General features: G+C 36.4%; 5 protein-coding genes, 2 long non-coding RNA genes, 2 other non-coding genes and 1 pseudogene across 41 annotated transcripts; 4 read left to right on the top strand and 6 right to left on the bottom strand.

The window, feature by feature from the left end:
* Positions 1–44,144: 44,144 nt before the first annotated feature.
* On the bottom strand, positions 44,145–44,849 carry LOC101092877 (annotated as a pseudogene).
* A 3,869-nt stretch (positions 44,850–48,718) lies between these two features.
* LIPI (lipase I) lies at positions 48,719–130,166 on the bottom strand. Of its 18 annotated transcripts, XR_006584928.1 has the most exons (12): positions 129,945–130,058; positions 126,936–127,069; positions 105,313–105,698; positions 102,750–102,858; positions 100,382–100,483; positions 95,381–95,485; positions 94,237–94,404; positions 92,371–92,475; positions 77,952–78,063; positions 71,552–71,728; positions 64,158–64,267; positions 57,333–57,900 (listed from the first exon to the last, which is right to left on the bottom strand). XR_006584928.1 is itself a non-coding variant. In XM_045036736.1 (11 exons), the coding sequence occupies exons 3-11, from the start codon at positions 105,622–105,624 to the stop codon at positions 48,867–48,869; spliced, it is 1,179 nt and encodes a 392-aa protein (XP_044892671.1). In that variant the 5' UTR covers positions 105,625–105,698; positions 126,936–127,069; positions 129,945–130,058; the 3' UTR covers positions 48,725–48,866. The 18 variants fall into 18 exon arrangements, 17 of the variants coding, with proteins under 17 accessions (XP_044892672.1, XP_044892671.1, XP_044892664.1 ...); XM_045036736.1 differs by lacking the exons at positions 57,333–57,900; positions 64,158–64,267 and adding an exon at positions 48,725–48,975 and having other exon boundaries at positions 94,237–94,299; positions 95,381–95,470; XM_045036729.1 differs by lacking the exons at positions 57,333–57,900; positions 64,158–64,267 and adding an exon at positions 48,726–48,975 and having other exon boundaries at positions 130,028–130,166.
* Positions 130,118–167,595, top strand: RBM11 (RNA binding motif protein 11). 4 transcript variants are annotated; one of them, XM_045036744.1, is made up of 6 exons: positions 130,118–130,250; positions 133,820–133,982; positions 135,331–135,403; positions 146,379–146,475; positions 166,668–166,781; positions 167,220–167,595. In XM_045036744.1, the coding sequence occupies exons 1-6, from the start codon at positions 130,155–130,157 to the stop codon at positions 167,253–167,255; spliced, it is 579 nt and encodes a 192-aa protein (XP_044892679.1). In that variant the 5' UTR covers positions 130,118–130,154; the 3' UTR covers positions 167,256–167,595. The 4 variants fall into 4 exon arrangements, with proteins under 4 accessions (XP_044892679.1, XP_044892678.1, XP_044892680.1 ...); XM_045036743.1 differs by lacking the exon at positions 167,220–167,595 and having other exon boundaries at positions 166,668–167,112; XM_045036745.1 differs by lacking the exons at positions 166,668–166,781; positions 167,220–167,595 and adding an exon at positions 155,138–157,057.
* A 23,407-nt stretch (positions 167,596–191,002) lies between these two features.
* On the top strand, positions 191,003–280,267 carry LOC101095601 (multidrug resistance-associated protein 1-like). Of its 6 annotated transcripts, none has more exons than XM_011285865.4 (28): positions 191,004–191,276; positions 196,474–196,535; positions 203,375–203,522; positions 204,716–204,858; positions 211,289–211,466; positions 220,658–220,912; positions 223,388–223,453; positions 226,387–226,524; positions 228,056–228,202; positions 230,444–230,528; positions 230,622–230,688; positions 231,293–231,419; positions 235,195–235,371; positions 238,488–238,655; positions 240,866–241,028; positions 245,618–245,693; positions 253,907–253,967; positions 254,424–254,643; positions 261,712–261,866; positions 264,086–264,241; positions 267,249–267,448; positions 268,193–268,319; positions 269,637–269,738; positions 273,450–273,593; positions 276,075–276,233; positions 277,498–277,664; positions 278,623–278,817; positions 279,163–280,267. In XM_011285865.4, exons 1-28 carry the CDS (start codon positions 191,205–191,207, stop codon positions 279,287–279,289), a joined length of 3,885 nt encoding a protein of 1,294 aa, XP_011284167.2. In that variant the 5' UTR covers positions 191,004–191,204; the 3' UTR covers positions 279,290–280,267. The 6 variants fall into 6 exon arrangements, with proteins under 6 accessions (XP_019695069.2, XP_044892661.1, XP_011284167.2 ...); XM_019839509.3 differs by lacking the exon at positions 191,004–191,276 and adding an exon at positions 202,247–202,388; XM_019839510.3 differs by lacking the exon at positions 228,056–228,202 and having other exon boundaries at positions 191,003–191,276.
* Positions 280,268–285,768: 5,501 nt separating this feature from the next.
* Positions 285,769–298,662, bottom strand: HSPA13 (heat shock protein family A (Hsp70) member 13). Its single transcript, XM_003991529.6, has 5 exons — positions 298,516–298,662; positions 296,569–296,909; positions 292,670–292,883; positions 290,390–290,557; positions 285,769–288,847 (listed from the first exon to the last, which is right to left on the bottom strand). The coding sequence occupies exons 1-5, from the start codon at positions 298,652–298,654 to the stop codon at positions 288,180–288,182; spliced, it is 1,530 nt and encodes a 509-aa protein (XP_003991578.4). The 5' UTR covers positions 298,655–298,662; the 3' UTR covers positions 285,769–288,179.
* On the top strand, positions 298,659–406,465 carry LOC109503376. 5 transcript variants are annotated; one of them, XR_006584925.1, is made up of 9 exons: positions 344,604–345,649; positions 350,637–350,853; positions 353,460–353,531; positions 354,886–354,982; positions 358,134–358,197; positions 364,395–364,551; positions 367,343–367,425; positions 400,594–400,722; positions 406,287–406,465. It is a non-coding gene; the product is annotated as an uncharacterized LOC109503376 (long non-coding RNA). The 5 variants fall into 5 exon arrangements; XR_006584927.1 differs by lacking the exons at positions 344,604–345,649; positions 350,637–350,853 and adding an exon at positions 298,659–298,860; XR_006584926.1 differs by lacking the exon at positions 354,886–354,982 and having other exon boundaries at positions 344,606–345,649.
* On the bottom strand, positions 392,280–532,420 carry SAMSN1 (SAM domain, SH3 domain and nuclear localization signals 1). 4 transcript variants are annotated; one of them, XM_019839502.3, is made up of 15 exons: positions 532,315–532,420; positions 526,195–526,326; positions 507,965–508,002; positions 505,258–505,295; positions 503,442–503,528; positions 495,665–495,744; positions 477,531–477,657; positions 475,750–476,102; positions 420,316–420,387; positions 416,727–416,876; positions 412,372–412,501; positions 409,649–409,800; positions 406,324–406,530; positions 404,253–404,403; positions 392,280–393,180 (listed from the first exon to the last, which is right to left on the bottom strand). In XM_019839502.3, exons 1-15 carry the CDS (start codon positions 532,336–532,338, stop codon positions 392,978–392,980), a joined length of 1,944 nt encoding a protein of 647 aa, XP_019695061.3. In that variant the 5' UTR covers positions 532,339–532,420; the 3' UTR covers positions 392,280–392,977. The 4 variants fall into 4 exon arrangements, with proteins under 4 accessions (XP_019695061.3, XP_019695062.3, XP_019695063.3 ...); XM_019839503.3 differs by lacking the exon at positions 507,965–508,002 and having other exon boundaries at positions 532,315–532,416; XM_019839504.3 differs by lacking the exons at positions 507,965–508,002; positions 526,195–526,326; positions 532,315–532,420 and adding an exon at positions 507,537–507,580.
* LOC111556382 lies at positions 449,397–449,499 on the top strand. Its single transcript, XR_002735867.1, has one exon. It is a non-coding gene; the product is annotated as a U6 spliceosomal RNA (small nuclear RNA).
* On the bottom strand, positions 511,250–511,353 carry LOC111556378. The gene has a single exon (XR_002735863.2). It is a non-coding gene; the product is annotated as a U6 spliceosomal RNA (small nuclear RNA).
* A 20,839-nt stretch (positions 532,421–553,259) lies between the features above and the next one.
* On the bottom strand, positions 553,260–561,336 carry LOC109503377. The gene is made up of 2 exons (XR_002735833.2): positions 557,467–561,336; positions 553,260–554,364 (listed from the first exon to the last, which is right to left on the bottom strand). It is a non-coding gene; the product is annotated as an uncharacterized LOC109503377 (long non-coding RNA).
* Between the last annotated feature and the right edge of the window lie 15,380 nt (positions 561,337–576,716).

The following is a 576,716-nucleotide window of genomic DNA, read 5'->3' as shown; positions in this document are numbered from 1 at the left end:
ATGAGGAGACTTTGATACACTGCAGATTTAGAACGGACTTGGAAAACAAAGCCCCAAGATACTGTCTTGTCAGCACAAAGTAAATAAATTCATCACAGTTGAGGTTTAAATTCACAAACTTGTCAGCAATGAAATTAAAGTGATTTTTTTACAAGTTTCTTGACTTTGTATTATATGGGTTAGAGAATTTGCTTTCCAACCAGGCAATTGATGCATATAAAACTTGAAATTGAGAGTTCTGCCTTTTAATTAGATAAACTATAAAAAAAACCCAAGAATAATTGAAACAGCAACTGAAAATCAAAGAACAAGTTATTTTATTTTTTTAAAACACATCTAGATTTTTATAGCAATGGGGTAGAAATTCAGCTATTCACTAAATTTAACTTCTGATTTTATATTTTGACAAAATCATCAAAATATGAAAATAAAATTTACCATTCTGATATGCCAGCAAGTAAGAGTTGTTCTTTATTCACATTTTCTGATGGAAATATAGAAACAAAGAATCCTAAAGTAGATAACTAGTAATTGGAAATACAGAAATCATATATAATCCCTGAAACAAAATTAGCTTTTTACATGGTATGCTTCAGGAAGGAAAGCATGCTATCTGGAGACCAAGTCACCTTTTCCCAACAGTTCTTAAATTTCTCTGAGGAATTGCATTTTTTAATTCTGCAGTTATATACCTGCCTCCCAAATTATGAAAAACAAAGTGTTAAGGTTGAAAGATAAATTATCACCCAAAGGATACAAAAATACTAATTCAAAGGGACACATGCACCCCAATGTGTATAGCAGCATTATCAACAAGAGCCAAGTTATGGAAACAGCCCAAGTATGCATCAACTGGTGAATGGAAAAAGGAGAGGTGGTACACACACACACACACACACACACACACACACACACACACTGGAATATTACTCAACAATAAAAAAGGATGGAATCTTGCCATTTGCAACAACCTGCATGGGGATAGAGAGTTTTATGCTAAGGGAAATAAATCAGTCAGAGAAAGACACATACATGTTATTTCACTCATATGTGGAGTTCAAGAAACAAAACAAATGAGTATGGGGAAAAAATAGAGAGGCACAGTGAGAGAAAAAGACTCTTAACCATAGGGAACAACTGATTGTTACCAGAAGGGATATGGTTGGGGGGATGGGTTAAATGGGTGATGGGGATTAAGGAGGGGACTTGCTGTGATGAGCACTGGGTGTTGTATGAAAGCAGTGAATCACCATGTTGTACACCTGAAACTAATATTACACTGTATGTTTACCAACTGGAATTTAAATAAAAACTTTTTTAAAAACTTTAAAAAACAAGCAAAAAAAATACCTAAACAATAAAAGCTAAATATTTACCTGTGAATCATAAATTCTGAACCTTTTAAATTACAAGTATATAAAAGAGATTCTTCTACAGGGATCCAAGGTGAGAACTGCAAAGTTTTGTCAAAATCTGTATGTAAGCTTTTTGTTTGTTTAAGGGTTATTGAGATTAACATGTGTTCAAAGATATCTGTGACCTAGTGAAAATCAAAAAACATTTTCAACTTTGTGCTGGAGCTGGCTTGCACTATACCAGCTTGTGGGAGCCGATTATTACATTTTCAGGAATTTTGTGAGCTGATTGTGAAACTGCTGGTAGCTTGAAATTGGTCATGGCGATTGTATTCACACCATAGAAATGGAAAAATGCTACAAATCAGGCTTTTCTCCCTTCCTCACTCTCCTCTCCTAGTCAGTATGCCAGGATAATTACTCTTTGTTTTCACAAGAGAAAAAAGGCCTATTATGAATAAGGGTAAATTATTTACTTTTTTTGTTTTTACACTTTTCCGTGTCCACTGCTTAATAGTGTTTTAATAATATATAATTGAATTTAACATTAACATTTAAATGTCATTAATAGCAAATCTTTGTTGGGTAGCAAATTCCTCGGTGGAGGAATACAAACATTGCACCAGATATAGAATGATAACACAGAATGATTTTATTAAACAATAAATCTTGAAAATTTAAGATTTTTTCCTAGGAATTTATACATAACTTATAAGCAAATATCTCAAATAAAGTAAAAATTTTTTGAATTATAAATTTTCCACTCACCAAGCTGCTGAGACATTTTACTTTCTGGTATTTTAAAATGAAAACAAAACATAAGACTGTGTCGATGAAGCAAGTGAAAATCAAAAGGGTACAGACTTTTGCAAGTAACATGTGCTAAAAATAAAATGAAAAAGTTTGAAGTCTTAAAAACAAATCTGTAAGAGAACTAAATGCCTAGGAAGATATAACCCCAGTAAATTATGAAAAGCTATGGAAAAAAGGAAGTAACAAACAAAGTAAAAATCCCTGATAAAGCCAAAAAAAATTGGATGGCAGTCAAAAAAAAACTGGAAGGAAAAAAATAAACCTTATAACAAGGCAGAACTTTGGAAATGCATCCCCTGGAGACATATAATAGAGCTGTGAATTTAGTGGAGGTGGTGGATAGGCAATGCTGGGCTGGGTGACTAAGGACTGTTAACATAATTAAAAGGATGGGGGATTTCTGTAGCTGAAGATAAAAACCCTGAAATATATTATGATGTAGTCAAATGAATGTCTTTTATGCACCTATTTCTCAAGAGCTGATAATACAGAAGAAAAATTTAGTGCATAAAGTTCAAAGTTTCCATTTATATACTAATCTATCAAATATTTTACAGCAATTAGACTAGAGAGCCACCAAAACAGAACAGATCTGCAGAGCTCCCACTTTGCAATAGCTGCGCGGAAATCTTGATACTTTCCCAGGGTGTAACCAAAGTCAGAGTCTATGTGATACCGTATGAAACAACCAGGGAAGATTTTCTTTTTTAAAATTTGAACTATAGATAGATACATAGATACATAGATACATAGATAGATCTTTTTGAGTTTTTTTTCTAAAATTCCATTCAGAATATGAGTTTTAACTAGATTTGTCGTTATAAAATGAAATGAAACCGAAATCACCAGCCAACATCAATAGTAGCATTGTTTTCACAGAGCATGTACATTTGTGTAAAGTTACTTTATGTGGAGTCATTTTGATATTTAAATTGAAACTTTTAGTATTTTCAGAATTTTTTAGAGATTTTGATGAATAAATTCCTCAGAAACAAAGGTTTTTATTAACAAACTACTGTTAAAGAATTTATACATTATAAAATATTGCTCAACATACTGACAGATTTGAGTTTTTCTTTAACAGAATTGACATTTTATCAAAATAATAAAATTTTTGAAGTTTATTTTCTATGCCCTCAACCTTCTCTTTCTGAACTCTTTTCTCCTCTGAGATATAAAAATTTTCCTAATTTCAGACATCTGGGAAAGCTATCAGTTCTCTTGTCCCTTCCCGCTCATATAGATTTATAATTGCTATATGATTATTTCCAAAGTTGCATTTGACCAATGACATATGTTATAAATTAAATGCTCTTAAGATAATGTGCCAGTTAAACTTTTCATATATAATTACTGAGTGAGGATATTTGTTCATTGACCCTTAAAGTCTCAAACACTAGTAAGCTCTCTGGATTGACTGATTTGGGTCCAGATGAAAATGCTGAAGTTCTATATTTCAAGGGGCTCATAGTACTAAAAGTGTCTGTTTCCTCAGTCAGCAGTTTCATCCAGGATCTGGTTCCCTACTGGGCTCCCCCATTCCAAATGCACAGATTTTGAGCCCCAGCGCTGGAAACTGACTCCATGGGTTTGGATCTAAGCTATATTATAGTGAGAAATTAGCTTTACGTCCATTCTCTTTTTCTTCATTTGTGAAGTATCACCAGAGATGTATATAGATAGGGGCCAGGTAGTTAATGTGTAATAATAGAGAAAAGGCAGACTAGGTGAGTGCAGACATAGTAAAGTGGGTATAAATAGTTTTAGGAGTTATGAAAGTTCTCTTGTGGTTGATTCCATTGTTCTCAGAGAAGTAGCAACCAAAAAGAGACTGATTTCTGGGGAAGTGTTGGAGGTCTATAAAATGGGAGAAGATGCAAAACTGCTATCTAGACAAATTAGCTGGTGAATGGACTGGGACATATGCAGTACTGATTGATTAATAGGCAGTGTTAAGATTTGCAGTACAAATTTGCAGTGGGAGAAGACTGTATGTTTTGTGATTTCTTTCATATATCCAGTTGCTCAGGAATAAATGATGATTAAATGGAAATTTGGACCTAGCCAGGATTATTTTCTAAGCTGATTCAACAAAGTGAAAAGGAAATGAGGACGTTGAAGCTACATGCAAGGGAATGATTGACCATGGAATTTAGGCAGGAAACAGGCTAAGAGAGGACCTCGAAAGAATATGGTTCAATGTTAACATGATAAGAAAATAATAGAGGCCCCAGACTGACTAAAAGGTTTTAAAGTCAGAGTATGGGAGGAAATGATGAAAGATCAGAGAATGGGGTACATGAAATTATGGGCCCAGAGGAGTTGCTGTTCTAAATAATGACAAGATCTTGGCCATTCAGGAAGTGTGGTCTGTAGACCAGCAGCATCAGCACTACCTAGAAAATTGCTAGAATTGCATAGTCTCAGGCTCTACCCCAGATTTACTGATTCAGAAACTCCAAGGACACATCCCAGTAATCTTTATTTTTACACAACTTGAGACAATTATGATGTACACAGTAATTAGGTCTAGGATGTATCCCGTAGAGAAGAGTGAACAGGTAGGGTAGTGTGATAATGTGATAGAAGAAATATATATCTGGTCTTTGCCCCAGACCTTGGCACAGAGCTCCTAAAACCACTTAATTGCAAACACGATAAGCGTCTTTTGTTATTCATAATAGCTCCCTTTTAACTGAATCTGAGTTTATGCTCATGAGATGACTAGGGTGGCTGGGGGCCCCTAGATAGTCTCAGGGTGGTTGCCGTTCACCAGAAAGACCTAGACAGGATTAAAGGTTGGAATTTTCATTCCCGCTTTCTGGGGATGGCAGAGGGCTGCAGATGAAATCATTAGCCATTGGCAATTAACCCAATCAATTACACCTACGTAGTAAAAATGATAAAACCTCTGGGAAAAAGAAAAATGAGAATTTGGGGAGCTTCTGGGTTGGTGAACACAACCAGGCGCTGGTGGGGTGACACAACCAGCCTGGGTGCTGGGTATTATCAAACCTACACCAGAAGCTGTAGGAACTCTGATTTATAATTGGTGGGTGGTGGGTCACAAGTACTGGAGGCCCAAACTTGCGACTGGTATCTGGTGAGATTGTCCTTAACTTGTGGAATAGGACACTGAGGGAAACAGTTTCAAAACTGAATTGAATTGTAAGACACCCAGTTGATACATAGAGAGTGGAGATCTGGTTAGTGTTGTAGGGCCCAGGGCAGACTGCCCCCAAATGTACCACAATGGCATATAGATTATTTTGAATTGAAGCTACTTGGGAAGGAATCCAGACAAGGACACTCAGACCCTCACCGTCTCCTAGAAAGTGGGACACAAATCTCCCATATGAAAATACCACCTTACATGTACTAAGTGAAAAGACACCTTTAGCACCAAAGTGACATTAAAGTTAATTAGGCTATAGAAATGAACCTTGTGACTTTTTTTCTAATCTACTACCTCAGCCCAAATTCCACTTAGAACTCCTTACTAATTGAAGTTCCCAAATATCTGTTTTCCTTATCCTGTAAATTCCTCACAAACTTATTATTCCTGTCTAAAATGTATGAAAACGGACCCTTTTGACAGTTTTTGCTGCATCCCAAAGGTTTTGGACCATTGTGCTTTGATTTTCATTTGTTTCCATGTATTGTTTTATTTCTTCTTTGATTTCCTGGTAAACCCATTCATTGTTTAGTAGCATGTTGCTTAACCTCCATATATTTGTGGTCTTTCCAGATTTTTTCTTGTGGTTGATTTCTAGTTTCATAGCATTGTGGTCAGAAAAGATTCATGATATGACTTTAATTTTTTGTATTTGTTGGGGCCAGTTTTGTGACCTAATATGTGATCTATTCTGGAGAATATTCTATGTGCACTTGGAAAAAAAATGTGTATTCTACTGTTTTAGGATGGAATGTTCTGAATATAAATGTCCATCTGGTCCAATGTGTCATTCAAAGCCATTGTTTCTTTGTTTATCTTGTGTTTAGATGATCTGTCCATTGATGTCAATTAATCTTCAACAATGCAAGGAAGAATGTCCAATAGAAAAAACACAGTCTCTAAAACAAATGACGTTGGAAAAACTGGACAGCAACATACATAAGGATAAAACTGCACCACTTTCTTACATCATACACAAAAACAAATTCAAAATAAATTAAAGACCTAAATGTGAGACCTAAACCTATAAAAATCCTAGACGAGAACACAGGCAGTACCTTCTTTGAAATCAGCCATATCTGTGGCGCCTGGGGGACTCAGTCGGTTAAGCAGCCGACTTCGGCTCGGGTCATGATCTCACGGTCAGTGAGTTCGAGCCCCGCGTCGGGCTCTGTGCTGACAGCTCAGAGCCTGGAGCCTGTTTCAGATTCTGTGTCTCCCTCTCTCTGACCCTCTCCTGTTCATGCTCTGTCTCCCTCTGTCTCAAAAATAAATAAACGTTAAAAAAAATTTAAAAAAAAATGAAATCAGCCATATCAACTTCCTTCTAGATATGTCTCCAGAAACAAGGGAATCAAAAGTAAAAATAAACTATTGAGACTACATCAAAATAAAAAGCTTCTGCACAGTGAAGGAAACAACCAACAAAACTAAAAGGCGACCTATGAAATGGGAGAAGATATTTGCAAATGGCATATCTGATAAAGGGTTTGTAAGCAAAATCTATAAAGAATTTATAAAACTCAAAACTCAAAAAAAATCTGTTTAAAAAATAAGCAGAAGACGTGAATAGACATTTTTCCAAAGATGAGGGACAGATGGCCAGAACAGACACATGAAAAGATGTTCAATACCACTGATCATCAGGGAAATGCAAATCAAAACTACAATGAGATATCACTTCACATCTGTCAGAATGGCTAAAACCAACAGCCCAAGAAACAACAGGTGTTGGTGAGGATGTGGAGAAATGGGAACCCTCCTGACTGTTGGTGGGAATGCAAACTGCTGCAGCCACTCTGGAAAACAGTATGGCATTTCCTCAAAAGGTTAAAAACAGAACTACCCTACGATCCAGCAATTGCAGTACTAGGTATTTACCCAAATAATGCAAAACTACTAATTCAAAGGGATACATCGTCCATCCCAATATTTATGGCAGCCTCATCTATAATAGCCAAATTTTGGAAACAGCACAAATGTCCATCAACTGATGAATTGATAAAGAAGAGGTATATATATAGTATACTATGTATAGTATAGTATAGTATAGTATAGTATAGTATAGTATAGTATAGGTATAGTATAGGTATATATATAGTATACTACATATAGTATATATATATATATATATATATATATATATATATACACTATATATATACAATATGTATATAAAAGAATATTACTCAGCCATAAAAAAGAATGAAATCTTTCCATTTGCAATGACATAGATGGAGCTAGAGTGTATTATCCTAAGCAAAGTAAGTCAGTCAAAGAAAGACAAATACCATATGATTTCATTCATATGTGGAGTTTAAGTAACAAAAGAAACAAGTATAGTGAGGAAAGAAAGAGGAAAACCAAGAAAGAGACTCTAAACTATAGAGAATAAACTGATGGTTACCAGAAGGGAATGGGTGGGGGCATGGATTAAACAGGTGATGGGGATTAAGGAGGCATTTGCGATGAGCATCAGGTGTTGTATGGAAGTGTAGAATCCCTATATTGTACACCTAAAACTAGTATTACAATATATGTTAACTAACTTGGGAATTTAAATAAAAACCTAAAAACAAACAAACAAACAAACAAACTGAAAAGTTACTACTTTAAGTCATGCCCATTTCGGATCTCTCCAGAAATGGAAATTGGAAAACAGTAGGAAGAAGCTTTGACAGAAAATCTGTCTTTATTCTCAGGAGGAAGTACAGGCAACTATACTACACAAAAGTTTAGAAGAACTTTTATAATTATTTGCTGTCATATTTTATAAACAGAACTGCCTGGAATTCTCTGTTAAACTAGAATCTTCTGTTAAACATCATTTTCATACTATTTAGACAAGATCTTTGTTGTTGAAAATCTTAGTCTTCCTTTGATAATTCAGTTTTCAGAGGCTGAAATTGATTCATGTAACTCTTATTAAATGTAACTGTGCATATGATTTGGGAATCATGAGGGAGATTTTTGGTCAGGTATTCCTAGCAGCTTTGTATTACATCACATATATTCTAGCTACTCGTGTCATTACTTTCAAATCTAGTATTGAGTTGAGGTTTTGCTACCTATTTTAACTGCAAAGGATAAAGGTAATTCATTTCTCCGATTGAAAAATTTGGTTCCTTGGGAGCAGAAGCATCTAGTTTCTCTCTTCTCTGTTCAGTATGAAAATACAAAAGCATGTGAACTTTGGATTATGACAGCCCTGAGTTCTGCTGTGGTTTCTTCCTCTCATAAGCTACGAAATCTACAGCAAGTTATGAACTCTTTCAGAGCATGAAAGCAATTACATTAGTTGGAAAAATGAGTGTGATAAATAGAAGAAAAGGTACCAGTACAATTTCTGGAACATAGTCAAATTGTATAAATGTTAGCTTTCTTCCTTTACGATTCAACATCTAATGATTCTGCGCCCAGTCCTGATATGTGAGGCTTTTCCCCCAACACCAAGCAATTCTCTGATACCAGCTGAATGTCCTACAATTTCACTCAATTCTGACACTATCTACCTGGATATTTACCTATCAGTCCCACAAGGCTGCCCCCCCCCCCCACCTTCAGATGCCGATCTCAAGCCACCTATGCTTCTACCTAGGCTATTAATCGAAGGTTCCCACGACCCCCTACTCAGGATCACTTAATTTGCTAGAGCAGCTCACAGACCTCAGGAAACCAATTTATCGCCTTAACTACAGGTTTATTACAAAGGATTAAAGGATACAAATCAACAGCCAGAAAAAAAAAAAAAGCAAAGGATGCAGAGGGTAAGGTATGGGAAAACATGTGGAGCTTCTATGCCCTGAGTGCACTATTCTCCCCAAATCACAACTGGTTAAGCAGCCCAGAAGTTCTATGAATCCCATCCATTGGAGTTAGTGGAGGCTTCATTATGTAGGCATGATTGATTAAATCACTGACCGTTGGTGACTGATTCTACCTCACTAAAAATGAAGGAAAGGGACTATTCATGGTGGTTTCCCCTGCCTGCCAGCAACCCCAACCCCACATCTTTTGGGGATTCCTAAAAGTCACCTCATTAGCAAACTCAGGTATAGTTGAAAGGTACTTACTATGAATAAGACAGCATTCATCTCACCTTTATAGCTCTGAAGCAATTTCAGGGACAGAGGACAAGAGACTATGACAAAAAAAAATGTTCTCATGGCTCATACTGCTCAGGAAATTCCAAGGGTTTGGGGAGCTATAGGCCAGGAACCATGAACAAAGACCCTAAGTCACAATGTCACTACCATCTAAATAGAAGCCAGCTGGCAATTGCAAGACACTAGTATGAAAATAAAAGTTTGCTGATGAATCTTCAATTATTGAGACCATACTTTATAGGAAGCAAAATTAGCAAACATTTTCTCCCCACACTCACACAAAGTAGGAGACAGACAGTGTTCCCGCCCAGATAGAGATAGTATTCTGTGTACACTTAAGAAGAATGTGAGACAATGGGTTTTTTTTTTAATTTTTTTTTCAACGTTCATTTATTTTTGGGACAGAGAGAGACAGAGCATGAACGGGGGAGGGGCAGAGAGAGAGGGAGACATAGAATCGGAAACAGGCTCCAGGCTCTGAGCCATCAGCCCAGAGCCTGACGCGGGGCTCGAACTCCCGGACAGCGAGATCGTGACCTGGCTGAAGTCGGACGCCTAACCGACTGCGCCACCCAGGCGCCCAGAGACAATGGTTTTATTATCAGGTGCTGTCCTTTTATTGGCAATAACATCTGAAGAACTCAAGGGCATATGCAATAGACCTTAAATGGACTTAAGGACTGGGAAATTTTCATAAGTGTGTTTTATGTCTTCTCTGGAAATCTGGGAACCAATAAAATCACTTTGATAATTCATTATGTTCTTTCCAACTGAAACTATTTATGTTTTAAAATTTATAGGTATGCATTATAATTATTAATGCAAAAGCATAGCATATTTCTTGTGAATCCATGAAAACTAGCTATATAACAAGGGAAATGGAATTTTGAGCTATCTTAAAGGAAGGTTACATAATTTGACAAAAGTTTATGAATTCCTTTCCCTACTATAAAAGTATATATACCCCAAATAAATGACTGAAAGTAAGTGATCTCCTTAAAGAACTTGACTGTGAAATAGGTTTTTATTTCCATACAAACTGTAATACTGTTGTTCTGTAATTAAAAAGAAAGCACTTAAAAGTGAGAATAAAGATGTAGCTTATTAGCACCTTAATTTGTGGATCAGACCTGCAAAATTAAATCTTTCTTAGGGACAGATTGAAGTTAGTTGTGTATATGGAGCGTAAATTGATAGTGTACATATTTTCCTCTACTTAAATAGAAATGTGTAATTTGCACTTCAAAACCCTATTATAAATTAGTTGTGTACTAAGCAGTTATTCGTAAGTGTTAAATTTATTCTCATTAATTATCAGATAGGCCCTTGGCTTATTATAATGAGATGTTCCTATGATCCAAAGTTGAACAATATAGACAGATTTAAGAATCTTCAATTCTTTGGAAAATCAGGGATAATAAGGGCAATATTTACAGAATACTATTTCTACTCAAACATATTTTGACTTACAACAAGCTTTATCAATGTTAACTACACAAGTGTTTCTGACTAGCAGCAAGAGCCATTATAGTTATGTACAATTATCCAGAGGTGAATTAAACATCTAGATGGAAAGAATTAAAGGGTTATAAGAATAAATATTATATCAGGCATTTAAAAAAATTTAACATTTATTTATTTTTGAAACACAGAGCATGAGCAGGGGAGGGGCAGAGAGAGAGAGAGAGAGAGAGAGAGAGAGAGAGAGAGAGGGAGACACAGAATTCAAAGCAGGCTCTAGGCGCTGAGTTGTTAGCACAGAGCCCGATGTGGGGCTGGAACCCACCAACTGTGAGATCATGACCTGAGCTGAAGTCGAACACTTAAATGACTGAGCCACCCAGGTGCCCCTCTATCAGGCATTTTTTAGGCATCTTTTGATACATTGCTATACTTGAGTATTTTTGTGACAAAAAAACATAACCTGAGTAGCTTGAATATCTATGTTATCAAAGGAAAAAATATTCAAAGCATGATTTTATAAATAGAGCATATGTGTAAATCAAAAGCATAAAACCTCTACATTTAAAATTGTCTTTAATAAAAAAAATGAAAGTAAGCAATTGGACAGCCAGTTATGGGCATTATCATAAGACTACCCTGGTAACCAAGTACCAAGAGGACCTTTGGCAGTAAAAAGCCTAGTGAACCATTTGCCCCCACGAGACCATCATTGCTGCCACCAATTATTACTCAAAAAGGCAATGGTAGAGATAAAAGACTGATGCTGAATCCTATGTGTATTTAAACCAGACATTTACCTATTATTACTTAAAGTGACTTGAAAAACAATATCTAGAGGTTCAAGGGTTCGGCCTTCTAAAGAAGATTCCAACTGAGATAGGCAGGTCTGCTGGGAGATTGTTATTGTTTGTGTTTAAGGCAGTTGACTCTTTAAGTATCTTGAAAGTGATACACATTATTGAGGGACAGAAATTGTCCAATTTCTGGACTATTTTGGATTTTATATTTTACGGTTGAAATACCAAAATTGGCTTATCATTATGGGTGAAAACATACCAAATTAGCTTTTGCTCCAATCTCAAAACTCCCAGCTGCTGGAGAAATGTTCTACAATTAGGAATATACATCCAAGGTTGTTGATGGTACCTTCTGATAAACTATACATGATGGCATATACTCATTTGCTGCCTAAACTCACTTTATGAGACACTTTTAATGAAAATCAGGGTTGAGAAACTATTTTTTAATGACAAGCTACAACACAGAAAAAGAAATGCATCTATTCTGGACACCTGCAAGGAATATACAGCCTCTCTTACTATATGATTCTGTTTTTAGACACAATTCTTAAATTGTTACTTCTCTTTTATTTTCAAAAATGTGTAGGAGGACTTTGAGAAAACATCTAGATGATTCGATAAATAGGAAATAAATGTTGGCATGACGAATTAAGTTAGTGATCCAACTAGTAAGTGGTAACTTACAAGTTAAAGTCGTATAAACGGAAACAAAAGGAACACTTGCCTAAAAATTTTTAAATGCTTGAAAATTATCCTGACTATCCTGAAACCCACACAATTTGATATATTCTACAGCCATAATTCAAAAAGATAGCTTTATATACCATATGGAATTTATATTTATACTGAGTTTAAGTAAGGAATATATTACTTGTTATCGGAGAAGGATAATAAACTCACACCAGAATTGATGTGCATGAATCACGTTAGAATATCACTGATGTAGAAATTAAACAATATGTTCAGTCCCAGAGGTGTGAAGAACATAGAAAAATTTTCAATTTGGCTATTAAATTCGTTCCCCAAAAGGTCTTTGAGTCAAGACACTTGTGTCCATTACATATCCTCAGAGTCTCAGGTGTCAAATTACATTCTGTTGCAGCTATAAATTAACCAGACATTAAAAAAGAAACAGTCAAAGATCTATATAGGTAGTATGGGTGAGGGAAGTTCACCTGCAGGTGGGTTGGTCCTGACAGGGGTAGGTAGTATGCCAAATGATAGACAGGTCACCAGAACAAGAACAAAGCAACAAATTAGCAGAGTCCCAGTTATAACTGGAACCAGGTATAGGACTTGGAATCTATCCCTACTTTTCTCACTTAGCAGCTAGGGTTTTAATGTCCTAATAAGGTCAGAGAACGCCCTTGATTTGTTTGTTTGATTTAATTCTTGCATAGTTTAGGACTATGCCTTCAACTTAGCTATTTGTTGAATAATTGATGATGACTAAAATCTGTCCACAGGTCAGTGTAGTACTAAGGAGGGACTTCAGCTATTAAGGTACTTATTAGAAGTCTTACTTTTTAAAAAGCCTCTAATTAATTATTGATAAGTATTGCTGACAATTTCACTCTCACAAGGTAGAGAAAGCAGAAAGGTTATTTGGCCTCTTGGCTCCTCTTCCTTTGCCTTCCACAGCCCTCTCCCATGGTCCACACACAGGCAATTTTGTGGCTCTCGATTTATTTTGCACTTCTGATAGAACCTCTATCAGTGTATCCTCAGTGTAACCAACTTGTCCTCATGGACAATGTCCTCCAACATTTACTCACACAGAGACAAACAGCAAGAAGTCATGTTGTAGACGATAAGGAGAAAGGAACATCACTTGGACTAGAACGACTATCTCCTATGCTCAAATGGATATTTCCGCTGGATCTCAGCACCATTTTCCATTGATTCCATGTCCCAAATTGGCCCTGAGTTAGGTAGAGGAATAAAGAATAGGAAACTGTTTATCTCCAAATTCCCTAATCTAAGTACCAAGCCAAGAAAGTTAAACGCTCAACTCATCATCCTTTGTTTCTTCATCTTAAGGTACTTGATGGTGTTGGAAGCTCGACTCAAAACAACCCACAGTGCAAAATTGTTAGCAACCAACCCTCTCTCTCCTTGTTGAGTTACATCTCAAGGCAACCTCCTAGCAGGTCAGCTTTCAGCCCACCTGCCCAATCATGCATCTCAGTAGAGTCCTCATCAGAGTCAACTTCAGTTATAACCAACAAGACCATACGAGAGACTGGAGTTTCTGACTACCTGACTTGCTGCCATCATCTGCCTGAAAAAAGGAATCTGGCCTATAAAAAAGCTGATATGTAGGCAAATCTTTTTTTTTTTTCAAGCTTCAAATTTATATCATCAGGGCCAGAAACCTGTGATAGAGCTAGGCTTACTTTTAAAGAAGCTAAAAATACTTGAAGACAACAGTGGTAATTAATTTTACACAGGAATTTTTAATACATAGCTTCTTAATATATCTCTTTTAAATTTAGTATTTGTTTAAATATTATTTATTTTATTTATTATTTGTTATAATACTCTTTTTAATGAAGTATGCTTTTTTAATAAAAAGAGAGTGGAAAATATAATACTGACATCATCAAAGCTGTAGAAAAACCATCTGTATGTCCCACAAGCCTCCATCATCCATCTGGCAGCCATTTACCCAAACTGAAAATCCAAATACCAAAAAAAGTAAATAATATTTGTGTTGTACTGGACTTGCAAGCTTTCAAGCTCAAATCTATAAAATAAAGAGAAACCTCCTAATTATTCTTAATTTGCTCTGTGGAGTTGAAACAGATGGATTATAAAGATGATTCCATGATAAACAACTAAATGTGGTTACTACCTTCTGTGCTTTCTTGGTTCATATTTTTATTGTTTTTTTTTATAAGCAGATAATACTTTCTTTTCTGTAGCAATACAAAATTTGTAGATGCATTGGAAATGTCATAGTTATTTCTTTCCTTACTGTAGGTGTCTATTTTAAAAAGGTAGAGAAAACAAACAGGAAAATCTGGTGTTGGAAAGGATAAAGAAAAATAAAGCTTGAAAATGAAGGAAAGTGAGAGTTATTTGAAAACAAAAATTCTTAAGAGATTGGGGAGCTAGTTACTTAATTAGATGAAGGTTCTTTTCTAATTTTTCCTGCTTGTTCGTCTCTTGGATGACACTTATTGATAGCAGAAAATATATAAGGAATTAGAAAGAAAATACACAGGTGTAACGAGACTGACCATTTCATGAAGATGTTACTAAAGATGCACCTTTTCCAAGAATAGTCAACCTGGCATAATGTCTGTGTGCAGTGTGAAGAAAAGTTAACACACATTGTTGGATGGGTGATCAAATCGTGATTCCCAGAATAGAATCAGACACTGATTCATTTTCCTCTTGAGATTCCATAATCTTAGCATCTAAAATTGAAAATTCAGAGGAAGTTTAAGACCCATAACTTTTCCCAAAATTAAAAATCATCAGGAGTCTATTATTGCAGGTAAATATGTTTTGTTTCACTGTTAGTACTAAGGAATATCATAGATTTAAACAGTGCTTATATAGTTAATATAATCTAATATGGCATGTATTATGTGATGTTGTACAAAATGCTTTTCTAACATTAAAATTGATCTTTAAAGTAATTATCATGAGATAATTTTGCAGGTAAAAGGAAAGAAATGATATTGTGGGGTAAGGCAAAATGTTTCTGTTCAACTTACATGATCCTGAATGAAATCATTATCTCAAAGAGATAGGTGTACTCCCATAAGTACAAGAAAAAAGAAAAAAAGAAAGGATGAAAAGAAACCATTCTCAAAATAATTTGACAAAGGTTTATTTATAAAAGACTACTTACAAAGGTATTGGGGATAGGACTGTATAAACCACAGTGAGTAGCCCTGCAACTCTGGGTTAGTAGCAGCAGAGAAAATCATGGAGGAGAAACATCTTAACAGGAGAAGGGTCTCCCATGCTTTGGCTCTCTCCCACTCTAACCTCTTTTTTTTTTCCCCTTCCCCTCCCCCACGGGTTTCTGTTAAGATTCTCAGGATCCACGTAAGAGTGAAAACATATGGTATCTGTCCCTCTCTGTATGGCTTATTTCACTTAGCATAACACTCTCCAGTTCCATCCACTAATATGACAATAAATTTCATATATTGAAAAAATAAATAAAATAAAAAATAAACATGAAAAAAAATTTAAAAAAAACAAAGAGGAGAAGGGAACACTGAACTTCTTATGAGAGACACAGATTGGCCAGGAAGACCTACTAGGGAGGGATCTTGGGGAATAATCCCTGACCCTTCTCTCTTCCTTCCCTCTAAACTCTTCTTTTTATATTTTTTTAATGTTTATTTATTTTTGAAAGAGACAGAGCCAGAGTATGAGTGGGGCAGAGAGAAAGGGAGACAGAATCCAGAGCAGGCTCCCGGATCTGAGCAAGCTGTCAGCACAGAGCCCGACACGGATCTTGAACCCACAAACCGCGAGATTATGACCCTAGCCAAAGTCAGACACTCAACCAACTGAGCCACCCCTCCTCTAAACTCTTAAACATAAACAAAAGCCAAAGGGCAAAGTAGCCTACTGATACATTCAATTTAGGTCATTCTACTTGGACAGAAACAGGGTAAAACTGTGCAGAACTGGGGATGGAGGCAAATAGAAGATACCAATGGTATCCGCCAGTCCAGATCAATGATGTCAACAATGGGAGGGGCAGTTCCAGTATTTGACTTGTCCAATAAAACTCACACACATTACCATATTGTCGCTTTACATTTACAATGATTCAAGATACAAGCACACACATACAAATTGTATTACCTTCCATAGTATTTACATATGTAAAAACTTTGATATAACTACATTCATTCTTTATTATACATTTATTTCAAATCATTTCTCCTTTATATTACTTTAGGCATTATATTCATTTCTTAAGGACTCAAATATGCACATTATATTTTTCACTAACATTTTAGTGTAGTGAAGGGACCATTCAAGAATGTGTTATGATTTAGAGGCATTGGATCAGAGAGAACTGAAAACCATTGGCTTAGATTTATCCTTATTCATTCTAGGACTGAGGAGGGCCTACTAAAGAACACAGTGTCCAATTCCTGTATGAAATGGGAATTCTATTAACCAGAGAAATTGAGAATGTCTCTTATGTAAGTAACAAGTGTGTCTTCTATGGTTTATAACATTATGCACTGTCTTATTAATTAGCAATTATATAATTAAAAAGCTAGCCCCCATAATATGAAAAACACTTGATAAGTCTTTGAAACAAAAAATGTATATAGTTCCTATTTTCAAGTAATTGGCAGGCTAATAGCTGACGTTAGATAACAGGTCTTTTGAAGGACATTAAACAGAAGAGAATGAAAGAAGTTCATCTCTTTAATAGTGTCTGCAGTATGGGCTTTCTTTGCTTCCTGTTAAAGGCACATTCATATGATCTAATAATTGAGCATAAAGCAGCCTAAAGGATAGTTTATTTATTTATCTATTTATTTATTTATTTATTTATTTATTTATTTATTTATTTGCCAACCAACATAAATTTCTAGATCACAGAACAACCAGCCTTTTTTCAGAAATCCTTGCTGGGAGAAGCTGTGGGCAGAGGCTAAGGGCAGTGGTAGCCCAACAGTAACTCTACCATGGAAATATCCAAATTGTCTATGTCTAAAGCCTACATTTTTTTCCATCAGTCAGGTCTTACTGAATCACTTAGTGACTCATTCTTAGTGAAAGTCTACTGCCAGCCTTTTATCCTAAGTGTTCTCAAAACACTCATTTAATGGACCTTCCTGAAATTGTGCTCAGGATCAATAAGAAGCTCATTGACATTTGGAATTCACCATTTGTTTCTTTTTCAAACATGGGATACTTATCTATCTTCTGTGTTCTGACATCTCAACCCCTCTCCATGGCTCTCTCTCAAAATCACCAACATTGCTTCCAATATCATTCCTAGAAGACTTTTTGACCAAATGTATTTATCTGACACTTGAACTTTTATAGCAATGGAAGTCTAGCTATCTCTCCCCAACTTAAATTCACAATTACACATTTTATATAATTTTTGAGGTCCTTATCATTAATACCAGAAATCTTTTATAAATCTTAGTCTTAAAAATAATTTCTACTTGCTTCTCTGTGAGTTTACCTGCAATCTTTTACTTGTATTCTGCTATTACTAGAATTACATAATATATTGAAGGATGAATCTGTCCAATTTTCTGATTAGATTAAGTTGGAAATGGGACTATGTTTTCTTCTTTTCCTAACTAGGCAAAGATCCTGATTTTTGCATTCATACTAGAGGCAGACTAAAGCACTCAGGTTGTGAGATTGTGAGAGACTTTACACAACAAGTGGACTTTATCTGAGTAGTCCCTTTCTAAATCATGATAAAGACATGAACATCATGGAGGAAACAAACTGATTACCTGGTAAACACTGCCTTCGTGATATCCAAAAGAAACCATGTGTTTTTGTGCTTGGGCTCACAGAGCAAGAACATGTAGCTTGCTTGGTTATCACTAGAGAAGAGTTTTGTAATTATTTATAGAATTCTAATGCATTTAAGCCATCTTGAAAGTAGCCCCCATGAGGAAAAGAACATATGGAAAGCTTATTGTTTTTAGGTTTGGCATTCCTTCGGATTAAATTTAGTACTTTTTTTTTAAAAAAAAAAACTATCTCCCTTTGCAGGTCGTGTGTGATCTATATCCACTTAACTTTCTAGCTGTACATCCAGAGCTACTTTCACAGGAAGAAGTGGGAAAGAATACCAAACGGGGATTCTTTGCTTGATACTGCTCAATGAGAGCACTTTCTAAAGGAGTGTCTAACCAGTGTTCTTCTGGATTCACATTATTCACCTAGGTATGTTCTGAAAATCCTATCAGTTTATGCCACTTGTAAAGCCAAATGAAGAGGTCACATATCTAACATTCACAGACTTTAGATTCTGAAAAAAAATAATAAAAATAATTCTATGTTAAAGGTTAAAGGAGTTTTTTGTTTGTTTTTACTTATTATTCTTATCTTTGTACACAATCATATTGCTGCATTGTTGACTGCCCACTGGGAGCAAAGTCATACCAATCACCAATACATACCCTAAAGAGATATGTTTATTACTCTTCCATGAATTCTATCTCCTATTATGCTTTAAAGATGCTACAAACTTGAGCCATTAATATGTAAATGACATTTCCAGCAAGCCCTCAAATAACATCTTATGAGATTTCAAATGTCATGATTATGAAACAGTAAAAGAATTAAGGAAATAAAGAAAAGCACAATATGTATAGAAAGTATTAAAACATAAAATTTTCAATTATTAAAACAAATAATAAGAAGTGAGCTTTATTCAAAACACCAATTAAATCAGAACCACCACACAGGGAGTACAGGTGCATATTAAACCATTATACCAACAAGAACAGAAATCTCTTTCTCCTGCATGATTAAATTTAGCATTTACTGAGGAAAGCATAACACAAAATGCCTTTATAAATCCTTCCATCAACTTAAGAAATGTATACGCTATTGATAAGATTTTAAGAAGTCTCTGGACAAAAAAAAAGAAAAGAAAAGAAAAGAAAAACACAAAAAATAAAATGAATATCAGTGAATAGTGAAATAAATGCATTTATTAATATTATATTAATAATACATTGAATTCTAAACATTACATTTATTTGCTGAGCCAAAACTCACTTAACATCACCATATACAACATTGATATACTATTGACAAAAGAGCTTACCATCTTCCAATTCCTTCTAAAGCCTTTACATGTGTTATTTCATGCAATCCTCACAATAAATTTATGAGGTATATGCTGATTTTATAATTTTACAGAGAAGAAAATTGAGTCATATAGAGAGTAAGTTGTAATAACACTCAGGTGATCAGTGACATAGTTGATATTTGAAGTAACAGGATAGTAGAGTATGATTTAGAGAACACTGAAATGATAGTTGAAAGCATAGGCTCTGGATTGAAATTTTTAGCTCGTCTTTTTAGTAGCTGTCCCTTAGTTTTACATACACATCAGTTTGTGCCTCTCTTATGAGCTGGTATTATACTGGTTTATGCTTGCAGGACATGTAGAACACTACCTGGAATTTGAAAGATATTAGCCGTCTTGTACCATTTCCTTTACCTTGAGTAATTCATGGATCTGATAGAAATCAATGTGAACATGAATAAATGGTTTTAAAGGCACCAGGAAGAAATGCAAAACCATACAAACAAGTCTACTTGGCTGGAAAACATATTTGAAAGTTCTGTTAAATTGAGACAGGGAAGGGTGAGATCACAAGGGTGAATCAGTGACTGGAAACTGATGAGGCTTGTCAGGAATATTCTGTTGGACATCCCAAGACTTAAAAAAGTTTTGACAAAGGGAAGGAGATGATTGAATAGTGTTAGGAAAAGACATTTTCTGAAGTCAGCAGGTATGATAGTTCAATAACAAGAAAAGACAAATACAGTAAAGGAAAACAATAAAAGTAATAATGTATTTGAAGTTATTTCTATAGGGTAATGCATGTAAAATCTGTTATATGTAAATTATTATTATTATTATTATTATTATAATATCATTATCACCTGGCTAATGCATGCCAGCCACATCACTTGGCCATGTGAGGCCAATTTCCCATGCCTCAGAGAATACCAATAGCATCTGATCAGAGGTATCAGCAACCTCTGTCCACAGCTGAGTAGACCCTCACAGCTACTGGGTGAAATTGATTATGTCTTCAAATGCAGTTTTCAAGACATGAAAAATGTATTGTCAGTGAGCAAAGTGTAGGTTGCTATCAACACCTCTGTTTAATGAGCCTCAGATCACATTACAATACGACTATCAATTTATCTTGTATCACATTCCAAACTTACTCCTTATTCCTGGTGCAAAAATATCTTCGTTAAAGATTGTGGCATCTAGCTGTATCTCTGCATCTTTTAAGTCTGTCATCCACAGACTATCAGCCTCTTACTCAGTCTTCCATTTAATCCCAAATTCTGTCCCAATGCAGTTCCCAGAGTTTATTGCTAGCACTGAATCTGGTTACTGGGCTCTGTTACCCATTCCATTCCCTGAGATACAGCTTCAAGTATTTCTCCCTAAATTTCTTCACCTCTAAGCACCTAGGATCAATTTCTTATGTTCTGACTATACTTCTCCAGTGTTTCAGACATCCCCTACCACCTCTTCTACTCTTGCTTTTCATCTGCACAGAGATGTCAACTTCACTGACTCTTCCAATTGCTCTCATTTTCACTTATTCCAGGCCTTTATGGGTCCCTAAAATGTGTATGTTCTCAGGAATTATGGTCCTATAATCTGTGTATGACCACAGGTCCTATGTTAGGTATTATGGAAATAAGGATAAATACATCTCAACCCCTGCCTACAAGGAGCTAGTTTCCAGCCTAATGCACTGACAAGTAAAATGCATAACAGTAAATCTCTAGAAGTTCATGTGCATGTGCCTAATTCAGACTGGGAATATCAGGGGAAACTTTTTAAAAGTGGTAATACCGCACTGTGCCCCCAATATGAAAAATAGTAGAAATAAATAAAAGTAAACTAGAGGATTATATGGGTATGCTGGGTATCTCTTCAGGTCAAGGGAGCTTAGAGATGAAAGAAGGCATTAGGGCATATAGGGAAGTTCATTAGCTCATTAAGGTTGGAGAAAACAGTATGAGAGGAAAAGCAGGAAAGAAGGCTACAGAGGAAATTAAATTGTATCACAATAGGATCTATATAATGTGCTAAGCTTTTTGGACTTCTTCCTTATGGCTGACAGGAAGACATAGACTTGGTGTATAAGTGTGACATGCTTAGTCATGTGTCTTAGAGCACTCTTACAGCAGTGTGGAAGATGTTTAGAAAAAAAGGCAAAACTTCCAATAACATGAGATTCTAAATCAAGAATCATTAGTGGAGATGGAAAAAAGGGGTAGGCTAAGGAGTTGGAAGAGATCGGTTATGTAGAATAAGCGTGCACTAGGGTAGAGGGAATAATAAATTGAGTATGGCCTATAGTCCTTGAATAACCCAGTGACTGCTGATAGCTTTCACAAAATATTAACAATAGCCAGAGAGATAAAGAGAAAATTATTATAGTGTTATATTTCCTTCTCAGTGGAAACCTAAGCAAAATTTATAATCAAATACTTGATATTTTAACTGACCAATACTCATTTTACTTCCTGGATTAACATATTTTACTTCCTGGATTAACATATTTTTCTGCCTAAAAAACTGCTCAACGCTTCTGGCTGGCATGTTTCTTGCTATCATACCCAGGTATTTCTGCTAATTCCACTGAGTTACAGGTTTACTAAGGGTGCCTCAGTTGTCCCTCATTGTATATACAGTATTTTCTGTTATCATTGTCAACACAAAATTTAATTAAATATTATTAACACCAATAGTATGAGTGAAAATGTAGTTTTAAATGCTATAAAGATTAAACTGATGCCTTTTCAAAGGTTCTCACATCTTAGATGCTGAGTTTGGAGTGTGCATTTCTAATAAATGGATAGTTGGTTTTAATCATTCTGTTTCATGACTAAATAATATGGAAGTGGCTTTAATCTTATCCTAAAACTTAGAAAACAGAAGACCATAAGAAGAATGGATGGGGATTCAGAGTCTGTACAACTTTAGCATAAAACACAGCTCACCTGAGTCAAACTTTGTTATTTTATGGGGGTATACTTATCAGTCATTACTAAAAATTTAGAATTTCAAAAGCAGAACATTGCTCTGGGAAAGTTACCATTGCATATATAGAGGAATCCTCCTGAGAATAACAATTCTAATGATCTCCTTCACAGTGGTTCCCAAATGAAAACCCATGGAGAGTCTACATAAGGATAATTTGGAAGGACATGCAAAAGAAATACATATTCCCAGCTCTCCAACCCAGAGATCTAAGAGAAAGGTCAAAATCCTTCCCAATCTATCTATATCTACATACTGTTGTCAGTGAAGGCCTTAAACTATGTGTCTTGACCACATGTAATTTGACAATTAAAATGGCTAGAAGGTAGACTCATAAATGGCACTTACATTTCACATCACATATTAAAAAGAACAAATACCATACGATTTCATTCATAAGTGGAATTAAAAAAAAAAAAGAACAAAAAGCAGAATCAGACCTATAAATACAGAGAACTAATTGATGGTTTCCGGAAGGGAAAGGGAATGTGGGATTGGGCAAAACAGGTGGAGGGGAGAGGGAGATACAGCCATCCAGTAATGGAATGGATAAGTCGTGGGAATAAAAGTCAGTATAAAGATAGTCAGTGATACTGTAATAGTGATGGAACAGGACAGATGGTAATTACACTAGTAGTGAACACAGCATAGTGTATAAACTTGTCAAATTACTAAATTGTACACCCGCAACTAATATAGGATGGTGTGTCAACTACACTTGAATAAAACAAGTCTCATGTCTTCTATGACAAATAGGCAGAAAATCATGACCCATGTTTTTGGCCATAATAACTACAGAAACATTCAAGGCAGACCAATGCCTGCTCTGTTTGGAGATTAACAAGAAAATACATGCATTTTTTTCTCTTTTTTTTTTCTTTTTGTTTTGCAATTAGGCTATACACTCAACGTGCATCTTGAACTCACAACCCTGAGATCAAGAGTCACATGCTCTACCAACTGATCCAGCCAGGCACCCTGAAAATACATGTCTTTATAATGTAAACATTTGCCACATTTGATACCATGTGATCTTCATTATGCAGCAATAGAGAATTCCAGGATTTATCGGATACACATTCTCTGGCAGCTGCAGCACTTCAGGAGAACAGCCATGTGAGCAGGAAGGAAGTCACTTCCCATTTCAGATGATCAGAATTTAGCAAACACAGTTTTCATTTATTGAAATCATGGTGGGCACTTCAATACTGTCATTTATTAATTCTTTCATTATGAGATATTACTATAGGGACTTCGTGGGAAATGGACACTATAGCTCCAACACAAACAGAAACAAGGTCTTATTTACAGCAAGAACCACTTAAAGGAAAGTTGCACGGTTACAACTTCCAGATATTTCACTTAGTATCTCCCCAGGTTACGAATGACCTGAACAGATTTATTGAGTCTCTGCTTGTTCACATATGATTTCATCAATCAGTTGTTCCAGAAGCATCTTACATTAATTTTCCAACTACTGCTTTATATTATGTTACCATTGCCAACAATAAAAAATAGACCTCACTCAGTGAGGTGATATAAATGCTGGGCAGTTAAGTCTTGCTGATGTATGACACCATTTTCCACCAACATCAAGAGCATCCATACCTACAGCCATCTAGACAACATCAAAAAGAGAGAATCTATAGATAAAAAGGCACTGATGAAATGTTGGTGCAGGATAAATGGGTTACCCAGAATCCTGCCTGATCTGAGTCTGAATACATTCAAAGTGCTGGTGCTATTTATGTCTCTTCAATAATTCCAAATCTATTGATTTTCTGGGCTGTACCTTCCACTGATAAGACTGCTAAATGTATAGGAAATACCAATAAGTACAGCTGAATTTTTTTTTTTTTTGATAGAGAGAGAGAGTGCGCACATGAGTTGGGGAGAAGGGCAGAGGGAGAGAGAGCAAGAATCCCAAGCAGGCATGGAGCCCAATACAGGGCTCTATCCCAAAACCCTAGGCTCATGACCTGAGCTAAAATCAGGATTCCAACGCTCAACCAACTAGGCCACCCAGGCACCCTGAATACAGTTGACCCTTAAACAATGCAGGGGTTAGAGGCATTGACCCTGGACCCACACAACTGAAAAATCACTTCTTAACTTTTGACTCCCCAAGAACTTAACTACTAATAGCCTACTGCTGACTGGAAGCTTTGCCAGTGACATAAAGAGTCAATAAACACATATTTTGTAAGTTGTATATATTACACACTGCATTCTTATAGTAAAGTACACTAAAGAAAATATTATTAAGCAAATCATAAGAGAAAAGACATTTACAGTCTATACTGTAAAAATGTGCATATAAATAGATCTGTGCAGTTCAAACCCATGCTATTCAAGAGTCAACTGTATTTAAAAAATGGTCTTGTGACTTTAAGTGCCCTTAACCATAATTATATGTTCCAGCGATCTAACTTGGGGTTTATCCTAACGTTTACTTCCCTTGATAAAGTAGAGTTGTTAAGACTGCTTATTTCTTGGTTATTGCTACATCAATAATTGATTTACTGAATTCTACAGTGAGAACAATTAACTTCCTGGTAACAAATAAACATATCTTGTAACCTAGACACATCTAAGCCAAGTATGTTCCTTGGGCTTGCTAAGTGCAAGAGTGGTTGGAGACAGAATGGCCAGCAGTGTTATAATTGTTGCCTGAGATGCTCATGGGAGAGGCAGGCTACTGAGCTTTGCTTATGTGTGGCACACTTCCCACCAGCAATTTTGGGAAGCTCTGCCCAGGCTCCATGTATCTTTTGATATGTGGGTTATGTCAGGAAGAGAGAAAGAAATACTGAACACAGGCATTCAATACTTTACAGCGTTACCTAGAGCTGGACCTGTCCCAAAGCTTTTGCATACACTTGCTTGATAAGCAAATGTTCTCTGTTGGCATGTTCATTGTACAACACACACTATCAAACTTCAAAGCAGAAGATCAAAATTTATATTTTATATTTTGTAAAATTTAATGAAAACTATTTTAAGCTTATACTCTTTTACAAATGCTATTAGATTTTTTTTTTTTTTTGAGAGAGAGAGAGAGAGAGAGAGAGGGTACAAGTGAGCATGGGGCAGAGAGAGAGAAAATCCCCTGAGTGGCAGAGAGAGAGAGACAGAGAGAAGCAGGGTTCACCCTAAGTAGGGCTCGTGTTAGCCTGAAGCAGAGCTTGTGCTCACCCACAGGTCTTGAGCAGGTCTTGAGCTCACCCAAAGTGGGGCACCAGTTCACCAGCTCACCTACCCTTAGCAGGACTTGAACTCACAACCGTCAGATCATGACCTGATCCGAAGTCAGATGTTTAACCAACAGAGCCACCCAGTCGCCCCTGGTAGATATATATTTTTTTTTATTCAAGGCTATGCAAGTTAGGAAATTACTTCTGGCTAAATTTAACCAGCCCCCTGCAGGTGGGCTAATTCGTTATAAACTGCAGTTATATTGGTGGCTATAGGTCTTACAAGAAGATCTTGAGAGTGTTATTCCACTTACAAGGACGTAAATAAAATGATCTATAAAAATCAATTATTAAGAAAGAAAAATATAGTGACCTAGCTTTTTACTTGTAGGATTCAATTAATTGTACCATTTAATATTTTATTCTGATAGGCATCATCTTATAAACTTTCAAGCAGAACTTGAAACTTGCTGAAAATTAAACAGTAAATATTCCATACACTTTGATAGAGATTAGCTCTTTGGCTGAGCTTTTGCCAGGGAGACACCTCTAGAAAATCTACCGGGGGATAGTTTCAGGAGGTCATTACACCCCTTAAAAATCAAGATTATTGATTTTAACATGAGTATAAATAATTCATCCACTATCAACCACTTTCAAGATCATAATATATAGCCTTTATTGTTTGTTTCATGACATAATTTACATAAACAGGTGATCAATCATCTCATGTGGTACACTTAGAAATGCTACCTGGTAAAGTCACGTTTTGAAATTACCTCCCGTCTGATAATTTTCTTATACGAACAATTCCACTTAAAGGCCTGTTTCTAATTTGTTCCTCATTTTCACCTCCAATCCATCCTTTGTGTCTTGCCTGTTACTCATGATCAGTGACTTGTAGCATTACATATTTTTGGAAACCCTTCAACATAAAGATGTTATATATAGAAAAAAAGCATCTATATCAAACATTGTTTTATTCACAGGTGTCTTTGCCTATTCGCCTATGGACAACTTTTTATAATTTCATATGCTCTTAACTTATGTGCACTTTTAGAAGAATTTTCTTCAAAAAATTTTTGCATAATTTAAATTATATGCTGCTGTTACTATATAGTGTTCATTTGTATTCCACAACTCATAAACTGAAGCAATTAAGATTCAGTTGTGCAGGATTTATAACATAAACCCAAAGGTTGTTATAGAATGGCATCAGCTTTACTTTGTCTAATTACTCTTTATATTATTTCATATATACCAGTAAAGCTGGAGGCCTGGACTGGTCAGCAACTATATTAAACAGAAGAAAGAAAGGTCGCTTGGGGTTCAGTTGGTTAGGCATCTGACTCTCCTTGTTGGCTCAGGTCAGAATCTCATTGTTCCTGAGTTCAAGCCCCACCCTTAAGATTCTCTCTCTCTCTCTCTCTGCCCCTCCCCCACTTGTGTTCTTTTCTCTCAAAATAAATAAATAAATATACTTTTAAAAAAAGTTTAAAAAAAGGTTGTCAAATTTCAAAACCCAGCTAAGTGAAGGAGCTGACCATTTTGAATAAAACAGACACAAGACAGCCTTTAAAAATTAAACAATTTCATTGTTTTGGAAAAAGTTGATATAGTTCATTTTAACTTTTTCAATTTTATTAACCAGAGAGTACTCATACTCTAACCTCATTAGTATCCTTTGAGGTGAAAAAGAAAATTTAAAAAATTTCAGATAAATAAATTAATGTTAGCATTTATTTGAGGTACTCTTTAACCTCTCAGATAACATTCTGAGAACTCATTAGCCACATATCACCATAATGCAGGCTAGTAATAAATGGAAATAATGATTTCATTGTAAAGTTTAAGCCAATAGTAGCATGATCAGGAATTTTTGTTAACCTAGAATGCATAATTAGCTCTAGAGGGGAAATGAAAGGCAAAATCACTTTACATATTAGTGTAAAAACTGGTGTACAAAATTAGAACATAACTTTTTAAACCACTACTGTTCTATTGCCATTAAGAATCAATGGAATCTGTAATTAGGAAACATTATGGAAAGGTTAAAGATGAGAATACATGTGGTCTATCTACAGGAAACCTAAACTGTTTAGGTTAATGAAATGTCTATGAAAGTCATATTAATTAGCAAGTTCACAGGAACCTAACTTTTATTTTATAAATGCCATGATAAAAAGTACTAAGGCTCCATGCACACACTGTGTTCCATCTAGATTACTGCACAGTGCTCACCTCTTTCAATCTTCTATCCATTTCCCCCCTAATGATCTGGATGCTATTAAGTATTGCATATTTCTGGAAATCCTTCATGAGGCAGAAATCACATTTAATTATATTGTATTGAAGATAATGAGAAGCAGTAGAAACTTTCTATTTTTTAAAAAAGAGATTGTTGACTTTTCAATGTTTCATTAATATAACGTTAAGATGATGTATTTCCTTATTTTCCTCCTTTTGTTATTTCTGTCTAATGCTAACCAAAACTCTTTCTTTTATTCAAAAGTGAGGCTGTTGTCCACCAAAATCCAGTTTATGCTGGGAAACAAAAAGCTAGAATCAAATTGTATAGGAGTGATTATGTACTGTACAGATAGCAGGACCAGAAACATAGGTGATTTAACATTAAAAAAAAAAGACAAAACCAGAATATTATCAGAATCAAGCAATAACACCACGCCAATTCTAATTCTGTACCCAGAAGAACAGGAAAACAATCGCTGAGGATAGAATTCTCTGGCAAAAGTTGGTTCTTGTTGCTCTTCCCTGTGTCAATTAAAACGATATCAACAAACAGGGCCTTTTACCACTTTTCTCACTTTCAAATGTACGAGTGTGTATGATTAGCTGAGCTTAAGTTTCATGTGAACATCTGCCTACAAAGGAAGTAAAGAATTTAAGCCTTGATTCAGTTTACAGGGGAATTCACCACTTGGAAAGTTCCGTAAATATAGAGAGGTTTTTCAAAAGATGATGGACTAAAATTTTACATTACAATGATGTGGTAGTAGCTCATATCTGACTAACCCAAATGCAGAGGAAAAATTATCAACTCTAATCAACTCTAATCAAAACATTTTAAAAAGCAACAAAAACAGAATCCTGATGTTTTGAGGGAAAAAAAATAGAAAATAGGCAGAAATATCAGAGTATTCAACCAATGATCAAGTGTTTGACCAAGGAAGGAAGATAACTGCAGTAGTTAAGTTTGCATTAATACAGATTCACACCTGATTACACCACAGTCTTGAAGAACTGGATGACTAAAATGAAGCAGCAATTCTGTTCTAGTGTGAGGAGTAACAGTAAGGAGTTCCATGCTGAAAAACGCCAAGAGCTGGGGGATTGAGTGGAGTTGGAGAGACTCCCTTATAAGTGAAAGTCACAGAAAAGAATGTCACAGGTAGTGAAGATCTGAAATATTAATATAAACTCTATTCAGACTATCAGTGACCCCTAAATTGCACATGCATAGAGGGGACTCCATAGATTCCAGCAGAAAGCAATGGCTGAAGGACGAGAACAGAGCAGAGATTTCAACCACTATACACTACAGAGGTTTGAAGGTTTGGTGTTGGAGAATAGATAGATGAGTAATACTAGAAAAGAGTCTCTCTTCAAAGAAAAATAACAGAACCCAGAGTCTCTACAATGTATCAACCCCATATCTAGTATATGATTAAAAATACCTAGACATAAAAAGTCACAGGAAAATATAACACACAGGAAAAAAGTAGACAATGGAGAGACACACTGAGATGGCCTATATTTTGGGATTAGAAGGCAAGGAGTTTAAATTAGCTGGTATAAGTATTCAAGAATTAGAGAAATAGATGGCCATGCATTTGAATATATAGGGAATTTCAAGGAAGAAATAAAAGCTATAGAAATAAGGAAATATAAATTCTAGAACAGATGAATACAATATCCAATATGGAAACTTTACTAGATAGGCTTACCAGACACGGTAGAAGAAAATATCAATAAACTTGAATAGATCAAGAGAAATGTTTCCAAAATGAAGAATATAGAGGAAAAAAATACTGTTTAAATTATATACTTTCTAAACACAGAATTTAATTAAATTCTCTAAATTATCTGGAATGTTTATTGTCATACTATTTGCTTTTTTTCATCACTCAAAACCACAGTAGATTTTCTTGAAAAATTTAAAATATCCATAAGAACTGAATCAGCATCTTAATGGGTAATATTCAGGCTTCTAATTTTTGTGTTTTAAAGTCCTCAGTGATTCCGCCATGCAGTCAGACTTACAAACCTCTGCCTTGTTCAACCACATCCACCTCATTCAATTTCTCTAACCATGTTTTTCTATACAAAATCAGCCAGTTTTGACTACAAACTTGACCACTTAGTTACTTAGAAAGTATAATATATCTATTTATTCAACCAATACTTACTGATAAATGATTCTATTTTTAGTTATATGCTAGATCCAGGAATATAGCTGAAATTACTCAAATAATTTTGTTGTTTGTTTAAAGACAGAAAGAGAAGTATACTCAGTCTAGCATCAAAAAGAAATTTCAAGTCTCCACAGTGAAACTACATCATTCCATGGAATTCCTGGCTGCTTTTATCATTTAGGCCCAAACCTGCTAATATACAGGAAATGAATATACCACATCACATAGAAATGGTTTAATTTTTAGGTTAATAATCTTCTGGTGTTAAAAACTTAGTATCAGGGTGCCTGGGTGGCTCAGGTCATAATCTCATAATCACAGGAAAAACCCTATGTCAGGCTCTGTGCTGGGCTTGAGGCCTGTTTGAAATTTTCCTTTTCCCTCTGCACCTCGCCCACTGAGCTCTCAGGTACACGTGAAAACACTCTTTCTCTCTCAAAAAAACAAGCAAACAAAAACTTACTATCTATACGTTTCAAAAATATTGAATTTACAGGTATTTCTTTGGAGTTTACTCATCTAAAATCCTTAAGCCACACACTTATAAATTTATTGAATTACATTCAATGCATAAAATGCTGATTAATGATGCATAAGGCTTTGAATTATAGGGATAATGTGAAAAGCTAGCCAAATTCATATCACACATATATATATATATATATATATATATATATATATATATATTCAATATTATATTATTAGATATATATTTAAATATTGTCATTAGTATTTATCTTCAGATTGAATCATATGTTTTCTAGCTTGAGACCAAAATGGCCTATAGTGATTAGATTTAGTGCCTCATTATATAGAGATAAAATGTTTTCAGTGCCATTTTACATATTTTGCTGATATACTATCTAATTTTCCTAGTAACTTATATTTTAAACTTTTATTTTAGATTGAAAATTGATGAGTTACTATGATTTTTATTATCAGAATGTAAAATAAAGATTTTTTTAAATCTCACTAATTTAAATAAATCCCACTCCATCTCACATGACGATTAGCTGTGTACATGTTATTAATCTTCAGAGGGAAAGATCATAGTGTGCTCCATGTTTACATCTGGCCTGATAGGTGTGTGTGATGTTCCCATCATTTTATAAATTTATAAAAGAAAGGATTACTTCTTACTAAGAAAGTTATTCGCAGGGTGCCTGGGTGACTCAGTCGGTTGAGCCTCCGACTTCAGCTCAGGTCATGATCTCACAGCTCGTGAGTTCGAGCCCCGCATTGGGCTCTATGCTGACAGCTCAGAGCCTGGAGCAAGCTTCTGATTCTGTGTCTCCCTCTTTCTCTGCCCCAACCCACTCGCATTCTGTCTCTTTCTCTCTCAAAAATAAATAAACACTTAAAAAAAATTTTTTTAAATAAGAAAGTTACTCCCTCCTAGTTACAAGGCTGAAAATTGCTGTAAGTTGCCATCAAATGGATGTCAAGTACAAAGCCACTAGGTGGCAAAATTTAATTATCTGTTCAGATCCTCCTCCATCCTCTTCCCAGAATTGCATCTAGATTCCAGGGACCAGGCAGGGGTTTTCGATATTGTTGAGATCTTACATTGGGTTGGAAGTAGCACCAAATGTTAACCACAGAGGTAGACTTACTCATTAGTCTGGAGATCACTGCTGTGTCCACTTTGTCCCAGGCACAAGTACAAGCCTTCTCCAGATCTGCCAGGTCTGTAGAACAAACATTTCTTAGCTCCAGTCCACAGAATAATTATGAAGCTCCCCTGTCACTCCACCCACTGCGTGAAATCCATTAATTTGACTAAGCACCTTGCTCTTTTTTGAAAGCAGTGTCCAGGATAGGGTCACAGAGAGGTTCCTCTGTCTCATAGTTATAACTGGAATACTCTACAACTGTCAGAGGTGATGCATAAATACAACTTCAAAACATGAGGGCTTTTAACCCCTCTGTCATAGATCGGGATTGGTCCTGGAGAGAGAGAGTCAAGTATAGTATACAGATATTGGTGTGTTGGGGTAGTAAAGGGGAAGGGGAGGGCAACTAAACACCCAGGCTATGGATAGGAGAGAGGTATTAAGGTTGAAAAATTAGATGCAGTCTTTCAACCATACAGGGAAGTTCGGTTCTTTGCTGCTCTCTGCCAGTAGCTGCGAATACTCCTCAATCAGAATCACCTGGAGGGCTTGTGAAGCCACAATTGGCTGGGACAGTTTCTGATTCAATAAGAAGAGAAACCTAAATTGGAGAAAGGTGGGGCAAGTTGGGGTCAGGTGGTTATAACACCTGGTGCTACTCCTGGAAAGGACTCATGGCGTTGGGGGAGGTAACCATTCACCCGTGTTATAGACCCAAACCATGCATACACCAAGACGCCTTGCAATTTACTCTTTATCAATATATCCAATGGCATTGTGTCTTTAGACACTTAAAAGTTTCAAAACTAGAAACAAGCAATCCAGTGATATTAATTTGCCCTTGGCTAATGTATTAGTCTTGATACTTCCAGTTTGCCTTTGCTTGGTTAGACACCTTTGGTTTTATAAAACTTTGGTTCACTCAACCCAGCCATTGATCTACTGACTTAATGTTTAAAAAGTACAATTTATATAAACCCATTTTGTTACATGAGACAATTTCAGCCTTTGTTTTCTTTATAGATTAAAAAATATTTTTTGTTAGCAGTAATGAAGAAAAAAATCAACATGCATAAAGCAAAGTATCTGCATGAATGTTTTGTATTGTTTTATTATTTAGTTGTATGGATCTCAGTAACTTAAAATTTCAAGGACTGTCTGCAAATTGGGGAACAATTCATGTTAAAAGACTGCCCTCTTGTGACAACGTCTTGTATGTTTTACTGGTAAAATGACCTTATACCCTCTAAAATACAATTCATAATAGCATTAAACAGATATAAAACCTCGATGTGGTTTTTTTTTCGTTAAAAATTTTATTTTTTTAAAAAATATCTTGCTTTTATGGCAATTTTAGGTAATGAATTGTTCTGATTAGGTAGATGTTCCTGGGAACTGAAATTTAAACCCATCTCATTATTTAACTAATTTATTAATACATATATTTCCAATATATATGGCCCACTTTCCTGCTTTTAAAAAATGTTAATTTTGCTACACACTGAGGTGTCAGTGGCGTACATCATTGAACTTAGAAACTCATCTATGTTACTGTAACTATGAATGTCACCCCCAGATTGAAGAGTCAGTTAATCAGTAAGTATCACTAGTTGAAAGATAAATAGTTCATATCTTCTGGCTTTGAAGAGCTCTTGGTCTAATGCAGGAGATAGGTCATGTAAGCAATTACAAAGAAAAATCATAAATGCTACAGTACAGGTGTAAATACTACACCTGGAAATATAGAAGAGAAAGTACTTAGCTTTTCTGTAGAGAACTAGGGAAACAGACTAGAAACAGCTAACATTGGAGACACCTGACATTTGAGTAAGACACACAGGATTTTATTATATGCTAAGTACTCCCTAGATGCTGGAAATGTATTAATGAAAATATTTAATCCCTACTCTTAAGGAACTGAGTTGTAATGGAAAAACAACACTGTAGACAATTTGAATACAACATGATAAGTGTTTATAACGTTCTGTGGATGTTCAGTGTATTTTCTCTCCATATCTCTTGAAACTGTTCCCTTCTTTTCATTTTATCACACCCTATAGTTACAAATATAGTGACTGTGGTGTTTTGTGATGTTAATTTTGTTTTCTTCCAGTATTTTTTCTAGGTCTTCTTCCCAGTTCTAGGAGCAAAGTTATTCTGGGCTCACTGACTTAGAGGAATGTAAAGAAAGCATTTTATGGAAAGTAATAGTAAGTGACCTACAATTCTCTCTGACTCATAACTTCTAAAAACTTAAGCCTTACAGCAAATTTAGAAGAATCGTGGAACTGGTGGAGAAAAATATTTTTATGATTGAGAAACACAGTATAAATATGAAAGGAGACAGATTTTCCCCAGATTAGGAAGAAATCCACTCTCTGCACCTCTACATTCTGTCCTCATGGTTGAGAGGAGGGGAAAAGAGAAGTGTCCCTTGATCGGCAGTGGAGACCTAGAAGCTATTTCCTAGAAATATCCCATGAGATGTAAAGATCCCAGAAAAAGTTTTTTAAAAAGTTACAATGATGTTTAGGCAGAAGGGGCCATGGGCAGACTCATGAGAGGATGTTTGCACTCCAGACATGAGCAAGAAGCAACATTGGACTTGTGGGCCTCAATGAGTCCTGCAGAAATAGCAAAGGAGAGGCAGACAGTCAACTGAACACCTGACTACCATCCGTCCCCATGCTCTGACTCTGCTTACCAAAGCTGTGCTCTGACACCCAGATGCCTTCTTCAGCACTAAAGCACCACTCTCCCAGCTCCTACGGGTGCTGACAGCTGACTCCTTGCAGAAATGTCACAGGTGAATAAAAACATCTTAAACAAGTTCACAGACCCTTCTCAGAGACAGCCGGTATCCAAAGACTGGCAAATGTGGGTGTATAAAGTCCTGGCTACTTTACTCCAAATTAGGATAATTTGAGACCCATCAGAGTCAAGCTACCAAAAAAAAGGGGGTGAGAGGAGGGAGGAAAATTAATTTATCAAAGACAATAATTATTCCTAATAGAGTGACATCAAAATTGCAATTAAACACAACTTTAATGATTAGTTAAATAAAAAGTTTAACTCCAGTGGGATATAGAAGAGATTGGTAATGGCTTTGACTCCAGGGCAATGAACTCTGGATAGATGTATTTTTAGTAAATTTTGATTCACTGTCATGTCGAGAGATTAAACCCTTAAATAAGGAATAGGAAATTCTTTGTGACAACATTACATATATATTTCAAAAGTTCTGTAATTCATACAATGTATACAGACATGAAACATATGGCCTAGAAACCCTGTTATATATGCTAAAGGGGTCTTAACTGATAAAAAGACATTGATATAAAAAAATGCATGTGATGCATTTGATTAAATTATTTCATGAAATGTGAGATTTCTAAAAATGTCAAAGAAATCTAAATGTCTTACATAATATGTATGATTAATAAATATTATAAGTAGATAATTTATTTTTATTCACAGCATAACTTACATGTTCAATTTTTATATTCAATTATGCTCACTTGAAAATTGAGGAGATTTCTGACTTTAAGGGGAAGAAGCGACAAGATGGCGGCTTAGGAGGACGCTGGGCTCATCGCGCGTCCTGCTGATCACTTAGATTCCACCTACACCTGCCTAAATAACCCAGAAAACCGCCAGAGGATTAGCAGAACGGAGTCGCCGGAACCAAACGCAGACGAGAGGCCCACGGAAGAGGGTAGGAAGGGCTGCGAGGCGGTGCGCGCTCCACGGACTGGCGGGAGGGAGCCGGGGCGGAGGGGCGGCTCGCCGGCCAAGCAGAGCCCCCGAGTCTGGCTGGCAAAAGCGGAGGGGCCTGACGGACTGTGTTCCCACAACAAGCGCGACTTAGCGTCTGGGAGGTCATAAGTTAACAGCTCTGCTCGGAAAGCGGGAAGGCTGGAGGACAAAGGGAGGGAGAGCTGCTGAGCCCCCTGACGACAGAGCTCAGCTTGGTGGGGAACAAAGGCGCTCGCCAGCGCCATCTCCCCCGCCCATCCCCCAGCCAAAATCCCAAAGGGAACCAGTTCCTGCCAGGGAACTTGCTCGCTCCGCGCAAACACCCAACTCTGTGCTTCTGCGGAGCCAAACCTCCGGCAGGGGATCTGACTCCCTCCCGCTGCCACAGGGCCCCTCCTGAAGAGGATCACCTAAGGAGAAGCGATCTAAGCCTGCCCCTCCTGCCCCCGTGCACCTTGCCTACCCACCCCAGCTAATACGCCAGATCCCCAGCATCACAAGCCTGGCAGTGTGCAAGTAGCCCAGACGGGCCACACCAACCCACAGTGAACCCCGCCCCTAGGAGAGGGGAAGAGAAGGCACACACCAGTCTGACTGTGGCCCCAGCGGTGGGCTGGGGGCAGACATCAGGTCTGACTGCGGCCCCGCCCACCAACTCCAGTTATACACCACAACACAGGGGAAGGGCCCTGCAGGTCCTCACCACGCCAGGGACTATCCAAAATGACCAAGCGGAAGAATTCCCCTCAGAAGAATCTCCAGGAAATAACAACAGCTAATGAGCTGATCAAAAAGGATTTAAATAATATAACAGAAAGTGAATTTAGAATAATAGTCATAAAATTAATCGCTGGGCTTGAAAACAGTATACAGGACAGCAGAGAATCTCTTGCTACAGAGATCAAGGGACTAAGGAACAGTCACGAGGAGCTGAAAAACGCTTTAAACGAAATGCATAACAAAATGGAAACCACCACAGCTCGGCTTGAAGAGGCAGAGGAGAGAATAAGTGAACCAGAGGATAAAGTTATGGAAAAAGAGGAAGCTGAGAAAAAGAGAGATAAAAAAATCCAGGAGTATGAGGGGAAAATTAGAGAACTAAGTGATACACTAAAAAGAAATAATATACGCATAATTGGTATCCCAGAGGAGGAAGAGAGAGGGAAAGGTGCTGAAGGGGTACTTGAAGAAATAATAGCTGAGAACTTCCCTGAACTGGGGAAGGAAAAAGGCATTGAAATCCAAGAGGCACAGAGAACTCCCTTCAGACGTAACTTGAATCGATCTTCTGCACGACATATCATAGTGAAACTGGCAAAATACAAGGATAAAGAGAAAATTCTGAAAGCAGCAAGGGGTAAACGTGCCCTCACATATAAAGGGAGACCTATAAGACTCGTGACTGATCTCTCTTTTGAAACTTGGCAGGCCAGAAAGAATTGGCACGAGATTTTCAGGGTGCTAGACAGAAAAAATATGCAGCCGAGAATCCTTTACCCAGCAAGTCTGTCATTTAGAATAGAAGGAGAGATAAAGGTTTTCCCAAACAAACAAAAACTGAAGGAATTTGTCACCACTAAACCAGCCCTACAAGAGATCCTAAGGGGGACCCTGTGAGACAAAGTCCCAGAGACATCACTACAAGCATAAAACATACAGACATCACAATGACTCTAAACCCGTATCTTTCTATAATAACACTGAATGTAAATGGATTAAATGCACCAACCAAAAGACATAGGGTATCAGAATGGATAAAAAAACAAGACCCATCTATTTGCTGTCTACAAGAGACTCATTTTAGACCTGAGGACACCTTTAGATTGAGAGTGAGGGGATGGAGAACTATTTATCATGCGACTGGAAGCCAAAAGAAAGCTGGAGTAGCCATACTTATATCAGACAAACTAGACTTTAAATTAAAGGCTGTAACAAGAGATGAAGAAGGACATTATATAATAGTTACAGGGTCTATCCATCAGGAAGAGCTAACAATTATAAATGTCTATGCGCCGAATACCGGAGCCCCCAAATATATAAAACAATTACTCATAAACATAAGCAACCTTATTGATAAGAATGTGGTAATTGCAGGGGACTTTAACACCCCACTTACAGAAATGGACAGATCATCTAGACACACGGTCAATAAAGAAACAAGGGCCCTGAATGAGACATTGGATCAGATGGACTTGACAGATATATTTAGAACGCTGCATCCCAAAGCAACAGAATATACTTTCTTCTCGAGTGCACATGGAACATTCTCCAAGATAGATCATATACTGGGTCACAAAACAGCCCTTCATAAGTTTACAAGAATTGAAATTATACCATGCATACTTTCAGACCACAATGCTATGAAGCTTGAAATCAACCACAGGAAAAAGTCTGGAAAACCTCCAAAGGCATGGAGGTTAAAGAACACCCTACTAACGAATGAGTGGGTCAACCAGGCAATTAGAGAAGAAATTAAAAGATATATGGAAACAAACGAAAATGAAAATACAACAATCCAAACGCTTTGGGACGCAGCGAAGGCAGTCCTGAGAGGAAAATACATTGCAATCCAGGCCTATCTCAAGAAACAAGAAAAATCCCAAATACAAAATCTAACAGCACACCTAAAGGAACTAGAAGCAGAACAGCAAAGGCAGCCTAAACCCAGCAGAAGAAGAGAAATAATAAAGATCAGAGCAGAAATAAACAATATAGAATCTAAAAAAACTGTAGAGCAGATCAACGAAACCAAGAGTTGGTTTTTTGAAAAAATAAACAAAATTGACAAGCCTCTAGCCAGGCTTCTCAAAAAGAAAAGGGAAATGACCCAAATAGATAAAATCATGAATGAAAATGGAATTATTACAACCAATCCCTCAGACATACAAACAATTATCAGGGAATACTATGAAAAATTATATGCCAACAAATTGGACAACCTGGAAGAAATGGACCATTTCCTGAACACCCACACTCTTCCAAAACTCAATCAGGAGGAAATAGAAAGCCTGAACAGACCCATAACCAGCGAAGAAATTGAATCAGTTATCAAAAATCTCCCAACAAATAAGAGTCCAGGACCAGATGGCTTCCCAGGGGAGTTCTACCAGACGTTTAAAGCAGAGATAATACCTATCCTTCTCAAGCTATTCCAAGAAATAGAAAGGGAAGGGAAACTTCCAGACTCATTCTATGAAGCCAGTATTACTTTGATTCCTAAACCAGACAGAGACCCAGTAAAAAAAGAGAACTACAGGCCAATATCCCTGATGAATATGGATGCAAAAATTCTCAATAAGATACTAGCAAATCGAATTCAACGGCATATAAAAAGAATTATTCACTATGATCAAGTGGGATTCATTCCTGGGATGCAGGGCTGGTTCAACATTCGCAAATCAATCAATGTGATACATCACATTAACAAAAAAAAAGAGAAGAACCATATGATCCTGTCAATCGATGCAGAAAAGGCCTTTGACAAAATCCAGCACCCTTTCTTAATAAAAACCCTTGAGAAAGTCGGGATAGAAGGAACATACTTAAAGATCATAAAAGCCATTTATGAAAAGCCCACAGCTAACATCATCCTCAACGGGGAAAAACTGAGAGCTTTTTCCCTGAGATCAGGAACACGACAAGGATGCCCACTCTCACCGCTGCTGTTTAACATAGTGCTGGAAGTTCTAGCATCAGCAATCAGACAACAAAAGGAAATCAAAGGCATCAAAATTGGCAAAGACGAAGTCAAGCTTTCGTTTTTTGCAGATGACATGATATTATACATGGAAAATCCGATAGACTCCGCCAAAAGTCTACTAGAACTGATATATGAATTCAGCAAAGTTGCAGGATACAAAATCAATGTACAGAAATCAGTTGCATTCTTATACACTAACAATGAAGCAACAGAAAGACAAATAAAGAAACTGATCCCATTCACAATTGCACCAAGAAGCATAAAATACCTAGGAATAAATCTAACCAAAGATGTAAAGGATCTGTATGCTGAAAACTATAGAAAGCTTATGAAGGAAATTGAAGAAGATTTAAAGAAATGGAAAGACATTCCCTGCTCATGGATTGGAAAAATAAATATTGTCAAAATGTCAATACTACCCAAAGCTATCTACACATTCAATGCAATCCCAATCAAAATTGCACCAGCATTCTTCTCGAAACTAGAACAAGCAATCCTAAAATTCATATGGAACCACAAAAGGCCCCGAATAGCCAAAGGAATTTTGAAGAAGAAGACCAAAGCAGGAGGCATCACAATCCCAGACTTTAGCCTCTACTACAAAGCTGTCATCATCAAGACAGCATGGTATTGGCACAGAAACAGACACACAGACCAATGGAATAGAATAGAAACCCCAGAACTAGACCCACAAACGTATGGCCAACTCATCTTTGAGAAAGCAGGGAAGAACATCCAATGGAAAAAAGACAGCCTCTTTAACAAATGGTGCTGGGAGAACTGGACAGCAACATGCAGAAGGTTGAAACTAGACCACTTTCTCACACCATTCACAAAAATAAACTCCAAATGGATAAAGGACCTAAATGTGAGACAGGAAACCATCAAAACCTTAGAGGAGAAAGCAGGAAAAGACCTCTCTGACCTCAGCCGTAGCAATCTCTTACTCGACACATCCCCAAAGGCAAGGGAATTAAAAGCAAAAGTGAATTACTGGGACCTTATGAAGATAAAAAGCTTCTGCACAGCAAAGGAAACAACCAACAAAACTAAAAGGCAACCAACGGAATGGGAAAAGATATTCGCAAATGACATATCGGACAAAGGGCTAGTATCCAAAATCTATAAAGAGCTCACCAAACTCCACACCCGAAAAACAAATAACCCAGTGAAGAAATGGGCAGAAAACATGAATAGACACTTCTCTAAAGAAGACATCCGGATGGCCAACAGGCACATGAAAAGATGTTCAGCGTCGCTCCTTATCAGGGAAATACAAATCAAAACCACACTCAGGTATCACCTCACGCCAGTCAGAGTGGCCAAAATGAACAAATCAGGAGACTCTAGATGCTGGAGAGGATGTGGAGAAACGGGAACCCTCTTGCACTGTTGGTGGGAATGCAAATTGGTGCAGCCGCTCTGGAAAGCAGTGTGGAGGTTCCTCAGAAAATTAAAAATAGACCTACCCTATGACCCAGCAATAGCACTGCTAGGAATTTATCCAAGGGATACAGGAGTACTGATGCATAGGGCCACTTGTACCCCAATGTTCATAGCAGCACTCTCAACAATAGCCAAATTATGGAAAGAGCCTAAATGTCCATCAACTGATGAATGGATAAAGAAATTGTGGTTTATATACACAATGGAATATTACGTGGCAATGAGAAAAAATGAAATATGGCCTTTTGTAGCAAGGTGGATGGAACTGGAGAGTGTGATGCTAAGTGAAATAAGCCATACAGAGAAAGACAGATACCATATGGTTTCACTCTTATGTAGACCCTGAGAAATTAACAGGAACCCATGGGGGAGGGGAAGGAAAAAAAAAAAAACAGGTTAGAGTGGGAGAGAGCCAAAGCATAAGAGACTCTTAAAAACTGAGAACAAACTGAGGGTTGATGGGGGGTGGGAGGGAGGAGAGGGTGGGTGATGGGTATTGAGGAGGGCACCTTTTGGGATGAGCACTGGGTGTTGTATGGAAACTAATTTGTCAATAAATTTCATATAAAAAAAAAAGAAAATTGAGGAGATTTCTAACCCTTTTTCCCCTCGCCCACAGGGGGATGTAAGCAGATATATATATAGTTGTAAGTCAGCGAGTTTTCCTAGGAAAAAGGAGAAAATAAAAATAACATTGAAGATCCTTTATCGTGATGTCTATTTAAAAAGAAAAAAAAAGGAACAAACAAAAAAATCCTTATTCTGGAGAACAAATGACAGAGATAGGATGCAATTCAGAGCTACCGAGGACGGACCTAACTCACTTGGAATATATATGATTGGCAGGCATGGATTTGCAAAGCACTTCTACTAGCTGCCCCTCAAATAGCAGGTACCAGCCAGATTGACCTCTACTATGTACATCAACTCATCCTACTGTTTTCCTCAGATCTCTGCTATTGCCGGAAGAGAAAGTCTATTAAGCTTTTTAAACTAAAGCCCACGCAATTGTTAAGTGGATGATCTACAGTAATCCTCAATTGTTTCTCTTATTTTGCCCCTCACTCCATTTGAGCCCGCTTATGGAACTTCCGCTAGATTTTCACTTTGATGGGGCTGCAAAGGGGGTCTCAACATATTTAGAAAAAGGATGAAAAAATTATGTCATATTAGAAGGCTACATCTATACAACACATAAACTTTTCTTTCTCTCCTGCCAGAAAGTTGTGACAAAATGCAAAGCATTGCTATGCTGAATTTCTCCATCTTCTTGGAGATGCTTGCCGTCCTCACCTAACATCTTTTATTATCCTACTCCGTGTGCCCAGGGCCCCAGCACCAAGGTAGGAAACAACTCTTTCAGTAAAGGATATGAAAGATACATCCTTTTGAAAATATAAGTATGTTTATGCCCTGTTCTTACCTGAGAATCTTAAGTAGATCTATTTATAGTAAATCCTTTTCTGTGATACACAAAACTTCATATAATCTCACCTGCCTGTATCACCTCTGTTCTTCCTTCCTGCCTCTCATTCTACAACTGTACCATACTCTTCTATATTTCTCTCTTTGCATGTACGAATCCCTAACCATCCATCAAGAACCAATTTTATTTGTTTGTTTTTAAAAAGAATTGATTATTTGTTGAACTGGGGCAGATTAGATAACAACGAATTTTAAGTTTACATCTTTTTTTAATATTTGAGAGAGAGAGAGAGAGAGAGAGAGAGAGAGAGAGAGAGAGAGAATGAGAACAAGCAGGGGAGAGGCAGAGACAGAGGGAGATACAGAATCTGAAGCAGGCTCCAGGCTCTGAGCTGTCAGTACAGAGCCCAATGCGGGGCTCACACTCCTGAACCAAGAGATCATGACCTGAGCTGAAGTCAGATGTTTAACCAACTGAGCCCCTCAGACACCCCCAAGCTTACATCTTGTAATTCAATTTTGAAGTGCTTTCACAAACACACACACACACACACACACACACACACACACACACACACACTGGCATTGCAATAGTTGTCTTAAGGTAAAATAGTCACCTTAAACTGTTGTAAGTAATTTTACCCAAGACTGAAAAGCTGTTTGTCCTGAACAAGAAAACCTGTAACATATTCAAATTAATTATATAAAACTCATTAGTTTTCTCTTTATAAAGAACCCCCCCCAAAAAAAATTACAAGTAACTAATATACCTCAGTCACAATATAATTCTGGATCATCCCCTCACCACTACCAAATGTTACTTTTATTTTAAACCTGTCATCAGAGACCAAAAGAATTTTTTTTTCATTTTATACAAGACAGAGCCCACATGTGCCAAAAAAGAAAGGCCCAAGAGAAACAAAAACAAAATCCTAGTACTGACAATGATATTCAGTACCCTAATTAAACAAAGGCCAAACGGCCACTGATAAAACAGTGGCTGTCTATCATGGCAATTACATTCAAGGGACTTTAACCCTTTGGCATCAGAAATCTAGATTTTCCCAATTTCATGAATGCGTGTTTCCTACATGCTGAGAGTAGAGAATGTGGATGTGCCCGCATAGCAAGGAAAGAGGTACTGTTTGTTGCAATATAGAGAGAACTAGCTTTAGGAGAGACTTCTTACAAGGCTAGGCAGAAACCGAAAAATGGTTATTAGCTGGTTACGTCATCAATTTAATTGGAAGTGATTGAGTCCTAAGGTTCAAAATACCAATTTGGTGTGTGTGGGAGGTGTAGTTGGGTTAAGACTTATCTTTAAAGAAAAAGCAAGAGAGACAAGCATAAAAGTACCAACCTGATAACATACTCCTGTCAGAGCTCTGCCAACAGGATGGGTACAAAATGTCAAGATTCAGACTGTTGCTTCTCATAAGGACTGAACAGAATGAATCTTTAATACTTGAACTGCAGGGTAAGGGATCCAAAGAATGCAGTCCTTTTAGTTAAAGTACTGTCAGTAACGTACTATTCCAAACAAACCCCATTTTATCGTGAACACAAAAGGAAGATATAATCGGGACTATATGCGTATCTTTCACTTACAGGTTTTGAGCTCTGACAGACCTGTATAATGCAGGCAGAATTCAAATAAGAAATTATGCCAATCGATTGTCAGATCTTCACTATAACTTTCCTAAAAAGGCGTTTTCACTCGATACCTTTTTTTTTTTTTTTTAGCTTATTTATTTTGAGAGAGCAGGGGAGAGCCAGAGAAAAGAAGAGAAAGAATCCCAAGCAGGCTCCACACTGTCAGCACAGAGCCCCATATGGGGCTCAAGTCTCACAAGATGTGAGATCATGACCTGAGCCAAAATCAAGAGTTAGACGCTTAACCAACTGAGCCACACAGGCGCTCCGCCCCCAATATCTATTAATCACAAAGAAACATAAGCTGTGAATATACAGTTCCAAAAGTAAAATTATAGAAACTAATGACATTATTATGACCTAGATATTTGGTAAACAGTGAATTATGATTTTGAGATCATCAAAAAAAGGCTTTCTGAACAATCTTCCACACTTCACAAAACTCTCTTCATGTAGTAGATCTGTCCCAGTGTCGTGGCAACTAGAACAAGAGCTTCAAAGAAGGACCAAAGGGCCACTCTGCTGTTTGTGTTGCCACTAATCACTCTGTGTATTCTCTCCGAACTTGTATGCATTCCTGCTTGTGCTTTACACTTGTCATTGCCACTGCCAACTCATCAATCATTTCTTCTAGCTTGTTCTCATGAGCTTCTCTTTCCATGCCTTGTCCTTTGGGGACTTCCCCAATATCAGTGGTGAACATCATTCTTTGGAGTCATGGTAGACATGGTAGACTTAATATGTTCCATCCATATGAGCAGCCAATATGTATTTCCCACTGATCAATCTGTCTCCTTTATAAACTCTTTTATTGTCAGGCCCTGTAATTTCCACATCTATGTCCAGAAAGCCACCCTTGGCCACCTGGAAGATGAGGCCCATGTTGATGCCTGAGGCGACCCGCAGTCCTCTGCATGCACATCAATGCCGATGAAGTAGCCCAAGGCTGTGGCCTGAAGGGTGGCCAGGAGCACCAGCCACTCAGGGATCATCACCATGGTGAGACTGGGACTGAAGCCAGGACCCAGAGCAGGGCTTCCAGAGCCACCACCACCACCACTGCCACCACTGCCTCCTCAACCACCATCACCTCAGCTCCTTCATCAAGAACCAATTTAATCATCTCTGTTATCCACCAAGCCTTCCCTAACCTCCTCTGCTGAGACTGACACTCAGCCTTTCTCTACGCCGCCTCTTGGAGTAATCATTATTTCTGCAGCTACTGATGGGGTTTTGGAGTGACGGGGGATTGGAGGTGACAGCAAAGAAAGAATTCTTGAAGACGTCTGTGGTGCAAAAAGGTAATTTTATTACAGCACTGGGAGAGGACGAGTGGGCAGAAAGAGCTGCACTGGGGTTGTGAAGAATGACTGGTTATATGCTATGGAGTTGGGGAGACAAAATCAAGAGGAAGGTTCTTAATGGGATCTATGTATATGCTAAAGAAGACTCAAAGATGACTGGATGCCTAGCTAGTGTCAAACTAAGGTTGTTTCCCTGTAGAAAAGCATTATCATGAAAACAGTAAGGAGTTCCTGGAGATTAGGCTATTGATAAGATTGCCTCTTTCTTGATAAGATTGCCTCTTTCTTGTAATGCACTAAGATGTCTGTAAACTGATGGAGACTCTATCAGTTTAATCCTTTGTTTTCTGTCCTTTCCTTTGTTCATCCAGGAGTGCCTGAAGAATATCAGCCATCTCCCACTTGGGGGAGCGGGATATTTTCAGCTTGTGTTTGGCCCTCAGCTTGCCTTATGCTCCCTCCATCAGTTATCACGTGGTATATCACAGCATATGTTTATACAAACAAGTAGCTTTCTCATTACAATATAAATTCTTTGAGTCTAAGAATTCAAGCTTTTCATTTTTGTACTCCAAATACCTGTCATAGTTGAGGAAGGCTTATTGAAGAGATTGATTGAGATGTTTAAGTACACAGTAACCACACTCTTTTCAAGGAGATGCATGAAAAACTTAAGTGTTTTCAAAATATTTTAAAGCTTCAAAGGCAAGACTTCAGGGATACACCCTCTAAAAAGTATTTCAAGAAATAGCCATGACAATATTGTAGGAGATTAAAAAAGCTGGAGGAGCAAAGCTGCCTGACTTTGAGACTTACTATAAAGCAACAGTAATCAAGACAGGGTGGTATTGGCAGAAGAATTGACAAATAGATCACTGAACAGAATAGAGAATGCAGAAATAGACTCACATAAATACAGCCAGCTGATTTTGGATAAAGTAACAAAGGTAATACAGTGAAGCAAAGATTGTCTTTTCAACAATGGTTGAATAACGGAACAATTGAACATCCACAGGCAAAAAAAAAAAAAAAAAATGTATCTAGACAATGATCTTACCCTTCAGAAAAATCAACTCAAAATGGATCATATATTTAAATGTAAAATGAAAAGCTATTAGACTCCTAGAAAATAACATAGGTAAAAAACTTAGACAAGTTTTGGCATGACCATGACTTTTTAGATACAACATTAAAGGCAGGATCCATGAATATAATAATTGATAAGCTAGACTTCATTATAATTAAAAACTTCTGCCCTCTGAAAGACAATGCCAAGAGAGTGAGAAGACCAAGCTACAGACTGGGGGAAAATATTTATAAAAGACACATCTGATAAAGGACTTATCCAAAATATACAAAAAAGTCTTAAAACCCAACAATAAGAAAATGAACAACCCAACTGAAAAATGTAAAAAAGACCTTAATACACACCTCACAAAGAAGATATATGGATAGCAAATAAGCATGTGAAAATATGCTCAACATCAAGTGGCATCAGGGAAGTAAAAATTAAAACAACAGTGAGATTCCACTACATATCTATTAAAATGGCCAAAATCCACAACACCGACAACACCAAATGCTGGTGAGAATATGTAACAACAGAACTCTCATTCATTGCTAGTGGCAGTACAAAATGGTATAGCCATTTTGGAAGACAGTTTAGCAATTTCTTATAAAACCAAACATACTCTTATCATACAGTCTAGCAATTGTAGTACTTAGCATTTACCCAAAGGAATGGAAAACTTATGTCTACACAAAAACCTACACATTAGTGTTTATAACATCTTGATGCATAATTGATAAAACTTTAAGGAAGATGTCCTTCAGTCAGTGAATGGAAAAATAAACTGTAATATATCTAGACAAATGGGATATTATTCAGTGCTAAAAAGAAATGAGTTACCAAGCCATGAAAAGACATGGAGGAATCTCAAATGAATATTTTTAACTGAAAGAATCCAATCTGAAAAGGCTATATACTGTATGATTCCCTTCAAAAAAACAAACAAACAAAAAACTATGGAAACAGTAATAACCAAAACTATAGAAACAATAAAAAGACAAGTGGTTGCCATGGATTGGGGAAAAACAAAGGATAAATAAATAGAGCACAGAGAATTTTTAAGGTCATGAAAATACCTTGACTGATATCATGGTGATCGATATATGTCAGGATACATTTGTCCAAGCCCATAGAATGTACAGCACCAATAATGTAAACTATGTAAACCATAATGTCAACAGTGGACTTTGTGTGATTATGAGGGATCAATGTAGATTCATCAACTGTAACAAATGTATCACTTTGGTGGGAGATGTTGATAAGGAGGGAAGCTCTGCAAGTGTGTGAGCAGAGGTGTTAGAAGGTGAAGGAGGGGAAGTATGCTCCACATTAGGAAGGCACTTCGAGACCAAAAAACAAAGCAAGTCCCTCCTGCAGTTTACACAATTTTATTCAAGGTAACTTACTGACTGGCGATAAGGCAGGCAGATGATCTAGATGCTATGCAGCTATTCTCCCCCAAATCTGGATCTTAATCTGATTGTATAGAAGGAGAGGATACTAGTTATCTAAAGGGATGCCATCTGTGTGCTAGAGGAGAGGGAGGGGAAAGAACTATGTTATCTCTACTAGTTATCTGACCAACTTTAGGGAAGATCAGAACAAGCCTTCCTGCACTGAGGTCAGGATATACAATAACCTTCAAGGGGCCTGGAACATGTAGCCCCAAGGAAGGTCATTGCAAGTATGTAAAAAAGACAGAAAGAAGGCCAAATACGGTCAGTATTGTCAGCATCCCTACAAGAGGTATACAAAAAAATCTTTGTACCTTCTCCTCACTCTTGCTTTGAAGCTTAAACTGCTCTAAAAAAAAAAAATAATAATAAAGTTTTAATAAAAGAAAATGTTTCAGGCAGTGTCTGAATTGAGACCATGTGGATTACAATCAAGCCAGATGACCAGCTTCTAATGACCTCATAGCACAACCTTGCCCTGACATATATTGTCCACACAGCATGGCTGCTCCGTAACTGCTAAAGTAGCTGACACCAATGACCAATGAACAATACCTTGCTTCTTGCCTCTACTACATGTAAAGGGAGTGGTTACCCCACATCCAGGTAATAGTGTATTATTCTGTTATGTGCTAGGCATTATAATTTCTTCATCCTCACACCACCCCTGTGAAGAAAGCATGATTATTATCACCGTTTCTCAGCTGAGGAAACTGAGGCAGAGAGCTTAAGTAGTCAGATGAAGACCACACAGATGGTGTGTGGCAGATTCAAGATTTGAACTCGGGAAGCCTAGCTTCTGGGCTTGGACCTGAAACCACTCTCAGTCACCACAGACCCGTTGTAGGAGTCCTCTCCCACAGAGTCAGAATCCTAGGCATTCCAGGTCTGTGCAAATGCACTCAGAAGGGTTTAAGACATGAAGTCCTGAAGGACGACCACTAACCTTCTGTAGCTTATTTTGTAAAATGGGATTTCAGGGAGGAACTAGTGACAGTAAGAGAGGCACAGCATTTTTTATCTTATAAATTTATTCATCACAACGTTTTATGCCTGAACACATAGTTTGTATGCTCATTGCACAGTTATAAATAGATACACTCAATCTGGTAAAATGTACAGAAAGTGGGCAGAGTATTTATAATCTTGAGAAAATGCTTCAAAAAGAATCCCATTCTCAGGCTCTTTTGGCTCAGATATAGGGACATTCATGGACCAGATTCCTTACCTCTTGCTTGGCATCCTTGAATGTAGGTATTCCAGGTTGAGTCTGCTTTTGTTCCTAATACCGTAGCAGTTGATACATCCTGGAGTTCTACAGAGTTCTGTCTAATTTAGATATTCTGATATCCAGGCAGTTCTTACCATTAAGGGATGATACTTCACGGGCATTTCTGTTGAGATATTTCTTCTCAAAAGCCAATTCCATTTTACCCACCTACATTTGAAAATGAACCATTTAATTCATTTATTCTAATCTTTTTCTTTGCAGTCTAACAATTTTATAACATAAACTCTACACTCATTATGACAACTAGGAATAATGACTGGCATTATTTTTGCATGCCACTTTACAATATTACTATCATTTTTTCTTTATAATATAAAGTTAATACCTCTTAGTTATTTCAATCATTCCTATTTAAACTAGTACTAAATAAAATTAAATTCATAGTATCCTTCTAGACTCAGAAATTGGAGTATTTCTTAATACCATTTTAGAATATGAAATTCTAAATTTCATACTGGTGGTGCATTATTATGTAGAAAAATAACTGGTTAAGAAAAACTGGATTAAAAAAAAAACTGGATTTGGGAGGTGTTCGTGGGTATCTCATTTCTGCTCAATTTATAAGCACTGGCTGCCTTTTTTGAATATCTATTCAAGAACACCTGTATAGGAAACAGGATTATAGATTAGTGTCTCCTTTTGGAGCAAAGGAAAGGCTTGCTTACTGTCCAGTGTAATATAGAAAATGTCTCTCTCTTTGGGGAAAAGTTCTGGCACATGAGATGCCATAATAGAAGATGTAGGTTCCCTAAGCTTGTGGCCGTCCTCCTGCGGTACAACGTACAGGCATTACTTGGCCCCTTTGTGTTGTCCTGTGAGAGCTGTGTACTCCCGCTATGCTGTTGCTATGAGCAATAGTTTGTTGTTGTCCCCCCCCCCCACCCTCCCACCTCTGAGCCAGAAGTCCTATGTCTTTAGTGAGCATCCATAAAACTGTGGCAAGAAAACTTGTTAGCTTGCAAGTAGGGTAACGTCTCAGACCCTTCTAAGTTATTGACAAATATGATCTGAAAAATTTAACGTGTATTTTTATACATATATACATGTGTGATGTGGGGAGAGAAAAAGAGAAACTAAGAGGAAATGCTAAGAGGGATAGGATTTTATGATTTTTGAGTTCCACTTCTTTTTGTTTGTCCATTTTTCTGCCACTGATATAAACATAAAAAAATCAATGTTTCATACAAATAACATAGGTATACTCTATTGTCAATGTGAATTATATCTCTTTTACAGTTGTAGTTTCAGTGCTTTCAAACTTAGTAATATAAAGAAGTTGTTAATTTCTCTATATTCTTTTACATCCTACCACTCTCCAGCATTTTATTTGTTATAAGAATAGCTGATTGTATTGTGTTTTGTTGTGAGGCAGTATTACCATCAACAAATAACTTTAGAAATGAGTACTCAGAGTTAGTGGTGCTTGTAGTTGGTAGTAATACATAATACAATATGTAACTAGAGTGTATTACATAAAATACCTATATAAGCTACACATCATATATCTTCTTTGTTGTCTATCAATTTTATACGTGTTTTATATATGCATATGCTTCCAGTTCACATTTTAATTGGGCAAAACTTACAGATAAAAATACTACTAATAGTGATAACAGGTTACCTTACCTTGACTATGATTTCAACAAGAGTAGCTTGACTGTTGTATTATTAATTAAAATGAAAGCTTTCCTTTTATTTGTAGTTTAATAAAGTTTTATTTTGTCCTCCCATTTTTTGAGATGAGTTTTAGGTTTTGTACTGGGTTGAAGAGTATCTCCCCAAGTCCACATCCATTCAAACCCTAAGAATGTGACATTATTTGAAAATTGGGTTTTTGCAGATGTAATTAGTTAAGATGAGGTCATGCTGGAGCTTTCCTTCCCTCAACTTCCATATCTAATAAGTGACATGACCTAGTTCTACCTTCAGAATACTTGAGCTAACCACTACGTCCAACAAAACAAACACACAACAGCAACAAAAACATCATAGACCAAGCCACCATGATCACACAGCCTTCTTAGTGGTTTCTCTGCTTCCAAACTTACCTGCCTACCTAAGGTGCCCTTCCAGTAATGAAACACAGCCATTGTTATTCTCATGTGTGAATGATATTATTAATGATTTCATATTATATTTAGAATATAATGCAAACTATTACCATGACCAAGAAGATGTTTAAAATCTGGCATCTGCCAATGAATGTCATCATCCTCAACTCCTGCAATCATGCCTCTGGATTTCTAGACTCCCAGCTCCACTGGCCTTCTTCCTATTTCTCCAACACACTTTCCTTCCTTGGGTCATTATACTTGCTATACCTTTGCTGCAAATGCTGTTCCCTAGATCCTTACAGGGGTGGTTCTCCCTTACCCCCCAGGTCTCTTCCAGGGAGGCTTGCCCTGACCATTTCAACTAACTCAGTCCCTCTAGTATCACTATCTCTTTTCACTGTTATTTTTTCCTACTGCCTTATCACTCTCTGAAATTATATTTTTGTTAATTTATTTAGTCTTTGTCTTACCCACTAAAAACTAAGCTTTCTAAGTTCAAGAACCTGCTCACTTTGCTCATAGCTGTGTTTCCAATAAAATGTCAGGCACATAATAAACATTCGGTGTATGTTTGGATGAATGAATAAATGAATGAATGTTTATGTAAACGTATCTAATTTGCACATTCTGTAACACATCCTTCTAGAAGCACCACATAGTTTTTCTTGCTACCATCCATGGTATACCTACTCCATGTTTCAGAAAGTATATTGCTTAACTTTTGCTACATAACAAACCATCCCAACACAGTGCCTTGGTCTATTGCATTTCTTCAAGTCTGGGCCAATTCTACCAATCTTTCTGCTTGTGGTCAATCTGTTGAGTGGCAGTTGTTGGCTGAGGTGTATCATTTCTCTTCCATTCAGTGTCTCATCCTTCCAGCAGCTTAGCTTGAGCATTTTAACATGATGTCCCTGGGATCCAAGGGCAGGAATTATTTGTCAGGTCTCAGGTTGGGTTACATTTGCTATTGTCCCAGTGGCCAAAGTAAGACACATGTTCAAGCCCAGATTCAGGGTTTGAGGGTATTACATATGGGAATGACTACTAGGAGATTTGAACAAACTAGGCAATATTACAGAAACAATCTACCACAGGTGGAAAGCCACATAGCCTGTCTATATTAATTTCCAATCATATAATTTTCCTGGTTTTGTGGGATACTGGTGACTAAAAAGTCAAATAATGGAAGAGAATGTGAAGAGTGGAAATTTTCTTGCTCTCAGAAAGTTACGGATTTCCAGTAGGTAAATGTCTATACACCTCTAGTTGGAAAGTGAAATGGAATCACAGTGCAATGGGTCACCTCTCTACCTGCCCAATGGAAGCATAATGGGGATCAGCTCAATTACCTGCCTGGATGTCCCATTTGTGTGTATTATAACTTCCTGCTGAAATTTGGAAGATTATATTTAATTTCCCTATGCTGCAGATATTTTCAATCCTAGATTCTGTGTATTTCCTTGACTTGTTCAAATGAAAAGGAGTTAAGGGTGAATCTGGCACTACTGCTTGCCATCATCATAACCCTGAGGTGCTTTCCACATTTTTCTTTATATTAAAACTGTGCCTATATTCAAATCTATAAGTATTGGTCAAGTGTTACTTTTTTTGTACAGATTTTAGGAGAATATGATTGAAATAAGATAGTCTGTATGATCAGTAATTCATTATTTCATAGAAACTATATCTTGTGTTTCACAATGAAAGTTTTTCAGGGGGTGTCCTAGGCCATGTGGTTCTGAGAATACATTCCATTTAATCATTAAAATAAGATGTAATTCTGATAAATTCTAATTCTCCTTCTCTCTCTCTCTCATCCCATACCCCCCTAACTTAAAAAAAGTGCTCTGCTAACAGTAAGCCCATTTTCCATGTTATTCATTCTTCATTTACTTTGACAACCCTTATCTTGGAAACGTTCTCCATAGACATTTTCCCAATTAAACATGTCTCCTATAAATTGTTAAAGAGTAACACAAAATTAACAAGTATTGGAAAATAAAAAAGCTCTTTGATAACTTATGACAAGTACAACTGAAAAAGGTCCAGTGGTTTCAGAATCTATACCTTTCGCACACTTGTTGTTTTTTTTTCCTTTTCCCAGGTAGTTATTTTTAATAGGCCTGAATTTTTATCATTCTTCTATGTGTTTAGAGTGTTAATGTTTTAATATTTAAGTGATATGTGTGAAAGAATTTTTAAAATTCAGCTCTAAACGCAAAAATTATTCTTAAATACTCTGTTTTGACTAACATCATCTAAAGTTAAAATCTGGTTTTACTACATTTGCTACATTAGAAAAGAGCGTAAGGCATAGATAATCTCAAATTTGCTGTACAGGAGAGCTCTGTGATCTCTAGCCAGAACCACTTGTAACATTTTGTTCTTCTAAATAGCTTGCAGTCAATGGTCACTGCCCACTCTTCCCAACTAAGCTAAAAAATATTTACTGCTTCATTTAATTTTGCATTTATCATTCAACAAATATTCACGGAACCCTTGAAACAGGCGAGGCAGTCATCTAAACCCTGAAAATACAAAGATGTATAATACAAAAATTTCCTACTCAGGAAAATCACATCTTTGTGACGGATATAGACAAGTAAGCAAAGAGTTAACATCCCAGGCTGTAACAGAGACATGAAATAGCATCTCTGGGAAACACAGGAGGAGGCAAAAGCAAAGGAAGGAGTCATTTGGGGAGATATGCAACAAGCTGACCATGGAAAAGGCCAATAAAAGGCCCAAGTGAGAAGGAAGCTATGAAGACAAATCTGAGTTAGGAACTGGAAGGTGCTGATGGGGATCAAACAAGAAAGCTGGAAGACTATTCAACTGAGTCCTAGGGAATCTGGGTGAATGATAAGTTGCTTTGAATCTTCATACGCTTTTACAATATTATGTTCCATTTAAAACACTTTAATCATGACTGCTAGCCTACATGCAAACACATTCTTCCATGTCCCTGTGAGAAATAATTCTACCCTTAGCCAAGAGCCTAGCATTCCAGAAACTTAAGTCGTGATACAGAAATCCAAATTCAATTCAACACCATCTGCATAACCAGCTGTTCACCTCCCATATTTCCTTTTTTTCATGTACCACATGTTCACGGGAAAAAAGAAATTATGAATGAAAATGTTTTCTGTGCTTTGAAGTCCTACATTTCATTATTCCAAAGTCATCCACTGATATTCTCTGAAAGTGTTGTTTATGCCACCCAGAGAAGCAGATTGTATTGTCTTGGGGCAGGAGTCAGGTATTTGGTAACTTTTAACAATGTCTTCATACTAAGATCCTAAAAGCACATGCCAGAAAACCAGTACATGTGCCTGGTGATTTGTTGGAATGGTTACAACCAGCAAGCCCCTTGGCAGTTGGCAGGCACTCACCAGCCCCATCACAATTTCTGAGTCAGGCTCATCTTTTTGTCCTATGCTTCTTTTCCAGAGGATTTGAGCTCCTGTTCACACATCTATCCATTTATTCATCCACATTCACATAATGCTTATTACATACTCGGTAGACAACAAAATACAACAAACATATCTTTCAAGTATTGCCAATTGTTCAAAGGGTTTTTTTTTACTCTTTTATTCCCCTTAGTCACTGAAGGTAATAAAACTACCTAATGTATATGGTAGTTTTCAATACTAAATGAAACAGTGCAAGTCAAGGACTTCCTAAAATCACAGACTGGTGGGGCACCTAGGTGGCTCATTTGGTAGAGCAGGAGACTCTTTTATTTTAAGTTTATTTATTTATTTTGATAGGGAGAAAGAGAATTCCAAGCAGGCTCTGCACCATCAGCACAGAGCCCGACACAGGGCTTAAACTCACAAACTATGAGATCATGACCTGAGCCAAAATCAAGATTTGGACACTTAACCAACTGAGCCACCCAGGTGCCCTGAGCATGAGACTCTTGATATCAAGGGCATAGTTCAAGCCCCATGTTGGGTGTAGAGATTACTAAAAATCAATCAATCGATCAATCAATCACAGACTGTCCCATAGTAAGTATTCATTATGTATTTGTTACTATTATTATAATAATGCAAAAAACAGGACTAATACATAGGCCATAAATTTTATGACTCACAACAAACCTTTATGAATAAAACTATTTCTAAGTATTCTTACATAATTTTGCCTTGTCTATATTGGCTACACACACACACACACGCACACACACACACACACACACACACACACACACACACAATTATCCAATACATTAGAATGGTATTACAGCCAATGCAAATGATGCAATTTGGTTTTTTTAATGTGTAGTTTATTAAAACAAAATACAGTTTGCCGAGGATTATATTTACTCCTCATTTCAGTCAGCCATTATTGGAATAAAGGTATGATTTGTTGCTTTGTTGGTGATTTTTTTAAATATAAAATTTATTATTCCATGGAAACACAAGAAGACACATCAATAAGATTGTAATATATTATTTAATTAGATAAATCCTAAAACTAACCTAAAAATAACCAAACTGCATTGTTGAAAGGACTTTGAAAGACAGGGTTGAGTCTGATTCTGTGATTCATGCCAAGTAAGCATCATGAAAGATAGAAATTAAACATCTCATGTCTGTTTCCTTTTCTATCTGTTCCAGAACAGCATGCCTTCAAAGCATCGTGGTGTAACATATTTTGTGCATAATTCTTATTTGTTCCTTTTGTTGTCCCTGATTATTGCTATAGAATACCTGTGCTTCACCATAATCCTACAAAAAGCACATTTTCCCCTTTTATTTTTGATCTATGATTTCCACAAATTTAAAAAAAAATTATGATAAAAAATGTTGCTTAAGGACTATGAACTTGAGGTCAGAGGAGTCACAGCCTTCTTCCCTTCCCTGTTTTTATCTTTAAAAAAATGGGAATAATTAGAATCCTGGAAGATATTATAATATGGAAACCTATAAACATTTTATAAGCTTGTGTCTTCAAGTTATCCTTGGGAGAGTCTATCACCTGTGGCAAGAAGTTTTATTATAAAGGTTACAGGAGCCATGAAAATGCTATAAGTTTCTCTATTATCCAGAAACCCTAAGCAACTGGAATACTGGAACAGAATTTCTGGTCCTCATAATTTATCTGTAGTGCATTTATTGACATTTAATTTTAAATGTCATTCCCATCACAAACAGATCCAAAAGTTGCTGGGAATATCTGGCAAGTTAATTAGAGAGGATTAGCAATTACATGAGGGTTTGTAGTTTTGTTTAAGACTGTGAGCAGATACCTCAGAGACAGAGAGGAGCAAACAGGTGTCTCTGCAGACTTGAGTCAGAGGCCTGTGTGGTGAAGGCTGAGGCAAAACCCGAAGGCGCTGTTTTCAAAAAGGACTATCAGTTGAGGTACAGGCTGCACTGATTAAATCCCTGGACAAAAAGTGAGGAGACTTCTACTTGTTTCTGCCTGGAACACTCATCTAGTACATCAAGAGCCTTCACACATCAGTGTTTTCCAGATGGGCAACAAAAATGACCCCAATTAATCTTCAAATGGCTTATCAGGCAAAGGTCATCATTGTGGAGCTAATGAGTCATGGCAGGTATTATGGACTGAACTGTGCCTCCTGACCCCACTCCCTTCCACCACCACCCCCACCACCGCCAAATTCATATGCTGAAAGCCTAACCCTCAGCACCTCAGACTGTGACTATATTTGGAGTTGGGGGTCTGCAAAGAAGTGATTAAATTTAAATAAGTCCTTTAGGGTAGACCCTCATCCAACTGGACTGGTGTCTTCATAAGAGGAAATTCAGACACATGGAAGAGACATCATGCACAGAACAAAGACCATGTGGGGAAACAGCAAGAAGTCAGCCATCTGCATGTCAAGGAGAGAGGCCTCAGAATAAATGAAGCCTACTGACACCTGGATCTTAGACTTCCAGCCTCCATGCCTGTGAGAAAATAAATTTATGTTGTTTAAGCCACCCATTCTGTGGTATTTTGCTGTGGAAGCTGTAGCAAACTAATATAGCAGGAAGTCAAAACACACGGACTGTGGCTGTAGTTGACATATTGGTTTATAAACACACATGAAACAAAACTTGGGAGTATTCAGACATAAGTGAGAGAGTGGAGGCCCAGGAATCCCTCAATGTCTTTATCAGCAGAAATAACGAGGTCAATCTCATAGGGTTTTTGTAAGGATTAAATGAATTGATATATGTGTTATTAAACTGTGTAGCAATACAGGGATGTATGTAAGTGTTAACTATCAGTATTTTTATTATTATTTTCATTATGTATTTCTTATTATTATTATACTAATTTGAAAAGACACCAGTCAAAATATTGACTCAATCTTCACAAAAATTCTTAGGTGACTGAAACATGATGAAGTTTAGCTACTCAAGTTCACACCATCAGTAGGTGGACCCAAAGTCTGACCTTAAACATTACAGACCCATATATTACTGTGCTCCATAGAAATAAATTTATTTACAGTGCCAAATAAATCAAATATATCTCTAAATGCCAAATAGATCACTAAACACAAGGTGTATTTATGTTTACCAAATTTACATTAATCCAAGTGACTTCTCCAAGTGACAAATTTACAATTAAAAATACTTCTTTTATGACTGCAGTTTGACAAGTAGAAAATGATAGTTTAGACAGTGTATTGAAACAATAGGCTTCTCTTTTTTCTAAAGACATATTATCTATTAAGTAATTAAGGGAAACATTTAATGATGAACATTTGATTGAGGTAAACAGAGATAAACAGCTTTTAGAATATATTCAGAATGCTCTACTATATGCATTTTAACATTTTTCTATATTTTTTATTTTTAAAATTTATTCAGGAAGTAGAAATATGTGAATCCCAGATTGAACAATGCCTTCATAAAGAAATGCTGGTTACATTGTCCCCATTTACAAGTTCTTTAATCACAAACCAAATCCTGATGTGCATGTGCTTGGATTGAGAAATAATTCCTCATTTCCTTTAAGAACAAAATTATATATGCAAAGTGGTGGTCTGTGAAAAAGCAAGGGAGAGAGAGAATTAATTATTAATAAAAAGCAGCAAAGTTTATTTTTTTCCTCATAAACATTAGAATATTCAATGCCTGTAATTAATTAGTTTTCCAAATGCAGGGACAAACCTATAGCATCCTTTCCATTCCATCTCACTTGGCTACACAGGGATGAAGTAGACACAATATTTATGAGAAAGAAAAAAACTGTGTTTCAAATTCTTCTCTCCTTGATGCCTCTTTGGGATACTAACTTTATATGGGAAATATTTTTGGATACTGAAATAGCTAAAGCCTGAACTCAACTCTTAGTGGCTGGGCCACTTTTTCTACTGGGAGAGCCACCATGAAAGAATGGAGCTTAACTGCATAGACAAATTCTGTCAAAATAATGTAATCATTCCTTTTTTCCACCTGCTAAAATGGAAGTGATAATGAGTAAAGAATTCTGTGTCTTGGAGAGATTGTGTATTTAGCATTTGAATATTTCTGAAAAGTCAAATCACTGTGGTGAATCGAGCATCTTGTCTAGTTTTTATCTCCCATTAATGTCTTAAAAACTTTCAAAACAGGTAATCAAGGAGGATAAGAAAAGATAGGTTAAAGTTTAGGAAAGGAGCTAAAGAAAAGATGCATTGCTCTAATTCAAGATATACATTGCTCCCAATCTCCTTCTAGCTTGCTTGAGACACCACTGAACAAGTTTTTAAAATATTCAACAGCATTTTTAGTCAAGTTATTCATTTTTAGATAAATCAATTTTCTATGCCTGCAAATTTGATTAAAATAATAAAATATAGACATATTCATTTTTAATTATAAAAACTGAAACAGAATACTAGAGTATCTTCTATTTGAAATAATAAAGGCACCTTGGAATTTTAATTTTAATGCTATAACAGTGAATATAAAATGATAATACTTCAATCATAAGAATTTTAGGTGTTAGCAAAAGTAGTTTTTTGTCACATTATCAGAGATCATCAACCTTCCTTCATTATTAAGAAATAGGTGTAGGAATGACTTTACCACTTCTCCAAACAAATGTATATATACTTGTGTCAATTCTTTACCTATGCCGCTATACCGCTTATCCATTGAATGTGCCTTCACTGTTCTGGACCTCCCTGATCTACCTCATTTTTAAGTTGTCATAGTAGAACAAGTGTGTCATTAGACTTATTAATAGGCAAATTACCTCAACCATTAAGTAATTATTCTATTCACATAATTATAATATAAAGACAAGTGTGGTTTTACTTGTTTTCTACAAAAAAATATCACAGTATGTTCAATCAGTAATATAATAAATGCATATTTTTGAATTAAATATTCTACATTTTACAAATCTTTGCAAGCATTACAAGTCAGCTGGGGCAGGTTTATAATACCTACCAAAAGTTAATTTTCATCAAAATGCATGAGAAAAATTAATTTTCTTTGTTTTTACATTGTGAAAAGCCTGTGTACTTCCTCTGCCAGGACTCTAATTTTGACATTATTTATTCCATGTTATTAGTTCCTACTCCCCAACCTATAAAATTTTTTAAAAACTATAATTTAGAAGAAAACTTGTGTTATATATTGAACTACCATGGGGAGATTATTATATGTTTACTTGTTTAGTCTTAAAAAGAACACAAAATATTGCATTTCAAATGCTTTACTTACCACAAATTAGTGAAATAAATACATTACTTTGATTATATAAAATAACAGAAGAAATCTAGTAATAGAAAACTCAAATTCAAACATAGTTCATTTTTTAAAAACTTAAATCCATGTATTATTCCAAATTACAAAAAATAAAAAGCTCCTTATTTTAAAAAGCTCCCTAGGGCCTTTGTACAATAAATCACCACATCCAAGCCTATCATACTGTTTTCAAAAGTTACTTAAGGTTCTCAGCGTTAATTCAGGTGCCTGTTCCCAGTGACCTGCCAGTATTTCACAGGTCACTGGGGAAGGCATATGGAGGTTCTTGCCTCAGTAGTGGGAGTAATTAACCCTAAACTACTCCAGGACTGCCTAATAAATCTTGAAAACAGGACCCGAAAAAAATCAACCTGTTTATAAGAGCTTAAGTGCATCTTCAGAATAAACCTGAAGAATATTTATAGAAATATAAAAATATAGAGCACCCAACATAATAAAATACACAAACATCTATCATCTAATCAAGAATTACCAAACATGCAACGAAGCAGGAAAATGAACCCATATGAGGGTCACCAATTGGAACCAACCCAGAACAAAGCACAGTTGTGAGAATCAGCAGGGGACATTAAAGGAGTTATTATAACTTTATTTCATATGTTCAAATAGTAAATAGAGGCATGAGAGATACAAAAAGATGCTAGTCAAACTTGCAGAGGTGAAAACTACAATATCTGGGATCAAAAATACCCTGGATGGGATTAATATCAGATTAAACATTGCTTAATAAAAGAATAGGAACTCAAAGACATAACAACAAAAGTATTCAAAATAAAATACATAGAGAAAATTAAACATAAAAATTAACAGAGCATCAGTGAGCTGTGGGATAACTTCAAGCAGCCTAATGAACTTGAAATTAGTGTCCCCAAAGGCACAGGAGAGAGGGGGGACATGGAAAAAATGTATTTTAAAAACTAATTACGATTTTAGATGAAATTTGATGAAATCTATAAAACTATGGGTCCAAAAAAGGTTAACAAATACCAAACACAAGAGGTATGAAGAAAATTACAAGTAAGTCACATCATAATCAAACTGCTTAAAATCAATGGTAAGGCGATAATAAAACCAGCCAGTCGGGGGGGGGGGGTGGGGAAGACATATTATATTTACAAGAACAAAGGAAGTATAGCAATAGATTTATCATTAGGATCAACGCATAGTAGAACACAGTCCAGCAACATCTTTAACTAACTGAAAAAAAAAAAAAAAAAAAAAAAAACCTGTCAAACTAGAAGTCTATACCCAGAGAAACTATTTTTCAAAATCAAGGCATCACAAAGAATTTTTCAGACACATAAAATTTGAAAGAATTCACACCAGCAAACCCAGACTACCAAACCAAACCAAACCAACAATAAACCTTAAAGGAACTCTTTTAGTCCAAAGGTAAATTACACCAGATAAAAATATGCATCTGCATAACAGAAGCATATCAGAAATGGTAACTATGTGAATATATAAATACATAAGACTTTTCCTAATTATTTATATCTCCTTAATAGATTGACCTTTTAAACAAAAATGATATACTGTATTATGGAATTTTTAGCATATATCCAAGCAATATGTCTGCCAACAACAGCACAAAAGCCAGGATGGGAGAAATGGAATTATCCTACTCTCAGGTTCTCATGTTAAATGTGAAGTGATAAAATTCACTTGGAGGTAGACTCTGATAAATTAAGGATTATAATATGAACCCCAAAGAAACCACCAAAATAATCAAAGAGTTAATAACAATAATAATAAACCCAGAAAGGAAATAAAACATAATCCTAAAACTACTCAATTCATCCAAGAGAAGGCAGACAACGACAAAACTGGGAACAAAGAACAGATGGGACAAATAGAAAAGAAAATAACAAGATGATAATAATAAGATTTTAACTCAACCATATTAATAATCACATTAAACTAATCTTTATACCCTCAATTAAATGGCAGAGGCCATCAACATCATGTGTCATTTGAGAAATCCAAATTAAAAACACAAGTTAGGAATGAGAAAATAAAAACCAAACAACAAAAAAACTTGATGATGATGCAGGAGAGCAAAGGAACTCTGCTAAGTGTTGACAGGATTGCAAAATGTACAGTCACTTTGGAAACCAGTCTGGCAGTTTCATATAAAGTTAAACACACACTTACAGTATGACCCAGCGATTTCACTGCTAGATATTTATCCAAGAGAAATGAAAACTTATGTTCACATAAAAACCTACATGCAAATATTTATGTTGGCTTTATTCATAGATAGATATCAAAAACTGTGAACAGACCATATGTCCTCAAACTGGTGAGTGGTTAAACGAACTGCGGTAGTCATCAATAACATTCCATTGATATAAGCAACAAAATGCATGAATTTGGAATGTTTGAAGCTGAATGAAAAAAGCCATATTTAAAAGGCTGTACATACTGTATGATTCCATTTATATAATGATCTGGAAAAGAAAAAAATAGAGACAGTGGTTGCCAGAGAGTGGGAGTGGGTAGTGGGGTTGAAAATAAGGGGGCAGCACAAGGCAGTCTTTGTCATTGATGGAAACGTCCTGTACCTTGAATGTGATGGTGGTGTATGACTTTATGAATTTATCAAAACTCATAGCACTATACACCAAAGAGTACATTTTACTGTTAGGTAAAATTTTTAAAAGTAGATTTAGTCCCACTTTTCGCAGGAAGTCATCCCAGGTCACTTCCACTAGAAATATTCCTCTCAATCCCTAAGTTCAAAGGCCCTACTCTCCTGGAAATGCCCTGAAGGAACGATGCTGTAGTCTCTATCAGAGTTTGTTACAGAGAGATAATTACTGGTTGAATGCATACACAGTATATCTGGGCCATACGGCGTCCCACTTTTATAACTCACGTTCCCAATAATTTGGCAGTGCTAATTCTCATTAATTGCACATTATCTGTAGGGACAGATCTAAATAGGAAAAGCAACTAAACAGTTATGGCAATTATCTAGGTAATTAAACTTAAAGTATACATTTCATCCAAGCATCTGTTAGCACCCTCAACCAGCAGGGAATGCTGTGTTTTGCTAACCACCCACAAGTTTTTTTGTTTGTTTGTTTTTTGTTTTTTTTTTCCCTCATGAGTAAAAACAACTGTATCTAAATTGTATAAATTTGGTAAATTTTCAGTCTATTCACTGTTTATATTTTACATAAAAGTTAAAATTACATGCATGCTTATTTTTTCTCTATAGCATATTCGATTACATTCCCCTATTTTTACTGATTAACCAATGAATGAATTGTGTACAATATTTGTCCGTATAAAAATGATTAAGAAAATAGGGATTGACATATAATGGTGGACACATCTGTCTGCTTTTACCATTTCTTTTTCCCTTATGAGTGACTTAGAAAAGAGAAATGCATGGAAAAAGTCACAACTCTCTACGGCTCGCCAACAATCTGTATGAAGGTGTGAACATCATGTGCTAAGGTGCAAGATTTGAAACTGTTCCTCATCCTTGATGTTCCTTCTATGAATGTAAAACAAGGAAAATTGTTTACCGTGCAGATAGTTGTCTCTGCACAGAAAATGAGTATCTATGATAAGCAAGCACTGGGGGGAAAAAAAAACAAAATACTCAACAAAACAGGAAAGACCAATTTGAATGTTCCACAAAAGACAGAATATAATGGCAGCCATTAACTTACATTTTGGAAGAAAAAATTGCTTCTAATCAGGCCCAAGGGACTGCACAACCCCAAGTACATTATGTTCACATTGTTATCTATGTAAACAGTGATTCTCCCAAAGCTACTGCAGTGAATAAGCTGCATGATTCTACACAGAAAGCCTGCTTATAATTTAACGTAAATAATCAGAGTCAGGGGCATTTGCATGGCTCATTTGGTTAGGCATCTGACTGTTGGTTACCACTGAGGCCACGATCTCACAGTGTGTGGATTCAAGCCCTGCTGTCAGCACAGAGACAGCTTGGGATTCTCTCTCTCTCCCCACCCCTCTCTCTTGGCCCCTCCCCTGCTCATTCTCTCTCTCTTTCTCTCTCTCTCTCTCTCTCTCAAAATAAATAAATTTAAAAAAAAATTAGATTCATGATTCAGTTATAACATGTGTGATTATTAGTAAGCATGGCAAAATATTAACAGTGATATCTCTTAGTTGTAACATTATATTTGAATTGTCTGAATACTCCATAATGGAAATAATTCACTACATTAATTAATGAAAAAAATGTTTATTCCTATAAAAATAACAGCAACTAAAACAAAAGAAAACAAGAACATTAAAAACCCAAGAAAAGCCAGGCTTCAAATCATTGCAAAGTCACTTCTAGGTTTAAAAACCTTAGATGTGTTATACAAAACCCCTCAGTTTCTGTTCCTTTACTAATAAAACAAAGAAAATACCTACCTCAGAAAGGTGTTGCAAAGATCACAAAAATAGTGTCTGGGATGTAGTAGATCTAAACAAATTTAGCCACTATTATTCATCTTGAAAGCAGCTTACTAACAGAAAAAAGAAAACTTTGGGATATCTCTTTCATGCCTACCTCTTCAAAGAAGTCATCTTTCCTTGCTTGGTACATAAGAATTTTCCTTTAAATGGTATACATCATACAAAACATGCACCTAAAAAATCCCTTCCATGTGTGCTAGTTCCCTAAAAAAGAAGGTTAAATTACATGTAGGGCAAATAATTTGGACAATAAGTTCTACTTTATGAGATGAAATTGGAATCAATGCGAGTTTTCTTCTCTGAAGTTCTTAATCAATAGTCTCAGAGTCTTCCTATGTCCCCAACAAAGCCACTGGGTGAAGATTCTGATCACAGCATTATCAGAGAGGATAGTGTGGGAAAGCGAATACAGAGTTTGTGTAGGAAGTTTCAAAGGGACTACAAAAGGAAAGTTTTACAAGAAGGTAGAAGGATGTATATATGGAGAATGAGACAGTTTCATAAAAATATTGGGAATGAGGCATTTTAAGGATGAATTGCTGTAGCAAGACAAACACATCTCTTTCATGTAATTATTGGCTTGGTCAATCTTTTGCTTTAGCTGTGTATTTACAGGTTAAATGAGGTCTAAGAAAAGTTAAATTAGGGACCAACAAGAGAAGAGAAGAAAAATGAGAAAAAAGGGATTGCTTTAATTGACCATCTATTATCATCCAAATATAAACTTTATGTATATTCTGCCACTGAAAATATTTAGAGCAAATTAAATCACAAGACAAATATACAAAAAAACAACTGTTTTATGAACAGTAAGGATTGACTGAAAATATATTTGTTTGTTATATATTTATGTAAGGTACTTTTAATTGAATGTTGTTAAGATTTGTATTGCTTATTGGATATTTGTGTAATAACTATAACTGCACCTAACAGCATAGTGAAAATATATGTGTTGTACCTTTTATGATTACTACTTGAAAACCCTGATTATGTTGTCCAGTTTTACAACTGCAAATTGGAATTATGTCATCATAACTTTTAAGCAAATTAAAGAGGACCACTTATTTCAATTATCAAATATTTTAAAAATCCTTATATAACTGCAAGAGAATTTTAATCTAAAACAATGTTAGGAGAATATGAATAAAACTATCTTGTCTCTTTAATAATTAAAAAAATGAATTTCTAAAAATATTTAGGTATAACATTTTTGTTCAATAATGACTCTAATAGTATATAATATGAGAGTTTGGGTGCCTGGGTGGCTCAGTCAGTTGAGCATCCAACTCTTGATTCCAACGCAGCTCATGATCCCAGGGTTGTGGGATCGAGCCCCACATAGGGCTCTAAACTGAGCATGGAGCCTGTTTAAGATTCTCTCTCTCTTGCTCGCTCGCTCTCTCTCTCTTCCCCTGCCGCCTCCCCTGCTGTCTTGTTCTCTCTCAAAGAAAATAATAGAAAAGAAAGAAAAGAAAGAAAATAAAAGCTCATTTCCAGTCGTCCTAAAACTACTTAATTCTCTCTTCCTCTGCCCCTCTCCCCCACTCTCTTGCTCTCTCAAAGAAAGGAAAGGAAAGGAAAGGAAAGGAAAGGAAAGGAAAGGAAAGGAAAGGAAAGGAAAGGAAAGGAAAGGAAAGGAAAGGAAAGGAAAGGAAGGGAAAGGAAGGGAAAAGAAGGGAAAAGAAAGGAAAAGAAGGGAAAAGAAGGAAAAGGAAAAGAAAAAGCTCATTTCCAGTCATACTAAAACTACTTAATTCTCTCTTCCTCTGCCCCTTTTCCCTGTTCTCTTGCTCTCTCAAAGAAAAGAACAGAAAAGAACAGAAAGGAAAAAGCTCATTTCCAGTCATCCTAAAACTACTTAATTCTTATATGAGGTGTAGCTTACATTACATATAGAAACACTATATGCATGCACTACTCACATAGTTGACATTGTTTTGGAGTTCCTGACCCATATCACCTCTCAAAATCACAGTGACCTAGAGAACATCATTTGGGGACATAGGAAAAAGTGGGGTGTGGATATTGAAGATGGAAGACAAGTTTCAAGAAGGATGAACAAATTTCGGGAAAATGTAAAATGAGTTATGTCAAAATTGCTACCTGTAAACACCCTTCAGAGTCCTAGAGTTCCAATCCTCATATTCCCCCAAAGTACTGCATGGGTCGGCCTTCAGCCAGGCAATTTCAAAGACACAAATGCAAGGTTGAAGACTTTAGCACAAATAATGTAACTGTAAATGGGTTTTCTAAGAGTACTCTTTAAGTTGAAGACAGTACTGTTGCCTTTTCCTAACTAAATACTCTCATTAAATTTAAGTTCCATGTGTAGTATTTTCAAAAGAATCTTGAAACCATTCAGCTAAATGCAATACTAAATAACTAGAGAAGTATCAGGAAGTAAGTAAAGCATTCAGGCAAAAGCTACAAAAGTATTGATCAAAATATTTAATTAATTTGAAAAAGGACAAAATGTCTAAATGTATTTATAAGCCCTCCAAGATATATTGGACGAAATTATTTGAGGAGTTACTACAATGTTCAATCTCAAGTTGTTTTACAGGCAAAATATTACATTGTAGCCATTCAGAACAATAAATATAACCACTTAAAAAACCTAATTTACCCCCAAATTGTTTAAAGTATCTTGAAAAATCTGAATTTGAGTACTCCCACTTAAATATTCATTTTTTGTCTTCATTCACAGGTTAATTGCATCTGGCAAACAAATTTTGATTTTTTTTTTTGTTAAACCAATATTTAACTTTAGTAGGATACATTACAAGCCAATGTACTTTCAATTAATGTTTTGCTCGATTTATCAAAATATTTTCAGTTTTTCTGTAGTGTCCTGTTATTTTTGCCACCAAGCATCTATCCCCTTTCAGGTAATATAATCTTCTTTGATAATATTACCTTTATCGTTCTTTATCCCACTCTCAATATATAAACTTTGATTGAATTTGATTCCATCTTGTTTCAGAGTAAGCATAAACCAAAGGACTTATTTCCTTGGCCAATCAGAAGAATCTATTTCCTTGACCACAGTGTAAGGTTCAAAGGTATGTACTTGCCCAAAGTCACCGAGATGCAGGGAGACCTTAAAACCTTTTCTCCACCCATCCTCATGGGATTAGAACTTGGAATCAAGTAGCAGCCAAATTGGTATTATATAGACAGAGTATGAAGCAATGTGAATGGTAAAGTCAAGAGCTAGCACAGAACTGTTCTTTGAATGCAGCCAAACCAGGAGCCATATCTTCCATGGGATTTTCAGATATGTCTGGCTACATGACCCTTTTATCTTTAGGGACTTGCAGTTGGATTTTCTGTCTTTTGTAGTAGGGAATTCGCTTGTTTGTATTATCTGCTATACAACATTGTGCCTATAGTAAACAGTATTGTATTGTGCACTTAAAATTTGTTGAATGTAAATCTCATGTTAAGAGCTCTTACCACCGCAACAATAATTAAAAAAAAAACAATAGACAACTGAGGGGGTGGTGACAGAGTTTGCCTTTTGCTTCATGTGAACTCTGAGCAGCAGGGATAAGGTCTTTAATGAATAAGCCATTTGGTGAAACAGGTAAGGTGAAAGCACTAGGCAGAATGTCCACAGCTATTAGAAAGTATATTTGTTTACATCTTCATTACACATTGTTTATACAACAAAAGAAAAATAAAACATAAAATAAAAAGCTCAGATCATTTTTGTAGTTTGTACATTTTCTCTTTTGTGTCCTTGTCCGTTTATCCTCATAATATATTCATCCTTTTATTATTGATTTGTAAGGTATCTTGTTAAATTAATTATTTTTTCACCTTTATTGAGATATAACTGACATATAACACTGCGTAAGTTTGAGGTATACAACATGTTGATTAGATATACTTATATATTACAAAACAATTACCACCATTACCATTTTTTTTGTGGACAACATTTAAGATTTACTTGTAGCAACTCTCAAGCATATGATACAGTACTGTTAACTATAATCACTACATTATACATTATAACCCCAGAACTTATTCATCTTATAACTGGAAATTTGTATTTTTTACCAATATCTTACCTTTTTATCTGCCCCTTAGGCCCAGGTAACCACCATTCAAGTGTCTATTTCTATGAGTTGGGCTTTTTTAGATTCTACACACAAGTGATATAGTATTTATGCTTCCCTGATTTATATCACTTAATATAATGTCCTCAAGGTCCGTGCATATTGTCACAAACTGCAGCATGTCCTTCTTTCTTCTTTCCTCTATGATGAATAACATTCATACGCATATGCACACATACATATAGTGATCCATTCATCCATTTGATGGACACGTCAGTTGCTACATTTAATCTTCCACTCTATGAAGATTACTTTGAATACTTGCAGAATTCTATCTTTTTTAAAAAAGTTTATTTATGTATTTATTTTGAGAGAGAGAGAGAGAGAGAGAGAGAGAGAGAGAGAATCCTAAGCAGGCTCCATGCTGTCAGTGCAGAGCCCGATGAGGGGCTCAATCTCACAAACCATGAGATTAAGACCTGAGCCGAAATCAGGAGGCATACACTTAACAGACTGAGCCACCCAGATGCCCCACAGAATTCTATCTTTTAAAATTTTTTTATGTTTATTTTTGAGACAGAGACAGAGCATAACTGGGGGAGGGGCAGAGAGAGAGGGAGACACAGAATCTGAAGCAGGCTCCAGGCTCTGAGCTGTCAGCACAGAGCCTGATGTGGGGCTTGGTCTCATGGGCTGTGAGATCATGACCTGAGTCAAAGTTGGACACTTAACCGACTAAGCCACCCAGGCACCCCCAGAATTCTCTCTTTATCACCAAATTTTAAAAAATAAAATATATAAGAGTGAGTCTAAAGATTGGTCTCTTTTAGTTTCTGGTTCTTAGTTTACTCTATCAATTTGCGATCTGTATCTTCTTCTGAAGACAGTTTTCTTGTATTACATCTGCACTTAGTTCTTCTGTTGTGTCTCCTCTTCAACAACACCAGATAGCTATATTTTGCATTTCAATTATTTTTTCCCAACAATTGTTCCTCAATCTTTTATATTATGTATATCACCTTATTCTGTAAATTATTATGAAATGAGTTTTTTACATTAGTGATCAATTCTATTTTTTATTTTTAATGTTGATACTAAACTTGATACTGTCTTTAGTTTAACGGTGAGCTCACTCTGCATCATAGTCAGCTGTTTCATAATCACAAACAAGTGCTCTTCTCTTGTTCTTTAATGAATTACTGTTTTCTTAAATATTATTAAGAACACCAAGCAATGATTTGTACAATTTCCATCTATTTCCTATAATAAATCTTTTAAAGGGTCAACCTTATTTCTAAATCTTGATTGTTAGATCTTTTTTTTTCTATGTTGCTTATGCTGAAATAGGCAGCATTTTGTTGTTGTCATTGTCACTGTTGTTGTTATCGTTTTTTGTGTTTTTCCTGTTCACTTTTGCTTAAATGATAAAAGCAGTATCCAGTCCTATCATTTGCCCATATAAACAAAGGGTGGATTATTCTTAGTTCCTGTTATTGTCCTTGTGTATGTAATTAAACTTCTCTTTCTCATCTTGAGCTTCTGTGCTATTTTATGTATAAAGGTTCTAGCTAATACCTGGTGTCTGGCCAAAGCTTACATTATATGCTTCTAGACTGAAGAGAAAATTCTTTTTCTTTTTCCAGTTGTGATATATAGGGAAAAGACTTCATTCAGGGACAATATGAATTCTTTACACTTAAGTACCAGACAGAAGGTATAAAACTACAACCTCTAAACTTCTCTGTTCATACCTTCCTTAAGCTCAGAGGAGTATTAATGGGGGAAATTAGGAGGCTATGATGGTGTAACAAGTTTGGTCCCTTTAAAACCTAGCTTTTGGAAACACAAGTATAGTCTGCATTCTTATGTTTACCAGAATATTTGCATGTTTAAGATAATAAATACAGAGATCAGTTGAAGATTACAAATCTTGAGACTAGTCCTTTAAACATTACCTACCCCCTAATGTGCGTGTGTGTGTGTGTGTGTGTGTGTGTGTGTGTGTCTGTCTGTCTCTCTCTCTCTCTCTCTCTCTCTCTCTCTGTCTTTGGTATACTCTGGCAGGGAATAATATTGCTAATATTTCTAGCTGAAAATTTCAAATATTTTGGCATTTTTGGTAGGTATTTCAATCAAAGGCAAAGAAAAGTAGAATAACCCTGAGATTTTTTCTACTATAATGACATCTTAATTATTGACTTTTGAGTGACTAAATATTCTCATACCAAAGGTTACAAAATAATTTACACTTCAAACAATCCAGTTTTCCTCTGTTAATATAGACCTCATCTAAATGCATGTTCTTGTCATTTATTATTTTTATTCTCCAAAACTTCTTATTTACTCTGTTCAACATTCATATAAAGGTAACTAGAGAATCAAATATACAAATACAGAAAAATAAAGAGAAATAAAAAGAAAGATCTACAGTCAACTAAAGAAGAGTGATTTCTAGCAATTCACAAACCCATTGCTATTGACTCTCAGTTGGCACTCACAGTTGGAACAACTCACATCTCACATATCCAAATTGACAGATGGTCAACTCATTAAAGGGGTCTTAGTGGTTCTTAATGTTTTCACAGAGGTATTTCTGTGGGAATATGAATTCTGTCATGGTGAACATGTACATCAATATCATGGGCACAAGGATAGTAGGAAAATCTCTTCAGTTGTGAGAACATGGAACTAAGAAAAGCATATTAAATGGACAAAGAAAAATACTGATACAGTCTATCGTCTTCAAATATCCCCATCAAGTCAGGATAGTATCACATTTTTGTGTAATGGAGATATTTGTGATGTAACAGAGAAACCAAGGCATAGGAGTCAGACTTTCCTCCTGCTGTTATTGTATATATGCTAGAGCTTCACTTATGTCAATATATGCCTAGGGTTGAATCTCCATGATGTCTAGACTCTGATATATAATAGATACAAATGGATTTTTTTTCTCTTCCCAAATAAAAATAAAGAGAAAAATCATTGAAAGTCCTGATGACTTCTATCTTCTATGATGATATGCTTCGTGATAGAGTTTTCAGCCATTGAACCCCATCTAAAGAATTGTACAAAAGGAATCTCAACGAATCTATAAATATATATGTATATGTAAGAAATTATTGATCAACTTCTAAGGCAGATATTTGTCTCACATTTTTCGTTTTTATCGTGTCTAATGAAATGATTGTGTTTTTTTTCTTTGCCTAGGTAATGTGACTCCAAACTAAACTTCATTCAAACTAATTTTCATTTAAAAAGTGCATTTTGCACCTTTTAGATATTCTAATATTTGTGTAAAATATAATCTGAAATACACAATAAACATATATCTGAACATATGAATTCTTAAGCCATTTCTTAGCATACTGATATTTTCAAGTTTAAAAGATAATATACTGAAATCAAAATTTAGTTTTCTTACCTTTCTGGATAGGTAAGTGATTGTACCATGACACGGTGGATGTTGTAATTACATTGGAAACATTGCCAATTTGAGCTCTGAAAATATCCCAAACCAATGCCTGAAATATTTACAACATCATTTGAAAACTGAGCAAGAATCTTGACTTCTTGAAGTTGATAAAATGATCTGTTCTTCCTAAACAGAAAATTTAATATGCTCACCATATTAGTAATTTAAAATTTAACTCTAAAGTCAATATAATCTTAATGTAGTATAGAAACAACAATCTTAAAGGAAAAAAAGCCAAAACATATTTGTGAAGTATTTATTAAAATAAATTAAAACAAAATAAAATAATAATATAGGTATCCTCATACAAAATTATTTGGGGACACTTTTTGAGAAAAAAGTGGGGCATCTTGTCTTTCTGACTTGGTGTCTAGATTGTACATTTGTCTAAGATTACCGGAGTCATTTTATGCTTCCTGTTTTAGACACCGTAACAACTATTACAGTTCTCTGAATGGACAGGATACTCAAATAATAATTCTTAATTGATCTGTGCCATTTTGTCAAATATTTGTGAATTATTACAAAAGCTTCAAACTCAAAAGGAAAAAAATAAATGTAGAATTTAATAAGTACAATTTCCTGAGCATTTACAGTGTACCCAGAACTATAATGAAGCTTGACATGCTTGACCTTATCTAACTATCTTGACAACTCCATTGACTAGGTACTATTAGTATTGCCATTTACAGATGAGAAAACTGAATATCAGAGCATACAAATGACTTTCCAAAGCTAGTGAATGCAAAACAAACACAGCCATGTCAATGATCTTCTTCATCACTCTACTCAAATTCCTCACCCCTATGTGCCAGAAACATAGGGGGGGGCTGGAGTCAGATCAATAAGGATCTGCTTGACTACAAAGGAAACTCCAAAGAAGGTGAAGAAGGAGGAGGAGGAGTAGGATAAGTAAGAGAAGGAGGAAAGAAAGGGAGGGAGAGCAGGAGGAAGGTGGAGGAGGGGGAAGAGGAAAGGAGGAAGGAAGGAAAGAGAAAAGAGGAGAGAGCAAAAAAAAATTAAAAAATCTGTCGTGGTAATTTCCTCCTTCAAGGTGACAATGATTTGCTTGAGCAAAGGCAACAATCATACGTAAAACAGCTGAGGAGCAACCAGTGGTGTCTCCAGCTCTTGTGCCATCTTATATTTATCCCTGCTCTTTCCTGCTTTTGATTCTTCGAAACAGCTGGGCTCCAAAAAGGTTGTCATTACTCTCCTCAAAGCCCATATCTATTAACCCCAGGAACTGATATTACCTCCTCTTTCATGGAATATAATGTCATTGTTCATATCTCTAATTTCTAAGACGTTATCTAGATTTCTCAGAGATACTTCAGAATCAGTATGTCCAGATGGGAACAATTTCACATCCACTTCAATGATTTCAAATACCAACTATTTGCTCGTGACCACCAAACCTCTGCCTCTATCTGAGCTCTGTTTGCTGAGATCTATTGCTTTTCACCATGTGTACCTGCATACCTTAAGGATGTCTAAAACTCAGTAGGGTTCAAATCTAAATGACATCTTTCCCAACACCCATCTCTCACAAAAAAATAAATAAAATAAATAAAAATAAAACCTACAACTAACAAATTTTCTTATTATTTTAAATGGCATCACTACCTATTATCCAAGCTAGACAACTAGGATTCACTCTTGATATCACCCCCTCTTTCAATCCCTACATCCAATCTATCATAAATTCCTACTGATTATTCCTACTAAATATCCTGAATCTGCTTTGAATTCATACATTTCCACAGCAAGCACTCAGACACCACTGTTCCTTTCCTATATTCTTGCAACAGCATCCTGTCTTTTTCCTTGTCAACACATTGTGGTCAAATTGCTTTTCCAAAATGAAAATCCAACCCGGCTCCAACCAAACTGCTCCAACTAAAACCCTTCAGTGATTTTCATTTGATCAGTGAGTGAAATATAAATCCCAAAATATGCCCTACAAGTTCTAGTTCTTACAAAATCCAGGGGCTCTCTACTTCTCTCATATCTCTCTTGCTGATCCTGCCTCCATTCTAAGACATCAGAAAATTCCTTCAGATCCTGAAATGGGCTATGTTCCCTCCTGCTTCAGGATCTGTGCATTTGTTGATACTTTGTCCTGTAATATAGCAAAGAAAATCAATCTTGTCCCTCGTTTAGGTCTCAACTAAAATGTCCTCAGAGAAACTTTTAGTGACCTCACTAATTCATATCCCTTATTTCATGTTTCCATGCACACTATAATTTGCCTCAAGACATTTTTCAGATTTTATTTATGTAGTTTTATTTAATTTTTATAACTGTTATATATTTCATTAGGGCTTCAAGCTTAAAGAGGGTAGGACCATGTCTATCTTTCTCATCACAGTATCTTCAGCACTTAGCACAATTACTAGCTCAGTGTAGATTCCTCTGTTTGAATAGAGGAATGATGAACATCATCATTTTATTTGTATTATGTATGTGTAAAGTCTATCTGCTGCACTAGACAGAAGTTATGTAAAGACAGCAATCTAATTTTTCCAGAATTATATCCCTAATTTCTAGTACAGTCATTGGCCTATAGAAGCTTTCAAGAAATTATATTGAATGATTAAACTGGCTCCTCTCCATGACTTCCCAGCTCAATAAATGGCATCATAATTTAACTAGTTACCTTGAAACTGGTTTCTTTACTTAACTTTCACATATTTAATTAATCATAAAAAATATCTATCCTAAATCCTAAAAAAAAAAAAAGGAAGAAACACCTCCACGTATTGAGTCTAGACCTCTATCATGTCTCACATAAATTATTATAATAGGCACCTCCACCTCTTTGGACACGTGCCACTCTAATCTCTCCATTACTCATCCTCTGGGGGAATCCTTCCAACCAGAATGTCCAAAATTGATACCTCTTGTTTAAAATCCTATATTTATATATTATTATATTTAGCATATTATAACATGTGAGTAATATTTAGCGACATCAAAAAATGATTGCACTGTAGCATTCAGTATAAAAATCAGGATACAGAACACATTTGTGGTAAGATCCTAATTTTGCTAAATGAAGAAAATAATGTGTGTGCACAAGGGTATATACCAGAATGAAGAGAGGAAAAAGAGGAGGTAAAGGAAGAGGAGACATAGTTGTAGACCACATAGTAAATGTGAACATCCCTGGATGATATAATTATATATGATTCTTTTTTTTTTTAATTTTTTTTTCAACGTTTATTTATTTTTGGGACAGAGAGAGACAGAGCATGAACGGGGGAGGGGCAGAGAGAAAGGGAGACACAGAATCGGAAACAGGCTCCAGCCTCTGAGCCATCAGCCCAGAGCCTGACGCGGGGCTCGAACTCCCGGACCGCGAGATCGTGACCTGGCTGAAGTCGGACGCTTAACCGACTGCGCCACCCAGGCGCCCCTGATTCTCATTTTCTACTGTATAATATGACACATTTTCTACAGTAAGCAAATCTTCCTATTTTAATTTTGAAGAGGGAAACGAAAGGTCATTTAAAAATCTCTGACTTCCCTGGTTTCTGAAACAGTTTAAATCTCAAAGCATGACTAAAGTTATTAGCAAAGAATTATTAATAGAAAAACAATAAAGCCCTTGGCCAGTAATAGATGGACAGATTTGTCATGAATATATCATCCTTCATGAAAAATGCACTAATTCAAGGACATGAATAAAATATATCAATATTTCAGGGTGTTCTGCATACACAATGATGTTTATAAGGGAAATGAAGAATCACAATTTCTTTGCCTTTTGAACAAGTTGGAAACAACTTCTCTAGGACTGTAGTCTGTGAGCTGTTACTGAACTCAGATACTCTCCTATCTCCATGCCTTTGAAAACACTGTCTCCATTCCTTGATTGCAATATCTCTCCTTTAAATGTTTCCTTGCATCCTCTTCATACACCCACAGCACATAAGTATTCTGCTACTATAGATCTTATTACTTAAAGCTGTAATTACTCATCAGTCTCCTTCAGTGTTCTGTGACTTCCTTAAGAACCGTAACAGTGCTATTTTAGTTTGAGTATCCATTATTTAGCGAAACGCCTGAATAAATTTTAGTGTTGCTGAATAACACTGTTGAATAAGTGGATTCAAAAGCTAAGAAAGCATATATTTCATAAAAATAAATAAAGGATCATATGCATATGTGTGTGCACAGATAGGCACATACATACACTATTTTAAGCAACATAAAGCAATAAACTATTACAAAATAACTATTATAACCCAGTCAATCGTGCTGAGAATTAGGTGGAAAGAATTTGAAGTTTCTCTTATTAAAATATGGGCCTTGATGTAAATGAAGAATTTAGATTGAAATCCCGGTTTGATTTATTTAATAGTCTTTGGGTGACTGAAAAGAAGTTGAGAAAAGGGAAAAAACAAAAATAATTGATGCTCACTCAGGACAAGTTTTATCCGACTACTAAATTATCTGCAAAGCCTTTTAAAATTTTATGAAAACTAATTTGGTAAGGCTCTAATATTAAAAATACATTTATCTCAAAGTTAAAAAAATTTTCTCTGACTTATGACTCAGAATGTTATTTCCAAGAGTGGCCTTAGTATCCCATGATACTATAAATAGTTTCTATGTTATGTCAGTACACAGGTTCTCAATATTTGATCATAATATACTTCTTTTACTATTATTTTCTTTGTGGATTTTAAGGTGTTAAAGATTTATCTACAAAACAAACTTCGTTTATTATGAGCTATGGCTACTTTGTATATTTTCGTTATTTTAGATTTTAAACAAAGGTTCATAATAATACTGTAAAATTACATACATCACTGCCGTTATTTGTGACACTAATGTGCAAATATATAAGCATGCAGAGACTTTTTCCTGGTTCACTTTAATGGTTGCATAAATTTGGATGTCATGATGTACTCAAGTCTGAATCCCATCACACACTAGATTTAGTCAATTCAGGTATTGTAACTACCTAGACTGTGACAACAGTAAACGTTGGATATACCAACTATGCTTCCTGAAATTCGAATGATGTCATCAGTAATCAATCTAAACTTAAACCAAACTGTTGTAAGTCCAGGTGTAATAAAATAAAGTGTTTCTTTTATCTCATCACTAGATATGTTACCTGTGAGCCTTTCGAAAAGTTACATTATTTAATAGATTTCTAGAAGTCTAGCACAGCAGGTTGGAAACTACTATTTAAAAATGTTTTTAATGTTTATTAATTTTCAATAGAGAGAGATGGGGGCCCGGGGGTGGGGCAGAGAGAGAGGGAGACAGAATCTGAAGCAGGCTCCAGGCTCTGAACTGTCAGCATAGAGCCTGACGCAGAGCTCGAACTCAAAAACCGAGAGATCATGACCTGAATTGAAGTCGGACGCTTATCCAACTGAGCCACCCAGGCACCCTGAGGAAACCACAATTTTAATAGTAGCATGCATCTTCATACCATTCTTTTATTTAACAGAAAATGAATTTCCTTGTTTGAGAACTTATGAAATAGACAGGTATACCTTCAACATATTCAAGCTGAGAATATTCTTTGAGATGATTAGATAACTTTTAAAATATGTATATATAACATACATATATACACAAAAAGCTAAATAGAAGATTAAGCAAAAAAAACCCTCTTCTATTTTGTAGGATTTGTAGCTGCAAGTGTTTCTCTGAAATACTGAAATTGGGTCGCTCTACTGACGGAAGTTACTTGACATTTGGTCATATCACTGTGAATACAATGTTGCCTGAAAACTAGAGAGAAATAGAAGGCAAGGTAGTTTGAGAAGAAGAACACGGGAATGACAATCAAAAGAGAAAAAAAAAAAAGTTTTCCTAATGTTTGTAGTCCCTAGGTGTGTATGACATAAAGAAGTTTGGGGGCGCCTGGGTGGCGCAGTCGGTTGAGCGTCCGACTTCAGCCAGGTCAGGATCTCGCGGTCCGTGAGTTCGAGCCCCGCGTCAGGCGCGGTCCGTGAGTTCGAGCCCCGCGTCAGGCTCTGGGCTGATGGCTCAGAGCCTGGAGCCAGTTTCCGATTCTGTGTCTCCCTCTCTCTCTGCCCCTCCCCCGTTCATGCTCTGTCTCTCTCTGTCCCAAAAAATAAATAAACGTTGAAAAAAAAAAATTAAAAAAAAAAAAAGAAGTTAAGTAGTAGACTTCATATTCCACATCTTTCTGCAGACAATGAATGAATTAGAATATAACACCTGAGATATTTTAATATTTAATATTTTAAGACTCTCTGGAGAAAAAAATTTACACTATTTGTATTATATTCGAAAGTGGATGCTCAAGAAAACAAACATTTAATTTATGAAAGAAAAAAAATTACTAAATTATACTTACTCATAGACCCTTGACTCTTCAACCATTCCAAGCTGGTTTAATAACTTAAATGTAATACAGCCATTTTTCATATTGTTATCCAGAACAGTTATACTGAGAACAAAATAATAGCCTACAAAAAATATAGAATGCAATTGACATTATTATTATTTTCTACTTATTTTTGGTACCTATACAGATATAGATGTGTGTTTGTAAATATGTGTGTATAATATATGTATTATATGTAATATACGTATAATATATGTATTATATATAATATACATGTAATACATGTAATTACATACATGTAATCTAGACACATATTATATATGCACATAATATCAAGAGGCATTTTGTACATGGGTAATATATTTTCATTTTGTCAATTTTTAACTAGACTTGAAAATGAGAAATGGAGGGGCGCCTGGGTGGCACAGTCGGTTAAGCGTCCAACTTCAGCCAGGTCACGATCTCGCGGTCCGTGAGTTCGAGCCCCACGTTGGGCTCTGGGCTGATGGCTCAGAGCCTGGAGCCTGTTTCCGATTCTGTGTCTCCCTCTCTCTCTGCCCCTCCCCCGTTCATGCTCTGTCTCTCTCTGTCCCAAAAATAAATAAACGTTGAAAAAAAAAATTTTTTTAATAAAAAAAAAGAAAATGAGAAATGGAAGAACCTGCCAGAAAGTCATTGGTATGGTAAAGAGCTGGCCAAATAGAGAATACTAACTGGTGTGCAAACCATAAAAAATCATAGTTTAGGTCAATGAAACAATTTTTATTTTTCAGTAGCACACCTAAAATAAATATGATAAGTTTCCATATTTATCTGAGGAATTGTCTTGGCTAAAATTGCTTGACAAATATAATTCCCAGTTTCATTGTTTTTTAGGAATGACTGTAAAATTAAGTATTTTTATATATACCCAGCTCGTAGTAGCTCTTATTCAAAATAACCAGTCAAAATATCTGTACACTGAAAACTACATAACACTTACGGGAAAAAAAACTGAAGAAGACACAAAGAAATGGAAAAATATTCCATGCTTTTGATTTGGAAAAACAAATGTTGTTAAAATGTCAGTACTACCCAATGCAGTCTACATATTCACTGCAACCCCTTTTCAAAGGAACATGAGCATTCTTCACAGAGCTAGAACAAACAATTCTAAAATTTGTATGGAACCAGAAAATACTTCAAATAGCCAATGTAATGTTGAAAAAGAAAATCAAAGCTGAAGGCATCACAATTCCATACTTCAAGCTGTATTACAAAGTTGTAATCATCAAGACAATATGGTACTGACACAAAAATAGATATAGATCAACGGAACAGAATAAATAATACAGAAATGGACCCAAAAATGTATGACCAACTAATCTTTGACAAAGCAGGAAAGAATATCCAATGGAAAAAAGACAGTCTCTTAAGCAAATGGTGTTGAGAAAACTGGACAGCGACATGCAAAAGAATGAACCTGGACCATTTTCTTACACCATACACGAAAATAAACTCAAAATGGAAGAAAGACCTAATTGTAAGACAGGAAACCATCAAAATCCTAGAGACGAAAACAGTCAACAACCTCTTTGACATTGGCCACAGTAACTTCTTACTAAACATATCCCTGGAGGTAAGGGACACAAAAGCAAAAATGAATTATTGGGACTTTATTGAGATGAAAAGGTTCTGCATAGTGAAGGAAACAATAAGCAAAACTAAAAGGCAACCGATAGAATGAGATATTTGCAAATGGTATATCGGATAAAATGTTAGTATCCAAAATCTATAAAGAACATGTCAAACTCAACACCCAAAAAAACAAATAATCCTGTGAAGAAATGGGAAAAAGACATCAACAGACACTTTTTTTTTTCAACGTTTATTTATTTTTGGGACAGAGAGAGACAGAGCATGAATGGGGGAGGGGCAGAGAGAGAGGGAGACACAGAATCGGAAACAGGCTCCAGGCTCTGAGCCATCAGCCCAGAGCCTGACGCGGGGCTCGAACTCACGGACCGCGAGATCGTGACCTGGCTGAAGTCAGACGCTTAACCGACTGCGCCACCCAGGCGCCCCAACAGACACTTTTCCAAAGAAGATATCCAGATGGCTAACAGAGACCTAAAAAGATGCTTAACATCACTCATCACCAGGGAACTACAAATCAAAACCACAATGAGATACCACCTCACACTTGTCAAAATGGCTAAAATGAATAACTCAGGAAACAACAGATGTTGGCAAGGATGCAGAGAAAGGAGAACCCTTTTGCACTGTTGGTGGGAATGCAAACTGGTGGAGCCACTCTGGAAAACAGTATGGAGGTTCCTCCAAAATTTGAAAATAGAACTACCTTATGGCCCAGCAATTGCAATATTAAGTATTTATCCAAAGGACACAAAATGCTGATTCAAAGAGGCACATGCACCCCAATGTTTAAAGCAGCACTATTGCCAATAGCCAAATTGTGAAAAGAGCCCAAATGTCCACTGACACACACACACACACACACACACACACACACACACACACACACACACACAGGAATATTACTCGGTGATCAAAAAGAATAAAATCTTGCCATTTGCAACAATGTCAATGGAACTAGAGTGTATTATGTATGCTTAAGTGAAATAAGTCAGTCAGAGAAAGTATCATATGTATCATATGATTTCACTCATGTGTGAAATTTATGAAACAAAACAGATGAACATAGGGAAAGGGAAGGAAAAATAAGATAAAAATAGAAAGGGGGGGTCAAACATAACAGACTCTAAAATACAGATAACTGAGGGTTGCTGAAGGGGTATGGGGTGAGAGGATGAGCTAACTGGGTGATAGGCATTAAGGAGGGCAGTTATCAGGATGAGCACTGGGGGGTTAAATGTAAATGATGAATCACTAAATTCTACTTCTGAAGCCATTACTACATAAAATGTTAAATAACTTGGATTTAAATTTAAAAAAATAAAAGGGGAAGAAAAAATTCCCAGCTAAAAATTGATACATATTTCAGAGGCAAGGATACTGAACTCACCCCCATACTCAGTGTTGTCTGAACTATAGAGAAAGTTCTGACTCCCTGTGAGATTTTTTTTTAGCACAGAAGAATTTATTAAGGAATATGTAGCTCAAACAAGCATTCAGGGCCAGAGAACAAGGCTCAGCCAGAAACACTGCCCCCAAATCACAGGACAGACTGCTTCAAGATCCCATTGCTACCACTTCCAAAAATGAGCTAGAAGATTAGCTAAGAAAGCAAGTTTAAGACACTTTCATTTCTATGATGAGAAAATATTAACACATCTGGACAGGAAATACCCAGAGGGAGGATTTAAATTCACATCAAAGAGATATTTTTAAGTATGCACTACATCTACCCCTTTTACCAACTAACATCAATATCCACTCTTCCTCCTATATTTCAAGCATGATGCTATTATTGCTTAGATGCCCATTCCATAGTACCAATAACAGCCAAGTGGGCTACATTTGGCTGCAATCCAGTGTAAGGCAATACCCATTCTTTTAGTTCTATCCCAATCCTGTTGTGATATTGTAACTTATGGACTAGAATGTACAGTCCATCTCCATCATACTTTATATAAGGGAGGTAGACACTAGTCCCTGTACTGTGAACTATTTCTTAGAAGAAAACATATAAAAACAGAACATGGAATGTATGAAATTATCTTGTGAGAAATACATGTAGTAAAACCATGCAGGCTAGGTGTTAAATGTTGCTACCAAATAGACAAGAGTAACTTCTTGTTTTATGCCTGATGCTTACTTAGTACCACCTTAAATGAGATAATTTATTTACCACTGGACCTCAAGAAATTCTAACACAAGAGACTGAAGAACCACTTCTTACTCTGAAGTGACTCCCCAGCTTTAGACAAAAGACTGTTTCACCTCACCCGGAAAAGTAGGTGTTCAGACTCTCTCAGATGATTTCTGGTAGTGTGACATATTAAGATGTCACAGAAAAAGCCCATCTCATGTTACAAGTACATGGAAATGATGACTGTACAATCCATAAATTAAATACAAAACCAAGCTCAGATGAAGGCAGGGAAAATATCACAAGGCAGAAAGGAAGAGAAAATAAAGGCAAAACATAAGGAGGACTGAAGCCCTGGATCCCTACACGACCTGGGAACTAGATTTAGCATGGAGACAGAGGATGCATGTCAGCTTCCATGCACAGGAGGCATGATGCTAAGTAAAGGAGCTCAGTAAGATAGAAGTTAAACCCAAAAGGAAGAAGTAGGGGAGGGAGAAGAAAGCCAGATAAAATGTAGAAAAACAACTGGTAAATAGAGTATTTGATGTAATAGCATCCGTAATAAATACTAATTGTTAAACAACAAGTGAAATAAAATACTATAGAACATAATATTCAAGATGGAAAAAAAGACACAGATTCAAGGGGTCTATGAGACAAATTGTTGTGATAGAATCAGATAAAATCAGGAGGCAATTTTATGTACAAAGAAAAAAAGAAGGAAGTCACCAGGCAACTATAAAAATCCTGAACTTTTATACATCTAAGAAGCCATAGTCTCAGAATAAAGCTAAAATCTAAACAATAGCTGCCTGCTCAAAATAAAAGATTTAAATAGGACTCAAATTCCAACATAATAGACAAAATGCTCAAAACATTATTGAAAATTGCCCATTATACCAAGAACAAAGACAATCACAACTTTGGTGAGAAAGGAAATCAATTGATGCCAACACTGAGATGAATCAGATGCTAGGATTATCTGACAAGGATTTCAAAGAAGCCATTATAAAAATGCTTCAAAGTCATTTCTTGAAAAAAAAATGAATAGAAAAATCTGAGCAAAAAAATAGAAACTGGAAAAGAAAGTAGAAATTACATAAGTAAAAACTACAGTAATGTATATATAACTCATTGCATGTGCCTGACGGTAGAGTGGATGATAAAGGATAGAAATCAGTGAATCTGAAGACAGATCAATTTGGCACTCAATCTCAGCAATGTAGAGAAAAGAGATTGAGGGGGAAAAAATTAACAGGGCCTCAGACACTTGTGGGACTAAACAAAAGATGTAATTTCTGTGTTATCATCATATCAAAAAGAGAGAAAGGAGAGTGAGGCTGAAAGAGTATTCAAAGAAATGATGGCTGATGGCTGAGGACTTTCTAAATTTGGTGAAGGAAACTAACATGAAGATTCAAGAAGCTGAGTGAATGTAAACAGGATACTAAACAAATCCTCACCATGTCATCTCAAAACTAAACTTCAGAAAACTGGGAGGAGGAGCCAAGATGGCGAAACAGCATGGAAGGTTTTTGTGTGTCTCACATCCATGAAATACAGCCAGACCAACACTAAACCATCCTGCACACCTAGAAACCTAATCTGAGGATTAACACAACAATCTACACAACCTGAACCACAGAATTCAGCAGGTACGTGGCATGGAGAGGTGAACTTGGGGAGAGAGAAAACATGGAGGGCAGGGAACTGCTTTTGCATGCAGAGAGAGGATGGACATGGTGGGGGAGAATAAGGGGAAAGCACCCCTCCCTAAAAGCAGCTGGAGAGAAAGTGGAAAATTGGAAACAGCTGCAGGGACTGAACTAAAAAGGGAGAAAGGAGAAAGGAGAGGGTTTAAATTCCATTAAGACTGTAAACAAGGGGATCACAGTCTGCAACTCTGCAGCTCAATACCTGATGGTGGTCTGGTGTAAAGGGTGAATCCCCAGGAGCAGAGTGGGGTCTGACAGGTTCTCGGGCTACAAGGGGAGAAGCGGTGGTTCCACTGCTGGAGAGAAGCAGTTCCACTGCTGGAAGGACGTTTGGTAGAGGCTGTGAGGCCACCTGTGCCCAGCAGACCCCAGAGAAGGGCCACATTCACTGGTGCTGGAACAAGGTCATTGGGGGTGAAGCCTGGTGCCAGATGTGTGTTATTATTTTCCATACCCCTGAGGTGCTGCTGCTACACTGTCTCACGAACTTTTTCTGGGGCGGGCTAGCACCCAGCCGCAGTTAGTGGGCATCGGCAGCAGCATGATCCCGCAAGCATTCCTGGGTGTGGCTGGCACCTGACTATTGCTCTGTGAGACCCTCCGCAGAGGGGCAGAGCAGGTCAAAGCCACAGTACCTCAGAAGTGGGGGGATGGGGAAGGCAGTGGCATCTGAGACAAAACTCTGGAGGGAGGTGCTGCCTGGGGTCTGGTCACTAATGGTGTGGAAGTGGCGAGTGGACAGAAGCTGAAGATGAAGGATGGATGCACGATTGCTGATCAGGGAGAAAAGAGTTCCAATACTAGAGACTGAGTAGTTGGGTGACACCATTTTTACTGCTCCCACACATGTGCATATGCACCTACAAGTGCCACAACAATCCACCCCAGTAGGCTAGCAGCACCATCTAGTGGATAAGGGAGCCGTTACACTAAGCCCCGACCAACTGGGCTGACCAAGCTCTTCAAGAACACAAGTCTCACCGCTTGCTCAGTTTATGTACTATAAAGTGCTTCATAGTCTGACTTCCAGGGGAAAATGAAGTAATTTAAGTACTATTTCAATCTGTTAGCAGGTCCAATTATTCAATTTTTTTTCTTTTTTCTTTTTTTCACCTCTTTTTCTTGAATACAGAAAGAGAAAAAAGTTATTTTTATTTTTAATTTCTATTAAAAATATATTTCTTTAATTTTTTCTACTATATTCTTTACTTTTGTGTAATTTTTTTCAAATTCTATTTTACTTCCATCATTTCATTTTAGTCTATTTTAGTATTTTCATTTTTTTCAAATTCTCAAACAATTTCCTTTGTTTCCCCCTTTTTTCTCTAATCTATCAAACCACTTTCAACACCCAAACCAAAACACACCCAGGATCTAGCATCATTTATTCGATTTTTTGTATGAGTGTGTTTTTAATTTTTTAATTTTAATATTTTTAATTTTAATTTTTCTACCTCATTAATTCCTTTTCTCCCTTCAAAATGACAAAACGAAGGAATTCACCCCAAAAGAAAAGAGCACGAAGAAACGACAGCAAGGGATTTAACCAACACAGATACAAGCAAGATATCTGAACCAGAATTCAGAATCATGATAATAAGAATACTAGCTGGAGTTCAAAATAGATTAGAATCCCTTTCTGCAGAGATAAAAGAAGTAAAAACTAGTCAGGATGAAATAAAAAATGCTACACCTGAGCCGCAATCATGGGTGGATGCCTCAGGGGCAAGGATGGATGAGGCAGAACAGAGAATCAGCGATATAGAGGACAAAATTATGGAGAATTATGAAGCAGAAGAAAGAGCTACATTAAGGCAAAAGAGCATGATTTAAGAATTAGAGAAATCAGTTACTCATTAAAAAGGAACAACATCAGAATCATAGGGGTCCAGAAGAGAAAGAGAGAGAAATAGGGGTAGAAGGGTTATGTGAGCAAAACATAGCAGAAAACTTTCCTAACCTGGGGAAAGATACAGACATCACAATCCAGTAAGCACAGAGGACCCCCATTAGAGTCAACAAAAACCGACCATCAGCAAAGCACATCATAGTCAAATTAACAAAATACTCAGGAAAGAAGAGAATCATGAAAGCAACAAGGGGAAAAAACTCCCTAACCTACAAGGGAAGACCAATCAGGTGTGCAGCAGACCTATCCAGAGAAACTTAGCAGGCCAGGAAGGAGTGGTAGGATATATTTAATGTGTTGAATCAGAAACATATGGAGCCAAGAATTCTTTATCCAGCAAGGCTGTCATTCAAAATAGAAGGAGAGATAAAAAGTTTCTCAGACAAACAAAAATTAAAGGAGTTTGTGACCACTAAACCAGCCCTGCAAGAAATTTTAAGGGGAACTCTCTGAGAGGAGAAAAGATGAAATTATAAATAAATAAACAAATAAATAAATAAATACCAAAAGCAACAAAGATTAGAAAGGACCAGAGAACACCACCAGAAACTCTAAGCATCAAAATGGAAATAAATTCATATATTTCAGTACTCACCCATTAAATGTCAATGGACTCAATGCTCCAATTAAAAGACATAGGGTAACAGAATAGATAAGAAAACAAGATCCATTTGTTTACAAGAGACCCACTTTAGACCTAAAGACACCTTTCGATTGAAAATAAGGGGATGGAGAACCATCTATCATGCTTATAGTCAACAAAAGAAAGCCGGAGTAGCCATACTTGTATCAGACAATCTAGACTTTAAAATAAAGACTGTATCAAGAAATGCAGAAGGGCACTGTATCATAATCAAGGGATGTATTCACCAAGAGGACCTAACAATCATAAACATTTATGTGCCAAATGTGAAAGCACCCAAATATATAAATCAATTAATCACAAACATAAAGAAACTCATCAATAGTAATACCATAATAGTAGGAGACTTCAACACCCCACTCACAGCAATGGACAGATCATCTAATCATAAAATCAACAAGGAAACAATGGCTTTGAATGGCACACTGGACCAGATTGACTTAACAGATATATTCAGAGCATTTCATCCTAAAGCAGCAGAATACACATTCTTTTCCAGTGCACATGGAACGTTCTCCAGAATAGACCACATGCTAGGACATAACAGCCCTCAGCAAGTATAAAAAGATCGAGATCATACCATGCATATTTTCAGACCACAACGCTATGAAACTCGAAATCAACCACAAGAAAAAATGTGGAAAGGTAACAAATACTCGAAGACTGAACAACATCCTACTAAAGAATGAATGGGCTAACCAAGCAGTTAAAGAGGAAATTATAAAGTATATGGAAGCCAATGAAAATGATAACACCACAATCAAAATCTCTGGGACACAGCAAAGGCAGCCATAAGAGGAAAGTATATAGCAATCCAGGCCTTTCTAAAGAAGGAAGATCTCAGATACACAACCTAACCTTACGCCTTAAAGAACTGGAAAAAGAACAGCAAATAAAACCCAAAACCAGCAGAAGACAGGAAATAATAAAGATTAGAGCAGAAACTAATGCTAACAAAACCAAAAAAACAGTAGAACAGGTCAATGTTAATTCTTTAAAAGAATTAACAAAATTGATAAGCCACTAGCCAGTCTGATCAAAAAGAAAAAGGAAATCACCCAAATAAATGAAATCAAGAATGAAAGAGGAGAGATCACAACCAACACTGCAGAAATAAAAACAATAACAAGAGAATATTATGAGAAATTATATGTCAATAAAATGGGCAATCTGGAAGAAATGGACAAATTCCTAGAAACATATACACTACCAAAACTGAAACAGGAAGAAATAGAAAATTTGAACAGACCATAACCAGTAAGGAAATCGAATTAGTAATAAAAAATCTGCCAAAAAACAAGAGTCCAGGGCTGGATGGCTTTACAGCATAATTCTACCAAACATTTAAGGAAGAGTTAACACCTATTCTCTTGAAGCTGTTCCAAAAAATAGAAATGGAAGGAAAACTTCCAAACTCTTTCTACGAAGCCAGCGTTACCTTGATTCCAAAACCATACAGAGACCCCACTAAAAAGGAGAACTATAGACCAATTTCCCTGATGAACATGGATGCAAAAATCCTCAACAAGGTATTAGCCAACCGACTCCAACAATACATTAAAAACATTATTCACCACAACCAAGTGGGATTTATACCTGGGATGCAGGGGTGGTTCAATATCCACAAAACAATTAACGTGATTGATCACATCAATAAAAGAAAGGATAAGAACCATATGATCCTCTCAACAGATGCAGAGAAAGCATTTGACAAAATACAGCATCGTTTCTTGATGAAAACCCTCAAGAAAGTAGGGATAGAAGGAGCATACTTAGAGATCATAAAAGCCATATATGAATGACCCAATGCTATTATCATCCTCAATGGGGAAAAACTGAGAGCTGTCCCCCTAAGGTCACGAACAAGATGGGGATGTCCACTCTCGCCACTGTTATTCGACATAGTATTGGAAGCCTCTGCAATCAGACAACACAAAGAAATAAAAGGCATCCAAATCGGCCAGAAGGAGGTCAAACTTTCCCTCTTCACAGATGACATGATACTCTATATGGAAAACCCTAAAGATTCCACCAAAAACTCATAGAACTGATTCATGAATTCAGCAACACTGCAGCATATAAAATCAATGCACAGAAATCGTATGCATTCCTATACACCAACAATGAAGCAACACAAAGAGAAATCAAAGAATAGATCCCATTTACAATTGTAAATTTACCATAAAATACCTAGGAATAAATCTAACCAAAGAGATGAAAAATCTATACACTGAAAGCTATAGAAAGCTTATGAAAGAAATTGAAGAAGACACAAAAAAAATGGAAAAAGATTCCATGCTCCTGGATAGGAAGAACAAATATTGTTAAAATGTCGATACTACCCAAAGCAATCTACATATTCAATGCAATCCCTATCTAAATAATACCAGAAGTCTTTACAGAGCTAGAACAAATAATCCTAAAATTTGTATGGAACCAGAAAAGACCCCAAATAGCCAAAGCAATCTTGAAAAAGGAAACCAAAGCAGAAGGCCTCACAATCCCAGACTTCAAGCTGTACTACAAGACTGTAATCATGAAGACAGTATGGTACTGGCACAAAAACAGATACTCAGATCAATGGATCAGAATACAGAACCAAGAAATGGACCCACAAACGTATGGACAACTAATCTTTGACAAAGCAGAAAAGAATATCCAATAGAATAAAGACGGTCTCTTCAAGGGGTGCTGGGAAAACTGGACAGCGACATGCAGAAAAATGAAACTGTACAACTTTTTTACACCATACACAAAAATAAACTCAAAATGGATGAAAGACCTAAATGTAAGACAGGAAGCCATCAAAATCCTCAGGGAGAAAGCAGAAAAAAACCTTCTGACCTTTGCCGCAGCAACTTCTTACTCAACATGTCTCCAGAGGCAAGGGAAACAAAGGCAAAAATGAACTATTGGGACCTCATCAAAATAAAAACCTTCTGCACAGCAAAGGAAACAATCAGCAAAACTAAAAGGCAACCAACATGATGGGAGATGATATTTGCAAACGACATATCAGATAAAGGGTTAGTATCCAAAATCTATAAAGAACTTATCCAACTCAACACCCAAAAAACAAATAATCCAGTGAGGAAATGGGCAAAAGACATGAATAGACACCTCTCCAAAGCAGACATCCAGATGGCCAACTGACACATGAAAAAATGCCCAACATCACTCATCATCAAGGAAATACAAATCAAAACTACAATAAGATACCACCTTACACCTGTCAGAATGGCTAGCATTAACAGCTCAGGCAACAACAGATGTTGGCAAGGATGCAGAGGAAGAGGATCTCTTTTGCATTGTTGGTGGGAATGCAAGCTCACACAGCCACTCTGGGAAACAGTATGGAGGTTCCTCAAAAAACTAAAAATAGACCTACCCTACAACCCAGCAATTGCACTACTAGGCATTTACCCACGGGATACAGGTGTGCTGTTTCGGAGGGACACATGCACCCCATGTTTATAGCAGCACTATCAACAATAGCCAAAGTATGGAAAGAGCCCAAATGTCCATCGATGGGTGGATGAATGGATAAAGAAGAAGTGGTATACATATATACAATGGAGTATTACTCGGCCATTAAAAAGAATGAAATCTTGCCATTTGCAACTACGTGGATGGAATGGAGGGTATTATGCTAAGTGAAATTAGTCAGAAAAAGACAAATATCATATGACTTCACTCATATGAGGACTTTAAGAGACGAAACAGATGAACATAAGGGACGGGAAACAAAAATAATATAAAAACAGGGAGGGGGACAAAACAGAAGTGACTCATAAATATGGAGAACAAACTGAGGGTTACTGGAGGGGTTGTGGGAGGGGGGATGGTTTAAATGGGTAAGGGGCACTAAGGAATCTATTCCTGAAATCATTGTTGCACTATATGCTAACTAATTTGGATGTAAAATATAAAAAAAAATAATGTAAAATAAAATAAATAATGTAAAATAAAATAAAATAAAATAAAATATCCAGTTAAGAAATAGGCAAAGGATATGAACACACATTTCACCAAAGAGGATATACAGAAAAGATATTCATTATTATAAACCATCAGGGTAACAAAAATTAAAACCACAATATGGCATCACTATCCACCTATTAGAATGAATAATTTTTTTAAATAATGACAACACCAATTATTAGTAAGAAATCAGAGAAATTGGATCACTCATACTTTGCTGAGGGGATTGCAAAATGATACAGCACTCTGAAAAACACTTGGTCAATTTCTTATAAAGTTAATTATCTTCTGACCTAGCAAGTGCATTCTTAGGCCTTTGGAGAAATAAAAACTTAAATTCATACAAAAACTTGTATATAAATGTTCATAGCTTTATTCATAAAGCCACAATTAAAAATATCCCTCGTGTCCTTCAAGAGATGAACAATTAAACCAGCTGTGATACATATATACCATGGAATACTACTCAGCAATAAAAAGGAATGATGGATAAACCTCCAGAGAAGCTGAGTGAAAAAAAAAAAAGAGGCAATTAAAAGGTCACATACAGAATGAGTCCCTTTATATAACATTTTCAAAATGACAAAATTTTATTTATTTTTTATTGTATCTTCTTTTTTTTCTTTTTTTTAAATTTAAACTTTAGTTAGTTAACATACAGGGCAATATTGGTTTCAGGAGAATTCAGTGATTCACCACTTATATACAACACCCAGTGCTCATCACAAGTGTCCTCCTTAATACCCATCACTCACCTAGCCCATCCCACACGCACCTCCCTCCATCAACCCTCAGTTTGTTCTCTATCATTAAGAGCAAAATGACAAAATTTTAGAAAAGCAGGACAGGATGGTATATGTGGTTATAAAAGTATCACCCAAAGGATCCTTGTGGTGATGGAACTGTTCACGATCTTCACTGTAGTGACAGATACTAGCCTTAAACGTATGATTAAATTGTACAGAACTACACACACACACAGACACAGAGGAGTGCCTGGGGAAATATGAATATCCTGGTGGTGATATTATATTATAATTATACTATGTTGCAAAATATTAACATTGAGGAAAACTGGATAAAGTGTACACAGGAGCTCTCTGTATTTCTTTTTTTTTTTTTTTTTTTAATTTTTTTTTTCAACGTTTATTTTTGGGACAGAGAGAGACAGAGCATGAACGGGGGAGGGGCAGAGAGAGAGGGAGACACAGAATCGGAAACAGGCTCCAGGCTCTGAGCCATCAGCCCAGAGCCCCACGCGGGGCTCAAACTCACAGACCGCGAGATCGTGACCTGGCTGAAGTCGGACGCTTAACCGACTGCGCCACCCAGGCGCCCCTCTCTGTATTTCTTATATCTGCATTTGAATCTAAATTTAATTTAGTAAAAATTTTAATTAAATAATAGGCCTAATTCCAAATGGTACAATATAACACTAATATTTTAAAAATTATTTTAAAATATTTTAAAAATTACAATATCTTAAAATTGATAGCAACTGTGTCTGCAAAATATTAACACTAACAGCCCTAAAAATACTTTCATTTTTTTATTTATTTTTTAAATGTTTATTTATTTTTTAGAGAGAGAGAGAAAAAGAGTGCGAGCAGGGGAGGGGCAGAGAGAGAAAGAGAGGGAGACACAGAATCTGAAGCAGGCTCCAGGCTCTGAGATGTCAGCACAGAGCTCAAGGCAGGGCTCAAACTCACAAACTGCGAGATCATGACCTGAGCCAAAGTTGGATGCTTAACTGACAGCCACTCAGGAGCCCCCAAAATACTTTTAAATACGAGAATCGATTTTAAGTACTTATCCATCAGTAACTAAAGTCAATGGCAGTGACTTGAAACTTCTCGTAAGATTCTTCTTATAATAGGATTTACCTTTATTTATAAACAACTACCAGCTTTTCATCTTTAAACAGAATAAAATTTAAAATAGCTCCTCATAAGTCTAATTATTTAATATATTTCTAAGAGATTCTCTCTTGTTCATTGAATTTTCTCTTGTCTCTAAATATATAGGGGAGGTTATTATTTACTTATACATTTTGTATTTATATAGTTTAGGTTCAGTTCCCAAAGGATATTAATAGTGTAGACAGATGTCTTGAACTCTATAATCAGGTATATGTTGATATAACTCTAAAGGTGGGAAGGGTAATCAGGCAAATTTGGAGGAAAAGAACAAACAGACTTTATTGTTTCTTTGGGAAAATATTGTCCAAAGCGTATGTTCATTCAATCTAAAATATCAAGTCCTTATTTGAATTTGGCTCTAACAAATTTTAGAATTCCTTGAAATTACATGATGAAATTGGAGTGGGTAGAAAGAACATTTTGGAGAATATATAAATTAGTATATAAAACTAATTATTTGTTCATTTGTTGAAAATGTTAACTTACTGCAGAATGGTTTTGTGCCAGTAGTATCCAAAAACACAGTGGTCCTGAGAAATCTTTTTTCTTTTCTTTCTTTTAAAACATCTTTCCATAGCTCAGCTTGATAACCTGAGATTTGAGAAAGAAAACATTAGAAACTAGACTTCAAGCAAATAGCACACAAAGCTTTCAAATCACTAAAGGAACTAAAGGATCAATGTATTATAATAATTATTATAATTATAGTTCAGGATCTTTATCACTTAAAAATGACTTTTCAAATAATTTTACATTATATTTATTTTAATTACATGATAATTCAAATTAAAGATTCACAAGCAAATCTACTCCCTGGAAATCTTATCAGAGGTTAGAATACTCTATATGTCTACAATCCATTTGTAGCAGTCTTTACTAATATATCATAAATTAAGAATTTTATTTGTGTCTTTTTAGTAAATATAGCAGAATAAAATTATTAGATAAAATAAACACAGAATTTAGTTCCATGAGTACACCCCCCAATTCTCCTACAAATACACATTCAAAGAGATACAGTATATATGTCTGTACATTATATATAATACATGAAGTGTAGATAGCATCTATATACACTATATATTATGTATATAATATGTATATTTCCAATATATACATTATTACTATATTTGAAATATTATCACACACATATATATATTGAAAATGCTTCCCACTTTATGTATTTGTCTCTTTCCACTTTCTACCTCTGAATTTGAAATGTGAACAAGGTAGAAAGAACACTGAATTGAGAATTAAGGATTTTAACTCTAGCTCTCACTTGTGTCCTTACACAATACTTATGCTCACACTGGGTCACAATTTTCTCATTTAGATGGAAGAGCAATGAAACCAGAAAAGCAATCCCTAACATGAGGTCTGAAGAAAAGGAATCCCACAGGATGTTTTCTGGACAGAAGAGGTCTATAAGAAAATAAGTCTGACAAAGCCTGCATATTGCCTGTCTCTCCTAGCAATTCTCTATGCATGTTAGTATAAACCTCCTGCTGAAGAAAACTGCAGGAAGCTTTTTAATTCAGCCTTTGTAATTGCTTCCCATTTAATAGAGCCCCTTTGGCTCTGGAAACATTTCTGGCAGATCCTGATCATGACACTGATCAGATGTTTACATGCTCATAACATGCCTGGGGGTTGGTAATGTCTTTGGAAAATCCTGAACAAACAACCTCTGAGATTCTTTCCAGCTCTTACATTCTATTTTTATGTGGATTCATTTTTCTCTATAATTTCCCACCAGCAGGCTGTAGTTATCGAAAGTTGGAATACTTAACCGCTCTTGCCAAGTTTTATCAATTTGGAAGGTGTGAACCATGTATGATTCATGTCTACTTGCTAATAGCAAATGAAAAGCTAACAATGGTTTATACCTCTCCACTTGCTCCTAAAGCTTTCCATAAAAGTAAAAACCCTCAATGCCACTAAGAATGCACAACTCTCAAAAGAAAAGAAAGAAAGAAAGAAAGAAAGAAAGAAAGAAAGAAAGAAAGAAAGAAAGAAAGAAAGAAAGAATGCAGTCTCTTTCTTTAATGGAAATATGCATGGATGATAAATAGTGAGAGTCCTCTGCAAAGCAAGAACAAAGATCCTCATGAGACCACCAGATCTGTATACTACACTGAGCATAGAAAGGCAGTTGATTAAACTTCTCTCACTAAATACCTTATAAAATACTTAGTAGAAAATAAACTCTTGTGTCTGGTTGTTCCACAGGCAATTTTTCCATAAAATGCTAACATGTTCATAAGTAAATAAAAAGCTTCCAGCAAAAAATACTGACAACTATGTTATTCATTTTCCACAAAATCTTATAGTCATCATACCAATCTCACTTACCTAGCCTAGGACATGATTTTTCCTTGAAGTCATCACAGTCCACACATGAACCAGCATGGAAATCTTTGTATGAAGGACAAGGAAATGAAATAAAATTGCAGGTTGTTTCCAAAGATGCTATGAACAAGTAAACGGCTCTCTGGTGACTGCATTTAATAAATGCAACGCCTTAAGTGTTAAAAAACAAAAAACAAAAAACAAGCAAAAGAACTGCAGATGTATTAAACCAAGTTCAAGCAAATTAGAGAAAAAATTAAAGGTTAAGTTCTACTCAATACCATGCACTTGTGAATATTGAAATGTTGCCTGACCACAATGTGCCGTTTTATCTCAAGCAGCTAGAGGTAGTACCATTGAAAATGTAAATTCAGTATGCTTTTACAGGAGATTTAAAAGACATTTTTCTAAAGTAATAATTACCACAGGGGAAAAATGTGTTTAATTTCAATAATCTGACACACTACAAACACAGTGCCACAACACTTAATGGCTATGTACACATGGTTCTCTTCTAACCCCTCACCCCTAATATTTCTATTTAATGTCAGAGAGGATTATGAAACCAGGTAAAATTAGAACTTCATTATGTCCCTTTCTTTCCTCAACTTCTCACATCCTTATAACCTTTGGTCAAACTTCTCTAGCTACAGTGGGCTTTGGCCATGTGTTACTTGACAGGTGTCACTGTAGATGCTTCCTATGGCTCTGAACTGAGCCAAACTCCACACCTGGAGCAGCTGTTTGGCTATTTATGTAACAACCAAGTGCAAGAGATTATGAATCTGTGTTTGTACAATACTATAGTGATGGTAAAGATTAAGTCCTGGAACCAAACTCATGTTATGTGATACTTTGACCAGATTGCTTCTTCAATAACTCAGAATTTCTCCTAATGTTTAAAATAATGAAATACAACTGTTGAAACTAATGTAATAGGTTTCATCATGACCAAATGGTATATCTACTGGTCAACTTTATGAACCAATAAAAATCCAATTAAACCATTTTTCACCAATGACTCTCATTAATCATGAGCAACAGTGATCAAAATCTTGCCCATAGATTAAGAGGGAAAAAAAGTAAACTGATTTTCTTTCATCATTCTGAATCATCTGTAATTCATTCAAAAATATTATTGGTATACCTGAAAAAATGGATTTGGGACAGCCAGGTTGCTTTTTTCCTCCATTTGCATAAAAATCTATATGTCCCAAAGGTTCATTAATGCCTAAACCTGAGAAGAAAAGCACTGGAGAATCACAAAGTGAACATAATCAGGTCAGCAACACTTGTACAAATAGCATCTCCTATAAATTCCATTGAAAGTGACTCCTACAGTTTGAATTGAAAATAAAATACATGCTATTTTTGAAAAGACGCGTTTTAATGCCTCAAATTAACTCCTCATGAAAATTATGTCATTAATTTAACATATTTATCAGTCACCGATTTACTATGCCCATCACAGTTCTTTGTGCTATGAATATGCAAGTAAAAAAGAAAAAGAGAGAAAAAATCCTTTTTTTTTTGGTGAAAATTAAATTTTAGTGAGAGAAAGACCTAATAAACAAGTAAGAATATAGTATGCCAGATAATAATAAGGGCTGTAGAGAAAACACAAGTAGAACAAGAGTACAGTTAGTGCCTAGTGAGGGTGGCAGGTTGCTCTTTCAAACAGTTTGGTTAGGGAAATTCCCATTGAGGAAGTAGAGTCACACAAAATGTGAAAGATGTAAGACAGTGAGCCAAGCAGAAAACTATGTGAGCGTACCTAAAGTATTTAAAGAAGCCAGGCTAGCTGGAGTACAACGTGGATGAGGGAGCACTGGAAAGAATGAAGCCAAGTCATACAGGACCTTTTAAGCCAGTGTGATGATTTGCTTGTACCCTGGATAATAAGGCCTAAGACTTGGTACTAGATTCACTAACTGGAAAAATCTAAATATGCTGCTTCAGCTGGAACAAACTGGGCCAGAGTGACATAAACCTGTAGCTATGATTTAAGGGCTTTTGTACATCTGTAGATCCTCAAGGCACTGGAGAATTACAAATTCTGAGTCCATGATTACCAATATGGGATCTATAACTTGGGGAAGTCATAGGAATGAAAGAGGGTAACAAGTTCAGAATACTCAGGACTATGATTAGAAATGAAAATCTTGCTGCCAAGTAAGCCTGCTGGGCTTTGGCTTAGGGACTACAAATTTCCTACAACATAATAAACTCTTAAAAGTGACCGGCAATAGATTTATATAACAAAGTAAATACTTGCGGCTGACAGTCAGGATTAAGATGCAGCAACATGATTTAGTTCTAGTATGTAACAGAACAAGATAACCATTAGTGAGGTATTTATTACCAGAGCATAAGAACACTGGGCATGTGCAATATCGGGGAGCGGATTCAATGTGTAAGGAAAGGCAAAGAACAATTTTTTTCTTTTTTTTTTCCTTCTTTTAATGTTTATTTATTTCTGAGAGAGACAGAGACAGACAGACGATGTGAGTGGGGGAGGGACAGAGAGAGACAGGGAGACACCAAATCTGAAGCAGTCTCCCTAAACAGGCTCCAGGGTTTTAGCTGTCCACACAGAGCTCATGAACCACAAGATCATGCCCTGAGCCGAAGTCGGATGCTTAGCCAACAGAGCCACCTAGGCACCCCAGCAAAGAACAATTTGGGTGAATTCATTGGAACTCCTTAGAATTGGGAAGCATAAGTGTGATTTGACTGTAACAGTGGTGAGGGTTTGATAGCCTCTTTATATTCCATCAACTGCCTGCAATTTCCTAAATATGGCCCCAAAAAACAAAAAGGCCAATGATTTTGGAGACCTTTAATTTCCTTATGTCTGAACTCAACATGGAGTTCCAAAAATAGGGGTTCCATGTTGGAGCCATCATTTTCTCCAATCTTCTACTAAAGTAGAATCAAGCCAAGAAGACTCCTCAGGGATCAAAGAGAAGCAAAAGACATTTATATTAACTTAACAAACAGCCCTTGATGTCATTTTCCCTTTATCAGATGGAGGAAGATGAGCAGTTTGGTCATTTAGGTCATTCATTTCCTTCATTTGAGGAAGTATAGGAAAAGCATATATCGCTTTTTAAATTTTCTTTTTATTATAGTTTATAATACATATATGAAGAAAACATAAAGCTATGGATTAATTACTATCAGGGAAATAGCCAATTAGCTACCACACCAATGTCAACATATAGCACCTGGAAACCCCTACAGTGTTCTTATCTAATCACCAGCTTCTCCTTTTCCTACAATAATAACTACCTTTAAATAAAATAATTTTTTTGCTAATCTTTAGCTTCTAAGGATGCCTCCCAAAACATTACAATTTATATTTTCCCATATAAAAATTGACTCATATTCATGTATCCTTTTGTGTATGCTTTTATTATAAACTTGCTTTTTTATAATAATCCAAATTGGGTATGATTCATTATCCATTTTTATATGTTGCTGAATTGGTTTACTAGTGTGATGTTTTACGTAGAATTTTTGTATCCATGGTTATAATAGAAAATGTCCACAAATTTTCTTTTCTGTAATGTCTGTCTCAAGTTTTGACATTAAATTTATGAAGGCTTTTTAAAAAGGTTGTAAACAGTTTCCTACATTTTTTTTTTACTTTTTAATTTTTTTAAACATTTATTTTTTGTGAGACAGAGAGAGAGAGAGAGAGAGAGAGAGAGAGAGAGAGAGAGAATGGGGGAGGGGCAGAGAGAGAGGGAGACACAGAATCTGAAGCTGTCAGCACAGAACCTGATGTGGGGATCTAACTCATGAACTACGAGATCGTGACCTGATCCGAAGTCAGATGCTTAACTGACTGAGCCACCCAGGCACCCTGGTAATTTTTAAATTACAGTTTCTATTTCATTAATACTTATAGAACCAAATTTTCTCTCTTAATTTGTTAGTTGGTAAATGCTTTTTCTTCTTCATAAAATTTTTCTATTTTATATATCATGGCATATAATCATATATTTTCATTTCTGCATAATATTGTTCATTATATCATAATACAGTCATTTTAATACCTGTAGCATCTGTAACACTATCTCCTGTTTATTATTGATATTGTGTCTTCTCTCTTTGTTCTATTTTTTCTCTCAAAGAATATATTAACATGGAGAGTGATATATAAAATTTAAGCATTCTATATTTCCTTCATTTCATGGAAAGAAGATAAAAATGAGATGTTTTACAAGCTTCATGTATGGGTTTCAAAAATATTTCTGATACCTCTGCATCAGAGAACCTACTATGAGAAAAGTGACTCCAAATCACCAGTTCACTTCTAGAATTTTTCTAGATGTTGGACTGGTAAGTTTTCCCTGATATCCCAGCAGGAGTATTAGCCCAAATTACCTAATTTACAATTTTGGAAGGCGACATAGATTTTTTAACACATACAACTGAATAAGGACAAAACCTATTGGTAAGTAAAAGATGCACTCTGAATAGTATTCAAGGAAGAATTAATCTGTCAGATATGTACTGACCCCAAATATCTCATTCAGAAATTCCTTGAGACAGGTGGATATGCAGCATCAAAATTCTGTGTCCCTCATTTGTGATGGTCATGAAAAGATCAACCAAAGGTGCCAAAACAATGTAGCATTTAGTGGTAAGTTAGATCTGATAGGTTGGGTCATCAAAAGATGTTGAGAATGAAAGACAATATAAAACAGTTTATTAGGAAAATCCAAAAAAATAAATAAATAAAATAAAATAAAATAAAAATTAGGAAGAGCTAATTCCAAGGCCATAGGCAGAGCTGAAGTTGGGATTTCAGAAAGAAGAGCTCAAAGAACTGCAGAGCAATTGGGCAGTAGGTGTACTATGTGTGGGAATGCTAAGCTGATATAAGAGCTAGAGATAAGGAAGACTTGAGAGGTTGAGGTATCACACTAGAACTGTGAACCTTAGGCACTGACTCCCTGTGAGATATAGGTGAACTCAGATTCCACTTTAGAAGCAAAACTGTACCCATATAGGGTTAGCCCAGGCATTGATATTGAGAAATTGTCATCTATGGCATGTATAGCATTTGTATCTCTTGCAAAGGCACTGGTATGGATCACCATGAAGTCAATTCAGAGGACTATGGGAGCAAATAAATTACCTGGACCAAAGAGAAAAGTAACCTGAGGAAATAGGAGAATCAGAATAGTCTTTGCATCACTTCCTCCTTTCTCCATGGTAGCACCATAACCTCCCCATGCCCACAGTGACAACACATGTAAATTATCAGCTAATCAGAGCAAGAAACTGGTGAAGGCAGGCTCTGGAATCAAAAGATTTCAAATTTTTTGAAATTTTGAAATTTGAAATTTCAAAAAATTGAAATTTTGAAATTTGAAAGCGGCTCTGCCGCTTACTGGCCTTGTGACTTTGACTCTAGCTTCCCCATAAGTAAAAAAGAGATGACATTTACTTATCTCATGGGAACTTAGGAGAATGCCATAATTAATTCACATAAAACATTTAAAACACTGCCTGAAGTATATAGGAAGTGCTCAATAAATATTAGTATCATCAATTCCAAATCAGAAAAGGGCTTAGGGCCATCTAACTTATTCCTTGAAAGTGCCTGTCCAAAGCATTCTGGACCAAACTATCAATAGCATATTTGACATTTTCAGGAAGATAATTAAAAACAATAGAGAAATTATTTCTCTACCTTTAGGGGAAGGTATTCTTTATCTGTGCCTGAAATGCTGTTTTCATTTCTAGTTGATAGATATCACAGCAAGAAAATGAGTGGAGAATGGTAACCTAAATACATAAGGAACATTAAGCATGGGAGAATTTGTGATCAAATCAAAATTGTCAATAGCATGAACGAGATGAAGTATTTTTTAATCAAATTTCCGCTTTTTAGGATGATAGGACAGGTCTTGAAACCTGAAGGAGGTAAATTGAAGGCAAAAAGTGCCATGTTAACACCATAGGGTATCACTAACTCAAAGAAATACCACTTGTGGGAAACATAATCATTTTATAATTACAGACTCATCATCACTTTATCCACTAATCTTCCTCCTTTTATGTTCTTTGCATCCCAATGTCTACATCTCCTTTTCATTTTCAAGTAATTAAGCAATAAATCCTACATTGTTACCATTGATATCAGAATGGATGACATCCACAAACTTTGCATCAGTGTAATCTAATCTGAAATCACATGGCTGTCCAGAGAACTTTGGCCCAGCTGGGTCAAGACCTGAAATTCAAGAAAGAAACTATCAATCAATTAATCAACTTCTACTCTAGTGTTTATTAGATCATATGTTTGCATTATTATATTATAAACATAAGTCTATACAGCTTTAAACTTGTCTAAAAACTAATCTAAATATAAATGAAATTGGATGAATAGCAAATATCTTCATTATCTGAATAATTTATACCAATCTTCCGAGTTTACCAACAATCTAGTGTTAAGCCACACTAGAAATGCCTCAACAAATTATTGTAGGTTTTTTTTAGCATTTTTATTTAAGAAGTACTTAGAGATAAACTGGTAGTATTTTTATAGTTAATAAGTAACTACTACTTTTCCTGGAGGGGAAGGGGAATGAGTAATAGCCTGGTCCTATCTTGAACTTCATGCCTTACTAGTTCATCCCAGATCTATCTGCAGTTCTAAAATGAATTTTAAGTGCCAAATACAATTTGTGGTGGGGTATAAAACATAATTATTATTATGTTATCATTTATTTTCCACCAAAAGCTTCCCATATACACAGAAGAAAAGAAAAATGTATTAAAATTTCCATGGAATATAGATATTATTTCTGGTGCATGTGAAATTCTACATAGAAATTCTAGGCTCATGACCTACTGGCAACTGTCAAAAAGGGGCAAAGAGGTAAAATTCAACACCTTGAGAACATCTGTGCAATGGGAGATACACTCATCTCAAAAAAGATATTTTTTAAACTAAAATATAATGTTGCTCATCCCAAGCCCTTCTATTTCCCCTAGTGTATTTAGCCCACTTGACTGAATGAGGCAGAAACTTCTCTTTTCATAAATAATTCTGATGTAGAACTACTACACTTGCTGGAATTTTAAACCCTGATGATTGCTTGACATGTGGAGCCATTCAAACTGGACTAATGTGTGAATAAACACACTTTAACATAAAGTAGGATTACTGTGATGGTTGAAAGAGAAATAGGCTTTGGTTGCTAGAAAGCTTTGCATAAATCCTGGCTTAGCTGTTAAGAACTTTTGACCTTCCTACATTCATTCGGTTAACCTGTTTTCATATCTGTATAACAGGGATATTACTAAAACTGATCAAAGTAAGAAAGGTATACTTAAAGTTTGTAAAGCTCTTACTTATGCAATTTATTCACCTCTCCCCTCCCCCTTTGCTTCAACTTAATACTCTACTACTTTTATTAACACTCAAAATCATTATAAATCTTCCACAGACACATATCTCAATAATTGTTTTAAAAAAACAACTATAGGGCACTTGAGTAACCTGACTATAGGGCACCTAGGTGTCTGACTCTTGATTTCAGCTCAGGTCATGGTTTGGGTTCCACACTGACAGTGTGGAACCTGCTTGGGATTCTCAGTCTCCCTTTCTCTCTGCCCTTCTTCTCGTGCTTTCTCTCTCTCTCTCTCTCTCTCTCTCTCTCTCTCTCTCTCAAATAATAAACCTTTTTTTTTTAAGCTAAATTGGTTGGGGAAGGATACTAACTTTCTGGTTCTAAAATCACCACCATTCCCAAAAGGAAGCATGAAAATCCACATCAGCATTATTTGGCTACTAAACTTTCTGCATGCAGGAACTCTGTGAAGGAAAATATGAGAGGAATCAGGATCTAGACTCCCTCAAGCCTGGTTGTCAACTCCTGATTCTCTCTTCTGGTGTTCAAGTAAAATTTTTAAAAGAACTGAAATATGTTAAAGTTTATGAAAATTAAATACATGGGTATATATTTAGTTAATACATGAAAATTTTTTATAAAAAAAAAGTTACAGAGGGAAGGAGGCAAACCATAAGAGACTCTTAAGTACTAAGAACAAACAGGGTTGATGGGGGGTGGAAGAGAGGGGAAAGTGGGTGGTGGGCATTGAGGAGGGCACCTGTTGGGATGAGCACTGGGTGTTGTATGGAAACCCATTTGACAATAAATTATATTTAATATAAAAAAAGAAAAAAGTTTTATATTTAATGAGTCAAGCTTTTCTCTGGATTATTACAATAATAGGTTCTTAAAATTCACATGGAGCTGCAGAAATTGATCTACCTCCCAGTTCTATATGAGCACTTCAACACTGCTTAGAACTAAACAAGAAAGAAGACTTTAGAATCTAACTAAAACAAAGGCGAGCATTGAATATAATACAGAAAAAAATAATGTGCATCATTTTTACTGTTTAACTATTGTGCCTGTTAACTTGTAAATAAAGTAATTCCTCATGGTTAAAATTATGCTAAAACACTAATTTTATCAAAAATATTTTACCTGTTATTCTTCCAAGTTGACCTTGAAATATCTTTCCAACAAATCCACTAACATGAGCCCCTAAGCTCATACCTATGAAATGAAAATTATCAAGAGTCGCTCCATGGTTCTGCAATTGAAAATGAAGTGTTATGATTTTCATTTCAGAAATCACAAATTATGCCTTGTGCATCAATATTATAGTATTCACTATTTTTTTTCTGGTTTAATACATTTCTGGGAGATAGAGAATGGGATTTTATAATTTCAAAACAACATATTGTTGTTCAACTTTTTCCATAAGATATCTGACTTTTCTCAATATATTTTTAGTAATAACATTAAGCTTTTAAAAACCTTTGTTATCTATTATCTAAAATAGTATATGCAAAATAATATATTAATTAATAAATAATTTTGTAATAATAGTAATAGACATTAACAGAGTACATTAAGTACATTAACAGGTACTTAACTTGAATAAGTGTTTTATAACTATCATATTCACATTAACTTGAATAAGTGTTTTGTAAATCTCATATTCACATTAGTCCTACGAGTTATTTATTTTTATCCTATTGCCCAAAGTTATTAAGAGCACCTATTAAGTGTTGAATGAATAGTTTGATAATGAGTTGCCCAAAGCCAAATATACTTATTACTGTAAGGGAAAAAGATGGACTTCCAAGTCCAGGCCTATTTAACTCCAAAATATATACTAATCTGCCTCCTTGTTTTATCTGATCAGATTGTGTCAAAATCCCTAGGAAGACTGGAACAGTGTGAATTATAATTCTCATTTCAGAGATGATAAAATGAGACTCATGGATTTTAAGTGATTTCCCAAATCCACAAGCTGGAGAGTGATGGAATCTGATCTTCCAAGCCCAAGTTTTGAGCACTTAGAGTCTTAGCCCTGGAGGGCCACTAGGGAGCTAACAAGGAGGGAAAGTTTCTCCCACCACACTCTCAGAAAGCAGGTTGTGGTCCATTCAGCAGAGTGACACATTTGATGGCTTGGAGAAAGATGTGGAACATTTACTGCCAATGAGAAACTAGACCCAGGCTTTCCAGCCACAGGTTAATTTTCTTCAAATTTCTCAGAGCAATGCCCAGAAACCTGAAGGGGTATTGCTGTCAACTTTAGTGTTATTAATCTTTTCATTTTTTTTCCTTAATATAAAGCCTCTTTCTAAATTTCTATATTTAATAATCATATTTCCAACACTTTGAAGTACATGTTTATTAGAGAAAAGACCACTTCTATAAGCAAAAATCAGTTATGTAGTTTACAGGTGATAAGAACAGGTGAATCAATCACCTCCTCTGTCTCTCTATAGAGAGATGGTTTGGTTTTGTCCAAACTTGGGGATGTATAAATTATACTGATCCTGATTTTTACTCAGATTATTTTATGCCAGGTCCTGATTAAGAATTGATGTCATTTTATACTTATATAAAATATTGTCATAAAGTTTGGTTATCTCAAATATATAGATAAATAAATGAGGCAGAGAGATTAAACAATTGGTCAGAGTCACACAGAGGATAACAGACTGATTTGATCTTTGAACTCCTCCAGTCTGACTCCTAACCATTATATGTAACTGCTTCTTGGATCAGTTATGCCTGCTTAGTTTTAAGAGAGTCTCCCAAGCACAACTGAGCAAGCTGAGTTGAGCACAACTCAAAACAGATTTCAAGCCCATGAATGCCCCAGAAATTACCTTTCTTTCTCTCAAGCGCTCATCACCACCACATCTCACTCTAGAATAGACACTGATCGCCATATGGGTTGACATAGTAAATGTAGATGTAAATTCCTGATAAGCCCAAATTAGCCTCAATTTGTTAGACTCATCCCAACCCTGGACCTAAATGCTGGACAAATCTAAATGGTATTAAGACTGGTCTCGAAGATTGGCAGAAGTATGCAACTTTTTAAGATGTTTTTCCCTCACTTTTACCAATTCACACTCAATTAACTATAAACATATTAGCCATACCTTAGAAAAGAACTTAATGATTATATAGTTTATCTCCTTGGTGCACAGAGAATCACTACCTTAACCTCAAGTCAGTATAGGTAAAGTTACAAAAGGATAAAAATCTTAAAAGATTGTCTTGAGTTTATTTATTTGAGAGAGAGAGCACGTGCAGGTATGCACACATGTGAGCAGGGGACGGGCAGAGAGGGAAAGACAGAATCTTAAGCAGGCTCTGCACTGCCAGCACAGAGCCCAATGTGGGGCTCGAAGCCACAAACAGTGAAATAATGACCTGAGCTGAAACTAAGAGTCACTTAACTGACTGAGCCACCAGGTGCCCCCAAAAATCTTAAAAGATTTTTAAGACAAAATATATTAACTAAGTCTTTAAGACATTTCTTCTAAAAATAAGACAGTACACATCTACGTATGGCATTTATCCATTTCCACAAAGAAAAGATGGCTGTAAATGGTAGCATATAAAAGCAGCAATTCTTAATGCTTATAGAAAAAAAAGTATTTATCTTACTACCACTCTGTGGTATCGCATAAAACACTGTATATTGTATAACATACATAATATATAAAATTCTTACCAAAAGAATCTGAATGTATATACCCAAAGTAGCAGCAACTTTTCTGATGTTTTTAACTGCTCTGTTGTAAATAAAAGTTGTAGCACCCCGGTTCCAGTCTACTACAATTACATTCAGATCCTCGTGATTCAACAAAACCTTTAGAAAGTTCTGAAGCCATTTAGGAGTGGAGCCCATTGGTCTGTATCCATGAATAATCCAGACTGTTTTCTTGCTTGTATTGAAATTAACATTAAGTGAGTTATTCTGCTCAAACAGTGGCTCAGCACAGGAAGGGTTGTTTCTTGTATACATCATCAAAACAATGTCCATTTGGGGAGAAAATAAATCTTTGATGGAATGCAATATGTTTAGCTGAGAGAATTCAAGGCATGGTCTTTTATTCTCTGAAATTGAAAAAAAATTCAGTTAAGCTGAGTACTGGGATAGTGTTTGATACAATTCTTATTACTGTTAAAAAGAACAGATTTGAACTTGAAGGGTGGGAAGGATTTTATTTCACTAGTATTTCAACATAATATCCTGAGCAACTACAATGATTAATTTGTTGATTATATAAAGACTTTTTGAACAAGAAGCATTCAAAATTTTAAAATAAAATATAGAAAGAAATATGGTTGGTTAAAAAAATTGTTTTTTTATCTGTACAAAACAGCAATGGTGTGACTAAAATCACTAATATTGTTAGTAACGAAAGTATTATTCACACCAGTAAAAGTACATAAATTGATTGTGAGCTTTAAAAGAAATTCTGCAGAAGAATACTTACATGTGAATAATAATCATTCAAAAATATATTTTATCTAATTAGCGATCAAATAAAAAATCAAAACAATATGGTATAAGTTTCTTCCTATCAAATTAAAGAAAATGAAGAAAATCATATTAATACTTAATACTTGTGAAGGTAAATTTGACACATAATTATATAAATGAATGCTAAGAGTATAAATTGGTATAACATCCTTTCCTTTTGAAATTGAAATTATGTGGTACACATTCATAATCTTAAAAATATGTATTCTTCCTCACTTTCCTTCTAGGATTTATGTTAATGAAATAAACAATTTGTATTAAATATAAGACATTAATAACAGGTTTATGCATAATTGTACAAAAATTTAAAACAACTTAAATATCATCATTTAGTATTTTCTACTTTTTTTAAGTTTATTTATTCATGTTGAGGGGACAAGAGGACAAGTGGAACAGAGACATAGAGAGAAAAAGAAACCGAGAGAATCTTAAGCAGGGCCCATACTGTCAGCACAGAGCCTGATGTTGGGCTTGAACACACAAACCATGAGATCATGATCTGAGTTAAAATCAAGAGTCAGACACTTAACCAACTTAGCCACCCAGGCACCCTGTCATCTTATAGTATTTTTATCAATACATGTCTGTCTATCTATCTACCTTATGTACCTGCCTACCTATCTATCCATCCATCTATCCTACAAGGAAGTAGGGAAGAAAATAAAATATCTAAGCCAAATCAATAGCAAGAATCATAGCTAGGCAGTGAAACAATGGCTGCTTTTTTAATTTTCTTTTCCATAGGTTCTCAGAATTGTAATTTCTTTCAAAGTAAGCATGTAATCCCATTTTTTTTTATTTCTAAAAAGAGAGCATGTGAGTGGGAGAAAGGGGCAGAGGGAGAGAGAGAGAGACTCTTAAGCTGGCTTCACACTCAGCGTGGAGCCCAACAGGGAGCTGCTATCAGGACCCTGGGATCTATGACCTGAGCCGAAATCAAGAGTCTGATCAACTGACTGAGCCACCCAGGCACCCCTCAATTTTTTTTTATGAGAGCATATTATTGTACTGTTTCTGGAAGTTTTACTTGTTAAAAGATTTGGGAAACAATTTGCCAGCATATATCAAAAATTCACAAAATCATTAATATACTTCATGTCAATAATTCTACTTCTAAAAATGCATCCCAAGAAAATAGTCATTTAAACATATAAAAATCAACTAATGTATATTATTTTAGCACTGGAGAAATAGAAGCGATTTAAGTGTCCAGAAATAATGATGTGATTAAGTAAGCTACATACATATAATATATATAAACTATAAATGTATAATAAATAATAAATATTATAATAAATAATAATAATAAATATTTATTTATATAATAAACAAATATAAATGTATAATAAATAAATAATATTTATAAACTATAAATGTATAATAGATGTTTGATAAATCCATAATAATATGCACTAATTACAATCTACCTTCTAGTTCAGAAAGTATATATGTGATACTGTCACAATTATTCAGACGATGAAGGAGAAAGGGAGTGAAGGAAAAGCAAGAACCACAATTAATTCCCAGGTTAACAGCTAAGAGATACTCAGACAAGTGAAAAAGTTTGAAACAAACTTCATTTGTTCTAAGTCCTAGAAAATGAGGAAGTGGAAAGGAGAAATAAATCAAATCACAGTGCAATATCACTGCTTGCTACACTATACAAATTGCATAGGGAGTTGTGTACATCCATTTTTCCACCATCTGAAATGTTTCCATCAGCTGAAACTCCGAGAGGGCCATATGCAATCAATATATCCACACTGCTGGTCCACTCCAAATCAGTGTAGATTTTACCTGGCCCTGGAATGAGTAATGAGGAATAAACAGAAGGACCCCTGTGATAAAGCAAGGGACAGAAAAACCTGAAACAATCTACAGAGAAATCTATTATCTATTGCCAAATGTTGAAGTAACTGCAGAAAATTCTATAGCACTCTCATTACAGTACAAGAAAAATCATGTCTCAAAAAACAGGACGCCATTAAGAGAAAATTTATTGAGGTAAAAAAAAATAATAGGACAAAATTAAAAGTGAAATAATGAGATACTGCAATTCAAGGAAAGAAAAAAATGCAATTGCAGGATAAAAATTCACGTTACAGGGGCGCCTGGGTGGCACAGTCGGTTAAGCGTCCGACTTCAGCCAGGTCACGATCTCGCGGTCCATGAGTTTGAGCCCCGCGTCAGGCTCTGGGCTGATGGCTCAGAGCCTGGAGCCTGTTTCCGATTCTGTGTCTCCCTCTCTCTCTGCCCCTCCCCCATTCATGCTCTGTCTCTCTCTGTCCCAAAAATAAATAAACGTTGAAAAAAAAAATTAAAAAAAAAAAATTCACATTACACATGAGAAAACATGGAACACTCACCTGACAGTAAGAAATGAAGGAAGAAAGATTTCAATTGGGAGGAGAAACAAAAATAGGGGACAGGAAATGATGATTCAAGTTAAAAATCATCGTTTTACTGGAATGGGAAATAACTGGAGAGGGAGAGGGTAGCAGTTACAATAACTAAGGAAATAATTGCACACCAGGGTGTGTAAACTGAAAGACTCAACACAATCTAGAGAAAATCAGTTAATTAGACTCATCAAGAGACTTCCTAGAAACTGGTTTGGGTTTTGATGAAAGAGAAAAATATCCTAAAAACATCAAGGCAGAAAATCCATGTTAAAAATAGAGGAACGAAGTCTTGATGACTTCAGATTTGCCTTCCGAAGCAATACATTAGACAGATAAAAGTGTAATGAATGAAGGTTATAAGTGGAAAAGTTTGTGGCCTAAGAATTTTATATCCTCCCTTAAGTGCACCACTTACAAATGACACAGTACAGTTCCCGACATCATCATTGTTAAATAAGTGCTATATTTAATGAAGACAAGATCCACAGAAACTCACAGTATAAAAAGATTGAAAGTGAGCATAGAAATAGGTTAGACACCAATATAAGTGTAAATATTAAAAACTGGGTAAAACAAATGCAATATCAAAAGGCATTCTTATTTGAATGTTTGATAAGAATATTTAAATATTAAGACAAGTCAATATACTAATAAGATGGGAATTTCAGTTAAAAGTAGTATCAACAAAGCAGGTGTGGATAAAATTCTTTAACTGGGGGATTCAAAAGATGTCAGTTATTTTTAATTTTAATATATATTTAAATGTGGCTTTAAAAAGATATTGAAACTTGAAATGTTAAACCCTGTACTATGTAAAACAGTACATGTAACTTTGTACACACTAAAAACATAGAAGTACAGCAATGTATATATATATATAAGAAAAAATGAAAAAGAGAAATATAGAAAGTTAAATCCATGAAACAAAATAACACAATTATACTAGAGAAAAAAATATATGATATATACAAACTTATGTAACTATATAAAGATTGCCTATTCAAGGGGCGCCTGGGTGGCGCAGTCGGTTAAGCGTCCGACTTCAGCCAGGTCACGATCTCGCGGTCCGTGAGTTCAAGCCCCGCGTCAGGCTCTGGGCTGATGGCTCGGAGCCTGGAGCCTGCTTCCGATTCTGTGTCTCCTTCTCTCTCTGCCCCTCCCCCATTCATGCTCTGTCTCTCTCTGTCCCAAAAATAAAATAAAAAACGTTGAAAAAAAAAATTAAAAAAAAAATAAATAAATAAATAAAAAAAAAAAGATTGCCTATTCAAAAACAAAGAATCTTCAGTTTTCATTTAAAAATGACACTTAGCTATAAGTTATTTAAAAGAAGTACACAGAAATTTTAAATAAATGGGAAGGTATATTCTACACAAAATAAAAGGAAAGCTGTTTGGTATACTAGATTATAAGGGTGGCTCCAATTCATCCCCCTTTCCTTGCCATGGAAAATAGGATCTTGGTATATATAACACAAGCAGAAACTTAAAATGGGCTTATACATTGTGGGGTTGGCCTCTCCTACTTTGGCCATCACCATGAGAATATCCCTGGTCTGGCCTGTTAGAAGAAGAGAAAGAGGTGTAGAAGAGCCCAGCTCATCAAGTTCCCAGCTGGTCACCCCAGGTGATTGACAGCCAGTCAAAAGCAAAACATGCAAGTGAACCCAACAGAAGAGCAGTGCTACCTAACCACAAAATCCCCACCTGACTCCACAAGTATGACTAATGCTGCTTTAAGCCAAATGCTACTGAAGGCCTGGGGTTTTGTTTTGTTCCATGGTGTTTGGCTTTACTGTCACATATATAATTTATTTCATTGGTAATATTAATATCAGGTACAGAAAATAAAAACAAACGTCTTTAAAAGATAATAAAATGTTACACTAGTATACAGTAAAACTCCTAAAAAAAACATTGAACTGAATTATGGTAGATGTTAGGAATAGAAAAATAAAGTTCTATATATCAAAAACTTATCAGAATTCCCAATAATACTGTCATATTTCTCAGCAGAAACTTTGTAGTCCAGAAGGCAGTGAGATGATATATATTTAAAGTGATGAAAGAGAAAAACTTTCAACCTAGAATTCTATATCCAGCAAAACAGCCCTTAAAAAAATGAGAGCTAAGTTAAGACACCCCTAGACAAACAAAAGCTGAGGGAATTCACTGTCATAGACTTGGCTCTACATGAAATAACAATGGGAGCCTTCAAGTTGAAATGAAAGGGCATTAGACAATAACTTAGTCATATGAAAACATAAAGAGCTCTGGAAAGGGCAAATGTATAAACAAATACAAAAAATAGTATTTTTAAATTTTGATTTATAACTCTTTTTATTTTCTACAGAATATAAAAGGCAAATGCATAAATACAATTATAAATCTATGTTAATGGTATGCAATATAAATACAAAATTTGTGCCATCAATAACTGAAATGAGGAAAGCAGAGCTATAAAGGAGTAGTTGTTTATGTAAAAGTTAAGTTTTTTTATTGAGGTCTTTATTTTTTTGAAGTTAACTTAGTATCAATTTAAAATAGATTGTCACAACTTTAGGATGTTACAAGTAATCCCTATGATAACCAAAAATAAAATAATCTATAGAACATATACAAAAGAAAATGAGAAGGGAATCATAATGTGTCACTAAAAAAAAAAAATTAAATACAAGACAGTAATGGAGGAAATGAAAGACAAAAATGAGCTCTAAGACATATAAAAAACAAATAAGAAAATGGAAAAAAATAAGTGCTTCCTATCAGTAATAACTTTAAATGTAAACTGGGGTGCCTGGGTGGCTCAGTCGGTTAAGCGTCCGACTTCAGCCAGGTCACGATCTCGCGGTCTGTGAGTTCGAGCCCCGCATCGGGCTCTGGGCTGATGGCTCAGAGCCTGGAGCCTGTTTCCGATTCTGTGTCTCCCTCTCTCTCTGCCCCTCCCCCGTTCATGCTCTGTCTCTCTCTGTCCCAAAAATAAAATAAAAAACGTTGAAGAAAAAAAAAATTTAAATGTAAATGGATTAAACCGCTTAATAAAAAGAAATAGATTGAAAGAGTGGATAAAAAACAACAACATCCAAGTGTATGCTGTCTACAAGAGACTCACTTTAAAGACATTCATAGGTTGAAAGTGTTAGGATGCAAACAAGATACTCAATGCAAAAAGTAACTGAAAGAGAGCAGGGATATGAAGAGATATCTCCACATTCATGTTCACTGCAGCATTATTCACAATAATCAAGACATGGAAACAACCTAAATTTCCTTAAGCGAATGAATGGATTTTAAAAATGTAGTATATATACATAATAGAATTTATTCAACCATAAAAAAGTAAATCCTGTCATTTGGAACAGTAGATAAAACTAGAGGGCATTATACTAAGTGAAATAAGCCAGACAGAGAAAAACAAATGCTATATAATATCAACTATAAATGGAATCTAAAAACAAAAACAAAAAACAAAAAACAATTTCATATTAACAGATAATAAAATGGTGGTTACCAGAGGCTTGGGACTGGTAAATGGGGAGGTACAGTAACTTCCAGTAACAAGATAAATAAGTTCTTAGGATCTAGTGTGCATCAGGTGACTATAGTTAATAATACGATACTGTATATTTGATTATGTAATAATATAATATTGCATACTTGAAAGTTGCTGAGAGTGAATCTTAAGCATTCTCATCATGCACAGAAAAAGTGTTAATTTTGAGAGGTGATGGATGTATTAATTATCTTGATCTTGGTAATCATTCCACAATGTATATGTGTATCAAATAATCACATTGTAAAATTGAAATATACACAGTTATATTTGTCAATTATTCCTCAATAAAGTTTGGAATAAGAAAAGAACAGAGATTGGGACATCTATACTTCTACCAGAGAAAATAGACTCTAAGTTAAAAATTCTTACAAGAGATAAAGAAGGATATAATAGAAGTAAAACCATAAAACTCTTAGAAGAAAATACAAGAGAAAACCTCATTGCTGCCCATTGCTGATGGGAATGGAAAATGGTATGGTGGTTCCTTAAAAAATTGAAAGTAAAATAACAATATAATCTAGAAACTCCAATTCTGGGTATACACCTAAAAGAAGTGAAAGCAGAGACTCAAAGAGATATTTATACCACCATGTTCATAGAAACATTATTTATAATAACCAAAAGGTGGAAGCAACCCAAACATCCATCAATAGATCAATGTAAAAACAAAATCTGGTATACACATACAATAAAATATTATTCAGCCTTAAAATGAAAGTAAATTCTGACATGTGCTATAACACGGAAGAACTCTGAAGACATTATACTAAATGAAATAAGCCAGTCACAAAAATACAAATACTGCATGATTACACTTACATGAGTACCTAAAGTAGTCAATATAGAGAGACACAAAATAGAATAGTGGTTGCCAGGGGCTGGGAAGGAGAGGAAAATGGGGAACTATGTTTTTTATAGGTATAGAGTTTCAGTTTGGAAAGATGAAAACGTCCCGGCGATGGATAGTGGCAATGGTTGTACAAAATGTGAGTGTACTTAATGCCACTCAACTGTAAAAATTATTAAAATGGCGATTTTTATATGTGTTTTGCCACAATTAAAACAAAACCTTCTAGAATCCAACTCCTGTCATGAAATATATCAGATTCCATACTTCTCTTACTTCTGTAAACAACTCGAATAGTGGATAAAATGTGTATATGAAACTTTAGACACTGGACAACAAAAAGCACAGAACTGTGATCTCTAAAAGAAAGGAAACAAATTATGTGAACACTATAATCTAGTAGCTTCCTGCCTAGAGATAGTCTCCCTTAGTGCAGGAAGTTTGGACCCAAGGAGAGCATGATGATGTTACCAAGTTGGGGAGAAAGATCAAAGTTTGGGGAAAGTAAAACAACTAGAATTTCTAGATTATATGCTGCAGAAGAAGTGGCTCTACAGAGGCAGAGGCTTGAAATCTGCAGAGGGGTCCCCAACAACCAGTTGCTGTATACAGACCTATGCATGCATAGTGTGAAACTCCGAAAAGAGCTGTAAACTGAACAGTTCCAGAGGTCACAATGCTCTGGGAGACAACGAAGCCCTGGCTAGCCAGAATAGAAAGACCTTAAGGAACATCATGGACATTCAACAGAGACCCTAGAAAGGTCACATTTGGTTTTAAGAGAGCTAAACTAGCTCTAGAGTGAAAGAGACTCATCTTTTCCTCTTTTCATTCTCTCAACTCTACTTGCTTTGATTCAGCTTCATTCTCTGGCAGGCAGCAGGCTATATGTCTGTAATACTGAGAGAAAATACTAATGATCTTGAAGTAAGCAAATATTTCTCAGACAAGATTACAGTGAGTGTGAAACATAAAAGAAAAAGGTGATAAATTGGACAGTCATAATGAAACATGTCTGTTCCTGAAAAGACACTCATTGTTAAGAATGTGAATATGTAGGCTTGTAATATGTATACCTGAAAATCACCTGTATCCAGAATATGGTGGGGTGGAGGGAATCTGAGTGTTTATATACACATATATGTTAAACACACGAACTCAATTTTTCAGAATTGTTAAAATAATTGAAGACACTTAACAAAAGATGATATAATGGCCTAATATCCATGCTCAACATCACTAGTCACCAGTAAAATGTAAGTTAAATTAAAATAATAATATCACTACACACCCACTAGAAAGGCTAAAATTAAAAAGACGGAGGGGCACCCGGCTGGTTCATCCAACTCTTGATGTCGGCTCAGGTCATGATCTCTCACTTGGAGAGATCAAGCCCCGCATCAGGATTTTCTCTCTCTCCCTCTCTGTCCCTCTCCCACTGGTGCGTAGTTTTTCTCTCTATCAAAAATAAACTTAAAAAAAAATATGGACAGAACCAAGTATAGGTGAGGATGTAGGGCAACTTGAAGCATCCTTCATTGCTAAGGGAAGTAACAAAATGATATATTTTGGAAAACCATTTAGCAATTTCTCAAAATATTAAGTATATACTTTTATGACCCTAAAAAATCAGTTTCAATTGTTTACCTCTGAGAAATAAAAGCATTTGTCCACAACATATACAAGCTCATAGACGTTTTTTCATAAGGACCCCAAACTGGAAAAAACCTGCATGTCAATAAAAGGAGTATAGATATACAAATTGTGGCATAATTATACCATGTAATACTACCCAGCAATAAAAAGGAATAAGCTGTCCATACATGCAACAACTTTGATAAGACTCAAAAACATGATATTGAACAAAATGTTCCACAAAGAAAAGTACATGTTGTTTAATCCCATTTTTATGAAATTCTTGAAAAGGGATATTTAATCTAGAGTATCAGAAAGCAGGTCAGATTTGTTTAAAACCAGACAAGGAGAGGGGGTTACTTGCAAAGAGCTAACTTTTGGTAATTCAATAAATATTTTATTTTTTGATAAGACTGTTACATGCCATGTAAAATGTGGTGCACATATTTTTAAAAACTCATCAAAGTATACTCTTAAATGAGTACATTTTAGCATATATAAGTTATACCTCAATAAAGTTAAAAAAAACTTTAGTAAAGTTCTAATTTTTTTACAAAACAGAGAAAAACATAAAGCTTAATAATTTTTAGAAGCTAGAATATCTCTAATATCAAGCATAACAAAAATAGGGCAAATATCCACATAGATAGATACAGGAGCTATAAATTACTACAACTCATGTAACAATTAAAGGCAAAATTCCCAAATAACACACTCACAAGCATATACAGTCCATAGCACGGTCCACAGCATAAAACTAGAACAAGAGTTAATACTATATTATATAAATTAAAAATAGAAGTATATTTTATTAAAATGACAAAATATTACCTATTACATGCCAATAACGATTGTCATATTAGTGATGAAAAATTAGTGACATTATTTCCATTAAAATTAAAAAAATATAAAACATCTGCTGTCATACATTCTTCTAACTCAGCAACAATATAAGAAAAAGAACCAAACTCAACACCTGAAAGACAAATAATCCAGTGAAGAAATGGGCAGAAAACATGAATAGACACTTTTCCAAAGAAGACATCCAGATGGCCAACAGACACATGAAAAGATGCTCAACGTCACTCATCAGGGAAATACAAATCAAAGCCACACTGAGATACCACCTCACACAATTCAGTGGCTAAAATGAACAAATCAGGAAACTACAGATGCTGGTGAGAAGGTGGGTAAAAGGAAACCCTCTTGCACTGTTGGTGGGAATGCAAACTGGTGCAGCTGCTCTGGAAAACAGTGTAGAGGTTCCTCAAAAAATTAAAAATAGAACTACCCTATGATAGCTAGTAGCTAGAGTCAAACCACATGAGACCCTTAAATACAGAGAACAAACTGATGGTTGACGGGGAGGGGCAGAGAGGGTACATGGGTGATGGGCACTGAGGAGGGTGCTTGTTGGAATGAGCACTGGGTGTTGTATATAAGCCAATTTTACAATGAACTATTTTTAAAAAATTCAAAAAATAAAAAAATTCAAGGCCCCCCCAGCAAAAAATATATGTAAGAAAAGAAATATAATCATTGGGTACAGACATAACTTGCTTAATGTGATATATTCTATTAAAAATATGAAAACAGGAACTCAAAAAATTAATCCAAGGGGAAGTTTTAATATACACATATAAAAGAGGTACCTGGGTGGCTCAGTTGGTTAAGCCTCCAACATTGGCTCAGGTCATGATATCACAGTTCATGGGTTCAAGCCCTGTTTCAGGCTCTGTGCTGACAGATCAGAGCCTGGAGCCTGCTTCACATTCTGTGTCTCCTCTCTCTCTGCCCCTCTCCTGCTCACTCTGTGCGTGTCTTTCTCTCTCAAAAAATAAATAAAACTAAATGGGCACCTGGGTGGCTCAGTTGCTTAAGCCTCTGACTCTTGGTTTCAGCTCAGGTCATAATTTTGTGGTTTGCAAAATCAAGCCCCACACTGGGCTCTGTGCTGACAGTTCAGAGCCTGCGTGGGATTCTCTCTCTCCCTCTGTCTCTGCCCCTCCCCCCGCTTACTCTCTGTCTCTCTCTCAAAAATAAATAACCTTGAAAAATTTTTAAATAATAAATATTTAAAAATAGACATATAAATATATAAAAATCATTAGCTTTGGCTCATATTAGCAATAGTCAATATAAAATATAATAAAATTATTAAAACCCACAAAAATATAAATATTAATAATTTATGCAAATATATTTTATATTTACAGTTCTCCAGCTTTTCTTTTTCAAAACTTCCCCCACAGTAAGTGAATTTTTGGAGCTAACCATAAAGATATGCTCTCCCTTCATCCTAGACCAATTTGAATACCCAATCAACCTAGACCCAAGATTAGACCACAGGGAAATGTAAAATCCAAACAGGTCCATTCAGGACCCTTTGGGGTAGGTTGATATAGACCATGGGAGAGAAAGTGCCTTTCTTTCCAGATTTCAAGCTATAAGGAAATAAATCCTGAAGCTACAGATGGCAATCTTTTTTTTTTTTTTTCAGTACTTGGATCCAGTGGTATTTAATGCAAAACTTTTCAGTTATATGACATAATAAGTTCCATATATATATATATATATATATATATATATATATATTCCATCCATATGTATATATATATATGGTTAAGTAATATATATATATATATATACATACATATATATATATATATATATATATATATACACACCATCAAAAAGAATGAAATCTTGCCATTTGCAACAACGTGGATAGAGCCAGAATGTATTATGCTAAGTGAAATAAGTCAATCAGAGAAAGACAAATCCATATGATTTCACTAACATGTGGAATTTAAGACACAAAACATATGAACATATGGGAAGTTGTGGGGGTGGAGAGAGAGGGAAACATACCGCAAGAGACTCTTAACAATAGAGAAAAAAACTGAGGGCTGACAGAGGGAGGTGTGTGGGAGATGCGCCAGATGGGTAATGGGTACTAAGGAGGGCACTTGTTGGGATGGGCACTGGGCGTTGTATGTAAGTGCCGAATCACTGAACTCTACAACTGAACCCAATATTGCATTACATGTTAACTAAACAAAATTTAAATATAAATAAATAAATAAATAAATAAATAAATAAATAAATAAATAAATAAAGTAAGTTCCTTCTTTCCTTAGCTAGTTTGAACCAGGTTCCTATGATTTGCAAGTTAACTAGCCCTTTGAAAAGAGGAGAAGAAAGAAGAGAGAAAGGATGAAGAAAAGAAGGAGGAAAAAGAGAAAAGGAAAGAAGACCAGAAGGGAAAGAGAAATATACAGTGCCCCTAAAAGAAAAACAAAGCTTAAAAATATTACAAAGGAACATAAAAGATTTGAATAAACACTGAGATATACCATGATCCAGAATGGAAGATCTATTATCACAAAATCAATTCTACTCATATTAAATTTATATGTGTAACATGATTCTAAATTAAGGTCTCAATGAGATGTTTCCAGGGAGGGGATAAATGCTCAAGGAAAATGAATGATATTTTAAAGATAATAAATGGGCATGATTAAAATTATGTTTATATTATAAACTAATTAAAAAGAGGCCCTGAAACTGCATCAAGAATTGATATACAGATTAATGAAACTGAATGGGAACACCAGAAATAAACTATATTACCCATAATAATTATGGCAATTCATGGTCAAATATAATGGATTTTTAAATAAACAATGACAAGGATAATTGATGTTAGTCCTATTTAAAAATGCCATGTAAAAATTAAATTATATGACCTAGAAAAATATAGTTAATATGTACATGACCTCAGTTTGAGGAATGAATTTTTAGCATAAAAAAAAATAAACTATAAAGTAGGAGACTAATAGATTTCACAGCACATAAATTTAAAACTTCTGTACATAAAAACTATATACCAGCCAAAAGACAAAATATATAAGCTAGGGAAATATTTTCTTTTTTTTTTTTTAATTTTTTTTTCAACGTTTATTTATTTTTTGGACAGAGAGAGACAGAGCATGAACGGGGGAGGGGGCAGAGAGAGAGGGAGACACAGAATCGGAAACGGGCTCCAGGCTCTGAGCCATCAGCCCAGAGCCTGACGCAGGGCTCGAACTCACGGACCGCGAGATCGTGACCTGGCTGAAGTCGGACGCTTAACCGACTGTGCCACCCAGGTGCCCCTAGGGAAATATTTTCAATGTAAGGTAGGAAAGGAATTGATATGCTTACAAGTAAGTATGAATGAAGAAAAAGAATACCCACCTGAATACCAAGTGAAAGATATAAACAAATATTTTATAAAATAAAATATGAAAATGTCTCATAAAGTTATCAAAATGTACTTACTCTTCTTAAAAATCAAATAAAAATTACAGTATTTTCTTATCACATTTTTATTATACCCATTAATAACATCAATTTATATCACAGGATTTTTAACAGTGAATATTTGAGAATCAACTAAATGCACAGAAATGAGAGACTAGAAAAATAAATTAATGGTGTATTCATATGATGGGGGCTGTATGCAGCAATCAAAAAATTTATATAATCCATATATATGTGTGTGTTAATACACAGTTGTAAGTTTTATCTGTTATATATATGTATATATATATATATTATACTAAAAACATACACATTTGTGCACACATACATATTTATTATAATAGAACTGATAGGAAATAAAACAACTTAGTTGTTGGCAATATTGGAGTCGTTTTTTCTGTATTTTTATGTGTGTTTTCTATTTTTTGTACTTCACCATTTTCTAAATGTTCTAGATCTAAAATATGCATTAATTTTACACTAATGAAAAATGATTTAAATAGGCTTCAATTAATTGATAATGACAATAGCAAAAATAAGTTAACAGCAAAAGGATGAATATATCGAGAACAGAAAGGCAAGCATCATTTTTTTAAATCCTGTTTGAAAAATAACAAATTGAGGGTCTAGAGAATACAGTAAGTAATTCTATTGTGGTAAGAAATTCAGTAGCAGGGGCACAGTATCAGATTCCATTGCCAAATATGTAGGGAGATGATGACTCTAGTAATCTCAACAGAGGTACACTGAGAAAGAATTCTGAAAATCTTCTGAGACTTCAATTCTAGAAGCAGTAAAACTGTTAAAAAATATCAAAGACATATGGTGGAATTAGGATAATCATTCTAAGTTGTTCAGTTGTATCTCTGAAATATATTTCCGTTACAGTGACAATGGCTGTGGTGAAGACAAGGGGATCAAAATGGACAGAGTCCAGAAACATGGACAGTGCCCTGGACATGGGCAGTTGAGACTCAAGTGCCTCTAGCCTCCTCAAATATCTCTTGTGACTCTGAGTAAATCTTCTCATCTCTGAGTCTTGGTTTCTTTAAATGCAAGGAGTTGAAGCAAATGCTCCCTATGACTTGTATTATTCTAACATTCTTTGATTCCAAACCTATTTTCATACTCAGTAAGCTGCTAAGACCAGTTAGTCTGCCTTGCAACTTTCAGTGTTGACCAAGCCAATAACAGAGGAGCCTCAAAACCCAGCCAAAGAAAGCCAACAATCCCAACACATTCTGGAAAGGTCTACTGCTACTTCCTTTGATAATCCTCTGAAATCCCACACTCACCCTAAAAAGACTCCATGAAAACCTCTTTTCTCTTTTCCCCATTTCTGAAAACAAAACATATTTGTTAACACCTATAAACAAAACCATCAATGATAGTAATAATGGCTAATGGTTATTTAGCACTCACTCTGTGTTGGGCACTGCGGTGCTTTTGTATTTGCTATCCTTTCCCTCATTTTATATATGAAGAAAGGTCACACAATTAGAAGCAACAGAACATTTATGAGTGATATCTGAAAAGCATAACCATATTCACAGCACAAGTTACTATGTAAACAGTTGAGCAACATAAGTTCACTAGCTTAATTATACTCATGTGTAATAAAAAGAATGAAGACCATTGCGGGCTAGCAAAATATCAGGTACCAAACAGTAGACTGACTTTATAGCTACAAAATCAGAGATTTTTATGGTCATAGAGCCAGTTAAGACACAAAACTGTAGGTAGAACTGTAATATCTCGGAAGGTTAAAGGCCGAAAGCAAAATTAAAGGTAAAAGTATCCTTAATTTTCTGATTCTGAAGCAATCAAAGCACATTTAGAAAATGTACACTTATTTAACAAGTCATAAGTAGTCCAGATATTCAATCCACAACTCTTCCAACTGTGCAAATGTTTGGAAAGTTGTTAAAAATGAAGCTGACTACACACACACAAAATAAACTTGATGTCTGATAGGTCTTGAGGCCAAGAATTCTCAAGCATGGTTTTAAAAATGGGTGTAAAAAATGACTGGGAACGTTTGTTCAAAGTGTAGTTTCCTGGTCCCATCCCCAGAGATTCTGGTTTGGTAGGTAAATCTGCATTTTAAAATGCATAACCCAGGGGATTCCGATATAGGTAGTCCATACAAGTCTACCACAACTGTGTACAGGTAGATATAACATGAAGACTTATACCTGGAAGTTAATCTGAGACAATTACAGAGAAAAGGTACATGGGAAGAAAACAGCGGATTATTCTAACCTAATTTATAACTGACCAAATCGAACTTTATCTCCTTTGAGGTTTTCAATGAAGTGAGACAGTATTATAACTTTTACTTCCATTTAAAAATGAGGAAACTGAGGTTCACAGAAGCTAAGTGATTTGTCTGGGATTATAAGCTGCCAGGACTTGACTCTGGGTCTTTCAATTGCAAATTCCATGTTCTTGCATGTTCCCCTTATTTTAAAGACACTTTGGTACAATAAATTGTACCAATAAATTTGGTACAATAAGTTGCTTGTAGTCATCTGATTTTAGCAGATCAGTGGAAATGAATTACTAGTCATATCAGATTTTTAAATACAAATTATACAAATTTACATAAATTGTACAAAATTTTTATACAAATATATAAATTTTTATACGATTACATAATGATGAATTTATTGAGTCCATGAGCTTAGAATGCCATGAGTTTCAGAGAGACCACTGCCCTACAAACAGCCCACTAGATAAAATTCTACAAATGTCTATACTCTCACTACTCAAAGTGCAGTCCCATATACCCACAGGCATCATCTGGGAGTTTATGAGAACTGCAGAATCTTGGACTTCACTTCCTGCCTATGGGATAAGAATTTGTATTTTAAACAAGACTCCCAGGTGTTTTGTATTACATATAAGTGCTATCTATCATCTTAGAAAAGTGACTCCATTTTTCTGAATTTCACTTTCCTCAACTGTAAAATGAGAAAGAAGAATTATTTTTTTTAAGTTTCTTTCTTATTTATCTTGAGAAAGAGTGAGAATGAGCAGGAAAGAAGCAGAGAGAGAGACAGAGAGAGAGAGACAGAGAGAGAACATCAAGCAGGCTCCATGCTAACAGCATGGAACCTGATGCAGGGCTAGAACCTACGAACCGTGAGATCATGACCTGAGCCGAAATCAAGAGTCAGGTGCTTACCTGACTTAGCCCGTATGAACCCCTAATTTATCTTTAATATCTCTTCCAGATTACCGGAACAAGAGAATTGGCAAACTATGGCCAGAAGGCCAAATCCGGCTGGCAAGATAAGGCAGGTTTTTACATTTTTAAATGGTTGAAAAAAATTAAAATAATATTTTGTGACACGTGAAAATTACAATAAATTCAAATGTTAGTGTCTATAATAAATTTTATTAGAACACAACCATACTCATTAATTTACAAATTATCTATGGCAGTTTTCACATTATGATGACAGAGCTGAATAGATGCAGCAGAAATCATATGGCCCTCAAAGCCTTTAATATTGATCAACCAGCCCTTTACAGAAACATTTGCTGCCCCTTGCTATGATAATAGCAGCAACTACATCTACCGTTTAAGCACTTATATGAGCAAAAACTGTAACAAGAATATATATTCATATAATTTGAATATATATGCATACAGCTACATATCTGTACAGTTTGTTCAGCTATCTCTTCATTCCCATTTTTTCCATTAAAAATTTTTTTAAAACATTTGACTAATCTCAGTTTTTCAGAATGTTTTTCCTTTGTTGAAGGCAGATATAACCATATAATGATTTTCATGTTGAGGAGTGTGAGGATTGAGGAGATGCTAAGAGACATCTATAAGAATCTCTAGCAGAGAAGGGAGGAGAATGTATCGTTTAAATAAAACATACTTACATGAAAGTAATTACTGAAAATTCAACAAAATTCCCTAGGCATGTGGGATTTTGAGGAAAATGACAGAGAGCACAAGAGTTTGCATGGGCTACAAATGATTTTGAGAATAGATGAATTCTTTACCTTATTTTCTATTTACTGTTATTAATATCTAAAAGGCCTTCTGTTCTATTTCAGTCAACAGAGACAGAAACATACTTAGTAATTATATCTGAGGGTTCCCAATTGAAAAATTAGGTAATTCCTAACTACTAATCAAAACAATAATCTTAGAAAGTCTGCCACATGAGATTGGAGTAGAAACTATGATACTAAGATAATGCCAACTCTAAATGACATAAAAGGGGCTTAGACTTCAAATTTCTCTGACTTCCAATTTAAGGGGGCACTATCATGCATTACACAAATATAAAATGCCTACCAAGAAAAATCTAAATGAGAAAAAATATAATAAACTGTATATTAACACCATTTAGATTCTGCATTTGAATATAAAACTCAAACATTTCTAGAATTTATGATAAACTCAAATATCTAATTGAAAAGAAACAAGAAATAGTTTGAATTTCTAGGTGATATTTTAAGGTTATTCAAGTATGCATTCGATAATTTTTTAAAAGAAAATTTAAAACAAAATCATCTGCCTTTGCAAGGGACAAAAATCTATATGCATCATGAATTTTAAATTTATAACATTATCATAAAGTAGAACAAGTACTTCTACTTTATTACCAGAAAGAAATAAATGATATTACTAACATTAGTAAACTTTATTACCATAAATCTGTAAAACAGGAGAATAAAGTTCTACTTTATTACTATAAACTAATTTTGGTTTTAGTCACACTTGAGCATAATAGGACAAAAAAAAAGTTGCAGTATACGTTTACTTGTTAGTTTTGCAATTGACAATTTACCTATGTAAACATTTTCCTCAAAAGTAAGATTATTTGAGCATTCAAATTGAAATAAGATGTTTATCAAGTCATGATTTTCAAATAGATTTAATTTCTCTATTACTGAATTATTCTGTCTCTTGAATATTTGTTCTCTATTTACTTAGTTATTAACTGGAAATTAAGTAAAATACAGAATATAAAATTTACCAAACACACACACACACACACACACACACACGCAAACTTTATTCATAATTAACCATTTGATATAGTTAGTATTCACAGTCATACTATTTCCTTTCATACCATGATGTCACAGAATTTTTTATCCCAGAATCAAAATACTACACTCATTATTTGACACACAATTTGGTAAGATAAATCAAATTATTAAGTTCTTACCAGATCTTGCCCAGCACATCAAACAAAGAAAAATGTATACTCTCATTTGGAATCCAGTAAAAGTAAAGGCAGCTCTGAGATTCAACACAAAAGAAATTCTGAAATTCATTAAGGTTTCTCCTTTGTAAGATTGTCAGAGTCTGGTAGGTTTTATCATAAAAGATCCCTGATCTTTTGCTCCTCCCTGTTTGTTGAAAAGGTAAGGTAGGTTGGTTTTTTTTTTTTTTTCCCCTCTCATCTGGCTTGTGGTTGTAAGAGGATTTTTAAGTCAAAACTCTGTAATAAGTCACAAACAGCTGCCCAAGTTGAATTGAAGGGAAAGAAAAAGCTAATTATATCTTTCCTTATTCCTCTTAACCTCAGAATTTCAGAAGCGGTCAGGAAGAATATGTTTATTGAAAGCCTAGAGCAAATGTGATGTTAGAAAATGCTAGAAATGGAAAAAGTCAGAAAACGTTGTGGTTTATGTTCATTTTGATTACAAACCAAGCTGTCTTCATATACCATAAAATCAATAATAAAATCCATATCCATCAAGCTGTCAGATATAAAATATGACCTTTTCATGTTTATATCATTTTGCAACCCAAATTCAGTGGCTATTTTAAAATTCAAAATACTAGCTTGTCTCTTGAGTTCTACAATTGGAAAATCAAAAAAACATATTTTTGTTTTTAATATAACAAACATTTTTTTTAAATTATTATAGGTTTCTTTTCGCATGTTTATTTTTCCCCTTATTTTCCTTCCAGTAATAGACTTTAGTAGGTCAGGAAAATAGAGAACCATTTTCAGTACATGCATTATCAGTTCAAAAATTAAATTTGTTTTTTGTAAATTCAAGTTTCTGTAAATTTGCAAAGATACTTTAAGAACAGTATCAGCAGAAACTAATCTGAAGTCTAGGGAAATATTTCAAAGAATCCACAAACAAAATGAGATATTCATTTAAAAACTGTGAAAAATGTAAAAATCATCATTTTCAATTGTTTGATCTCTAGGGGGTTTATGTGAAACTTCATTTTTAGAAGGGGGCCATTACTATAATTTGACTGGAGACCACCAAATAACCTATGTCCTTTAATATCACTTAGCTGTAACAACTGTACTTCTCTAACAAAAATATAAATAAACCACATCTCTCCAAAATGTGGGAAAAAATGTAATGCAATTGTTGTACATGTTAAAAGAGATTATTAACAAGTTTATACTTAAATTAAAAGATAAACCTTTCCTATTTAACATATACTTCTTTTATTTTGTGCTTTTGATGTGACACTGTAATATGAATCTTATACATTATTTTCATCGTTGTCATTCTAAAGAGCTTATATTGAAAATCTCAACTTGGGGGCGCCTGGGTGGCTTGGTCGGTTAAGCGTCCGACTTTGGCTCAGGTCATGATCTCACGGTCCATGAGTTCGAGCCCCATGTCGGATCTGTGCTGACAGCTCAGAGCCTGGAGCCTGTTTCAGATTCTGTGTCTCCCTCTCTCTCTGTCCCTCTCCCTCCCCTGTTCATGCTCTGTCTCTCTCTGTCTCAAAAATAAATAAAAACATTAAAAAAAAAAGAAAAAAAAAAGAAAATCTCAACTTGGCATTTAAGACAGTACAATACATAGCAGTAACAAAATATAAAAATTATACTGTTTTCATATTTTTTACTTACTGTCAATAGCGATAAAACAGATGAATGTCCATTGCATTAAATAGCATAATACTGAGGAGTAACAAAATATTATATAAAATATCTATAATTTAGTAAGACAATATTTCTGTGTTTTTAGTCCTCCTGAGAAATAAAAAATGATTTTAAGCTTACAGACATGGATACATTATTAATAATACTATAAAGGTGATAATGAGGATGATGAGGATGAAGATATAAAATTGATTGAGCTCTGTGTACCAGGCAGGCTTCCAGGCAGTTTATAGGTAATTATAATAGGTAGCTGAGTAGTGTATATTGAGATGGGGTAGTCATTGTTTATCAGAATATATTTTGGCACAATCTTTTGTATAATTTAGCAATATGTGTCAAAATGCTTAATGGTTATTACCCTTTGAGTCAGCAATTAAACATCCAAGATATTTTCCTACATAAATTTTTTACTAACGTATGTGCACAAAGGCATATGAGCAAGGATGCTAATATCAGTATTTTTTTAATGGCAAAAAAAATGGAAACAATGTAAATGTCTAATAGTGGGCGATTAGTCTATGGATACATACAGTGGATTAAAACTAATGATGTGTATAAATCACTATTTATTGGTAAAGAAAGTCTCCATTACATAGCACAAGGGGAGAAAAGGTAAGCTACAAAACAGTATGTATAGTAAGATTTATTTTCCTAAAATGTTTTATGTATATATGTATATGTATATGCACATGTATATTTCAAACTAAGGAAGGTTTTCCTCCAAAATGTTTATGTCTGCATGGTAGACTTATTGATGATTTTTACTTTCTTATTTATTTCTTTAAACATTAAAAATATTTCTTTACAATAAGTATCTAATACAAGTAAAACAAACAAAAAAGCTTGGGACAGATACAGTTAAGAAAATCAGAATAAATAAAAAATGAAGGTAGGAAATAAGTGAAGTCAAAAGTGAGGTCAATGTTAGAAAAAGCATCCACTAACTAGAGTCCCTTAATACTAATTTATCAAGTTTCTCCTTTCATTCATTCATTTATCCAACTTTTACTAAGCATCTACTAATTTCCAGGTATAATGTAGTTGTCGAACATACAAAGTAGAGACATTTATTTATTCAAACTGTACTATATCAACAATTATTTATAATATATCCACAGATATGTCAGGGATTGTCCTAAGTACTGAAATATATTTATTTACCTTATAGCAATTCACAGTGAGGAGGGCTTGAAAAAGTCGTATCTATGAAACTATGGCACCACACAGCAGGACCGCCAGCTAATCTAGAGTGCAGACTTCAGAGAAGACCTTCAGGACATGCTGCCTGGGCTGAACTGCCAAAGAGAGTAAGAGTCAGTTGGGCAAAGAAGGGAAGAAAGAAGCTCTAGTTTTAGATAGATAGGTAAATAGATACACTTATTTATTTATATACATAGCTTATAGTTTTACATATATTATTATATATAAACGTTTTCATTTTTGAATACATAAAGTTAGGGGTATAAAACATCCTGATAGGAGTTAAGAAAGGCCAATTCCTTATAGTGTACCATGCACTTAACACATTGAAACTTGTATTTGGCTAATGGTCCAGGAAATGCTGAGAATAAAGTGAATTATATTTGGGGGCACCAGTTGAGTGTCCCACTTTGGCTTAGGTCATGAACTCACTTTCTCTCCCTCTCCCACTACCCTCTTCCACTTGTATTCGCACGCTCTCTCTCTCTCTCTCCCTCCCTCAAAAAAAAAAAAAAATTAGGGGTGCCTGGGTGGCGCAGTTGGTTAAGCGTCCGACTTCAGCCAGGTCATGATCTCGCGGTCCGTGAGTTTGAGCCCCGCGTCAGGCTCTGGGCTGATGGCTCAGAGCCTGGAGCCTGTTTCCGATTCTGTGTCTCCCTCTCTCTCTGCCCCTCCCCCGTTCATGCTCTGTCTCTCTCTGTCCCAAAAATAAATAAACGTTGGAAAAAAAAAATTAAAAAAAAAAAATTAAACCAAGCAAAAGCAAAAAGTGAAGTTTTTAAAATCCATTAAGAAGGTGGCTTTTTGAGGCAACTGGGTGGATCAGTTGGTTAAGCAGCTGACTCTTGGTTTTGGCTCAGGTCATGATCTCATGGTTCATGGGTTTGGGCTCTGAGTCAGGCCAGCTGCTGTCAGCAGAGCCCACTTCAGATCCTGGGTCCCCCTTGCTCTCTGCTCCTCCCCCGCACTCACTCTCTTTCTCTCTCTCAAAAATAAGTAAACATTAAAAATAAGTGAATTATTTTTTAGCTACTGCTAGGTTTATTACTACGTGTTCATTCAACAGAAGCTAGGAAATAGAGTAAGCTTACATTAGAAAAATGATATATATTAAGGTCAAATTCTGAACAGATTACTGCACGAGCTTTCAAAGCTCATAACATTAATTTTTTTAATGCTTATATATTTTGACAAAGAGAGAGCACACCCATACAAGCAAGCGGGGTAGGGGCAGAGGGAAAGGGAGGGGGAGAGAGAGAGAGAGAGAGAGAGAGAGAGAGAGAGAGAGAAGCCTGAGCCTATGATATGGGGCTCAATCATGACCTGAGCAGAAATCAGGAGTCAGACACTTAACCAACTGAGCCACCCAGGCACCCCAGAGCTTATAACAGTAAAAAAAGTACCATAGAAATACAAGCACCATAAACTTAGTCCTGCCAAAAGTAAAGAGGATTGATAAGAACATGAAAATCGTACACATTTCTAAAAAAAGAAAAAAAAACTATGATGCAAACCTCAAAACTATGATGCAAACCTCAATATAGCAAGACAACATGATCATTAACTATTTGTAAATACAGCTAAAGTTTTGTATCATTCACAATCATATACATGGGCACTGCAAATTTTACAATGAAACCTGAAGATAACAGCTCCCAGATCAGTGTGACTGAGGGGAAAAGAAAAATATGTTCATTTGGATAAGATTTATGAGATAAATGAATTTTAAAAATCAATAGAATTATACATAATAGAAATCTTCGGGTATCCATTCATTTGATCAACACATATTTGTTATATAACTACAATGTGCTAGTTTCTTTAACCCCTTCCTACCCTACCACAATAATGTTGATGGCAGAGGAAAGGAAAAATGGAGACAAGACCTGTATACTTATGATATATCAACAGAAGGTGACTGCTGAAGTTACTGACACATTATGTTGTATTTATTTGTATAGGAAAATATTAAATGAAGTACTGTAATTACATTAGCTCAATACATTCCTTAAGAAATAGAATTTGAATTCCTAAAAGTGAAATTACTTATATAAAATCATAAAATTAAATAATGTCACAGTTCAATTAGAAATCAGGTTTCCAAAGATGTGTTCCTTTTCATTAGAAAAGAAGGGCATTTTTGTCCACCAACTAAGTAAATGCGTGCAATGCAAAATGAATTATCACCACTCCTAACTAAAGGCCAAATAATGTCCTGATTACTTGTTTATTTACAGGATAATTTCAGGGTCTTTTGGAGACATGGATTCTTCAGAAAGGAAACCAAGTTAATAGTTGTCAGTTGATTTATTAATCTATTGACATTCTGAGTAGGTTTTCTTCCCCCTTTAATTACCTTTCTTCTTCTTCTTTTTTTTTTTTTTTTCCTAACCCTCCTCAAAAAAGAATGAATTCTTCACCCTGTTCACTGTATACAAACATTGGATCCCGCTACAAGCGCCCTGCAGCCATCCTCAAGAATTCTGGCTTCAGTCACAAAACCTGCTATACTCTTTCTAGTGTTCCTAGGTATAGGATGTTTTCTCAGGCCTTCCGGCCTGAGAAATGCCTTCTGGAGTCCACCTAAAACGTCTATGCCCATTTTCAAAGACTTCTCTAGGGCGCGCTTCCTAGGTAAATAAACTTTAATTCTAGCACTCCATTGTATTCCACACCCATAGCCATGCATGCATGGATTTATTCTTTCAAAAAGCATTTTGTACAGAATATACATTCAAAATCCTAGTGATTTATACATTTACTCTTTGGAAACAAATCTTCCCCCATTAGCCTAGGAGCGACTGTACAGCAGCTAGTACGTCTTAAAGCCTCTCTACACACATTTTATTGAAAATTTTGATTGAATAAATCCGAAGTCAATTAATAACGGTGTGTCCGAGAAAATGGAGGGCACTCCACAAGCAAGAGGGGCAAGCCCCGAGCACAGTAATCTTTTTTATTCTCACTCACACCCCCTCGGTCCCGGCCGGATCCAGGGCGTTGGGGCGGCATGGTGGGCGGCCCCGCGGGGCGCCGCGAGGCGTAGCCCCTACCTCGCTCCGCCCCTGGCGCGCGCGCTCCCGTCGTCCGCGCGACTCCCCTAGTCCGAGAGGCGCAGTAACACGGCGAGAGGGGGCGGGGTCTGGGTGCCTCCTCTATCCTCGGCCGGAGACCGGAGGGATGTTCCCTGCTCAGGAGGAGGCCGACAGGACGGTGTTTGTGGGGAATTTAGAGGCCCGAGTACGGGAAGAGATTCTTTACGAGCTGTTCCTTCAGGTACCGTCTGCGGGGGGCGGCGGAGGGGCGGGGAGCGTCAAGCCGGAAGCGCAGCCCGAGGGGCGGGGCACACCTGGACCACCCGGTGCCCGGCCCCCTTCCCGCCCCATCCTGAGCCTAGGTTTATAGTTTAGTTCCGTTTGGGCGCACCTGTCCCCACGTGAGCAGCTGGCATTGAAGTTATGTAATGTGCGTCCTATCGCCGTCCCCACTGTACAGTTCTGCGGGTAGGGGGTGACTTGGCTCCCCCCAGCGCCCAGCCCTGAGTGAGGGCTTCCCAGAAACTGTCTGGGCCTTGAGTATCTTGGGCAAAACAGAAAACAGCCCTGTCACTGCCTTCCTTCAGGCAATAAGCACCCTCACGCCTTACATCCAGCGAAATGAGAGGTATAGATTTTAAAATGTTGCCCTATACATTACTTATGCCCCCAAGCCCTTTTATATGGAGGGTATTTTTACTCCAGTATGGTAAATGAAATTTAGTGATTTGGACAGCCGCATCATAGCTGACCAATTGATTCCTTGGGAAGCTCCCTGTATTTCATACCAAGAGGACCTTCTGGAAACTTTTTGAGACCTAGGACTTCCATGAGTAAGCCTCCTCTGTCTCCTCTAAACACTCACCTATTATATACATGTAGGTGTCACTTGCTAAAGAGATATCTTCATCCAGCCATTTATCTAACTCTTTAACATTTATTTATTTTTGAGACAGAGAGAGACAGAGCATGAATGGGGGAGGGTCAGAGAGAGAGGGAGACACAGAATCCGAAACAGACCCCAGGCTCTGAGCTGTCAGCACAGAGCCCGATGCGGGGCTCGAACTCACGGACCGTGAGATCATGACCTGAGCCGAAGTCGGACGCTTAACCGACCAAGCCACCCAGGCGCCCCTATCTAACTGTTTAATGGTACAAAAATTACATGGCAAACACAAAGTAAGATGCTGAGCATACAAATTTAAGAGATAGGCCTTGGTTTTTCTAAAAGGGAAAATTTTAAATTTTTGATTTAAGATAATCTACAAAAGAGGGGGATATGTAATATAGCGTAGCTGTTTGGCTCTGATGTCAGCAAAGTGACACTGGGCAAGTAAATGAATATCTCAGTACTTCAGTTTCCTTAAATGTCAAATGGTAGTAATAGCATCTACAGTATGATGTGGTGTGAAGGTTAAATAAATTAATCCAGGTAAAACAGTTAGAATTGAGCCTGGCACTTTTAAGCGTTTGCTGCTGCAAACTACTGCTACTACTGATAGTATTACTATTACTACTAACATCAAGAGAAATCAAGAAAGAATGACTTCTCTCTATCCTAATAAGGGCAAGTTCCAAGGGAGACAATAACAAAACTAAATTTCTAGGACTAAGTATGAGTACCGGTGGTGAAAAGGGTTCTCGATATAGTTTCTGAAAAGCCCTAACTTTGTGTCTGTCTACTGCTAATTATAGATATACACAATTTGGTAGAGAGAATTCCCTCCCCACCCCAGGAACATAAAACTTGTTATTATTTGAAAAATATTGTTTATTTTAAGACTTTTATGCTTATTCTAATATGCCCTCTTAAAAAGATACTTAAGTTTAAAAAGTTTAAAAAACTGGCCTTTTTTAATCTGTTCTGATAGTTTCCTATAGTTATTTCCCCAAATATCATTTGAAACTTATGACTCTAACTAAAAGAAAAAAAAATTTTAAGACAAAAAAGAAAAAAAAAGAAAGAAAGGGAGGGAGGGAAGGAGGAAGGAAGAAAGGAAGGAAAACAGAAAGAAGCCTTATAGTTGTTTTCCCATGAAGGCTTCTTTAATGATGAGCTTCCAAAAAGAAGGTGGGGAGCTGGTAAAGGGGTTGGGGATAATCATGAAGGCCCCATGCACTTACATTATTTCTAGTCAGCAGGGCCTGGTTCCATCTATTTATATACATATATATGTGTGTGTGTGTGTGTGTGTATATATATATATATATATATATACACATACATATATTATAATGTAATATATAAATTATATACAAATATATAAAATTTTCTCATTTTTAATAATTTCACCATTAGAGATCAGGCAACCAAGCATATGTTTTTATTTTTGCCTTGGTCCTTCTGTATGCTGGAAGGATTTGCTAAAGCGAGGTATCTTTTAAAAAGGCTTTTTAAAACACATAACCTTAGTCTTTAAAAAGATTGAAAGGTGATGGGATTGTTGCTATGAGCAAATCTTGTTGAAATTTATCTTTAAAAATGCTTTGGTATATCTTTGAATTTGTGAAATTCAAAGCATTTAAGCATATTCTGTTCATTTGTGATTTTATATATTTACTATCTGTAGAAGAACAATACTGATTAAAATTGATTTTATTTTATTACTGTGTATTTATCCTTTTACTAGTTTTTTTTTTAATTTCTCATTATCCTTTGACGTGAGAAAATCCGGTTTAATATTTTTGTACTTTTGACTAAGAAACACTGAAGTGAAGATGTGGGGGAGAAAGATAATGAATGCAGTTTCAAATGTGTTAAGTCTGAAGTACAGTCACACAGAGGTCTCTAAGAGTCATGAGTATAACAAATAGATTTTTTGGTGAAGTGGTCTTTGAAGTCATAGGGAAGGATGAGCTAGTCCCTGGGAAAGCAGAAAATGAAAAAAAAGAAAGACTGAATCTTAAAATATAGTATAATTTTAAAGATAATAGTTAACATTTTTCTTTAAAGGCAGTTTATTTATCCAACTCTACAGAGAAAAGTAATCAATCATTAATATACAATTAAAAAGTATGAGCCATTTGCCATTAAATCTTGTTTATAAGTCTTTGTGGGTACTACCTGTAACACTTATAATGGGGGAGATGTAAGTTTTTAGTTTTAATTAACACTTTTTTATAATATTTGCTTCTACTTTTTAACTCTGTTTTGCTAATTATAGGTTTTACTATAAATACAATCTGAATATTTTAAATTTATTTTATCCCACTTTAGCAATACACAATGGAATAATATTCACCCATTGTTGGATTTGGAATCTTTCTAATTTTTCACTCATATAAATAGTGCACCTACTTAAAAGTTTTAAAGATATTAAAACTTTTTTTTCTTTGGAAATATTTACCAAATAGGATTATTAGATCAAAACACATGATAAATTTAGTTTCTCTTGTAAAAATTTTTAATCTTGACAAAAGAAATTAGGCCTCAATACAGTATTAACACTTTTTTTAGGATCACTCAAATAACATTAGGTTGGTGATTTCAATTTATTTTTGAGTTTACACAGTTAATATGTATGGAGAAAAGTAGTATTTCATTCTTAGATTTGAATGCTCTCTACATTGTTTTGTTAAGCCTAACAGAGGGTTTTCTGTTCCTAATACTACAAATGTTTCCTTGATCAGCCAAAAAATACCAGAAAGTGTGATGAAATATTACTGTTAGTAAAATGTATATTTGCAGAACTACATAAAGCTATTATTGCTAACAAATTTTTTTAACTTTGAAGTTGAATATACTTGATTTATCTGAATGTAAAAAAAATCTTTAGATTTATGAGAAAATAATTTTTAAGTTTCTTATAGGCTGGGCCATTAACCAAAGTGACTATATGCAAAGACAGAGAAGGAAAGCCGAAGTCTTTTGGATTTGTCTGCTTTAAACACCCTGAATCAGTGTCTTATGCCATAGCTTTGCTGAATGGAATTCGTTTATATGGAAGACCAATTAATGTACAGTATCGATTTGGTAGGTCTTGCCATCGATGAATCTTCCAAGTGTGTCTTGTTGATGGTGTTGTTCTCAGAGGTGTAAATATTGTGTGTTCTATATGATGTATAGGGCCCTTGTGGTCTCTGTTAAATTTTCTCAAAATACTTGTGGACATTGAAAATGTTATATGACTAATTAGTATTGCCAACTCTATAGCACTTTTTTCTATATGAAAATTTAAAATGTTCTTAGTACCAGCCAGAAGGTAGCTACGATATTGCTATTTGCTGTTTTAAATTAAGCAAATCTAAATGAACTGAGGACACACAGCTCTAGCCTTTATACAACAAGGCTATTTGCTAATCTTTTCGTCAGTGCTAATGTATGGTATCAAATACCTACTATTTGGAAGGTATAGTGAGTGTCTTAGTCATTCTTCTGGGAAAACCATGCTGTACATATTGCCCTGGATCAAAGTCCCTGCAAGAGCAGCTGGCTGAAAGTGGCTGCAGAGTGACCCTCAGTAACTGGAGGAAAGCTTCCTGACATGAATGACCTCAAATGCCTTCTCCTGCATACCCCCCAACAACTGGTTAAATACCAGGGAACACCGTGCTGCTGCTCTACCTCTTTCATGCTTTGAGGGACTGATAGAGGCGATGCTTATGCTCATGGTGCAGGGCTTGGGATGCTTATGTTCCCTCCCTCCCCAGATTATTCAAGGATATTGATGTATTCCTTGTTTGTTTTTTATTCCTCTCATTATACTAAAAATGAATAAGAATAAGAAAACAATATCTCATTGCAAAGGAAAAGGGTTTCTCCTTGTGTTTCTTTCTTTTGTTTATTTTGTTAATGTTTTCTCAAAGTTAATTAGCTGTATAATGCTCTCAAGTACTTTCCGGTTAACTCACAAGGACTGGTAAAACGGGCCACGACATAGTATGTTCTGACACATCCCAGCCAGCTGCTCAGCATCCTAAGGTTGCATCCGCTTTTGCCAGTGCGGGTTGGAGAACTCATGCATTCTACAAAGGATGCAAATAACACAAATGTTTGCCATTGTTAGTCTACAGGCATGTAGAACAATACAACATCAGGGACCTTATGGTCCCATATCAGTATCATTTTTCTGTACAGCCATTACTTTGGACAAATCTTGGTTGTAATTCATTCATTTGCAGTGATGTAAATAATTTATAAATATTACTTGGAAGATCAAAGATATATTTGGGTATCTTAATTATATGATTAAGGAATTTTAACCAGTGCTAAATCCTTTCAGGTTTCGAGTTTCTGTATGGCTTAATGTTAGAACTCAAAAAAAAAAAAAAAAAAAAAAAAAAAAAGTACCATTAAGTAATCAGTTCTATTTCTTCCATAGGGAGCTCTCGCTCTTCTGAACCAGCCAACCAAAGTTTCGAGAGCTGTGTTAAGATAAATTCACACAGCTACAGGTAATTAAAAATATTTTTTTTTCAAAAAGGTAAAGCAAATAAATGTGTTCTTATACCAGCAGTAGTTTTTATATATACTGGACTATTGTAAATCCTTACTATTTAGACATAGGATAAAATTAAGCAATTCACTTTTTTTTCTGAAACCATGAAAAGTGGCAAAATATTTTCATTTAAAGTGGGGTTTTAGGGGCGCCTGGGTGGCGCAGTCGGTTAAGCATCCGACTTGAGCCAGGTCACAATCTCGCGGTCCGGGAGTTCGAGCCCCGCGTCGGGCTCTGGGCTGATGGCTCAGAGCCTGGAACCTGTTTCCGATTCTGTGTCTCGCTCTCTCTCTGCCCCTCCCCCGTTCATGCTCTGTTTCTCTCTGTCCCAAAAATAAATAAACGTTGAAAAAAAAAATTAAAAAAAAATTAAAAAATAAAGTGGGGTTTTAATATTTTCATCAGTAGGTGGGAGAGATTTATGTTTCTAGTGTTCTTTATGGTTTACCTTGTGCCTGTCATAGTTGTTAAATTACTTAAGCATCCAAGGTGTCATTGTGATGATCACAGAGATACCATTATCCATATTTTGTATTTGAATAAATTGAAATGCAAACGTTAACTAATTTTTAAGGTCATGAAGATGAAAAAGTGGTAGTGGCTAGTCTTGAAATAAAGCCTTCTGCCATTAAGCCATTCTGTTATTTATTTTACTACTTTTTAGAACTTCCCTATTGTAATTTTCCAAATATTCTAAAATTTTGCATTGGCTGATTTTTCGATGCAACGTTAGCCTCTAAGGACATTGTCAGGCAAGCTATCCCAGAGGTCATGGAACAGAAGGACTCTCAAACTGAATTAAGATGTTTGAGTCACACTGTTTATTAAACCAACTTAAAAGACACAGTGAAAAGCAACAGGAAAGATACTGGATAGGTTAGCACACTTAAGCAGTGGGTACAAGTGGGCCGAAGGACCAGCGTACCGCGTTCTGGTTACACTAATATTCATGCACCGTTTTTCGCTCTGCTGCATCAGCCTTCCTCTGTGCTAGCGTGCTTCTGAGAACTAGAGTTGAAGTTCAATAAGGATATCCATTCAGATGGAATATTCCCAGAATTTTCCTTCTCAAAGAGGGTCAGGGGCAAATACACCTGGCCACACAAGTAACTTGTTGGTTAGTCTGCTAGATGCCCCCAGGTTTTATCTGAGTTTCTGAGGCAGAGAAAAGATAAGAGAAGCAACATAATTGTTAGCCCGGGGGTGACATGATGAGGACATGGTGTTTCTTTCCCTTTTTGTCCATAAGTAACGTTCTTACTTATTCCATCCTATATTCTGTTGAATCTATCTATAGCATGTCTGGCAGGATACTAACTTATTTCCTATCTATATTTAATATATATTATAAATTCTGCCTTTATCTCCCAAGTGATTTGCTTATTCTATCTCTAACCCAGCTTCATCACTGTTCCATAAACCGCCAGCTTACTTAGAGTCTGTTACAAGCATTTCATCCATCGTGTTTGTTTTTGCCTTCTGCAGCAGAACCGAATATTCTCAAGTAAACTAGCTGTAGCCGAAACTCCTGTCCCTCTGAGGCATAAGACAGTGCCTCTTAGGACTGACAATTACACAGGCTTATCTGTAGTAAAACTATTTCATCCCAAATAAAACACAGTGTGCTTCACATCATCTTTCTTCCCAGCATTTCTGTATCAGGGACATTAGAAGTTAAAAAGTAGGTACTGACATCAAATTGCCTGAATTTGAATTCTGCTTTTACCACTGTTTTAATGTTATGACCTTGGACAGGTTATTTCACCACACCATAACCTGTCTTTAAAATGAGGATAAGGGGCGCATAGGTGACTCAGTCAGTTAAGCATCCAACTCTTGGTTTCAGGTCAGATCGTGATCTCACGGTTCATGAGTTCGAGCCCCATGTCAGGCTCTCCACTGACAGTGCAGAACCTACTTGGGATTCTCTCTCTCATTCTCTCTCTGCCCCTCCCCTGCTCATTCTCTCCCTCTCTCTCTCTCTCTCAAAATAAATAAGTAAACTTAAAACAAAGATAATACCTCAAAGATTATTATGAGAATCAAATTTTGTAATAAATGCAATGTATTTAAAATACTGGACACATAGCAAGTATTCAGTGAATACTTTCAGCCAGTGTTACCAAAAAGGAGAGAGTAATTAACTGTGTTGGTAGGGGAAGTGCTATAGACTCCTGAATTGAGCTATATATTTAATATGAGAGTTTCCCCTCTTCTCATGGTAAAATATACCTCTTTTTTCTCAGGAATTAGGAAGGAACAAGTTATTGCTACGATTTGAGCAGAGGTAGAAAGACAAGACAAACCTTATAAGATGTTACATAAGATACATAACTCTTGTATTCTGCACTTACGTTTGACAAACTAACTCATCACAAATTCTAGGGTAGAAAATCAGAAATATAAGTATATTCCATAATACTACACTTCACCGGTAGTAGTACCTTATCTTCTAGTTATTTGTTATATTATAAAGGAAGAATGAGAATAGGTTATAGTAATGTCCAGAGAAAAGTGGTGTACATGTCAAACCCTTCGTCTTTCACTGGTCTTTCTTGGGAAAGGGTTTTTGTGCTTCTATTGATTGCCTCTCATACCTTCTGTTTTTAATAAATAGTTCCTGGGGCGCCTGGGTGGCTCAGTCGGTTGAGCGTCCGACTTCGGCTCAGGTCACGATCTCACGGTCCGTGAGTTCGAGCCCCGCATCAGGCTCTGGGCTATTGGCTCAGAGCCTGGAGCCTGCTTCCGATTCTGTGTCTCCCTCTCTCTCTGCCCCTCCCCCATTCATGCTCTGTCTCTCTCTGTCCCAAAAATAAATAAACTTAAAAAAAAATAAAATAAAAAAAATAAAATAAATAGTTCCTGTATTAGTTTGTTAAAGCTGTCATAACAAAGTACCACAAACAGGTACTTAAACAACAGAAATATTTTGTCTCACAGTTCTGAAGGCTAGGAGCCCAAGATCAAGGTGCCCACAGAGTTAGTTCCTTTTGAGGGCTGTGAGAAAGAGTCTGTTCTGTGTCTCTCCCTTAGCATCTCCTGGTTATTTGGCAATATTTGATACTCCTTAGCTTATAGACCCATCACCTATATCTCTGCCTTCATCTTCATATGGTGTTTTCCCTGTGTGCACCCATCTCTAAATTTCCCCCTTTTATAAAGACACCAGTCCTGGGGCACCTGGGTGGCTCAGTCAGTTAAGCGTCCAACTCTTGATCTCAGCTCAGGTCATGATCTTACAGTTCATGAGCTTGAGCCCCGCATCAGCGTCTGCACATGACAGCACGGAGGCTGCTTGGGATTCTGTCTCTCCTTCTGTCTGCCTCCCCATCCCCCCAGTCTCTCACTCTCTCTCTCAAAAAAAAAAATAAATAAACATTAAAAAAAATAAAAATAAAAAAATAAAAACACCAGTCCTATTGGATTAGCGGCTCATGCTACTCTAGTATGACCTCCTCTTGATTATATCTGCAACAATCCTATTTCCAAATAAGGTCGCATTCTGAGGTATAGGGGGTTAGGATTTCAAAACAATAAATTTGGAGGTGACAGTTTAGCTCATAACCCTTCCCAATTTACATGCAATTCTTCTATGTAGACAACTGTGCATGCCCAGATACTCACATAGGAAGGATCGTGGTTTTAGAGAATCGGTAATTGCTTTCATGATGGCGCTAATTTCACTATTTCTGCTACTGAGGTCATATCTTCCCTACTCTAGAATTTCATTGCACTTTTCATTTGTTTCTTTACTATCGCTTGTTCTATACACATGTTCTGGTCTTTGCACCTTGTCTCCAAATCAGGCTATTATATTCCCCCCCCCCCGAAAAATCCTTCATCCTTCACATCCTTACTTCCCATACACTTCCTCTTTTATAACTGACAGCTGTCTAATTCCTTCCTTAATGAAATTTACTCTTCCTCTGGTTTTTGCAGTACTGTCACCGCTTATAAATGGGATCTCCGCCTATCCATCTAACTGCTTCCTGTCATTCACCTGTCCTCATTTTTGCCTTTACCTGCCTGTGTTAGTTTTTTTATTTTTTATTTTTTTTTTTATTTTTTTTTTTTTAAATTTTTTTTTCAACGTTTATTTATTTTTGGGACAGAGAGAGACAGAGCATGAACAGGGGAGGGGCAGAGAGAGAGGGAGACACAGAATCGGAAACAGGCTCCAGGCTCTGAGCCATCAGCCCAGAGCCCGACGTGGGGCTCGAACTCCCGGACCGCGAGATCGTGACCTGGCTGAAGTCGGACGCTCAACCGACTGTGCCACCCAGGCGCCCCTGTGTTAGTTTTTTTAATATGAAATTTATTGTCAAATTGGTTTCCATATGACACCCAGTGCTCATCCCAACAGGTGCCCTCCTCAATGCCCATCACCCACCCTCCCCTCCCTCCTAACCCCATCAACCTCACTTTATTCTCAGTTTTTAAGAGTCTCTTATGGTTTGGCTCCTTCCCTCTCTAACTTTTTTTTTCCCTTCCCCTCCCCCATGGTCTTCTGTTAAGTTTCTCAGAATCCACGTAAGAGTGAAAACATATGGTATCTGTCTTTCTCTGTATGACTTATTTCACTTACCATAACACTCTCCAGTTCCATCCACGTTGCTACAAAAGGCCATATTTCATTCTTTCTCATTGCCAAGTAGTATTCCATTGTGTATATAAACCACAATTTCTTTATCCATTCATCAGTTAATGGACATTTAGGCTCTTTCCATAATTTGGCTATTGTTGAAAGTGCTGCTATAAACATTGGGGTACAAGTCTCCCTATGCATCAGCACTCCTGTATCCCTTGGGTAAATTCCTAGCAGTGCTATTGCTGGGTCATAGGGTAGATCTATTGTTAATTTTTTGAGGAACTTCCACACTGTTTTCCAGAGCGGCTGTACCAGTTTGTATTCCCACTAACAGTACAAGATGGTTCCCGTTTCTCCACATCCTCTCCAGCATCTATAGTCTCCTGATTTGTTCATTTCAGCCACTCTGACTGACGTGAGGTGGTATCTGAATGTGGTTTTGATTTGTATTTCCGTGATGAGGAGCGACGTTGAGCATCTTTTCATGTGCCTGTTGGCCATCTGGAAATCTTCTTTGGAGAAATGTCTGCTCATGTCTTCTGCCCATTTCTTCACTGGATTATTTGTTTTTCAGGTGTGGAGTTTGGTGAGTTATTTATAGATTTTGGATACTAGCCCTGTGTATGATATGTCATTTGCAAATATCTTTTCCCATTCCATAGGTTGCCTTTTAGTTTTGTTGATTGTTTCCTTTGCATTGCAGAAGCTTTTTATCTTGATGAGGTCCCAATAGTTCATTTTTGCTTTTAATTCCCTTGCCTTTGGAGATGTGTCAAGTAAGAAATTGCTGCGGCTGAGGTCAGAGAGGTTTTTCCTGCTTTCTCCTCTAGGCTTTTGATGGTTTTCTGTCTCACATTCAGATCCTTCATCCATTTTGAGTTTATTTTTTGTGAATTGTGTAAGAAAGTGGTCTAGTTTCATTCTTCTGCATGATGCTGTCCAGTTCTCCCAGCACCATTTGGTAAAGAAACTGTCTTTTTTCCATTGGATATCCTTTCCTGCTTTGTCAAAAATTAGTTGGCCATAAATTTGTGTATCCAGTTCTGGGGTTTCTATTCTATTCCATTGGTCAGTGTGTCTGTTTTGTGCCAATACCATGCTGTCTTGATGATTACAGCTTTGTAGTAGAGGCTAAAGTCTGGGATTGTGATGCCTCCTGCTTTGGTCTTCTGCAAAATTACTTTGGCTATTCGGGGCCTTTTGTGGTTCCATACGAATTTTAGGATTGCTTGTTCTAGTTTCGAGAAGAATGCTGGTACAATTTTGATTGGGATTGCATTGAATGTGTAGATAGCTTTGGGTAGTATTGACATTTTGACAATATTTATTCTTCCAATCCATGAGTATGGAATGTTTTCCCATTTCTTTGTTATCTTCTTCAATTACCTTCATAAGCTTTCTATAGTTTTCAGCATACAGATCTTTTACATCTTTAGTTAGGTTTATTCCTAGGTATTTTATGCTTCTTGGTGCAATTGGGAATGGGATCAGTTTCTTTGTCTTTCTGTTGCTTCATTATTAGCGTATAAGAATGCAACTGATTTCTGTACATTAAATTTGTATCCTGTGACTTTGCTGAATTCATGTATCAGTTCTAGCAAACTTTTGTAGAGTCTGTTGGGTTTTCCATGTATAATATCATGTCATCTGCAACAAGTGAAAGCTTGACTTCATCTTTGCCAATTTTGATGCCTTTGATTTCCTTTTGTTGTCTGATTGCTGACACTAGAACTTCCAACATTATGTTAAACAATAGCAGTGAGAGTGGACATCTCTGTCGTGTTCCTGATCTCAGGGAGAAAGCTCTCAGTTTTTCCCTATTGAGGATGATATTAGCTGTGGGCTTTTCATAAATGGCTTTTATGATGTTTAAGTATGTTCCTTCTATCTCAACTTTCTCAAGGGTTTTTATTAAGAAAGGATGCTGAATTTTGTCAAATGCTTTTTCTGCATCAATTGACAGGATCATATGGTTCTTATGTTTTCTTTTATTAATGTTATGTATCACATTGATTGATTTGTGAATGTTGAGCCAGTCCTGCAGCCCAAGAATGAATCCCACTTGATCATGGTGAATAATTCTTTTTATACGCTGTTGAATTTGATTTGCTAGTATCTTATTGAGAATTTTTGCATCCATATTCACCAGGGATATTGGCCTGTAGTTCTCTTTTTTGCTGGGTCTCTATCTTGTTTGGGGATCAGAGTAATGCTGGCTTCATAGAATGAGTCTGGAAGTTGTCCTTCCCTTTCTATTTTTTGGAACAGCTTGAGGAGGATAGGTATTATCTCTGCTTTAAATGTCTGGTAGAATTCCCCAGGGAAGCCATCTGGTCCTGGACTCTTATTTGTTGGGAGATTTTTGATAACTGATTCAATTTCTTTTCTGGTTATGGGTCTGTTCAAGTTTTCTATTTCTTCCTGTTTGAGTTTTGGAAGTGTGTGGGTGCTTAGGAATTTGTCCATTTCTTCCAGGTTGTCCAGTTTGTTGGCATATAATTTTTTATAGTATTTCCTGATAATTGCTTGTATTTCTGACAGATTAGTTGTAATAATTCCATTGTCATTCGTGATTCTATCTATTTGGGTCATCTCCCTTTTCTTTTTGAGATGCCTGGCTAGAGGTTTATCAATTTTGTTTATTTTTTCAAAAAACCAACTCTTGGTTTCATTGATCTGCTCTACAGCTTTTTAGATTCTATATTGTTTATTTCTGCTCTGATCTTTATTATTTATTTTCTTCAGCTGGGTTTGGGGTATCTTTGCTGTTCTGCTTCTGTTTCCTTTAGGTGTGCTGTTAGATTTTGTATTTGGGATTTTTCTTGTTTCTTGAGATAGGCCTGGATTGCAACGTATTTTCATCTCAGGACTGCCTTCGCTGCATCCCAAAGTGTTTGGATTGTTGTATTTTCATTTGATTCCATTGGTTAAGCCATTCATTCTTTAAGTAGGGTGTTCTTTAACCTCCATGCTTTTGGAGGTTTTCCAGACTTTTTCCTGTGGCTGATTTCAAGTTTCATAGCATTGTGGTCTGAAAGTGTGCATGGTATGATCTCAATTCTTTTATACTTATCAAGGGCTGTTTTGTGACCCAATATGTGATCTATCTTGGAGAATGTTCCATGTGCACTCAAGAAGAAAGTATATTCTGTTGCTTTGGGATGCAGATATATCTAAATATATCTGTCAAGTCCATCTTGTCCACTGTATCATTCAAGGCCCTTGTTTCTTTATTGATCCTGTGTCTAGATGATCTATCCATTTTTGTAAGTGGGGTATTAAAAGTCCCCTGAAATTACCACATTCTTATCAATAAGATTGATTATGTTTGTGATTAATTGTTTTATATATTTGGGGGCTCCCATATTCGGTGCATAGACCCTTATAATTGTTAGCTCTTCATGATGGATAGACCCTGTAATTATTATATAATACCCTTCTTCATCTCTTGTTACAGCCTGAAATTTAAAGTCTAGTTTGTCTGATATAAGTATGGCTATTCCAGCTTTCCTTTGACTTCCAGTAGCATGATAGTTCTGCATCCCCTCACTTTCAATCTGAAGGTGTCCTCAGGTCTAAAATGAGTCTCTTGTAGACAGCAAATAAGAATTTTTTATCCATTCTTATACCCTGTGTCTTTTGGTTGGAACATTTAGTCCATTTACATTCAGTGTTATTATTGAAAGTTATGGGTTTAGAGTCATTATGATGTGTGTAGTTTCATGCTTATAGTGATGTCTCTGGTACTTTGTGGTCCTTGCAACATTTCACTCACAGAATTCCCCCTTAGGATATCTTGTAGGGCTGGTTTAGTGGTGATGAATTCCTTCAGAGTTTGTTTCTTTGGGAAAACCTTTATCTCTCCTATTCTGAATGACAGACTTGCTGGATAAAGGATTCTCAGCTGCATATTTTTTCTGTTCATCACATTAAAGATTTCCTGCCATTCCTTTCTGGCCTGCCAAGTTTCAGTAGATAGGTCTGCTACTATTCTTATGGGTCTCCCTTTGTAAGTTAGAGCCTGTTTATCCCTAACTACTTTCAGAATTTTCTCTTTATCCTTGTATTTTGCCAGTTTCACTATGATATGTCGTGCAGAAGATCGATTCAAGTTACGTCTGAAGGGAGTTCTCTGTGCCTCTTGGATTTCAATGCCTTTTTCCTTCCCCAGATCAGGGAAGTTCTCAGCTATGATTTGTTCAAGTACACCTTCAGCCCCTTTCTCTCTCTCTTCTTCTTCTGGAATTCCTATGATATGGATATTGTTCCATTTGATTGCATCACTCAGTTCTCTAATTCTCCCCTCATACTCCTGGATTTTTTTATCTCTCTTTTCTCAGCTTCCTCTTTTTCAATAATTTTATCTTCTAATTCACCTATTCTCTCCTCTGCCTCTTCAATCCATGCTATGGCCACTTCCATTTTATTTTGCACCTCATTTATATCATTTATTTAGCTCCACATGACTATTTCTTAGTCTTTTGATCTCTGTAGCAATAGATCCTCTGCTGTCCTGTATGTGTTTTTCAAGCCCAGCGATTAATTTCATGACTATTATTCTAAATTCTTGTTCTTTTATATTGCTTAAATTGTTTTTGATCAATTCATTAGCTGTCGCTACTTCCTGGAGTTTCTTTGAGGATAATTCTTCCATTTTGTCATTTTGGGTAGTCCCTGTGGTGGCTCCAAACTGCAAGGCACTTCTCCTGTGCTGTTCGGAGTAACTTGTGTTGTTGGGCAGGGCCACAGTCAGACCCAATGTCTGCCCCTAGCCCACTGCTGGGGCCACAGTCAGACTGGTGTGTACCTTATCTTCCCCTCTCCCAGAGTCAGGACTCACTGTGGAGTGGTGTGGCCCCTGTCTGGGCTACTTGCACACTGCCGGGCTTGTGGTGCTGCTTCGATGGGATCTGGCGTATTAGCCGGGGTGGATCTGCAAGGTGCACAAGGGCAGGAGGGGCAGGCTTAGCTCACTTTGACGTTGGTGGTCCCCTGCGGGAGGGGCCCTGCAGCACCTGGAGGGAGGCAGGCCTGTCGGAGGGATGGATCCACAGAAGCACAGTGTTGGGTGTTTACAGGGTGCAAGCAAGTTTAGTGACGGGAACTGGTTCCCTTTGGAATTTTGGCTGGGGAATGAGAGAGAGAGAGGGCGCTTGCCAGTGCCTTTGTTCCCCTGCTGAGCTGAGCTCTGTCTTCCGGGACTCAACAACTCTCCTGGCATCCTCTCGCCCTCCCCACTCTCCAGGAGCAGAGCTTTTGACTTATAACATTCCAGATGTTAAGTTCCGCTGGCTGTCAGAACTCACGGAGTCCAGCCCCTCCGTTTTTGCAATTCAGACTCGGGGCTCTGCCCTGCCGGCCGGGCTGCCCGTCCACTGCCCTGGTTCCCTCCCGCCAGTCTGTGTAGCATGCACTGCCTCTCTGTCCTTCCTACCCTCTTCATGGGCCTCTGTCTATGCTTGGCTCTGGAGTCCGTTCTGTGAGTCTTCTGATGGTTTTCTGGGCTATTTAGGCCGATGTGGGTGGAATCTAAGCGATCAGCAGGAGGAGGTGAGCCCAGCGTCCTCCTACGCCGCCATCTTCCCAGGTCCCAAAAACATGCCCGTGTAAGTTTTACCCTTTCTCCCAGCACATCTCTTTCCTAAGGATTAGTCGTATTAGCATTAAAATTGTGGAATACTGAGGAGCAAGTAGCAAATGAAGGCTAGTTGTTCTAACATTGGAATTTATTAAACATCTTCATAGAAGCAAATATTACACTTACAAATGAAACTTTAGCTCACAACTGTTCTTGAATTAGGGATTTTTATTATCTTAATTCATGTGTGAAAGAAATCAGCAAACATGGCTTGATGGTAACATTAACAGTCCATTTAGGAAAGAGCATAATTTTTATAGTTAAACAGTGAAGATACCTTCCAAAATAAATTGAGGATAAATTCTATATTTCTTTCACTTATATCTGTAGAAAATTAAATGCATTCTTGGTGGTTACTAATGACTAGCTTTGCTCTCTTCATATCTAGGTGTTCTTTTTCTTTGTACAAATATAACATATTGAACATTTTCCTATCAGAAAGTCAGATGTGACTCTATATATTTAGATTTCAGTATGTTAGCAATTAATAAGATATAAGGCACTATGAGGTCACTATTTTATCAGTATAATGTCTGATCATTTGTATGTATATGTTTCAAGTTAATCTTAATCGAGTTGTCTTAGGGAAGCTTTGTTTTTTAATTACAAAGAGCTTTTATTATTTTTTTATTGGTTTTTGGAAAAAAGGACATTTGTGTGTAAGAATTTTAACTGTTCATTAATTTTTCTTTTCCCTTCCCAAAGAAATGAAGAAGTTGTGGGCAGATCTTCCTTTCCCATGCAGTTTTTTCCAATTAATGGTGCAACTTTACCTCAAGAATATTTTTTCTTTCAGAAAATGGTAAGTTTGATATGCCTTTGGTTCGATGTATAATATAATACAGACTATGGTGGAACTTACAGTTCTCAAATCGCAACCTGGAGTGAAGGCAGAGGCTGTCTTCTGCCCAGTGGTGTTCGGCTCTAACACAGGCATCTTCAGTCTCAAACTTAGTACCTGAGCAAGTGTGTCAGCACAAAGCGGGTAGATGGTAGTGAGGATGCACTGTGGTCCAAGGAAAATTTGAATAGAGAGTTCTCATTTAAATTTAAATTTAATTTAATTTAGGTTCTCAGTTGGTAGAGTAAACTTCATTATTTCCAAAGGCACTCAAAAATGTAGTTGCAGCCTAGAAATTATAAGTATGGTCACAATAAGTTAAAGGGGAACTTAGGAAAATATTTTTCTTTTAACTCTTCATTTTATGCCTAATAAAACTGAGGGATACAAATAGGCCCAAGACAGCTTGTCAGTGACAGATGTGGGATTATAACACAAGTAGTGTGATTCACAGGTTGTGATTTTTTTTTTAAATACCCAACATATATGTGAGCTTCAGATGTTTCGCGTAGGCATTTTCATTTTGTAAACATAAGGAACATCGAGAATTGAACCTCTGGAAAAAATTTTTCTTAGTTACAGTGAGATACTAACAAACAACTAGTTCTCATTCAAAACTGTCAATATCCTTCTTCCTACACGTCATGTTGTTGATAGAGATGAGAAACATACGCACCCATGCATGCACTCACACACACAAGTTCATTTTGTCTCTATTAATCTTTCATCTACTTTGTGTAGTTAGAAACTTGAATTAAAAACAAGAAAGTGTCTATCTTAATAGTGGACAAACATGCTCTATCGTACGATGGCCATTGGCCGCATGTGAGAATAAGGAGCTGAGTTTTAATTTTACTTAATTTTAATTTTTATTAAAATTTAAAAACAGATAACTCGGTTCAGTTATTAGAATATTTTTTTTTAATTTTTTAATGTTTATTTTTGAAGGAGAGAGAGTCAGCGCATGAGCAGGGGAAGGGCATAGAGAGAGGGGGACACAGAATCCAAAGCAGGCTCTAGGCTCTGAACCATCAGCACAGGGCCTGACGCGGGGCTCGAACCCACAAACCGGGAGATCGTGATCTGAGCCGAAGTCGGACGCTTAACCGGCTGAACCACTCAGGCGCCCTCAGTTATTAGAATATTTTTAAGAATATTTGAAACCTTGGGTATGTGAATCTCCTTTTTCAAATGTAAATTTTGGATAATCTAAATTCAGATCAAGTATTGTCTGTGCAAATGTAGCATCTTAATTGAGACGTGCTATAAGTATAACATGCACACCAAATTTTAAAGACTTGGTATGGAAAAGGGAAAGTAAAAAAGCTCATTAATAATTCTTATATTATTCACATGTTCAAATGACAGTATTTGGGATATTTTGGGATAAATAAAATACATTATTAATATTAGAAACAGTATTATAAACAAAATATTTTATTTTCGTATTGTAGCTACTAGAAAATATAAAACTGTATCTGTGGCTTGTACTGTATTTCTGTAAGGCAGCACTAATCTGTATTGTAATAAGGCATATACTACCTTCAATCTTCACATTAACCATTTAAGGAAACTACCACATTGACGTTTTGAAAAGTCACTGTCCTCCTAACACGCGGTTTAGTCTGCTCGTAGTTATTTGTAACTGTTAACTTTTTTTAAACATTTGGGCTTGTTTTGGTAGAAGATTATCTTCTTTTTCATGGCAGTGGCACGCGTATAACCCAGCACTGCAGCTTCCGTACTACGAGGTGACAGCACCGCTTCCCAGTAGCACGGCCATGTCTTCTCCCCTAAATTGTGTTCCAGATCTAGAGGCTGGACCCAGCTCTTATGAATGGACTCACCAACAGCCCAGTGAACCTGACCTTCATCAGACGAATAAACGAAAGAGGCAAAAACAAACCAGTGACAGTGACAGTAGCACAGAAAATAATAGAGGAAATGAATATAGCCAAAAGTTCCGAAAGTGTAAGAAAAAGAAAAGATATTAGGGATTATGTTCAAATGAAATTTGTCTATACTGCTCTTCATTTTCTTTAAAAAAAAAACCAAAAACATAAACAACCAGTATTCTCCTAAATGACCAGTTTCGTGGCTTTCTTGTGCTGTTTGAAATATATAATAATATGACATCTGATTTCCTGTTAATTGACAAAAATTTTTGTCTTGAATGACAAAAACTTAAAAATAATATAATGTAGTATTTTTTGTATTTGTAATAGTATTTTTGACACATTGTCAACAAGAAATACGCTTTGAGTTATTATATTTTAGTACTGATGATGGCATTGCACTAACTTATCAATCAGAAGTCACTTCCTGAGCACTTGTGGATAAGGCACCCTGCTCTCCGAGACTGTTGCCTATATGGAGCAGTGGATTTTCTGAATGAAAACTAGTGTAAATATTTAGGAGTTGCATGTTGTTCCTAACAAAGATGGAAAAGCAGGCTTTAGTTTCCTTTGTGAATAACATTTCATCTTTTATGTCTAAATATGGTGTTTCTGAGCCTTACTCTCCCGCAGCTTTATTTCATAAAATGAGGATACCAAAGGAAAGCTTATTATCATGGGACTGGTTTTTAGATCCTTCCCTTTTTATGTAACTGTATAGAAATAGGAATACCTGCCTCTTTACTTCTCGCTTAATTGTAGTTCATGAAAATTAGCTATGACCGTATTACCCAACCTCTTTTGTCAGCTGGGTTTGATATAGTATATTTGACATACTTAAATCTTGATGATGAACAATAAGTAGAATGATACTTCATTAATGTATGGTATTTAATATTTATTATCAAATCATATTTCTTGTCTCTGGTTCATTTATTTTATTTTTTATTTTAGAGAGAGAATGGGAGCAGGGGAGAGGGACAGAGGGGGAGAGAGAGAGAGAGAGAGAGAGAGAGGGGCTCTGGATTTCCGTAGAAATTATATTTTAAAGGAGAAAGTTCAAAGGACATCTTTTTTTTACAAAGGATGCTTCTGTACCTCAAGCCTGAGGAAGTTCGGTGAACACAACTTCTCTGGTTTGCATTAAGTGATATTTTCTGAAGTTGATAGTGATGATGTTATTTGATCAGAATGGGTTCTACAAGGTCACGTTAGGCCACAACTGTGGACTAAGTCTACTACCAGTCATGCCCAACCTGCAAAAATTACTTCATGTGTGTGTAGAAACTGCTTTAGCAGATGAGATCAAGTAATCTATTACCTGGTTCCCAGTAATATTTCCTTTTCAGTTTCCAATACCATCTTGTTATATCATTAACAGGTATAAGGGTTAAGAAACACATGTGCTACTTGCATTGTAATTAGAAAACATAACCAGTATGTAAGGAAGGATACAAACTTACATATTTCCTGTGTTATAAACTCTGAGAATTATTGGCTTTCAACAAGTTTATAGAACATCATCTACTGCAAGGAACCTGGATATAATAATAATTGTTTCAACTACTGGCCCTTGCTTGGGGAGTTTAATAAATGAAAACATACTGTAAGTGAATACTGTTAATCAGTCCCATACACTATGAATCCTAATAATTAATGTCTTTGCTTCTATTTCTATATGAGAAAATTAGTAATATCCTGGATAGGAAAATAACTTTCACCCCAGCTGCTTGCCCCAGGCTGGCAACAAATCTTCACTGATTTTATCCCACCTCTAAGTTAATCACAAGGGAAAACATTGCAGATTCTCTTGCATGCCAATCAAAACCCTTGGAGTTATTCTAGACAGTTCCTGTCACTCCCATTTCTAAGGAGTCATTAACTCCTCATTGTGACCTTGTTCAGGTTCTCTTCATTTCCTGCTTGGAGTACTCATTAAAGCAAATCAATCAACAAGGAATGATTATCATTCCAAACACAGAGTTTGGTGCTGAGGTGACAGACATCACTGGAAAAGTTTGATCCCAACATTCGAGGAGTTTATGGTCTTCTGGCATAGATGCAGAGTTAGGTGATTTCAGGATAATGTTATAGTAGAGGTAAACAGAGCACAATAGGAGGGCATGAGAGTCTCCATTCCTCAAGACAATAAATCCTGGGAGGAAGAAAGGCAGTCACCCGAATACACAGAAAAAAAAGGGAGAATACCTAGAAGTCCAGTTTTCTATCCTGACTCTCAACTGTTCTCACATTTTTAGGCCTGCTCTTTACCCATCCTTGGAAGAATGGCTCCAAGTTTTAAACCTGTATTAGTAAAATGGTTTGCCTCTTGTCAATATCACCCCAACCTCTTAAGGATACAGGAACGTGGGTTATGCAATGTATTTTTTAAATCATGTTCTTATGGAATAGTGTAGTGGAAAGAGAAAAATAAAGGTCAATAACAAAGTTAGATGTTGATAACAGCAAACTGCTGAGGAAAAAAAATATATATATACGCACATATATATGTATACACACACACACACACACACACACACACACACACATATATATTTTTTAAAGTACATGTTTAGGGATTAAAAACTCAAAGCAGGAAAGAAAGCCATGTGGATATCTGAGGAATGAACACCAGGCAAAGGGAACAGCAGAGTCAAAGACCCCATGGGGGAAGCATTCCAGGGAAGAAAGAGAATATGGCTAATATGGTGGAGGAGGTAGATCACAGCAGAGATGTGAACAGAAGATATGGGAACTTACAGGTCATTGTAACAACCTTGACATATTATTCTTAGCAGGGATGTTTTGTGGATGGGGTGTGGGGAGTGAGGGTAGGACAAGGGCAGAAATATTGAGACTATTGAAGTTATCCAGTCAAGAGGACATGGTTGTTTGGATCAAAACAGTAACAATAGAAGTGGTCAGATTCTAGATGTATTTTAAAGGTAAAGATGACCATTCACTAAGCGTTCTAATCATGGGAAAGAGGGAATGAAGGGTAACCAATGACTCTTAAGGTATTTGGTTAGAGCAACTGGAAGAATTACCATTTACTGATATGGGCAAAACTATGGAGGAGTAAGTTTTAGAGCAAAATCTGGAGAATTTTGGACATGTTAATTATGATTTGCATGTCAGAAATCTAATAGATATCAAGAAATTTGTACATATAAATCTGCAGTCCAGAGAAATATCTAGGTTGAAGATTTAAATATTATATATCAGTGGTATTTCAAGCCTTAAGACTGGATAAGACCATCTAGGAAGTGTGTGTAGGTAGAAAGGAGAGGAGCTCCAAGGTCTGTGCCCTGGGTATTGCCAGTATTTGTACCATAGGGAGATGAGGAAGAACCACAGTAGAATGACAAACAGAACATGGTATCTGGGAATCCAAGCGAAGACAGTGTTTCCAGGAGGAAGAAATAGTTGTGTCAAATGCTATTGATAGATCAGGTAAGATAAGTACTCAGAATTGGTCACTGGATTTAGCAATGATGTTTCATATAAGACATTTTGGTTAAATGATTCTGGCACAAGCATGATCAGACTGATTTCGAGTGAGAATGAGAAAATTAGCTAATGGACTGCAAAAGGATAATTTATTCAAGTTTCTTCCTGTGAAAGGGAGGAGAGAAAGGGACATAAGGAAGATATGTGGTTAAGAGATTTTTATTGGGTTGGTTAGTTTATGTTCTTAAAAATCTAGAGAATGTCAAAAATTTTGTTGTTGGCCCTTTTCCCAACTTCTGCTGCTTAAATTTTTTTTTTTCATTTTTTTAAATTCTTATTCTTGTTTTAATCGGTTTTTGGAGAATGAGGAGATAAAACTCTGTTTCTCAGTATGTCAGTGTGTCAGGTCTAAAAGGAATTTCTATTTGCTGATTTTTAAATCCTTCTTTATCTTAAGAAAATTCACTCCTTTTTATATATATTTAAATAATTTTCCAGGGTTTTTTTTATTTAATTTCCAGAGCAGATTTTAATTTTCATATAGTTTGTGGGGGATAAGCTTAGGAGTGGCCCGGGTTTATACCAATGGGTTAACAAGGCATAAAGAAATACAAAGTCATAAAATGCTCACACCCAAGTTTGGGTAAACCAGATTGGCACACCAAGAATAGGGGGTGCAAAACACCCTGAGAATAGTGAGGTGCAAAGGCGCCAGGAATGTGGAGGTGCAAAGGCACCCCAAAATAGAGAGGGGGTGCAGAGTCCCCAGAATAGAGAGGGAGAGGCAAAGGCCTAAAATAGGAATGGTGCAAAGGTGCCCAATACATAGGAATATGAAATAAACAAGATTAGATGTTCAGGGTGGAAGCACCCCCAATTTAGTACTGTGGCAGAAAAGCTGCTTTCACAGGAGGATAGAGCCAGGTTAGGTAAATTGTTGAATTGGACTGTGGACCCTGCACTGCAGGCAAGCAGCCCAGAGCAGAGATGGTGACCAAAAGAAAAGGTGCCTTGTCAACCCTGAGTTTATTCCTCCTACCTGCCTCATGCCCTAGGCTAGCTAAAATAAACAGAGGTGCTGCCTCACATCCGCGGTAAACAACCTTCCTCCCAACTGCCCTGTGCCCGGATTTTGTGTTATATTGATCCAAACCCCCAAACACTGTATATCTTCAAATACCCCCTTTTCCCTCACATGCCCAAGTTAATGTTCCCAGTTTCTTTGTCTGTTTGTACATGCCCATCACATTTGTAAGCCTTCTGATCTGAATAAAAACAGGGCAAGGACCTCTTGTCTTTTCCCGGACATTAGCCATCTCTCACTTTCAATCCTGCATCCAGCTCTTTTGCTAGACAAGAGAGAACTTTAGACCCAGAGTCTATGACATAGTTAATATCTTATCATACATATTAGTCTTTCTTATAGTTTTGGGGATTTTTCCCAGAAAGCCTTTCATAATCAAAGATTAAGAAAAAATCTATTTTGTTTTAGAATTTTACACATAAATCTTTGATCATGGTGTGTTTTTTTTTTTAGGATATGAAGAGGTAAAATCTTTAGATTTTTGTACAATATAAACAATTTTGAATTTCTTTCGGAATGCTTGCCGAAGGGTTTTTTTTTTTTATATTAAAATAGTGATTGTGTTTGTATGTTAGATACTCCTGTAGAGGATACAGTCCTGAGGGAAGGAGGGAATACTCCCAGTGACCGAATTTATTGCCCCCACCCGTTGTCATGGGAGTGTGGAGCAGAAAGTAAGTTAAAGAAGTGATGCCAGCCTTTTGCACAGAATAAACAGTGTAGTCAACAAAGGTGACAAGGTAGAGTTTATGAAGGTGGTGACATTAAACTTGAATTTAGAACAATGAGTGGTATTTTGAAACATCCAGAATGAGGAGCTTATTTCTCAGCAAAATGAATATTTAGAGGTAAGAAAATGACAGCATAATCAGAATATGGCAAATAAAATTAGAGGAAGTTAAGGAACTGAAGTAAGATACAGTTGATGGTGTTTAGAAACTTAAAAGTTAACTATAGTTTAAATCAGGGAAATCTTAAATAATAATATGACACAGTTTAAAATATCCTAGAGGGGCTCCTGGGTGGCTCAGTCAGGTAAGCGTCTGACTTTGGTTCAGGTCATGATATCAGGGTTCAGGAGTTCAAGCCCCACATCGGGCTCTGTGCTGACAGCTCAGAGCCTGGAGCCTGCTTCGGATTCTGTGTCTCCCTCTCTCTCTGGCCCTCCCCCACTCATGCTCTGTCTCTCTCAAAAAAATAAAAACATTAAAAAAATTTTTAAAAACAGCTTAGGAAATATGTCTGCTGTCATAAAATAAAAACATCTAAGAAAATACATGAATGAACCTCTAAGGAAAAGTAAATTGTCAGTTGTTATGCAAGGAGCAGGATTGTCTGAAAATAACCCACATGCCTACTTTGAAAAGGAGCTGGCCAAAATAAGGATTCCTGCTGCTGCTTCCAGCCACAAGTGTTCAACTTAAGCTCAATTCCCTAGGGGATAAGTGGCTTCCTCCCACCTTTCTCTCTTAGCGGAGACAGCAACTTCCTATGTGTCCAAGGTCTTTAAGTTCGGGGCAGCAGTGACCCCTGCAATGGCCCACAGACACAGGCACGCAGCTTCTCACGGGGAATAATTGGAGGGCGGTGAACCGTGCCTTCTCTTTTCTTGTTCTAAGTTTCAGTGGAGTCTCCTCTTGAACCCATCAGTGGGATGAGGAGAAATTCATCCTGAGTCCTATCACAAGACAGCTGGTGACTCCAAAGTGACCCATCTTACAGACAACAATCTATAAGCTACTTTCAGAAACCAAAGACACAAAGATTAAGAAAATGGACCTTGTTTCCAAACTGTCAAGCTGTGATATGTTTGCCTCCCGTAAAGATACTGGAGTTTAACATCATGGGAAGTAGGGGTATGTATTCAAGTGGGTTATCTTTAATTACCAAGGTGAGTAGTGTTAGGAGGAAAACTTTTCTGCTACCAACTTAGGTGTAAGTAGTCTGGAGCCTGAAAATTAAATTGACAAAGGTTAATTCAGTAATTTTGTTTGAAATTATTTGCCTGAATAAATGAATTTAAGAAAAGTTTACTTCACATGCATGTGGGAGCATACTATAAGGACTGGCTCCTCAAATTTCAAGGGCCAATGGTTTATACACAAGCTTGCCAAATGAGCAGAGAGGGTTAGGGCTTCAGTGGAAAAGTATGGAAGATTCTTTTGTTTACATGTGTTTACATGTTTTCATGCAGGTGCTGATAGGCAGTTTCCTTCCTGGCTTGAAGCTCTCCCAAAGGGGCGTTTATGGCAGCCTAACTCTCATCTGACAGGGTTAAGGATCAGTATTCTCTCGAACATGAGCCCCTTCAGGAGAAAGTTTATGGCTCTACTTAAGGCCATAATGGGAAGTTAGATAAAGTTTCTTTCTGAGGATGCTATTTGTTCAGATGTTTTCAGTTTAAAGTTATCCTCAAACCACTCTGATGGGTTGTTGGTCCCTTTAATAGCAAATATACTTGCTTGTTTATATTTATATAAGGAACATGATACTACATTTTTAAAGAACATCTTAAATAGGGAAAATTCAGTAATATTTAAACTGTATTTCTTATGAGCTAAGACAGTTTCATTCAACTAACATGCCTCTGTATGTATATCCATATATCATACTATTTTTTATTGTTCAAATGCTTGTACAATACTTAGGTCTGGAAAATTGGCATGTTTCTTTAACCAGACATTCTTATATTAGTGACTATATTGCTTTAAAATGTAATTAAAATATCCTGAGCTTAAAACCTCATTCCTAGGTAGTGGCATAGCTCAGGGCCATGTCACAGGATCTTGGAAGGCAAATGAGACCAGCCGTTTGGCCCAATTTCTTTCCTTAGAATATGTGCACACAGGAAAAATCTGATCAAAATAAATGTCATTGTTAGAAAATAAGAAGATGAACTCCAGAACGTTAGCCCATGGGTTATGTGTGAAAATGGGAGTGAGGTGGTTACAAGTCATTTCTTTGATGAAAATCTCAGGTTTGCCTTTCTCATAAACTAGTAATCTCTACCTTCTACCTACGGGTTATCCAGCTGCCCACACAGCAGTTACTTCCCTCCTCCCCCTGCCATCCAAATAGGACAAAGACAATTATTCTCACCCACTGCCCACAGAAGCAATTGGGAACTTTATGAAAAGAATTTTTCAGAATTCCATCATGTACTTTTCCGAAGAACACTGCAGATACACTCACTGAACTGCTTCAAAGAACTAAATTTTCAGGCAATATTAAAAAAAAAAAATAAGAACATTAATCAAACGTTCTTTGTTTACTGCTTAAGTATTCATTACTGGATTTGGGGAGTAGGAATGAATGAATGAATGAATGAATGAATGAATGAATGAACAAACGAACGAGGAGCTGAAACTGTACAAGGTTAATAATCATAATAACTACTATTTATTCAGGCCACTGAATGCCAGACATTAGTCCTGAGAAAAATACCCTATAAATGAAGAAGCTGAGGCTCATTTGCCCAAAAACACACATCTTTTTTCAGCAGAGAAAAGGCTAGAATATAAGTCTTGTGAGGTCTGTTCCAGTGCTCTAAATATGTTACTATACTGTTGGTACTAAAAATTTATTTACAGGATCTATAATAACTGGTCAGTACTTTTGAGAAAAATTTGTAAGCAGATATCATAATTACCTCATGCTAGATTGAATGTCATTGTCACATCTCCTTCATAGAAATTGGGGCCCAATGGTCAGTGGGACTAAAAATGAGGCTCTCTATCAAGATTCTGCCCTAACTGAGGATAAATTTCAAATCTATTAAAGTTACTTCGGGTAAACTAAATGGAAGCTTCCCAACAATATTCTGAGCAAGAGAACCATTTTATGGCAAAACTGCTTTTTTATTCTTCGATACCCTAATCATCCGATTTCAGTTTTATTTCTCCAGATTTCAATTATTTTTTCTCCAGATAACATGTACCATTTAGGAAATATAAACATGAGACATGTATTAAGTACAGGTCACACACGATATTACAGTAGTTTCAGGTGTACAACACAGTGATTCAATAAGTCTATATATACCTTATGCTGTGCTCACCACAAGTGTTGCTACCATCTGTACGTACAATGCTATTACAATACCACTGACTATACTTTCTATGCTGTACTTTTTATCCCCATAACATGAGAAATTTTATTTTTTTAAGTTTATTTATTTTGAGAGAGAGAGAGAGCCCAAAAGTGGGGAGGGGCAGAGAGATGAGAAAGAGAGAGAGAGATGAGGGATAGAGAGAGAGGAGGCAGAGAGAATCCCAAGCAGGCTCCACACTGTCAGTGCAGAGCCTGATGCAGGGCTCAATCTCACAAACCATGAGATTATGACCTGAGCCAAAATCAGGAGTTGGATGCTTAACTGACTGAGCCACCCAGATGTCCCAACGTGAGAAATTTTAAATGGACTCGTTGAGTGTTTGTGTATTTAAGAGGGACATCAGTAGAAAAAATATTTTTAAAAAAGCTTTTAAATGCAAGGAAATCACCTCCTGCCAAGATGAGTGACAATGAAAAGCTACCTTCTTTTTTTTTCAATGTTTTTTTTAATATTTTTTAATGTTCATTTATTTTTGAGACAGAGACAGAGCATGAGTGGGGGAGGGGCAGAGAGAGAGGGAGACACAGAATCTGAAGCAGGCTCCAGGCTCTGAGCTGTCAGCACAGAGCCTGATGTGGGGCTCAAACTCATCAACCATGAGATCATAACCTGAGCCAAAGTCAGATGCTCAACCAACTAAGCCACCCAGTAGCCCCTTCAATGTTTATTTTTGAGAGAGAGAAAGAAAGAGGAAGAGAGAGCATGAGCGGAGGAGGGCAAGTTAGAGACGGGGGCAGAGGATCTAAAGCGGGCTCTGTGCTGACAGCAGCAAGCCTGCCGCAGGGCTTGAACCCACGAACCATGAAGTCATAAGCCAAAACCAAGAGTTGGGTGCTCAACCGATGGAGCTGCCCAGACACCCTGAAAAGCAACCTTCCTAATGAAGGTTTTGTTTGGTTAATTTTTTTTTTTTTTGAGACAGTGAGTCTGAGTGGGGGAGGGGCAGAGGGAGAGGGAGAGAGAGAATCTTAAGCAGGGTCCTTACCCAGCGTGGAGCCCAACATGGGGCTCCATCTCACAAACCATGAGATCATGCATGACCTGAGCTGAAACCAAGAGTTGTATCCTCAACTGACTGGGCCACCTGGAGCTCCTATTTGGTTAAATTTTTATGTCACTAGCTTCAAGAAACCTGAAATTGAGGCATATTGACTATATTGAGATTTGAAAGGTGCAATATAAAGCAGAGTTGTTGCCCATAGAGTGGAGATGTACAAGGTTAATAACCATAATAACTACTATTTATTCAGGCTACTGCATGCCAGATGTTAGTACTGAGGAAAACACCTCAGAAAACATAAGGATGCTGAAGTTCTCCCTGAAATTGTTAAATTCAAAATGACGAGTCTATAAAGAGTCTAGTCCTCCATTTTGAAGTTCAGGAACCTGATTATGATTATGTCTGCACACATATTGTGGATTGCCTCACATTAAATAATCTCATTTAAAGACCAATCCTGCCTCACCATGATCACATTATAACAGCAATTTCATAAAAGGACACTGTTTCCTTAGTCACACATGTTTGGAATACATGCATAAAACCCAACCCAAGCCAATCCTTGTCACCCCCCACTTGTAGTCAAAAGTGCTTGGTTGGGATTGGCACCCAATCCAAGGAGGCTCAATCATGGTCTTTTCTGACTGAAAATACAAAAAGGAAGGGAAAGAGTGGTTTTATTCAAAAAATGAAAACTTGGGGGCTACCTACAGCTGACTTTTCATCTTGTAGGTAAGGAAAACAGATGAAGTCATTTACAGAATAGAATAACATAGATATGTGGAGAAAAACCGAAAGAAACAAAAGAGGGTAACAAGAACATCTGAGACCCTCATTCAAAAAATCAACCTAAGACCCCTGTAGTTTTACAATAAATTCCTTTCTTTGGCTTGGGTGTTTGATTTGCATTCTAAATGATGCACTCCTTAAATCCAAGAGTTTATGGTAATGTAAGGACCATAGGTTTAACTGGTAGTGATCTCTGTATCTCAATCTGATTTCGGTCACTTCCTAGCTGTTAACTTAGGGTAAGTTGCTTAATATTTCTTGTTTTGATTTTCTCTTCAGAAAGATTATGCTAATTTACATTTCTATCAGCAGCACTAGTTCAAGCTGCTACAACAAAATGCCATAGACTAGGTGGCTTATAAATAAAAGAAATTTATTTTTCATAATTCTGGAGGCTGGATGTCTAATGCCAGCAAAGTCAAGTTCTGGGGAGAGCACACTTCCAGTTTGCAGACAATGCTCTTTTTATTGTATCCTCACATGGCAGAAAGGACAAAGGTGAAGCAGGTTCTCACCTGACTCTTCAGGCACTAATCCCAAAGGGGTTAGTACTCCCCACTGATGACCTCATCTATTCCTAATCATCTCCCAAGGGTCCCCCTTCCTGATATCATTACCTTGAAGGGGTAGTTTTCAACATATGAATTTTAGGGAATACAAACATTCAAAATGAGACAGCTAGCTCATTTTCCAACAACTTTACCCTTATTCAATATTTAGTTTCTTTTATAATTGCCAATCTAATAAGCCATGTGTGCTATTTTTTTTCTTTTTTAAGTTTTCATAGATTTTATTACAAATAAAATTTATGAAGAAAAATAACATGAATGTTTTTCCTAACTTATTGATCATTTCCTGTTCTATGTGAATTAAGTCTTTTGTCCATTTTTTTTCTTTTGGAGTATCATATTTTTCTTAATTATTTTTAAGGAGGTCCTTACATAGAAGGAATATTCTTGATTACCATTTATACTTGTTGCAAATATACTTTCGCTGTGTGTCATTTGCTTCCAGTTTTGTTTAGGTACCTGTGAGCTGGAGAATTTAGCTTATATTCAAGTCTACCATTTTCTCCCTTGTGGTGCCTGCCATGCATGACATTCTCAGAAAGACCCTTTTTTTTTCCTACTAAATTATGTGACTATTTCCAGGTTTTCTTCTCATATTTTATTTCATACTTAGCATTAAAATATATAATCAACCTAGAATTAATGTTATTGTGTGATATAAGGCAGGAATCTAACCTTGTTCATTCTCCAAATGGTTAGTTAAAATGACTGTTCTGTCATATAATAAAATTTTACTTGTTTGTTTCTTGCAGCAAAGTGTATTTTTTATTCTATTCCTTTGAACCATCTGGCTTTACACTAATATTGCATTGTTTTAATTACTCTAGCTTCACAATATAAGATTCTATCTCCATAGCCTCTCCATAAAACATTTAAATCAATAAAGTTTTATTGTAGTTAAAATGTGTTTTTCTGCTTGTTCTATTGTATTGACGTAAAATAGTTTAAATTAAAGGACTACTTGCCAGTGATTACATAAAGAATATGGCAAAATAATCACCTTGAAGAACTAATTTTGCTTTGGGATTCCTTTCAATCTCTTTTCTAAAGTGAGCTAAAGTATCTACAGAATGAGTCCCGGAAATTTGTTTGAAAAATCTATAGGAAAAGGCTGCCCTCTTGTGTCAATGTAACTTACATTTTATTAATTATTCCAGTTTTAAGTGGTCTCTATTTACAGTGAAAAGGATAAAACACAATCAATATTTTTGAACATTTTATTTGAATGTATCATTAGAAATAAGAAATAAAAGAAAGTGAACAATCTAATGTTACTCTTTTTTTCTCTCATCCTCGTTTAATTAATAGCTCTTGTATCATAATTTTTTTCCTGAAAATTCTTTGCCACTTATAAAAATGTGCTAATTCTATTTTCAGTGGTATTGACACATAATACTTAAAAACGACTAAAGATCTCCTAGTCTTTAAACATGTAAATCTGTCAGGCAGGTGTTTCTCCGTGGAGAGCCCTCCCCCGGTGTGGTTCTCTAGTATCCACAAACTAGGAAGAGGCTAATCTGCAATTCATATAGCTAATCTGAAATTCATATAACATTACCTCTAGCTCAAGAGCAGGAAATACTAGCATTATTGGAGAGAGTCAAGCTGGAAGACACTTCAGAAGATGGTGAGACTTTGAAAAACAATTAGGAAATTGTTATTGAAAAGTTTGGTAACATAGCTTCCTGTCATAATGTAGAAAATAAAAATGGTATTTAATGAACTTCTGGATCTAGCTGGAGAGATTTAAAGACAGAATGTGGAAAATCTCAACAGGCTTCTAGCTTCCTGTAACTACACACAAGATGGAAGGGCGGCTGGGAAGAGGAAGAGAAACTAAAGAAAGAACTCTACCATTTTCATTCAGATTTTAAGAATTTAGAAGAGATATAAAGGCTCAGGGATTTGGGGATTTGAAAATAAAATTGGTTTTCATCCTCAGCTATTACACCCAGAAAAAGATTCTCAAAGAAATAAATAGCTTTAGCAATCCAGCTCTATAGCAATAGCTATAAAATTGTTATATAGCAATAGCTATAAAATTACTATATAGCAATAGCTTTAAAATCCAGCATACTAAAAGAAACTTAGGGTAAAGAATGCAAGTGTCTGGCTGCTGTAAATCCCTTTGTTGGCATCTCAAACAAAAACTAAGGACATGTCTCCTAGTACTCTGCTAGATCATATAGATGTTGCCCCACATCATTCTTACTCTTGTCCCAAGGTAGAAAAAAAGCCCGTCTCAGTAAACAAAGAAACAACAGTGTGTGTGTATGGTTTATGCTTAATGGCATGGATTTAGAAAGTACAAAATAAAAAGTCTTTGGACATCCCCAATTTACTGTGGGCAGGAAGCAGGCTAAGAAGTACACTTTGTCGCACAAACTTTGCCATTCCATATAGATGAGGACACAAAAGGCAGAACCAAGAGCTTAGAAGGCAGTGCCAAGAACCAAGGAGAATCATTCCCAGGAGTAAAACTGTCCCCATTTCAGGATTTCAAAATTACTAACCCCAGTAACTGCTGTGCATCTAATTCTGTCCCTATTTGCACTGCACTTATTTTTGGCTCACCATCCTGTGGTGACAGAAAAACGTATCTCTTTAGTTCACAGCTTATCAGATAGAGAAGAACCACATCCTAGGAGCCAAAGAACCCATCCATACCTGGACCTGATTCAGATTATGACCACCTGAGCATGATGCTGTACCATGAGAACCTCAGGGGTCATGGAAGGGGCTGAATGTATTTTCTGTGCAGTCGGAGAGCAGGTAAAACACAATAAAGATGACCCTAAGTTCTTTGGTTCTCTCCTCACTGAGTTAGATGGTATTTGTCTCCTCCCCTTGAATCTAAATGGGCTCTTTGACAGCCTTAGGAAATAGAATATGGCCAAAGTGATGAGATGCCAGTTTCTGAACCTAAGCCTTCAGAGACTAATGTTTCCATTTTCTGTACCTTGAAATACTTACCATTGGAGCCTTTAGTCTCCATGTAAGCAATTCTGCTAGAGGGACTATGTGGAGAGGTCCTGAGACTACATGGAGAGGGAGAAGAGCACAGCTGAATCCAACCTTCCAACCATTCCTGCTAAGGCCAGGCATATGAATGAATCCGTTTTGGACCCATCAGCTGAATAACACCCAATGATTCCAGCCAACAACATAGGGAGAAGAACCTCACCATTGAGCTCTGCCTACATTTCTGACCCACCGAATCATGAAATAAAATAAAATGTTTTGGCTTCTTAGCCACTCAGGTTTTAGCCACTTTGGGATAATTTATTGCATTGCAGTAAATAATTGGAACAATGTTTCAGCATGAGACATCTCAGTCTACAGTTGGTGGGATACAGAAGAAAAGCATTCATATCATTTTCATATGGAGAAGAAGAACAGCTGTTTCCATTGATCTTCTTGGGGTAAGGTTGGTCTCAGGTGTAGGTATTCTCTGTTCCTTATACAATAAATTGGACCAGCACCACCTTTGCTGAGTTAATAAGCTTTCGTGAATTTTAGAGTTTAATAATTGTGGACTATTTAGATGTAATACTCTACGTTTTCCTCCCAAGCTTTATTAATAGATAGTTATGTTTTGGCCACTCCTTGTCTTCCCATATCTTTAGAAGTCAGATGAAGCTAAGGGGGGATATGTTTTCATCCCTCTCTAAAACATTTCTGCCAAGCCCAATTTTCCAAATTTTATTTTATTTCCGATTGGTTTTATTTGCTTTTAAATACAAGTGAGATGGAGGGGAAAGAACTGATTTTTTTTTTGTCACATTCCATTAACCAACGCAAATAACTTTCCATATGCTCACTGAACAATTTAAATGCATCTCTGCAGTCAACCTGCCTTTAATCTTTTTGCAACATATCTGTTAGCTGGGGAGTTTAGATCTCCATGGCACCTCTCCCTCCTTATGGTTAGAGAGTAAGTAAAACTACAGACTTCAATCCTTACAGTTAATCTGTAAAATTTTTAATGCTCATTTAATTTAAACCATAAAAAAATCCCATTTAATCATATGCTATATCCATAAACAGATACGTTTAAAAGCTGGCCTTAAAAAGACTTGGGAAATCAACTTGCCTTAAAGATGTTCTAAGAATTTTCGTATTCTGCTTCTTGTTAACTCTGGGTGTCCTCTCTGAGCTGGCCATCTGTACAGCTCTTTCTTGGCCTTCTTCACATTTAACTATGATTAGGGCAAACCACACAACCTAGGAAAGCTGCAAATCCAGCTTAATCTTCTCAGATGGAGTAATATTACAAAAGCACTGTTTATCTCACTCCACACTTTTCATTTCTTTACATTTCCTTCAGGGAGACAAAGTCGGCTCCTCCCCCCTTCTTTCCCAATCCATCCTGTTTATTCACAGTGACCATCATGCAGATCCAGCCTGGTGATTCTCAGGCTTTCTAACTCCAAACATCTAAGTGGTATTAGGCTCCCCAATATTTCCTGTAACTATTAAGTAGGAATCTAGGGATAAGTATAGAATATAAGGTATTCTATAAATAAGAATCTGGATTCTATAGCTATTTCGTGGTTAAATCAGAGTTATAAATCCCTCAGGCGACTGGATTATTTTTGGGGTTCCATCCAAAGGGACAAGCTGTGTGCTGACAAAATGTCCCTTCCTCTTCACTCTCATTACTAATAAAGGAGGGCTCTGTAGCTCTGTAATGTTCTGGTAAGAGCTTCACCATTCTCTCCCCCCGCTACTTTTAATCCTGGTACCCACAGCACCCCCATAATTATTTTCCCTGACACCATTAAGATCGATCTTATTACGGTGTTCATCTTGATTTCCTTCAGTTGCTACAAAAAAGCACATTAAGTTGTCCCTCATCTCCCAGACTATAGGGACCAGAAGGTTTGTGAAAATTCCTTTTCTTACCCATATTCCATCCCTTCCCAATTCCTGAAACTTCCTGCTAAATTCCTTTGAGAATTCACAGTCTTTTGGCGCACCTGAGTGGCCAAAGCTTCTGACTTTGGCTCAGATCATGATCTTGAGATTTGTGGGTTCCAGCCCTGCCTTGGGCTCTGTGCTGACAGCTCAGAGTCTGGAGCCTGCTTCGGATTCTGTGTCTCCCTCTCTCTCTGCCCTTCCCCCAATCGTGCTCTGCTTCTCTCTCTCAAAAAATAAATAAACATAAAAATTTTTTTTAGTAAAAAAAATAGAGAATTCACAGTCTTTCAACAGAAAGATCTCCCGTCTCCTTAAGCTGTTCTGTTGCCTTCATGCTCTAACTGAAACTGGATTCTCCCCTGAGGACACTGGTTCCCTTGCAGCCTTCTCAAGAGGAGGCTGTCTCCTTATGTACCTGTCCCTTTCTGCTCAGCCTGGAGGAGGGGTAGTTTCTCTTTCCTCAACATTTCCACTTCAAGATCATTCTCTCTTCTCTCTGTTGGGATATATCTCCTGCCATACCTACTCACTGCATCATTTACAGTGTTCTCTCATTTCCAGAATCTAACTCCTGGCTCACTATCAGTGTCTTCAAATCTATTCCCGCTAAAATTTCAGTGATTTCAATGTACATCCAGCAGATCCTTCCGAAGGACTGGTCCCTTAGTTCCCTGAATTCTTCTCGAAGCTTCTCAATTCTTAACCTCATACACTCCCTCCCATGGTCATATATTAGACCTGGCCCCATTACCAAAAAATGCATCCTCTCCGTATTTCAATTTCAAGAATCCTACACTTCACTTCCTGAACAACTCCTGTCTTTCCATTAACAGGTGAAGGCAAGAGAAAGATTCTTGCTTCAGGCTGGAGAACCTACATTTCATAATACTGCTTGATTACTCTGCTAGGAATTTGAACTGTTTTTCACTATTGTAGATCATGCTGAGCCAGACATCTTTATGCAAACTGCTGACCATTAGTGAATTTATTTACTTATATGCATTTCTAGGCATTCATAGACTCAGAAGGATGAGCTCTTTTAGTGTTCCTGCTGCATTAGTTGAAAGTGGTTAACTTTCAGAGGAGTTATAATGAGAACTAGAAGATACAAACCTTTTTCCCCCCTTTATATTTCTGTATAGTTTGAGTTTTAAAATAAGAACCAGCATTTATGAATCAGTGATAGAGCTAAAATCTTTTAGTTTTAAAAGTAGTAGATAATACTAACCAGTAATTCACAGAAGATAAAAAGCAAATTGCCAATGAATATGTGAAAAAAAAGTTCCAAAGTTGAACTTTAAGACCAGGATGAGTATTCTCTTATTCTTTGTAAGAAACATAGCTTTTGCCTCTTCATACTTTTAGGATTTTGCTCTTTATCATTCTGTTTTCTTTTTCTTTTTTAATCTGAGAGTATATTCAAGGTGTTGATTTCATCTCATTTACAGGATATTTAAAAGTGTGAATGTATTCTTGTTGATTCTACCTGAGATATGCTGTCCTCTTCTTCCAATTTTGCTTTTTTTTTTCATTTATGGTATATATAAAACCCCTCTTTTTCTCATTCATCTCCCTTTTTGTAATGTTTTATTCATCTTTACACCAACCTGTTCTTTCTTTGTGGTTCTTCTGCCATGTTTAATTAATGTGGAAACCTCTTGTGTCACGAGGTAAATAAACATGCTCATTATTACATTGCTTAAAGTAATCAATTTCTGGAGTTTCCTCTTTTTCTGAAACTTTATGAATACTTCTATTCTGTTGCTTTATCATACATTTTAATTCCCCTCTTTTAAAATGTACTCATTTTTAAACGAGAACTCTCCTCAAACAGTATTTACCAAATTACATGCAATAAGGAATGAGTTTATGTCCATTGTGTGCCAACTTGGGTGCAATTCCCATTCTTGTGTTGGGACTTTATCCAGAACACTGTTTCAGGAGCATGTGCCGAGCTCATAAGCTCTTTGATTACTTAGAAGACTTTTATCTATTTCTGTCCTGCAGGAATGAGATGAGCCTTTTCTGTATTCACCACCTGGGTTTTTAACATTCTAAACAGATAATGCACATGGATCTGTAGAACTCTCAGTGTGTACTGTGATCAGAGATCTTCCTGACTCCACCCCTGTTTCTAATGCTTTGTTTGTGAGCCTTACACATTGCAGAAGATAGTAAGCCACCACCATCAGTCTTGATTTTGGGTGGCTCCTGGTTCTATCCCACCAGTAGTATGCGAATTTTGGTATCTAATTAGGTGTAGAAAACGTTGAAGTGGGATGTAGATATTGATATTACAAAGTAGACGAATAGCTGTTAATTTTCTATTTGATAGCGATCTTCAAGTTCTGAAACAGGAGGAGAATGGCAGAGAATGGAGGGAGAATGGCTCCTGCTTCTGACAGCTGAGCTGATTGGCTTCTTCTCACTTCCACCAGCCTGGCAGATGGTAGGGAATTTCCCAGCTTCAGACAAGTTTACCCCTGTGGCCACTTTGAGTTTTTCTTGTCTTCTGCTTCTAGAATTGATAATTTGAGTCCGAAGCTGAGTGAGGCAAATTAATTATAGCCATTTTCTTAAAAAGACAAGAGGTCATTAGTCGAACTACTTTTTATTCATGAGATGTAAAAAGGAAACCAAAACAAGCAGGTGGGGAAAAATACTGTATAAACGATGGATCTGATTTCCAAATAATCCTGAAAACAAAATGCAAATTACTAATACTTTTCTATCATTTACTTTATCTTTTACTAAGAGAAGCATTTAAATACATGCTCTGGGCACAATGAATTGAAACAGAAAGAGTAAATATGTTGTAAAAATCTCATTAGTCCTCTTGATGCAGCCTCATATCATAGAAGTAAGTTCATCTGTTCTGTCTCCACAGCTTTTGAAGAAGATACAATGCTGTCGACCTCAATGAAGAGGCAAGCTTAAAAATCATTAATAAAGATGAGTTTATTTGGGAATAACAGAGGAATTGTAATTCAGGACAGGCAAACTGTAACAAGCTACAAGCAAATCTACTGAGGGTTTGGGGTGGGCTGTATTTATGGGAAGGAGTGTAAACGGTGGGGGAGGTCAGTTAGAGCCTGATAAAATCAAAACAAATGCAGACCATCCTTTCTTCAAAATTCCCCAGCCAGCCAAAACCGGTCCAGTCATACAGACAAAGCTTAATTTAACTCATTTTGCCAGCCAACCCAACCTGGGTCACTTCTTGTTTAAGACTCTGGAAAAGAAATAAAACTTTCCAAAATCTCTGGTTACTTTCCTATCTTTTAAGAAAATCCAGGGTGCCTGGGTGGGTCAGTAGATTAAGCGACCAACTGTGGCTCAGGTCATGATCTGCGTGGTTCACAAGTTTGAGTCCTGCATTGGGCTCTGAATGTCTGACAGCTCACAGACTGGAGCCTGCTTCAGATTCTGTGTCTCCCTCTCTCTCTTCTCCTCCCCTGCTCACGCTCTGTCTCTCTCAAAAGTGAATACATGTTAAAAAAATTAAAAAAGGAAAATCTGAATATTACTAGTTTTCTACCTGTTAGGTATTCGGGGGAAATCAGTCTCTCTGTCCTTAAGTTTTGCTTTCTTGTGGGCACATCCATGAGGTTTTCCATCTTAAATTCTCTGGTTCTGTTTTAGATTAAAATTCGTTCATAGTGCCTTTGAATGAAGTGGACTAGATATTTGATTTTTCTTACCAATCATTTGAAGATATCATTGTTTACTAGCACTGAAGTCAGTGTGCATTGATTAATAGTTTGATGGCAGGAATATATGCATTTAAGTTGACTTATATGGCTACTTAGGACATTTTCAGAAATTGCCATATGCTAGTTGTCCTAAATTCTCTGTATAACAGATCCTTTAACATTTCTTCAAGAAACTGAATGTCTGAAATCTATATCCAATCCATATCAAATATAGAAACATAGCCCATGAAATCTGTACCATTTCTATTCTCAGTTTTATTCATTTGAAAGTGAAAAACAATGATCTATTTCATATGTTAAGGATAAATGCAACTAAGAATGTCCTAGACACCTTGTAAACATTTAGTAAATATTATTTTTCTTTATGGACTACAAAAATCTAATTCATCGTATCTATTGCAAGAATTCTGTTTGTAATCATGAGATGAGACATGGAAATGGACTGATGCTTTTGCCATACAAATACATAAAAGCAAAGCTCTGTTCCACATCAATGAGAAAACACTCAATGCAGAAGCACCAGTTAATAGCTTTCAATATTAATACAAGGATATTCTATTGCTATGTTCAGTTTTCCATATCTCTTTGGTTATGTTTATCCATTGAGTCAGATAATTGATACAATTCTCCAATTTAAGTCATCTGTGTGAGGAAGAATTTTAATACTTTTCATTCTATAGAAAACACGATTAGATGAGGAATATATCTCATTTCCTCAAATTGTTTACCCATTATCTACCTAGTGTAGTCAGATTGTAAGGGATAAATTGCTGCCCTGTGACACAGCAGGAAAGCAAGTTAAAATTCTTAACAAGTCCAAGGCAACTATTTGGATATCCCAGAATTCAGTGAAGCAATAGGGATATGACTAGATCATGCAAGTGTTCGCCAGATCACCCTACTTATTCTATAGTTTTACCTGTGCAAAAAACAACATTAATGTTTTGACTCATCATGCTCTTTTCTACCATGGATATAACAACAATTAGGTCCCTTACAAAATTCATTTTTGCAATGAGAACTAAGAAAGAGAAAAATTACATCTTACATGTGTCTGAGAGTTGTAATATTATAATCCTACAGCTTTCTGAGAAGATAGATGGCAGTCATGAATATAGACTAATTATATAGAATCACTGACCCTTTTTAGCAGATGTCAAAGGAAGGCTAAGAAAATCCTTCCAGTCCTAGAAACTATAGGGCAAACAACAAACTACTTCCAGAGAATAGGATGCTTGAGTTCCAATCATCATCACTTACCTTGGGGGTTTGTAAATAACTTTAAATAAAGGTTTTGGTTATTAATCTAGCTAATTCTGAGTAGAGAATTTTTTTTTTAGTCTGAATGATCAAATCCAGAGATTTGATAGAGAGAAACAATTAGTTATCTATCTATTAAAGAAAATCAAGCTTCACTTCTTAATTCAAGAAGATTTAGACTTTGAGCTTCTAGTAAAACGTACAGAGTCAAGGGCACTCAGTATATTTTCAGACTGACCAGTGTATCTCCTTTGACCCTTTGCTATTCTCTCACTATTTTATTTCTCAAAAATATCTCATCCATAATCTCTGTGAATCCTCCCTGTGGTCCACATTCCAGCCCTGAACTCTCTCCTGAATAGCAGTCACTTGTTCCCAAGTACTTACAATGTGCTTTAACTGCAGATATTTGATGTAGTTGATTGTTTGGCAGAACAGAAGGAGAAAAGTGGGGGTTACAGCTCTGCTCCATAAAAAAATGAGTCCTCTTGAGATTCAGCAGAGAATCCTCCTGACTTGTATCTCAGGGGTGCCATGGACAGCTTTAAAATACAATAGATATTTTTTAATCACACGAGTGTTTGTATAGGTATTTGACTCATATCTGATCATTGAGAATGAAAAATATTATTTCAGCCAACAGAATTTTACATATGGGTCATAAAAGCCAGTTGTCAGTGCCATTAAACAAAACAAACAAAAAGCAAAACCCTTGATATGTCTCCTTAAACCCTCCAATTTTAATAATTTCTTCTGTTACACAAAACATTATGAATTATGATGATATGTGGTCCAGTGAATTACTTCTTGGAAGATATTTGTATTTGATATTGACAGATCATTTCTTTTCAGAGAAATCATGTTTGTGCAAAATAAGTGGAAAAATACTAATGTCTTTCTAATCAATTTCTCAACAATTTAAAGAAGTTGGAAAATAAAGTTATATAAAAATCATGCTTCAGCATGACTGGCTTAATCTATTGTAAGTGAAATGTTTCAAAAAGAATTAAGCTTAACAGCTGAAAGGGGTGATTAGGCAGTGTCTTTATTTAGCAAAATACCTTGAGATGCCATTAGAGGGCAATCATTTAGTGGGAAACTAGGGGAAAAAATGCCAGCACTGCATAGAAATGAATAGAATTGTGTGAGAGAGTAAAGAAGGGAAATTGAGAAAAACAGAAAGGAGAGCAAGAAAGAGACAATACAGCTGATCAAAATAGTACGAGACTAGATCCTTTGTTGGTGGAAAGTACCATGAGATAGTGTTTAATACTCCGTTTCAAATTATTTACAATTTCAAATTACTCATCAATGTAATGTCAACCTAAGTCATCCATCCAGATTATCAGTGAAGTCAAGTAGGCCAGTAAAGACCCTGTGTGTGTGTGTGTGTGTGTGTGTGTGTGTGTGTGTGTGTATACATGAGCACACATGCACATGTGTTAAAAATTAAAAAAAAAAAAAAAACCACTGAGTTCAGTGTTTGAGTTAATAAGGTGTAGAGCAGTATCAATATATTGTTTATACTAATTTAGTGGAAGAAGGAATTTGAAGATAAAGATGACTATGGCTATGACTATGTTGGGTATTTCTAGAAATCTTGGGGAGCCCCCTGCATACTTCATAAAACATGGATTTGGGATTTGAATCAGTCTTAACAATCTTAAGTAGTAGAGTTTAACTATCACAAAAGATTTGATATGACACACACATATGCACACCTTTTTACTGAGTAAAAGATTGGCATGGAGCTTTTAAGTGGTTACCAGTTCATAGTGACAAATAAAATAGTCTCGGCAGACAGGTATGTATCAACATCTATCATCTATCTATCCTATCTATCCTATCTATCTATCTATCTATCTATCTATCTATCTACCTACCTATCTGTCTGTCTGTCTATCTATCTATCTACCAAAAATAAGAGGTAAAAACCCATAAGGAATCTTGGAAGAAAGAAAAGCAAAGCATGGCCCAAATAATCATTGGGTATACTGCTCCCAATAGTAGGATAACAATGAAAGCACTCTAGACCCAGGGTCTGTAGACAGCTAGAGCCAAAGAAGGTGCAGGTGAAACTAACAGTGTGATTTGTTACTTGCAGAAGTATCATCCAGACAGGGTGATCCCCCAGCCCATCCACTGTGAGCTCCTCCTTTGAGCAGCAGCCCTAGGGCCTCTGTCTCCTGGTAGCTCTGGAAGAGGTGGGTCACATCTACCAATGACTTTGTCAACTTTTCTTTGATTCTATTTCATTTATATTTATATTTTTATGACAGAAAGAAAACTCTAATGTTAATGCATCAGTATTAGTACTAATTCCAATGCTGTGGGCTTGAGAAATAAATTTAATCATAATAGTTTTATGTTACAGAATTCCTAAAATATCTAGAGTTGTTAATATAGTTAAAGTATAAGGAGGTCAATATTTCATGAAGCACTAGGTCAATATTTCATGAAGCATGATACCTAGTGCCTTACCTTAGAAAACTGTTCCTTTAGAATATTAGACCATATCTCTCAAATTTGGGGCAATGCTCTGTCACCTTGAAACTCACTTTTGGGTTCATTTAATTTTAGTGTTCTGCTGCGTGGGAGGAAATATACACAGCTACTTAATGGACCTAGGAGGTAATCTATAAGAGCAGTGTTGGGTATTGAAGAAGTTGGCTGTTAAAGTTGGAAGCTGTTTGCTCTGATAGGCGGCAAGTCTCCCCCTCAAATGGGAAATATCCTGTCCCTGATTGGCTTTTGACCTAAGGGTTAAGCCTAATGGATTAAGAGAATGGAAAGCCTGGGGGCATTAGAGGGAAATATGTTGTTCATTCACCTCATGTTTTCATTCCATGGACATTTCCAAATAATTCTTTGTAGCCTCTTATCCTATATCTTATTTACTTGACCCTATGGAGGTGTGGAGTTCTTCCTTGAAGAAAACTTTTAATCCATATTTTCTGATTGTATGGACATATTGGTAAAAAACTGGAAGTCGTAGGGATTTAACTCCTATCTTCTTCCCCATCTGCCCTGGACTCATGTGAGAAATCACAGTCCTGGGAACATATGTCGGCTCTGCAGAACTAAACTTTTCACCCTTTGGTTGTGTCAGTGTCTACACTCTGGAGGTGGTGTTCATAGCTCTTCTAGTTTGTGTTTGTTCTTTTAAAGGTCTTTCTAGTTTGCAGTTTTCTGGTGTATTTCATAGGGTTTTTTTCACCTTGGAATTTGAACCTCTTTTTCATTCAAGGTCAAGGAATTGAAACTGGAAATGCCAATTCTGATTTTAAGTTCCCCCTAAGTCCAGCGATGGTCACTAATATAGACTGCAGCTGGTGAGGCCAGGAAGTCAAATCATGTTAAGATACTGCAACAATAAAATGCAAAAAATGCATTAGTAATCAAATGTCAATATACGATTTCCTCATTTTAATATAATCACTGACAATGTTTCCAGGGAGAAATTAACAAAATTAATCTCCTCACAACCTGAAAGAAATGAAAAGGAAATTAAAGTCCCATAGACTGAAATAAAATAATCTTGCCCTTGTGAGTTAAGGCCCCAAAACGCTAAAAATTTTTAAGTTAGAGTCCAAAGAAATTAAAATATTTTGTGGTTTTGTGTTCTTCTCAGTAGCAGCCTGAGCAATTCTCCATGCCTGTTTGAGGCTGGGTTTCCTTTATGGCTACATCTGGGTTCTGCCTCATAGTCTCCATAAGTTTTCCAGATCCAGTAAAAACAACTGGAGACCACTCCCATTGAAGGATTTAATTTGACAATGTGTTTTGTCACATCTGAATGAAAAGTTCATCTATATACCCATTTCCTTTCTCAGAGATATTTAAAGATTGCTGCCTTATAAAATTTAGGAAATCCCTATGGTGATAGCCCCAGTCTGCAGGCTTTTTGAGGTTTCTTATTTTGGTACGCTCCCAAATATTCAGAAGTTTATCACCTCAGTTTCCCCTTTCAACCCTGATTTCTCATTCTTTAAGCCTGCATGGAAAGTAAGCGCTCAGTCCTGCAAGATGTGAAAGAAGAGTTTAAGGACCTCCATTTTGACCTTAGTCTGTAGTTTCTCACCAATTAAGTTCTTTCTAGCTTATCTCTTAACTCAGGCAAAAGACCTGGCAGGCAAGGCATCTTGTGATGGGAACCTGACCTACCCAAGCAATAACAACTGCCCTGATTCCAGCAAGACCCCACATGTTTGACCCCAAAACAAGGACCTACCCAACCTTTACTGCCCAGCTGTCTGTACCCACTGACCTTTGTCCCACATTTTCTTATATAAACCTAGAAGTATTTTCAGCATTTTGGAGACAGTCTTTGAGACTGAGATTGCAGTGTGCTATCTTCCTGGTGTTGACCTCACTGAAATAAATTCCTTTCTTGTTTCTATGCCACCCATCTCTCTCTGCCTTTGAATTTTGTCAGCAGCGAGTGGCTGAATCTGGTCTATCTGAGACCCCTGGAGACAGGTCTCTTGCACCCTTGGGCCCTGATTACAATACCTCCTTCAGACACCATTTGCAAGTCTGGGTTATCATCTGACCAACTGGATCTGGATTGGAGGTTCCAACAACTCCTGCCTTGGTTCAATTAATTTGCTAGAGCAGTTCACAGAACTCAGAGAAACACTTCACTTACTAGAGCAGCAATTTATTACAAATAATATGTATAACTAAGAACAGCCAAATAGAGATGCATAGGCAAGGTATGGGAAAATGGTGCAGGGCTCCCATGACCTCTGTGAGCACATCACTTTCCCCAAACTTCCATGTGTTTGCCAACCTGGCAGCTCTCGGAGCCTCTCCTTTTGAGTTTTTATGCAGGCTCCTTGAATGAACATGAACACAATTGATTAAATCACTGACCATCTGCTATTGATTCAGCCTTCAGCCCCTCCTCCTCCTCTGAGTTCAGGGAGGTGGGATTCAAAGGTCCAACTTTCAAATCACAGGGTTGGAGTTTTTGTCACTCAGGCTCTACCCTCAGGTGGGTTCCAAAAGTCACCTCATTAACATCACAAGAGACCCCTTCGTAACTCCTCTCTTAGGAAATTCCAAGGGTTTTCTGAACCCTATCCCAGAAATGAAGTTGAAGACCAAACATTATTTCTTATTGCAAATCACAATATCCCAAGTTGTACCCCAGAGACATCCCACTGGAGGGTAAGGAGTCTGGGCCATTTATCCTTGGACTTCCATCCCCCATCAGCTAAGAGTTGCCTTGGGCACATTAACTACCCATTCCAGCCTTTCCAGGGCTCTGGAGAATTTGCAGACAGGAAGGAGACTGACTGGCTGGAGGGAGAAAGCTGGGAGCTATGGGACATTGTACTTAGCTGCTAGTGAACTCAGGTGGGCCGGGGAAAAGAGTGAAGATTCATCCACAGCATCTGCTACATACTCTAGCCTGAAGTTTTCCTCTGCTATCCCCCTACTACTTCAGCTAAACTCAACAGTTTTTAGAAGTTTCTGATAATTTAACATTGCAGGATAATTATTTTCCTTATGTTAGCCGAACCCCAGTGTTCCTTTCATTTTAGTTTTCTTTTCCTTTCTGGTCCAGTTTTCTTGTTTTGAAAGGCCACCCATAGTAAGATAGATTTATAAAGCATACACAATAAATTCAGAGTCTCTGAAAAACATCAAGTACACAGCTCTTTCCCACCTGCACCTCATGGAACTGGATTATGTTACCCAAAATGTATTCTCTTATCCGAGCATCTTCTAATCCAAGCTTGGACTCTTGTCTTGGACTCCTTTGCTCAGAGTCCTTCAATATGTATCATTTCTACTTTCCCTTCCTTTCAAAAGCTATTCTCTAACTTCTGGAACATGACTTTAAGGGTCAGGGGAATGCTCTGTCACCTCGACATTCACTTAATAAGGGTGTGTGTATATTATACTGATGTTGTCAGCTTTCCACTTTCACATTTATACAATCCTTTGATATAGCTGTTCCACTTTTTAAAGGATGTGTCACAGTTTGGATTCTCCAGAAAGTAAATTTTGACATGGAGTTTAGTGTGCAAGATGTTTATCAGAGAGTACACTTGGGATCAACACCAAAGGAGGGAGATGTGAGCAGTAATGGACAGAGGGAGACATGAACGTCCGTTAATAATTAGAGCTATCCTGTTTTGGACTGAAATGGCCTGGTCTTTATACCCCAGCCTCAATCACCCTCATTTAATGTAGGCTACTCCAGAGTGCATGTCATTGGGGGTAATGCCATAAAGAAACACAGGACAGGAGAAAGAAGAAAGAAAGAAAGAAAGAAAGAAAGAAAGAAAGAAAGAAAGAAAGAAAGAAAGAAAGAAAGAAAGAAAGAAAGAAAGAAAGAAAGAAGAGCACAAAATAAGATGGTATATTTAAACCCAAATACATCAGTAATCACAGGATATATGAAAGCTCTAGATAAATGACATTTTCACACCAATTTTTTAAAAGTCCATCCATCTTCTATTTACAATAAATCAACTAATGGCAAAGGATACTTAAGTGTCAGAAGTAATAGAATGGGAAGGTATATACCATGGTAACATAAAGAAAAAAATTGGCAAAAATGTATTAATATCAGGAAATAAAGACTTTAAAGCAAACACTATTATACATGATAAAGTGGGAACTTGAAAACAATGAAAGTTCAATTCATTAGTATTATATAAATCTAAAATTGTATGTACCTAGTATCATCATCAAAATACGTAAAGCAAAAAATTGCCAGAGCTGTGAAGAGAAATAGTCACAATTATAGTGAAAGATTGAAATTTTTTAAAATGTTTTATTTATTTTTGAGACAGAGAGAGCATGAGCAGGGGAGGAACAGAGAGAGAGAGACACACACACAAAATTCGAAGCAGGCTCCAGGCCCTGAGTTGTCAGCACAGAGCCCGATGTGGGGCTTGAACTCACAAACTGTGAGATCATGACCTGAGCCAAAGTCGGATGCTTAACCAACTGAACCACCCAGGTGCCCCTATAGTGAGAGATTTTAAAGAAGTAGATATACAAATCAACAAAGGCTTTAGTAAAATTGAACAATGCAAGTATCAATTATAATTAAAAATAATTGATATTGGTGCTCGCTTCGGCAGCACATATAATAATAATTGATATTGATATCAAAATATTGATAATTCATATTTGATATTGATATCAAATGTAACTAATAATTTAATTATTTGACTATTATCTCTATCTCACTATATATCCATCTATCTATCATCACACCAACAAGAACACTAAACAATTAAGAAAGTTGAACTTAGACTAGTCATAAAACAAGTCTTTAAAAATTGTAAAGACAGATATCACATATATTAGGGGTTAGTAAATTATGAACTATAGGCCACATTCAGTTTGCTGTTGATTTTTTAAAATAAATATGTATTGTAATAATATAGCCACAACATTGTCGATGGCTGCTTGCATACTGCAATGGGAGACTTGAGTGGTTGTGTTAGAGATCTTTGTTTTTGTTAACTTAGTGATCTCGGTTCCCAATGGAGTAATTCTTGCACTAGAGGACCCAGTAATAAGGTACCATTAAATTGGAAGTTGAGACTACCACCTGGCCACTTGGAGCTCCACACGCCAATAAATCAATAGACAAAAAAGGGGGTAAATGTCCTGAGTGGGCAATTAATTCTGATAAGCTAGATAAAATGTATTGCTACAACACAAGGGGTATAAGTAGATCTGGAATTTGGGAATTTCCCCTGCTTCTCTATCCCTTAGTATTCCAAAGTTCACAGCAAATGGGATGTTATTTACAAAGCGTCCAGCAGATGGTGCCCAAGTAACATGCGTAGTGGAACTGCCGCTCCTGCAGGCTAGTGGTGGATTTGATTTGCATCCACTGGCCCCTGCTTTTCCCCTTGGAAAGGTAAAGTCTGCATTTGCAATTGTTAAAACGCTGGCTAGACAGCCTCCTGCTTCTATATAGGAGCTGAATGCAATTGCTTGTTTTACTTTGGGAGTAGAAAGAATAAAGGTTAAACCAATACCTTCTAGTTTTTATAGACTTACTGATAGAGTTTTTATAGAATCATAAAATATTCTTGAAATTAAAAGTGTGTGGGCATAAAGATAATACTATATAATCATATATCATATATTTTAATGGAAAAGTCATATTTGAAAAGGGTGTTCAATTTTTAATCCATACTATGCATAGGCATACTGTTTTATTCTAGGGTTAGTGTCTAATCCCGAACAAGAGCACTTGTTAAGCTTTATTTGATCTTTTATAGGAATTCCCCCATCAACTGAAATGAGTATTTGAGATTTTATAAGGGATTTCAATTCAAATTTACAAAGCTATAGATAATCAAAAGCACTTGCTCAGCAAAGTTGAAGTTATAGTATATAAAGGATTTAATTATTTGGGGCAAAATGGTAGAAAGTATAGCTCTGGAGACAACCAACCTAGGTTCATACATTTATTTGCTCTGTACAATTTGGAACAAGGTTCTCAGAGTCTCTCTGTGCCTCAGTTTCCTCAGCTTTAAAATGAGAATAATTATAGTTTTTCCTCATAGGTTTCTCTGAGTACTGTCATGAGACAACATGAGTACAAATAAAACACTTAGAACATACCTGGCATATAAGAAATGCTAAAAAAATGTTAATATTATCACTATTATTTAAGAAATTTAAATTTCATGAACATGCGTCTAAAATATTAAAATTTTATTGTGTAATTTGGGCCACTCATTTAGGGTAAATGTGTCCTTATTTAAATCTTTTATGTTAATCAAATTTCTTTACAAAATGCAATGTTATTATCTTTCATTTAAGTAGAGTATATGTAATTTAATTTAAATGAATTTTGATTAAATCAGGATTTAATTCGGGAACCAGAATTAATTTCCTCATTCTATTTTATAAATGGCATATTCTGGTTCAATATACCAATATTTACATTCTTGATAATTAAACTATAGTTGCAAATTTTGTACTTAAATGTAATAAACAGTTTGGAATGCATGTCTTATATATTTCAAATAATATCCAATTAAATATATTACATTCTGTAGCTACAATCAGACACAGTTTTGTTCTAGTTATAGAAGTTTATTCAGGGGACTCTGATGGGAGCCCTGGAAGGTTTCTCTCCCCTAAGTTTCATTTAGGCACATGATTGCACCTGTGTTACATTGAGACCTAGTGACAAAAACTTCACAATTTGACTTTGATTACATTGAAAAAATATCAATACTCCTGAATTTAACATATACATTTAACACAATCCCACACCATACACTTATTTTGTAACTAAATACATTTTCTGGTAAAAAATAAATTTGCAAAACTATGAAACAATACTGGGAAACAAATGAAAACCATGGGTTTAGTAAGAAAGTATAGCCTACCAAAGAATGTAACATATTTTGATCCAATAGTTACTAAAGTACCCTTGTACAGCCATAAAAATATATCAGTGAAAAATAATAGAAATTTTAGAAATAGATACAATTGTATATGATAATTCACAATGTAAGGAAGTACATAACACTAAGTGATGGCAAAAGGGATATTTAATAAGCAGTGTTGTGATAAATGAACAATATTTAAAAGAATTATATCCACATATTTTAACATATTAAAAATAAATCAAGTTATATTAAATAGGTCGATTTAAAAACTCAAGTCTTTAGAAAACCAATCCTTTCAAAAATCCCATAAGATTTTTAAGTACTAATTGCGTAGTATGACTGGGAAAACTTATTTTAAAGAGATTAAGTAAACTACCCGAGGTCACTGAGCTCTCTACTAGAAGAATGAATCAAACACAAGTTCATTTGAATATAAAATCTGTAATTTTCCATTACAATTCTATATAAAGTGCTTAGAAAAGTACCTGGCGTATTTTGAATTAGTCAAGTTTATCATTTTAGTGGTGTTGTCATGTCATGATCATTAGTATTCTCAGAGCTGGAGGAGAGTTCAGAACCAGGTGAAATAATGTAAGTTAATAGTCTATACTTCTGGGTAATATTGCCAAAGCTAAAACCAGAGCCATTGAAATGTTTCAACCTCCTGAACTCGGTTCAACAAATAATTCTTGGTAATTCATTTCAAGGAAGTAGTGAAACGAAGTGGACAGAAACACTTTGTGCACAAAGAGGTTATGACTTGAGTCCTTTGTGACAGTAAAAATTAGAAAATAATCTAAAATTTGAAGAATCACCATTACTTTATGAATTAAATTATGCTACATTAGCAATAAAATGTTAGGTAGTTATTTTAAAATGATAATTATAGGGGTGCCTGAGTGGCTCAGCCGGTTAAGTTTCCAACTCTTGTTTTTGGCTCAGGTCATGATTTTACAGTGGGTGAATTTGAGCCCCACACTGGGCTCTGTGCTAATCATGCCCAGCCTGCTTGGGATTCTCTCTCTTCCTCTCTCTCTCTTTGCCCCTCCTGAGAATGTGTATGCTCTCTCCCTCAAAAAATAAATAAATAAACATAAAAAATAAATAAGACAAAATGATAACTATGTAGAAAATGTAGCAAAAGGCAATCCTTGTAGGAAAAGGAAAAACATAAATGTAATCATGGTAAAATTTCAATTAAATGTAGTAATGGTGCTCATAGAGAAAATCAGAACATAGAAAAATCATCCACAGGGTGGCCATCAGAGGAGCATGGAATTTGGGTGATTTTCTTCTTTGCTTTTTTTAGAAATCTTTTTTATGTTTGTTCAGTTCATGAAATTGTAAGATGATACATTCAGGTAATTTGCTTAATATATTCATCATCATAATTATTTCAAATATGAACATAGGTATATATTTGACATTTAAATTCAAAATAATGTGAGCTTTAAAGTAGATTGTTTTAGCAATTACAAAGATAATAAATTTATCATATTAAATAATACATACTTTCACTTTCTTTTCCATTTTGTCCAAATTCAGCTAAATTTTTCTTCTCTTTAATCCTTAAAGTAACTCCCAATTAACAATGAATCACTGGGGGAGAAACCATGTCCAAATTTTTGTAGGGGTCTACTGCAATTAAGGCTGGATAATCACGTTGGTAGTCTTGGAAGAAGAATCTAAAGGTTTTTTGACTTCTCTCTGTTCATTAATGTGCATTTTAACAGCCAAATTAATAAAACTCTTGCTTCTATAGCTCTTCCTTATCTCACAAATTCATCTTGTTAATGTTAATGGGAAGATAATTACTACATTCTTGTGTCATACCATCACCTTTCCTTTAATAGCTAAAGATTGATGGTGATTCTAAGTAGGAGAATATTGGTCAAGGAAGGGACAGGAAAAGAGGCAGAAATTGTGCACAGCCTGTCATGACCCCTTTTCAAGCTTTTAAATACACATGATTTTATCATTTCTACTTGAAAGACATTATCTCTGGCACACCTGGGTGGCTCAGTTGGTCAAGCGTCCAACTCTTGGTTTCGGCACAGGTTGTGATCTCATGGTTTGTGAGACTGAGCCCTGTGTCAGGCTCTGTGCTGACGGTGTGGAGCCTACTTGGGATTCTCTCTCTCCCTCTCTCTCTGTCCCTTCCCTGCTTATGCATGCTCTTCCTCTCTCAAAATAAATTAAAAAAAATAAATACATTAGCTTTATTTTAGAAAGTATTTTTTTAATAAGAAGCCTCCTTTGCAAACTTTTATCCTAGATTAAATTACACCATAAGCTGTTCACAATACTGTAATTCACTGGATCTAAGATGTCAATGATTATAGATTTACCATTATTTCATGGACAACTAAGGAAAAAACTATACTACCAACTAAACTATGAAATAAGGTTTTCTTATCTATCACATGTGTTATTTTATATTTCTAAGAGAATGTTTTTAGACTTTAGAGAGTTTTTTTTTATTTATCACTGTTCTACCTGCATGAAAATGATAGAACAGGAATAAACCAAATCAATTCATACATTTCTAAAACGTCCTGGTACTCAGATCCAATTTCTATGAATCCCTCTTCAAATCAGAGTTGTTGTGGTCCTGTTTGTCCACACCACATTGTCCTCTGTGCCATCAGGAGCCGGTGTAGGTGGACATTCTGAAAAGTGTCCAGCTTTTTCCAAACGGCAGACACCTGTTCTGCAAGTTTTCACACCAATTTCCTTGGATATTGCCAGACACCACATTCCTTTTTCCTCTTTTCCCACAGGAATTTGCTTAAAAATCCTTTTTCAGAGAGTAAACATTTTGCTGATCACCACATACAAATTGCAACAACATCACTCATATTTCTTTCCCTCTTTCCCTTACTGTTTTCCCCCACAGTGCACTGACAGCAAAATATTGCTTTATGTATGTATTCACTGTTTGTTCCCCCAGATGTAGAGTTAAGTTTTATGTAGACAGGATTCTACTTCCTTTAAAATTTTTTGTTTTTGTTTTATCCAGCACCTACCACAGTAGTATTTTATCCAGCACCTACCCCATAATAGATACTCAAAGAGTAACAGATGAATGACTAAGTGACTATTCACCTGAACTGTGGAAAATTCAGAAAAAAAAAAAAAAAAGCAAGCACTCCTAGCTTTCAGGAATTGTCCTCCCTTTGAAACGCTGGGGTTATGCACTTAGAAAATATGTTTCTCCCTGAACCCTAGTCTATGATAACAACCCCACCCCTTTTTGTTGACAGCACCTTTCCCTAGCTGTGTGAATATCAGTACACACAATCTTCCATAGTTTTTGGGCTTTCGTAGCATGGTTGGCTACCTTCCATTCTGAATATCTTGATGGTAAAATGCTTCTGGTCAACTCTTGGCTGATCAGCCATATGACTCTTTCAAGTTATTTATTTCTCAAAAATTCCTGGTCGTATGGGCTTAGTTAGATTATAAATGTAAATAATATACCAACTAACATAGTAAATGCACTATTAATGTTAACTATTATTAAGTTTGGATCTTAAAGTCTTCAGGGGACTGTTTTAGCATCTTACATGAGTTTGATAAAAAAAAATACTCAAATCTATTAGAATAGATTTGCACTATGCATTATCTACAGAATGTATAGAAGAAAACATGGACAGAGTTGTGTAATGTGGCTCAATACATGTTCATTTAAATAAGAGAAATGTGGACCTTGCTCCATAAATGTCTCTCTAGAAACCAAATAATGATTCAGGCAATGTTGGAAAAAGATGGAGAAATAAAGAATACGGTCTGCTGCATGTTTAGCAATACCTAGTCATGGGCAGATTGCCTGTTTTCAAGTAATTTGCATCATAAAAAACATGAAAAAAACACACAAAGAAAAAGTGTGTAAGTTTCTGCCATAGTATTTCTCTACCTGAAGTTGTTTGCCTCGTGCTATTGTGGTTGGCTATAGTGTATTCATTATGTTATAACCTGCGAGCCTTCCCCAGCTAATTTGGAACGGTGTTCCGTATCTTGATTCACTGTTCTCTATTATTGCATCTTGTTCATTTTCTTCATATCACTGTACATTTTGTAGTTATTTATTTTCTTGTCGGTCTCTCCCACTAGTGTATAATTCAGTGAAGACAAGAACAATTCACTACAGTCCCAGCACCTACCAGAATGCCTGGCACATAGAAAGTAGTCAGTGCTTGTTAAACACATGATAAAGAGTGGCACCTGGGTGGCTCAGTGGGCTAAGCGCCCAACTCTTGATTTTGGCTCAGGTCATGATCTCACGGTTCATGAGGTGGAGCCCGACATCCTGTTCAGTACTGATAATGTGCAGTTTGCTTAGGATTTTCTCTCCTCCTCTTTCTCTGCCCTTGCCCCGCGCTGTCTGTCTGTCTGTCTCTCTCTCTCAAAATAAATAAGTAAACTGGAAAAAAAAAAAGAATTAAGACATAATAAATAAAGCAGTGAAGATTTGAAGAAATTCTCTGGAAAATATTTGGAAATTTCTCTTGGCTCAATGATGAGCATACAACTTTGGGATCAAAGAAAAACGATCACAAATAAATAGTTACCATAAAAATGAGCAGACTTATAGCTTCTCTCATACATTCGCAAATCACTAGTTATTTGAGGTAAAAGGAAAGGGTATTATATTGCTATGGTGGAAAAACAAACACAAAGAATCCTGGATTCAAGGTAATCCAATACTTTGCCCTGGTTTTCTTTCCAACTGGAGTCGTAGGAAAGTCATTGAACTTTCCCCTGGCCTCCTGGTCTCCTCCTCTGTGACATAGTGGATTTGGAATAAATCCTTAGAACCTTGAGATCTTTTCTAATATTGCTTTATTTTTAATTTCTCTAGTGTTGATTTTTTAACTTTTGTAATACAGTCTAAAGCAGAGCAACTTGCACTTGCTTTTAATACATGGAATTAATAAGTGACCTTATACTGGACTATTATTTGTGAAAATATATAAAAGAAATTTCATTTAAAATGGAGTCAGAAAAAATAATAATAATAAAACGGAGTCAGGGGCACTGAAAGGGGTGCTGTCATGCACTATAACTCAATGTAAGAAGGGTCCCTCATCCCAAATGGAAGAAATTTACTTTTCATACCGCATCAACAGGAAAAATTTCTCTTTGCCCATCAATAGTCCAGCCAATGAGAAACTGCCGCACTCAGCCAATGAAAAGCCATCACCACCCTGAACTCAGCAAAACAGCCCCTCCCAGCTTCCTCCTTTCTTCTATGAAAGCAAGCCCCTCTCTTGTGTTCTCCGGACTTGCCTACGGTTTGCCAAAGTTTGCTTGTCCCGAATTGCAATTCCTCTGCCATTCTTGAATTAACTCATTTGGCTAGTAAAATAACTGGCTCTTTTGTTTTTTAAGGTCAACATGTTCTTCTAATTCCACTTAGCTATTATGAAGAACGCGGGGCTGAAAAAGTTGGCAATTTTCTCTATACTGCCAGATTCTGAGGTCTGAGGTCTGAGTTTCATAGAGAAAAAACCTGTGCATACTTGATAGAAATAAACCAAGATATTCTAACCTGAAAAACGTTTGATTCTCCCTGTCAAAATCAATACCTGCCCTTTCCTTTTGCTGCTAAATGCCATTGTTGTGATTCGTGTGGAAATTCTGAAGAAATTTGGTTATGCTTACTACTGGGGGAAAAAATAGTAGCCATGTTCAATAAAGAATAAAGCCATCAACTCCAAATGACAGACCTGCATGTGGGATTCCCTGTAAACCCAGTAGAAGAAAGCCAAGTTCACCTTTAATAGACAGCCGTCTGTTGGCAGAGTCCTTTGGAAAGTTGTTCTATCTGCCCCTCTAAAGTCATGTTTGGAATCGTGATCTGGTGACTGATTGTTTAAATACAACTTGTCAAGGTTTATACTCTTTGAGATGTGCTGGTCTCCAGTTCCCTCCCACTTTCCTATCCACAGTGACACACTCAAAAGCAGTCTCAATTCTTGCATCTTAATATTTTACAGGTTCTCTTCGTGGAGTAAATCCAATCATTGCTTCAAATACTCTCGTTCCCATGTGGATAAGGAAATCTGGAAAGACAGCCTCATAATTCTGCTCACTGGCTGTGCTTTACATTTCTGGTTTCCCATGTCAGCTGGGCCCTAGCCTTTGGACTTTTTAGATATGGCTGTAAATGTAATGTGATTGCAATGTTTACTGAGTACTTAACCACATGCTAGGTTCTGTGCCCAACATTTTAATTTAGACTCTAATTCAGATTCTAATTTAGTACTTTTGGTGCCCTGTGAGGTAAAAATTAGGCTGAAAAGCTGAGGCTAAGAAACAAGAAGCTAAGTAACTTGCCTTGTTTCACACAGGTCACAAATGCAAACCGAAATTCTAGCCCAGTTCTCACGCTCAAGCCTTGTTTTCAACCCGGTCCTCAGTAATCTCCTCCTCTCTTATTCTGATAATGAGCCGTGGAGGTACAAAGCATGTGCTGAAGAATTATATGTCTATTTAAAAACACACCTGCCTGGGGCGCCTGGGTGGCGCAGTCGGTTAAGCGTCCGACTTCAGCCAGGTCACGATCTCGCGGTCCGGGAGTTCGAGCCCCGCGTCAGGCTCTGGGCTGATGGCTCGGAGCCTGGAGCCTGTTTCCGATTCTGTGTCTCCCTCTCTCTCTGCCCCTTGCCCGTTCATGCTCTGTCTCTCTCTGTCCCAAAAATAAATAAACGTTGAAAAAAAAAAATAAAAACACATCTGCCTAATGGAGAAACATCCCTCATTTAATGTTTATTTTTGTCTACTTTAAAAACTAATGCATGTTTGCTATAGAGAATTTTGAAAATATATAAATATGGAGAATAAAAATCTTTCATAATCTCACTATCCCATGGGGACCACTATTAACACTGCTTATTTGCAAACAGCAAATAATTTAACATTTTTAAATGACAATAATTTAACTAATTACGTATACTTTACAGTTGCTGTCATAGATAGAGGCTATATCCTTTAAAAGTTGTATAATTATATAATTATATTGTTAGCATGTTCAGATGTTAACTTTTATCATAAATATCATGACATAATATTGCATCATGTGGATGTATATATATTAACTCAAAGGTTGTCCTATTGCTATACTTTAATTTTTCCTTGCTCGAAATATATAAATAATGACCCAATGAAAATATTTATCAGTAAAACATTCGATTTCATTGCTGTTTATTCCCTTGGGGTGAAATGTGAATCATTAGGAAATTCTGTTATTTAAAATTAATTTTTTTTTATTTTTTTAACGTTTATTTATTTTTGAGACAGAGAGAGACAGAGCATGAACGGGGGAGGGGCAGAGAGAGAGGGAGATACAGAATCAGAAGCAGGCTCCAGGCTCTGAGCCATCAGCCCAGAGTCCGACGCGGGGCTCAAACTCACAGACCGTGAGATCGTGACCTGAGCTGAAGTCGGATGCTTAACCGACTGAGCCACCCAGGCACCCCTAAAATTAAATTTTAAATATAATGTAAATTCTCTTCAGACATCTCCTGAATGATAGTCTTGCTATGCACCACGGATGAATAATTAGTCTTAGGACCTTGTCTTTTTTCACTTGTCTTCCTCACTTTGTAAATATTTGGACCCATAAGGCCAAAGTAATCCCGGGTAAAACTGCTGGTTCCCCAGGACAAAAGAATGTAGGAAAGCCAAACCAAGTCCAAGTAGTCACTGCTTTCTTTACCACTGTGTGTCCCAGTAAATTAAAGTGTGTGTGTGTGTACAAATATTAAATCTTGACCCTTGAGTATGTATTTCTAGTATTTTGTGTGATGAAATTCTAAGTCGCACAAAGAACTTCTGCTACATGACAAAGTATGATAGGAGCCTTGAGGAAAAACACTTATACAACGGTCTAAACTGAGGCTGAATTGACACTATATCACAGAACACCATTTTTACATGAAAGAATGATTGAAGACAAACTATGGTTATTCAGATTTGGATACCTGGCAGAATTTGCTCAACAGTAAATAGAGCGAATCTATCATTGCAAGGAATATAACTGACAGTGTTTGTTGTCAATGAAAAATTCAAGGTTTTTAGAGAAAGTTGCATTTTTCCACTACCAGTATTCACCATTATGAGCTTGACAGCTTTCCAGTACTTAAAAAATTTTTTGCTGAAGTTGGTGATATCAATAAGCTTTTTTGGATATTGCATTATGATATGTGTCAACATTTGGAATATATTCATAACTCAGTTATTCATACTGAGTTATTCATAACTCATCATACAGTTATAAAATCATACAGTTATAAAAGATTCATTCAAAATGCAAGATAGACCAATGAATTTTAATGTAGCACAAAAGGTTTGCTGATAGGGTTTCAGGTTCTACATTGCAACTAACTTTTAAGAAACTAGCAGAGGTTTGCTGTTATTATCAGACAAATATCCGGGACTACCTGAAGAGCAACTAAATGAGTCCACCTCTTCCAACTATAATGTGTGTGAAGTGAGATTTTCTTCATCTACAAGAAGCATCTTCATGCTTCATCAATCAAAACCATACATCGTAATAGGCTGAATACAGAAGCAGGCATGGGAGTCCCACCATCTTTTACTAAACCAGACATTAAAATGTAAAACAATGCCAGTATTCTTAGGAAAAACAACAACAACAACAAAAACTTTGTTCTTTAAATATAGCTATTTTTCATAAATAATGTATCATTAATGAAAACAGATAATGGGTTATTGTTAGCTTTAAATAAGTCAATAAATCAAAAATTTTAAAGTTTCATTTTAATTTCTAATGTAGTGAATATCCCTAGAGATCCTCCATATACGCAAAAGTTATTTAAGTACTCAGTAATTTTGGAGTATGTAAAGGGTTTCTGAATCCAAAAAGTTAGAGCTCTCTTGATCTAAGAGAAATTCATACACCAGTCCTCCGAGAGAGAGATTCTTCACAGCACTGACCATGGGAGCAAGGAATTGGAGTGAGCCTATAGCTTGTTCACTAGGCAATTATTTAAGTAATAATTATCACAATAATTTATGTAATATATACCATGTGTTCTTGCTGTTCTAAGTGCTTTACTTGTTACACAATTGGATTGTGTAATGCTTACCACGAATCTATGAAGAAGGCATTGCTATTACTTCCATTTTATAGATGGGAAAGTGAGCTCTGAGATGTTAAATGACTTGCTGTTAAATAGTGGCGCTGGACTTTAACCTGAAGTCTTACCTCACAGTCTACACACTTAATGACATTCAAGTTCCCGTAAATTGTAGTGTTTGCAGAGAACAAAGCACCATGGAGAAGTCAGAAACAGCAGGTGAGTATTGCACAGCCTCACGTGGGTAGATCCTCTACAAAGAATAAGTTAAAAAATATGGGGGGAGGGAAGGAATTGTATTGCAATTGCGATGACTTGTAGGAAAATGCCATTTGTATACTTCCATGTTATTCCAGATAAATGACTTATGGTGGCTAATAAATGTACCAGAAAAAGAATCAGTGGGGAAATATAAATGAAACAAAATAAAATAAAAATGGCCCTTCACAAAATGGTGGTAGTATGCCATGAACTGAATAGTATTGTTTATTCAATTTTTAATGGCATGGTTAAAAAAAAGCAATGAAAATAACATCTGCTCCATACCAACCTCCCCCCATTAAAACATAAACTATGATTGTCACGAGGAAAAGAATTCTCCCCTGTTGGCCACAGAGCCAAACACTTGTCCAGATAACTATGGGAAACAGGCTGCTCTTTCTTTCAGCCTTATTTCTAATCAGCCTCATTTCTAATCAGCCTCAGAGATTCTGATCCTAATCTATGAAGCTCTCAACAAGAAAGGATAAGGTGTGTGCCTAGAGCACTTCTAAAGTAGAACAGAATCCCTGGAAGGAAAAGAACCCGAAAACGAGTCTTTCCAGCAAGCTAAAAAAATTGAATACTATGACATAAAACGTGTCCCACCCATTACTAAATCCATATGCCCTTTTATTCCCTCTCTCCATGATTTTCTTTTTGCTGAGAAGGAAATATTTATTTTATAATTCAGTTAGTGTGAGAATTCAGTGATAGAATGCTAACTTTGTGGCAATGTTTAGTTTATGTCAAGGTCATTTTTTTCATACTTTCAGTTGCCTAGGTAAATCTAAATATTTTACTGTTTTTTTTAAGTATTGAAGCAATGAAAATTGTCATTCCTTTCTTAAAAACCTCTCATGCCTTCCATCTCATTAGCACAGTCTTACTGTACATACCTCCTTCAAAATAGAGAATCTTGGCATTAAAATACGATTCTGGGGGCTCCCAGGGATTTTCCCCCAATTCCTTTGAGTGGAGACAGTATTACTCCAGTTTCCCAACACACCTATAGCCCTGATGTTTACTAAATTACCTTGGGGACCTCTCTCCTCCCACTGATCAGTAAATTGTGTGTCTCTATAGAGCTGAGTATGTGTAGAAATCTGTCTGCTTTCAGTTGCTAGAACCAGCTTTTTCTGAGGGGACTGATTCCAAGAAGAGGAAGGAAAACAAACGTTGAATTTAAAGCCTGAGCTATTTTTAGGCCTCTTCTTCCTGGCTTACCTCCTTTATGGCACAGGTCCAAACTTCCTTCTTTCCTTGTATCTGAAAAGCAAGGACTAGCTCTACAAGAAGATCTTGCACATGGAATCCACACAGTGAGCAGTTTCAAAGTACAGATGGAGAAAGGGCCCCTCAGGCTGAGGCTGCTCAATATGAGATATCCCCAGATTGGCACATGAGTTTGTGTAAAGTTCTGGAAGAAGTGAGACAAAGTTTCTAAGTCCTGAGCTGCAATCTCATTTCTTCATAGACACATTTGTTTTAAAGTAAAATCTGTTACTTCCTCTTTGCATAGGGCCAGACAAACGTGGTCCAAAGAGAGGAAGAAAGCCAAATAAATCTTTTCTAGACATCTATGACAAATCATTTAGTCTAACCCTTATGTAGAAATTATCTGGTTCCTCACAGTTTGACTCATTCTATGAGCAGATTAAAACTTCCTCCAGGTATCATCTTTGGGCCTTTTTCTCTTGGAAGCTGGCTCTCTCCAATGCTAAATCTCATTCTTTCTATTTACCTCTAACATTAATTTCAAGAAGCAGACATAATTTTCCTTTGTCCTGAAATATAATTACCCATCCTTGTAAAATCATCACACTGCCTTATCTTTACCCCATTATTCAGAATGTCTAAAATTTCTTCCCCTTGGGGTGCTTGGCTGGCTTAGCCAGTGAAGCAAGACTCTCTATCGCAAGGTGGTGAGATTGAGCCCTACATGGGAGCCTACTTTAAAAAATAAAATAAATAAATAAAAATAAATAAAATTGCTCATTCTTCTGTCGCTTCAGGGTCTAAGGTAATTGAAACAAAATATTTCCTCAGACCAATGACACATCTCAGGGATCAGCAAATCTTCCTCAAAGTATTGCATACACCAGACTTCTTCTTTTTTAAAAATGTTTTATTTTTTTTTATTTTGAGAGAGCAAGCACAAGTCGAGGAGGGGTAAAGGGAGAGAGGGAGAGGGAAAGGGAGAGGGAGAGGGAGAGGGAGAGGGAGAGGGAGAGGGAGAGAGAGAGAGAGAGAGAGAGAGAGAGAGAATTCCAAGCAGGATCCTCCCTGTCAGCACAGAGCTGACCCTAGGCTCAATCTCACCCACCAGGAGATCATGGCCTGAGACCAGCAAGAGAGTGATGCTTAACTGACTGAGCCACCCAGGTGCCCCTACAGCAGTATGTCTTTATACAAGGCTCCCTGTTCCTTAATAGTTATGGAAACTCAAAATGCCATCCTTAACATTATATTCCCTTTTATATGTCTTGTATCTCGTTTAGCTCTTTGCTAGTTCTAGTTACTGGGGAGTTTTTCATTTATTATGTTGCTTTATACTTAATTTGAAGAATAAAATTTGGATTCCATATACTCCTATGGTTTTCTAATAGTAAGGGAAGCATTTCATGTGTTTCTAATTTTAAAACCAGTCCAATAAAATTCACTTCATACAATTCTACTGACACCTGTTGTCCTTAACAGTTTCCTGTAGGGGACAACTGCAATATTCTGTTTACAAACAAAATTTCTCCCCTCATCCCAGGGAGAAATGAGCTTTGTGCTCTATCATGAAGAAACACTGATTTTCTAACAGAGCAATCCTGCAGCTTCAAGAGTGGAGACCTACAAAGTGCAAACTCCCCCGGAGGCAGAACTTAGTACCCTACAGAAGGTCCCGCCTCTCCTTCCGCCCCTACCTCCTACTCCGACCCCCCTGCCTGCTCCACCCCGCGCCGCCTCCCGCCCCCTGCCGGTCGCCCGGGGCGCGCTCGCGGGAAGGGTCGGGTCCGGGCACGGCGACTGCCAACTAGGTCTGGGCTGAGTGCGCGCGTCCTTCCACCTTGTAGGCGCCGGACTGACCGACCCCAGCGGAGAGAGGTGACAGCCTCGGTGCCTCTCTCCGCCTCCCGTCGTCGCCAGGCGCCCGAGCACCATGTTCTCCGGCCCGCGGAGGTGGGGCGCCCGCGGCGACTACGAGCGGGTCCCCGAGGGGCCTGAGGCGCAGGTAATGCTTATTGGTCCTGCGGGGAGAGGCGGGCGGTCTCCCGGCCACTCTCGATGGCGAAAGGGAGTTGCGGAGGGTAGAGCCTCCTGTTAAGACGCTGAAACGCAAAGTGATGGTTTAGAGTCTTGTTTTAGCCGTAATCACACACGAGACACACACACACACACACACACACACACACACACACACACGAGGGCAGTCTTGAGAGCGGCAGTCGAGGAGGCTGCTGGAGGAGAGAAAGAGGCATCTTTGTTTGAAGGGATGAATAACTCCCCCGTAGTAAACAGAAACAAGCATTTGAGAAAAGAACGAGTGGACCTGGCATCGCTGAAGGAGTAGAGGTTGGAATTAGAATTCTGCAAGCGGTGGCAGACCCCATTGAAGCCGCAGGAGAGACTCGGAATAAATAATGCTGTGTTAACCGACCGTTTTGGGAGACTGAGGTTGGGGCAACCCAGAAACTGCGGACACTGAACTGTGCCTTACTCTGCCCCCATGATAACACGTGCTTCTTCCACAATAGGAGTCACGTGCTAGGGCAGAAGTACAGGGAAATGAACCCCGCACTTGTGTGTTAGGAGGAATTTCCTTAACAAAAAATTCCACTTGTTTTACTTTTCACCACTATAGGAGACAAGTCTTAGAAATAGCCCCTAACGTAAGTAGTTCTGTAATTCTAAAGAGAAGGAGGAGGAGGAGGAGGAGGAGGAGGAGGAGGAGGAGGAGGAGGGAGATTTCAGATCCAGGTGATCCTGTTCTACTCCTGGTTTTTGTTAGTGACTCCAAGTGTCAAATACATATGACGATACTGTTCTGATTACATATGAAATGAAACTATAAACTTCTTTAAAGGTAAAGCAAATTATATGGAAAGTATTCTTTTAAAAGTTTATAAAACATAAATGTTGAATAAATCGCTTAAAAATATGAAAGAGCTCCACCAGGACAATACACCTTTTTTATTTGTTAGGCTTAAAGTGAGAAACGGGTTTAACATCACTAATACAACTACAGAGGTGGCAGTAAATCACACACTTGTAGGGAGGGAATTTATTAAACAAATAATTCTCTTACCCCAAATTCCAGTCAGTTCTTCCCATAGGATTCCATCAATGTTTATATCTTTGACTATTATTCAATCTGGATAGCTTTGTGGACCAGGAATCCATTTAGGTAAGATTGAAAATACTAGTTTTAATTGCATTTTCTTTTTGTTATTTCTGTGATGTCAAATTGAAAAAAAAAAAGTTAAACGTTTCAAAGCATATTGAAAACCTTTTATGATTAATTACATTCCATTAAAACGACTTGATATTTTTGACATAATAGATCTCAGATAAGAATACTACCTACTTATAAACTAAGAACATGGCTTTGTTTTAATATTTATGTATTTATTTTGAGAGAGAGAGAGAGAGAGAGAGAGAGAGAGAGAGAGAGAGGAGAGGGAGAATCCCAAGCAGGGTCCCTGCTGACAGTGCCAGTGAACAGTGAAATCATGACCTGAGCCAAAAATCGACAGCTGGATGCTTAATTGACTGAGCCACGCAGGCACCCCAAGAATATGACTACCTGATAGAGTCTACGGTTGGCATGGTGACCTACGAATAGAATGCTTCTGAATATTTTTCTTGCAGTGATTAGTGGCCATTCATTCATTCCTCCAAAACATGTTTGTTATGAGGTAGTCTCTGGGCTGAAACTGAAAATGTAAAGATAAATCAAATACGGTTTTCTGTCTTTCAGAGCAATTAAGTCTAGTAGGAGAGAAGAAACTGTGAGCAAATGATTAGTCAGGAAACAGTGAGGGTAAATTCAGTGAAGACTGAAGCCCTTTAAATCCTTCGGGAAGAATATGTTGAGATTGCTATGGTAACCCAGAACAACAATATAAGCCTTGAAGGCTGGGATGGGAGGAAAGTAATTATCAAAGTAAATCTTTTTTCTTCCTTCCTTCCTTCCTTCCTTCCTTCCTTCCTTCCTTCCTTTCTTTCTTTCTTTTTCTTTCTTTCTTTCTTTCTTTCTTTCTTCTTTCTTTCTTTCTTTCTTTCTTTCTTTCTTTCTTTTCTTTCTTTCTTTCTTTCTTTCTTTCTTTCTTTCTTTCTTTCTTTTTCTTTCTTTCTTTCTTTCTTTCTTTCTTTCTTTCTTTCTTTCTTTTCTTTCTTTCTTTCTTTTCGAAGGCAATAAATCTTAAATAGGATTGAAGGACAAGTGAGAATTAGCCAGAAGTGAAGTAGAAGGATGTGGGCAGGAGGAAGGGTATCTCTAAGCATCAGCAAAAGCCTGTAACAGGTAGAGTTGAGAGTGTGGAATTATGGCTGGGAGATAGAGTGAACTAAGTAGATTAGATCCAATCGCTTAAACTTCTTAGCTGGAGGATCTTCAGGTAAGTTTCTTAAACTCTAGGTCTTCGTTTTGTCTTCTGTAAAATGGGGATGACAAAAATGGTCTCACCACAAAGATATGTTATAGTTAATGAGATACGATACTTTGTGCAAAATCTGGCACATAATAATTGATTAAGAAACCAATTCTTTTTGATTCCTGGATGTTTTCCCTTCTCCATGAAGCTGTACTTCCACCTCCGCTTAATTTCCTCCACCAATTCCAGAACTCTCCTCCAGTATGTAAAAGAGAGCTGCTGAAGCTAGGGGTTATGAGATATCGTTAAATGTAGCAGTCACACAAACCATATCCTCATTGGCCACATCCGAAGATTGAACCCAAGGAGATTGAAAGCAACACGCTGCATTAATCCTGGAACCTGACTATGCTGTGGTCTCATGGTCTGAATACTTCCTGTTCTTCCATCATAATCTAGAAATAACAGGACCTCTATTTAGTTGAAAATTGCCCTTAAGTCAGAAATGTTAAGGTATGTTTATGGAATTCCTACTATATGCCCAATGGTAGATAAGTACAGTAGATAAGAAAATGGCTTAGAAAACAAAGGCCTGTACTAGGCTTGGGTAGATGAGGAAAGTGGGAAAGATTTGGGGTAAATAGATCTGCAGACCAAAAATACTGTCAGAGTGAGGGTAAGTGAGTTAGAAGGACTGAGAAATGCTTAGGAGAGGATAGGAGGAAATCAGAACACTGAAAGATACTTTTAGAATTGTTCTTAGTTTTCTATATAGATGTTGCTTTGTGGCAATATATCAATAATGAACTCAGTGAGACCGTGCTATGAATTCAGTAAGTATTTATTAAAAAGTCATTCATACATTCTTGGTGCTTGGTAAGGCTTATTACCTTCACCAGATATTTTGCCTGTTTACTGTTTATTTTCTGGGAGGTAAATATGCTTGGAATTCACTGTGATAAGTTCAGTGTAAGATGCCTGGCCCACATCTAAGGCGTCTGTTTAACAGAGGACTCAAAGGACCTCATAGGAGATGCTTTCCCATGGACAGTGGGCCTAGACAGAAAGTTAAGTCAAATACTGAGTTCTTGGTCTGCTAAAATAACCCTCTCTAGAAGCTTTGTAAGACATGGGTGCTGAAACCAACCACCTTTTTTTTTTTTTTTTTTTAATTAGCTCATGATTCTCTGATCAGTTGGATCATGACCTAGTTTGGGTCAGCTTGACTGAACTCTGCTGAACTGTTTTAAGCACTACTGCCAGCTGGAGGGTTGAATGGTGACTGGGTAGTCTACTCATATGTCTGGCAGTTTCCAAGCCAGGATGACAGACAGATGAGCACCTCAGCTCTCTTCTCCGGGGTCTCTCATCCATTAGCAGGCCAGCTTAGGATCAGACACGTGGTGCACTCAGGGTTTTGAGCACACCAAGCCTCTTGGGGCTTAGAATTGGAGCTCTCTTTGTGTCACTCCTGATCAAAATAAGAAGCAACACCAGCTCAGATTCAAGGGGTGGAAAATGGAGTCTACCTCTTGATGGGAAAAGCTGCTAAGAATTTGTAGCCATTTTCAATCTGCCACAGACGTACATGTGTCTTGGATGTGAATAAAATCTTTTCATTGGTGGTAAATAATCAAATTGGCAACTCCCTGTGAAAGAAAATGTGACTTCCAGGTTAACTGAAGAATTTTCAGAACGTTTTCCACAATAATATGTGCACTTATTTTCCAAATGATACGTTTGGTAATAGTAGTGATGATGATATCATAGGTCACAGGAGTGAGTGGTTGTTTTGGGCCACAGTGTGATGATGACTGTTTTACATTTGTCATTGCATTTACTTTTGCAACAGTAATATCAAGGTATATAGCAATTGAGTAAATTATACATATCTTCAATGATTTATAGTATGTCATTTGCTACAACTCACAGAGCAGATTTGGAATAAATAATGTTCTCACCTCCATACTCAGGACATTTTGCTGTACAGGATAGAATTTTGGCACTCACTCCTTCTAGGATAAGAATTTTTTAAAAACATGGTAAACACTTTATGTATGAAATCAGAACCGGATTAGAGAGGATGTATGATAAAATTGTTAAATATGGGACAGTTTCTAATAATGAGCTTTACTGTGGTGATCAGTTTTACTTTTTAAAATGTAGACATTGATGCTGACTCTAAAAATATAAAATGATTACTTTTGAGGCCTTCTTTGTTAAAACTTTCTTTTGATTGAACTCACCAGATCAACAGGAAGGAATTTATGGAAATGTTATAACTTCCCAAAATAATATGTATTGGTGATAAATAGATAATTGTTTATGTATTTATACATCTATACAAAAATATGTAATTAAACACACAGAAGTAAACCAAATGACTATTAGTCTCTTATTTTTCTATTTTCCAGAAAAAGACAAAGCTATCTTTAATTTAGTGGATAAAATATTTTAAATTTAGCTTATATATATATACATATATATATATATCTTCACATATATACACAGTCAGAAATTTGAGGATATATATATACACACACACACAGAGAATGAGAAGTAGAAATATCAGAAATGATTTTCCTTTCCTACATGTTTTTTTGCTGTGAAAACGAGTCATAATGATAATTTTGGGAGAAATCTTAAAATGCTTGTAGTCTATCCACCATTCTAATATCTTAATTTTATTCCTTAAGGATTACGATATGAACATAGCTGCGACTGTTAGTAAATGAAATTATTTCATGTGTACTTTTCCACCTGCTGACAAAGATATTTCAAACATAAAGTAAAGGCATATTCTTCACAGACTACTTGTTGTATTTTTCTTTCTAGAAATGCAATCCAGAGAAAAGTGCTTCATTCTTCAGTCGGATGACATATTCCTGGTTTAGCAGGTAGGAATTTTACTAATTTGTATGTAACATACTACCCTAAGGAAGATTCCAAGGGAAACGACACCTAAATGTTATTCCTCTAATCTAAGCATGAATATATATTTTTTAATGTTTATTTATTTCTGAGAGAGAGAAAGAGAAAGAGAGAGAGAGTGCGAGCAAGGGAGGAGCAGAGAAAGAGGGAGACACAGAATCTGAAGCAGGTTCCAGGCTCTGAGCTGTCAGCACAGAGCCCTACGCAGGGCTCGAACTCAAAAACCGCAAGATCATGACCTGTGCTGAAGTAGGACACTCAACTAATTGAGCCACCTAGATGTTCCAGCATGAGTATTTTTATAGAATGACTTTGTGAAGATTTTTTCTCATAGAAAACATTTTATTATAGGGGCGCCTGGGTGGCTCAGTCGGTTGAGCGTCCGACTTCGGCTCAGGTCAGGATCTCGCAGTTTGTGAGTTTGAACCCCGCGTCGGGCTCTGTGCTGACAGCTCAGAGCCTGGAGCCTGCTTCTGATTCTGTGTCTCCCTCTCTCTCTGCCCCTCCCCCGTTCATGCTCTGTCTCTCTCTGTCTCAAAAATAAATAAACGTTAAAAAAATAAAAAAAAAAAGAAAACATTTTATTATAGAGAAACCACAGATAGTATCATAGAAAGTGGTTCACAGAGAAGATTGCTAATAGTCCTGCAATATGGCTGTCCCTTTAAAGGATTTGTATCATATTAGCACTGTGGAGGGGCAGAAATTTGGATTTTTTTTATTATCCAGTATATATGTGTATATAATTTCACTTAATTCTCCCCCAAGTCTTATGAGATAGGCATTTACAGATGAGAAAATTGAAAATTGAAACTTAAGGGGGGGAAGTAACTTGTCCATTGATACCCAGGAAGAAGCACACCAACATGGTGTTAGAAGTCAGATTCTTTGAGTCCATGTTTCATGCTTTTTTTTTACATTTTGTTATTCTACTCTTTACTAGGAATACTCCCACAAATATTTGAGGTCTATCTATCTATATCATAAGCTCGATTTGAGCTTTTATATATGTATATATATCATATATATTATAAAATATTATATATTATATATATACATTTTTTATTATAAAATATAACTATTATATAGTTATAATGTATATAACTATTATATAGTTATATATAACTACTATATATATTACTAATTACTTAATTACTATTACTAATTACTAAAACACATACACAGTCATTTTTATAAGACATATAATGTGATTTATCTCACAGAGTAATTCATCTACAATTCAAACAAGAGCAGAGCTGACTTTTTCTAATTTTATAAATTCAGAAGCTTTCTTTAGAAATGTATTTTTCCCCCATAACAGAAAAGTCATGATCATAGGAAACTAAATTTATTATCTTAACTTTATGCCCCTTGTTCTATAGTTAATAGAAACAAAATTTCCCAATTTGATGTACAAATATGCTCTCATGATTCTCATAGATGAATCCTTAAAGAAACAGAAAAGGTTGATTGTGTGCCAAATACCCTGCATTATGCTAACCTTTAAAAATGCAGAGAAAAATGACCTAGTTCCTATCATCTAGGAATTTGTAGTAGATTTAGAAAGATTAAAAGGTGCTCTTTCAATTACCCAAAAAGGCAAAAGGCAATATAAGCATTATAAAGAAACACAAATTTCAGGAGCGCCATGTAAGCGCATTTGCACAGTTAGGGAATGTTTTGCAAGTAATGCATGCTTTTAACTCAACATTTGATAATGTGTAAGATGAAGCCAAGTGGCATTCCAAATTGAGCAAATACTGTATGCAAACCAGAGGCAAGAGTGAACTGACCCCTCCCCCACTGCAGCCAGTTGATGTGGCAAGAGATCAAACTGAAAGAACATATCATAAAGAGTTTTCTAGGTCATTCCAAAGATAATGAGAAGCCACTGAAGAATTTTAAATAGAGAGTAATGTATTCGTGTTTGCGCTTCAGAAAATCACCTTTGCAGTTGTGTGGATATGGTATGTACCAGATGAAAATGGAGATAGAGGCAATGGTTAGAAGGTTCTTCAATTATCCTGGTAGATTTATGGCTAAAGTTTGAACTATCGTAATGATAAAGAGGATGAAGAGGAAGGGACAGATTCAAAAGCTAATTAGTAATGTTGATTAGATAAGGAAATTGAAGAACTAGGAAGAATGTTAATCATTTTTTGGCTCAGATAACTGTCAGATTCAGGTGTGACAAAAAAGTTTATGTTCAGTTTAGAGAAGCGTCAATTTAAGATGTCTAACTCATTCCCATAAAAAGTATTAAATAGGTGTTTGGATATATAGGCTTTTGATCTATGAATACGGATTTGGGAGTCATTGACTATATGTCAGTAGTGGAAGCCATGAGCATGAATAAGATCATCCAGAAAGAGAGCTTATTGAACGGGATGAACAAATGGAACATTGAGATGCCTCAGTATTTAAATGGTAAAAGGATTGGTAATCTAACAAGAAAGCTAAGGAAAGACATTCAGAGTGTAAGAGACAAACAAAAGAAAGAGTGTGTTTGAAAGCTAAGGAAACTGTCAAAAAAGGAGGACAATAAGGTGGTCAGTAGTGCCTAATGCTGAAGAGGGGTAAATTTAAAAGAAAAAAGAATTGAGTATTCTTTATTGAATTTATCATTGTAAAGTTCATTGGTGATTTTTATGAAAGCAGTGTAAATAGAGAACTGGTATACTTGGTGAGCAAATAATTGGGCAGAAGCATATAATTGGGTTGGGTTATAAGAATTCCAAGTTAACACAAATCTATGAATCACTTAAGGAGGATGGCAAAAATTTTACACCAACATACTACGTTAAATTATATATATATACTATAAAAAAAGGTTAAATAAGAATTATGTAAATGTGGGCTATTTATACTTAATGATTTTTTGTTCATGTTTATTTTCCAAACCTGAGTTATATTTCATTCGTGTCTTGAGAGAAAGAGTGAGGTCTATTCTGGCTTTAAAAGTTTCAGACTGTCAGTTTTAAGTCACAGAAAATATCACAGAATTTAAATAATGCAAATAAAATTAATTTTAAGTAACTGTACTTTTAAAACTTAATTATCAAACTATAAAAACTATATGTATTTGTTTTAAATATTATAAATACCATTTTATGAAGCCTAAAATATGAAGCTGAAATTAAACTTAATACTCAGGATAAGGCACGACAAACTTTAAAATATGGCATCTCAATATCTGTCACTATCTTAGATCAATCAAACCAATAAGATGTAATTGTTGAATATAACATTTATTTTCTGTTCAAATTTAACACTTAGACCTAGATAGGAAATATTTTTATAGCATGCTCCTATCTGGAACTGTCACTGGCATGAATGTAATTTGAGTTCTTATCTGGTAATTAAACAGTAGCAGCTGAAACATAGCTATTGTTTAAGAGAATGCCTTTTTGAAGACAGTGGCTAATTGTGTTCTCAGATTTGTTCTTTGAGTTACAGAATAAAGTCAGAAATTATTTCCTAGGCCAAATTCAAGCTCCCATAATTATATGAATAATTCAATTAAAATGTGCTCAGATGATACAAATAATTAGGGAATTATATGCTTATGAGCCTTAATTCCTAAGGCAGAAGTTGTAGCGTGGTTTTGATGTTCAAATAATTATGAAGCCTTTATTAGCAAATATAATCTGTCATCAGTGTATAATAATCATTGTCATAGAATAATCCCCTTGACATACACGGAAAACTCTAGTTAAAGTTTTTACCGGTCACAATTGAATCACTATTTTAACCAGGGATACACTATTCAGTCTGCCCTACCTTTTCCTCACATATTAATAAAACTTGTACACTGCCTGACTTTGTCCTTTCCTACAGCTGTTGGACAGACTGACTTTTTGCCTTCTCCTGTGACACAATCACCGCTTTCCAGAAATATTTAAAAAGGTGATTAACAGTAGTGAACTTGATAATTCGATTGTATATCTATACTTTCCACGCTTTCTGGTATTACACATCTACAAAATTTACCTTTCATCTCATCTTCCTGGCCTACTGCTACTGGTTTGCTGCTCTTAACATCAGTTGGATGAGATGTGTACTCACACTTGTTAATGTCAAATATACTCAGAATTCTAAGATAGCAATATTGAAAACAGAGTGGAAATATTACACTTAACGGCATTGTCTGCCTATGGTCACGTTAGCACCGGTTTATGTCACATTTAAAAAACTCTGACCAGGCTCTGGAGTTCCTGGTGTTTAACCGCCTGTAAACACGGGAAATTAATACTGCTCTGCCTGCTTCAGAGAGTTGCGAGTATCAAATTCATTGAACTGAATGACCTTTGAAAAGCACTATCAGTGTAAAACATACAAGATGCATGCAGGAACCTTATTACCACTTAGGAATCAAGTCCTTAAGTTTATGGGACCCAGTCCAGGCTACATTCCACTATCGGGAGGGTCAGCTGTTGGTCCTTGTTGCCTCCCTAAGAGCTGCCTCATCATTGGATTTAAAGAAGGACTGCTTCCTCTTTTCCTGGATGCTTATGTGTGGTAGAAAGATGAGCCAGGGTGATGAGCATATTTAAATGTACAGAAGAGAGCAAAAGAGAAGGAAGAAGCACACACCTGGGAAAAGGGAAGTCACGGTGGTTAAACAACTGAGCCATGTGCATCACAATCAATTCAGTGTAAGTGTCACTTTTAGATGCTGCATTATTTGGAGACTCAGCATGAAAGCCAGGGGTCACTTATCCCTGTGCACCAAAACCGCTGAGTTTTGCATGGTTCTAACTCAAAATGCTGAGGCAGTAAATGTTATTAAAATGCTTTTGTGAAAATCAATGCAATCTTATTTTGAAAATGAATATTTATTTTGTGGAATGGAAGAGAAAGGCTTAATATGACTTAAAAGTAGTTTATTGCTTAATATGGTTTTGAAACTGCAGTGCAGGAAAATGTCCAGCATATTTGAGCCAACAGAAACGTGATTACAGAAGGTCCTTTCTTATTACATTTAAACCTTTTTGTTAAATATGAACTGTAATATGATATTATATAGTGTAATAAAAGTAAAAATGAATCCTGTGGAGACTCTGGTTACCACAGAGTTTAAATCCATCTCAGGGTCAATCAATAATAGAGATTGTTCAGTAATAATGACAATGAAGCAGTCCCAATTTGGGATAGTGTAACACTATGTTATGGTTTCTTGGACTAATAAGGTACTTTATAATGGAAAGAACAGAAACTATTGAGTCAGAAGGCCTGAGTTTAAATGTGGGTTTAATTTCTTACTGAACAAGTCATGTCACCAAGCTCATAAACTGAGTATATCTGAACTTAGGAACATGTTTTGCCTCAAGCAACACAATAGCCAGATAATTATAGCTTAAACAAATAGGTATTTATTTTTTTATGTTACTGAGAAGAACGCTGGGAATAAGCTGATGAACTACCTCAGAAATGTTACAAAGGGCCCAGAGTTTTTCTTTCTACTTCCCATCCTTATTATTTGGCTTTTCACCCATGGTGAAGAAGATGGCTTCTCTATATCAGAGCATTATGCCTTCAGTGCAGGCAGGAAGGAAGAAGGGGAAGGAAAAAGGAGGCAAGACATTTTCTCCTCTCGAAGTTTGAGCCTTCTTTTGGAAAAGAAAGTTCTCCTCAGCAGACTGAGTTATATTGTTAATGCCAAGCAAAATGTTGTCAGATTACCAGGACTGCTTTAGACTGATCATAATTATGACTCTGGCTGAGATAAGGACTTATCCTGAGTTCAAGAGATTTTCACCTGAATAAGTATCAAGATTCCTGGTAGTAGGAAGATGATGGGGCAGAAGGATGGCTGTGAGGTAAGTATAATTTATTGTCTGCCACAACATCTGTGGTGTAACTAAATCATGCATCCTAGTTTGCCTGGGACAGTTCTAATTTAGACCTGTTGTTCTTGCATAATTTATTCACAGTCTCCCTTGGGGCAAGTTCATTGAATGGGGGAGAGTGGAAGTGCTGAGACTAGCAGTCATTTGTCACACTTCTTAAGGCATGGGCTCAGAAATGACACTGTCACTTTGGCTCATAGTCTATTGGTCAAAATAGGTCATATGGCCAAGGCTGATGTTTATGGGGCACAAGCAGGTACTCCACATCTAGTTGGACAATTTGTAAAGTCAAGTGGCAAAGGGTATATATATAGTGTCCTGGTGGAATAGGAGAAGTTGCAGATGCAGAGGTTGGATCCATTTCTCCTCTTATTCAAGACTAAAAAGCAGTTAGTTTGGGGTTTTGGAGTGAATACATCTTACTGTGAATGTTAACTATTTAAATTTCAGTAAGGTAGGTAAGTAGTAGGTGACTCCAATATGAAATGAGTAAATTTAGTGTTTCACTAAATAAATGGATGTCCCAATAATTCTAAAAGCTACAAATGATTATTACACATTGTTCAACCACAGGATAAGTTGTATGACTTTCCAAAATACAGTCTAATCATTCCATCCTGATTAAAAAAATAATTTATAGGGGCGCCTGGGTGTCGCAGTCGGTTAAGCGTCCGACTTCAGCCAGGTCACGATCTCGCGGTCCGTGAGTTCGAGCCCCGCATCAGGCTTTGGGCTGATGGCTCAGAGCCTGGAGCCTGTTTCCGATTCTGTGTCTCCCTCTCTCTCAGCCCCTCCCCCGTTCATGCTCTGTCTCTCTCTGTCCCAAAAATAAATAAAAAAAAAAAGTTGAAAAAAAAATAATTTATAAATCAAAGAATAAAATAAATGCATGAAAAATTATTTTTAAGTTGATTATTAGTTTTGCTGAATTGTTTACCTTACTCTTTCATTTTTAGAATAATTCTTTTAGGATATAAGAAACCTTTGGAAAGAGAAGATCTTTTTGAACTAAATGAAAGTGATTCTTCCTATATTGTGTGTCCCATCTTTGAAAAACAATGGAGGAAGGAAGTTTTAAGGAATCAAGAGAGGCAAGAAATAAAGGTAATTAATTCTTTTTTTTAATGTTTTTGTTTATTTTTGAGACAGAGAGAGACAGAGCATGAGTGGGTTAGGGACAGAGAGAGAGGGAGACACAGAATTGGAAGCAGGCTCCAGGCTCTGAGCTGTCAGCACAGAGCCTGACGTGGGGCTCGAACTCATGGACTGTGAGATCATGACCTGAGCTGAAGTTGGACGCTCAACCGACTGAGCCACCCAGGCGCCCCAAGGTAATTAATTCTTAAATCTTAAGTACCTAATTACTACCTAAAACTAGAAAAAGCTTCTTCCAAATGTCAGATATTATTATTAATTTAGAAAGTTCCTAAAATATGTGAAATGACAAGCCATTTTCATAAGTACAATTGATTTTTATTGCAACTAATTTATGTCATAAAATTATTCAGCATCTCCTCCCTTTAATATCAAGAACAATGTTTTGATATGTTATCTTTGGCTTTTCACCAGTATCTTTTGCTCAACTATCATGGCAAAGATGGTTTCTATATCTCATGGCCTCATATCTATTGGTCCAAGTAAGTAATATGGCAACCATGGCCAAAGTTTATGGTGCAGGGGCAGGTACTCCATATCTTGTATCACATATGCACACATATCTCCTCTTTAGAATTCCCAAAAAGAAAATATAATTTGAAGATAAAACTCTATTTATATTAATTATTTTAATGAAAGTTTCAACATTCACAAAAGTAATAAAATACAACTATTTCTCTTGTGCATTTATACCCCATGATATAAGTGATATCAGGCGTTCTGGAGACATACTTTACCAATGATATAGGTCATATTTTCAAGTTTAACTGAATTTATCCCTTTCTTATTACTTTATTATTTTAGTTTTATTTATTTATTTATTTATTTTTATTTTTTGAGAGGGAGAGAAAGAGAGAGAGCATGAGTGGGGGTGCAGGGGCAGAAGGAGAGGGAAAGAGAATCTTAAGCAGGCTCCATGTGGAGCCCCATGCAGGGTTCAATCTCATGACTGTGAAACCACGACTTGAGTTGAAATCAGTAGTCGAACACTTACTGGATGACTGAGCCACCCAGGTGCCCCTATTTTATTATCTTTGGGTTACATTACTAATTTTATGGTTGGTTTATATATATATTTCATTTTTACTTGTATTTGCTCTGTCCAATTTTCTCATGGTTTCTTATTTTCTTTCATTATGTAGGCATCCTTTCATAAAGAGGCACGTGCCAGGAAACCATCTCTGCTCTATGCATTGTGGAACACCTTTAAGTTTGTCCTGATTCAAGTTGCTTTATTCAAAGTGTTTGCTGATATTTTGTCCTTCACTAGCCCACTCATAATGAAGTAAGTTGTAGTCTTTTCTTTTTTTTTTTACTCTCTCTACAGTTAAATGATAAGCAAATGATAAGCAAGTGTTTCACTCTAAGAGTTGTACTAAAAAAAGAGTAGGAAAAGACCTTATTGCAAATTTTACTTAGGATATGGACATTCTGTTAGCTTTGCCATTCACACAAATGTGAATGATGATAATATAGTCAATATTTACTGAAGCCAACTGTGTACTACACACTGTTCTAAATTCTTTATATTAATTATCTTATTCAATCTTTACAACCATCCTATAAGATAGGAAGTATTATTACAATCGTTATCATGATGCAGAAACAGAGAGGTTTAAGTAATTTGCCTAACTTCACAGAGCTAGAAAATGCCAGAGTTATGACTAAAATCTAGGAACTCTATTTTAGATGTATATTCAGAAAATGAAATGATATATATGAAGGAAAAACAAATTTTTTTATTGACCTATAATAATATTTTTGTATTGAATACATTTCCAGGTTGTTGGAGTTTTTAAGAACTATTCAATTCATGAAAACAGAATTAATCCTTAGTTACTTGACTCTTAGATAATGTCCAGGCTTGTATTTTGTCCGGTATTTATTGAGTACTTACTACACGCTACTGTACTTGATTGACCCTAGGGGTAGACAAAAGTCAAAAAGTCCCTGCTCTGATGACACTCAGAGGGGTGAGACAAATAGTAAACAAATGAATAAATAGAAATGATATTAAGAAATAATCAGTGTTAAGGACAAAGTATTCAACAAGGAGAAGTAGGGGGTGCCTGGGTGGCGCAGTCGGTTAAGCGTCCGACTTCAGCCAGGTCAGGATTTCGCGGTCTGTGAGTTCGAGCCCCGCGTCGGGCTCTGAGCTGATGGCTCAGAGCCTGGAGCCTGTTTCTGATTCTGTGTCTCCCTCTCTCTCTGCCCTTCCCCCGTTCATGCTCTGTCTCTCTCTGTCCCAAAAATAAATAAACGTTGAAAAAAAAAAAAAAAGAAAGAAAGAAAACAAGGAGAAGTAGGAAATGCCTCTCTAGGGAGATCGAAGTGCTATGTTAATTTAAAGAAGTTAGGGAAGATACTAGTGATAAGGTGACATTTGAAAAAAGTCCTGAAGGAAGTTAGAGAGGAAGCCAAGACCATATCTATTGCAAATAGGAAGAACAAGAAGGGCAAGAGCCTTGAGGCAGGTGCATGCTTGGTGTCTTTGAGGACTCATGAGAGATAAGTGAGGCCAGAACAAAGAATTGGAGAAGAAATCAGAGGTAAGAAAGGTCTGGGAATGAACAAGATTTTAAAGGAACTTATGGAATATGATGGGGGAAATAGGCTTTTATTCTGTGTTAAGAGGGAAAACGTTGGAAATTTTGAGCAGGAATTGATATGATTAGACCTAAGTTTTATAAGGATCACTCTGCTGCTATGCAGAAAATAATATAAAAAGGAGGAAAAGTAAAAGTATCACCAGTTGAAATACTGAGATAATCCAGGCAAAAGTCAGTGGTGGCTTCAGCTAGGTTGTAGCAACGAAGGTGATAAGAAGTAGTTAGATTCTGGCTCTATTTTAAAGGTAGAGTCAACATCATATACTGATGGATTGAATGTAAGTTGAAAGAGGGGAGGAATCAAGGATGCCTTCAGAGTTTTTGGTTGAAGTCACAAGGTAAATGAGACACCATTTACTGAGATATAGAAGGCTCAGGAAAGAGTAGAGTAGGGTGTGGGGTTTCCTTTTGGACTTGCTAAATTTGAAATACATATTAGCCATTTTGCAGGAAAGAATGAACTGACTGACTGCTGTCCTTTGGAAAGCCTGACTGCTATTCTTAGGAAGGTCTGCTTAGAGGGGTGACTTTTGGTAGGCAACTGGAACTTGCATTTCAGGAGGGTTCCTGCTACCATAACTGTTAACAGTGGCTCAGTACGTCCAAACTGCTTAACAATCAATACGATTCATGCTGAATACCTGCTTTCCTTCTGGGAGTCTGGAATTTTGGCATATGTTAGGAAAAGGGTGCCCTGGATACTGACTCTCTAATGAGCTTATCTGGTAGACAACATTTTACATATGCGGCCACAACTAGTTGCCAGGATAATTAAGTGTGTTTTGTGTGACCCTACTGAGAGAACACTTTTGGAAGCTTATATCTGTTTTCTCCTGGACTTTACTACATGTACCTTTTCTCTTTGCTGATTTTTTGTGTATACTTTCACCATAATAAATCATAATCATTAGTATAACTAGATGCTGACTGCTATATGCCTTCTAATGGATCATTTAACTAGGGAATGGCGTTGGGGATCCCTGACAGCCGTCTAGCCAATCCAAAAAGATTGAGTAAGCTTAAGTCTGGAGTTAAGAAAGATATTAGCTGAGATAATAAAATTGGGAACTGTTCCAACAAATTAGATTGGGTATGTCAAATCATTTTTCTGGATGAGACCACCTTACCATGGATAAGGAGAAGTAAACATCTCTGTAGATAATCAGCTATTCCAGTGTGTGGAATTAATGAAGATAGGGAAATCCACAAAAGGACAGTGAGAAGGAGTGCATAGTGCAAAGAGAGGAGAACCCAGAGAGAATGGTGTTGGGGAATCTAGGGCAAGAAGATATTTCTTTGCCATCAGAAAACTGGTCCTGTCATTTTTCACCCCAAAGTCTGGTTCCCTTGCCTATGGAAATATAATCCAAATGTCTGCTGGATTAAAATCCCCCGTAGACAAGGTAACATACCTTTCCTTCCCCCTACCTCTGCTGCTCACCCTTATATATCCCGGCTATTTTAAGGAGTTGCCATAGAGTTACCTCATCTTTGGCTAGAAATCTATCAGAAATGTATATTAAACAGCATCTTCCTCTCCTGCCCTGTTCTGGTGATCTATTGCCATAGTATTAAGCATGTCAAAATTTATTGGCATAAAACAATGATGGTTATGTTCACAAGTATCTGTGAGGCAAACACAATAATCACTGTGCTACAGAAACAAGGCATAATCTTGTGTATTAGAAACAAGGCATAATCTTGTGTATTCAGAGAGGGATGGATTTTCTTTGATCCACCATGATGGTGGCTTTAGCTGAGTAGCTTGAATGGCTGGAGAGACCTGTAGCAGCTCAAGTAGAGACAAATTTTGTGGGCCTTGGCTCTGGCTGTTAGCTGGGTTACTTTGGTTCTTTTTTATGGGTACTAGTGCTGGAATGTCCAGGGTGGCTTCTTAACTTACATTCTGATGCCTGGGCTTCAATGGGTGGAAATGGCCTGATATCAATCTTTGTCTGTCTGTCTGTCTGTCTCTATCTCTCCATTGCCTCTCCAAATGGTTAGGTTGAACACAGGAGTCTCTGGTAAGTTGAACTTCTCACATGGCAGCTGGATTTTTTCAGAGTGAACATGCCAAGAGGCTCAGACAAGTCTTCTTATGACTGAGGCTTAGAAGAGCCAGAGTGTCACTTCTGCCACATTAGTTTGGTCACACAAGCCCCTAAATTAGCCCAGAGCCAAGGGGAGGAGAATTAGAATACTTAGGTTTAACTTCTCAGTGAAAGGTGTAGTAAGACATTCCCAGCCATTTTTAGGCATGCTCTGATTCCTATTTTCCAATGACTACTGCTCAAAAACTCATTCTAGAATCTCACTGTGGTTACTGTTTTCTAAAATAGCTATAGGTGATGGCAATTCAGGGTCTCTATCTTCTCCAAATATTTGCAGTCTATAATAGGGTGTTAAAGAATTGCTAACTCTTTGCCTAAGGGTTACACAATGGTGCCCATAATTTTATGACATACTTTTGTAACATTCTAGCTTGACCATACCTGCAAAACAGTAGTGTCAATATTGTATTGAAATGAGTTGATGTGTATTTCTTCCTGCCTAGACTTCCAGCTCCTCCTGGTAAAGGATCATGTGTTACTCAATGTCTGTGTCCTTAGCACCTAGCACAGAGCCTGGCACATAGGACTCAAATACATTTCCTCAATAAAATACTAAATAAATGGGCTTATCCAAAGTTATACTTTTCAAGAATCAAGAGAATCAAGAGATTCTCATTCTAAAGTAGATGAATAGCCTTAATATTTCCACATTGAAGAATAAATGATCAGAAAAAAATTTATGAGTTTAACTATATGTTAACTAACTAGAATGTAAATAAAAAGTTGAAACATAAAAAAAGAAAGAATTTTATGAGTTTGTATGATCATAATCCGAGCCTGGGGGAGTTATTTTTTTTAGCTAATTTTGAGATGTCTATTTTTTCTTTTGATAAGGAAAAGTACTAGACAGGACTGTTTGTAAGGATGAAAATATATTGTCCTGTTATCATGACTCATATATGTAATAATCAAACATCTAAAAATAACACTTTCATTAATTTACTGTTAGAAGAAACATGTTTCTTGCTGATTGTTGTGCTTACTATTTTCCCCCTTTCTATGAATTTTATTATAATATTAGTCAAACAAAAAAATAAGTATTCACATCTGATATGATGAATATGGTTTTATGGTCTTCACCATGTATTGATCACAGATTATTTTTAGTACTTCCTGATTTATATGTGTAGACCCACTATGATACTTATTATAGTCATTTAGTTGTTTGATTTTATGAGAAAGGAAAAAGTCTGATAGGTAGATACATCCACAATAAGAATAGTGCACTTCTTTCAGGAAATTTAATTCCCAGACCAAGAAAACATTCAGTAAGTTGCTCTTGTAAAAATAATTTGGTGTCCCAATGGATAGCATCTGATACAGATCCACTGATAAGTACCAAACCTCCTATTATTTTATCTAGGTGGGGTATGGAATAATTTAATAGTGTCATTGAGAATATACAATGCTCCAAATAATTTTCAATGACTAGAGGTTTTAATAGTAGTTTTAGAAACACTGGTTGATATATATTTGATTCCAAAGTACAATTTTAATAAAGTTAATATTTTGAAGTACTTGGTTTATAAAGCAATTTGGTTTATAAAGCAACACAGATTGCTTTTAATTTTTCACCCATATGCTGTCCAAGGTGTGAATAAAATAAATCCAAGCTTAGACATTAATTTTTTATTTTTTAAAAATGTAAACTTTAAAAATGTAAACTCACATAAAGAATGAATTTTTATTTTTTATTTTTTATTTTTTTAAGTTTATTTTTGAGAGAGAGAGAGAGAGAGAAAGCGAGCAAGCACAGGGGAGGGAGACACAGAATCGGAAGCAGGGTCCAGGCTCTGAACTGTCAGCATAGAGCCTGACATGGGGCTCAAACCTATGAGCTGTGAGATCATGACCTGAGCAGAAGTCAGACGCTTAACGGACTGAGTCACCCAGGCGCCCCTAAACAATGAATTTTTAAATTCAGTGTTCTTAAAATAATTTAGGTATAGTCTTACCTAATTACATGTGGTTTCCTGTGAGTATAACCTTAAGTACATTCAAAATGGCTATTCACAATGACAAAGCACATTTCTGTATCTCCAGAACTCAGAGTAAAAAAAGGTATATTTCTAAAACATCTTCTAATATTATACTTTTTACCTATAAAATAACAGGAAATACTTAAATCAAGAACTGAGCCTGCAAAATAAATGACGTATTAATCTGTAGTATCAGAAAGAATATATCCAAGTTGTTCCACCATTATGTAGAATATATGTAGTCTTTTAAAATTATTATTATTATTAGTCACATAGAGGCAGTTGAAAAAAGGTTAAGAGTACCACTATAATGTTATTAACAATGACATCAGGCATTCTGAGTTTTAACCAGTGTATAGTTGAAGGACAATAAACAACCAAGATCGTTATGATTAGAACTGTCCCCATTGTCTAGCATTGTCCCCAGCATTGACCTGATATCATGGCCCTGCCTTCACCAAACTTAAGAGAAAATAAGGGAAGATAGAATAGAGGGGAATTGGATAGGATAAACATAATAATAAGAGGTGAGATATAATTCAGACCTTTGAAAAAAACCTATGTGCCATTTTAAGAGATTCACTACTTAAATTTTAACTGTCATGTTTCCCTATATTTAACAAAATGCATGATTATGATAAAAAAGAAGCTTTAAGTGTCTGTATCTTAACTTTTATGATGAAGTTAGACCAGAACAGTTAGTTGATGAGATTACCATATGAAAACTAGAAAATAACCTTGCACTCAAAAGCATCTGAAAGTAACTGTTGATTCTATTAATTTTATTATATAATACTTGAATTAAAAATAAATGGGGGCACTTGTGCTGAGCATTGGATGTTATATTTAAGTAATGAATCACTAAATTCTACAAGTAAGAATAAGTGTGTGTGTGTGTGTGTGTGTGTGTGTGTGTGTGTGTATTTGACAGTTTGAAAACACTTAACTCTAATTAGCATTTAACTATTAGATGTTTAACATTTCTTCCCCTTTCTCAATTTTTGTATGACATTCAGGCAAATGATTATTTTCTGTGAACATCGCCAAGATTTTGGATGGAGAGGCTATGGTTATGCTTTGGCACTTTTTGTTGTAGTCTTTTTGCAAACCTTGATCCTTCAGCAATATCAACGTTTTAACATGCTCACTTCAGCAAAAATTAAGACAGCCGTAATTGGGCTCATCTACAAAAAGGTAAAAAGTTAAGGAATTCTCAATTTCTAAATGGATTATTTCATTGTATGCTTTGAAATAGCATATAGTATATTAAAAATTCTTAGAGTGCCCGTTGAATATACATTTATTTTGCTTTAAAAAACTTTGACTCATCAATACTGGTTGTATTAATTTCTCTATATGGTTCTCTATAGTCCTTACAGTCCCTGAAACTTCTAGTGAGCCCTAATCCAGGAAACTAGATGATGGTTTCTGTCCACTGTTGTGTCACTGAACTCCTCCTCACAAAGTGAATAGCCTTGAGTATTTTCATGTTTGTCTGTGTTTATGTACGAACATTTCTTCCTTTCATGATCATTTTCTTTCTGCATGCTACTTTTTTCTTCCTGTGCTCACTCTGCTTTCTCATGCAACAAAGCCATCTTTCTCTATTCAGTCATTATCTGCTACTCTTTCATTCTGTGCCTTGCCTCTGCACTGCACCCCCAGAAACGAAACCTGGCTGATACTTATACTTGTCATAACCCTGAAGTTTAATTTGTTCTTTCTTGAAAATACAGTTTTAAATACCACCTCGTTACCATCCAGAGCCTTTTATTTACATCATAATTAAACTGTTAAAGAGCTTATTTACATCATAATTAAACTATTAAAGAATTTCTTCCTTCCAGTAGTTATCACTTGAATTATTCAATTAAGTGTATTTTGCATTCTTACTCACTACTCTTTTTAAATTGTGGGCTCTTTAAGATTTGGAATAGAAACCTATTTACCTGTTGTACTTTTATCATCTGGGAGAGTGACTTTTATACATTTTTATAAAAAGCTGGATGTCTGAGTAAATAAATAAACAAGCCACTTCTTCAAGAAATTAGGGGGAATTATTAGCATATATAATTAACGTGTGGAACTAAATGCAGGTTTTGTAAGAGGTCAAAAGAACAGGAAATCTACAATGATTGTGTGGGGTTAAGGAAGGTTTCACATAGAAAGGAAGCCTTGAAGTGGTCTTTGGGAAAGGTGTAGAATTTGTATGAGTGGAAGGAAGCATTACAATTTGGACTAAGCTGGGCATTAAGCATTACAGGCCATTTGGCCATATTGGGCCAAGATGGGAGTATGGAATGGTTTTAACCCAAGTGCTGGGTCATACTGCCACAGTCATAATTCTAGAGGCTATAAATTCTGAAAAATCCTAATAGGGAGGAAAGATGTCAACAAATCTAGGAATCAGTTTAAATGTTAACACTTGTCTTTGATATACAGTCCATATGGAATAGGATTTCATTCAGTGATTAAAGCATTGGAGTTTGAGTGTAGGATTTGGGTGGATTTGCAAATATGAAAGAGGGGAATGTGGTAGAAATTAGAACAAGTTGTCAAATAAAAAGAAGAAAATCAAGCATTGTGGGTGACTCTTACAAGGGCAGAGAGACCTTGGAGATAATAACGTAAAAGGTCACACTGGCTACAGGGAGGAAACCATAGATTGTTTAGAGAGATTGTTTAAGAACAAAGAACACTCAGGATCAAAAGAGTATATCAATCAAGCCAGCTCAGTAGACCTTGCCATAGGGATTATGATTTAATTCCAAGTCCATCAAACAAGCAGCAGAAGATATTACAACCTGTTGTTATAACCTGCATTGATGCACTGAGGTAGCATGTGCACATGCCACTGATTTTATAAGGGTGGCTTTTTTCTGAGTCTCCTATCCTACACCTGCTTTCTAGAGGGAGTCTCTCTCCATGGAACTAATTAGGGTAGTTAAATTTCTCTTCTCTTTCTCTTCTTTGTCTCTTTACAGGTTGTAGAATTCTGATTTTCATCATACTTAGATACTCAATGTCCAAAATGTCTCTCCTAGTGGCGCCAGATACCCATATTAATCTGACATTGGCTCTAGTTCATCACGGACTTGGTTTTAGAGTGGGGTAAACCTGATCTCAGATCCTGTTCTTGTTGAAGAGGGGAGCTGTTAGGACTTTCTTGTTCTCTGTCCATTCACATGCTGCTCGTTTGGAATAAAGGTCAGGGCATACCAATTTTAAGGTTTGTGGAAAAAGCAGGGGCCTCCTTCCACTTGATCACTTTAGGAGTTCATGAGTCTCAAAGCTCGGATTTTGTTACACCTTAGGTCACAGGTACGGCTCCATGACAATTCTTGAGGTCTAAGAAATGGGATATGCTTCAAAAGCAGCATCAGTTATCCTGGGTTTAATGTGGGCAGTCTGAGAGCATTCCTCTACCAAACACTGTCCAGTAGAATCTTTGTGATTATAAAAATGGGTGAAGATGATCAGAATGTATAAAACTTTTATTTAAAAAATAAATGTCATGGGAATATAATGTGTAGCATGGTGACTATATTTTGTATTTGAAAGCTGCCAAGAGAGTAGTTCTTAAAAGTTCTCATCACAAGAAATTTTGTAATTTTGTACTATGTGTAGTGATGGATGTTTAGACTTGTGATCATTTTGCAATATATACACATATCAAAGCATTATGTTACACACCTGAAGCTAATGTATGTCAACTAAATATATCTCAATTTTATATTAAAATGTTTTTAATGTTTGTCTATTTATTTTTTAAGTTTATTTTGAGAGAGAGAGAGAGAGAGAGAGAGAGAGAGAGAGAGAGAGAGAGAACACAAGCAGTGGAGGGGAAGAGGAGAGAGAGGGAATCCCAAGAAGGCTCCATGCTGTCAGCATGGAGCTCAGTGTGGGGCTTGAGCTCATGAACCATGAGATCATGACCTGAGCCAAAATCAAGAGTCGGTTGCTTAACGGACTGAGCCACCCAGGCACCCCTTTGTTTATTTTTGAGAGAGAGAGAGAGAGAGAGAGTGGTGGGAGCAGAAAGAGAAGGAGACATAGAATTCAAAGCAGGCTCCAGGCTCCGAGCTGTCAGCATAAAGCCCAATGCGGGGCTTGAACTCATGAACCGTGAGATCATGACCTGAGCCAAAGTTGGACACTTAACCAACTGAGCCACCCAGGCACCCCAATATATCTCAATTTTTAAAAGAGGGAGGAGAAAAGGAAAAACAGGAGAGATTTGGGACATGGAGTGCTGACAAAGAGAACAGATTTGAGTTAGAGACCAAAGTTTTGTTTTCCATTGAAGGAATAATATGAGGATTTTAGATATCTGGAAAAAAATAAAGTGAAATAAAATAAAAGTTTCAAAACAATTTTTTTAACTAAAAAAAAGTACTACATCCATACTATCTGGTTGGGCAGCCACTAGTAACATATGATTATTGAGCCTTTGAACTATAGCTAGTAAGATTAAGGAGATGAATTTTTAATTTTAATTAAATGTAATAACCACACATAGCTAATGACTACCATATTGGATAGTATTAACAGTGCCTAGACTGTCTACATTTGTGCTTTAAAGATTTATTCTTACCTTAATTGTGATAATTATAAAATGCAAGAAAAATGATAAAATATATATATATTAAATTTTTGTTTCTTTATTTTTGAAAGAGAGAGAAAGAGAGCATGGAGGAGGAGTAGAGAGAGGGAGACAGAGGGTCTGAAGCAGGCTCTGCGCTGACAGCAGAGAGCCTGACATGGGGCTTGAACTCATGAACTGTGAGATCATGATTTGAGCTGAAGTTGGACGCGTAACCGACTGAGCCACCCAGGCGCCTCAGATATATTTTTTTAAAATAAAGACACTCTACTGTGGTCAGGATTAGGAGAACCAGAATCCATATCATGCACGTAGAGTCAGAAAGATAATTCTGGCATATTGTATTGCATGCAGTGGAATTGAAGAAGAATGCGTTCTTATAAATGTTACGAGGGTCTACCTTTAGGTACACCTTATGTCATTAGAAGTATAGTAACTTTTGGTTTAGAATCACTGGGTTAGGAATTTTTAGGGCCCTTCCAGCTCTAAATTATGTGATTTCTGTGACTTATAGCAGCGTTGGTCAGGAAAAATGTCATGGTTAATATTGCATAATATTGCATGACGTAGGTCTGAAGGATGAATTGCATGAGGCAAAGGCTCTACTGTTGGAAATATATAGTGGGAGGGAGTCCACAGATGAATACATGGCTTACTCAGAAAATGATGAGTAGATTAATGTAGCTAGAGATAATATTTTATGAGCACATTGGTGGGGAGGGTTAGGATGGTAAGAAAGAAGGGATTGCAGCTCATTTTTTTTAGAAGCTTGCAAACTACATTGTAAAAATGTACTTTAGTTCTAGAGGAAGTTAGGACTCATTTGAGCCATAGGACAGATGGATAATCAGGAGAAAGTAATTAAAATAGGTTGGGTTGGAAATAAAGAATATTTTAGAACTATATTAATAGTTCTGGAAGTAAAGATATGAACCAGAGCCATGGCAGTGAGTCTAGAAATGAAAACATACATTAAGAGGGAGAATGTGAAATGGCAAACATATTTCATCATCAGATGATAAAATGAGATACTAGTGAATTGAGTTCAGTGATAGTCAAGATATCTCCAGTCAATAAGATGTTTTTAAAGGCTGGGGCCATACCTGGCTCATCTGGCTCTTGTTGGAGTATAATTCAATATATGAAATCAATGACGTTTCACAATGTGATGAGTCACCTACCTGTGCTGTGTGTGTGTAGACTAGATAAAGACAATATTCTACAATATTCTAGAAAAGAAATCTCAAACTTGGATGGAATTTAAAAATAACAGAGCTTTGTGAGTGTGATTATGATTACAATATGACTGTTAAATGAAAATTGGCTAATTTTCATTTTGATTGCAGAGTATTTATAAACTCTCAACTTTTCATATGGTTTTAGATTTTACATTTTTTCCCCTTTTACCTCAGTGTTGCCTTCTCTCTTTTATACTTTTTACCAGATAATTATTCAGTATGTTGCACCATCCAGTATACTTGTGGTGTCATATTGCAGTATTCTTCCAAATTGTTTCGTATAACAAAGAGGCAGTTTAGATTGTGTAATTTAGGAATAAATGGTAACTAAATTCCCCTTCATGCCTTGTGAATTTTGTCCCTCACAGAAATGTAAAAGTTTAGTTGGCAGAAAAAAATATTGAAAGAAAAATCAGTGCTCCTGATGTTAAAAATGCAATGCAGAACAACATCCATTTAGATAGTGCCCTTTAATCCTAATATTTTGAAAGCAGTTAATTTTTAAAGATAATTTTCTTTTGTATATTGAAGAAAATATGTGTAATGAATAAAATGGGGCAGACAAAATGACAGCAATTCATAATTCCAGATTGCAAAGGTAATCACTGATGTAATTTCTTCTAATTATTTTACATGGATATATATATATGTGTAATATACTTTTTTGTAATCTGTTATTTATTTCATAATAGGTCATGACCAAACATGTTGAGAAAATACTTTGTTATATGACACAAACAATTTAAATTCGTAGCAGAAACTTCCATATGTATATACACTACACTTTTTCCTACTACTGTCATTTTTTGCCTGATGTACTTGTCACCTTGTTTACCATCTTCACTCATGATACATATGGTTCACTCAATGTATATTGGAGTTCTTTTTCCACACATTCTTATTTTTTCTTAATTTTTTTTAACGTTTATTTATTTTTGAGACAGGGAGAGACAGAGCATGAACGGGGGAGGGTCAGAGAGAGAGGGAGACACAGAATCCGAAACAGGCTCCAGGCTCTGAGCTGTCAGCACAGAGCCCGACACGGGGCTCGAACTCACGGACCGCGAGATCATGACCTGAGCCGAAGGCGGACGCTTAATCGACTGAGCCACCCAGGCGCCCCTCCACACATTCTTTATAACCATAGCAGTATTGTCTTCTGACTACAGATTTTACAGCTGCTGCCAACCCCCACCTCTTACCCCACCATTTTCAGATAACCTGTTTTATTTTAATTTTACTGTGTTTGGGTGCTTGTATTTCTTTTTTTTTTTTAATTAAAAAAAAAAATATTTATTTATTTTTGAGAGAGACAGGGAGAAACAGAGCATGGGGGAGGGGCAGAGAGCCTAGAGAGACACAGAATCCAAAGCAGATTCCAGGCTCTGAGCACTCAGCACAGAGCCCAATGTGGGGCTCAAACCCATGAGCTGTGAGATCATGACCTAAGCTGAAGTCGGATGCTCAACCGACTGAGCCACCCAGGTGCCCCATAAGTATATCTTCTAAGGATAATTTTAACATTATAGAATTTGCAAATTTCACCAGGATAAGAGAAGGTACTGTTTTCTAACTAAATTGACTGGTACTTCCTGATTGCTTTTGGTTTGAAATATTTTCCTCAATCAGAGAGATTGTCTTCTGTTTTATCTTTAATTATTTCTTATTCTTTACTTGTAAAGTAATTGTTATGTATTTATGTGTCTACATATATATATATATATATATATAATATACACACATGTGTATAGTAGACACATACAAACATATATGTTGCACTCTGTTTTAAGCACTATTATGTACATAGAAATAGATACATGGTCAGTTATAGATATAGATGTAGCTGTCAATATAATGCTCACATATGTAATATAAGGAAACTTAAAGTCAGAACAATTGAGTAACTTACCTACTGTCAAAGAGTTATGAAATAGTGTTACTAGCTGGCCCTGGAACCCAGGCATTTCACCCTAGAAGTTGGTTATTCATTAATCTATATTTATAAAGAAATATAAATGTATATGTAAATACATATTAATATAAACACATATTTATATTAATATGCATTTATATATTTATAATATATATTTAATATATTCATATAAATATAATACATTTAAAACATATTTATGTAATATATACATATATGTGTGTATATTTATATCCCATGAGTGTATACCTACCTGAAACTCCTCCATGCCTTAAATCTTTTTTTTTAATATTTCATGTTTAAAATATGTTTTCTCTAATATCTGGGAAAAGTTTTTGAACATATCTACTGGTTTAGGAATTCCATTTTGGGGGGTGCCTGGGTGGCTTAAACAGTTTAAGTGTCTGGCTTTGGCTCAGGTCATGCTCTCATAGTTCGCGAGTTCAAGCTCCACATCAGGCTCTCTGCTGTTAGCACAGAGCCTGCTTCAGATCCTCTGTCCCCCTCTCTCTCTGCCCCCTCCCCTGCTCTCTCTCTCTGTCTCACTCTCAAAAATAAACATAAAATTGAAAAAAAAATCCTTTCTTGTAACATCCATTTGGACTTTTGGTGCCTCCACTGTAATTTTAAACAATTTGACACTTGTATTTTCAATTTAAATTATTCTTTTTTGTTTTTACTCATTTTAAACAGTTATCGTGTTCTTTTGCTATAAGATTAAAAAGGGATATTCATATATTTCTCATGTTTCTTGTGATATATTTTGTTCCAATAGGTCATTTATTTGATTCCTTGGATAATTTATCTACTTTGAACTATTCAATCTGCTAGTGTTTTCATAAATACTAAATACTCTTTAACTTTTCCTTCTATAAGTGTGAGAGAAAATAGTTTATAACTTTTTATAATTATAAGTTGCTGGTGGATTCTATTAGAGATCAATGGTCCTCTCTTAAGAAATGTTATAGACTTAATGAAATGACAGTTACAGTTCTAGGATTTCCATGGTTTCACTTGGCCAAATTAGGTGATCAGTAACATGTTAGGGGAAGGTTAAAGAGCTGCCTTTGGGGGAGACATGGCTAAAGCTTAATATCATAATGACTAATATGTTTTTCTTTTTTTCCCCCCTCTTGTGGAAGTAGTAGTCATTCTGTTTTATCACTAGCACAACTGTCCCCCCATTACTAGTCAGTAATAGAACTGTTTATAATTTACTGTGTAGAAATGTAAACAAGGATTGAACACTGCAGCAGTCATAAATGTTAGGGGGATTCTGGAACCTTATGATGCTCCCTTATGATATAGATATGAATATGATACAACCTTATGAGGCTGTGCAGACCACCACCCCCCCTGCGCCCAAGAAGGTTGTACCTCCCTCTTACATGAAGCCCTCCTGCTTTAAACTCAGGAATTATAGAAGAGTTCCACTGAAAGTCGTACTTACTTATTTTTAATATGGGCCTTTTCTTTGGCTTTTTATTATTCATTTGTTGAAAAAAATAGACTTTGAGTGCTTCCTATATCCCATTTACTCTTGTTAGCCCCAGCTGTCTATCCTGTCCCTCTTTAAATCAGTGCAGTGGACGTTCCTTAAAATTCTTGGCATATGAATGAACTTTTGCCTGGCTTCCAGTACAAATACCAATTCCCCACTACTTTTGCAGTTTATTTTTTCATTTCAGTGGGAATTTTAAATGAGTGGAGCATTAAAGAAATGAATTTCTAACATCACCCTTAGTAAGAGTTACCAATAATTAAACTTGGGAATATTGAATTCAGTATACAAATATTAAAATAATGTGCATAGAGACAAAGTGAGAATTGGGCCTTGGAAGAAAAAATGTATTTCCATCTGCTCCACGAAGCCTTTCCAATATTTTTATCTTTCTAAATTCCCATAGCCCTTCTTAGCTATTTTTATACTTACTATCATTCTGTGTGGGAGGTATATGTGTGTGTGGGGGGTGGTGGTAAGTAGACTCCACAACCAGATTATAATCTTTTTGAGAATTAGGATAGTGTCATTTTTAAATTTTCTAGTTTCAAGCATAATACTATTCATCAGCATGCATTAGATATTTATTGATTCTTTTATGTACTTTGTATTGATAAAATTTAGATGGTTTAGCATTTTAGGGGTGCCAACGGATAGAGAAGATCCTCAATGCTAAAAATATAAAATAGATTTTTTTGTGTGTGAATTCTACACCCATTGTGGGGCTTGACCTCATGACTTCAAGATCAACAGTCACATGCTGTACATATTGAGCCAGCCAAGCACCCTTAGAACAGATTTTTTTTTTAATTTTGTAATCAGCAATTTGTAGAGGGTTCTTAGTGAAGGTATTTGCTTGGGAATACAAATGTTACTCTCTACCAATATGCAGTGAATTTTAAAACTATATGTTTTGATCAATAATTGTATCTTCCTCATGTAATAACATTAAAAGTTCTCAATATTTTATAATCCTAATACATAAATAATCTTGTACGTTTTCCTAAATATATTAAAAATTGATATTAAAAGTTACCATTGTTTGATGATAATAATGCCCCAAGTTCTACAGAACTCTTAAATATTTTGCTGCTTCTTTTTTTTTTTTCCTAGGCCCTACTTTTATCTAATGTCTCACGAAAGAGGTTTTCAACTGGGGAAGTTATTAACTTGATGTCAGCAGATGCCCAGCAGCTCATGGACTTGACCGCAAACCTCAATCTCCTTTGGTCAGCCCCTTTACAAATCCTGATGGCCGTATCACTGCTTTGGCAAGAGCTGGGTCCAGCAGTGTTGGCAGGGACAGCAGTCCTGGTGTTGGTTATACCAATAAATGCTTTGGTTGCAACTAGAGTAAAAAAGCTAAAGGTAAGAAAAAGACTGCATCCTGTTACACGTGTCAAACAGAAGCCGCGTTTTCTGACTTGTGTTGACAATAACCATCTAGCAAATTCTGTATATGTGGAAATACCCAACTTTGTCATTCATTCATTCAACCAATATCGATTGGACATCTGTTCTGTGCTGAAGTACTGCAGTGAAGAGAACTGATGAGTTCCAGCTTTCATTGGAGGAGAAGACAATGAGAAATGAATAAATAACACAATGCCAGATGTTAATTTGTATACGAAGAAATACGAATTAGGCTAGGATGATAGAGTAACAGAGTGCCATTTCATACACAGCGGTAGCGAAGTCCTCAGGAAGGATATGATATATCAGCAGGGTAAGGGAGGAATCCATGTACATATCTGAGAAAAAGATTTACTAAGCAAAAGTAACAGTGTGCACACAGTCTAGAGATAAGGGTGTGCTTGTTTTGTCTGAAGAGTGGCAAGGAGGCTGGTGGGTTACAGTAAGCAAGGAGTGACTACATCCAGAAAGTAGTTGGTAAGTGATTAACTGAAATAATTTTAATATTCTTACTTTACATTCATTCATCTTACTGTTAATACCTTATTTGATGTCTTCCATGTACCAGACAGTGTGGACTATGCTATACTGTAGAAATGGAGAAACAGGACGTAGTTTACTGCACCAAAAAACCACAGTTTAAGGGGAAGGACGAATGGTCTCATGTGTTAAAGTAAACACACACTTGCAGGTGTATTGCTTATGACACTTATTTTATTTTTTTAAATGGATAAAAGATTAACACTATCTATGTACTGACATGGAAATGTGTCAATCACATATTAGGGGGAAAATAAAGAAACCTATGTATGCAGATATATGTGTATATTATGCATACATGTACATATACATAACCCCATTTTTTTTATGTTTTTAACCTTTATTTATTTTTGAGAGAGAGAGCGAGAGAGCATGAGTGGGGGAGGGGAGAGAGAGAGGGAGATGCGGAATGTGGAGCAGGCTCCAGGCTCTAAGCTGTCAGCACAGAGCACGACACGGGGCTCAAACTCAGACCATGAGATCATGACCTGAGCCGAAGTCTGACACCCAACAGACTGAGCCACCCAGGTGCCCCAAATTTTTTAAAATGTGAATATACCTATGACATGGGTGTGATAGAGAATACTAAATGAAATGATACAGATTTAGATATAAATGAATTTTTATAGGCATAGAAATAATCTAGAGATGAAGCACCAGTCTTTTAAGAATGGTTACCTATAGAGTAGAATTAAATGGAAGGAGGGAGATTTTTCATTAATTACTTGAATACATTTAAGGGATGAGGATTTACACCTTTTATATTTTTCTGAATTTTCTAAATACAGATCAATCACCAAATAATTACTAAAATTACTACCAAATAATTACTAGAAAGATGACTAGTCTTTAGAGATGAAAACTAGAAAATACCATATAACTATGAAATAATTATGAATTACTAACACAATAGTATTTAGAATAACAAGTTTGTATTATAATTAATATTTTTAAACTAGCTTTTAAAAATTCTAGATTTTAAGACTTTTTTTTTTCAACGTTTATTTATTTTTGGGACAGAGAGACAGAGCATGAACGGGGGGGGGGGCAGAGAGAGAGGGAGACACAGAATCGGAAACAGGCTCCAGGCTCTGAGCCATCAGCCCAGAGCCCGACGCGGGGCTCGAACTCACGGACCGCGAGATGGTGACCTGGATGAAGTCGGACTCTTAACCGACTGCGCCACCCAGGCACCCCAAAAATTCTCGATTTTAAATAATTTAAATTCAAACTTTTATGAATTGAAATACATTTGGGGGAAATTTCAAAGAGAGTACAATATTATGTACAAATATGTACAGAAAATATGCCTTTAATCACACAAATAGTATTATGGATAGTAACTTGTAAGTGTGTAGTTTGTTAGATATACAAATACTGTACTTATTATTTGCCAAAAAAGAATCAGTATTTGAAAATATCCATTTTAATCACTTTAATTTCCAAAGTATTAATACTCAAGATAGTATACTTATAATATACAGACTTTTATGTTTATTCTGTTATAAATATATATATATGTGTATATATATGTATAATTGATAAAATTTGGGGAATTTAATCCCATTTAAATAGAGTATGGATGGATATTATTTTTTTATTCAATTTTAAACAAATTACGTGTAAATAAATAAATTTTCTACTATTTTGTAAAGTATGCAGTTTGCTCTTACTCTACTGCTGGCTACTTTTAAGTTTTAAAATATCTACTTATAACTAATTTTTACCTTTACCAATGAAAGAATATATGAATATTTTATGATGGTTTTCAACTAAATATTATATAAAATAGAGGGAAGAGGCTGTATTTTTTTAAAAAGCTGTAGCAAAGTAAGTTAAATTATTAGCAACCTTTGTCAAATATGCTATCATTTTCTTCCCCTTAAATAGAAAAGCCAAACGAAGAACAAAGATAAACAGATAAAACTACTCAATGAAATCTTACATGGAATTAAGGTAATATAAAAGGAATGTGATTTTAATTTCACTATTTAGAATACAGTAATATTAGTGAATAAATGAATTTTTTACCATTCTCAATATCAAAGTAATGAAATATGTATATTGAAGGAAAGTAATGAAATATATATATTTATATGTATATATATGCAAAAAATACATATGAGTATATCATATAAACATAGGATACACATTATCTACCATTATATCATAGGATATAAACATTCACCATTACTACACTATAAACATTCATCAACACTATCATTATAAACATAGAATATGCCCGTTATATGTACACATTGATTCACATATATAGGTATACACACACACACACACACACACACACACACACACACACACGTAATTGTTGGCAGAGTATTTCAAGTTTCATGTATAGGAATTCTTATTGTTAAAATAGCATTTAAATGAAACCAAATAAAATGCAGGTATTTTCTTTTTGTTTCTCACCCAAGAATTAAACATAAATATCCCCAAAGAGACAACATATAACTTGTTTTAAGGGGTTGTGTGGAAGAGATGGAATGAGGCAGGCAAGAGTGGCAATGACATTATCATCAGGTTGAAGGCAGGTTTATATGGGGAAAGTGATGAAATGTCATTCAGGTTTTAGGTGGAATGGAAATGATCATACAAATAGTATTTTACAAAATGTATGTTATAAATTATTTATCCCTAAGAAAGCTACCGCCATTCCACTAATATTTTCTCTATCATAAAAGAGTGCAACCTCGTGAACTTTCTAGATAGATAGATAGAATTTCAAATTCTGTTTCACCTAGATTATACCATATCAGATTTTTCTTTTTTTAATTTTAACGTTTATTTATTTATTTTCTGAAAGAAAGAGAGAGACAGAGAGAGAATGAGAGCAAGCCAGGGAGGAGCAGAGAGAGAGAGAAATCTCAAGCAGGCTCTGCACTGTCAGCACACAGCCTGATGTGGGGCTCAAACTCACAAGCTGTGATATCATGACCAGAGCCAAGACCAAGAGTCCAGTGCTTAACTACTCAGCCACCCAGGAACCCCTAGATTTTTTCTAAAGGACAAAATTTGTAAAGCCCACATGGAATTTCCTTCTGGAATTGACAATTGCATAGGAAATTTTCTGTCTTGTGCATTTATCATTACAAACATAGGATATGCCCATTGTATGTACACATTGATTCACTTTAGGAATCATTAAAAATTCTGCTCTATTGTACTGTGTACTTTCACAAAATTGAAAACTACTCAAGTGAAAGACATTGTTAAAGATACCTTGAAAAGAGACTGATATGATTCACTTACTTATCTGAATATAAAAGTAGCCTTAAGTAGCTCTGAAATTTAACTCAGATTAAATTACAGAATAGCTGATATTCTGTAATAAGGTCATACACCCCCAAAGGAATGTGATCCTAATGCATCCAGTACTTCTCAGTGGGTTAATTGATAACCCCTGCATTCATACAAAGTGTAGCAATGTATGTTTATAGGTTGTAAATGCTGATATTGGGGGGTGGGGGCTGGGTGGCTCAATTGGTTAAGCATCCGACTCTTGATTTCAGCTCAGGTCATGATCTCACAGTTTATGGGTTTGAGCCCTGCATCGGGCTGTGTGCTGACAACATAGAGCCTGCTTAGGATTCGCTCTCTCTCTCCCTCTCTCTAGCCCCTCCTTCACACTGTCTCTGTCTCTAAATGAATAAATAGATAAAGATTGATCTTCATAAAAGGAAATTTGTATTGTCAGTAAGACTGGGACAGTGTAGATAAAAGAACATTTCCTAGATATCTGAGCAAAGTCAAAAATTTGAAATTAGTTCCAGCAGTGAATATACTAGACGACTGGTAGAGGACCAAGTATAGGGAAGTTTAAAGTATAGGATAGTTTGAAGGTGTGGGCAGTCAGCATCCCTGGGGTTTGGGGGAAGAAAACAGATGCGATAGCCTCTCTCTGATAATGATAATAGCTCTCATTTAGTGAAGAATTTTTACGTGCCACATGCTGTAATGATCACTTTGGATCTGTTTCCTCATACAATTCTTAGGAACCCCAAGAAAATAACTTCTCATCTTCATTTTCCAAATAAGGAAACAAAGTCTCTGAGAAGTTAAGTGTCATGTCTGAGTTCACAGAGCCAGTGAGAGATTTTTAGGGTTCTCCAGAGAAACAGAGCAATAGGATGTATGTGACTGTATCTATTCCAGTTTACAATCTCAAAACACTAGTCACCTTTCAGAAAATGGCTTGAAGTCCCATGCCATCAGTCTTCCAGAAATTGAGAGGCCATAGAAAGGAGCATAGCTATTGGGAAATGGGAGTGGACAGAGGTGAGAGCTGAACCAGCAGGAAGAGTACTAATATTAAGCTAGACAGAAACTCCGTGGGGCTCATGCCCAGAGCTGAGATGTTGCTGAAGTCTGGCTCAGGAATAAGCTATTGGTGGATGAGAAGGACAGAAACCTGGAGAGGTGGTGATGTTCTACTCCCAGCCATCTACCCCCCAAAAACCCATAATGAAAAGAAATACTTTTTTTATGTTTATTTTTGAGGGAGAGAAGATAGAGAGAGAGCACCAGCAAGGGAGGGGCAAAGGGGGAGGGAGACAGAGAATCTGAAACAGACTCTGTGCTGTCAGCACAAAGCCTGACATGGAGCTTGAACCCATGAACCGTGAGATCATGATCCGAGCCCAAGTCAGATGCTCAACCGACTGACCTACCCAGGAGCCCCAGGAAAAATTTGACCCAGGTGAAAATAGGAGTATTATTTGCTTTATGAGTTTAATGTCTTTTTTAAAAAACCTTTACAGTTGTGTGTATGTTGGGGGCCGGGGGAGTATACTGTGTATATTTGTATGGGTGCAGGTTTTTATTTCTTATATGATATTGATTTATCAAATAGTCATTGTCTGCATCCTTTACAGATCCTCAAACTTTATGCATGGGAACCCTCCTATAAAAAGAAGATTGTTGAAATTCGAGAACAGGAGTTAGAAGTTCAAAAATCAGCTGGGTATCTTGCTGTATTTTCTATGCTGACATTAACTTGCATTCCATTCTTGGTGAGTGTGTGTAATATTTCCTGTTTTGATTTTCAAATTTGATCTGCAGATCACCTCCAAATTACCTGGACTTAAGGTGTCCAAAGTGGAGTCTTCTGTATCTGAAATAACATTTTCATGAAATGCAGTCGTTGATTTATGTAGATTAGAGAATGGAAGTTTTAAAGAAGAGGAAAGTATATGCATTCTCATTGGTCTGTATTTTTTACCTATAATACAATTTTGTTTCTTTACAAATTTCTCACAGATCGACCACTTGCCTTTCTATCCTTAAACAGTATAACCTGCATTTAAGAGTTTCATTTCAGGTATAAAATTCCTTGATTGGTGTGATTAAGCAAGACCCAAAGGCATACTATATGGAGTTGGGAAGGGAATGAAGAATTATTGAGTGCTTCTCCAGCATGCCAGACAAGTTAATAGAGGTTGCCTTCTTTCATTCTTGCAATGATAAGGCATTGCTTTTCTCATTTCACAATAGGAAATGAAAGTCCATTCTACTTTGGTAATATCCTCAAAGTTATAGGATTAATATTCGGAGGCAAATTGATATGAACTGAGGGTGTTCTCTTTCTGTCATACCATGTAAGCGTTGGGAATTCCATGCTATTTAAACTAGAATATAAAGTGCCTTGAGGTATAAAGCGATGACTGAAAGCCAAAGGAAGACCAGACCACATAGAGCTGAAGCATCAATGTTAACCAAAGTTACCACTCCTGGTGGTGATGGGGGCCAGGGGAAGTTCCATATGTCTCCCTGGTTGGCAATTTTAAATATTATTATTTTTTATTTAGATAAATATATGAGTATTATGAAAATAAAAGTGATATTTACATTTGGAATTCTTTGGTAAAAATGTCCAAGAAGTATTTGCTTAAGATAAGTCTTATGTACATGATAGCATATTCTCATGCATATATGAACTTTTCTGCCCTTTCTAAATGACACTTACAAAAGTAAATATAAATGTTATGAGCCATGATTTATTCATACTTTCTTCAGTTAATTTTGTGACTCACAGAAAGTATAATCATTACATATGAGTCCGGGTGTATACATATACCATTGGAAAATAAATTTACACAATACTCCATCTTAAAAAAAAAGATGTACACATTTTATTTACTTTTTAAATTTTTTTAAAGAAAATTTCTTCTGAGAGAGAGAGATTGGACAGGGGAGAGACAGAGAGAGAGAGAGAGAGAGAGAGAGGGAAAGAGAATTCCCAACAGGCTCTGCATAGACAGTGCATTAGTACACATTTTAAATGGGAATAATTCCAGTAGGAACATGATATCTGAAAGAAGGGAATTGGGCCACATGGTCTCAAGGATGCCGTTTTCTAAGATACACAATTGTATTATGTAAATATTATTTTATATTCTTCAGCAATCATACTGAATAGTACTGGATTGTGGTAAACAACAATAAAAAAGGTTTTAACATTTTTTCCCCTATTTTGGGGGACTTTAACTCATACTGTTGTTAGCACTGAATAGTTGAAGGAAAGAACATGTCTGTATTTTTTAGGTGTCCCTGGCGACGTTTGGCATCTATTTCTTATTGGATGAAGGAAACTTTTTAACAGCCACTAAAGTGTTCACATCTATGTCTTTGTTTAATATTTTGAAGCTTCCTTTGTTTGATTTACCAATGGTGATCTCAGCTGTGGTCCAGGTACATCCAAAATATGCTTAAACCTTAGAAGAGTCATTCATCTACTGAAGTCTGTGGTTTTGCACATTTTACTTCTGTGTCTTTTTTTTCGGTATTTATTTCACTTTTTGTTGTTGTTTTACACTGCCTTCAAAATTAATCTCCCCGAATTAATGAGTAATAGGGAACATGAACAAATCGAAAGAATCATGTTTTCTTTGCCTATGCTTTTCTCCTATCAAAATGACTTTTAAGTGTTTCCATATAGGATATTGTTTTCATTGCTAAGTGTTAGTTTATTTTATTTAGCTTTTTAAAAGGTAGTGTTAGACATAATGCCATCAAAAGTCTCATTTTATGTTTTCAGTTGAAAAAATATTTAGCTAGATGCTTTGTATGGAACTTGATATGAATGTTTCTCCAGGGTTCAGCAACATTTCATCTGTACTGAAGGAATAAGACAGGGAAACAAGTGCACTGATAATGTCAGTCTGCCAACAAACCGTGTATGAGGTATCTGCTTCAGCAGATCTTTATTGTAATCTCCAGTCACTGGGGGCTCTTTTAACATTATTATAATGAGTAGAAAGCTGCTAAAACCACAGGGAATGTGGAGAATGATCCCTTTGCGCTGAGATTTTGTGCTAAATTTTTTGAATGTCAGGTTTCGATTTTCTGGGTGGCCTCCATTGAATCCTCTTCCTCAAGTCTGAGTTCATAAGCAAAGTGAAGCTTTGCTAATTGGAACCAGCTCTTTAATCTATGAACTTTGCCTTTAAATTTTTATATGATTTGATGGGTGCCTGGGTGGCTCCATCTGTTAAGCATCTGACTTTGACTCAGGTCATGATCTCTCAGTTCATGAGTTTGAGCCCTGGTTTAGGTGAGCTCAAGTCCCGCTTCTGGTGAGCCCCACCTCTCTCTCTCTCTCTTTCTCCACCCCCTCTCTGCCTCTCATGAGTTTCTCTCTGTCTGTCCCTCACTCACTTCTGCCCTCTCTCTCTCTCTCAAAACAATTTTTTTTGTATTATTTAAGTAAATAGTAACTTATAGTTACTAATAGTAATTGTAATGGCAATAATTATATTAAATTATATTAATTATATTAAAATTATAATAGTAATAGTATATTATTTGAATAAATATATAGTGAATACCAAGTAATCCATTTTTGCTTTATCATAGCTTTTCTGGTTGTTATTTTACTAATAATGACCAACAGAGGGCATAGAAGTACTATTGATGTGATGCTTCTAACAACTTGTTTTCATGGCATTCTGAAAAATGCCATTCTTGGAATAAGTATTGTTTTGGTTTTGAAATTAGAATCTAGCTAAAGGTCTAGTATCTCAAAGTGTTCTCCAACTCCTAGTGGTACACTACTGCCTTCACTAAATAAATGTGGAGAACAGTTGTCAAAAGAAAGGAAAGGAAAGGAGAGGGAGGGAGGAGAGCGGGGGAGAGGGAGGAGAGGGGGCAGAGGGGGGACAGAGGGGAGAGGGGGGAGAGGGAGAGGGAAAGGGAGGACAGGGAGGAGAGGGAAAGGGAGGAGAGGGAGAGAAGAGGGAGAGGAGAGGGAGAGAAGAGGGAGAGGAGAGGGAGAGGGAGAGGAGAGGGGAAAGGGGAAAGGGAGGGGGAAGGGGAAAGGGAAGGGGAAAGGAAAGAAAGGAAAGGAGGCATACCTATATGCCGCACTTGGTAAACAAAACTGTGGCCCAGTACATCTTATCCACTAACAATAGATATCTTCTAGCATAGTGTGAATAAAAACATACTAGAGATTTCATGTAAGTCAGTTTCAGGAAAACAAAATTGATTTTATTTATCCTAATTGTAGGTAAGCATTTTATAGCTTTTTTACTAAAACTAAATGTTATTATTGCCAAAACTATCATTTTATACTCAGAAGCAGAACTCATTGAACAATTCTGAAGTTGCTTTTGAAAACTAATCTTTCTATAATTATTAATGAATTAGTCATTATGGCTTTACTAGAGTGTTAAGGAGTAGTTTTTGGCATATATGCCTTCCTGCATATATGATGTTTGTTTTGGTCTTTGATCCTTGAAGCTGTTCTTTCTTTTTAGGAATAAAATTATTTATAAACATTAAAATAATTCAAACTATGCTAACTGAAAATTTATATCAATATCTTCTATTTGCATCAAATATTTTTAATCGTACTGTAAAGTCCCAAAAAATTTTTTTAGTTGAAGCACTCCTTGACCCCCAAATAAATTCCATCTGTGTTTATTCTGATAGACAAGAATATCATTGGGTCGGTTGGAAGACTTTCTCAACACTGAGGAGCTTCTTCCTCAAAATATTGAAACAAACTACATAGGAGGTCAGCATTTTCTCTGCCTTCAATATTTATTTGACTTCTGGGTTGAAGATAATTGGCTCTAAAATGCACCATTGTATTTATTTTTTTTCACAGATCATGCCATTGGTTTTACAAATGCTTCCTTCTCCTGGGATAAAACAGGGATTCCAGTACTTAAAAAGTAAGTCATAATTTGGGAAAAATTAAAAACAAAAAATATTTTAGCATTGAATTCTATAATATTCCATATTTTTATTTCTTGGAGTTAAAAAAAATTTAATGTTTATTCATTTTTGAAAGGCAGAGAGACAGAGCATAAGCAGGGGTGGGGCAGAGAGAGTGGGGGACACAGAATCTGAAGCAGACTCCAGGCTCTGAGCTGTCAGCACAGAGCCCGACGCGGGGCTCGAACTCACGAACTGTGAGATCATGACCTGAGCTGGAGTCGGCTGGTCAACCAGCTGAGCCACTCAGGTGCCCCATATTTCTTGGAGTTTTTAAAGCAGAAGATGAATATATTGAAATTTACAAGGCTATTTTTTTAAATCTCTCACAATACCTTTCATTTTTATAGTTTTTTTTTCCCTCTCTTGCTTTCTATTCATTTCCTCTTTCCTCTGTAGCATTTGTTGTTCACAGTTTGAAAGGTTGGGTATTCATAGAATAGTGTAGTCTCATATGAATAGAAGCAATTTCAAGGATGATGCTCTAATTTATCTAGGAATATACATTGAAAACACTAACAAGAACTTCCTATATCACTCTTTCCTTTTCTTGTCATGCAGCTTGAACATAAAGATTCCAGAAGGAGCTTTAGTGGCTGTCATAGGGCAAGTTGGATCTGGAAAATCCTCTGTGCTTTCTGCCATGCTTGGGGAAATGGAGAAACTTACAGGAGTTGTTCAAAGAAAGGTAGAGCCAACAATACATTCATTCTCTATCTCCTAGTGTAATAGGCCATAGCCAACACATGGTTAGTGTCCTAAGAATTTATCAAATCAAATTGAAGATGCAAGTATGTAATGGGCATTTCTAGTTTGTAACAAACATTTCAATTTCCACAAAAATTGATTAGCTATGGATGGCTTAGTAACAGTATTCTGTCCTCCAAATACTTTAGCAAATAATTTATGAATGCTTATGGTAATTGTTTGATGATATTAACTGAATTGCAACCAATTATAGAGAAACTAATGTGATTTATATTTTAATTTGATTTGCTTTCTAATTATCATCCATTGCAAAGTTCCCTAAGTAATTATAGCCACATTTCTAAGAAGTCTTGTAGTTGCTCATGGGTAGGATTTTTGACCTAGAAAAAAATCAGAAAAATAATAATATTAATAGCTTACTTTAAATTTCAGCCTTGGACTAGGGAGAGGACTACTCCAAGCCTTTTGTTCTATTCTTAAAGGTCAATAGGAATAAGAATTCAACAGGTTCTTAATCAGCTGTTTCTTTTTTGAAACATTAGACTACCTAATGAGTTTTTCCTTAGGTTTAACTAGCTCTTGGATAAAATACTAACCTAATACTAACCTACTCCTCACTTCTGATAAGATGGAGAAGTTCTATGGATGTGAGACCAGTTTCCTCACAGTTTTCTCTCTAGGACGAATCAATTCCAACTCTTTTATTTTTCTTCATAATATGTATTTCCTCATATCCTTTTATCTTTCCTGATTCCAGCCCTCCAATGAATAGTTCTACATTTATTCTTCTCTCTCAGCATTACTGTTACTTATTTTAGGATCAACTATGATGTCTGGGACTTTTTCTGATACAATTATACTGAAATGAATAGCCCTACTTTTTAACCTTAAGTATATTGTGTTTGTAGCCCTGTGCTCTTCATAACAATTGCAGTCAGCCTTTTGTCTATAGTTGAAGATGATTGTACTATATCCTAGGCCAATAAGTGTCCTTTAAAAATATTATGATTATCATATTGACTTTATTTTCATTTAGTCTCTTCAGCTATTTTTACCAAGCAATTATTGCACACATACTGTGTTCTTGATACTTAGTACAAGCAAAATAAACACGAATATGACATACCCCTCTTTTTACAGAGTTCATAGTCCAGTGACAGAGATACTAAAATTAATTTTGACGAGTATTTAAATCAGACATAAACAAATGGATCAAAGTATAAAAACCAACAGATTCTGCCTTGAAGAGTTAGAAAAATTATAGAGAGGAGGTAGCCTTTTATTTGATCTTGAAAAATAATTAGGAATTAATCAAGATAACAACAATATCAATTTTGGGTTTCATCTAATGCTTTAATGTGCAAAGACTTAGCCTGGTTCTTGGCAGAGTCAGATAGCTCCCTGTGAATTTTAATGGTTATTGTTATCTTTACTATGATTGTTGAGACTCTCATGGTAAGATTTAAAGATTATTTCTGATACCTTTCAGGGTTTGAAATTAAGAAAATGTTCATGGTTATGCAAGAAACCATAACAATGCTGTTCCTAATTATAAAGCTGAGAGAAAACCCTTTGTTTAAATTAAGCTAAGCTTGTGGAAGAGAGCAGATATTGTCTGTCAGTATAGTTGGCCACTTTGTCCTTCAGAAAGTTTTTTGGTCTGGAGCAGTGGCAGGACATGAGGTGTCATATATGAATTATTTCCCAAAACTTTTTTAATACTAAATTTATAACTGTCATTCTTATTATCTCTGATTTAGTAATAATAATCATAACAATAGACGTGACACTTTGTGTTTACAAGGTGCTTTTGTGTTTTATCTTTCTGTTCCTCAAGGTTTCACATGAGAATTTTTTGAGGAATATCATGTTACAATGTTCAACCTCCGGTCTCCTGGTTCTCAGTATCAAAGGTTCACACCAGGCACTATTTATTCAGAGTATTCAGTGTTCGGTGTGGTTTGATGGAACATTACAGATTTGGAAGACCATTTTTGAATTAGCAAATCTTCTATTGTGGTTTTATTATTAAGAATAAAATGAAACAAAAACCCATTTTCATTTGTGTATAAAATTAAAATAATAGTATAAAAATTAAAGGACAAACTTACACCTCTGTGAAAATGGATCAACTCTTCTGTAGTTCCAGTTATACCAGCACATGGAGTCTCAATGTAGTATTTAGTTTCTGTTTTATATTTTGTGCCATTTTTTGCTGTTCTTCAGCCTTTTTCTCCTGTGTTTTTCATCCTCTTTCCCCTTATCTTGCCGAATACATAGCAAGTGTTCAAAATCTTTATCACTTGAGAATTGATTTAATATTATTCTAATTAAAGGTTATTCAAGAGCAATCACCTTTGTGTTCAAGATCAAGTTGGATCAGAATTACATTGTTTTGGATCAAAAGCCACTCCATGTCTTACATGCTCAAAAAAGAAGAATTAAAGTTAATCTTGGATCTTTAAAGTACCTGATAGAAATCAAAATGTTAATAGTTATATACATACGCATAAGTTCATAGGTCAGAAAGTACGTTCAGTGTTTTTGCATTATTGTACAGCACACAGCAGTCAAAATAAATTCTTTAAAATCAATGTTTGGATAGAGTCTATGGGGTAGATTGAAAGGTAAGTCTCTAGTTCAAATACTGTGGGTCCTTTCTAAGAAAAGAAGGGTTAGTTAAAAGGATATTTTATGCAGCAGACTGTCATATATTCAGGAATCATTTTGAGACATAAAATCATCAAAAAATAAACTTAGGAACAGTGAGTATGTGGAAGACACAGATGTGCCACCCAGATCCCCCTTCTAGGAAGGGCTTGCCTCCCAGCTGTGGGAATACATATAGCAAGCCAGCTCATTCAGGGTTGGCCTGGCTAAGGCCCCACTCCTGAAGGTCAGGCCAATTTAGCCTAACACAGAACAACTCTGATGGATAATACTCCTCTATGTCTCTCTGGGGGGTTGGTCAAAACCTTGTGGGATCTGTATTACGGTGTGACTTTTCCATCTACCCAATCCTCCTACCCTGTTTTCTTCCACAAGCATTGATCCCAAGTGAGCAACCTGTACTTCAGGCTTAGTGTTATGGGCGAAACCTCCTGCCCCCAAATAGATATTTGGAAGTCCCAATCCCCAGAATGTGACTGTATTTGGAGATAGGGTCTTTAAAGAGGCAATTAAATTAAAATAAGGTCAGTCGGGTGGGCCTTATTCCAATATGACTGATGTTCTTACAAAAAGAAATTAAGACACACATACTCACACGGAGAGAAGGCCATGTGAAAACTCAAGAAGGGAATCATCTACAAGCTAGAGATTTAGGCCTCAGGAGAAATCTTGCTGACAACTTGTCAGACTTTTAGCCTCCAGAATTGTGAGAAAAGAAATTTCTGTTGTTTAAGCAACTTAGTCTGTGGTACCTTATAATGGCTGCTGGAGCTAATACACTCAGCCTCTACTTCCAGAAAACTCCACCAAAGACAGATAACTTTGATAGAAACTACAGAGAAAGTAAATAAAAAAAGCACAAAAGTAACTCATTTGAAAGGGCCTATAATAAACATATATAAAATTAAAATGCAAATAGGATATATTTATATTTAAGAAATAACCTAGTTCTGTAAAAATTCAGTTTAAAGTTAAAAGAAAACAAAGCCATGGACTAAATATGTTTATGTTCCTTTAATGTGGTACATGCAATGTTTTTTCTTTTCCCTTGTTAGGAGTGTTTCTTTTATTTCTTTCCTTTTTAGGGTTCCGTGGCTTATGTTGCCCAGCAGGCCTGGATTCAGAATTGCATTTTACAAGAAAACATTCTCTTTGGCTCCACCATGCAGAAGCAATTTTATGAGCAAGTATTGGAAGCCTGTGCTCTCCTTCCTGATTTGGAGCAGTTACCAAATGGAGATCAAACTGAGATTGGAGAAAGAGTAAGGAAAATATAATTCATCACATGCAGGAATAGAATTCCATTCAGACATGTTAATAACATATTTATAGTCTTTTTTTCTGAAGTCTTAAAGAGCTCTATACAACCATAATTTTTAAAAATCATTACAGAATTTCTATGAAAGAGATGGCGATATTAAGGACAAATAATTATCTATAATTGACTATTTGGAAAACAGATTTAAAATCAGCAGGGAATGCTGTCGTTAGTGTCCACATGGGGGAACGAAAGCCTACCAACTGGATCATCAACACTTTGTTTTTAGCTGCTCCCATAATGCTGTTCACTGTCTAATGAGTGAATGATGTTTTGTGTTCTTCCTGTATCTCTTGTGCGCAAAGTCAAGCCTAGGACAGTAGCAACAGAACACCAGTCTCCAGCGGTGGCACCGAGGCCAGGTTCTAAAAAGACTCAGACGATGCTGTCGTTAACGTGCCTTCTCCATGTTTGCTCATTCTTGCTTAAGAGGATCTTGCTTCCCATATTCTTTGTTCTATTTTATTTTCATTGCGTTAATGAATAGTCATTACTCTGCCCAGTGTTTTGGAGTTTAAACAAAACAAAACAAGAGAGCATGAGCCAAAGTATGAACCCTGAGAGATTATCTCTGACCCGTGACTAAACTCTCCATTAATTAAACATGAATGCAAAAGCAGCCTCTGCCTGTGATTCCTGTGTGCTGTGAAGATGGGTAAATGATCTTTACCAAGTGCTTTGAATTTCTGAAAAGAGAGTCAGCATAGTGTTGTTAGGCGTTTGTACCCCTGGCCCCAAGTTGTTTAATAGTGCTGTTATATAAATTGATAAATAAAATAATTAGAGAGCAAAAAGATAGAAAGTAGAAATATTTAAGATCTAGAATGAGGCAAAATTTACCTTTTAACGAGACTTATGTTGGCTTTGTTCATAGCCTGTTACTTTGCAGATGTATTTTCTCAAGTTATTAAATAGATTTCATTTTTTTTCCACCACATCTATGTTGTCGTTTTTTTTGTTTTTTGTTTTTTGTTTTTGGTGTCTTTGCTATCCCTTGGCAAAATGACACCATAGCTAAAATGATGCAGAAATGTGACTTCTTCAAACTTGTTAATACATACTGAATATTATGCTGATAAAGCCAAACTCTAATAATATGAAATGTTGACGGTATGTAAGTAAAAAGAATTTAAAGAGGAAGAAAATGCAAAATGTGAAGTATATATTAAATATAGGCATAAATGTCATCACCATATATAACTTACACTTTTTGTAATTAGATGTCTCCCAATCTGATGATATGCTTTAAAGTAAACATGTAATTGACTATTTCAAAAGGAAATCTGTTTACAGCTGTTTATGAGACAACTAAGATAATGGATATAGAATTTTATTCATTTTTATTCATCTTTTCCTTTGGCATTCTTCAATTGACCACAAATATTTTTAAATCTATTATATGCCTTTTTTCTGCTATGGGGTACATAATGGTGAGCAAGGGAACTGTCCCCCTACCTTCAAGAGATTTGCAATCCAGTGTATCTCTGCCAATGATATTATCAGTTGTCCTTATTAATATTTATTAATCACCTAGTGTCAGACACAATCTATGTGCTGGGAGTGTAAGGATAAACTAGATCATAGGCTTGTGAGGGAGACTGATGTGGGTATTGCCATTTCTGGCAATGGGATGAGTAAACTGAGCATTGCAAGACAAGAATGGAAGGAACGAATCACTTTACTTGGAACAGTGGGTGGAAGATTGCTTTGGAAAAAGACTTCTTAGACTGACTAGATTTTGAATTAAAAGGGAGGATATGGGCTGTAAGTAGAATGAACAGCTTGGGCCAGTCTGGCTGGCAGGCCACCTTCAGGTGAGGACAGTATCAGGAGAATGGTTGAAAGATGAGTCAACACCAGAACGTAATTATTGTAGATTTATACTAAGGAATTTGTTGTTGCTCCTGGATGATGGCAAGTGAGATGTGGGCATCCCAGGTTTTTAAACAAAGTGATGACATAATCACAGGATATGCAATGACAAGGCAGAGGATGAATTAGAAGAGTGATTGGGGATAATAGCTAATGTTGATTGTGTCTGTACTTGGTGTTGGATTTGTTGTAAACTTGTAAGTTTTTAAATTTTTTTACAAATATCTTTTGTTTTTTTGTAATTTATTTATTGTAAATATCTTATTAAATGCTCACGACAAACCCATGAGTTGGGGGCTGTTATAATCACACACGCACACACACACACACACTCACACACACATATTATATTATTTTATATATATTTTTGCATGCCTTTCCCCCCTGCTAAACTGTGACCTCCTCATGACAGAGGCTCAGTTTCATTATCTTTGAATCCCAAGTGTTATCTAGCACCCAGAATATGATTATACAAAGGAGGTATTTGTTGAGTAGGCACAAGATGAGAAAGGCAAAAAAGCAATGGCATTTTACAATTAGAGGTAACTGGCTAAGTTCTGCGCTGCAAGGATAGCTTTTAAGCCAGATCTGTAAACACTAAATATAAAATAAATCAAGTAAATTGGGCCTGGCCCCATAATTCTCTACACAGGGCTGTACATGTCGACTTTAATTCTCACATGGAATGATGGATATTCCTTATTTCTTGCTTCTTAGAGTTGTACTTTTGCCAACAAGACTTGTAGTAATCTTTCTACAGAATAAAATAGGACATGATGATTACTGCTTTAGTAATTTAGCTATTATTCTCAATTTTCTATGTGTCAATTTAAAAATGATCACTGGTGTCAGTATATGGTTAGCAGCCAAAAATCTTATTTAATATATCAGAGGCATGACTTTTCAGAGTTAGGGGACTGGAAATTCTTTTCTCCTTAATTGTTAGTATCTACTTTTGAGAGTAAGCAATTAAGAGAAAGCAGATATATCTGTTAATTTGCACAAGTTAGTAGCACTTGGAAATAGCGGATGGGGGCTAGGCCTTTTGTATTTTGGAATAAAGAAAGGTTTGAGGGTTAATCTTGAATTGTCATCTGTCCATGCTGCAGAAGAGAAATTGGATGTCACTCTATGTGCTTTGAGATTTACCCATTTTTGGTCATGGTTTTTCTCCTGCTCCATTTTCAGGGTGTGAATATAAGTGGGGGCCAGAAGCATCGAGTGAGTCTGGCCAGAGCTGTGTATAGCAGGGCTGACATCTACCTCCTGGATGATCCCTTTTCTGCAGTTGATGTCCATATTGGAAAGCAACTTTTTGAAAAAGTGATTGGGTCCTCGGGTATTTTGAAAAACAAGGTAGCCATAGTGTCATTTATGCTTTGAGAGGATAAAGGGAAGATAATCTGCATCGCAGTGTGCCTAAAATTCCAGTATTTTGTTCATTTGTTGAAGCAAAGTAGTGAAATTTTACGTGAAAGAGGGGTATTACATTAATCTTTTTACAGACAAAATTTCATGAATATTTTTTAAAGTTTTATTTACAAGTTTACTATGACAACAATTTATGTGATTGTTACTTTATAGACTGATACCACACTCTAAAGGGAATTTGTATGTCAAAATGAGTTGTTTTTAGTTTATTTGATTTTTTTGAAAAACGGTATTTTCATACATAGCAATTTCATAGAAAGTATTATTTTACTGACTATTAATTTGTTACTTAAAATTATGGTATTATTAATATAGCAATAACAATTCAGTTCTCTTGTGAAAGGGCCAAGAAGAAGGGTATTAATATTTACTGAGTGCATTCCATGTCTGACACTAAATTAGTTCATTTAGTTCTTAAGCCAAGTCTCTGAATAGGTATTAACATTATTCCTGTTTTACCTCTGAAGGAACTTGTAGTTCAAAATAGTTTGATATAGGTTGCTTAGCTTAAGAAGAGCAGAGATTTTAATAACATTTAGAATTGTTGAATTATTATGTTATGCACCAGAAACTAACATAATATTGTGTGTCAACTGTACTTTATTCTTTTTTAATTTTTTAAAAATTGTAAATGTTTATTTGAGAGAGAGAGAGAGAGAGAGAGAGAGAGATGGAGTGCGAGCTAGGGAAGGGACAGAGAAAGGTGGGGGACAGAGGATCCGAAGGGGGGCTCTGTACTGACACCAGAGAGGCTGATGCGGGGCTCACATACACAAACCTTGAGATCATGACCTGAGCCAAAGGCGATGCTTAACAAACTGAGCCACCCAGGTGCCCTCAACTGTACTTTAATTAAAAAAAAAAAAAAAGAGGGGCGCCTGGGTGGCGCAGTCGGTTAAGCGTCCGACCTCAGCCAGGTCACGATCTCGCGGTCCGTGAGTTCGAGCCCCGCGTCAGGCTCTGGGCTGATGGCTCGGAGCCTGGAGCCTGTTTCCGATTCTGTGTCTCCCTCTCTCTCTGCCCCTCCCCCGTTCATGCTCTGTCTCTCTCTGTCCCAAAAAAAAAAAAAAAAAAACAGATTTTAAAAAGTCTGTTTGACCACAAAGCCATATTCATTCCTTCATAATATGCATTTATGGATTTGTTAATATAAGCACTCTGGAAACATTAAATAAATGTGTAAAATGGTAAAGTATATATCTAAGTAAATAATAGATAAATACCTTACTTATCAAAATGAACCCAAGATAAAAACTTATGGTTCAATCCTATGTGTGTGTGTACAGTAATATGGAAAGATATAAAAATGAATAATATGAATTATGACTGTAATCAAACACTTTATTGTAATCCTATAGGGCCTTTAAAAAACTAAGCCATGGATGACAGATATGAAATTTTTAAATTTGTTATGAAATTGATTCATTTTTAATGAATGAAGAATCCCTGAACCAATGGGTTAAAAACGTTTGCAGTCCAGGGCGCCTGGGTGGCTCAGTTGGTTAAGCGTCCGACTTTGGCTCAGGTCATGATCTTAGGGTTCGTGGGTTTGAGCCCCGTGTTGGGCTTTGTGCTGACAGCTCAGAACCTGGAACCTGCTTCGGATTCTGTGTCTCCCTCTCTCTCTGGCCCTCTCCCCCTCGTTTTCTGTCTGTCTCTCTCTTTCTCAAAAATAAATAAACATTTTGCAATCCTTTTTTTGGTCTAGCAGCATATAATCATTCATTGTGAAATATATAAATGCTGCCTTAAACTGATACTAACCAACAATTACACTCTTAAATAGTAAAAAAAAAGAAAGAAAGAAAGAAAAAGAAAGTAAGAAAGACTACAGCTTTCCTTAAAATAGATTATTTTTGGGGCGCCTGGGTGGCTCAGTCGGTCAAGCCTCCGACTTCGGCTCAGGTCATGATCTCACGGTCCGTGAGTTCGAGCCCCGCGTCGGGCTCTGTGCTGACAGCGCAGAGCCTGGAGCCTGCTTCAGATTCTGTGTCTCCCTCTCTCTCTGACCCTCCCCCGTTCATGCTCTCTCTCTGTCTCAAAAATAAATAAACGTTAAAAAAATAAAAAAATAAAATAGATTATTTTTGCCATTTTTTACTATAATGCAATAAATAAAACACTCTGTTTTTCAGACTCGTGTTTTAGTGACACACAACCTCACACTGCTACCACAGATGGATTTGATTGTTGTAATGGAGAGTGGCAGAGTTGCACAAATGGGAACATACCAGGAGCTGCTGTCTAAAACCAGAAACCTCACACATTTGCTTCAGGCCTTCAGTGAACAAGAAAAAGGTGAGACACAATGAAAAATAAGCCTAAGATGTAGCGTGCCTACCCATTCTGAAAGTCCATTAATTGTGTGATTTCTTACAATGCATTTTTCTTTATTCATCCTGCTTAAGTCAGGAATTGGGCACCTTCCTTTCTCTAGAAAGGAAACAAATACATTGGAACACATCAGCTAAAAATTAACCTCATTTATGATTTTTAAGCAAAATGTCATGCCCCAAGATCTGTTTGTTCATCTATGAAATGAGAGATTAGATGATTTATAAGCTCTACTGCAGGTCTAGAATATAATGGGTCTAAACATTCTACTTTCTTTTAAATTAAGAACAGGGAGCATAAATCTATGTCAAGTAAATAATAAATATTTTAAATGTTGCATGTTGAGGGAGAGAAAAAAAAGAAGGGAAATGATATTTGTCTAACTTTTATTATGAATTAACAATTGAGTTTACTAGTTTTTCTAATTATACTCCTAGCATTTTAACTTAAGATTCATAAATGTTTATGTAAATGAAGTGGTTTGATCCTTACCTAATTAAGGCACAGGGATGTTTGAAATCAAGCATCCGAGGGGTCCATTATTTCCCATCTCTGAAAGTTTAATGCACATCATCTTTTTCTAGCTAGATGGTTTCTTATGTAGACCACTATGATCATTGTCCTGTAACTTCCCAGAATACTACTGAAAAATTACTATAAAATCAGTTAACTATTTCATAATTTTGGGGTAACAGAAGAAATATTGAGCTATGCTTTGTATTTTCTATATGAACTGGGTAGCCACTAATTCACTTTACATTGTGCCTAATTATAAACGTCATAAAAATGTGTAACCAGTTTATAACAAGATCAGTGCAATTTATTATTTGAATGTTGTGAAATTAAAAAACAAAGCAATTTTGCTGATGTGTTTCCTTTTTGGACTGCAGCAAATACCAATTAGTTATGCACCACTGTTTTTCTATACCTCATCTTTATTCTTTCTCAAATTCAAATATTCTATTTGCAGGTGCATTCTGAAATATCTGACGCATCATCAGATGGCTGTGGTCATTCTTAATAAAAGAAGTACCTCCTATTCTCTTAATGGCTAGCGATTTTGGAAATGATCTCTTACTTACTTGGTCAGGCTCAGTAATAATTTATATTTAGTATAAGTATAGGAAAGAGATGTCTGTGAATGTCTCCAGGACTAGAATGAGAATGTGGTCTGTCATTTTTTTTTTCTTTTCCCAGCACTTAGGTAGTCTCATGCAAGGGAGATTACAGGTACTCAGTAGCTGTTAAGCAGGTGAATCTGCCGGAAGTATGTCTCCTCAGGAATTAATGGGATGATTTAGAATGCTACGAACCAGTGTATTTTTCATGTGGCCATTTATTTTAAAGGCCACATGAAATATAAGTTATATTATTTTGGAAAATAGAGCTCTAAAAGCAGACAATAACTTCAATGTTCCATATTTAATTCACCATAAAATATGAACAGTGTGTCTTTTGAAAGTTGTGGAATTTGCTCTTGTTTAAAACTCCATTTCTGGAAACAAAAATCATGCCCTTTCTGTATTTCTATATACCTTCTTATGTATATGAATCCTCTATGGTAACAAGTGAAAACAGTATTATTCTTGAAGCAGGGCTGACATTAATAGATGTCACTGCCTTACCACCAGAAATATGCCAGAGTTAGAAAAATGTAAATTGAACTTTTTTTTCTTAATGACTGCAGTGTTGTGTCTTCTCTGTTAAAATTCAGGAAGGTGATGAATAGAGTTATTTTTTGCATTAGAAATATAACACATTTTTAAATGAATATTTCTAGGACTTTGATTTTTTGGATGCTGAATAAAAATGTAAAATGAAGGCTTTTTAAAAGCGGTCATCAAATTACTTTACCCATGATGATACTAGATGTTAGATAGATATTTGTAAAAGGTCAGCTATGTATAGTGCAATTCCCTTAGGGGCCGCACAGAGCAAGGCAAAAGTAGTTTTTGATGACATAAAACACCCCACTAAACAATAGCTTCAAACCAGGTTACATTCAGTGTCAAGTTCTTGCAGTGCTGCCCTTAGACATGGGCCAGTGTGACCCAGTACTATGCTCCATGCTTTAGAGAGTCCCTGTTTCAGACTTTCCTAGCTGGTTCTCTGACCAAGATCCCAAGGGATTATTGTGCCCATGAAGGGTCCCCTTCTGATATTCTACCTTTTTTATTGTTTGTATTTTTAAACAATTTTTTTAAATTTTATTTATTTATTTTTGAGAGACAGAGAGAGTGTGCAGGGGAGGGGAAGAGGGAGAGAGAAAGAAAGAAAATCCCAATCAGGCTCTACACCACCAACATGGAGCCTGATGTGGGGCTCAAACCCATGAACCATGAGATCATGACCCAAGCTGAAATCAAGAGTTGGATGCTCAAATGACTGAACCAGCCAGGTTCAGAAGATGAACCAACCTCATCTTCTACTTTTTTTTCTACTGTTCTGGGTATTTGGGGTTCCAGAATTCTCTGTCGAGATGACATAAACTTGCTCCTCAGTTCTGCCCTCCCAAAGGCAGGCTGATCTACTGGCATTTGCCACTCTTTGGCTTGAGGAATTTTTTTTTTCTTTCTTGGAAGGGTTAGGGTGAGTACAGCCTAGACATGTAGCCTGAAGTGTCTGTCCACAGACATGGTTCAGGATGGGGCCAGGGTAGGAGAGAAGGGGACAGGAACCTTGACTGAGGCCATGTCACCCAGAACTTCCATGTTTTCCAGAGGAACTCTTAGGGTTCCAAATACTCTCACATGGACCTTGCCTTGAATATGATTGGGGAGGTGGATTGCTAAGGATAAGCAATAGAACATATTTGTGAGTCTGTTAGTTCAATCTGTAACTATTAAATAATTAGCAATATGGCATGTGGGGCCTTCATTTATAGTCTTGCCCTGGTTCCCACCAATGTGAGATGCAGGCTTGTCCCTGTGGGGCATTTCTTTTTTTAATTTGCATAAGTAGTAGGGAAAACCCAAACTATATCTGAGAGCACTTTTGTTGGGATTTAGAGGAAAAAGATTGTCTGGACAGGTAGTAAAATTTAAGAGGTATGATCCTTAGTTTGAAAATACCCTGTGATCTGTCATTTATTTAACTTATCTTCTTTGATCTTGAGTCTGTTCAAGAATTCTTTTAAAAAGAACACAGTCCTTCCATTTTAAAATTTGTGTTAACTTATGTGACACCAGAGTGGGAGTAAATGTCAGCACAACCTGGTGGAAACAACACTGGGCCAATTTTAGGTGCCCCAAGCACCTAACTAGGTGAATCTTCATAAATATGACTTAACTCTTCTGGTTCTTCCCATTTATAAAACATGGGACTTGAACTAGATCCACTTTTCCTGGTGGCTGATGTGGAATTGAACAATGCAGGTTTTTATCGCTCCTTTGCCCTCAAAACTGCTTATGACTCAGCTGCTTTTTCTCCTTTTCTTATCATCCTCAATCTTGCTATTGGGGTTGAGAACAGATAACTTAAAAGAAGTAGTTTTACAGTATGATCTGGGTTTGGATACATCAGACCTTTAAGAATCCACCCAGCTCTGAAAAGTCTATAAATCTCACCTTTTGGAAATATTATATTAGAGAATCAATCAGAGGTAAAAAGAAAGGTCAATGAAGAAAGATATGAGGACTAATGATAAATTTACATGGAATCTCATGTCTCAGAGAGATAGGTGATGTAAGTCAGATTCTTCCATTAAGGGCTATTTGATATTTATTTCTAGAAATAAGAAAACATAGAATTCATATAAGAGATTGTAGAAATTCCCAACTTCAGTTTCTATCTTTTAAAAATGAGAAGTCTGAAATTCAAGGAGTTTAGGTATCATACTGTAAAAAAAGACAAAACCCAGCCAAGTTCCGAGATGTTTCCCTTCAGATTCAGGTTCAGATAACTCGAACCTCTCAGTGTTGTAGTTCTAGATGCGACACTTGTTTCTGTGACTTGCTTAACTTCTCTGTGCCTCAGTCTTTTTATCCCCAAAGTGATAAAGTGATAATTATACTATCTTCCTCATAGGGATACTCTTCAGAATTAAGGGAAAAATTTATATATATATATATATATATATATACACGATTTAGAATAGTGCCTGCCACATAGGAAGTTAGTATTAGTGATATTAGTAAGAAGATGACAGAGATTTGGGGGACTTACCATTGTGTTTCATCAATAATCTTCACAATAATCACAATTTTCTGTAAGACTTCATTAAATTACATTTTTCCTTTAAAGACTAGAGTCATATTCCTCTTGGGCAAATAACTAGCCCTTCTGTGGAAGATCCAAAACAAGTTAGAACTCTAATGTCCAAAAAAATAATTTCTGTGGACTTATTCATTATGAAATCTCAGTTTTTATGAAGATATTACAAGATATTTCAGGCAAAGGGGAAATTATGGGGCAAATGAAAGGACTCCCTATATTCCTGTGGATCCAGAACACAAAAATTTCTTCAACTGGTATAATCTTTCACCAAATATCTCACTATTTAATGCATTGTTTGCTTATATGTGTATAAAAGCACTCACCATCTTCCTCTCCAGCTCATGCTTTAAAGCGAGTCAGTGTAATCAACTCCAGAACTATACTGAAAGACCAAATCTTGGAGCAAAATGATAGGTGAGTATTAGGATGATACCAAGCTCACTGGGATTATGGACTAATTACAATTTTTTAAACATTTAAAATGCATCCTTTATAAAGGATCTACACATTATAATGGCTACAAAAGTACTTAGTGGTTTCCAAATTTTGAACTATAGGTTAGATGGATGTGTCTCAGTTTTTAAGTGAGATGGATGTGACTTAGTTTGGGGAAGATATGCTCATTAGACTCTCAGTAACTTCTAGACAAATTCTAGTAGAAGAAGTGTGTGTGTGTGTGTGTGTGTGTGTGTGTGTGTGCGCGCGCGCACTAAAAATATCTCCAACCTATAGCATTCATATGCACTGCTGATGTAAATGGGAAAATAAGCTTGGGACATGAAAATTCTACAATGGACTGGGATGATTATCAGGCCAGGATATGTAACCTAGAAATACAGACTTGGTGTAGGAATTGAAGAATCTGTTTGCTAAGACAAAAGGAAGGAAAGAAGGAAGGAAGAAAGAGGGAGAAAAGTGGGGAAGGAGGTATGAAGGGAAATAGGGAAGGAGGAAGTGAAAGAAGGATGGGAGAAAGTGAGAGAGAAAGAAAAATAATACAACGTTGACCCTGATTGGATTTTGTTATATTACACTTCTTTTTTTGTAAGTTTCCAAAATGAGCAGTAATTGAAGCTTATTACCCTAATCTGTTATTTGCTCCAAATTTCCCCACAGCAGTTGCAAATAGGAGCCTGAAAGAAGAAAAAGAAATAATAGGAATAAAAAGATTAAAAAGTCAGTGCCAGAATTATAAGGAGCGGTCACTCAGCAAGATTGCTAAAATGGAGAATTGGAATGGATTATAGGGAAGCAAGCACTTTGGGATCCAATAGCTTAGAAATTTGTAGATTTGACTTTCAATTAAAAAAATGGACCTTAAAATAAATGGAATTTATTTATTTATTTTGAAAAGAGTAGATATCCCTAAGGATGTGTGGATGATGTGAACATTACAGGTTTGAGTTTTGCCTCCGTGACAGATTCAGCTGACTCAATAGATCAACTAAATCATTCTCCCAGATATCATGGCTTGCTCACCCAACTTCTGTAGGTCTTGTTCCAATGTTACCTTATGAATGAAGACTTTAGGTTAAGTCACCCTATTTTATTTTATTTTATTTTTTCAGCGTTTATTTATTTTTGGGACAGAGAGAGACAGAGCATGAACGGGGGAGGGGGAGAGAGAGAGGGAGACACAGAATCAGAAACAGGCTCCAGGCTCCGAGCCATCAGCCCAGAGCCTGACGCGGGGCTCGAACTCACGGACCGCGAGATCGTGACCTGGCTGAAGTCGGACGCTTAACCAACTGCGCCACCCAAGCGCCCCAAGTCACCCTATTTTAACATAATACTTCCTCCCCTTTCCTGGCTTAATTTTTTTCCCCATAATTCTTATGAATTTTCAGTATACTGGAAAACTTACTTACTTTTATTTTGCCTTTCATTTCTAGGTTTTAAGCTGTAGGACAGCAGAAATTTTTGTCTATTTGTTCATTGCTTTATTGCCATCTAAACAAGTTTCAACTAAACCCTGAGTAGCATATAAGCTGATGTTCAATAAATATTTTGTTGGATGGATGAATAAGTAACTGAAGTCTGAAAGAACACTCAGTGATTTTAATCCATCATTTGTTCTATGTTATTTTTTTGAGCATTATAACAATAGCTTTCATTTAAATGAGTGCCAGTTTTTAAGCATCCCTAAGAGAAGCAAATCCAGGAGCACTGAACCAGACTTTGAAATTTATGTGCTGTAGGATCTACACATCTCTGATCATTAGGAGAATTTTCACCTGTGTGTAGTTTCACTGGCAGCCAAATTGTAACTTGTTTAAAAGCTTAAAACCTAAAAATCTATAAGGATTGTTGTAAATTTAATCATACCCTTCTCTCTATAATAAATCAATTTCTCTTATTTATAAAATCACTGTCAGTCATAATATCTAAATTGAACCCCTCATAGTTTTTGTGAGTCACCTTTGGGAAATTTCTACTTAAAATAAGAATCCCAACCCCCATAAAAATACACTTACAGAATTGATTTCTAAACATTTCTCAAGTTGTGGAGACCCAAACTGAAGCCAGCATTCTGAAACTTCCTTCTCCAGTAAGGAGCACATTGAGAAGATGGCCTCAACTCCAGTATGTCATATTCTTAGCAACACAGCCCACTATCAAGCTTCCTTTTTAATGACTGTGATAAAAATGTAATTGAAGGTCCGTAAATTCCCCCATGCTAATCTTTTCTTGTTTGTCACCATAGTAATTAAATCATTTTTTATTTTGTGTTTGAGAGACCAGAGGCCTATTTTAATTTTTCCAAAATATGTGCATGTTTGGCTACTACCTATGTATTTCCTAGTTTATTATTTTCTGTGCTACTTCCCATTCTTTCATTTTTTTTTATCTGCTTTACTATTTGGTAAGATAATATTACATGGAGAAAATTTCCTGACTTTTCAACCTGATTTTCTATTTTTAAGAATTACCCAAATTTCCATTAGTGCAGCATTAAGATAGACTAGGGGTTGGAAGATACACAGAGGCAGGAACTATACAACAGCAAGAAACTCTCTACAATGGAATGTACAGAGAGAGAATACAGTGAGTCTTCTTCATGGAAGAATTCATGGGGATAATGGCTAATTGCCCATCGGGAGGTAGGTGAAAAGGAAGGGAGTTGGACTAAATAATGTCTAAGAATCCCTCCCCCCCTGAAATTTAAGGCCTAGAATCATTTTCTGATGTTAATTCAGATTTCTAATAGGGACTAAAATAATTTGAACTGTCTCCACATTTTTTTTCACTTTTTGGTTTAAAGTTACCTGGTATATATTAATTATTTTATTTCTTTAAATATTCCTTAATATCTTCCACAAGTAAATTAAATTAGGAGTGTTATTTCAGTACCTAGACTGCCCCCTTTCTGTCTTTCATGTCAGACTCTTTTCATCACTTTAATCCTCCCATGCACATTCCAGACTTTGCAACTGCATGCTCAGTTCAAGAATAATGGCTTCAGTATGTTAATTTTATATCTTTTATACAAAAATATGCAGACGGGTATTGTGCCAACTTTCCTGAGGGTTTCTGAAGGACAACACGAAACTCGTTTTTAAAACTTCTCTACCAGCAAAATAATTCGCTCTTTTAAAATTCAGATAGAATCTGTTATTCACAACAAAGTGCCCCAAACTACATGCAGTATTTTGTGGAAAAAGAATAAATAACATTGTAGTCTGGAAAAGCAATACCCTCCTGTATAGTGTCCAATAAATTCTTGGTCTTTGTTAGTTGTGTCTAATTACGATGCTTTAATTCCCTTTTAACAGTTGGGTTTCACAGCATTTTATATCCAGCTACATTAAGAATTAATTTTTTGGCTTGATACCAATGCCGAATTTGCTTATCCAAACAGAAGCCATGCCAAGGGCTTGAAAGATGATGACAGTAATTAACCCAAATCATATACCAGGAGTTGTTCCAATGAAAGTGTCTGTTAAATAGTGTATCTTTTCCTGATGGTGAAGCTGATTGTATGGAGGCCATGTATTGCAACGTCCCACATAATGTTTCTTGACACTAGAGCCAGAGACAGAAAGGGAAGAGCCACCAGACTGATCAAATAAAGCCTTTCTTTTTCTGGTAAATAACATGGGAAATGGGGAGAAATGAGGGCACATAGCTCAGTTCAGTATTTCTAGAGGTCAGTTCGATATTAGATAAATCAAATGACCTAGAACTTGGCATACTTCACGCTTCTATGTCCCTACAAGGGACAATGAGATATAGGTAAAAAGCATGAGCATTGAAGCAAAAAAGTAGGAAAAAACTGCAGCCACTATAACTACTGATTTTGTTATGTAAATCTTAATATAGTAAAGTGATAAAATATATCATCATAATATAAAATATAATGCTGTTATAGAATAATATTTTAGGTTCATTGTATACTGAGCTACAAAGACCATGTATAAAATGGTTTAAAAATTAAAAATCTGTTTTAGAACAACATTTGTATTGTGATACTGCACACATGTAGGGAAAAGACTGTGGTAATATTCACAAGCACTTCAGCACCGAATGTCTCTGGAGCATAGGATTATGAATGTTCCTTCTCCTGCTTCTCTCCCTCCTCTGTTTTCCCTCCTCCTTTGCCATTACTTTTCTTCATGCTGTTAGACATTTTCCAAATGTTTCTCCAATAATACAGTTCTAGAGGAATTGACACACACTTGGCGATTGGTTAGAAATGTGCCAAGATTGAGACAGAGGAAGTATTTGTAGCCCTTTACAAAGCCAAGGAAAGCTTTAAAGAAGGTAGGAAAATAACTGATTCAGTTTAGGGTGGTGTAGAGATAAACAAGCAATGAGATGAATTGGATGTCGAATAAGCATTTTACTGTATAGATCTGGAGCTCAGGGAAGAAGTATGGACTAGAACAATCAATCTGAGAGTCACCCACAAGGAAGAAAGTTTTTGTAACTGGGAGTGAATGAGATTGCTCAGGAGAGTGTGGAGCATACAAAGGCAATTCAGCTGGCCCTTGAACAATGTGAGGGGTTGGGGGCACCGACTCCCCATGCTGTTGAAAATCTGAGTGTAACTTTTGACTCTGCAAAAGCTTAACTACTAATAACCTACTGTTGCTGGGAAGCCTTACTGATAGCAAACAGTCAATTAACACATATTTTGTGTGTATTAACTGAGTCCCAGGCAAACCTATTATTTCTCTCTATTCCCTTCGATATGCAGCCTGTACTCCATGATTACCATCTCATCCAAACGATGGCAGTAATGTGAAGTCTCAGGCTTTGCTTTCTTTCCATCAAACCTTCATGTTAGAACTCACATGTCAGTGCTCATCACACTTGCTTCAAAAGATCATACAGCTGTATAAATTGGTTCCACCGTGAATTAACACCTTTCCTCCACCTGGGCTCTTAATAGTGCCTAGAAATTCTTCCATGACTCTCAGAAGGGGCCCCACCTCTTACTTGATGGAGAAAGTAAGGGCAGACAGGAAAGTCAGTCACCAGATCTCTACATTTATCTGCATCTCTACACAGCCTTTTAGAGTTCTCTCCTACAGCAAACAAAGGAAATTCTTTATTAATATCCAAGAATAGCCAGATGATCTGAATTCCATTCTGTCCCATTTACTCAAAACACTTTTATTTTTTAATGTTTATTTATTTTGAGAGAGACAGAGAGAGAAAGACAATGTGAGCGAGGAAAGGGCAGAGAGGGACGGAGGGAGAGGGAGAGAGAGAGAGAGGGAGAGAGAGAGAGAGAGAGAGAGAGAGAGAGAGAGAGAGAGAGAGAGAGAGAATCCCAAGCAGGCTCTATAGTCAGCATGGAGCCTGACACAGGACTCCATCTCATGGACAGTGAGATCACAACCTGAGCTGAAAGCAACAGTTGGATATGTTGTGTGTATTATGTACTGTATTCTTACAATAAGATAAGCTAGAGAAAATAAAATATTATTGAGTAAATCAAAAAGAAAAGAGAATACATTTACAGTACTGTATGTATATTTATTGAAAAAAATCTACACATAACTGGACCTGTGCATTTCTAGCCTGTGTGGTTCAAGGGTAGACTGTAATGACTAGATCTGAACTTAAGGAAAAATGAACATTAAATGGAAGACAGAGAAAGAAACCCAAAGAGAAACAAATGGGGGGTGGGGCAGAGAGGAGTGAGAAAATACAAATGCATGGTTGTAGGGAAGTAAAAGGAAATGTCCCTTACAAGGGAGTGGTCAGTGGCGATGAATGTCATGGAGAGTTAAAGTGAAGTAATTTTTAAAATATTCCATGGATACAACAATAAGTATTTTACTTATTTCATTAAGATGTTGTTGATGGAAACGCTTTCAGCCAGGTGCCAAGTAGTTCAAAAAGGAAAGGTCACTTGGCAGAAAAACATTTAGCTATAAAAAAGTCATGAAGTAGGATAGGAAGTGAAGAGGGATATGGCATTGAGAGTAGAATCATTTTAGTGGCGATGGTATTGGTTTTAAGATAAGAAGAATGTGAGGTGCCTGTGTGGTTCATTCAGTTATGCGTCCGACTTCGGCTCAGGTCGTCTGGCTCTGTGCTGACAGCTCAGAGTCTGGACCCTACTTTGGATTCTGTGTCTCCTTTTCTCTCTGCCTCTCTCTCTCTCTCAAAAATAAGTAAACATTTGGGGTGCCTGGGTGGCTCAGTCGGTTGAACGGCCGACTTCGGCTCAGGTCATGATCTCGCGGTCCGTGAGTTTGAGCCCCGCGTCAGGCTCTGTGCTGACCGCTCAGAGCCTGGAACCTGTTTCAGATTCTGTGTCTCCCTCTCTCTCTGACCCTCCCCTGTTCATGCTCTGTCTCTCTCTGTCTCAAAAATAAATAAACATTAAAAAATATTTTAAAAAATAAGTAAACATTAAAATAATTTTTAAAAGATAAGAAGAATATGTTATTCTCTATAGACCGATGGGAAGGAGTCAGGAGAAGGGAAGAACAAAATGAAGATTAGAAGATTGTGAACAATTCTGGGTTTCTTAGATTTGCCCTAAGATGAAAATCCCTTGGATCATTTATTTGAAAGGCAAGTTTCTACAGGGGAAATCTTATAATCTGTATTTTTAACAAGCACCATCAAGTGACTCACTGATACGAAAGTGTGGAAACACTATAATTAATAAATGTGTTTTACAGCACCTGGCTGGCTCAGTTGGTTAGGCATCCAAATGTTGCTTTCAGCTCAGGTTGTGATCTCACTGTTCATGAGATGGAGCCCTGTGTCAGGCTCCATGCTGACTATAGAGCCTGCTTGGGATTCTCTCTCTCTCTCTCTCTCTCTCTCTCTCTCTCTCTCTCTCTCTCTCTCCCTCTCTCTCTCTCTCCCTCTCCCTCCGTCCCTCTCTGCCCTTTCCTCGCTCACATTGTCTTTCTCTCTCTGTCTCTCTCAAAATAAATAAACATTAAAAAATAAAAGTGTTTTGAGTAAATGGGACAGAATGGAATTCAGATCATCTGGCTATTCTTGGATATTAATAAAGAATTTCCTTTGTTTGCTGTAGGAGAGAACTCTAAAAGGCTGTGTAGAGATGCAGATAAATGTAGAGATCTGGTGACTGACTTTCCTGTCTGCCCTTACTTTCTCCATCAAGTAAGAGGTGGGGCCCCTTCTGAGAGTCATGGAAGAATTTCTAGGCACTATTAAGAGCCCAGGTGGAGGAAAGGTGTTAATTCACGGTGGAACCAATTTATACAGCTGTATGATCTTTTGAAGCAAGTGTGATGAGCACTGACATGTGAGTTCTAACATGAAGGTTTGATGGAAAGAAAGCAAAGCCTGAGACTTCACATTACTGCCATCGTTTGGATGAGATGGTAATCATGGAGTACAGGCTGCATATCGAAGGGAATAGAGAGAAATAATAGGTTTGCCTGGGACTGAGAGTTTCCTGGAATGTGGGACAGTTAATGCTAAAACTAAGAATATCTGGGGAAACCAGAATCATTAGTCATCCTAGAGAGCAAGGATGGTAGAAAGTTGGATTCAGGATCTGGAAGTCTAGATGGAATAAAAACCAAATGTAGTGAGAATAATTTAATGTACAATTTGGAATAGAAAAGGTTATGGCCAGAGATTGAAATGTTTAGAGTTGAGTTTTCCAAGGTGTGTTACTTTCAGGTTATAAGATTCATGACTTAAGGACCTGACAATTGATGGTCAAAGTAGAATGCAGATGAAGGACCCTAAATATATGATGGCTCTGAAGTTGAAAAGAGGTTGAGTTTAATGAGCTGTCTCTGTAAGCTATGACATCACTCAGGATGGTGGCAGAACAAAGTGGGACGGTGAGCCTGATGCCATTTTTGATAGGCCAGGAGGCAAGTAGATGAGAAGACATAGATTATGGTACAGATAGGTGGCATTAGCTTAAATAATCTAGGGATTTAGCTCAAACTTGAAGGATAATTATCTGTAGAAGAAGGAAAAAATCAGACTTATTCTCCTGACTTTAAAATATATGGGATATCAGAGGATGAACTCTCCATTTGAAGAGATTAAAGGAACAATACTATATCATCAAGGCAGAGGAATATGCAGCAAAGCAGTTGAGAATGTATAATTTTAAAAAAATGCTTGGTCAATCTAAAACTTACAAAATGTACATTGTCTTGCTTTATCAGGCCCTCATTGGATCAAGGAAAACAATTCTCAATGAAAAAGGAAAAGATCCCTATTGGTGGGGTAAGCACCAGAATAAATATTATTATTTGTTATTAATATATATTAAAGTATATGATTATATTGCATTATTAATAAATATATATTTGTCATTGAATTTGAGGAGGTTTGTTATATAATAATTCGAAGAACATACATTAAATGGAACTATTGGATATATAGTGTTGTTTAATTAGGATTACATGCTACTTAGCGATATATATTCTTGTTTACTAATGATAGTAACTAATATTATTTGAATATTTATTTTTAAGTGCTCCAGACTGTGCCAGCACTTTACATATAACTTATAAGGTGGCTACTATTACTATTCCAAGTTAGAGATGAGTACTCTGAGAGATATAGAAGTTAGTAACTTGACTAAGATCACATGCCTCCAGAAACGTCAAGTAGGATTTAAATCTATCTTGTCTCACTTTTAAGTACAGTAACCTAATTTTGTATCAACTTTGCTTTTAGGTGAAGTTCTCAACCATTCTGAAGTACCTCCAAGCCTTTGGCTGGCTCTGGGTGTGGCTGAGTGTGGCCAGTTATGTAGGGCAGAATTTGGTAGGCATTGGGCAGAATCTATGGCTGAGTGCCTGGGCAAAAGAAGCAAAACACATGAATGAGTTCACAGAATGGAAGCAAATAAGAAGCAATAAACTTAATATCTATGGATTATTGGGATTAATGCAAGGTAAAAAAAACAAAGAAACAGCTGCTTCTCTTTTCTCTTTCTGTCCTATTCTAATGCAAGCATATGGCATCATTTTATTTCACATAAAATCTGTGCCATAATTTGCATATATTTTAGAATAATTTAAATGCATATGTTTTTAATTCACCGTATTTGAGAAAGTAAACCAAAACTTATGTGTGTCAGCTACATGGCCCACACTAAATAACGTGTTTGTCTCATTTAGTCTTGACAAAAAATTATTTATAAAGGTGTTATTATCCCTATTTTACAGCTGAGGAAACTGAGACTCATCTGCTAAGTCATTCAGGACTCAAAAGTCTTGATTACATGGCTACTCACTATATGTGTTTAAACTAATTTATTAATTTATTTAACATACATTCTAATGAAGGGACTCCTTAAACTTGGGCATCCTACTTAGATAATATGTGTAAAGCTTATAGAAAAATGCTGAGCATAAACCAAGAGTGCAGTAAGTGTTGGCCGTTACTTAACACTATACAGAATGAATACTGTGCACGAAATCCTACGGATAGAAAGTTTTAGAGCCAGGATTTGAATTCATGTCTACCTGATTCCCCAAACTTAACCACTAAATTAACATTTCCAGAAGAGTTTTACATGAAACAATAGAGAGGCTCCACAAATATAGGATTCTGTCCTCTAATAGGTCTGCAAAACTGAGAACTGTATTTTTCTGTGCATTTGAAATCTTTTTTCTTTCCTTTTGCTAAAAAGTTTGAGATATTCTTCAATAAACTGACCCATTTAATTATATTTAAACCAATGTTTCTCAAATCCATTTGACCATAGGGAAAAATTATTTTCTTGTGTTGTCCATTAACATCTTGAGCAACTTGTTTTCCACAGAATACATTTTGGAAAACTCTATACTATTATATGCTCCATTCCAAGTGAAAAGTATAATGTAACAAAAGCCAGAAAGAAAAAAAAAAGTCTTTCAAAAAACTTCTTAATAGTTCTGAAATGTTATGGAAACGTTAAGGAGAAAGAAAATTGAGAAAAGTTCTGTGATTATAGTCAAAGATGCATAATCCAGAAAGAGGTAGGAAAAGAATGCAGATTGTAGGTAGTTGAATAATTGATGATTAAGGAGTAGATACATGTTGTCCTTCAAAGAAGTTAGGTGGTTTGAAAGAGAAAATTGAAGGATATTCAAAAGTACAGTAGAAATAAAGAGAAGATTTTTTTAAGTATAGACATTTTGTGTGTGTGTTTTATAAGAATAAAGTAAGGCACCTTGAGGGAGAATGATAGCAAATTCAAATTAGAAAATGATACATGGAAGTCATGCTATCTAAGGATATTCATAAGGGAAAAGACAAAGAGAGGTACATGCATTTGGGAAAATAAAATAAAGATAAAATAAAAAATACGAAACTAGGGCTTTGCTTCTCTTTCGTCCTTTCCCATCTTTATTGTGTGGCCCGAGTATTTCTTGTAAGTATCTCCATCAAAAAGTAAGCAAATATTTTGAGACAGATTTATGTTTATTTTGTCATTCTGCTAACATAATTCACTGGGGAAAGAGATGTTATATTAATGACTAAAATGAGATATAAGGACTAGCTATAGTATGAAAGATACACTATGTTTGCCTTTGAATCAGTGAGAGTCAAGTTTATTGGCTTGCAGTTTACAATTCATTGAGGAAAAAATGGATATAGCGGTCTAGAATTCTAAGCAGCTAAAGAGGATCCATATATACAAATATCTCTATATCTATGTCTATCACATGTGCATATGAGAGTTAAACTCATATCGATCCAGGAGCTCATATTACAACTTTCAGGGAAATTCAGTATACTTTGAAGAATATTTTAAGTGAGCAAATATCATTCCCTACACTAGACAAGGTATGCAGGTTTAGTACTCACAATTTTACTTTTGTAAAATGAGAATTTTTAAAAAATTTTTATTTAAATTCCAGTTAGTTAACATACAGTCTAATATTAGTATCAGGTGTAGAGTTTAGTGATTCATCACTTACATATAACACCCAGTGCTCATCACAGTAAGTGCTCTCCTTAATGCCCATCACTCATTTAACATGCTCCCTCACCCTCCCCTTCAGTAACCCTCAATTTGTTCTCTACAGTTAAGAGTCTTTTTACTGATTTGCCTCTCTTTTTGTTTCCCCCTATATTCATCTGCTTTGTTTCTTAAAGTCCACATATGAGTGAAATTATATAGCATTTTTCTTTCTCTGACTGACTTATTTCCCTTAGCATCATACTCTTTGCTTCATCCATGTCATTACAAATGGCAAGATTTCATCTTTTTTAATGGCTGAGTAATATGCCGTGTGTGTGTGTGTGTGTGTGTGTGTGTGCGTGTGTGTGTGTGTGCGTGCACACCACAATGTTTTTATCCACTCATCAGCAGATGAACATTTGGGCTCTTTCCATAATTTGGCTATTTCAGATAATGCTGCTATAAACATTAGGGTGCATATATCCCTTTGAATTACTATTTTTGTAATCTTTGCATAAATACCTAGTAGTGCAATTGCTAGATCATAGGGCAGTTTTCTTCTTAACTTTTTGAGGAACCTCCATACTGCTTTCCAGAGTGGCTGCACCAGTTTGCATTCCAAACAGTGCAAGGGGGTTCCCCTTTCTCCACATCCTCACCAATACCTGTTGTTTCTTGTATCGTTGACTTTAGCCATTCTGACAGGTGTGAGGTGATATCTCATTGTGGTTTGATTTGTATTCCCCTAATGATGAGTGATGTTGAACATCTTTTTATGTGTCTCTTGGCCATCTGTCTGTCTTCTTTGGAAAAATATCTGTTCATGTCTTCTACCCATTTGTTAATTGGACTCTTCACTTTTGGGGGGTTGAATTTTATAAGTTCTTTATAAATTTTGTATACTAACCCTTTATCAGATATGTCATTTGCAGATATCTTCTCCAATTTCATAGGTTGTTGGAATTGTTCATTTTGCTGATTGTTTCCTTCACAGTGCAGAAGCTTTTTTATTTTGATATAGTCCCAATGTTTTATTTTTGCTTTTGTTTCCCTTGCCTCAGGAGACATCTAGTAAGAAGTTGCTACATTTTATATCAAAAGGGTTACTACCTGTGTGCTCTAGGATTTTGATGGTTTCCTGTCTCACATTTAGGTCTTTCATTCATTTTGAATTTATTTTTGTGTATCGTGTAAGGAAGTGGTACAGTTTCATTCTTTTGCATGTTGCTGTCCAGTTTTCCAAACACCATTTGTTGAAGAGACTGTCTTGTTTTTAATTAACTATCAATAGACACAGGAAATATTTTGTAATGAAGGCAATAGATTATGCACAGCTTAATCAAAAGATTTTTTCTTGATTCGTGTTTTGTGTAGAGTGGTCTTCAGTCATTAAAATATGAATCTTCTCTATTTTTTCTTTATTTTTAATTCTTTGCATTAAAAATTAAAATTTTCTGAAGATTTGTTATTAGATGCAATTATAAGTTATCTATAAGTAGGGTGAGCCTAAGAAATGGAAATGCATAATTTCTAATTTTTTTCAGTAGACTATAGCTGCATCTTATGGAATCTTGTCCAATCAAGAGCAGGCTGTATTCACTGACATCATCATAGCTCACAAAATAAAAAAGCTGGTGGGGGCAGAGGGGTGGTTAAAGCATAAACAGCATTGTCATATGTTATTACCACAGGCCTCTTATGAATTATATAAATGTTAACATTCAAAATAAGCTAGAGTTCGAAGCACAATGTTAGATCTATATTTTATAACAATAATAAAACTCTTACCTTATTTTCTACAAAAGAAATATTTCTGCACATCTTTTTTTTCCCTGGGTCCCAGCTATTTGCCTTAGAATCTCTAGGACACTCTGAACATCTCTTATCTATTGTGTTTTATGCCTTACCTTTCTCCAATCCAATGTGAACATATAGGCACCTTATTTTCAGAGTGCAATGTGTTTTTTTATTTAAATTTTTATTTATTTTTATTTTTTGAGAGAGAGAGAGAGAGAAAGAGAGAGCTCATGTGCAAGCAGGGTAAGGGGCAGAGGGAGAGAGAGAGAATGAGAGAGAGAGAGAGACAGAGAGGGAGAATCCCAAGCAGGCTCCATGCCCAGCATGGAGCTCAACTGGGGCTTGATCTCATGACCCTGGGATCATGATCAGAGCTGAAATCAAGAGTCAGACATTCAACCGACTGAGCCAGCCAGACGTCCCCAAAGTGCACTGTTTAGAGTACACCGCTGTTTCTAGTTTAACATGAGTAAGTGGATCATCTACTTTACTTACCTCACAAAATACCACTGAAATGACAGTGAATAAATATAAAGGAAAGACTTCAGAAGATTTCAGAGTGATAAAGTTTTACATAAGCAGTTATTATACTGATAGATAATCAAGGGTAGAGGAACCTGTAGATATGGGAGAAGCTGTAACAGAAGAGGGAGTTGTTCCTTTGAGCAGTGGATAAACACTAAACTCATGGTCATGGGTAGAGAATAGGATTGAATTGCATGGAAATAATCAAAATAATTCACTAGACCATTGTTCTCCTCCCATTAGCCTCTCCTACAACACCCACCACCGTCACCAATGTGCACAGCAACTGTCATTGTAGTAATTTCATTGTAGTGATACAATGAAAACTAGAAAGTTGATATATAAAGAGGAAATGAGGGTTTCTAGTGTGTGTGACATACATAGAAGAAATCCTTAAATGGCTTTTGGAGAAGCTCCAGCCTACGTGTCTATATTCCAGTATTCCAGACTCTCTGTGTCACACCTACCCAATTTTGTGGAATTTGAAGCAATCTCTTCCATTCAGAGGAAAAAAATGTTGGGGGAAATTAATGTGTGCAATAGCAGAAGGAAGCCATCAGGTACCTCTATTAATTAACCATGTGTTTATTTCATATGTTTAAACTGATAATGATGGATGATTTTGCATTTTAATTAAACCAACAGTATAAATAACAGCTAACAAATCAAGCAATGGAGTTTAGTAATGAAACAATCCTATTTGAAATAGAAGCTTAAAATGTCAAATTAGTATCTTCAGAGATTCAAAATACTATATCCACAAAGCCAGTGCAAAAAATGTACTGAAAAAAGTTCATAGACAAAAAATACTTGAAACATTTAAAGAATTTAAAGAGATTATACAAGTGTGAGAAGATATGTTAGAAGACATTTTCCCAGAAGTACAACATAAAAAGTATAAATTGAAATGATAAATAAGAAAATTAAGGGAATAATCCAGGAAGTTCAACATTCACATAATACATCTTTCAATAAATGCAGGTGAAAAATGGTCAAATTCACAATATTTAGCATTTCCCCAAACTGAAGAATGCAAGTGTTCTGATCTTGCAACCATTCCAGGTTAGAGTGGAAAGTGAGAGGGTTCCAAAAGAGTAGATGATGCTGCAAAACAGGAGAGGGCTAACTAGGATGAAGGAAATAGAATATCTGATGAGTCTGAATATATTTGGAAAAGATTTGCTGACAATTGAAGTGTTTGGGAATGAATTAGTGCTTGTTGCATAGAAAACTAAGAATATGAAAAAAGAATGGTACAACCATAATAAATTTTGTTAACTTCATACATAATGTATGTTTGGTGGCAATATAAACATTGGATATTTATTTGAGGAAAGAGGGTAACAACCTGTTTTTGAAAGGGAAAGAGGGAAGTATGGGGGAGTGAGGTAGGAAAAAAAAAAGAAAATGTATAAAGTTAGAAATCACTTAACAGCAGCATATGATATTATTTAAAATATAAAGGAATTAGTTAAAATAATTTAAGATGATCAGGGTTAACTACCATTCTTTTGTTTTAAACATACTTCCAAGGGTATAAGAATTATGCTGACATCACACTTTTGTTAGCAATTTCGTGTATTAGAGAGCAGTGGAGCAACTGTGTATCCCCTATGACTCAGAACAAACTAGCATAAGTAACATGGGAATTTATTGACTCCCCAGACTGAAAAGTCTAGGCATAGGTCATTATACACACTACAGATGAAGTGTCCACTATTCTTTACGAACTCTACTTGTTGTCCTCATTGGCTTAATTCTCAGGCTTCACATGATGATGGAAATGTTCTCTTTCAAAGAACTTCCTTTGAAGTTCGTAGAAATTCATAAAATTTTACTCCTTGAAACAATTTGAATCACATATACATCCTTGACCAATCACTGTAACGAAGCATGACTTCTTTTAGCCCTATAAGTTCTCCGTTTTGAGAATTATTTGTCCTTTCATTTCCTTTCCCACGTGGATAGCCTTCTATGAGCTTGTCTCTTTCTTGTCATACTTGGTCAAATGCAAGTAACAATAGTCGATAGATAAAGCTAGATGCTTATTATTTATATGTCTGCCTTTTTAGCTGTGGCAAGAACAACTCTTCCACCAACCAAATCTCAGTAGCTTAACAGACCAAAAAAAAAATGTGTTCATTGTGGGTCAAGTAAAGGACTACACTTGTTCTTGTGACCCAAGTTGAAGAAGCAATCCAACCACCATTATAAATGTTAACAGGCACTGTACAAGGAATAAACGTGAGCAGTTCTGGTACCAGCAATTAAATGCTTTAACCTGGGATTATGTGTTGTTTCTCCCTCAACTTGTTCTTCAGAACCCTTGATATGGTCCCCTACATCACAAGGAGGCCAGAAAGGACAACTCTACCATGGACTAGAAGCTAGGAGAACTGAAATTATTTGGCTAGCAGCACCAGTGACTACCATATTGTCCCATGGGACATCACAAATAGGTTGCTAGAATTCTGTGAACCTGGTTGATCTGTTATATTTTGTGCATTACTCTAGAATCTATGCCCATGAATAAGGAGAGTTCTTTGATAGGATTGCAACCCATCAGAGTGTCTGTATTTATTATAAATGCACCATTTACATTTATACTTAGTTTGATCCACAGTCGCACGTTAAGTTTGCTCTTTGAGTTTTCCATTTAAAAAATGCTATGATAAACAACACTTTGAGAATTAAAATATAAAATTCCTTAAAAAGGTTAACATGCCCTTGATAACAATTTGTTTTTAGGTTTCTTTGTCTGCTCTGGAGCCTATATACTCACTCGAGGGTCCCTGGCTGCCTCTCGAACATTGTATGCTCAGCTATTGGATAATGTGCTACACCTTCCGCTCCAGTTTTTTGAAACTAGTCCTATAGGCCAGATAATCAATCGGTTCACCAAGGTTAGTAAAGCTGTACCTTATTGAATAGCATGCTTAAAAATGATGATCCATATTTAATACCTTGCAATAGCATTTTTTAAATTAAAAAAAAATTTTTTAGTGTTTATTTTTGAGACAGAGCATGAGTGAGGAAGGGGCAGAGAGAGAGGGAGACACAGAATCTGAAGCAGGCTCCAGGCTCTGAACTGTCAGCACAGAGCCTGACATGGGGCACAGAGCCTGACATGGGGCCCAAACCCATGAACCGCGAGATTATGACCTGAGTGCAGTTGGACGCTTAAGCAACTGAGCCACCCAGGCACCCCTTTGCAATAGCATTTGTAAAAAAAAAATCACCCTGAAAAGATGGGATTATGTTTAGTATAGATTTTTTTGGTATTTTATTTCTAATTCTTGGGATATTTATAATTGATATATAGCAGTATCACATCTTACACACATAATCAAAATAACCCTTGAAAATTGCTGGAAGAATCCAAAAAGTATATGTGCTCTGGTGTCTACAACTCCAATTCTTGTATATATTTAGCTTGAGAATCACTAATTTAAGCTGAGAAGGTAAAGAAAATTTAATTCTTTATGGAGACATTTGTATTTTAAGCATTCTGCTTTTAAGTAAAGTGTCAACTCACTTATGGTGAATGTGGGAAGGGGTATAGCTTCCCAGAGTGTCTCTGCTTACCTCCAGGATTTTCCCCATTATATTTACTACTTTTTTAATGTTTATTTATTTATTTTGAGAGAGAGAGCATGAGCAGGAAAAAGGCAGAGAGGGTGAGAGAGAGAATCCTAAGCAGGCTCCGTGCTAAGCAGAGCTTGATGCAGGGCTGAATCCCTGGACAATGAGATCATGACCTGAGCCAAAATCAAGAGTTGGTCACTTAGCCAACTGAGCCACCCAGATGCCCTGGGAAGGTGTGTTCTAAAGACAGGCAGGAGGGGCGCCTGGGTGGCTCAGTCGGTTAAGCTTCCGACTTCAGCTCAGGTCATGAACTCATGGTCCGTGAGTTCGAACCCCGCGTCGGGCTCTGTGCTGACAGCTCAGAGCCTGGAGCCTGTTTCAGATTCTGTGTCTCCCTCTCTCTGACCCCCCCCCCCCCCTTCATGCTCTGTCTCTCTCTCTGTCTCAAAAATAAATGAACGTTAAAAAAATTTTTTTAATAAAATAAAAAAAAATAAACACAGGCAGGAAACTACATACAGATATGATGCTCTTACCCTATTTGGTTCATGAGATAATCAGGAAAATCCCAAAGCAAGACTTAGAATTAATAAAATTCCACCTCCACTCTTTGTGTCAATTTTGTTATAAACTGATTAGTTGATCCCTTAAGGTTGGATGTCTTCCTGTTCCCTGGGATTTCATAGGTCATACCTTATACCATAGATTTGACAACATAAATTTGATTAAGTTATATGTGAATTGATAGATGACCTTCCTATGTTCTCTCTCTCTCTTTTAAAAGTTTATTTTGAGAGAGAGAGAGAGAGAGAGAGAGAGAGAGAGAGAGGAGGGGAGGGGCAGAGAGAGAAGAGAGAGAAAGGGAGAGAGAGAGAATCCTTAGCAAGCTCCACACTGTTGTGGGGAGCCCGATGTGGGGCTCAAACTCAAGAACCTGAGCCGAAGTTGGACAATTAACTGACTGAGCCACCCAGAAACCCCCGCTATGTTCTTCTCTCATTCCCATTGTCCACTTCAATCTTTCAGTTTCTAATTTTGTAAATGAAAATTATTTTGTTTTCCTGCCTTTTGTGATGTTGACAGTACCCAGCTAGCCAAGAAGGCCACTGAACGTGTTCTTGATGGATAAGAATGGCCCAGGAGTATTTTACATTTTTTAAGTAGTGACTAGTGCTAGGCCAATGCTCCTGAACACCCAATTACTGGGGTTTGGACTCTTTTTTAAAATCTTTTTAAGCAGAGTCTGACATTAGTCATATAAACTAAGTGCTGTGTATTTGTCACTGGGAAACGCACATTGCTTGATCATAGGCATTTTGTTACTAAATACCCTCTTAACTATTACAACTGACTACAGGGGGAAAATATGTGGGGATAGATTGGGAGGGGCAAAGACCATGTAGTTAGATGTATTCAATCATCATATTGTCACATCCAGGTATTTTTTAAATTTTTACATTGAATGATATATTTCTTCTTCTTCGCATTTTAAACCATGAAAAGTTAAAAATATAGTGACCTGATATCAATTTTTTAGGACATGTTTATAATTGATATGCGTTTCCATTACTACTTACGGACCTGGGTGAATTGTACATTGGATGTTATTGGAACAGTTTTGGTCATTGTAGGAGCTTTACCACTCTTCATTCTGGGGGTTATTCCCTTGGTTTTCCTCTATTTCACTATACAGGTAAGTACATGGACTTTTATGTGTATTAATAACAGAAGTTCACAGTCAATTATAGGTGCAAGCCCACTTCAATTGCCTGTTAGTTCAAGTTCTCCAAAAAGTAGATTCCAAGAAAGGATTCCATATAGTAGAGTATGACTAGAGAATGCCTGCAAAAGATAGAGGAGAGGGAGCCAAGGGGTGAGCCCTCAGACAGCAATGCATGTCTGATTCCTGTGAGGGAGAGAAGAGGATTGGGTAGGGAAAATCTTGGATTACAGGACAGTTCCATGAAAGATTCATCAAATGGATGGGGAATCTACAACCAATGTCACCCATTGGAGTATTCCATGTGTCCCCGAGACGGGCCTGCTCTAGTGCCCCTGCCATCCCCACTCATTGCCTGGAAACAACCTGTGGGTAACATGGCCTCCATGCTTAATAGAGTAGTAGATGCCGGGGCAGCAGCCAGACTGACAGTCAGCTGTTCTCCCTGCAGCTGGAGAACTGAGTTGTGCATTTTTATGGTCACCACAAAATCTATATGGTATTTGCATTTTAGCAGAAAGTTAATTTGTCTGTAAATCCAAGAGAGAAACAGATGCTGCCTTTTTGTCCTGTTATCCCTGATATCGGCAAAGTACTCCTAGAAGAACTAAACAGATCTCTCATGACATGATATATATCTTTATATTCCAATTAAAATGTGGTCAACCACATTCCAAAATTATGTCACTGTGAGACTACAGTGTAAAATGAAATTTATTTTTTAATGAGATGTCTTAACACATATTTAATTTAAATACGGAAGTATTTTGAGGCTGTTTACATGAAAGGATGCAGTTCTTGTAGTTCAGTGTTTTCCCAAAACCCAAGTTTTAAAATTCGTATTGGAGTTTAATCTGCCCAAACCAGAATGTTAATCATTTTCTTATTTCTACACCTTTGTGATTATTATTCCTCCTACTTTCTGTTTTCCCTATTTTCTCTGCCTGACTGGATGTTACTTACCTTTCATGGCCTAGGTCATATTTCATTTTCTGTGTGACTGAAGTATTCTTTACCAAAATAGTGCAAAGAGATGAGACTCATTCAGGTATTATTGATTTATTATACTACTAGTATTACAGGCTATTTTTAGACCACAAATTATCTCTCCAATGAGATTGTAAGTCTTCTAGGGAAGACAACTACATCTTAGGGCTAAAAGAAACAAATCTAGACCATGAAGGATGGTACTGATGGTACGATTGTACCTGCTTAAAAAAAAACAAACCCTCATATCACAAAAGAAAATTTATGTGATAGTCTTGTGGTTGGTAAACTATAACAGGGTGACCAGGAGTGGAAACGATCTAGAAACCATCTCTTTTTAGGGGACACTGTATGGAGTGAGCCCTGAATATGAATTCAAGAGCCTCAAATTCTAATTACTTTCCTGACTTTTATGTTTGGCACATCACTTCCCTTTCTAGGCTTCATTGATCCCCCCTATAAAACAGGAGTTTTGTTTTGTATCAGTGCTACTCAAAGTATGGTCCCTAGACCTATGGGAGATACCCCAGACCTATTGAATCAGAATCTTTGGTTGTACCTCTTTTTTAAAAAATCACATCTTAATGCATACGTATATAATTTTTACTTGGTAATCACATTCTAATAAAACTGGGAGGAAATAAAGAATCTATCATGGTGAGGCCCACAGTCTGTGTTTTAACAAGGCTTTCAGGTGATTTTTATTAAAGTATGAGAAGCATTGATCTAGATCAATAGTTCTTAAACTAAATACTCTAGATAGATTTGTGGAAGAACTCCAGTGCTTTTGCAATTCGTTGAAATTTCCTACAAATTTCTTTATGACAATCTCTTAAGTCCCCTTGCAATCCCAGAATGCCATAATCCTTCCTCTGTGTTCTCCAGGGCACTTAACACAGAGCAGAGCTGGTAGACTGCAAGTTGACAGGCCATATGGAGTTTCCGATATGTTTGTGTCCGGCCTGCTCAGTGTTTTTTACTAAAATGAAGACATTTTAAAATCAGTGATTTTACATAAAACTCCAAGCCCAAAGATTTTTCTTGAAAACGTTGCAAAACGTGGTAATTCTTGATTTTCATTTCCAGTGTGTTGTGATTATCGGGGGCTGGTGAATGATGGTCCAGTTAACTAGGACATGCTCCCTCCAGCCCTCCAGTCTCTGCCCATCCCAATTATTCTCAACCAAGTTGGAGGGGAAGTAGCCAATTATACTTGTGGCTGCACTGGAGGGGAGTGCTTGTAGACCAGAAAAATGAATATTTTTTCCATAATTATATTTAGGAACAAAAATAGTATTGTTTGTATAATTGACTAACTTCCTTCACTTAATGGGTTCACTCCCTGGTCACATTTCCAACATGTGACATAGAGCTTTTTCCATAGCAGGTACTCAGTAATGGTTGTTTGAAAAGATTACCAAAGTGGAACCTTACCCGCCTCTGTTCTAGTTGTGCTGTCCAGAATCTGGGTTTTTTACTGTGCCAAGGGTGTATTCGTTTCTTAGAGCTCCTGTAACAAATTTGGTAGCTTAAAACAACAACAAAAAATTATTCTTTCACAGATCTGGAGGCCAACAGTCCAAAATCAAGGTGTACATAGGGTTGGTTCCTTCCTGAGCCTTTGAGGGAGAATTGGTTTCATGCTTCTCTCCTGGTTCTGGTGGCTGTTCGCAATGCTTGGCATTTTCCCTGGTTTATGCATACATTTCTCCAATCTCATCCTCACATGGCTTCCTCCCTGTGGCTTTGTCTTCTCCTTTTCTGTCTCTTATGAGGACACTCGGAGTTGGGCTTAGGGCCCACCCTAAATCCGGGATGATCTCATCCGGAGATCCTTAATGACATCTGCAAAGATTCCATTCCCAAATAAAGCCACACTCACATGTACTGGAGACTGAACTTGAACTTCACTTTTTGGGGTCTTGTCATTTTCAAACTATGGAAGCAATTTCTGCTCCATCTTTCCAACTGCCTTTTTCTGTTTTCTGGTTAGAGATACTACGTAGCAAGCTCTCGGCAGATTCGACGATTGGCAGGAGCCTCTCGCTCTCCTATCATTTCCCACTTTAGTGAGACTTTATCAGGGGTGTCCACTATCCGGGCATTTGGACACGAACAGAGGTTTATCCAGCAAAACAAAGAGGTGGTGAATGAGAACTTGGTCTGTTTCTACAATAATGTAATTTCAAACAGGTAAGTGAGAGCAATATACCTACCTCAAGACCAGTCTCTTTTAAGATGTCTTGTGCCCTGACTTCTAAACAGAAGGAATGTTTTGCAATGGCATTTCATGAAATTATTAAAAAAAGAAAAAGAAGAAAGCCTTAACTGTTTCTAATATTTAATGGACATTTAAGTTAAAATGTATCTGTTCATATTCATATAAAAGTACACACTACTTTACATGAAAATAAGGTCCCAAGTTTTTTGAAGGTCATATAGGATGCTATTGGAATTTCTAGAGATATGACTCTGTTATATTCTATATTTGTAGAATATGTTCTATTTGCAAGCAATACTTTATAATAGTTTAAATTTGAGATCATCATTTTACATACAGAGGAAAATGAAATATTAAATAATAGCGGGGCACATATAACTTTTGGAGACTAATGTTACCATAGAAAAAAGGATATGTAATCGGAAAGGTGATTGATTTTCTAATAGGATTTTAAAATACGACGCATCATTTTAGCTGGTGTTCTTTTTTGACTTTTTTATTCTGATTAAGTTTTAAAGCAAAGTTCTGCAAAAGTAAAGTGTTTTTATGCAAAGGAATCCTTTAATGTATCATCACTGCAATCGTCCTATTTTGACTGAGTTCTTAGGAAAAGAAAGCAGCTATTGATGTTTATTTTCCATTTCCCAGAGGAGAGTTCAGACCAAGTACACCAAAAATCTTGCATCTCAGTTGAAGAATATTTTCCATTATCACAGGTGGCTGTCTGTTAGACTTGAATTCCTTGGCAACCTCATGGTATTTTTTGCTGCACTGCTTGCTGTGCTGGCTGGCAGTTCGATAGATTCAGCAATAGTTGGCTTGTCCATATCCTATGCCCTAAATGTAAGTAATAATGATTTTGTGGTATATGATATGTTTATAATGCAATTAATTAAACTATCCTCTCCTTTGCCTGTCTGAATTATAGATTGTATTAACTAAGTAATGAGAGACAAATCTGGATTGCCCTGGAGGCTCATTTCTTCTTCTGTTGCTACTAGCAGGAAGCTGGCTCAGCAATACTAAGTCAGTTCACAGAAAGAACAGGCTGAGTGCTAAAAGACCAGGAAACTCCTGCTGTTACACAGTTACCCAGAAGTTTCTTGTTCTCCTATCTTTATGGATTTATAGCATGTAACGGGGGGGAGGGCCTCTCTCCACTGTGGCCTGCCAATCCAGTTTGCCCAGTCTAACCAAGGAGATAATGCAAACTCTGGGAAGAGTACATGCTCTCCTTCTTTGCTTATAAGTTTTTCCCTAATAAGCCCTATTTTATATTACATTGAAAAGTACTAGTGGTATGAGTGTGTTCTTGCCCTCTTTGTAAAATAGAATATTCCTTAAATTACTTAGTATAGTTACATATTATTAGAGGATAAGTCTAGATGATGTGGGTACTTGCCCTTAATCCCTCATCCAAAAACCTTAATTAAGGCCAGTTGCATTTCAGAATTCAGAACTTAGTCTTGTAGAAAGGAAATAATGACACATATACCATAGTCAAGGTCTGGGGCAGAATCCCATAATCAAACTACTTGCTTTGCAGTAAAATATATGAATGTTTACTCTAAGTGGGTTCAGTAAAGACTTTAAAGATCCCCATGTCAGTTCAAGTCAGGTTGGCCATCAAATGATTTGGCAGCAAACTTAAGGAAAAACTGAACTGACAAGAGTTGTTTGACGTCCAGAATTAGGCTTGAATTACCTCCTGTACTTGTGGGTAGGGTGAGAAGAAAGTAGAGTTTAAAAAAAAAGAGGAGACAAGAGTGGTCAAGAGTTAGGAGATTCCTGCTTCCAGTGAATCCTGCCAAAGGTAATGTTATTCCCAACTTTTTTCTCACTTGGGACGTACATTTCTTGAGGCACATCTCATCAGTCTTGGTATCCACCGTTCCTCACAGTAAGTATGGACTCCTTCAATACCTGCTGAACTATATTCATTCTATCTTCTGCCAAAAAAACATTGTTTGTATTGATCAGTTTAACATAAAGAAACACTTGTGTGCATGTGTATAAATATATTTACTTCTAAAGTTGTTAAATAATCAGAAGAGAGAAAAGTACACGAAAACTATGAAAAGTGAAAGTGTATAAAGTATGATTAATATTATGTAAAATACTAAAGAACCAGTCAGTAAGCTCTTGGGTTTTTCCCTCCAGATTACTCAATCTCTGAATTTTTGGGTAAGGAAAGCTTGTGAAATTGAAACCAATGCAGTTTCCATTGAAAGAGTTTGTGAATATGAAAATATGGGTAAAGAGGTAAGCACTCCTAAATAACCAATAAATAGATGCAGGATTGAGATATTGTAGTGCACCTTGAATTGACATTTAAAAAAAATTTGGTTGGCTCACTAGGTTAAGTGTCCAACTTTGGCCCAGCTCATGATCTCAGAGTTTGTGAGTTCAAGCCCTGCATCGGGGTCTGTGCTGACAGCTTGGGGCCTGGAGCCTGCTTCTGATTCTGTCTGCCTCTCTCTCTCTGCCCCCCACCCCTGCCCCACTCACACTATGTCTCTCTCTATATCTCAAAAATAACTAAATGTTTAAAAAATAAAATAAAATAAAATAAAAAAATAAATTTTAAACAAAGCCTACCTTTCCAAATTCATGTTTTAATATTCAGCATTTCAATAAAATTAAAACCCAATGTATTGTGGAATACACCATTATTTTATATATCACAAAAATAGAAGAAAAGACCACAGATAACTAAATTAGGATAATACATAAAATGTAAGATACATTTGTAAAATGTAAGATATATAACATTTGTTATGTTATAAAAATGAAATATGATTACTTGTTTTTAGAAGGCACAATGATTTGTCCTCTACCAATGTAGAATAAAATATGCAATCTAAGATTATAACTTTGTGAGGATTTTATGTTGAGAAAGGTGTCTTATATAGTGCTCTCATAATTAAAGTCTGTGCAATTTTTAAATTAACTATATATTTATTGCTTATGCCTTCTGTTTCATTTACTCATCATTAGCATCTCCGCGCATGGGAAGGAGGAGGAAAATAAATCAGTCTGTTTTATTTCCTTTAATTAGTTATAATTTAGACAAAAGAAGAATTGGGGGTGCCTGGGTGGCTCTGTCAATTAAGCACCTGACCCTTGATTTCAGCTCAGGTCATGATCTCAAGGTTCCTGAGTTTGATCCCAGTATTAGGCTCTGTGCTGGTGGTACAGATCCTGCTTTGGATTCCCAGTCTCTCTCTCTCTCTCTCTCTCTCTCTGTCTCTGCTTCCCCTCTCTCTCTCTCTCTCTCTCTCTCTCTCTCTCTCAAAAATAAATAAACTTAAGAAAGAAGTAGAAAAATTAACACTCTATCTCTCTTCTCTGTCTCTCAAAAATAAATAAACATTAAAAGAAAGTTTTTAAAGGGGGTCCCTGGGTCGCTCAGTCGGTTAAGCATTCAACTTCGACCCAGGTCATGATCTCACAGTTTGTGAGTTTGAGCCCTGTATTGGGCTCTGTGCTGACAGCTCAGAGCCTGGAGCCGGCTTCAAACTCTGTGTCTCCTTTTCTCTCTGCCCTTTCCTCTCCTGTTCTCTCTCTCTCTCTCTCTCTCTCTCTCTCAAAAATAAACATTTAAAAATTTTTTTTGAAGAGTAGAAGAATTAGACTATTGACAGTATAATATTTTAGATATCAGTGTATTTTACTAATCTGATTTACTTCTGTCTCCCAGTTCCATGAATTAACAAGGCAGATGTTATAGTTGACTTGAGTTTCTGTATCTTCTTCAGTCCACCTGTAAAGGTATCTGAATCTTCATGAAACATTCCTCTTTTGCTCATATCTCTCAGGAAGAGGTGTCCCTCCTCCAAATAGAAAACCTGAGTTTCTACTTGTATTTTTGGTAATATTTGTTCATTTTTTCTCTCAGATGTTGCTTCATTAACCACTTCCTTTAATTCCTACGTATCAGTACCCTGACCCCCTTGCCTCTCTTAACCTACAAAGATGCTGAAATATTATCAACAGCCTGGAGCTCCTGGGTGGCTCAGTAGGTTAAGCATCTGGACTCTTGATTTCAGCTCAGGTCATCATCTCACAATTAGAAGCCCCATATTGGGCTGGGAACTGACAGTGAGGGGCCTGCTTGGAGTTCTCTCTCTCCCTCTCTCTCTGCCCCTCCCTGCCTCTCTATCTCAAAATAAATAAAAAATTTTAATATCTATATCCTCCAACTCTACCTAAACTTTGATTCTTCTCTAGAGTCTTCCTCAGGTCTTAACCTCTTTTTTCACACACGGTTCATGGAAGATTAATCTACCTTCACAACCTCCAATTATCAGTATTCAGTTTGCTCAGCCTATTGCCACTGTATCATTTTATTGTTTTCTGTATTTTCTAAATATTTGTATAAATATTTTTATATGTAAACTTTTTATATGTATGTTATATATATATTCTTTTCATATTGTAAAAAACAATAAAATGTGTGTGAATACACACATAGCCCACCCACACCCACACATTTTTTTTAATTTTTTTTTTCAACGTTTATTTATTTTTGGGACAGAGAGAGACAGAGCATGAACGGGGGAGGGGCAGAGAGAGAGGGAGACACAGAATCGGAAATAGGCTCCAGGCTCTGAGCCATCAGCCCAGAGCCTGACGCGGGGCTCGAACTCACGGACCGCGAGATCATGACCTGGCTGAAGTCGGACGCTTAACCGACTGCGCCACCCAGGCGCCCCCACACCCACACATTTTTAAAACAAAATCATCTTTATGTGGGGTGGTTGGGTGGCTCAGTCCATTAAGCGCCCAACTCTTGGGTTTGTCTCAGGTCATGATCTTACGATTCCTGGTTTCAAGTCTCGAGTCAGGCTCTGTGCTGACAGTGAGGAGCCTGCTTGGGATTCTCTCTCTTCCTCTCTCTCTGCCCTTTCCCCCACTTGCATGCACTTTCTCTCAAAATAAATAAATAGACATTAAAAAAATCATCTTTATGTAATTTGGTAACTCAAGTTATAAAACCTCTTGACATGCAAGAAGTAAACTGTCCAGATAATTCTGTTTATCGCTCTGTAGCCCACGTTGTCTGCACTTTTTGCAGCAGAATTCTTTGGAATAGCCTGTACTTCTCTCATCCTACTTTGGACTTGCTCCAAACAGGCTTTTAATTCCACCACTTCACTGAACCTGCCCTTGGAGATCACCCGTGGTCTCCTTTCAGGCCTCCCTTGACCTGATCCATCATCTGACACTGGGCATCACTCCCTCTCATGAAAGCACTTCACCTCCCCACCAGACATCACACTCTCCTGCGTGTTCTTCCACTTCCTCCTGTTCCCCCAACATCCCAGGCAGGCCCTGTCTCAGGACCTCAGCACGTGTTGTTAGGTGCCTGCCAGGAAGGTGATTCAACCCATATCCCAACAGCTTGTTCTCATATCTTGTCCAACCGAGCCTTTCCTAACCACCCTACTTAAAAATCACACCACCTCTAACTTGCCTATCTCCCGTCTTCCAAAGCTTTATCACTGTTTAGCATTTTGCATATGCTATGTGATTCTTTCTGTCCCTTCGCAGCAGGCTGTATGCTCTGTAAAGGCAAGAATTTGTGTCTGTTTTGCTCACTGCTGAATCTCCAGCAACTAAAGCACTGACTAGCATAGTAAATACTCAGTATTTGGGCAATGAATGAATGCCAAACTGTCCTCATCTCAGCTGCAATTTCAAATAGATTACCTTCAGCTCCTTTGTAGGGTTTAAGAAGACTCTTCTTAATAACTGGATAGGGAGTGGGAAGCCTGGTTACCTCTAAAAATTTATTTCTAAGCTTTCTTATAACTAGATGAGAAGTTTTATGCCGGTAATATTTAAAACTGTACTCAGGAGATCATAATATCCGCAAATGTTTTCCATCACTTGTGTTTTTTGTGCATGGTAATTATTTTTAGAGGGAAAGGTACTTTTATTGTAGTTATTGTAATCTTTCTTTGTTTCAAGGCACCCTGGATAATGTCTAAAAGGCCTCCAGCACAATGGCCCAACAAAGGAATAGTGGAATTTATTAATTATCAGGCTCGATACCGAGATGATCTTGGTTTAGCATTACAAGATATCACTTTCCAGACTCATGGAGAAGAGAAGGTACCATATACATTTCATAAGTTTCACTCTCTTTTTTATCTGAAAGTATTCATTGTTAAGGTCAAAGTTTAATACGGTACGGAATAGAAGATGGTCTTTTGTTCAAATTTCATATAAAAGTATTAAACTCAACTGTTTGCTATATATAGAATAAAATTTCCTCTTTTAAAAAAGGTATTTTTAGGGGAATCTGAGTGGCTCAGTTGGTTAAGCATCATACTCTTGATTTTAGCTCAGGTCATGATCTCACAGTTTTGTGAGTTCAAGCCCCACATCAAGCTCTTCACTGGCAATGTGGAGCCTGCTTGGGATTCTCTCTCTCTGCCCCTCCCTGACTCATTCTCTCTCTTTCTCAAAATAAATAAATAAAATTTAAAAAAGGTATTTTTAAATTGTGCATACTATATTATGAAACATGATTTTAGTGTACGTTTCCAGCTTTACTGAGTTATAATTAATAAGTAAATAATGTATATATTTAAGCTGTACAAGGTGATGGTTTGATAATGAAATGATTACCACATTCAAAGTAATTAACACATCCATCACCTCACATAATTACAAGGCTTTTTGTTTTTGTTTTATTTATTCATTTATTTTTGCATGTGGTAGGAACACCTAAGATGTACTGTCTTAGCAAATTTCAAGTATACAATACAGTACTCTTAACTATAGTTAGCTCACTGTACTTTACATCCCCAGAACATGTTCTTCTTATTCATCTGAAAGTTTATGCCCTTTGACCAACATCTTCCCATTTAGCCCACTCCTCAGTCCCTGGTATCTACCATTTACCCTGTGGTACTACAAGTTTGACTTGTAGATTCCATGTATAAGCAAGATCATACAGTATTTGTCTTTCTCCATATAGCTTATTCCCCTTAGCAGAATGTCCACCAGGTTCATCTATGTTACCACAAATGGTAGGATTCCCTTTATTTTTATGGCTGAATGGTATTCCAGTGTGTGTGTGTGTGTGTGTGTGTGTGTGTGTGTGTGTGTGTACATTTTCTTTATCCATTCTTCTATGGACACTTTGGTTGTTTCCATATGTTGGCTATTGGGAATATGAACATGGGAGTGCAGATTTCATTCAAGATACTAATTTTATTTCCTTTGGATATATACCCAGTAGTAGTGTACTATTATTTTTACTTCCTCTATTAGGTAAAGAGTGATAATAAGACAATAAAATTAAGTTACCTGAAATATAGTAAATTCATAGGAGAGAATATCTGTATAGTCAATGACATGTTTTCCAGCATTACTAGTGAGATGGGAAAATACCTGAGATGTAATTTGATTAATAAAAACTACATACAAAACTGTTGATACTATATCAATTTTCTGTTTTAAAAAAGCAAACAGGTAAACACATTAGCAAAAATCCTAGAACAGTTGTAAAACATAAATAGTAGTTCTCTTCAGGTGACAGAATTATAAATAGTTTCTACTTCTATAGTTTTTCCCATAGTTTTTAAAATGTTTTATGAAAACATATTATTTCCCTAGACAGAAAGATTTTACAAATAAGTGAAAGTAACAAAAAATGAACGGCAATGGCCCATTTTTCCTTTTACAGACCCGGCTTTTGTAACCCCAGACATCTCTTTTTCTAAATGTCTAAACCAGGCCCACTGCATAACATCAAGGACAAAAAAATGTCTTTGGAACAAATGAAATCATTGTGGAATTTTGATTATGCCAATTAATTTAACGGATTCCTGATTTTTCTGGCATAGAGTGTCAGATTTAAGATCTTTTATCAGGGAAAACCAACCTCCGTCATGTTTCCTCTGCCTTATGTTCCCATTAACACCAAAGTACAAATCAACACCCAGAAGGAATTGCTTCAGTGCTCGTGGTCAAAGGAATATATGCAGTCATTTGCTATTTATGACAAGGTGATTATTTTGTCCAGGAATCCAAGATCCTACATGTTATCTGTGGCCACCTTCTAGAGTTTTAGTGCAGTACCTGTTTTGATACACCAAGGGAATTTGCAAACATTCCTTTGGATTTGCTATCCTTCTGGCAAAGCGTTCCTGTTCCCTTTGTTTGTTCCCTTTGTTTGTTTGTCCCTCGGGGGCAAGGAGAGTAGAGAAGCCTCATTTTGAAAGTCCCAAGAGAACCACCCCATTATCAGAGTCATCTTTGGCCCCACTCTTAATGGCTAGTCCCAGGATAGGTCAGGGGTGGTCTGCTCCTCCTGGGGCTGCTGGCGTGTTTTGGTTATGTGGTTATTAAATAACTCAAAAGTAGAGAAAATATACATTTTAACCTGAGCCTTTCCCATGAGTAATGAGTGTCTGGGTAAAGACTTATCCTTACAGTCCACATTACATATTCCATGCCAGTCAGGGTTATTCTGGTTGGCAAAATTAAATCCCGCTGACCTGACAGTGTATCTGTTGTCAGTGCAAAAGCCCCAGTCCCTTACAAAAAGCACAGTGCAAACTGCCCATGATCATTTTATTGCAGATTGGAATTGTGGGACGGACTGGAGCAGGCAAATCAACACTTTCAAATTGCCTATTTAGAATTGTGGAAAGATCAGGAGGCAAAATTATTATCGATGGAATTGACATATCAACTATCGGACTTCATGACCTTCGGGGCAAACTTAATATTATTCCACAGGTAAAGCCTGTTTTGTCAGTAGACTTCCTTAACTCCCTCTAAATAAACTTCTTCTTTTTTTTTAGTGTGTTCCTTCCAAGCATCTAAATTCATTTTTCAAAGTCAGAGCATTTTAGATGTGTTATGAAATATCACTACATAACTGAATCCTATTAAACATTCTTACTGTAAAGTATTTTTCCTAAATGCATTTATCTACTTGAAAAACTGGCACATGGCTTTACAAGTTCCCTTCATAATAGTAAATGCAAATAAAATTTGAATGAAGTGGATCTCAGACTGAAACACACATGGGTATTTTTTGGAAGAAAAAAAATTACAAAAGCTCTTGCTTAGTTGGTAGAGTGAGTGTAGAATTTTGCCTCTTTTGATTTGAAATTTAAACACATTTTAAAAGATGAAAAGAATAATAATTCAGTTAGATCATTTTTTCAAGTCCTTTGATTTGTCTCTCTGTGGCATCAAAGGAACTTGATCATTAACAAGTATGCAAATTGGCTCAAGAATATGCCCCTGTAGTCAAAGATGACTTATTCAGTTGTTTGAGAGATTTAAGCTGAGCATTTATGAGATATCTTTGTATTACCTTCTAAAAATATCTTAAAATACTTTAATCTCTTTGTCATATTATTTAGACATACGCCTCTATTCATGAATTTACTTCAAAAGCAAATTTGAATGGAATTCTTGCAGGGAAAAAATTAATGAAGAAAAGAGATATTAGCCATTCCTCTCTTAAAAATAAATACAGGTGTAGTAAAATACAGTTTCACCAGGCATGTTGGTAAGTTGGAAAGAGCATGGACTTGTCCTATTTGAATTCTATCCAACCACTTACCTTCTGTGTCTTTGGACAATTTAGACAAGCATTCTTTTGAACCTCCAGGTCACTACCTGTAAAATGGGAGTATGGACTTCCATCTTTCTGGAAGATGATTGATAACATTATGTCCATACTATAGTTTGCATTTATTCAATTCTATGTTATCTTATATCTCTGACCAAATGGCAGCTGTCATCATCATTATTATTATGGCTAGTATTGGCATTGTTAAGGAGAAAGATGATCAGGAAATTGAAAATGATTCAGTCTCACTTATAGCTTATTCTGATTCTCTTCTGCTTTTGTTTTCAATATAATGAATTTTATAACTATTTAGGTCAATCATTTTGCTTTTTCCTTGTTTATTTTCTGAATCTAATTTTTTAATGTATCTATGCATCATGTGACAATGAGATTACTGGTGATGATTTTATTCTCTAGGATCCTGTTTTATTTTCTGGAACCCTTCAAATGAACCTGGATCCCTTAGACAAGTATTCTGATTGCCAGCTGTGGGAGGTGCTAGAACTGTGTCACTTAAAAGAGTTTGTGCAGTCCCTTCCCAAGAAGCTGTTGCATGAGATTTCAGAGGGTGGTGAAAACCTCAGGTAAGCTGCTAAGAACAAAGCTTGGTCCGGCAAGGCTCCTTAGGAACTTTGAGTTAGCCTCAAAGGGAAGTCGCTCCTGAGTCACCAAAGCCCTCCTTTGGTCTATTCGGAGCACACTATTGCTGATTCCCTCTAGGGAAGAGGTACAAGGAATAAAATGGTAGCCACTGGTTGGGAAATGCTGGTGAAAGGAAGAAAGGGCGGGGGGAAGGAACAATACAGTATGAAAAGTCATATTTAATTGACTCTTCTTTGATAAAGACTCCTACTCGAATAACTTTCTTCCTAAAAATGTTGTAAAGGGCTCCTTTTTTCTTCCTGGCGGTTTGATGACCAATGACAGTCCCTTTCATGTGATCAGAGACATAAGGAAAGAGAACTAGATCCTCTATGTGATCAGAGACATAAGAGAACTAGATCCCCTCAAGCCCTGCACTGCATGACTCAGCCTCTTGGTTACTCTCTCCCTGCCTCTGTTTCTGCCACACTGGCCCCCTTGCTGTTTCCTGAACATGCCTAGCCAGCCCTTGACTGCCTCAGGGATTTTGCATCTTCTGTTCCCTTTGCCAGGAACAAGTTTCCACTGGAAATCTGTATGGCTCAGTCTCCCCTTCCTAAGGGTCTCAAAATAAAAGGCAACTTCCTCAATCCAGTGAGGGTTTCTTTGGCAGGCCCATCTAATGTTCACCCCATGCCCACTCTCTATACCCTCCCTTCCTGTGTGCTTGAATCCTTCTTATTACTATGCATTTTACCCATTTATCATGTTTATTTTTTGTCTACCCATAAGAATATAAACTCCACACTGAGATTTTTGTCTCTTTTGACAAAATAAATATTTCTTGAACAAATGAATGTGTGGCTTAGAAAGTGAATTGCAATGTAATCAGAATTACAGAACAGGAAGTGTGTAGCCATAAAGTCCACTGTAGAAGTTATTTTACTATTTTTTTAACAGCGTTGGACAACGGCAGCTTGTCTGTCTTGCTCGTGCTTTGCTTCGAAAAACAAAAATTCTCATCTTGGATGAGGCAACAGCTTCCATCGATTTTGAGACTGATAACCTGGTGCAGACCACAGTCAGGAAGGAGTTTTCCGATTGTACCATCCTGACGATTGCTCACAGATTGCATTCTATCATTGATTCTGATAGGTATGCTTTGTTTTCAGAAATAAAACATCTCTCTATATCTCTATAGAGATAGCCACTGAATACACTAAACATACTGATTGCCATTAATAATTTTACCTGTGCTGAAAACAGTTGTTTTCTGAAACAACTAGAAGAATATGCTAATCCTGACAGAATATTAGAAAACTGGATATACTTCTTGAGTTCCGTGGTTCCCATATTTTGTAGTGACATAACTCACTAGGTAGTCTAAACTTTACTTTATCAAGAAAAAGAAAAAGAAAAAGAAAAAGAAAAAGAAAAAGAAAAAAAGGTGAACTGGAAAACTGATTATAATTACCTGACTGGGTTCTTTTCACATTGCAGGGTACTTGTTCTAGACTCTGGAAGGATTACAGAATTTGGAACACCACAGAATTTGATATGCAAGAAAGGACTTTTCTTTGAAATGCTAACAGAAGCTGGAATAACACAAGATTCAGTGACAAAATAATGATTTTAGCTGTGTATTGGTTACACTCAATAAAAAATAAGTTAGTATTTAAAAAAATGACAAGGAGCAGTGCACAAAGACAGGCCCCTAGCTACATGTTGGCATAAATATCGATAAGCATCATATTTCTAACTTTCCCGGGCTGTACCCAAACTTCTCTGTTCCATTCCTGCCCTCTGGAATATCGGCCTGCTCCACAGCGCCCAATGTGCTACATGCCATTTGTCCTTTAAAATCTCTGAGTTCATCCAGGAGTCACCTTCTCTGTGACATGTCCCCTGATATTCCCCTCTGTTCTCCAGTCTGATCCAGCTGCCCCATTTCTGTGCCCTCACCATCCCCACATGCATACCCATGTACCATGTCAGGGACTCTATTTCAGTTATTTTAGTCTGTCTTCCCACTAATGCTACTTAAAGGCGAGTACCCAGTTTCAGTTGTCTTTGTATGTGAAGTTCCTAGCATAGTGATTTTCATACAGTTGATACCCAACAAATGTTTGAAGAATGAATGACTTGGCATTTTCAAGTATATGATACAGGTATTTATAGACATACATAATATATGCTGAGCTACTGGACAGTATATAAAATGATGGAGGAATCACAAAAAATATTAAGAGTTATTCAGTTGATTTTGGAAATAGTGATTGTATATTAACTGAATTTTCTGGTGTGCTTTATTTAAAAAAAATATTTTTGCTATTGACTTTGAATTAAAAAATGGTATTTTCTATGCAACATTATACTTTTGGTTGGGTTAACCTCAGTGACATATATCAGATGGTATACATTCACAAGAAGATTGTTGATTTGTAATACTAATCATATTTTGAAGGACTTTTTAATTTAGTAGTTTTATGTAATACAAGCAATATTATTTCTCTGAGTTGCCCTTCAAATTTGAAGTACTTAAATTTTAATGGCATTTTCCTTTCAAGATGGTCTTAATAAAATATTTTAACATGTTCTTGAAAAACCATCAATTATTTCTTTTATTCACTTTTTCTCCTTCCTACAGCCATGTACAACCTAGCTTCATCCCAACAGGTATTTATGAAAATTTGCTTTAAGTTATAAAACCCTAGATTATCTAAAGCCTCCTTCCATTAGAATGGAAGCCACTAGAGGTGTTTTCCTGTCTTTACAATCCCTGAAGAGTCAACCACTATATTTTGTACTCAGTAAACAATGAATAAATATCTGTTGAATTCCATTAAGAAAGTTGATCTAGACTCTTCAACAAATGATGTTGGGAACACTGGATAGCTACCTACAAAAGAATGAAACTGGACTACTTTCTTTCACCATACACAAAAATAAACTCAAAATAGATTAAAGACCTAAATATGAGACCTGAAATCTAATGTTTTCTTAGAAGAAAACATAATAATTTCTTGGACATTGGCCTAGCAACGTTATTCTAGATATGTCTCCTTAACCAGGGAAACAAAAGCAAAAATAAACTATTGGGAGATTTTGCATACTAAATGAAACCATTAACAAAACATCAGGCAAACTACTGAATGGGAGAGATATCTCCAAATGATACATCTGATAAAGGGTTAATATCTAAAATATATAAAGAACGTATACAACTCAACACCAAGAAAATGAGTATACTGATTAAAAATGGGCAGAGTACCTGAATAGACATTTTTCCAAAGAGGACATATACATGGCCAACAGAGACATGAAAAGAGGCCCAACATCATTCATTATCAGGGAAATGCAAATCAAAATTACAGTGAGATATGTTACACCTGTCATAATGGCTAAAATCAAAAACACAAGAAATAACAAGGTTGGCAAGAATGTGAAGGAAAAGGAACTCTGTGGTGGGAATGCAAATTGGTGCAGCCACTGTGGAAAACAGAATGAGGTTCCTCAAAAAATTAAAAATATAATTACCATATCATCCAGTAATTCCATTACTAGAAAACAAAAACACTAATTTGAGAAGATATATACACCCTTGTGTTTATTGCAGCATTATTTATAATATCCAAGATACAGAAGCAACTGAAGTGCCCATTAATAAATGAATGGATAAAGAAGATACGGTATGTACGTATGTATGTATGTGTGTGTGTATATATAAAAAGAATATCATTTAGCTATAGAACAATAAATCAGTCTTGTCATGTGCAACAACATGGATAGATCTAGAAGGTAAAATGCTAAGTAAAACAAGTCAGGGAAGAACAAATACCATAAGATTTCACTCATATGTAGAATTTAAGAAACAAAAAAAGGACAAGAAGATTTTAAAACAGTGTTTTTTTTTTTGTTTGTATTTTTGTTTTTTTCTTTTTAAGAGAGAGAGTGCAAGTATGCATGAGAGAGAAGGAATCTTAAGCAGACTCCAGTGCTCAGGGCGGAGCCTGATGGGTGACTCTATCCCATGCCCCTGTGGGATCATGACCTGAGCCAAAATCAAGGGTCAGACACTCAACTAACTGAGCCACACAGGGAGCACCCCAAAAAACATGCTCTTAAATACAGAGAACAAATTGGTGATTGCCCAAGGGAAGATGGGTAGGGGGATGGGTGAAAGAGGCGAAGAGGATTAAAACTACACATTTTGATGAGCACTGAGTAATGTATAGCATTATTGAATCATTATATTGTACACTTGAAACTAATACAATACTGCATGTTAATTATACTTCAGTTTAAAAAAAGGAGGGGTGTCTGGGTGGCTCAGTCAGTTAAGCGTCCGACTTCAGCCAGGTCATGATCTCCCGGTCTGTGGGTTCAAGCCCCGCGTCAGGCTCTGTGCTGACAGCTCGGAGCCTGTAGCCTATTTCAGATTCTGTGTCTCCCTCTTTCTCTGACCCTCCCCTGTTCATGCTCTCTCTCTCTGTGTCTCAAAAATACATAAATGTTAATGGGGTGCCTGGGTGGCGCAGTCGGTTAAGCGTCTGACTTCAGCCAGGTCACGATCTCGCGGTCCGTGAGTTGGAGCCCCGCGTGGGGCTCTGGGCTGATGGCTCAGAGCCTGGAGCCTGTTTCCGACTCTGTGTCTCCCTCTCTCTCTGCCCCTCCCCCGTTCATGCTCTGTCTCTCTCTGTCCCAAAAATAAATAAACATTGAAAAAAAAATTTAAAAAAAAAAGATTATTTTAGCCTCTTTACACCTTTGGTAAATCAACCAGAGACCTTCTGCTATTTATTTATTCATTCATTCTCTCATTCATTCATCCATTTATTATTTGTGACCCTCTGTAATTTAAAAAACCAAATGGGAAATCAACAGTAGCCTGAATAAACTGCAGCACAGTCACACAGTAGAAATGTATACAGCCATGAGCATGAACAGCTACAGGCAACAGTAAGGACGGATCTCACAAGTAAGATGTTGAGGGCAAGAAACCAACTGCAAAGGAGTAGTAGTATGTGATTCTATAATTCTGTTTCTACAAACGTTTTTTAAAAAGGAAAAAGTATACTGCTACTAGAAGTCAGGATACTGTTTCTTCTTGGTAAAGACAGAGGGGACAAGATTGAAGGGGTACACAAACTGGGCTTCTTGGATAATGGTTATATTCTGTTTCTTGATCTGGGTCTGAGTATTGGTTCAATTTGTGAAAATTCATCAAGCCATATACTTAGGAATGCAGTTTTATATCTGTATCTATATCTATAACTATATCTATATCTATATTACACACATATGTATATGTATACACACATATAACATATAGTATACTTTAAATAAAGAGTAAAAAGAAAGCAAAAGTAAACATAAAATATGACTAAGTCAAAATTACTCAAAAATATTTTTTTCATGTTTTAAGAAATTAGTATTACATTTTCATTTCAATTACGTTCACAAAGCTTATTCAATCGCTGAAGTATACGAGAAGCAAAGTGCAAGGTCCTCAGTATGACTGGATTACAGAGAAGTAAGTTCATTTGAATTTTTAAAACAAACAGGTGTATTGGTTTGCTTAAAGATTGTCTGGTTTGCTTAAAGACTAACTCCGAAACAGATTTAAGAAGATAAGGATTATAATTTCAATATATAGAAATATTTATCTTAGCTTATAGAAGGAAAATCCTAAGCAGCATTAAGTTGAATTTTTTAGGATATTGAGGATATTTATTATTGAAAGCATACCTATGCCAACTAATGTGTGAGGCATTGGAATCATTCGTCACTTCAGTCTTCACTAAGGAATATAAGAAAGGTATTATTATCCACCCTATGTTTCCAAAAATAAGATTTCAAGATCTTGGCCAATAAAATGTAGACTCCAGGTCCACGTGATGAGAAAATTGATTGTCTTTGCAGTGCCTACTAAGATGTCCCATTCCTGGGAGAGCCAGTTAACAAGAGTCTGGTGGTTACAAATAGAGAAGGACTTAAAACCAATAGTGTTGTAAGCATAGTAAATGGAATTAAAGCTTGGGGGCAGGCTGCTTTTTCAAATGTATCATTAGTTTGAACCATATGAAATAGCCATTTTTGTAGGTCAAAATGGTTTAGTAATGGTAATTTGATATGTTTTCTAGCATAGCTTTGGTATCCAACAGTATTGAGATGTCATGCTGTATTTTAATATACACACAAATAATAGTTATAACTGATCTGCAGAGCCTTCCGCTTAGGAAACATAATCAAGAAAACTAAAAAAGGAAAATACAGTAGTTTTTAAAGCTACTGGATCGTGAGATAGGATGTTCAATTCCACTCTCACCACTTTGTAGTCCTGTACACTGGGGCAAGTTAACTTACTTCTCTGGACTTACTTGGTAGTAACAATTTTATCTACCTCCTAAAGTTTTTGAAAATTAAATCATGTAACACAAACTCTTAGGACAGTGTCTGGCATATAAAACACATTCAATAACATGCTAGCCATTTCAATATCAGCAGTCACAGCTCCTTGCAATTGGTGTCTCCTATTTATAAACCCATCACAGAATGCACTGTTAAGTAAATAAAAAGGGCAAAATTGAGCCAATGTTTATGAAAGTCTATTTTATACACAGCAACTTTGGGATAAGCAGGTATTAAAATAAGATCTAATCCCCATTGCTACACAATATGGCTATATTATTATCAGGTTATTATGTCACTTGAGGGAGGCAGCAGTCAGGAGAGATCTAGTTCCTTCCTGTTTTCCCAACTCCCATCTTTCTGGCTGTCATTTTCTAAGCAAGTGGGCCATCTCTAGAATACTGAAATCTTGACTTCTGGCTATATTGTGAGCTCTATTTCTCTAAATGTGCTAATGGAGATGAAGACTAGGTAGTTCATGTGGCTGCTGTGCTACTGAATTAGTAAGTCCAAGGTAGTGGGTATGAACGGGGACAAGGCTGACTGGCTTCTCTTGATCTCTGACAAAGGTAACCAGAGTTGCTCACCTGTTTTTTTATGGATTGACCAATCTGAGTACATGGGTAGTTATGTAGTTGATCAAAGATAGGAATCTTGTTTATCTCCTGAGCATGGCACAAAGAACAAAATAAACACGAATAGACATATGAGTAAAATGTAAAAATAGGTTATAAATGGAGAAATATTTGATATTTATAAAAACATATTGTGAAAATCTTGAAAAGTATTTGCTCCAAGATGTTAGAAGGGAAGTAACACACATGCATTTGTGTGTGCGCTAAGATAAGCAATAAAGGTCAATGTTTGCATTCACATTTATAAAATGTAGCTCATCATTAATATATTTACAATTGGTTTACTGCTGATATATGTAGTAGAAAATGTAATGTGTTCAGAAAGTAAGACTTAAATGATTTGGAATGTGACAGTGAAGTGCAAATAGGAATGCAATATACATATTGATAACACTTCAGTCACCATGAATTCCTTCTAAACATCTGCTTTTGGCTTTCTGTTCTGATCATTTGTGTAAGTCTCCAGGTATTACAAAACAGTCTTCTGCTTTCCCTGCATTGCCATATCTATGATTTTACAGAGGTAATGGACATGAATTAATGTTGACCATGATGTGCAAAGTCCTGTTGTTTCATATATTTCATCTGATATTTAGTTGAATCAGTTCCCTTTCATTCGGTCTTGGCCAGAAGCACAGGGGCAACAAATGACACTTTGGCCAAATGTTTATGTAGTTTTTGTCCAAAGAATAAGATGAACTTTATCAGAAAATTACAAAGTATTAATGAATCAACCAATTATGCAGGATTATTTATTAACTATAGGTTAATTTAGGTCTTGGCTCCATTATGGTCAAAGGCCATGAATTGGTATTCAGAATACTGGACATACTATTCAGATGGTAAAGGAACTGTCTCTTCTAAATTAGGAAAATACAGAAATTAGAAAAATTAGAAAAGTACAGAAGCAACCCCAGAGTCAGGATGCAGGCAAGTAGGCAACAGCTGCTGAAGTCACATGCCATGAGCATCAGATCAGCTCTATCCCTACCTTCTCTGTCACTTGTAAACCTCAAAAATGTACTCTGGCCTAGTCCTGAATGGAAAATAAAGTACACAGTTTAAAAAAAAAACTTCAAAGTGGTATTTATTTACATTAAAATGTGAATTACCTGTACACACACAAATTTAAGAGGCACAATCTGCTATGCACAAGAACTATATAGTTTTCAGTACATGTGATACACAGTAGCATCTGTTAAGTCAGTGGTTTGAGTGAAAACACAGTACCAAAACATTCCTGATACAAAATAAATTACTCATTCACATATTCTAATCATACAACAGTCAATATTTAAAAAGTTATGCACTTCAAAAAACACTAGCTAGATGTACAACCAAAATGTATTAGGTTTGTTTTATGAAAAATGTTTTCAGATTAGGCATAAATATCCCTTTCAGGAAGCATTTTTATCTTTTAAATAAATAAACTACATTGATTTCAAGACCATTTATATATAGCCCCCTAAAATATGATCAAAGACAGACATTACTTCGTATTTTTAAAGGTGTAACTATATTAGAGAATATGCTAAACACTGCCCCCAAATTCCAACACTGCCATTCTATTTTTTAGACACAAATTATTTAAATTCCCTTTTCAGTATATGAGATTAGCTGCCCTTTTTTAACAAATTGTTGCCCTAACACATTGTCCTAAACTATCTCATGTATTTGAGAAAGTCAAGGTTTTTTTTTAAAAAAATGTCAAAATTCTTCAGGTTAAATTTGATATTTTATGTGGAGATTTTGACAGATGGAACACTTTTTTCTTAAAGACCTTTGCAAAAAGATCTTTTCCAATTCTAAAATCTATTAAAGATTCATATTGTCTGAGAGAACACTCAAATATTTTCATAATGCAGTGAAGGATTCATCTTTGGCATTTCTCTGTTAGTTCTAAAATAAAATATGTCAACAAACATTTTTTTCCTACCTACTTGACATTCCGTACACAAACTATTTGATTGAAATTGTGTCTTAACAGCAATCTCATTGCTAACATTATTTTTTTAGATCTGCGAAAAATATTAACATTCAGCTTTTTATTATGAGTAGCTGAATTGTTTTGATGTTGCTGAAATGAGTTTGCTTAGTTCTCTTTTCAGTGATTGGAAATTCAACAGCCTTTAAATTCAACAATGGATATAAAGCAGACATACTTTCCATCAACAAACATGTTGACCAGAGTATAATCTTTGAATATGGTATGAAGCATGCTTGTATTAAGAAAAAAAATAAATAAATAAGTAAATCTTTAAATATGGGCATCTCAGAAACAGAACTGCTTGCTATATTTTCTTTCTTGGTCCCTGTAGCTTTTCTAAACAGAAACAAACAAAAGCAAAACAAAACTGCTACAAATGCTGATTTGTAGAAATTTTTCCACATTGCCTTCCACATTAGATTGCAACATTACTTCCAATATTCACAATTGTTTTTGCTCTCATCACATACTAACCTTAAGGCTAAAAACAGTCCAAGAGTGACTATTGTAAAATGATAGTGGGAAACAGTAATAAGGATTTTACAAATGATCTTCAGTCAAATAATATGGGGTAAAATCTCCATAGAAACTGAATCAAGTAGGATTTGACAGTTCAAATGCAAGCTACAGTGTCCAGGGCTCACTGAAAATAAAGATACAAAAACAAAAACAAAAACATAAATACTGTAGCTAATTACTGCTAATTACCAAGTCTGCAAACACTGTGGATAACAAAAAAGAGATAGTGATGATGGCTTTATTATGACATTAAGACATGTATCAAATCAAATTAATAATTCCTGTTTTCTAACCAGGCAGAATCATGGAAATCCAAGCAAATAATGTATAACAAATGAAGGAACTACAGTGTAAGTTGGTTACTTTTACTGTCTGGTACTGAAACATTTGAATAAATCACGTAAGTTTGAATTTGTGAAAGCAAATTTATTACATACATGTCAGTTACTGAATATTACATATGCAGCTTATATTAATAATACTGCCTATCTCCCAGCCAATGTAAAAATCTGACACCAATACTGTCCTTCAAGTATAGCTCAAACTAATAGTTACATGTGATGACCAAGTCAATCAATTACCAGCTCCTGCTAATACAATTTAGTATGAACTGGGAATTGTAAAATTGGCACCAGGCAATGTTTACAGAATACGACGTTAAGTGCATATGGTAATCTACTTCCAGAATCCAAAAAACAAAGCCACCCATGCTCCTTTAAGAGTTTTACCTCAACTCTGTCATTTTGGAAGTATTTGTTGGAATGTGATCTCTCCAAAATCAAATAGGATCAATCTGGTCACATTTCATCCTAAAACAAAATGTTATGTAAAATTTCTGTGTATCTAAATGTTCCCTTTCAGGTAAATTTGTGAGATTATTTTACAGATTTTTCTTTATTGGAGGAGGTGGTCTGATAAGGAGGAAGAGATCATGAGACAATCACAAATAATCATCCCTCTATAATTCAGTTGAAGTTGGTCTTCTGTAAATGCTTATTGGGAATTTCTAAAGCACTGACTTGAAGAGGCCAAGAGCCTCCATCGATCCCTGCTTGGATGGCCACTCCTGTCACCACGGCCAGGTCAGGGTCTACAGAAGTGTTGGGATCCTTTCCAAAGAACTCTTGAATGACTTGGCGGATTCGAGGAATACGAGTAGAGCCCCCAACCAAAACCACCTCATCAATCTCAGTCTTTTCCAGGTGGCCTTCTTTTAGTACTTGCTGAATGGGTACAAGTATTTTCTGGAAGAGATCTTCATTAAGGGTGTCAAAGAGCTTCCGTGATATTTCTGTTTCAAATAACACCTGACTTTCTCCACTTTTCTTTTCAGAAAGGCCAGCTCCAAACACACTGTTCACATGGTGGCCATCAGCGGGGGAAAATCTGTCCTTTGGCAGTTCAGTGTCCCTACTCTGAGGTTCTTTCTTGTCTTCTTCCTCCACTGTTAGTAATACTGACAACTGAGCAGACTGATGAAGAGTCAGGTTTAATTTGACCATTTCCACAGCTTGTCTTAATCGGTGAATTTCTTCTTTCCTAGAGGGTCGAAAGCCGTATGTTTGATAGATCTGTTTATATAAGTACTGAAGCAATCTTTGATTGAAGTCCTGTCCTCCAAGTTTATTGTTTCCTAAGTTAGAAATAAAAAAGTTCATATTACATTTATGCATTTGTATGTGTATATGCATATACATGTCTGTAGTATGTATGGAAATAATATTCTAGACATACATCTCTTAATGTACTTAACTATTAAGATTTTATTCATACAAAAACTGATTAAAAATAATTGGGTTAAAAAGATTTTAACTAAAATGTGTTCTATTTAAAAACAGTGCATATTGGGGCGCCTGGGTGGCGCAGTCGGTTAAGCGTCCGACTTCAGCCAGGTCACGATCTCGCGGTCCGTGAGTTTGAGCCCCGCGTGGGGCTCTGGGCTGATGGCTCAGAGCCTGGAGCCTGTTTCCGATTCTGTGTCTCCCTCTCTCTCTGCCCCTCCCCCGTTCATGCTCTGTCTCTCTCTGTCCCAAAAATAAATAAACGTTGAAAAAAAAAATTTAAAAACAGTACATATCTGGTTAAAATTTTTATTTTTCTTAGTTTTAATTTTTTAAATATAATTTATTTTCAAGTTAGCTAACATATGTACACAGTGTGCTTTTGGCTGCGGGAATAGATTCCCATGATTCATCGCTTACACACAACGCCCAGTGCTCATCCCATCAAGTGCCATCCTCAATGCCCATCACCCATTTTCCCCTCTCCCCTGGCCACCCCAACAACCTTCAGTTTGTTCTCTGTATTTAAGAGTCTCTTATGGTTTGCCTCCCTCTCTGTTTGAAACTATTTTTTCCCCTTCCCTTCCCCCATGGTTAAAAATTTTAAATGATAGAAAAGGAAATATTTCTTAATGATATCAAATAATTTTTGAGAAGATAAAGATTGACAACAGATTAGCTTTTAATTGCAATTTAAAAACACTGACTGCCATTATTCTCAAAAGAAGAAAGTCCTTATAATTAAAAAGTAGCAGTAGACATTTTGTCTTTTTATAACATGTTTGCTTGCTTAAGAGCTGAAATTAAAAGAAAAAAAAGATGTAAAGGGAAAAGATTAATGTGGTACAAAGCCCTGGCACTGAACTTGGTTCTGAAGAATCCAGTTAGGAAAAAGAAAAAAGCAGGAGTTAGACAACCTATAACTGACAACTTCTCTTTCAAAACAGGCTCAATTCCTTAAATTAAAACAAAACCTTTAAAGAAAGATTTAGAATGCAAAATCCTCTTATTTCTTAGAGAATACTATTAATAGTATTAGATTTTCTAAAGACATCTATTTTGTAAAATATATTATCAAATGAAATAAACTGATCACTCTTCATTTTAAAGGGTTTTTCTTGCTTTCTGTCCCCTTCACCACAGCCATCAAGTCCTACTGGCTCAGTGAACTACAACTGGCAGTATATTTATCTACCATGTAGGATGCCCATTTTTTTTAGACTTTAATTTTTGCTGTAAAAATACACAAATGGTGGTTATAAAATAACATACATAGATTACCAAAATGAAGTCAAAGTACACTGAAAAAAAATTTTAAATAAACATTTAACACATTAGGTGTGCTAAGGAAAGCATTGTGTGAACCTCTTTTAGTCTCCCTGTATTTTTCTTACCAGACATTGCTCGGGTTAGAAACATTCCTCCTTGTTTATTTAGCAACGACACATCTAGAGTTCCTCCGCCCAAATCTATCACCAAGACGTGAAAGACATCAGCCTTGTGGAGGCCATAGGCCATAGCTGCCGCTGTGGGTTCATTTATTACCCTCAAGATCTTCAGTCCTGTAAGATTGGTTGGAAGGAAGAACAATTCATCGGAGGACACCATTATCAAAATTTCTTCCCACTCAACCTCACACAATGTTAGTGTGTTTTCTAAAGCATGAACCCCAATGAGTAACAATGGCTTTTATTAAGGTAAGAAAAAGAAAAGCCCAGATTCAGTGGAATGTATCATTCTAGTCTTTATTAATTAATATTTAATTAAAAAAACTCTTAGCTTCTTCTAATTTTCATTATTTTACTTGAGAATACATAAGCAATAAAAGCTTAATCATTATGTGCTATAATAAATTGCTGTGGAAATGAAAGCCTGGAGCCTGTTTCAAATTCTGTGTCTCCCTCTCTCTGCCCCTCCCCTGCTTGCACTGTCTCTCTCTCTCTCTCTCTCAAAAATAAATAAAACATCATATATATATATGATATATATCACATATGTATGTCATATACATATGACATACATATACATATGACATATACATATGACATACATATGTGATATATATGTATGATCTCTCTCTCTCTCTCTCTCTCTATATATATATATATATATAGAGAGAGAGAGAGATCATACATACATATATATGACTTTGACAGGGGCTCCTGGGTGGCTCAGTTGGTTAAGCATCTGACTCTTGATTCCGGCTCAGATCATGATCTCAGTTTGTGGGATCAAGCCCCGTGTTGGGCTCTGAGCTTGGGATTCTCTCTCACTCCCTCTCTCTCTGCCCTTCCCCTACTTGCCCTTTGTCTCTCTCAAAATAAAGAAACTTAAAAAAAAAAAAAAAGAGTGATAAAAACAAGCAGATAAATAGATAAAAAATTACATGAAATATTTCAATAGACATAATGACTCAAAAAGTAGACTTAAAATTTAGGACGCTCAAAAAAAAATTTAGGCCCCTCAAATGCAAATCTGAAATATACAGCAATCTGATCTTGAAGACAATGTTAAACATTACAGTGAACAGTGAAAGTTCAGATTTCTTTGTGCAAATTTCTTGCTTTACCCTAAGTGCCACACTTAATGAGTGGTTTAGAAAGCAATATGCTATTATGCATCAGGAACCATAAAAAACTATTCAAACTCTGAAGAATTTATTTAAAAACCTTAACACCATTTCCTTTAGCTCTCTGACTTCATCACTCACTCTGCTCTGGCCACACTACCTACTTCTCATCTTCACATGTGCCAGCAAATTCCCATGTTATGGCTGCTAAATGACTGTTTTCTCTCCTGCAACAGACTTCCTCTGTATATCTGCTTGCCTAACAACCTCACCTCCTTCAAATCTGCTTACATGTCACCTTCTCAAGGAGGCCTACTTGGCCACTGTAAAACCCAAGTCCCCCACTTCCTGACCACTCCCAGCAATCCTCGTCTTATGCTGCTCTGTCTTCCATAGCACATTTCTTTCTGATACACATTTATCAGGGCTCTGCACCAGGGACAATTCTGGCCCTCAGGGAACACTGGGCAATGCCAGAAGACAGATGACTGTCATGTCCTGGAGAGGCTGGTGCTGCTGGCATCTAGTGAGCAGAGGCTAGGGATGCTACCAACTCTCCTATAATGCATGGGACAGTTCCCCACAAGAGAATTATCTAGGCCCAAATATGCTAGGGGTGAGAAACCCCATAATATACTTATTTTTAATACAGACTTTCTGTTTCTCTCCAATAGAATAGAAGCTCCACGGAAACAGGGATTTATGTTTTGTTTGCCAAGGGACCCAATATTTGCTGAATGGTTTTAAATGAGTTCTCTTCCACCTCAGATAAAAAAAAAAAAAAAAAATATTACACTCATCTTAACATTAAAGAAAATTTATAAAAAAAATTCCTCACTGCTATCATGAACCCATGTCCTCAGTCTTTGTCACAGGACTATCTTATTGGCCGTCGTCATAATATGTTGCATTTTACATTGCGCTATAGAATTTTTTTAATTTTTATCTTTAAATGTATATCAAAATCCATCTAATTTACCTCCTTTGGGTTTATTTACATGCCTAGATAATTAGGTGGTTTGCAAAGTGATATACCTTACTACAGAAGATTTTCAAAATAAGAACATTTTGAGAAAAAATGCAACACAGGCAAGGGTGGTATTACCTGCAAGGTTAGCAGCTTCAATTGTTGAATTTCTCTGTTTTAGATCAAATTCTGCTGGTACAGAAATAACCGCATTAGCAACTGGCATTCCGAGATACTCCTCTGCCATTTCCTTTAACTTCAACAGTAGTCTAGAGCCAACATATTCTGGGGAAACGGTGATGGTCTCATTACTTGTCACCGAAAACTCAACCATTCCATTTTTGTTTAAAACCTATGAATAGGATTAGTAAAAAACAAACAAAACAAAAAGGACAGAAAGAAATGTAAAACTGTGTGTGTACACATCCACACACATATACTTAAACACATACATACATACACACTGGACTTATTCAATAAAAATTTAACTTCATAAGGTCATAAAATTTTTTGTAATCTGTCATTTACCAAGATGAGAAGTTATTAAAAGTTATACTTCAAAATCTATAAAGTGAGTCAACACCATAGCTTTCAATAACAGCAGAATAACCAAATTCATCACCAAGCATATAAATGGAACACAGAAGATCTTCAATATATATTTGTTAAACGAATAAAAGAAAAAAGGTGAAATATAAGGAATAAAAGTTGCTGGATCATGTATTTGATTTAGGATCTTCTTTTAATTAACTTGTCTCCAAAAATAATTGATAACTGAACAAATGTTTTGGTACATATTAACACGAATCATTTTAGTAGTTCATTATGTTCTTATCCAAGAATCAAGTATCATTTACATTCTTATTTCCGGGAAAACACGTATCATGTATTAGCTCCTTATCCCTGCTAATGTGGTTGTATATTTAAAAAACTAGATGAGGGGCACCTGGGTGGCCCAGTCGGTTAAGCATCTGACTTCTGATTTTGGCTCAGGTCAAGATCTCACGGTTCGTGGGGGATTAAGCTTCTAGTCTGGTTCTTCACTGACAGTGTGGAGCCTGCTTGGGATTCTCTCTCTCCCTCTCCCCTGCTTGTGCATGCATGCTCTCTCTCTCTCTCTCAAAATACATAAACTTTAAAAAATAAATTAAATAAAAATAAAGAAATAGATTAATTCTAAAACATACTATCCCACTTTCACCAACAGACTATATTAATATCAACAGTAAAGACAATTAGTCTCTTCTAAGAAATTATAAGAACTTTACTCTTATCACTCTAGACTGTATAATAGGTTTCAATGAAGAAAACTTGACCATCCACAGACCTATCTGGGAAAAACAAAAACAAGCTACGATTAAAACAGACGTATCTGGGAAAAACAAAAACAAGACACGATTAAAATAAGATTCAAAGACACCATACCCTCAGAGCCCAGGTGAAACAACAACAAAAAAAATCAAAACACTTAGAAGCTTAACAACAACAACAAAAACTGAAAATAACCCTGTGTTGGAAAACAGTACAGAAGTTCCTCAAAAAACTGAAGCTAGGACTACCATATGATGTAGCAATTCCACTTCTGGGAATATACCCTTGTGTAGCTATCTGCACCCCCACGTTCACAGCAGCATTTACTTACGATAGCCACGCCATGAATACAAACTAAGTGTCTATCAACAGATAAATGGATTATGTTGATATACACACATAATGAAATATTATTCAGCCATGAAAAAGAAAATCCTTCTGTCTGTGACAACACGAATGGACCCTGAGAGTATTACACTAAGCGTCAATAAGTCAGAGAAAGACAAACACTATATGATCTCTCATGTGTAGAATCTAAAACAACAACCAAACTCAGATAAGCTGGTTTATCAGCTGGTTTACCAGCGGCAGGGGATGGGAGCATGGGCAAAATGGATGAAGGTGGTCAAAACAAAAGGTACAAACTTCCAGTCATAAGGTAAACAAGTACTGGGAACGTAACGTTCAACACGGCAACCAGAGTTAATACCGCTGTGTGGTATATATGAAAGCTGTTGAGAGAATAAATTCCAAGAGCTCTCACAACAAAGGAAAAAAATTTATTTCTTCTTCTGTATCTATATGAGATGATGGATGTTAACTTATTGTGCTAAACATTTCACAACATATTTAAGTCAAATCATTATGTTGTACACCATAAACTTATACAGGGCTGTATGTCAGTTATATCCTAAAAGTCAGGGAAAAAATAACTTGCATCAATACATAATACACTCAAAATCATAATTTTGAGGACATGTATAGCTTTATATAATTTAAGCACTGCTTACAAAAGATTTATAAATTAATAAAAGACTCTAAGAATAAAGCTAAAAAAGAACAAAGAAATAAATATAAGAAATACATGGGGTAAATTTATGTTCTCCTTTGTATATGCATAAAAAATCTGAGAATTTTATTCAATAAGCAGCACTGATACAGCTATTAATTTTAAAACCTATTCGTTTAGAATTCCACTTCATAATTACAAAAAAAAAAAAAAGAAAAAAAAAGAAAAAAAACCCTCTATGGAAAGAACATTTAAATATTTAAAAGACATGGGTCGGAGGTATGGATAAAATAAGTGATAGGGATTAAAGAGTACACTTACCATAATGAAAAAAAGAATTAAAATATTTAAAAGAAAAAACATCAAAACACAACCTTACAAACGCTCAAGTAAAAGTATTAGAAAAAAATACAAATGGATAGGATGGAAAAGGGCATTGTAAGTCTGTAAGACTCTATAACCATTTTTTTTAAATTTCAAGATGATTTGCCACATGAAAATTTAACATTTAAAAAAAAATTTTTTTTCAATGTTTATTTTTGAGAGACAGAGCATGAGCAGGGAAGGGGCAGAGAGACAGGGAGACACAGAATTCAAAGCAGGCTCCAGGCTCTGAGCTGTCAGCACAGAGCCTGACGCGGGGCTCAAACCCATGAACTGTGAGATCATGATCTCACATGACTGTGAGATCAGACGCTTAACCGACTGAGCCACTCAGGTGTCCTGAAAATTTAACATTCTTGAAAGCTCAAAAGCAAAATTATATAGCATCAGTTAAATAAAAAGAACATTAGAAACAAAAAAAAAAAAAACACTGAAAACATATCACAAAGGTATTTTATAGTCATAAAAAAAGATACACCCCAAAATAGGATTCCTAAAGAAAATAAAAATGCCAATGAACATATTAAAAAAAAAAAAAATCTGACCTCACTAAAAATCAAAGGAATGAAAAATTAATAGAAGATACCATTTTCACTTATTTATTGGCAAAGATTAAAAAATAGTAACTAGGGAAGACATAAGCATTCTAAAAAAGATAGTTAAGACACACAACCTTTCAGCGCACAATTTGACAATATCAATCAAAGTACTCAGAGAACTCAAATTCTCCTACTTCTACAATTCCAGTTTAGGAAATGATCAAGAAGAACACAAAGATATATGTACAAGGCTACTCAAAGAAGTTACAACATAAGTGGAAAACCAGGGAAAAAATAAAATGTGCACTTATTGAGAATGGACAAATATAGGAATAGCCGTTCCAAGTGTCCATGAAAACAATGTGAACCTGTTATCCAACTGTCCGTGTCACATTGTTGAGTTTCAAACAAGTCAAAACAGCAATGCCTAGTATGATCTCTCTTTTTTTTTAAGTACACAAATGTGTATACCCTAACACACACAAAGCATCTGTCCATCTATCTGGCTATCTGGCCATTGATCCATAGTACATGGGGGCTTCAGCTTTTGCTACAATGAAACAAAGAGATAAGTAGACATTCTGAGGATGGCAGAGCAAGGATACAGCTGAGGCTCTGAGTCCAGGATAGCACTGTGGAGCCAATGAATCAACTCATTCTGGAATTGCTGTAGGTCTGCTCGTTGTAACACGACTTCCACGCAGATTAAGGCGAAACAGAATGTCGTATAAGGCATCACTTGCAACAATATACGCCGAACTAAAATTAAAACAGATTTTAGCCTAATCACTTACCTTAAATGGGTATCTGCCAATCTCAGCCTCCAGCTCTTCTGGGGTAAATATCTTGCCTATGAATCTTTTGGCATCATATATTGTGTTCTGAGGATTTGAATCTGCGAGCTCTAAGCTTTCATAACCCACATACACATCATCGTCAGTAAAGGACACCATGCTGGGTATACTGATATGCCCATTTTCATCTGGAATGACCTTTACTTTTCCTGTGCCAGGAAAAAACACCCCAACCGAACAGTAGGTGGTGCCAAGGTCAATGCCAATCACTTTAGGAGTAGGCAATGGTAAATACTGTTGTGCCAAATAGCCAGCCAACAGGAGAGTCAAAACAGCTGATCCTGAAATACAGGCAAATTAAAAGATAGGTCTTAGTAAACTAGTATGATACGCTAAATTACTATAGCAAACTCCCTTTAATATCACTCTTTGAGATAAGACTAATAATCCACACTCTCAAAATATTTTCTTTTATAGTACTAATGGTAACAATTCTCTCAGGCATCAAGTTTTTCATAATGCAAAGTGATCATAACACAATTAAAATGAAGGAACAACAACAACAACAAAAAACTCCTCTAGTTGTAGGTCTGTGTACTTCACCTTGGTGAATGAGAAGTAAAAACTTTTAATTGTGCTGATGCTGACAGGAAAACCCATTTATCTCTAGCGAAAGCTAGATAAATGTTAAATATAGGTGTATTTCAAATTCTTGATCATTTGGTATTTAGATCTTATAGCTTTCTACACGGCTTTAATTATCATTATTAAAAAGAAATTTCATTATTAAAATTTCCACAGCAAACACTTTGTTACTATCGTAGGGCTAAAACTCTACCCCTTCATCTCCTTTCTCTTTCCAAAAGAATGAACGGGATAAGTTGGTAAAATGATTTTGAAAGTTGTTTAAATATTAAACTGTCACTTACAACAGAACACAGTTAACTTCTTGTATTTAAACAGGAATTAAGGAATACTTCTTGAGGAGTTAATATGTAGGGAAAGAGAACCATAAATGTGGAACCCTGAAGGCAACATAAAGCGCCTTGAAGGCAGGTTTTGTTCACTGTTGTATCCCCTCCACCAGGAATGGCTCCTAGCAAATAGCAGAGGCTCAACTAATATTAATTGATTAAAAAAAAACAAAAACAAAAACACACAAATATGAACAAACGCCATGCAGATTGTAAACATAAGTGATGAAGAAAGATGCCACTTTGAAATTACGATTAATCTGTTATTTGTTTTCAGGAGAGAATATCCGTACGTGTTACATACGACCCCAAACGTCAATCGGTAGGAGTCTGTTTCACAAACTGTACGCTCATCTTCAACACATAACTCAAAAAAAAAAAAAAAAAGAAAAAGAAAAAGAAAAAAAGGACATCAAGCGCCAGCCCCACTTTCCACTTGCTCCTACGTGGGAAACTTCAGAAACATTTCATCGTTTTCCCGTTCGGGGAGGATTAATTGCTAAACTAGATGGATGGAAAGAGCATCAGACCACACATCCAAGAGGCCTGACCTCTCAAGATGCAGCAGCACCCCAGGACTCTGCAGCTCAGGCTGCTGGTGCTGCTCCTCCCCCTTCCTCTACAAAGAGGTCTTGGGGATGCACGTTCTTGCGGCCTCTCGAAGGCCTCAATTCAACCAATGACTCAAAATCGACGTTCTTTTGAAAAGACCCGTTCCTGAGGCCCGATGTCCTTGGGATGTACGCAGAGGGGTCGCCGCCGGCCCTGCAAGGCCTACTCTGGCCCAGGCCATTCTAGACGCGACCCCCAATTCGGCAACCCGAAGAGCCAAAAACCGACTCTAAGTCATCTTTTCGAAGCCCTTCCCACTGCGCCAATTGGATCCAGGAGGTGACAACCACCCCCGCCTATCCCCGCCTCCCCAAACCGCTCGAGTGCCCGCAACAGCCACAGGGAACCCCTGGTCACTGACCTAAGATCGTCATCTCTCCGGCCATCACAGTCCCGCCGAAGAGGCTTGGGATGACTGTACCAGACGTGAGGTAACGCCCCCACGCCGCCCCGCAGCCCCAAGGCCTACTGGGTAATGTAGTTCTTTTTCTCCGACGCATTCGGAGAAGCTACATATCTGACCAGAGAAGGGACTTCATTTACCGTCAGGTCGCAGGACTGAGAACTTCCATTCAACAGCTGCCAGTGACGTCTAAGCCGCCCTCCTACGCCGGGGCTACGGAACCAATGAGGCTGAGGTGGAGGAGAGCCAAGAAGAGGGACTGGAATTTATAATCAAACCTGAAGCGACTGGAGCCAAGTAGAGGTAAAAACAAACGATTTCTTTAGCGCCGCCCTGCCGCTTTGCATTATGGGAAGTGTAGTTCCGGCCTGCCCCTCTTCGCTGGAGGGAGAGTGAGGACAGTTAGGTTATTGCTTCGTTTGGCCCTGTTCTTAACCAGGCCCGGGTTCGAGCCTTTGCTTTTTCGTTCTTCCTGCCTTTGAAAGAGTGCTCCTTTGCCTAGATCTAGATTCTGCATGGGGATCCTTTAAGCGCCCCTCATCCCTCCAGCCTTCCTACAACAGCCCCTACAGCAGTGTGGGCACAGAGGCAGGCTGATGGGGCATCGCTGAAACTCCCAATAAAGCTCCTCAGCCCTCTACTTTTGTTTTGGGATAAAAGTATTCAACCAGTCTTCAGTGAATGTGATTTATTCAAGAGAGCAAGGAAGCATTTTGTCTTGCTAACACCGAAGTGTACTGTTACTAACGAAAACAAAACACTTGAGCTTTCTCTGGAATTAAGTCACAATTGGTAGGAATTGCCTTCATGGACAAGTCCTGTAACATATAATGGCCATTTAGGACACTTGTGAAGTGTTTTCTCAGGTCCGTGTCTATAATATACAACCCCCCCCCCCTTTTTTTTTCTTTTCTTCTTGGTTACTGGGTAGTACTTAATGGCTCTTTATGAGAGTGTTTTGTCTTTTATTGCTGTTATTAAAGGGCACCAGAACTATGATCCTGGAGAATTGAAATGTTTCCTCACCTTAGATGTAAATCAAGTTGATATCCCTGTTGATAACAAGTCTACCTGCTGGAGTAATACACCACCACTGGCTTTCTAGCTGCTTAAAACACATACATGAAAATATTATGGTTATTGAAGGTGAAGGAAGTATAGTTAATGGGGATTTATTATAATCTCTCCATTTCGTGCATTGAAAAAAATATTTCACAATGTAAAGCATAAAAAGTATGTGTATGTCTAGGGAGTACTATTGAGTATAATTTCCTTATGAAGAACACATAATTCACTCAATTCATGGATATTATTAAGTATAATGATCATATTAACAAACATTTATTGACCATAGTGGTAACCACTGGTAACAACAGAAGGAGAGACAGAAGGTAAACACATACATGTAATTGATTATGGTATATGCTGTGAAAATAAAGGAAACCTCATCTAAAATGGAGCCCAGAAGTCTTGAATGGGCAATTCTCTGGGACTACCACTGGTTGTCAGTTGCAGACTCCACCAGAAGGAATCATACTTTGCATGTTTAGCAGGAAGAAGCTTAATTTACTGCCCCAGCAGGAGGAAGTAAACTTTTCTCCTTGACCAGCAATAGCGATAGCCAATGAGAAGTTCAAACTCTCACTCAACTCCAACAGACTTTTAAGAAAGAGCTTCACAATTTTATCCTTTCCTCCATAAAAGCAAGCCACTGGACTTTGTGCTCTGGACTTGCCTGTGGTTCACTATAGTTTGCTTGTCCCAAGTTGCAATTCCTCTGCTATTCCTGAATAAACTCACTTTGCTAATAAAATAACTGGCTAGTTTTAGGATTGACAACACCGTATTTGCGGTATGGACAGAGGGCAGAAACAGAATTGAATAAACACTGTAATTTTATCTTGAAGTTGAGAAGACTTAGTGAAAGAGAATATGTCTAAAAAATACTTAGAAGAGTAAGAGGGAGCCAGGAGATGGGTTAATAGGATAATATGAAGCAATTGGTTGAAGGTGTCCCAGAAAGAGGGAACTGAATTACCAAGAGCATATAAACAGAAAATAATCTCATAGGTTAGATGTTCTGGATCATAAAGCAATAGGTGAAAGTCTGAGAGGGAGGACAAGAGATATAAACCAAATCAAGAGGATTAGTCATTTGTGGCAGGCCCTATTATCCCTATTATCCCTGCCACCCACTCCTTCCTCCTTGTTAATAGGATCCTGATATGGTCAAGAAGTAGGTAGAGCTCACATGGTCTCATCGTGGAATGCTCTTAATATAGGAGAGAAACTAAAATAGAACTAAACACTTTCCATTTTTCCATTACATTACTGCCTTAACAAATTACCACAAATTTATTATTTTACATTTCTGTAGATCAGAATTTTGGTATGGATCTCACAGGATTAAATCAAAACAGCAGAGGGTTACATTCCTTTCTGGAGATTCTAGGGGGGAATTGTTTCCTGCTAGATAGGAATTGCTGGCAGAATTTATTTCCTTGGCGATTGGAGGATCAAGGTTCTTATTTTCTTGCTACCTGTAAACTTAGGCTTATTTCCAGCTTCTAGAGGCCACCCACATTACTTAACCGAGAGACTTTCTACCTCTGTGGCAACAGTAGACTCAGAAGACATCATGTGATTAAATTGGACCCACCTGGACAATCCAAGATAATCTCCCCGTCTCGAGCCCTGTAACTTAAAAAAAATATCTGTAAAGCCTGTTTTGCCTTGAAAAGTAACATAGTCACAGGTTACAAGGATTAGAATGTGAACTTAAGCCTACCACGATTTGCTCTCTGGTCCCCAAAGATTTGTATCCATCCACATGCAAAGTCTCATCCTACTACAGCATCAACTCAAAGTCCAAGAAACTCTTGTAAACATCATCAGCTCAAAAGTTCTAAATATCATTACCTAAATCATCTAAAGTGGATGGTAGCTGTGGTCACTTATTCCTTCTTGTCTGCTTATAACCAGAGGAACAGTGAAATCCTTAGATAAGAATGTTGGTTATACTAATGTTAAATAGAACTGCAAACCCCAGAGTTGGGAAATAAGGATGAGGGCAGGGATATGGAAAGAAATGTGGATATACCGTTTTCTTCATTTTTCTTAGCAGGGAGTTCATAGATATTTGGAATGGAGAATTTAAGAAATCAAAGCTTAAATAGATAATTCAAGGTTATGAAGGCAACTTTCTGAATGACTAAAAAATGATAAAATATACAGATAAAAGAATAGGTTATGAAGAAGAATAAGTAGGACAAAATTAAAATATATACTTTTTTCAGTTTTTCCTAGAAGAGTGTCAATACATATCATTTAAAGTTAAATTTAAAAAAATCTATGTACCAAAACATATGAAAAAAGGAAGCAATAAACCAAAAAAATTTACCAGATAACAGATTTAGGATCAATTGTTATTGTATGCATAAATATAAATAGGGTGGACTAAAAACTGCCAGATTGTCTTTTTTTATTCACAGTTGTAAGTATTTATTAGAGACTTTTAAATAGATAACTAAATGAAGTTCATAGCCGGAAAATATCTTAGAGGGCATCTGGATCCACCCCTTTATTTATAGAGAGAAAAATAGAGGCCAAGAGAAGTCAAGAAAATTATGATCTCAATTAGTGTTCATTCTCTTAATAAATTATACTTCACCTTCAATTTGGTGATTAGAGATAATCTTTAACAATAGTAGCTGAAGTGAAAAATTGTCTAATTATATATCCCGATATTTCTCATTATTATTTCAGAAATGTGCTCCATTAGGAAAATCACTGCCAAATAATAAAAATCTTACCATATATCAATCTAATTCAGGGGACAAATTGTCCTTGTTGTTGTTTAATTCACACTTATTTCTCTTCCCTCATCTGTATACGAAAAGTTCATTGAATGGAAAATTGATCCAGTTCTCTGCACTTTCATTAAAAGAATAAGTGTATTGAAATTACAATTTAGTTTGAGTTACATTGCTAGATTCTATGAAGCACTATAATATTTGAACATAAAAGATTACTACTATGTTAAAATTATGCCATAATAGGACAGATCTCATGTATTGAGCCAGAGTATTTATACATTTTATCCTTCTGCTAGACTGTTATGGTTCCATATATTTCTGTTTTCGGGGGATTAAAACTTTATTGCATGAAGATTTTTCATGTAAAGGTATTGGTAGGAAATAAATTTGATTTGTAACTAAAAAGCTGATACTAATGTTTTTGTTTTTTCACAGAATCTCATTATACCTCCAAACTTTTGAAAGATGAATATGTTTGCCTTTTATTTTAAAAATAGCTTATATTTTCATTATTGTCTGTAAGTTTAAATTAATTTAAGTGGAAATGTATATCACATATGTTTACAATAAGAAATGTATGATCAAAGATATATCCCAAACAACAAACCAGCACCAAACTTAGAATTATTACCAATACAGTTGAAAATGAGATAAGAATACTCATTTACAACTATTATATAAGAGTACTTCGGAATTAGCAGTCTCTGCAAAAAATAAATAGAAAGTATAAATTCGAGAAAAATAGGCAAATCTATCATCATTTTCTAATTATATGATTATTGTATTAGTTCAGGCTACTATAGCAAAATAACATAAGCTAGATAGCTCATAGACAACAGAAATGTAATTCTCATAGTTCTGGAGGCTGTGAAGTCCCTGTTTCCTGGTTCAAGACTGCTGTCCTCATTCTGTGTCTTCACAGGGTGGAAGGAACAAGGGAACTCTCTGGGGTCTTTCATAAGGGTATTAATCACATTCATGAGGATTATACCCTCATGAGCTAACTACCTCTCAAAGGTCCCACCTTCTAAAACTATTATATTGGGGATTAAGTTTAACATAGATTTAGGGGGTAAGAAGGAATGATTGCCTTAAAGATGTCGTTCCATTGCCATTGTCTTCTATTGTTTCTTTTGGAAAGTCAGTCATAAATCTCATTCTTACTTTCTGAAGTTAATCAAATCTTCTGAAATCTTCTTGTCTTGTCTCTGCCTGATTAAAAAGTTTTTCTATTTGTTTTTGAGCATTTTACCTATGTTTTGCCATGTATAGTTCCTTTGTATCTATCCTTTTTGGGGTTGACTGAGATTCCTGGATCTCTGATTGATACCTCTCATAAGGCTTGGAAAAATTCTCATCAATATCTCTTTAAATATTGTTTCTGTCCCTTTTCTCTTCATCTGAGATTCCAGTTACACATACATTAGCTCATGTCTTGTATTAACTTTTTCTCCTATATTCATTTATACTCAGTTCTTTCTGTTCTTTCTATTTTTTTCTCTCTGGGCTTCAGTTTGAATATTCTTCTGTTTTTATGTTTACTAATAGTGTCTTTACTGTGTCGAATCGGGTATTAAGCTATTCCGTGAATTCTTAAATTCATATATGTATTTTTTCGATTCTAGAATGTTTCATTGGTTTTTATATTGATTCTAATTATATGTTGAAAATATCAATCTTTTATTCTTTACATAATTTACTTTATTTAAAATTATTGTTAATCGTGTTATTTACTTTAAAGCTCTTGTCTGTTTATTCTGATGACATTCATGGAAGGGACGTGGTCTCCTTATATCATTTTATTTTTCCCCATTTCAATTACATTTTCCTGCTTCTTCCAATGTCTCATATTTACTTTTGCATGCCAAAGAACCATGAAGAGAGAGGTTGATGTTATTTTCCTCAGCATTTGCCCTTTTCTTTGTTACACACATGGGCTGAGGGCAGATCATCTCAGTTCACAAGGGAATTTAGCTTGGTGGGCACTTAATTGTAACTTAAGATAAATTTAGTACTTCTATGGTTTCATATATTTCAAGTAGAGAAATTTTCTGTGTTTTTGTGGACCCCACCCTCTAAAGGGGCTTTGTCTCCTCAGCTGGGCAAAAAAGCAGGAATTTTTGCACCACCCCAACACTCACATTTGGGCTCCTTTAGATTCTATTGCCGATGACCACCCAAAACTCTGCTGATTTCTCTTTCTGTAGCAAGTTTTTTTTCCTAATTTAAGTCAAGCTGGATCTTTAGTATGTACACGGAAGATTTTGCAAATGCTCCCAATGAAGAGAATTGCCACTGGTCTTATCTTGCCCAAGAGGAGCTATTCCATCCCTGGAAACAATTCTTCTAGTCCTCTTTGCTTTCTCACTACTTTCAGGTTTGCCTTTACAAACTTGAGTTACATGCCTTTTTTCTTGCATGCCTTTTTTCTTGTTTATTGAAACAGGGGCTAGAGCTTGCTCCTATGTTCTGCATTCTACTCAGGGGTTTTTATTTATTTTTCTTTATTTATTTTTGAGAGATAAGGAGAGAGAGAGAGAGAGAGAGAGAGAGAGAGAGAGAGAGAGAGAGAGAATGAGAGAGGAGCAGAGAGAGAGGGAGACAGAGAATTCCAAGCAGAATCCCTCTGCCGTCAGCTCAGAGCCTGACTCAGGGCTTGAATTCATGAACTGTGAGATCATGACCTGAGCTGAAATCAAGGGTCTGATTCTTAACCTACTGAGCCACCAGTCACCCCTATATTAAGGGGTTTTAAGTACATAATTTAACTTGTTTATTAACTTTTTTAATGTTTATTTTTGAGAGAGAGAAAGGGAGAGAGCAAGAGCCAGAAAGGGGTGGAGAGAGAGGGGGACAGAGGATCCAAAGCACCCTCTGTGTTGACAGCAGCAAGCCCAATGTGGGGCTTGAACTCACAAACCTTGCAATCACGGCCCGAGTGGAAGTCAGATGCTCAACCAACTTGAGCCCCATCTTGCTTGTTAACTTTAAGTGATAAGTCATTTCTGGTGTGAATAGTGTGATTCACAGTGTTCACGGTATTCACAGGATTGAAAAGGATTTTGAAATCACATTCAGATTCTTGGGGAATGAGAGCCATAATTAATTAACAATGTCTACCATGGGTTTGGATATGGAGGTGTGGCATGCATGCTATTCCTATGTCTGATTGCACTATTTATTACTGTGTGCTAAAAACTTTGGTGGGTGGTAAATGTGCCCAAGACAGAGGAAGATGAAGAAGGAAATAGGCAAGTACAGTGCAGACTATGGTGGAGGTTTCAGGAGACAAGGGGCTTTGTTGTCTTGTTCTTCGTTATATTCCCTGTTCCTAGAACTGTGAGTGCCAAATACATGGTGGCTGCCTAAAATATATTAACTGAATGAATAAATAAAAGAAGTAAATACCGAAAGGATATGAAAGGATATGGGTGAAACACTTTACTAAGTCTTAGGGATCCAGCTGCTTAAAGACTCTGACTATGTCTAGCACATTTTAATATTTTCAGAGCATGCCATACATGAATATTAGATGCTTTGTGATTGAATGAATGTGTATTGGAACATGTCATCACATATATTTCTAGTGTTACTAAAATAATTGGATTTATCCATGAACTATTATCTATTCCCAAATTGTGTCAAATGCTGTATTCACTGAGGGCGATTTTTACTTAAGCTAATAATGATATGTGAGTTTGTATAAATAGCATGATTATATCTTTAAATTTATTGTGCCAAATGCTGCATAAACAGTGTGTTCAACAACCTGACAAAATAATTTTATAGGCTTTTATCTTCTTTAATGAGTATTAGTATATTCTGCCATGAGGCTAGTCATTCAAAGATCACACTACCTTGAACTTGAAGATCAAAACAAATGATTAGACTCATGAAAGATAAACCACTTCTTTCTGGACAATCAATTTTTAATGATGAATTTGAATTTAAATATGTATTATTTGAGCTGTCTTTAAGGTATAACAGTCTATGGTTTGCTAAAAAGTTTATTTGAATTATTAATAAAACATAAAATAATAGTAGTTACCTATTTACTTCTATAATAGCTGCTTTGTATGTATTGTAAGCTTTTTTTGCAAGATTTGTGATAGATTAATAACTTTTTAAAGACAGGAAACAGATTTTGAGAGTTAGCTAAGGGAGAATTTGAAACTAGGTCTGTTTATTAAAGACATTAGCAAACAACCTATCTTCTTGTCTTAGTCAACTTGGGCTGTCATAATAACAAAATACCATAGATTAGGGGGCTTAAGCAATAGAAATTTACTTTCTCATATTTCTAGGGACTGTAAACTCCAAGATCAAGGTATCAAGGTAGCAGCTGATTCAGTTTCTGGTGAAAGTTCTCTTCCTCGTTCGCAGAGGGTTGCCTTTTCTGTGTGTCTTCACATGGTTTTAAGAGAGAGGGAGAGGGCGTGGGAAGGGAGAGAGATTTCTCTTCTTATAAGGTCATAATCCTTTTATTTTTATTTATTTAAAAATTTTTAAGTTTATTTATTTAAGGGGCACCTGGGCGGCTCAGTCAGTTAAGCATCTGACACTTGGTTTGATTGAAGTCATGATCTCACAGTACGTGAGTTTGAGCCCCATGTCAGGCACTGCACTGACAGCAGAGGGATTCTGCTTGGGATTCTCTATCTCTCTTTCTCTGCCCCTCACTGGCTCACGCTGTCTCTGACTCTCTCAAAATAAATAAATAAGCTTTTTTGAACAAGTGACTGAGCCACCCAGGTGCCCCGGTCATAGTCCTTATAGATTAGGACCCCACCTATATAACCTCGTTTAATCTTAATCACCTCCTATAGATCATATATATATATATATATATATATATATATATATATATATATAGTCACATGGAGCTTAGGGCTTCAATATAATAATTTGGAGGGATGCAGTTCAATCCATAGCAGTTTTTAAACACTATAATATGCAGTTTTGTAATTAGCATTGTTATCATTTTTAAATGAGGATGAAGTATTTTAATATATTGAGTTATTTTTCAGTTATTTTATTTGTCTTCTGGGTGTGATTCATTTTGTGACTTACAGTTAATAACTCCATGAGTAACTCATGGCACAGAGTAATGGTGAAATAATAAATGCATTCCACCACCTGAGAAGAATAAGTTTATGGTCACACAGACTTGTGTTCTTATAGGATTTTCAATTTTTTTGTCTCCAAAGTATGAGTAAGTTATGCATTGTTTTCAATGCAAATGACACATCCTTTAATTGTTCTTGCTAGCAGCTCTAGAATTCAAAGTGTAAACTCAGCTTCTGGCCCCTAAATTTAATTATGCCTTACGATTTGGCACTTCAAGTGTCTAATCCTCCTTGCCATCTTCATTGTTCCTCAGCCCATCAAAATCTTATGTTGTCACAGGACGATTATTAGATTTAAGATATGCTTTTGAGCACATGAAGAAAACTGTCCTGATAGTCAAAAAATTATTTTACATAGCTGGGCCAGTAAGGGAGTTAATATGGAGTCTAGAATATGGCAGCTTTTCAGGTTTCTTTTTTCTTTCAACAAAGAAATCCTTAAGAAACGTGGTCTTTTCAATGTATTTATTTAGTTTTCTATAACACATAGTTTTGGCCTTAAATTTTTACCTAACATAAAGAAGAAACTTGATAGAGTTGCAAAATAAAATAGCTTCTAACCTTAACTACAGACAGGCTGGAGACAAAGGAGAGAAGGGAAGGGAAGGGACATTCATAATCCATTGATCCTATTCAAACGGTCTGATTCAAATGTTTTAACAACAATCTGAGATTTTAGTGATAAGTGTTGAAAGGTTTGCCTAACTAAATTTTACCAAATTTGCCGTATGAAATACATGAAGATATTCAAACTGGGATGAAATTCACTAATTGAAACAAAATAGCATCTGTTGTCTGGTAGAGCAGAAAATTCTGGTCTAGTTAGTAGAAGACAATTCCAGGGCCAGCTCGGTTGTACTGATTACATACTTCTTATATCTCTTTTATCTCTGCTAAAGAGAGATGGCATCGGAGTACCTTTTTCTTCCAAAATGTGACTGATTTCCTTCTTCCTCTCCTCCCTCCCTTCCATAAATATTTGTTTTATACCTACTGTTTCCTAGACACTCTGCACACAGTAAGGAACCAGAATGAAAGAATTCCTGAGCTCAGGGAGCTTATAAGAGCCCAGACATTTAACACTTAGTTGCTGAAATAGTCGTATAATTTTAAGTGTGATAACTGCTTCAAAGAAAAATTTACCTTAGTGGAGAGGAGGCTTTTTAAAAATATTATTTTATGTCTTTATATATACTTAAACTCCCATGTATTGAAGGGAAGCATTCAGAGTCTTTTTTTTTTCCCCTTACTGCAGTGAAAGAAAAATTTAATTGATAATGGGCTAAAATTTCTATGAAGAAAATAACATTTGTAATGCAGTCTAACTTGGGCTTCTTTTAGGCTAACAGAAGGACTCTTATAAATACATTTTAAGCAACATTATCTGTCCATTTCCTAAAAATTTTCTTTTGCACTATTCTAGGAGATTTCAGTGCCTTCTACTTTAGGAATTACAAAAGTTGCCAATGAGTTGTTTTATTCATGAAGATGATGAGCTCAGAGGATTAGGTGAAATATACTGTGCCCTAGATTTCTCCTTTTTTTTAATGTGAATTTTTTTCTAGATTTTAGGCCAGCTGAAAGCACTCTCTTTATATAGCTTTTTATAAAAAATCTCAACAATGCAGTAGTATATAAAATTAGAAAGAAAACTTTTCCCCTTCAAACAATCCAACTTTCCCATATGGTGTCTTTCCTTGAAAAAAAATGTTTTTGCATAGATATGCATAACATAGCTATACATTTTTATTAACAGGAATGTGTTTCTGTGATACAATTTTGTAATTTGTATATCTTCCTTAACTACACACACACACACACACAGTGGATATTTTTCCATGCCATTGTACATAATTCTTTTTTCGCTCTAATAGTTACGTAATTTTCCACTACACTAATGTACTGTAATTTATTAAACAGTCAGATAATTGGGTAATGTTGGATACTTGTGTTATTTCTAGCTTTTTGCTAGTATAATTCTGCAATGAAATCCTTCTGCGTCCGTTTTTCCTTTTTCTATAATTTTTGTGTACCAGTAATTGAGGTTAAAATTTATAGATTCAGAATTTTAATAGACATTGCTATTTTGCCATCTAAAAAGCTGTGTACCAAATTATACTCTTGTATATTCATGTGTATTTGCCCCTGTCCCTCCCTGCCTTCTGGCCAGTGCTGCATTTTATCAATATTTGCTCATTTCATAGAGAAGATTACATTGCCGTTGCTTTATTTTTGCAATTATATGTTTACTGGTGTTGTTAAAAATCTTTGTTAATGTTTATAATTCACTTATACTTATTTTTCATATCCAAACTTATTACTGATTTTACCTATTATTTTGTAGATACTTACTATTAATATTCACATCAAGACTCACAGTTATATGCTATAATAGTTTTTCTCAGTATGTCATTTGTTTTATTTTGTTTATACCATCTTTTTCTCATGTTAAAATTTTACATTTTTATATAGATAAGTCTCTTTTTTGACTTTTAAAATTGGTATCATGCATTAAAAGAACTTCCCAGATTAAGATTTAAACAATGCTCCCCCACATTTTATTCTTACATACTTATGTTTTTAAATATTAAAATCTTAACATAAATTTTTTATAACATATGTTGCAAGATTGATTTCCAACTTTATTTCTAAATATAAAGGCAATTGTTAAAATAATATTTACCAAATAAACTATTCTTTCCCCACTGGTTTGAAATGTTTCATTTACCATATATAAAATTTCCATATGCGCATGAGTCTTTGGTTGACTGTTGTGTTTCATTAATCTGATTGTCAAGGTGAGTAACATACAGTTTTAGTAACTGAAGCAGTGTCATAAATATTTATATCTGGTTGGACAAATATATGCTTATTATTCTTCATTTTGACAATTTCTTGTCTCTTTACATTGACCTTCTTTTCCACATGGACTTAAGAATCAACTTACTTCCCTTTCCTCTAAAAACATTACAAGGATTTTGATTAAAACTTTAATTTTATGTATTAGTTTGAGAAGAATTGACATCTTTAGAACAATGAGATTTCCTATCTAGGAATAAGATATATTTATACATTTAATAAAGATTTCTATGTCCAGTGTTTTAGTTTTCCTCAAATAGTTGTACACATTCTCTGTTAACTTTATGCCAAGGTATTCTGTAGCTTTTGTTGGTATTGTTATGCAATCTTTGTTAGAGTTATATTGCCAATTAAAAACTTTTAAACTGCTGATTTTTGATACATTAGATCATTGAATTTATTTATACTTGATTTGTTTCTGATTTTCTAAGTAATGATCATCTCCATGTAATGATACTTGGTTTCTGTTGTGGAGTAAGGAAATAGGGAAGGAATTCCCAGCAAATGGGTGGAAGCATTTTTCTTTTCATGTGCACTATGTAGAATGGTGTTATTGGGAATACTGTAAAACCTTGGATTGCAAGTAACTTGTTCTGTGAGTATTCTGCAAGATGAGCAAACATTTCTAATAAATTTTAACTTGATAAAGGAGTGACCTGTTGCAATAGGAGTATGTGAGGCTGAATGGCACATGATCACAACTGAGCCAATGGTTCTCTCTCTCTCTCTCTCTCTCTCTCTCTCTCTCTTTCACTCGCTTGCTGTGGGATTGGGGGTGATCGTCTCCCATGCTCAGATGCTCCCATGCTCCCATGCTCAGAGTCAGCTGTGTCTGGCAGAAATCAGTGATTTTTCAGAACAGTGGAAGGTGCCCACAACTGGCATTAGTTTATTTTTTGTCACTTCAAAGCACCTATATGAATGGTCCTTTACTTTTCCATACAAGAGTAAACTTAGGGATACTTTGCTTCATTCTAGGTTGAGCTGCCTGCAGATCTAGACCCTTTCCTCTGCTGCCATTTACATTAAATATAGTATATGACAAGGGTTTATTAATTGCCATTTACATTATAGTATATGACAAGGGTTTATTAATACTGTACTGTAGTCAACATCTGTGTAAGCATATATATATGACATATATGTGTGAGTATATGACAAGGGTTTATTAATACTGTACTGTAGTCAACATCTGTGTGAGCATATATAATGGCTCCCATGCAAAAAAAAAGTTTGATAAGAAAGGTGGTAAGAAGAAGATGATTATGGTGGAAGTTAAGAAGGAAATCATTGAGAAGTAGGAACAAGGTATGCAAGTGGCTGAAATTGCAAAATTTTATGGTAAGTCTACGTCTGCATCTTGTATGCAGAGGAGGAGTAGAAAAAGGCGGAAAAATTCCTCACTTCAAATGAGATTAGGGAGATGTGTAAAATGTGGGAAACCGTGCAAAATTTTGTAGAAAAGCACCGCCCAAATAAGACTATACTGTGCGAGCGATAAATCTGTTTAATGACAATGCAATGTCACATTTCCACGGAATCCTCAAAAGGAGGCAAAAGCAAGTGTTATTGCATAGGTTCCCTGTTAAAGATTCCATTGAGCCAATTGATAGCAGTGATTCTGTTAGTGATAGTGGAAGTCGTCCTACACAATAACCCTCTGCTCTCTTGTTTCCCTCACACCAGCCCAGAAAGTTTTCAAAGGTAAATGCAGGTTAATTTGTTTATTTTTCTTTATACTTTGTATTGTCTTTATTATTACATATTATATTACAGTATTGTAATAATTTTTATAGGAATATTTTTGGGTTGTGGAACAAATCATCTGAGTTTCCATTGTTTCTCATTGGGGAAATTCACTTTGATGTGTAAATGCTTTGGATGACAAGCATATTTCCGGAATGAATTATGCTCACAAATCAAGGTTTTACCGTACTACTCCATTGCTACTCTGCCTGTGAGAACCGTGTTAGGAACCTGCTGCAATATTGTCCTAAACGCAGTCGTGACCGGTTACAGCCTTAGTTCGTTGGACAGACAAGCCTTTCTGGTGTATACTCAGAGTACTAAAATTACTACTCCTAAATTATTTTGATTACCCTGAGGCTTACACCTGGGTCTGCTCATGTTTGTAGCCTTTGCTATCTCTGAGGATGGGTTTTTCTAGGGTGGTTCAGAAAATTGGTGCACCTTCTGCTCCTAGACACTGCATTCTTTTCCTGTCCATTTTTTTTAAATGTCTTAACTCTTGTTTTTATGCCTTTCTTATCTCAATGCTTTATTTTTTATTATTATTACATACTATTTGATACACACAAAATTATATGCATAATATATATGCAAATTGTGAAGTGAAATAATAAAATGAACACCAGTGAATCTCCCCTCTCACCTGGAGGACTTTACCCCTGCCATTCTGAATACCATTGAATCCACAAATGTATTTCTTTCTTATCCTTTCCTATCCCTGCTTCCCTCCAACAGGCAATTTTGTGTTTGCCATTTTCTGTCTTAAAAAATTTGTTATCAATATGATGCATAGCAAAGCAATGCATTTTTTAGTTTTAGTTTCGAGTTACCTAAAACATTTGGACACACTCTGACGTCATGCTGTTTGTATCAGGTAGGGTTTGCTCAAGGAAGCAGAACCCATGTGAGTGATAATGAATAAGGGATTTATCACAGGGATCAGAATTTAGGCAATTATGGAGCCGTAATTATGGAACCAATTAGGCAGCTTATGTACGTCTGGCCTTTCTCAGTTCAAAGTCAGCCAGGCTTGAGTCTGAGTCTGAAGCTGGACATGAAGTGGGAGAGACCACTAATAAACACATTTATTTCCTGTGGCCTCCAATCTGGATGATGTAGGTGACCTGAAGGATGATTCCCTTCACCCAGGAACTGAGCCATATCTGGCCAGAGTCAGAGAACCTGAGGGAGAAAATGTGGAGGGATTTGGGGAAGCTGCAGGCAGGCCTGGCTGCTGTCTTTTGCCCGGATCAGTGACAATGTGTCTGGAGCTGCAGCTACACATGAATGATTCTGACCTTCTGAGAGTTAAAACTTTCACCTTCTAAAAATCTCAGATACATTTTTTTTAAGCAAGCAAACTTAATTAAAAATCACAGAAAGAAGTATTATGGGACATGTAGTTTCAAATTACTTAAATTGACATGATGGAAAATGTATCCAGTCTATATAGATTTATGTGCCCTTTTCCTCTCCATATTTATTTTGTAAGATGTTTTGTGTAGCTATATGTCCTTAGTTTTTGTTGATATATAAATAGTTCATCATGGGAAAAATCCGAAATTTATTTACCCATTCTCCCATTTCTGGACATTGCACTTTTTTTCAGTTACCATCATCATCAAGAATGCTACAGTGGACACTCTTGTCTGTTTCTCCTGATGGTTTAGAAATAGGAGAAAGTATGATATACAAATGTTCAGCTTTATAAAATGATTCCAAATTGCTTGTCAGAATAGTGTTGCCAAATTTATACTCCTACTCGTGCCATTTCAAGTTTTAATTGAACCACATTGCTGCCAATGCATGGAATTATCATACCGCTTAATATTTGCTAGTCTGATGAAAGTAGAATGATATTTTTTTGTGATATTTATTTGCATTTTCATGATTGCCAGTGAAATTGAATATATTTTCATACTTATTCTCCAGTTCTTTTTATCCTGTGGAAATTCCTGTTTGTATAATTTCACTTGTTTTTGTTTTTTATTTTTTCCTAATTTTTAGAAGTTCTTTGTATATTTTGAATACTAACATTTTGCAGATTATATGTGTTGCAAATATCTCTATGGTTTATCTTTCTAATATATTTGTAGTTCCATTTAATGACATAAATTTTAATTACATAAAGTGCCAAATTTTATCAATCATTTATGGTTAGCACTGTTTGTATCTTATTTAAAAATACATAACCTATTCTGGGGTAATTAATAAATCCTCCTGTGTTATATTCTATTAGTTTTGAGATTGGGTCTTTAATCAACCTCGAATTGATTTGTATGTGGTTTGTGGCAAGGATCCTATACCATTTTTTTCCCATATGTATAACTATTAGCCCAATATTTATTGAGGAGTCCATGATTTCTATAATATTTTACGTGACCATCTCTTTCATATATCAAGTTTCAATATGCATACATCTGTTTCTGAGCTATGTATTCTATTTTGCCCATCAATTGATCAAACACTGTTTTTATTATTATAGTTTTATAGTTGGTCATGCTATTTATCAAGGCAAATACCTTTGCTGTGTTCCTCTTCTTCAGGAGTATGTTGGCCATTTTTCTTTCCATTATTCTTCATAAAAATATTAGGAAGGAAACTGTCCAGCTTTCAGTTCTGTATGTAAGGCTCTTGGAAGTCTCCACTATGTCCTAACAACAAGTAAAAAGGTGAACAGACTGAACTGAAAAATCAGCAACTCTTTTACGATTTATAAGGCAGGTGAGGACATAGGGTAAACTGATGTTCCCAAGATTACAGAGACAAACAGGTGAATACAGGGAGTCATGGCTTACCAGAACAGAGACTCAGGAATAGAAATTGCTGTGGGAGCCAGTGCCAGGGTAAGACAACTTGAACTATAATTGGTGAATTGCTGGAAGCTCTGGGTGGACAACAAATATCAGAGAAAAATCCCCTTCTACTTCTAGGAGGGAGGGGGAAAGGGAACCATTTTGAAATAAACAAGAACTCTCTGTTCTTCTTAATAATGTCTGCCCTTAGGAGTTAACCAGAGTCCAGCTGACCTGGAGGAGGGGAAGTACCCAACTTTACTCAGTTCTAGCCTTCCATGTGGGAGAATGGAAATACTCAACCCCAGCCCACTCTAGCCATCCATTCCAACCTGGGGGGTGGAGAGGGGACTTGTGAAACACTTGTGAAATTTACAGTCCAGAGGCATAGATTCACTAAAATCCTCAGAACTAATCATAAGACAGATCCAGGAATCTCAGAAAGAACTAGACAGTCGCCTAGGAGAAATGGGGGGGTGGGGTGTTGGGGGGACTGCAGAATTTATCCTGTTAATTGCCTAGGAGAAATGGGAGGGGTGCAGAATTTATCCTGTTATCTGATATCATATTATACTGGATCTCTCTTCTTCTCTCCCTCTCTCTCTCTCTTTCTCTCTATTTAGATAGATAGATAGATAGATAGATAGATAGATAGATAGATAATATAGGTACAAGATGAGAATTATATCTGATATATCCTCAGAAACCATGCAAGCAAGAAAAGAGTGAAGTATTTAAATTTTTTTAAGTTTATTTATTTATTTTAACAGAGAGAGCGCATAAGTGAGGGAGGGGCAGAGAGAAGGAGAGACAGAATCCCAAGCAGGCTCCATGCCATCAGCACAGAGCCCTATGCGGGTCTCGAACTCACAAACTGTGAGGTCATGATCTGAGCAGAGATCAAGAGTCAGATGCTCAACTGACTGCACCACCTAGGCACTCCAGATAAGTTGGACTTCATTAAAATTAAAGACTTCTGTTCTACTGGGGCACTTGGGTGGGTCAGTGAGTTAAACATCTGACTTCAGCTCAGGTCATGATCTCAGAGCTTGTCAGTTCGAGTCCTGTGTTGGGCTCTGTGCTAACAGCTCAGAGCCTGGAGCCTGCTTCAGATTCTGTGTCTTCCTCTCTCTCTGCCCCTCTCCCACTCACACTGTATCTCTCTCTCTCTCTCTCTCTCTCTCTCTCTCTCTCTCTCTCTCTGTCTCTCAAAAATAAAGAAACATTAAAAAATTTAAAAACTTCTGTTCTACAAAAGACAATATTAAGAGAAGGAAAAGACAAGCCAAAGACTAGGAAAAAATATTTGCAAAACACGCATCTGATAAAGGATAATTATCCAAAATACACAAAGAACTCTTAAAATTCAACCATAAGAAAACAACTAGATTAAAAATGGGCCAAATACCTTAACAGACACCTCAATAAAGAAGATACACAGATACCAAAAAATCATATGAAAGATGTCATATATTATATGTCATCAGGGAAATGCACATTAAATAACCGTGTGATCCACTTACTAGAATGGCCAAAATCCAGAACACTGACAACATCAAAAGCTGGTGAGGATGTGGAGCAACAGGAACTCTCATTCATTGCTGGTGGGAATGCAAAATGGTGCAGTCACTTTGGAAAACATTTTGGCAGTTTTTATCAAAACTTCATTCATAATAATTATTCATTCATAATTAATAAAATTTGGAAGCAATCAAGATGTCCTTCTGTAGGTGAATGTATAGATAAATTGTGGTACGGGCAGACAATGGAATATTATTCAGTGCTAAAAAGAAAGGAGCTATCAAGCCATGAAAAGACATGGAGGAACCTTAAATGCCTATTACTAAGTGAAAGCAGTTGATTTGAAAAAGCTACGTACCGTATGATTCCAACTATACGACATTCTGAAAAAGACAAATCTGTGAGGATAGTAAAATATCAGTGGTTGCCAAGGGTTGGAGTAGAGGGGAGGGATAAATAGGAGGAACACAGAATTTTTAGGATGATTGAAGTACTCTCAATGATACTATAATGCTGGATACTTATCATTATACACTTATCAAAACCTATAGAATGTACAGAATCAAGAGTGAACCCTAAGGTAAACTATGGACTTTGGGTGATTATGATATGTCAGTGTAGGTTCATCAGTTGTAACAAATGTACCATTCTGGTGGGAAATGTTGATAATGGAGGAGGGTATGCATGTGTGAGAGAAGGGAATATATGGGAAATCTCTGTACCCCCCACCCCCAATAATTTTGCTGTGAACCTAGAAATGCTCTAAGAAAATAAGTCTTGGGGCTCCTGCGTGGCTCAGTTGGTTGAGCATTTGACTCTTGGTTTCAGCTTAGGTCATGATTTCATGCTTTGTGGGGTGGAGCCCCCACATCAGGCTCCGTGCTGACTGCCAGAGTGTGCCTGGGATTCTCTCTCCCTCTTTCTCTTCCCCTCCCCTGCTCTCTCTCACTTGCATGTCAGCTTCTCTCTCTCTCTCTCTCTCTCTCTCTCTCTCTCTCTCTCAAATAAAAACAAAACAAAACAACAGCAACATTTTTTTAAATTAAGTATTTATATAAAAAAGAAAAAAATGACTTATGAAATGATCCACTTTGATCAGGACAATTGATTTTGGACCACTTTAGTCTTGTCCAAGGACTTTGGCTAAATCCATGAATCTCAGGTTCATCTTCTCTGTCTTGCTAATGGCCCAGAATTTGGAGTGATGATCTTAGCATTTGCCTTTAGGGTATCTCTGCCTCCCTCCTTTTGAGTTTCAACAAACTTTTAAAATATTTTCGTCCCTCAGATATTTTCCTCCAAGTTTCAGGAGATTAGCATGCAATTAAAACAATGGTTGATGGAACCCCCCACCTTTTTCCTAATGAGAGGGCTCTTTAATGTGTCTAATACACAGTTTTTCCAGAAATACAAGTCCTCCAGATTTCTTATGTTGCAGTTTTAAAACTCTTGAGCCAAAAATGTCACATTTTGAATTGACTGATGACCTTTGAAATGGTAATTTTTACTTGTGAGTTAGGGTCAGTGAAAGTGACCAAACAGTTTAGCTCTGCCATTAAAACCAATTGACCCAGACCCACTTCCTCTTTTTTTATTGTACATTATTACCGAAATTGGAAAGAACTGTGTACCTAGATAGTTAGCAGCCCTTAACCTTCTTTCTCTCTTATTTAAAAACTATAAATTAGAGATTATTTGCTCCCAGGTAGGGTTATACTAATCAATAATAGTGAAAAGCCATGCCAAAATGAGAAAAGCAGTCAAGAAAATCTCAGTGTCAATAGTTAATTTTAAGAACTTTAAACAAGCTACAATATAGATATGCCTGAATGATATCCTCCAAACTAAGTATCTGAAACAAACAAAACTAGATTATGATATTACCTGTTATTCAATGTCAATCTTCAGTATGACTCTAGGATACTTCAAGTTATTTTTGAAATCCTGAATTGAAAGTCTGCCAACTGAGTTCTTAGCCAGATCTTGCTATCAATACTCATACTTTCCATGATTACTTCAGTAGTAGTCCGCTAACATTTTGGCATGCTACAAATTGGATGTAGTTTGAAACAGGCTTTAACTTTAACATTTAGCTTTAGGAGGATGAGGAAGGGACAGGATTCATTTCAACGTTTCAAGCAGTGTCTTCCCCAGAGAGACTAAGTAGGATCATACTGAGAGCACAATCTTTGGAGCTATATGGACCTGACTTCACATCCCAATACACAATCTGAGGGAAGCTCTTCCAGACTCTGTGAGCCTCAGGCAACCCCAGTACAGAAATAGAGATCACAATCTCTTCTTTGCAAAACTTTTGTGCGAATGAAGTGAGATAATATTGTCGTTTATGTTTGAAGGCATTCATTAATAGTTGCATATATTCCCTATTGCAATTACTAGTATATACTTACTGGAGTCTTATATAATTCAGGACAAATCTACTTTTTCTTGAAGAGGATTAGATAATAAAAGGACAATGATAATTGTTGCTTTCTCTTATGCAGTATTTATCCTTCAATCAGGGAGGAGAGCAAGGACAGTAGAAGAGAGTGAGCATGGGAATCTCATTTACCAGACTGGTCATCAATATGAATCAAATTTATTGCTTAACTTTCTTCTTCATTTATTATTGGCATAGATACCAAGTAAATAATTTAATCATCATATCGAATGTATGAAGTTATATATGAACTTCTTTCCCTGCAGCTGAAGTTTGAATCCAAATATTATTAGCAAAGTAACTCAAGTGGAGCCAATCTATTTTGGACCACTTATGGTGAAGATTCCTGCCAAACTAATCTTCCCTAAACAGTGAATTTATCAAGTCACTCTCTTTGAATTTATCAAAACTCCCCTTTCTATGTCCTGATGCATCAAATCTAAACTTTCTGCCAAGCTTTCAAAAATCTCCTTACACTGGCCCCACACTTTCAAAACAAATATTTCTTACTATTCCATAACTTCACTCACTGCTTTTGGGAGACCTACCCTGTGCTCACAAACAAATTCTTACCAGGGTTTGCCCCCTTCCCATTACTCATGTTATTCTCTTTGCCTGAAACAATTTTCACTAAAACTACCTACTCGACTTTAGCACAGTATTCATGTGCCCACTCAGTGTTTATTTCTACCATGAACATTTCCCTAACTGGTTTCTAACCATCCTAGCACTCATGCAGGAACTTTTACGTGACTTTGGGTTATCATCATTTGATTTAGCCTATAATTAAATGCTGACATTTTTGTACAATAGTTCATGTGAAATAAAGTAGTCTATCCAATTAGAATTGAAAATAGATTGTCTTACAGTTCTGCATCTTTTACAATCCTTACTATTGAACACAGAGGGTTAATACATGTCAACTGATGAACTAATTGATTACAATTAGCCCTTTTTATATTTACTCACATTGTGAATTTAGCCATGAACAATATCTCACTGAGTTAATTTATGCCACATGCAATTTTAGATTCTGAATGTAATTCTTAGTTTTGAAATATTTTTTAAATCTTTATTTTCAAAGCAAGAGATTTGACGGCGCTAAGGAAAATGCAAATTATATTGTGTTTGACAAAAGTATATTTATTCATAGTATTAATCTCAATTAGAAAAAAAATAACTTCTGAGTTAAAGTTCTCTTTGTGATAGGAGTCCCAATTTATGTCTCAATCAACTGATTAATGTTTGATGCCTTTTAAGTACCACTATAGTTGATATAGACACATCTATGGTGAACATTTTATAGCAGTGAGAGGAGATAAACCAGTTTCTTTTATTGGCATATAGTATTAGAAGGTAAGCTTTTATTATTTCTACATAATCATGGCTTACATTCTTTTTCTAAGACAAAATGCTAGCTTGGTATCTTAGATACATTTGTTTTTATCATTTTTATCATTGTCATTAACCATACTATTATTATGTACTTTCAAAAAGCAAACACTGGTTATTTTTGTTCTGGTAAAGGAGACTTGTATGGTATACTTTAACTTTTAGCAACATTATTACATTACACAAAGCGGTTTTAATGTAATTATATTAAAATGGCATCAGCAAAATTGTCTTGGTAGCACAGATTTTTCTCCAGATTCAAAGTGAAAAATACACTCCATTGATTTAATTATCTTTTTATAGGAATCTATCATTATGTTCATGCTGTGAATTTTCAGTGGTTTGGAGACTATCTGAGGGAACAGGATACAGAATGAAAGAACAAATGCATTTGAGAATTTGAACAGTGAAATAGATGATAACCAGCAGGTGTCTCTGTTACACAATACAGTTGAGATTCTGGAAGCTTTTCTTACATTGACCCTATTTTACATCTAACTAAATTCTCTTCAGTTTTTACATTTAAATTTCCTTTCTTCTCTCATGCCATGTGAAGAAATTGTTATTACTCTGATGTTGTTAATCATGGCTCTGCTTCTTATTTTCCTTACAGTGCTGTATCCAAAATTATTTTTTAGTGCCTGACTTTTGCCTTCCTTCTCTAAGTTCATCTTATACAATCTTTCAGAATGAGGGCTGGATTAAGATGTTTACCCTAAGTACTGAAAAGATTGTGATATCACATCTCCACATATGTAATTAAATCAAAATATAGTAAATTAGCTAATGGTAAGGACATTTGATGTTTTTTCAAAAAATGTAACTAAAAGTTAATAACTATGGCAGCATGGTAATGTTTTCTTAATATATTCTTTTCCTTAAAAGTTTAGAAAAAATCTGATGATCTATATTGAGAGATTTCTAAATTTGGGCTGCCTTTTGTATAATGTATCACTGAGTTAAAGGGAGGGTCAAGATGAAGCCCAGAATTATGCAGAATTCCCCTGCAAAGAATTTAAATCATACAGCAACAAAGTAGAATGGATAAAGGAGACCAAAGGAGAGTCAAATGAAAGCAGAAGCAGAGTGAATGAGCACACCTAGACATTGCTAGTGAGAGCATAATTTGTACATTCTTCCCAACAGAATCTAACGTTTATCTATAGTTTAGTATGTGCTAAGCTTTGTATATATTCTTTTTTTCTCACTGTAGCTCTAATTGGTGCTATGGATTAATCTCATAAGTGAATAAACTGAGGCCCAGAGATAAGTTGCACAGGGTTATACAGTAAGAGATTGGCTAACATTCCTAACCTCTGACCTCTATGCTATATTTTTAGAAGACAGTTTGACACTATTTTTTTTAATTTTTTGTTATTTTTTAAAATGTTTATTTATGAGAGAGAGAGTCTGAGACAGAGGGAGACACAGAATCTGAAGCAGGCTCCATGCTCTGAACTGTCAACACAGAGCTTGAGGCGGGGCTTGAACTCACAGACTGTGAGATCATGACCTGAGCCGAAGTTGGTCACTTAACCAACTGAGCCACCCAGGCACCCTGACACTAATTTTTAATTAAAATTTTGCAAACTTTTGGCTTAGTACTTCTAAAATTTAAAGAAACAATAATGGATAAGTGCTAACTGTATCTACAAGGTTTTATATTTTTTAGAAAATTTATATTGAAATTCTTAGTTAATACTACAGAATCAGACTTCCACAGACATTTATTTATTATGAGGCTTCCAAAGAGTCTCCAGAGAAATGGAAAGTTGATTCAATAAGGATCAAGTTACCAGGAAGGAAGAGGAAAGAAGCAGTCTTGTAGCTAGTAGATCTGGTCCAGATGCCCTCATAACTTTAGCAGACACTACCCCTGTTCAGATGAACAACCTCTAACATCTTCCTTCTTTACTTACCTCAAGACTCGATGTTCAAAGTCCCAGGAGAAGGCCTCCAGCTGGCCCAATTTAGGCTACCTGCCAACAATACCTGGCTGTTGAAACAGAAGAGATAATTTCTTCCCTTTGGCTGCTGTAATGGAAGGCAGTCTCTGAGAATTTTTCTCTCCCAAGACTCAAAACAGTGGAAAAGAGTTACTTTCTAAAAATTAGGGTGCTGTTGGGGAGAGGGAATAAACCTTGAAAGACCAAAAATCAAAAAAGGGACAAATGACCACTGGACTATTTTAAAGTTGAAATACCCAGCAAGGAGGATTAATGGATTAAGTATATTATGCCACATCAATCTAATAGAATACAAATGAACAATTAAAAATCAAGTTGTAGAAGACTGTTTCTTGACATTGAAAGATGATTGTTGGGGCCACCCACGGCCTGCCTCTGCCCCTCTCCCACTCGTGCTTACTCTCTCTCTCTCTCTGTCTTTTTCAATAGCAAACTTAAAAAAAATAAAGGTAGTCATGATATACTGATGAATTAAAATTAAGCTAAATTAAAAATAATTTGTAATGTATGGGTCCTTTCTTGTAAACACACACACATAGTCACACATACACATTTTTTTATTTAAAGTTCAGAAACACTAATTCTTAGAACTGGTACTATCCTAAAATTGCCCAGCAGCTTTTTGTTCTTCTTAATAGTTTTCTCTTCCTTTTCTCCTGACTTCTTTATTAGGTCTTCTTTCACTTTCAGTTCCAGTTAATCTCTGGGAGAGAGAGGAGTGGAAATGATGTGTGTGTGTGTGTGTGTGTTTGTGTGTGTGTGTGTGTGTGTGAGAGAGAGAGAGAGAGAGAGAGAGAGAGAGAGAGAGAGAGAGAGAAGGGGGAGAGAAAGAGAGAGATCTTCTAGAATTATATAACTTTACCCTTCCCTTTGCCATTTGTGTGTGTATGTGTGTGTGTGTGTGTGTGTGTGTGTGTGTGTGTGTGCGCCCGCGCGCGCGCGCGCGTATGCCAGCGTAAATAGTCGTAGAAGCTGATTTAGGTCATGTGAATTGTGCTATGAAATCATTTCAGAATCATTGATTGAGAGCGATCATCATTTGATTTGAAATAATTGGAAAATTTGGGTGGTTCTAATCTCTTTGCTTCCTTCATGAATTTACATTACTTTCTCTATGAGGGAGACACAATCACACCGTTTATTGAATTTATAGGAGCACTGGGAAAAATGAATAAAAGCGCTTATAAAATGTGTTAAGTATTTTAGGCAAATTTTATTATAAAAGCATTATATAGTAATGATAAATGTCCATTTATAAAGATTGCTAATTTTCCAGCATCTAATCTAAAGTCAGTTTGTTTGAAATACCATCTAGTCTTGAAAATACATCTGAAAAGAGCTTGAGACAATCTGTTAACACATGTGGGATTATGCTGATATTTATCAAATGTTTCTTTAAAGGCAGTCCAAACTATTAACCACTGCAATGCCTCACTTAAATATCACTCTTGTCTGTGCTGACATGTGACTTGTAGTTGTCTTGATGTCTGACTAGTACAAAGAACTATTTGTTTGGACTAAATGTATTTTTGAAGCTTCCTGCTTTCCCTGGTCAGCTGAGAATGATCTCATTCACACAGATTTCCTTAGTGCACCATAAGTTGTTCCAGAAGTCACAGCTGAGCATATTTTCAAGTTAGAGTACAGTGTTAATAAGGTCAGGGAGTTGGGTTTTATAGGCCAGTTAGCTTTGCTGTATATCTAGCCCCAGTGCCTTAACGCCATACCATTGTTTGTCAGATATGTGCCTCAGGAGAACTGCATTGAAGTTTACCTATGGATTAGTGGAAATCTATTACCTATAATAGAAAAAGGAATCAAGATCCACATCATCTGCCTTATGTAAAATTCAAAGCATATCGTAAAACAAACAATAATTTTGAAAAAAACATATATATTTTACAAAATGCAACGTGGGCTAACACATGGTGATTTAAACAATACAGTAACTTGTTACAGCATATTAGAAGAGATTTAAGAATGAAAAAATAAAAAATCTAGGAGTGACTAGATCTCATTGGATCATAAGTTCTTTTGTCTGTCTGGAAGCAAGACAGAAAGTCCACCATCCCAGATGCTGATTTCACATCTTTCCTAATCACACACTGCAGGAGAATAAAATCACATTAATATTTGAAAATTTTGCAATTAATGTAATGAAAATAAAATGAGATTGATTGTCACTCCTTTTTGCATATATATTTCCTGTAGTGTGTTCATTTTATTAAAAAAAACTGGTGTGCTCTAGTCACATGGTAAAATGAAATCACAGAACACATATCATGTTATATACTTGAAAGCAATTAAATAGAGTAAGCAGGGTACTGAACCACTAATGTAGAACTTTTTGTTTCTATCCCATGTGCATAATTAATATGCATATAAATGTATTAAAATAATGAGTCCAATGTTTGTACTACTTTGAGTGTGAAGGCAATATTGGGACAGGACACATTTTGAACACTTTTCTATTTTACATTACTTGCAAAGTATTTTCTAAATGATTTTCCCAAGTTTTTGTTCTTTGCCTCCATGTGAAATGTCTTCTTAAAGTATTAATAGTCTGTATTTCAAAGTGGAAATAAGGAATTAATAGCTCTTACATTTCCATATACAAGTTATATAGGATGCTTAAGTTAAATGGAATGCTTCCAGTGGGATGCCTGATGAGAGCAAACAAAGGTGTGATTATCCTCCTGCTGCAAACATGAATAAAATGTAGTAATTTTTAAATGTACCGATGAGTTCAGAAAAAGACAGGGAAATGCCGAGGTGCCACAAATGAAGAGGGAACTGATTCCTGGAGTGCTAAGTGCATTAATACACCATGCCCTTTATGGAGGTCTCAGTCCTGATAACCAAGGAGCTGTATTTTAAGTCTCATGTAGGGACCAACTATGAGGCTTGGGATCTGACAGGCCTTTTGAGCCTAGATCAATACAAAAGCCATGATCCTAAAGAGTTATGCTACTGAGAGAAATTATATAGTAAAGGGAAAAAAATATCCATCACTAGCAATAAGGAAGTTTTCTGTAACTGGGACCTGGGTGGAAATAAAAGTAAAACACAACAGTAGTGGTCTTTTCTGAGAAATCAAAACTCCTAGCTCTTTCTCTTGCAACTTAGGGATCCAAATTGAAGCCGAAATTGCAAACTGAGAGATTAACATAAAAGTTGGCCCCTGCCTGGGATACTCTAGAATATTTTGTGGAAGGCTTTGCAGAATCATAGTGAAATTAGACCACATAATCCACATCATACAGAAATCCATACAAAAATGACAAAAAATAGCAAATAACAAACAGGAAGAATAGAACCTCCAGAACTTTGTATAATAGAACAACGTAAAAGACTAAACATGTTTTTTTTTGAAGATATAAAAAAAGACATTAGAATATTAAGAAGGAAATGCTTTTTTTAAAAATATTTTGAAAAGAACCAAATAGAACTTTTTGAGGAAAAAATTGCTTCATTTCTTTCTAGCACAGGTAGATAAAGCAAACAATTCACCAGAAGGATATAACAATCTTAAATACACTAAGAATATAGCCTCAAAATACAGGTGTTTGTGTTCACTTTTGTTTCAAATATAATGAGGAATTTTTAAATTCCCTTCAGTTAATAAATAGATTAAGCCAATGAAATATTAATAAGACTGTAGAAGACTTGAGCATTTCAATTAACCTTCTTAACCCATGGACTTTTTTAGACCCTGTACCCAATCTTTATAAAATGCATGTTCTTTTCAAGACCACATGGAATGTACCAAAATTAATTGTGTTCTCAACCTACAAAAAATCTCAAAAATTCAAATGAATCAATATTACACAGGCAACATTCCCTCACCAGGAAAATATATAGAAATAATTACATAAATTAAAATTAATACCCATAATATAAAAATATAATAAAAAGTCCTTACACATTAGGAAATTAATGCAACATATTTCTAAATATTTCATGGGCCAAAGTAGAAATAAAAATGTAAATTAGAAATTATTTAGTACTGGATAACAATGAACACACTTTATAACAAAACTTAACCAGATGCCACTCAAGCAGTAAAGAGAATGTATAGCCTTAAATTCATTTGAAGAAAAGTCAGAGTGATGAATAATGATTGAGGCATTCAACTAAAGAAGTTAAAGAATAAAAATAGAAAGCCAGAGGGAAGAATATAATGATGATAAGAAAGTGAAGTGAAATAGAAACATGAATAATAAAGATAATCAAAAGTCAGATCTCAGTTCTTAGATCAATGCAGGTCTGTTTCTATGTGTTCTGAATTTTTTTTCTTTTTTCTTTCTTGTTTTTCTTTTCTTCTTCTTCTTCTTCTTCTTCTTCTTCTTCTTCTTCTTCTTCTAGGGTCTATTTCTGACATTGCTTTAATTATAGCACATATTCTAAAAGCTATTGTAATCAAGACAAAGAAGGTACTACCAAATCAGTAAACCAAGGATGGAGTATTCAATAAATGGTACTGGGATAAGTAGCTATACCTTTGGAAATATGTAAAGGTAGACACTTACCTCTCACCAATATAAAACTATATTCCAAATAGATTATATACCAAATATAAAAAGCAAAACTAAACATTTTTTTATTTTTTATTTATTTATTTTTAAATTTTTTTTAACGTTTATTCATTTTTGAGACAGAGAGAGACAGAGCATGAATGGGGGAAGGTCAGAGAGAGAGGGAGACACAGAATCTGAAACAGGCTCCAGGCTCTGAGCTGTCAGCACAGAGCCCGACGCGGGGCTCAAACTCACAGACCGCGAGATCATGACCTGAGCCAAAGTCGGACGCCCAACCGACTAAGCATTTTAAAAGAGCATATCTTTATGCTATTGGAGTAGCATACGATATCCAATAGCATGAAGATATGATAACAAGAAAACACGCAGAAACTTTAAAGGAGTATCAAGTAAATATATTCAAGTATGCTCAACATCCTTAAGGAAATGCAAACATTAAAATCATAATGAGATACTTCTATTCTCCCACCAGAGTGACTAAAATGAAAAGGATTGACATACCAATGTTGACATTGGGTGTGGAACATTTGGAACATTCATCTACCAATGATGGGAGTGTAAATTGAGATAACTACTTTGTAAAACTTTCTGTTAGTTTCTACCAACTCTAAACAAATGCCTACCCCATGGCCAAGCAAATCCACACATTCAATAATATTTACAGAACTTGTAGTCATAGTTCTAGTATTCCCATCACTAGAAACATCTCAAATGGCCACAAGCATGAAAATGAATGAATTGTGGTAAAGAATGAGCTATAGCTACTCTCAACATGGATGAATCTCACAAATAATGCTGACAAAAGAAACCAGTTACAGGAATTGACATTGTATCTTTATATTCCTATGACATAAGACTAGGCACAACTGATCTGTCATGGTTGATGTCAGAATACTCGCTACTTTTGCAGAATATATCTACAGGGAAGGGACACAAGGAAGTCTGCTGAGGTGCTGGCATTGTTCTATACCTTGATTAGTGTGATGGGTACACAGGCACACAAATATGTAAAAATTCATTGATCTATACACTTAAGATTCGTATACTGTAATGTTAGTTTATACCTCAAAAACACATTTAAAAATATATTTATCAATGGGGGCGCCTGGGTGGCTCGGTTAAGTGACCGACTTTGGCTCAGGTCATGATCTCCCAGTCCCTGAGTTCAAGCCCTGTGTTGGGCTATCTGCTGACAGCTCAGAGCCTGGAACCTGCTTCAGATTCTGTGTCCCCCTCTCTCTGCCCCTCCCCCACTCCCGCTCTGTCTCTCTCTCTCAAAAAGTAAGCATAAATTTTTTTTAAATTATTTATCAATGGGTTCACTAAAAGTGACAAAAAGGGTGATAATGTTTGTAACTTTATAACTAACAAAGAATTAGTATCCAAACTCTACAAAGAACTTCTAACCCTTAATAAAAGAAAAGTACAAACAATTCAGAACAAATAGGCAAAGGATAAAATGGGCGATTATTAACCAATGGACATTAAGCTGACAAGCTGTTAAAGCTAACTAGGAATTGGGGAAGTACAAATTAAATCAAAGTGAAATATAATTTCATACCCATCAGATGAACAAAATTAATTGGTCAGGTAACGCAAATCTTGGTAAGATATCAGTTGCTAGGAGCTCTGAGGGGTTGCTGGTGGATCTACATACTAATATACTTGGGAGAGCAATTTGGTAGTTCTAGAAAAGTTGAAGATGTGCATAGCATCCAACCAGTAATTCTACACTTGTGGCTATAACCTAGAAACATTTCCCCAAACATTCACAAGAAAAAAAAAATTCAAGTCTAGACTGTTTATAATAAAGTGGAAAAACTTGTTACCTAATAGAGATATAAATGAACTTTAAATGTGTTCTATTTATGCAATGCACTCTAATTTCTTGATTAAAATAAATGAATATATCAACCTATCTCAGTATATACATTTGTCACAAATATGTAAAAAAATAAGATATATTATAATACTACTTATGTAAAATTTAAAACACAGAAACATAGTATATATTATTAATGTACATATACATATGTAACAATTACAAAAATATTCATGACAATAATATACACCAAGGTCAGGATAGTAGATAATGAATGGAGGGGAATGGGGATTTTACTGTGTCTGTAACTTTTATTTAAAATAAACTTTGGGGGTGCCTGGGTGGCTCAGTCAGTTGAGCATCTGACTTGAGCTCAGGTCATGATCTCGCAGTTCACGGTTTTGGGCCCCATGTTGGGCTCTGTGCTACCAGCTCTGAGCCTGGAGCCTGCTTCAGATTGTGTCTCCCTCTCTCTCTGCCCCACCCCTGTTCATGCTCTGTCTCTCCCTATCTCAAAAATAAAAACATTAAAAAAATTTAAAATAAACTTTGTATGAAGGATATTATATTATTTTCTTTACTTTGGAGTTAATAATTAAAAATATTAATTATTCAAAAAGAAATGAGACTAGACTATGCCTTGAATTTTCCATGAATTATCTTCTCTTGGACTTGATCATATATTCTAGCACAATTTTATAAAACTTAGGACAATATTAGTATAAGAAATTTTCCATGTCCTGCACTGTCATTTTAATCCTAAAATAGTTTCTTCTAGAGACAGTACAGTGGAGAAAAAGCTGTGGCCTGGGAGAAGGAATTGGCTTTGAATTCCAACTTTTTATAATCCTAGATGAATCTGTTTACTTCACTGAATCTTGGGTTTCTCATCTGTAAAATAATAAGTTTGGACTGTGTTATGGGCTGAATTGTTTTTCCTCAAAACTCATATCTTGAAACTCTAAGCTGCAGTACCTCAGGATGTGACTATATTTGGAGGCGGGCCTTTAAAGAGATGATTAAGTTAAAAGGAGGCCATTAGGGTGCGTCCTAATCCATTCTGACTGGTGTCCTTGTGAGCAGAGGAAATTTGGACACACAGACACCAGGGATGCATGAGCCCTGAAAAAAGACCATATGAAGGGCACAGCAAGAAGGTGGCCATCTGTAAGCTAAGGAGAGAGGTCTCAGAAGAAACCAAACCTGCCAACACATTGATCTTGGCTTTTTAGCCTCCAGAACAGTGAGAAATTAAATTTCTGTTGTTTTAGCAACCTAGTCTGTGGCATTTTGTTACGGCAGCCCTAGCAATGTCATACAGTAATATTAATAAATCACTGATAATGTCTTTTCCAGACCTAAATTTCTACTGTTGTTTTTAAAAGATGGCTTCTCTCTTTCTTGATAGTCAAAGTGGATACAGATAATGCTGATAAACTTGGTGTGGTCCTAATCTTGCTTGTCTGTCCTCCTCTGCCTCTAGATATTTGCTACGAATTGGTAGAATCTCATTAGCTAATGGTGTAGAATTCTAATATCATATGCAAATAAAACTTTACTCCCTCAGCTTCTGTGTATACTTCTTCGTTGCTATCTTTGGTCTTTCAACTCAGAATCAGTGCATGAGGATTGAAGTGTGGATTTTTCAGACCTTTATCTTTTCTATGATCATCATTGGTAAAATATATCGATGAGTTACTATATAAGTAAATTCTTCTAGTCTCACCAGTTTATTTCTACAACTATAGTCTCTTCATGTTTCCAGTGCCTTTAGTATCAAATCTTCCCCATTTCATTCTTCACATAATTCTGATAAATATAAAATCGTGATGCATTTGGCTTTATTATAAGTTAAATGATATTTTCCGCGTGCAGAGGTAGCATATATTGCATGCATATCTTCATGATGGCACAAAGCATGGTAACTAGGACTCCCTAGAGAAATTATTGATTCTAGAACTGGAGTAGGAATTATACAAGATGAGTCTGGACCATCCTGTGGTGCCAGAAAATAAGGAAATGCTTACAAATAAACAAAATCCATATTGATGGGAGTGTGTCAAAGGGAAACAGAAGCCAACCAAAAGAGCCCTTCATGGCCAAAACTGGAACAAATTAAGCACAAAAATAAAGTAGTATTGGGTTATAACCCAAAGTATAAAATAAATATTCATGAGTCCTTACTGTCTTAATAATATCAATGTAACAGATGATTGAATAAGTAGATAATGGTAGGAGAAGGAACAAATTTATGTACAAGGACTCTAAGTAATTGATGTAGCTACTGTGCCCTCAGGGAGAAGAAGCATAATTGCCCACTTCTTAAGTGTGGGTTGCCCATAGTGACTTCTTTCCAAACAGGAGAATATGAACAGGGGTGGAGAGAATAACTCTATAATGGAGAAACCTATTAAACACTAACTCAGGTGGTTAAGATCAACAGCAATAGTCGTAAATTATAGTGATAGTATGTACCCTTGGTATGCTGTGAGAAAAACAGCACTTTAATGCCATGAGAGTCTTCCCCCCAAATCCATAACTGGGTATAATCATAAGAAAAATATCAGACAAACTCCTAGTTGGGGGGATACTGAAAAAATCCTCCTCAAAGCTGTCTAGATTATCAAGCAAAAACAAAGTCTAAGAAACTGTCACAGGCAACAGGAGCCTAAGGAGACATAACAGCTAAATGTAGTGTGGCATTCTGGATAGAATCCTGGAACTAAAAAGGGTTATTAGGTATTGATCCATTAATTGTAACAAATGTACCATACTAAAGTAAGATATTAATAAAAAGAGAAGCTGGGTCCGGGAACTCTGTGCACCATCTTCTTGATTTTTCTGTAAATCTTAATCTGTTTTTCAAAAAAAAAGCTATTTAAAAACAAACAAAATAAACAAAGTCATAAAGTCAGACTTTAAACCTAAGTATTATGATGACATTTTGAGCTGAGCACTGATGATAATATTAGAAAAAAGGTTAAAGTGTGTCTGAAAACTTGTATTTTAATTAGGTTTCCAGAATAAAATTAATTTGAGTTTTCTCTTAAAAACAAACAAACAAAAAAAGCTTAAGATTATGAAGTCTATCCTGGTTCCTGATACATCACAAAGCTTTTTCCTAAAACAGTAAAATTTGGGAAAATGTAGTTTAGTAAGACATTTTATTTTGTATTACTTTTCAGTTTTGAAATTTGCCCTCATAAATATGATGTGTAATTATCATTAATCCTCACTTGCAGATCAGGAAACCAGTACACGGATATATGCTCAAGGTTACAAAATTAACAGGACCGAATGGAGACCTGAACCCAATTTTCAAGATTCCTAGCTAAAGATGTGGACTACCACAACAGTGGTCTCCAAATACTTTTATGGCATATGCTTATCAGTAAATTATTTTGAGAAGCATCCCCAAGTATATGTTTGTATGTTTATGAATCATATGCATGCACTGCTAAATTAATTTTGAGTAAGTATAAATCATACTCCAAACTAAGTTTTAAGATGATTCAATAGCAAATGCATATAAAATTTTGATACTTTCCTACATACCAGGTGTCTGTTCAGCCTTGTTAATAAAGTACTGATGAGGGGCACCTGGGTGGCTCAGTCAGTTAAGTATCCGACTTGGGCTCAGGTCATGATCTCACGGTGTGTGAGTTCGAGCCCCACATCGGGCTCTGTGCTGACAGCTCAGAGCCTGGAACCTGCTTCAGATTCTGTGTCCGCCTCTCTCTGCCCCTCCTCCACTTGTGCTCTCTCTCTCTCTCTCTCTCTCTCTCTCTCTCTCTCTCTGTCTCTCTCTCTGTCTCTCTGTGTGTCTCTTAAAAATAAACATTAAAAAAACTATAAAGTACTGATGAGTACTAGTGTTCCAATTATTTATTGCTATGTAACAAACCATGTCAAAACAATAATTTGTAGGTTAAAAGCATTTGCATTTTATTATTATTTTGCCTGGTTCTAGGGTTGACTGGGCTCAGTGGTTTTCACTCAGGGCATCTCTCATGGTTGCAGTCAAATAGTGATGGGCCAGAATCAACTGGCAGCTTTGCTCATTCACTATTGTGCCTAGGATGGGAAGATGCCAACAGCTGAGGCTCCTCATACCATCTCTGTCTCTCTCTGTTCTCCCTTTGTTTCTGTCCAGCACAGTGTCTTCAGGGTAGTTGGAGTTCATCCATGGTGGTTCAGAGTTCCAAGGCCACATTCCAAGAGAGAGCCAAGTGGTTATTTTATCTCTTTTTATGACCTAGACTCAAAATTCATGCAGTGATCCTGTTGATTCTGTTAAGCGTCACCAAAGTCAGTGTATTTCCAAGGGGAGGGACTTAGGCTTTACAACTAACTATTAATGAGAACAATGTCAAAGGACTTGCTGACATGCTTTAAAATCATCAAAACCAAAATGAATAAACATTAAAAAAATTTTTAATAAAAAAAATAAATAAAATAATCAAATCCAGAGTCTGAACTCTGGTCAATTTACTTTATGAGGTAAAGTCTACCTAAGAATCCACAGCTTTGAAGAAAGAATCTAGGTATCACTCCATACTTCTGACAGCTGCCTTATTGTGGTCATTTTCACAAATAATTCTACTGATACTCTCCTCTTCTCTAATTCCTTAAAGAGGAAAGGTACGAATTCTCAGACGCCTCAGAACTCTTTCTCTCTCATCTACATCTATAGCAGCTTCCCAGGAACTTTTCCCCATCAGCCCAAAGCTGTTTCCACCCTGGACAGGGGATAGGATTTTTACAGTAAAGGCTACTGATACTGTTTTTGTTTTGTTTGTTTGTTTTGTACTTTGCTCTTTCAGCAAGCTTTAACATAAATTGCTGGCATCACTAATTTTTCTACTGAACACTTTTTGACTCCTTGTTATTCAGCATATTCAATATGTATTAGTCTCTGGATTGCATTTGCTTTCTTCAAGACCAGTGACAAACAAAAGAATATAATTATCAATGCCATTGTCATTTTACTTCCTAGACAATTCTGCCTCAAATATCGCTACTCCTAAATGAAAACAAATGGATATAACTTATGTCAAACTATGGCATGTACACCTCCTTTTGGGGTGCATGCTAAAGACACTATTTCTGTTTCTTCTATTATCCCCTTAAACCACTCAGGTAAGTGGTTCTACTTTTTTACCCAATTTGATTTGTTGGACTTAGACTTTTCTATTTTTTCTGATTATAAAAGAACTCTTACCACTTTCCAACTTAAAAACAGCCTCATTTTAGTAATAGATTCAATCCAGAGTTTCAATATAAATTCTTACTTCACTTATAGCTACAATAACCTGTCTCAGTTCTGGCTTGCTACTGCCTGGAAGCCACAATGTGGAAGAAGTGAGGGCTTTGTCACTGGTTTTTTTTTTTTTTTTTTTTTTTTTTCCTCTCTTTCCCTGCTTTAAGTTTTTCTGCCTCCTGCTCCAGATTGTCTCTGGCTCTGTGCAAGTGGTGGGAAGGAAAGGGGGAGGAATATATGGGTACCTTTCACTTTTCAAGTTTCAGGACACTGGTGTTCTTATCGTCTTCCTGTTCACTTTATTATTTTCATTCTCAAATCTTCCTGATCCTTTTCCACACTCAGAAATTCCAGCTGAGTAATTTGTGAAATGAAGGGTTTAAAGAAGTAGAACTTCTAGGCCATATGGATGTAGTGCTCCCTAAGCATCTGGAGGTTTAGATAGACCTGAGGCAGGGAAGAAAGCACAGGATAAATGGGTTTTGATCACTGAAATATTAGGTTCTTGCAAAAAAGAATGATAATGGATCAAGAGGAAAGATCATGGAATATGAGAATTCACAGTTGGCAAGTTTTATAAGGTACCGACACTTAATTTAGTGGGGGACAAAATGTTTTGTCATACAATTAGAAACAAGGCTTAAATGCAAATTATCCAGGAAAAATTACAACAATAAAAGTCATTCAAACTATGGGTACCTGGGTGGCTCTTCAGTTGAACATCTGACTCTTGATTTTGGCTCAGGTCATGATCCCATGGTTGTGGAATTGATCCCCACATCAGGCTCTACACTGTCAGTGTGGAGATTGGGATTCTATCTCTCTCCCTCTGCCTCTCTCCCCAGCTTGAACATGCTCTCTCTAAAAAAAAAATGTGAATGCAAATTGGTGCAGCCGCTCTGGAAAGCAGTGTGGAGGTTCCTCAGAAAATTAAAAATAGACCTACCCTATGACCCAGCAATAGCACTGCTAGGAATTTATCCAAGGGATACAGGAGTACTGATGCATAGGGCCACTTGTACCCCAATGTTCATAGCAGCACTCTCAACAATAGCCAAATTATGGAAAGAGCCTAAATGTCCATCAACTGATGAATGGATAAAGAAATTGTGGTTTATATACACAATGGAATACTACGTGGCAATGAGAAAAAATGAAATATGGCCTTTTGTAGCAACGTGGATGGAACTGGAGAGTGTGATGCTAAGTGAAATAAGCCATACAGAGAAAGACAGATACCATATGGTTTCACTCTTATGTGGATCCTGAGAAACTTAACAGGAACCCATGGGGGAGGGGAAGGAAAAAAAAAAGAGGTTAGAGTGGGAGAGAGCCAAAGCATAAGAGACTGTTAAAAACTGAGAACAAACTGAGGGTTGATGGGGGGTGGGAGGGAGGAGAGGGTGGGTGATGGGTATTGAGGAGGGCACCTTTTGGGATGAGCACTGGGTGTTGTATGGAAACCAATTTGTCAATAAATTTCATATATAAAAATAAATAAATAAATAAATAAATAAATAAATAAATAAATAAAATAAAAAAAATGTGTATATATATTTGCATGGCCCAAACTGGCTATACATATACATAGCCAGTATGTAAAATTCATACTAAAGTGTAAATGGTTAATATAAAATCAGTCTTGGACATGATGATGGGAGAAAAAGGTCACTGCACTTCCCATGGGCAGTAAACAACAACACCCAACATCTGGATGAGAAAATGGCACAAAGATGTTTAAGGAGACCAAGACTGGTTCTTTTTTTTTTTTTTTTTTTTTTTTTTTTTTTTTTTTACCACAATGGTCTTTGGATAAGTAAATTTTTCTGAGATATGTGACATTTTTTATATGGGACATGTTTCAAATGTTCTGCCTCAAAGTACACAGAAAAGGACTTAAAAGGGACAGGGGGAGCCACATTTCTTGTGGACAGTAATTCTGATTCTGAAGAACACATGCGGTTGCTCAGCAACACTGCTGGCTTGAGAGATGAGGTCTTGGGAATTACCAAAGAAGTGCTTTCAAGATAATAGAGCTTTACAATGTTCCATTGCCTGCAGGGGAACTCCAGGGCAGATGGTCTTCTCTGGAAAAGGGCTAAGCCTCTAAAACAGAACAACAAACAACGAAGGAACTGAGGCTTTGGAGTTGTTTTAAGGAAACAAACACCTGTGCATGCATATACACAAATTCCTGCCACTTCAGGATTGACAGTACTTACTTTTACTCGTTTTTTTGTTTTTTGTTTTGTTTTGTTTTTGTTTTTGGTGGCATTGGTAAATGAATGTCTCCTGGGGGATCAAGTCTTCATAGCAGGAGGAAAGCAGAGACAGGAAGCAGCTATGTGGAAAATTCAGGGAGATTTGCTGCTTCTGCATACATTAGCATAGGCATGTCTTTCTAGAAGCTCCTGAGGAACTGGCCAGTGCAAAGAAACTGCTTTCAAAATTACTTTTGAAATATTCATTTTTTACCTTGGTTTCTTTCACCTCCAAAATGTTCATGATTATTGGCTCTCCTATTATTTGACATTTCATAAAGAATTTCAAAAATTGTAAACATTACAGTTCATTTGACCTTGTAACCCTTTTCAGCTTGAGCCCAGGCCTCTTCTAATATTTACGTTACAGATAGGCTGAATTTTAGTCTGTCACCACACACAAAATTTAAGGGACAGTGTCTTTTGTGCTCACTCGTCTCCTTTGTCAGCACCACTTTGGTGATTCTGCTGCTTCCATCTGCTCTGGCCCCTACGTCCTGGCACCAGTTCCATCTTGGCTGCCATTCTCAAATAGCCTTTCTTTTCCCACTCAGTAAATAGATATGGGAAACAGTGGTATCCTTACACTTTGGCATGAGGTGAAAATGTTTACATCTGATTTGTGGATCCCGAGATACAATTTTGAAGCAAAGACTGTTGGTAGTGAAAGTGGCAGCTAAAATTATATGGAGCCCTTGCCTTCTGCCTCTTTTAACAAATACACCTCAAAAATCCTCATCCTCTGAACTCGATTGAAGGGGAACCCCTCTTCACTATCTCTTCGTCTGGATGTGACTTGTAGTTATCTAACAGGATGATGAGATTCTCATTCTTCATTTAGGATAAGACTCCAGCTATAAGCATGGAAAAGAAGTAGAAAATTGTTCTACTATATTAACAAATCGATCATTTGGAATAAATGCCCAGGATGATAAGTAGGAGGTCTCTTAGAATCATCCAGATAATGTCTCCAAGATTCCACTTCTTGTTATGATGACTTGACCTCTCACGTTACATCTATTTGAAACTACTACCTAACTAAACAGACGTGAGGATGATTGTAGCAGAGTAAAGCAAATTCTTTGTGGTACAATTGTCACATATTTTACTAAAACCAGTAGAGCTAGAATTATGGCGATGAATTTATTTAGGTGATAGTATATAAGATGAAGTAAGTCTCATTAAGACAGAGATTTGTAAGGCGTTCTGCTTTCTTGGTTTCTGCTTCCTTTGGACAATAGAATAGTGATTTTTCATAGCTAGCAAGATTCTACCTGATCTGGGTAGCTATCTAAAAAGATAGTTGTAGGTATTCTTTAAGATTTTATAAGGTAATAAAAATATTTTTCTATGAATAACCGAGTCCACACTTTCTATACACATAGCTTTTGTTACAACACAAAATTTTTAAATTACTCAGCACATTTCATTATTAAAAATTTTCCTTTACCTTCTCCCATCTCCCTTGAGCTCTACTTCACTGTAATCACTGTAAAATTATTTTGTAACTATATCCTTCCAGATTTTTTATTCAAGGGCTTCCTTTTTATTCTTTCCAGACTATTCTTCTGGAAACTATACCAGATGGATGTTGGCCTCTTGGGAATTTCCTCTACGTCTCTAGATGATTTTTTTTTCTACTTTTAAACTTTATGCATTTATGATGTATTCTGGGAACATTGGTCCATTTTCTCTCCCAACTCACTGATTTGCTCTGTAGCAATGGCTATTCAGTCTACATATAAAGGTTTGTTGTTGTTATTTAATTTCTACAAATACATATTACTTCTTTTTCATAATTTTCTGTCCCTACTACCTAGATGAAATACCTTCCTGCATCACTTTAAGGATAATTACATTTCATTTTAAATATCTTTTCTGACTGCAGAAGTAGTTATTTTTACTCACTTATCAGTCCTTTCTTCATTATTCCCCCTCATGGTTTTGGTTTTCATCAAAACTTATCTCTATAGTTCAGAATTCCAACTGTTGGTAGCCAGCCTAGGAGGAAGGGTGGAATCATCTTCCAAGGGGTTAACTTCACCTGTTTCTAGCTACAATGAAGAGAAGGGAATAATGTCTCAGCAACTGGTCTTCTGGCCCTAACATCTGCCAAATCTTCCATGGTGTCATCACCTTTTTGGGTGACATGTCTCTTTGACCTGAACACTGCTCATTCCTGGAGACAAACCTTACTATAATGTCAGGGGCATGATACATAGGGGCGGAGGGTTGCAGAGTCAGCCAGTTTCTATGCTCTTCACGCGGTAACCAATTAAGCCTGTCAATAGAACCATACTTTGCATAATAGTTGAAAGATTGCTTTTAGCACTTAACAATATATTCAGGACATATTTCCAGGTTATCCACCTCATTGTTTTTAATGTCTGCACAGTATTCCATTGTATAGACATGTTATGATTTGTTTAATTACCCCCTTATGGATTTTAAACTTGTTTCCAGCGTTCTGCTATTGTAAACAAAAATTTGACTGTTATTCTTTTCTTTATTTTCAAAGAATAGATTCTTAGAAGGATGATTGCTGGGTCATAGAGTATGCACGTTTTTAATGATGTATAATCTCATCAACAACATCGGAGAGTATCTGTTTCTCCACTTGTAAATTAACTTAATCGTTTTTAATTTTGCCAAGCTGATACATGAAGAATGGTATCTGACTTATTTTGACTTGTATTGGCGTCATTATAAAATTTTTCTTCTGTATTTCCTTCTAATTTGATTACAATTTCATTGTTTTCACATTTATATCTTAAATGATCTGTCATTTATTGTGGTATAAATGTGATATAAGAATTCAACTACTCTTTTTCATATGTGTCAATACCACTTATTGAATAAAACTTCCTTTTCCCCACTGATACTAAATGTCAAATTTATCATATATAGATTCTAATATATACTTGCATTGTTTCTGAACTCTATTCTAGTCTGGTGACCCATTTCTCTATTCTTATATTTGTATTAGACTTTATATTCATAATGACAAGGGAGTGCATCTTATTACCTGATGGGCTACATCTCTTCTCATTATTTTTTCAAAATTTTCTTAACTTTTGTATCCACTTGTCAGATTTTAAAAAGAAAATAAAAGGTAAAGCTTCTGTTTGGAATATCATTGCACTTATCTAATAATATATATCCTTTATATATGAATGGAATTAAGTCTTCTCATCTGGGAAAATCGTGTTTCTTCCTGTATGTCCTTTAGTAAGGCTGTATAGGTTTCTTCTTATAGTTTTTATTTCTTTTTTTTTTCATATTAAAACATTACCAATTTTTGTTACTAATATAAATGTGTTCTTTTTCTCCATTTTCTTTTTAACTTTATTTTTTTTCATAAAGGAAACCTATTGGCATATTTTCTTATATAGGTCCACTTTATAGAACTCACTTATTCTAAAACTATTTTAACTTAGGAAAATAAGCCAAAACAAAATGGAAAGACCACATCCTGAATGGGAGAAAATATTTATAAATCATATATCTGGTAAGGGATTAAGATTCAAAATATATAAAGAACTCATTCAACTTAATAACAAAAAACCCAAACAATACAATTAAAAAATGGGCAGAGGATCTGAATAGGCATTTTTCCAAAGAAGACATACAGGTCACCAATAGATACACAAAAAGGTGCTCAACATCCTAATCATCAGGGAAATGCAAGTCAAAATCACAATTAGATATCCTCTCACAACTGTTAGAATGGCTATTATCAAACATATAAGAAATAAGTGTTTTCCAGGATGTGGAGAAATGGGAACCCGTTTGCACTGTTGGTAGGAATGTAAATTGGTGCAGCCACCATGGAAAACTGTATGGGGATTGCTCAAAAAATTAAAAATAGAGCTAACGTATGATGCAGCAAATCTACTTCTGGGTATTTATCTGAAGAAAATGAAAGCACTAACTCAAAAGCATATATGCAACCCCATGTTTACTGCAACATTGTTTGCAATAGCCAAGACATAAAAACAACTTAAGTGTCCATCTATGGGTGAATGGATAAACAAAATTTGACATATGTATACAATAGGATATTATTCATCCATAGAAGAATGAAATACTGCCATTTGTGACAACATGAATGGACCTAGAAGGTATTATGCCAAGTGAAATAAGTCAGACAGAGAAAGACAAATATTGTATAATCTCACTTATGTGTGGAATCTTAAAACAAAAACAAAAACAAAAACAAACCTAAAAATCCAAACTTACAGATACTGAGAACAGATTTGTGGTTGCTGGGGTGGATAAAATGTGTGAAGGTCATCAAAAGGTACAAACTTCAGTTATAAAATAAGAAAGTCCTGGAGATGCAGTATACAGTATGGAAGCTATAGTTAAAATAGTGTACTGTATATTTGAAATTTGCTAAGAGAGTAGATCTTAAAATTTCTTATCACAAGAAAACAGAATTAACTGTGTAGTGATGGTTGTGAACTAGACTTATTGTAGTTATCATTTTGAAGTATATATATTATGTTGAAATCATTATGTTGTACACTTGAAACTAATATAATGGTTTATGTCAATTATATCTCAACTTAAAAAAAAAATTACTCCAGGGGCGCCTGGGTGGCGCAGTCGGTTAAGCGTCCGACTTCAGCCAGGTCACGATCTCGCGGTCCGTGAGTTCGAGCCCCGCGTCAGGCTCTGGGCTGATGGCTCAGAGCCTGGAGCCTGTTTCTGATTCTGTGTCTCCCTCTCTCTCTGCCTCTCCCCCGTTCATGCTCTGTCTCTCTCTGTCCCAAAAATAAATAAACGTTGAAAAAAAAATTACTCCAACAGGTGTGAGGATCATTGATTAGAGAAGAAAGAATATAGTTGTTAAAACAGGGAGGGAACAAAACATAAAAGACTCTTAAACATAGAGAACAACCAGAGGGTTGCTGGAGGGGTTGTGGGAAGGGGGATGGTCTAAGTGCGTAAGGCCATTAAGGAATCTACTCCTGAAATCATTGTTGCACTATATGCTAACTAACTTGGATGTAAATTAAACTAAAAAAAAAAAAAAAAAAAAAAAAAGAATGTAGTTGTTAAAGTAACCCAGACCAGAGAGGGTGGTGGCCTGCAGTAAAGTCATTGTATTGGAGATAGAGAGAAGTAGATCACGATTAAAGTTAAAATGTTGGACTTCAGTAATTCCTTTACTTTGCTACCACCATGCAAACAATCATGAAAACTTATAGGCTCCAACTTTTACTTTCTCAGACATGACATCCTATTTCTAATAGAAATAGTAGTAGTAGTAATAATAATAAACATTTAGTTATTCCTTTTGGATTCTCTAAGCATAAAATTACATCATCTACAAATAATAATAGTTTCTTTTCTCTTCTTTTACACAATTTGAGCAATTAGCAAACTCTTCTGAAACTTGTTGCATGAGCTATAGCCTCCAAACTATTGGTGACCCTCAGTTATAGTCGTATTACTCTTGGCTTTGTTGGGGATGATTTAGTATGTCATCTTTTAATGTTTTCTGTTGGTTTCATACATATATATATATATATATATATATATTTTTTTTTTTTTTTTTAAAGTAATCTCTACATCCAACGTGGGGCTCAAACTCACATCCCTGAGATTAAGAATCACATGCTCTACCAACTAAGCCAGCCAGGTACCTCTTTTCTAGTAAATACTACTTATAATGTTTAGGAAATTATCTTTTCTATTTTTATATTAGAAGCATTTTTTTTAAAGGAGAAATATCTGCCACATTTTATCAAGTTTTCTCTTTAAAGTACTAGTAATAATCTTATATCATCTGAGGAAATTCATCTGGCCTGATCTGGACTCTTTCTCTGTACCGGGCAAGTCTCTGGTCCCATGTGATCTGCAGTAAAACATCTGCTGCTTATTTTTTTATCATTACCTTTTATTTTATGTGCATATATTTAATGAGTACATAATGTACTGAATCTCTCTCAACCAATTTCTTTGGAAGTCCCAATTTTGTCCAAATCTCACCAAATGCTCTCTGTGGCCGTATGATGCTGTGACTCTTTTCTCATGTCTCCGTCTTTCATTTGGATCCATGTTCTCTCTTTGGCAACTAATCCTGTTTTCTCTGTGGTAGCAGCAACCTCAATGGCAACAGGAGTAGGGGAGATTTTTACATCCTCTTTGGCAAGAATAAACACTTCCTGCCTGGAACCCAAAATGAAAATAAATTGCCCACTGTGCAAAAACATGGAAGTCATGATACTCTTGATGAAACATCTTTAAATAGTCTCCCAGCAGTCATGGTTTTGGGTGTTACTATTTACACAACCATAGGGGTCACATTTCCATGAGGTTTTGAATAAGTTAGCAATAAAATACAAATTATTTATTGTGTAATGTCTATTTTTTTGCACTGTTTACACTTTAGCATTTTATTAGCTCTGAGGGATGGTGTCCGTTATTTGCATCTTTATTTCTGCCATTCATGGAAAAAGAAAGAATGGCAGTGACTTGGACATTTCAAACAAGTTGGCATTGTGAATGATTACAATTATAATCCTGAAGCTAATTCTTAAGAATGGGATTTTTTTTTTGCACTGAAGTGAAACTAAATAATTGGCATGTTGCTGTGTATTTTCTTTTGTAACGGTAGGTCATACCAGTAAGAACTTTAATTGTATTTTATTCTTTGCCTGCTATGCAAAATGGTTCTAAATTTTCTATCTTCCCTTGACCTTTTACCATGCTAGTTGTTTTATTTTTCTCATATCTAAGATTGCCCCACTCTCAACCCTTCTTTATTTACTAAACTTTTTAATTTGGTTGTTGTTCTCTGAATTTTTTCCAGTTTCTTGATGTGCTTTAACAAAAAAAACTAAGAACTTCAATGTTGAGTGCTTTTAATTGCCACATAGGGAAGAAAAATAATCTGTGTTTACATGTGATACTCTTATTAACAACAGTCTCAGTTCAGTATTTATTTTTCTGGTGAGGATATGTATTATTGACTCATCCTTTTTATTCCTTTCCTTATATCCTTGAGGGTAATATATAATGAACAGGAAATGAAACTTAAAGCATAGGGCAGAGATTGGGGGTCACAAGAAGGTGGTATGATGTTTTTTTTCCAAATTAGCTTAGCATTTGTGATATTTGCCAGTCAAACAAACTTTGGGTATTAAATCAACAATATATCGACAATTATACACAATTCAAATGCCCCTCTGCCTCTACCAGACTTCGGCCGTGATGTAAATAGGATCACATTAAACATTCTTATTGCTGATGTTATCATAATTTTGACTTAGTTCCTACAGATTGCTTTCAACCTTTTATCTTTACATTTCCAAATAATCACTTGGTGTTATTTCATTTTTATTGTAGATATGAGTTCATGCTTCCTGACCATAAATATAAATTCAAGGGTATTTTATGGCACTTTACAGTTTGGAAAAAGCTTTCATGTATGTATTCTCACTTGATCCTATAGCCTTATGGGGTGGACAGGAAATGGACTCTTGGTTTCATTTTACAGATGGAAAATCGAGGCCCAGATTACTTAAGAAGTTGTCCAATGAGCTAGCAAATGTGAATAATCACATGAATACCTGTTAGAAGAGCTTGGGTTAGTGTATAGGTCCATTGACTCCTGGACCTATAGGAGTCCATTGACTCCTGGTGAATTCGTAGTTTAAGTACACAACTCTATAGAAAAAAAAAGTTTAGCTATTACTTTAACTCTTTCATCATTGCGTTTAGACTACTATGCCCACAATGTATCAATGGTAGGACTCAAATGCAGATGGAATGAATATGGTCATAGAAATTAAGAAGGAAAGAATAAAGAAAGTCAGTCAAGGAAGGAGCTAGAGAGAGTAGCCTCACGTGAATTGTATCTGGGTGCTCATGGAACTGTTGTCAGACATCACCAATTTAAATTTAATTTTTGAATCTATCTGAGCCCTTTAGTACTGACAATATAAATTATGCCAATGAGGGCATATATGAATATCTGTTACTTGTATAACTAATATTCCCAGTTTGTGTGTGTGTGTCTGTGTGTGTGTGTTTGTGTGTGTGTGTGATTTGTGTTTGTGTTCGTAGTAACAAAATTAACCACTGCTACAAGTCTTTTACTCTAAACCTCAGCTCTCAAAAATTACAGCTCTTTCTCTCTCAGAGACCTAACGCTTACCTTGCTGCCACCATGAGAACTGTTCCATACCCTGGAGCCTGCAAGGCATTATTCTTCTGTAACTGAGCTCTTGGCATGTGGTTTCATTTCTATATGAAAGACCACCCAGACTCTCTCCCCTGTAGCCTTTCAACTTAAGTTTGTTGGTACAAATGTTGTAAACTTGGGATCAAAGGGAAAGTCATAACTTATGTTAGGTATCATTCTTTTTTAAATTTTATTTATTTTGAGAAGGAGAGAAAGGGGGTGGGGAGAGGGGCAGAGAGACAGTGGGGCTTGATCCCATAAACTGTGAGTGAGGTCCTGACCTGAGCAGAAATCAAGAGTTGGACACCCCACTGACTGAGCCACCCAGGAACCCCTATTAGGTATCATTTGTATTGAAAGTGTTTATAGATCTAATACAGAAGGTCAACTGCAGAGATTTCCTAGAGGTAAGTTGTAAAATGAAATAACGGAAACTCCAACAAATGTTTTAACTTTTCTTTCATTTCTGTTTGACTTCTGAACCTATGATGATTCCATCAGAATATTCCAGAGTTGTGAATGTACCTAATTCATTTCTTTCGTACTAGCATTCTAGCTTTGAGTAAGTTATAATTATGGACACTTTAGTATAAGGCAGAGACTTGTGCTCCCTGTGCAATTCTGGCTTCCATTTCTGGCTCACTGCCACTCTCTCCTGTGGCAAAGACCCAGAAGCCTGGGAACAGAAGAAATACACTATCAGTTCTCATCACACCAACCTGGCTTTTTGCCACTTTCAGCTGAGAGCACCTGAAAAATAACAACCAGGTTAGCTGCCATTTTATTGACCTGGGGAAAAGGAAAAAGCCAAATGGGCAAACTATTCCTTATTTAAACCGAATTCAGTTCAATCCATCACACATTTTTGAAAGCGCGTTCTGTGACTGGCACAAAGCATGCAGAAATGAACAGGGGTTTGCTTCAGACGAGGCAGGTGCTTACAATATATCGCGATTAGGGAGCTTTCAGTTGTATGTACAGATAAGCAGTAGTGTCTCATTATTACCCCAATGAGAGGATCATTTGTCCATCCGTATTAGACCTCACAGCCCCTTTGTTATGTCAGAACTTGGCATGAAACACTGAATGCTCTCTGCAGTTCCACAGAGGGCACTAGAACAGCCAGTAGGAAGTGGTGGACTTTTCTAACAGTCTTGCACTCTTGGAGTGTCTGGCAGCCAATGACATTAAAGGTATTAACAGTCTAACCCTCTTAGGTTTGGGATTGGCAGGACACCATTTTACTAGTTAGTAGAAAACCCGCTAATACAAAGACTGTTTAAAAATATCAATAGCGAACTTGCATGAGGAGCTGTCATGGTAAGAAGCCATCCTTGCAGACCAGGGAACAGAGTAAGTAGAATGAAAAGTTATTGAGATAATATTACGGTATTGAACTACATCAGGGATAATAGCATTGATTCACTCCAGAAGGATATTGTAAATAATGACCAATTAATTGTTGCAGAAACTTTGAAAATAAATCAATGAAAATCAGGAAGACAGATCTGGGTGATTCAATGAGTCTGTTCAGTTTTTTAGAAAGTCCTCCTTCTGAGTCCTCTGTCATCAGGGCTCATGGTATGTTTGCAGTTCCTTCTGTCAGAAGCCTTGAGAAATTTTATCACACCATTGTGACTTGAATGTGGACTTTTCTAAAGTACCTATGCCTCCTTCTTTGCTCATTACTAAACCCTTAAAAACAACAAGGCTGACAAGTAGAAAGACACCTGTGGAAAAAAGTGACCCTTTAATGCTTATTTGATTTGGGAAAACAACCAGAGGTCTTCGTTGATGGGGTGCGGTAGTCTATCAGCTTGGACGAGTGACCAGGAATGATCTATTTTTCTGTCTTGTGCATAGCACTTTTGCAATTTGCATTTTCCTTTTCTTAAGATGCAAATAGCACTCATTGGCTTCTCTGACCCGCCACCTCTCCTGTCACTCCTACAGTCATGTTGAGAAAATGACACCTTTACAAAAGGTCAAGTATTTGTCATATGTAAGAAAACTCTCTCAGAATTATGATCTCAAGATACAGAGGCAAAAAGTTAGGTTACTAAAATCTTTCGATTGGGTTTACCCGTTTGAATCATGAGAAATGCACCAATTTTATGGATGCTTTCGACTATTTATGAGGAGGTCTTGAATGAAAGTTTTCATCCTTTAAACTCTCATCTCTCTGATTCCTTCATGCCTTCAGAAAGTAAACAGCTCTCCTCTGATTGGGGTTGTTTTCAGGATGTAGTAAAGTGATGGGCAGTCATTCCAAACAAGTGAAAAATAATAGTACCTTCAAAGATATGTGCATCTAAAGGAAGTGTTCAGAATTAGCCAAGTATCAACGCTCAATACTCTTCAACTCCTGACCAGGCAGTATGCTCATCTTCTGGGCAATTTAAAAAAAAAATAAAATGACTGAAAATCATTTTAAACTGCTTATTTATTGTATAATAACAGCTTACAAATGAGGAATGCTTCCTATGTGCACCTGATATGCATTTTTATTTCATGCTCACCGTGAACCTGTATGGTGGATCCTGGTTGTTTGTTTTGTTTTTGTTTTTGTTTTTGTCCCTTTATTCTACTGGTAAGTTGGCCATCCCTTCACCCCCACTTACATCACTGGCCCTATTGATTCTATCCCCAGGATACAACTTGAACAGTCTACTTAACACCATATCCAGGGTCAACCTGCTAGTTCAAGGCACTATCATCCCTCACTTAGCCTCCTGTAGTAACAGTCCTCTTTGCTATTCTGGCTCCCATCCAATCTACATAGTAGCCACAAGTACCTTCTTAAAATGCATATTGATTCACATTGCTTCTCCCTGTAAAATCCTGCTCTGTGATGTTCTGTGGAAGCCAACCCACCATACCCTGGCTGTTCTGATCTCACCCAATTCTCCAGCCTCATCTTGTACCACCTTGTCCTTGCTCATGCCACTCCAGGCTCATGATTGTCTTTCTTTTCTAGAAGAGGCACACTTGTCTTTCCTTCACATGAGCTGTTTGCACCCAGGCTGCTTGATGCACTCCCTCAGAATTTGCCTGGCTACTGCTTCTCCTCATTTAGGTCTCTGCTGGAACATCGGTTCTCAGTTTCCTCAACTCATCCCTCTAAAATAGGTTGTTCGCTCTTTGCTCTCATAGCAGCATTCTGTATGTCAGTATCTATTTATCTCTGCTATATCTACTGTATTTTCATCCACATGGATAGATTTTGTCTCAGACCCTTTCTGATTCTGTCCTAGACCTGCCATAATTTTACTGTATAAGTCCAAAATCACTTAGCATTTTTTAAAACAAAAGAAAAACATTTTAGAGGAACTTTTAAAAATTTTTCTTAATTAATTTATTTTTAGTTTTAGTTTTTTTTTAATTTACATCAAAATTAGCATATAGTGCAACAATGATTTCAGGAGTAGATTCCTTAATGCCCCTTACCCATTTAGACCATCCCCTCTCCCACAACCTCTCCAGTAATCCTCTGTTTGTTCTCCATATTTAAGAGTCCCTTATGTTTTGTCCCCCTCTCTGTTTTTATATTATTTTTGTTTCCCTTCCCTTATATTCATATGTTTTGTCTCTTAAAGTCCTATTATAGTGAAGTCATAAGATATTTGTCTTTCTCTGACTAATTTCGCTTAGCATAATACCTTCCAGTTCCATTCACATAGTTGCAAATGGCAAGATTTCATTCTTTTTTATTGCCGAGTAATATTCCATTGTATATATATGCCACATCTTCTTTATCCATTCATCCATCAATGGACATTTGGGCTCTTTCCATATTTTGGCTATTGTTGATAGTGCTGCTATAAACACTGGGGTGCATATGTCCCTTGGAAACAGCACACCCATATCCCTTGGATAAATACCTAGTAGTGCAATTGCTGGGTTGTAGGGTAGTTCTAGTTTTAATTTTTTTGAGGAACCTCCATACTGTTTTCCAAAGCGGCTGCACCAGCTTGCATTCCCACCAACAATGCAAAAGAGATCTTCTTTCTCCGCATCCTCGCCAACGTCTGTTGTTGCCTGAGTTGTTAATGTTAGCCATTCTGACAGGTGTAAGGTGATATCTCATTGTGGTTTTGATTTGTATCTCCCTGATGATGAGTGATGTTGAGCATTTTTTCATGTGCGGTTGGCCATCTGGATGTCTTCTTTGGAGAAGTGTCTATTCATGTGTTTCGCCCATTTCTTCACCAGATTATTTGTTTTTTGGGGTGTTGAGTTTGATAAGTTCTTTATAGATTTTGGATACTAACCCTTTATCTGATATGTCGTTTGCAAATATCGTCTCCCATTCTGTCAGTTGCCTTTTAGTTTTGCTGATTGTTTCCTTCTCTGTATAGAAGTTTTTATTTTGACGAAGTCCCAATAGTTCATTTTGCTTTTGTTTCCCTTGCCTCTGGAGACGTGTTGAGTAAGAAGTTGCTGTGGCCTTGATCAAAGAGGTTTTTGCCTGCTTTCTCCTTGAGGATTTTGATGGCTTCCTGTCTTATATTTAGGTCTTTCATCCATTTTGAGTTCATTTTTGTGTATGGTGTAAGAAAGTGGTCCATGTTCATTCTTCTGCATGTCACTGTCCAGTTTTCCCAGCATCACCTGCTGAATAGACTGTCTTTATTCCATTGGATGTTCTTTCCTGCTTTGTCAAAGATTAGTTGGCCATACATTTCTCTATAGTTCTCTCTTCTGGGTTCTCTATTCTGTTCCATTGATCTGAATGTCTGTTCTTGTGCCAGTACCATACTGTGTTGATGATTACAACTTTGTAGTATAGCTTGAAGTCTGGGATTGTGATGCCTTTAGAGGCACTTCTTTTTTTTTTTTTTTTTTCAACGTTTATTTATTTTTGGGACAGAGAGAGACAGAGCATGAACGGGGGAGGGGCAGAGAGAGAGGGAGACACAGAATCGGAAACAGGCTCCAGGCTCTGAGCCATCAGCCTAGAGCCTGACGCGGGGCTCGAACTCACGGACCGCGAGATCGTGACCTGGCTGAAGTTGGACGCTTAACCGACTGTGCCACCCAGGCGCCCCGAGGCACTTCTTAAGATTTGGAGACCAAATAAAGGAACAGCATACCATAGTTCCATAACATTTTGTTCCAAAACCCTGATCTGCAAAGTTCTGTGGGAATTTTTCTTAAAATCTCTGATTGTCCCTCCTCACATTGACTTCACCATCACACAGGATGCAACCAATACAAGTGCACTAGAATTTCCACTACCAATTCCCCGAGGCAATAGCACTTATATTCCCCATTCAAAATGCATAGCAATTATTTCTGGTCTAGCTTCTACCCACTAATCTCCACTAGTTACACCTTGGTCTACACAGACAATCCAGCCACTAGAATGGTTTAAAAAGCTGTGGGGAGGGGCATGTGGGTGGCCCAGTTTATTAAGCATCTGACTTTGGCTCAAGTCATGATCTCAAGGTTTGTGAGTTTGAGCGGGACTCTGTTGTCAGCGCAGAGCCCGCTTTGGATACTTTGTGCCTCTGTCTCTCTACCCCTGCCCCACTTTCTTTCTTTTTCTCTCTCAAAAACAAATAAACACTAAAAAACAATAAAAATAAAAAAATAAAAAGCTGTGGGGGATATATGTAACTTAGTGGTGTTTTGTTACATTAATTTCTGTGATTTTTTAAGTTTATTTATTTATTTAGAGACAGAGACAGCACAACTGGGAGGGGGGCAGAAAGACGGGGGCGAGAGAGAGAATCCCAAGCAGGCTCCACACTGTCAGCACAAAGCCCAATGCTGGGCTTGAACTTATGAACTGTGAGATCATGACCTGAGCTGAAATCGAAAGTTGGAGGCTTAACCAACTGAATCACCCAGGCGCCCCTCTATGATTTTTTTAATGCCTGTCTCCTCACCATACTGAGTTCCATAATAGCAGAGACCATGACTATTATAGTCATAGTCAATACCTCCTGTACCTAGCACAGTGCCTGGCTCATGAAAATCACTAAATAAGTAGTTCTTCAATGAATTGAATAACTTACATGAGATCACACGGTAGCAAGTAGTGGAGCCATAATTTGAATCTAGGTATGTGCCTGATTCCAAAGGCCATGTTTAAAACACACACACACACAGTGCTCCAAAAGCCATGATTGATGCAATTGTGCAATGTGTATGCAAATCGATGTATGGTCTCATACACCTGATTTGTCTTTGTCAATCAAGGCTTGCATAATATATTTTTGTGGTTGTTCTATCTTGTGACATGACTTTAAATGCATTGATGCTTAAGAGATGTAAGCACTAGAGGCCATTATGAGACCTTGTAGATATGGTTCTAACTTGTGTTTTTTCCTAACAGGGAACTACTGATCATTTATCATTCTACCACCTGCCTCCTCTTATCACATTTTCACAATCTAGAGTGTGAAAAGAAATCTAGGCATCATAAGACATAATAACTCCCAGTACAGTTTCTCTTTCAAAGAATTGAATGGCAATTCCCTGCCATAGCAAGAGAAGATTTAAAGATACAGATGTGTGCAAGCTCTTTGGGAAGCTGTTACGTGACCTCTAAGGTTTGTGTGCTATCGTACTCTCAGAACGATCAGTGAGAGAACCATAAGAGGACAACAACAGGTGGCCATGACCTGGGCTCCCTACTGCAAAGTAGGGTGCCCTAGAAGGAGAGCTCTCTGTGTGGTTTCTGAATGGCCCAATCATCAGACAGAGAAAGCAGAGTCATTTTTTAAAATTAGCTTTTATTCTCAAGTTGTCAAAGATAACTCATTTATTTATTCATATGTTTATTCATGATGATTACCAGGCATCATTTACTAAATCACAAGTAATCCCCATTCTAAATTACACTTGCATGCCAATTTAATGTTTCTCTTTTTGGTTATAAATTTAATATAATTTAGAATATTTGGAAAGTACTGGACAAAAGGTAAAGATTATTTTTAAAAATCTCCAAATTCATGAATAAACACAATTTTTGTATGTATTTGGGTTTAAGGACATATGCATTTCAATGTTTGTGTACATTCCTACCATAACTTATGAAAAAAGAACTGGGGCTATCCTCTTCTATAGAACAAAGAAGGAAATTTTAGGATATAAGGCAAAAAGTTTCACATGCGTTTTATCCCATGTGAAGTGCGATGTTCAGTCTCCACGCAGAAATCACCTGGACTCTCCCAGTCTTTCATTGAATGGGTAGAATTTTCATCGGTGGAGTGGTGCTTTTCCCCAAAGCTGGCTCCGTCCGCTTGGTGGTGGAGGACAGGTCAGAGGGGTCTTGCTTACCCTTGTTACCCTTGAACATCATTGGGACTACCAGGCTAGTGTCCAGTAAGAAGTGGGGCTGTTACAATTCTGTTACTTTCCCCAGGATCAAGATTGTGAGCCCATTGAAGAAATCAAGTTATAAAATTCACTTCTGCGGTTATTGTGCAGTCACAAGATTCTCTATTATTCATTCAAAGATTATTATCTTTGAATATACTTACCAAACAGAACAAACAAGAAGGATTTGCAAACAAAGGGGAATTTAAGCAAGGGATATGAAGATGCAACTCATTTTCTTAGAGCAAGGATGTAGCTTGTATTTCCAAAAGTCTATAATTTCTTTGTCGGGGCACCTGGGTGGCTCAGTTGGTTGAGCGTCCGACTTCGGCTCAGGTCATCATCTCACGGTCTGTGAGTTGGAGCCCCGCGTCGGGCTCTGTGCTGACAGCTCAGAGCCCGGAGCCTGTTTCTGATTCTGTCTCCCTCTCTCTCTGACCCTCCCCCGTTGATGCTCTGTCTCTCTCTGTCTCAAAAAAAATAAATAAAAGTTAAAAAAAAATTAAAAAAGATTTCTTTGTCAGAGTTTGCTTATGACAAAGTCCTCTTTCTTTTACCTTGATAAAATAAAGACACAAGAAATTCCCATAATAATTTTTAAAGCTCATTTTATCAAATTTAATTCTTATGACATAGCTAAGATTACATATATTATCTGCTTGGACTGTCATAATAAACTACCACAGACAGTGTGGCTTCAATAACTGAAATTAATTTTCTCACAGTTCTGGAGTCTAGAATTGCAAGATTCAGGTGTTGACAGGGTTCGTTTATTCGGAGGCCTTTTTCCTTGGCTTATGGATGGCTTTGTTCATTCTGTGTCTTCACCTGGTCTTTCCTCTGTACATGTCTGTGTTATAATCTCTTCTTATATAGGAATAGTAGTTTAGGGTTCACCCTAATGCCCTCACTTTAACTTAATTACCCCTTTGAAGAACCTACCTCCAAATATAGTCACAAATGACTTCAACACATGATTTTTGGGGAGGGAACACAATTCAGCCCATAACACATAGGTAGTGAATTAAGAGTCTGGGGTTTAAGTCTGGGGTGGCTCAGTGGGTTAAGCATCTGACTTCGGGTCAGGTCATGATCTCACAGCTCTTGACTTCGAGCCCACGTCAGAGTCTGTGCTGACAGCTCAGAGCCTGGAGCTGGCTTCGAATTCTGTGTGTGTCTCTCTCTGCCCCTCCCTCGCTCCTCTCTCTCTCTTTCTCTTTCTCTCTCTCTCTCAAAAACAAACAAACAAACAAACAAACAAACAAACAAACAAAGAGTCTGGGGCTTAAACAATGAGTTTTCTGACTCCCAAGTCCAGAATTTTCTGGACCATACCCTCTGTATCATTAATTCTCTTCTCTACTAACTTTATTCCATCTAATTAGTCAGCTCTACTTCCCACCATCCCAAAGTGCTGCTTCTCGCTAGTAAGATTTTGAACAAATTAAAGTCCTTCTCTTCAGAAGATGGAGTGGGTTAGCTGAGAGGAAAAGAGGCATCAGTCAGCAAATGAAATACTTGAAATACAGTTGAAGGAGGTTGTACAATTATTATCTGGAAAAAAAACATTTATTGAATGAATGTGAATTATTTGAAAATAATTACTACATTAATTGGAAGTATTCTCAATGAGTGGGAACTAGTTTAAGGAGAAAAGAATAACAAGTCCCCAGGTCTACCTAGTCATTGTTTTATTTGTTCTTCAGTATAACCCTGCTAGGTGAACAGAGTTCTTTATTTTTATCATTATAAAGAATAAGGAGTTGAAGCTCAAAGAGTTTGTGTAACTTGCCCAAGTGGTAGAACTAGGACTCCAACCCACTTCTTTTGATTCCAGGTGCAGTGATCTTTTGCTTGTACTAGCTACCTCCCTATTCAGCGTACCCACAGGATGCTGTGTGAAGTTCTGGTAGGTAATCTGTAGATTCGCCACAGGATATGCTCTCAAAGAACCTCCTTTGTGAAAGATCAGACTATCATACTCCTCACTGTATCCCTCTGCCCCACCCCTGAAGCCCATGGGCACACAGATAGATATGCATACCCACACGCAGAAAGTCCTATTTCATGGAAATAAATTTTCTAAAAGTGGACTTTACCTGGAGGGGGGTGGGCAACTACCTGATACACAGTATGACTGAGAAGTTCACAAGCTCACACCTGCCCTCAGATGTTTCTACCAGTCTGCCAAGATGCCACACTTATTCTTCTTAACTGATTCTAACACTTCATCCAGAAGGAGAGCTAGAATTAGTTGTTGTCGTTTTTTTTTAAGTGGCTCAACTGTCACTATCTGAGTGTTTGTCACTAGTGAGTTCTGAAATCAATTTTGTGGGTCAAGGCCATCATTTCGAATATGAAGTGCAATAAATAAAATAGAAAAATATCAGAGTGTACTGCATGAAATTAGAGGAAATATTATTTCATGAAATTTTTGTTTCCATGTTTTTCTCTCTTTGTGTGCAAGGTCACATACTGGACGCTTAAGAAAAATGTATTTTGTGATGGATGGCAGTGAAAAAAAGGTTGAGAAACAATCTTTTTTAAAATAGTTTTTTATACTTTTTAAAAAAATGTTAACGTTTATTCATTTTTGAGAGACAGAGTGTGAGCAAGGGAGGGGCAGAGAGACAGGGAGACACAGAATCTGAAGCAGGCTCCAGGCTCTGAGCTGTCAGCACAGAGCCCAATGAGGGGCTTGAACCCACGAACCATGAGATCATGACCTGAGTTGAAGTCAGACGCTTAGCCAACTGAGCCACTCAGGTGCCCCAGCTTTTTATACTTTTTGAATTGAGTATTCTTTTGATAGTTATGGTCTCCTTCCCAAAATAAATGCACACAACTGGAGAGTTCTTCTGGGCTCTTTTCCTCAACACTTCCATATTTAACCTTGAGAAATTTAGAGTTAAGAGCCTATCCTGAAAAGGATGAGAAAACAGGGTGTTCAAACCGTACCACACCAGCTCCACCAAGATTAAGTTCTAAAGGGGGAGAAGGACAATAAACAGCCTAACGAATGAGGTGATTTCAGATCAGGTTAAGTGTTGTAAAGAAATTGGGGGGATGAGATAGAAGCAACTGGAGAGGAGATGGGATAGATTAAGGAAGGAAGTTTGTTTTGGCTTGGGCATCAGAGAATGTGTCTCTTTTATCACTGGTCATGCTTCCCATGCTACATTGCACCTATCAGAGTATTTTACAATATTTCATAGCATTCCATGAATATTTATTGATTGTGATTTTATTTAACTTTTTTTCAGGATAGATGGAAAAAATGTCATGTCTGAAAGTATAGATTCTGGCATCAGACTGCCCGAACTTGAATTCTTGCTCTGCCCTTTTACTAGCAATGTGACTGTGAGTGAGTTACTTAATCTCATTAAGCTTCAGTTTCTTCAGGCTTATTTCTAAAATGGGGCAAATAGTATTACCTACATGATTAGACTATTATGAGGATTAAATAGGTTAACAAATGTAAAGAGCATGCATATTACATTTTCTGATACCCACCTCAGTCCTTAGTGGCTTTGAAAAACAACCATTTTAAGATCTCTCACAATTTGTGGGTCAGGAACCTGGGCAGCTCTCAGTAGGGCAGTTTTTCTACCTTATTCTTCCATTTTATCAACTGAAGTCACTCGGTGGTTTTTAGCTGGCAGATGACCTATTCAGGGAAGGTAGAGAGGTTTCAAGTGGCTTCGTTCACATGTCCGGCATGTGGTAGGAATGACCGGAAGGGTGGAACAGTAGACCAGCGCTCCTTCATGTGACCTATTCAGTAGGTTTTCTCAGAATAATCATTTCTTATTTAGAAGCTCAGGGCTCCCAGAGAGAGCGTTCTAAGAAAGGGGAAACAGTAGCTGATGGCTTCTTAGGGGCTGGGTCCAGAAACTAACAGAGAGATACTTTTGCCATATTCAACTGGTCTAAATCATCACAGAACCAACCCAGATTCAAGAAGGAATTATAGACCCCACCTTTCCATGGGAGAAACATTAAAGAATTTGTAGCCATCTTTAACCGGCCACACTAAGCAAAGCACCTGGAAAGTACTAGATAAATATTTAATCTATAGTTTTTATATCCTGCTATATCTTTCAAAAATTCTGGTTTTGTGTTTATTTCAGATTGTCAGAGAAAAATCAGACTCTACCTTTGCTTTTTCTTTACCTTTTTTTTTTTAAACCTTTTCATACTTCTTAAAATTGCCCTCATCAATAGGTGGCAGTTGGAGATTTAAAAATTGGCAGATCCTACACAGGCCATTGAGCTTTAACTGGGGTAATTTCCCTCCCTTGGTAGCGGTGATTTTTATTTATGTCGCAAATCATACAAAACTTGGTTTCAGTTTATCCATTGGTAGCCTATAATTCCACGAATATCACCACATGGTTGTGTGTGTTTCCTCTTCAGAGGGCAGGGACTTAGAGCAGTACGTTAAAATTTATTAGTAAACAATTAAATTTTTCTTGACACAGGTACTACTTGACGGAACCCCAGGCTCTTCTTTCTTCCCCCAACACCAACAAAATCTTCTAAACTAAAAGGACAGAAATAAAAAGCCAGATAAAAAGTTGGACAAGATCACATTTAAAAATTTCTTGTAAAAGACCGAGGATTGTGTGGCATTAATCTAAACAGACATTTCCTGTAACCACTTACACCCCCTAACAAACCAGCAACTTAATGTGGGTTCTGCATTCTCATCTATTGGTTCGGCTGCCCTACTGAGTATTTGTTTGCTTTGGCCAACTCTGCCTATCCTGCTTTCCTTTTTATTTATTTATTTATTTTCCAGATTTAATACTGTCCTGAGGTACACAGATGCTCTTTTTGGTTTGTGAAGCTCAAGGTCAATTTAAAGGCAGGTCCCTGGAGAAGTAAGCATTTGTGACTGGGTCATCTGTTTCCCTGAATCTGTTACAGCTTTTGAGATATATGTAAGGAGGAGCAAACAGATAAGCCAAATTGGTTTTTGAAACGAGGGACACCTACGAATGGAGCACTATTGACCATGAAAATGTAGCATAACAGTATTTATTTGGAGAAAAGATCCATTTCATCATTTTATCCTCTAACTTGAAAACAAATGTGTATACCCTGCTCTTCTTTTAAAAAATTCATCAAAATGTAAGCCATTCATGCCCCCACCCACCAGCCTCAGTTCTGTCTTTTAAATAAATTCTGTTTTGAAGTCATTATTTTTTCCAAGTTTCCCAGCATTACCACTCCCCCCTCCCAAAACTGTTCTAATTTGTGTTACAACACTACTCCATAAGGGATATTTGCTAGCGAGAGTATTGATTCAGTAATGGAGTTGCAGTTCAATTGTGGTGACAAGGAGCCTGCTTTTTTTTGTTCTTTAAGGATCATCAAGATATTTAGACTCCAGGGTATAAAATTTCTTACATGAAATCACCTGATTTTACCTGCGCCATTTCTTTTTACGCTTAGGCAATACACTTGCCTTAGCGGGTTGCTCAAAGTTCACACATTTGTACCTTTGAATAGCTTTCAAAAAGAAGGCTGTCATTCCCTCTTTGGAAAAGAAAAATTGCCTTCTAACAAGTGGGAAGTTTGATATTCCTCGGAGACCACCAGGCTTCTCATGCGTGACTTTATTCCCATTATCATACTGGGACTCTTACAGACTTTACCTAAAGCACAGCGTGGTGGAAGGAGACTAATCAGCAGCCAGGAGGACGGGCTTTGATATTCTCTTCTGCTCTTTGCCAGCTGCTGAAATTGGACTTGTGCTTAACCTTTTAGGCGTCCTCTTCCTCTGCCATTTAAGGCAAGAATGAAGAACTGTGTGATCTTACGGGTCTCTTTCAGTTCAAAAGGCAAACGCATAACAAGCTTGAAATATTTAGCTTTGGTATGAATTTAGAATGGACAGTGGCAATTGAAACACTTTGAATCTTTTTTGATTCTTTTTTGATGTACTTTTTAATGTTGATTTAAATAATCAATTTCTCTCCTCTGAGATTTTTAAACTAAAGCTGGTCCTGTTCTCCTTATTTCTCCTGACAAGATACTCAGAGAAACTTGCATAGGGTGTGAAGATGGAAAATGTTGATCTGATTTCTGAGTTTCAGTCACCTTTGCACTCCAGGCTAGCACTTCCCAGAAAACAGATGTCCACAGTTCTATTTCTTGTAGCAAATGGCTTGGCCACAGGGTTTCTACAATTTCTCTCTCTCTCTCTCTCTCTCTCTCTCTCTCTCTCTCTCTTTTTCTCAGCGCAGCACCTTCTAAGTTCACATAAACTCTGTGTTAATTATTTTGGCTGTTAGCTGAGAAAGAAGAAAAGCTCACATTTGCTAAATCAAGAATGACGAAGTGGATTCAGAAATGCTCTCTTTACAAAATGCTTTACACTCTGCAGCTAATGCAGACTCTCTCTTTGTTTCAATGTGTTGCTCACAAATATCGATTAATCATTTTTCTTCATTAGCTTACGTCCTCTCAGTAGTATAATGCATTTGACTCTCTTTTTGCCTTCCAGGAGAGTGGGATGCTATAAACCGGAGCTGACACTACCAGCAAAAGGACTCCAGCAGTTTCTAGAGGTGGGGAAAGAGATAATTAATGTTAGTCTCCTCTACTGAAAGATATAAACGTTAGAGGGGAGAGTGTTTTTTTTTTTTTTCATATCCTATAAAAACCTTGTGTTGTATGTGGCTCATAGTGAGAGTGGTAGTGAAATCATCCAGTTCAAGACTTGAATCTTTCTGTTGGTTCCACACTGTTCCCTAGACAAACTTTTCAGTGCTTTTTAAAGAAGGAACAGAGGCCAATTCTAAGACATGCACAGCTGGCAGAGAAAGTGTGGAGGCACAGGAGAGAGTCCACATGAGCTCCTTCCCTCTAACTACCTGAGGAATGTGTATTTTCAGGTGCAGAGGAAAGAATTAAGCTGCCTTTCCAGGTCTGAGTTGTTAAGCACTAGTTTTAATAGTCAGAACTCTCTGGCTCCAAATATGAAAAGGAATTGAGTTAGTTTACATGTAGGAGTTGCTTCCAGGAGTGGGAACTGCATTTTACAAGGACACGGGACATTATCTCCCTGTACATCTGTTTCCTCCTCTTATGTTGCACACTGGCTTTTGCTTTTCAGTTAACACTAAGGGGAAGATAGACCCCTCATAGCTCCTAGGATCACACTGTCTTATTTCAAAACAATAACAACAACGAACAAACCGTACTAAGCTGAGGGTCTTTTAGCCTCCACTCTTACTGTCTCCGCTCATGTCAGATGAGTACTCTTCCTTGAATTAAGTGCCGCTAAGGGTTTGATAATGAAACACATCCCTGGCTGCCAGGATGGCCTGCTACCAATTCACCTACCCCACCACTCTGAGTCAGGGAAGCCAGGCAAGTATAATTAACGGTTACATATTTTACCATCGTTAAAAACCTGAGCTTTTGTAGTCACTCCTATGAAAGTAAAACCCAATATCTGTTTTCACTTGATCAGCCTTTTATATGCTTGTCAAGAGGGGCTTTTCCAAATAGAAAGTACAGTCCAAAGCTGAGGCCAAGACGCGTTTCCGTTACTATTTCTTTGAATTTTAGGTACTATTTATTGACCTTCCACTGTGGAAGAAGAGAATTTTGTTCTCTTGGACACCCAGCATCTCCACCTCCCCAACATAGATGCCTAGCTCCCTCACCTCGCACAGCATTCTCACACACTATTTTTCCTATGCCTGCCATATAGTTATATCAGGACTCTGGATAAAACAATGATTACTGTTTTTATTACTGTGAACATGTAAATGTTATTTATGACAGAACTATGTAAAATACTGCGTTAGACAGAATGGGCTAATCTACATCACAATGATGAGCAATGCCAGAACCGCAGGGGCTTTTGCTCATACAAAGTCCAGCAAAGGACCAGTGGCTCCCCTGGGCAGTTTTCCCTTAATGCATTGACCTAGCAGTCCAGAATGCTCTCATCTTGTGGCTGTGCCAGCTCAACAGCAACCTCTAATGCAAAAGAGGGAGAATGGAGTGGAAAATCCCCTGGATTTTACTGCTTCAGATCAGAAATGATTTATACTACTCCTACTCACGTTTCATTGGCCCAGATCAGTCATATGGCCTTGTCTAATTGCAAGAATATTGGGATGTGGAATTCTCAAGAAAGAGAAGAGAATGGGATATTTGTGATGGCTAATGCATATGAGATTGCTTTTTAAAATTTTTTTAAACTTCCTGAAATTCCTATTATACTGGTTTTGTTATTCTGTATGCATATATATAGGATGTGCCACTTCTGCCTTCTTGACAATATCTCTCTTCTAGCATTTTGACCAGCTCCAAATGGTACTGGTTTTCTGCATATCAGTTCTATAATTGCTTTCCTGGAGTTGTTTTCACCTATCACTTGAGTTGATCCCTAATATTCTTTTTCTTTTCTTTTTTTTTTTTTTTTGGTTTATGGCCTCATTCTAGTGGAACATGTCTTCCAGTGATTACTTGAGAAAGGGTAAATTAGAGATAAATTGTTAAATAACATGCGTGTCTAAAAATGACTTCATCTTGCTTCCTTTTATTGATAATTTGGCTAAATATGCAAACCTAGTTATGAATAACTTCTTACAATTTTAAGGCATTGATCTTTTGTTTTCTTGTTTTACTATATCTAGTGCTTCTCTGGGGAAGGATATAAATGATTTTTATTCCAATTTTTTATGTCATCTTTCTTCCTTCTGGAATTCTTGTAGAATCATGTCTTCTTTACTAATATTCTAAAATTTCATGGTGATAGGTAATGTGTGCATGATCATCCATTCTGTGGGTCACTCAGTGGATCCCTTTAAGTGGAATCTTAGATCTTTCAATTCAGAACATTTTACCTACAACATTTTTAAAAATTTAGTTCTTTTTCTCTATTAGGATTTTGGTATCTCTTTGGTGGATATTGTACATCCTATTCTGGTCCTATAATTTTCTTTTTTTTTAATTTTATATTTAATTTTAAAAATGTTTTCCTTTAACATTTTTATTAATTTTTAATTTCTATAGCAATATTTAACATTTTTAAGGTTTCTTTCTTGTTCTTTGATTATCTCCTTTGTAGAATTGATGCTTATTTCATGAATGAAATAGTTCCTCTTTCTTCTCTGAAACTATTAACAATATTTTTTCCTCTCTCCCGGCATAAATTGTTTCCTATAAGTTACTTTCCAATGTTGGCTTGTTTGCACTTGTCTTTCATATTAGAGACTTTTTTCAGATGTCTGGTGATTTTTGGATGTATGCTTATATATACAGGTTGGGCACTAAAAAAATTACTGGAGTGTTTGTAAACGTATATGTGTGTGTATGTGTGTTTGTGACTTGATGGTAGGCTTTATTTTAAAGCATTCTTATTGGGCTTATTCTCATTGGAGATCTTAAGTCAAAATGTTTGGATCTTTTTTCTTGTGACTGGCTCAGATTCTCCAGATAAAAACCTTTTCTTGTTCAGATGGAGAAAGCCTGCTGCCAGCATCCTCAGAGTTAGGAGGGATAAAGAACTGGGGATTTCAGTATGAAGGTATAAACCTTTACTTCGATTCTTTGTTTTTAGTATGGATTACCTTATTTCAGATGCTTTATTTCAGATGCCAGGTGCCAGGCAACTAGAACTCCTTTACCAAATGGTAGGAATAAACAATGGTAAAACTGTGGGGCAATCTGACATTATCTACTAAAACTTATGATTTAGAAAATTCACTTCTTGAAATATCCAATAGAAATACGTATACAGGCATAGCAAAAGGCATTGAAAAGAATGTTCATATCTGTATTATTTTCAGTCATCTAAACTGAAACAACCTAAGGTCCATAATCAGAAAAATTTTATAAATATATTGTAAATACTCATTTATTAGTATATACAGCATGTAACTACTATACAGCAATGAAAGTTACAAATGGTTGCTACATACAACAGAGATCAACCTCACAAAAGTTACAGTGAACAAAGAAAGTCCAATAGAAAATAATATAGATTGTATGATTCCACTTAGAGAAAGTTTACAAGGAGACAAAATTAATCTATGGCATTAGACATCAGGACAGTGATTGTCTTGGGGGAGGAGAAGAGGAGTGGATGATTGGATTGAGTACAAAGTGAGACTTCAGGTGGTGTCAGTGTTCTATGTTTTGACTTGAGTGGGTATTTCATGGGTGTGTTCACTTTTTGCTAATTCATCAAGTTGTACATGAACCTGTACACTTTTCTGAATATACACAATACATCAATTAAAAAGTTTCAAAAGAAACTGACCTGCTTAAAATAAATCCCATTCTGTCCAATATACCTGAACCAACCCAATCTCTAAATTTTTATATTTCTGTAAGAACAGTATTGATGCTCTTTATTTGTATGGTATCCAGCAATTTTCAGAGAACTATAAAGTAAGTTATCTCATTTACCTTCAGGGCATCATAATGAAGTATTGAACAGGCAATTTTAGATTTGTTGAAAAAAATAGAATAACTCAGAGAGCTGTCCTTTGTTTGTGGTAAGCAAAGTTCCTTGTTTCCTTCCTTGCGGCAGAGTTGGGACTGGAACCCCAGGCGAGTGACTGTTCACACAGCTTTCTTTCACTATACTTACTTGGATCCATAGCCTGTAACCTTGAGACTTTGGACAGATTTTATTCTTATGTTTCATTCCCTAATGAGTCTTCTTGGGTCTAGCTAGCCTGAAGAACCAGTGTAGGCAACTTACTAGTGAATTATGAGCTAACTATGTTTTATTTTTTTAAGTTTATTTATTTATTTTGAGAGACAAAGAGACAGTGCTAGCAGAGGAGGGGCAGAGAGAGGGAGAGAGAGAATACTAAGCAAGGTCCACACTGTCAGTGCAGAACCCAATACTGGGCTTGATTGGATGCTTAAACAGCTGAGCCACTCAGGCACCCCTGAGTCATCTATGTTTTAAAAGGAGCCATCTTAGGAAATTTTCTCACCCACAGGTGAGATGAGACACCATACCATGGCAGTTTGATTACTGGGGTGTGGGGGCTAGGGCAGAAGACAGGGAAATACTTTGTTTTTTGCTATGTTACCATTAGATACAGGGCCTTAGTATCACATTATATAATACCTAATAAATATGCTTATGTGTAGACCCAGGTTTTTTGAAGGGAACCAATCCTCTACAAATGAGTACATTTATTACTTAGAATTCTAGAAGTTCCCGGACCTCTCTTGTGCTAAAAGCACAAAGTACACATGGGGGGGGGGGGGAGATATTGAAAGAGGTCAAAGATGGAGGTCTGTTGCTCTAGTCATCCTGCTGCAGGTATCCTTGGATTTTAAAACATCATCCTCCAATTTACATTTAAGTTCAAGTACCTGATAGGAGGTGGTAGTAGGGAGAGCATAGAGAATACCTGTCCTAATTTGGGATGAGGTTGGGAATGCTTAGGAGGTGCGATGAGAGAGTGCAGGTAGGAATGAGAAGGGAGGGAGACCACATAATACTTTAAAAGACCCGATATAACTAGGTTTATATTCACACAAATAAACTAGAGTCTATATTCATAGGAAAAACTCATATAAATATCAGAAGGCAAGGCCCATTGCCTTTTTCTTTCTGTTCCAAGTTCTTCTTTGCTCAAGCTCCAGATTGTTCTTTTGTGTTTTATTTTCCCCTTTAAGATTTTCCTTGATTCCCACAATCTCTCTTCTTCATGTACGTGATACATCTCTGCTCTGTCTGGATTTGCTCCGTAATCTTGAGAGAAACCTGAATTTAACCATATTTCTTAACTAGGGATTCTTAAGAGAGGGGTTTAAAGACAACTAGGCAATGATTTAAGATGATTGAAACAAAGAGATGTGTGGTTAGGCCCTCATTTGCCTTGTTTATATTGTTCTGTCCCTCATCGAAAACTGTTTGGGAATCATGGTTTTATAAAAGAAAAGTGAACTAACAGTTTTATAATGCTTTCTAAATTTTTTAAACATGCAAGAGTTTTCAATGGAAATTCAACATAGTTTATAACATTCAGACCAAATGCCCAAGTGGTTCAGTCATATTAATAACAAAATCAGGAAAATAGTCTACAAACTAAGAATGCATCCCACTTTAAAACAGAATCTGAACCAGGGTGCCTGGGTGGCTCAGTTGGTTAGGCATCTGACTTCAGCTCAGGTCATGATCTCACAGTTTGTGAGTTCAAGTCCTGCATTGGGCTCTGTGCTGACAGCTCAGAGCCTGGAACCTGCTTTAGATTCTGTGTCTCCCTCTCTCTCTGCCCTTCTGCTGCTCTTGCTCTATCTTTCTCTTTCTCTCTCTCTCAAAAATAAATAAACATTATTTTTTTAATAGAATATGAAGTTTATGTTATTTACAGCATGATTTTAACTGCTTTAATGTGGGACATTTTTCCCAATGGAGACACTTTTACCAATCAGTCTTTGCTGCTCTGAAAGAAGCCATTGTAAAGTTTTGGGTAAACAGTATTTCAACAGAGTGCAATGTTTAATCTCAGATATGCATTTGACTCTTAACATTGTCTTTTTAGTCTGATTAAATGTGAATTTTTCATATTTAGTCCTAGGTTATGACATAAAGATGTAACTTCACCTTTTATTCCCCCCCCTTTCAACTCTTCTCCCTTAGTAAGTTACAAGAAAGCAGTTAATTACAATTTGTAAATGGTGATCATAGTGATTCAAAACATGAGACATTCAAAGTACTCACTGAACTCATTTTTGATTCCATCACAAATCAATTTTATTTTCATATCATCTTTAGAAACTACGACGTGAAGAGGGGGAAAAAGATGGAACCCGTGAGCCATACCTACCTCTACAACCTCTGCCAATGCCTGCAGCTCCAGAATCTTCACTTCCCTGGCTGGGCCCAGGCAAGTTTTGTGCTTAATTTGGGACAACAGAATGGAGGAAAAAAGGTAGGAGAATGAATTTTGTTCTGTTTGGCTTATAAACTGTGTTAGATAGAATCAGTGGGAAAAAAATAGACAAGTTATCTTTTAAAAAGTATTTTTATTTCAAAAATAATACATGTTCCCACAGAAAATACTGAAAAAAATTTTAAAGAATTTAAGTATCTCTAAGAATCTCTAAAGGATAAAATATCCAATCCCATGACCTAGAGAACTCCTATTAATGTTTTTTCAACTTTTGTGTAGGTTTTTCTTATATGTACATACATACAGTGTATAATATGTATAGAAGCCGCTTTTAGGCAACAGGCTTGAGCAATAGAAACTTAACAGCGCAAAAGGGCCCAGAGTGACCCCAACCTCATGACTGAATACAAACAGGCCCATTAAGCGGCCCATCTCAAAATATCCATAAACCCTAGCTGACCAATGGACTATTACAACCAGGCAGGAAAAATTCCATATGTCCCCATACCTTCTCACCCCCCCTTAAATACAGCCCTCACCCACTGCCTCTTTGCAGACTTCTCCTTTGCTGTCTTGCCTGCTGCTCCCTTGCAGTATATTCAGTGTATTTAATATACTTATATCTCCTTTGTCCTGCCTATGTCACTGGCTTCCAGCTGATGGGGTTGCCCCACATTTAGGGGCCCCCATCCAGTCAGGAGAAACACCACAATATATATGTGTGTGTTTCATATATATATGCCCATATGCACACATATATACATTTATACAGCTGTGCATTTTATTTTATAATTTTAATAAGCTAGTAATAAATGATACATTCCAATGCTATTATATATAATCCTCTGTCCCCAAAAGCAAACAAATAAGCTAACCATTTCTCCATTGCATATTTTAGGTTTTACCCATTCACTATATGTTGAGTCTCTACTCCGTGTTAAGGATACAATTTTTGCTCTGGAGAGCAATCAAATTAACAGAGAGTGTAAACACACAATTTCCTGAGAGTGATAAATGCTGTAGTAGAAATGCCCAGAATTATATGGGAGCACACACATCAGGCTATTGAATCATAGTGAGGATATCTGGGACATTCTTTCAGAAAATGTTAGTATCTGAGCTAAGTCTTGAAGGCTGATGAAGAATTTCAGTAAAAGGAGCAGTCCTAGATATGGGGAGCAAGGGGGTGTGAACCAGTTTGAAAGGTTTGAGAGCAAAGCACATTGAAAAATTAAAAGCAATCTCCTATCACAAGAGGATAGGGTAATGAGGTAGGAGTGGTGGAGTGATGAATGATGAAGCTGGAGAATTAGGTAGAAGCAGATAATTAAAAATCAGTGTAAATGTTTGAATTCCTTTTAGATAAAGTACTTGAGAACCAGGGAAGGATTTTCAGTTGGGGAGTGGTGTAATCAGGACATATTAGGATATAGGATACAGTCTGGGGAATGGATTGGAGAAGATCAAGTATGGAGTTACTGAGATTAGTTGGAATTTTGATGGTATAATTTTGAAAAAGGAGATAATTACATGTCCTGAGGCTGAGGCAGTGGGCAGGAAGGGGAAGGAATAAGTTTGGAGTATAATGTTTTGGCATTGATGGGAGAGGAAAGAATCAATGGTAATTTGGATTTCTTTCTTTTTTTTTTTCTTTTCATTTTAATATTTCTAATTGAAATCTGGGTGGATGATGGAGCACTGGTAGAGAATAAAGTTTTGGAAAGAAGGTAGTGAATTTAATTTTGAATAGGCTAAGTTGGAAATTCATGTGAGACATTGAAAGTAAATCATTGAATTGAAGGGCTGGGCTGAAAATCTAGAATGGATAGAATCACTGAGGTAAGTGAAAATATTGTTTTAGTTATTTTGGATACAGATCTGGGAGTGGAATTGCTGAGTCATATTGTAAGTCTACAATTTAACTCCATGGGACCTCTATTTGAAGAACTGCCAAAATGTTTTCTGAAGGGGTTGTGCCATTTCACATTCGTACCGCTATGCCTGAGGGTTCCAATTTCTCCACACTCTTAACATTCGTTATCATCTGTCCTTTTGATTCTAACCATCCCAGTCAGTGTGAAGTAATATCTCAATGTGGTTTTGATTTTCATTTCCCTCATCACTAATGATATTGAGTGTGTTCTCATGTGCTTTGGGGTCATGCATATATCTCCTTTGGAGAATGTTTGTTCAAATCCTTTACTCATTTTTTAATTGGGTTATTTAGTTTTCTATTATTGAGTTGCAAGGATTCTTCATACTTTATGGATACAAATCTATTATCGGATATATGATTTGTAAATATTCCCCCCAATCTATGGATTGTCTTTATATTTTTTTGGTAGTATTTTTAAAAAAGTATCCTAAAAAATGATTTTTAATTTTGATGAGTCCAGTATATCTATTTTTCATTTCTTACTTGTGCTTTTTGTATCATCTAAAAAACTATTGCCTAATACAAGGTCAGGAAAAGTTTAACCTTATGTTTTCTTCTAAGAGTTTTATAGATTTAGCTTTTGCATTTTAATCTATGATTGACTTTGAATTAATTTTTCTATACTGTTTAAGTTTATTTTTTGCATGAAGGTATCTAGTTGTCCCAGTAGCATTTGCTAAAAATATTATTTTTTCCTCACTGTAATATCTTGGCATGCTTGTTGAAAATCAAGTGGCCATAAATGTCAAGGTTAATTTTTGGATTCTCAATACTATTCTAGTGATCCATATGTATAACCTTATGCGAGTATTTGGAATCAAGAAGTGTGAATACTTCAGATTTGTTCTTTTTCAGGATTGTTTTGACTATTCGGTGTCCTTTGCCTTTCCATAGGACTTTTAGGATCAGTGGGTCCATTTCTGCAAAATGGCAGAGGAACTATTGATACAGTTGCATTGGATATGTAAATCATTGGGGTGAGTTTTGCCATCTCAACCATGTTGTCTTCTAATCCACGAACACTGGTATCTTTCCACTTATTTAGGTCTCCAGTTTATTTCAGTTATGTTTTGTTTTCAGTGTACATATCTTATACTTTTTAAAGATTAATTCTTAAGCGTTGTATTATTTTCCGTACATTTTTCCAATTGAATAGTTTTCTTGATTTCCTTTTGGGATTATTCACTACAATTGTAAAGGAATGCAGTTGCTTTTTTAATATTGATCTTATATCCTCCTTCATTACCAAACTCATTTATTCTATTTTTTAAATGTGGAGAGGGAGAAAGCATTCATTCTTTTACCATTAACTAGGATGTTAGCTCTGACATTTTTATATATATGTATAAATTATATTATAATATATATATATATACATAATATATATATTCCTCATCATATTAAGGAAGTTCCTTTCTGTCTCCAGTCTAATAAGTGTTTTTATCATGGAAGAGTGTTGGGTTTTGTAAAATGCTTTTTCTGCATCTGTTGAGATTATAGAGATGATAAATTTTTCTTCATTCAATTAATGTGATGTATTACATAAATGGCTTTTTTTTTAATGTCAAAACACCCTTGCATCCTTGTGATAAATCCCACCTGGTCATGATTTATAATCCTTTTTGTATGTTGTTGTATCTGTCTTGCTAGTATTCCGTTGAGGGTTACTGCCTCTATATTCATAAAGAATATTTATTTGTAGTTTTCTTTCCCTTGTAGTATGTTTTAAGCTTTTGTATCAGAATAATACCAGCTTTATGGAATAATTTGGGAAGTTTTCCATTATTTTATTTTGGGGGAGATTTTCAAAATATTGATGTTAAATATTCTTTAAATGTTTGATAGAACTCACCGGTAAAGCTGTTTGGTTGTGGGCTTTTTTTTGTGGGAAGGTTTTGAATATTAATTCAATTTCTTATCATGCTATAGTTCTAGTTGAATTTTGTTTCCTCTTGAGTCAGTTTCAATAATTTGTTTCTTTGTAGGAATTTTTCTATTTCATCTAAGTTATCTAGTTTGTTGGCATGCAATTTTTCATAATATTTTTTATAATTCCTTTTGTTTCTGTGTAGGCAGTAATCACATCCTCTTATTCTTGATTTTACTAAATTGATTCTTTCTATTTAACTTCGTTTAGTTTAACAAAATTAGATTTATTAATTTTGTTGTTTATGTTAGTTGTTGATTTTTTTCAAAGAACCAGCTTTAAATTTGTTGATTTGGGGGCACATGGGTGGCTTGGTTCGTTAATTGTCCAACTTCAGGACAGGTCATGATGTCACAGTTCAGGGATTCAAGCCCCGTGTCAGGCTTTGTGCTGACAACTAGGAGCCTGGAGCCTACTTTGAATTCTGTCTCCCTCTCTCTCTGCCCCTCCCCTGCTTGCACTCTGTGTCTCTCTGTCTCTCAAAAATAAATAAATAAGAAACTTAAAAAATTTAAGTTTGTTGTGTTTTTTTGTTACTTTCTATTCTTTATTTTATTTATTTCTCCTCTAATCTTTATTATTTTCTTCCATCAGCCTGCTTTGGGTTTAGTCTACTCTTTTTAGTTCCTTAAAATAGAAGGCTAAATTATTAATTTGAGATCATTCTTCTTTTTCAGTATAGACATTTACCCTATCAGTTTCACTCTAAACATGGTTTTTGCTGCATACACTAAAACTTGTCATGTTGTATTTTCATTTTCATTCATCTCAAAGTATTTACTAACTTCCCTGGTGATCTTTCACCCATTGATTATGTAGAAGTATGTTGTTTAGTTTCCACATATTTTTGAATTCCCCAAATATCTATTGGTTCCTAATTCATTCCACTATGATCAGAGAGCACACTTTGTATTATTGCAAATTTTCAATTTAAAAAGAATTATCACGTAGCTGTATACTCAAGAATGTTCCATCTGCCCTTGAGAAAAATGTGTATTCTTCTGTTTATATGGAGTGTTGTATAGATTTCTGTTAAGCCTACTTGGCCTATTGTGTTATTGAAATCTTCTATTTAGTGAATGACCTTTTGCCTAGTTGTTTAAATGTCACTGTTTTTATCTTTTTAATAATAAAATTTAACATAAAATCTATTTGGTCTGAAATTTAAAAAGCCAGTTTAGTTCTCTTTTGCTTAACTCTGCATATCTTTTCCTGTCCTTTTGCTTTCATCCTACTTGTGTCTTTGAACTGGAAGTGTGTCTCATGTAAACAGTATACAGTTGAATCATGTTTTCTAAAAATCCATTCTGCCAAAAGGTCTTTTTATTTTTTATTATTTTTATTTTTTTTAACTAAGTTTCCTATTTTAATTCCAGTATAGTTAACATACAACGTTATGTTAGTATCAGTTGTAAAATATAGTGATTTAACAATTCTGTACCTTCCTCAGTGCTCATCGTAAGTGTACTCTTAATCCCCAGCACCTATTTAACCCGTCCCCCTACCCACTCCCCTTCTGATAACTGTAAGTTTGTTCTCTGCAGTTAAGAGTCTGTGTCTTGGTTTGTCTCTCTCTCTTCTTCTTTGCTCATTTGTTTTGTTTACTAAATTCCACATATGAGTGCAATCATATGGTATTTGTCTTTCTGTGACTTTTTTCACTTAACATTGTACTCTCTAGTTCCATCTATGTTGTTGCAAATGGCAAGATTTCATTCTTTTTTTTTATGACTGAATGTATGCCATTCCTTCTTTATGCTTTCATCTATTGATTAGCACTTAGGCTGATGACATAATTTGGCTATTGTAAATAATGCTACAGTAAACATAGGGATGCATGTATCCCTTTGAATTAGTGTTTTTATATTTTGGGGGCACATACCCAGTAGTGAGATTGCTGGATCATAGGGTAGTTCTATTTTTAACTTTTTGAAGAACTGTTTTCCATACTGTTTTCCATACTGTTTTCCAGAGTAGGTGCAACAGTTTGCATTCCCACCAACAGTGTAAGAGGGTTCCCTTTTCTCCACATCCTTGTCAACACCTATTGTTTGTTTCTTGTGTTGTTGATTTTAGCCATTCTGACAGGTGTGAAATGATATCTCATTATGGTTTTAATTTGCTTTTCCCTGGTGATGAGTGACTTTTAACATCTTTTCGTGTGTCTGCATGTATTCTTCATCTGTTCATGTCTTCTACCCATTTTTAGTTGGGTTATTTGTTTTTTGTGCATTGAGTTGTATCAGCTCTTATATATTTTGATTACTAACATTTTATCAAATATATTTTTTGCAGATATCTTCTCTCATTCAGTAGGATTGCCTTTTAATAGAGTTGATTGTTTCCTTTGCTGTGCAGACCTTCTTATTTTCAAGTAGTCCCAATAGTTTATATTTGCTTTTGTTTCCATTGCCGCAGGAGACATATCTAGAAAAATGTTGCTACTGCTGATGTCAGAGAAATTACCGCCTGTGCTCTCTTCTAAGAGTTTTATGGTTCAGGTTTCACATTTAGGTCTTTACTCCATTTTGAGTTTATTTTTTGTGTATGGTGAAAGAAAGTGGTCCAGTTTCATTCTTTTGCATGTAGCTGTCCAGTTTTCTCAACACCATCTTTTGAAGAGACTGTCTTTTTCTCATTGGGTATTCTTTCTTTCTTTGTTGAAGATTAATTGACCATATAATTGTGTGGTTATTTCCAGGTTTTTTATTCTATTCCATTGATCTATGTGTCTATTTTCGTGTTAGTACCATGTTTTTGATTACTACAACTTTTTAAATATAACTTGAAGTTTTCCAACTTTGTTTTTCTTTTTCAAGATTACTTTGGCTACTTGGGGTCTTTTGTGGTTCTATACAAATTTTAGTACATGCGCTGCTGAAGTGAGCGCTCTGTACAAAGTTTAGTATTGTTTATTCTAGTTCTGTGAAAAATGCTGTTGGTATTTTGATAAGGATTGCATTAAATGTCTACATTGCTTTGAGACTCTAGGCATTTTAACAATATTTGTTCTTTCAATCCATGAGCATGGAACATATTTCCATTTCTTTGTGTCATCTTCAGTTTCTTTTACTAGTGTTTTTTGTTTTGTTTTGTTTTGTTTTTCAGTTTTCAGAGTACAGGTCTTTCACCTCCTTGGTTAAGTTTATTCCTAGGTATTTTATTAATTTCGGGTCAGTTATAGATGAGATTGTTTTCTTAATTTCTCTTTCTGCTGCTTCATTATTAGTGTATGGAAATGGAACAGATTTCTGACATTAATTTTGTATCCTGCAACTTTAGTGACTTCATTTATCAGTTCTAGTAGTTTTGATTGACTCATTCAGGTTTTCTATATAGAGTATCATGTCGTCTGCAAATAATAAAGATTTTACTTCTTTCTTACCAATTTGGATGCCTTTTATGTATTTATTTATTTATTTTTTGTTTGATTGCTGTGGTTAGGACTTCTAGTGCTATGTTGAATAAAAGTGGTGAGAGCGGACATCCTTGTCTTGTTTCTGGCCTTAGGGGAAAGCTCTCAGTTTTTCCTCCATTGAGTATAGTGCTCACTGTGGGCTTTTCATACAAGGCTTTTATTATGTTGAAGTCTTTTTCCTCTAAACCTACTTTGTTGAGGGTTCTGCAAATTCTGTCTTTTAATTGGAATATTTAAACTATTTACATTTAACTTAATTACTGGTAAGGTAGGATTTCTGTATGTAGTGTCTTTGTGTTCATTTATTTCTCCATTACTTCCTTCTTTTGTGATATATAGATGTTTTGAATTAGACTGTTAAAATTTCTTTGTTTATTTTACTTTAAAGATTTTCTTAATAATTGTACTGAGGATTACAGAGTTGTAAATTTTTAAAAATTTAATTCTTACTAATAGAAGTTTAACTCAAATAGTTTGTAAACACTTATTCCATTATAGCCCTGTTCTCTCTCACTTTTTGTGCCATTATTGTCATACAGATTAAATTTTTACATGTTATAAGGCAGTCAACAGCTTTATAGTTATTGTTTTCTGTAATTTAAATCAAATAGCAGAAAAAAGTTACAAATGGAATACATTTATAATGTTTTTTATATTAATGTGTGCACTTATCTTTACCAGTGATCTTTATTTGTTCTTGCACATTTTAGTTATTGTTTAGTGCCTCTCATAGCCTGAAACACTCCCTTAGTATTACTTATAAAGTAGGTCTGCCAGCAATATATTCTTTCAGTTTACAATTACTGAGAATGTCTTCATTTATCCTTCCTTTTTGCAGGATAGTTTTGCTGAACATAGAATTCTTGAGAACATTGGTCAACAATGTTTTTCTTTCAGTGCCCTGTACCTGTCACCCTACTTCCTCCTAGAACCTATGGTTTCTCATGAGAAACTACCTGTTGATCTTTGAGGAACTTTGTACATTATAAAATACGTTTATTTTGCTACTTTCAAGATCATCTCTTTTCCTTGGCTTTTGACAATTTATTCTAATTTGTCTAGGAATGAATCTGTCTGAGTGTATCCTACCTGGAATTTATGTTGCTTCCTAGGTATGCATGTTCATGTTTTTTTTTTTTTTAATCCAATTGGGAAGTTTCTGGCCTTCAAATTGTTTGTTTGTTTGTTTGTTGTTTTGTTTTGTTTTTTACCTTCTCTCTCTCCTTTTTTTTCTGGAACAACCATGATGTGCATATTGGTATGCTTATTGGTATCACACAGTCTCTGAGGCTCTGTTAATTTTTCTTCATTAACTGTCCTTCTGTTCTTCAGCCTGAATAATCTAAGGTGTTCTGTCTTAAGATTCTGCCAATTCAAATGTGCTGTTAAATCCCTGTAATTAATTTTTTCATTTCAGTTTTTATACTTTTAATTTCCAGAATTTTTATTTGACCCTTTTAAAAACAATTTTTTCCCTTTTATTGATATTCTCTATTTGGTAAGATATAGTCCTTAAATTTTCCTTTAATTCTTTAGACATGGTTTTATTTAGTTCTTAGAACATATTTATAATAGCTATTTTAATGTCTTTGTCTAGTAAGTCCAGTATCTGAGCTCCTCAAAGACAGTTTCTTTTCACTTATTTTTTTTTCCTTTTTATGGTCTATAACTTCCAGTTTCCTTGCATGTGTTATAGTTCCCCCATGCCTCACCCTTGAAAAATAAATCTTTCTGACTCTGGAAATCCAGCTCCCTCCTCCCCCTCCCACAATCCTTGTAGTTTTGTTGTTTGGTATTGATTTGGTTGTTATGGATGTTGGTTTGTTTATTCAGTTTCCTGAGCAAATTCTGTAGAGTCTGAATTCTTTGTCTTGTATAAAACTCAACATCTCTTCTCAGTTAGTGTAGTGGTCAGTTAATGATTGGACAGAAATCTCCTTGAATGTACTAAACCAATAAGTCTTCCCAACTTTGTTGAGGGATTTGTGTGTGTTGGGGAGGAATATTTCAATACTCCAGTAGGCAGTTTAAAACACTACAATAGCCTTCACTTCTTGCTTGTGCAGACTCACAGGCATCTACACATGGGAGATTAGAGCCTCCTCAACGTTTTTCCTGAGCATGTGCACATTCTTGCACATGCATATGGCCTTTTAGATTTCCAGGAATATGTCGAATATTTTCAACATCCCACATAAAAATTTCATTCCCTGGTTTTCCTTTATAATATTTTAGTAAGTTTCTTACTTAATCCAACTGGTATTGCTACCTCAGGCACCTGAATTTTTAAACGATTGATATTGATTTTCTTTTGACAAATGCCGTAGGGGCAGGTCTGTTCACACCGAGTGAGCTAAGTCAAGTTTGATTCAGCAGTCACCCAGGTTAACAAAAAATAAGTGCTGAGAATGGAGATACAAGACAGGTAAATAGTGACAATTCTCTAGGAATGCAATTTTTTTTGGGGGGAGGAGTAACTCTAAACCTGTTCTGTTTGTTCCAGTGGCTGATAGGTTGCTGTTTTCACAATGAATAAAATCATGTAGCTTTTGGTTTGAAGGCTACAACAGAGATTGGGGGGGTAGGGGTAGGGATAGGAAGAATCAAAATGCCACAAAACTTTGTTCTTACCAAGTTTCAGCTATTTTTCTTGAATAAATGCTTCTTATATTTTTGAAAACCTTTGATTAATTTCCAGAGTTCTGAAAAAGTTTATTTTGCCTATTTTTGCTAATATTCTCATTTCTTTTATGGAGGAATGGATACATGGAGGCCTTTACTCTGCCTTTTAAAGTGTTTTCTATTAGAATTTTAAAAGCTCCTTATGGACAGCTTCTAATGTTCAGGCAAAGTTGAAACCCACTTATTTTTTAGAGAAAGGTTCAAGGGCCTGATTATAGAAAACACAAGGCATTTAAGACCAGGACAAAAACAAGGAGCTTATGAATGAGTCAGATAGGGATTGGTTCAGAGATGGATGGGGCTTATAAAAAACAAAAGAGAAAAGAGTTTTAGGAAGAGAATAGTCAAAGCTATTGAATGCTGTCCACATAGTTCAGAAAATGGTTTGAAAACTACGGATTTGAATGATCTACTAAGAGGTCACTGTGATCTTTGTTAGAGCAATTGCAGTGGGGTGGAAAGGCAGAATCTTAACTGCAGTAATTTGTAACATGAATAGGAGGTAAAAAAGAGAAAACAAGTTTAGAATGAAGAGCCTGGACTGTGAACAAAAGGAGAGATAATATAGGTCAGTAGCTGGAATAGAATGTGAAGTCAAAAAAGTTGCTTTGTCCTAGGGATCATTTTAACCACTTTACTCTTATTCACAATTTTTTTCTTTTGGTCTCGACACTAGACCATAGGGCCATCACTAGTGGCTTGTATTTGAGGATAAGAAAAGTGACTTTTCTTCCATTGTATGGGAAAGAAATGTGACCTTAGACAGATAAATTTTGCCTCAAAACAGATTCTCGGTGAAACTGTATGACTGGCATTGTGAGGGGTAGTGGACTGGGACATATATAAAGTCTGAGAAAACTGAGTTGAAATCCCAGCTCCATCACTTTACTGGTGCTAGCTGCGTGATTTTAGTGGAGCTACTTGGCTCTTTCAGCCTCACTTGTCTCATGTGGATAGGAATACCAATCTTTTGAGATTGTTGTGTGGATTAATTTATATAATACCTAGGTTTTACAGTAAAGAAGAGGATGTTATATAAGGAAGAAAAAGTTAGCCATTTAATCTCAGTTTTCTTACCTATACCATAAAAGAGTTGTATTATGTAATCTCCATGATGTGTTTCAGCTCTAACCAAATGGGCCCCCAATATCTTTTCATTTAGTACGATTCTGAACGAAACTTCTATTCTGGACGAGGTAGATATTTGGAATTGGTTGATGACCTACACCATTCTGTGTAAGATAGTTTCCATTAGAAAAAACATTTAGAATTCCAAAGGATTGACTTACAAATAAATTTGAAGGATAGCTTTGCTGAGCTGGGGTGTACTTTTAAATAGATGAGCTCATCTCAGGACCTATAAGAGAGAGCACTCAGCAAAGCATATTTTAGATCCTTGAGCAATGAGCTTTGAGGAGATATACATCTGGCATGCTATCAGATCCCAAAGATACCATATCTGTATTTGGGAATACAGATTGATTGTTCTGGATTGATTGTTCTACTTAAAATATTTGTGTTTGTGAATGTTTATAACTGCTAGTTTTGGGCGGTTGAGGAAACTTTGAAACAATAAGCCACATGAAGAAGAAAGGCAGGTTTGAAACCAGCCAGAAAGTGCTCAGGGAAAGAAATAAAAGGTGAAGCAAGAATGAGTCAATGTATATAGGAGGCTTGTGAGAGCAACAGAGCAAAATGAGAGTAGGATTAGATAAGGGACTCAGAGACACAGGGAAAAGTGAAACCAGAGGCCAATTGAGGCTGAACTGGACTAGAACAGGAAGAACGAAACAAAAATGATTTGCTTCGTCAGAGACTGATTTATTCTTCCTACCAATGCTCTCAGCTTGTTTTGTTGAGTTCACTGATATATTTTGGTAGAATTTTATTTGGGTAGATATAGGGGGAGTGCCTCTCATTTCTGGCAAGCATTGAAAACTTGCTCATTTTCTATTAGCAGATTAGTGATTTAAAGATTAGGAAAATATGCTCTGTGATTTCAAAGATGAAATGCCTATAAAATAAGAATACTGAAACCCGGTGCCATATTTATTGTAATTTTATTAAAACCACTCTCCATGAAACTGAATCCACAGTGTCTCAGATACAACTTCTTTCTGAATTATGAAAGATTGTACTTTGGTTCTTTTTTTTTTCTTCCTCTGCTGATTCTTCTCAATTGGCTGTACCATAACTTTACTTTTAAAATTAAATATGGTTGGCAAATTTTGCTTTAGAAGTGTCCCAGTTTCACACTACTTCTTCAAATGACTAGAATTGTCCAGGGTGGACTATTAATCTATATTGTCTACTTTAGCAGAGGCTTCATATCCGTTCAAGACACTTTGCTCACATGTAACTTTTGGCAAAAGAGGATGACTGTCAGGTCATTGGATGGCCCCTTGTCAAAGTGGACTCTTTAGATAGGACTATTGATGAGCAGGGGCTTTATAGGCAGCTGGGCAACACTGCAGCCCGAGCGATCTTCCTCGGCAACCTGCAAATGAAACTAACGCTATGAAGGATTTCTCCAAAGACAGACATCTTAAATTAGGCAAAGTCCTATAACAGGACACATCTCAGGAAGATTTAAGGCAGAGCTGGTCGCTGTGCCAGCCAAGGGGCCTGCTCTGCCAGTTGAAAGGCAAGCACATCCTTCCCTGCCAGCTTGCAACGAGCTGGTTCTTGCCGTGACAGCACATCTACCATGCATGTTTGATTTAAGGCCCGCCATTACCATGCGTTTGTAATTATCATCAGGCGATGACGAGCCCTGGGAAAGGTAGAAGTCTTAAATATGGAGATCCAGGAGCCTAATCAAAATGCAATGCATAGAATATATCTTTCTTCTTGATGCTCCACCTCTTTTCAACCAAGCGTTACTGGTTTGAGGAAAACTGTAGCACAACCCTTTGCCAATGATTGTGATTCATTTTCACTTCGCTAATCAAAATGTGTTTCATAAGGTCCTGATGACGTTCAAGACTTCTTAAAGGAGGTATGACTTTTCTCTCAGTTGACTGGCATAAATTTCATAATTTACACGCAGATGTGGCAAAGATTTGTGAAAGCCTCCTTGAGCTTATAAATTCTCTTATTCTCTATTAGCATCCTCATAGATTCTTATAGATTCTCATCAGGATTCTATATGGGCAAACATTATATTGCTGACAATTTCTATTTTGTTATTACTTTGGGTCAATGATGTCCAAACTAGCGATTCTACTTTTTTCCTACTTAGGGACCATATGTTATTGTATAGTGTATGTATGTATAACACAGATTTTAGAAGATTTGTATGGGTGAGAGAAGTGACTTGTTCTTGATAAGACATAACTTCAGTCAGCGAAATTATGTTAAATATTCAACTTTACCTGGTGCCCTGTGTTACTCCTATGGTGAAGCAGCATGCTATGAAGGAAAGATACCTGGAGTTAATTCCAGAAGATCTCCATGCAAATCTGAACTCTTCTCATTTGTGAATAGATGTTATCATGGATGAACCTTTATCCCTCTAGGCCTCCATCTCTTCTACACCATGATGGCATTGGAACAGACCCTCTCCAAGTCCCCTCCATGTCTGACATCTATGATTCCTTGAAGTCAAGAGTCCCTTCTTTTAAGGATATAGCCATTAGTATTCAAATATTAAGTATATAATTTGTAAAAGTCATTCTTTATGACACTCAAGTGACTAATATATAGGGACTCCTTTCTCCCAAGATGTCACCCCTACCTGTATTGTATTATTGCAGATATTTGAAATTTGGGGGAATTTGAAATAGAAGAAGGCTTTATTTGCACCATTTCCACATTCATGGATCCAGGGTTACAATAAGAATGGCTTCTTTTGGTTTGAGGAGTATTATAACCACTGAGACACTTGTGTCTGATAGATTCATTCAGCTTTTAATGTATGGCCCCCTTGTATTATTGTGTCATATATAAAACCTGACCTCCTAAACAGAAGATAAGTCCCTGAAGGTCTGGGAGTATGTTTAGGGGTTATAAATCTCCCTAACACCTACCATTTAACATTTAGCCCCACAACTAATCACTTATTATGTTATATGACATGATATTTTTGTGTATAAAAATGCTTATGGAAAAATTATATAGGCTAAAGATTTCCTTTTATCACTGAAATGAAAACAATTTTCCACAAAAATAAATGAAAATGGAATGTAGAAATGAATAATTTGGTCTACTGTGGGACATTGAAATTCACTCTGGGGTGATTAGTGGTTATTCAGTTTTTAACTGACAATAACTCACATAAGTCATATTGTATACAACTAAGTAGTTGGTACTTCAAAAATAGCTTACCTAGTATATGGTTATATAGTAAGTGTCTGTTTGGTTTCTGCCTCATTCCCCCCCAAAAATCTATATATTGAGGATCAGAATGTCTCAGTTTAGAAGGCAAATATCCTATCTCCCAACATTTAGTGGTGTCTCCCTTCTTTGAACTCTACAGCTATTACTTTGTCCTGTTGGCTTGGCACTATGATGCATCTCTTGTTACAGGATTCTGTTGCTATGATACTTTTTGCTATTTGTCATGCCTCCTCAGCTAGACTGCAAACATGTTGAGAGAAAACACCATGTATCCTATGATCATATATTCCAAAGTGTCCAACAGAGTTTTAATTATCTAAAAAATATTCAATTTGTATTTGCTGGAATTGTATAGATAGGGCAAGAGACACATTGTCCATTGCAAGTTCGCAATAAAATCAACAAACATTTATCTACTTATTGAACTTCCTAATTCATGAAACATCCTTACTGCATAAACAGCTATTTTTCTCTTATAGAATTCAACTTCTCTAAATTTTTGTCATTCTGTTTCTCTTATATCAAAAGGTATATTTAGGTCTTTTAGATATTACCACAGTTTAGTCTGGGATCTTTTGTGGGAATTGGGTATTTCAACATTTAAAATACCTTTAATTCATCTAAAATAACAATTTATTGGATAACTGAGTTTTTTATCAACATGCAGTACACATTAAAATTTGAGACAGCTTTCTAATTATTGAAAAAAGATAGTTGATTTTTATTAATAGAGATTTGTGTGCTATATGATTCTTGTTTCAGAAATGCACTAGTAAAGAATCCTTAAATTTACATACTTTGCCTACATTTTAAAGAGTTTTGGGGCTTTATTCAGAGGAAAACTATCCTAGACCTCTTAAAGCATAGTAAATAAAACATTTATAAAGGCAGTATAAAAGGTACACTCTAGGAAAATCTACATAAATCATAGTTCCCAGAGTCCTTTTTAAGATTCAGGATAAGAAAGTAATTTCTCTCATTTAACTCCCTTGGTGTGAATATGATACTTCAATATTTCATAAATATTTAATGATTTATTATTTCCTACAACTTATGAGTATTTGGACAATTGAAAGAATTATTTGAAATACACGTATATGTCTGGCTGTGTGGAAAAATGGGTGATTATAAATGCTTGACACTGTGTGTCTTTAAAAAAATTGGGGAAAAATAATTTCTAAATTTTAAAGAGGGCAGGAAGGATGTTTGGTAAGATTCTTTATTATATAAATTTGAAAGTGCCTGGGAGTGCGTCTTCATTCTTAATTTTTTTTTAATGTTCATTTATTTTTGAGAGAGAGAGAGAGAGCGAGCAGATGGTAAGTGGGGGAGGAGCAGAGAGACAGAGGGAGACACAGAATCTGAAGCAGGGTTCACGCTCTGAGCTGTCAGCACAGACCCCAATTCAGGGCTTGAACTCACCAACCATGAGATCATGACCTGAGCTGAAGTTGGACACTTAGCCAACTGAGCCACCCAGGCGCCCCTTCATTCTTAATTCTTAAAGTATTATTACCAAAGATAATATCACTAATACAAACAATGGACCTGACAGAGGTAAAACATTGCAGATATCATGCTAGGTGCCTTACTTGTTCAAGTTTGTTTAAGATACAACTCTGCAATGTAGGCACTAACGTTTCTTTTACACTGGAATAAACTAGAAGAACTTGAAACAAATAAGTGCTGAAACCAAGTCTTATTCCAAATCTCTCACATTCCAAAAATCTATGCTTTTAAATTGCATCATGTTCATTTCCTGTGTTGAGGAAAGTTATTTTTCTTTCATTATCTAAAATATAGGTAGTTCTTTGCATACTGTTTCTGGCACTGTCTCACACAGGAGCTTCCAATAACTGCCAGTCACATGGTGACAATTATGCTTGATTAAGCAGATCCAGTAAGTACTTGATCGACTTTTTCCCATAAATGCTGACATTCTGCAGCCAAAGGGAAAAGAACGCTTGCCATTATTCTAAGCACTCTGGCCATCTCCCCTTGTCCCTCCCAGTAACACCAAACCGAGTTTCCTAAGAGCAGTGTCACCAGATGCTTAGACTCAGCCCAGATTCCAAGGTTTCTATCAAATACTTACTTGGGTAATCTGAATTATTGAGGTCTGTGAGTCCTATAAGCTGACAGGTGACAATTTGTGAGATCTGAAAGGGATGTTTGACAAAGTGTCATTGTTGCTATTGATCATTCTATCCCTGATAATCCACTGCTATAAATTTTGAAGTCTTTACAATGTCTCAGAATCCTCTAAAATTACATAAGAAAGAGTGCTTTGGAAACTATAAAATCAAATAAAAAAGAAAGTGAATTATAAATTCATGTTATTATAAGAATGTAAAGAACTCCATGAGATAATACCATAGCTATTGACTAGCACATAGATTTATAGTCAACTGAGAAGATGACTTTAGTCATTGTTCTCAAAAGATGTTTCAAAATCGCTCAATGAGCTAAATACCGGTCTGGGTCCTATGCTCCTTGTCTCAGACTATTATACTATCAAACACAGAGTATTAGGGTAATAATAAGTGGCTTAAGACATTAAAGTTTAATTTTGTGTGGCACTCTAATATGGGTCAAACACCATAAAGAGCCTGAATGGTTGTCCTCCAAAAATGACCCGGGGGTTCAGGCTTTTCCTATAATGGGCTCTTTGGTTCAGAGTTCATTGTTTCCAGCTATACAAATAAAGGAGTGGGAAAGGTCAGGAAAGAATAAGGGAAACCTAGTGAGGTGAGAACATGAACCTCAAAGGAGAATTTAGGAGCTAGGTCCTAACTTTGGCCAGAACTTGTCACACAAACCCAACCGAGTGTAAGAGGGCTGATAGACACAGTTTAATGAAACGATAGCATTTTTTTTTTCCTGCTTCATAGGTTAGATAAGTTTGTATAAAGCAGAGAAAAGAGAAATCAAGCAAGCATGAAAAATTTTGATCCTGATAGAATTTTAATGGGTCCCCAACAATGCCTTTATAGTTAACATAGGCCTGTGCAAAAAAATATATGACCATAATGTGACTCTTAGGCAGGTTATTCTCATTTTCATAATCTATAATATGGCCCTTGGGACAATCCAAATGGGGACAATTGATAAGGAATATCTGAAACCAGGACTAGTTTTACGGACATGTAGCCTGTGGTGTTGCACAGGACTCTGTTCCCACAAAGGCTCCGTATTTTTTTAATGCTCTGCTACTACTGTCTTTTTAAATTTTTTTTTTCTTTTCAACTTTTTTTTTAAATTTATTTTTGGGACAGAGAGAAACAGAGCATGAACGGGCAAGGGGCAGAGAGAGAGGGAGACACAGCATCGGAAACAGGCTCCAGGCTCCGAGCCATCAGCCCAGAGCCTGACGCGGGGCTCGAACTCACGGACCGCGAGATCGTGACCTGGCTGAAGTCGGACGCTTAACGACTGTGCCACCCAGGCGCCCCTCTGCTACTATTGTCTTAAGAGTCTTAATAATTTTGAATATGGGGCTCTGCATTTTGATTTTGTGCTAGGCCATTATTCTAAGCTCTCGACATCCCCCATTATGTAGCTAGTCCCACCTGAAACTTATGCTTAAAATCTTTAAGATAAATAGTTAATGCTAATTAATGTTTAAAGAAGACAAGTTACAATAGCAAAGTGTATGTGCGTGCATATAAATATACGCCCACCCAGGAATGTATCTTTTTAAGAAAGAGTTTATTGGGAAGAATTTGTTTTAATTGATATTCATCGAGCATCATCCCATTGCTTATTGTTAGTTACTCATGTGAAGAGTTGGTTGATGTCTATAGCACAAGCATTTGTTTCAGATAAATGGATGTTTCAGTTGGATAAGTTTTAATTAAGCAACCTTTATTGTACAAGTAGTTGTTTTTGAAACCATGAGAAAACCACCGTAATTTGCTAATTCCGTTATCCAAAATCTGAAGGTGTTGCATCTTGTCTATAACCTTGAATACAGTTTTGTCTATAAATGTCTCAAATAAGGAATAAGAAACTTTTCCACTGTAATGTTAAATTCTTTTTCTACCAAGACACAACTTAACTCTTCTCAAGCTCATAGAATCATCTAAAGTGAATGATTTATCTTTAGATCCTGCTTCCACACCACTTGCTACGGTCACTACTTTAGCATTTCACATTTCATAGGAATTTACTTATTTACACATTTGCCAAAGGAGTAAACTGAACTCTTTAACTCCTTGAGAACAGGTGTTGTTGCTGTTCATCTTGCTATTTCCAGAGCCTAGCATAGTTTCCAGGCACCCAGAACATGTTCAATCAATATTTAATGAAGGAATGAAGGAATGAAGGACAAAATAAGTCATACAAAAACATTTTTGTTTCAGCAAAACATACATTTCCAAGTCTTAAAGAAGGTTCTACTCTTAATAAAGCCAAAACTAGTTTTTGTTTTGTTCTGTTTTACAAGAATGTTTTAAACTTGCATTATCCTTTAGCTCATAACAGCTGTATTCCAGGGGAGGATGAAAGAAAGCATACTCTTATTAAGTGAAATTTTAAAACATCTGAAGGGTAAGAATAGTATGTATTTAACTGTCATATTTATAAATTAGGTATTTTAATAAAAGAGCTTTTTTTCCTATTAAAAAATGAGTTGCTTGAATACACTCACCTAACACATGTAAAAGTAAGGAAGAACAATATACACAGGTTTCAGCAGATATATATGTTAATATTCCTTTGTATTAAATTGGTTGTTAATACTGTAATTTTTTCCCCATTGTCTACTAGTAATACCCATGTATAGGGGTTACTATCCTTCTCTTTAAGGCTGGGAATGGTTTATCCATGGTATTAGTTACTTGTGGCTGCTATAACAAGTTATCACAAACTTGGTGGCTTAAATTTATTTTCCCCTAGTTCTGGAAGTCAGAAGTCCCGAATCAGTTATCACTGCACCACAACTCAAAACATGTCTGGAGAGCTACACTTCCTCTAGAGGCTGCAGAAGAGAATCTGTTTCCTGACTGTTCCAGTTTCTGGTAGCTGCCAGAATCCCTTGGTTTATGGCCACATCACTCAATCATCAAAGCCAGCATCTTCAAATCTCTTTGCTCTGTCTTCACACTACATTTTCTTCCTTGTGTAAGAAATCTTTTTCTATTATAAGGATACTTGTAATTATATGTAGGGCCCACCAAGATAATCCAGCAGAATCTCTCTATATAAAGATCCTTAATTAATCACATCTGCAAAGACCCTTTACCCAAATAAGGTAATATTTACGAGGCTCTGTGCACTAGGATCTTCTGTCTTTGGGAATGGTTAATCAGCCTACTATACTTTTACCCTGCCCATTTTTGCATTACTGACTAAGAGGTGGAATTCTAGATGATGTATAATAGTATATTTTTCTCTATGCTCACTGACACAGGAATGAGGGTGCCATACAGTAAGTGAGTGCTGGAGAACTATAAACTAAATAGTTCTATAAAGGAAATGCTGCCTAAAGAAGCAGGCTTTGGCAAGTAGGGCTCAGAGAGGGAGCTCATAACTTCATGATAATACTTCACATAAATTAAAGTAATGTTAATTGTCTCTTCCAAAACAAGGCCATTAAGCAGTTTATTGCTCCTACCTTAAGAATTTATTTTGGTATTTCTTGTGGTCCTACCTTTCCAATGGTATTTTACTTTTTACCCAGTGGGGATATAAACACCTCCATGACAGTCCTTTCTGGTATATTTCATCTCTAAGGATAACAAGAGGAGGAAATAAATGACCAAATAGGTCCCGATAAGCTCTGCAGCAATCAAAAAACAAAAGTCTCCAGGAAGATATCAGTAGGTGGAGCTTCATTTTAAAATGCAGTTCCTAACAAATGGAAAGAATAAGTTTGTCTACATTGCCTAGTTGTGAACAGCTAAACTGTCAGTGACCTTGTGCCTGAACAGGGAAGAATTTTGTTTCATTTTTTCCACTGTGTGGAGGTAAGACATTTGAACCAGGAGAGAAGATGTTTTATTTTTTTGGCCCATTTTTATTCATCTCCTACTATGCGCCAGTTATTAGGTGTAAAGCCCTGGTTAATACAATTGCTTTCTTTGTCCCTCTGTCAGTGGTCTTCCATTTCATTTTCAAGTTTCTCAAAACTTTACAGTCTTATGCTTGGTCATCTACAACTGATCCAAGGTCACAAAAGGACAGCTTAGCTGGAAGGGAAAAAGAAGAAGAAGAAGAAGAAAAAAAAAACAAGAACGCTAAGAAGTTACATAAATGTCCTCTAGCACATTCCCTGTTCTGAGGGCTAATGTACTGTAGCAATTCATCAGTCATTCTAATAGTCTTTTAACTTCTGTCAGAAAGCCTACTAAATGCTAACATCTTAAATGTTTAATATTCTAAAACATATTTTCATTAATCATGCAAATTATCTGGGCATCCATATTTTACGATAACCTCTTTTGAGATTAAGAGTCCTGAGGCTTTGTGTATGAGAGACCCATGTTAGCAAATGATACTGTAGGTGAAATATAACTTAGAATTAAAGAATTTTAGCAGTGAAAAGTCACTAGTAAAATTCCAGTATCAATGTGCCATCTCATTTATAAAAAAACCAAAATGCTATTAATGTCAGATATTTTGATTAGGTAGCAAGCAGCTAAAATATGCATTTGCTTCATTCTATTTTATTACATAGTTGATGGATGAATATTAATGTTGGTAGATTGTATATTATCCCAATAGAAATGATCCTATGTTTCACAGCAAAATAGACTGTTATTAGGAAAGGATAGAACATGTGTTCCATGCATTTAGGTTGGTATGAACTGCACCATGAAAACCTTCATTTATATGCTGCCAATCCTATTCCAGTGATTCTTAGCTGCTTGGAAAAAGGAGAAATATGTGCATGGGCCTCATTAAACAGATTAATAAGAAATTGAAAGGGGTAAAGGGCATGAGTTTTGGTAGTGTTAGTGGAAATGCTTTACCTTAAAGCTATTTGTCAGTAGGGATGGAGGCTGGTAGTGAAACAGATAGAAATGACCTGAGACCATGTAAATGTAGTTATGCTGGAGTCATGGAGCAATGCTCATTAGACTCAAGAACATGACCTAAGTAATTGAAAGTCATGAGCAATGATAGATCAGTACACTAGTCCGGCTACCAAAAGGAAGCAGATGGCACAATCAAATTAGGATAATTCAAGGAAGGCTGATTTATAAATGGACTAATTGCAACAGTATAGGCACAGTGAAGGGTAAAGGAACCATTAAAGGCTGTGCAGGTAGTGAGCTAACAGCCACAGAACAGTTATTAAATCTAAGCCTTTAGAAGTAAGAGGAAAGGAACAATTACCAGAATCTGAAGGAAGGAGAATCATGTACAGAATGACACTTTTAGACTTTTCCTTAAGGGAGACAGGCAACATAAGGTGATCTCATGGGGTGAGCAAATACCCTGACCTCATTCCTCTCTCTCCCTCCAGTCTCTTGATGGGGCTTCCCATTCATTGAGCCCAACAGGAACCCGAGGGTACAGATCAAGGATGTTGTCCATACAGATGAGCCTCTCTAAAAGGATATCAGGGCCTCACATGTGGAGAGTGGATCTGAAGGGAGACACGCAGGGTCAGAAACATCTAATTTTGGTATGAATACAACCTCTTTGGTTTTGTGACCAAAATTCATAGTTACACTTTGAATGATTTTCTTATGTCTCCCCCCCTTTTTTTACCCATTTCTTAAATTTTCTTTTATGGTTATTTTCTTTCACAATATCTCCTGAGGCTGTTTTCATTAACAAAATTTCTAGTAGCAATGCTACTTACCCAGTACACACAAAGGAACAACCTTAGCCTCTGAGTAAATATATGTATGTATATATATATATATATATATATATATATATATATATATATAATAGCTAAATGCTATCCAGACAGTTTATTATTCTCTCTATATAGCTTTTTTTAGTATATCAGTGTGAATTTTTTTTTACATTTATTTATTTTTGAGAGACAGAGAGAGACAGCGTGAGCAGGGGAGGGGCAGAGAGAGAGGGAGACACAGAATCAGAAGTAGGCTCCAGGCTCCGAGCTGTCAGCACAGAGCCCGACACGGGGCTCGAACCCATGAACCGTGAGATTATGACCTAAGCCGAAGTTGGACGCTTAACCGACTGAGCCACCCAGGCGCCCATATCAGCGTGAATTTTAATGTCTGTAGTCTGTATTGCTAAAGCCATGGTGAAGTCTTCACTTTTCTACGTGGTTTGCCTTCTAATTATATTTCTCTGGTACAATATTTAACCATCATTTCCTCAATCATGGGTTCTAAGGTGCAATGAAAAAAAATCTAAAGGGAAATATATTTGTTACTTTTCAAAAAGATTTTTTTCTGGAGCATTTTCAATGATTGCTGCAGGAGTGAATGAGTAAAGGTTTCAAGAATGAATAGTTGCAGAAAACCAACTTACTTTTGTACAGAAGTCCATGCAGCAGCCCCCCAGGGTAGAAGTACTTTTGTATCTCCTTTTGTTGAGTTCTCTATTTTTTTATGAATATGCATATTGGGGGAAAAACTTCCATCTGCTCTCTTTTAGCTGATTATATCACATTTTGGAGCTGCACATCGTTATGGAGCTTCAGAGAAAGATGATCATTTACATTACATATGGATATAAAGTAGAGAAGGAGTTGATGAATTGCAAACAAGTATAATTTATATGGACAAAGTGTGCCAGAAGTGCTTTTCACCCCATTTTACTCTGCAAATGGAATGATTCCTGCCCATTCACTTGGCACGGTTCCCAAAAACTCAGAGAGGAAAACGATCCCGTTAGCCTTCTGCATCAGGATTCCACTCCTTCCCTAAGAGGAGACCGTGCTCTGCCCTCAGGCCCACCAGGGACCCCAGAAGGCCAAAGGAGATCTCTGAACACACTAATGTCACTTTTAAGATTTTTCCGTCATGGCTTCTTAATTTATAATCTACATCACGCAGACAACCTAATACTCAGACTGTTGGTAATTCAAATGTGAGAAGTTTGCATGATGAAGAAAGAAAGGGAGAATAATGAAAAGCTCATATTTTCCTCTGTGCTGTGATTTTTCCCATGGCAGATCATTTGCCTAAATGCCTGTAAGCTTTGTAAATATGTGAAAATCTACAGTTAAGGTGTCTTTCTAAGGGCTTCTGTGTGGGCTATTGCACAGTCAGCTGTGACTCCATACTGTAAAGACCTGGGCCCAAGATGCAGTAATAAAAGTAATAACCCCAAATCTTGTTTTATGTTATTTAATTAATTAATGTGGGCATTTAATTATATATTCAATCATTCAGTCCTCAAAAGTGATTATTCCTATTATGTGTCAAGAGTGAGGAGTCAAAGCTAAATACCATACAGCCTCTTCCTAAACTGTCATAACTCAACAAAGAAATATTCTGTCAGGACAAAACAGTCATTTATCTGTGAAGTTCTGGTGAATCAGCTGATTGTCATTGCTACTGGAAGACACAGTTGTCCTAGCCCTCATACAATCTGGGTCTGAAGAATTTCAATTAGTACGAGCCTAAGCCCGTCCTATGGTAGCGTATGCACCACTTTTATTTTATGTTCAGATATTAGTTTTTATGCATGCAGTGCATGCACCGTACTGAGTCTTTTGCACACATTATCTCATTTAATCAACACAGAAATATGAAATATTAGTATTATAGTATTTGTATTTCACAGAGGAGGGAAAAAGCAAGCTTGGAGGGTAAGTGATCCACCCAAAGTCACATAATCCTCAAACCAGGACCTCTGGGTCAACATTGGGTGTGATCAGATGAATTCAATGGTAAGATAGGAGGTAGCCTAAAGTAAGGGTTGCTTCCATCTTAGTTCTGTAGGCAGAAAACCTGGTCAAATTTAGAAACTGCTGTTCTTTTACCTATATTTAGTCCCTATTCATTTTTCTCTCAACCTTTACATAATTTTAGCATGACTTCCCACTTTAGGAAGGAGTTCTTGAAGTGTGCATGCTGATTAGTTACACAGTTTTCTTTGGTGGTGGGGGAATGGAAGCGCGCGCGTGTGTGTGTGTGTGTGTGTGTGTGTGGCGTGACAGAGTATCTCAAATTTCTTCATGTTATTTTTCTCAGAACTTAGGCCTGTAACGGAAGTTTCTCAACATGAAATGTCATCAATTTGGCCTCACACAGGAAGTTGCAAGGCGCTTGACTAACCTCAGTGAACTGGATGTTGTCTAAAACCTGATAATCTTTAGCTATCACTTTAGAAGTTTTAAAAGTTATTTTATTTCTTAACTCATTATCTTAGAAATGTAATTGATAAAAAAGAAAAGCTTCTGATAACAATTTCAGGGTTAAGGTATATTGGTACTTATATCAGGAAAAGAATCGGATGAGGGGGCAGAATTTAAATGATCTCATTGTTGTTCTTATTATCAAAAAATTATTATAAGGATTTTATCCACACTTAGAATAAAATTTCTCTAGCCATGCATACTTCACATCATACTTGAATTTGTAATTTCTGATTCCTGGGATCAGAATAATCTTTGCATCCCAGAACAGTTTTACAACATTTCTGTACTGAAGGACTCAACTTGTTCCAGTGAGAGACTATGGCAAGATTTTAATGCAGATTATCTGAGCCAAAGGGCCTTTATTGGCATAGTCTTGGGGAGCATATATGTCTTGGGGAGCAAATAAATGAACAAGACTGGGACTCTCTTGAAACCAGGTTTCAACCTAGAAGCAGTGTGATCATCTGGTAACCATTAAAATGTCAACTTTCTAACCATCTTCACATCCACTCTCGAAAGGCTCAGATTCTTGTCTATCTTCTAGTCAAGGGCAGTGGAAGGCCTAAGTCTCTCAACTGCCTCACAACCTTGGATGAACTATGTCTTGCCTTTTCACTCCTCTTTATCCAGCTTCCATAGTTGAGAGAAAACCTAAGGAAAATGAGCTTCAGGGATCCAGTCTGTGAAATGAAGGCAGCAGTACTCTCTTTAGTGTGGTGTATATGGCTACAGGTATCCTTTTCAGTGCTGTGCTATGTGATGGGGTCATCCTTCTGGTAACTTGAACCTCATGGAATCCAGTCTCTCTTCTTCTTCAATCTCCTCATGGCCTTTGCGGCATTTCTGCTCATAAGCTTTTCCATAAACCCTTGACTGGATGCCAGATATTCATTTTTAAATGATAGAAATCATGGCTGAGGACATTTCACCAGCAATTTCCACCATTTTACATTTAAGCGGTTCCTTAGATGGTTCCTAACCTACAATTTCTTGGTATCTTCATAAAGAAGCTGTACTCTCTGGAACTCCCTGAGGCAGCAGGTTGATGAAAATTTAAAAATTATGGTCAGTGGCTACGCAGTGTCCAAGGAGGTCCTAGAATAATCTATTTGGAGTGCTGACCATGGCCAGGAGTGGGGCCATGATGCAAGAAGCATGTTAGAGGGTTGAAACTGAAACACTATTTCCTGCTGTGGAGAGGGAAGAATAGAAGTAGGCATGTGATTTACTCCTGACCTGGGCGCTGCATATAGGATTAAATCTCATGGATCTGGAAAAATACACTAGAGATTAACAGTGTAATATTGTCTCCCAGCATTTGAAATAACATTTTGTGTTTCCTGATTTTTCCTAAAGTATTGTGTTTTACATATTTAAGAAACTTTTAGATCACTTTGGCAGGCATTTACCTATAGACTAAGTACATTGATTTAAACATAAATATAGAATTGTTATATGGGAATAATTCCATTCAATGCACTTCAGCAAACATTTCCTAAGTTCCCATTCTGTACCCAGTATTGTACCAGGCACCAGGGATCTCTTTCACAAAAAGATCACAGTGTTGTGGAAGGGCAAGTGCCTTTCAAATAGATAAAGTATAATATGTTAAGTGCCATAACCAACAGAGATACAAGTTGCTATGGAAACACAGAGAAGTACACCGAAGGAAATCATGGAACACTTCACAGAATAAGTGACTTTTGTGATGTGTCTTAAGAGGAAAAACAGAGGGAGTCTCCTAGACGTAGAAATTCATAGTAGCCACTCCAGGAAAATAAATAGCATAAGAAAAGTCACAAAAGAAATAGTGAATTTGTAGAATTGCAACTAGATTGTTATGGCTGCAGAGCGTAGAATGAGAGAAAGGAGAGGAAGGATACAACTCATAGGTTAGGTAAAAAAATGGTTGTGAAGAATCTTATGTATCTTGGAAGAAAGTTTAAATATTATACTACAGATAGTGAGGAGCTAAAAAAAAATTTCAAGCTGGAAGTACATGATTTGATATACAGGTTAGATCTTTCTGGAAGCTTTTGGGAAGATGGATTAAAAGGTAGGGCACAGGTAGAACAGGGGTGAGTTGGAAAGCCATTGCACTATTTAATATATGAGATAATGATATTCCAAAGCAATACAGTAGCCATGGGAATGGATAGAAAGCCATGAATGGCAGAGCACATCTAGAGGTCAGACTTGATTACATATTGAATCTGTATGAGAAATGTATGAGTGAGATGAAGTGAGAAATGATTTTCTGTTTTGGGTAACTGGGTATTGGTGCCATTAAAGAGAGAGCTTTGTTTGGAATAAAAAAGGAGAGGCAAATTTGTAGAGAAAATCAAAGATTTAGGTATGTTGAGTTGAAGCTTCTAGAGTGTTAAGGGCTGAACTGGACCCCTCTCCCCACAAAGTTCATATGTTGAAGCTCTCAACCCCAGTGTATGGTACCAGTGTATGGTATTTATAGATGGAGTTTTGAGGAGATAATTAGTTTAAATAAGGCTGTAAGGGTGGGGCCTTCATGATTGGACCAGTGCCCTTCTAAGAAAAAACACCAGAAAGCTTACTGTTTCTGATGTGTGAGGACACATTGAGAAGGTAGCTATCTGTAAGCCAGGAAGAGCTCTCATTAAAGTCCACCCATGCTGCAGCCCCATCTTGGACTTTTGGCCTCCAGAACTGTAAGAAATTAAATTTCTATTGTTTAAGCCACCCAATCTGTGGTATTCTGTTACACAGCCTGAGCTGACTAAGACATAGAAGTATTCAGGAAGTTGGATGACACAGATCTATCAGGAGGAGACAGATTGAAGTGTTGATTGGTTTGGAAATTTTATATATATATATAAAATATATATAATAAAATATATATATTAAAATTATATAACAATATATATATTGTTTCCATAAGTAAACAATGTATTTGTTTATTATTAAAGAGATATTTACACTCAGATATTCAAGCTTGGCTATCCTAGAAGATAAAGTTTGCCCTTTTTTTTGCTCACTTGCAGTTTTGTGGGATTCATATATATATATATATATATATATATATATATATATGGAGAGAGAGAGAGAGAGAGAGAGAGAGAGACTGACTATAAAACCTTGTATGGCAAGAGATATTTTGTCTAGAAGTCAAAACATTAAAAAATACCTTAAGCACCACTCGTGTGGAAAAGAGTAAATGCACGTAGTTCTTTTTATTATTAAAATTAGGCTATTTCAAAATTTAAAATATTTATAATTAAAAATGAAACATCTGTACAATTATTAAAATTAGTTTTACTAAATAAGAATTGACAACATCTTGTTAACTCTTCTTTTATAGCAGATAACAGTGAAGAAATCAACAAAAAATAATTACTAAAACTCCACTCTGGATCAAGAGAAAATGTCTCCAGTATCAACTCACACTTTCCTATTAAGTATAAAAATGAGTGTAACTGCTGCTTGGACAATTGGTTATACAGATACTCTCTCCATTACTATTTGTTCAATAACATACATAAGTTCAAAACTGGCAGGGATGAAAAAATGAGTTTTCCCTGCGGAATGTTTCATGTTGCACTTAGAAAATAAAGATGAATAAATCTTATCTCACACACACCAAAGACTTACACCATACCTCTTCTCATACAGGCAAATGAAATATTAACATGTAGCATTCAAAATAATAAATATACATACTATTTACAATAATTGGGAATGTTGGAGACATGAACTTTTGTGTAAAATCATTCTGATTAAAATTTTTTAACTTCACGTTGTGTTCGCAAATACTTCTCTTTCTCTCCTATTTGATCTTTTAGCTCAAATAGAATTAAAGTGGAATGTGTCTGTAGATATAAAGTTGAGAATGTGTATTCAGTCACTTGGCTCTGTGATAGTAATCTTCTGTACCATGTCAGAGAGATTTTCAGACTCCACATCTTCTTTGCCATTATCTGAATTTTCTGATGAGATATAACAACCAGAGTCCCTTGGGCAGTCCTCTAACTGTGACTTATTTAAGGAGATGTCTGGGCTTAAGGATAGGGGCACAGATTCATTTTCTTGCTCTTGAATAGCTGTAAATGGAAAAGAGGGCAGTAGTTAGGAGAAGCCAAGACAAGTTTTATCATGCACTCATTCATCTTTGAGCCATTTTAACTGTACCAACCTTGACTTCATTACATTTGAAACTTCCATAAGTAAACAATGTATTTGTTTGTTATTAAAGAGATATTTACACTCAGATATTCAAGCCTGGCTATCCTAGAAGATAAAGTTTGCCCTCTTTTTTGCTCACTTGCAGTTTTGTGGGATTCATGTGAACTGCTTGCATAAGCGAAGATCAATATGGACTCTCATTTTACATTAATGATAAGTTGCCAGAGAAAGCAGATTGTATCCACAGTTTGACTGATGCCTTGTCCAAATACTCCTTAAAGTAACATTAGAAAAAGTCTTTTGTAGTTTAACTGTACAATACACCTCAATGGTGATCTTTGTGAACGATTCTAGAATCATGATAATGTAGATTAATGAAAAAAAAATCTCTGTGGGCAACAATGTACAGTTAGACTTCAATTACTTGGAATTTAACTAATAAAACTTAAAGCACTCAGATTTTCCTATGTTTGCATTCAACAGAAAAATCAGCATAAGAACCAGGTTGCTTTTAGATCGTAAAACACCACCATTTTCATTGGATCTGAGTTGTTTGGTTTGTCTTCTACATCTCTGTAGTTCTGGATAACAATTATTTATATTCAGATTGGTGACTCTGTTATCACAGCAGATTTCTAGATTCCACAGACAGTTTCTTTGAAAAAAAAATTGATATTAGAGATGTAACAAAATATATATTTACTTTTTTGTAATATTTTTCATGTTTATAAATTTTGAGAGAGAGAGAGAGAGAGAGAGAGAGAGAGAGAGAGAGAGAGAATCTCAAGCAGGCTCCAAACTATCAGTGCAGAGCCTGATGTGGGGCTCGAATTCATGAACTGTGAGATCATGACCTGAGCCAAAATCAAGAGCCAGAGTCCTCAACTGGTTGAGCTACCCAGGTACCCCAGGAAGTATTTTTAAAGAACCTAAGCAGCACTATAAAGTGTTACTCTTCTCAAGAATCCTTCAGCATCAATGTTCTCTTTGTCAATGCAAAGTTTCTTTCTATGACTTCCCTGACACCAGTAAATGTGTGTTTCTCCGCATCATGAGATGGGGTCCTCAGGGAGGAGATGTATCTTAGGTCACCACCTGTCAGCAGTATCAGCATGTCTAGCTCTTTCCCCTTCTAACCCCAGAGCTTCCCCACGTTGCATGATGTGAGTAACTCCACTTTGGAAGAACCAAACACATACATTTCAGGGTGGGACAAGACCTCTGCTGTCAGAGACTATGTACTTCATCCTATTCTAGTGAGGAGAAAATAAATCCCAACTTCAAAATCCTGGAAGAAGGAAACTGTAATTTTCCTCAATAGACTTTTAAAAAGTAAAATGCTAAGTAATTTATCTTTAAGAAATCCACCCCTTGTCTTCTCTACAAATATCCCGCTTTTTAAATGCGGTTTCTAGGCTCCAGATATCTTGTCAACATTAAGTTCTACTGTGTATCCAATTGTTATCAACATCCTTTATGGGAAAGAATTGAGCCCTGGTGCCCTGAGGCGTCCTTGTAGGTAATGAATTAACTTCAATGTATCTAGAATGGTACTCTTTTACATAGCATCCATGGAAGAATGGAGAAAAGAGTCACATTATTTTTTGTATTCTGTGGTTTGGATGAGGAACACAGGTTGAGAAAGGTGGGGAAAAGGATAAAGATCATTTTAGTCTACTCATCTTCAAAATGAATCATAACAGTTCTTTTAACCTTTTCCTCAAAGCTTTAATTTGCAACAATAAAATGTTTATGCCATTATTCTGAACCTTTGCTATATTTGCCACAACTTTATTTATTTTTTTTATTTATTCTTTTTATTGAGAGAGAGAGAGAGAAAGAGAGAAAGAGTGGGGAGGGGCAAAGGGAGAGGGAGAGAGAGAGAATCTTAAGCAGGCTCCAAATCCAGTGCTGAGCCGAACTCAGAGCTTCATCTCAAGATAGATCGCGAGATGATGTCCTGAGCCGAAATCAGGATCCCCATGCCACAACTTCATTGAAGTGTGGATTCAAGAATCAGATATTTAAGTCTGGTGATGTTTTAACTACTTCTAGGTATAAGGAGCTTTAATTTTAATATGTATCAGTTGAGATTGTTATTTAAAACTTTTAGCTACCATGAAACATTTTCTCTGTTAGTCTTAGCAACTTTTTAAGTTTAGGAGGAATCTTCTTAACTTCATTAGTGTTTGTGAATAAGGGTCATTAGGTTTTGTTTCCAAGCCCTTCTGCTATGAAAAGACAGCGATGAAATGGGACCTCATCCTCTGAAGAAAACTTAGCTCCCCTGCCTCAGCTTTTGTATCTTATTGCCACTGAAATGAAAGAACAAGCTCTGAGTTTATTATCCAAGTGTTTCTGGAAAAGGCCGGAGAAATTAGTCCTTTTGTAATGCTTCCTGCTACATCAGCAGTGATTCACCATATTTGGAGTGTGAGCGGAGCCATATTTCCCCAGATTGTATTTGGGCCTATCACCTCAACACAAAATTAAAAGAACAGAGTTAATTCCCTTCAGACTGACATTTTAAACGGAGCTTGGCATAATAAAAACTGCTCCCAATACTGTGTTCTATTTAGATTGATTACTGACTGTGGGCCCTCTTTAAGATATAACATTTAGACTTAAAGAATTCTGATTTCCAAAACCAGCTCTTTTCCTTTCAAAAGATAAGTACTTAGCTTGTTATTTCATCCTCAGAAGGCTGTGTCCATTCACCTCAAAGGGTAACGAAGAAAACAAACAATAAATGAAAATCTGACTTTAACAGAGACTATGTCATTTTTTAATATTGGCAATAAAATGTATTTGTTTGTTTTTAGTTTCACACGAGAAATGCTATATCACATTCTCTCAATTCTAGGAATTGGTTTGTTTTAAATACAGATTATTTATTGTAGAAACCTTTTATCTGCAATTTCTATGGAAAAAGGAAATAGTTTCTCAGTATGAAAGTTATGCAGCACAGTAATTTACAGAACAGCAGTAATTTGCTAAATGATTTCCTAGTGAAGTGAAAACATGACTATGCGTCCTCAAACACTTCCCACCAGGCTAGCAATAATTTCAGGCAGGTGATCAGCTAGAGCCCCTCAACTGTAACTATAAAAAGAAAAGGCAGGCCATTATGTTATATTATGGGAATGAAAGCTATATAGTATTCAGTTTTTGTGTTTGGAGGTCAAGGTTTTCCTTTTCTTCTTTTTTTGTTTTGTTTTGTTTTTGTTTTTTCCATCTTGACCCTAATGGCTTCGGGATTGGCACAAACCTAGGTCTAGTGCTATGGATAGTTTTTCCAGCACAGGGGATGAATTCATGCTAATATATCCGTATTTTCTTTCTAAATCATTTAGTCCCTTCATGTGCCCGTGAAACAGAGTAAAGCTAACTGACCTACCTAGACCTGATGCTAACTGATAACCTTCTTCGGTTTTGGCCCATGGTCCAATCATCTGAGCTAACCAGGCAAATAACACATTGGAATAAGGAACAGTTTGCCTCCAAAATTATAGACTTACCATTATGAGATATGAGTGCATCTTTGTTTAATATCAAAGTGTTTTCTGATAATATGTCAAGTTAAAAAAATCAGTATCTATGATTAAGTATTCTATTATCAACATTATGTGACAACATATAGGCATATGCATATAATTCACAAATGAAAGTGTTAAAATTTTAGATAGATTTCCTCTTTATTTCTCACATCACCATAATGTTTTGTGTTTTAATAAAAAACAAAACAAAACAAAAAAATAAAATGGTACAGTTTTTCAATAAGCCCCTGAATGGTTTGCAAATACTCCAAAGACTATACATTTTCAAATCTGGGTATATTGGGGAATTATTAAATAATTTGAAAAGGGTGTCTCTTATCACTGCCAGTTAACAGCAGGAATACTCAGAAGGCCAGAAAGCAGCCCCATACAGTTCTGTACTCTATATAATGAAAATAAAATAATTATGTTAAGAAAAAATTATTGAGGAAATATTTTGTCATAAAGAGCTAATCTGAATATTAAAATATTTTATTTCTTACCAAAATGTTTATGGAATTGTGTAAAGCCCATGGTTCAACATTTTAAGATAGTCATCAATAAAGATAAAAAGTGGCATGGTGATTAAAACAGAAGACAGCTAATATAATTATTCATAAAATAATTATATTGGAACTGTGGCATTTAATTAATTAAATACAGGCAATTTCAATTATACTAAAATTGAAGAAAGCTTTAAGGAAATCAAACTAAATCCTAATGCTGGAGAAAAGTTCTCATATTCTAAAGAGAGAAATCTGTCCTGTATTCACATAGGTTTCTTTCTCAGGTTTCTTTACCCAAATATTTCAGATTTTAACTTTACTGTCTTGTGTGTCTTAGGTATGATGCTTCTGCCTCCTTTGGGCTTCTGTTTCATTATAACATAATGCAATCTAGAGGGCATAGGAAAATGCCTGGCCAGGGAAAGTGCTCAATAAACATATTTTTTTAAATAAAAAGAACGTGATGTTCAGATTAATTAAAGGAAATAGGCACTAAAGATCAAATAAGAAATGTTGTTGAAATTCAAATGAATATGCCTCTTGGCTTTTTGAATTACTATCCTCCTTTTTCTCTACTGGTGCCGTCTCCAAAGAGAAAAAGCCAAAGTTATGTCATCCTCTTTGAGGATGGCTCAAAACCTCACCCTCATGTTGGAGCCCCACTTGAGTCTTTCAGAATAAAACTCAGGCATTCTCAAGGTAACTACAGCTGCATTTATTTGTACATGTGCAGTGTTGTCCAAGGAGGAGCATTCAGTAGACAATACGGCACAACTTGTAGTTGTTTCTGATTTTGTTTTAAGCACATCCTTAAATTATCTGAACATGTTAATTTTATAATTAGAATGAATTTTTGGTATTCATTTCATTTAAATACTAACCTACCTTTTAGAAAAATCCCAAATTAAAAACAAGAGTCCCTTCCTGGAATAACCAGTTGCTACTGTTTTCTGGAGGCCACGAGAACACAGGAGCTGAAATGATCTCCCTCTTTTTGCACTTCTCTCTTTGCATCTGAACATCCTAGTCCACCTTGTAATGAAATGTGGGCCAGGGGGTGAATCTTTTCACTCACATCCGCAGCACCTTCCACTTCCAGCATGCTGGCTGCTTCAGGAAGGTCAGAGGCAAACTCCCCTAAGACCTAATCACTCAAAACCAGCACAGATGCCACTCTGGGCAATCAGACGCCCTTGTGGAAGGCTTTGGTCCCAAGAAATATGTACCCTTGGTTGAGTTGTCATACTGGGCAATTTTGATAAGAATCTTTTAAATAAGATCAAAAACTATCATTACATACTGCTTAATTATGGGCCTTGGGAAATGAGTTTCATTTTTCTTATAGATTAAATTACTTGGTATAGTGAAAAAAAAAACACCTAATTTCATTATTTTAAAGCTTATTTGACAAAAATAGGGTTACCCTGCATGTCACTGATTTACAATTTGCTTGCACTATTTTAATATGTTTTGGACATATTTTTATATCAGTATGCATTACATTCTCTTAATATCTTCATTCTACTTTATTGTTTGCATATACTAGTTAATTTAACAATTAATTATTACTGGAAGTTCACACTTAATTAAAAGTACTAGTAATTTAGCTAGTATTTTTACACATTTATATGTTGAAGTTAATCAAATTTCTGGATACAAAAGTTTGCACATTTCAAACTTGATAGCTTTTACATTATTGCCCTCTAGAAAAGTGCTCATATGTACTTGTGAATATACAGGCACACGTGGTTAGCATATACATAACACACATTTTGACCACACATACAAACACCCATCTGCCTACTAAAAAACTTTTATGTGCGGGGTGGGGTTACCAGGGACTTAAAGCTTTACAATCAGAAAAAAACGTTTGCCTACGATTTATAAAACTCTTCATCCCCTCACTCAATGATGATTCATTGTACTTGTAAACCATCCACTCAATGCAAAGCACAGAACTAGGGGCTTTGGGAAGGCACTTGGTAACAGAGGATTCAGTCCTGTTTGACCAGGGTCATCCTCACAGAGTCACCCCTAGTACACAAACATAGTACAAGGTAAAAACAAGCACATTACAAGTTCCTTAGGTGACTGAGGTTAAAATTCCGCGGGCTTTTTACTCTGGGAGTGGTTCTCTGATAGAAGAGTAAATATGTTTACATTTCATTTTGTTGTTTTGTGTATCATATGGAATATGGCATCGATTGTAAATTAAATCTTGGTGTGGGGGGGGGGCAGTAAAACCGAAGAGTAATCTGAAGAAATTGAATTGCATAAAGCCCCACAGCTCTGACTAGAAATACGTATTTTTTTAATTTAACAATTTATAAACATAAGTACATAGGAATAAAATGGCTGTGTGCCTTCTCTAGTGTGTATATGTGGATGGTTAGCATATCTTTTCTTAAAAGCTGCACCTTTCTTGAATCTAGATTCAAATCATATGGCAAGCGGGTTGGAAACACCAGGCATGCATGTCAGGGGCTAGGGCACCAAGCTACCCTGGCACGCTGTCAGGTCAACTGCTGGACTGCTGCTTGGCAGAACTACAAATCTCCCCGCTGGCAGCTCGTGTTCCAGGCTCCTGGCTGGGCTTCGCCTCTTGCCCTGCATCGTTTTGGGCAGGTAGGCAGGCAGGAAGGCACAACTGGGGATAGCTGAGCAACGTGGAGCTGCTGTGACCACAGCTGGTGCCAACATCCTGGCACGCAACCCGCCCCACCCCTTTCCTCCTCACCAAGCCCTGCAAACAAAGGTTGCAGTTCACTAAAATATATTATACACAGCTTCTCGTACAGTGTGCTTATGCGGTCACTCAGTTGTTGTTTTTTTCCCCTCCAATTTAAAAGTTAATTATTTCTGTGCTATAGGGACAACAAGATATTCCCATCACCCATTTTCCCTGAGGACAATGTACACATTCTCATAGACACACTTTTAAAACACATCAAAGTGCCTCTAAATGTGGGAAAAGAGGAACAAGTTCAGAATAAAGAGATAATGTTTACTATAAATAGCAGTTAACTTTCTTATTATTTGCAAGAGGCATTTATTAGCTAGGCAAAAGGGTCTTGAAGGTTGTGTTTATGAACAACACACACACACACACACACACACACACATTCTCTGTTCTTACTGGGGATATTTATTCAAAGCAAACAAAGCATTTTAAAATTCAGATGATAAATAGAGAAACCCTAATGTGCACAAAATAAACAGATTCTGCTCTTTTGCTCCTTCAAAAGCCGAGTCTCACCCCAGTTTTTCTTCTTCTTCTATCCTCATCTAGATTCCCAGCTGAGGGAGCCAGTGACCTAATTCTGCTCAGTTCTAATGCAACACGGGAGTGAATTCAGAATATCTCGGTACTGGCCTTGCTGGGATTGCAGAACCCCAAAGTCATTCTCCTGATGCAGAGGTAATCCTGTAATCAGCGCTAACACCACTCACCAACCCTTCTAACAGCTTGTAGGAGAAACCCCTTTACCTCCTGTCAAGCAGTGACCTAAAACACTTTAATCCACTTTACATTCTCAAGGTCAGAGTGGGTACAATGCTATCTATTTTGGCCTAAGAGAAAAGGAAAATTTCTTGCTCTAAGTATTAGATTTCTATTGTCCCACCCTCTTGGTCCTTCTAGATGTATGAAAGGCTCACATGGGGCTTGTAGTATTCCCTTCATCATCTCAAAATTTTAACTTGCCCTCGAAACAGATGCCCCTTCTCCTTAATTTTTATACTGAAAAAATGGCAAGCAAAACTTCCCAGTTCCCAACCTAAGAAGCTCTAAACTAGGAATTTATTGACATTCCCCAAGTTGGCTTTATTCAATGATCAAGATAAAATGCATGCATAAAATCCTGGCCAATTTGCATACCTTATTCTTACACACACACACACACACACACACACACAGAGCTAACTATTTTTTAACCTGTGACTGTGACTGTGACATACATTTGTTTTTAATAATATCTTAGTTTCATATAACCATATATTCAAGGTCTTTATCATTCAAGGTACATGAAGGTTGTGCATTTAATCTTTAGCATGGTTGTAGAAGATATGATTCACAGAGTAGAGAATAGATAAAAATAAGCATGCAGCAGCATGGTGCCGAATCATCAGAACTCACCATCTTATCAACAAATAGAAGTCATTCTTCTTTATTTCTTGAGCAAAGCAGTTTCATATAAGATAAATAGCTTTCAGTCAGAATAGCCTAACATGCAATATGCATCTTTTTGACATGTATATTCTAGCACTACTTTAGACCGTAAGATTAAAATAAGAAAAATCTCAGCGTTGTGTGTTGACAACAAACACTGGTTGCATCGGGATTTTTTTCTAGTTTTCATCCCCCAGAATTTGACTCAGTGTGTGTAGGTTTGTACATTACTGGCTATTGCTAAATGGTCAGTTTCTAGTGACCTTCAAATACCATTTTCTGAAGTCTTATAAGGGAAATAATTTGGGGGATTTGTACTTTTTTATATTAAACATTGAAAGTCACATCGTGCTTTGGAGATACTGTGTTTCATTTTCAGAGATGAGGGCATAGTAGAATATGTTTATAATAGATTTAGGAGGCTGGGTTCTAGATATGTGACCTTGAGAAGGCCATTTAGCTAATCTAGTTTTAGTTTCTCCATCTTGCAAAGGAAGCATTTGGGTCAGATGTTTTTTCAAATTACACCTAGCTCTAATACGATGTCATTTATATATTATTGTTCTTTTGTTAACATAGAAAGTAAATAGGGAATAGGACGTGGATGAATAAATTAAGTAGACGCCTTCCATGGCCCAAGCCTTTGGCACTAGACCAATCTTCCCTCCGTGGGTCCAGACTGACCACTGTTTTATGGCTAAAAACCCTTCTCACCCAGGCTGTCTAAGCCCCTCCTATTCTCAAGTCCTGTTGCAATGCAGCCACAGTAGCCTTGCACCTTTAAGGCAGTGATGTTGCTGCAAGGTTTCTGTTCTCACTGAAATATTAACTTCTACTTTCTGAGACGGAAAACCTAACTGAAGCCCTTGAGGAAACTGGCATCATAGAAAACTTCAATTTTCAAATATTCATTGTTCTTTCTATATTTACCAGTTTGCATGTGTGGAAGAAAGAACTTGGATTTTTACAGCAGACTGCCTTTGCTTAAAACTCCAGCTCTGTTACTTATCTAGCTCGTTGGCCTCTTTGCAACTCAGCTCTGAAATATTTTCTCATCTGTAAGATGGACAAAATACCCACATGGATAGTATTATAGAAGAAAAGTAATGTATTTACAAGTGTTCAAAAAATGCTCTCCTTCCTTGCTCTACTTCAACATCAAATTATTTGGGAGGGTATTGACAACGATACCGAACATTCTCATTTACAAGAAATCTACAGAATCTCTTTTGTAGCCTGTTATTTAGTGAGGATCCATGTTTTGAAATGATAAGGGTGAAATAAACTGCCTCATTTACTGAAAGATACTGCTACATCAGTTGACACTGATCAGTTTTGTTTTGTCTTGTACTATTGAGTAAATTGGCTCCTTTCTTAAAGCTGACCTTTGTCTGCCTCTGTGACCCCATCTCCCTCTCCTAGTCTCCACAACTTCAAAGAATGCGTGTAAACACATAGGCCTAAGATTAAATAAATTCTGCAGGTGCCAAATTAGTCTTACATGTGAAAGCTCTTTGAAAAGAATGAAGCTCTATGCAAACTCAAGAGAACTGAGATACAGTTTCCAAAAGAGTACATTTATTCCTACTAGATAAAAGGCCACTGTGGAAACACGTACTGTGCCCGTTTTGGAGCAGAGGAGGTCTAGGATATAGGCAAACGTACTGAGAGACACTCAGGAGGCCTGGGTCCTAAATACAACTTTCCTCCTTGCTCTCCATCTGGGCTGTTATTTGTGGAAAGTATAGTAGCATCACAAACACTGGTCCTGGCTCTCCAATTCGCTACGTGTGTGAACTTGGACAAGTTACTCATCTTCTCAGTTTCTCGTTATAAATATAGGGATAGTACTATCGGACTCACAGAAATGTGGAGTGCATGGAAGAAGATAATAAATGTAACGATCTTGGATCAAGTTTTCCTCAGAATATACATTCAAAAAAAGTAGCTAATGATCATGATTCATATCATTTTTGAAAGAGAACAGTTGAATTAGACAGTGTAAGTTCTTTTTCATCTTTAAAAGTCGACACCTTCCTCTTTTCTTCCTAATAAAATATTCCTTGTGGAGTTTGGCATATTCTGAGCTCAGGGTTTCAGAAGGCTGAGCAGATTTAGAAAGACGAGTGTTCAGATTGGGCAACTGTAAAAACAAAAGCTATCCTATCTTTACAAACCCAGTCGGTAAGTGAATGTGCATGAATTACTCCATCTCCAGTTTATACGTTACAAATACAGAGAACCATCTCAGATAATAAAAGTGAGTGCTGAATATTTTTGCAAGCTATTATAACATTTTGAAGGAATACTATAAACACATACAAGATGTGACTATATGGTAATGAAATGAATTTTCCTGTGTGGCGCGAAAGCTCATTAGCTTAGAGCCTTGTTCTGTGCTGTTCTACAGAAGTTGCATATGACATTTCTCACTAATGGCTCATGCTGTCACTAAATATTTGTCTCGAACTCCCTCAGTCTTTGGGAATGCAGACATCCACTTGTGTGTAAATTAATAGCTCTGCAGAATCTAAATGAGATGCCCGGAAAAGTCCTTTTCATTTGCTGAGTCCAATAAGGAAAAAAAAAAAGTCCTTTTCCTAATTATAGACTTGACCAGAGTTGTTGTTTCCAAATAGATAAGAAAATACTTATTCTATGGGAAAGGATGCTTTGTATGATTCTCAGTAAATAAAACTGGGGCTTTGTTTTTAATAATTCTACTCTTTACATTGAAATGTGATTTTCAGCAAAGGAGAAAAGTAGGTGTGTACACTTACTTTCTTCATCAAGGAGATTTTCAGCAGCTGATAGTAACCTCATCCTGTCTTCTGGGTTTTTAATGTTTAATTCAATGAGATGACTCTCTTTTATATCCTTTAAATCTTCTAGGGTCTCATAACCGTTGAGTAACAGTGTTGAGGTATATTCCTATGAGGGAGAAAAAAATATGTATAGTATAAACTAGCCAGATTCAAATACTTTATTTTTAGTTCTCTTTAGATTTAAGGAAAGTGTAGAAATGCATACGGAAACCAAAGGCACTGATAGGACTTTTGTGTAACTTTATTTAACTTGTACTAGTTTTCCACATCTGAACTCTAGGGCATTTAGAAGAGTATGTTGGATAATTCTCACCTTCTGGAAGGACAAATGTAAAGAAGAAATAATTACCTTAAGCTGTGCAGCGCTAAATCATGGATCAATTAAATAGCTGGATCATTCATCCCATTTGGCACTTTTTCACTTCTCAGATAGCTCAATTGACAAAGCTAGGGTGTCCTTATGTCTATCAATAAAATGCCTCTGGAAGAGTAATTATAGTAATATTTCTGAATCTCCATCTCTCCTTGTTTGCTTGCTTGCAAAAATATTTGCCCTCACTAACTTGGGGTAGTTTGAAAAGTGAATATGAAACAGGCACAATTCTTTATAAAAAAAAGACCTAGCATTTTGTGAAATCATTATATAAACCGAAGGAACTCCAGACTTTCTATTTAATTAAAAGCTTTTATTAAGCATAAAAGCATTGTGGTTGGGAAAAGTATTGTTTCCTTTTCTCAGCATGTATATTTTTGTCCATCATTTGCATCAATATATATTAGTTTAAAATTCATAGGCTTCTGATTTCTGAGTCTGTATGCTGTTTATGTAACCTCTGTTCTCTCTAACGGAATAAAAATGCAAAGTGAAGTTGCTTTACAACTTCCTCAAAACTTCCTTCCATTTTACTTGATCATAATTTCAATATCCTTATTTTGGTTACTAAAACTGAATAAGAGGAGGTATAAAAGTTTTAAGCAATTGGAAAGAACTACCAGCCCCTTTTTACAAAAGAAAGAAAAAGAAAGAAAAAGTACCACTTCTTTTTAAAAAATAATGCCTCCTAGATGGAGTACTAAGTTAGAACAGAGAAACCAAAATTCCCATTCTGACTTATGTCTGATTGTGGGTTCTTGAGTAAGTTATTTCACTTCCTCAGACCTGGGTTTTCTCATAGGTCACAGGGCAAACAAAAAGAAGAAGCAGGGTTTAAACTTGTACTTCATCCAAGCAGTGCCCCATTTGAGGGGCACCCACCGTAATGTAGGAAGGCCGAGGTAGTTTGTCTACAGACAGGACTATAACTAGATAATTCAAGAGAAATAATTAAGGAAAGTTTAATTGGCTACTGCCTTGATGAATCTTGAAAATTATCAAAGTACTGCTGCATTAATTTTAGAAATGGATTGCAAAACAGTAAATTGAGTGAGGCTAGGTAAATTGTATGTACACACCATTGAACAAGGTAGATATTTCATAGAAATTTTGCTAATATAACAAGAAAATAATTGGATTATAAATATAAACAACACAGTTTCCTTAACACAATCATCATGGGGGTTTAATGATCACTATTTCCTAATAAATTGCTTTTGGAACAATTATATTTATTTGTCTTCTCTTGACTTGCTTTTGATCTCTGCCCTATAGAAAATGCAATTTTCTTTTCATTTTTCCTTTCAATTCTCTGGATTTTTACCTTTACTCTTCATACTCCATCATTCTCATTTACATGTTTTCTCTGGGCCTTTTATTCTCCAAGGTATTTTCATTTTTCACTGCACTTTCTCAACATTAATCTCTACTGTCACTGCTAAGTACCATTAGAGTTTAGTCCAAGGGATGTTATATCAAGACCTGTCCTTGCATAATAAAAGTAATAAAGGAGAAATAAGAACTCTTCTTGGAAAACAGATTTCCCTTTGCTGTAAGTCATATATTTTTTAACACTATACAAACACTGATCCATTCTCCTCATTTATTCCATCCAGATGCCACCAGAATCAAACAGGCCACAAGTTTGCTAACCTGAAGGTCAATCCTCTGTAAGAACTCCTGCAGAGTCTTGGGTTTTTCCTTTCCACTCCTTCGGTGTGCCTTTATTTTCTTGGGGGCTGCTTCCTCTTCTGAGATGACATCCACATAAATAAATTTGAAGTTTCCCACCTTATTGTTCAGCATTCCTGTCCACATCCCCATTGGTGTTTTGCAGATAATGTCTATTATGTCTCCTTTCTAAAGACAAAGAAATATACCAATCAGTTTTCAGAGAACTCTGGTGCTATAACAATTGGTAGAAAGAATAGAATCATAGAAAACTAGAATAATGAGGGAATATGCTAAGGGGGGGGGTTACTGATAACAGAAATACATCTAAGAGAAAAATTATTCTAAAAGTTTAAGGGAACTATTTGCTAGTAATAATGAAGAAAATGTCAACCAACTTGAAAAAAGCTCTTACATACATTTGATGATATCTTTATGTTTTTGGTATATCAATTTATGAACTTAAAATTGTAGAGCACAATGGAATTTAGAAATACTTTTGCATATACTGAGTCATTTTATGCCCATGATACACTTCTTAGGTACATAAACAAGGTTTCATTATTACTCTAAATATTAGAGAAAAGAAATGCAAACATTAAATTAAATTTTGAAAATCATGGCAGTTGTCTGAATTCAAATGACAGAACCAGAACTCAAGTCTAAGTCGTCTGAACTCAAAAATGATGCTCTTTTCATTCATCTTGTCAAAGCAATAGATATGTAACAAAGCTCAAGCCATGATTCCTGGAGGAGCTCCCAAATAAAGAAGGGGAAAAAAAAAGAAGTGTGTATCTCAGTCCATGCTTCTAGTTCATCGGAAAATTTTACCTACAGCATAAAATAAACCATCTAAGTGTAGCATTCATCTAAAATAAGGAAACTGTTAAGAACTTTGTATATACCAACTATGTAAGAAAAGTATGTGTGCACTATGGATAAATTATGCTACTTAATTATTTTAAAGAAGACAATACTTAGATTTAGTTCCACACCAAAGTTGGATTGATGTATGACTGAGCATATAAGCATGGACAAACCAATTGGTCTTTTTCTTTATTCACATCTGAGACTCTAATTGGTTATAGGCTGCCAGTTATTGGCAAGAGTAGAAAACACACAGGGGTACTTCTTTATAAGGAAAATTGATTTCTATGCAAATACAGTGCCTACATTTAAAAGTCATAGCTACTCCTTTGAGACTTATAAGTTTCTACCCCAGAGAGGACATTATAGATTTGATATTTTTACCATTTTAGGGGTCTACCCTCAAGCAAAGCATTAAGTCTGCTACTAAAAATACTTTTTTACTGATGCTCTATGAATGTGTATTCTATCTAAAACACAAATTGTATTTTTAATAGTGGGATTCAATGTGATCAAAAGATCTGATCTTTCTGATTTGTGATCATCTGCTTGTTTGACCCTATCAGCTTTTCATCTCGTTCTTCCTGCCTCTAACTATGGGGAATCAAATCCTGGGCTTGATAGGATCAGCTAAGCAGATCTAGAAAATCCCCAGAAGCTCTAAGGGAAGTTGCTAAGCATGGGAGCTCTCTGCTGCATCCTTCCTATTATCCTTTAAACTCATAAAAAGTATACATTCCAGGAAAGCCCATAGGTCACCAAGCAAAGACCCAATTTCATTGTGGATAAGACCCCTGATATAAACAATAGCATTCAATCCCCAGTGGTAACTGTGGGATTTTTATTGTGTCCTACAAGAGCTCTACAAATATCACCTTAGGCAGGACAAGTGGTGATGCACTGGTATAGCATTGTAGGGAAGGCAAAAAGCTTTTCTGAGTCAAATGGGTTCAATTTATTCCCTTATATAGTCCTTCCCCAACTATGGTTACTAGGCTACAAGCATTCTTCCCCCCAAGTCTTGAACTTAGACTTTGAATTATTTCATTCCAAGGATTGAGGAGCTAACTATGAAGAATAATGTGTTCTTCATTCTCCAGCTGAGCTTACTCTGATTTATTATCCTAAAAGGGATAAAGAGAAAAGCTGAGTGTCTTGAATATTAAATAATAACATCAACACTTCATAACTTATCATAATTACTGGTTAATACTGGCTTGATGTTGGTAGTATAGAAAATTCATCATTTTTGTCCTTTTAGCTATATCTATTTGTGTTGCTAAAAGGAATAATTTAACATGTATAAAATGCTTTGGCACTAAACCTTCTATTTGTACTATTGCAACAGCACCTCCCTTTTAGTGTGAGTAGAACTACAAAAATAATAGATCTCATACCCACAATTATGTTGTATTATATGACACAAGGGACTATGCAGATATAATTAATGTCCCAAATTAGTTAATTTTGTAATTAAAAGAGAGCTTATCTGGATGTTTCCAACTTTATCATGTAGAAGCCCCCCAAAATAAAGAGATTTGAAACATGAGTGAGTTTTTCTTCTGAAGGCTTTGAAGGAACAAACTGCCATGTTATAAAGAGGACCATGGCTGGCAGCCTCAAGGGGCTGAGAATGGCTCCCAGACAGTATCCAACAAGAAAGCAGGAACCTCAGTCCTACAACCACAAGCAACTGAATTCTGCCAATAGCCAGTGAGCTTGGAGGAGGATACTAAGCCCCGGGTGAGGACACATAGGCCCAGCTAACACCTTGATTGCAGCCCAGTGAGACCTTAAGCAGGGAACCCAATGGAGCCATGACCAATGGATGGCCCACAGAACTGTGAGGTAATAATACATTTGTGTTGTTTAAAAAGCCTCTGAGTTTGTGGAAATTTATTACACATCAATGGAAAATACAGATAATAAGAGTAAAAGAGGGAATTCAAGAGATAATATCGTTGGGAGAAGGATATATGGTCACTCATAGCAACCAACTTAAGTACTAAATTTGCCCAGCCAAGTCTGGTTCCCAAGGGAGTTGCTCTGCATGGCTCTTGCCAGATATCTCCAACTCTTTTCTCTCACTCCTTTTACTCCAGCAAGCATCGGGCAGGGCTGGGCACCTCCAGTAACCTGTGAGGCTTTTGGCTTTCAGAAAAATGTAGACAATTTCTTCTCCCCTGACAGGCTTTGATTCTGCAGTATCTATATAACAGCGACATATGTTATGGCCTCAACAGATGGATTCCCTTACCCACCTCTCATGTTTTGTTCAAATTCTTGCAACATTAAACCAGTGCTCAGTTCTACTGCTGGGAAGAACACATTTAACCACCCCACCCCCCACACACCCGGTTCCCACTGTGCATTTCCTGACACAGATCATACAACCAGCACTAGACAGACCATACAGAATACAGATATGATGTGCACACACCTTGATTTTGAGGGAGTCAGTGTCATAGGGGCTTGGTGTAAAATCAGTATGTACTCTGGCACGGCCACAGAATGGTCCAGAGTATGGGCCATCATCATCAAGTCGAAAACTGTCCCGGTTACTTGTACCATCTGAACAACTTGTAACTCCACCTGATGAAAGCAAAGCAGAGGTTAACGGTTCTCCCTGAAGGTTCACAAAATTCTGAACCATCGTCTGGATACAGCTAAGCAAGGACAATGCTGAAACATCGGATGCCAGCCTTTTGAGGGGGTTCTAAGTGATGGATTCTTATTTTTTTTTCTGCCTCCCAGTCACTCTCCATTCATGACCTCTGTTCTCTGAGCCATAGCTGAACTTTCTCCAGACAATCTGACTCCTCTTTCCTCAAACACTAACCAAAAACACCCTCTCACTTCAGTCTTTATGATCTGATCTAGTAGCATAGTGTTTTCAGCACTGAACACTTGCTAAAGAGGCAGACAGTATAGGCTTAACTCCCTGTGCAGGCCAGACAATTAATTTTGTACCTGTAAACAAAGACAAAAACCTATAGCAACAGTTTGATCTTTGTATGCTACTGATCACAAATGTTCAAAGAATAAGACCACAAGTTTCCCCATGCTTATCACAATACAGCTGGAATACTCTCCCAAACTTCATATTATGTACCACAAGCCATTTTGAAGCAACATCTCTATGCATAAAAGATAATGCTTTTGCTTGTTGCTTGAGTGTGAAGGAAGGAGGATATGTGCCTGTACCCAAGTGGTTCTAAACTTTCTAAACTGGGCTTTTAAAACTGCTCCAAATCCTTGTTCTCTGATCCTTTTCCCTTCTGAGTTGGAAGCTCAGGGAAAAAAGAGAAAACTGATTCCATTTTGGATGCTTGTGAGATGGAGGCTAGAATGGTTCGCAGTGGAAGTAACTCTGTCCACCACTCTCTGTTGTCACCTCACTTTTTCTTTCAGTATGGCCCTTCAGTGTTCTGTTCAATTATGGAACAGCCCTGGTTTCTCTATGTATTCAAATAATTGTGGCAATATGTAAAGAACCTTAGAGATGCTCCATATTGTATATGAACTGGTATAAAAGAAAGGTGAGCTGCATGTAATTACAGAAATTAAGCCACATATTACAACAGCTAAGTGGGCCACTGTTTCCTCACACCCTTCCTTCCATGACCACTTGAGGCCTCGGCTTTAAACGGTATGCTCTAGTTAGTAAAATTCTACCAACATTCAGCATTACAGTTTAGAATTTTAAAACTTCCAGCAGAAATGAATACTAATGAAATCTGAGTTTCATGCATGCAAAAATATATCCTTCAAATGTTTTTGCATTAGCTTTTTTTTTTCACAAAATAACTGTTGTACAGCCAATAGGAAAATAGAAATATAATTCACGATGTTTGAAACATCTGGTCTTTGTGATCTGTCTTCAAATAAGAGAAAGTTGATTTCAAAGGAAATACAAGATAAATAAACCTTGTGCAACAACAACAACAACAACAACAACAACATTTAAAGCCCAGAAGAAATTAGAAGGATGTATAACAGTATACATATAATAAGTTATAAGGCATCCTTCAGTTATCAGTAGTTTCATCCAACTATTGTAGTAGATATGTGACTGAAACCTGAATGAATTCCTTCTTAGAAACACATGCTGATTCATTTCTGTCACCTAATTAGTGGTATTCCTTCTATTTAGTATTTACATAGTATTTCAGTCTTCACTCATAATGCTGGATGGAGACCTAAAAAGTAAATGTCAGAATTGATGCGTATGTCCTGCGCTTTTCAGAATACTTCAGGTAAAATGGAAGGAAAAAAATGAGAGAGGACAGGAGAGGGAAGAAAGAAAGAAAGAAAGAAAGAAAGAAAGAAAGAAAGAAAGAAGAAAGAAAGAAAGAAGAAAAAAGAAAAGAAAAAAGAAAAAAGAGGGAAGGAAGGAAGAGAAAGAAAGAAAGAAAGAAAGAAAGAAAGGGAAGGGGAGAGTGGGAGGAAGGAGAGAAGAAGAAAGAAAGAGGAAAGGAGAAAGGAAGGAAAACAAAAGGAGGAATAAAGAAAAGGAAAAGAAGGAGAAAGAGAGGGAGGGAAGAAGAGATAGAAAACAGGATTTTGTTTTTCTGAATTCTTCAACTCATGTTAGTAATTATGACGCAAGATAATCCTAGTTCTCCCAAGCATACATTTTTTTATCTTAAGGATGAGGATTTAGTTACCCAACGTGATCTTTTTGAGACATGCCCCTAAGAGCCCTGCCAACTACAAAATGAAGTTTCAAAATAATTCATAATTCTATCTAATATGTTGTATATCATTTTAAACAATAGCAATTTTATGGATTCATCACATCCTACATTTTCACTATTTCTCTTATGAAGTAGCTGGAACCTTGTTGCTAATGTGATGAGTCCCAAATCTATTGTTGTTTTTCATTTGCAATTTGTTTCCTTTGCATTGTTTTTTATTTTAATTCTGGTAGTATTAACATCCAATGTTATATCAGTTTCAGGTATACAACATAGTGATTCAACACTTCAGTACATTACACAGAACTCATCATGATAAATGTACTCTTTAATCCCTATCACCTACGTCATCTGTTTCCCCACCCACCTTCCCTCTGGTAACCATCAGTTTGTTCTCTATAGTTAAAATCTGTTTTTAATGAACTTAACTCAGGCCTCCCAGTTGTCCCTTATTCTATAGCCTTACTTGATGAACTCCGCCCACTGTAGAGACTATCCATGGAGTCACTGGCTTCGAGGGAGATCTTCTCTGTGTGAGATCCAATCATTGGGTCACTGTTCCGGTACGGGAGGGTATCCTCTCCATCCTCCTCATCCTTCAGAAAAACATCAGAGGTTAAGTGCAGAGAACTGATTTCCTTGGAGATATTCACTGTGTGCATTGATTTAACAAACGAGACATATTTTAGCAATAAAATGCTTAGGAATACATCAGCATAAAATATGAGAGTCATTAATCTTTAGTTCAATTTCTAGCAAAACATATTATACTTGGAAAAATTCTTTAGATGAAACATTCCACATTATGGAATTCAACTGAAATTATAATAGTTCATTTGTAAATTAGGATGAATATCACATCAAGACTATTTAATCAGAAATGTTAGATTTATTAACATCTATGCTTTATCCGTGAAAGCATTTTTATTTCTTCATGTTCTTATCATCTATTTACCACCATTACTAATCCTTTGAGATCAGATATTACAAGTTTAAATTCTGCATAGTTGTTTCATGTCAGTTATTTGCACCCTACCAGATCACTAGATATGAATAAAACATGCACATTTTGCAATTCTAAAGCAAAGCTTATCTAAGAAGCTTTACAAATCTCATACCGTGCTTGCACACCTAGTCAAGTGAAAAGCAAATCCCGCATAAAATTAGGAAAGACAGACAATTTCAAAACAAATTACATCTGCTTGAAAACATCTCAAATGTCTTCCATATTTAGATTTTTGGACAAAAGCTATACATTTCTTAATATTCATCAAAATGTAATTCAATATTCCTCATTTATGAGCATTTATAAACATTGATGAAGTTTCAGAATACATATATGCTATGTATTCAGTTTGATTCTCTGCTTTTATCCATTCTTTTATTTACTTGTTCAGTCATTCCCCATATGTTTATAGAATACCTTGTAAGTACCTCTCATGTTTTTTGGAACTAGAGATACCATAGCAAACAAGGTAACAGGGTCCCTGCTCTAATAAAGTACGTTTAGTGTGATGGGCTGTGTGTGTGTGTTGTGTTTGGGGACATGCGTATAAACAAAATGGGCAAGAAAATTGCAGAGAATAGGTGCTATGAAGGAAATAAAACAGTAATATCAGAGGATTAGATACTAAGATTAAGGTTGGGGAAGGATAGCTGATTTAGATGGAGTAGTCTCCAAAGACTTCCTCTATAAGGTAATTTATGTTCTGAAGTTTTGACCTGAATGCTAAAATATAACATATGTGAAGATTTGGAGGCAGTTTTCTAAGAAAAAGGAAAAGCAAGAACAAAATAATTAAATTCAGAATTAGTTTGGGTTATGCACAGGAAGACAAAGCCAATGTAGCTGGAGATGAGTGAAAGCAGGGACAGTTTTAGGGGATGAACTGTGAGATGGAGACTGGAACCAGATAAGGGAGAGCTCTATAGACCATGTGTGGTGGTCATGGAAATGTGCCACTCAGATCTTTTGCTGCAGGACCCTTCTTTGCCAACAGCCCGGCTACCGAATCCACCACTGTGTCTGCATGGAAGCCATGCTCTCTGCCAATCACTGAAACAATGTGGGTACCATTTGAGTCGATCTGGGAGGATATCAGTCTCCTCTAGTGAAAAACTTTGGTTCAAGGACTGTCTACCAATCTGGCTAAAGCTTCGTTCCTCTCCTTTCACAGGTGTCAAACTTGCACTGTAGTCTGAAAGCTTTCCCTACCCATTTATTCTTTCTCTACTTTATCCTTCACAGACATTTGCCCCAATAATCTTTGGTGTGTCTATTCCTTTCTTAGGCTCTGTTTCTCAGAGCACTGGAATGAACATACCATAGTAAAAGAATGCATTGTGGAAGCATTGTAAAAAAAAATTTAATCAAGGGGACTGATGTATTCAGAATTCTACTTTTCAGAGATCTTTCTAGCTTTCATTGGAGAATGGTTTTTATGGAGGAAAGAATGGAAGAAAGACAACCAATTAGGTGATTATTATGGTACTCGAGGCAAGAGGAGTTGTTGTTATTGTTTTTGTTTATTTGTTTGTCTAAAGCAGGAATAGTTTACATGGAGGAATTAGGGGTTTTAGATAATGCTTTGAAGTTTGAACCAAGAGGATGTGCTGATGAATTAGTGTGAAAAATGAGAGAAAGAAGGAGTTTTGAATGATTCTTCGGCTTCTTTCTCCTCTCCTCTCCTCTCCTCTCCTCTCCTCTCCTCTCCTTCCCTGCATCTAGAGTTATGATAGTGTTGTCTATTACTACTAGGAAGACTGCACAAGAAACATTTTTTTTGGTAGAGCATAGAGAATTAATAATCCAGTTTTGGATATATTGGGTTCCAGTATCTATTGTACATTTAAGTGATGATATCAAATTCACAAGTGGTTGTTTAAGCACAACAGATAAGATGTCATAGCTAAAGATATAATTATGAAAAGCAGTCATGACATTGGATGAGATCACTTAGGAGGAGAGAGTACATTGAGTAGAGCATCTAGGAACAAGCCTCAGGAAGACTCAATATTTAGAGAGACAGGAAAAAAAAAGCAAAGCCAAGAAAGGAAACTCTGAGAAAGAAAGAAAGCCAGAAGAACACTCAGTTAGATGAACCAAGAAAAGATGATGTTTAATATATATTGAAATCATCACTTGTCAAATAGAGTTGAAAAGTAATGTAAGAAGAAAGAAAAGTTATCAGTGAATTTGACCACACAGAGGTCAACACTGATTGTGACTACTGTTTTAATGGAGTACTGGGGACAGAAGTCCTATTAAAAGGGGTTAAAAAGAGAATGGACATAAGACATACATATCAATGTAATAGAATTGAGAGTCAGAAATTAACCTCTATATTTATTGCCCATAATTATGGCCATGTATTTATTATCAATTGATTTTCAACAAGGGTGCCAAGAAAATACAATAGGAAAATCATTGTCTTTTTACCAAATTAGTGTTGAGACAACTGGATATACACACGCAAAAGAAGGAAGTTGGACTCCTACTATATTCCATAGAAAAGTTAGTAGACCATACACCAAAATTTAAGAACTACAACTATAAACTCTTAGAAGAAAACACAGGAGTAAATCTTTGTAACCTTAGGTTAAGCGATAGTTTTTTTTTTTTTAAATACAATACTTAAAGTTCAAATGAAAAAAAAAAAGATCAGTTGGGCTACATCAAATTATAAACATTTGTGCTGCAAATGTTACCATCAAAAAAATGAAAATACAATGCACAGAATGGGAGAAAATATATCATACTGCAAGTCATATATCTGATAAGGACCTGTATCCAGAACATTTTTTTAAAAACTTTAGTGTCAACAGTAAAAAATAAATAAATAAATAACCCAAGGTGCCTGGGTGGCTCAGCTGGTTAAGCATCTGACACTTGATTTTGACTCAGGTCATAATCTCATGGTTCCTGAGATCAAGGCCCACGTCAAGCTCTGCACTGACAGCATGGAGCCTGCTTGGGATTCTCTCTCTCCCTCTCACTCTCTGTCCCTTCCTTTCTCTCTCTCTCTCACTCTCTCTCAAAAATAGATAAATAAACTTTAAAAAACCCAAATAACCCAATTATAAAGTGGGAAAATATTTGAATAGACATTCCTTTAAAGAAGACATATACAAATGGCTCATAAGAACATGAAAGATTCCCAACATCCTTAGTCATCAGGGAAGTACAAATCAAAGCCATATTGAGATTCCACTTCACACCCATTAGGATGGCTAGCAACAAAAAGACAGTAACAAGTGCTGACAAGCATGTGCAGATATTGGAATGTTCACACATTACTAGTGGGAGTGTAAAATGATCAGCTGCTTGGGTAAGCAGTTGCTAATTTCTCAAAATATCAGATAGTTACCATATTCCCAAGAGAAATGAAAGAATATCTCCACACGAAAACTCACACACGAATATTTATAGCAGCATTATTTACAATGGCCAGAAAGTGGAAACAACCCAAATATCTATCAACTGATGAAAGGAAAAATAAAATCTAGTTTACCTATAAAATGGAATCTTAGTTGGCAATAAAAATAAAGGAAGCACTGATGTTTGTTACAACATATGACATACTGTTCTTCATGTACTATATGTGTGATCTTTCCAAGTGTCTGTCTCTTCTATTAAAATAGGAGTAATAATGTTGCTGTTGTTTTCCATCCAACTTCTGGGAAAAAATTATTGAGGGAGAAAACAGATGTTTGAAGTCCTCCCTAAAACATCAAGTAATTCTATGTCTATAAGAAGAATCTTTGACTATTTTAAGAAAAAATTTAACAGAAAAATACACATGATTAACAGAGGGTGCTTACCTTTTCCTCAGAAAGGGCTTTGATGTATTTTTTACCCACTTTTTTCTTCATTGTCCAGGAAATAGCTCTCATTTTTTTCCCTAAACCTCCTCCATTATTTGAAGTTCTATTTTGTTCTCCATTTTCATTTATGGATTCCCCTTCATACACCTAGTTAGGATTGGTTACAAAAGATAGAATAAAAATCATATGACTTCACTCATATGAGGACTTTAAGAGACGAAACAGATGAACATAAGGGAGGGGAGACAAAAATAATATAAAAACAGGGAGGGGGACAAAACAGAAGAGAGTCATAAATATGGAGAACAAACTGAGGGTTATAGGAGGGGTTGTGGGAGGGGGAATGGGCTAAATGAGTAAGGGGCACTAAGGAATCTACTCCTGAAATCATTGTTGCACTATATGCTAACTAATTTGGGCATAAATTTAAAAAAATAAAAAATAAAAGATGGAATAATAAAGCAATAAAAATCATTTATTTGAAAACATTATTAGAGGGAAGATTCCAAATTTGTGAACTTCATATACATCGTATACCGCAGCTTCCAAAGTTTCAATCTGGACATAATACATATTTTTAAAGTTGTCCAAGCCTGGTTACATGTGTTATGAATTCAGAAAATCAAACTTCTGATGTCGAAGGAACTGAGCTTCACATCTAAATTTTTTTAAAGAATTTAGCTATTCTTTAAATACCTGTACAGTAGAGCCACTTTAGTTTTACCCATTTTGAGATGCCAAAAATAGAATTAAATGCCAGGAATAATGAGTGGCTAAGTCTACAGAGATGGGAGATACTTTATTGGAGGCTTTAGAAAGGTTATAGTGGGCCTTAAAATATCCTCTTGATCCTTATAGAAATAGAAATGGTCATTTCTTAAAAAGTTTTGGAATTAAGTAAATCCACTGAGAAAGTGCATTTTTTTTTTATCTTTCAGTTAAGTATCCCATACATATTTCCCACATTGTCAAGCAATAGTAAATATGAACTTCGTCCAGCCATTGGTACAAAAATCTTCAAGTAGTTAACATGTAATTTATTCCTCTAAGTATTTAACATTACCTGATAATATATTTGTTTCTTTGATTGATTATTGCCTGCATCTCCCACTACGAGATAGGCTCCATGAGACTAGAGATTTTGTATTTCTTACTTATTCTCAATGTCTAGAGTACTTCCAGGAACTGACAATATTTTTTGAATAAGTTAAACTTCTCATGTAGAACTTTGGAGTGACTTTTTTTTTCTTGAGGGACATACTTGGGTTATATATCCTTAATATTTCAGATTGGCAAGAAAAGACCCTTTAAGGTCATCTAAGCATTGCCCACCATTCTCAGTGGATGGACAGCCAGATATTTCTTGCATATACAGAAATCGGGGAAACTTCTCTTTAGTGAACATGAATATTTTAATATGAAGGTTTAACCACAAAATTAACATCATTATTAATAAATATTATGTTTTGCTTCATATCTTACCCCAAATTGCCTGTGATAAATATGAATGGACAGCCAATTTAAGTACTTATTGAACTTTATTAATTTCTACATTCAAGGTTATAAAGGCAAAGAGTTTTTGCTTAATCCAAAAGCCCTGAATAAAATATAACTTGGAAACACTTTAAATTTTTAAAGTTAGCCCTTTTCTTCTCTCTTCTCCCTATGTAAACTCTACCTTCTTTGTAAAATTACAAACTTAAAAAATAATAATAATTAAATAAATAAGAAAGTATATTTTTTATTACCACCAGTGTTAAATTACCATTGCCTAAGCATCAAAAAAGTATCACAAATATTTGTAATTTTAGGTTTTACTATCATTCTTTACAGAAGTTTCGAAGAAACTACCTCAGCATATTTTAATCTTGCACATTTTTCTATACTGTTCTCTTTCATAGCCTGGATTACAACTTTATTAGGTATTTATTTACAATTGTTGTTGCTTTTCTAAGATCTGTCTCTCCCTCTAGACTTTAGGCTTCATGTATTAGGGATCTTCATCGGTTATTGCAGTAGTAATTTCTGAGTGCCTACTGGAAACCCTGTCATAGAGTAGGTGTTAATAAACACTTGTTAAATGAATGAATGCTGAATTGCTGAAAAATGTGTGAACTACTTTTTCAGGTTCACTAAATTCTTTCACAAGTTACTAAGTCACCATTCCTAATCAATGAACCTGAATGAGCCTAAACTACTTTTACAGGTTAACTCTAGAATTATAAAGTAAATAGTAGTAGAATATATCTATGTGTGGTTATAGAAAGTTGAAAGTGTATATAAGATTATAATTGGAAATGAAATATACGCTTTCTCACATAGGTCTGTGTATATAAATATATATATATATATATATATATACACAGATAAAAGACGACATATGTAATATACATATGTATAAAAGGGGATATATGACCCACGTGCATATATGTATACTAGTGGATATATTTAGAAAGTAATAATAGATGCCATTCTATTTTAATTTCTTTTGTTTAGAATTTCCATTACTGAAATAAAATTATTTAAAAATATTATAGATATATACACATAAGAACCTGAAAAGTATGTTGAGAAATTAGATATGATAAATGGAAAAATTCCTTACAAAAAACAAAAAGTAAGCATACAATAATGACAATGAGTAACTAAGAAATAGGTAAGCTCCAAAACCTACTGATGTAAAATGTATCACATGTGGAGTTGTTGAATCACGTTCAATGATAAACATGTATTCTTAATTTTCTCAATATATATCCTCCTTTTTATCAATTTATTAGTTGTTTTACCTTTCATTAATCACTTATCACAGTTGACCTTTCGTTTGTGAGATAGTATAACAGAATGGCAAACTTGAAGTCAGACAAGAAGTTGACTTCTGTCTTTGTCATTTATTAACTATGTAATTTAGAAGTAATTTTCCTCAATGAAATGTCTTTCTTCAATGGTAAAATAGTAATGTTAATAGTTCCTACATTATAAGTAGGTAAAGTGTTTAGTGTTGTGCTTATATGATGATGTGTTCAATTAAATGTAGATATTATTAGAACTATTACTATTATTATTATTTACACTTAATTTTATGGGAAGCTTTTCTCGTGCTACATCTAAAGTGCTCATGATTTGCAAACGTGTATGTAATGGTCACTTATGAGACATTTAAATGCATATGGTGGAAATGTGAGTACAACTGAACAACTGTATGCTCTCCTTGACAAACTTGCAACTAAGCCATTTAATTATGCGATTAAATTAAAGCAATTACAATTACATAAAATTTAACATATGCATTGTTTTATTGTGGAAATGCTCAGAAAATTTGGGAATATCTGTATTACTTTACATTGTAACTCTCTTCATAAGTTCATGTTCTGCTTTTCCTAATATGTGAGGTTTCTTAGATAGCTGTTGACTTTTAACACCCAGCATGGTATTAAGTACTAAATTGTTTGTTCATTTATCATAAAAATATTGGCAGGACTGTGATTTTCAAATACACTTATTTTTCTTACTGTACTTTGCAAAAGTGATATTGGCTTCATAATTTTTCATAATGTGTTTGCCTAACAATTGTAACAAAAATACTAACCTCAGTTGAATCATCTGGTTTTGAAATGGAATGATTCCGAAAACGATCGAAATTCCCAAAACTGCTGCTGCGCTATAAAATAGGAAAGAGAAAGGAAAGGGCATTTAGGATTTGTGACTTTCGCTGATAAAATTGCTAAATATATTAGATTATGGTTCAATAAGTGTCAGTATAGTGCAATGATCGGATTAAAAAAACTTTCTCTCTGGAATATCTAAAGGCACTGAAGGTATAACTATTATTAATATTATAATATTTACGGTTGATTAAATGCCTTCATATGTTTTATGCCATAGTGTTAAGCACCTTGGAGAAAATCTATTAAATGATTTTCAATTGATAGTGTTACTTCTGCTCTTGGGAATGGCAGCTGAAGAATCTAAGAATTCTAAGCTGAGCCTTCTTGAAGTGAGTCAAGCACAAACTTATTTCCATGAGGGAATGGCAAGAATTGAGAACTAACCAACTAATAAATATATAACAACTAAACAAACAAACACAGACATCTAAGTAGATCCATCAGTATGCCTCATAAAGATCATATTTGTCAAAAAGCCAAAACTGAACACAAATACATTTATCACTGATAACTTGATCATTTGAGACTCTCCACTTGGTGTCAGAAAGAGAAGGTATACACAGAGACCTGTTCATAAATTGAGAGCAGCGTTTAGGCGTACACAGTCTAAGGCTGGGAGTAAAACAGACTTTGTCCACATTTAACATGGAATAAAATGAGACCTCTGGGGAAATTTCATTCACTGGTTTTGACAAAAAACTCAACATGTTAATAGAAGACTTGTTCCCTTGGATACTTTTTGCCTACAAAACTAAATTTTTGTTCTCATGTATGTAACTCATTCTAGGCAGGTAATTATAAATAATCCCTGATATGTTACAAAGTAAATTATTATCCTAAATACATGTTCAACAATCTTTAGGGTCATTGAGTCAAAACACTGATGTGTCTTTACTGCCTGTTTACTTTTATCCATTGTTTGGAATGGTGGCTATCTGATATTATGCCCTTTATGTACCCATAAATCCTCAGAATATGTTCTATACAGAGAACTTAACTTCATTCCAATCTTATGATATTTTCAAAACAAGCTGGTGGTATTGCAAAGCAACCTGGTGATTTGAAAAGTTAACAATGGGCGTCTGTAATTGATAAAACCTTGTATTGTCTTTTCAGAAGTCACAGCCCAGATTAGTTCAAGTCAGTTTCAAAGGCTCTTCATTCTTCCACGCACTCTTAGACTTATGTTTCCCCACCAGCTATCTTTGAAACTCCCTGTTTCCCTTTTAAATGAGCTGAAAATAAAAAGATCCTGACGTGTGACAAGGGGTTAGCTTGATAGACAGTGTGATACATAATACCGCTCGGAGGATGCTGGCTGTGTTAGACACAATTAACGCCTTTTGCTGACTCGCCACCCCTGCTGAACCAGCCCTTCGGCTTGTGGAGAGAAGAGAGAAAGACAAGGGCTGAGACTGAGAACCACACTGGAAAATACAAAGTCTTCTCATGCAGGGCTGACTAACCTAGAATGACTTCTCGAGCATTAATCACTTCAACCTGCCTAGTAGGCATTTCCATGAGGCTATCACCGCCCAGAGATCACGAAAGGGAATTGAATGTATTGTTGTCCTGCTTATAAACAATCTGAACACAGGGAAATCTGTTACTTATATACTTGAAACATTCTGATGGCCTATTGGAGCCTATGCCTGGGGCAATTGTGTAGCCTGCATCCAGCCTGTGTCCTGCCTATTAAATATTAATGAGGGGTACAGCATGATTTCCACCACTGGATAATGGGTCCTGTTGCCCAGGAGGGCACAGAATAGGCTCACTTCAGCATTTCTCAACACTATCTTCTGCCATTAAGTAATCAATAGTCACCACCTTTTAAAATTAATTCTCCCCTCATTATATCAATAAAGAGAAGCAGATTTAGAAGTAGTGGCTTAAGAAGTCTCTAGACTATTACTTTGGGTTTTGTCAGTCATCTCATTGTGAATCACTCGACAGCTTTAAGCCAGAGGAGTATAATATCAATCCATGATAAGACACCGTTAAGAAGCGAATCAAAGCATTTAAAATGCTGTTTTAAAAATTTCATTATTCTCTAGTCTAAAAGTTAGTGACTTTCTGAGGTGGTTTCATAATGTATAGGTTACGGCTTATGATGAAAGGGCTAATGCCTACTATGAGGTATGCACAACGAACAAATTTATAATTTGTCCTATTAAGTTTCTAACAAAAAGGTGAATCATGTGGAAGCAAGCTGGCTTCCCAGATAATAGTCCTTGATAAATGAGAATGTATTTGAATATCAATAATTTTGCATTATAATCATAATGGATTAGCTTTAGCAAATATTATCTTGTGACAGAAGCTCCCATCAAGACAGAGCCGTTATATAAACAAATAGCTATCAATGGGAACAGTAACTTAAATAAAACTGCAATTCATGTTTCAGATAAGTCTTTGTTTCTGTTGACATTAGATAATATTTAGTTTTAATTCCACTCTTTCTCTATGCAATTTTTCCTTCTGCAATTAGATATGCATTTGTAAAATGGCACAACATTTATGGAGGGTAATTTGGCAAAACTAACAAAATGACATATATATTTGCCCTTTGACCCAGGAATTCCATATACCAGAGTATACCAGAGATACTCTTAGCTATAAACTGATTTACACATCCACATTCATTGTAAAATTTCTATATTATAAAAAAGCTGTAAACCCTAATCTTCATCAAGATAGGTTGAATGATTTATGGTAAATCCAAACAATAAAACAATGCAACTGTAGAAAGTTAAAATGTGTCTCTTTATACTACTATGGAATGATCTCCAGGATATAGTGTAAGTGAAAAAAGCCAAATGTTTGTAGAGAAAAATGTACATAGCAGGCTGCCACTTATCTAAGGATTTAAATATATGCTTAAGTTTTAATACCGGCAAATACATATTTTCTTTCTTAGAGAAATGGGGCAAAATGAATATACCTTGTTTTGTGGATTTGACTTTCAAACTATGTAACTTTTACATATTTTTAGCAGAAGTAAATAAAATAAAATAAAAACAATCCTGAGGTAGGGGGGCACCTGGGTGACTCAGTCAGTTAAGTGTCAGACTCTTGATTTTAGGTCAGGTCATGATCTCATAGTTCCTATGAGTTCAAGCCCCTCATCAGGCTCTGCACTGGTGGTACGGAGCCTGCTTGGGATTCTGTCTCCCTCTCTCTCTCTGCCCCTCCCCTACTTGTGTTCTCTCTCTCTCTCTCTCTCTCTTTATCTCTCTCTTTCAAAAATAAGTGAATAAACATAAAAGCAAAAACAAAAACAAAATATTGCCTGGGTGACTCAGTCCTTTGAACATCTGACTCAATTTTGGCTCAGGTCATGATGTCACGAATGGGCTCCCCGCTAACAATGTGGAAACTGCTTAGGATTCTTTCTCTCCTTCTCTCTCTGCCCTTCTGCTCACGCTCATGCTCCCTCACTCTCTCTCTCTCTGTCTCTCTCTCACAAAATAAGTAAACTTTAAAAAGATAAATAAAAAATAAAAGCAATCCCTAAAAATTTCAAATAAAAATGAAACAAATGAACCTAATTGTATGTTGAATTGGTTGCTTAGAGAGAAGAATTCTTTTAAGTGATTTTTAAGAACAGTAATTTGACTGTACAAAGAAAAGAAAACAATGACAAATTAAATGTTAACCTATTTTCAGTAATCATATTGTTATTAATACTATCAGTATATATAAATACATATGTTGAGGGACAATGAAAATAAGTAATGATGTTAATGACATTTGCAATTAAGATTCTCAGTCAAAATTCTCATAGTGGTCATAGCATAAAACAATAAGCTTTCAAAGCCTACTATGGCTAAGTCAAAACAACACAGGGGCCATTCTGAAAATATTCTCACTGCGATAGATTGCATCCAAAGATGGGATAATTTTTGTATCAATGGGAATAATAAGTGAATATTGAAATATATCAAAGTTCATGAGTTCATAATGATACCAAAAGAAAAAAAAAACAGTGGCCACGTTTGGAAACATTACAGTTATATTATGAAAACTGGCAAATAAAGGGAAATACTTAAATATTTAATCTGCTTTTCATGTATGAAATATATTTCAGAGTAAATAGTTTATGAAAAAAAATTATCTTTGTGTGTGTGTATTCTAGCTAATCAATTAAAAATGGTGAAATTATGGAATTACTGAAACCCCTGAGGAAATAATGGATCCCAGCGATAATACTCAATAGTTACTAGAATTTCAAAAAGAAAGAACCAGAGTATGTGTTTCATAATAGTAGCACCTAATCCCGCTAGTGAAGAACCTAGTAAATAAATAAACAAAAGCACTCGCACCAAACTTCTGTATGTAACGACCAGATTACATAAAATACAGAGACAAGGGAGCATCTTAAATGACATCAAAAAGATGCAGTGAATCAGAAAAATCTAGACAATGAGAAAATCTACAGGACAAATAGCCTGGTTTCTTCAACTAATCGATAGAAAGAAGGAACACATAGATTAATAACCTCTAAGAATGGTATGATCAAATATAGCCCATGGATCTTGTTTAGATATAGATTAAATAAACCACTATAACAAAAACAGCCAAGATAAAACTGAGGAATTTTTTTAAATAACTAGCTATTTGATGATGAGAAAATACTGTTATTTTTTAGTTGTAATTCAAGGTAACCTAGTGAGAATATGAAATGTATGAGAATAAAGTGTATGAGAATAAAGAAAAAATATGACTGGTCATTGTTTAATGATTAACCAGGTGATAGATACATGAGGTAGATTGTAGTAACCTCTTTTTACATATTCTTGAAGCTTTCCCTAGGAAAATGTTAGGCTAAAAGAAAAAGAGAGAGAGAGATGCACCTATAAAATATCTAAAAAATAATTTACAAAGAGTTAATCACGTGTGGGGGCAGAGAGGTTCATGGGAAACTGTACTTCCCTCTCAATTTTGCTGAAAATCTAAAATTACTCTACAAAATAGTCTTTTAAAAAAAGTTGATGGTCACATAACTTTCTAAGGAAACAATTTGTAAAAATATCATCAATATTTCTTAGCTCATAGTTGTTTGGAAGTATAGACATATTTAAGGAGAAAATGAAGTTTTGCTTTCCAAGTTTATTTTAGAACAACCAACTTTCTGACGTTGATGCACGTTATTAGATTGACTTTTGAATACTATCTGCAATTACATGAAGCAGATTACTTTCTTCCACTTAGTCTACTTGGTTTCCACCTAAAAGGGCGGAGCAAGTGTCATTTGGTGTGTTTGAACATGTGTGTGTGTCCCTACCCATGCAATGAATAATATAAAAGAACTTAAGAGGATTCATTTTTTTTTAGTCAAAATTTTTCTCTAGTTTTGTTTAACAATTCTAATCATTACAGAATGTCATTACATGATATACAGCTGACAGGGTTCTTGGAAATGATCTAATCCTTCTCAGTGAGGAAACTTATGGGAACAAGAACTTGCAAAAATAAGTTCCTTCTTTTTCAATTCTTCACACTGATGTGCTCTCAACTATGACATTCCATTCTAAAGTTTTGATATTGTCTTCCATTTTCAAAGAAACTTGCTATCTAAACAGGGTGGAAATTTGGAAAGTTAGCTTGATAGAGCAAATGGAACTAAATAGAATTCTTAGAACAATGGCGAGCCTAAATTTATCAACATGAAGGACAACTGGCGGTGGCGGGGGGCGGGGGGGGGGGTCTCTTTTTGGAAATGTGAATCAACTTTTTGGCCAAGGCCAAGAGAACTTGACCCTTATTTTCATTTCTTAACCAGCCATCAACTTTCGGGGTATTTAAGTAAAATCTTATCTCCAGCCGTTTGGGTAAGGAACTGGTGGAAAAGTTTCACAGTCTATTTCAAAGAAAAAATTTGCATATCTGACTCAGACATCCGCAGTATTTTGAAATGTACTGGCAAATTAAAAATTACACACACTCTGCCAATGCGTTCTCACATCTTCTAAATACTGCACATAAAGCAATGGTTAGTAATATGCTCTTGAAGATCAGAATTGTTTCAGCATGCACTTGTGTGAATATTTTCCAATAATACTATGCTAAATCTCAATAAGCTTTTCAGCCTTTATCCAAAGGCATTCGAGGATTTGATTGTCCTAACTTAAGGTGCTGAGATCTTTTGAAGAGTGCGAAACAAATTTAACTCACTTAGAATAACCTGTTAGGATTGCTTCAGTGTTAAATAATTACACTATCATGTGGTGCCAGTGGAAGATGGTTGTGTGGAGTGTCAGGGGGCTGCAAACTAAAAGACTGCCTGAGCTGTGAAACATAACCTTCAACACTAACATTTTAACCTTGAGTAAAGGCCACCCAATGTTCAAACATATATCAATGCTCTAAATATTATTAATGTAGATCTGGGCTCTTGGAACAAAAGTTAGTTTACTTGATCTTTCTGGTTCAGTGTCTTTTCTGTCAACTGCAAAATATCTAAAGGAAATGCAGATTCTGACTCCGCTTTAGTGTTTTAAAGTTGTGTCAAAATTTCCACGTGAAGCTTTACTTTCAAAAGTCGATGTGCACTAGAGATGTTTTCTGCAAATTGAAACTGCCTTAAAGAAAATTACCCAAATGAAAGAAACTAGAATTAAAAAAAAAAATCAATGCAGAATGATCCATTACCTGTAAAATGGTCATTCATATCAGCCTATTTAATGTAACAAAACAAGTTTTGCGAGTAAAAAAGACTCAGATATTTAAAATTCTCAATTGTACCTCTGCATGACTTATTACTGTATGTTATGATTTACATTACATCCACAGATTGTAAGTCATGCTGCAGTTGTAAGAACTGAATGGAAATTAAGATAGTCTATTTTAGTTGAAAAGAGTTTTTAAAATAAATAACATCGATAGGTCTTAAATATCTTTTTTCAGGTAAAAAGCATAATGTGGCAAAAGTTCAGTCACCTGATATCACCAATTCTTACAAAATCCTGTAGAATAAAAAGGAAATGAAAAACTTTGTAAAATGTGACCATGATCAGACTACCCTGAACTGTTCAACTTCTTGTTTTCCCTATTGTACAGCTTCTGCTTGGCTCGCTCACTCCTAGACTATTGTTATATATAGTACACTGTCTATTCCTTCATTCTCTCTTTCTCCAACTACTAAACCCATTAACAAATACACTAAACGGTCCCTCTTGATCCTCCTGGAATTGTTTCATTATACCACTGCTTCCTTGAAATCTTCAAGAATTTCTCCAGGGAACCCACATTCATAGCTGCTCTAGGCCGTAGTGGCTTCTCTGCCTGCCTTTGTGCTGGAAGGCAGATGTACCAACCAAGGGCTCTTTCTGCTTGTATCCAGTTGCCCCTGAGGATCTGCTTTGATTTTGCCTTCTGAGCCATCTCCCTGCGCTCTTGGAAACCTGTATTTGCTCCCTTTGGGAACTTTGGCCATATAATGGCCAATATACCACACATGCAGTCTTTCAGCCTCCACATCTGGTCAATTCTTTCTTGAAATCTCTGTTTTAGGCATTTATTTTCATTACTGCTGGTCAAATATGTGCTGAGAGCCTCATTCCTGAGCCAACCCACTAACAGTCAGCTGCTTAGTCCCCAAACTCTTGCTTTTCCAATCCTCTAACACCACACCATTGAACTAATTTTCCAAAAGTACCTGTTCTTATCATTTGGTTCCTCTCAAAGTGTAAAGCTTACTCCATATTGTTATGATGGTTACTGAGAATTTGCTCCATGCGGAGAGATTTATCTACAATTATCTCATTAAATAAACACAATCACCCTCTGAGCTCAGTATAGATGTCTCCAGTTTACAGATGAGGAAAACTGAGTCTCATAGAGTTTAAGTAGCTCTTCCTTAGGCAACAAAATAACGCTCAAACTCAGCATGATGCACATCCATGGTTCCCCATGGTATCAGGTAATGGTAGTCAGTCTTATTCGGCAGAACTTCTGACAGTTCTTGCTGGTCACTGTGGACACATTCACTTTTGCTTCTAAGCTGTTGCTTATGCTGTTTTTTGTTGTTTTTGTTGTTTTTCCAAGGAATGTTCTTCCTCTTTTTTTTTTCCTCCCACTCTGATCCAGTCCATTCTTCAAGGGCAGGACCCAGTCCCATCTTCCCTATGAGATCACATGCCAATGCCTCCTCAGTTTAGCACGCAGTGGTTGTTCCTGCTCTACTATGGCTCTTAAGTGCTATATAATACCTCTGCAGAAAAGTCCTACTGCCGTGAGGCGTGGGAAAACCACAGCAGATAATATCCTACATTCCTCTTCAGGGTAAATGCCTCAAAACCATATATTTCATGGTTAACACAAAAGCAAATTATAAGCTGGTCATGTTATAGTCACAGAAGATGATTTGCTGATGTTTAATTAAAGACTGTAATTCAACATAAATATATTATGCAGTTCAACACAAATAAATTAAGTGGCTTCTATGGCTAAACTTTATAGTTGGGGTCAGGCTGTCTGCAGGAATAAGACAAGAATCTATCCTGGAGGAATTTACACTCTATTGGTGCCATCAACCAAATAACTTCAATCTGTAAGAGTTAAATAGAATCATATTCAAACGAATGGTATACAAATATAGAAGCAGTTCCTTAAAGCAGATTATATTTATTCACAAAATAAATGAACTTAATAATATATAATAGATGTCAACCTGGAAACATATTCATCCACTAACGAATACTAATTGGCACCACTTAGTACATGAAAGGCATTTTGTACACATATGTCTATACCTATGTTATTTATAGTCAGTCTAAAGAAAGGCAAATTAAAATGATGAGAAGTTTTTAAATTAGCTGAAATCAACACAATTTGAATTTGCCTCAAAAATTATTTACCCTGGGGCGCCTGGGTGGCGCAGTCGGTTAAGCGTCCGACTTCAGCCAGGTCACGATCTCGTGGTCCGTGAGTTCGAGCCCCGCGTCCAGCTCTGGGCTGATGGCTGGGAGCCTGGAGCCTGTTTCCGATTCTGTGTCTCCCTCTCTCTCTGCCCCTCCCCCGTTCATGCTCTGTCTCTCTCTGTCCCAAAAATAAATAAAAAACGTTGAAAAAAAAATTATTTACCCTGAGAGATTATGTGGTTGCTGACTGAGGGACTCTTTAAAAATCTCCAAATCCAAAGATGGTGATTGCTAAAATGATGACAAAGAAACAAAAAGATGATGGGCCACACACTATATATTGAATGGAGTACTGGATAACAAAAGTGTGTCTAACATAATTATTTCCTGAATTCTTCAAGGGTTGTTTCTAGTGAACATAGTAATTTTGGTCATTATAAGTGTGTATTCGGTACAAGAATATTTCACTGGGATTTTTCCATTGTCTGGAAGGACTTTCTCTCAAAACCAAAATTGGCAATAAGTTTTCAATTCTTGCACCAGCACAGTTTGTTTAAAGCTTCACAAAAAGCTGTGTTGAGATGAGTGAGAAGAGTTCTGAAACCACGTTCAGGCTTAGAGTTAAAGAGATAAGGATTAACCGTGTCAACAATGGTTACAGAAGATACTATGTGTTTTAGGGAAGACAGTGGGGAGAGGGATAGGAATTATAGGTAATAACAAATTTGATGTATTTACCATCCTTACTCTCAATAACTTTCCTGAGCATTTCTTATTACTAATTTTGTTTTCTAAGTACCTTGAAAGTGAGAAGGTGGTAACAAAGATAGATGATTTACATTTCCAGTTATAAAAATATGTATTATCTTTCCATAAATTTATAATTTGTTTTCTATTGTATGAATATTAGATTTTTTTCTACTTACAACCATTAAATATTTTAACTGTTTGCACATAATTATCAGCCATTTTCATCCTATAACTAAACTCCAAAAACAAATAAATACCTGTGCAAAAAATATATAAATAACTGTATAAATAATCTTCCTGTGTAGGATCTGGTTAACAAGAGAGGATAATAGTGAATATGAATATGATGGTGAAAGAAGGCAACAGTTATTTAGGAGAAGAATAATTTAAAAAAAATTTTTTTTCAACGTTTATTTTTGGGACAGAGAGAGACAGAGCATGAACGGGGGAGGGGCAGAGAGAGAGGGAGACACAGAATCGGAAACAGGCTCCAGGCTCTGAGCCATCAGCCCAGAGCCGGACGCGGGGCTCGAACTCACGGACCGCGAGATCGTGACCTGGCTGAAGTCGGACGCTTAACCGACTGCGCCACCCAGGCGCCCCAAGAATAATTTTCAAGTACTAATCATAACAGGCCTTCCTAAATTGACCATAATCTTAAGTAGCAAAATTCTGGTTTTCTTAAAAAATACTTGATTCTTCTATTCTACCTTTTTTTTTAAGTTTATTTATTTATTTTGAGAGAGAGAGAGAGAGTAGGGGCTTGCAGAGAGGGAGAGAGAATCCCAAGCAGGCTCCGCACTGTCAGTGCAGAGCCCCACACGGAGCTTGAATTCACGAACTGTGAGACCATGACCTGAGCTGAAACCAAGAGTGGGCCCTTTAACCGACTCTGCCACCCAGGTGCCCCTTCTATTTTACCTTTTAATGAAATTATATCATATGCATTTTGCATAGTTTCGTTAATCTAAAAGACAAACTATTAAAAATATAAAAGAGAAATGATGTCTTCATTTTTATCAAAGGGATTTAAAAAAGAATAAGAGTAACTTACTTAAACTGAGCATTCTCTTTCTGGATCTTAGACTTATTTTTTTTTTTTTCTTTTCGATAATCAGAGAGAGGAAAAAGGTCTTGAAAGTGCTTCATTAGCTGACACATGGTGAAAAAATATACTTTTAAGTCTATTATGATACTTTTTAACAGACTTAATAGTTAAATTTTGACTAAACTTTAGGTTCCTGAACAATTTCCTACCATATTTACCAATCAGATGTTTATACCACTAAATTCAGGTACTCCAGTTTAAAAAATAAAATCATCACGAAGAAGCAAATACTCATTGTTTGGGAATAATGGTTAAATAAAGGAATGCAAATTAAGTCAGGGAAACAGAATCCATTATAAACTTCCCCGTCAAATTTTCTGGAACAAAACCTGTTACTCTCATTCGTCTTCAATGTCCTCTGCATTCACGTGGCCTCTGGGTACATAATAACCTTTCTAAAGGTCTCCTCAAGGGATATTTTAGTCATGCAGTGATCTCCTTGAACACAAGTAGTGACAAACAATAAGCTAATTCTCAAAAAGTTTTTTTTTTTAAGTCATTTTTACTACTTTTAAATGAGTGTGTTTGATGCATGATTTTGGTCCCCCTGATTAATGGTCACCGCCGGCCCAGCTTCTGGAGTTGTAATGTTTCCGTGAGCTTCCCTCCAGCAGAGCTCGACCATTAATCCAATGGCATATGTCAGCTCAGCAGAGCAAGGTCACTCTTCTGCTTCAAGGGGAACCTTTTTAGAAATAATAAAACTGACAGAAAGTTCTTTTTTGCATGCTTTATGCCACCTGAGGTTGAGTGCTGCAGTTAATATCATAAAGCTTATAAACATTCCCATCTCGGGCAGCACCCGCTGCCACTATGGTTAGGAATTTAAACGTTTTTTCCTTAGTAAGAACAGACATGTTTATGTGGGGCAAATATACAGTATGTAATCCCAAACAGGGAAAGAATGGGTGGGAAAAAACAGTAGTAAGTTCATGCTAGGATATTTGGAAGAGATGTTAGGGTTCTATAACTTCCTTATTATCAATTACATTCTCTTTTCAGCAAATTTGGATTTGGCTATATAAAGATTTCAGTGTATGGAGGGGTCGATAGTGATGTTGAATGTAATAGTCGTGGTAGAAATGAACTCGGTTTATGATAATACTTAAACTTACAATATCATGTCTGACAACTGTAGAACATTTACGTTGGAAAGAATTTTCTTTCCAAAATTACAAATTTGCTGTAATTATTTGTTTTATCTAGGTAATGGCTGCTTTAAAATTGATAAATAATTATAGTGAGATATTTACAATCTTAAAGTAAGTTGAAACACAGATGGCCTGAGAAAAGATGATGCCTATATATAATATCTAGTAATATAAGGAATACATATCCATAAGCAGTATAAAATTTATATATTTAATTACTCATTTTATGACTTTTCCTTATTAAAAAAATCAATGCTGCACAACTGTAACCATATGAAATATTCAGAAAAAAACTTCTAGAAAAAATATCTAGATTAATGCCATGTCACTATATATATTATAAAATAGAATTTACTGCAAGGTAAACCTGCTTTAAATCTTATCTCAGGAACTTAAAGTATTAAATTTAGGGAAAGTATAGAAAGGAAACATCATTATTTATATTGAGTTGTCTTCACTGTATGTATGTAGAGAAAAAGTGGTAACTCAGGCTCATCCATGCTAGGAAACCAGTTCCTTGGCCAGGTCTCCATGTCTAATGTCAGACCCTCACTTTATCAGGTAGAGAAACTTTATTTTTCAAGCTTTCTGAAATAAACAATCTCTGAGGGACTGACTCATAAGCTAAACTAAAAAGGTAGCAAAAATAGCAATACCAAGTATTGATGAGGTATGAGAAATTCAACTGTCAGGAAAAATGCATATTCTTGTTGACTTAGCAAAGAATGTTCTCCCCTGGAGGAAACACTGTATGAGACACAAGATCACTGCTCACAGTTTGTTTCATCTGTGTAGTAAAAGCCACAGTAACTGGGCGGCATAAAGGGCTAGAGGCACGCACGAAGCTACATGGCCTGAATTGCATCTCTTACCTAAGTGAGCAAGTCTGCTGAGCCAAATGGAACATTTGCTTCGGCTGATGGATGTTGTTCTGTAGACGCAGTGGCACATTTCTGCTGTCCCACTCCTTTCTAGTCTTCCAGCAAAGCAAGCCCCTTTGCTAATGCTTTTCTTTTCAGACACGTTAAATCACAATGTTTGATTATCGTTTTGTTTCATTACATTCTGATTCCAACAATGGTTACTTTGCTTTATGTGGGTGTTACCCAGATCTTTCTCAATGACCCATTTGTAAACTATGTCCTGGGGTAGAATCCTTCTTTTTTTTTTTTTTTAATTTTTTTTTCAACGTTTTTATTTATTTTTGGGACAGAGAGAGACAGAGCATGAACGGGGGAGGGGCAGAGAGAGAGGGAGACACAGAATTGGAAACAGGCTCCAGGCTCTGAGCCATCATCCCAGAGCCTGACGCGGGGCTCGAACTCACGGACCGCGAGATCGTGACCTGGCTGAAGTCGGACGCTTAACCGACTGCGCCACCCAGGCGCCCCTAGAATCCTTCTTTAGGTGACTAATATTATCCATTAGTCATTTCACACTCATTGTACACACATTGAGACATCACAGTTATGTTCTATATGATAAGTGTTCTTGGCCATAGCCCAAGTGTAATAGGAAGCACATGGAGTCTGAAAGTCAAACAGACTGAGTTTAGGCCTCCTCGTTCCCCAACAAAAACTCCAGGGATGCAAATATGCATAATAAACATCCCCTGTTCTTGATGGTGACTATGGTTGGGAGAGCACAGTGGAATAAACTCTTAATAATAGTTAAGAGAAACAGTGGAGGTTGGAACAAGCACTGAGAAAACAGAACAGAAGGCGAGGTTATTAATGAAACATGTACTATGTGCTAGAAAATTTACATATGGTAATTAATTAAATCCTCACATCAATCAGATGTGACATGCTTTAATATACACTTCTCCAGATAAGCACACCGAGACTCAAAAGGGGTTTAATAAAATGTGCAATGTCCCCTGGTTAGGAAATATAAAAATAGAACCTCAAAACCAAGTCTGTATGACTAATGTTTACTTATTTTTGAGAGAAAGAGAAAGACAGAGCATGAACGGGGGAGGGGCAGAGAGAGAGGAAGACACAGAATCCGAAGCAGATTCCAGGCTCTGAGCTGTCAGCACAGAGCCTGATGCAGGCCTAGAACTCACAAACTGGGATATCATGACCTGAGCCGAAGTTGCACGTTTAACCAGCTGAGCTACCCAGGCACCCCTTATGTGACTTTAGTTCATCTTCCCTACTGCTCTGCCAGAATGCCCTCTGACACATTGCCATGGGCTAATTAGAGGCTTTGTTGCGGGCTTAACTGTCTGGCTAGACAGATGAATTTAGTATGTAGCCAGAAAGTCACTGGCCAAAGGGGTAGAGCAGATGTTTTACTTTTATTTGTTTTCAAATGTTTCTTAATAGGGGCCTAGTGGGATGTTGCAGACGTGAGTTTAGATGGAAAGAAAGAACAAGGAAAAAGACTGGAGAGTGTGGGTGAAAGGGAGCCACTGTAGTGAGGTCGGGGTGGCTGGCTGAATGAGGGTACTGGTCAAATGGAAGTGAAGAGGGGTAGAAGGCAATTGGAAAGAAGGAAGCAGCTGAAAATCAAATCTTCACGTTTAATTAGTAGAACTTTATGGGCTATGTTGTGAATGGAACGTGTATTCCAGACCTAATCCCTCATACCTCAGAATGTGACTGCATTTGGAGATAGGACCTTTACAAAGGAAATTAAGTAGAAATAGGGCTGTTCTGGTAGGCTACAATCCAATCCTTTGGCATCCTTTTAGGCAGATGAGATTTGGACACATAGAAACACCAGGGATATACATGGACGGAGGAATGAGCAAGTGAAAAGGAGCAAGTGTGGCCATCCGCAAGCCAGTGAGAGAGGCCTGGGGAGCAGATCCTTCCCTCATGACTCTCAGAGTAAGACAAACCTGCAGACACCCCGATCTTGGACTTCCAACCTCCAGAGTTGTGAGACGATATATTTCTGTTTTTGAAGTCACTCAGCCTGTGGTATTTTGTTATGGTCACCCTACCAAACCACTAGAGGCGAGATCCAGACTTCTAAGCTCATCATGTGAGGCAAGAAAGGAGACATAGCCAGCTGTGTTGACAAATGACCCTCTCTATGTATAGAAGAATCACTTCGTCTACCACTAGAGACAGCTTAAAAACCTCTTCTATTCTTATTAATCAATTCTTAATGTAGGACATTTTTGTTCTCTAAGAAGCTAATTATGAATGTCTTGTTTCTAAAAGTTCACCTAAATCCTTAACACTAGAAAGAAAGAGAAATGGGTGTTTGGTAATGCTAAATTTGGAAACTTAGATATGTAGAGTATGGACTTAATTCCATTAGAAAAAACAAAACAAAACACAATCTTGAGGGATAATGAAGCCATTTGTCTCCAAAGCAAGGCAAGAAAAGATTAAAGAGATGTGTCTCATTCAACTGATTTGTAACAAATCCAGTGCTTTGGTAGTCAAAGTAGTGACTTGTTGCTCTTCCTATAGGATATAATATCCAAATTTCCAAAGAAAGAGAGGCTACATTTTTGTCATTCTCTCAGCCATTTGTCTCCTGAACTTTCTGTATACTGTCTGGACACTGTTTTTCTCCAAGGAGAGCCAACCTAGTTGGCCCCCAATTTTTTGCTACTTGCTTGCAACACAATTTGATTATAGATTCAAAGCCTACAAAATGGGGAGGCTAGAATGAATTAGTGTTTTGGAGAAAAGTTTTCAAGGCAAAATTATTTAACTCTTTCCATTGAACATGACGAAATGAACAAATTAGTTCATCTCTTCTGATTGAAGTGCCCTAGAAATGAAAATTAAGGTCAACAGAAAATTGTATTTTGAAGAAAGAGGCAGAAAATTTTGGGACGTGGCACATCAATTTGGGGATGAATTTCTGGTGGCTACGACAGAGAAACATGGGCATTTCTCCTAGAATTGTGGGCACCAATTAGAAGCAAGAACAGTGTAGGGCAGTGGCAACCTTTCTGTTTATCATCTTTTGGTCACATGTGGTGTGGGTAAGTTTCCTGTGCATATTCAAATGGATGCAATATGTACAAAATATCCCAAATTCAGCATCTCCTCAACATCTACCCTGCCTGCTGCTCCCCTCGTGTGAGCCATCACCATCTCTTGCCTAGTTTCTGTAAAGCCTCCTAACCCGTCTCTTCTTCCTACTATGTCCAAATCTTTCAGTGTATTCGAAACACAAAAGACAGAATAACCCCACTAAAATGTTATCCAGAACGTTTTCTCACAATCTTTCAATACTAGCTCAAATCCTTATAATGACCTGGAAGCCCTCTGTGATCCTGCTGTTTGTGAACACTCTTCCCCTTACGCACTCTGTTCCACTGTTTCTCAAAACACTTGGGATGCTCCTGCCTCAAGGTTTTTAGACTCTCTCTCTCTTCTGCCTGGAATACAACTTCCTCAGTCAAACTCGTGGTCAGCTCCTTCATTTCCTTCAGGTCCTTTTTCAAATTCCCATCCTCACCAAATCTTTCCTGGTGCCTTCCTTGTATCCTTCCTTCCCTTTTCAGCACTCATCATTACCTAGAATACTATATATTTAACATATTTATCTCGTTTATTGTATGAAGGCAAGGATCTTTGTTTTATTCACCACTATATTCTGCACATATGGTGTATATTGTCTCTAGTAAGCACTCAATAGATATTTGTTGTATTGAAGAATGAATGAATGAACGAATGGGTAAATGGATTAATAAATTACCTAAGTCTTTTGAAAAGGTTAATAGAAAAAATGTCTCCAGATGGGGTAACTAAAAATTCGTGATGCTCAGGCTCATCCTATATTAAGTAATCAAAATATTTGAAGGTGGAATCCAATCATTAGTATTTCTTAAAGTTCTTCAGTAATTCAAATGTGCAACCTAGGTTGAGAACCATGGATGTGAACATCATTTCTAAACTCTGAAGTGTTCACAGGACTCCTAGGTATCTTGTTACAATATATATTCTGATGTAATAGGTTTGGGGGAGGCCAGAGAATCAGCACTTCTAACAAACTCCTAGAATGCCAAAGCTGCTAGTCTGTATGAACACATTGAGTAGCAAGCACTTAGATCCATGTTCAACTCAGCCTTGGTGGCCCTGTAAAACCCTCTAACAGGATTTCTACTCCATTTTCACCTGAATTATTTTGTTTTAGTTTGGGATCCTAATCTATTTTAACTATTTCTTGGAAAACAAATGTGACATAAATACTAAGTAAATATATAATTGAAGAGCGCCTTTTGGGAGATTTGGGGGGGTGGAGAGAAATAATAACCAAAAGCAAATATGTGTATATATATATATATATATATATATATATATATATATATTTACACCCATCATTTTTAAATGGGAAAAGTGAATTTGAAATATTACCTACATCGTATATCACATATCTTATTTGGGATCACATTGTTTGAAAATCCAAACATTCAACTGAATTCATCTAAATTAAAGTCCAAAATTATACACCAGATGAAGAAGCAAAAAGAAGTAATGGGGGGAAATCCACAGGTTTAGAAGAAGAAACTGTCCCATATAATCTTGAAATTTTTTTTTTACTAGCAATGTTACCTTGAGTGAAATATTTCATATCTGCAGAACTGTTTTCTTTCCTGTCACTTGGGAGAAGAATGCCATAAGCCCCTTGTGTAAGTGCCTGGCCTCAAGTAAACACCTGCACATGTCAACATTTCTTCCCTTTTCTTATACCTGGTTAGGTAAGAGTTAAAATGTATTTTAGCAGTCTTGATAGGAAAAGCAGTGAAGAAAGCTCTTTAATGCCACAACTACGTGTCATCCTTGTCTAGGAGCATAAATTCGCACAGCGGGCAGTGCAGTGAAAACAGCTCATAATCAACTCATCACCTCTCATCATTGCTAGGATCAGATGCAAATGGGAAAGAATGCCACTTCAGTCATTGCTAGTGAAAATTAGCTTCTGTGACACTAATGGTGTCTCATTTAGTATGTACTTTAGATTTAAAAATATGGTAAAAAAAAAAAAGGCTATTTCCAGAACTGCCATTATTCCAGTGTTTCCCTTTAAAATAACTGTGGTATTTGAATCTTCTTTACTTAAAAAATCCTGAGGTAAAATTTATTAACAGATCATTAATCCCAGATGAATAAAGGCCAAGTTATCCTAATTATAGTTGAAAAGTTTCATTTGTCTATTCCTTTCCTGATTTTGAAGTTTCTACCATATTCCCTGACCTGGAACAAAGGTCTATGGTTATGTAATGGTGGGCCTCTCTAGAGAGTCTGGCATAGCATTGGCTATATTGGAGTCCTTAAAATAAAACTTAAAAGTAAGTTACAGTTTGCATTTACACACATACACATAAACTTTCTTATGTGCACGCTAGCAGACTTAGTGCCAAGAATAATGAAAGTACACTGCACTAAAGAGTATTTATTCCTGAACCAGGATACATAGAGTAGACTCAAGAGACTCCATTCACTTTACAAATATTTATTAGGGCCTACTACATCAAAGGTGCTATGCTAGGTGCAGGAGGGAGATACGTGGTTATACTTATCTCAGTTTTAGGCCGTTATTTTTTTTTTGACAATTTGAACATGTGAATATTTAAAAAGTTATTATGGTTTTACAATTTTAAGCATTGACAGTTGAGTGGACACCTGGAGGGATTTTATTGGTGGAAGTCTTGTACCTAATCAGAGACAGGAACGGGGGATCTCCAACTTCCTTTCCAACTTGCAGAGGCTCTTAAGCATATGTTCTCCCTGGTTTTCATAAAATTTAGCTGGTAATTAAGACAGAAATAGAAGAAATATCTACAGTCCCTATGCTCATAATGGCAGCATAATAAGAACAGGAGTACTGGAAATTGACATATCACACACTTTTCTTTTTCATCTGAGTATGTGTCCCTGCTCAAGTTAATTAACCGTCTCTATGCCTTCTTATCCGTGCAGCTAAATAAGAGTGATTCTCTCACAGACTTGTTAGAAATATTAAATAAATTAATGTACAAAACCTGAGAACCACAGCAACTAGTATATAATATACTCACAATAAATATGGAAAACTAAAATAAAACATTTCAGATAGAGAAACAATCACAGAAAGTTATGTTCTAAAAATTAAGCATTTATAGAGTGTAATGAGATCATATATTATCTACTCCGAATCCTAGATATGCTCAAAATTTTAAAAAATCACTAGCAGCAGTGGGCAGTAGTGATGAGAAGGCAAAAACAGACTTCAAAAAAGAAAGTACAGTACTTTGCATGTATGTTAAGCAAGGCTATTTTTGAAAGATTAATCTAAATGCATAACACTTAAGCACTATTCATCAAATTTCCGTGTTAATTTGAAATTTGCCTATATACACCATATAGAGTTCTGAAACACAAATTAAACTTGTTGGAATTTTTTAACATTCCAGTATACATAATGGGTTTCTTTGGTAATAACTCTCCAAAGCTTTTCCAGTTTCCTTCTTGGAGTATCTCTGGTCTCACTCTCTTAGCCTCCACTATGAATCTCTTATAACCACTATGAATACTATTGGTCCTATTTATGAGCTATCTGAAGGAAAGATCTCATACCAAAAATGGAGATACAGGAATAAAAGCTGAAAATGATGACACATTAATGATAAAATTAAAGATGGTAAAACTGAATTTTAATGTGTGCTTTCATTTTTTTTTGAGTCATGGACATGTCTATTGGTAAGTCTTCTGAATTTAAGAAAATAATAAATTATTACATATATAGATTTATAAAATCTATCGCTACATTTTTATATCCATGAATACTTGGAACTCACAATTGTAAGATCTATTTAAAAATACTAATAACAAAGTCCTTCTCCATTGATATCCTTTTCAAATAAACAGTTACTTAATTTTTTATTTGAGGGAACCTTAGTTATAATATGCATTCACTATTTGAATTGTGTACTAGGTCACCTGAACTATAACCCACAGGAGTTAATATGAACTAGATACTGCAATAATAGTTCCCTCATTTTCAATGCTATCGCTCTTTATTTCAACATTCACAATACAAAGCAAGCAAATCCCTCTCAGACATTCTGAAAGACTATCATTCAAGGAGTATACCTTTAGGGGTCAGGAGAGGCAAGCTATTGTTTGGTATGTACTTAATTAGCTTAGACTGTTATTCCCCATATTTCAGACAGATTTCTTGATGGTTCTGTTCTATTTTTCTAGACACAGATCCTCTGGTCCCTTCCAGTAGATGAAGGAATTTGCACTCTTCATTCTATTAGCCATTTGTTTGTAGAGATCATCATGACATCCATTTCTACCACCTCTTAGGGATTCTGTTGGTTTTCCATAAAATACACAAAAATTATCCAGTAAAACAAATAAATGTGAATTAAAGAGGAGTTGTTTCTAAGACATAATTACAATAACTGGAAAAATATTACCTCAATATAAAAAGAAAGGCTTTTGTTGACCCAAAATGTATGAAAAACACACTTGTACATATATACTCACATATCTCTAGATTTGTATAGAATGAAACCACTCATCTAAAGATAATGGGACTTCATTCACAACATAAGTTAATATGTTTCCAATGTGACTACTCTCTGTGATATGTTTTATTCCTATATATATATAGAGAGAGAGAGTATCAGATATATTTTTGTAAATGAGTAAAGTCAGTAGGATGAACAATACCCACTTATATTTCAATAGTTTCTTCAATTAAGGGAAATGATGATAGACTAAACTATTATTTTGAAAATAGTTCACTGACATAATTATGATAGTAACTCACTACATAATGCAGTCCTTGTGAGATACTTTAACTTCAGAATTTAAATACCTAAAGGAAAAGTACCAATTCATATTAACTTTTATGATCCCTTTAGAACCTACTATTGTCAACTCAATATTAGTTGCATTTAATTGAGTAAATTCTATATACGATCAATCTTAAATATAAAAGTAAATGATGCTTTTAGAATTTTTTTACACTCCTTGGGAAACATGCCTTTGAATTTTTATTATATTAGGGGAAAAGATAGACATCATGATATATTATCCAGCTGTATTTTTAACTGAAGATCCCTGACTTATTTTTTAAAGATTGGAAATCATTTATTTATTAGTTTCCTTCAGACAGGTTGTATAGTAACTTGCAAAGACTTATAAAACATTGACCACTGTTCGATGCCTCATCAATCCAGAAGTTCGCAATCAATTCCCAACTCTTTTCTCTCGGAACAAGTGCCAAGCAAATACAGACCAATAATAGATAATAAGTCAGTCCTTTAAAAAGACATCTGAACTCAGTTATAGCTCATTCACAGATAGATTAAAAATGTTATTTATCTAAGGAACTCAAGAAATGTAAACGTATTGGAGAAAACCTTTGACACCAGTACTTCATGGTTTCTTTCACATGATTAATGAAACTAATTTAGAGTTCTACAATAGAATCTAAACTTTGTTATCTCATGCTGTACTTTTTGGTAAGTGGCAATTATTGTCAAGACAAAGGCTAGCATAATGTTCCAAATAGAAACAATTAGGCAAATCTATCAATATATGGAGTTTTGGTGCTTCCTAAAATATAACCCAGCCCACTCTCTAGTATAATGTTAGTTCAAGCAAGAGTGGGAAACATAATCTTTTCAACAAGCTATCATATTTTAATACAAAAAAAAATGAAAAAAATCAAATGCTCAGCCAAATCCTCTCTATTTACAATCTTCTCATAATTAAAAGTAATATGAGAGCTGAACCCATAAGGGATAAATTGCATTCAGTTAAATAGACATTGACAAATTTATAGTCATGAAAAATGTTCAAGAATATTTCATAATATCCACCTTTCAAGCAGAGACCACCAATTGATTTCCACGAACTTGGATCTGAGCTCCAACTTCAGTTACAAATGTAAATGATCAAATATACACTATAAGGTAAAATTACAGAAACAATAATTGTCATGTATTACTTAACCTCTAAGTTTTCAACTCATTGTTTTTCACACCTGCCATGAGGCCTTTGACCCTAGGGTTGAATTAATTTATAACTGACAGCTAAGAACAGTGTGTGTGTGTGTGTGTGTGTGTGTGTGTGTGTGTGTATTCTAGTGTATTCTATTAAATGGTTTGGTTTTATTTAACTGTGTATAGTTACCTTACCTTTGGTTTTTGATGTTTCTCCTTCTCTGAAGCATTGGATGGTTTTCTCTTCAACATTTTCAATTCAGACTACTCCAAGTGAGTGCACTTCCTGTTGTTACAGAAACAACTGAAGGCTGTCAGCAGTGTGCGTCTATGATGTACAGCAGATAAGTTTGAGCCCAGTGACCTGCCACTTCCTCCTTTTTGGTCAGGATATGACCTCACAGCTACATGGGTAAAGGTTTTTGTTTTTTTTTTAATGGTAATTCTTTGGTAACTCTTTAATGTTCTGTATTTGCTATAGTCTGAGGTAGATTCCTAAATCTCACACTTCCACATGCCTTTAGGCATAAAACTATATGATAGAGAATATTATCTCATTTATTTATCTCCCATAAAACTATATGATAGAGAATATTCATGATAGTCAGTTTTATACTTCTAAGTAAACTTTGTTATAAGATGAAATAAACTAGACTTTATGAAATACTAATCCTACTTAAAGTGTTTATGATATACTCAAAAGTAGAGCATGGATGAAATTAATATAAAGAGGAATATGACTTCAGAATTAATTGATTATGCATATTGTTACTTTTTAAACACATTACTGTGTTGTAAAGCCCTGATTAATGTGAAAATCAGTTAAACAGAACCCTGAATTAACCAGATGTCTTTCTGCTACAAACGATAATGCTATATCCTGATAACTGCTATTCCAGGGATGGTCCAATGGATCAATGGTACATTCACATGAACCATCCAGTGTCTCAATTTAATAGACCTGGAATAGGGCTAACATGGCTTAGAAAGACTTTTCTCATTAAAATAAATGGTGTAATATTTTTACTATAGTGTCAAAACCAAGATACCCAGAAAGTAAAAGCAAGAAGTTCAAGCTTTCTTGTTGATGAGGGATTTACCAAAGGGAGCCTTGTGGAATGTCTAAAATTCCAGTTCTAGTAAAACAGCCTTGTTAAAATCAACCTAGCTTTCCATTTATAAAACTCCGGGGTTGAAAAGCAATGGTGCCATATTCTTAATTAGCAGCTTCTCTAGGTAAAAATCAGCTGACTCTATTTCTCAGTCTTCCCTCACATCTCTGAGCCCCTCCCCCCAAGGCCCAGTTCTAAGTATTCAAATTTCACTAATCATTTAACAAATATTAAATTAAACGTTGTGTGCTGTTGGACAGTATATCATACCTCTTGATTAGCTTAAAATTATTTATGTCCTATAATAGAATTAAAGAAATACACTTAAGGTTATGATTAATATGCTTCTTCCATGAGATATTAAGAGCACAATTCTATCTTTAGGAGTTATCAGACTGGCATTTTCAAAATAACAGTGAGGACTCTGAGGTTGGGTAATTCCCTAGAAGTATGGCTTAGGTGAAGGCAGTGACCTAAGTGCATTTTCATTTCATCTTTTCAGGAATTGAAAGTCATAACAATATATTCCTTAACAGAAACATTTGCCTCACTTTTTTTACCTGTGAATAGAAGTTTAATTCAGTTGTGGAGTTCAATCAACAATATGAGAATGATAATATTTTCACTTACTACAGTAATAGAGTTTTAGTGAGAGTAAAAGCGAATACCAATAAAGAGCATACTTATCATATGACTTAACATTTAAATACTGTTTTATGTCAAGAAACGTTTGTGGACCTTGAAGTATGAGATTTCAAATTATACTTCTACAGTGATAACTAAAGACTAGAGAACACTCACATTCATGGTGACATACATGAGCTAGACTATATGCAGTTTTAAAAAGTGTTACACTCAAGTAATTTGATAAAAACTCAATTTATGATCTCTAGGCACTTTACCATCATTAACACTATCAGAAATATTTTAAAATGTAAGTAAAACAGGAATATTTTCTTTCAGAATTACAAATGGGAGAAGCAATTTTCTCTTTCTTTTTTTAAAAGTTTATTGATTTATTTTGAGAGTCAGAGAGTGAGCTGGGGAAAGGCAGAGAGAGAGAGAGAGAGAATCTCAAGCAGGCTCCACACTGTCAGCACAGAGCCTGATGTGGGGCTTGAACCCATGAACTGGGAGATCATGACCTAAGCTAAAATCTAGAGTCAGACGCCTAACCAACTGAGTCACCCAGGTGCCCTGAGAAGCAATTTTCTAACCTCTACTACTCAGAAAACTGTTTTCTGCAGATTAAAAACATCTCAAGTCCTATCATAGTCTGTTAAACAACTTGTTCCTCAAAATATCTCAGGTGGTAAGGTAGCAAAATTTTTTTTTATCAATTATCTACTATGTTTTGGAATTCTGGGGCCACCAAGACATTTAATTAGTGACCAGAATGACCCAGAAAATTCAAAAGTCAAAGGTGAAATAAGAAGGGGGTAAAGAGTAACTCTTGAGCACATCTAACTCCCTATCATGATTAAACCACTAAGCCACATGTTGCTTAAGACTTGTTCTGAAGCAGGGAAATTGCAAAACAGCAGTCTGGGTGCTTTGTTTTTACAAATTACCTTAACGGTCTTAGAAGCCAGGCAAGGCAAAGCAAGGTTGGGACTTTGTGACATACATATTACTATTTCTGCGTCATAGGTTGTGTCAAAATTTTAGAGAAACTGCAATCAAATAGCGGTTATTGGGATGTAGATGTTATGAGAAAACAGAGTGCGACTATAAACAGTTGTTTCAGTAGTTCAACAAATATTTATTGGTGGATTGCTACAACATGAATTATCAAATTCAAATCAGAAAAGAATAGGTAAAAGAAAATGTGGTCTGATGCCTTTCATTCTGATATCTTGATTGCCTGATGGCCTCTGTCTCTTTGTTCCCTGTCATCAGGTTGAAGACTGAAATTTGTAATGTTTGGATTAATCCTAGTCTATACTTTAAAGACACATATATTTTTTTCAATGGAAGGAGGGTTTTCAAATCTTTTAAAATGGAACAATAATCCCCACACCCCCTTAATGTGTACACCTCCAACATGTGGACTCAGTCACAGTAAATCTAAAGCTTCCATGTGTTACTGGGGCAACCATGACCGAAAGCGATTTAAGTAACTATAACCTAAAATACTCCTGACTATACCTCAAATGTATTGTTGGAGGGGGACAACAGAGAAACATCTAAGAACTTGAAAAATAAGAGAAGTGAGATTGTTATCATGAAGTACAACTCTGAAGTTCATATTTAATGTAAGATAGAATCCTTATCTTATAGAAAAAATGGATTGTATTCCATGTAGATCTACAGACTTTAGTCACTTACGATAAAGAAAAGGAGTCAATCATAAAAACACATTAAACTTGATAGTTCTGCTTTTCTTTCTGGCTCCTTGGAGCAGGTTTCTCTTTACAGATGGGGAAGAAAAGTTTATAGAAAGAAGCCCGGTGGGGCTGCTCTGTTCTTGCCTGTTTATGGCTTGCTAGAAGTGGAGATCCTACACTATCATACAAATTCCAACTCTACCCAGGATTTCTTGAAGCAAACGCACATATCGATCTGATGATGTTCTTGCAGATCTTTACTCAATAATTTGGTTGGTAGTTTCAAAGTCATATAGCCATATACAACATATTGGGGTTGACTTATTCTTACAATATGATGGATAAAACACCTCCTTGTTTACACTCGGGTGTTTATAGAGAAATCGTGATATGGATATTCCCTCATACCTACAGTGGGGATGAAGGGGAGGGGCGGCTGGGGAGAATGGTGGATTTTCTGTGAATCTTCTACATTTCCTAGCTCTCTGAGGTCATTTACCAGGGTCTCTGGAGTCCCTATTTACTAACCCTTTTCTGTAAGGGACCCACCCCCTTCCCTAAGCTCTTGAAATCCCTTCTAATGTCTTTCTAATTGAAAAGTCTGACAGTGGCTTTTCTGCTTTTCCCAGGGACTTGCTTTATGGAATGACGAAGAGTTTTTCAGGAGATACTTGAAAGAGAAAATTCTGATCCTACTAACAGCACGTGTTAAGAAGCTATAGCAGTTTGTTTTTCTCAGGGAGGCCTGAAATTAAGCATATGTATCCCAAGGATTAATTTTCTTCCAAGAACCCATATGGAATCCATATGAGAAATTCACATTTCACCTATTAATTTCTCCTTGTGATATGATGCCCTGACTGAGTTTTATTACAGAGTTCTCATACCTTCATTAACAGTGATGGGGGTGATGGCCAAACCACTTAGAAGGTGGGAGGAAGTCTTAATTTATTTTGTCCCATATAGAGAAAGAAGTGTAACAGAGGCAAATATTTGGTAGTACCCACTCAAGCCCCTGGGTTCAAGAAAGAGAGCTTCAGTAAACCTCAAGCATCTTAATTCTCTAACAAGATAATCCATCATGCGGAGATGGATGCATCAAGCAATTTTAGCTGGATTTCATATTTTTTATGAAACTACTATTTTTTTTATTTTTTCTAACTACTTTCTATTTTTTATTTTTATATTTTTTCTAACTACTTCTCTTTATTTTATTTTTATTTTGAGCTCAAAGAGTAACCTTTAAATGATGAGTGAATTCCTTGGGTAGGTCTGCCCATAGGAGGCAAATGTATTGTTCATACGGACATCAAATACCTGAGACACTGCGGTCGTATTTCTTAGTATAAGTTAATGAATTGCTATGCTGATTGATCAGAGTATGTCCCAAAAAAGAATCCACTCTAGGTATGCTCAAACATTATCCTTCTGAGATAGGAGAGCAGCTGGTCAGGCCCTAGAGATCCTGGGAAGTCTCTTGAGAGAGAGCCTGGGCCTGCAACATTATTTCATATTTTAAATTTCCCACAAGATAATTGAGAATCTTATCTCATTATCTCGGTTGTAGAAGAAATAGAGGAATGAGATAAACAAAAAGGACCAATGATCTAAGATGAGTGGGGAACGTAAAGAATCATACAGTAAGAAACTGTCTTGAAAGAGACAAAGAACTTAGATTATATCTGTGCATGGCAAGAGGTTGGAAAACAACATAAAAGAAGACTTAGTAAGCAAAAAGTGAGGTGTACCAGTTCCAAAGTGACAAAAATACTTAGGGAAGCTTAGTTTGAGATAAGTGCAAACTATTCAGATTATTCGATAGATTATAAATATATACTAAGTAGTCACCATTAGTAATGATAAAATAAAATTTCATCTATTTATGATTCAAAGTTATAATAAATACTCATAGAGTAATCTTAGTTTCAAAGTTAAAAATAATGAGTATCAGTTTTGAGTGATTATACAGCTGCCATTATGCTGAGTACTTCAGTCATATTTTCCATGTAATCCTCAGAAAATCTCCATAAGCTGCTCTAACGTTGTCAACCTCAACTTCCAGGTGAAGTTAGGTTTGGTGTCCAGTTTGCCTAGCTGGAAGTGGTGGGATCAGGATTTAAACCAAATCCTCAGCTCATAACCATAATTCTCTATCATAGTTATGCATTGGCATATTTAAAGACTTGCCGTAAATTGGGAGTGATTTCTTTGGGGATTAGGTTCCAAATGGTAAAGGATGTGAAGAAGGTAAGGCTGAGTGGGAGACAGTGTTTCAATCATTATGTTTATAAAATAATTTAAAATCAGTAATTGTGCTACCCATCTAGAACCCTCTTTAATTAAGACAGCACCACAGGGATACCTGCTACCACGTCATTTTCCTTCTCCAACCCAAGCTACCTTGTTTGTGACTCTAAGAATAGTTAAGAGCCCCTCAATGCTATCTTTACTAATAATTTCACACATGTAAAAATCAAGGTAGGAGTACAAATTAGACTCATCCACACTTTATGGAATTACCTATATTCTGAAGTACCCCAAAGATGACTTTTGATACTTTTCATCTATAAACTCATGCTATCTGTGAAGATACTACCAGGAGCACATTTTTTTTTCCTCCTCGATCTGGAGCAACAGCTCCCAAATTTATGTTTCTAAAATTTATGTATTATTCTCTTAATCTTTGACTCTTAATTTCACCAGTTTCTGCTTGCTTCAAGGTCACATCTAAATTATCATCATGATTTTCACATTTCTATAATACTTTTCCCTTCCACACACCTAAATACCATTTGAAGTTCTGTAAAAATTAAAAAAACAAAAAACAAAAAAAACAGAAGCTTCCCTGTCTACTTCCAGAATTTCTAGTAGTTCTTTTCCTGACTCCCTCTAGTATTAAAAGCATTTTTCTTACTGTGTACATTCATGTTTTTCTGTGATAGGCCCAAACCTATTTGAGTATTAGACATTACCTGCTGATTCCTATTTTTATCCTTGAGGATTTTGTACTCTTTCACACCCCAACTCCCTTATAATTATTTAGTTAAATCAGTAGTCATTATTATTTTGTAAATATTGTCTATGGCTAACTCAAATTGTGTTTAGTGCTTTATGCTTAAATTTTTTGTCCATTTCTAGAGCTCATGATTACTTTCCTTTTTTAATAGTTGATTCCCTATGTATAATTATTAATATATCCCAGATAAATGCCCCAACAAATCTATCAACTGATTAGTTTTGAATATTTAAATATAGACGTCATACTTGTAATTTCAAATGCTCAAACATCTCAGGTTTATTTTTTTCTCTGTTTCAAAGGGGTCTGGTTATTCTCTAAGTATACATGACTAAGGCTGAAATGGAACTTCTCAATTCTCTCTTTATTTGGATACTCTGTGGCCTGAGTCTCACATCATCGTACTTGTCTATTTTCTCATTTGCTAAAACACACCTCCCAAATGGCAGTGTTCTAGGTCCTTGTAGATCCTTCACATGTGGATGCTATTTTGACCTAAAATTGAATTCTACCCTTATTTTTCCTTAGAATTTAGAAGGACTCTCCATTGTCCTCTAGCCTCCAGAGTTGTTACTGAAAAGTCTAATGCCATTGTGATTCCTGGTTTATTGCATATGGACTCCCTGTCTCTAACTGTATTTCCCCTTTATGCTTGGTATGTCCTAAAATCTCATATTATGTGCCTTGATATGGGTTATTTTCTCATCCCCTGTACTGTTCATTCAATGATTCTTTCAAAATGGAAATACACATACTCGCTTCAGCAGCAAGTATACTGAAATTGGAACGATACAGAGAAGATTAGCACAGCCCCTGCACAAGGGTGATATGCAAACTCATGAAGCGTTTCAAAATGGAAACACACACCTTCTGGTCTGTGTTTGTTTAATACATTCTTCATCTCTCTTTGTTCTCTCTTTCTGGTAATCTAATTAATCCAATGTTAGACATCCTGAATTGATATGCATATATTCTTTTGTACTTCTCTGTTTCTACTTCTTTTTCTTTGTTTTGTTCTTTTTGTTGTTTTTTTTTTACCTTCTAGGAAATTCCATTATTTTTTCTACTAACGATCTAATAAATATTTTTAGCTATAATATTTTATTTTGCCAAAGTTCATTCTGATTGTTCTTTTTATAACATTCTGTTCTTTTTTATTTTTAATACCGCAGTAAAAATTAATGAAATCAACTGTCATTCAACCATATGGATAATCTTAAAAATATAATATTAAATGAAAAGAAAACATTCCCAAAGGAATTACATATAGTATGATTGTCTTTAAGACACACACACGGGGCGCCTGGGTGGCTCAGTGGGTTAAGCGTCCGACTTCAGCTCAGGTCGCGATCTCGCGGTCCGTGAGTTCGAGCCCCGCGTCGGGCTCTGGGCTGATGGCTCGGAGCCTGGAGCCTGTTTCCGATTCTGTGTCTCCCTCTCTCTCTGCCCCTCCCCCATTCATGCTCTGTCTCTCTCTGTCCCAAAAATAAATAAACGTTGAAAAAAAAATTAAAAAAAAAAAGACACACACACACACACACACTTTTAAAAAAAGGAAAGAGTAAGGAACACAGCCCTGAGTATAATGATTCACTCAGGGTAAGAGTGCAGCATAGACAGATACAGGTTATTTTCGAGGTCTCACCTCTTATTTCCTGGTTATATTTTAATAATAATATATTATTAAAACTAAAGAAAGTGGGTTTTGAAAAACATTCTGTTTTTAATCCTTGATTAGGTAGTAAAACGTATTGGGTAAGAGGGTGCACCTTTGAACACAGTAGGCTACCTCATTTCAAATCCTGGTTCTACCTTTAGTAGGATGTCTTTGGAACGTTCCTTGGCCTTTCTATAAAATGGACTTGGCAGTATTGCATACCTCAGAGAGAATACTGTGACCATTATGTTAGACATTATTATAAACTTAGTACAACTAAGCATCTGGCATGTACTAGACACTGAGAACTAAATACATACATGAAATATGTTCTTTTTCTGAGGTCATTAATTGTCATTAGTTGTTTCCCTTCTGTCCCTTTCTTTATCTTGGTCTCTCTCTGACTTCTTTCTTCTGTCTGCTTTGATCTCTGTCTTTCATCTCTGAGGCGCTCTTTAAATGTCTAGCTAGCTACCTTTGGCTGTCAGTACATCACTAAGAGCATGGTATGAAAATCCTTATTGGCTCTGTAAATGGGTGGGCTTATGAGGTGACTGGGCAGCGAGGAAGTTTTTTCAGCAGAAGACCCCCCAGATGGCAGTTTCTGGAATTCTATTCTCCGAGAGCATTCAGGTTTGGCAGGTAATAATCATTAATCATTCTGTGTCCTGGAAGGGCTGTGGGGGAGAGGGAGGAGCTTTCCTGCAGTTCTCAAAGGTTGCAGCTTTTCGCTGCAGCTTTTGGGGCTCTTTGGTGGATGCTGCCTCACTGCGCTGAAGCATCCTTTTCTGCAGGTCCTGAGACTGACACTTGCTCCAGTCCTCCATTCACTCGTTATGGTCCCAAACTCTAGCTGGCATCTCTCCTCACATCTTTTTACCGAGTGTATTTGTTGGTGTGGATTTTCATCTTTCTGATAGACGTATGGAGATAATATACTACATTTAGGCAAAGTCTAGTTGGGCCAACTCTGTTTCTTCACATCTTTATCACCTCTGACTCTCTTCTTTCATTCTGTCCTTTAAAACATTTGCATCTTGGGGCACCTGAGTGGCTCATTCGGTTACGCATCTGACTTGATTTCAAGTCAGGTCATGATCTCACAATCCTGAGAGATCCTCTCATTAAGCCCTTCATCGAGCCCCATGTCAGGCCCTGTGCTGGGCATGGAGTCTGCTTAAGATTCTTTCTCTCCCTCTCCCTTTCTCCCCTCACCCATCTCTAAGGAAAGGAAGAAAGAAAGAAAGGGAAAGAAAGAAAGAAGAAAGAAAGAAAGAAGAGGGGCGCCTGGGTGGCGCAGTCGGTTAAGCGTCCGACTTCAGCCAGGTCACGATCTCGCAGTCCGTGAGTTCGAGCCCCGCGTCAGGCTCTGGGCTGATGGCTCAGAGCCTGGAGCCTGTTTCCGATTCTGTGTCTCCCTCTCTCTCTGCCCCTCCCCCGTTCATGCTCTGTCTCTCTCTGTCCCAAAAATAAATAAACGTTGAAAAAAAAATTAAAAAAAAAAAGAAAGAAAGAAGAAAGAAAGATTTGAGTCTCTTTATCTTATTTGCCACGATCCTAATTATATGGAACATACATCTAATTACAAAAAACCAGTCCCTGTCACTACTACTCCTACCTTACGAATTCTAAGGTATACATAGGACATGGCTACTGGTATGACATGGTAGGAAGAAGCCAGGCCACAAACAGGAAGCTTTTCCATGTCAAGTCCACTCTCACATTTAAGTATTTGTGCTCTCTAGACATTTTCAGATTCTTTTCATAAGCGCAGACATACAGTATCTTATGAAATAGTTTGCCTTTTAATTCTTTATAGACAGTATAAAACAATAATAAAAAAACTTGTATTTCATTAAAAAAATCTTCAAAGTAATTTTTAAACTAAGACTATAATTCAGTATCACCTGAATCATATCTCATTAGGCCGAAAGGAAATTCCGACCAAAAACTGACCAAACAAATTGAACTAACTTTGCACAAAAGTGTTTTCTAATGAACTTTTATCTGAACACTGTACACATCACATGTGCTGTTAAAATCCCCTGCTTAATTCGTACTTCTTTCCCCAGAAGTACAAGAGGAAGGTAGACTGTGCTGATCAATAGACCATGATTTCCTGTCTTCACCTACTGAAGAAAAATGCAATTAATAAAATATTGCTGAAGAGATATATATGAGTTCCTTTCCTCAGAAAACCTATTTTTAAACTGGAAGAACGAAGTCATTTCTATTTCCTTTCTCTCTTCACTCATCAGAAAAATTTACAGCCAATTCAAGAGTTACCAGACTGTTTTTCAGACCTTACCATTTGAATCTGCACTAAAACTGTAAAGCTGTAGGAGATAGTAATTGTATACCTTATCTATTTAAATAATTAAAATCCTTTATGTGATCTTCATTCCCTCAACTTTGGCTACAGTAGAACATGAAATACTTTAATTGCATGTCAGTTTAGTTATGAAAGAAAAAATAGAATGTGATTGCAGTGGATGTTTTTAGTATAAAAATGTTTACACGGCAAAACCAAGTGTCATAGTGTCATATATATACTTATACACACATCACATACATTTGCATATACGTGTATATATGTGTGTATATATATGTGGTATATATGTGTGTGTGAATGTGTGTGTGTGTGTTCATTTGGATGAAATTCCTTCTTTTCTTCTTAATACAAAGGATAATGGGAGAGCTTCTTAGGAGATCAAGTACATTGTAAATAGATACACATTGCTTTCCATGACCCAACCCACATAAAGTAAGGTTTCCATGTAAAGTGTGAAGCCGCAGTGAGGCACGGCTCTTCAGAAACCCCCCTGTATTCTAATTTTAAAGACTCTGAATTTGTCATTTCTAGGAAAGGAAAGATCAGGTGATCATTTACAGGATTTTACAAGTATGTTACCCACAGCTCAATTCTATTTTCCTTTCAATCAAGAAAATTTTCCACAACTTTTAGGCTATACTTTTAAGAAACGAAAGAAACGTCTGGTTTCCTTGTCGATCAGTAGTATTTGGTGAGCCAAAGAGCCAAGTTAATATCTGTGCCCAGTAGCCAGAGAAAACTGACAGATGAACTGGAAACTAATATCTGGTTGGAGAAAATTGGATTCCCTGTTTATTTTCAATGGCACAGAATTCCAACCACCCAAAGTGGTTCCTACAATAAACATTCTGGTAACTCTGTTGAGCAAGCCTGCCTTGGGGTCTGATTTTCCTCATACCACCCATCCTTGGGGGCCCTGTGGTGTGATGAGAACATATGCCATTTAAGTTTTTTTAGTGTTTATTTTTAAGAGAGAGAGAGAAACAGAGTGTGAACAGGCGAGGAGTAGAGGGAGACACAAAATCTGTAGCAGTTTCCATACATGCTTGGAGCTGTCAGCAGAGGGCCTGATGTGGGGCTTGAACTCACAAACTGTGCGAGATTTTGACCTGAGCCAAAGTCGGACACTTAACCGACTGAGCCACTCAGGTGTCCTGAGAACATGTAAACTTTAGAGGACTGATGTAGGTCTGAACTCAGACAAGCTATATAAACTTGGGCCAAACCTTTGATCTCTCAAAGTTTCAATTTCTTCACTGGTAAAAGGGTAAAATAATATTTACTCATAAGAGTATTTATATATACATATAAATATGTATACAATTCCCGACACAAAGAAGGTCTTAACAAAGGCTACTTTCATTCTTTCTCCTTCAAGTACAAAGGTAGAAAAGCATGAGATTCTTAGGGATTCAAGCCCCACCCTCATTCTGGGATGTGGTCACAGTGTGTCCCAACTTCCTGGTAACATGTTCAACCTCTGATTTCCAAAGCCCGCGCATGATGTCCTCTCATTGTCACGTGTTATAATGATATTTGAGTATGCTGTTTATCCCCTGCCAACAACCAGGGGAAATTTCTACAGGGGAACTCACTTCTACTTTCACTTAGATTGGGGAATGAACATTTAACTGTGGATTTGCAAATGCACTTAAAACAAATTCCATACTCTTTACCATGACCAGAACATGGGAGTGTTACCCTGAACATCTATGGCCTTTGCCTATCTATGCCACTCTCCTCTCTTCTCTGACCTGGCCATATTTGTCTTCTCTCTGTGTTTGGACACCATTGAATTTGTTTGGTTGGTTGGTTGGTTGGTTACTTCAAAGGCAGAGGCTGGCACAGAGAGAAGCATAGGAAATGTTTGTTGGATGAATGAACAAACTAAACTCTACAGGTTTGCACAGGTTAGGGGCCACCTCCTTGGATTGACGAGTATCAGGGTCAAAATCTCAGAATTCATACCCCTAAAAGGACTATGGCAGGCAGAATAATTGTTTAATTAGACATTATGAGAAAAACATCTTGCAAAAAATTTTGAAATGTACAGACTATAAACCACTTTATAAAATACTTTCTCCTTTATGGGGAAACACATGAGATAGATATATCAACATACCTCCTAATGATGATAATGATCTATTGTTGATTTATAAAACATCCTTTCCTAAAGTTTGAGCACCTTTTAACATAAATTATCTTACCTAAACAGCTTTCCTATGAAGTACTTATCCTGTTTTTATGCATATGGGAAACTGATTATTTGAATTTCCTCTTCTATCAACTCAACCTCTGATTCCAGAACTTCTAATTCTGAGTTGATGAGCTTTCCTAAAAAACATTCATTGAAATGAAATATCTCCTTACAAGCTGTTGAAAGAAATTATATTGGTCCCATCTCCACTAAAATCTTGGCCCTCGAATTCTCTGAATATTACAGCTTGACTTATCCACTCATCCTGTGGAGATGCTTCTTTCAAAAACTAACACTTCTCCTTTGAAAGAGAAAAGAAACTTTCTTTACATGATAAATATTTAGAGGAAAAATGTGGATGTTGTCTCTAGTCCTTAGTGCAATCAGTAAGTATGTCATATGGTTCATGCAAAGCCAACTTCTTTCTATCAACCAGCAAAGGTCCTATCCACTTCTGAATATCAGTAGGTGAACAGAAACTACACAGTACCACCTCAAGAAGGTACCAGTTGGGAAACTGTAGACATCCATCGCTGGTCTTTAAGTCAAGCCCCTCCTATTTATTTGTTTAAAAAGTATTTATTGAATGACTACCGTGGGCTTGGCATTCTGCCAGATGGGAAGGCCTGGGCACTGCCTTATAAGAATTTACAGTTTAGTGGGACAACAGGCAGACCAAGAGACAATGATAATCCAATGTAGCACATTCTGTATGTGTGCAAGTTGCAATGTGTGGAGAAAAAAATTGAGAAAAAATATTGCTAATTTGTGTGGAGAAGTAGGGAAAAAATTCACCAAGAAAGCAATGCTTGAGGTAATAGTGAGCCAAATAGGAATTTTCCAGGCAGACAAGGAAAAAAGAAACATGCTAGCAACGATAAGAGTATATGATAGGATCAGAGGCATGAGAGTGTTTATCCTAGAGTGGACATAAGGAGTAATTTCTTACAGCCAGTGTGTATGGTAAACAAAGAGAAAGACAGATGATGGGGCTGGCAGATGGTTTAAAGCCAGACCATGAATGGTTTGGAGGACATGTGTTATGGGTTGAATTGTATCTTCCCCCAACAAGCTACATTGTAATCTACACCCCCAGTACCTCAAAATGTGACCTTATTTGGAAATGGGGTTGCTGCAGATATAGCTGGTTAATCTGAAAACTGGAATAGGGTAAGCTCTTAGTCCAATATGGCCAGTGTCCTTAAAAGAAGAGGGAGATGTGGACACACACATGCACAGAGCAAAGACTAACTAGAAACACACACACACACACACACACACACACACACACACAGAGGATGGCCATGTGAAAATGAAGGCAGAAATTGGAGTTATTCTGCCACAAGCCAGGGAACACCTGGCGTATGAGAGGCTAGAAGAGTCAAGGAAGAATTCTCCTTTTCTTCTTCTTTTTGCTTAAGTTTACTTATTTATTTTGAAAGAGACAGAGAGAAAGTGGGAGGGGGCAGAGAGAGAGGAAGAGAGAGAGACAGAGACAGAGACAGAGAGAGAACCCCAAGCAGGCTCTGGTTCTGTCAGTGCAAAGAGCCACGTGGGACTCAATCTCATAAACTGTGAGATCATGACCTGAGTTGAAATCAGGAGTTGGATGCTTAACCCGCTGAGTCCCCCAGATGCCCCAGAAGAATCCTTTTCTAAAAGCTTCAGAGACAGCATGGCTGTGTCAACACCTTGATTTGTGGCTTCTGACCTCCAGAACGGTGAGACAGTAAAATATCTATGTTTTAAGCCACCCAGTTGGTGCTGCTTTATTATGGCAGCCTTGGAAACTAATACGCCATACTAAAGAGTATAGATTTCAATATAATGAGAGGATACATTTGTATGGGGTGGGAATTACTGAAGAACTATTGCCGAAACAAGAGAGTGACCCAACCAGATGTGTGTTAGATAGAAAGCTCTGGCTGAAATGTGGAGCGTAGACTGGAGAAGAGGAATGGAGAAAATCTGCAAAATTTCCAAAGCTTCTTGACCACTATACTTAGGATTGCCTCATTTATGAAACAAACAAAACGGATGGAGAAAAGGTCACTCTTCTTCTCTTAGTTTGGTTCAAAATGTTACAGCGAAGCTCTCCTCTCTGTGATAAGGAAGTGGCACACTTTGAAATTCATCCTGCCAGACTACCTTGTTTAGTGATGGGAAGGTCACAATGAAAAATGATAGTAGTACTAATATGATGATACAGACACTTTAAATGATTTTGATATTGATATTTTGATATTGATAAAAAATATAATTCAGTTGAAAATCTCATAACCATGAGATGAATAAAATTAATTTTCCAGTAGCAAGCCATTTGAGTTCCCAGAATGGTTTTCTTTGATCTTTATCTTAATTGGACAAACTGATTTATATCCATATTTTGAAATGTCCCTTCCTATGCAAGTAAAAACTTGTGAAGAAACATACACTAAGATCAATACTAGGGATGCTGGAGTACACCTGTTGTTTCTGTTAAGTGTATTTCCTAGAAATATTATGAATTCCAGTGATAATTGGCAAATTTGATACAAACACATGACTTTTTATTTTTATGTTATTTTTATTTTTTTTAATGTTTATTTATTTTTGAGACAGAGAGAGACAGAGCATGAACAGGGGAGGGTCAGAGAGAGAGGGAGACACAGAATCTCAAGCAGGCTCCAGGCTCTGAGCTGTCAGCACAGAGCCCGACGCGGGGCTCGAACTCACGGACCGTGAGATCATGACCTGAGCGGAAGTCGGACACTTAACCGACTGAGCCACCCAGGCGCCCCAACAAATGACTTTTTTTTAAATTTTTTTTTCAACGTTTATTTATTTTTGGGACAGAGAGAGACAGAGCATGAATGGGGGAGGGGCAGAGAGAGAGGGAGACACAGAATCGGAAACAGGCTCCAGGCTCTGAGCCATCAGCCCAGAGCCCGACGCGGGGCTCGAACTCACGGACCGCGAGATCGTGACCTGGCTGAAGTCGGACGCTTAGCCGACTGCGCCAGACTTTTTAATTGGAGTAGGTGGCATTCAAACCTCTGACACTTCTAAGGCTATATACCCTTTAGCTATTTCTAATCTTAAATGGTTTAAATAGATCCTATTATAAATACAGAAGGCTTGAGTATGTTTTCAGTTCAAGCAATGTAAATGCACACGCACACACACACACACACGCACACACACACACACGCTTTACAAGTGATACATCTTTACCAAAGGGATAGAATTCTCTAGAGAGCAAGAAGACACTGTTAAGGCATTCTGATTCACATTCTGCCATTTCATCATAATCTCCTGAGACACATCATGTTGTACTTGCATATATGAGTAAATAATTTGATGAATATAAAACATGTCTCAATAACTTTCACGTACTGAATATGATAATTGGTGTCACAGAAATATTAATTTTGGGGTGCATGGCTGGCTTGGTTGGTATAGCATGTGACTCTTGATCTTGGGGTTGTTGAGTTCAAGCCCTACATTGGGTGTGGAGCTTACTTAAAAATATATATATTAATTTTATAGCATAACCAAACATGTAAAGTACATATGTTTCTGATTGTACTATATTGAAGGAGCAATTTAACATGACTTCCCTTTGTTTTAAACACGAAGTACATAGTATGATAAATTTAAAAATCACGAGACTGTTAAATTAAGACTCTTCCTAAATAAACATAGAACACTTGTGTATGCAACTTAGTATTTGGATGTCTTGAACACTGACATAAAAATTATAATATTCCCTTGGGAAAGTTAAGGCTCAGAAAGATGAAAAGCCTTAAGTTAAGGAAACAGAGATAGCTAATGGCAGCAGTGATCTAGAGCCTGAGTCTTTTCACTTGTGGGACAAATATAGTGCTGTGCCGTTGCCACACGACTTCTTCTTCAGTGGGTACACAAGCTGTGGGTACACAAAGCTTCTTCAGTGGGTACACAAGCTGTGGGTACACAAACAACAGGGGGTTCTGTACCTAGTGATTCCTACAAAATTACTTTTTAGAGAAGTTGGAAGCCTTAATCAGTATTGCGCGATAGTTTCTTATTCTGTAAAACACATTTCCTCCAAGGAAAAACAGATCTAGAATATCTGCGAGGGGCTGTGGATAAAAGTGGTAACCTCTCTGTAATTAATATTTGTGGCAGTACCAGTAGTGGTTGAAATACCTAAATAGGGAAAGGCTGAGCAAGTGATACAGGCACAATTAAGAATGGAAATGAAAGTAAACAAAAAATACCCTGTATCTATATGGGGTGGTCACGTTAGATACATTTACCCACTGGTATTCATTCATTTTTTTCATTCCTTTCTCCAAATACATTTTTTAGTGCTTACTATGTACCTAGCACTAGAGAATATCTCCATTAAAGAAAAAAATGTTTCATTTGCATATGTTACCTGGAGTTCAGGAGGAAGAAAATTACTATTTCTGAACCCATGCATTTGCTTTTAAACCAGATAATCTAAAAAGAATTTAGATGCCTCTAAAACACTGACTTGAAAGAAGAGTTATATGGATATATAGACAGAGAAATATTGTTTATAAGTTAAAAAGCCACAATGCCCCATACTCACATATTCAGTCTAATTTGTTATTAAAGTACAGAAGAGACAAGAAGAGTGACGTCTTGGAAGAATAAAGCGAGCAAATATTTACTGATACCCAGCTATAGGTCACTGTATCTCATTTAATCTTAACAACTGTTAAGATTATATTATATTATATTATATTACATTATATTATATTAATTATATTATATTATAAACTGTTATTATCTCTTCACTTATAAAGAGGAACCTGAGGCACAAAACAGCTAACTCGCCTAAAGTCAAAAGGCTAACAAGGAGTAGAGATTTGAACGCAGGCATGACTGACTCCACTGTACTACAGAGCCAAACCCTTTATGCAAAATAAAACTCGAAGCAAATTAAGGGAGAAGATTGCCCGTCAAAAGCAACACCTCTCATTTCTTTGGTAGTTAGCTGTGCATATAAAACTTGGTTTTATAACTACAGAATGGGCCACCTCCTCACCTTTGTCCTCTGTCCCTTCTGGTCTATTTCCTTTCCCTACTTTCTATTTTGCACTTCTTTTCCTGGGCCTTGCTACACTACCCCTTCCTCCTAAGACCCCAGTGGAGTATTTTTCAGGATCAGTTACAGAAGGAAATTGAAGGCAGAGCACGGTAAGCTCAAAATCGAGCCAGGAGAAGTTGAAGAAGCACAAACTCACCATTTGGCGCGCAGGCTTCCAAGGGATTTAAATGCAACTGGAGACATTACTGAAATTGAGAAGTGAGGGGAGAAAAACAGAAGGGATGCACCACGAGGCATGGAAAGCTAACAAGAAAACACATTTTACTCTATGTGTATCCTACAGAAGTCTTCAAAGTATCCCCCACTATTGACCCTCTATTGACCATATTGACATTTACACCAGCAGCCATACTGAGAAATTTAGAGACAGTATTAAAGTTCTAAAGCAAGTAAAGAGCTCAACAAAATGTAATGTGACAGTAATGTGACTGTGTATGCCATGGATTCCAAATTTAACCTCAGGATTCCTTCCATTAATGTCTAATGCCTTCCCCTTATCCCATGCTATAAAACTTCTAAGTACAAGGCTAGCCACACTAAAAATGCAAAAATTTTCTATGGATACTACGGGTTTAATAAATATTGATGATTGGCTTATGTGTTTAATTTCAAAAGGCAAGCCATTGTAGCATGTCTCCCCGTCAGTAGGGTGGGAAGTGAGGCATATGTCTAGACAATGGAAAGAACGGAGACATACCATAATTTATTCACTTCCAATTACATATGCGCAGACTGACTTTTTAATTAGTCTTATTTTTGTTACTGATAAAGATATAACCTAGCTGTTCTAATAATTTTCCCAGTTACAAAGGTCAGACTATTGCTTTGGTTGACAACTCGTTGGCAGCAACCACATTTGCACTGCGGTTCCTTTGGTTGACTTTAAATTCAATTGTATTTTAGTCAAAGGAGACTTTTCTCCACTTTCATCAGAACTGAATTAATGCACAATAAATACAGCCATCAAATTTACTAATTGTGGTGAATATGGATATTCAAGGGGTGCAGACTGTCAGGAAAAGCACATTACAGAAGCTAAGTACTCAGTTTCAAAAAGCCTTTTAACATAAATATTTCAAAATCATCAGTTTTGTTACCATTTAACACCAATGATTCTCATTTCCCACAACCTATTCTGACATTTAAAGGAACATTATAAAAAAAGAAAAACCCTATTGAATCATATACGACTACCATCATATAATGCCACTTCTAATTTACGGGCTTGGAATAAAGATAAAGACAGAAGAAGGTTGGCCATGGTGAATCAAAGACAACTTTTTTCACGTTTCTTTTTGAGTTATGTTAATGTTATCTGATGTAAGGAAACACATAATCACATATACATACACACACTGCCTCGATATCCCTTCCAAACCCATCAGCTTGGTTCAAACATTTTAGGACTTAGGGATTAAGACCAAATGAGATTGGAAATACTTACTAAAGTAAGTGGGTTGCATAATAATACTGGACATTTTCTTTAATCCTCTGACAGGAGATGACTTTTGCTCCTCAGTGATTGGGTAGAATTTTGTGTTAGGGGCCTTAGGTCATACAGAAGTGTTGGGAGAGAGTTCCATGACTACTAGAACCATAGGAAGGCAACTCACTAAAACATCCATACGAAGGAGGAGTTGGCAGAAAAGAGGATTGAGAAAGGCTACATAGAAAAGAGGCACCCCATAAATTGAAGAAAGTCACAAAAATGACTTGGGCAAATGGTTTTTAATCCAACTTGGATGTTAAGCTCAAAAGAACAGAGCAATGATCCAATTAAGAAAATCAGATTCTACTTACAAAGTTACTAAGGAAAATTATGATTATGTCATAATCAAAGAGTTATTTATATTCAAAAGCATTTTGTAAAATCTGGAAGATGTATGCTAAGTGGTCTGGCAGTTTGTTATATCCTTTATCTGGGGACTTTTCTGCTCTGTGATTTATCAAAAGCCCCAAACACTCTCTGACGGGTTTTAACTAAGTCAGTTTGGAAAGCACAAAACTACTTCTGGGGATTTATCAGGTGTACCCATTAGAGGCTCTGTATACTTTCATGCAGGGTGATCATAAGGGCTTTGAGTACTGAGAGTTCCCAAGGGCTGTCTGGTGCATTATGTTCCTGTGTTCTGAGCATGAGGTCCACAAGATGATATGACTATCTTATAGGAATGGGATTCAGAAGACTTTGACTGAATGTTCAGCTTGGCCCTGGAACAGAACTTGGGTAGAAATTCCTTAATCCACAGAGCCCTATTGACTCTTTCAGAAAATTGAATTATCTACTTTATATAAATACATATATATATATATTTTTTTTTTCAAAAATACTTTCTGGAGAAGTGAAGATTAAATTGGAAAATCAGGGAATCATGAATGGTTTTCTTCTACTCAGAGGTGATTCTCAAACTTTGGTGAGCATAACAGTATCGCCTGTGGAGCTTATTAAAGAATGTCCATCCTAGATATTCTAATTCAGTAAGTCTGGCATAGGTAGACCTTAGTAATGAATGCCTTAGGTGATTCTGATGCCTTTGGTTCATGGAACCACACATTCAGAAACAGTTTTAGAACAGTATTCTAGCAAAACTGTGAAATAGATATTTTATTTGGAATTATCAGATGTGCTGCAATTCTTTCTTCCAATGTCATTTCTCTCCTTCAAACCTTCAGGTTTCCAAGAGTTTCTGATTCTCATCTAGAATGAGCTCTCTAAGTCCCTCTCAAAAATGAAACTATACCAACCTTTCAGATCCAAGCAGCATTGAGTTCTAGTAAGTGTGCAATGACAAGATACTCAAGTTAGAACACTACACTTTGCCTAATTATTTAAAATTGGGTAATAGGTTTTCACCATTGTAACTTTTAAAATGTAAGGCTCTAAGTTTAGGAATATTTTCATGGGAATTAAGTCCTATCCCCAAGATAATGGCTTAATGTGATCTTCAACTGCTATTTATTCCTTCACAAAGTTGATTCATAAATATTTATCCCTGAAAGATCCCTTACTGGTTACCTAGTCTTATCCATTTATTTTACAGCTAAGGAAATTATAACCTATATTATCTGGCTTGTCCTCCAAGTCAGAATCTTTGTTCTTCGCAAATGAAGAAGTTTCCCACCTAAGAGAAACCTAATTGAGAACTAAGTCTCCACTTAGAAAAATTTCCCCACTGAGTCACGCTTTGCAAGCCAGCGTCGAAAAAGGAACCCAGGGCCTTAAATTATAGTAACAATTTCTTCATATAAATAGGATGCAGGATATTTAGGTTAACTTCCTTCAGAGTATTTAATTCGTGGAATGAAAAGGCAAGATCATTGATTCATCTCACAAAGAAATACACTACTCCAACAAAACGAAATTACTCAGAACTCTTTTGACTTCAAGTACTGAAAATGTAGCATTAAAAAGCATTAAAAAGTTACTTTTTGTGAAAAGAGACTATCTGCCACATCCCATAGTAAAATCTGAATACCTTTTGGGTAATTGCTGCTTTGAGTATGCCCCCATTTTCCTTCCACATGTACAGAAAACTTAGAGCTGATGATATTTTTTTTTAAATTTTTTTTCAACGTTTATTTATTTTTGGGACAGAGAGAGACAGAGCATGAACGGGCAAGGGGCAGAGAGAGAGGGAGACACAGAATCGGAAACAGGCTCCAGGCTCCGAGCCATCAGCCCAGAGCTTGACGCGGGGCTCGAACTCACGGACCGCGAGATCGTGACCTGGCTGAAGTCGGACGCTTAACCGACTGCGCCACCCAGGCGCCCCCTGATGATATTTTTAATCTTAATCCTCATCTGCTGTTATTATAGATTATTTCTGCACTTTTCAAAATGTGTCCTGTTAACCCAGGGCCACACAGCCAGCAAAACTCCCTGGAACTCATGCCTCTAATTCTCTTCTTCAATCCTGTAAAGCTTTGAAAGATATTGATTCTGCAGATGTAAAAAAATTAACTTATCAAAAAATAGCACGCATAAAATGGGAACAGGCCAAAGAAACCCTAAGAATATTGTTTTAACTGGAAGTTGTACCATTAACTGCTACAACTTACTGTATTCCTGTTATGGCTTTTTGCGATATATTTATCATTGTGTGGGAGCAGTTTAATCTACTCCATACAGAGAGCAGTAGGAGCTCTCAGGGGCTTCAAAATATGATGGCTCTCGCCACAAACAACTAATCTAAATTTCTTGCAGGTGGCAGGTCTAACTTTTTTTTTTTCTAAAAGGAAATAACCCTTCTCTAAAAGTCAAATTTGTTTTTAAAGCTGCGGTGTCTTTAACCACTTCTTTTTCCAGTTTTTCAGGTGACACCTTGTCATGACTTACGGTGGGTTGCATCAATCATTCTGGGTTCTTACAGAAAATATTTTGTGGTGGTGACTATCACATGCGAGAAACTAAGTGCCCTTTGTGGGTGACTGCGCAGGTACCTCTGATTTCTTGCCAAATCATTCAGAATGCCGCAAATCCATTAAATCTCTCCACAGGGAGGAAAAAATTCCCGCATCCTAGAGAGAGAATTTATGAGTTCCTTTCAATCACCACAAATGAAAGCCACCCTTAATATTCATTAGAGATTTTATGGTGGCAATATGCATTATCTATTCGTATGCCCCTCTGAAAGGCCAATTTCCCTTGAAACCTTGCATGGCTCCAAGCCACTCTTTGTGGAAACAATGGCCTATGTCCAAGTGGAATCAGGGGAAGCAAATGGATGACATTTCCTTATCCGTTGGTAATGATTCCATTAAGTCACTGTGGTGGCTCTGAGCTTCTAAGTTTTAAAAATTAAAGCACAGATTTGGAATGTGCAGTCATGTCACCGTGTCACTTCTCTGCTGTCATCTGTGACCATATGTCCTAAAATGAATGGGGCTTTTCGGTTTGCATCACAAAAAATGACTTTCAAAACCGATGTTTCTTTCCTCTGGAGAAAGGTGTGCACTAGGAACGTAAGTCTACAAGCCTGAGAGCTTTTCATTAATCTCTTCTTCTTTCTACCACCAGAGTTCAAGCCACCGTCATCTTGCATCAATTTTCCCCTTCAGTCGAGGTTTCGTCACTATGGAGAGTGATCTTTTAGAAATATAAACTTAAGCCCATATCTCACACCTTCAACAGCTAAGGAACAAACAAACAACAAAAACAGACCCTAAGCCATTGGCTTAAAACACTTCTTGTGTAGCTTCCCAATGTTTTTAAGGGACAGACAACAAAACTTAGGATAACCTATCAAACCATAAGTGACTCGTTCCTCAAACTTACCTTGTACCACATCTCCTTGCTCTCTCCCAGATGTTCTGACCATTATCTCATTCTCCCTAGCTTTGGCTAATTAACCTCCACTGTTTTCATCAGGTTTGAGTTCAGTCATCATTATCCCTGTAAGTTTTTCCTGACTCCTTGACTAGATCCAATCTGCTTCTTGTAGGCCTCCACAGAACCACAGAGCTCTCCTAGCTGTCATCAAAGGTCTAATTTCATCCTTATTTGTGTGATTATATCTTTGTCTCTTCTTGGACTGTGAGGTTCATAGTGCCTGTTTCTGCCCAACAGTTTATCCTCCCTAATGTAAATATTCCGAAACAATGTAAATATTCCAAAAACAAATTTGTTCAGTGAATGAGTAAATGACTTCTTGAACTTCATTCATTTTCTGCCCTGGCTGAAAATCCCTTTTTACGAATGAGATGTGGGCTTCAGTTTGGGTTGGGCTTAAGATGAGCTGCAATAAGGCCATATTTCTAATCCAATTATTTATCAGCATAGTTATATTTAATAGCTAGGAACCATGAGACCTTACACTGATCACAAAGATCTTACACTGAATGTTCATATGGGTTCTTAGAGTGAATTCAACAGTTGCTTTACAACTTCCTAGGAAGGAGAGAGAGCATCAATTTCTTGCTTTCATTTTTCATTCTCTTCTTTAAAAAAGGTGAGTTATGCCTGAGAGTTATAGTCTGACTGTGAAATAAATATCATAAAATGCATATGTGATATGGCTATGATAAATACAGGAAAGGAGCCTTGAAAGGCTAAAATAATTTTACATAAGGAACATGCTGCTAATACAGTGATAATTTGAGGAGTCCAGAAAGCGCAGTGGTCAGCCCAGCACATACCACAGCCCCACCTTCTTTTTGTCTGCATGCTTCAGAGAATCACAAGCATGAAGATACTAGAGGAACCCCAGGAAGCTAAAAGCAGAGCCTCACCCTACACATACTGTGTATATTTGAGCTAGGCAGTTCTGGCTTTCTTATCCCCAGGGAGAAAATCGGGCAAACTGTGTAAAAAAAATCTTAAAAATAAGTGAAAACTAGTAATGTACATTTAATACAACATTGTCTCATATGATATGATGTTGCAGGGAATTATTGATGGTGAGATGCTAATGCAAAGTACGTGTCTTAGTCATCTTTGTGGCCCCACAACCCAGCACAATACCAGATGTCTTAGACGTTATGTTGTGTTCATTGAGTGAAGGATAATTATAAATGCAGAATTGTAAATTATAATTAAATAGTAATAATTTCCACTAAAAATAGTAGCCTTTCTTCATTAAGTTCCAACTGGGTATCAGGTACAGTTAAACACTTTATGGGCAATTCACAAAGAAATCTTCGTTATGTCTATTTAATAGATAAGAAACTGAAACTCAGAGAAATCAACTGGCTTAGTCACACAGTAGGCTTTGAGGATACGATTTGAAGACAAAGCTTATTTGGCTCCAACATTCATGGAATTTCTACTCTGTATCCTTCCCCTTTACAGGCATATTTATTTCCCTTTCTGCTGAAAAATAAAAACTACTTAAAGACAACTTAGTTGTAGGAAAAGTCTGGACTGAGACTTAGGAGGATGATGTTTAGTATCTGCCATCGTCTGCTGTGGAACCTCAGGTAATTCACTTAATCTTTCTTGTGCCTCAATGTCTCCATGTGTAAAATGGCAATAAAGTTTTGCCTAATTCATAGAGCGAGTATAAGATAAAATATGGGAAAAGTTATATTGTACCTTGAAGGCTGAGACTCTATTTATTAAGCTATTAAGCCCCTACCTTGAATTGACACTTTCACATGGATCATTTCATTTTTATACTGCAAGGTAGGAACTAATGTCTTCGTTTTTACAAATGACACAGGTAAGTTGCTAGCCTGGTCTCAAATGCTACAAAGCCATGATCTTTGCAGTAAACTTTTGATTCTTATAGATTTGAGCTTAAAATCCAGCTCTGCCACCTACTATTACATTGCACAAATTATTTAACCTCTTTGTGCTTCAGATTTTTATCATAAACATGGGGGTAATAACACCACCTTACTGAATCATGACACCAAGATAGCCTGTATAAAAGCTCCTGAAACACGTTCAAGTGCTAAGTCAACGGAAGCCATGATCATCATTATACTGACATGTCTGCATGGTCAGAACAAGATCTCAAGGCACACAGTACTCAAGGTGGCACTTAGTGCGTGTGTGTGCGTGTATGTGGTGGGTGATGGTGACTAAAGAGGATGTCTCACTCCAACCCGGCACTCTTTAACCCGCATAGCCCCTGCTTTTCTCCTCCTCTCTACAATCTTACTTAATCACCCACCCATTTTTCAAAGCAGAATTCAGTCCTCTGAAATTATATTCAAAAGGATATTTAGAAGCTGTTCTTTGTGAGTGGCAGAAGCCTTCTTGGCTTCTGAGAATGGAAATGTAGACATTTTGGTCCATGAAGATTTCATGGCTATATCCCAAGGGAAGTCAATATTCATATACACAGTTGCTGGTTCAGAACATGAGGGAGAAAGGAAGTAGCAGGGACAGAGGAAGCACAGTTGGACAGGAAAAATAAAAAACCAAAAACCAAAACCCAAACCTAAAATAACTTATGTAAAAGAAAAAAAATGGTAGAAATAAGGTCAGTAGTGGTCATCTGAAGAGTGAGAAAAGAGCTGCTTTTAAAAAGCTGAGAGACGGGCACCTGGGTGGCTCAGTCTGTTAAGTGTCCTACTCTTGGTTTTGGCTCAGTCATGATCTCACAGTTCATGAGTTCAAGCCCCACATTGGACTCTGCTGACATTCAGAACCTGCTTGGGATCCTCTCTCTCCCCCTCTCTTTGCCCTTCCCCTGCTCTCTCTCTCTCTCTCTCTCTCTCTCTCTCTCTTTAAAAATAAATACTTAAAAACTGAGAACAAACTGAGGGTTGATGGGGGGGTGGGAGGGTGGGTAGGGTGGGTGATAGGTATTGAGGAGGGCACCTTTTGGGATGAGCACTGGGTGTTGTATGGAAACCAATTTGACAATAAATTTCATATATTGAAAAAAAATAAAAATAAATAAATAAAGTAAAAAAAAATTAAACACCTGAGAGAAAATCTACTCACTAATCTTTCTGTATATAGAATTCATCATCCTCGGTGTGTCCTCATAGTCCCAAACATTGAACATAAAATTAAATAAGACCTTAAAAATAATTGTTAGTCCTCCCTCATTCTAAAGATGAGGGATTAAGCAAAGATGGAGATTAAGCAATCTGACTTACAGTGATTCTATTAAGTGACAGAGTTGAACTCACATGTGACTCTCCTGGCTTCAACCTGTGCTCCTTTGATGTGTAACATGGCCTCCAACACACCATGCTACACACTCAGAGTATGACTTCGGTCTTTAGCTTGCTTAGCAAAAGTTTAAGTACTTCTTTCTCTTCCACAAAAGAAAATCTACCAACATTTAGAGTGCTTTCCAAGGCTCATTATATTATATACAATGTTCTAATAGTCAGGCTTTACTCTCAAAGGTTGATGTCCAGATTTAGTGATTTCTTTGTTCTTTTGAACCATGCAAAATAATCAGGCTCTAATTAAGAATGTTATTTAGGGGTGCCTGGGTGGCTCAGTTGGTTAAGCATCTGACTCTCGATTGTGGCTCAGGTCATGATCTCACAGTTGATGGGATCAAGCCCCCCAGTGAGTTCTGCACTGACAGCATGAAGTCTGCTCGGGATACTCTCTCTCTCTCTCTCTCTCTCTCTCTCTCTCTCAGCCCCTCCCTCTCCTCTCTGTTTCAAAATAAATGAGTAAACTTAAAAAAAAAAGAAAAGAAGGACATTTAGGTCTCCCAAGGCCAGTGAGTATCATTGGATCCTCTCTTCAGATTGATGCTCTTTGTCCTCCTTCCATTTGAAGATCCAGTGAAACAAATTTCAACTTTCTTGTGGAAACCAAAATGTAGTTATAATTGACCATCGTGGATCCCCTTCCATTATCACAAGAGCCATTTCAAACGACAAATATTTTATGATGACTTTAAAAAGATTTTCTTGTGAGGAGTACGAATCAACTTTCTCCCTAATTTGATGCATTTGATAAACAAGCACACAGTGAAAACAAAAACAAAAACAAAAACCAAGAGAAAAGTGGGGGAAAATCTTAGGGTGATACATGAAGGAGAAGGATTCTTTGCTTCTGTAACAGTTTTAGAACTAGATCACATGTCTCTTATTCTCACTGATATGCATGAGGTTTGTGTAACTGGGAAAAGCCATACACCAACCCAAATAATTAGGCTGGTTTTCATTCTACCTTGTTCTGCCTCAAAAGTCTAACTTAGTGATATCGCTGGTTACCCTGGACTTGTAGAATACTACTTCACACAGAGCAATTACATTTTCTCATTTAATATTTTTTTGTTATACACAATTTTATTAGAAAAGACATTCAAAAATTTTATACACACTTACAACTTACTTCCCTCAAACTCAACCTAAAACATTTCCATTAACCTGATACCTTGTACTGTTACAATGTCTCATGATTTGTTTCTTCTATAATCTCTTTTTTTATTAATGGAAAATTTGTTTACATGTCTCACAAGTTCTTTTCCTGGATTGTTTTATATACAATTACTGCAGTGTGTTTTCCATCCTAGTGTATTTTCACACCAAGGATTGTGTGATTCTGTTCCTTTTTAACTTTTCCTTTTAACCCATAAACTCTCATTATAAATATGAAATAGTAGATTGGCTACCCCACATACACACTTCTAAGCTCATACATTCATAGCCTCATGAGGCACTTAACGAGAATTTGCTAACGAGTGAATGAATCGATGAATGAAGGAAAAAACAAATCAATAAGCTGTTACAGCATCTCCTAGTTTTCACATTCTTCTCTTGGGTAAATGTTAATTCTCCTGCCACCAAACATCATATTGGCTACAGTTAAAAATTTGTCATGTAAAATATTTGTCATTAACTAATTTATTCTTGTTTATTTAGGCTTTTAAAATTATTTTTAGAATCTCAATGCTCAGGTTCATCAATTTCAGTGCAGAGTATAGTAAATATAGATATCTTTTGGTATTTTGGTATCACATTTTTCTATTTTTCCTTTTGATTTTCTCAGTACAGATTATTTACTTTGCCTTCCCTTTCAAAATTGTCCAAATCTACTCATTGAATCATATTCTCTTTCCAGACTACTGTAATTCCAATGTCAGCAGATAAAAGTTAAACGGTTTTTGTTGTCACAGTTGAACACAGGGGCATGAAACTATGAGAAATTATGCATAGATGGTTCATAGCCTGCCTCCCTCTGGGTGGATTCGTGAGCAGTCTTCTTTGCCTGCGTTATTCAGTGGGACCACAGAGACTTTTTGGTAGGAGTCTCACATCACTAACGGACAAAGAAAATAATAGAATCTCTGAAATTAATGCTGCCTTTTTCCCCCCTAAACCGTGTGTTTCCTTTCTTTTTACTGGTCGTCTCAATCTTCATTCCTTTCCATATCCATATTTTTTTCTTCAAAGTGTACACCATGGATTCTTACTTATCCATCAACACTTCTAAACTTCCATACTATTCATCAAATAGGTAGAGAAGAAAGGAAGGACTAAACGGGGAAACAGTATAAATAAAGCTAGGAAGATGGAGAAAAATCAGTCTTTGGCAAAAGGGTGGTATCACCTTGTTGATAGCAGAGTATGTGTGTGAAAGAGATTTGTGGGGTTCTAGTTAAGGCAGATTAGGTGAATGAGTTTGCATTTAATCCTGTAGGTGTTGAGAAGATATTTAAAGGTTTGCGAGGGGTGCAGTAACATTAGATTTGAGCTTTAGAATCGTTAATCAGGTAGTCAAGTAAATTCATCTGGTAGATTACACTGGTAGTGACGTGTCATTTTGACTGAAGGAAGTAGACTCTGGTCAGAGAGACTGGGAGAGATTGCCAAGGCTGAGAAAAGAGAAATTAGACACGCAAAAATAGCATATACTGGTCACTTTTCTCTCACAGATCAGTTTTCTTGGTCAGTATAAAAACTCTTATACCAACTTAGCAGTGGGTCTGTGGGTCCCAAGATCATTCCCCCTTGTCAATAATGAGAGCATACATTACTTCCCATTTGAACGATTAATTGTAAGACATGTTGTTCCTTTACTTCTCGGCGAGCATCAGCAGACATCCTGTTCCTCTCGCTGAAACGGTTCCATAAAGAAATTTTCCATTATCCACACTTTCTGTTCTGGCACAGTTTTGACGGGTTCTCATAGGACTCCAAGAAGACCTCAGATCTCTACTTTTCTCGTCTTCTTCTTATGTGCCTTAAGATGCTTTAAGTAGAACTCTGTTTATTTTCTCACCCTGAGATTCTGTATATAAACGTTACTCATTTTTCTTCGATTTTTATGCAATTCTCACTATTATTTTTCGATCCACACTGCACTTGAATGATCCTGTGCTCTGAGTCTCTGTTCTGTTCCTTCAGGCCTTTACTTTCCTCCTTCCTGAAAGAGCTTTTGCTATTATCACTTTTTAAATATATCATTCTATTTTTATAAAATAGTTTGGAATATCAAGGGAGAAATGCATATCTGCTCCCCCTTTTCATGTCAAGATTACTTCCATTTCTTAATATTATAAAAATAATTTATCTCTCTTATAAATCTGAAAAATTATCCCAGATTTTGAAAAATACGTTTGCTATTATCATGACATCGTATTCAAGGAAGGCCTCACCTCCTCTGCAACACACAAATTTTCTTTCTTTCTTGCTCTTCTTCCCGACCAATTCTCTGACTCACTTCCCTCTTTTGTTAAGATTTTTCAAGCTCTTAGCATGCAGAGCTACGCTGTAAGTACCCTTCAATCACTCTTCTTGTAAATTGATTGTAAACACTTGGCTTCAAATATTATTTTTGGCTACCTTCACTATTACCTTTCTTAAAGCCATCTGAAACCCCCTCTCTACACCACTCATCTCGGATATGAAAAAAAGAGCTCTGCATCCTTAAGTAGTTTTTCTCTTCACACTTTTCTTGTGGAGTATACACTTTCATAAATCTGGCGTTACCCTTCTCAGTTTATATCAATTCCATAATCACATATCTTTCCCCACGCCCCAGATCCCACAGACCTTGCAAACAACTAAACTGTGCGTTAAATATCTGTGTATGTCTCGTTCCTCTCCTGTTGACTACTGTGAAAAGCCCTTCACAAATAATACATTTCCCTGTCTGGCTTCAGTTTGTTTATGGCATCTCAAGTGAATAAAATGTTGCTTCTTTCCAAGTCTAGCACAAGCCTCTAGATTCTTTGGTTTGGGTATAAATATTATCGGCTATCAACTGAGTCTTGGCACCATTTTCTTTAATCTCCCCCAACAGCCTTGCATGATAGACATCAATAATCTTGGTTTACAAATGGGTGTTTTCAGCACACACAAATTCACTCAGAAGAAAGGGGATGAGCAGAGTTGGAAAGCAATGCACAGAACTGGAATTAGTGGGTTAAAGAGGGTAGAGAATTTGCCTAAGCTCACTCTGCAGGCGATGTCAGAACCGGTGTTAAACCCAGTTCTATCAGAACCAACTTTGAGAGTATGAGCCCGCAGGGCTTAGTCGAGAATCAGACTAGGGTGAATAAAAACTTTCTGCAAGACAAGTCAGTTTCAGGCCACCTGAAAACTCTGCTTTGATAATGGCATCAAAGGAATCTACTATTGCTGAAATATTTGAAGTTAAGGGGAAACTAGAGTCTTTGTGGATTGGTTTATTTCCCTTGAAATGTGGGGGTTTGGCTCAGCTCCAGCATGTCTGTATATGTTGGTACATATTTTTTTTTAATATGGTCATACTTTTACCCTTTAAAATTGCAAAAATGTCACCTCTAACTACTTGTCATTGATGGTAAGTAACACTCATTTCAGAAGCAAAACTTTTCCCTCAACACTATTTGCCTTCTGTACTTTCTATAGAATGAAAGTTAAAGTATAACCCAAGTAATAACCCTGCAATTACTACAGAAAAAAATACCAGCTATGCTAAAATGAAACTGGGTATTTTTTCGTTGGTATTATTATAGAATATATTGTAGAATATAAAAATAATAATTTGCACTCATCCAACTCCTTTCATTCTATGTCTCAAATCCCTGAGTGTAAGTGGTCTCATTAAGTTTACCAAACCAATTTAACTCTAACATGTTCTTGAACCCTTTCTCCAAATCCAGAGAGGTTTTCCTGTCACAAATGCTGAATGTTATCATCTGAAATTGTGTGTATTCTGTAGATATGTTTGACCTTCTGCAGATAAGACTCGTTTACTTAATCATTTAGGTATGAACTATAATAGACAAAACTACCAAAAAGAAAAGAAAAATGCTACTACGTATATATACTTAGATCTATACGCACATTCACAAACACATACGCATGATAACTGAGTTTATATAGATTGGATTAATATGAGAATAGTTAAAAGAATAAGGATAAATGTTCCATGTAGATCTATGGAAATAAAGTCTGTTGGTTTCTAAAACTCCATTTATTTAGTGAGGAAATGCTACTCAAGTATTTATTGAGTTCCCATAATACTCTAGGGATTAGAGACCATACAAAGACAAGTATTTATAGGAAATAAACAGATGCCCAACTAATTCTACCATAGAGTAGTACTCAGTAAGGTCCATGAAGACAGGGGCAGTGTATGTATCATTTGGCTCTGTATTCCCTAGTGTCTAATATTGTGAACTGATACAAGTGATGCCAATATGTGTTTTAAAAATATATAATGAAAGAAAAATGCCTTTAAGTTCCCTAAAAGTTCAAAGGAAGAAGCAATTATTTTTATCTGGCACGACCCAGGTAGCATTTCTAAAGGACAAAGTAATCGGAGGGATAGGGTAATGGTTAACGGCAAGAATAGCACGCTAGGCAGAGGCTGATACGTAAACACAAAGATAAAGAGGCAGGAAAGAGCGAGACAGTCATTAGGAAGAAGCAGATCATTCAGTTTGGCAGTCCAGCACAAGTTTTCCATAAGGAAGCTTTAGATCAAGTTGAGAAGTTAGACTGAGGTCAGACTGCTAAAATCCAGAAACGCCAAGTTAAGGAATCCAGATGTTATTCTTGAAAGAAGCTCTGAATATTTGAATTTAGATTTTTATACACCAGCTTTGCTACTTGCCGAGTAGTCCTTATTCTTGATCCTGATTCTAAAGCTGTCAGGGGGAGTCTTCAGAAGTAGATCCTAATTATATTATCAGCTGCTCTCCGAGAAAGTGCTCCGGGAGGAAGCTTGCAAAGCCCAGAAGCCCCACAGCAGAAGATGAAGAGTAAGGAATGGGGAGAGACATTCCTAAAAATAATTGATGTTGGACAGTTTTATCAGTTCTGAGTCTGCTATTAGACACCTGTAATATTTAATGTGGTACTTTGAACACAGATTACTTTAGCACTAGTCTGCAAAGACCTAACTTAATACACAAATCTTAGAAGAGGAAAAAGACTCCAAGCCTCTTCAGAGAGCACTAATGCACCATGAAATACAGCCTCTAATGAGAGACTGATTCTTAAAGCCGAGTGGTGTAGAGTAGGGTTCCTGCATTCACAAAGTTGTTCCATTCACTCCCTACAAGCTCAAATGACCATGAACTGTAGAGAAATAAAAGTATATAACACGTGCCTTTAGTAACTTATAACCAAGGTGAAAAAAAATTGCTCTTAAGTGCTAGAATATTTGTACTATTTAATTTCAGTTTCCTAATTACCTCATGAATTTAATATTACTACTTCCATTTTACAGTTGATACAATTAAGATGAACATGTTTTAATATTTTGCCTAAGCTAAACAAATAGAAGAGCTTGGATCCAAACCCAAATTTCTGTAACTCCAGAGTCCACACTCTTTCTTTTGTACCATATAGCCTTAGGGCCTAGTTCAGTAGATGGGAAACACTATTATTAGCTAAAAGCAGGATCCTCAGTGTATGATTGATCTTGGTTCCACTTTTGTTGGCTCTGTGACACTGTACCTATTGCTATCTTTTTGTGTCTCATTTGTCTCAATTATAAAATGGGGGAATTAGCATTAAAATAACATTCCCTACCTTACAGGATTGTTGTGAGATTTAAATAAAAGAATGAAGGGCTTAGGGGAATGGCAGGCACATAGAAAATCCTCATTTAAATTAGCTATTATTTGTCACAGAAACTTCATGACCACAGCAGTGATTTAGACAATTCAATCCACACCTTCTTGAGCTGAATCAACATCCAAAGTTTTCTTTCAACTAAAAAAAATTATCTCAAAAATATCGTGCAGTAGTTTATTTGAACACAAGGAATATATATACACACTATAGTAACGTGATAGCAAAAGTCACAAGAGCTGCAATGCTTTCTGGAAAGACAACTCTAGTTTTGGTAACTTTTCCTGACACTGATACAGTTGACTGATTAGCACTTTTATTATCTGTTTCTTTCTTGCTGGTACAAACATCGAGATGAGACAGTGCATTTCCTCAGTTTACAAACTTACCCAAGAATGTGGGAGATCCATATCTGTACAAGAAGACTTAAATTGTGGGTGGTGAGTGCAGCGCAAACAGTCGTTCCAGGGTCCAACTTGGGCAATTTGAAAATCAACACATGTCCAGAGAGGGGTTTCTGGAAAAAGCTTCCAGCTGTTCCACATCTGAACTTCACCTTCATTGTGTGATAACATTTCTGCCATATTGCCTCCAGTGGAAATGCTGGATCTAACCAGTGATGCAGAAATAGAATCCAATCTCCTCTCCATTTCTTCCTTTCCCCTTGTGCTAACATTACTAATTTTCTTTTCTTGGGATTTGGTTAATTTCATACAGGAAATTAAAGTTTCATCTTCATCTTCTGAATTACAAAGAAAAATCAGTTAAGAATATAATATGGATTTTATACTTCCTTTGATATAGTAGAAATGAATGAACATCACAGGGCAAACCAGGAATTCATTTACCTTCACAAAATAATTTAAATTGCAATTCTTTACAGAGTAATCCTTTGTATAGTAAATGATTTGTTTTGTAAGAACAGATTGACCTAAAAGATTTTGAAGCTGTATATAACGATTATATATAGTCGGCTACACTGACTGAAAGCCACATGCAAATAGTATACTAAAAGATATTTTAGAAAAATTACAAACTAAAAAATTCCCCATATCATAGAAACATGGTATGGTCTGCTTGCATTCTTTTTTTAATGTTTATTTATTTATTTTGAGAGAGAGCGAGGGGAGGGTCAGAGGCAGAGAAGGATAGAGAGAATCCCAAGCAGACTCTGTGCTGTCAGTGTGGAGTCCAACATGGGGCTTGATTGCACAAACCATGAGATCATGACCTGAGCCAAAATCAGTGATTGGATGCTTAACCAACTGAGCCACCCAGGTGTCCTAGTGTGCTTGTATTCTTAAGTTTTTTTTTTTTATTTTTGGAAATAATGTGTATAGAGAGCATCATAAGAAAGTAAATGAATTATTCCCTGTACGTAAATAAAAAATGAAATCTCAGTGGACATGGGCTGAAATACCACTGGTATTCTAATTTTTTTCTGATATCAGTCTATAAATAGATTTATGCATAAAGTGTTTCTCATAGTGAAATACTTTGGAAAAGGAAGAACAAGACTGAGAGAACAAAAAGAAAGTATATCTTTAATACTACTTTAATACTATGGAGTTGATTAGTGAGACCTATATTATTACATGTGGTGAAGGGTCTGATGAAATTTCTAGGAATATATAAAACAATTACAGAAAATAGAAATACATGTGACCCATGTATGGAAATTATACCATATCACAGAATCTCTTTCAGTCAAATGCTCTACCCCTGAGCTATACCCCCTCACAGAATCTCCTTCAGTTCAAATGTTTCATTGATGTAAACCAAAGATTATGATTAATAGCATGTAATTGTGAATAAATAAATGAACTTCAAAGTTGCATGTCATGACATGCCATTTTGCTGCACTCACATAAAAATTGAAAAATACTGTTTCCTGTGGCCAAAGAATGGGAATAATGAACAATTAGGACCCTTATTATCTCGTTCTCCCACGCTATCCCCGAGTCTTGTCTTGAAGGGAAGGAGATATGGTATATAAAACAAAATTCAGGAATAGGGTAAGGATATCTGTTTCACAAATAAATTTCTAATTTAAAAACCCTGAAGATTTAATGGTTATTTTTAAGACCTTATCAAAATGGCCTTCATTTTATATATGCTACTCAAATTCTTTCTCAAAGAATTTTTGGCAGCTTTTTGACTTCTTACTTACCGAGGTTTATTAATGTGGGTTTTATCTCATTCAGACTCGGCACCCTGGCTTTCTTGGTCCAAACCAGTTTCTGTAGTCTCTTTAACGTCCCCATTGATTCCGCTGGGTCACCGCCTGATCTTACAGCCTAGCACAAACACAGCTCAAGGTAGGGACAAATTATTCTTCACAAAAGATTAAATTTAAAATGTGTCGAGATCATAAATATGAGAAAATTAATAATGTGACCTCAAAACCTGTAGCCTGAGACAATTTTAAGCAATAACTTGAAAGCAGACAATTTTTTGGTTTCAAACTTGTAAAATATATTACAACCAGCCAGTCATACTAAAGTAGGGCATTTTTTTAACCTTCTTTTTTAACTTCAAAATGCAACAAAATGGATCGAATCTGGTGCCATCTATGTGCTTGTGCTCAGCGTGAAATAGTGGAAAGACGCAAGGTCTTTGCAGGATAACAAAGAAGGAATAAGAGGTTTAAAGTTGCTACTTGCAAGTTGTTGGAACAGACTGATGGTATGCACAAAAAAACAAAAACAGAATTTAAATTTTCCTCATTTTTCTTCATTTTTTCTTTTGGAAATTTCTGGTAAACCAGCATTTTATTTCAAGCATGAATGTTTTCAAATAATATACTTTTCTTTGAATATTGCTTCTTGCATTTTAGATACACACTGAGGAAAAAAAGGACAGCCATATTGTTCTATACTGTAGTATGTAAGTGTCACTGGTTTATTACAGCAAAAAATATGGATAAAAAAATTAGTAACGCTTATGACTCAAAATTGCTTCGGAAGGTACAGAAACGCTTCCCACGAATTTAATGTTGGCAAATTTGTATTTATACTGCTTTTACTTATTATATTTAGGATAACCTACTCTTAACAATTTCACAATATTTTGGAAGCTGATATTTTATATGTTAAATTTAATACTAATTGGTAAAATAGTTGTATTCTGTGATGTTAATTAGATATGAAGTATTACATAGAGGAATACTTCTTTCTCATCGAGAAATCGCTGGACTCAGAAATATTTCTCTCTGCTTTTGCCTATCCTTTCCATTGAACGGCTGATAAATGACATCTAAACAGATACTGCAGTTCGCAAAAGGTGAATGACTTTGCTCCCTCATTAATGTTTGAATGAGAAATATTTATAATAGTGCTTTCCCATTCTTTGAGAGAAACTATAAGCTCAAAGAAATGTTTGCAAGAAAAGGCTCTCTGGCATCCAAGCATTTCCAGTCATTAGATTCAGCACTTGTTCTTGGTCTTTAAGAATGACTTTGAGCAGCCAATATAAACTTGATGCTCTGTCTCTGCATAATGGCACCTAAGTAGGAAATGTGACGTTTTGTCAGAGCAAGCTATACCTGTTTGTGTTAAATATATGGGGAAATATTGAAATCATTTTAATCTTTCAGAGAGGCCTGGGATGAGATTTTCTTGATATGCAGAATCTTCCCTCTCTTCCAAAGGTCATGCTCAGCTCAACACAATTTCTATTGCTGTTTACTTTTGTATCATTTTCTCCTGTGTTCCTCTTCAGTATTTTCTGAGTTACTCAGTTTTACAGGCCCTGTAACTCAAGAAGAGTCATTTTCTAATCTTTAGGCTCTTCCAGAAATAATAAGCTGACATTGCACAACCACTGAACACAATTTTCTTTGTTGTACTTCTTTTCTTATAGCAACCTCTTCCTATTCCAGCCAATGCTTAATTGCTCCACTGAAACACTGGCATCAAAAATGGCCTTTTCCCTCCCCCTTCTTTGTGAAAATGACTTTCACTTGATATGGGGAAAGGTGTTACATACCAGGGTAACTGAATTCCATATTAATGATTTGCCCCTAGGAGGAAGAGAAGCATTTGTATAGTGTCTAAATTCATATAAGTGAGATCTCATGGCCCAGAGGTGTTAAAACAAACTGACCTCTCATTATTTTGTTCAAACTGTGTTATAGCCTTTTTAAAGCAGAGTCTTGTTAACTTTCGTATCTTTAATCACTCATGGAGCTTTGAGTTAATAGAGATCAGTCTATTGCATTTTATTCATTTTTCAATTACATATGTCTAGTAGAGTACATGGCCTGATAAATGTTTGCTAAATGTAAATACACTTTTGAGTTCATACATATGTGTTTTATCTACCAAATGGATTATCCACAGTACATTTTTTACACTAGACTGGCTACTTTCTAACAGCAAACTACTTCCAAAAAGCTTTCTCTTGCTATTAGGTAGTACATACCTGAGTGATGAAACTTAGAATAAAAATTATGATAAGAGATATAGAATCATTAAGATTATCTATTAAAAAGAAATCCTTTAGAATATTTTCAAAATTGTTATTCACTGTAGTCTCCTAATCTATTACTTATAAATTTGTGCTATTTTGATTAAAATTACAATAATGTGCCTTTTATTTTATTTTTAAAATGTTTATTTATTTTTGAGACAGAGAGAGACAGAGTGTGAGCAGGGGAGGGGCAGAAAGAGAGGGAGACACAGAATCTGAAGCAGGCTCCAGGCTCTGAGCTGTCAGCACAGAGCCCAATGCGGGGCTTGAACTCACGAACCATGAGATCGTGACCTGAGCCAAAGTTGAATGCTTAACCGACTGAGCCACCCAGGCACCCCATAATGTGCCTTTTAATTCCTAGATGTTTTCTAAGAAGACTGACTTTTAAATTGAACTTACCATTCAACCAATCAGCGAAAGTTTATTGAGCATCTACGATATGCCAACATTATCATGCATTCTGGGGATGTGGCATTGAGTACGTGAAATGAGACCCCTGCTTTCATACAGTCTATGTTCTAGAGAGAAATGACATACCATAAACAAATAAACAAGTACATAAACAAGAAAATGTGCCATAGGCTCTGCTAAGAACAGCATGACTGAGTGTAGATGGGAGGACGGTTACTAATTTACATTGGTTGATGGAGGATGTTCACTAAAACTGAGGCCTGAACCTCAGTTCAGATGTGAAGATTTGGAGACAGTTTTGAGCTCCACGGATAGTCAGGGAGGACATTTCCAGGACTATGATTTAAATAACAGAGAAGGGTCAGCTAGGCAAAGAGCAGAGGGAAGAGAATTCCTGTGAGGATAAGACATGTGCAGGGGTTCTACAGCTGAAATTCCGGGAAGAATTCTTAGCATTTGCCCCAAGGAAGAGAAAGGAGGGAAAGAGGGTCATAAGATGAGCCAGAGACTTAATGAGGGGCTCTCAGGGAGGCCTTTGTAGAAGAGTTGAAGAGCATGTATTTTGTTCTAATCAGGCAAGTGACACATTTGGTTTACATTTTTATTCGTCTTCCCTCTTTACTGATCCCTCTTTGTGATCATCTTACTTTTTAAAGGACTTTTCCCAAAAGCATTCCAATATGCTCTGATCTGATCCATCGTTAATTTACCATATTTTATTTACCACCCTTTCTGCCCCCTTTCCCATGCATACTTCTCAGAAAAGTCAACTATGTTTACTTCCCCTAATTCCTTTCATTTCTCATCCCTTCAAATCACATCATGTACTCAGCAATCAGCTTGTGTTTCTGATATTCCATTTAGATTGCCTTTGTTTTCCAATGAACCATTCCCAAACTCCATTACTGCTTGGTATCCAGCAATACTGACCGTGACGACCTTCAAGAAACACTTTCTTTTCTTGGTTTCTGGGACACCATGTTCTCTGTTTTTCCTTTCACCAAATTTTTTGGCCATTCTTTCTCTAACCCCTTGACATGCTGACAATTCCTTTCTCTCAAAACTAAATGCTTAAATCCTTTACAACTAGCTCTGGGCCCTTGTCTTATATCACCATCATTCATCATTCGTTACACACACACACACACACACACACACACAATTAATGCCACTTAAATGCTGATGATTCCCAATTTATTTCTTCAGAGCTTCCTTCAGAGCTTCAGACTCACATACTCAACCGTCTATCTAAAATGATTTATAAGCCCTATCAAGACTGACCTCTAGCCCCCAAACATGATTCTCATCTGGTATTCTTCCACTCAGTGAATGCCATCTTCCTCCACCGTATTGCACATTCCGTAAATAAGATTATCACCTTTCCCACTTACTCTCCTTTGTCGACTTATATTTATTTCATTACTAACTTTGGTCTGTTCCATTACTGAGTTTGGTCTGTTCTTTGAATGTATCTTGAATCTGTTTCTTTTTCACCATCTCCATTGTTACCACCCAACTGCAAATCTCTAATTGTTTTTTTTTTTCTTTTGCCTTCCTCCAGTTGATGCCCAATAAAATGTTAGAGTTCTCCTTGAAAGATATAAATCTGATGATATTACCATTTTGCTTAAATTACTCCAAATTTCCTGGTGTTCTTTAAATACAATCCAAAATACTTGACTCGGTCTGTATGACCTGTGTTTCCAGGCTCCCTTCACACTCAACAAGGTAAATATATTTAGGTTCCCAATCTCCAGAGCTCTTTTCTCTCAGTGTTTTTATGTATGCTGCTCCCTCTGCCTGGAATGCTTATTCTATTTCTCCTGGATTAGTTAATTCCTACTCACCCCAGAAACTTCATACTAAATGCCATTTTTTCAGAGAGATCTTTCCTGACTCCCAAGCCCAAATTAGGTCCCCATTCTTTTACCTTCTTGGCTTTCACCACAGTTTCAGATTTATATTTTTGTCATCATGGTTAAATGTCTTTCCTCCTGATAGACTCTAAACTGAAGGAAGAAGACAGGAGCCATAACCTTCCATATAGGTACCATGCAGTATCCTTAATACCTATAACACTGTTAATAGTTGGTACTCTCTATGAATTAGTTGAAGTAATGATATGAAATGAATGAATGAATAAACGGATGAAGACTTGATTTGGTAAAATATATTTCTTTAAAATGTAATGATGCAAAGAACAGCATTGGAAGTTGAAAATGAGAAGAGATAAGAAAATTAGTGTATTTAGTTTACTTTTAAATTTTCTCCAATAAAATGATAATTATATGTGAATATAAATTAAATATTTCCCATATGTATGTTTTGCTATGTATATTCTGTATCTTTCATATATAAGTATGTATATACTTTAATTAATTTTGTTCATATTTCTTAAATAATGTAAAAATTTGGTTAGAAGTGTTAGATTAAATACACCTCATTCTGAGACTTTGCTTGACTATTAGGATGATAGAATAATTTTTAGAAAATAGCATCAATGAATTATTGAACTGGATTAGTCTTACAACCATATTTTATGAACTAGGATGGAACTTATTGGACATCTAGTCTACCAGCATTTTAAAAAATGAGAAAAACCAGAGAAGCTAAGTGGCTTATCCAGAGAAAGATAATTCATTAATAATAGAGCTAGGAAGAGAATCAAATATTGTGACTTTTAATCCAATGTCCTTTCTCACAAGATTTTTAGAAGCTAACATAATTACTAGTTATCTAGGATTGAAAGCCAAATTAAGACCAACCAAACCCAAGGTTTTGATTTATAAATTAAATATGACTCTTCAATGGAGGATAAGTATCAGGTGGACACTCTTAGATTTATAGGCCTATTCTTTTTTATATATATACCTCCTGTTTCATGTGTATATAAATACATCATTATTATTTTTATCTTATTTATATATTATATATTTATATACAGATATAAATATGTAAATGTATTAAACACCTCAAACACACACACACACACACACACACACACACACATCTTATTTAACATACATATTTCACTACAGGAGAATTTAATTGTTTTTTCCAGTAGGATCCCTTCTTTTACACAGAAGAAATTTAGGCTTATGGAAACTAAATAAATCCAGACCACCTGTCTGAATTGAAAAGGAAGCTGGAAAGTAACGATAGACTTTGCATGAAGTAAAATAATTTCCCTTTGTTCTTTTTTTGTTTTTGTTCTTCTGATTTAAAAAAAGAATTGTTCCTCTCTCATGACCTTTTTAACAAGTATTCAAATAGAAAAAGTCTGATCACTTGACGTCTATTTCATATAATTTCTTCAACATGGGAAACAGAGATCTTTTAAAATTAATTATCTTGGCTTATTTTAAAGGAAGGCTGTAGTGAATATTGAAATGAAACCTCAGATAGTTTCATATATTTTGCTTTGACAATTGTTCTCAGCGCCCTAGTCTTCTGACTCTTCACTTCACTTAGTTACCAAAGATTTGCCAATTTCAGGGTTTTAGAAATGATTTTTCAATGGTCACAATACACTATTAAGTAAAAAGTCAGTACGTACATTTGCACAGAAAGTATAAACACCACTCTAAGTGGCTTTCTTTTCCTTCTTTAAATAGTTTGCATTTCCCAATTTTTCTACAATAAAGACATATTACTCCTATAATTGAGAGAAATTCTATATTTTAAAAAACATATTTAGAATGCAGGTTTTTTTTGTTTTTGTTTTTGTTTTTAATGTTCTGAGACAGAGACAGAGCGCAAGAGGGGGAGGGGCAGAGAGAGAGGGAGACACAGAATCTGAAGCAGGCTCCAGGATCTGAGCTGTCAGCACAGAGCCTGATGCGGGGCTCAAACTCACAAACTGTGAGATCATGACCTGAGCCGAAGCTGGACGCTCAACCGGCTGAACCACCCAGGTACCCCTAGAATACAGGTTTTATAATCAAATCTATTTCTGCCAAGCAGAACATAAGTACCCAGTGTTTTTACTGTGAATTTATTTCTAGCCACTTGAAAAAAAAGATACCTAGGGACTGGGTAAAAATGAGGAAAGTTATCTTCATGGTAAAAACAAAAGGAATTGGTTTTAAATGGTGAGATTATTAAAACCTCGAAGCTATATGTGCATTCACTTCTATATAAAAGTGACTACTGTCTATTTACGACTTAAAACATACTCTAAAAAGATAATTTGTAAGGTCACAGTGATCAATTAACACTTTGTAACTCAATGCACAGTAATAAAACCAAGAATTATAAACTAGAATCAATCAATGCAAACATATAAAAATAAACAAGTCTCTTTTCAGAGGATTATTTTACTGCTTTCTTGGAACTACAACTAACTAAAATGACAATTTGAGAATATTTCATCTGGGGGCGCCTGGGTGGCTCAGTCGGTTAAGCGTCCTACTTCAGCTCAGGTCATGATCTCACTGTTCGTGAGTTCGAGCCCTGCGTCAAGCTCTGTGCTGACAGCTCAGAGCCTGGAGCCTGTTTCTGATTCTGTGTCTCCCTCTCTCTCTGACCCTTCCCCGTTCATGCTCTGTCTCTGTCTCAAAAATAAATAAACGTTAAAAAAAAATTAAAAAAAAAAAGAAAATATTTCATCTGTATAAATGAAATATTGATTGAAAAAATAATTGGTGGAAAAATTGCCATGTTGATGCGAGGTATTCTTATGTAATTATAATTACAAAATTTATTATTTTTTTAATAATAGAAATTAAGATAAATGCTGGAACAATACTTAGAATGAGGTCAAGCACAATTTTAAAAAAGGCAGTTGAATGCATATTCAATTGAATGAATTAGGGAAATAGAATACACTCTCCTAGAAGAATTATAAAATATTTATTCATTCAACACACATTTATTAAGCATATAATCTTTGGGAGATTCAGGTATTTGTCTGTCATTGCTTAGTATGAGTGATTTTAAAAATCAGTAGTCTGTTTCTGTGCCTGTCCCCTCCAAGAAAAGGGTGAGCTCTTTGGGGTTCCAGAGTTATTTTGCACATCTCAAACCTGGTCTCTAATATGCTCAATAAATAGATGTGAGCTGAACAGCTGGCTAAAAATATATCTGGAAGAAAAGGTTAATGTGTGTCATGTGAGAAGTACAAATAAAATGTGATGGTTACTCACAGGAGAGAAAGATTGCATAAGGTAAAGTGGGGAAGGGAACTGCACCTGCCTGGAGAATTAACAGGCATTTGAACAGCTAAGCGGTGTAATTCCGCAAGTCTAACAAAGCCCTTTATGTAACAGTCTTATCCCACTATATAAATACAAATCACGTCCTCAAGTTCTAATACATGTTTCTGGCTCCTTCTGCTTCGTCTCAGGCAGGTTTTGGTGTTCACAATTCTGGTCTTGGAATAATGTGCCACATGGGCTCTATTCTCCACAGCACAAGGAAGTTACAGCTCCATGGTCATCTCTCCTACTTCTGTCTGGGAGCCAAGACTGCTCTTTGCTCCTTTACCCACAGGTTGGGGTCAGTCTTTTAATGTGAAGACATTGAGGCTACCCGGGGGCTGCCTGGATTACATCAAGTCAGAGATTACTTTCCACGTAATGGCGTCTGCTCTGAAATTTCAAAGAAGTTTCTAGAACTATTCATAGGAATATTTCTCTTTAGGTACATTCTTTGACTGACCCCCAAAAATGTACACAGTAGGAAATATAAGTGCCAGTATACAAATTAGTTAATTTTTATTAAACATCTACTAGATTCCTAGCATACAAGGAGCTATGAATATAGGAAATTACATAGAAAAAAATACAACCCTGGTATCGAGGAGTTATAATCTCTACAAGAAATAAACAAAAATGTCAGGGAAACCCTGACTTGATAGAATCAGCCTTGGTCTGCAGATAAGCTGATGTGGGAAACAAAGGCAAAAGAAAATTAAATTTCCTTACAACTTACAGCCCATTGACAAATCCTTGAGACAGTCAGAGTGATGTTCCTCTAGGAACTCAGCTGCCTTGATGAGGACATTTTGCTAAGGGCAAGAGGCAATCTTAGCTTAACATTAGCCTGACCGCCCCAGAGTCCTGTAAGTCTACTTTAACATATAAAAATTATTGGGGAAACTTCCTTTATCTCTACCCCCCAAATCTATGCTAGCAATCATCCTCCAAGCATATGGCACACTGACATATATCTGAAGGGTCTCATGACAGAGTTTTTACTAAACAGTAATAAATGACCTTTTCCTAACAATAGCTATCCTCCTAAAGGTCCTGGAAAGCTTGCTTCCAAAATTCCTTAGAGAATTGGGCTATCCCTAACCCTCTCCCAACTTAAAAATATATAATCAGTCACCCGTCATAACCCCAGGGCTGCTCTTACTGCCCACGGGTCCTGTCCCCATGCTTTGATAAAACCACTTTTTTGCACTGAAGATGTCTCAAGAATTCTTTCTTGGCTGTTGGCTCTGAACCCCAACATTTCCACATCAAAGTGACTGTTTTGCTGTGATGTCCTGCTTCGTGACTAGCCATGTGAACTTGAACAAGCCACTTCACTTCTCTGTGCTTCTATAAAATGAGGATTTGGATCACAGGAATTCATTGTTCTTGTAATAAGTTTAGGGACATTAAACTAGATAAGTATCTTCTTTTGTTACTTTACATAAACTCTTAGACCTGAGAAGAATATCAAGGAAAAAGTAGGAATGAGCTACTATTGATCACAGATTATTAGAACTTAAAAAGATCTTTGTGTTCATCTTGTCCAATACCTTACTTTCAAAAGGAGGAAACTGAGGCACAGAAATGTGAAATTAATAGCCTAAGAGCATCGGGGTAGCTCCAGATCTCTTGATCGGGTTCTCTTGATTCTGTTTCTGATTAAGTTATTTCATAGTCCTCCCAAATGCATAGCTTCGTTTTCATCTAGGAAGTCCTTTTTGTATTCATGATTATTCGGGTTTCTTTTTTTCCTACGGCTGTTTGATAATTAACTAGTTATTAAAAACTTAGAAGGCATGAGAACCAGCAAGTACATTAGTTTTTTCAGGAAATAGAAGTAATATTTAAACAGTACTTTTTCATCACTTCTTCCTACCTAGAATAGCTATCATCCCTTAGGCAAAAAAAAAAAAAAAAAAAAGTACTGTCGAGAAGAAAACTATTCTAGAACCTTAGATGTTAACATCTTAATTATCTTTGGGAAGAGCGTGCTGTGAAAGGAGATGCCTTGAAATTATCATGTTCATCCCTACATCAAGAAACATGATTTATTGAAAGTAGCTATTTGCCACAGAATCTGCAAGTTATATTACATTTTAGGAAATAATAATCAAATAAATCTGTATCATTTAGCTTGCAGTGTTCCCAAAAGCAAGTCTGGAAAAAAAATTGTAAAGAGGGCTTACAGTGTATTCAGTTCCATAACACTATGGGACTTGCTGACGTACATGAGTGTCCTGGAAATTTTCCATACCCTTTAAAACATGTCCATTTCCTGAACTTGTGTTTAGCAATGGCCAACAAGGAGAGGACGGTGGTTAATATGATCTGAGGATTTTAATACAAGAGAGAGTTGGCACACAAAGATACACTTTTGAACACTACAAAATTTTCTTTATCTCAGGAAAAATTCCTAAATTTGGGGGAATTTTTTTTTTACAATAAAGACTCATCTTTCTTTAAAGGTACCGCTTTATGCTTAAGTCAGAAAGCTTTTCAATAAGAACAAGTCTTTTTTATATTCTCTAAAAACACTTCCATGTGGCAAATGTAATAAAGAACTGTAGAAAACAATTCTCATTGCATTAAAATTACAGGGAAACAGAAAAAATAGTATGATTTGGGGAGAAGTTTTCTACTATTTCTTTGGCAGTAGGCTTTACATGTCTTTTAAAAAAATATTTTTTAATCTTTATTTATTTTTGAGAGTATGCATGTATGAGTGGGAGAGGAGCAGAGAGAGAGGGAGATACAGAATCTGAAGCAGGCTGAGCTGCCAGCACAGAGCCTGACATGGGGCTCAAACTCATGAACCAACTGAGCCACCCAGATGCCTGGGTTTTACATGTCTTTGCTAACGAAAGAGACTCCACCATTAAAAGTTACCCGCTTTAGCATTAGAAAAACAAGATTGATGTTAACATTCTTTAACAAAAGTAAGTAAATAAAACTGCACAAAGGTGTAAAATAGTGAGGAAAGGATCCATATTCTCAATTATAATAATCAAGTCATCAAAATACATTGATTAATATTTCATCAAATACATACATATAAAGGTGAATATATGTGTGCCGGTGTTATATATATATATATATATATATATATGTATATATATATATATATATATATATATTACATATAGAGTGGATTCACTTACTATCCTTCATTTTCTCTAGTCCCAACACATGATCCATACCCAGAAGTTGGTAGAAAGAGTTAGAACCAAGAAAATGGCTTATGAAGCAATCTAAACCTTAATCCCCTAACGCCCTTCACTATCAGGTATACAATAGGCATCCTTGTTGAATATCTGATAGAGTGTGAAATCAAACCACATATATATTTGGAGCTGAGTAATACCTGGAATCGTAGCACAGGATATTTTAGGTTTAGTACTTGTCCATGTAATCTCCTTACTGTAGACATCTACTTGAAAAACCCATGTACCTGGTATTAAGCTAGGGGCATTGGATGGAGTTTGTAATAGAATAGAAGGGAATTTCAAATTTTATTTGAGGGTAGGGCCTTCAGTAGGATTAAGAGGAGTTTAGGGAGAGGATGCAAATGTTCACTGAACATCTGGGGATAATATATGTATGCTGTTTCATTTAATATTTTTAACAGCCATAAGAAGTTTTTCTCATCACCATTGGACACATAAGGAAACTGAGACACGGAGAATTTAAACAAGTCCAAAGTCAAAAGTTATAACTCATGTAAAGGTAAAGCAAGTTTGGTTACTATAAGGTCCAAAGCTAAGCAGAAGTCCCACAAATCCTACCTAGCCAAGGACTGAGAAGCAAGTAGAAATACAAAATAGCTCAAGGGACTGAAGCTCATACTGAATGCCTGCATTTTATTTTGCCATTGGGCGTAGCATGTGGATTTTAGAGGATTAGGCCAACATTTTCAGGTTTGTGTTACATTTTAATGATGTCAACTAGTGCTTGGTGTTTGGCCCAGTATAAGTTACTAGAATGTGCTCATGAGACATTTTTTGTATTGTATTATAACTCTTTTAAAAATGAGAATTGTGCTAAGGAATACCCAAATAACTCCTATCGACCTTTTAAAGTGGTCAAGATGGGGAAATATCTGTATATATTTAAGTTAGTTCATTCATAAAATTTATTTGTTAGAACCAGGCATTTATTTTCCTTGTATAAACTAAAAGTTGAAATGGCAACTGCTTAACCTCTTTTCCTTGTTTTATGAGGGAATAAATAGATGATAGATAGATGATATTAGATAGGTAGATAGATAGATGATAGATAGATGATAGACAGATGGATAGAGAATGACTTCGGATACTAAAATAAGAAAATCTACTCTGATTTTAATTTCATTTCACCAGAGACAAAGATATGGGTTTCACACTAATATTCAATATTCCTTTAACACCAACTGAAGCCACTCTTTCAAATCTTCTATTAAAAAAAGAGGTTTCATTTTTCTTCTATAACAAATAGAGCTCTACATTCTTTCTATCTACAAAATGAGTTATAATATTGCTCTTGGGATATTGGGAAACTCCTCCATCTATAACGTTGTAATATTATTAGGTAGCTCTGGTGGTTTTAAAATATGTTCCTAAATTGTTCTATATTGCTGTCTTCAAAAGGTGGGTCGTAATGCCCCTATCCTTAGTATAAGCTGGATTTAATAACTTGTCTATAGTAAATAGAATAAGGTGGAAGTGATGGTGTATGACTTCTGAGACTAAGTCTTAAAAGACATTATGGTACCCGTCTTACCCTGTGCCTTGGATCACTCATTCTGTGAGAAGCCAAGTGCCACACTATGATATACTCAAGCAGCCATATGGAAGGGTCAACAAGATGAGGGGCTAATTCCTCCAAACAGCTATTAGCAAGGAGTACAAACCCTTGGCTACAGTAGGGAGAAGGAGTTTGAAAATAGACCCTTCATCCACAGGTAGCTTTTAGATGACATTTTGATTTCAACCTCATATGAGACCCTGAGCTAGAATTGCCAGCTATCCCCAAACTCCCAACTCTGAAACTATGAGACAATACACGTTCGTTGTTTTAAACGCCTAACTTTGGGAGTAATTTGCTATTTAGCTATAGATAACCAAGACAGTAGCAAAGTTATATAATGGATAAGAAAGTGCTTGAAAATAAGATCAATGCATAACATAATTTGTTCATTTTTATATTACATCATACATAAAAACTACTTTTTGGTTGACACTGCAAGTGCTATTTAAACAATCTGTTGGGGCGCCTGGGTGGCTCAGTCGGTTAAGCGCCCGACTTCGGCTCAGGTCATGATCTCACAGTTCGTGAGTTCGAGCCCCGCGTCGCGCTCTGTGCTGACAGCTCGGAGCCCGGAGCCTGTTTCAGATTCTGCGTCTCCCTCTCTCTCTGCCCCTCCCCAACTTGAGCTCTGTGTCTCTCTCTCTTTCAAAAATAAATTAACGTTAAAAAACAAATTATTAAACAATCTGTCATTCTGGCCTCTCTTTTTCCTGCCTTACCGTTTGTTCACAATCTTTGTTTAGAACGACTCCAAATCTTGTCTGATGGAAGCCAAGGAGGGACCTACCTCTCCTGCTTATTCACAGATCATGGCATAACCTTAAGGTTCTTCCCCAGCCACCTGGTGTCCAGTGGCCTCGGTTAAGTGCACCAAAAAGCAGTCCCACTTTGATCCAACCTCTGTATTTTTCCAACAGCGGTGTGCTGCACCGGAAACAGTTTTAAGTCTGTACGTTGCCAATGGGTTGCATGCAGCCAAGAGGTTTTTGTTGTTGTCGCTGCTGTTACTAATCCAGTTTTCCTCTTAAAGACTAAATGACTAACTCTCAACTCTAGATACTGATTACACTGCACGAGAATTGGAGGAGGCTAGTTTAGATGGCACAACCAGAGCCGAGTCTAGCCACCATCTAACCCTGTGGGCAAGGTTTGGAGCAAGCAAGCTTCCGCAGTAGCAAAAGTGGCAATTTCACAAACAAAATGTATTCATGAGGAACACGTCCCGCTTTGAGGGACAGAAAACCCAATCACAGCAGCTTAAACAAGTGTAAGGCTTATGTTTCCCCACAAGAAGTTCAAATATAGGCAACCCAATGCTGATGCAGTAACTCAGGAATGTCGCTGATGAATCAGGCTCCATGGCTGTGCCCCACCATCCTTAACATGTGCCTTTGGCCTTATGGCTGAAACACAGCTGTTAACTCAGCAGATACCATGTCCAGCTTCCAGCAGGGAGACGGGCAAAGGGCAAAGCTTTCTTCTCATGAGGCTTTGCTTTCCTCCCCACCCCGAAAAGAACCCCGTCACCCACTCCACCACCAGGCATTTCTAGCTATAATTCACTGATCAGAATTGGATCCCATGACCACCGTAGCTACAGGGGGAGCTGAGAATTCAAATACCTAGCCTTGCAGTCTCCATCAAAAAAGAAATCGGTTGAAATGGGTGTGAAGTGATGTAAGCCTTAGAAGAGAACCTAACACACCCATACATATGCAGGCATACTTTTAAAAATGAATTCACTCAGCAACACTTTTTCCACTGAAGGAGCTTAGGGAGAAAATGTTTTGGTGCAGTCCTGGGTGGGGGTGCTTGACAGTGCTTAATATCACCAGCACTGAAAGTAATAAATGTTATCCCTCTTTTCTATCATGAATATGAATGACGCTCTGAAGGCTGAAAGCAACCTCAGAATTTACGTGAGAAATGAGGCATGAAACATTTTTGAAAATACATTAGCCCAAAGTCTGTATTACTGCATAGTTTATACCCTTTTCAATATGCTACAAAAGGTCTGAGCCATCAACTGAATGCTGCCAGAAAAGAACAAGGATACAAGAGCAAGGATACAAAAATAAATGCTGGGAGTCAAGTTACCCCAAGATGTTCTTTATGGTTGGGGTAATGATCGCGGTTACCAGGCAGTCTGCTGTGCTTCAAACTCTCCGCATCAGCGCTTGTCCTGCCAGCTGGGTTCTCCAGCAGGTTTATCCCAGACCCGAGTAGTCAGAAATAGTTATGGAGCTAAGTCACTTTTGAAGAGAGCATTCCGTGAACACTTCCTGCTCCTACCTCCTGCCACTTGGTTCCTAGTACTTTCTTCTATGCCTTAGATCTTTCCTCTTCTTTTCAGTACATTAAAGGAACATGTCTAGTTGAGTATTTCTTTTCTTAAAAAAAATTTTAAGGTTTATTTATTTTTGACAGAGAGAGAGAGAGAGAGAGAGAGAGAGACAGACAGAGCATGAGTGAGGGAGGGACAGAGAGAGAGAGGGAGACACAGAATCCAAAGCAAGCTTCAGGCTCTGAGCTGTCAGTGCAGAGCCCGATATGGGGCTCAATCTCAGGAACCTCTAGATCATGACCTGAACCAAAGTCAGATGCTTAACGGACTGAGCCACCCAGGTGCCCCAAGTTAAGTATTTCTGATTGGAAATTCAGTTAATGTTAAAAGTTTTTATAATGAATGTTTTTTATTGTCCAAAATATATTTCGTAGGCCTAGTCACATGATAACTATGAATATGTTTTACGTCCTATGAACTTTATCTCATGTTAATGATATTCATTAAAATTGCCAGCCATATGAAAATATTGACCCTGTTAAGATATTATTCATTATTTGCTTAAGTTTATTTATTTATTTTGAGAGAGAGGAGAGAGAGAATGTGAGCGGAGGAAGGGTACAGAGAGATGGGGAGAGAGAGAGAATCCCAAGCCAGGTCCATGCCATCAGTGTGGAGCCTGATGAGAGACTCAAACCCATGAACTGTGAGCTCATGATCTGAGCAAAAATCAAGAGTTGGATGCACCATGAACTGAGCCACCCAGGTACCTCTTCATTATTTTAATCATTTCTACTTTTACATGATCTTTAAATGTTCTATAATGAATATATATCATTCTCACAATATAAGACAAAAATCAACTTCAGTTTTTCCATGAGGCTACTGTCTTGCCAGACCAGACATGAGCCAGGTTTGGGCTTGGAAAGTGAAATTGCATGGGGCATCATATCAGTAGACAAGTGCCCATCAAATGTCTGGATGCCATGGAGTCTCATGGTTCATGTACTTAGTTAGCACCATCAGGACACTCATAAAAATAACTACTCCTGGCCCCCAGACATGATAATTCATTTGGACAGGGGTGAGGCTCAGAAGCCTGCATTTTTAACAAATATCCTGATTCTGACACAGACAGTCCCCAGGCCACATTTGGAGAAATATTGCTCCGATAAGTCATTTGCTCACTTGATAAGAGGCTACAGTCTGTGCCAAAGTCCATTCTCATGGACGTCACCGACAGGTCAGTTTGCCCCTTCACACGAGAGAATGTGTCCCTCTCTCTGCCCCGTCTTCCAGAGGGTAAACAGCTTTGGCTTTTCCTCAGTCACAAGGAGTTAAAAAATTAACAAATTGCATAACATTTCTTAATACTTAATAGTATCTCATTATAGTATTTTGTCATACAGAAAAAGTGTTTCTTAATTAGTTAAGTTCAATTGAATGCCCACCATGGATATGAAGAGATATACTAAAGATAGTAAAGACCACCCTTACCCTCCAAAATGAGAATTTCTAGATTAGATATCTCCTGCTCGTCAGTCACTGCTTATGGATTTCCTCAAATGATCTTTAATGATAAACTACATAGTACAAGTGAATAGTTACTGTTCTAGAAGGATCATTTCTTAGCCAATGAAAATGCCAAAGAAATTGGTAAAGATTTACCTTGAACCCTTTTCTTCCAAGAACTTTATATATTATTTTCTTCATTCTAAGACATGGTTCTGGTTTTCTGCTAAAACCCTAAAGAAGGACTTCTCTTGGCACAACACATGTCTGGGAATTCTTACTGTAAATCAGCCTTCATTTCCTCCTGGCTATCAGACAATGTTTCACTTAGATACTGTATCTGAGGCCTCATCTAAATTTAGGAGAATGAGACTGCATATTTCAGAAATAATCTCCCAGCCGCACTTGTGAAAGTGTCCATCCCTCGCAAAGAGTAAAAAGAGGAGGAAGGGGGAGAGAGGAGCCTTGGGGGACAACCATTGAATTTGTTTTAAGCATCTTCTAAATGCCAGCCATGATGCTAAGTGCTTTACTGAAGTATTTCACTTCATCCTCAGGACAGCCATGAGACAAAGGTTCTTTATAGACCAGTTTTACAGATCATGAAAACTGAGGCAGAGAGAGATTAAGTAAATCGCCCTGAATCACAGAGGTACTAAGGGGCAAACTAAGATTCAGAGCTCTGTCTGTTTTCAGAGCTCTCCACCGTGCCCTGCGGGAGAGCTCACTGGCTAAAGGCCCTCAGGCAATGTGGTGTGGACCCTCAGGAGCTTAGGATTGTGACTCTGGCACTGTCAGAACAGCCAGTAGAAACTGTGGTTGATCAAAAGTTAGGGTCCACTGTCTACTCCATCGGACGGCCTCCGACAGTCTCAGGTATCAGGCTGGATTGAGGAACGCGAGCTCCTTTTGCTCACCAAATCAGTCCCTCACGATTCAGACACTGTATCCCGTCTTTCTATTGATAAATCTACTGCACCAAGGAAGGCCAGTTTTAACTTTCTAATAAATAAAACTATCAGAATGATTAAAGAGAATCTCATGGCTGTCAGAAAAAATCAAAAATCAGTATGATGCTGGAGTTGGCCCGACTGACGCACATACTATTTTTCATTACAGGGTGAATAGCACCTATTTGGCTGTTAATTAATGTTATATTATTATTACTATCAGGGAGGCCCGAGGTTCAGACATTCTTAATTGCCTGAACTCCTGGGCTAACTAATGCAATTTATAAGGGATATGTCAGAAATAATAGTATATGCTTTTATATCAAACGTAAAAACATGAGGGACATGCCCCTCACTAAAGGTTGCCAGACAGTTCTCAGCACTTAACATAGGTCTTGTCAGAGAAAATCCCAGTACATTAACTTAACAGGTTTAGAGTTACTTATCAAAAGGCTGTAGAGCATGATGTTTTGCATAATCAAAATGGCTTATCAACTCAAGGCATCAGTGAACGCTTTCATTTATATTCCAATTCACAGAGACATGAGCGTATCGACTACAAAACAACCTACAATAACTAAAGATAAAATAGTTACAAGGCTAAGTATTGTAAACTACATCTAGAGTATTACAGAGCTCAATAACAAGATGATGTTCACAAAACACCACACCAAGTGTTGATTGTTCACATTACCTGACAGGAAATGCCTTGTGGTTTTTTTCCTTGAAAAGTATGCATGTAATTACTCAAAAGACAATCCTCTTCATTTAGATCTATGAAAAGAGATAAATGTTATATATAGATCATCAGAAATTACAGGATTTTAGAAGTTTAAGTGCAATTTAATACTCATTATAGTTTCGTTTAGTCTGTTAAGGTACTACATTGTCTAGATCATAAATGTTTTATTTTCCTAAAGATATGTTATTCTCACAAGAAACAGGTCAAAATAAAATACGAATTTAACACCACCACCACCAACAAAAAGGAAGAATGTTGCTGGCCATCTGTGTATCTGAGCAAGCCATGGAACCTCTGTGGGACTCAGTTTCCCTCTCAGTAATAAAAGAGTAGCATACTAGCTACTAAAGCCACGTCTAACTGCAACATGCTAGGATTCCACGAAGTTATCTCCTCACCTGTTTCTGTTAAACTAAGTTTTCCACCTCTGGCATTTTGAGTTTCATTAGCTTATGTCTTGTCAACATAGATTATTTGTGTTGAAGTTGTTCTATGTATGCTTTTGCAAAAGCTTTCGAATGTGGTGTCGGTTAGCTTGCAGCTACATGAAATCTTCCAACATTTCCCTTCCAGGCTCTGGAAAAGGGGCTCCTTTTATGTAAATCTGAAATGCACATGCCTAAAAGAGGGTAGCCCTCTGTACCTCACTTAATCCAACCCCCTTGGATGAGGAAACTGAGACTACAGAAACCACCTGGCCACAAGGCCAGTGACTTTCCCTCTCACCTTCACTATTCACGTGCAATCACTGCTTCAGTTTCCCACTGTTCCTTGTTCTCACATTCACTGGAGGAGAAAGCGGCCAACACGACCTACCCTCCACACACAGTGAAAAACACGGGCAAGTTGTCCTCCAAATCCCCATCTTGGCTCTCTTGAAAAGATAGTTCAAATTCCCAGCTCAGCCTCGGAGTTGTTTACATCACTAACAATATTTAAAATCAGAGTAACCACAAAGGATTCCAGAAAATACTTAAATGTTAAAACGAGCTGGTTTTGTGAGCTGGCTCTTTGAAGCAAGATTTTCCGTTACAGTGTCAGGATGCCAGAAGCAGTTTTGGCAACTTATTATTTTTTTTTTTTAAGGATTTGTATTCAGGAAAAAAAAAATCTGTGCTCTGTTCCTTCATTCCTTTTCATCTCTCTCCTTTTTGGATTACTTTAACATGAATTTTGGAGAACTCCCTCTATAATTATCCTTCTGGGTATGGGAAAAGAACAGTAAAGTGGTCACCTCTAATCTAGAATCCGGAAGCATCACAGGAGTGTGCACGAAGCATTTACATCGCTTATGTAACAATGCAAAGGAGGAAAATGAGTGATTCAGATGCTACTGTGGCTACGGATCACTATGACTCAGGGTACTCCTGGGAGAGGTAGGGCCCCAGTGGAAGCTTGAAGCGTGGATGTAGTTTGGAAAGGTAGAAGAAAAAGCAAAATGACAAACGTAGAAGCAGTGCTATGAACGCTAACCTACGGTGTGGAATAAGTGGAACATATTTAATTAAGTGTAGACATTGAAACTGGTCAAATGATAGGCAATTCTGAATATAGCATAGAAGGAGGTAGGGCTGGAAGAGTAAATAAAGTAAAATTTTAATAGTCCTTGAGTGCCAGGTCGAGGAATTTGGACATAACCTACTAGACCAATGTTGCACATATAAATATATCTGCAGAACTCAAATAAGTAATTTAACTAAATGATGTGAATTTTGTCAAGGAGATAATGGGAGACATGTGGTGAGCTGAAGAGTCACCATTGCTCTCAGCTTTCCCAACTGAAATCACCTCAGACTTTGAGCTCAGGATTGTCGGTATAAATACATGGATATTCATGTAGGCGCCTGGGTGGCGCAGTCGGTTAAGCGTCCGACTTCAGCCAGGTCACGATCTCGCGGTCAGTGAGTTCGAGCCCCGCGTCGGGCTCTGGGCTGATGGCTCAGAGCCTGGAGCCTGTTTCCGATTCTGTGTCTCCCTCTCTCTCTGCCCCTCCCATGTTCATGCTCTGTCTCTCTCTGTCCGAAAAATAAATAAACGTTGAAAAAAAAATTAAAAAAAAAAATAAATACATGGATATTCATGTAAAATTTCCTGATTTTTAAAATACTGTATGGTCCAAACAGACTTTTTCTCAGAATAACTTCAGTTACACGGCTACCAGTATGTGGCCTCTGCTGCAGACAATGGAAGATCTTTGAGGGTCTTGGACTAAGGAAGAGACACCGGAAAAATTGTATTTTATGAAGATTAGCCATTTGTTTTGTGGTCTTATACACTTTTATCTATTTGTAATCTCCCAAATATTACCCGACGAGAGAATATTTATAAAAACGGAAGCAATTTGTTCCTACGTAGCCAAAGAGTTGCAGTGGATGAATTAGGCAATATGCAGTTGTGCTTTCCAAAAATGGCCACCAAAATATCTCTCATACCACGTATTCTGCAATATGAACTTGGCATGCCTCTTCTTACTGAATTGAGCTAGTCTCAGTAACTCATTTGTCACAGGACAATGCAATGTAAATGACCATTTGTAAGCCCCCAAACTAAGTCAGAAGAAGCCATACAGCTTCTGCTTTGATCATTTGGGATGCTCACTTTCCAGACACTTCCTCCATGATGTGTGAGGCTCCCTTTCGTGTCCCTCCCTCTTGCAACCCAGCTCTTGGCCTGAAGAAAGCTTGTGTCTCTTGGAGAGGCCACACATTGTTCTCCAGTCAAAAGTCTCAACTGAGCCCAGCCTTCAAGTTATCCCAGAACAGGTGCCAAATATACAGGTGAAAAAGATTCTAGATGATTCCAGCCACCAGACATTGGAGTCCTCCCCAGTCAGGCAAGCCTTTTCAGAAGAAGCTTCAGATATCATGAAGCACTTATCTTGAATAGATTCCTGACCCACAAAATCCACGAGTCTAATAAAATGTTGTTTGAGGCCCTTAAGTTTTGGGATAGTTTGGGGCACCTGGGTGACTCAGTCTGTTATGCATCCGACTCTTGACTTCAACTCAGGTCATGATCTCACGGTTTGTGAGTTTGAGCCCCACGTCAGACTCTGGGCTGACAGTGCGGAACCTACTTGGGATTCTGTTTCCCTCTCTCTCCGCCCCTCCCTGCCTCTCAAAAATAAATAAATAAATAATTTTTCATTTCAAAAAAGTTTTGCGGTAGTTTGCAGCAAAAAGATCATCAGAACATGCATAAACTACATAAGTGAGTCACAAGCAATATTATACATAGGAATGCACCATTCAACATAAACATTCAGACTCCAACTGCCCCTCAAATTCAGATGCAGGGAAGAAATGAGATTAGGTAAAAAAGCAATATTTCTAATCAGCTTTTAGATGATTCTAATGAAGATATTTCTGACCATACTCAAGCAACTATCATCCTAGTAAGAACTCCCCTAAAGAATTAAAGGGAGATTCATTTCTACAAAACACCAGGATGCTGAACATTCTCATCACTCAATTCAGAAAGACCTCCTTGGAAGAGGCCCACTTATAGTGGCCTTTGTTCAAGGAGTTTATCCCCACAGGATGAGTGTGTAGATGTTCAGCTGTGAAATAGGGCTTCTCTCTGTCACTCCTCATGTAATCCAGTCTAACCAGAGTTAAATTACAGGCTCTAGGGAAACAATTTTTATTTATTTATTTTTAAATATTTATTTATTTATTTTGAGGGGGGCGAGGAGCAGAGAGAGAGGGAGAGAGAGAATCCCAAGCAGGCTCCGCACTGTCCCCACAGAGCCTGATGTGTGGCTCAGTCTCCCTAACTGTGAGTTCATGACCTGAGCCAAAATCAAGAATTGGATGCTTAACTAACTGAGTCACCCAAGCTTCCTGAGGAATCATTTTTAAATTAGATCGTGGTCCCTGAAAATTAAACAGAATGGTAAATATGTTTGCGACTTTATACATTTGCCATCTTGAATGAGAAGGTATCAGGCCAACAAAGAAAGAGAATTAATAAGGTTTGGAAAAATTAAGTCAAAATATTTACATGCTTACTCTGAAGAGGCTGGCCAAACAATAATATTGACTAGAATTCAGGAAAGGTTTCAAAGGAATGGCAATTCAAGTGCTAAACTGGAAGGCCCTAACTACATCCCTCCTCTGCTAGGTTTTTTGGATAATGAATCTCATCAAAATCACACGAAAAGGGTATTTTTAAGATAATTTCACACAGTATGGGCGAAATTCATATTCCTTTCAATACTAACCATCTTTCTTGACCTTATCCACCCCTCACTTCCTTTACTAACAGGTCAATTATTTGGGGCATATTTTACGTTTTATGGAATAGTCTGTCGTGGTCACACCGTTTGAAAACTCTCCAAATATGTTCTGCATCCTTTTTATTATTTAAAAAAAATTGCTTTGTTTTTATCATTGGTACTTTCTGACATTAAATGTGAGAACCTTGTTCTGGATACTGTCTTTATTTAAATCAAAACTTGATCTTAGGTAAACTCCAATTCACAGATTTCAAAGTTTGTTCTTTTCAGACTTTTATTTCCTTTGTAAACCTAAGGCCAAAATAAATTTGAAAACTTTAAATTTGATTTTAATTTACTAAAATATGTACATGATGAATATTCTGCCTGTTTGTGATGCTGAAAATACAATTAATATGAATTACAGATTAATTTTCCTTCATACCTACACTTTGCCAATGCTTCAGTCATAAAGTCCTGAGCACTCAATTTATCCTGCATTTATTTTACAGATGTAGTCTCTTTTAACAGCACAGATGGAGGTTTAGATAAAACTCTTCTTATAAGAAGGAAATGGACTAGATAAACTAAAAATATTATGCTTCTGGCACTCAACTTATTCTGATAAATTTTGGCTTAACTGACACAACATAGTCTTTTATCAAGCTATGTGAATATCTTTGTGGATTAAAACACCAGGCACAAATCCTTGGCTAAACATAGCCTGTGGACGTTTCTTTCATCAGGCCCAATAGTCTTTAGGCCTAAAATTAATATATTAATTTGTTAATTATGTTTATAATTTGCTTATATGTTATGTTTATATCATATTATGTTTATAACATGTTCATAATTAATTTGTTAATGTTAATATATGTCATGTATAAGTACCATTTTGAAATTGAAATTGAGAGAAATACCCTTTTTTTTTTTTTTGGTCTTAGTGTTTGTAACAGATTCTTTAGGAGTGTTGCCACTCCTACTATTTAATTCCCTATATATTTTCTTCTATTTTATTGTGGCTGTCTTTAAAATGTCATCATTCGTGTTCAATAAAATAAAGGGCTCTGGATGATAACAACGATGCACCTTCCGGCCTTCATCTCACTAAACCTCACAGACTGCCTATCCTCAGACACAGTAAACCTCTCTGAAGTAATTATCCAATTAACAGTTGAAAAGTAGTGTTTAAAATGAGAAAGAAATATTATGGGTTGATGTGTAGGGCACTAATTGCCTAGAAATACTCTGAGCTTTCCAAATGAAGCTACCCCACCCATAAAATCCAAGTCCACAACGTGTGGCCCTCCCTCCCCACTGAATTTCTCCCCTCAATTTACAGTGGCACCGACAGCCTTGGTCTCAGGCCATCAACTCTCCCTAGCACAGCATTAATCCCTAAGAAATGTCCTGTGACTCAGCTGCTACCGCTGAAATGCCAGTTGAACTTTTAGACACACACACACACACACACACACACACTCACGCAGGCACAGACACACACACAGGATATAGGGTAGCTCAAGAATCCGCGAAACCAAAGCTAAGAAGCTTTCTGTAAAGGATTTCTTGTTTGTTATTCTTCTCTGGCAAAGAACACATCACTAATCAGGAACGCGGCATTTTAAACCAAGATTTTTTTCTTCAGAGTAGCTGTAATAGAATCACCTGCCTATGACTCCTCAATTAAAACAAAACAAAACAAAAATCTCAGAAAGGTAGTTTTAGCGAATAGAATTCTTGAAGACATTTGTGGCAAAATCTATAACTAACAATAATTTATAGTGCAATTATAACTTCTTGATCCATAGGTCAATACCCAATAATCTAAAAATCGCATGTGTTTATTAAAGGGATGCACGGATGGATGATGTGGATGAGTGTTTGACTAATCTACAGAGAGTGTGAATGAAGATAGCTGGCATCCTTGGGGTGAAGATAGAATCCAATCAAAACATGATATTATTAACACATTTCCTCTGTTGTGATTAAAAGATAATATCTAGGGGGTGCCTGGGTAACTCAATTGGTTAAGCATCTGACTCTTGATTTCGGTTAAGGTCAAAAAAAAAAGAAAAGAAAATATCTAAATCCCAAATGTTTCACCAATTTATTTACAATAAATTGTAAATATTTAAAAATTCAGTTAGGGGCGCCTGGGTGGCGCAGTCGGTTAAGCGTCCGACTTCAGCCAGGTGACGATCTCGCGGTCCGGGAGTTTGAGCCCCGCGTCAGGCTCTGGGCTGATGGCTCGGAGCCTGGAGCCTGTTTCCGATTCTGTGTCTCCCTCTCTCTCTGCCCCTCCCCCGTTCATGCTCTGTCTCTCTCTGTCCCAAAAATAAATAAACGTTGAAAAAAAAAATTAAAAAAAAATTCAGTTAAATTTATTCAGCAAAATGTTACATAATCTTGAATAAAACTGAAATGTTTCAAAATAAATTATTTTCATAAGTAATTACTTTGTAAATCTAAGAGCAGTGTTAAACAAAAGGTGAGATCTGAACAGAATATAAAATCAAATTATTAAGCTCCTAGTGATAAAAATGCATTATAATTTCCTTCCTCCCAAGATATTAAAAATATTTGTAATTAAAAACTAGAAATTCTTAATCAGTAACTAATATAATCAAGAATTTCTTGTTCCAGTAACTACAGAAGGAGAATACCAAGCAGATAACTTTTTATGCTGTTGTTCATCTTCGTGAACTCTTTTTGTTTTCTTAATTTTTTTTAACGTTTATTTATTTTTGAGACAGAGAGAGACAGAGCATGAACAGGGGAGGGGCAGAGAGAGAGGGAGACACAGAATCTGAAACAGGCTCCAGGCTCTGAGCTGTCAGCACAGAGCCCGACCCGGGGCTCGAACTCACGGACCGTGAGATCATGACCTGAGCCAAAGTCGGACGCTTAACCGACCAAGCCACCCAGGCACCCCCATCTTCGTGAACTCTTAAGACTTCCTGTTTTCTTCATTGCCTTCCCAAAGTTAAATAATTATAATTATGAAGTCATTTATCATTAATAAATTTTTTACCAGGCTGCTGATTTTTGCTTCTTGGGAATTTTTAAGTTATGAAATGATATAATTTTGTATTAGTAGTTGAGATTATTCTTTTGTATTTTTTAAGGAAAACCTAAATGTAGTAACTATTGATACACTGATGTTATTTTTAGAGGGTTTTCCTATATGGTGATGTTTAATACATCATAAAATTCTTATAGACATTAAAGACTTTCAAATATTATTTGCAATTGATTCTTCAACAGGCAACCTAATTAGATTCCACTTCCTTTTTATATGTCTGTATGTATCTATGCACATGTAGACACACACACGTATCACATGTATATATGGTATTAACAATACGTCCTCTCTATTCTAGTTGTTTTTCCCTTTTAAGTAGACCACAATGCCCAGCTTATTTTAATAGAGAAAGATGTAAATTTTTCCTACCTGCCCTTTAAACTACTTTGGGAAAATGCAAAGTCAGCTGAACTAAATTTAACAATTACCTTTTAGCTGACTGAGTCTTCTGATGTGGGAATCATTCTCTGGCTTGCTGGGTTCTTGCCAAGTTGTGTCATTCGCTATTTTCCTTTCTAAAAAAGCAGAGGATTGGTTAGCAGAATTCACGGTAACATCTGTCCAGTAAGTGTAAGAAATTTAAAATCAGAACAAGATCAGCACACAATTGTAACTTGGAAAGTGATAAGAGAGCTCTCCAAAATGGAGAGTTCTACTCCCTGGTGGACAACCCCAAGTGGCCTGTGGGCTCCAATTTATTTCCATGAACTACAAGGACCCACGCATATGTGGTAGAATGGTGCTATTGAAATACTTGTTGGTAGTTTCTGATTACATTATTCTTTGAAGTATTTCTTCTTTTTTTAATTTATTTTTTCAAATAAATAAGTTCAAATGTCCCCACCCTCCACATTCCTCATTTTCAACAAAATGACTAAGTGTGTACAGAGTCCATTGAGCTGTGATAGTTTCAAGAAACTCTAACGTGAGATCTTGAGTGGAAGAACAATAACTTGCTCAGCCCTGTCCACCCAACACCTGCAGCAGGGCCTGGGCACGCTGTGAAGGACCAGACTGCACCAGAATGAAGAGTTAAGAATCCCTTCTAATCCCCTTACCAAAGATGAATCATTCCACATGCTGTGTTATCATATTGGAAAAGTAAATTTGACATAATGCAACCAAAGCATCTCATGGAAACAAAGTCAGCATACCTGTGCTGTTTATAAAGTCACTTTTTGCTCTCATATTTGACTATGGGGAAGGCATCAAGAAATATGTTGGGATGGAAACATCTATAGCTTTGTGTGTAGAAACCACATAGCATGCTATGAGAATAAATCTAGATGGAAAACAAAACTGTGCCTTACTTCCTTTTATTTAAGATTATGCATTATTTAAATCAGGGATGATATTCAAAATGACCAATTGCCTACAGAGTCTTAACTAGTGACATAAGACATAGCCCCCGTGGACGCTGACACTGGAAGAATATGAGACCTGATTAAAATACAGACACCCTTGGAAGCTGCATCCATTGATGATCACCACTTTGGTCTGGATGAGCTTTTCAGAGCCTACCTAGAAGACAGGCTTTTGAAAAGACAGGGAAAGGAGTTTGAGCATCCAGCTCTTAAACTCTGCTGGGGAGAAAGGGCACCCACAAGTTTGACAAGATGCATAAAAATAAATTATTGACTGAATAATCCAGATGTTTTGTCACTGTGACTATTTTATAACCAGTGACACTATACTCTGCAAGAGAAGGAGAGCCATTATCCATTAGCTTTCTAAAAGTGATTAATAGAATTAGATATTTGCTTCAGAATTAAGATAGAAATTAAGCCAATTGCCTTTATTAGTACTACAGATACTGTAATCACAAAAACAGAAAAGGTCCGGTGTTTGAAGAGTCTTTTGTAATACAAGCATTTTTTATTTATTTTTTTGTTCACTCTTAGATTCATATATCTAAAAAGGTATTGAAGAGGTCACCTTGACCATGGTCGGCCAAGCTAAAGTTGGGAAACTGGAAGATAATCATCCAATAAGCCATCAAAGAGAATTATATTTTTAATGTAAAAGGAAATTGTTCTGAATAAATCAATGATTTCTTTGTCTTAGCCATTTACAGTTAGAGTGGAACCACATTCCTTTTTAAAAAATTTCTTCTATAGACTTCAAAGACAACTCAATTTGACTTCCATTAATCACTTATTGTTGCTTTATGGAAGGAGCAGAAGAAAAGAACTTTTAAGGAAACAAAACATATTATCTGCATGAGTAATCTTATAAATTACTAACCAAATCCTTTGTTTTCAGACATAGATCTCCGGATTGACCTAGAAGAATAAAAGAAACATATTTAAGTCTACATCTAGTAAATAACATTTTTAATCAGACAGAAATTAGATCACCCAGACATATTTGCAATACCTTTGAGAGCAGAAATAATTCTACCTCTAACTAAGGTCTATATATGGCCCTGAATTTTTCTGACCCTAGCTGGCAAAGTGCAGTTAATATAAGTACAATCTTGGCCTGGAAATTTCCATACAACATTCATAAAACCCACACACAAAAAAAGTGGGCCATTTTTACATGAAAGTGTCTCAAACTGGTCAACAGTTAATGTGGAAAAGCTCTTTTTGAAATACTTCTGTTCAATAAATACAGAAAGAATGATAGAAATTGAGTATAATCATATACAATCCCTAATGAAACAATAGATCTAAGCAATAATCAACAATCGCTGTTAAAACTTTTAATTGAAAGGCTGATGGGCAACTGTACTGGATGGATCAACCAGATACCATCTGAACCCACTAAGCAAATTCACAGTCATAAAAATAGAGACAACCAGATATATGGGCTTCCAGTGTAATGCAACAGGAAGTATACAGTCACCGATGACCTACTTTTAAAATATATATACATATATCAAACTTGAACATTATCAAGCCTTGAGATCTAACTAAAAAATTACAGGAAACATAGAGGATAAAAGAAAAAGTTTTTTTTAAAAAAAATACCACAATGATGCAATCAGCAAAATTCAAAAATACGGAAAATTCCTCAGAACAAACAATCCAGTTTCAACAAATCAATAGAGAAGGACCTATGAATTAAGAGACATGAACCGAATGCATTGCATGGATCCTGTTTGGATCATGATTCAAGTAAACTATTAAAAAAAGCACTTGCGACTATCAGAAAAAATTTAACAATGACTATATATTTGGTCATATTATGCAATCTTTCTTTTTTTGTTCTAGTGCAGTGGTGGTTACGTAGTTATGTTTTTAAAAATACAGTGCTTGCTTTTTAACTTGCTTTTGCATCAAGACATGAAATTACATGTCTGGGATCAGCTTTAACAAAAAATAGTGGAGATTGAAGGGCTGGGGAGTCAAATGGGTAGAAATTAAACAAGTTTGACTATAGATTGATACCTGTTCAGGCTTGGTGATGGGAGTTCATTATTATTTCATTTTTCGTGTATGATTAAAAATCTCCATAATAAAATATCTAAAACAGAGAGGATAGGACTATGCTGACTCAATCATGTTAATTATTTTGTGCACTCGGTGAACACACACATGTCCTGTACCTACAGTTAACTTTGTTACAGCTTAAGTGTTTTCCACTATTTATATTCTTGGTAGTCATTAAATTAAAGCCAAGTTCATCTTAAGCTCAGAAAAAACCTGCATATATAATTTTTTTCTTTACCATTTTATTTTGGTTTGTTCTTTATTTTTTTAATGCAAACACTGAGGACACCTCTTAGCAAATAGTAAGTATTCAAAACAGCTATTTATACTATCCTAAGGTGAAGTGGGTGCATAACAACATGAGATGTTGTTCCTTTTAGAGGAGTGGTGGACAAAAGAATTAAGAAAGTCAAGAGCCTTCAGTTTGATTTTATGTGGTTGGATTCCAAGGAGCACATTAACGGATTTTGGAAAATCCTAATTCGGTCAGCATCAGGAGCTTCCCCCTCACCCATTCCCCATCCGCCCCTCCATGTTTTGGTATCCTCTAATCTATAGAAGCATCAATCATAGGCCAATGGCTGTAATCTCATTTAAGTATTTTATTTGGAATTGGTGAGTTCCTTATCCGTGAATAGAATAAAAAACTACATCGGCACGGCAGTTTTTAAGCCTGAGAGAACACTGCCAAAAAAGCTCCTTCTTCACTCCAGCTCAGGTTTAAAATGCCACTTGCGAAGTTTAAGTACTTAACTGTGGCTAAAATACAACTACCCTTGCCTAGCAGGTGCTCTAAGCTGTTAATCATCCAATTACCTACTTACTATGGATGTATTTTATATCCTTCCTGGGAGAAAGCAGGAAGGGGAGGAAAGCCTAGGAAAGCAGAGAATGCCTTGGGGGCAGGAAAGCAAGGCTGTCCAGAAAGACTACATCCGGAGAGAATTTCACCTGTTAACAATTTGGTCTCAGACCATTCCAGAGTGCAAGGAAGCTATTCTGTATCATCAGCAACCAATCTGGAAATTTCCCCATACACCAACTTCCGGCCCCTGTGTATTTCCTATGTGTTAGTTAAAATCCCATTACCTTATGCAACATGTGTGTATCACATCCTCCGGCAGCTTGCTGTGCTGACTGTAAAACCAAGCCTGACCGAAATAACCCAAATCTCTTTGCAAACACATTTTTATTTGGATTAGAAGAACTCTTCAGAAGATTAACAGGTCACCAATAGAAGCGTGTTTTGGAGGAGGCTCCCACTTTAATCTGAGCCTAGTTTAAACACATGTTTCTTCTTCTAGAAATTGAATTTTCACATCCTTGTGTACAGGAATGTCACAGCACAGGTTTCCTATGCATCAGCATAAACAGAGAAATGGTAGCAAAGTAAAACCAATCTAGATTTGTGCACGACAATTTTTTAAAGCATACTTTGACAGGAAAACCACTAAAATACTCCGTTCAGCATTATAGAACTAAGAGAACAGAAAGTTTTCAAAGTAAACTTGACTTACTTTCTTTTTGGTTTGGCATTCTCAAAATTAGAAACTTCCTGAAAAATAAAAAATAAAATAAAATAAAATAATACTACTCTAAGAAATCAGAAGGAGAATTCAAGTATGGTCCATCTTTGAGTATATTCCAAACACAGATCATTTTGCCTTTTCCTACTAAAATGACTGGTGTTTCCCCCTTGCATTTTAGTACTATGTCATAGAATCTGGGTTCAAGTTTTTCTTCCTCCTGTAATGTTGGTAACTTTGAGAAATGTAGAGTGTTTCCTTTATTAACTAGGGCTTATACCTTATTCTAAGCCCTGGCCTTTAACAAAGCATGTCTTTTAAGTAAAAAACAAAAAAACAAAAACCATGCAACTAAATCCTCATAACCTCAACTTTCCATCCCCCATCAACCTACTGACACCAAGGGGAGAGATACAAGCCAGAGTATCCAATTACATCACACAGTACCTTCCTTTAAGAAAGTTTAATCTATCACAATACACTGAGTGTGTTGAAATACACCTGTGATTCATCTGGCCTTTCTCTTCAGAGCAACTGAATGTTGTGTAAAATCCCTTACACTTTTCGGGGAAGAAATGTCGCCACATCTTTCACCATCCTTGAAAGAGCTTAAACTGCTCCAAGACACCTTTAAGAACCTTCCAGATTTTCTTGTTATCGTTCATTTTTTCCTTCATTCAAAAACCATTAATGTTTTTGATGTTCAAAGTGCTTTTTGAACATCTACTATGTCATAGGCAACAGAGCATATTGTAGAGAGGTTTGATCGGTATGGAAGGGATTTGTGTAGTAAAGAATCTTGGAACCAATGTTCCACATAGAGGGAAAAACACAAATGCAGAGATTGGGAAGATGGTGAATGAAAATCAGAAAAAGGGAAAATGGTTTTATTATTCCAATGGTTGATAGTGTCAATCCAAGCACTGCCAAATCCAGCATTATTTCTCCCCTACAGAGTAACTGAGGGGGCCATTTCTTTAACTCTTATTGTGTTTTTATCAAGATTTATCTCTCAAGGATGATCTGAATTACCTGAATCCACTGTTGAGTAGATTTTCAATTCCCTGTGCTGAAACTCAGCCCCTGAACTTGAGGAACAGGTTTTGCTAAGTTAAAATACCTGTGAATCACCCCAAGGAAGACGTCTGGTAGGAAACAGGTGGAAGTGGAGGTGAATATGTGGGAGTCATGAACCAAGCCCTGAGGTGAGTGGGGATATCGAAAGACCTTTGAGGAGTTTGATCAGACTGACCACACTTTTAATTCTTTATGCTTTGTCATCATGTAGCCTAAAAATAATCCATCTCTATCCATGGTCTTTGTAAGAAATTCTTTCAGTCTTGGTCTGGATGTCTCCACACATAAGCCTAGAAGCCAACCGTGTTCCTTTCACCGTAACTGGCAACCACACCAACTTTGTGAGGGTCATTAGGAAAGAGGACGGCCATCTGTCTTTGTAGTTATATTTTTCTGTCACATATATTTGGAATATAGCTAGCTTCCATGTTCGCATAACCTACAAAATCTGGGTCAAATATGTTTCAATAATCAGAATCTACTGTTCTGAGTCTCATGAATTTGTTGTATGGGTTTAGGTAACGTTCTTCTGATTGCAAGTCCTGGACTCTTGAAAACATATCCCACCTTTTCCGGGTATAAGAGAGGTCTAGTATAGAGTTAACCAATACAAAATGTCGATCTGCAATAAGAAAGATGGGAAACATTAGATATCTTTTGTGTTGTTTTGTTTTGTTTTGTTTTTTGTTTTATTTTATTTTTTTAAATTGTTTTGAGTTTATCTATTTTTGAAAGCAAGAGACAGAGAGAGTGAGCAGGGGAGGGGCAGAGAGAGAGAGAGAGAGAGAGAGAGAGAGAGAGAGAATCCCAAGCAGGCTCCACACTGTCAGCACGGAGCCTGATGTGGGGCTCAGACTCACAAAATGTGAGATCATGATCTGAGCCGAAACCATGAGTCGGACACTTAACCGAATGAGCCACCCAGGCGCCCTGTTTTTTTTTAATTTTAAATTTACTTATTTACTGTGAGAGAAAGAAAGAGTGAGGGAGGGACAGGGAGAAAGGGAGGCTTCATGCTGTCAGGGCAGAGCCCAACACAGGGCTCGATCTCACAAATGTGAGATCACGACCTGAGCAAAAATCAAGAGTTGGATGTCTAACCAACTGAGACTCCCAGGTGTCCCTTTTTCTTTTTAATCATGCAAACCACAACTTTTGAATTAACTTACTATATCAGTAATTCATTATTTTATTTTTTTTACATGCTAAAGTTTATTTTGTGCTGCATGAAAAATGCTACCAAAAAGATTAACTGTAGAGGGCTAACAAAACTTGTGTGCAACTGAGCCCTAAGTGTTTGAATTTGGGACAGGGGGCATATTATTCAAGCACAGTGTCGTTCTTCACTTGGATAAAGTCTTGGCTAAGTTAATACAACTAGGCGTTGGGCCTACACAAAACTGGTCAAATATATGTCTGTGGATTGTGGCAAAAGGGACACAGCTCTGAGCTGAGATTTGGAGACATCTGGATCAAGACTGAAGGATTTCGTGAGACCAGGAATAGCAAGTGGTTATTTTTAGGACATATATTGCCATAACCTTCTCTAGGGACTATCTACTTTATTCTGTTTATTGGAAAATGGGTCATCCAATTTTTACTTGTAATGAGTCACTTTGATTTGGAGATTTTTTTATTTTTATTTTTTGGTTTCAGGAGTAGAATTTAGTGATTCATCACTTACATACATATAACACCCAGAGCTCATCACAACAGGTGTCCTCCTTAATGCCCATCACCCACTTAACCCATCCCCCCACCCACCTTCCCTCCAGCTTCCACCTTCCCTCAGTTTGTTCTGTATAGTTAAGAGTCTCTTATGGTTTGCCTCCCTCTCTGTTTTTATCTTATTTTTCCTACTCTTCCCCTGTGTTCATCTGTTTTGTTTCTTAAATTCCACATATAAGTGAAATCATATGGTATTTTTCTTTCTCTGACTTATTTTGCTTAGCATAATATGTTTGAATTGCATCCATGTTGTTGCAAATGGCAAGATTTTATTCTTTTGATGGCTAAGTAATATTCCATTGTGTGTGTGTGTGTGTGTGTGTGTGTGTGTGTGTGTGTGTGTGTGTATCTCACATCTTCTTTATCCATTCATCAGTCGATGGACATTTGGGCTCTTTCCATAATTCGGCTATTGTTGATAATGCTGCTATAAACTTTGGGGTACATGTGCCCCTTCGAATCAGTATTTTTAAAACAATGAAATGCTTCACAAATTTGTGTGTCTTCCTTGCACAGGGCCATGCTAATCTTTTCTGTATCATTCCAATTTTAGTATATGTGTTGCCAAAGCAAGCCCTGGATATTTTTTGTTGAAGAGTTCTCTTGTAATGGATACTTTGAAAAAGATTTTGACAGGTACCTAGCTGGCTCAGTCTGAAGAGCTACAATTGTTGATTGTGACTTCAAACCCCATGTTGGGAGTGGAAATTACTTAAATAAATAAAACCTTAAAAAAAAGATTTTAGGGACACCTGGGTGGCTCGGTCAGTTAAGCGTCTGATTTCGGCTCTGACCATGATCTCACAGTTTGTGAGTTCGAGCCCCGCGTCAGGCTGTGTGCTGACATCTCGGAGCCTGGAGCCTACTTCAGATTCTGTGTCTCCCTCTCTCTCTGCCCCTCCCCTGCTTGCACTCTGTCTCTCCGACTCTCTCTCTCAAAAATAAATAAACATTTAAAAAAAACGTTAAAAAAGATTTTAGTTAGAAGTTCTCTTAATCCCTATTAAAATGTAAAAGTTAATGTTGTTTTGCTTCTGCAATCTCCTTCCTACAACAGGGAGGGAGAGTCAAGCACATTAAATGTGTGTCTGAAGTGCGATTATACGGAGGAAAGGGATTACTCAAGCAGGGCAACATCTACTTAATAGTATGTCTGTTCCCTGGATGTTGCCTAGTTAGAGATTACTACTGAATTGGTTAAGCAGTTTTTAGTACTGCTTGCACCAGCCTCAAAGCAGCTGCTTTCCATTCTGACTGCTGCTTACATAAGCAGACGGTTATGTATTCAGAGTTTAGACCCTGTTTTCCTAAAGGGGCAAGTCAAAGACTAGATACAGATTTATTTTTAGAACTACATCTATGTGTGTGTGTTACTCTAAACTCCAAAAAGAAGATACCATTTCAGAGAGTCAGTGAAATGATTCTGTCTAGTACATTAATTTGACACTTGCCATAAATACCAAGCAAAACTTGTTCCTTTTAGCCTCCATTTCACTATCCCCTAAATCAAGCACTAATCATTAGTTTTACCTTTCATTCACTAGGGAGTTTGTGGTTTAATTTAATTTTTACCCCTGGCAATTGTTAGGAAAATAAAGGATGAAATGCAGGCAACGTATTACAAACAGGCCAACAGAAAGTGAAGAATACGTCCAAAATGTATTATTATTCAAGTTGATGACAGTAGACTGTAGGGGTAAAGCATTTTCACCTAACTGTGAAACAAGGTAAAATTAGGTCAAATTAAAAAAAAAATCAAAATGAAGAAAGAAAAGGGGCCACTTAAAAGAAATTTTGGATACTAAATGCTGTATTTCTATTTTCATTCGGTGGTTATGGTCGACTGTCCTTTGGGGTCTGTTTCTTGCATCATTGGTTTTTAAATCTTACTTTCAAATCACAAAGCCAAAAGGAAAAATGAAGTGAACATGTCAGGAATTGTTGTTGCCTAACTAATGGAAATGTGAAAGGTGTTTCTGCACCAGAGAAAACTGACTGGCAGTAAAGGATGGTGTAAATCCCATGGTGAACCTTTAAGACTACAGAGCTGATGAGATCTGACCTTTGATTTGCAGATGAATAAACTGAGATCCCAAATGGTAAATTGACTTGTCTAGGGTCATGCATACAGTGCTCAACTTTGATTAAATGTTAGTCACTTTTTTAAATTCTAACATATTCTTTTGGAATTATATAATTCATTCACTGACACATTCACAGTTCTTTCAACAAGTATTTATTGAGCATGTACTATGGACCAGACACCGTTTTGGATGCAAAGAAGAATTACAACTGTTACTTCTCACAAATATTTACCATCAGTGACTGCTCATCTCAGGATCCTATTGGAGTTCACAGTTTCCATAACTTTGAAGTTTAAATGAGCTAGTCTTTATAAAATCCTTACATGATGCCCAACACACTGAAGATACTCATAGATGTTATTTCCCATTAAGTTAATTATTCATTTTTAGTTACATAGAATTCTAATACTGAGGCAAGAGTTGAACGTAAAGACAAATACACACACATATGTATGTATGCATACATATAACTTCTCATTAAAATGAGTTAACCCAATTTCTATTTTGTTCAACTCATTCTTGTAAGTTCCTTACAGAAAAATTCTAATAGACATCTGGCAAAGAGTATTATGATGCTTCAAAATTAATATAGTAGTTTTGCAGTACACCTAAAGCCACCAGAAAGAGAGTGTGTTCACACCACATGGACACACACACACACACACACACACACACACACACACATGAACCATCAGCTCTGTTCTCAAAACAAAGAGGACATTTGTGTGACTGGATAAGAGACCATCACCCACGTAAAGGAGTCCCGCCGCCCATGAGCTCTTCTACTTTGCCTCGACATCTTATTGCAAACATGTGGAGAAAACTCCCATGATGGAGTCTCCTAAGTTATCAAATAGATCACACAGCAAAGAGAAATATTAGTAGATGCAGCTAGTCTGAGCCCAACTGGTTAAAGCAAGTTGCTGAGAGGGATAAGGCTTTAAATCCTACTGCTTTTCTAATTTCTTGATTTAACACATTTGCAGAACAATAATGGCACAGCAGTCATGTAATATCAAGCACAGTTCTCATGCTTTATATATAGTAATTCACTTAATCTTCACAGCAATCCTGTGAGGTTGATATCATTATCATTATCCTCAATTCACAGATAAGTAAACGGAGGCACTGAGCAGTGGGAAGCCTTGCCTCAGGTCACATAACTAATTTGTGGTAAAACTGGTATTTTGTGCCTGGTGTCTTAATTTGAACACAATTCTACTTCTATACCTGACTGCACAGGTACAGAAGCCACCTGCCATCTAGATCAGAGATCTCACAAATGAGAGCTAGTGGCCCGAGGGAGAGTGACTGAAAAAGCAGAGAAAATATAATACTGTTCACCACTACTAAACAAACAACTCAGAAAATACACCCTTACCAAAGCATCAATACTAATAATTTAGTATTATTTGAAGACAAGTGCATAGACAGCACATTGGTGGGTTTAAAGGCGTTCATCATTTTGTGGATGCTGCCATCATCATCAGAGAAGGTCCAGTAATTTATAACAGCACATTTAATTAAAAGTGGGCACTTCAGGAGCCACTGAATTTAGATGACAGTCTGTACATTGGAGGTCCCCCACTATATTACTACAATAATGTCACGGTTCTCAGAGAGAGAACAGATTTCATCCCCTCATGAGAATGCACTGAAGAAGAAGAAGCAATGTCAGCTCCTCCTGATGGGAACAGTAGACTTTCTTGCCAGCCTGTCCAGCTCCTGTCAAAAAGTAACAACCCTATATAGCTAATGAATTCTGATATCCTCAAGAGAAGCAGGTGGTGGATGGCATCCCCACATGGCCCGTCATCTCAGGGCAAATCACAAAGCTGGTAGTGCCTGGAGAATGCACAGGTACCTTATCTAATCCATCACAGACAGAGCTGGTAAATCACATAAAATTTTGCCATTTGTCTACGGGTATGCCAAGTGAGCTTTCTATCAATCCTGAACTAACAAACTCCTCTCACAGCGCTATAAATACCCAGGATGACAAAACAAGTTACCTAGGGGATGGTTATTTGCATTATAAAAGATTCTTCCTTTACAAAAAGATTCCATTCCAGATTTCTTTAAAAAGAGAGCTTTTCTTAAGTATCTTCAAATGTGTCATGATGTATGAAATTATATTTACACAAGGTTTTAGAAAGGGGAAGGGTGACTAATGTTTATTAAGTTTCCTATTTGCTGTCACTTATTATCTTCTTTAATCCTCATAGCCCCAAATGGAACAAGAGCAAGCCAAACAAACTTGTTGGAAGTGTGATAGGAAATGGGATGGGTAAAAATACCAAACTCCATCCTCACAATGAGAAAACAGTGAACTGGCACTCCAGAAGCTGGCTTGGTTCCCCAGGTCTGCTGCTAAATTAGCAAGATCCAAAAACTCCTCACAGAACCTCAGTTTCTGCATCTATAGAATAAGGTTGGTGAACAGAACTTTAAAATCTCTTCCAGTAGAAACAAGTCATGGTTCCTAAATCTACACTATTTCAATCCAAAATCAGTAGGGATGACAAAAGCATTTAAGAGAAAATTAAAGTGAGAATGGGCTTATTCTTTAAAACATGATTAAAGAGAGAACCATGGCTTTCAGTAGATTCAATTAGTCATTGTATCATAAGCCGAGGAAATAAAAAAGAGAATAAGGCATAATTAACCTTAATCTATTGGTTTCATTTTACTTTAACATAAGTCTCTATTTACGAGAGGAAACGAATTAAGACCACCAGGTAGTGTTCACCCATGAATTGGTGGCAGAAAAACCGTATGTCATCATAGATATAATGGGTAAAAAAATAAGAAATGAAAGAAAAGTGCAGTCTTTTTAATGAAGGTAATCTATGTTTTATATGTCAGCTTGTTAGGAGTCATTTTACAATCTAGAAATCAAGAAAAGGATTACATGCACTGTTTTGACACTGACTCCTCTTGTTCATAGTTTGATGAAGACCCAGTTGATGGGATGCCATTGTTAATCTCATTTTCTTCCTTTAGTGTCTATGTTATTAATAGCTCTGTCAATGCTGATGCTAATATGGAGACAGAACAAAAAAATCCCAGTTTTAAGAGTTTGGAGGCAAGTCAGAAATGCAGTTGAGTGGTAGAATACCAACCTGAGAGTCACCTGCCTTGACTTCTCCATTATTCATCTATTCTAAAATGACATGTCACATTTCAGTGTGTCCTTTTATCCATTTGTAAGACACTTGGCTTTAAGTGCTTTTTAAGCTCTTCTGTGAAAGATGCTAGAACAGCGTGCGATGATAATGTCTTAACCGCCTCCTTTCACCACTTTTAACCCTAGTTCTTCCTTCAAATCTTCCTTTAAATCTTCCTTTAAAGCTTAAATCTCACCTCCGTGGAACTGGCACCGTTAAACCACAAACCACAGTTAGGTTCTTAGAGATAACACCCTATTATTGATCATTTATGTTGTGCCAACCACTGTACTAATAATGTTAATTACATTGTTACTTTTTATTCTCAAATGATGAATAAGAGAGCAGCAAACAGTTCCCTCATTGGATAGAAGAAACCGGGCTTGTAGTGTTAAAGGAAACTGTTCAAGATCACAAGGCTGGTCAATTTCAAAACTAGAATTTTTATAAGATTTATCTGACCCCCAAGTTTTGTGCTCCTGACAACTACATTATATATTTTTTGGAAATTCCTTCTGAAAATTCTTACAGAAGTCAAGCTTGTTACTTACAGCAAGGCATTTAATTCCATAGCTACTTATGTTTCTCTCTACATATTTTGGGTATATATATATATATTTCTTGCTGTAGTTGACATCTGTCATTCACTAAACCTAAAATCAATGTATAGAAGAAGGTAAGAAGAAGAGGAGGAAGGGAGAAAGAGAAGGAAAAAGTAAGGAGGGAAGGAAGGGAGAAAGACGGAAAGAAAGAAACTACTCTTGTAACGAGAATAAGATGTGTGGGGTCCTGTCCACCTCATGCACCACCCTAAGACACTGATACAAAACTGACTAACATGGGGCAAAAGCTGAAGTATGGGCATCCATTTTTAATGTAACAAATCTCAGCAGAGACAGTGTGGTTCTGGAGCAGCCACGGTGATAGTGTCTTCTTGACTTTCTGCTTGTGACAGAAGCAACAATCTCTTTAGTGGCAAGTTTTGCAGCGTGTTTCTCAGAGTAATTCTGCAAGCTCAGCCAGGTATCTGTCTTCAACCTCCCAAAGATTCTGAGCTCTCATTAACCTGTAATATATCCCTTTCTGCTTAAATCAGCTAGCATAGATTTGGTTATCTGCAAATGAATCTGATCAATAACTTGTCAAATTAATTTTAGTTCCTGTATTAGTGAAGTATTGCTGTGCAATAAATTACTCCAAAATTCAATGGCTTAAAACAATACACATTTATTATCTCATAGCTGGTGTGGATCAAAAATATGGGCATGACTTAGACGGGTCCTCTGTTTCATGATCTGTCACAGGGTTGAAGTCAAGTTGTCGATCCAAGGGTCTGAGGTCTTATCCAAAGCTTAGCTGGGGAAAGGATCCTCTTCTAAGTTCACTTAGTGATTGTTGGCAGCATCCAGTTTTTGAGAGTGTTGAAATAAAAGCCACATTTCCTTTCTGGCTGTGGGCTGACTAGCTGCTCTGGGTTCCTTACCACATGGGCCTCTCTAGATGGGCTCTTGCTTCATCATAATGTTCAAGCCAAGCAGGTGATAGAGCCAGTCTGCTAGCAAAACAGAAGTCATGGTCTTTTGTAACCTAATTATGGAAGTGACTTCCTGTTACTTTTGCCAAATCCTATAGGAATCAAATCATACACAAGAGTGGGGATTACACAAGGACTTAAATATCGGAAGGCAGATATGATGCTTCATTTTGTTTCAACTTGGCTAGGCCAGATATTTGGTCAAATGCTAGCCTAGAGGTCACTATGAAAGTAGTTTTCAGATGACATTAACATTTAAATCAGTAGACTTTAAGTAAAGCAACTACACTCATTAATATGAGTGGGTCTCATCTAATCAGTTGAAGAACTAAGACAAAAAGACTAGTCTCCCACAAGGAAGATGGAATTCTGCCACTAAACTACCTCTGAACTCTAGGTATTTTTTAAAGTTTATTTATTTATTTTGAGAGAGAGAGAGAGAGAGAGAGAGAGAGAGAGAGAGAAGCACAATGAGGGAAGAGGAAGAGAGAGAGAGAGGGAGAGAGAGAGAGACCATCCCAAGCAGGCTCCACGCTGTCAGCACGGAGCTGGACATGGGGCTAGATCTCATGACTGTGAGATGATGACCTGAGCCAAAAATCAAGAGTCTGATACCTAACCAACTGAGCCAGCCAAGCACCCCTGGACTCTAGGTATAACATCAACTCTTCCCTGAGGCTCCAGCCTGCCAGCCTGCCCTGAAAATTTCTGACTTGCCAGCCTCCATAATCACATGAGCCAATTCCTGCAAATAATTTCTTATATACCCACAACCTATTAGTTCTGTTTCTCTAGAGAACACTGACTAATACAGCTGGGTTCATTAGAGGTCATGCTAGAAGTCTGTCTTTTACAGTCCCAAAAGGAAAATAATAGTATTTTACGTTAGACAACACTCCCTTTCCAAAATAATTGAAAACATATTCAAGAAAACATTTTAAAGCAGCAAAGGGCCTTAAAGACGATCTAGTCTTATCCTATTATCTTGTAGAGGTGGAAACTGAGATCCAGACAGTGTAAGGACTTATTCAGCACTATTTAAGAACAAAGTCAGGGCAAGAACTCAGTTTTCTCTCATAATGCTCTTACCATTGACCCATGAATTATCCTAAGTTGAAAGCTGAGAATTATACTGGTGGCCTGAAGACTGATTATAGCGAAGGAAAATCTTCATGGGCAAATGAACTACTGGTCAGCAAGGTTGTTCTTGCCTTGATTGTTCTTCCCATTGTGGGTAATGGTTTTGTGCTGTGCCTTCTCATCTTCCAACCCAGATTCCTTAATGATCAATGGCACACATAGGCAAGACAGCAGACTGGGGTCATGGGTACTGCCAGTGGCTATGGAACACAGCGAAAATAACTGGCCATATGGGGATTAAACCCCTGACCTTGGCCTCATTAGTGCTGAGCTCTAACCAACTGCTAGACATGTATCGTATTGTTTGTCTTTAAAACTATCTTTGAATCTGCTCTATTACTTTCTGATTAACATCTGGTAGCTGGGAACAGTTTAATTGATTTCTCCAGTGCTTTTTTTCAGTACAGAATGTTGATGAGTGAGTATATAAAAAATTAAGCTTGCATTTTATAATATTTAAGTTAACATGGACCTCCTCCACCCAAGAAACGAAATAACAACAACACAACAACAAAAAACCATCCTGAAATAGGAATTAGGCAAACAAGAGACACTGTGATAGATTTCCTTGTTCGCTGCTGTCTACACATCATGGGAAATCTCGGGCTGAATTGTCAAACATTGCACTCAACCTGAGTGTTCATGATTTGAGGCAATTTGTGGAGATTAAAATCTTGGGTGTTCTAATGCACATCAACAATAAATCTGTTGCTTCTTCTTGTCCAGCCCAGTAAAAATCAATGCTTTTAGGTAAGGAGTGTTGATTACAAATTATTTTTGAGCCGTTATTTTAAAACGACATCCGAGCTCAAGTGAGAGTTTGACTTAAAGTCATTTAATCAAGGATATTAAATTAAAGGATCACTCTGCCCTGGTGTGATGGGTTGCAGAAGGCAGGAAAATGAACATTAACATGCATTATGCCAGGTGCTTAACGTGTGTTATAACATTTGATCCTCACTACAAACCGAGACGCAGACATTTTTATCCACATTCTATTGCTCAGGAAACTTAGGGTCAGAGAAGTTCAATAACATTTTCAAGGACACACATTTCTCAGCCGCCTGGGGAGCAGGAATAAAACTCGAGTCTATTAACTACATTGCCCATCTCAAGTTCTTCCTGCTATGTTCTCTATCATCAGATTATATTTAGCATATATATTATAAGGTTGGATTCTTTATCCTCCTATCTTCTCTTCCTCTTCACTGCTTATCTCCCAAGAGTACTCTGCCACTCACCTGTCTCCTGCTTTCCTGACTTCTCTAACTCACATACACACACATTCATACCACACACACAGACACACACACAGACACACACAGACACACTCATGCACACTTCTGGCAGAGGGGGCCAAAGGACAAGATTAGTATTTGGGAAGCCATAACTCCAGTCTTGACTCCATCTGTCTCTTCAGACAAGTTACTAATCTCAACTTCCTCATTGGGTAACACACACATGTTCCCTATTGTCTCCTCTACGTCTAAAAGTATGTAATTAAATGTTTATCATCAAGAGTTTTATACTTTAATATCTATGCATCCCTAAGCGAAGTAACGTATGACACTACCTGGTTACTTTGATGTCTCAATACTGTTGACAACTGCCAGAAGTTGTAGCAAAGTCTTAGCAAAGTTATAGCAACTCTTTTCTTTGTGATTTATTTTTTAATGTAATAGTTTTAGATAGTTTTTTTTTCCCATTCCTCTCCTTCTTAACTGGATAAAATCAAACGTCTTAATTTATCACCACTTTAGAAGACCCAAATATTACAGAAGGGTTGTAACTCACTTTAAATGTTAGGATAATACTGTTAGCCTGGGGTAGTGATGATACAAATTATTTTCTGCAAAGACAAAAAACAGCCACCTTCAAAATGCTAGCCACTTGTCCCCTCCACTGTAGAGGAATTCCGGAGGTGAAAGGGCACTGCTTTTGTTTTGTTTTGTTTTGTTTTGTTTTGTTTTGTTTTGTTTTGTTGAGGATAGTAATGCTAATGATAAGAAAGGTGAAAGACTCTGAAGGAAGGATGATGGACATAGTAGATTGACATTTAACATACCCTCACCTTCCTTCAGTTGTGCCTCCATCTATCAGAGGCCAAAAGGCTAAAAACTACATTCTACAAGTTTCCTAAAGCCTGAATAATATATATATTTTAGGTTTGGTAGAATACATAAATATCCATGTAACATTTGAAAGGCGGGATGTGATGTGGAAGCCACAATCTGGTAGCCATGTTAAGAAATTAGTGAAATTCCATTTAACCTAACATACCCCAAATATTCTCATTTCAACATGTAACTCATGTAAAAATTATTAATAAGCTGCTTTATACATTTTTCATGTTAAGGCTTTAATTGGAGCGCCTAGGTGGCTTAGTCTATTGGGCATTTGACTCTTGGTTTTGGCTCAGGTGATGATCTCATATTTCCTGAGTTCAGTCCTCACATCGGGCTCTGTGTTGGCATTGCAGAGCCTGCTTGGGATCCTCTCTCTCGCTTTCTCTCTCTGCCCCTCCCCTACTCACACTGTCTCTGTTTCTCTCAAAATAAAACAAATACACTTAAAAAAATTAAATGTGGCATGTGTTTTACCCCTATTGCCATCCTCATTTGGACTAGCCCCTTTTCAAGCACTCAGTTGCCACCTGTGTCTGTAACTGCACAGCCTGAGGGGGTCTGTATACTTTTTCTGTGAAAAGCCAGATAGAAATATATTAGGCTCTGTGGGTCACATACAATTTCTGACTTTTGTTTTTGTTTTTAAGCAAACCTTTAAAAATGCAAAAATTACTCTTAGCTCATGGGCCATAAAATATCGGCCCCTGGGTCTGCAGTCTGCAACCTCAGCTCCAGTGTGACGTATCAGCCCTTCCCATGTTCTTTAATTTCTGTGCTGGATCCTTCCCACATGTGGAGAGGAGGAGTAATAAACTCAGCCAACCCTATGTAAAGGATGGTTCTCAATCTATAGAGAAGGACACTCAGGTCTAGGGAATTTGAGCAACTTTCCCAGGTCAAATAGCTGGTAAGTGGCAAAGCCAGAATGAGAACTTCTATTTGCTCAACTCCAAAGCTCATGCTTTTTAACCCTGCAGCATACATACTCCATTATTAAGACTTTCTTTGGCGTAATTAATGGAACTTCACTTATCCATTCATTTAGCTTACAAATATCTATTGAAGGAATATTTGTGCAACATATAAAAAATATGTTCAGCATGTAAATAATAGGGACATTGCCCCTACCCCACATTAATGCTCTTTTTGAAAAGGCTCAAATTTCTTATCAGTTTAACTTCTGAGTTACAAAATGAAGTGAAAATTGACAATTATTTGCTTACTTCAGTCAATATAGATGGCAAATCAGATAATTCAAGACTGATCCAGTTAACCTCCAACTGGCAGAGGTACAAATATTTTATGTTCTCACTCTATTTCTAAATCAAGATATTTTATTAGCTTCAGACATGATAAAGAGGTACTAAAATAGGTATAGAATCAAGCCATAATGGCATGCATTGTAACTAATATGGTAACAAAGTAGTCAACCCTTAGGCTAGTATATTCGCACGTTTTCTTTCAGCATAAATTATTTACTTAGTTGCAGGAGTATTCACTCCATAAAACTTTTTACCCATTTTTTTTTAGCAGTAGCTTTCCCAAACTCTCTGGCTTTGCTGATATACGAGTGGATGGCTTATTATTCCTCTTCACGAAATTTAATAAAATCTTGTATTTTCAATTGATTTCTCTTTAGACCAGCTCTCCATTACCAACCACCCTGGAACGGCAATTAAAATGAAAGCTGGGCATTTCAAATGTTCTTCACTTGAAATCCCCAAATACTGAATAGACATTTCTCCAAAGAAGACATGCAGATGGCCAACAGACAAATGAAAAGATGTTCCACATCCCTCATCATCAAGGAAATGCAAGTCAAAACCACAATAAGATATCATCTCACACCAGTCAGCACAGCTAGTTTCAAAAGGACAAGAAATAACAATTGTTGGCGAAGATGTGGAGAAAAGGGATCCTTCATGTACTGTTGGTGGGAATGTAAATTGGTATGGCCACTATGGAAAACAGTTTGTAGGTTCCCCCAAAACTAACACTAGAAATACCATGAGATCTGGTAATTCCGCCTCTGGGTTTTTACCCAAAGAACATGAAAACACTAATTTGAAAAAAAAAAATACATCATACCTATGTTTATTGTAGGATTGCTTATAATAGCCAAGATATGAAACAACCTAAATGACCAGAGACAGGTAAATGGATAAAGAAGAAGTGGTTTATATGCACAATGGAATATTATATATTATATACAAAAAGCCATAAAAAGACTGAGATCTTGCCATTTGTGACATTGATGGACCTAGAAGGTATTATGTTGAGTGAAATAAGTCAAATGGAAAGACAAATATCGTATGATTTTACTTAGATGTGGAATCTAAAAAACAAAACAAACCAACAAATAACAACAATAACAAGAAGAGAGACTCATAAATATAAAGAGCAAACTAGTGATTACCAGAGAGGAAGAGGATGGGAGATAGGAAAAATAGGTGAGAGGCTTAAGAGGTATACACTTCCCATTATAAAATAAGTTGCAGATATGAGAAGTAGAGCATAGGTAATATAGTCGATAATATTGTAATAACTTTGTGTGGTGGCAAATGGTAACTAGACTTATCATGATGAGCATATCATAATGTATATAACTGTCAAATCACTACATTGTACACCTGAAACTTGAAGTATATGTAAACTATACTTCAATTAATTTTAATTTAAAAATTCCAAATAAACGTCTTTCCCTTTAATACTTATTCAACCCTTAAATTGAAGCTGATCTACACTGGATTATCTCCTCTGGAACTCTGTATTATTTTATTCTCATCTATGTTACATCACACCTTGTTTAAAACAGTGTTTTCTACATCATAAAACTCCTAATAAATAGGAATAAATAAAGTATGTTTAAGGGAAGTCAGGAAGCCTAGGATTCCTCTCTCATTGTGAGTTTTCTTTTCAATTCATGTGACAAATGATATTACTTTTAGTATAGGCTATTAATTTCCACTATATCAACTAGATATGCTGTCTGTTTGCAGAGCACCCTCTCCTCTCTGGGAAGGTCACAGATACACTTGGGTTGAGGACTGGGAGCCTGAGACATAACTCCATGAACTTTAGGGTTGGTTTTATAGTATTTCTAGAACATCAATCCAAAAAGAATAATATTCTTCTGGTATTTTTAACACTAGTCCAAAACTTTTTTTTTTTCCCTTGAATTAGCGGGGAAAAAAGGAAGTGAGAATACTAGGAGGAGAAAAGGATCCATTCTTCAGAGGATCAGAGGGAAAGTTGTAAATCACTAAATGTCATTATTAAAAGACTTATTTTATTGTATCCAAGCTGTGGAATAATTTTTATAAAGAATACAATATCAGTTGTAATTTGAAAGGACTGGTATAATTTAACAGTTAATACTAGAATCAGTGGTTGAACTGGTTGCCTTTCAGTGTATACACACACACACACACACACACACACACACACACACATTTATGCTTATATGTATGCACATATTTTTAAATTAAATCTGGAGTCATATACATCTATATGATATACATGTGTATATAAGTGTGTGTGTGTGTGTATATATATATATATATATATATATACACAGAGAGAGAGAGATAGGGTTGTAGCAATTTAAATCCTGTTTTTATTATTCTCATTTACTTTTGTAATGTAAGTGAAGTTTGATAAAAATTCTAGTAGACTGCTAGGCCATGGACTTGTTTGTTTTTCATGCATATTTATTAAACTAACACATTTAAAGAAATATCTTCAGGCTCTTCAGTTTATTCAATTTTTCTTTTTAATGATAGAGTAAAAATGCTTGCAAACATTTTGTGGACTCAATTGAGAGTCTCTATGTAAGTCTCTCTCTCTCTCACATTAATATGTAAAATGTATTGTTGCCTCTCTTTATGCATATCTGTAAACATCAACATCTTAATGGATATTGAATAGGGTATAAATTGAGGGAAGAGTTTCCACCATACTAAATTTTTGGGGGGTTATTTTTACTGACTGAGACTTATTACTGAACTTGTTTGCTTACATCTGTAAGCTATATAAAAAAGAAGTTCATAGGAATGTTCCCACAGAATAAAATAGGTAGGCATAAAGGTAGGTATAAAACTTGAAAGTACTTTACTGTAATCCTTTCTCTAGAGCAAAGAAAGATCTGGTTTTCAATCGTAGGTCATCCTCTTTTTAAGCGGGAAAGTTACTTAACCCTTCTCAACATTTCTAAACCTCTCTGAAGTTATTGTGATGATCAACACAAATAATGTCATACGTAACATCACCTGTTCCAGTGCTTTACTTATAGGAAGCGGATATTAATGTTTGTGTTGTTATTGGGGCATCTATATCTAGAAGGATAAAAAAAGTTCTGTTCTTTCTTTCTTTTTTTATGATTTATTTATTTTTGAGAGCAAGAGAGACAGAGCATGAGCGGAGGAGGGGTACAGACCACGAAATCATCACCTGAGCCAAAGTCAAACGCTTAACAGACTGAGCCACCCAGGTGTCCCTAAAACAGTTCTTTATTTGTAGCAGACATAGGATGCTTTGTACTGTACTAAGCCACAATAGAAGCAAAGTAAGTTTGTTAGTATGGGATTAATTTAAATACAGCACAATCAACTAAGAAAACAGCCGGCACTGTTAAACAGGGACAGAGCCAATTTTGCAGAGCACGGGGAACTCTGTGCCTCTGGTAATTATAAAGATAATTCAAAAAAATGATCTGCTTTTGCATTCCAGTCATACTCAGGCTTTGTGAGTTCACGATGTGTGCTCATAAACTTAAGGAGCAGCTTAGTAAAGTGGTTAGCACAGATTTTAAAGCCACCAGTGGTACGCTGGAGTAGGCACCAGAGATAATGAACAAATAAATATTCAGCTATTGGAAGCCAGTTGTTAAACCTCTGGTGGCTTGAAAATGACCACGGTAGGAGCACTTAGACCATGACAAGCGGCAAACGCTACAAATCTGGGGGTCCCCCCCCACCCATCCCGAACACCTGGTGTACCAATAAACTACTGATGCAGACCCACATATATTTAGTTGCCAGCTTTAACGCCTCACAGTTAGCAAGTTAATTTTCCCTTCTCTCCTGCAGTTTCCTCATCTCCAATAAGATATAATTATTTCTTTGTCATGAGGCTGCTTTGAGGATTAAGTGACTTAACTTATGTAATCACATACTCTATAAAAGGTAGTTCATATTAATAAGCTAAAATCACGAAAGAGACAACAGTGAAGAGAAAATCAGAAACTAAAAGTAAATGAAGAACCTTCTGAGACGAGTGGTTTTCGTTGCATTAACAGGTATCGTTAAGCAAAATATTCTCAATTTGTAATAGAGAAGTCACCCACCCCACTCAAGGCTTCACTCACCATGAAGAGATTGGCGTGTGCTTTTCCACTCTCCCCATGAAGTGAGATAAGAGAACCAGTCCCGACAGAAGTGCTTCCTTGGTTAGCTTGTTGCTCTGGGACTGGCTCATATAAGCTATCCATAGAGCCCTCCTGTAATAAAAGAGACTTATGAGGCGAAAAATAACAAAATGATATTTTCCTTGAAAAGTCATCTATCCTATCTACCCACTTTTATAAAGCACTCTATCCAAATTCTCCTGGGCATAGAGGTTGAGTTAATGGTATGCCAGTTTTCAGCAGTGAACAAGGCAGTAGAAAAAGGCATCCTCATCACTTGCTACAGAGCCAGGAATTCAAACAAGACAAGTGTCAGGGAGCAATGCACAAAGTGAGGCAGTTTCTCAAGAGGCATGATGAAGACATCCAGTTCCAGGCACTCAATAAAGGCCTATCTGGACAGCAACAAACTGTGTTGGGTGTCAGGTCACAGGTTTCAGATATACATATCCCTCTAATTAGTACTACGCCCTTGTGTAAGAAACACAATCTGTTGTACTTGGGCTTCCTCAACTGTAAAGCAGCACTTTCATTCATGTTACAGACGAGCTGTCAGGATAACATGAATAGACAGAGTATACTTGGAAACAGCAAAAGTATTTCACAAGTACAATGAAGGCACTAATATTAATGTCTATAGTATTTATATTAATAAATCATAGTATTTATTTGTTTTTATTCTTTGATGGAATAATGAACTTTAAAATGTATGAGTCTGCATTTAAAACCATTGTGAACTGTACTGTGAATTATCTTTGTACTTGGGAAGCAAACTTATCAACTGAGTTGAGTTGTTATATTTTCTTCTTTTGAGACAACTTGGTCTAGTTATGACATCATCTCGAGACAACCTTAATGGAGAGAGGTATACATAGAGTATGTTGAAAATTTCTATGGTAACTGGTGATGCCGATAATGGTGTCATAGGTCTGTTGGATTCTGAAAAAGTTTTCTCGGTTGAAACAATGAGTAAAAACTGTAGTGTGGCAGTGAATACGTTTTCATCTTTAAAAATGGTTTTTTTTAAGATGTAAGCTAAGATTGAATTGCTTTTGCATTGTCTACTTACAGAGCTTTAAACTAACCTGCTCTACAGTTTTGTATTGTCAATAACCACCGCTCAAAACACATGGTAAATTATTGGGAAAATTAAAAAGACTTTAGTAAGAACTAAGTCACGTATGCTCTAAAATCCCTAAACATGTAGGAAGACTGAAAATCTAACTGAAACACAAAGCGGTGAATGAATGTAAAACTTTCGACCTGTTAAGCACCCATCCACAAACAGGTAGCACTGGCCAGATCTTGGGCTTTGTGGAGTAATGCGCTGTAGACATCCTGCACATAAAGCAACTCCAGAGGATACAGAAGCACTCGTGATTAGAAAGAAGACTGAAAAAAAAAACCAATCTCCTTCCAATAGCTGCTGGGACCCTTGCTTCTAGAAATTTGTAAGCCAGAAAAGCAAAATTTATTTTATTTATTTTATTTTTTTTAACATTTATTCATTTTTTGAGAGACAGAGAGAGAGCACAAGCAGGGGAGAGGCAGAGAGAGGGGGAGACACAGAATCCGAAGCAGGCTCCAGGCCCTACGCTGTCAGTACAGAGCCCCATGCGGGGCTTGGACCCATGAAACACGAGATCATGATCTGAGCTGAAGCCAGACGCTTAACTCACTGAGCCACCCAGGTGCCCCCAGAAAAGCAAAATTTAATAACACAGCCAGCAAACTGGGATCTGAAATAAGCAGCCATCTGGCTCAGTGACTGGATGGGTGATACACCAACTATCACCTTGGGATAACATCCCTAGACCAGCATTGTAAGTCTTGGTTCTAAATTTGAGCCTCAGGAGACTTGAGATGTCTGTTCCACAACTAGAGGGAGAAAGGTGAAGAGAGAGAGAGGTGAAGAGAGGAAAGAAAAAGAGAGGGAGTAGGGTGAGGGAGAGGGAGCCACAGGGACTCAGGGAGGGCAAAGAGTTTTGTCATTTGACATTGACCCAGGGATGAAGGGATTAAATGCTGAAAAAGAGAGCCAACTGAATAGACAATCTGAAAATAAAACCATTTCATTCCAGGTAAAATTGAAATCATAAAATGAATGGAGAAATAATTTACCAAAGAACGGGATCTTCATAGAACAAAGGAAAAAGTAACATCCAATTATAAGTAATCTATGATAAAACCAAACAGGCAGAAATGAAACAAGAATCATTAAAGAGCAACAAAAAACTCTTGAAAATGAGTAATATAATCATAGAAATTTGTATTAAAAATAAAAAAAAAATTAAGATCAACTCTAGACCTTAGAAAAAATTATGAAATGCTGAAGAGTCTACCCATGGTGCAGCGTATAAGAATAAATAGAAAACACATGGAACATTTGGGTAAAAGTGTAGATGGTAATATATTAAGACATTACAACATAAAATTAATCAGAACTCTGGAAAAATAAAATGACAGGATTTTCTTGTCAATTCAAGAAAACTACAGACCTATTTTACTTATAAAACAGTTTTAAGATATTCTAAATGTTTTTTTTTTCAACATTTATTTATTTTTGGGACAGAGAGAGACAGAGCATGAACGGGGGAGGAGCAGAGAGAGAGGGAGACACAGAATCAGAAACAGGCTCCAGGCTCTGAGCCATCAGCCCAGAGCCCGATGCGGGGCTCGAACTCACAGACCGCGAGATCGTGACCTGGTTGAAGTCGGACGCTTAACCGACTGCGCCACCCAGGCGCCCCAGTTTTAAGATATTCTAAAGGTGATGTTAACAAAATTAAATTTAATAGTGTACATAAAAATTAGTATTTAATGTAGGAATATGAGGATATTTCAACATTTAAACGCCTTTTTACAACATTAGAAAGAAAACTTATTGAAATAATTTATTGGAGAACTTTTTATTTGAAAAATTTATTCTATTTGAGAAATAAAATTTGAAAAATTTATTCATCTGCGATATAATCTAAGCAAATTGGAAAAAGACAGGACTTCCTTAACCTCATTAGGGTTATTTATTAAAAACCTCAGGAAGACTCAGTTAGGAGTAACTACATGAATGTTAGAAACAAGAGTAAGATGCCTGCTATTAGAGCGTTCTTGTCAACATTACAGAAGAGAGAGAAAAGTTAAGAATGATGTAATTACTAAAGAAGAAGAAACCTTATAGATTATCTGCATGGAAAATCTAAGAAAAAAAATGTAGACTACCAGAATTTTAATTCAGCAAAATTATTTACTTGCAATTTCAATATCAAGACGTCTATAATGTATCTATAAATCACAAAACAAATTAGGAAAAAATAATCGCAACAGCAAACAAAATTCTTAGACCCCTAGCAATAAATTTAGTAAAAAGATGTGCATGAATTTTATAGAGCAAAGTACAAATTATCTTAATAGTCCATAAAAGAAAATTAGAATAAATAAAGGCTACACATGTTTGTGGATGGGAGGACTCAACTCCATAATTAAGTCAATTTCCCTTAAAGATGACATAAAATTAAATCCATTTTAATCAAAATTCCATCAAAGATTTTCATATAACTTGAAATTTACATAGAAGCACCAAGACTTAAAGAGTCCAAATTTTGAAGAAGGACAAGGAAAGGGTATTCTTTTGAGTAAGCTGTCTACTTAGCATTAGAATGATCTTAATAGGTATGTAAAAGAACAGGTATAAGGAAAGGGGTAGAGATATACCAATGGGATAAAATAGACTCCAGATAAAATAGAGGCAGCATTGCAAATCACTAAAGAAATGGTGCAGGGATAATTGATTTGTAACCTTACTGGGTTACAAAGTCATGTTAAACTCAATAACTATATGATGAGCTCAACAAGAAAATCATCCTGCTTCTAATGAGCAAGCCTTCTAAAAGCCTAATCACAATGTAAAACTGTAAGAAAAATTCTGGAGTCAGAGTGGCATGCATAAAAGGATATCCCTGCCTCCCTTTTGAAAGATAGACCCCATTTCGAGTTTATAGATCCAAAATAATAGCAATCACCCTTAATGGATTATTTATAGTATCCTTGGTTCAGAATGGGTAGTTCATTAAGTTTGCTTTATATTTCTCTTAAAAACCCCATTTACTAAAAGATTTACAATTTCCCCCTACACTTAAATAAGGGAATGTTTAACTCTTTCTCTGGCTTTCTTCAGTGGCAATCTTTATGGGATGCTTAGTATTTAGAGCCACCTCCTTCCTACAGAATTAAAGGTCAGTATATTTATATACACCGCTACTTTTTAATTCTGCTATCTTTATTTCCACTAAATCAGGGATTTTTAGTCTCTTTTTTTTAATGAATGCCCCATATGTTCACATTCCTACATGCACAAATTCCTGGGGAAGACTGTAACCCCACCCCTTTTTCACAGCTCACAACAGCACAGTGGGGTGTCTCAACACCCTGGTTGAGAGCCCATATGCTAAATAATTTTATTTATTTACTCCACAGGAAGGAATAAAAAACCACCTAAAATAGTTTGATTTTTTTTCCCCAAGTACCTTGTGGACATTTTATTATTAAAGCAATTAATTTCGATAAGCTTTGGAATGCTTGAACAAAATATTTAAGTGTTGATGATGGTGCAGTCTAATCAAATCTGTTTCTGCACAAGTAAATTTTTAAGGACTTTAAAACATGGAAAAGACTTGCAGTCAAATTGAGTTCATGAGGCATGACTTTGAAGCCATCCTTTTTGAGTATGCCCTCCTTTTCCTATATTACCCAGAGAGACAATCATGCTCAGTATATGGTTATATGTCTTCACTAGCAGGATTACGAACGTATGCCACACTATGCTGAGCCATGCTATGTTCTAGAAACATTAGCATATTGATTATAGAACCATTCAGAGTGATTTCACAACGCAGTTTTCTCGGCTGCTACACTGCCTATTTCCATGGGACGTATATTCATATAAACCACATATAGCTCTTTTAGATCGACTAGAAAAGAATGCACAATACCATTTAAATCACCTGAAATGGGATTTCTCCAGTCAGATTTATATGGCATAAAGCAAAGTTGAGCACCGGCAATTATTTTGTAAATTGGGAATACATAGGCAATTGGAACTCGATGATTCAGCCTGCCACAACTCACAATTGCATTTTATTTTTCAAGATGCTCTAAGATTAAATCCCTTATCTTGGCTTAAAATGCCTCCTGTTTAGGTATTACAACCTATGTCAGCACCAGCTCTAGCACTTATGTTAATCTTATTTGCAATTTGGAAAGAAAACAAACATCAAAGTAAACCATTTTATTTCCCCGAATGACAGGGATCTCCCATCCACATCTTGAAAAACCAATGGATAGGCATAATGTCCTGCTGTAAACACACATAGAAATGAATAAAATTATTTTTGAAATCCATTTTTAGCATTGGCAGATGGTCACAATTGCAGGTTAGAGTTATAAAGTATTTCCAGATCTATGACTACCTGCTAACTTTCACTGATCTACTTCAGGCTAAACTAAAAAATAAGGTAATAATGTAAAAAAGAATTTGAGAAGTGCTTATACCCTTGAATGAGCACATCTGCAGGCCTGAAATAATCTATCGTACCTTGCATCCACAGTACTGTGTAACTCAGAAAGCTGCCTCCATGGTAGTTTAACAAAGCCAACATTAAACGGAATTCATTACTCAAACAATAGAGAAGACATTTTGATTCCTAGGATGTCCCAAAGCGAAGCAAGCAACCCAAGTGCAGCACATTTTGCAAAATTTTCCTCGTATTTATAATAAGTAGAAGAAAATAGTTCCTCAAAAATTGTTGACATACTATACTTAGAGATTCAGCATCAAAATGTTAACGAAGTAGTAATTGTTTTGGATAAATGTATATATATTTTTGTAAATCACTTGCCTCTGAACAGAGTTGGCTCAAGTGCTTTAATAAAAACATCCTTTTTCCTCTTTCTGATGTGGACTTTTCTCATGAGACCCTAAATATATTAATTAATATCACCGCATAGGAAGTTTAGGGCATTCCCTAACTCCATGCCTTTTAGTTGATACAATAAAATAGAAATGAGGTTACCAAAGAAACTCACCAGTGAAAAGCAGAAAAGATTCATTTTGGTCAGCTTCAGTCCCTTGTTGCTGTGCCTGAGAGAATGTGACCACCCCTGTAGCTCTCCCTTTTGCCTTCACAGCTGTTCGGGCAGCTCTCCTGGGAGATTATTACAAAGTAAAACCCCTGCCATAATCCAGGGGATTCAGAGACCGTGATCAAGTAAGATAGGTCTTTATTAAACAAACAATTTTCTAAATTAATGAGGAAGCCTGACTAATAAAATGAGAGAATGAGACTTAGCATGATTTGTGTAAACAGATTTCGGAGGTGGCAATAATATTACTAAAATCTGAGGCAAAATTGCAGTGAAAACAACCTTATAGGCTTAGCTAACTGAATAGAAAGTATGGAGCAAACCTTCAAAAAAAAAGGTGATTCTTCAATATAAAAGTAACACCTTCCTTTCAAAGGTGGTAGGTCAAAGCTGTGTCTCATGTGCCTCCCTGGGCCCATTCCTCTATTCCCTTCCATTCATTTAAAAAAGAAAAAAAGGTTGGGTCTTTTAGAGGACACAAAGCTCAAATAAGTACCTTTTAGGGTGGTAAAATATACATAACAAAATGTAGCATTTTAACCATTTTAAAATGAACCATCTTGTGGCATTAAGTATATTCATGTCATCAACCATCACTACCATCCCTCTCCAGAAGTCTTCATCTTGCGAAACTGAAAATACATACACATTAAACACCAACTCCCCATTCCTTCCTTCCCACCAGCCCCTGCAACCACCATCCTACTTTCTGTGTCGATGAATTTCACTATTCTAGGTACCTCATCCAAATGAAACATACAATATTTGCCCTTTGGTGACTGGCCTATTTCTCTTAGCACACATGCCTTCAAGGTCCACCCATGTTGTAGTATGTGTCAAAATTTCCATCTTTTTTAAGGCTGAATGATATTCATTGTATGTATATATGTAGGTATATACCACATTTTGTATATCCATTCATATGTTGATGGACACTTGGGTGGCTTTGGCTATTGGAAATAACACTACTATAAACAAGGGACTACAAATCTCTGTGTGTGTCCCTGCTTTCAATTCTCTTGAGTACATACACAACCAGAGATGAAACTACTGGAAATTTGAAATTTGTACTTGCAAATATGCTTCTTCTTCAGCTGGTCCTGCACTTCTTTTTCTGTAAATAACATTTCTTTTTAATACCCTCTAAAGGGCATCCATAGTTGTCCCTTGTTCTTAAACTCAGGATATCTGGAGAGATCCCTTGACATGTTCTGCTCATAGAATGCTGTAAGTTAAGAATGCTTTAAATCCCGAGGTGCCTGGGTAGCTCAGCCAGTTAAGTGTCTGACTTGATTTTGGCTCAGTTCATGATCTCAGGGTTCCTGAGATCAAGGCCCACATTGGGCTCTGCTCTGACAGTGTGGAGCTTGCTTGGGATTCTCTCTCTCCCTTTCTCTCTCTGCCCCTCCCCGACTTGTGACCTCTCTCTCTCTCTCTCTCTCTCTGTCTCAAAAATAAATTAAAAAAAAATGCTTTGAATTCCAAGTAACAGACTACATATCTGAGGATGCTTACTCAAGAAGAGTTACTCTCCTCATGTAAGAATTGGTTTGTGGATTGAGAACAGCTGGTATTGATGCAGAGGGTCAGTGAGATCAGAGTCATGGTGATTTTCTGCAGTCCCCTGCCTTCCCTTCCTGTTCTGAAGATGGATGCAGAACCTCAAAGCATCAAGTCCTCACAGTTTCTTTCAAGTGGAAAAAAAACACATCTTGGGGACCATTGTCAAGCAGCCCTCTGTGTTCGGCTGCAGGCTATTAATTTTCCCCAAAGTCGCCACAGCACCCCTGTAAGATTCTCCATTTCTGCGTGCTTTCCCAAGTTAGTACTTTTGGGGAATATTATTTCAGGAGTATTTTGAGAAGATTTAATATTAAAATTTAATCAAAATCAAAACCAGATGAAACTAGAACTTCGAGTCTCTTTTAGGAACTCTAATATTATTTTGAGTCTGAATATTTTAAAAAATTAATCATGAGATTTTCATATGTACTCAAAAGTAGAGTTCATTAATCCCTCTTCATTCTCATCACCTATATTCAATAATTATCAAGATATTACAACAGTTGCTAAATTTATCCCATTTTATCCTTATCATTTTTCTTCCCTGTGCAAGTATTTTAAACCCCAGACATCATGTCATTTCACTCCTACACACTTCACTTTGTATCTCTAAAATTTTTTTGACATTTTCCTAGATAATCAGAGTGCCATTGCTATGCTTTAAAATTATTCCTTGAAAACTTCAAATACCTCCCTGTGTCATTCCCCCCACAGAGAGATGGAATCTATTTCTCCAATTCCTTGAATGTGGGCTGAAGCTGTGACTACATTGATAAATAGAATATGGAAGAAATATCACTGTGCTAGATCTAAGCTTAGCCTTTAAGAGGGCTGCCAACCCCCCTTTCCTCCTTTTTGGACCCCAACTGTCCTATTGTGAGGAAGCCCAAGCAGCACATGAAGAGACCTACATGAGAAAACATCAAGGGTTCCAGCAACAGCTCCAGCTGCTGTCCACGTTGACAACCAGAACCAATGTGCTAGCCCTGTGAGTGAGACCATCTTGGAAGTAAATCCTCAAGTCCCAGATGAACCACCCTAGTTATGACAACGGGGCAGAGAGCTATCCCCAAAAGACCTGACCTGAGTGCAAAATTGTGAGAAAATAAATTGTTTTAAGCCACTAAGTGGTCCACCATGTGACAAGATTGCCAAAATATTTCCATAATTAAATCTGCCAATGATCTTAAGAAAAAAAAAAAGTATCTTTTCATTTGCACCATTTGAGTTAAGATCCAAACAAAAAAGACCACATGTCACATTTGGTTATCATGTCACTCAAGTGTCTTTAGTCTAGGACTTGTCTTTCTCTCACTTTTTTCCCGTCTGCCCTTCTCTCTTCCTTGCCACTAACGTGTTGCAGAAATCAGTTCCTATGAAATGTACCACATTCCAAATTTTCTGTTTGCTTCCTTGTGTACCATTTAACTTCTTCTTCCATCTCTGATATTTTCTATAAATGAATATCAGCTTTTTCCTACCAATGGAAATTAGTTATATTCTGAATTCACCTTTTTCCAAGAACTTTTCATAGATGGTGCTAGGTGCTACATGTTATAATGTATCAGGGGACACTTAATATTTCTCACTTTTGTTGATACTAAGATCTAGTTTCATCTATTGATTACCCAAACTTAAATAAATAACCTCAGTAGGAGCTACAAGATAATTTTTATTTATGTAAGTCAACTCACATTAATCAGCTGGAAAATTTTGTAAAGTAGCAATGTCTCTCACCAACTAGGACTATGTTTAACCAAAAGTACAGTATGTAGCAGAAAAGATAGGATGACATTTTCAGAATCAGGAATTAGTGCTCTAGTTATTTTTCAGTGATTTCTCTTCCCTTCCTCCTCCTCCTCCTTCCTCTCTCTTTTTCTCCTCACGTTATGAACTTCTAGACTTTTATATATGTAATGTGTTTCAATTAATGCTTCCATATTTTTCTTGATGCCCAATTTTGTCCTATCTTTAGCCATTAAGAGGCTTTCAATACATGTGTTTTGGCAAAGAAGAGCTTATTGTTTTCTGAGTTGTTTGGATTCTAGCACAACACGGTGTCCTAGGCTCATTTTATATATTTTCTTCCTCAAATCTAGAGTCATCCATTCAAGGAAAGTCTGAAATCTTTTAAGAGTTTCTGAAAGGCCAAATCCATGTGCCATGATATCTTACTCTTCTTTTTTCTCTCTGATTCTCATTTGCTTGTTTTTTTGTTTTGTTTTGTTTTAAGTTTATTTATTTTGAGAGAAAGAGAAAAAGAGCATGCGTGCACATGTGCAAGAAGGGGGAGGGACAGAGAAAGAGGTGAGAGAGAATCCCAAGCAGGCCCGAGGCTCCGTCTCCTGAGCTAAAATCAAGAGTCAGATAGTTAATTGACTGAGCTACCCAGGCGCCCCCTCATTCCCTTGTTTTAAGATACCATTATTTCCCACTTATCTAGTCCTGTGTATGGGTCATGATTAGAGAACTTATCTCTTCAAACTATTTGTTGGTGGTACAGCTGAGGATCAGAGATAGTTCCTTGTAATCCTTTCGTTCCATGGACTCTTGCCATTAGGAAGCAGGTGGTCATTGGCAGAATCTAAAAATAGTACTGTGGTATCAAACTTCTCAAATCTTTGTAAAAATTTGTCTCTCCGCACTTATTCTTCAACTTCAAATTTTCCTGGGACACCTGGGTGGGTCATCCGGTTTAGCGTCCAACTTCGGCTCAGGTCATGATCTCACAGCTGGTGCGTTCAAGCCCCACATCGGGCTCTGTGCTGACAGCTCAGAGCCTGGAGCCTGCTCTGAAATCTGTGTCTCCATCTCTCTCTGCCCGTTTCCACTCACACTCTCTTTCTCTCTCTCTCAAAAAAAATAAACATTAAAAAAATTAAAAAAAAAAGAAAATTTCATGATTCATGTCCCTGGAAGAAGCAATAAAAACAATAAAACATCCTAAGATTCTTTTGCAAAAGGTCTCCAAGGAATTGTACCAGGACACCACTCCCCCAAAGCCATTTCCACTGTAAAGAAGAGAACAGGACCTGGTAGACACAGCAAATGCCCCTATTTCCTCTTCTCATATTCTTCTCTTCTCATATACTGAAAATTAACTCTTTTATTTATTTCCTGTGCAAGCAACATTTCTATATGTTGTAAGATGACAATTGCCTTTCATTCCAATAGGTAGGTATCATGACAGTGCACAAAGAGCATAAGCTTTGGAGCCAGACAGCTCTGCATTTGAATTCAGTAACTTACCGAGAAATCTTTAATAAGTCACCTAACTTCTCTGAATGCCAATTTCCACCTCTATAAAAAAGTGGTGATAGAATCTGCCATACATACTTCTTATACGAATTGATACCAATGTATATAAAATGAATTCCAGGACGAATTCAGCAAACTGTTATCATGAATCAGTTTGGTCACTTCCAATGAAAGTGCATACCAAGAGCACTCACTAAAGTTTACTGTCTCACTCAAAAAGAAGGAAGGGAGGTTATCCTGGCGAAAGTGCATCAGAGCAAAAGCCACAAGATTTGGATTCTGCACCTAGCCCTAAAACTAAGGAACTCAGTAACAATACCTTCAAAACTCCAAGGGCTTTCAATTCTTCATCTACCAAACAAAAGAGATAGAATCAGTTTTTTTTCAACACTTTTCACAGAACAGCACACACACAACACACACACCACATTTCTTCAAGGCTTTATCAGTTCTTTCAAATTTCAAGGAGATGGTATCTCAACACATCCGTAACCATTCCTATCATATCAGCATGTCACCTCACACTGCTGGCAAGCTCTGAACTGGAGGAATCTAAAGTCGTGTTAGCTCATGATACTCACGATGGATATTTAGGAGCAGGGAAAATGGTAAAAAATGAGTGATGGGAGAGGAAAAACACTTCAAGCAACATAGAAGTAAATCTAACGCTTAAATTCACATCTTGTGGACTGCCGCATGAAACTATCATATGGACAATTCTGAGACCCCACCATATATCTCCAGAGGGCACTTTCTAAAATGAAATTGAAACAATTATAAATCACACAGTCCATTTCCTTGCAAAGAAATAGCTTAGCTTGATAAATAATCATTTATTATCTCAAGTCCATTTCTGAATTTTCAGAAACGCACATATGTAAAGTAATAAAGTTTGAAGAAACATAATTAGAATAGTGGGACATGAAAATACCTATCATTTTAGAAATAATTCATATAAATTATCTATTTATCAATCATATCTATTAGCTGGTCAACCCAGATAACATTGTTTCCCCATTTTTAAGCATCCGGTGTCAATGAAAGAAGGGAGAAGGAGAGGGAGAGGGGAGTGGGAAGAAGAGAAAGAGAGAGAGACAGAGAGAAGGGAAGACAAGGAGAAAGAGAACTCTAACAGTATATACATTTTTGGTACAGACAATAAGTATCCTGACTGCTTTTCAAGGAGAGCTAGGAAGAGTCATATTTATTTGATCAAGGTTTATGGAAATGTTTTGATTTTTCAATGCTGAAATTTCAACTCTTATTTGGTAAAGGTTTTTAATGTTTCTTGCAACCAAAGTAGAATTTGTCAAGGAATAAGCTTTTAGGAAGTTCAAAAGGTTTGTTTTAGAAAAGAGTGATTTGCAGATGTGGCAGAGAAGAAAAATGTTTATGTACTTATTTATTTTTATGATTTATTATTTTGAGAGAGACAGAAAGAGAGAGAGAGTGATGAGCCGGTGGGAGAGAAGGGCAGAGAGACAGAATCCCAAGCAGGCTCCATGCTGCCAGTGTAGAAACCTAATGAACCATGAGATCATGACCTGAGCCCGTGACCGGAGCTGAAATCGAGAATCAAACACTCAACTGACTAAGCCACCTGGAAAATGTTTACAGAAGGGTATTCCAGTGGAGGAAGGCTACATATATGATATACATGTATCTCAACTTCATCTATAAAGCCTATGGCCTACAACTGGGTAATTGTAAGATTCTTCAGGATTTTTTTTCAAATTTCTATAGAAAACTGTAATGAATGAAAGATGACTTTGAAACTTTGTAAGCAAACTGGAATAAATTAGAGTTTAAGAAATATAAGACAAAACTAAACTAAATGAAAAAAATGTACTTAATTTAAAAGACTGCTTTATGACAGCAAATGCACTTGTCATTTATTTATTTTTATTTTTTTAAATAATTTCCTAATGTTTTTAATTTATTTTTGAGAGAGAGAGAGAGAGAGAGAGAGAGAGACAAGGCATGAGTGGGGGAGGGGCAGAGAGAGAGGGAGACACAGAATCCAAAAGGTCAGCCCCGACACGGAGCTCTGAACTGTGAACCGTGAGATCATGACCTGAGCCGAAGTCAGACGCTCAACTGACTGAGCCCCCTAAGAGCCCCAACAATTGTCATTTTTTAAATTAGTAGTTTTTAAAGTTTTAATTTAATAGAAAAGATATAGATAGAGAAAAACAAACTATTATCTTCTGCCCACAGATTTCAAGAGAAGACTGATCACTAGCCTCACAGAGCACTCCATATTAGCTACATGGGGCTGAGAGTCAGGAATACTGCATTTGTCTGACCTAAATTGAAATACTTTTCCTTTATAATATATGATGACAGTAGGAAGTACACGTAGCTGTTTACTGTAACATCTATTTGCTTTAGGTACAGTGCAAATTTAGTATCAAGGAAAATATATGCCACTAAAAGGCCACGAGTGTCAGCTTGTTGAACATCTCATTTTGCTTATGTAGTGTTTATGCAGTGTTATTGAGAATAACCTGACTATATCTGCTTTTATGCCAATGCTTTGTTTGATACTGCTAAAACAGTCTAGATTGTCACAGAATTGGCCAAACCAGAATACCGATATGTCTCCAGGCTACAAGACGGGCCCTAGAGGGGCTCGTGATTCTGGACCAGTCTCTGCTGACTGTATACAGTGTCAGTCTACTGGAAAAATATCAGCCTTACTGATGTGTGCCGTGATGAGACAAGGAATGTCATCATGCTATGGTGGTGGGACAAGAGCAAATGTTTGAAGCGCTTAGTAGCCTGAAAGAAATGAGGCAAGATTTTCTCCAGGATTTCTTTTTTTTTTTTTTTTTTTTTCAATGTTTATTTATTTTTGGGACAGAGAGAGACAGAGCTTGAACGGGGGAGGGGCAGAGAGAGAGGGAGACGCAGAATCGGAAACAGGCTCCAGGCTCTGAGCCATCAGCCCAGAGCCTGATGCGGGGCTCGAACTCCCGGACCGCGAGATCGTGACCTGGCTGAAGTCGGACGCTTAACCGACTGCGCCACCCAGGCGCCCCTCTCCAGGATTTCTTAATGGTGGATTATTTGTTCCAGGGAGGAACATCATCTCCATTTTTGAAAAATTGAGATACAGCATACATAGAGTAAGCCATAAGTATATAATATAGCTCAATACATTTTTACATATATGTACAGTCATGCAACAACCACCCACATCAGACCAAGCCCCCAGTGTTCAGAAGGCTAAACTGTATCCCCACCCCCTCCATCCCCCTGGGGAGCATCCTCTTCACTGTCTCCCAAGGTAACTACTATTCTCACTTCTATCAACATATACTAGTTCCACTTGCTTTTTATTTTAATGTAGATCTGACTTTTAATTCAAAAAGTTTTGTCTGTGACATTCATCCATGCTGTACTATTTCTTCTTCATTATGGTGTGGTATTCCATGATGTAAATGTTCCATAATTTACCTATGTACCATTGATGGGAAATGGGTTTTTGTTCTGTTTTTGTTTTATTTTCCATTTCAATTGTTATGAATGAAGCTCCTCTGGACATCCTTAGAAAGGTCCTTTGGTGTATATCTGCATTCATTCCTCTTTGATATAGAACAAAGAGTAGAAAACTGGGTCATAGGTGAGGTAGATGTTTAACTTTGGTAGATACTAGCAAATAATCTTCGAAAGTGGTTGCACCCATGTACACTCCTATCAGCAATGAAGGAGAATTCCAGTTGCTTCACATCACCATCAAAACTCGGTATTGTTAGTTTTCTTAAGGTGAGCTGTTCTGGCGTATGTATTTCAACCGCAGTTTTAACAATGATGAGCCACTCTTCATATTTGTCAGCCATTTGACACTGAAATATCTGTTCAAATCTTTAACCCATTCGTAATTTAATTATTTGTTTTTTTTTATTTATTCATAAACATTCTTTATGCTCTGTTAACGAGAACTTTGACAAATATATAGAGATGCAATATTACAAAAATCTTTTGCCAGCCTGTAGCTTGACATTTATCTTCTTAATGCTATCACTTAATAAACAGAAGTTTTTATGTATTAATTAAATAATTAAATGTATTTTTATTTGTTACCATTTTTTGGTGAGTAACTGTTGTATCTTAGTTACAAAATCTTTACCTATTTCAAAGTCATAAGGATGGTCTCCATGTTTTATTCCAGAAGTTTAACAGCTTTCGTATGTAAGGTTTGTGATCTGTCTCAAATTAGTTTCTTTGTTTGGTGTGAGGTAGGGTCACAATTTTTAGTTTTTGTTTTTCATTGATATATCCAATTGACCCAGCAGTATGTATTGGGAAGACCACTGGTTCTCTATTGAAGTGTAATGGCATCCACACCACATCTTATTTGGGGCACCATTTCAGTGGAGATATACTTCTGGAATCTCTATTGTATTCCATTGGTTTTATCTATGTGCCAATATTTACACTTTTTTTTTAAAGTTTATTTATTTTGAGAGAGAGAGAGATAGAGTGCAGGAGCAGGGGATCTCACAGAACCTGCAAAATCATGACCTGAGCAGAAATCAAGAGTCAGATGCTTAACCTATTGAGCTACCTACACTTTCTTAATTATATTAGCTCTAGGGCAAGTTTTGCTATCTGGTAGTGGATATACTCCAGCACTGCTCTTTGTCTTTAATATTGCCTTGGCTCTCTTAGGCCCTTCAGTATATTTTTTTAAAGCATTAGATTGAAAATCTAGACAGAAGTTTAAATTTCATCTTGGCTAGTGTCTAGCTATGACCTTGTGAAAGACATTTAACCTCCCTCTCTCTGCTCCTCATTTGTAAAATATGCAGGGTTTGGATTAGACAAACCTGAAGACTTTCTAGCCCAATTTACAAAGATTTTGTAAAAGATCTTTTGATTTTCTAGCCCAATTTACAAAGAAAGGGAAGGCCATTAACGTTCATAAATAAAACACAGGAAACCTCCCTTGGAGGTATGGTCGCTTAAACACAGCCAAATTTTCCCTCCACAAATATCATTTTACATTTATAATAATGTATTTGGAAGTGGGCTGAGAGACCATGTGTTGAATATAATATCAAAGAATTTACAAATTCATTAACTTCCTAACTTGACACTTTAAGAATGACGCCAAAAAATGCACAGTGTCTATTGCAAATCAAATTTGGATATTCCTAGAAACATCAGTTCACATATATCTCTCCATTACTAGGAAAAGAATTTAAGTCTGCTGTGACTGGCACCCCCCCTACCACTCTGAACACGATCTTTAACCTCAAACCCATCCCTCATTTTATCAGGCTAGCACCACGGTGTCACACTCTTTTATTCTCGAGCATTTATCTATGGCAGTCTCCACACCTACGATGTCCTGCTGTCTTTTCACCAGTTCACATCTATTAGTTTCTTTATAAGTCACTGCCTGCTTGTCTTCCTTGAGTAACCCTATTTCACACTCCTTACCTTTCCACTTCGTACTCATCCACCCGCACTGCATTTCATATTTTATCTATATACACAACTTGCATTAAACATTTTGTTCTCGTCTCCCTAATTCGATTCAAAGCTGCTTTTATTTTGATTTGTTGGATGAGGAGCACTGTGTCTAGTGTTATGCACTCATATCCAGGTCCTTGGGAAGAACTGTTGTTGGAAAGGTTGTGAGTGCTTCCTCTCTGCCAGTCATATGTGTGACCTCATTTCACAGTGGCCTAGTGGGGTAGTCAGTATCCCCCTCATTTTATAATTGAGGAAATGTTTATAACAATCAGGTAACACCCTCAGTGTCACTTACAGTGTCTGAGTCTCTTCTTCCATCAAAGAGATGGAGTGGGAACTAATTGGATTAGTGGAACAGCTGGCAATTGAGGGGTAGGGGACAGGTCCTAAAGGGCACAGACTAGAAGCAAGGTGTTCTTATCAGAGACAAGAGATACTGGGGCTGGAGAAAAGACTTAAGAAGGAAGGGATCAAATCTGGTCAAGGTCTGGGCTAAGAGATCCAAGATGGATGCCAAATCCAGACGAGCAGAGTTCGAAATAGAGAGTAAGATGGAGCAAAGGCTGGTTTGAAACACGGGGAAGGGACTGAAAGAAGGAGGTGGTGCCGCAGCAGAAAAGAGAACAGGTAATTAATAAGCATTTCCTGGATGGATGGATAGATAGATAGATAGATGGATAGATAAATAAATTCCTTATAAGGAAAAAATAAGAGAGTCATCAAAAACTTATTTGGAGATTTGAAACCTGGAAAATGACAAAATTTGAGTACCAATTTACAGAATTACGGAAGTCAGGAGAAAATAAAAGCTAGAGTTGCGCATGTCGAGATAGATTTTAGATGTGGGACATCCCAGCAGGGAATGTCTAATACGCAAATGAAAATGTGTAGAGTTCAGGGGAGTAGAGATGAGAGTTTGCGGTTTGCAGACTACAAAATGCTTTACATGCTTCACCTTTTTCTCAAACGAACAAAAAACCTAAGCACATTGGGAAACTAAAACTAAAGAAATTGCATTTAAGAGACATTAAGTGACTTTCCCAAAGTGACACAGCTAATAGGTAGATAATCCAGAATATACACACAGGATTCTAATCATAAAGTTCAGTGCTGACTTTATTATACCACACCACCCTCCCCCCCAGATAAAAATGAAGAAACCATCCAAAATAGAGGATTTCAGATAATGATTCTGTTCATGCCACACATATGATAACGTCTTAAGCTAATGTGCATAGCTTCAAGTAACAAAGAAGTGAAATTTATCAGACACAGCTAGTTGACCTCCCCCTTGGTTAAAGATATTTCTTTCACTCATTTCAAGAGTTGCTTGCTTGCTGCAATTTGCCAGCTGGTATGGACATAGCTGACAGCATCACCTGCCTGCCAAAAAAATACATGTGCTGAAGGCTGTTAAGTGGATTAAAATTTTGTGCGACAAAGTAATGCCCAAAGCATAGTCAAAAATTTCACCTCAGCCGAAGAGGTTCCTAAAAACTCAAAAACAGAAAGAACACTCTTACACATCTTCACGAGCTAGACGATGTAAAAGACGTTACACAATATACAAGCAAAGAAAGCAAATAACCTGAAAATTTGCCAAGTAGCTGGAAGCGAGAGTTGAGAAAAAAAAATTTTTTTTTGAGTACACCGATTTTCTAGAATAGTTGGAGAGTTAAAAAGAAAAAAGTAAAATAAAATAAATTATGTATTAGTTATCTACTGTAGCAGAACTGGCACTTTATTTCTTCTGCATTCTGTCTGCCGAAGGAAGTCAAAATGCAAGCCCAGATTCAAGGTGTGTGGAGGCACATGTCTCCTTTTAATAGAGGAAGCTGCAAAGTCACATCTCAATGGATGTGGACTCAAGTGACAAGGACAATTACAACCATTTTGTAACTGGTCTACCACGACCAGAAACTAGATGCTTGATTTTAGGCAGTTCACTTCGCCTCGTTTGGCCTGTTTCCTTATCTCTAAAATAAGGATGAGGACCAGATGGTCCCTAGGACTCCTCACGGTTCTCTAATTCTAATGCAATGGTTTCCAAAACTGCCTTTAAGGCAAACTGGAAGGTTTTTAGGTAACTCAAAGAAAAAGAAAATCTACATGTAAAGTGGCATGTAGTTGCTTAGCTAAACTCACTTATAAGTATAAATTCACTTAGTAAAATGCAAAAGTGCCATACAGAATATAGAAGTGACAGAGAATGTCATAAAATCAAACAACATTATAGTATTGCAAGTTGGAAGTATTTTAAAATTGCTAGTTTAGCCATTTGACAAGGCTAATATAAGTCATCCAGTATGATTACAAATAATCTGTTAGAAATTGAGTTGTCCACTTCATGTCCTAAATGACCCAATTTGACACTGGCTCATCACCAATATTCTACCATGTAGATTTCATCAATAATTCAGGGTGTGAAAGTGCCTAATGTTAAAATCACTTGGATTAACTGTTAACATAGTTTGAATTAAGTGGTTAATCTCTTAACCTTCAATTTTACTTGGATCATAAAGATTCAACCAATTTTATGAAGCCCAAACTTTAGCCAGTAAAAGAAGGAAGTCAGTCAACTAGTCAACTAGTCAAACGTGCTTCCTGTTTTAATATGCAGAAAAGTAACATACTCTTATTAGAAACCCCAACTACAAGAGAAAACAAAATGCTTTACTTTTCTTAGACTGGTAGGGAAGCAATGGCTAAAACAGAAAGTGTCATTGCCCAGAAATAAAAACAAGCCTTCTTTGACAGCTAAAAAAAAAAAAAAAAAAAAAAAAAGTTTGAATATTTTCCATTGGTGTAACTTACAAATATCTGCATGCTCTGTTTTTCTACAGGATAAATGGTTGAAACGTCAAACTACTGGAATCTGGAGATTACTTTAATTAAATCTTGTCTCACTTAACTTAAAGCAGGCTAAAGAAGTTAACCCTAATCACCCCCATCAGTAAGAAAGAACATGTCTGCATTCAGCACATATTATACCTTAGGAAGCTCTAATGTTAGACAAGAATGAGGAAGTGCTCAGATCTAAATGGAGCTGTTGGTGTAAGAAAACCATTTCCTTGATATCTGCATGTTCATCATCTTATTTCGCAGGCCCCAGACAGCTGTCTCTTGAACTTTAGGAAATTAGACACCAAAAAGAAGATCTGAAAAACTAAAATCAACCAAGCCTGTACATAGCAGAGGTCAGGCAGAGCTGTACTTAGGATAAATATTGAGAGCTCTGGGTTTGTCTGTTTGTCTTTGCAGGAGTGGATGTTAGGGTGATGAGTGTACACATCTTAAGTAGAATGTAGAGAAGTCAGTAAGTTAGTGTAAAATAGCAACCTGCTTTATTAAAACCTAGAGAATTCGTTGACTTTTTGCTGCTGGAGTGATGTAATCTACATATATGATGTCGTCTTCATATTTTCAAAATAGAGAAAATTTAGATGACACAATTTAGATGACATTAGCAAACGGAAATTGCAAAACAACAACAAAAAAGCATTTTAGAAAGTAAACTCGTTTTATTTGCATTCTTCTTTCCATCGCTTCCAAAAATGTTTAAAAATCATTAGCATCAAACTGTACAGTCCCAGTTCCCAAATCGGCGCCCTTCTTTCCCCACTCTTAGTCCTTGTTATATTCCCCCTTCTGTTTCTACAGTGCACATCTGAAGACCTGGGGTTGCATCGGCAAACACACTCTTTCTTCATGAATGTGAGTTCTCAGGAATGCCTATTCAAATGCTTGGAAGAAGGAATTTTGAACATGACATTTCTCTTAGACCAGCTTCCTGACTTCCTTCATTCTTTCATGTATCTGGCATATGAACAATTGCTCTTTAACTTGCAGTGTGAGGTTAAACTCCTTGCTGTGTTCATGCTTTCATCCCTGCCCCACCATCTCTTCCAGAACAAGGATCTTATATTACTAACTGATGTATTTTCAGCCTTTTCGGCCATACTGGTCTATCACTGTAGTCTGTACAGCAGCTCAAGCCACTCTGTCTTTAAAAACACCCTCTATGACCCTAGGCCTCCTTCCATTAACCATCACTCTCTTTCTCCTTCCTCTCACAACAAAATTATTCCAAAAACTAGTTTATAATCATTTAGTCACATCATTTATTTTTTAATCTGCTCCAATTGGAGTTCTGACCCCATCATTTTGGATAGAAAGTGATTTGCAGGTTATTATGATTCAAAATTTCCCAATAGGCTCATTGATTGTGATATCAACTCAGAACCTCTTAGCACAGTTGATCGCTCCTTCCCTCCTGGAAAGACTAACTAACCCTTTTTCCTGGTCTTCTATTATTCCTTTGACCAAGCCCTCTCAGTGTTCACTAAGACCTCAATTCTGCCTGTCCACCTACTGCCGTAACATGTCTGCAGTACTCCACATCTATCCAATCCGCTAGCGCCTTAGTTCAGTCTTTACCATCTTTCCTCAGGCTCTAGCAGATTCTCTTTTCACAGGTCTTGCTGCCTCTTCTCTCTCTCACCTCCACTTCATTTATCTCATTCCTGTCAGTGTGGTCTCTCACATTTACTTTTATCTAAAACAACTGAACGCCTTCCTAGCTCTCCTTATCATGTTGTGTTAGCTGCAATTTCTCCAGAAGCAGACCTTCTGCATCAGGTTGATGCGCTGGTGGTTTGTTTGGGAGTACAAAGAATAAGTAAGGGAACGAGGAACTGTTAGAGAGATAGGAAGGCAGGGTGACAGAGGCTTAATCCTGCTGGAATAGTTGGGGAAATGCTGCAAAATCCATGTCTCAGAGTCATTCCACTGTAGGGGGAAGTTTTCTGGGGTGCATACGTATCAACTTCAGTCAATCGGCTTCTGAGATGGGGATTTCACTTCCTTTGGCACTTATGGCCTGCCAGGAGTGGCCAAAGTGACCTTCTACAGATCAAGTAAAGCCCCCAGGCACAGCTTGAGGTCAGCACTCGAACACAGTAAGCTGGTTAAGGTACAAGGGATATGAGTGAGGCTCTGACAGCATCTGCTGCAAAGGTCTTACAAATGCCATTTACTTTCTTTACGGCACATCTTCTTAACTTACCTCTTGTGTCACCCTGCCTCTCCTTCTTCTTGCAGACACGCTCACAACCATCAGGAAAAACTCTGATCTCATGTTGATGCGTTGCTCTGGTCTATGCTTCTCTAGAATGCCCTTCTCTCTTTGCTTATTGACACCTGACAGTTTAACAATCATCTCAATTGTTATCTCTGTCATTAATCTGGTCCTGACACTCCCACAAGTACTAACCAATGCTTCCCTTGAATCCCCACTGTGAGCTGTACACGTATCAATCCTGCAACCTTGAACACTTCTCTGTAGGTTATGTGTTTGTCTACAATACTAAATAAGTTGTTTGAACTAGAGAAGTGAACTCAGGTCACAAAACTACAAATATAAAATAAGATAATTTATTTTAGGGAAGTTTGTAATGAAGTTGTATTTTAGGTAATGTTTGTAATGAAGTTGCCTACTATGAAGATTTACCATGTTTAACAAAGATAATTCCTGAAGAAATAAGTAAAATTCAAAAGTATTAAAGTTAAGCAATAGCTTGGACATTATAAGAAGACTTCCATTCTGCGAGTCAAAACATTTCATAAAATTCCTTATTCTATCTTGCCTTTTGGAAATACTCACTTTTATGAAATAATAAGAAAATTGCAGCAATAGAAAATGTCGAGATAACTGGCCAGTTGCCATCCCCACCCTGACACACCTACACTACGCAGACCAAAATGGTAATGCAGCCCAAAATGAACTCATGACCCTGGGGCAGCCTCACCTAACAGGGGTTGGTGATATTTCTTAGTTAGATGATGGCAGCAGTCTGTATCTGTCAGATCAGAGATGGATTTAGGCATCCTGGTAAAATGTATAAGGACACAGGTTATGCAAAAACTGAATATTGCAATAGGAAGGAGCATTTGGATCATATTAAGGAGTCATCTCTGGAAGGTTTGTCAGCTTATTACTGTCAGAGCAAATAGATCAACATGACCTCTTGAAGCCAAGATCCAAATCATCAATTTGCAGAAACCTGGGCAATAAAGTAGAAATAATTTTTTTCAATGAATTACCTTATTTGTGTGTTAGGAGGGCATATCTTGATCTAATCTGTAGATTCTCAGCCCTTTGGGGTGTAATAGAAAGAACATAAAACTTGTGTAGAAGACCTTGGCACCTACTTACCTGGCATCTCCTTTCAGTAGACAGCATAATACCTGCCAGTTTAAGAACTGGCCAAGGATCTTAATTTTTTTAGTTGTCTTTTATCAGCCTGCTGTCTCTGATCCAACCAAATATTGAAGAAAGAGAGTACTGATACTGAATAGAGAGAGTTTAAAGCAGTACTATGCAACCTCACTGGACATTAGAAGAACCTGGGGAACTTTTAAAGCCTGAAGATACTTGACCTCATCTGAGACTAAAACAGATAAGGAAGGAAGGAAGGAAGGAAGGAAGGAAGGAAGGAAGGAAGGAAGGAAGGAGAAATGGGATCTGATGGGATCCATTCCTTAAATTTAGCAAGGACAGAAATCTAAATAAAATACAAAAGGACAAAATTCAGACTAGTGAAATTCTGAGCTTCTGACCTACCTAAAGCTTCAGCCTGGGCTACAGGCTGAAAAGACTTCTTGTAGAGCTTTGAAGTCCATTAATTCTACACCTCTTCTTTTCTGGGCCACTTCAGTCTCCATTACACCCCATTAATTAATACTTTCCAACAATACTACATTCATAATAGGCCTCAAATCCGAGGCCAAGATCACTTCTGCTCAATGTCAAAGACCAGTGTTTTAGTGTATGCCTCCATAATTATTCACCAGGCTCTCTGCACCCATCTCTTAACTGAGTGTCTGTACCCCAAGTATCCTGTATACACCACTCTCTACAGCAAACTCCTTCCTCTGCTGAGAGATATGGACATACCTCTCTCCAACTTAAGTCCATGCTTCTTCTTCATCTAAAGCACCGGATTTTAATCTGGAGACTTGAAAACTTTCTGAAATCTGCATGAATTTGAGTTTTTCTATGTGGATGTTCATTTTTCTTACGAGAGGTGCTCTGTCTCCTTCAATTCTGAAATAGGTCTGAAATATAATCAAGGTTAGTGTCTTCAGGACAAAGTCACAGACCTTAGCGTAAAGTCCAAGACACCTCATGACCTAGCCCCGATAGCCTCTGCCATCCTAGTGTTGCCATCTCTCCTGCACACTTTATTCCCAGTCATAGAAAATACGTTTTAATTTCATGAATGCACCAACTCTCTGACTTTTTCATGTTTTTGCACATCCTGCTTCTCCTTCTGGAGTGCTCTGGCCTCTCCAACATCACTTATTACCTAATTTCAACCCCCTTTCAAAATTTGACGTAGAGGTCAAGTTCTTTGTGAAGCCCTCCCTGTCCACCTTGCTAGCATGCAATTGATATCTTTCTTTTAGGTTGCCATGGTACCTGGATAGCTCTATCAAGGCACTTATCAAATAATATCATAGGTATCCATCTATACAGCTGTCCCACTGTGAAGGGTGAGCTTCCAGAACACAAAGGTTGTTATTTTATTTGTGTTGGTAATCTCAGTGCCCAGAGGTGTCTAGCGTAAGTGGTACTCAGTCAAAGTTTGAAGAATGAAAAACATAAAGGCTGCTGAGCAAGAAGATGGAGGACTCCAATGGAAACAGAAAGCTTCAGGGCCATGTTTCAATCAAGGGAAATCGTACCCCGGGCAATAAGTAATTAATAGCAGGCATTTGGCAGAGCATGTTGCTGGGAGTGAACCCCATTAGAAATATGAATGATATAAAGTTTGTACTAAAAGTTCCCTCTGAAGAATTACATAAGCAGAGGCCAAGCGTTGCCCTGCTTGTCGCAAAAGGAACCCGAAATAAGGAAGCAACGTCTCAGGGCAGAATCTCATGTTACCAAGAAGTTTGGCAGAATTTGAGCAGTAAAAAAAAATAAATAAATAACACTTGAAACCAATGCTGAGCAGAATTTTTCTCTCAGTTCTAATTGGCTAAATAGGGCCATTTGCTCCCAAGACAAGGCTGGAAATTCATATTAGAAATAATGATCATTCGGTTTATTGTGAATAATTGTGCTGGGTTTTATTATATCTTAAATGGTAGATACAGTAGTTCATATCCATAGTTATTCTTAGCAAATCATTTTCTTGTTTTCTAAAATCTCCAGTTTAAATTTGTATTTATTTTTGAGAGCAAGCTGGGGAGGGGCAGAGACAGAGGAAGAGGGAAAAAGTCCCAAGCAGGCTCCAGGCTGTCAACACAGAGCCTGCCATGGGGCTCAGACTCACGAACCGTGAGATCATGACCTGAGCCAAAATCAGGATGTGGACGCTTAACAGACAGAGCCACCCAGAAGCCCCAGTAAAATCTCCAGCTAAAAGAAAACCTGACCATCACAAGATTCCATGCACAAGACTAAGGGAAACCAGGTAAGCAACAGGCCTTAGTGATTACTTCTATAACAAGATCTATCCTTGCAGCATGCTACATTTGTACTCTCTTAGAGTATTCCTTAAGTCTCTTAAAAGGGATTTAAGAAAATAAGATAATGCATAATGATATAAATAATGAAGAGAGAGAAGGCAAGGCACCTGAGGCTGCAGGTAGGCTGTTGTTTCTGTTGAGCTGGGGAAGATTTTTAGGAGTTAGAAGACCAGCAGGGGAGACCTTTGTGAGCACCACTCCTAGAAGAAGTGAGATGGGAAGCCATGCAGGAAAAAAAGTGTTTAAGAAATGTTGCAACTCCTATTTCAAGATTCTGAATGTCCTCCCCCTTTGGCTTTACTGCGAGGGGTTGCTATACATATTTAAGATGCTTTGTAAATATTCTTGATAAGGGACTAATGTCTCTTCAAAAGCAACACCTGGTGGTTGGACTGTTTGTAGGTTAACATTTACAATTTTAGATGTTTTCTTAATTACTATGATATCTTTCTGATACACCAAATTTATGCAGCCTTTGACAAATAACATAGTTGACTTGCCCGCATTCCATTCCATTTCTTGTTTTCTGACCTTCTGTCTAAGCTGGGAGAACAATGATTGAAAGCACAGGCTGTGGACCCAGACTTGCTTGCTATGAGGGTGACTGTGGGCAGATTATGAGTCTTAGATTCCTTAACTGTCTAATGGGATCATAATAGCTCCTTGCAGTCTTGTTATGAGGATTAATAGAGTTACTGTTAAAATCAAACTCTTAGATTAGTTCCTAGAATATTATGAGTTCTCTGTGTGCTTGTTAAATAAACCAACTTTGGGAAGGTAAGGCGAGGCATTGAATAAACTGCACCTTCACAGTGAATAGAGACATATTTATGGAATGCCCACCATGTTCCTTAAAAAACATCTTCTCATCCCCTCGGTAACGTCAATGACACCGTGAGAAAGGTTGTGATTGCTGTCTCCACCCCAAAGTGAGAAAAATAAATCCCAGGGAAGCCAGGGGATATGTTCATATTTCACACACCAAGAGCTAAGCTTACTCAGACCCAGTGCTCTGACTCCTCACTAGCTCTAAAGATCCCTGCTCAGATCCCTGCTCAAAATTCATAAGCAATACATCCGTGACTCCTCTTCATGCAATCTCTCCTCCTGCCAAACGAAGACCTCCATCCTCATCTTAAAGTGCAATGCACAGACAACTCAATGAATCATAGAAAGAGGACTGGACAACATATCATGGCTCCTAAAACTCTACCCTTTATTTTTTTTCAGGTAAGGAAACTCAAAGAGAGTTCAAGGAACTTGCTCAAAGCCATATAATTTATTTAGTATCAGAGGCACAGTGCAAACCCATTTCTCTTGACTATCATCTTAGCACTCTCATTATATCCATATCATTTGAGCAATTTTGACAGGAGAGCAAAGGAAGGGCCAGGAGGTCACGGGAGCCTTGAAGAAACATTGGGGAGATGCTAGAGACAAAGAAAGGAAAATACGGGGCCCCAAAGACACAACTTTGCCTACCAAAACATCTGGCTTAGGCAGACAACTTTTCAAAACTTTCTTACTGTAATTGTTAGTAAACCTTTTAAATAAATTTATTTAAATAAATTATTCAGATTTTAGAACCTTTTAAATGAATTATTCAGATTAATTTAATTGATAAGAAAATCCATTTCCACTTAAAGTAGCTAAAACTAACCTACTTAAAACCTCAGTTCTCAAGTGGTACAGTTTGAATAAATTCTATAGGGATACAAAACTGTGTTCACTTTCTTTGGTGTTATAACTTGCCTTTGGGAATTCTCAAAGTGGGTCTGATTAATTTATTCTTGTATTTCAGCATCCAGTACAGCACATAGCACTCAATGAATATTTCTATTTACTATTTTAGCGTATATAGTGGTTCTCAAACTTCCCTGAACCAGAGCCACACTTATAATAGCCTGTTAAGAAGGTGGATTCTCTAAATACAACCCCAGAGGAGTTAACCCAGCAGTCCTGTGGGGAATTGTTAACAAGCTTCTCCAAAATCTGAGGGGAGCAGTTTTACATAATGTGCAAATTAAAAATACAAATAATAGCTTGGATCAATGTGTTATCTTTCTTTATTATTTAATCCAAACGTTCCTCCCCAGGTACACCTTACAAAGCTCTCTTATAAGTGCTAATTCACATGCCACAGAGATCCTAACAGCACCACATATCCATATATATATTTTTTTTCCTAGCTAGAATTGCAATAAAACTTCAGAGAAGTATTCTCGTTAGACTATCTCAATTCTTTCTCTCAATTATTGTTTGTTTTGTTTTGTTTTTGCTATTGAGATTTGATAGGAAAAAAAGTTGTTGAGAGAAATATTGAGGGGTTAAATTGGACATTATGGGTACAGTGGAAAATTTATGCCTCCCAGAATAGGAGCTTATCCTAAGTCTGTCTACTTGCTGGTTAACAAATATTTTAAGTTACTACAATGGTCTCAAAGGCAGACTTACACCCTGAGAGACAGGGTAATAGTAGGGCAATTATATAACTAATACTAGTCCTTGAGGGTAGGATTCCGTAAAAAGGTTGTTTGGGGTCAGTCTGAGACATTCTAAAAAGGAGTGGATATTGCACATGCCCACAAACACATGTTTAGGACTAAATTCTTCACATTTAAAGGTCTGCAGTGTCTCAATGCGTTGCCCTCAGAGTTTGTTTGCCAGCAGATCTGTTGTAACAAGTAACACGATCATGGCTGGGACTCAAGAGAGGCTTAGGCAGAAAATGGCATCATTTACAATGTTTTTTATGTTTTTGTTTTTTCCTCTGGAAATCTTTGCAAGAGAAACTGTTTTTGGTCGGTTAATTGTCACAATAAGTAATTAAGAGGGACAGGGAGCATAGCAACATGCTACAGAATTAGACAATATAAATTAATCAACAGAAAAGTGATACTTCTGGTATCACTCTAAGTATAAACAGAATAACAGGCATGCTGGCTACTGATGAGAATGTAAGAACCTAACATTACACACATAAACACAGAGTCAGGTAACCACTGGGTAGAACAGAGAGTTATGGGTTTCTTACTGGTCTCACACTCAGCCTTCCAAAGCATGACCTGGCACATTGGATTCATCTACAGTGCGCTCATACAAGTGCTCTTGTTATTATTTCAAGGGAAACATTTTAAGACTTGACATAGAAACCTGAAAAAAAGGAAAAGCAAAACGATTAATCTGAGAACAGAGCAATACAGTCTGCCCCGGCTTGCGTAGAGAGCAAAGGAGCATTGTATTACTGGTATATAAATAGGACCAATAATCAATTGACATTGAGAAGCCTTACACTAAGATAATGACAAAGAAGAAGGGTATGGGGCTCCTGTCCTTAAGGAAATTGCAAACTATTGGTGGAGAAAAGAACAATATAAATGCATGTGAGGTTTTAAGAGTATAGAAATAGGTATATACATACAACAGGAGACAGTTGCAATAACATTGTAAAAATTAGAATTTGGACAGAAATACGTGACCTGGTTTAATGGAAAGGGGTGCACATGCCACTTTAAGTGAGAATAATAGCAAATCTTAAGGGAAGAAAATAATAAGGGAAGCTAGATGGCAAAGAGTTTATGTCTGGCTGCAGAAGGGAGGAGAGAACAGTGTGTGAAACAAAAGAACACTAAGGTACAGGATGGACAAAGGAAGAGAGTCAGAACATTTTATTTTGATGCAAATCAAAACTAGGAGTTCTTTTAAAGTTATTTAAAGAGAGTGACATAATCAATAGATGACTGCAGAAGATCATTCCTTCTTCTTATAATTGGAGGAAGAAAAGGAAAAAAAAATGAGGTGAGGTCTGATGACTTTTTTAATCCATTAATTTTAAAGCAGACATGGAGGACAAACTTAGATCAAAAACTTGAAAGAAATTCACAACATTTCATCGGATGCCCAGGAGTTCTTGGCAGGAAAAGTGAGGACACCTCTGCACTAGACCATGTAGCCTGACTTAGAAAAAAATTAAAAAAAAAAAAAAAGAAAAGAAAAAGAAAAAAAAAAAAACAACCTTCCATGGAAACAAATAATGTGTTCCACTTCTGCCAAGGTCATTCTGCATATACAGATGGCTTAGGTGGCTCAGTGTAGTTAACTCCTTTGGCAGAGGAACACAGATTTCCATCAAATCCTTCTTCTGCTCACTGATATCTGGCCCCTGGCCTTGCTTGATCCTGACATTTTAGAAAAACTGTGTTGCCTTGTTTGTTGTTCTCATTTTAGTTTCTCTAACCCTGATACCGTCTGTAGCAATTGTAAGTGGCAACATATAGGTGAAGCCAATTCAGTATTACCTCAAGGAGGTAAGGTATCTTTATCTTTGTCTCAATTGCCAAAGTTATGTGGTTAGGGAAAGTCTGCTAACACAGCTCTCCTTGGCTAGGATTCACTCCAGAGTTTGTCATTTCTCTGAAGACCCATTGAGCAACCTGGCCTGAGTTTGAATTTGTGCAAAAAAGCCTCTAACCACGTTTGTCACACATTTTTTCCAGCTCATTAGCGATGTTGTGGACAACTTCTTTAATGAGGTTTGACATTTGACTACCACCACATCTGCGACCTTCTCCATCATGTCACCCTCCCCCCCCCCCCATCCTCTGCTTCCTTTGCTCTTACTCATTTTTGTGAGTGAATCATCTGATCCTGTCCCTTATATGACCATGCTCTGGTTTGATTAATCTCTCTCATCAACCCTCCTTCCTGAATCTTCTGATTAAATCTAGTCTTCTCCCTCCTCTCTCCATAATGCATGGGACCTTTTAGCAGCTATTAATTATTTAAAAGAACCTTACTTTCTATCATGCTCAAGTTAGTCACGACAGTTTTCTGTCGACCATGTGGCTTCTGTTAAAAATTATTGAACCCAATTAAGAAAAGCTTTCAAACACCAAGTTCTAAGAAGCTATAAAAAATCATCTTTTTCTATTACATTGACAAACTTGCTAGGTTGGAGAAGGAAATAGACACAATATGTCTCACCAAAATACATCTCTTCATCCTATCCCAAATGGCATATGGTACTCACCAACAGATTGAGGCAATGTGATTTAAATCAAATTATCAGCAGGTGACTGTAAAACCGCTAGGGGTCATTCCCAAGGAGGAGTTTTACCAGTGGATATTTTTGATCAAGCAGTCAAAATTCTGGTGGCATTCCACCTATGTTAGACCCTTATACAATTCTGATGCTTTTCACTAACAATCCAGCACAATTACTAAAAGGTAACACAATAAATTAATCTGTTGTTTAATTTTTAAAAAGGAAAACAACTATCTGGACTGATTTTTACCAATGTGACTGAATCAACTGAAAGTGTGGCCATGGTATAGATAGTCTTCAGTGAATCTGCTCTCTAAATCATTTTCTGATGGCTATGAATTAGCTGAAAGTAGCTAAAATAGACATGACCTTTATAAGCTGAAATAGCCTGTGGGTCTAAATAGGATGAAGTAATAATATAGTGCCAGGTGCCGCTCACGTCCATTAGGTAAGAAAAAAGAAAATATCCAGAGAGAGCTAGACTGACTTGTCTAAGCCAGAGAGGCATTTGAGGTCAGACCTCACCCCACGTGAAACCTGGCATAATAATGCGGCACTGTAACTAAGAGAAGCGCAATTCTTAGCTGTATTAATACAAGCACAGTGTGTCAGGAAACACGAAGAAATCTTCATTAATAGTTTCCAAGCAGAGCTGACATTCAGCCAGTAAATACCAGAGGGGCACACAGACAAGGGTGATCATGCCAGTTGGTCAAAGCGTGCAGTGTTAAATATTTAAGATTTTGTAATGCTGTGTTTACAACAAAGTGTTATAAGAGGACATTATTTTGACAGTGATTAAAGGGAAAGAAAGATCATTTTATAGTCTACTGAAGATATGGACTCTAGTCTTGTCTCTACCCTTAATTAGAACCAACTGCCAGTTATCTCTGCAGTCCTTTTTTTGATACAGAGAACTGGACTAAGTAATCTTGATAATCTCTTCTAGCTCTAAAATTCTGACTCAAGGGAACCTCATCTCTGGATTTCTCAAGCTAAATAATTTCATATCTAAATTAAAATATGAAGTAAGGTACATGCCATTCATTTAAGACTTGTGTCTAAAGTTACTGCTATATCTATATGTTTGTGGATTGCATGCCTCTCCATAATAGTCAAAATAGAAATAAGTAAAATAAAAATACAAACTTATTGTCACTCAGTAAACCAAGACACCGGTTGGGGGCACTAATGCTAACAAGTAATTTTACCTTTGTTCCTTTGTTCTTTTTCTATCAATATTTATTCCAGTTTCTTTGAGGTTGAGGGAACACGAGGCTCGGGAGGGATGGATATCCTGCTTTGGGTAAAGAGAGAGAAAGAAGTCATCTAAAGTTAAATTTACAGAAAAAGGAATTTTCTCTTTACTTTCTATTGCTCAAGTGTTCATTCAATATAATCCATCAACCGTTATCTCATGCAATTATAAGGGAGAAGACACAACATTGATGCCAAAATTGAATAGATTTTGGTCAGAAACTTTCCGGCAAATGCCAAGCCACACATTATTATTAGCGTAGAACTAGTCTACTAGTGTGTAGAGCAGAATTTTTTAAAAGAAACTAAAGCTCTTGTAGGATGTTCCTCAAATGCATCTCATCTGCAAAGCAGAAGTGAGAGCCTCCTGAGCCATTCAAAAATCCTTGTTAAATACTTTCTTCGGCATTGCCCAAGATTTACCCCAGAGGTGTGTTCATTAAACTAGGCTTATTAGGCCAATTGCTTTTTTTTCGCAATCATATACTTTAGTATAAGAAATACAGAGAAAAGTCAAAATGAAGGAAAATAGTTTCTATGGTAAACATTTAGTGAGCAAATGGAATCTCCTGAGTTTATTCATCCATTACATAACACACACATACACAGACGCGCACGCGTGCGTGCATACGACACCCATACGCACCGTATGATAAAGAATACCAAGTAGAAAGAAACAAATCAATTCTGGTTAGTAAAAATTCAAATTTCTTTGATGTTCTTTTCTTTTAAGATTAGAAGAGGTGAATGGAAGGAAGGATAAGACATTTTTTCCCTTAAGAAAGAAGAACTACTGAACATGGTGGATTTATTTAATGCGGAAAGTCACATTATTGAGATTAGACATCTCTTTTTCAAGGTGCTCCTGAGAGATAATGGCTCTCACACCTATAATTCAGTGGACGCATCAGTGACATAAAAATGGACCTGAGGACCGAAGTTAACACCTTCATCTCTACATAGCACATGATGATTTTAAGAATAAGTCTACAGCATATTTTTTTCTTTTACATTAGTCTCATTTCTAAAGGTTTCTTTTAGGTAGACCCTATACAAATATGTTTTCTTAAAAATCTGGTCAATTTTAAGACAAATGAAAAATGTAAATTACGAAATATTTTTTTCTATTTGCTATTCCATGAAGTTATAATTTATAATACTATTCTTGCCCATAAATACAATCAAGGCAGGAAAAACTTGAAAGTCCTGCATGACATGGGCAAAAGAGTTAGAAAGTGAATCTTCATTTGTGAAATAGATAAGATTTCATAACTTATTTTAAAATAAAATTAAAAATAAGAGAGCAAGTTATTTTTAGCATTCATTTGACCACTATGGATATGTTTATCCTAGGGAGAATGAAAAGAAAAAGAGATATGTTGATTCTCAAAAAGTAGATACTGAGTGTATTCATCTAATCTTTGAATAAGCCAGGACCTCGTCGGCAAAGTTCTCAGCCTCTGCCCCTACACTGTCTGCTTCCTCGCAAAATTTAGCCTATTACAGTCTTGTTTTTCTGCAGTAATTACATGTGGTTATAGCCAAATTTTGACTTGCTTAATCTGATCTCTTCATGATCAAAGAGAGAACTCATAGGCTCATTCTACCCCTGTCCACAGCCTCTGAGCCCGGAAGCCTAATACAGTGTGGTTAAGGCAGCTCACCCAGGGACTTTCACACACCTTATACTGTCTCCTCTTCAGACAGGGAGCATGTTTTTACAAAGTCTACCCCTTCTCCAATACTCAATTCTAATTTCACTTACTCCTAAAGGCTTCCCTAGATTTCTCCAGCCCAGAATGGCTGTTTCCCCCCAATTCACAGTACTATAGATTCTGTACAGGTGAAAAATGTACCTGCTTTTTGATATCTATCATGTGATATTTTAGACTGTTGCATGTGTTTTACATCTCAACTTTGCAATTAGACTGATGACATTAGACATTAGACTGATACAGTTAGTTGCATTTTTGAGTGCCTACTATGTGTTAAGGAGTATTTATGTGTTCAAAATTTTACAACAAACCTGCACAGTAGCTATTAGCCTCATTTGACATATAAGTAAAGGAGACACAAGGGTTAAATTAATTGCCTGGGGCTATATAAATACTATGTACCACACCTGGATTAGAATCAGATATTTAGAAGGCAAATATCATTGTTGAAATTCTTGTATATACCCTTTGTCCCTTTTACAGTGCTTTACCTAATTAGATACTACAACATTATTTTCTGATGATTGGTTTTAAGCACTGACTTAAAACTGCCCAGGATATCATAAGTAATATTCTATGGTATCAACCAAAACTAATATTTATGCTGTCTAACATGGCACAGAGGAGACTGGCACTAGGCCAGTGCAATCAATGAAAAGAAATATAATTCCGAAGGAGGAAAACAAATACGTGCATGGATGCATGATCAGGTGCATTGCTTTAGAAATAGGCAATGACTTTGGCCAAGACGTCCTCTTTCTCTCTCTGAAGTGCTAAGGAAATAGTGAGAAGAGATATAAAACAATGAATATGCAAGAATATGAGAGCTTTCTCTCCAGATTTCAAGAGCAAGATTTAAGCACATCTGAAATAAAGTAGTTGATAAAAATGGTTATGAACATGGATAATAAGAAACTATTTAATAAGTGGGAGAGCCTGGGCCCATACCAATCACAACAGGCAAAGCAGGTGTTAGGATGGACAGCCATGGATAATTGGTCCAACCATCTAAGTACGTGTTGCCTAAGAATCAGTCCTGGTTTTGAGGTATGGACTGGCTGAAACAAACAAATGCCTCTTTCATCCCTCAGCCTGGTTCAGTTCTAGTCTGCTGTAATTGCCATGCCCCTGGCATTATCAGGTCCAGTGGACAAGATACTTAGACCATGGAGATTCATTCAGCAGATGTTTATTCATTATCCACTCTGTGATATCCACTGTACTAGACAACAGATAAAGACAAATCAGACATCATTCTTGTCAGGGGGTGTGCAATCTAACTGACTTTTGACCAGAAATTATCTCTGGTACAATTCTAGGAACTATTTTGCCACGAAATGATAAAGATAACATGCTTTCCTAAGAATTCCATGTATTAGTTGAGTTCTCTCCAGAAGCAGACCCTGAAGCAATCTTAGGTGTGCTTGATCTCCTGGCCATCCAGGGAGTAAGCACCAGTAACCATAAATAAATCCCTCTTATTCACATACTTTAGACAAAATCAATTTCCATTACTTGCAAACAAAAAGTTGTTGAGTCATGGCAGTTATTGTGCATGTTTGAAGAATGTCATGTTTGTGTATAACTCACCCCGTACAACTGGAGAGTGGAGAGGTGGTAGAGGGAAAACAATCCATAAAGGGTGTGTTATTTAAGCCAGTCACCACACTGGATGACCAAAATTTATCCCCCTGAGAAACTCAGAACGACCTTGGCGAATTACCCCTCATGCTCATCAGTTATTAGTTAAGGGCTGCCTCTGCAACAACTTCCCTAGGGCAGCCCTGAGATAACCGTGCTACTGCTGTGTTGTAGGAATCAGGGGCTGCCTTCCACTGAAATGAAAAGAGAATCCACGAGGAAATGGGTGAAGTTCCAACAATGTCTACTGTAGTATCTTATCTAAAAGTTATGGACTGTAGGTAATTAGCACAATAGATACCGCCACTGTCAAACAATAGATATTGGGGATCTACTTTCATTGAGGCAATATGCTGGTAACTGAGAGACGGGTCATGGCACAAAGTAGTAAGCTTTTCTTTTTATGTACATTTTAAAATATTTTTTTAAATGTTTATTCATTTTTGAGAGACAGAGAGACAAAGCATGAATGGGGAGGGGAAGAGAGAGAGGCAGACACAGAATCTGAAGCAGGATCCAAGCTATGAGCTGTCAGCACAGAGCCTGACACGGGGCTCAAGCTCACAAACTGTGAGATCATGATGGGAGCCAAAGTTGGACGCTTACCTAATGGAGCCACCCAGGCACCCCTATTTCTTTATATTTTAGATGGTTTAACATTATCCCTCAATAGGACAATTTTCTTTTGCCTTTCAGAAATTGACAGTCTAACTTTATGGGACAACTGTACACAAAATGACATTCTATGAGCAGGTATGATAATGCATGATATAATTAGCAATATTTACTTGTAGGTAACATAATTTAATTTTATCTGACTTATCAAGAACAAAAAAGAATTTATTGGTTGTTTACTAATACTGACTTTCGGCTCGCCAAAAGACCACAAGAAAAACCTGCTGACCCAGGTGTATTAGACCTACCACACTAAACAAAGCCAACATTTATAGGGCTCTAGGGTCTGGATATAATGATTGTAAAGTAAGTCAGCAAGTCAGGGAACTATCTGGGCAGAATTTATGATATAATAGTTTTAGGTTAAATGAGCACAGTGAAGCAAGGGCCTTGAAATGAGTTTTGATGAGTAAGCTACTGGTCCTGATTTTAATTGGTTTACAATCTTATCTTCCAGGAACACATATATCCTGGAACATGAAGCTAAGTAATATTTGCTGGATCTCAGTATTGCCTCACACAGCGACAAGGAATTGTGTTGGTTTCGGCTCTCATTGAATAGCTCATAGCCTCAAAAGAAGAACTAAACCATCAGCTCTCCAGAAGGATAAGAACTAGGATACCTTAGGGAATTCAATTCAACACAAAGAAAGTTTCTTTACTGATCCTACCATCTTTCATTCCTGAGTGTTCCACCTTAGGGATAGAATTCCCAATCGAGTGCCAACAATTGGTCCAGTGTGGGATATGCAACAACCCTGTGGTGAAGAGAGACAGAGTCTGTACTTCTGTATTCCAGAAAAGTCACATGAAGAGAGGAACCTGGGTGATCAGTCAGTTGAGCATCTGGCTCTTGGTTTTGGCTCAGGTCCTGAGTCACAGTTCCTGAGCTCCAGCCCTGCAGAGGGCTCTGTGCTGAGCCTATTTGGGAGTCTCTCTCTCTCAATCTCTCTGCTCCTCTCCAACTTGTGCATGCACGTACTCTCTGTCTCTTTCCCTTAAATAAATAAACTTTTAAAAAGTCACATGGAGAAGAGTACAAGCAATTTCTCAAAGGAAGAGCAATTAAGCAAATAAATAAGAAAATATCCACTGCAATGTTCAAATCGCTCTCAAACTTCTCTCTTACCTCCTTCTCCTTATAAATACTGAATTTTGATTGAAACTGTTTCCTTTCATTGTCGTTCAAAATTAACAACTACATTTTTGTTGGTGCTCAAAACACGAAATTTGTATTTTTAAAAGTCATTTCTTTCCTTTGATCGCTTCTCTATAATTAACCACTGCAGTCAACACTTGTCAGTTCAATCTCTCCAACATGTTCTTCTCACCCACCCTTTCCTTTCCATGTACCTATAACTGATCTGATCTGTTCTTATATTTATGTTATTTCAAGATTCTTTCAATAGCCTCATACCTGTTCTCTGCATTTATAAAATCTCTTGTCTATTTCCAGTTTAATAATCTTCTTGAAACACAGTTGTGATTCCATCATTCCCAGCTTTTCCTGATTCAATTACTCCTCATTTGCTATCATGTAAGTGTCACACATTCTTATTTTCACCTTAAAGATCACTTAACAATGGCCATCAGTTCTCTATCTGGACTTACTGTATACTACTCACATTCATGGGCACTTTGCCTCTAACTGGACACATGGCAATGTTGTTAGGGTATGCTATGATTTCTTAATTCCAAACTCCTTGAAAACACAATGCCTGCCTGATTCACTTTCATATTCCCCAAATGCTTAACACAGTCCATTAGGTTGCAATCTGAGTGACTACTCTGATGAATTGAAAATGATTGCCTTAAATGCTACTTTGAAAAAGATCATGAGGTCAAGTTCAAGATGAATGGAATGTTGTGATTGATTATTAATGTTTATGATGGGCAGTTGGTGTGTGTGTGGAGGGAGGACAATAGCAGTATCTGCACCTCACCCTTTCCATCTTTTCCTGAATATTCAATTAACATTTGTTGAATGAAGTTCTCTAAGAATTTAGAGTAAAGATGTTTCAGAAGAGACCTCTTTGATCCTCACTGGCTTGAGAAACAAGACCGTCTCTATCTACAAATAGCAATTATTAGAGAGAACTAAAGTTATCTGCATTAACACAACTCAACTACCTGTAGCAGGAAATTCTTGCCCTAGAAGATAGGGTGATAAACTGAAAGATAACTTAGCTGTTTGCTTTAGGAAAATTCCTACAAGCCAACTTGTCTGGGTAATTATTTTGCTCACTTATCAGGACAATGGATTGCTCCCCTGGGCAAAAAATTCACTTATCAAACTTCAGCTTACTTTATCAAGATTAATTTTAAGGCCATGTCCTCTTAAGTCCACCACTACTAAACTGTTACGTCACATACGTTGCCCAGGTCCAATCACCTCCCCACCTTGAACTACCCACCCTAAGGCCTACTTAATCCAGACCCCAGACCCTATAAACGTCTTATAAATGACATTTGCCATCTTGAGACACTATTAAGATTCAATTAGGCAGTATTCTCCCTTACTCTAGTAAGTTAATAAACTTAGCTTTGTTTTTCAACGTATTTTGTGTTGATTTTTTAGAGACTTGATACCTGATAGTCGATTTAAGAAATACCATACAAAATTGGGGACAAATTCAGGAAACTGATAACTTTTTGGTGAGAACAGAGTTGCACCTTCCTAGTTCATGAAGAGTTTTCAGGGGCAGATAAATTAAGAATAGGTAAACCTTACTTTGTAGAAGCAACATAACATTTTTGCACATTTACAATGCAAGGAAAAGACAACCATCAGCCTCTGACACTGTCACTCACCATTGAGCACACAAGGCCAGTTGATTCCAATCATGTAGAGTTTTTCAAACTATGACATACACAAGAGTTTCAGAGGGGCTTGTTGACAACACTGATTATAGGCCCAATTTCTAGGGGCGCTTGGGTGGCTCAGTTGGTTAAGCATTCAACTCTTGATTTCAGCTCAGATCATGATCTCATCATTGTGGGGTCGAGCCCCACATTGGGCTCCACACTGACAACACGGAGCCTGCTTGGGATTCTCTCTATCTCTCTCTGCTCCTCCCCTAATCACACTCTCTCTCTCAAAATAAAGAAAGTTGAAGAGGCAAAAAATAAAAAAAAAATGTGGCCATAAAAAAAAAAAAAAGACACCCAACTTCCAAAGACTCTGATTCAGAGGTCTGTGTCAAGGATGGCATCTGCCTATCAAGTAAGTTGGCAAGTGATACTAAGGCAAAAGAAGCCCTGACCATTAGAATCCAGGATGATATCTAAAGTCTAATCACCTAAAACTATTTCTACTATTGATCCATTTCCTCAATGACCATTTCATCTCAAATTCAACTTCTTTTGACTATTTTCATATTCATTTGGCTGTCCTTTTTTTCTTTTTGCATATTTTTGATACTTTAAGGATTTCCAAAACAATGGAGAAAGAAAGGGGAGGAAGGGTAGAGAGAACTCATTGTACCTAAATCTTTTTTTCTGTTATCATATTTTTTTTCTATTTTATGAATGAGAAATTATTCTCATCTTGTATATTGACTTTTTGTGTTTGTATTGAAAACTTGTTTTAACTGGGCTTTGGGGAGACACTTCTTTAAAAAAAATTTTATAGGAATATTAATTTACTAATAATACATAAAACATGAATTACACTCAATTGTTATGCAATACGCATAATGATCCCTGAAGAAAATGTGATAGATTTGTCAAGTATTAATTTGGTTTTAGGAGATTCTTCTGTTAACTAGCTTATTATGCAGATGCTGTCAGAAATAACTTTTCCTTTCCTGTAACAAACCTTTGACTTTGTGCAAGAAATAAAGAAAAACAGATTGCCTACACCAGACATACGCCAAAGTCCAGCAAGACAGAAGAGAAGGGAAAAGGTGGAGAGGAGTTACAGGTTCCTGAACAAACCTTCTTTTTTGACTAGGACCAGCCCTTTGGGCCCTGTCTGAACTCAGCTCTTAAGAGCAGTTCTTCAGAGACTCCTGGGTGGCTCAGTCAGTTAAGCATCCGACTTGGGCTCAGGTCACGATCTCACAGTTTGTGGGTTTGAGCCTCACGATGGGCTCTGTGCTGACAGCTCTGAGCCTCGACCTTGTTTCAAATTTTTGTGTCTCCCTCTTTGCCCCTTCCTGGCTTATGCTTTGTCTCTGTCTCTCCCTCTCTCTCTCCTCTCTCTCAAAAATAAATAAACATTAAAAAAAAAAGAGCAGTTCTTCTGGACCAATGATAGGGATGGTGAAAGAATCCCAAGAACACTGTAATCAAAGTTATGTATACATGGTTAAAGCAGCTGTTAACTTTTTTCTTGCAAAAGTCAATGCCTTATGTTGTTCATTCTGACAAATTAAAAAAAAAAATATTTGCACAGCAAAGATAGTACCTTTCTTGTAAAGCAGTATGTTTTCCAAAATACCTTTTTTTAACTGCTTTGGATGAGATTTTTATTGTCAAACTTATTGGATGCCAGCTTTTCCAAGAGCTTGCCCTATTTTTTTCATTCAGCATGAATTGTACCAATCCAACTTGCAATGCAACTTTTTGCATTATAGTTGGATTTGGTGATTGGTTTCAAAATACATGCTTTTTAGTTTTTGTAACATATAAGCCAGATAAATTGTTAATGCTTTAGAATTCCCTACCCTGTCTACTACAAAGCTGTAATCACCAAGACATTATGGTATTGGCACAAAAACAGACACATAGACCAATGGAATAGAATAGAGACTTCAGAATTGGACCCACAAACGTATGGTCAACTAATCTTTGACACAGCAGGAAAGAATATCCAATGGAAAAAAGACAGTCTCTTTAACAAATGGTGCTGGGAGAACTGGACAGCAACATGTAGAAAAATGAAACTAGACCACTTTCTTACACCATTCACAAAAATAAACTCAAAAAGGATGAAGGACCTGAATGTGAGACAGGAAACCATCAAAACCCTAGAGGAGAAAGCAGGAAAAAACCTCTCTGACCTCACCCGCAGCAATTTCTTGCTCAACACATCCCCAAAACCAAGGGAATTAAAAGCAAAAATGAACTATTGGAACCTCATCAAGATAAAAAGCTTCTGCACTGCAAAGGAAACAATCAACAAAACTAAAAGGCAACTGATGGAATGGGAAAAGATTTTTGCAAATGACATATCGGATAAAGGGCTATAAAGAAATCTATAAATCTATAAAGAATTCTATAAAGAACTCACCAAACACCACACCCGAAAAAACAAATAATCCAGTGAAGAAATGGGCAGAAAACATGAAGAGACACTTTTCTAAAGAAGATATCCAGATGGCCAACAGGCACATGAAAAGATGCTCAACGTCACTCCTCATCAGGGAAATACAAATCAAAACCACACTCAGATACCACCTCACACCTGTCAGAGTGGCTAAAATGAACAACTCAGGAGACTACAGCTGCTGGAGAGGATGTGGAGAAACAGGCACCCTCTTGCACTGTTGGTGGGAATGCAAATGCGTACAGTCGCTCTGGAAAACAGTGTGGAGGTTCCTCAAAAAATTAAAAATAGACCTACCCTATGACCCAGCAATAGCACTGCTAAGAATTTACCCAAGGGATACAGGAGTGCTGATGCATAGGGGCAATTGTATCCCAATGTTTATAGCAGCACTTTCAACAATAGCCAAATTATGGAAAGAGCTTAAATGTCCATCAACTGACGAATGGATAAAGAAATTGTGGTTTATATACACAATGGAATACTACGTGGCAATGAGAAAGAATGAAATATGGCCTTTTGTAGCAACGTGGATGGAACTGAAGAGTATTATGCTAAGTGAAATAAGCCATACAGAGAAAGACAGATACCATATGTTTTCACTCTTATGTGAATCCTGAGAAACTTGGTAGAAGACCATGGGGGAGGGGAAGGAAAAAAAAAGTTAGAGAAAGAGGGAGGCAAACCATAAGAGACTTTTAAATACTGAGAACACACTGAGGGTTGGTGGCGGGTGGGGGAGAGGGGAAAGTGGGTGATGGGCATTGAGGAGTGTACCTTTTGGGATGAGCACTGTGTGTTGTATGGAAACCAATTTGACAATAAACTATATGCAAAAAATTTTTTTCATAGAATTCCCTAGGCTGTATGAATGATGGAGATTTCTTTGTTACCCCTGATAAAACCGTTTTAATCATCTTCTTATACTGTGCCTGCCTGTTTTGTGGTACAAGTTCAGAAAATTGCTACACAGAAGGTATAGAGCCACAGGCTTAATTTTCAAAGCCAGGCAATATTATGTGGTCACATATTTTTAATATAATTAAAATATAAAATCACTAAATAAACTGACCCAGATAAAGTAACTGTTACTCTTAAGCAACAAATCAGAGGTTTTTATAGGCTGAATTCAGGCCAGATGAAATTTCCATTTGTTAGCATTGTTGCTATCCAAAGTGCCAATGTTTAGTAAAATTTTAATTGTTCATTAAAAATTAAAGACTATTTTTACGCAAGAAAGGACAATGATAAATACAGCCAGACCCAATCTTTTAATTGTGCCTTAAAGTCTTCTGTCACCTATATCTAATATCTGTACTTCAGCTCTATACTTTGGATTATATTCAACCAGATGCACTTTTTTTCTCTATTTATAATCAGGATGTGTCTACGTGAGGTGGAAAATGTGAAACATTGTTTAGATTGTTCAAAAAATAAGAGCAAGTTCAACTGAAAACATGCAAATGAGTGGTGCAGAATGAGGTGGTTTTTGAGATGGGCATTCCGGGGAATCATCTCCAGTTTTCTATCTTACTTTTGTAAGTAGTTTCTCCTCATTTTTATTTTCTACAGTTTGTGGATTTGTAAATCTGGCTGCAGATCCTTTTGAAATAATCTTGAGGCATTTTGTTTACAAACTGGTCATGCGTGGCAGGGTTATTTGTGCCTTTAGACTCTACTTTCAGAAAAGTGAGGATTTCTAAGAGTATATGATGACAGGTTAGGCCCTACATAACCTGTTGGCAATGTTTGTAGAAATAAGTTAGATGAATGGCATTCAGAGGCATCCTTTATGTGAAGGTAATATGAAGGCAAATAAATCTTTCTACCCACTCCCCCACCCCCACCCACACACCTCAAATTACCTACCCTGTGTCTCATTCTTTTAGGGCCCTGGGTGTGGGCATAGTGGTAATTCATTTGTGAACTTCTGGTCTCCTTATTCCTCACATCTGGGAGTTTGGTTTTCAACTAGCGTTTGAAGCATAACATTACCTGGAACTTGTTAAAATACAACTCTTGCTGAGATGGGTCCCATCTCACACCTATCCCATCTCAAACCTGCTGAATCACACCCTGAATTTTAACAGTATCCTCAGAGTTTTGTAAGGACATGAACATTTGAGAAGCTCTGAGTTACACCTCATAAAGCCCTGGTCTGACTAGCTATCCTCTAACTAAACCGTGTTCTAATTGGAAATTCAGAAAATAGGCTTCTGATACTCATAAACATTTCTGTAATTCTACATGAGGTCTGACTTTACCTTTCCTGGCTCTCTATTGTGCCTCAACAGCTCAAGAATATCTTCAGTGTCTTCCCCTGAAATGAGCAACTTCCTACCTTAAATGCATGGGTGGTTCTTCTACAATGATGAGAATTTTGGACACCAGTAAGGTCAGGGCAGAGGAGCTTTCTGAAATTGTTCTTTAAATCATATCATGTAGGGGAAAGTCTTGTTCATATTTATTCACCTTGTAAAGGAAATAAATCAGTTATAACTCACAGTCTATTAGTTTATATTATAGGCTAGTCTTGGTGCATTTTAGGATACTTTTTCTGCCTTGGGTCTCTCCATTTTGTGTTGATTCTGAAATTTTGGTAGAATCTTCTCCTAGGTTCCTAAACCAAATATAACTTTGATCCTCAGAAGGCCACCTTTTCCTTTTGCTCGATTAAAATGACAAGTAACTATTCATTATGGCAGTGGAAATAAGTCTGCCAAGAGCAATTTACTCTCACTTTGCCCAAGCTGAAAGAATTTGGGAACTCTACAGTCCTCCTCACTTTCTACCTCCTGCGCACAGTTCTCTTTCCCTTCTCTCTATTCCTATTGTTACTGTCATAGTCTGAGTTCTTATCATTTCTAATGTAGACTGTTGCTATAGTCTCCTAACTAGTCTCTCTGACTCTGGTTGCAATTCTTCCTCTTCAGTCTCCATACTTTCGAAAGTATACTTCTGACCACATCACATTCTGTTAAAAATTCTTCAATGACTCCCACACTGTCTTCTCCGTGATATACAGACTCACTAGTTAGTCATGCATGGGTTTCATTGGTCAGACCCGACTTTCTGTGCAGTATCATGTCCCCTTCCTTCTCCTTTTTGCATAAACATCAGAAATATGTTATAAGCTCTCTTACACCTCGATTCTTTCACGTAGAATGTTCTCAAACTTTTCTGACTTTAAGTACTATGCATCCATTAAGTCCAAATTCACCCATCACTTTCTGTGAAGCCATTCTTGGTGTACTCCAAAAAAATTACATTATCTTCCTATGTTTGTATTGTGCTTTATATATCCATCCAAATATATGCATAGTGTATATTTTTATAACTGTCAATGAACTAGACTATAAATACCTGAGGGCAGGGAAAACCTTTTAATTCTTTAATTACAACTTCCTGACAAAGAGCATAGTTGTAAAGCTCAAGAAATATTACAGATTGACTGAATGGAATTCATCATCATATTGAAGGTAATGGTTTTTTAGACATTGGGAAATGGAGGTTCTATCTGCAAATCAGTAGTCAACAATCATATACTATGCATAGAGAGAACTCTATACTTGATGCTGGGCAGAATATACAAACTCATTCAACATATATCTATTTAGTGCATGTCAATACTGTTCTGGGCATTTGGGAAACATTGCTGAGAGATATAATCGTTATCCTAAATTGCCTGCATGGTATTGAATACAAGACTTCATTAAAGCATACTCTGACCAACTGTGCCTTAATTAATCTGAAGTCAAATTAAAACTATAAATGAGGGCTCCTCCAATTCATTTATCTTTTGGTAGTTTATTATGGTGCCTCTCAAACCTGAAAGTGCCTATGAATACACATTCTGATTCATTACATCTGTTATGAACCTGATACCCTGCTTTTGTAAGAAACTCTTAAGTGATGTTCATATTACTGGACCATTGGCCACGTTTTTTTTTTTTTCTTTCTTAGAAAAAGCTTAAGGTTCAAGAACAATCCTGCACCTTAACCTCTCTCAAAATACCAAAGCTCCAGAGCACCCTCATTGTGTTCTTCAGAACCACATATCAGAAAGGGGTAAAGACAGAACAAGGCTAACTATGTAGACTGCTGCGCTAGGGAGGTCTAGAGAGATGTTGTTTTCAAAAAAGTTCTTAGGGTTCATCTACCCCTAAACAGAGGCAAGGAAGCAAAAAGGAAAAAATAGTTGGATGATATTGGAAATTGTTTCAGAACATTGAAGTAGCAGCTCTCTAGAAGTTAAAGCTTGTCCCAACTTAGCCTGAATGATGGAGAAAAGAGTGCCTCTGGATAGTAACAAACATTTTCAATAGATATGTCCTCACCTAGCTTCCATAGGAAAATGCTTTATATAGATTCTTTTGTCATTCTTCACAAGATCAAAGATAGTGCTCTGCGTAGAAGAGGCTAAACATATGTGGAATGAATGAATGAATAAATGAATGTTCTTTATGTTATAAGCGCTCAGAATTTAAGTGACTTGTCTGACCTATTTGTTATGGAAGTTATTGTCTGACCAATTAGTCAATTAAGCTTTATTGAAATGCTGTTGTTAAGCAGTGAGTTATGCTGTCTTATGTGGGATTAAAAAAAAAAAAACTTTTAAGAAAAGTACACATTACATAAACTGCCTTTTAACTGAGTAGGATGGCTGGCATTTAAGCACTGGTTTTTATGTTCTGTGCTGGTTGTCTGCCACAGTCTAGCTGAAGTTTAACATTAAATAATGTTAAGTATGTGAATTTGGGGGAGAATTTGCATTTATATCTCATATGGTTTGTTACCCAAATAGAATTGAGTGGTTACATTTTTCTATTTTTTCATGTCTTATTTTGTTAATCATTCCAAACACATTTGTTCCATTCCATAAAAATGAGCAGCTTACCTTCCACCTTGGTGAAATTACTGTTAATCATTCTCTAATGTCTGCATTATCCCATTTAAACCGTTCCCCCGTGGTTTTACAATTCCTTCTGCTCACTAATCCAACAGGAGGAATGATGTGCAACAAGCAAATATAGAGAAACAAATAAGTTTCTCTTGTGAATCATCGCTGTTAAGCCTCATCAGCAACGTTAGAGTTTCTCAAACTGTTATTTAAGAGTCATATAAATCTACAGATAGAGCATCCCAACCAATGAGGTTGAAATTTTTCCAAGCAATGATATAAGCCTAAGAGAAGATAGAAGATAACCTTTTTCCCCCAAATTTGTATTTAAATTCTAGTTAGTTAACATATAGTGTAATATTGGTTTCAGGAGTAGAAGATACATTTATATTCATGATCCAGTTCCACTTCTAGTATCTAGCCTTAATCTTGACTGAAAGAACATTAACCTTAAAACGTAACCATGGTGAAAGAATAATTGGAACCACATGATGTATATAGTGGAAAGAGAAAATATACATAATATCCTAAGACTTATGTCCGTTTTGCTGCCCATACTTATCTCCAATGATAAAAGATTGCATATCTCCATGTAATTGCTACATGAGCAAATACATCAACAAATATTGCCAAATACCTGCATGGAATATAGAGACATCTAATCATTTAGATTTTTTTAAATACCTTAAATTTCTTAAATATTTCTTAAATACCTGAATGTTTCTTAAATATCTGAATGTTTCATGTTATATAAGTAAAATATCCAGATATTTAACTGAAATTTGTCATTCTCATGTGACTGCTTCATACTTTGTGTACAAATACCTAAATATGTATTTTGGGCCAATATCTGATATTGGTATATTGTATATAATAATCTTAATTCATAAGCAATGGCATTATATATCCATCATAATGTCACATTTATTTTTATGAATAAATGCTATAATTTAAAACTTGTAAATTAACGGTGAGCATTTTCAGGTCTACAATGACCCCACGTAGGTGCTAAACTAGTATTATCTAATGACAGTTCACTGGGGCTAGGGAAGGAGGCAGGATGAGAACACTGACAGGGTGTACATCTCATTTATTCATTTCCTTTCTAACCACTCTCTGAGATATTAAATATAAAAAGAAAGATATGCAAGGATAATAATAAAGTAAAAAGCTGACTAAACACCAAAAGTGCCAATATCACATTTAAATCCTGAAATAAAACCTTTACATTCTCCATCTGTCAGAACACAAGCACCTTTTTTTTACCTCAATAAAGATTACTCTTCACGCTACAATTCTCAATTCTCCTTTTTCATTTTACAGGGCTAGGGTCTTTAGTGACAGCACACTATAATTATGCTCAAGTGTGGGTGATTAGGAAGGGAGAATATTTCCCTACTACTTTCTCCTTGCCTTGTGAGAAGTTAGAGCAGGATGTCAGAGATTATCATGCATTGTGCCATGCCTCAGTTCATTAGACAGCCCACTTGCCTACCATCATAGGAAAACTTGACCCAAACATGAAATATACCATTGGTAATTTTTACCTTCACCGTATATTCAATTCAGATAGAGAATACACATGTAAGCTGAAGTCTCCTTAATCTCTGATGGTGCCCTTAATTCTGACGTTCTCCTTTAACCCTCAGCACCACTGACATAAACTCTTACACTCCTGCTCTTATCTCTGCTGAAGTCTTTTATAGACAACCCTTTTCTACGATTTACACCTCATTATAAAAATCAAATTTCTTGGCTGTCAGAAAGAAATTGAGTGCAGCAAGCCGGGAACTCGCTCTCTGACACCCTGAGATGGCATATCAGCCTGGAGGTGGAATTCCCAAAAGAGAAAGTCGGAATTATAGACACCACCTACATCCATTCATAAATAGAAGAAATAATGATGGCACAGGACAGTGGTTTTGAAGTTATAGTGCAGAAGATTCCAAATAATATTTAAATTAAAAAAATAGATTTATGACTAAAAATATGACTAAAAATTCACCAGGACTCACTTCCCCCTTGCACCATAGATTAATATCGCATTTATCTTATTGGAAAAACAAAAGTGTTAATGATTTGTAAAATGAAATATAGTGGTATTTCAACTCTCTTTCAGAAGGAGGATCTACCAGTTTTCCTGAAGCTCTACAACTAATCCTGTTAACATTAGTTATTTTTTCTATTTGAACTTAATCTGTCCCTTTGACCACTTTAAGGAGATATATAGGCAAAGCATGTAACTTTGATTTTTAACTAATTATATACCTCAAGTTTCTTAAAGCACTTACGTTAACTTGGGTCATGTGAAAAAAGCTACAATTAGACTTATGACTTCATAAACCATTTCCTATGTATTCACTATTTATTAATGTGTCCATTTTTAAAAAGAACTAATGGATTCTTCTTGCACTCAGCTCCCTCCACTACCCATTCTCTCACTATCAGCATCTAATACATGCTTTCATATGTTCAGTAAATGTATGTAGTGAATTTATGTGTCTGTTAGTATATGTATGTGTCTCTCATTAATGAGACAGAATGTGGAGTGTCCATCCCTGGAGAGCTTCAAGAAGTGAATAAAACCTATGTTTTATGTGATGCATTATTCTCCTCAGGAGCTTTGGTCAGATGATCTCTTAAATTTGTTTTTTGATCTATAACTAAAAGATCAATGAGCTATCATCAGGTTATTCTGTACTATTTAGTACATAGCTCTATTGCTCAAGAGTGCTAAATGGTGCCCTGGGGCTCTGAAAAAATTAACGTATAACCCTTAGGGTCCAAATTACTGCCAAGGAGTGATTTAGGTAATGAGAAATAAACTCCATTAATATCTAGCAAAGCAGTTAATCAGAAAGTAAAATAACAATAATAAATAGGTAAATCTATTTTCTCATTGTGTCCTCTTTTGGACAGAAAGAAAAACTATTATGTGTGTTCCTCACAAAAAATCTTTAATAAATTTTATAGTAACGATCAAGTCTTCCCTTGGGTTTCTTACCTCTAAACTAAATATTCCCTATTTCTTTAATCTTTGCACATAAGATCTGTTTTCGTCCCTTTAATCACCTTCATTTCTCTTTTCAATGTCCTCCTCAGTTTATCCACATCTTTATCAACATGATAACCCCTAATATTAACCTAATGAAGGACTAAAATATATTCAAGGAGCACAAGACATGCTCCTTCTTGCCTATACTTTTAAATGTTAGCTTAATGTCATGACAAACAGTAGGACAATTTTATAAATGCCATATCTGTAGTTTCTAAAATGACAAGTTGCACATCGGTAGCCATTCTAGTCAGTGATAATAGTTCCTAAAATCTCTCTGGTTTATGCACCAAGTTTATGAACCAGGCTGTGTTTAGTTTTGGCAACAGCATTTCACTAATCACAAGAAGTGGTGCAGTAATATTTGAGGTCCTACTGTAGTAGGACTATAAAAACATACATACAAGTCTTCCAGGTCTGAGAACAACTGTTGGTGCCCAGCCACATCGGGCTTTTCCCTCAGTAATCACATCTATGTATACAAGAATACTGCATCTAATAAAAGAACACAAGATCACTATGATTTATGCTTTTGTGTCAGTATGGTAACCTCTGCTTAGTACTTCTTACTATCCAGTTTTTATTAAGTTTATCAATAACTTGGCCAATTAATATACCTGGAAATCGTCCCTATTGCAGTTAAAACAAAACAAAACACAAATGAGTCAGTTGTTAGATATATTCTGACACACGTCTTCATTCACTTGCCTGGTTGTTGTTTGTTTTCCCTTGTAGAGGAAATTTCTTTATATATGGGGAATGCTAGCCATTTGAAATTCTCCAGTTTCCATAAGGAAAGTGAAAAGGAATTATATGCTCTGTCAACTAATGCCTAGGATCAGGGCTTAGTGTGAAATTCTTCAAAATCTGTGTATTTTTCCATTTGTGAGACTCAGTTTCGTCCAAAGTCCCATGTCACTATATTGCTACAATCAATCTCTTCCCAAATGGAAGAGTAAATTTTAAAGTTGGATGTATCACCTAACACAGTTATTTTGAAAGATAGTTCACCAGAATATGACCTCATTGAACTTTGACATTGGTAAGAAGAGAAAGAGATGGCCCTGTTCTTTTTCCTAATTCATGTCTCTTTACCACTGTGATGCATTTTCAACTCTTCCACAAAGTAGTGCATCCTAGTAAGCACTCTCAAATCACTTCAACAGCTCCTTTAGTTCTTGAAGTTACCATTTTCTTTTGCTTAAGGAAGAACTTGAAGATAGGTGGTCAGTGAGAGGAAAGAAAGTCAAGTCATCCATAATGCTGTTATGACACCAACAGTTTTATTCATATGAGGACAACTGATTCTTAGAAGAATGGCAAAGAAAAGTTTGGAGAACATCTTATTGAAACTAATAAAGAAAAAAATAAAAATAGTTCTAATCCCATGAGAAGAGTAACCCCTATGGTAGGTAATAAGTGAAAGGGATTGGCCTTCGTCTGAGGCAACAGGTGTGGTCAGATCAGACAGATACTATTTTACTATCATGAAGGAAGATACAGATGTATATGTGTACTTAGACCTAAGGGAATGTAAAGTTACCCTTTAGGAAACTTAATGAAAAGAGCTGGGACTTTGTTGGTAACAGACTTTGTTTCCATAGTAAAATCGTTGAAGTTTGCACAAGTATCATTGGCAATGTTAGACATCCATACTTACATATCATAATCAAACTGTTGAAAGACATTCTTGAAAGTGACGAGAGAAATAACTCATGTACAAGATGTTTTCATTAACAGCTGACTTCTTATCAAAAACCACTGAGGTCAGAAGGCAGTAGGAGATGACACATTGAAAAGTACAAAAGAAATGGAATGTTAACCAAGAATTCTATATTCAACAAACTATACTTCAGAAATAAGACATTCCCAGATAAATGAAAACTAAGACAATTCACCATACTGCCACAAGAAATACTAAAGGAAGTGCTTCAGGCTGAAACGAAAAA

Source organism: Felis catus, chromosome C2 (assembly GCF_018350175.1).
Source record: "Felis catus isolate Fca126 chromosome C2, F.catus_Fca126_mat1.0, whole genome shotgun sequence".
Taxonomy (NCBI): Eukaryota; Metazoa; Chordata; class Mammalia; order Carnivora; family Felidae; genus Felis; species Felis catus.
This window is presented reverse-complemented; position numbering and strand designations above follow the sequence as displayed.

What these genes read in the sequence shown, in the direction of transcription:
- RBM11 (XM_023238863.2), top strand. Translation starts at nt 130,155, where the DNA reads ATGTTCCCTGCTCAGGAGGAGGCCGACAGGACGGTGTTTGTGGGGAAT. An exon ending in ATAAATTCACACAGCTACAG is followed by an intron (nt 135,404 to 146,378) that starts GTAATTAAAAAT and finishes CCCTTCCCAAAG; the next exon opens with AAATGAAGAAGTTGTGGGCA. An exon ending in ATTTTTTCTTTCAGAAAATG is followed by an intron (nt 146,476 to 148,223) that starts GTAAGTTTGATA and finishes TTTTCATGGCAG; the next exon opens with TGGCACGCGTATAACCCAGC.
- LIPI (XM_045036729.1), bottom strand. Translation starts at nt 105,624, where the DNA reads ATGGACATTGTTTTGATGATGTATACAAGAAACAACCCTTCCTGTGCT. An exon ending in TCAACTTGGAAGAATAACAG is followed by an intron (nt 100,484 to 102,749) that starts GTAAAATATTTT and finishes CTTGAATTTCAG; the next exon opens with GTCTTGACCCAGCTGGGCCA. An exon ending in TGGCACAAAACCATTCTGCA is followed by an intron (nt 78,064 to 92,370) that starts GTAAGTTAACAT and finishes TATTTTTTGTAG; the next exon opens with GCTATTATTTTGTTCTCAGT.
- LOC101095601 (XM_011285865.4), top strand. Translation starts at nt 191,205, where the DNA reads ATGTTCTCCGGCCCGCGGAGGTGGGGCGCCCGCGGCGACTACGAGCGG. An exon ending in CCGAGGGGCCTGAGGCGCAG is followed by an intron (nt 191,277 to 196,473) that starts GTAATGCTTATT and finishes TTTTCTTTCTAG; the next exon opens with AAATGCAATCCAGAGAAAAG. An exon ending in TCCTCTATTTCACTATACAG is followed by an intron (nt 264,242 to 267,248) that starts GTAAGTACATGG and finishes TTTTCTGGTTAG; the next exon opens with AGATACTACGTAGCAAGCTC.
- HSPA13 (XM_003991529.6), bottom strand. Translation starts at nt 298,654, where the DNA reads ATGCGTCGGAGAAAAAGAACTACATTACCCAGTAGGCCTTGGGGCTGC. An exon ending in CGGAGAGATGACGATCTTAG is followed by an intron (nt 296,910 to 298,515) that starts GTCAGTGACCAG and finishes CCTGTATTTCAG; the next exon opens with GATCAGCTGTTTTGACTCTC. An exon ending in TGAAGCTGCTAACCTTGCAG is followed by an intron (nt 290,558 to 292,669) that starts GTAATACCACCC and finishes CCAATCTTACAG; the next exon opens with GACTGAAGATCTTGAGGGTA.
- SAMSN1 (XM_019839502.3), bottom strand. Translation starts at nt 532,338, where the DNA reads ATGAATCTTTTCTGCTTTTCACTG. An exon ending in GTCTGAAAACAAAGGATTTG is followed by an intron (nt 503,529 to 505,257) that starts GTTAGTAATTTA and finishes CTGCTTTTTTAG; the next exon opens with AAAGGAAAATAGCGAATGAC. An exon ending in AAGCCCTTTCTGAGGAAAAG is followed by an intron (nt 412,502 to 416,726) that starts GTAAGCACCCTC and finishes GTTTTTCTGAAG; the next exon opens with GATGAGGAGGATGGAGAGGA.